Below are 512,583 nucleotides of genomic sequence, written 5' to 3'. Positions count from 1 at the left end.
TTTCTTTTGTTTTTTTCTTTTCATGCTGTCTCTCATTAATATTTTACTTTTCTACCAGATCTGACCGGGTCTACTTGTGGAGGAAGGTCCATGGTTCATTTCGCCATGCCACAGCTACTATGGGAAGTGCCAAACATTCTTGTTCTGGTCGGTGTATACGGGCTGAGATCTTTTCTGGTTGGTCGGTTTAGCCCTGTCCGTCTACCTTAGATCGAGCTTGCCTGTTTTAGATTAGAAACAGCTCAAGACCGATTAAGGGGAAGAGAGAAAGCGCGAGAGGAAGCGAGAAAGGTCCAGAGGAGGCACCTTTCGACAGGGAATGCTGGGCTGGCGAATGCTCTTTTGCTTCCCCATCCTTTGGTGTCAGAAGAATCGAAGGCTTCTAGAGAAGAGCAGCGGCTAGGGATTCAGACTGATTGGATACGACAGAGAAAATGGACCCAGGGTGAGCGGGTCGAGCGAGGGTGGACACGCATGATGGATGAGGGTGTGATGCTGGGGACTGGATACTGAAGGAGGGAGGGAGAAGACCGAATTGGGGACGGGGTAGACGGAGTGCCCAGGGCTGGCAGCTCCGGGGGATGGATGACCGAAGAGAGAGGTAGTCAGTCCAGTCAGCACTGGACGCACACCTCATTGACTGACTGAATGAACAAACTGAGTGGGCGAGTGAGTGAGTGGGTGACTGTGTGAATGAATGAATGGGCGAGTGAATGACTGATTGAATGAATGACCACACGCCATAGACGCCCACACATATACACAAACATATACACACACATACACACAAAAGTGATATAAACCAGGTTTGTTTACGCTCGACTGAATTGACGCTGAATAGTGCAAACAGCCGTGAGCAATTGAATTCAATAGAAAGCGTTACTCTACGATGAGGTTGTGTGCCTTTTGTTTGTTTGAGTTCTCCTCTATAGTCACTACCGTGGTGGTCTGTCGGAGTACTCTAATCAATACAGTCCAATTGAGTCGACTGAATACTCTCCTTCAAACAAACCTGTCTCTTCCTCTTTTTTTCTCACTCCCCTCGCACCTTTGACATTCAAAAAAAGAGTACAAAAAGGGACCTCGATGGCCACCTCCCCTCCTCCTCTTCTTCTCGTCCTCCTTGTTCTCTACAACTCCTCCTCCTTCATCAAAGCTCTTTGACTCTCTTCGTCTTCAGTCTCTTCGTCTTCAATCTCTCTTTCTCTCTCTTTCTCTCTCTCTCTCTCTCTTTCTCTCTCTCTCTCTCTCTCTTTTTTCTCACCCGAGATCCTGCTTCTCTGTACCTGTCTCGCCAGCTATCTCACTCTGCTCCAATCGCGTCACGATTTGATCAAAAAGATATCCCGTCCTGATCTGCCTCCCACTCTGCCACAGATCCACGACTCTTTTCCGGATACCCTGCATACTCCCCCTCGCTATCCCTCTCTCTCTCTCTCTCTCTCTCTCTCCTTGAATCCATACTTCACATATAGTAGCGATGACCGCATCAGCACTCGCCTCTCCGGCCCTCTCAGAGTCCTCTGTCGCCAGCAGCTACCACATCAAGGCACAGACCACCAAGGACCAGACCGAAACGACACACGCCCAATCAGCGCTCTTTCTCATGGACGCGTCCAGTGCGCCCGCCTCTGCTCCCTCGCCCGCTGCCTCGACCTCCTCCTGCTCCGGCTCGCCCTCGCCAGTGCAGACCCACGCCCAAATCCACAGCAGCCTCCACCAGGCATCGTCCTCACCGCAGCCATCACACCCTGCCCACCACCTCTTCACACCGACGCCTGCTAGCCAGCAGCACCACCACCTGCAGATCCTGGGCAACCATCCCGCGTCTCCTGTCAACTGCACCTTCCTCGACCTGCCCGAGGACCCATTCATGCCTGCCCGTGCAAACCTGCTCTTCTCAGATGCTGAATACAAGCAAGAGTACCAGGAGGCCGTCTACGAGAACGAGAACTTTATGCCATATGCCACCGCACCCACCGGCGAGGACTGCCAGGCCTCGAGCGCGTACAACTATTCCCAGCGCGTCAAGGGTGAGCTGTCCGCCGACCATTTCTCGAACCTCGCCTCTTCTATGGGCCCATCCTATATGATGTCAATGGCGCGTTCGTTCTCGGACAGCCAGCTCTCGGATATGTGCGAGTCCTCCAACGTGATGTCCTTTGATTCCTCTAGCCAGGTCAGCCTGAACCAGGCCACGGGTGCAGTGCGCGACATGGATATGTGCCAGTCTCCTCTGGGCTACACCAGCCAAGTAGTGTACAATGATGACTACTACATCTCTGCTCAGCAGCACAATCTGTACTCGCAGCAGCACTCGCAGCAGTACCACCACCAGCACAGCTACTCGACCAGCTCCCTCTCCAGCCTTTCTGAGGACTCGTCCCTGTCCCCCCGCTCTCCCTTCTCGACCAGCAGCAGCATGTCCATGTCCAGCTCCTGCTCCTCCATCGCCCCCACATACCCCCTGGCTAGAACCCTGAGCGAGCCCTCGATCCCATTCTTCCAGTCCCCAGGCTCGCCCAACAGCACAGGCACCGGCGCAGTCTCCACCAATGGCACGGCCGCCAATGGCACTCCCATGGTTAAGCCCACGCCCAAGCGATCTCGCGGTCGCCGCGTCTCGTGTCATCCCGACAACTCTGGCTGCAAGGTCTTTACCTGCCGGTTCGATGACTGTGGCAAGATCTTCAAGCGATCGGAACATCTCAAGCGCCATGTCCGCTCCATCCACACGATGGAGAAGCCATTCGAGTGCCCGATCCATAACTGCCCCAAGAGGTTCTCCCGCAGCGACAACCTGAACCAGCACATTCGCATCCACCGACACAACGGTCGTGGAGAGAAGAACAAGGCCTTTGCGGCGTTCACTCCGTTCCTGCAGAACTACCCTGCCGAGCTTCTCTCGATCTCATAAGCTAGTCCCGTCCCATTCTGTTTGCTATTTGCTTTGTCTTTCTTATTCGTTCGCGTTGCTTCTTGTTCTTGCTTTTCTGCTCGTGCTACTTCTACTTGTATACCTAGTCTGAATGTCCCTATCCTTTACTCAACCCAAGGCTGTCGTCCCTGGAGACGCACTGTACATAATAACATCCCTCTTGCTTACTACTTAATAATAAAACAAGTTACCCAAGAAAAGATCTTTCTGCTCATGTGTGGATGTGTGCACTTGGCACAGCAATTGCAATTGAGGAGCTAGGATGGTCTGGGCGCTAGACACCACCATCCTTGTGGGGTGTTGTGTCCTTGCCCCTTCATGGGTCTCTTCCTTTGGAATACTCCCCCACTCTTATGGTTTTTTGTTGAGTGAGTCCGTGGTCAATCAGTCAGTCAGTCAGTCAGTCAGTCAGTCAGCCAGGAATGAGCCTGTCCAAATTGGGGAACCGTCATGTGGCCATGGGAGGGCACCACTGGCTGGGTTTACTGCTCCCAGCATCATCGAGAATTCCTTCTCCACAGCATTCTCACACGCCCACACATAGCAGCAAACAAGCACCTGCATTCCTCATTCTCTCCTTCCTTTCATCATCATCATCTTCAGCTCCAGCTCCAGCTTCATCTTCTTCATCCTCACCCGCTTCTTATTCTGACTATCCCTTCATTCCTTCGTAACCAACATCCTCTCCACTCCCCCCGCTCAGAAAGAACAATGGCCTCTCCCTCATCCTGGTCAGCAGCCTTGCGACACACTGCCGTCCAAACCACTCGGCGGCGTCCCCTATCCCTCCAGCTCACCGCCCCCTCCCCACTCACTTCCTCCTCCCCTGCCTCCTTCATCGTCCGCTGGGCATCCATCGTCCCCTACAGTGTCAACGAGCACGCCTACTACTCACCTCCGCCTCCACCCATGACCCCTGAGCAAGTTCGCCAGCACCAGCAACACCGGCGGCAATCCCTTCTGGAGGAACAGATTCAATTGGAGCAAACTCAGCGGATGCGGCAGCAGCGTGAGCTCCAGCTCGAGCTGGCCAAGCACCGTAACGCTATCCTGGAACAACAACAACAGCAACAGCAGCAGCAGCAACAGCAGCAGCAATTGGTGAAGGCACGGCGGGTTCAACAGGACAAGATCGATGCAATTGAATCAGACAAGGACAGGGGTGAGACTGTTCCTGCACAGGAAACAAGACAACGCCAGTATATTGCAACGCGGCATCGTTCCATGTTTGGATACCGGGCACCGGGCGAAAGCATGGCTGCTTCGGCAGAAGTGAAGGAGGAGAAGGAAGAGAAGGAGGAGAAGGAGGAGGGGGAGGGGCAGACGTCGACCCGTCGTCCAGTACGGATCCCGTTCATGATCACGGCCGAGAGCAGGGTGCGTCTGACACTGTTGGACTATACGCCCAAGCAGATCGATGGCATGACCCCGGAGCAGGCCCATGCGATACTGTCCCCGAAGGAGCAAGAGCCATGCGTGGAGAAGGAGCAGGACGAGGACGTTGCCATGGATATCAGTAGCCTTGTCCACGGATCAAAGTCAGCAAGGTCGTCGACTACGGGCCTGGGCACGGACGGGCAAAGCGAACACCAGGATAAATATTCAATCCACGGTGTCACTGACGTAATGGCCGGCCCAGTCAGGTCCGCATCCCGTGGGCATTCCCACGATGGACATGTGTCTACTTCGACTACCGCGACGACGACATCATCCTCCCCGTCCTCGTCCTCACGGCGATCTTCCGGTAGCTCCTCCTCCTCGTCTTCCTCGTCCTCGTCATCATCCCCAACCAACCTCTGATCACCCTATGTATTTTCTGACTTTTTCCCTAGAAATCGTTCGTTGACTTGTTAGCAATAAAGCGATTCTTTGTTTTTATTTGTAGAGTCCGCGACACAAAACAAAGGACTAGCGATAGTACAGTCGAAACTGGTTTTTAGAACAGTTTTCGTTATGTGAACCTGCGTCCTTTATCGGTTACAGCACGCCGTTGCCGTCTGCAATGGATTCATCTCTTCCAATATTTGAATTTAACATCGGTGGAAGCCTCATAAAGCCTTTCCATTCTACAAGACCACCCCACGTAGCATGATTCAGGACCCGAGGGTCTATTCGTATTCGACTAAATATCGAAAGGCGGTAATCGTCGCGTTCTAGCACGGATTTCTGACTTAGAGACGTTCAGCCACAATCCAATAGATGATAGCTTCGAACCATTGCCTGCTCAGGCTGGCCCAAATACCAGCTATCCTTTCGTACTAAGTTCAATATGGCGCGTGCGTCGTTAGCTGTAGATCTGATGTTGGTCGCAGCGGCGGTGCTGGTGATATTGGCCAGGGTCGGTGAAGGAAGTTGGGACGGTACTCTCCGCGAGAGGATTTTTTAGAATCGGAGGAGGAATGTTTCTCTTGCGCGTATTACTAAAGACAGCGGGCTGCCATGGTCAACATTTACGGGCGCACAATACACCATGGCCCTAGCTTTGATCTCTTCATTGTTCACCGCATTCTCTCCTGCTCTTTGGGGTTTCCAACCCACTGAATGCTTTAGTTTGTGCTCTTGACTACCACTTTTAATTTGTGAACTTGTTATAGACAAAGACTGCTCTGCATGTTGTCTTCAGAAAGCGCAATTCATGCGCTAAAAGGTTGGCAATGAGTAGAAGTCAAGGCACCGTTGCTAGTCTCCTATTTGTAGCACCTTCACCTTTCAAGCAAGCGGAAAGACATTCGCCGAGTCGACCGGCTTTGTTGTCTGTACAGCGAAAGAATCGGCCGTGGCGGCGGTATCCATCATATTGTGGTTTGACGGCACTTTGAGTTTATACACCACGGATGCCATGGTAATTAGCTTTTCGCTTGCCTCACGGAAGCCCAAAGGCTGAATCGGCTTACCCGCAGCGCCGCGTTGTTCTAATAGCCGCATGTTTATCCTGCTTAAGCCTTGGACGTTTTGGATAGAGGTATTTGACACGGTAAGTCTGTCATGCATCGAACTCCAATGCAGGCGGACCTGATAGTGATCCTCCTCTTCTATGACCTGCCACATGCGAACAGACATATCCTCACAGCCGGTTGCGAAATAGGTGCCGTTTGGAGTAGGGTTCCAGGTCATGCTTGTGATTGACCCATGGAAATCTTCAACAACTGCCAAACATTGACCCGAATTCACATCCCACAGTCGCACCGTCTCGTCATGACTGCTCGAGGCGATCTGCTGGCCGTTGGGCGAGTACACCACCCTCCTAACACAATCGGTATGGCAGCTTAAGATGAGACCAGGTGCACCGGTTTGTGCGTCCCACAGTCGCACCGTCTTGTCCTCACTGCCCGAGGCGATCTGCTGGCCGCTGGGCGAATACACCACACTCTTAACACACTCGGTATGGCAACTTAAGATGAGACCAGGTGCACCGGTTTGTGCGTCCCACAGTCGCACCGTCTTGTCCTCACTGCCCGAAGCGATCTGCTGGCCACTGGGAGAATACACCACGCTCATAACACGCTCGGTATGGCCGCTTAAGGTAGGACCAGGTGCACCAGTTTGTACATCCCACAGTCGCACCGTGTTGTCGAAACTTCCCGAGGCGATCTGCCGGCCGCTGGGCGAATACACCACGCTTATAACAACGGAGGTATGGCCGCTTAAGATAGGACCGGGTGCACCGGTTTGTGCGTCCCACAGTCGCACCGTGTTGTCGAAACTTCCCGAGGCGATCTGCTGGCCGCTGGGTGAATACACCGCGCTCGTAACATGATGAGTATGGCCGCTTAAGATAGGACCAGGTGCCCCGGTTTGTGCGTCCCACAGTCGCACCGTGTTGTCGAAACTTCCCGAGGCGATCTGCTGGCCGCTGGGTGAATACACCACGCTCCAGACTATGTTGGTATGGCCGCTTAAGATGGGACCAGGTGCACCGGTTTGCGCGTCCCACAGTCGCACCGTCTTGTCCTCACTGCCCGAAGCGATCTGCTGGCCGCTGGGCGAATACACCACACTTTCAACTGAGCGGGTATGGCCGCTTAAGATGGGTCCGGGTGCACCGGTTTGCGCGTCCCACAGTCGCACCGTGTTGTCGAAACTTCCCGAGGCGATCTGCTGGCTGCTGGGCGAGTACACCACGCTCGCAACATAAAAGGTATGACCACGCAAGGTGTGGGCTTTTGCCCAAGTCGAAGTGTCATACACGCTGATCGTGTCGCCGTCGAGACCTATTGCACAGGACTTCCCATCTGGCGAATACGCGCAGGAATTCACCGCGCTATTTTCTAAGAGGTACGGCCATTCGCCAAACTGCACGCCCGACATCTGTGCGCTGCTCAAATTGGCCTGACGCAGCCAAATATTGCGAAGATTGACTTTTCTCAAATCCGCCTCTTGTAGCTGAGCAGAATCGAATTGCCCACCACTCAGGTCCGCTCCTGGGATCTGGATGCCTTTCAGATCTGCGCCGTTGAACAGCATCCCGGCTCTGACCAATATCGTGATTGCATTGGCCGCTGCCTTGCGTGCCTCTTTGTTGGTTTTCGAGCATTCGATCGTTGCGAGCAGCTGCTGCTTGAAGAGAGGTTCCTGTTGGACACGCTCTGCCAAGAATTGCAGAATCGACAGCTCACCCACAAAGCTTCTCCGTGCCAAGGGCGAATCGAGCACGGCCTGTTCAATGTCTGCCACGGGTTCCTCTACATCAGCCTGGTTTTCAAAGCTCATGACGGAATCGACGCTCCCTCGACGTCGCTGGGCTTGAGTCAAGGTCGCGCGATTCGCGCTCTCCCCGTCTCGCGGCTCAAACACCGCACGGACCAAGAAATATTCCAGTAGTGACTTATGGATAAACCGGTACTGATTGCCGCTGCGGGCCAGAGGACAAGCCTCACGCAAGAGCTGCTGCTTCTCGTCCACCCGGCTAAAGAAATCTTCTTTCCATGTCCATCGATCGCGAAAGGGTGAGTACTCGACCACTGGATTGCCCGCTTGCTCTTCGTACATCGCTACCGCTAGCGCCTTCAAAAATGTGATTCCGTTCTGCGCAAAACCATCGTCAGACAAGCTCTCGAACACCTTCTTCTCTTGATAAATCAAGTCCTTCTTCTCAACGAGCCGTTTCTTGCCTCGCTCCAGCCATTGCTCCACAAACTGGTCATACAACGCGACTCTCGTGATCCGAACGGTCGAGAGCTTCTGTTCTGGATCCATCATGCGCGGCAATACCTCCATGGACAGTGACAACATAAAGGGGTTCTTGACCAGGTCTTGCAGGCTGGGAATCAGATTAAGAGCCTCCAAGTAGTCCGTCACCTGCCAGAGCGGTCTGGTCGCGGACACATATTTCCCTATGTAATCTTGAATTTGATCCATAGAGAATGGCGCAATGACCGCCTCTTGAAATGCTGGCTCTGCTTGGTGATTGTCATCTGCTGGCTGGAACCGATCCCGATAATCGAGGCCAATGTACTCGCTGCGACAGCTAATGACCATCTGAGCAATCCATTCTCCCGCTTGATTTAGTCGGTTGTTCGTGTACAGGTTGTGTGTCTGCTGGCTCTCATCATATCCGTCACAAATCAGGATGAATTTGCGTTGGTCTTTCAGCTCTCGGATCTGGGGATCGGTAAACTCTGCCTTGCGTAGATGTTTGGCGATCAGATCCTGTTCTGGCTTGTCGATTGCAGGCAAGCTGATAAAGAGCGGGATCCTGCCGTCTTTTTTCTTATAGACATCCCACAAGTCGCACTCGAGCCGCCGGTTAAAGGTCGACTTGCCTCCACCTGAATTACCTAGCAGGAGCATCACCTTAGCATGGTCACTGCTCAGGAAGCCTTCAACTTTTTTTGTCAAGTCGAACAGGTTGTCATCGGACGCTTGCAGGTTAGCCTTGGCTTGAGGGGGGATGTACACGACTTCGCCTCGTTCCTTCAATCGTTGTTTTCTCAGTCGTCTCAGGTCGGCTTCAACATCAAGTTTGTTCTGGACAAGATCAAGCAATGATCGAGACGCAACAGTTGGCAAGGCGACCTGCAGCGGATGTAAGCTTCGATCTCCCTTTCGGCATTCCTGATAAAGAATCCTTTTCGTCTCATCGCCATTGGACTCCAGCTCCTGCAACAATGATTCGACATCTACACCATATATCGCGCAGATCACAATAGAATACAATACAGCTATTAGTACCTGCTTGGTGGTGAACTTCATACTTCATAATAAGCCGACAGCCTCTCACATATCCGTTCATCATACATACATGGCATAGCTGAATCAAATGTCGAAGCCAACTGCATAAGGATGTGAAGGATCCACTGCTTGACGAGGGCTTGCCGACCCCACTCCGCATCGTTCCGGTACATCTCACTCAGAAACGCAACAGCCCCTTGGCGAGACTTGATATCCCACAGTGGATTGGCAGCAAGGTTTCCCAGTTGCTGGCATACTCCTAGTTGAAAGGCTAGATCACGCCGGCAAGGTGCTTCACAGACCAGGGTCTTGAACTTGGCAAGTTGACCGTCCCGAAGCAGTGTGTCTGTCCCGCGCAGTGCTGTATACCAGGCACGTTTCCGGCTGAAGCTGAAACCGTCCTTGAGAGATTCCAACAGTCCTTGGCCGCCCTCGACCAGTGCGATCACTCTTTCATAACCGGTATTCGCTGCCTGGATCACCTCTCCCAGTCCCTCCTGAAGATTCCCGAGTCCTGTGATGAAGCCGTCGACGTCCAGACCTTTTACGGCACTAACCATCCCTGAGACGCCCTTCAACACAATTCCAGTGCGCCGCATCGTTGCTTGCCATGGTGATTCGTTGTCTGGGACGCGCTGCAGTGCTTGGAAGGCGTAGGCAGCCTGGTACACCAAGTAAGGGTCACTGCTGCCTTTCAGCCCATCCAAATAGCCAGAGAGTGACTTGTGCAGCTCTTCCCACTTCACGCCTGAGACATTGGTATCGACCATGGCATCCAGGACTTTGGACGCCGCGAGAGTGAGACGGCAGATGTGATCTAAAGACTGATTGTGAGTGTTATGTAGGCGGGTGTTGAGGTTGTGCAGGATCGTAGCTAGGTCATTTGAATCGAGGTAGCCTTCGGGAGCACTTTGGACCAACTGTGCCAGTCCTTCAAGGGACTCCACATTCAGCAGGCTGGACTTGTCAACGCCATTGACAAAGAGCATGAGCAAACGTTTAAAATCATTCTTTTCGAGAACTGGGCCCAGGCATACGACTTCTGCGACGGCTTTGGCATCCTTGAGCTCATCGCGAGTGAATGCTCGGATTACATCTGTCGCCAGTGTCCTGAGTCTTTCCTTCTCCTCTTCATTGTTCTCTGTGGATTCCACCCAATCTCCTTCAGCTGGTTCAAACACCTCTTCGGGTAACGGCGTCGCTTGCAGAAGGCCAAGGCAGTAGGCGAGCTGTGAAGTATCGTTGAGTCGCCCATCTGCCTCTGGTAACGCGATCTTGACGGTGGGTTGACGCTTGTCATTGGGAAAGATGTTCTTAGGGATCCGTGCCATGTCGCGGCAGGCGCTGTCGGCAGCAGAGAAAATTACAGAATCTGGAGCTTTTGTAGGACGCATATGGCTGTTGAAGCCAGCGGACAGTCAACAAAGTGAGAGATGTGTTAGGTACGACGTACGATATAGACGGCTAATGCGCACAAGTAGAGAGCAGGCACCTGTCACTTACCCACACTTTTCTGCTCTCCTGTAGCTGACCTGCGCTATTTCGCTATATTCTAAGTTTTCCAATAGTTTGCCATGCTCGAAACAGGCACTGGCGAATCCATCACGCAGGGCTTGATCCTTGACGGACAGAGGGGTTGTAAGAGTCTTTTTCGCAGCTCTTTTCATCCGTAATAACGCAGCCTCCGCATCGTCACACAACATTAAAGCAAATTCCTCGTCCTTTGTTTTACGCGCATTCTCTATGTAGAAGTTGGCGAGCTCCAGTTCCTTTTGTGGCGAGAGAGCCTTTCGCAGTGACGATAAAGGTCTGTCAAACATGTTGCTTCTCTGAGGGAGTTTCTCCTGTTATCATGGTGCAGATGGCGGCGATATTAGTGATCTTGTATTCGATTAATATACCTGTGCGAGTAGCCAGCATACATACTTATACTTGACAGACACTTCAGTAACGCAATGGGGGACCAATATGTCGCAGTGGGCTAGGAGCAGAATGAGCTATTGTAAATCAAAACATTAATATCCATAGCAGCTGCATGAGCAATATCATATGTGGCTAATCTGCCAAGTGATGGGGCCTCACCTTGGAAGTGTTTACTTGACTCTTATTTCCTTTAGTTGGAAGCAGAGGTAGTCCTGACGATCTGTCCTCTTCGTGCGTCCTAGCAGCGATACCAACTCAATTGCCCATCGTGCAGCAGAAAAGATTAATAACCTTAAAACATGCCCATAGGCTGCTATCGAGTGACAAGAAACACTGCCTCACCTCAACAGGAATTTGTTTCTCGAGTCCTTTCACCAGCTGAAGAGATGGTCTGTCCTTGTGCAATGTTCTCTACTCCAATCCTTTGTTCAAGACGGTCTGCACACGAATAAGACGGTCGAGTGGAGTGATATTCGCTTCCCTCGTCATCTCTAGCAGAGATTCCTGTGATCATAGAAGAAAAGATTGTTATCCATTGTACATGAATGGCTGTCCTCCTGATCTCGGCCATTGTAGCGTTAGCACTCTTGACTCGACTGTGGTTGTTCAGGCACATTCAGGGGTGGGGGTTTGCAAGATAAACTGTGTCTTTGTTACCAATGAGTCGCCGCTGGGCCGTGCTTATTGAGATCGAGTAGAGACGTACTTGAGACAGACAGAAGAGCGTGAAAAGTTGAGAGAGATACGAGACAGTTCCTGATGGATTGGGGGAGGGTGAATGGGAAGAAAGGAAAGTGGGAAGGTGAGAAAGTGAGAAAGTAAGAAAGTGGGAAAGTGGGAGAAGAGGGGAAAAGAGTGCAAAGACACACATCCATCGTTGCAGCACTCGCCAAACAGAGCCATGCTTGTTGTCAGATTACTCCCTCGCCCTCGTGTAACGTGTAATGGGGCTCTCGGATGCGAAGAAGAGAAGGTAAACAACAGCACCGAGGCAGATCAATTCGAACAACCTTAATCACCAGAGCTGCGATATACAAATGGGCGGTGCGTCGCATCATGTTCGTTTCAGTAACAAGCCGCCCAACAAACAAGCTCGGAGGGGATGTGATGAGACAGTGGTTGGAAGAGCACGACATAGCGAGCTTAGTGGACAATCCGACAAAGGCCCAACTCTACGCAATGATCCAGGAGATGACAAGGAACGAACAGCCGGCCTGCAACACGTACGCTATTGCGGAGAAGCTTGGCCACCGGATCCTTAAAATACCTCCCCACCATTGCAAACTTCAGCCCATAGAGAGGATCTGGGGTGTAGGGGAACAGGAGCAAGCTACCGATTATAGTGGCGAGGAAACGATGCTTTTTGTCCACTGTAAGATGAATCGCATATTCTCAAAAATCGCCGAAGAAGCATTCCTGTCTTAATGGAAGGACACTACTGAGAGATGCTAAGAGTACAGCAACATGGAGCAAAGAATGTATCATAAATTCTATCTAAAGCGGATATAGTCAGCTTTGGGCTAAGCTGAAACTTAGAGTGTAATACAGTCCTTTGTTTTGTGTCGCGGACTTTATCACTGAAAGATGGAGACATCTGGTGAAGAATCCATGGAGTAATTGATTTTCAAAGTATTAGAGTCTTTTTAAATTAAGTACTTGGTCACTTTTTGGCGCCAAAAGTCAGCTTAATGATGGTCATATTGAGATACTAGTCTATGGTCCCGGCAAATTCCTTTATGCATATTCCTGGATTTTTATCACCAATATCCAAACCGTTTTGTCGAAATCCATGAAGCGATTCCTGAGTCCTTTGCCGTAATCTCTTGCAAAGGTCGCTTTTTTCACTATGTACACCGTAGCGCGTTGATACTCATTGGATTAAGCATTGAAAATTGCATATGATAAGGAAGTTCTCTGAGGTTTGATCAAGTGTCTATTGTGCTTTATCCCTCTTACAAAAGTTTGCGGATCAATTTGGAGAAGTGGTGTCTACACAAGTTCTTTGACGCGTCTTTTTACATCTAACATTACCTACGGATACCGAATTTTGCTAGAAACCATTGAAACTAGCTGGAGACATGCATGTCGATATCTGCTATTGACTGAAAAAGAATGGGCTCGATTGGGCTTGAATCGGGGCACCTTTACTTAAACTATTGTGCCATGCTGCCATGGAACATAAACACGACCCTCTAATAAATTAACGTGAGCGACGAATTTTTTTTCGAGATCGCTCGCTCAGTCGCTCACAACAGAGTGCTGCCTAGAGTTATGTGATTTAAAATATACGCTTACACACGTCGATAATAAAGTTAAAAAACAAAAAAATCGCTTCCTGGTTCAACTCCATTCGTCATTCGCTTTACCTTCAACAGCATGAATCCTGACGCACACTTCTCAGCAGACGAGTTCAGTAGTGGAGGAAACGACATCCAGATTGCGATGCCAGGTGCAGACAGATCATATGATTTGAGCGAGTGATAATTTTTTTTGGCTCACTCAAGCGAGTGCCCGCTCAAATCGCTCGCTCCACCGGAAGAAAGGTAATGTTGAATTCAATGTACAATCGTGCACAGGACTTTTGACAGAATACAGGGGACACTTGGAGGGATCTGTATCTGCGGGTTGGACCCAAAGGGCGTCATCTTGTTGTTAAGAGGTGGTGGGGGTGCAGCCAGCACATATCAAATTGTAAAAACCTGCACTCGCGAATGTTTTCGTGTCTGTTGCGTAACTGGTTGTATCTCGAATTCACGCCCTGTGTAGCTGCACATTCTGGTAGAGAACGTTTAGGTCTCATTCGCTGGAAGTGGCGGAGCTGACCGCCTCTTTTGATGTGAACTGCTGTGCGCGGCGGCTCAGTCTGGGGGGGATGATGCCAGTAACCTATTTGCACCGTCGTCCTATTCCCTTCACATATCAAATTGTAAAAACCTGCACTCATGGATGCGTTCATGTCTGTAGCGTAGAAGGGAATAGAGTCGATTGGTCTACATCTGTCCTGTCTTTTTTTTTTTTTTTTTTTCGCGTGCCTTGTGAATCATCTACTCAGTCATTTATTTCTTTCGTTGATGCCTAGTGATATGTACTACTGGTCTCAGTCTTCAGGCAGGACGTAGAAGTGGAGGTTCCGTCGATACGACAATTGGAATTGCCTCGGTCTCCGAGTTGGACTGTATGGGGGTATTCGGACCGATTTCGCAAGAGAAACGAGACTCCCTGTCAGAGCCGCAATGTCCATGAGCAAGCCCTCTTCAGAAAGATGCTGGCAACATGATAGTATACAGATCATTTTATTAATGAAAAAAGATTATTCTGCCTTCTGTCGCTTCTGCTTCTGTGTTCTTTTTGTAATATCCTCTAGTAAAACAATTTATAAAAACCAATTTCGACTGGACTATCGCTGGTCCTTTGTTTTGTGTCGCGGACTCTACCATGTATACATCTGATAATACGATTCAATTGGCATTAGTATTTACAATATATCCTCCTCTCTGTTCCAGCTCTAGCTTTCCTCTCGTTCCTTTTCACACCATATCCTCGTCGTCCTCCCCAAAGTCGAGGACATATCCACGGCCGCTCCTCTCGAACCGCTTGCCGTTGCCGATGGGCGGGATCCGGAGCGGGAGCAGGGCTGTGTACCATGGGTAGTGTCCACGCGGGCCGATGTTGAAGAGGTCGAAGAAATTGCCGATGATCCCAAAGTCGTACATGTTCGTAAACTTTTCGCCGCGCTTCTTGCAGATCTTTTTGATGTATGTGTTGTTGTACTGTTCGAGTGTCGTCTGGGCCGTGAGAGTCTAAGCAGTAGTAGGTAGTGTGTGAGAGAGAGGTTGTATAAACATAATAGGGGCGATAATATATAGAGGGTAGAGCAGCTGTGTTCTTTTGAGAAAAAAAAAAAGAGAGAGAGGAATGTGACTTACCAGGTACCAATGCCAACATGCCATCCCGCCGACAGCGACCCCAATAGCGACGGCCAAGACTTCTGAGAAAGCAACAATAGATCGATCAAGCCAATATGGCCATTCGTTCTAGAAGATGTAAAAAAAAAAAAAAAGACGAGGATCAGACCATCCAATCATGACTGAACAAAGCGAGTAGCGATTGATGAAACAATAACATTTTTTTCCTTCAGTAATCAAACGATGACCTACACCGCTTTCCGTATCCGCCGCTGACAGGAACGGTCTTGCGCCCATGAAGACAAAGTACAGACAGGCGATCGACAGATAGGTCAAGAACATTAAAAAGAACCGGTGGTTGAAATGTCCGACGCAATTATGGATCCATGGACAGTGCTATATCATGGTCGATCCGATAACACATAGTTTTACATTCGTAAAAGAGAACAATTTAGGAAGACGTTTCATTAAAAAAAAAAAAAAAAAAAGTTGATTTGTCCAAACGTTCCATTTGGAGGGAAGAGGTTTTCTTACATGATCGTATTTCAACACGCAGCGCTTGCATACACTGCAGTGATGTGTCCGCTCTGGCTTTGGGAGATGACCTAGTTTGTCCGAGTGAGATAAAAAAAAGGGGGGAAATGGTCGTAATGGTGAGATTCCGTTCCGTATGCGCCGTCCACTGGTCGTTCCTCTATCTCTCTCTCTTTTCGTTGTTCTGTCCATTTGATATCCTTCATTTGCTGAATCGGTCCATACATCTTTTGCACATCGGTGGAACCTCGGTGTAGGCTATCGAGAAAGAAAACAACTTTTAGGTCAATCCAAAAAAGGCGGAGGAATGAAGGTGTGCATTCATGGAGTACTATCGCAACACACTCAACTTACTCTCCATCTCCTGAAGGACATCTTGGAACAGTGCGTCACCCTAGCGCAATTGAACGCAAAAGAAAAACAAAATAGAAACCAGTTGAATACCGTTTTTTCTATTTACTATACACTCACAGGGCCCAGTGAGAAGCCCAACTGCAAGACCTACGGTGCTCGAGACGCCATCGAGGACTCCACCGGGGGGTGTCCGAACTGCGAAGTAATAGTTCGCGAGGATGCCCCAGACCAGATAGGATGACCATGTCAGATGGCCGATATAGGGTAGATTCCCAATCAGGCCCCCGTCCTCCTTCCAGGTATAATGAAATGGCAAGAATACGGTGAAGAAGCAGAAGATGGTCGTTGATAGGAGGAGGAATGCGACCGTGAGGAGGACGGGGCCCAGTCCTGATATTGCCGCATCTGTGATCCGTTCGACCTGGGCGGAGAGAGTGTTCAGTTTCGGGCGTGGGCTTGGTCTGGCTGTGGTGAGAGGCTCGCTGGACTCGTGGTCCAGGGGATCGGAGGTCGCCAGGGGTGTGAATTCAATCGAGTTGGACATGGTTGTCTAGTTCCGCCGGGGAGGAGGGAGGGGGGTTTTTGTTCTGGTGAATGCGGATTGGATTCTGGTTTCCCTCCTGGCCTGATGCTTCCGTAGGGGTTGTTGAAGGAAAGATGAATTGGTCGGCCGTATGGGAGTTGGAGACAAAGAGGTCAAAAGAAGACAGCACACTTTTGCTTTTTTGGGCTTTGCCACAGCCCCTTTCCTCCCCCAATTCTTGAGGCTGCATGCTGTTCATCCCTTCAAAGATCATCCCATGGACCGATTGAAGCTTCCTTCTCGACAATCCTCCATCACCCTTCAGGACATCACCCTCGATAACTGGGCTGCCGTCACCCGTCTCGTCGTCAACCAGGACCAACTTGGCCTAGCCCCGTCAAACCTAGAATCCCTCTGCGAGCATCAATTCCATATCCCCCAATCGATCGTCCGCGCCATCTTGGCCGATGGCACCCCTATTGGATACATTCGACTCCAACAGGAGCCCAAGGACCAGGGCCAGGACCAGTCCGTGGGCGACAGCAACCATTCTATGTTTCTACTGCTCAGCTTCATGATAGCGAAGTCATGTCAAGGGCTCGGCTTCGGGACCAAGGCCATATTGTTACTCCAACAGGAAATGCGGGATCGAAAAGGGTTCAAGGGGATCAGAGTTCTCACGAAACCGTTCGCAACCGTTCATCCGGAGGACTCGCCTGAGCATTTCTTTTCGGGCCTTGGATTTGAAGCGAGCGAGGATCCAGGGAAGCAGGAGTTAATCTGGATTCCTTAGTGATGATGTTGACATTTTTCTGTCTTGTTACGGATCCAGGCTGGGACCAAACTCGATCCTCTCCTGTAAAGCGGCATTTTCCCTTGAGACAAAAAATCGCGTCGAAAATTGGCTGCAGAACGAGTCTTTGTGCAGTTGGGTGAGGTTGGACACGCGCAAGTAAAAAATAAAAAAAATGCGCCTGAACGCTACGCGCGCCTGAGCATGCTGTCTCCATGCATCACTCATCTCTTGCCTGAGCATGCTGTCTCCACGCGTCACTTCCTCTCTTATCATTGCCTCATCAACTCATCTCTTGCGCCGATCCTTGCTTACCCGTCTCTTACTCTCATCCATCCGTTGTCCGTCATCCCATGCCTGTACCGTCACCTCTTCAACTTTTATAAACACCCTCTTTATTTCGGTCAGCCATGAACAGCGATACCAATACTGTAGCCCTTTGCTCCCTCCCTGACAACACAGTCCAACATTGCCAGGAGGTTTTTGGATATGATCCAAAGCCAGCGCAGCTTAGGGTAGTGGACAAGATCGGCAAGCGCGAAGATTGCGTCCTTATTGCTGGTACGGGGTGGGGGCAAGACGTTGGTCTACTTCCTCTGATACTTTGGCCCGACGATGCGATAGTGGTCATTACTCCACTCGGGACCCTGGGAGACGAGTAACACCAAAAACTCAAGGACGCAGGAATATCCAGCATTAATCTCAAGGGTGGGATGAAGATCCCTTTCGACGACCTGGTGAAGGGGGTCTTCCGGGCTGTTTTTATGTCTCCCGAGATTGCGCTTCAGAGTCCCGTAGGTCTTTGGATTCAACCCGAATGGAGAAAGCGGTTGCGAGCAGTCGTTGTGGATGAAGCCCACTGTGTTGGGGCTTGGGGCCTAGAATTCAGGAAGCAATATGGACTTCTCCGACAATTGCGTTCCAAGATCGCCCGGACAACATATTTTCTTGCGATCTCGGCCACTTTACCGCCCGCCCTTCTTTCGGCAGTCATCAGCACGCTGTATTTCAAGAACATTGAGGTCGTCAACATTGGCAATGGCAGGACCAACGTCAAGTATAACGTCGCGTTTCAGCGTTTCAAGGAGACGACCTTTGGGGATCTCCGTTTTCTGAAGGATGGGGTCAAGACGATTGTTTATTTTCAATCGATTAATGACGCTGAGGCTGCTTCTAGGCGCCTCAGAAGGTTCATGGACGCGAACAGGGTCGCCGTCTACTATCCGATGATGTCGGATGAGCTAAAGGTCAGGCGCATGAACGATTTCAAGGTTAACCACACATGTGTATTGCTGTCGACGGAGGCTGCAGGAATGGGATGTGATATCAGTGACGTTGTCCGCGTCGTCCAATACGGATATCCCAACAACATCTCGACCCTTGTTCAACGACTTGGTCAAGCGGCGCGCGATTCGCACATTTCTGGATCCGGGATTCTTCTTGTGCCACGACGTGATATCCATTCGATTGAGCCGGCACTCAAAAAATATGTCACCTCGACCACCTGTCGACGCAGATACCTGAATTCATATTTCAACAACCAACACCAGGATGTAGGCAACTGTTGCGACATATGTAACCCCGATCTTATCGTGGAAACGGGAATTGCGGAGGCCAGTAAAATTAGGAAAGATCGGCCACCACCACGGACAGGGGCAGAGAAGGCTCGTGCATTGGAGGTGATCAAGACTTGGAGGCGTGACGCTTTCAATCTCTTCTACAGGAATCGCTGCATGCTACTGGGCGCGGGCAGTGTGATGTCTGATTCAGTGATGGACAAGCTAGCAACCTCAAGCGCCGCTGTCGTCAAGATAACGAGTCTCCCTGAGGTCATCCGTTGGGAGCCACTGAGGCCTATAATCGCACGATGCTCAGCATCAGGCTCATGGAGCTGAACATGACAATCGCATCTGAAAGGTCGCAGTTTAACCCAGGACAGAGAAAGATAAACTTCAGACAAGGTTTGCCAAATACAATACCGCAGATACCAGCACCAGCTGGAGCACAGAGCAGGATAGACCTCATACAAGACTTGCCAAACACAGCGGTGCAGATACTAGCACAAACACCATCAACAGCCAGAGCACAGAGAATCATAGAACTCAAATTATACATACTAGAGCTCAGACGACTGCTACCGAAAAATTATGAAGATATAATGCTGCAGATACCAGCACCAGTATCAACATCACAGCAACAGCAACAGCAACAGCAACAGGAGCAGGAACTGCAACAGGAACTGCAACAGGAACTGCAACAGGAACTGCGACAGGAACTGCAACAGGAACTGCAACAGGAACTGCGACAGGAACTGCGACAGGAATCGCAACAGGAACTGCAACAGGAACCGCAACAGGAACCGCAACAGGAACAGAAACAGAAACGGCAACTGAGTGAGCAATTGGAGCAACACAATCAACAGACTCTTAAACGGCAACGTCAAAGGAAGCAACCACCAGCACAAACAGCACTTAAGGCCTCACAATGTCGTTTCAGAATCAAGACTGCCATGGATTTTTCTAAAGAAATCTGATCAGTAGCGCATAGATGAGAAAATAAATACGTTTTTATTCTGCAGTAATTTGAGCATAATCATCGATGCCATCCATCTCGCTGTTCATCTCATCGTCCATCGACATGGGACGTGCGCTTCCATCACTCTCAGTTTCTTGCCAGAGACGAGTGTTGCGCTCGATAAAACTCTCCAGATATCCCTTTTCCATCAACTTCACCATACCATCCTCGAACAGATCTTTCACTTTCTCGATATTCGGGAGCGGTTGATTACAATACCATCCTCCTTGATCATCTGCAGTATTGCATCTGAAATATATTGTGTTTCTTGAAGTGAGAAAGAGATGTGTCTTCCAACACACATCTATACGATATCTATTAATCAACTCTAGATTAAGTTTTAGAGGCGATGGATTTATATAGTAATAAAGTACACTGGACTCGGTCGTGTTGTAATTTCGGGACTTGAGGGGCGTAGTGATCGATATTTTGGAGGTAACAGAGGCATCGGGCTTGGGAGGTTGAGGCCGGCGAGCGGCCTGCGCGCGCGTCAAGGCTGGCAAAGGAGAGACAATCAAGGAAATAGAGGGCAAAGAGGACAAGAGAGAAGATGCTAACCCAATAAAGAGGGGAAGCAGCCATAGGAACATAGAAGTGAGTATCTTTTGGGAAGGGTCTGTAATAGGGACGATTTTATATATGAAAAGAACTATTTATTTAGGAGGTGAGAAAGCACTCCGGTTTTATACTGATTGATGGTTGCAGTAAAGTAGTCTATATAGACGATGATTAATAGAAATATAAAGACCTCATTACTACTTTGGTAGAACAAGGTGTGCTTCTGGTTCATGCATCACGTGCCTATATAAATCCATCACCTCTGAAACTTAATCTAGAGCTGATTAATAAATATCGTGTAGATGTGTGTTTGGAGACACATCTCTTTCTCACTGACTTCAAGAACCACTATATATTTCAAGTATGCAGCAGCGTCAATGTCAATGGTATCTGCCACCCCCACGCCGATCGAAAGTCCTGATGTTGGTTGAGACTGCTCTTCCCATTGCCCCCCAGTTTGCGCCACGTCCCCTCAGGCCATGAATTTCCTTGGTCTTTAGGTTTGTTGTGTTCCTGGTACAGGTTTGTTGTGTTCCTGGTACAGGTCTGTTGGAATAAATCGGCCTTCCTTCCCGGTGGGGTTCACCAACGTACTTGACAATACGGCGCGCTTCGTTTGAGGGGTCCAGGAGTAATGGAGACTAATGTGCATAAGCAATAGCTCGTTGGCATAGTTCTTGGTGGAGCCGGTGTGGTGTTGTGGCTCTATATCAGGCAAAAGCACTGGCTGTAAATACGTTGCTCAATAAAGGTCTCTACTGGTCAACGAAGTCTCAAAATAATAACTGTCTTACTGTAAATGTATGTCGCGAATAAATGAGCGACGACAAGGGAAGGGGTCTCCGTCGAGAGACCACAACCCGTATAACAAAGGACTACAGAAAGAAATCGAGAAACAAAAGACCTTGAGATAAGTTGCGGGACTACAATAGAAACAAATAAAGGTTCTAGACGCAAACACTTACAATGAGGTCCTTTGGGGACGGGATCTCGAAGATGCGCTTGGTCCTTAGCAGAAGGAAAAGAAAGACAGTAGGTACTATTTACGAGAATGGGAAAGGTGACGACACACTCGGGTTAGGGATCAACAAGGTCTAAGGGACTCAGTCTTGACTCCAGTGCCTAAACGACGACATCAAGAGATGCTGTTCTTGGTCCTCCGCGCTCGTTCGTTATAAGACCATGACCGCTACCTGTTCGAGGGACCTCCAGGCCACGCGAGGCGGACTCACAGGAACACTCCCCAACTTGGGGTACAGTGCAGTGGGACAATGGGTGCGTGGAGCGACTTAAGGAGTCATACAGTGTAAGTGTTGTGCAGAAGTATTGGGAAGAAACAGAACCAGGAACCATTTAATTCTGGTATTTATTGATTATTCCATAACTGCACGTGCTCCCTACTTGCACAGCCCACAGCTGTACGTAAAGCATGCGCTTGATACCGTATGAATATCATGCACCTATTCCGTCCATTGTGCCATACCATTACGCGACACGAGAAAATTATACACAGCGCACACATGTCTTTTTTTATTTCTCGTTCATTCTGTGTGTTCATCGTGGGGAAGAGTTAGACTAGAAGAGTTAACGAGGTGATTCGATCTGAGGAGCTAATTATTTGGTGTTATAACGTTATAATTCAAGTGTTGGCTGCTGTCTCTCTTGGATTGATGGAAAAAGAGTAGACGAAACTACATCGCTCGATAAAACAAAAGAAGTTCAAGCGAGTTAGTTTGAACCAGCCGTGATAGCAGAAAAAAAAAAGAGGTAGCCAACATCTTATTAAGCCTATAGGGCATTTCGAAAATCAAGTTGCAAGAGCATGGTACAATAGGCGGCAGAAGAACTGCATAATGAGGCAGATGTAGAATCTCGACTGCGATCCTGTCGTTAGTATCTGGAAGCCTCTGGATTGAGCGCTCAGTTCTTTGTATAAGGAGGTATCAATGCAATTAAACAAAAAACAAGGGCATTTTCACCAGAGGCTGATTGAAGTCAAGAGAAACGTATCTTGTTCAGCTCTTTGTCAGTCTACCTCTTACTCACGGTCAATTGGGCTTAAGGTAGGTAACAATGACTTTCACCAGAAGCATTAAAACCGCTAAAGATGATGTCAAGGCCAGATAAAATGCACCCGTGGCAAGACTCAGCGCAGAGAGGGTCCCGAAGACTCGCCTGTCGCAAGACCTGAGTCGATCATGCGGTTTTCTCAACGGAAGTACACCCGGCCTTTGCGTGACCATGTTTGCAAAGTCAAGTGTAGCGCGCCGCAGCCTTCCTCTGCTAATTCAGCCGGAGAGCAATGAATACTGACTTATCTGAACTGAGGCTGAGAGGGTTTGATTAAGGAGGAGGAATGATTGTGGTAAAGAATTGTGAGACATGGAAAAGGAATGGGCTAAAGGAGCGAGATGAGAAGCCATAGTATTTTGCAGAGATATGTGCTGGCTGGTTAGGCCTTATCAACTACAGGCATTAGATTCAGAGAACTCCCTGCTCTTGTAGTCAGATCGCCCGCTCAGGATAAGCAACAACGGCGGATAAGGGCCAGCGATGCACATGACACATTGTGTTGAGCGGTGTCAAAAAAGTGCAGCCTCCCTCGACGTCCATAGTACGATATAATATGTTGCAAGCAAATAAACCAAGACTTTTTTTTTTTTTACTTTCTTTCGTTATCGTTTAAAGGCTTCTTTAGCCTGACTTGAACATCGACCTAATTGCCTGTGCTCCCAGATCGTTCTCTAATGAACCGTTAACACTCGCAAATCCACAAAGATTCTCGCCAGCGCAACCATTCACCCTCCCCTGTGTATCCTCCCTTTCGTTTTCGTCGTCGTCGTTGCCAAGGACGGTAGCTGCAGCAACACTTGAAGATGTGATGTTTTTGTTCTTACTGGTGGCAAAGGCATCCGGGTTCACACCAACGACCGCTTCCAACGTGGTTCCAATAGCATCATTCAGTCGCGTGAGCCAGCTCCGCTTGACACCATAATCTTTCCTGCGAACAGAGACCTCGGCCGGGGTTGGGATCCCCTCCAAAACGGTCTTGACGATCCAGCGGAGGCCCAGGTACACATGCTCGGATGCGAAGAGACAGATGAGTAGCATGCTCAGCGACAACCGAGAGCCAACATCCGAGTGCATGGAATCCGAAGATGAGGCTGGTGTATCGTCGCTTTGCTGGTGGTGGTAAGCCATCGCGCCTTTGAAGAGGTAGAGGATCGAGGCGTTGGTCAAGGATGAGAACCAGGTCAAGTGTTCCAGGTTATCCATCCATGGCCCGATAGTGTCTGTTCGGGCAGGGAGAGGTCGTCGTGTGTGGAAGCAGATCTTGGCGGCATCGGACCGCAATTCGATCCAGTTATTGATGAACGCGCAGAGACCGGTCAAGGGCCAGATAACACTGAACATGGTGATGAATCCAAACTATGGTTAGCAGAGAACGAGAAAGTTAGTCAAGAAATGAGGAGGTGGGGAGATTAAGTGATACACTCTGTTTCTTGACCTTTCGCTATTTTTTTTTTTTTTTACTGATTCTCTCTCTTCCTCTCTCTCTGCCCGTCCCCTGCTCCCCCTCTTACCTGCTCTACCATCTCACAGTAATCCTCGTTCACGTCATACACGGGCAATTCTGTCTGACTCTGCACGTTCTTCAAGAACGTCTTGACTTCCTCAGGATCCTGTGCTCCAAATTCGCCCTCTTCCTCCTCGGAATGTTCCTCGTGTTTTAGTACTTCGGATACTTCCTTCTGGATCTTGACCGCCCCTGTCATCAGCTTGCGCGAGAGCCAGGGATAGATGGTCTCTGAAAAGAAGCTGATCAGTTGGTTCGAGATCATGAACGCCTGGAGTCGATCCTGGAGCATTCTGGGTTCGATAGCGACCGTTGCAAAAGGAAGGCCGTACGTCTGAAGGACCGCGATGAGCTGAGGACCGAATGGGATATAGACATAAGCAGTCAACAGGATGGAGAGATAGCTATTAAGGACCTTGAATATGAAGACCTTCTGAACGAGGTGATAATCGTACGATCCGTTCGTCTCGTGGTTCTCGAAATCCGTCAATATCTTTGCGATCTTGTTGCAGGTCTCTTCGACATAAGGCATAGCTAAAGTGAAGAGCACAGTGGGCAAGTAAACCTAGTAATGGAGATCAAGGGGAGGGGGATGAGGATGCATGAGCGAGCTTCTCAGGGTGGTTTCTGACCAATTCAGAGATAACACGGACTATGGGCCTCTTGCGAGATGGACAACTTACCAGGACCTCCTTCATGTGTCCACCATAGTAGACCTCTAAAAAGACCTCCACCCCAAACATGAGAGTGACAAGGACCGACAAGGCGAACGCCCCTGCAAGGATGACCGGCAGCCCTGCGATCTTCCTTGCCCATCGCTTCCACGGCGAAAAGAATGGGATCCGCTCGTCCGTGATAGGATCGATGACCATGCTGTCCCCCTGAAAATCCTGTCGTCTCGCCTCTGATTTCCGGACGTTTTCGACGCCCCATCCCAGAGCCAACTCTCTTTCCCGTCGCTTCCATGACTCGATAAAGATGATGGCCCACAGGATCACACTGAGGCTGTAGAAGACCGAGTATGACGATCCGAAAAAGTAGTCGAGGATACCGAGGGCCGTCGGGATGATGAGCCAGAGGAAGTAAAACTCCAGGAACTCGAAATAGTATGCAACCTTCTCTCCAAAGTGGTTCCTGACCCGTGAAAGGTCCTTTTGGTTGACAACCCATTTTGTCGACCATGATCTGAGCCATGTCTATTTTAAAAACACATTCGGGGCGCATGTGCATGTCGTTGCCAAGTCAGGACAAGCGTGAGTAAGGCTAATTAGGTTTTAAAACAGCCCCCGGCGGACCTTTTCTTTGTCCGTTTGTCCGCGTAAAAAAAATTGTTCCTGAAACAGCAGAGAGAGAAAATCAAGGCAGTTGTAGTACGATGAAAGCAAGAAGAGGGGGGGAGGAGGGAAGACTAACGAATGATGGGATAAGAACCGGGTCCTGGGCTTAGACGAGTTTGTACCTTGTTGAACTCCCAGTCGTGAAGCGGGAGCAGACTCTCAACGAACCCATCCTCGTTGGGGAAGATGCCTGCGCCACCTTCGCTGGGCATCTCGGTGATCAGGTCGTGGATCAACCGGATCCTGTCTGCATCTGATAGATCATCAAGCGAGTGGTCGCGCTGCTTGGCCGGCTTGAGCAATTGCTCGGCCTCGATCGTATCGGCAACCTTGACACCCTTCAACCAGTCGTGGATGCTACATGACAATCGATGCATTTTTCAGGCGTCAATACCGATGAATGGATCAAAGAACGGCGGGTGAGCAGATCGGATTCAGACGAACCCAATGCTTTACCTGTTGCGTACGACTTCCCGCTTGAGCACTGTCCATGGACAGAGAACAAAAACCAGGACCGTTTCTCTCCCGCTTGGCCTTGTCTCGTATAGAAGTCCGACGCTCTTCAGTTTCTTGAGGACATCATCGTACGCCTTTAGGGTCTGCTGCTCGAGCTCCAGTTTTGCGGATGGGTCCTTGGTTGTGTTGTACTTGTACTTGAAGACGATAACGATGTCGGCATAAAAATCGCGGGATTTCGATCGTGCCATCTGCTGGACCTTTCTGCTGCGGCGGCGCTTCAGCGATATGGCTTGGGTGTAAGGGGGATTCTGGGTGTTATCGGAGATGTCGTGGCTGTCATTGTTGGTGTGGAGAGAGGAAAGATAGATGTCGTAGAACTGCAGCTCTGAATGGGGCGTGTTTTCGATGATCTCGTACGAGGGCTGCTTCTGCACGACTCGCTTGCCGCGTCTGAGGGGAAACGCACGACTGTAAGCCTGGGAATTGGTGTTGCTGTTCCCGCGGGAGCGCCGCATGATGTTGAAGGGAGCGAGGCCTTGAGGGCGGGGGGAGTAATGGGAGGAAAGACAAGGAAGAGGCGAGTTGCTGCTCGTGTGGGAAAAGGAAAGAAGAGGAAAGGGGAGGGTGGTGAGCTGGAGCTGGACAAGTGAAGGGAGGAGATCGATCCAGAGTGAAGCAGTACTTAAGGGATGGCTGCGGTAGTGATGATGATGTCGATGATAACTGCTGCATCCATGAACGGACCATTTATCGGACACTCAAGGCGTCCAGTACTGTACCGAGAACGGACGGAAGGGCCGTGGTCGTTCCTTCTGTTGATTGGCTCGAAGGATATAAAAAGGAATTTTTGTCCAGCTGGGGACACCGCAACTACCCCCACTTGATACCTGCGAACTCTGTATGAACATGCTTGTTCATTGCCGTTGCCTCCCTTTCATTTTTATCTTTATTTTTATTGTTATCAGGGATTAGCTAAACCATCTAGCCATCGTCATTGGTATTTAAACAAAAGAAAGAAAGAAAATAACAGGGTCGGCGCCAGATGCCACTACTGTCTCGACTTAATCCTCTGCGTTCAGCTCCTCGACAACCTCCTTCCAGACATGGCCCAAGTGCACAAAATCCTCTAGCTCCAGATAGATCTGAGACGAGACCCTGGTCCAGAAGTAACCCCCATGTTTGTAACTCGGCGAGAATAAATTGTACTTATCCATCAAGTGTCGAATCAGATAATCGGGCGTCGCGATCTTTGGGTGGTCGATATTCTTGATCGGCAACCTCACGTTGACCATATTCCCGACCTGTTGGTCATGTGGAGTCAGTACATCCGTACCCAGAATCTCTGCCATGATCCTGCCGCCCTGGACAGCCAGTTTATGGGTGTAGTGAACGATGGCCTTTTCGCCGTACTGTTTGCGGAACTCTAGGGCGCCCTCGATCGAGAGCATGCTCGAGTAGTCCATGGTGCCGTTCCAGGAGAATTCGTGCTCGTATCCGGTCTTGTAGTCACCTTGGATCGCGACTGGATGAATCAGGTCTTGATGCTTTTTTTGAACATACAGAACAGCCGATCCTCGTACGCTATACAACCACTATTTTAATGTGAACGAGAGCATCGTTAAATTGAATTGTTCCGACGGGGGACGCGAGAATGAAAGTAGACATGAAAGAGCCGTTACTCTGTGTTACCTTGTGGCAGTTTGTAATAAAAAAGTCCGCGCCCAAATATGACAAATCAACAGGCACCTGCCCGATCGCATGAGCGCCGTCCACAAAGACCAGGATGCCATAGGATTGCAACATATCGACCAAAGGTTTGATGGGATGCACAACCGCAGGTACGGACGAGATCCAGTCGACCATGGCGAGCCGGATCCTGGTCCCGTCCTTCTTTGTCAGCTGGTCTTGCACTGTCTTCTCGACCTGGTACACGATTTCCTGGTCCGTCATGGGCATTACCACGGGGACCTCGACGATCTCCACATCCTTGTGGGTATCACAGATATAGTGCACAGTCTTGTCGACGTTGATATAGCCCGTGGAAAGCTGCAGGATCCTGTCTCCGGGCACAAATTCGAGACTACGTAGGACAGCATTGACGCCCGCCGTCGTGTTCTGGACAAGGGCTAGCTCGTCTACGTCACAGTTCATGAACTCCCCAAGCTGTGAACGGATCTTCCTGAGCGTGGGCTTGAGGTCCAGCCGCACCCATCGATCTACACGTTGTTAAGATAGCGAGAGAGAGAGAGAGCTCCCGTTTAGCTTCTGTTCCTGAACAGTTGAAGCCCTCGTCAGCTTATTTATTTTCTTTGGCTCTTACCAGGGTTCTGCTCTGCGAAATTGTGCCATTTCATCATGTTGTCCTGAACAGACCTCGTAAAGGTGCCTGGTAAATATACATTTGTATAAAGGATATATGTTCAGTTGTTGATTGGATTGGATTGGATGGTCCCCTCCTTCCTGGCTCTTAAGCACACTCTCTGCTGCTGCTTTATTCCCAGGCACGAATATTTATTTACCATACGACCCATGATTGAACTCGGTCTTGCCCTCAGGGAAGAAAAAGTTCTTGCGCTGTTTGTGACCAAAAGGGCCGGGGTTGGAAGGGGTGGGTAGCAGAGTCGAATTGGCCATGTAGAATGAGGAGGGAATGCAAAATGTGAAGGATGAAGACCAATGGGTGAGATTCCCATCCTCTCTCTTCCCGTCCCCCGTCCCCCACGTTTTTTTTTTTTGTAGGTTTGTCATACAATTCCCATGGGAGGGTCCATGCTGTTTAGACACAACTTAAACGGTTTCAAACGGTGTGCCTAAATTCTTCTATGCCGAAGGTCAGGCGCGTTGGACGCCTTAAAAGGACTGGATCGTCTCCAACTTCATTTTTCTTTTCTCTTTTTCTGTTTGATCTTATTAAGTGGACAAAGGTACTAACAAACATCACAATCGCTCGTCAACCTCCAAGCTGAACTCGCGCTCCTCGCGCTGGATCACCACCTTTCGAACCCCAGTGTGGCCAATGGTCTCGTGTCCAATATACGCCTTCTCCGGCGGTGATGGTGGACTAGAGCCCTCAGACGCAGGAGAGGAAGAAATCAGTTTCTCCTCCATAACCTCGCCTGAAGTCGGCGTGTGGGGCGCGGTCTCAGAGGTAGATGAACTAGGTCCCGATGTCGTATCAACAGGCTTCTTCCCATCCCCCTGGCCCTTCTTCGAACGCAGTGGGAAACAACATGCCCAGTGGGATCTGGACTTTGCGGGAGGTGGCACCAGCGTGGTATCACTGCCAAAGTTGGCTGACATGTCTGTCAGCGCGGCCGTCGGATCCGATACCTTGGATTTCTCCGCAGTAGCGGCAGCCTTTGCGGATCTCGAGAGCAAGCAGCCACAGCATCGTCTTGGAGGCTTCTCACCCGGGAGTGGAGGCAACGGCTTTGCGCCCTGGCCGAACCACCAGCTTCCGACGGGCTCCTCATGATGCTTCAATTCCCAGACGACGCCAAAGGCCGCAATGATGGGTACACAGGCGATCATGACCCAGGTGCCTGCGGTCGGGTAGAACGCAGCGCTCGATTGGGAGAGCATCACATGGAACGTGGTTCTGAATTGGTCCTGAACAAACATGTCCAGTCCAAACATGATGCAGTACGCCCCACCAAGGGACGTAGCCAGGATCACAGCCATGCGCTCGTACCGCTTGGTGAGATATCCGCCGGCGACGACGCAGATCGCGAGAACAGTATAGCGGAAGATATAGTTTGTCACGTTTCCTGCTGTAAAGACTACGGCGACCACCACAAACCTATATCACCAAGAAGAATAGAGAAAGAGAAAGAGAAAGAGAAAGAGAGAGAGAGAGGGAGGAGCAGGTTAGGGATGCATGGCCATTGTAGCAAGCCTATAATAGAGACAGTTGCGGAATTCATAACCTACATTCCGTAGGCACCAGTCAAGATGATGCCGACATGCCAGAGGTAGAACGAAACGATTGCTCCGGCGATGCCGATGAAAAACCAGACAACAAAGTACACTGTCGTGGACTGGTATATTCCAGTGCTAATGTTCGTGATAAGCATGATCATCACGGCCGTACTCGCTAGTAAGGGCATTCCGGAGAAATAGGGCGTGTTAAATCGATGATACTAGGCCCAAAATAAAAAAATAAAAAAAATAGGGGGGGAGCGAGAAGATCTTGAAAAGTCATCCGCGGTTCTGTTGGCCTTACCCCAGACGAGGAATCCTGCCACGAGCATTGTGAAGCGAATGTATTTGTATCCATGCAAAAGCTCGACTCCACCAAAGAATATGAACAAGATGCCATAGATGCCTTGCTCCCATGTAAACTTCGAGGGCGCTATCGAACCAAAAACGAAGGAAAATAAAATAAAATAAAATATCAGTTATCGAAGGTTATGATGGGATGGCTCGAGCGTCGCGTCGTGTCGCGTCCCTTGAAGCGATGTGCTTGACGGAAACATACCCAGATAGGACGGGGTTGAGAAGGGATCAATCAAGGTGTTATTAGTCGGGCTAGCTGTGTCGGTAGAGGACTGGGGCAGTGGAGCTGCATTGGCAATCTGAGAGATCCACAGGGAACAGATGATCCATGTGGCAACGGTAGCACTGTAGGGGAGGGGTTTTCTGGGGAAGATCATGTTGAAGGAGAGTGAAACAGTGGTATGTACAATATTTACAAGAAAGGTGATAGAAAAAAAAGGGTCGTTCAGAAGCGTGTGGGGGTATGGGTCATGTAGATAAAAGGAGGAGATGAGGAGCTGTTGGTCATTAAAGACAGCTGCTGTTGGCAGGAATGGCTACAACGCGCAGACTGTGTTGGGGCGGGGATGAAAGAATGGACGCCCGGCGATCGTTTCCTTTTCGATGGTCACTCTGGCAAAGGCAGAGAGGTCAAGGAACACTAAGGAAGCAGTGAAGGGGTGGGAGGGAGAGAGAGACAAGAGGATCGAGTCCACGGTGGCCATTGCGCTTTTTATTCATTGCTGTCCGCACTGTTGTTGTTGTCGCCATCCAATGCTTAATTCTCTCCTCCGCTACAGACACGGACACCACCCACAGACATCATCATGCCAGGCCGTCATGCGATCGAGCCATGGGGTCATGCCTTTTAAAATGTCCCCTATTTTCTAGTTGTTTTCGTAGACGCAAACAACAAACAGTTGCTGCAGTCTACATGTTGTTGCTCCCCCCTTTTTTTACAATGGACCTGCATCTCGTGGAGTGAGGGAAAACTTCCGGCGCCACAAAATCCAAAATGCGTTCATTCTTCCATCCTCTCTGCCGCCTTCTTTTCCTGCTACACCTGCTGCAGCATCTCCTGTGCTTGAACAGCTTCTTATCACGAACAAGACATCAACAGCATCCTTGGATAGCACATTAGCCACGATCGCAGCAGGAGGATCCACCACCTGTCAATGCCACATTTATCATCAACCGTTGGCTCCTGTCCCCCCCCTCTGATGCTACTCTGGGGCATCGCTTCCACGTTCTCGCTCTTGGGCGCAGCACCAAGCACACAATCGTGGACGGGTGACAAACATTCTTTTTCCCCCACCTTGCCTAGGACTTTCTCTGTCTTGCCCTCCCCCCCCCCCCCCTGTTGTGAGATGAACCAAGTGAATGGATCCGGATACAAACCTCGTCCTTTTTTTTTTTTTTTTTTTTTTGTACACAACAAACTGTTAATACCGACAATCAAACGATGTGAATTTTTTTTTTTGGACCCGTCTCTGTCGTATGTTCTTTGCCTCATAACATCGTTTAAAAAGTCGCCGTAGCAAAATCAAGAGCAATAAAAAGATGCAGACAAAAAAAAAAAATATAGCGTTCTTCATATTCATAGTTACTAACTATCAGCTATCTTTTAAGAAGCTCTTCTCGGATTGAATTGATAGTTTTGTTCTTGTACTGGGCCGTCATAGCATCCAGAAAGTTCTGGAGACTCTCGACCGAATGACCTTCCTCCTTCTCCTTCTCCTCCTCCATCTTCGCCTTAACCAACCCAATGAATTGCTGCCGGCGTTGTAACGCCTTTCTGCGCGCTGGAGTAAAGGGCCAGGCCGAATCTTGCTGTCTTGCTGCCGCGATGGGACCGTGGTATTCGTCCCATGCTTGACGGACGGTCAATTTTCCGTTGTCCGGCAACATCGCGTACCCTCTGAGCCTATCGTCGAGCTGTGGCGATGATGACTGGTGAGCCTGTTGCTGTTGTGGCTGTTGTGGCTGCTGTTGCTGTTGTGGCAGTTGCTGTTGTTGCTGTTGTTGCAATTGTTGCTGAGGCTGTTGTTGCGGTAGCTGTTGTTGCAATAGCTGTTGTTGTAGTAGCTGTTGTTGTAGTAGCTGTTGTTGTAGTAGCTGTTGTTGTAGTAGCTGTACTTGCTGCGAAATAGATGCAAAGTTGTTCAAAGGCATAGACAATGGAGCCGGCGGATAATACTGTGGCCACGGTGCATGAAGGAGTCGCATATGTACTTGTTTACAATGCTGTAGTTGAGCCTCAATTTCTGTCTGTATCGCGCTCGCTTCTAATCGCATCGTACTCATCCTTGATAGGATATCCGCCTGCAACCCTTGTAACTGTTTGCCAATGGCATTGAAAGCATCGACCATAGCCTGATTGTCGACTTGTACGGTGGAGCTGATGATGTCCGTGTGTTGGCGATGTCTACTCATTTTGTCCAGGAGCTGGGCCTTGAAGTCCAAGAACATCCTGCTTTTAAATATCTCCGGCAATGAAGTAATAAGTCTATTGGTCAAAGTCTGGTCGCCTCTCCTGGTCTCCATGTAAAGGACCGCGTCCTGAAGTATCACGCGGCGCATTCGAACAAGTAGCTTGAGGAAACCGATCCCGCCCGGTAGAACACTGTTGTTCAGCTTGTTCGAGAGCCTCATCGTCGCTGTTGTTTCCCAGAATTGGTCACCCTCTGTCACATCGTTTGGATCCACACCTTCCATCTCCTTGTCGCATTCCTTCTCCCAGTCCTTCTTCTTTTCAGGCTGATCCTCGTACTCCTTGTCGAAAGCGTGCTCAATCCAGGGGAAGATGAGGCGTTGCAGCGCAAGAGGAGGCGTGACAAGGTCGCGCTCTATAAAGTAAGATTCCTCGCGTTTGTTGAAGTGGGCCATATAGAAGGCTGCAATGAGTGGGTTCATGGGTGCATAAAAGTCCTCCGTCTGGCCTATCGCCCCTCGGCCAAGATAGCGGATATTATCCTGATTCATGCCCAAATGGTACGCTTCCACGGTGCCAGCATGGCGCCCAGAATGCGTCACTTTGGTGGAGTGCACCTCGCAGGCACGCATGACAGCAGCGGTGGTTTCAATTTGGGTCCTGCTGGTAATGGCCTTTGTCCGATGTGCTTCACGCTCTTTCGGAGCACCACCACTAGTTAAGAGCTTAATGTCGTGCCAATCCTCTAGATTGGAGAAATTAGGAATAGGTTCATGTTCAACCTTAAAAAAAAAGTTATCAGTCTTGTAAGCCGCGCGAACGGAAAACGTTTCCTCTACAACTCGATAGCGGTGTTTTACCTGGAAACGCTCCAGCATATAAAATGCGAACCCGGCTACAGTACATCGAAGAAAGTTCTTATGGCGAAAAGCCGCTGCATACGATTTCACATCCTTCTTGTTGGCCTTGGCTCGGGTGATGCAAAAGACAAGACCAGATGCCAACTTCGATCCTGTGGCAGGATGCGTTGTTTGTATACTAAATACGTCCGACAGGTTGAGATTACGGATGTCATCGTCGCGCAAGAGCATATGATGTCGAGTCAGGAGACACAGTCGTTCCCGCATGTATTGGAACCGGTTTACAGCATTGTACGCGCGCTTTCCGTCTTGCTGAGGCAGAGGGGCCTCCCGCCATAAATACGAAAGCATGCGAATGAACAATTTCTCGGAGTACGAGTCGCGTATTATACAGGTTTCTGTACGCGTTGTTCCGGACGTTACGCGATCGCGCACTAGGCCCTCTTCGTAAGAGTCAAAGGCCTTTCTCAAGGCAATATCGTGGCGAGGATTGGGTGCTGTGTTAGGGTAGGACGCTGTCACTGATGCCTGCTGGTTCCACAAGTATATGAGCGCCTTTCTGATATTGTCCGCGGACCCTGCTGTCAGAGGAACATGTATCACCTTGCGACCTAGCTTGTCGGTGAGGGCCTCCTCAATGACTGTGGAGGAGGATAGAAATGGAGAGTTAAGACGATGAGGACCAACAACAACGCAGACATGCAAGCATGAACAATATATTAAGATATTGATGGCGCTTACCCTGCGTTTTCTCGACAATATTGCTGATGAAGTTGGCCTTTGAACCCTGAGCGATCTGCTGATCCTCTTCTCCACCATCCTCTGAAAGATCGTCCACTTCATCCTCGCTGTCACTCTCATCCAAGTCATGGTCTTGACCCTCTAGTCGGGAAGTAGTCGCAGTAGTAGTAGTTGCAGATGGTGTTCTTCTCACAGTATTCAAGGCATCCTTTTCCTTCTCCTTCTCCTGTTCTTGCTCCTGCTCCTGCTCCTGCTCCTGTTCTTGCTCTTGCTCCTACTCCTGCTCCTGCTGAAGACGCGACGCGGATGTACCTTCCGACTCCTCTACGCGTGTCGGCTGCGCCTGTCCAACCACTGCGCTGTAACCAGTCTCTGCAGAGATGTATTTCTTCACTGTCCGTTTAAAGACGACGGAAGTGAAATACTCGAGCATCCGAGCTGCATCAACACTGCAGTCCCCGTTGTACTTTTCGTCGCAAAATATCTAATAGAAGAATCAGCATACGCGCCCCCATATGCCCATATGAGATATGAGTTTTTGCTTGCATGTATACCTGCCATACCCAACATAGCACAGACCTCAGACATTGAAGAGATGAAAAAAAAAAAAAAAAAAAAAAAAAATACAGGCAACAGGTAAACGCGCGTACCTTCCATATTCTGAGGTGGCTCCTATATAGCCGTACGGTCGATGACACTGGATCCACCTCCAAAATCGATCTCAGGGCCTCGTTCGCAGAGTCCCTTCGTGCCTGAGCTAGCACCTGCTCGGTCATGGACGATAGCGGAGGGTCGTGAGGGAGTGGTTCTTGCGGAACTGGAACCGTTGGCGTCATGACTGATCGTTATCGTTTGGTTCTCTGAGTAGTTTGAGTAGTTTGAGTCGGGTCCGGCTTTCTCTTTCTTTTCGCTGGAGGAGTGCTGCTGCTAATTGTTTCTTTGGGTGCTTTCCCCTTGCTCTGCTGCTGCTGTCGTTTTCTTTGCGGTGGCTCCACGCGAAAGACGATCACTTTTCCATCTCCATTCGGGAATGGCTGACTTTGCTGTGTTGACATCTTTTTTTTTTTTTTTTTTTTTTTTGTAGCGTTCTGGGTTTGTAGCTGTGTGTATTCGAGGTATTTTATTGGCGTTGGTGCAAGCTGAAGATTAAAGGTGAGAGAATCCTTTGAGAGTTCGTGTAAAAGTGCAAAAAAATAAATCTCTGAGGATTGGGAAGCCAATTCGAAAACAGGACACTTGGGCATTAAAACCAGTCATGGGCGACACAGATCGCGTACGCTGACCGCTGGACACAGTTACTGAATTGGCTTCATAGTCTGTTACATGTTGCTTCTTCGAAGGTAAATGGGGTCTTCGACTTTTAGTCCTTTCGCTTCGTCGTCCTCTACAAAAAGAAAAAAAGCTGTAAAAGAACAAAGCCCCTCAAAAGCATCTGGTTATTTGATAATATGTTTATATGTACAGTCAATCTCCCCTTATTGTCATGATCATGACAGTTAGCCAAGATTCAAAGGAATCGGGCGATGTCACTGGCCAATTGCCATTTTAATTCAAAATTTTTATTTTATCATATACACACAGGTTGGATCCCTCACATGACTGAAGAAGATAAAATAAAAATTTTGACAATTGGCCAGTGACATCGCCCGATTCCTTTGAATCTTGGCTAACTGTCATGATCATGACAATAAGGGGAGATTGACTGTATATATGTATATATTTTTTTTTTGGTTTATTGTTATGCAAAAGAGAGGTGAGAGTGGTATGATACAAGTAGAAAGGGCATCAGGACATGCTAAGGGTGCCATTTGTGTGTGAGTGTGGATGGGTGGATAGATTATGGAGGGGGCGTTGATCAAACTTAATCGCGGCTTTCGCCAGCCTGGTGAGGATGGACAATGAACTCGTGGAGTGCATTTGCTGCTGGTGCCATGGGGAACACATGCTCACGCTTGCAAACCTTGGCCTCCAACACAACTGGGCCAGGGTGTGCCAAGAACTCGGCCATGGCGCCAGGAAGATCCTGCATCGACGTCGCGCGAAGACCCTTGATGTTCATAGCCTCCGCCAGCTTGACAAAGTCGGGGTTGAACATCTGTGTACCAGAGTAACGCTCCTCGTAGAAAAGATCCTGCCACTGCTTGACCATTCCCTGGAAGTCGTTGTTGAGGATCAAGACCTTGACTCCAATGTTGTACTGGGCAGCTGTCGCCAACTCCATACCCGTCATACAGAAACTGGCGTCTCCATCAATGTCGATAACGATGTGATCGGGCTTTCCGACCTTGGCTCCAATGGCGGCTGGAAGTCCGAATCCCATAGTTCCCAATCCTCCAGAGGTGACAAGCGTGCGGGGATGGCGCCAGCGGAAGTACTGAGCAGCCCACATCTGATGCTGACCGACACCGGTCGAGATGATGACCTTGTCCTTGATGTCGGCGGTCTGTCTGTCGAGCTCCTGGATAACGGTCTGGGGAAGCAAGGTGCCGTTGGGGTCCTGAACGTGGTAGAAGGGGAATCGGCTCTTCCAGTCGCTGATCTTGGAGAACCACTCCTTGCGCTCAGAGTTCTCGATCAGCGGCAACAACTTTGTCAAGTTTTCGGTCACGTCACCCTCAATAGCCTCAGTCGCCTGAACGACCTTGTTGATGTTCTTGGGCGAGATCTCAAAGTGGATGATGCCTCCACGCTTCTCTGCAGCGGCCTTCCTGGCCTCGGGTGCGAAGCGGGGCACATTGGCAGTGACACGGTCGTCGAAACGGGCGCCCAGAGCAATGATGACATCGGCCTTTTGCATGGCAAGGTTGGCGTAGGCAGAGCCGTGCATACCGACCATGTGGAGCGAGCGGTGATCCAACTCGTCAAAGGCACCAAGACCCTGGAGAGTGGTTGTGACGGGGATGTTTCCGTTGTGGGACAGCTCCTTGAGGCGAGCAGGACCATCTGGGTGGGCCAGGATACCCTGACCAGCATAGATCAATGGACGCTTGGCCGCATTGATCAGCTGAGCAGCGCGAAGGATCTGAGGAGAGGTGACCTGGGAGGCATCTTTGGCCAGACCAGAGAAGAAAGGAGCCTGGCTGGTAGGGGGTCTAGCGGGAATGCTGGGGTTAGAGGGAATGGGCTTGTTGACGATGGCGGCGGTAACGTCCTTGGGCAAATCCACCAAGACGGGTCCAGGACGGCCGGAGGTTGCGATTTCAAAGGCCTCGTTAATGCGTCTAGGGAGATCGGCAATGTCCTTGACCATGACGTTCCACTTTGTGCATGCGCGCGAGATTCCGACAACGTCGGCCTCCTGGAAGGCATCTGATCCGATGGCGCTGACGGGAACCTGTCCCGAGAAGACGACCATGGGTGTTCCATCCGAGAGCGCATCCTGCATAGCGGTAATGACATTAGTGGCACCGGGACCTATATGGACAATCAGAGGCAATTGGGACAGAAGATCAGCATCGGATCTCGAGCGTTTTCCATGGCATTATAGTTTATTTCGGACAAGGAAAAAAAGATCTTACCGGAAGTGACAAGGACGACGCCTGGCTTTCCGCTGTCATGTGCAAGCATAGATTGGGTTTACCAATGAGGGGAGGAGACGATGCGCAAAATGTTAAAAACCTTTTTTTTTTCTCCGAAGATAAAAGCAAAGATGCAGTGCGATGCGTTCGCTTTTTGTACGAGATAAGGGAAACCATAAATCCATAAATCAAGTTTCCATTAAAGAAATTGAAAGGAAGTAAAGAAAGAATGTAGATAAGAAAGGATCCACTTACGTGACACGGGCGTATCCCTCAGCAGCATGGCCAGCACCCTGCTCGGCTCTGGGGAGGATAAACTGGAAATGCTTCGAGTTGTAGATGGCATCGAAGACGGGCAAGATGGCGCCTCCGGGGTATCCAAAGACATGCTTCACGTTGTGTCGCAACATCATCTCGTGGAAGATCTGTCCTCCAGACATGCCGACGAATGAATGGTCGTGGTCGGGCTTGGCTGCGTTCCTTGGTTGTTGTGTACGCTCGAGGGGCTGCAGAGGAGCAGCAGCGGATGGATCGACAGCAGCGACACTGGTGGTTCAGAGGTGTGTGTTGGTTAGTAAAGCAAGTAAGCAAGAGCAAGAGCAAGCAAGAGCAAGCAAGGGCAAGCAAGAGCAGGACAGCAACGCAGAAGAGCGGTTTTCAGCTTACTTTTGTGTTGAGGTCGACTCGGCAGTGGCGGCAGAGGAGCGGAAGCGGATTTGGGCGGCAGCGACTCTTGATGCGGATGAGAGCGAGAGGTTCTTGGCGAGGGTCTGTCTGGCGACGGTGGAGTATGTGGATCTGGCCAGGCGGGCGAAAGGCTGTGCTTGCATGTCTGATTATATGTGTGTTTGGTTTGAGGGGAGGGGAGAGAGGGGAAAACTAAGTATTTTTTGGTGGCAAAGAAAGGAGTATGGAGAAGAGCGGGGAGTGAAGACTCTGGCTTAGGTATCAACGAGGGAAGGAAGGAAGGAAGGAAAAGAGTCGAGGAGGACAGACAGCGGAGACGAGGGCCCTTTTGTTCGCAAAGTGAGTGAGTGAGTGAGTGAGTGAGTGAGTGAGAAGAGAGAAGGAGAAGGAGAAGAAGAAGAAGAAGAAGAAAAAAAAAAGGAAGAAAGTGGGGTAAGACAGAAGGGTCACATATAAAGGGAAAAAAAAAAAAAAAAAAAAAAAAGGAAACCGAAAGGGATTATGGAAATATCAGAGTATCAGAATAGCAGAGGTATCAGAGGCGGATAGGATGCACGGTCGGCGCATGCGGATTTCAAAGTCGTGTCCCTCTCGAGTCCGAGCGGAGTCTGCGCCGAAAGAGTCAACTCTGTCACTGCAGCGGACAGAGGGGCCCCCGTTGGTCTGCTATCTGTAACACAGACGCACTCAGATTACTCATTTCATCCGACCAATCATCTGCTGCGGATCTGTCCTCCCTCCAAGACTGTCCTTTCCTCCCCCCACCCACTCCCCACTCGCCAGACCCTGCCCTGGCCCTCCCCATTGGCATCGACCTGCACGCGCCTATCATCTTCTTCCGGCGTACATAGTCCTGTCTCTGCTCCGGACGAGGGGGTGCAACCGAGGGAACCAAGGGGAGCAGAGCGAGAGGGAGGGAGAGAAACAGAGAGGATTAGACAGCGACACAGCCGTTGTTTAGGTACATACATTTATTTATTTGTATGTATCTATATGTAGTAGTCTATGTGTACTGTCTCATACAAAAGAGTTAAGTTATCATGGCTCCCTATCGCCCCGCTGCACTCCATTAGGTACAGCGGACATGGTTGGACAGGCGGCCATTTAAGGTTGCCAGTCGTTTTTGACTTTCGGGGCGACAGCGGATGGAAATGAGTAACATGAGGCAGGCAATTAGACTTAGACTAGGAGCCCTATCGACAGGTGCCCTCGCACCAATGACCATTATTATCGGCTATCGTACGGCACTAAAGATGTCTCCTAATGTCGTACACCCCTGTGCCTGAAGAAGAAAGACATGGCCACCGGAGAGATAAGTGAGATGGCGCAGATCCGATCTCCCCTTATATAAACCTAGGGACCCTCATCCCCATCCCCTTCTCCTCCTTCTTCTTCACACTCCCCCCAAACTCCCTTCACTCACCCATCCATACCCAGGTCAGCTCCTTGTTGATTCCACTCTCTCCACTCCTTCGTCTTCTATATCACACATACTCACAATGAGCTTCGCCGCCCGCTCCGCTTTCCGCCAGTTGACTCGCGTCGCTGCCCCCGCTGCCCGCTCCTTCTCCGTCATGGCTCGCCCTGCCGCCATCTCCCACATCTCCCGCGCTGCTGCCTGCAAGGTAACCTATCCTTTCCACCTGTGTCTCCTCATCTTTGTCTGGATCAAATAATCTTCTTTCTCTCCCTATGCAAATGCAAATGACTGACAATCTCATCCTATATCTCCTGTGTCTTTCCAGGTTGCTTTCACGCAGACCCGTGGCATCAAGACCATGGACTTTGGTGGCACGAAGGAGGTCGTCTATGAGCGCAGCGACTACCCCCCTGCCAAGCTCCATGAGATGTTCAAGGATGACACCCTCACCGTTCTCGGTTACGGCCCCATGGGTCGTGGTCAGGCTCTCAACCTTCGCGACAACAAACTGAACGTCATCATCGGATCCCGCAAGGGTGCCTCCTGGGACAAGGCCGTCTCCGAGGGCTGGGTTCCCGGAAAGAACCTCTTCGAGATCAACGAGGCCTGCGACCGCGGAACCGTCATCATGAACTTGCTTTCCGATGCTGCTCAGTCCAAGCTCTGGAACGAGATCAAGCCCTACCTCACCAAGGGCAAGACCCTCTACTTCTCTCACGGATTCTCCGTCATCTACGCCGAGGACACTGGCGTCGTTCCCCCCAAGGACATTGATGTCATCCTCGTCGCCCCCAAGGGATCCGGTACCACCGTCCGCAACCTCTTCCTCGAGGGACGTGGCATCAACGGATCCGTCGCCGTCTACCAGGATGTCTCTGGCAAGGCCAAGGACCGCGCTATCGCCCTCGGTGTCGGTGTCGGAACCGGTTACTTGTACGAGACCACCTTCAAGCAGGAGGTCTACTCTGATCTCTATGGTGAGCGTGGTGTCTTGATGGGCGCCATCCAGGGTCTCTTCGTTGCCCAGTACGATGTCCTCCGTGCTCGTGGCCACACCCCCTCTGAGGCCTTCAACGAGACCGTTGAGGAGGCTACGCAGTCGCTCTACCCCTTGATCGGTGCCAACGGCATGGACTGGATGTACGCCAACTGCTCGACCACTGCTCAGCGCGGTGCTCTCGACTGGTGGAAGAGGTTCCATGATGTCTCCAAGCCCATCTTCGAGGAGCTGTACGAGTCCGTCGCCAACGGAACCGAGACCAGGAGGTCCTTGGCCAAGAACTCTACACCCAACTACCGTGCTGAGCTCGAGCAGGAGTTGGCCGAGATTGCCAGCCACGAGATGTGGCGTGCCGGCAAGGCCGTCCGCCAGTTGAGACCCGAGAACCAGTAAACCCACAAATCGGCTGCAGCATTCCAAACATCCTTTTTTAGACTGTTCTGCTTTTATTTCCTCCCCCCCCTCCCCCCTTTTTGTTCGTTCTACTGCTATTGCGCTCTGAATGCGCCTGTACCATACCAAACAACGCCTTTTTCTTTTTAAAATAAACCGATCGCATTGATCCTAGAAGAAATAAAACAACGGTTTTTGATCTACGATACTTTCTATACTTTCATCTTGTGGAAAATGTGCATCATGTCCTCCAGCAGGGACTATTCTTATACGTCACAAATGTAAATAGCAGTCATAATTTTTTCCCACAGTGAGAGGGAAAAAAAAAAAAAAAGGAACCATTTTTTGGCAGGTCGCTCCTCCCGTCCCGTTTCTCGCCTTTGACAACCAATTTCCTTCTCCCAACGGACACACCTGCTTCGACAATGCTGCGCCAGTCATTCCGCATCACCAACACCACCTCAAGGGTGTCGCATTCGATTGTCGCTCAGAACCGCATCCGCATGGTCAACGGCTGGCTCGGTGCGCGTGTCAATGTAAGCGACGGACCTATTCAAAAAAAAAAAAAAAAAAAAAAAAAAAAAGAACGCGGACGCGGACGAATTCCCCCTCCCCCGGATGATAGCGATGAAAAAAATATATATATACATATTGACATGGACGGTTGACTGACAATGGAATAGATGTCTACCACTGCCGCCAAGAACGACTCTGCTGAGGTATGTTGTTGCCCTTTTGCAAATTATAACTGGTGGATCCAGCTCAGGGATGATTAGACAATTGGCTGTGTGTATTTTGTCTTGCGTTGCGTCGACACCAATACGCTGTCTTTTTTTTTTTTTTTAGGCCGATGTTTTGCACCGCAAGCACCTTTCCAGCAGAACCTTTGTTCTCAATCGCCCCAAGGCCCTCAATGCTCTCAACTTGAGCATGGTCCGCAATATGACCCCCCAGCTTCAGGTACACACGAACAAGTTGATCGGATTATGCCCTCCTCCCCCCCCCCCTCCCAGTTAAAATTTCGTCTTTTTCTGTCTCAGTCTGGATGCTCACGCTATCATTTTTTTACTAGGCATGGGATGCCTCGGACTTGTGCAAGGTCATTGTCATCAAAGGATCGGGAGAGAAGGCGTTCTGCGCCGGAGGAGACGTTCGCCAGGTGGTGGAGCTGGCCAATGCAGGAAAGCAGAACGAGGCATTGGAATTCTTTGCGGAGGAGTACAAGCTGAACCACATGATCGCCACCTTGAAGACACCCTTCGTGGCCATCCTCAACGGCATCACCAGTAAGCGATTTCTTCGTGTTTCACTCGAGCGGACCTATTCGATGCATGGGGGAGGCAAACACTAGGGGGAGTGTTGGCGACTGACAGAGTTTTTGATTCTTTTTTGAATTGACGGTTCGCCATAGTGGGAGGCGGCGTCGGTCTCTCTGTTCATGCCCCGTTCAGGATCGCGACTGAAAAGACCTTGTTCGCTATGCCAGAGACCAACATCGGATTGTTCCCTGATGTTGGAGGATCGTTCTTCTTGCCTCGCTTGGATGGTGAGACCGGTACCTATCTCGGACTTGTTGGCTCCCGCCTGAAGGGCATTGACACTGTGTAAGTGTGTGATGGACAGGCCGAAATGGCTTACTACATATATGTGGAGGCAGACTTCATTGCGGTTTTAATGGTACGGAGGGAGAAGCTTTTTTTCTGATTGACATGGATCTATATGTCTTTTTTTTTTTTTTTTTTTCTTTTTTTTCTTTTTTTTCTTTTTTTTCTCCATATGGGCAATAGTTATGCAGGAATCGCCACACACTACGTTCCCTCGGAGCGTTTGCCCGCATTGGAGGACCGTTTGAGTGAGCTGGAGACCGACAACCACGATGTGATCAACATGGCGATCGAGGACTTTGTAAGCGAGCCTCTGCACGACCACAAGTACACCCTCTCCGATGATCGGGATGCGATCGACCGCTGCTTCCGCTTCAACACGATCGAGGAGATTGTCGCTGCTCTGGAGAAGGAGAATACGCCCTTTGCGACTAAGACCCTGAAGGTCCTCCGGTCCATGTCCCCCATGTCACTCAAGGTTACTCTTCAGCAGATCCGCGAGGGAGCCAACCTGGGCATTGCTGATTGCTTCCGAATGGAGCACCAGCTGGCTCGTCAGTTCTTGTATGGCCACGATTTCTCTGAGGGCGTGAGGGCGTTGTTGATCGAGAAGACATTGGACCCGAAGTGGCAGCCTGCGACGATCGAGGAGGTGGATCGTGAGCAGATGTTGGGTACATATTTCAGGAACCAGGCACCGAAGCCTCTGTCGCTGTCGAGCACCGCGACCTGGAAGGAGTACCCGTACAAGCGATATGGACTCACATCCGAGGACGAGATCCGTAAGATTGTGACGGGCGAGGCACAGGGCAGCGGACCATTGCAGTTGACGGCTGAGGAGGTTGCGGATGTGTGCGTGAAGAAGAGCGGAGGAAAGATTGGTGTTCGGGAGAAGGTCCTGGAGGTGTTGTCGCGCAAGGTGACGAAGGGGACTGAGGGCGAGCTCAAGTGGATCAACTAGATTGAATGACAGGTCGATGAAGGCAGACAGATCTGTGGCGAGCGATGATGTGTACCGTTAGTCTTTTTTTTTTTACTACAATAGAAACCATTATACTATACAACGTACAAGGACCCAAGAGTCTGTTGTGTTTTTGTAACGACGCGCTAATGCCCAGGACCATCCATGTGTTTGTCTTTTGTGTGTGTGTGCATGGGATGGGTGCATATTTGTGGAGTAGAGCACAGTTGCTTGAGTGCTGTGCCAATGCATTCTAACGCTCGAGTGTGCTACATCTTGCCTTCGATCCCACCCCCTCCTGTACCAACAACCATATGGATACAGGGGACCTGGGTTTGATGGAACACATCCCCTTATGTTCTAGGTTGTCCTCGGACGGAGTTGCCCCTGGAAGGAGTTGTCCCTGGACGGAGTTGCTGGATGGAACAGACTGTGTGGGGAGCAAGGGCGTATCGGTCGTTTTTTTCCCTTTTTTACGATAAGCCCGTTAAGGTCTAGGGATTTAGGCTGATTGACAAACAACAAACAACAAAAAAGGGTCTCTCTCACATGGGCTGTAGGCTGCGATTGGGGGTCGTGTGCGTAGACGGAAGTGTGTCAGCGGTGTCATCGACTTAAGGCAGCGGGTTAACGTAAGTTGGTTACTCATCTGTGTAGCGCGTCAGAGAAATCGATCTGTCCGATCCTGCAGGACTCTCCAGCGGATAGTTTACGCTAAACTATATCTGCCCATTGCGCCGTGCACAGAACAGAAGCCGCTATTCAGTCCACTATTCAGTGCAGAGCACTATACTGTGCCATACTGTTTACTGCACCACGGGCTATTCAGTCCTCACACAATAGAAAAAGAGAGTATGGGGGGGGGATCAGTTCCTTCGCGATCGCCGTTTTTATTTTCTCTTCATCCCTTTCTTTCATCCCTCCATCGCTTTTCTTTTTTTTTATTTTCCCCCATCCACCACCCACACTCCTCCCTCTCCCCTCCCTCCCCCCCCCCACTCTCCTTCGACCCCTCTACTCGCCAATGTGGACCAGCAGGATTCTGAGCTCCACCTTCAGGGCCGCTCCCTTGGTAACGTCTTTAGCTGCAACAACAAGAAACCAGCAAGAAAGCAACAAGAAAAAACAACAGCCCTAGATGGACCCTGGACCCATACTAACCATTTGAGGCATACACACCCTTTCTTCGCATACCCCCCTCTGAATAGACCCAGGCTGCCATGAAGCCCCAGCGGGCCATGACCCCAGCAACCACCTTCATCCGCCAGTCCTCCTCCTCCACCTCGGCCATCTCCTACAAGCGCTCGCATCCGCACAAGCGTCATCCTGCGTTAACGGCGGATTATCTCCACCCAGCGCCACCCTCCGCAGAGGAGGCGGTGTCGAACATCCTGTACAACACCCCGCCGATCGGACACAAGCAGACCCGTCAGCGACATATCCTCAACTGTCTTGTCCAGAACGAACCTGGAGTCCTGAGTCGCGTCTCGGGAATCTTGGCCGGCAGGGGCTTTAATATCGACTCGCTCGTCGTTGCCAAGACCGAGGTTGCGGATCTGAGTCGTATGACGATTGTCTTGAAGGGCGAATCGACGACTGTGGAGCAGGCCCGGAGACAACTGGAGGATCTTGTAAGTTTTGAGCCGGGGTGGTTTTTTTTTTTTTTTTCATTTATCTGCGAGGATCTGGTCTTGTTTTTTTTGGTGTGTTTATTAGTGCATCTCAATTAACAGAATCTCGCTCTTTTCTATTCCGCGCGCGCGTGTAGGTACCGGTGTGGGCAGTGTTGGACTACACAGGGTTCAAGGTGATTGAACGCGAGTTGCTGCTGATCAAGGTCTCCATCCTGGGACCCGAACACGTCCGTGCGCAGATGAACTCGCGTGCGCCCAACAACTACCAGCTGGTGCAAGAAGAGACCGAGGAGGAGATGACGCCGTCGAATGCGTTGCGTCAGACGCATGCACATCTAAAGTCGTTGACGGAGCTCGCAAAGTTGTTCCAGGGCAAGGTCGTGGATGTGAGCAGCGATTGTGTGGTGATCGAGTTGTCGGCCAAGCCGGATCGAGTGGATGCGTTTGTGAAGCTGGTGAAGCCCTTTGGGATCTTGGAGGCCGCGAGGAGTGGATCGATGGCGATGCCTCGATCGCCGATCTATGACCGTAATGATTATGAGGAGGAGGAGGAGGCCGAGGATCAGGGATCGGGCGTCGATGCCTCGCTGTTGCCTCCTGGATAGAAGGGGGCAGAGGCAAATGGACGATATAAATATTATAGACGACACTCACTCTCGCTGTGCAAAATAAAAAACAACGCATTCCCCATTCCCATTTATGATTGTGTCTCTTCTGCTTTCTTTTGCGTTTCCGTGCTTTCTCGGTGTTTGACAAAGACTAGGAGCTGTGTCCGAGCGTAATGGGGGGACAGATGCTAGTCAGCAGTAGCAGCTGTAGAGGACAATGAGAGTGAGAGTGAGAGTGAGAGCGAGAGCGAGAGTAATATGACTGATGATCTGGAGAGCAGGTGGGCACTCTGTGTCAAGAGGCCGATGGGGCGCGGGAGGATTAGTCAGTCCAGGGCACAGGTGCGCTGAGGGGATGTGGGAGTGAGTGCGGGAGTTAAGGTTCGGTGCCAACAAAACGAGTCAGTTGTAGTAGTGGCGGTGATAGTGGATAGTGGAATGGATAGTGGATAGTTGTCATATGGGTCATATGCATCCCCTCCCCGAAATCTTCTTTTTCGTTCGGCTCAGGGCTTCCTCATTGGGCCATCAGCGACTGAGGGCGAGGACGCACCACCCACTGCAGTCGTACGTGGGGGGGGGGGTCCCTGTTACTCGGATGAGTGTACGGCTGCTGCTTAATGGTATAAGAACACGTCGGGTTTTTCCTTTTTTCCTTTCTTCTTTTCCTTTTTTCCCCCGTATTACTCCCCTTCTCTTCTCTTTCCTCTTCACTCCTCCCCTTTCTGTCAAGCCAAGTCGAGACAAGGACAAGACACGCCACCATCTTCCGTATTTGATCTACATCCACCTTTTTTTCTTCCTTCTTCTTCTTTTGTGTCTATATTTCTCCTCTACACGCCCTTCTTTCTCCTCTTCCTAACGACAACCACCTCCGCTTTTGAATCGGTCTGAGCCCAGAAACCTCAAGCTATAAACCCCCGCGCATCAAGGATCCACGTCCCATCTCGTACATATCACATACCATCATGGCTCCCAAACAATCCACAGTCGTCCTCCTCCCCGGTGACGGAGTCGGCCCCGAGGTCATTGCCGAGGCCAAGCGCGTCCTCGAGCTGGTCGCCAAGGTCAGATCACACAAGCTCAACGTCGCCTTCAAGGAAGAGCTCATCGGAGGCGCCTCCATCGATGCCCATGGTATGTGTCTGATCGATCCTCCTCGCAGCTGTGTTGGGATATATTACCCCGTCCATATGGAAACTATAATAATGTCCGATAAACGAGATGAGGAGATGTGGGAGTCAAATTGATAACTAAAGGTGACTACCCTTTTCTTTTCCCCCCCTTTTCCTTTTGATTCAACAGGCACTGCGCTGACAGATGCGGCCCTCGCTTCTTGCAAGGCTGCCGATGCAATCCTCTTGGGAGCAGTAGGAGGCCCCAAGTGGGCCACAGGAAACCCCAGACCCGAACAGGGCTTGCTCGCCCTCAGAAAGTCGCTTGATCTCTACGCCAACCTCCGCCCCTGCACCTTCGCCTCCGACGCCCTGATCTCACACTCACCCCTCAAAGAGTCCATCGTCAAGGGCGTCGACTTTATGATGATTCGCGAGCTCGTCGGAGGCATCTATTTCGGCGACCGCAAGGAGGCCACTGAAGAGGATGGTTACGCCTTCGACACCCTCCCTTACTCCAGAACCGAGGTCGAGCGTGTCACCCGTCTCGCCGCCGCTCTCGCTCTCCAGCACGAGCCCGCCTGGCCCATCCACTCCATCGACAAGGCCAACGTCTTGGCCTCCTCTCGTCTCTGGCGCAAGACCGTCACCGATGTCATCGAAAAGGAGTTCCCTCAGCTCAAGGTCGATCACCATTTGGTCGATTCCGCCGCCATGTTCCTTGTCAAGAACCCCCGTAGCCTGAACGGTGTCATCCTCACTGAGAACATGTTTGGTGATATTCTCTCGGACGAGGCCTCCGTCATCCCCGGATCCCTCGGTCTCTTGCCCTCGGCCTCCTTGAACGGACTCCCCGAGAAGGGCAAGCCATGCTTGGGTGTCTATGAGCCCATCCACGGATCTGCACCCGATATCGCCGGCAAGGGCGTCGCCAACCCAGTAGGAACCATTCTCTCCGCCGCCATGTTGTTGCGTTATTCCTTGGACATGGAAGCCGAGGCCGTCGCTGTCGAGGACGCTGTCCGCAAGGTCTTGGACGATGCCGATCGCGCCGGATATGCCTTCCGCACCCGTGACTTGGGTGGTGACAAGACCACAAAGGAGATGGGTGACAAGATCTTGGAGGTTCTCGAGAAGGAGCTTTTCGGTCTCAACGCTGCCGAGGGTGCCCCCGTCGTCCGCCCCTTGGCCCTGACCCGTCCCAGCGGTCGCCGTGGCATGACCATCTCTGAGAAGATCATCGCTCACAACGCCATCGGACTCCCTGTTCCCGGAAACGTCAAGCCCGGTGACATGGTCTGTGTATCCGTCGACTGGACCCTGGCCTCTGAATTGACCTGGAAGGGCATGGACAAGACTTATGATCAGATGGGCCGTCCCACCGTCTACCGTAACGACCGCTTCTGGCTCGCCATCGATCATACTGTCGATCCCAGCATCAACCATCTCCCCAAGCCTCAGGAGCTCATCAAGGCCTCCACGGATTTCGCCAAGGAGGCCAAGCTCATCGACTTTTACGGTGCCAACTACTCGATTCTCCACACAGAGTTCTACCGCGAGCGTGCCCAACCCGGTCAGATGATCATCGGTGCCGATTCCCACTCTTGCTCTGCTGGTGCTGTCGGTGCCTTTGCTGTCGGTCTCGGAGCTGCTGATGTTGTCATGCCCCTGGTCACTGGTGAGACTTGGTTCAAGGTTCCCGAGACGGTCGAGATTCGCTTCGTTAACCAGCCTCCCTTCGGTATCGGTGGAAAGGACGCCATTCTCTATGTTCTCCAGCAGCTCAAGCGTAACACCGTCGCCTTTGAGCGCTCGGTCGAGTACACCGGTCCTGGTCTGAAGCACTTGTCCTGCGATGCCCGTTTCGCGTTGGCCAACATGGCCACCGAGTTTGGCGGTATTGCCGGTGTCTGTGAGGCCGACGAGATCACGGCTGCGTACATTGCCAAGCGCAAGAACCCTCAACACAAGAACTCGGCCCTGTACTTCAAGGCTGATGAGGATGCTCATTACGCGGAGACCCATGTGATCGATCTTTCCAAGGTTGAATCCCTTGTTGCGCTCTACCCCGATCCCGACAACTGTGTCGCTGTCGACGAGTGCTCTGGAACCAAGTTGGATGGATGCTTCATCGGTGCTTGTACCACTGCTGAGGAGGACCTTATCTTGGCCGCTTTGGTCTTGGAGGCCGGTCTCAAGAAGGGCCTCGTCCCTGCTATGGGCGGCAAGCGCAAGGTCACTCCCGGATCGGTTCCCATTGTCGCCAAGCTCCGTCGTCTGGGCTTGCTCAAGATCTACGAGCAGGCTGGTTTCGAGATTGGTTCTCCCGGATGCTCGTACTGCATTGCTGTCGCTGCTGATCAGGCTGGTGAGGGCGAGGTTTGGTTGTCGTCCCAGAACCGCAACTTCCGTAACCGCATGGGCAAGGGCGCTATCGGTAACTTGGCCTCGGCTGCGACTGTCGCTGCTTCGTCCTTTGACATGAAGATCCGTAACCCTCGCGACCTCTTGGACAGCATCGACCATGCCCGCTACCAGGAGATGTTGGAGATGTGGATCGAGAAGGGCAAGCCTGTTGTCTACTCTGAGCCCTCCCCTGTGTACTATGACGAGCAGACTGCCGACAAATCCCTCCCTGCTCCCCCACCTTCGTTCTCGGCCACGATCAAGGGCAAGGTCCAGCGCTTCGAGGACAACATTGACACAGACGCGATCATCCCCGCCCAGTTCATGCCCGGTACCTCGGACGTGGACCTGGGCACGCACGCCTTCCAGTTTGTCAAGCCTGAATTCAGGGAATTGGTCAAGCAAGGATTCGACATTGTGGTCGGAGGCAGTGGTTTCGGTTCTGGATCGTCTCGTGAGGAGGCTCCTCGTGCGCTCCTTGGTGCGGGTGTGAAGGCTGTGATTGCAAAGTCGTACGCGTTCATCTATGCCCGTAACCAGCCCAACATGTCGTTGCTCGGTATCACGATCGATGACGAGTCGTTCTATAAGCACGCACAGGAGGGTGCCGAGGTCGCGATCGATGTCAAGGATCGCAAGGTCTACTGCGGTGGTCAGGAGTACCCCTTCGGTTTGTCGTTGATGGAGGAGCGTCTGTTGGCTGGAGGCGGTGTGACAGAGATGTACAAGACTTATGGCAAGCAGCTGTTCCGTGTCGCAACTGCGCCCGAGAAGTCAGGATCGAGCTGTGGAAGCGAGGCCAAGGCTGCGTCGAAGAGCAACTGTGGCGATGACAGCGAGCTCGCCTGGTAAAGAAAAAAAAAAGAAATTCGAATAACAAGCATTCGGCGACATATCCATCTGTATATATCCCTGCCTTAGAGACAAAAAGAAAAAAAAAACTCCCTCATTTGCTATAATAATAAATAAATCCATCATCATCAATGTATTCTACACAAGTGTTATCATTGCAAGGATCTCGAAAGCAGCAAATGGCTCAGTCCACAAGACCAGGAAAAGAGAAAAAATTGTGCTGCTGAAGAAAGCAAAAAGGACGAAGGGGATTATAAAGGACGCGTTTTATCAGGCATCTGTTGTTGACAGACTCAAAGAACGCATCTTCATAGACTAAAGACAAACGATGCAGAGAGAGGACACTGCGCGCTCAATTGATTTATTTCTTCCAGGAAAAATAAAAGACTACTTGTTGTCCTTGGACTCTTTGTCGTAGTACCGATCAAGGACCTCCTTCGTCCACTCTCCAAAGTTCCGTCCATCCTCTGTGACCACGGTCTCGAGGGATGGCTGCATAAAGACCGCAAAGGTGTTCCTTGCCAGCGTCGCATACCTCTTTGGATCCTCCTCCGGCGGAGTCGCGCCCCTCACACAGTGTGGGGTTGCCGCCAACAGGCCCCTCGTCGCCAACTGTAGAGCCTCACCAGTCTGGAAGGCCAGATGATCTCTTGGGATCGAGGCCTTCACGACCTGTTGGCCACGGTTCCGGATATAGAGACCCGCATCCTTATCCGGGCAATTGACCTCCTCGAGCTCGGACTTGGATTCATCCACATACATGGCGCTCGTGAGACCCGTGAGGGAACCGTGATCGAGATGCCATCCACACCAAGAGTCCATATCCTCCCGGTTCTCGCCCTCGAGCGCACCGGACTGCGGGTAGTAATGGAGTAATCTGGCCTTGGTGGTCTTGGAGGTACGGATGACGTCCTGGAGATGAGTTGGAGAGAAGGTTGGGAGTTTTGAATGGACAAAGGCATCACATTTCTTGGCGACTTCGGAACCGATCTTGACGACGAATTGGCCCAGGGCCTTGAAGGCTTCTTCGAGTTCGGGGAGGGAATCCTTGGGCCAGACGTTGGGATGGCAGTATTCGGGGAATTGGGATTGGAGGATGGGGGAGGATTCGGGTTCGTCCATCAGGGGGTTGGCGTAGTAACTGCCCTTTGAGACGTCTACATTTTGAAAAATAAAGTGGGTCAATGTCGAGTGCATCGCACAAAAAAAAAATGCGGGATAAGTCCATGATTTGCATGGTTGCACAAAAAACCGTGGCGGATGTTGGACTCTGTGCTCCAACGCTAAAACGGCTCTTTTTTTTTCAAACCCAGATCCGGATGTACGTCGAGTTCTCCTGGGAGAAAAAAGAAAAAAAAAAAACATGCACACATACACAAGCACAGGGTGCACATGTATATGCTCCTCGCGCTCGGAGTTGCCACATCTGTCAAGTTCCCACGAGCAACCTCTACATTCTCCATCCAAGACAAAAGCTCTTTCCATTTTCTATCCATCAACTCGTCACTTTTCCTTTTTTTTTTTTTTTTTTTTTTTTTTTTTTAGTTGGCCACATAGAGGTAGAGGGGAGGAGGGGAATAGGAGGAAAGGATTTTCATGGTTTTACCTGGCTTGCCGTTCATGATCTCTTTACCACAGCTCCATCCGAAGCTATAACGACTGGCGGGATGGACGGTCTTTTCCTTGGCTTCCTCGGGCAAGGCTGCGAATGTCGAGGCCAATTTCAAGAGGCGTTGACGAAGGGCCAGGTACTCGGAGGGGAGGTTGCTGACGAGCAACAGGCCGAGACAGTGGTCATGTGCGCCAAAGGCCTGTTCGATTTGTGCAGAGACGTCCTTTCCGGAGACAAGGTCCTGGTAGTCGACGACGACGACTTGATTGGGGTCCTGTTTTTTTTTTTTTGAGACAGGAGAGAGAGAGTAATTGAGACGTGTTAGAAGTGGAGTTTGGTTACTGTTGTTTTCTTCAGAATGAGTTGATTGTGAGTACTGCGATTACCAAGGTCATGATGAATGGGTGGTGGTGAATGTGTGAACGAATGAATGAAGAGAAAGAAGAGAGAGAGTGTGTGTGGGTGGGTGGGTGTGGGTGTGTTTGAAAACGTCGTGTGGGGTTTCTTTATAAAGTGGTGGCGCTATATCCTGGGGAACGAAGAGAAGAAAGAGGGTACTGCGGGGAAGGTACCGGGATACAACACATACAGGAGAGGGGAGGAAGAGGGAAGAGGGAGGAAGGAAGGGTGCTTGTGGATCAATGGACAAAAGGGGACGCGTGAGAACACAAGGGGATATAATGCCCTTTACGCCACCAAAATTGAAGCACAGAGACCCGTTAGTCTATCTACCCTTGTCCTTCAGGGGCTGATCGTATGTACCTGAACCGTTCTGAACGTGGAGATGAAACACCACCATAGAAGAACAGTCAACCAGCAATGCTGTGCTTCAGCATAGTTGTCGGACAACCCCTACTCATCCATAAAAGTCCATCCATAGCCATTATGCCCATGCCAAGCCCACTGCGGTACATGTCAATCCACTGTGGGCGAAAAGGGGGAAGGCGGATATCTGGATCAGCCGTGCCGGAGCAGTCACTTCGCGAGAGACGGGAAGGAAGGAAGGAAGGAAGGGAAGGCCATCATCTCTCATTCTGCATCTCCCATCAGCAACAAACAAAAAAAATAAACCAACAGATCAGGACAACAACCACATACACTCGACACTCTATTTCACCAACAAGCAACACAAAGACAACATGGGGCTCCGAAGCTATGTCAAGCAACTCAATTACAGCTACGAGGTCACCACAGGGCTCTATATGCTCGAGCCATGGGAGAAGGCCGTCTTCAGTACGTGTTAAAGTCATCATCATCATCATCATCATCATCTCTTTGAATCACTCCTTCTTGCAAGATGATGAAAATACAAAAAAGAAACGAAAAAAAGAAGGAAGCTCGATGAGCAGGAGATACCTACCACAAGCTCTTTTTTTTTCTCGCTATGTTTCTCTCCCATCAACAAGAACAAGAAGCCAACAGGCACATTGCTGGACACTGTTACACATCTGTGCAAGAAATGCCGAGCTGATCTCCTTCCTTTCCCCGCTTTCCTTTCTCGTCTATCTACTAGACTCCGTTGTCATGGTCGGCTTCTTGCTGACAACATATGCGACCTACAACTACATCTCAAAACTGACAGGAGGGCTCTTTTAGAGCGGACGATCCCATCTTGCCGCATATTCACTAGGCCGGCCCCCTCCCCCCCAACGGCCATCCATGGTCAACAGGAGCATCAGGAAAATACGGATAAAAGGATTGATCATCTTTTTAGTATACCGGTTCTTTGAGCGACGCCTGTTTTTTTTTCATTGTTACAGATCGCCCTCAATCGCCCAGCTCTTCCTTTGGGACGATGGACGGACGATGGACGGACGACCCAGCAAAGTATTCCGTACAACCCTCTTTAATCGAACATTATTTATATTTTTTTTCTTTTGCCCGTTACTAGTTTAATATCATAATAATATTGTGCTTTTTCAAATAATATATCAGAGCTAGGCTAAGGATAATAACAAAACGAGAACCTCGAATAGCAACATGACTCACCTCTAGTAGAGATCCTCAACTATAAGATAACATTGCCGTTAAACCCATGGCAGCACTTTTCCTTACCTTTTTTTTTTTGCAGAAAAAAATCCTTCGATGGCATACCATAGTCCTCTTCTGCATCATGGGCATGGATACCAAAGACGCGTCAGCTCTCTTGGGCATCTTCACGTCTAGTACCACCAATTGGGTCGGTAAGTGTGCAACTACCATATCTTGATACACTGGCCCCCAAGATCATGCCCAGCAGAAAAAAAAAAGGAGCTGAGAGCTCGAATAGCGTGAAATCAAATCTTTGTTTAGAGGACAGTTTTTATTTGAAAGGCACAATATTCTACTTGTCGGAGGCGCTAAACAAACTGCGGGAGATATCGTCACGGAGTTTGTCCTACTAGCTTGCGGGCCCGATTTCGTCTCTTCGTTTCCTCCGGCCTCAGACAGCTGGGTTCAGCACAGTAACCGAAACTGAAAGGGCTTTTGGACCGTTTGGGGCTAGGAATTGAGCCGACGATGGATTTGGTGCCTGAGTGGACAGGAAGACCCCTGGAAAAGAATCGTTGTTGTTTAAAATGCCCACATGCAAGGATAAATGCATTTCAGCTCATAACAGATGCTGACTGTCCATATGCTAGGAAGTGTTTGAAAAAGGCCGCCTCTTCCTAATCCTGGACATACGTTTCGGAAGAGGGTGGACGACTTAGCCATGAAGACAAGTGCAGCAGTCGAGAGTGACTAGGCCAGAATCGATGCTTTGCACTTTGCTCGTCAAAGGCCGTGAAGGGTGGGCTATTCCACGCCCGGAATGAATAGTTGAAAAACAATGATAGGGTTATAACAACTGAATGCACAGAGGAAAGAGTTGGGCATTCGCGGTAGATCACAGTCACACATACACACATACTACAACGAAAGCAACTTTCTGGCTTTCACAATTGCTTTTTCAACTCGACACACCCTTCGGATTGGACCCCCAGCAACAACTTTGGGCGAATTCCAGCGGGGACTCTTCACCATCAAAAAAGGAGAGCGGGGGGAGCATTGAGCGCCTATGCTGGCAGATGCTACCAATTCCTAAAGACGGAAGGGGGTAAGCGCCTGCTGGACTCGTCGACGCGTAACCTTGAACTGCGCCGCATTCACGAGGATCTCGGAACTATAGTGTGGGACATCTAGTCGCGACTGTACGTAGAAAACGTTGAAGCTCAAACCCTTTGAATTAGAGGTCATATTGACAAACGGCGAACATTAGTTTGTAGAGGGAAGGGTAATACGCACTTTAATGATCCAAACTTCGATTTAGCAGTTGTACTTGAAAAATGAATAGGCGTTTCTAGTCAAAAGTAAGTCTCATGTCGCGACTAGATGTTCAGCACTGTAAAGAGACTTAGCCCGAACACGGACTCGTACACTCAGAAATAGCAAGGAGCGAAACCTGACCGCCCGGATTTCAAAGTTGTCATTGGAGAGAAGGGGTCCTCATTCGGTGAAACCACAGGCCCCAACCAAAAGAACGATAGGAAGAAAAATGGATGGGACCTCTACAGACTGTCCCGGTTTGGGACATCTGTATTGAACGAGGGAGTCCTGGTGGTACCATTAGTTCAAGTCATCGTTGACTGTGGCACCGTTTACCGCCACTTCGTTAAGGCTCGAGGAATCATGGTGCTAGCCGAGGTGGGTGTATTTTCGGTCTCCGTCGTTGCCATCCACATGGGAGCACTGCAAGCCTCCCTACTAGCTCTGTACTGGTACCGGGTATGAATACATGTATATGTAAAGCGCCCTTGTTATTTCTCATTATTACAGTGCTAACTTTGTCTTGTTGAATACCCTTAGAATTGCCTCAAGTGGCTGGAAAGAGCACCCTAATTCGTTGAAAAGGCCATGGACGTCCGCTGATCTCCTGCAGATCAAAAAGTATGTCAATTAGCAATAGACTACCCCCTCATTAGCACCATCCCTTCTCTCCAATGCAACATGTAGAAAGGCAAGCTAGCTGCTACGTGGTAAACAACGAATCATATTTTTATCTTCACCATTGAATGTTTGAATGGAGCTGGCGGATAAATCCCTTCTTTTTCCGGGCATTGCTTTGGCAAACATCATTAAACATGAGGAGAAGCGCATTCACGCCTGCCCACGAGAGTGCACTCAATCCTCAGGCTTCAACACAACTGCGTTGCTGGGGGAGGGGTTTTCTAAAGACAATTGGCTAAAGGAAAACTGCTCGCGTGCCTGTTGTGGAGCGACTAGGCTGCTGCGGGCAATCTACCCATGTGTATGGCCTATCTCTTCTCATTACCAATATAATAGACTCTTCACGATTTTTGATTTGATAAACAAGGGAGATGGATCATCAACATTGATCCAATTGACTTTGAGGTATCAAAAAAAGTAGCCCATGGTCTATCATAGATCTCCCGTCATGGACTCCTTTTAAAACGTGTATGTGCTCCCGTTAGTTCCTTCACACGCCTCCAGGTCTGTTGATAGCTAATTTGCTTTCATCTAGTCTATCTCTCTCACACAATGACAAGAATCGAATCCTCCTGCAAACCCAGACCTTCCGGTCCATCCACACGTCTGTCCTCTTTTCAATGCACCGACCGAGACCTATACCAGGGGTTCTCACGGCCATTTACTACACAAAAAGTCGAGAATTGCCTCCAACACCTGAGAGAAAAGAAGGTTGTAGATCACATTCTGGACAGGAGCAAGATCCAGCACTTGATGTCGTGATCAAGGTATTGACCTTGAGGGTGATGAGAAGAGTGAGGAGGAGAACGAGGAGGCCGGTTCCGCCTTTGCCGCCACAATCATCACCGCCAAGAAGTTGCAACGCCTGGAGGAAATATTCAACAAGCTCAAAGAATTCGCTGAAGGTTTCGATGAGTTCAAGGACGATGTTCAGGCGGACGTGAGCTTCATTTGAAAAAAAAAAAAAAAAAAGACATCTCCTGACTGCTTGACGCAGAATACACGAAGGATCCTTCTCCGCCCGCCGCCATTCAAGACACCCCTCTTCTCGATAGTGGTCAGCATCTCAGAGGAGGAGGAGGGAGGGGGGGGGGAGGGTTAAGCCAGTACCTCTGTGTTGAACATTGCGATATCCTCTAGCAGGTCCTGGTTATGGTCCTCTAGGGCTGACATCATGGCGATCTTCCGTTCTGGGGAGATGCGTTGCGAGGTGTGAACCTTTATGCGGTCAGGGCATTTTTATCCGTTTAGAGATGAGATCTCTATGCTTAAAGGGAACTTCTGCTCGTATTCTCGTCCATGATAACACTCTAGAATAACTGTGTTCAAGCGAGTAGTAGACTCGTTAGCATCTGAAGAAGTACTTGAACGCGTGTCAATTATGATAGAAATAAGTATGCTGATGGGCTAACGGACAGATCAAAGGGCTTTAGTATTAGCTGTGCTGCAATAATCGAATTAACGGTGCTATAGTCGTACCGGTCGACAAGCGCCAGTTCAGATTTACTGTTAACATATACAGGATGGACCGGTTGAAATGAAGGCGGTCTGGACTTCGGATGGCTACAGATAGTGTGTCAACTGCTCAGATTTCGGTGAAGCAGGGCAGTGCAGAGAGCCCTTTTATATAACGGCGCCTCCTCTGTTGGATTACCAAGAACCGCAGGGGTCCGCAGTATGGTTAGTGAAGCAAGCCTATTCGACTCCCTGGCTGATGAAATAAGATGGTACCATCCTTCAGGTAAACACAAAAAAAGGGCTCACTCGCTCGTCTATGGTTATAGAGCGACAGACGACCACTTGCCAAAGAAGAAACGACTAGACAATGGGAGAGGAAAGTGTAATGGACTAAAAAAGGGAGATAGCGTGGGCTGGGGGGAAAAGAAACCCATAAACATGCACGGGAGAAAAGAGATCGTTTGGTGGCAAGCGCCTTTTTTTTTATTTCGCCGCACACGAGAGAGCATTGGAAAGCGTATCTGCGAGCCTCACTTTCCATCCACCGCGGGGGCATGAATAAAGAAAGTCCCGCTCGGCCGACCTTTCCCCCCCCCCCCCGTCTCTCTCCCCATCCTCCTTTCTTCTTTCCTTCTTTCCTTCTTTTCTCTTTCTTCTTTCTTCTTTCTTCTCCTCGTCCAGCTCCTTCTCCTTCCTCTCTTCTTCTCTCCTTCACCGCTGACCATTGCCTCCCCGAGAACTTCTTGACCCAGGAACTTCCAACAGCCAAATCCAAGTCATGCGTGGCTCATCCTACTTCAAGCGGCCAGCAGAGTACTACCGCAGGACTCAATGGACCTATCCTGGTACGAGCTTCTCTTCTCTTCCTTGACAAGCAACTCGTTGCTCGACAACTACACTGGAGGATGGACTATCGACCGATCACGCTTGATTGCCGCCACTTCCAACCTGGGGGGAGAGGGAGAGAGGGGTTCTTTCCTTGTCAATGTCGTATACCTGCTTACTTGTTTGGCGTGTTTGGCGTGTTTGCAACACGCAACACGCGAGGAGAACATGAAACAACCAGCGTTGTCAACAACAGATTGCTACCATCTGTGTACCGAGAGATCGACCGCAGAAACACGACACAAACAACTCCCGTCTCGCCTGAACTTTAATGGCAGCAGTATCTCAGGAACAATCGATACACACACGCAATGACTAGACACATAACTTCAATTACTAACTATTATCTCTTCACCTTTTAAATCTCACAATAGATACCCTCCGCATTCGTGGATCCGTCATTCCTTCAGTACTCACGGATGTGGTTATTATCACCTCGTTCAGTGCCACCATCTTGGCCATCGAAAAGTTCAACTGGCTGGAGCGCTCCCTCAATGTCCCCAATATGATTGGTAAAAGTCCCATCTGCAATCTCTTCCCTGCCTAGTCACACTTGAATGTGAGCAAAAAATAGGAATGGAAAAAAAATGCTAATGAAGCTTTTTTTTTTTTTTTTTTTTTTTTTTTTTTTTGGCTATTACAGTGCCTGCACTGTCCGTGGTCGTCGGTTTGATTCTGGCCTTCCGTACCAACACTGCCTATGATCGTTACTGGGAGGGTCGTAAGCTGTGGGCGAGTCTCGATGTCCAGATCCGCAACTTCTCACGTATGATCTGGGTCGGCATGAAGGACACCCCCCACAGCGCCACCGATGGCGGCGTTGCCGGATCCCGTGGGTCAGTCCGCGTCTATGCTCATCAGCTCTTTGGTCGCAACAATAGCAGTAGCTCCATGAAGAGCGTTGCTAAGAACGGTGCCCTCGCCACCACCACTACCAACGCCAGCAATAGTACCGTCCGTGGCGAAAGTGTCTCCCACTCGACCTTGATTGATCTCGACTCGGATATCCACCACGAGGATGTCCACGAGAAGGTTCTTGTCATCCGTCTGCTTTTGGCCTTTGCTGTTTCAGTGAAGCACCATCTCCGCCAAGAGTTCGGTATCCGCTACTATGATCTCGAGAAGCTCTTGCCTGAGGGCTACGAACCCTGCGCTGCGACCGATCATGTGGATACCAAGGCTCAACACGACAAGGCCCTTGGTGATCGTCAGCGCCTCTACAACGAGGAGTCCTGGAACATCCATGTCGGTAACGAGGATGGTCAGATGTCGCTTCCTCTCGAGATTGCTCACGGATTGTCGCTGTGGGTCATTGCCGAGGCGCGTCAAAGCAGGATTGAGAGCGCATTGATTGGAAACTTGTTGGGATCGATCAACTCTATGACCGACATCTTTACCAACATGGAGCGCATTGTCTTTACGCCTATTCCTCTGGCCTACTCCATTCACTTGTAAGTACAATTGTATTGATCACTGGGTGGTGCAATGCCCGATGGTTGTTGTTTGCCGAATGATGAACCGGAGATAGATGCCAAATTGTCCTTGAACCTCTTTCTTTTTATCATCCCTGACTCACCTCGTATATCTTTTTGTTTCTCTCTTGACCATGCAAATAGGCGTCAGGTCGTTTACTTGTACTGCTTGGCCTTGCCCTTCACGTTCATCGCTGCTCTTGGTTGGTTGACTGTCCCGTTGATGTGCTTGGTCTCGTTCACGCTCTTTGGAATGGAGGCCATCGGCAGAGAGATCGAGAACCCTTTCGGAAAGGATGCCAACGATCTGCACATGGACGAGTTCTGCAGAGACTTGAAGCGCGAGCTCGACTATACTGTCAACCTCAAGAATTTTGTTCCCGGTGCCCATGCCTAAAATGGCGTAAAGCACTCAATTGGTGGTCCGCGCTGCCGATTCAGTTTCTGTTTTTGAATTAGCAATATTGCAATGTTGCACTGTGAATATTAAAAAAAAAAAAAGTTGCTGTTTTTTCCTGTAAAAGCTTGGTTGAGGGCTGGGGGATCCCAAGGCCTGGAACTTTGTTTGGTGAGGATCCTCCCTACTCATGTATGAAATGAGCCCAAGGAAAAGTCGATTTCCGTCCAACAGCACACGTTTTGTGCTTCCATGGCAATGCAACTCATGGACAGAAAAAAAAAAAAGAGCCCTCTGACGATCTCTCCTTTTTGCAATTTGATAAAACTCCCGATCAACTTTCTCAAAGGCAAAAAAGAAAAAAAGGGAAGGGAAATGATAATCTAGTGGCAGTGCTCCATTTTACGTTGTGCTGAGGACAAGGCATGGCAGTGAAAGAGATAGAGCTTCTTTAGATGCTCTTGCGTCTTTTAATGCTCACTAGTTTTCTGTCCTTTAAAATGTTTAGGCCAAGTAGAGAGGTGGGCTTCATTCCAGCCTTTTTAACATGCAAAGAAAAACACAAAACAACAACAAGGCACCGAGGATATATAAATAGATGCTGTAGAAAGCTTTATTCCGTTTTCCTGGTCGTTTTGTAGTTGTAATGTCGTTGTAGTGTTGTGGATGGCGTTCATTGTATGGTTGTAATGATATTCAATCTTAAGCCTGGTCATCATCATGGTAACGCTCCTGGCGTCCCGAGCGCTGGTTGCGACGAGTATCGACCTCGTCCTCCTCATCATCCTCATCTCCAATCTCGAACGAGTTATGGCTGCGGTTGTTGGTCGTGAGCAAGATATCGCCGTCGCGGCCGACTCTGTTGTAGGGCAGCACACCCTTGCCCTTGTCCTCGACCAGCTTCTTGCCCGCCGTCTTCCAGAAGATGACGCCTCCGACAGAGAGCACAATCAGACTGCCGACAACACCGCCAAAGAACGTTGAGGACGAAGAAGTCTTGGATCCCGAATCATCTCCAATGCTGCCGCCATTGGGGCTCTGATCCTTGCTCGCATCTGGTGTCGAGGGTGGGGGTGTGTTCAGGCCAGGGTTCTTGCCGCCTGGGGGTGCTTGTGGGCCCCCTGTAGCCGCATCGCCTTGGCCCTGGATGGGGCCTTTGGTGAATAACTCTCCGAGCGAGTCCATGGTCCAGCCGACCCACTTGAAGGATCTAGCGGGACCGGGGTAACCGCCATAGTATCCATCGAGACCGAAGGCGAAGTTTTGACAGTTCGAGTCCTGGTAGAAGTTGATGGTAGCGTTGTTGGGCGTAAAGTTGATGTAGGAGTATTTAGCAAAGGCCTGTTCGGAGGCGAAGCAGTTGTTGAAGGTGACGTTCTCGGTTGCGATCTCGCCGTTGCCGTCGTTCAGGTAGACGATCTGGACTTGGTCGCCTGTTTGGGGTGGGGCCACTTGAACTCCGTTTATGGGGGCATCCTGTGCGAGTGTGGAGGAGATGACGAGGGCAAGGCCCAAGAGAGATGATGAGAAGTGCATCGTAGCTCTGTAAGATTAAGTAAAGAAGGGAGAGTGGAGTAGAGCGAGTGAAGGGGGAGAAATGATGGAAATAAAGACAGATGATGAAGTGTTCCTTGTTGTTGGGGGGAGGGGGGAGGGGGGAGGGTACCAGAAGCTGGTGCGATGTGGCTTGAGAGGAGAGGAGGGGGAACAGACCCACGAGATGGCTATTTTTAGGGCATTTTGGAAGCTACCGCAGAGGGAAGCAACGAGCACCTACAAATATACAAGTATGCGCCGGTTACTCTGTACCGGGCGGAGCAAATGGCCCTCTCTACTGCATGCGGCTGTATCCCTGAAGACTTTGTACAGGAAAGGTCGACTGTGCTGTCACTTTTGCCCGTTGCCCTTTGTCCTTTGCCGATGGACATGTTTAACAGAGGCACTCTCCTCTGCTTTACTGGTTTACTAGCTCTTTCCATATTTCGAGCCACTGAATAAAACAGTCCGTGATGAATGGGGCCCTTCTGTGCTTTGCTCTGGGCACTGCCCTGTCTTACCCATCGATACTCGGCTCCAAGCAGCGATTGGGGGTCATGTGACCCTAGGAATGGCCTGAGACAAAAAAAAATGTTTGAGATTTAGATCCGACTGCTGCGATCATCCACACCTCTCCCTCCTCAGCTCCTTCCCCCTTCTCAACCCATTCACCCCTCCCTGCACTCTGTACATACTACCGCTACACTGCTCTTGTACATATCCACCCACCTGTATATAACCAAACCGATCCATCCTCCCATCTTTTGACTTGGCAGCACTCAAAAGTGTAAACCATCCGTCATGGTCCTTCCTATCGTACGAACGTCTCTATTCTTTGTTCTCTGCTGTCTTCAGGAAGATAGCGCTGTTTTGCTCTAAAAACTGACTAGACACTCTCTCAACATGGCTGCACTAGCCCATGACGATCGCTGCGGCAACGAGTCTCGTCACCGGTACCCTCTTCATCTCCTTTTCAGAAGTCTATGCGGACGAGAAAACAGTATGTGTCCTCCGATGGTCCTCCGTTGATGGGAAGGACAAAATCATCGTCAGAGACTGATGTGAATGTCTTTTTCTATTTTGTGGGCGATATGAGCAAGCCCAGCAGCAATACTTCCACTCAATGCGAGAATCTTCCTTCGGATCTGAGTCCCGAGCACAAGGCCCCTCACTTTCGTACGAATGACAGACACAGATCGCTCCCCGCACCAGGGGAAGAGCTCATGCCTGGTCTGGCCTACGTTGCCCTTGCTGGCGTAACCGGCTCGCTCCTTGCTCGTCAGAGTACGTCCTCTTTTCTTTCATTGCCACCACTATGTTCGTTGACCATAACAATTTCTAACTTTTTTTTTTTTTTCATCTTCACAAAGGAGGGATGACCGTAAAAATGCTAGCGCCGGTCGCGTTCGCGTCTGCTGCAGGACTCTATTTCCTGCCTCATACGACCAGAAACTTGCTCGGGGTCGACTCGGCTTCCTACGACAAATGGACCGCCACCCATCCTCACTCGCACGCCCACGGTCAATTGCGCCCTCACAACCAAACGCCCGAGCTCTCCAATACTAAGCTGGTCTCCCAAGCTCGCACAGCCTGGGATTCTGTCCAGGACAAGGCTGGTGACCTCGACGACAAGGTCAGTACTAAAGGCAAGGAGGCCAAGACCTGGTGGAACAAGAACACTGACAAAGTTGAGGGTACCTTGAAGACCCAAGCCCAGGAATCAAAATCCTGGGTCGAAAACAAGGTGAACGAAGCCGACAGGGCCATCGATAACGCGTCTGCCAAGGCTGCCGGTGCTGCCAAGGGTGCTGTGGACTGGGTAGAGGACAAGTCCAAAATTACCGGTCCCAAGCTGGAGGTTAACACCAAAGACGCTGATGCTTGGCGGCAAACCCAAGGCCGTGTTTCGAAGGACACCAACGGCCGGGCCAAACTTGTGGCCAGGCTTGGTGAGGACAGCAGCCGCACGCACACCGAGAACTCCTGGCTCCGTCGAGAGTTTGGCGATGGTCCAGAGGAGACGTACAGTCCTCATCTCGACCGGAACCGTCGGTGGTCCGGCAGATCCAGCGTATCTAGCATGAACGGTAGCTGTGATTACTGGAGTGATGGACAGGAGCAAGGAACCGCCAAGGTTCGAGGCAATGACGACTACTGGTTCCGAAAACCGCCAAACAGTGCTCTCCGCAGCAATAAGGGTGCTTTGAACAACAGTGACGTCGATCGCTGGTCCTCTACCGGTGACGAGATCGGTACTGCACGCATGGACGATCCCAAGTACGAGAATTTGCATCGCCAACGCTCTGCGAACGCGGCCGATCTGCCCCACAAACCCGAGTACTGGACCAATGGCGAGGAGATCTCTTCTGCAGATATCCGCGATGCCAACTACTACAATTACCCTGGTAGCCACACTGCCCCGTCTCTCGGTCGTGCTTCCTGGTGGTTCAGGCATACAGGAACTTCTTCATTGGATTATGCCACAAGTCTGGCGAACCTGACGGGTCAGGGAGACAAGGAGTCATTCGCTCATGCCGATCACTTTCCTCATGATATCTCGAGTAAGCTGGCTACAATGAAGGCGGAGCTCGAAAAGGCCGCTGCCGATATTATGACCCGTGCCGAAGATAGAGCTGCTCATGCCAAAGCAGCAGGCGAGGCCGCAATTCACGACCGAAAGACTGTTATGGAAAAGGGCATCAAAGACCTCGAACAACGTCTTGCAGTCGAGAAAGAATCGGCTGAACGTGCAGTCAAGGAGGCCAAGGCTCGTGCCCAATCGTGGGAGAGGGACCATAGCGCTCTTGCTGAAAAGGCTGTCAAGGACATCGCGGACCGTTTCGCGCACGATAAGGCTGCCGCTGAGGCTTCAGCTGCTCAGCTCAAGTCCAAGGCTGAGGCGTGGGCTCGTGAGCAAAAGGAGAGGGTGGACACTGCTACCAAGGAGGTCCATGATCGTGTGATTCGAGAGACTGCTGCAACGGAGAAGAATGCGGCGGAGGTCAAGACAGCCCTCGAGACCCGAATTCGCGAGGAGAAACTCAAGATGGAACGTGAAATCGAGGAGAGCATCCGTCTCGAAAAGGTCAAGGAGGAAAAGGCGAAAGCCGATCTTCGTGCAAAAAATGAGGCCGTTGCCCGCGATCAAAAACTCAAATTGGAGAAGGGAGCCAAGGAGCTGGAGGAAAAGCTGTCGTTCGAGAGGGCTCAGGAGGCTGCGCAGGAAGCCAGGGCTCGCGCGGAGGCCGTGAAGGCTGCCAAGGAGAAGGAAATGCGCTTGATTCGCGAGAGAGAGGAAGCTGCTATCGCCGAGAGGAAGAGGGCTGCTGAGCATGCAGTCAAGGAGAGGGCTGACAAGCTGGCTTTGGAAAAGGCCGAGAGAGCTGCTCATGAGGCGAGGACGCGCGCCGAGGCGTTAGAGCTGGAGAAGAAGAAGCACACCGTGTTGGCAGCCAAGGAAATGGAGCACATGAAGGAAGTAGAGAGGGCTGAGACCGCTGCGCGCGATGCAAAGTCGAAGGCTGAGGAGGTGTTGCTGGAGAAGAGGATGGCTGGCAAGAAAGACATTGAGATGGAGGGGCGTCTGTCTGCGGAGAGAGCCCAGGCCGTAGCCAGAGAGGCAAAGGCACATGCCGAGACCATGGCGATCGAGCAAAAAATGACAGCCCAGCGTGCCAAGCATGAGCGCGAACAGAAGAGCGGTTTGGAGCAAGCCGAGGCTGGCGCACGCGAGGCCCGCATCAGGGCTGATGCACTGGTCAAGGAGATGAAGATGAGCAAGGACCGCGTCGACAAGGAGATCGAGCAGAAAATCGCGGCCGAGAGAGCTGAAGCAGCTGCTATGGAGGCCAGAACGCGTGCTGAGGCCACCTTGAATGAAACTGAGCGCACTGTCGAACACGATCGCAAATCGCGCACTGGCTGGAGTTGGCCATGGAGTGGTTCGCGTTCTTCAACCACCACAGTGGAGACCACTACTGAGACCACTTCCGTACCTTCAAAAGGTGCTCAATCTCGAGCCCAGAGCCGCGAAGGATCGGACACCACTGACCATCCTTTGAAGCACACTGTTGAGGATACTAAGCAGACCAAGGAAAACGTCGAGGGTGGCCTTGAGCGCCTGAAGCAAGCTGTTCTGGGTACCGAATCGAAAATCTCTGATGATGCACAGAGAGTCAAGGAGACTGTCCGCAACAAGGTGGAGGCAACAGCAGCCGAGCGCCGTGGGGTGTTTTCGCAAGGTGCTAAGTCTGACGCTACCTCCGATGTTGGACTGAATGTGCAGGCAGCGGCTGCAAAGGCTGGAGTAGAAATCAAGGCAGGAGCCAAGGATCAGTACTTGAAGAACTCTAGCGAGACAGCGCGCAAAGCCTATGACAATGTTATCGATGCTGCGACTACAGTCGAGGGACAGATCCTTCATCCTCATTTGCACCATGAGCATACAGACGGTGATGCCGCTAAGCACCATTTACACGACCATGTTCGTGGAGATCTCCGACAGGCCAAGGAGGATACTCAACACGGCTATGAGCGCCTGAAGGGCGCGACCACTGGTGCAGAGGAGGCTCCGGTCAAGGCGACGAATGATGGCAAGAGATGGTGGAGCGACAAGGCTGAGCAACTAGACCAAGAGCTGGACAAGACTCAGGCCAAGGTCGAAAAGTCTGCGGGGAACACCAAGGGGTGGTGGAATAGCAAGACGAACGAGACTGAGGACAAGGCTAAGCGTATGGACAAAGAGCTGCGTGATGGATTGAATAAGGCTGGCGATAAGTCGCAGGAGATGAATGATGATACAGCGCGGAACGCTGATGCTGCGGACGGGGACTCTTGGTTCCGAACGGAGCAGGCACGCCAGCATCAGCATAACCGCGGACCTGGCAGAGCTATGTAAAAATTACAATAGGATAAGTATTCTTTTTTTTTTTTGTTAAGCTGGGATGAAGCAGCAGCAACATCGGGATCATGCTCCATTATATACACTTCACTTGAGCCGAGGAGAAGACCGTATGCGTATGTTCCATCAAAAACATCTCGAGGCAAGACGTATGAAGCTAAGCGGGAACTAGCGATAAAAAACGCGTTCCAAAAAGTTTGTAATGAAGCGAGTCGTGCTCCTTTCGCCTCTATCGACACATCTTCCCACCTTTGCATCGTGCGACTCGCTTGTCCAACAAAAAAGCTACCTTCAGATTGGTAGCAAAAGGAATCGTGGTAGAAGTGGGATTTGAACCCACGCCTCTCTCGAGACCGCAACTTGAGTGCGGCGCCTTAGACCAACTCGGCCATCCTACCAGATAAATTTAGATTGAAAAAATAACCATTATATTTTTGTTTTCAGAGGTCACGTGATTGTAGGTATATTTTTTTGCTGTGCTTTTTTTTTTTTTTTTTTTTTTTTTTTTTCGATCGCAGCCCGTGGTCAGGTGTGTGCAGGGCCGCACAGACGGGTACGCTTCTTCAGCAAAAGCAGAACTCATGGGTCTCCTAGCTGCCATCCTATCTGCACCACCAGACCAAAACATTATTGTGGAGCTCGACAACCAAGCGGTCGTGCAACAATACCAGCAGCTTGTGCGTTCCCGTGCGGACACGTTACCTCGTAAGCGGTTCCGTAGTACGTACTCCGGACACTGGGCAGCACTACACAAGATTGTCCAGGATCGGTCTGGGTCGGTGGAGGTGAGGTGGGTCCGTGGGCACAGCACCAACACTGGCAACAATATTGCAGACACTGTGGCGACAGCCGCCGTCCGAGTCGAGTCAATGCCCTGGTCGGTTGATTTAAGCGAGCAGCAAGACATCCGCTTTTTTGCACATTGCCACGACCACCTTGTGGAACATGATCTGCGGCAGCTACTCAAGCAGCAGACGACAATCAGGCGTCATCAGGCCTGGACAACCCAACGTCGTGTCAAGAGAGCGATACCAGATCTTGCCGACGTGGAGTGGCGGTCCACCCTTGCCCATGTCCACGACAAGCGCTCTGTGCACACGTTCTTCAGCAGTGCTGCTGATACGTCCCAGAGGACACATCATATTAAGAAGCTGCATGGTATGCTGCCTACCCTGAATACCATGAAGGCTCGCCACCCGAGTCTATATCCTGACCGTGTCTGCTGCGTCTGCGATGTTCAGGACGAGGACAACCATCACCTGTGGACGTACAGTGCTACTAGAGATGTCCACAAGGAGATCTGGCGCGAAGGGCTGCAGCAGATTGATAAGTGGGGACGAGCTGCAACGACCGAATACAACAAGAACAGCAAGAAGCAGCAAGAGCGTGATAGGATCCGCGCTGGAGCCACCGCTGCTGCACCGAAACCCATTCGATGGGTTTGTCCTAACAACGAGACCCACATCCGAGGTCTATCCTGTATCGCCGGGACCCGATCAATGCTCAAAGGCGACGAGTATTATGACCGCTCTCCGTATCTGACCTGGAGCATCAGCGATTTATGCCGTGGCATCACACCCGTCAGCCTTATCAAGGAGTGGGGCAGTCTATTTACCTCGCCATCGTCGATTGCGCGCCAGGTCATTCACAAGTTCGTCGGCTTTATTGAGGAGAAAGCTACGGAGCTGATCTGGAAACCACGCTGCAAGGCCACCATTGCTCGAGAGCGAGAATGGGGGATCACAGCCAAGATGAAACGAACTCCATACAAGGGACCGAGAGGGGACTGGAGTGATGGGTATGGAGACATTAGCGACGATGACCAATGTCCGTGTGGTACATTACTCGCTGACCATGTAAACGGGAGCTGCCCTGGCCCCGTGCTTGACCCAGACGCAGCGGATCGGACGCTGCTGGATTGCCTGCAAGGGAGGAGGCGGTTGACAACCATGGAGGGGATGGGGAAGATACCCTTCTTATAACAAGGTGTTTTCAGCTTTTAACACACTGATGAGGTGTGGCAATTGTTGCGCAGGCCCTAGGGGCAGGCCCGGGGAATGTGACCTGTCTTTTGGCGACTGTGGATCAGTTCCGCTTTGGTGGTGAGGACAGCGATAGTAGATCTTTGCTAGTTAGTCTGACAGATTCGCAGAGTCAATTGACTCGAGAGACAAGTTGTTATAATTTTTTTTTTTTGGCCCGGCGATCAAGGGAGCTGCGGCGATCCGGCAAGCAAGCAACACACTCGACCATGTGGAGGACGAGACAAGGGACGACGATCAAGCGACCTGGGCGGTCCAAGATTTATATCACGGACTGACACCAACGACTCTCACCAAGGACTGGGAGAGCCTTCTCAAGACGACCACCTCGATCACGAGGTACATGGTCGGCCGATTTGTCAAGGCCATCGAGGAGTTCGGTCGGACAGAAATCTGAAACAGGAGATGCAAAGTCACCGTCGACTGGGAAAGAGAAAATGGGATCACTACCATGAGCAAACGCGCTCGGGGACGCAACTGTGATGGAGAGCACAGATGTAGTAGCAGTGATTTCGTTGGATCCACCAGGAGACAACGATGCGCAATAAATGTGAAAGAGATCAAGGAACGAGCGGATAAGCGAGTGCTGCAAAGCTGCATGCAGCAGGTGGAGCTCAACGTGATGGAACGCACCGGCAACTGTAGGTTTTTAATGATTGAGGAACGCGGCTAAAAGATGACCTTCGCGCACAACAGGCCAAGTAGGGAGCAGGGCTCAATCACCGACCACAGGCGGAGTTGAGTTACCACTCATGTTGATGGGGATTGTGAAGGGGATTGGAGCTGCGAGTGACCAGCAGCGGTGCGGCAAAAGCCGCTTATTAGATTATTGAGCACCCTTTTCTATGGCCCTAGCAATAGGGTTTCCTAGTCTAGAGCCCCTCACTAGTAAATCCCACATATCCTCGTGGCTTCTAGTTATCAAAAAAAAAAAAAAAAATAGCCTATCCTGGTAGAGGAGAGGACGGCGTAGATGATAGTTTTATGGCGGACGAGAACCTTTTTTTTTTTTCTTTTAAGACAAGAATGTTGAACATCGCACACTTAGGGTCTTCTTCCAGCTTTGGTTTAGGAGCGCGTCTGTTCTCTTTTTTTGGCAGCGCGTGTCAAGAACGCCAGGTCTATCTTAATAAGGGATGGTGATTGTTTTACGTGAGAAAGTCAAAAGCACAGAAAAAGTTCAAAATCAGGAACAAGACGCGGTTTTAGAGAGTATGGTCGCTCCTCGAACAGTTGCCATTGTTGCATATCGGAATATAAAGAGCGCCGTCCTATTTCTCCATTGGTAGATGTATAGTTTATTGGTGCTTGTGCAAGACAATCCTTTTTTGGCCCTTATCATTGCTAGGAAAAAACAGAGGGCCGTATCTCTCGTTCAAACAGTCCTTGGTACGCTTCTTCCGCGCCTCCAAGTCTTGAGTATCTTCTAAATGTTCACGCGTGGATTCAGGCTAGAGGAGGTGAGGGGGACGATGACTGAGTAAGTCTAAACAGGCATCCTAAGTCTTCATTCAGCGCATGCAGGGCGACTACTATTTCACCGCATTGCACCTGTGAATCGATTGGATCTCTCTGTTCTTGATCAAGACCCACTGGCTCATGAGTCCTTCCTCTCCTTGTGCAGCCCAGGAAGTTAGCCTTTAGAACTGTCGTTCGCCACGTTCATTCCACAAAATCATCTTAATTGGTACTCTTTCTTATTTCTTTGGAAGTGCAGCCCATAACGGCTTCCTGCTTATGATGGCGTCTATTGGGTAAGAAATGGTTGTGCTCTGATCTGCAGTCGTGAGGAGCGGGGAGAGAAACTTATCTTTTGTTATACTATCGCAAAGCTTCCATAAAGCCCTTTTTCTACAGCCGCTGGGGTTATAAAAGCGATAGCATGGAGAGGGGTTTTTTATTTAGCAAAATGGAAATGCAGATGCAGAACGCAGAACACGGAATGCAAAAAACGTGCCAGTATCATTACGAGGCCGTCCAGACGTTTCTTAGTTCTGACATCATCTCGATTCTTGAAATTCGTACAAATATCCTTGATGGTGAAAATGGGAATGTCGGTTTCCTCTGCAAGGGACTTGAAGGTGTGGGGGCCACCAAAATAGAGGCCAGCAATAAAGGCTTTGGTTAACTCGGGAGTGAGCTTCTGCTCTGAATTTTATTGTATGGGCTGTATATAACGACGGGCGACTTCTTTCTTCTCGGCGTCGATCTCTGCTTTGGTACGGCGCGCCATGATGAACGAGCGAACTAAGGACGGATGAGAGAGGCGTGTTACGAATGTTGATGGTGTGGAAGGTGTGTGCACCACGGCTTATGCTGCAAGCAAGCGTGCATCTGGTGTTGGCCCTGTGGCACTGATGATGACCTTTGCCAGAGTGATAAAGAGGCCGAAACAGCACTGTCCATGAAAGTTGCTTAGAACCAGAATGCATAGGCAGAGATATACTCTCCTGCGAGTGGAGAATAAAGCAGTGCGCAGGTCCTAGTCTACATTTACAGAGCCATAGTCGCTCATGACTCTAATTTATTATGCGCAGTATTATTGATAGAGACCTGTATACATGTTTCTCCAGGAAGCGCATTCGTGGGCCAGTAAAAGACTGGCAGGGAGTACGAGTCAGGGCCCTGCTGCTGATTTTCTACTCGCACCACATTCACCTATCTGGCAAGCTGAAAAATGTCCCCCAATGCCAGCGATTTTGCTGGCTCATTACCGAGGGGATTGGCTGTAGGGGAGGTACTCGACATGCTTTGGTTTGACGGTATTCCGAGCTGAGATACCACAGATGCCATGCTGATCAGCTTCTCACTAGCTCCGCAGAAGCTCAATGGCGGAACTGGCTCGCCCACAGCGCCGCGCTGGTTCAGCAACTGTATATTTATCCTGCCTAGGCCTTGCGCGTCTTGGATAGTGGCATATGACATGAAAAGTCCGCCATGGGTCGAGCTCCAATGCAGACACACGCGACAGCAGCCGTCTTCTTCCACCGCCTTCCACACGCGAACAGACTTATCGGCATAGCCGGTTGTGAAATAAGTGCCCTCGGGAGTCGTGTTCCATACGATGCCTGTGATATATCCATGAAAATCCTCAACGACCACCAAACACTGACCCGAGTGCACATCCCACAACCGCACGGTCTCATCATTACTACCCGAGGCGACCCATTGGCCGCATGGTGAAAATATCACACTCCTAAGCACCCCGGTATGACCGCTTAAGATGTGACCGGGCGCACCAGTTTGCACATTCCACAACCGCACCGTTTCATCCCAACTGCCCGAGACGATCTGCTGACCGTCTGGTGAATACATCACACCTCTAATATAGCTGGTATGGCCGCTTAGGATGGCATCGAGCGCACCGGTCTGTGCGTCCCACAGTCGTACCGTTCCGTCATCGCTACCCGAAGCAATCTGTTGGCCGCTTGGCGAATACACCACGGTCGTTATCCAAGAGGTATGGCCGCTCAAGATGGGACCGGGCGCACCAGTTTGCGTGCCCCATAGCCGCACCGTCTCATCATAACTTCTGGAGGCGATCTGCTGGCCAGTTGGCGAGTACACCACACTTGTAACTCGGTCTGTATGACCTGTTAAGATGGGGCCGGATGCGCCGGTTTGTGCAACCCACAGCCGCACGCTGTTGTCCTCGCTGCCCGAGGTGACCTACTGGCTGTTTGGCGAGAACACCACGCTTGTGACTGCATCACTATGACCGCTTAGGATGGCATCGAGTGCACCGGTCTGCGCGCCCCACAGTCGCACGGTATTATCACCGCTGCCCAAGGCGACCTGCTGGCCGCTTGGTGAGTACATGATCCTTGTAACAAGGTCGGTATGGCCGCTTAAGATGGCATCGAGTGCACCGGTCTGCGCGTCCCACAGCCGCACCGTCTTGTCATAGCTGCAGGAGGCTATTTGCTTGCCGCTTGGCGAATACACAACGCTCTCGACACAGGCAGTATGCCCGTCTTTGATGGTATCGATTGCGCTGGTTTGTACGTCCCACAATCGCACCGTTTTGTCAACGCTGCCCGAGGCGATCTGCTGGCCGGTTGGTGAATATACCAAGCTCGTAACCCGGTTGGTATGGCCGCTTAGAACGGTAGAACGGCGCCAAGGGCGCCGGATTGTGCATCCCACAGTCGCACCGTCCTGTCATAACTGCAGGAAGCTATTTGCTTGCCGCTTGGCGAATACACAACGGCCTCGACACAGGCGGCATGGCCTCGTAAAGTGGCTACGGATGTGCCGGCTTGCACGTCCCACAATAGCACCGTCATATCCTCACTGCCTGAGGCAATTTGATGGCCGCTTGGCGAGTATACCACGCTCATAACTCGAGCGGTATGGTCACTTAAAATGGCAACGGGTGAACCAGTTTTCACGTCCCATAATTGCACCGTCATATCTTCACTGCCTGAAGCAATTTGCTGGCCGCTTGGCGAATATGCAACGCTCCTAACGACACCGGCATGGCCGCTTAAGGTAGTAACGGGTGCGCGGGTTTGCGCGTTCCATAACCGCACCGTCTTGTCCTCGCTGCCCGAAGCAATCTGATGACCGCATGGCGAAAACGCAACAGCCATAACAACGTCGTCATGGCCGCTTAGAATAACACCAGGTCTATCGGTGTGCACGTCCCACAGTCGCACCGTCTTGTCATCACTGCCCGATGCAATCTGCTTGCCACTTGGTGAGTACACCACGCTCGTAACATAATCGGTATGGCCTCCTAACGTGAGGGTTTTTGACCAAGTCGTGGTGTCATATACGCTGATCGTGCTGTCTGCAACACCTACGGCGCAGGCCCTCCCATCCGGTGAAAATGCGCAGGAAGACACCCCGCCATCCTCCATGAAGTACGGCCATTCGCCAAACTGTACGCCTGCCATCCGTGCATTGTTTAAATCGGCCTGACGCAGCCAAATGTCGCGAAGATTGACTTTTCTCAGATCCGCCTCTTGCAGCTGTGCAGAATCGAACTCTCCGCCGCTCAGATCAGCTCCTGGAATCCGGATGCCTTTAAGATCTGCGCCGTTGAACCGTATCCCGGCCCTGACCAGTATCGTGATCGCATTAGCTGCTGCATTGCGCCTCTCCTCGTCGGTTTTCGACCGCTCAATCATCGCGAGCAGCTGTTGCTTGAAAATGGGCTCCTGTTGGGCTCGCTCCGCTAGGAACTGCAGAACTGACGGCTCGCCCACGAAGCTCCTCCATGTCAGAGGGTGGTTGACAGCAGGTTGCTGGGTCGTAGTAGACTTTTCTTCTGACGCCGCTCGCCATTCGAAGCTGAACATGGAGCTGACACTCCCTCGACGGGCCTGAGCAGAAGTCGGACGCGGAGCCTTGTTTTCTTGCGGATCAAACACTGCGAGCGCAAAGCAGTACTCCAACAGCGACCGATGGATGAACCGGTACTGACGGCCACTGCGGCTCAAAGGACAGGCCTCGCGTAGAAGCTGGACCTCGTCTTCTCGGCTGAAGAACTTTGTTTTCCATGTCTCTTCGTCTTTGGAGCGCGAGTACTCGACGACTGGCTGACCTGCCTGCTCCCTATAGATGGCAGCCGCCAGTCTTTTCAGAAAATCAGTGCCGTTCAGCGTAAAGCCGTCGTCCACCAGAGTGTCAAAGGCCGCCTTCGCTTGCGGGCTCAGCTCGTTTCCCCCCACACATTTCTTGCCGCGCTCCAGCCACTGTTCCACGAACTGGTCATACAGCGCAACGCGCGTAACTCTGGTCCTGGAGAGATCTTGCATCTGTCCTGCATCCACAACTCGCGGCAGCACCTCCAAAGATAGCGTCAGAAGAAACGGGTTCCTCACCAGGTCCTGCAGGTTGGGAACCTGCTCAAGCGCCTCCAGGTATTGCTTGGTCCGCCACAGCGGCCTGTTCTGGCGTACATACTACCTGATGTAGTCTTCGACCTGGAATGATGAGAACGGGACAATGACTGCCTCCTGGAAGAGGCTCGATGCGGCGCTATGGTTTCGGTCGGTCGGCTGAAAGCGGTCTCTGTCGTCCTGGCCAATGAACTCGCTACGGCAGCTGATCAGCATCTTGGCGCGCCACTCCCCTGGCTCATTCAGCTGGTTGCTTGCATACAGGTTGTGAGTCTGCAGGCTCTCGTCGTATCCATCGCAGATCAGGATCAGCTCACGGTGCTGCTTGGTCTCTCGGATCTGGGGTTCTATAAAGTCGTTCCTGCGCAAGTGCTTGGCGATCAGATCCTGCTGCGGCCTGTCGATTGCAGGCAAACTGATATGGAGCGGGATCCGGCCTTTCTGTTTCCCGCAGCTGCTCCACAACTCGCACTCGAGTTCCCGATTGAAGGTCGACTTGCCCGCACCGGAATCACCCAGCAGCAAGAGCACCCTGCGATCACTGCTCAGGAACTCCTTCACATTCTCCATCAGCGGGAACAGCACATCGTCGGACGCTTGTAGGCTGGCCTTGGCTCGAGGAGGGATGTAGACGACCTTGCCCCGTTCCGCTAGTCGCCGCTCCTTCAGCCTGCGCAGGTCGTCCTCGACGTCTGGGATATCCTGGACACGATCGAGCAGTGATGGAGACGCCAGCGGCGGTAAGCCGACCTTTAGCGGATATTGGTTTGGAGGTCCATTGATGCAAGTATGATACAGAGCCTGTTTCTGTGGATCGCCATTCTTTTCCAGCTCCTGTAGCAGGGTGCGTGCGTGGCCCTTTATCGGGCTGTCTGGTATATCGCCTAACTGGATGAGGATCGTGAGAATCCATTGCTTGACGTTGGCTTGCTGGCCCCAGTCCAGGTCGTTCCTGTACAGCTCGCCTAGGAAATTGACGGCGCCTCGGTGGGTGCTGACTTCCCAGAGCGGATCGGCAGCAATCTCTCCAAGCCTCTGGCATAAACCCCATTCGAACGCGGGGTCGCGTCGGCAGGGAGCCTCACATATCAGGCTCTTGAACTCGGCGAGTCGACCGTCTCGGAGCAAAGCGTCTGCGCCACGCAATGCTGGGTACCATGCGCGCTTCCGACTGAAGCTGAGGCCCTCCTTGAGACTGTCCAGAAATCCCTGTCCGCTCTCGACCAGCGAGCTCACGCCTTCGTACCCGAGTACGGCGACCTGGTACACCTCCCCCAGTCCTTCCTGAAGATTTCCCAGTCCGTCGATAAAGCCACTCACATCCAGGCCCTTGACCGCACTCACTAGCCCTGAAATGCCATTCACCACAACTCGTGTACGTCGCATCACCGCCTGCAGGGGCGTCTCATCATCCGGGACGTACTGCAAGACCTGGTAGGCATAGGCGGCTTGATACACTAAATAGGGGTCGGAGCTGTCCTTCATCCCTTCTAGATAGGCTGACAGCGGCGCATGCAGCTGCTCGCGGTTCAAGCCCTTGACGTCACTGTCTGCCATCGCGTCCAGCACGCGGGAGACTGCCAGTGCCAGCTGATAGCGATGCTCGGACGATTGCGAATGAGTGTCCTGTAGGCGCGTGCTGAGAACCCCCAGGATCTTGACTAGATCATCGGCAGGGAGGTAGCCTGGGGAAGCGCTCTGTATCAGTTGCGCCAGGCCCTCGAGCAAATTGAAGTCCAGCAAGGTAGCTTGTCCAATACCATCGATAAAGTTGCTGAGCAGCTTTCGGTAGCGCACTTCATCGAGCACTGGCACTAGATACACCACTTCTGCAACCGTGGCGGCATTCTTGAGGTCGTCATCGATGAATGCCGCAATCAGTCCTGTCACCAGCGAGCGCAGCCGATCTTTCTCGTCTGCATCCTCGCTTCTGGCTTGTATCCAGTCGCACTGAACTCTATCAAGCGCTTCATCGGATTTTGTAACACATGGTGTCGACGATGTGGCCTTGGACAGCAATTCAAGGCAGTAGGCGAGCTGAGGAGTACTGGCGATGCGGCCATCCGTTCCCGGTAAATCATGTTTGATCACAGGTCTTGGCGCGTTCTCAGAAAAGATCCCTGGAGGAACCTGTGCGATATCGCTGCGGCTCGATTTGGCCTTAGTCTCTGGGTAGGATGGGTCGGGGGTGGCTGGTGATGTACTACGGAGCTTGGGTGCACAGAGGATGGGGATGAGCGTCTTGCCGGGTCGGGAGGGGACAGGGTTCCCGTCGGGGTCCTGGAGATACCGCCACTTTTCTGCCTTTCTGAAGCTGGCTTGCGCCTTGTCACGATACCCCAGGCTGCCCAGCAGCTTGCCTTGGTCGGAATAAACAGTGCTGATTCCATTGCACAGGGTCTGATCCTCGACACTCATAGGAGGAATGAGAGCCCTTCTGTCCGCTCGCTTCATCCAAGATAACGCAGCGCCCGCATCGGCGCACAAGATCAAGGTAAGATCAGGATCGGCTGCCTTTTGCGCGTTCCCCAAGTAAATGTTGGCGAGGTCCAGCGCCTTTTGTGGCGAGAGAGTACTCCGTGATGACGAGAACGCGCTGGTGAGCATGTTGGTCTACGAGTTTTCTATCATTGCAGAACAGATGTGGGTGAGATTAGTGGCTCTGTTGTCGAGCAGTAGGCGTACGCTGGCTGCTCGTGGACGCACCTACACTTACCGAGCAGGATCCTCATGCAACAGGAGACAATGAGACGCAATAGGATGCAGTACCTAGGAAACTGCAGGCGTGTAGGTAGTTGAGGTCGAGATAGCAGGTTCGTTTCCCTCTGACCGGTTGTGAGAACGAGTAAGGTCGCTCTTCCTGTCCAAGTTCGCTGCTTCTGGTCTCTTTGTGTTTGCAAGCAGAGACAGCTATCGTTAAACAAGATGGATTGTTAGCCGCTGCACATGTATATTTCATTATCCACAGACAAAAGAAAAAAAAAGAGAAATGGCCTCTCACCTTGACATGGAAACTCTTACTTTTTCTTGCTAATAAGGATTACTCTTACTTCTAGGTTCCTTCGAGCGGACCTGGAATGGTCCGGGTTCGTTTCGCCTCGTGTTTCCTAGCAATGGTGCTTATCATTATACACTATGGGTTAATATCCATTGCACATGCATCGTTGTTCCCCTCAGCTTCACAGGCACTGGTCCTACCCCAGTGTGGCCCCTGCGTTCTTAGTCCGCCTATATGATCACAGACAGGGTCGGCTTTTGCTGCCAACCGGACTGCACTGTCGCTAATGAGTCGCCGCCGACCAGCGCTTTTTGAGGTATAGGGAAGTACGGAGAAAGGAGAGGGACGACGGGGAGGATAATAGACGGCTCAGAGGGATCCCAATGGATTGAGCGGAGGATGTAGCTGGGAAGAAGGCAAAGTGAAAGAGAGGACAGGACGAGTACGAAGACGCAGAAATCGAGCAGCTCGTCGTTATTGTATTAGCTAAATATGCCCATGCTTCGTAGCCACTTCGTCCCCTCGCTCTCGTGTACGGTACAATGGGTCGTCCCGAGAGAGCAAGAAATTGATCCTTCGACCTGTTGTGTAACCTGATCTGGAAATTGTGTGAATCGCCACGGTATTGTAGGACCAATCCCTACTCCATTCCTATTCCCTCCGCTCCGGAAACCCGTTCTAATATATAGCTTTAGCGCCTCCAAAGTATTGCTTCGCCATAGACTACAGTACGTCAAGGAAGCTGGTCGTCATGGAAAAGAGAACCCTTACATAGTGCGAAGGCAAAGACGGGGGCGAGGATCGATTTTTTTTAGAGCTGAGCCCAGCCAAAGACGCACATGGGCCTCAGGAATATCGCAATGTGTTGCATGCCAGAACAAGCCAGGCACAGGCCTAGACTGTACTTCACTCATATGTGTTGCCAAGCACTCCGCGGAAAGGCCTTGATGCTGGTGAAGGAACGTCAAAACGGTATCTCATTCCTTGAACTGAGAAAATATATTGATTTGCGACGTTCTGCCGAGGACTCAGTGCGTTCGTGTGTGGTATATACGCGAGAATGAGCGCATCCTCTCCTCAGGCCGCGGCTGGATACAGTCGACCATGTTCGACCGCATAGCTCTCGGTCGTTAGTCGATACGATACACTCCCAGAGTCTCGGCTAAGACACAGTAAAATGGTGCGATTGCAAGGCCTCATCAGTCACCAACACTCCCTGCAAAAATGTCATGCGATGTTGATATGGATGTTACGTGAATGGTTAGCGGAGGCATGCACACGCGGAGGAAAAGAAAAAAAAACAGGGTTGAGTCTCTTCTTAGTCCGCAGGCGCTCGTTTCGAAAGAGAGTACTTATCTGTGGTCGCTGGCGAGGTGCTCTCAGCTCCAGAGCCATTGCGGCAGAGACGAAGGATGAACATTATAGCAGTCACACAGAAGCTGAAAGAAATTGGTGGCAAAAACGAGGCCCATGGATTTTTGCTATGGCATATCCATTGTAAAAGTGCAGCTAGACAAATGCGGACGTTATTGTCGTTGTTCTAATTTTTTTTTATTTATGCCGTGTTGGAAAAGAAAGAAAAAAATGCGTCCAGTTCAGCAGTTCAGTTCAGGTCTAGTATTCCCGGTGTCCTGCTGCACCGTTGCCTCGATTCGAAGACATTCCATTCGATCCATGGCCTCCAGAAGCACCCAGACCAGGGTTTACCATACTAGCGCCTAAGACACCATCCTGTGCAGGGTTATATGTAAAGCCCTTGAATTGGAGCTGTACAGTCTCACTCAGGAAGGACGATTCGACCACAGAATCCAGTGGCTCTTCACTCGTGAACTCCTCGTCAAAATTCGACGTATCTGTTGCTGACGAGACCGAAGGCTTGAATGGGGGGTGGATTCTCTTGGCCATTAGATGCGGGAACGAAATCGGCTTGAAGAATGAATGCTGCTTGATTGCGCTCGATCCATTGTTGCCCAATCGCTGGTTCGGATCACGCGTTAGAAGCGCTGTCAGCAGCGACCTAGCATCGGGCGAGACCTCATCCGGGAACCGAAGCTCGTCCTGCAAGATCTTCCTGTACATCTCATGAATGTTCTCGTCATAGAACGGTGGCAGACCCGTCAGCATCTCATACAGCAAAACTCCGAGCGTCCACCAGTCCACCGTCTTTGTGTATCCCTGGCCAAGGAGTAGTTCGGGTGCAAGATACTCGGGTGTGCCACAGAATGTGTTTGTCGTCTCGGTCTCGGTCATGCCCAGCTTACAGAGTCCAAAATCACAGAGCGCAATATGACCGGTGTAATCCAACAAGATGTTTTCGGGCTTGAGATCTCTGTAGACAACATTGAATCCATGCAGACACTCTAGTGCGCAGAGCAGTTCTGCAGCATAAAACCGGGACCGTTCCTCGCTAAAGCGGCCTTCGCGTTGCAGGTGGTGGAACAGCTCGCCTCCATTGACAAAGGCAAGGACGAGATACAGCTTTTCAGGCGATTGGAATGAGAATTTGAGTGGGACGATGAACGGATTGTTGATCTGCGCAAGGACAGTGCGCTCGGCAAGGGTGTGGTTGACTTCACTGCGTGAGATAATATGAGCCTTACGCAGGATCTTCATGGCGTAGATTCGGGAGGTATCGCGCTTCCGAACTTGCATAACCTATTGGACATAATAAAAAGGACCTAGAGTCAGTTACAAGGCTCGATAACTTGATATGTGTAAGTTTGAGCGTTGGAAAATATCATACCTTGCCGAAACTGCCCTTGCCGATCACCTTGAGCAAATCGAAAGCATCAATGGTCAAGGGTGTGTTGGCCTATTATCCCAAATGTGATTCATGTTAGTTATGTTGGTGTATCAATTTGGTTGAGCTGCCAGAAAAAAAGGCATACGCACACTCTTAGAGTGCCTGATCTGCCGACGTCTTACGTTGCCGCGCTTATATGCCAACTGGACTCGAACTTTTCCAGTGCCGCCCTGAAGAGGAAACCAATCATCCTGCATCTGCTCCTCCCAGCGGGGCTCCAGTTTGACATTGCCCAAAAACACATCCTGACTCGACGTATCGCCCTCCTTGAGGTCGCCAGACTTCGAGTCTGCGGATGCAGATGCTTTGGGATCAGGGATGCGAATATAGAGCGAAAGTTGAACATCCGACTCTCTTGAGACGTCGCTATAGTGGTTGAGAGAAGAGCATAGGGGTGCAAGCGTTAGCATGACGTGGTTATCAAAATAGAACATGGATCCATATGCTCTTCGTGTATGCTCATCGATAATTGTCATATTAATCGAGCGCAATATGTTGTGTGAGGTGGGAAAAAGAGCGATCCTGTGAAAATGATCCATGTCATGTCCAGTGTCCTGATCAAGACACAATACATCTGTGGCGGGCATATATTGGACCGGAAGCCGAACCAGGAATAAGTCTGCCAAGCGTGAGAGAGCCATCTGTCTCAAGCGCGAGGCATTTTTAGTATTGAACAACACTGGTGGAGATTGGACCATGCTCTCATATTGGTTAAAAGACCCATGCCGGATACGCTCTCCACATCTTTTCTTCGCATTTTAGATACCCAAAACAAAGTTGAGATTGGGAAATGAAAAATGAAAAATGAAATGAAATGAAATCCCCTTTGACGTATAGTTGGAGCCAATATGTTTGGTAGGTTGTAATTCATATAGCTTCCATGCGTTCCTGTTTGTTTCCTGTTCCTGAATATTTGGAATTGCTGTGCCCAAACAAGAAAAGTGCATATCGCTGATGATTCTGTCGGCTATCAAGTGCGACGGTCAGCAGACTGCTCCTGAACTGGGGGTAATAATAGGTCCAGAGTGGGCATGCCCTCCTACGCACACCACGCTCAACGAAAAACCTCACTAGGATAGCGATGACATGGCACGATAATGGACTCGTAGCGACTTACAAGTGAGCTCTGTATTGCCAGAGTGGGTTGGACACTTCGCCACCGAGAGCGTCGATCAGAACCTCATTCTTGTCAAACTCCAGGACGGCATAGGGCAACCACCATTTGCGTTGGAGAGATTCGCGGTTATTGGTGATTGCCTGTTGTTGTTCCTGCTGATCTTTTGGCACGAATGGAAGGTTGCTGGATCCGGGAGGAAGAGTTAGTCCTCTGGCCTCGACGACGCGGATGATAAGCAGCCCGCTCTTTGTTCCTGGGGGTGCACCACTGTTGTTGTTATTGCTGTTGCTGATGTTGTTATTACTGCTGAAGTTTTGACCCGAGATGTTGGTGTTTGAGGGTTGTGCCTGAGCCAGACCGTTTCCAGGATTCGTTGGCGGAGATGGGGACTTGATCTGGAGCGAGGAGCTGAAGTTTGCGGACAGGGCAGCGGCCTCCTTTTCCCTTTCCTTTTCGCGTTCCTTTTCCTTGTGTTCTACGAAGGGCGGAGGGATAGGGAGTGAAGGGTGGGAATGTTAACGATGGTCATTGCATGGCATTCTTTTGAAAGAGATAAAGGCGAGATCCCGAGGAAACGGACTTACTCTTGGAGTGCAACCAGGACATGTTGAGCGATAGTGAGCGGCTAGAAGGGAAGGAGGGTAAGTGTTGGGGATTGTTGACTGTGTGCTTGGCTGGGTGATGAAGGAAAGGTGATGAGGGTGGAGTCGATGAGGAAGGGCAAAAAAAAAGAAAGAGATGGGATAACAGGTTGGCTTTATATCCGAACAACGTGCTCTGCCTCGGTCTGATTCGTTCCTCTTCCCTCTTCCCCCCCTGAAGTGTTCTTCTTCCTCTGCTGCTGCTGTGTTTGTCCCTCCTCCCCCTCCTTCTCTTTCCCTCCCCTTCCCGTGCAGTTCCTTTCCCCCATCCCGCTCCTCAGCCTCTTTCTTCAATCCTCCTTCCATCCATCGCCACCACTCCACCATCACCATCACCACCACTCCATCTCCTTCTCTTTTCTCTTTCTTCTTTGTATATATGTATATATATATACTCCCTTCTGTGCACGCATCCGACTGAGCCCTTGTTTCTTTCTTTTCCTTGTGTTCCGTGTCTCGTGTCCCTCATAGCACGCGCCATACATGTTACGGCCCACGTTCTTCCTGGCACTCCTGTGCCTACTGGTCCTCTACTGGAGACAGCCCACCACCACCACCACCACCAACTCGGCTACGTCCACGACTCCCAACGCCAAAACCAACGGCAACCAGCATCCCTTCACAAAGACAACCAGGCGCACAGTGGCCGTCGGAGATCTGCACAGTGATCTGCCCCAAACACTTGCAGTGCTACAGCTGGCCAAGGTCATCGACGACTACGGCAATTGGTCCGGTGGACAAGACACTCTGGTGCAAACTGTACGTACTTCAGCGGAAAAAAAAATAATAATACCTGGGATGGAGCAACGTCGCTCAATTGAAACTTTCCCACACTTCCTCCATTGTTTCTATTCGACAAATCTATGTCCGAATAATTATTCAATCATGAACGAACGACGATCGGACGTGAATCGATTTCTCAACCAGGGTGATATCGTCGATCGTGGCCCCGACACCATTGCAGTCTATAATCTCTTTGACAAGCTACGCAAGCAAGCCCGTGAAGCTGGCGGAAAGGTAATAGTGTGTCTTGATCACTTGCTCTTGTCCTGTTTGTCATCCCATCCATTTCAAGTTGATTGATTTTGATTTTTCTTCTTCCATTACAACGACGACAACAACACAAATAGGTCGTCAACGTGTACGGAAACCACGAGGTGATGAACTTGGGTCAGGATCTGCGCTACGTCACTGAAGAGGATTATGCCTCCTTTGGCGGACGACAGAAGCGAAAGGAAGCCTGGGATGTCAAGACTGGCTGGCTCGGAAAGATGATCTACAGCAACTTCAATATCACCTATGTTCATAACGGGCACACGGTGTTCAGTCACGGCGATATGGAGCCTGAATGGGCGCGTCTCGGTGTTGAGACTTTGAATGACCTGACGAGGGAAGCTATTTGGAAATCGAACTATCGGGCACCGGTTTTTCAGGGAACGGGTATATATCAAGGACCCAATTGCTTGAAGGACATGAGCGATTGAGGAGGCGACGATTATTCTAATGGCTGCGTTTTTGGTACCAATATAGGTCCCATTTGGAGTCGATCGTACGCCACAGAGGAGGGTGGGATTGAAGCGACTTGTAAGAGAGTCGAGGAAGTCAAGAAGGCGCTCGGGGTAATGCCTCGCTTCATTGTCAGCCTATTGTGTTGATATAAACTCTATGGTTTGACCTTTTACACTGCCTCTCTTGTTATCATTCTCTAGGTGAATCGCCTTATTTCTGGTCATACGCCTCAGTACCGGACCGGAAAGATCTTGTCGATTTGCAATGGAGGCTACATGGTCATCGACGTCGGCATCAGCAAGTACTATGGTATGTCGTTTGTCGCTTTCAAACTTTGTCAATGATGGCAATGGCTTTTTTCCTCCGCTCTATGCAAACTAAAGATGAAACCGATGTATTTCTCATTTCATGCGATATAGGTGGACATTTGGCTGCACTTGAGATTATCGAGGAGGATGGCAAGGAAAACATCTATGCTCTTTACCCCGGAGGAAAGCGACTTTTGTAGGAACATACAAGGCTGGGACTTTATGTGTATTAAACACGACGCTTCTCTTCTCTCTCTACAATAATCTTGATGAAGACTAAATAAAAATATTTACATATACTGCATGTGCGTGGAAAGAAAGAGGACTACTATCGAGAGAACTTCATCATGAAGGCGACGATGAGGCCTCCGATGACCACACCCTCGGTAAAGCCGAGAGTGTGGGAAGAAGATTCGACCTTCTTCTTGGCCAGGGCTTCTTGGTCCTTCTTCCAGGAGAGCAGCACGCTGGTGATGTCCTCGACAATCCCACGTCGCAGCTCTTGCACGTCGATCTCCTGGTGCTCGTGGGAAGCAACTTGCTTGTCCATACTGATGCTTGTACTTGTACTGGTCGTGGTGTGTTCTTGGACGTGTGTGGCTTCCGACTCGGTGGTGGCGGATGGAGAGTGATGAACCGACGAGGGATGATCTTCGTCTGCTGTTGTGAGTGGATGAGGTGAATGAGAAAGTGTGAGAGAGCAGGAGGGAGACTGTTGTCAGGAGAGAGTAAAGATGACCCTGCAGTGATGCACGCGGGTAAGGAGGGATAGGGGGTGGAGAGACACGTTGTGAGTAAAATTAAGGTTATCTAAGACACGAGGATTGACTTACAGGAATGCACACTCGGACTGGGCAAGGATCCATCCTTCTCGGGGTCGTACCCATCCTGCCAGTTCAGCTCATCGACGCGACTGGCGCGAAGTGTCTGGCGTCGCAGCATCTCCACAGCCTTCATGATCATCGACCTCCACTTCAGATTGATCTGCATCCTCTCTATTAAACATCCCATTTCAACAATGGTTAACGATCGTCCTTTCTTCAAGCACCTCTTCAAGCTCAGCAAAGATAACCTTACCAAGATCCTCCTCACGAAGATCAATGAACTGGGCGCCCGTCAAGTGTGCAGTCTACACAAGGTAAAAAAAAAAAAAATAGGAGAAGCAAAATGCACTGATCAGCTTCTCATATCCTCAAGCGCTAACTTTTTTTCCCTTCCACTTTTAACAGATAAGTAGCTTACCCGCCGAACATATCTCCCCAGATCCTCGGTAATGGCGCGTGGATACAGCCTCAGACTATACCCAAGGTACTCGGCTACATGTCCACTCGTCCACGACCTCACATCCGTTGGCAGATCCGGGTACGGAGTCTCATCAACAATCAAGGTCGCCGCTCGATTCTGTCTTGACTTCGCGAAACTATTCGACCGCTTCCATGGCGACGACGGCGGTGAGGGCAAGGAAGAGATCTCCGACAGCGTCGGCAGGGATTCTGATTTCGTCGCTACACTCGATCTCACCGGCAAACTGTTTCTTCGCCCCAGACCTCTTTCAGTACGGTTTTGTCCCTGTGGGATATTAATCGGCTGTGGTGTTGTAGGAGAGGTCGCGGTGGTTTGTTTCGGGCTAAAGAACTCGTCGGAGGGGGACATGAGTGGAGGGTAGATGTATGCTTTGGGGGCGATGGATTGCTCCCTGAGGGCTTCGGAGGGGTAGGCGAGAGGGATGTTGATCTTTTTGTAGTGGTATGTGGCAGTGGCAGTAGGCAAGCGATGGTCCTGCTGGTCATGGATATCGGTGTGGGTATCGATGGTAGAGGACATTGAAGTGATAATTGGATCCATGGACGAAAGAGAATGAGGATAGGTTACAGAGATAGAATAGAAGAATAGAGTAACAGAGCGGTGCTGTGATATCGATGGGGATGGTAGTAAGAAATGGTCATGAAAGAGAAGCAGAGGTCATTAAAAAAGGAAACGTAGGAGTCGTCTTGACCGAAGGAACTGTTCAAGGCGGGTGGAGAGGAGTTAAAGGGAGAATGAAAGGAAAGAGTGTGTGCGCAGAGGGTGTGTGATGCGGTGGTGCTTATATAACAGATGTAAGACTCCGCACAGGGGCAGGGGCAGGCACTGTAGGAGTGAACCCCTTTTTTGATGACCCAGTGACCAAACCCATACGCGACCAACGATATGATTACGACGGACCATGGCCAGCGACCACTCGCAGCAGTGTGTCATTAGTATCCCTTTGCTGCCCTGCTGCTTTGTTGATGGTCTTGCACGCCCATCTTCCCAACGACTGGTGAAGTTCCTCTGCAGTTCAACCTCCCCCTAGACTCGCTTTGTGTCCTCAGCCATTCCATGCGCGCCTTCTTTCGTCATTTCTCACATACGCTCTCTCTCAATAACAAATGTCCCCTTTTGTGTTCCTGTAATGGGTGAGGGCACAATGTAAGGTTGGCTGATTTTAATGAAATGCCCTTGTTTTTTGGCGCGTCAACTCATGCCTGCTATGGAAGCTGGGGCCCTGAAACATCCAGAGTGCCCATATTAAACTTATGCAGCAGACCGATTTTGGTTTTGCCACCAATTTTTTTTTGTCCACGCCGCGAAAACGAACAAGACAAAAAAACCCCCGACACCACCGCTCCTCGAAAGGCGTATCAAACAGGTCGGGATTCGCGTTCATCTCACTATTATTTACAAAGATCAGGTTTCTTAAAGCGTCTTCATTTTTGTAAAAGGAACACTAGTTTGCTATGATGTCTGGAGCTTAAAACGTCCAGGGCGAGAACTTTTTTTTTTTTTTTTTTTTCATTTTATCTGTCGTCGTTGGATCTTATTCCGATTGCGGATGGCCGTCACCCCGCAGACACCGCCGCAGTGCTGCGGGAAAATAAGGTTCGAACTATATTTATTGCATTGATTTCGTACAGCGATAGACATGTTCCATGGGTGGGGGGAAGTGGGCGGATGCTGAGTGTTATGAATGCCATAAATACGCAACCCACCAGAGGCGTTCGTTTTCTCTCCACACTCCTCATTCATCAGCAAAGAACAATCCATCATACAAGTAACAGCCCTGTCCAACAACTCTCCTTCAACTTCCATCACCATCTCCACCATCAAGTTATCCAAACACCAACAAGCCCGCCTTCAATCCTACATGACCGTCCTCCACTCCTTCTCCCACCCTCGCCACGGCCTCTCCCTCTCCACCTCACCCCCAAGTCATCTTCAAGACTACGAGACCATCACCTCCGTCGACCTGTTCCATTTCTCATCGCCCGACGCAGAGTTCTTCAAAGACGACATCCATCGACAACGTCGCGCCGAGGTCCTGCAGAAACAGCGCGATCGCAACGTTCGGAACTACGTTTTTAAGAAGCTAAAGAACCGAGGCGGCGCAAATGGTACCTGGGACGAAGAGCAGAAGATCCGACAGAAGCGGGAGCACCGTCGGAGACAGCAACATGACACCGACAGTGGCAGCGACCATGGCAACGTGGTCAAGTCAGAATGTAAGACGGCCTCGTGCATCCAGGGACGAAGACTCGCCACGAAAGCCTCGCATGGTTCAGGACTTTCGGTCACTTCGAGCTCCGAGGGATCAGATCGCAAGAGCAAAAAGCATAACAAGAAGCGTTTCAACATCAACCGGTCCAACAAGCGCGCAGATCGCCATCGCCTTCCCTCGGACGAGGCATTCTCAGACTCATCCGACTCGGAGACCACTTCAGAAGACGAGAATGACGACCTTGATCACGGCCCTGGACAGTGCTCTTTCACCAGGGGTGTCGAGGTTCTAGTCGAACACTTCCGGTTCAAGCACAATCTCAACTTCAAGGTCGATGACGATGAAGGCGCTGACGACGAGTCCGAGGGCAACAAAAGTAGTGCGCTCGGTCAGAAGCTGGATGCGCTCGAGTGGAAGCGGGCGTTTGAGCGGAAATTGGACGAGAGAGATCAACGCCGGGTACTACAGATTACGAAGCAGCAGAAGAAGATCACAAAGGATTCCAAGGGCAATAAGTCCTTGGGCGCCTAAGCGACGGGGAGTGGTGTTCTCTCTCTTCGTGTCTTGTTCATTCGCACATCTTATACCCATCTCAGAATTCCCGGCCATCGCCCGCACTTGTAAACATAGATATTGCGCGACAATAAACCACAGTCCAAAAAAAAAAAAAAAAAAAGCGATCTAGCTTTCTTGTCTTTATGAAAGATCACTAAATCTTGCGCGTCTGAATCCAACTGTTCGCGTCTTGGAACTCCTGCGCCAACTCCTTGCTCACCGCACCCGCAGCTCCCAAGGACTTGACTGCATCGATCAAGGTTTCCCAGAATGCGAACCCCCTCTTCAACTCTTCCTTCACGCCCTCCGCGAGACTCGACAGCGAGGTCGCCCCAATATGTTCCTCCACCTGCTGGACTACCTGGTCCTTGGTGTTTCCGGCATTCAGGGCCGAGGTCTCCAAATACTCCTTGACCAAGATCCCGAGGACTGTGGAGGGCTCGACCGCGAAGGGGAGTTGGGTGGCGAGTTCGGAATAGTCCAGTGTGTCCTTTTGACATTCGTTCGCGAGCAGCATCTCCAGGATCAGGGATTCGCTCAGATGGCGCAGGTTGCGTGTCAAAACCTTGTTCACGCTGTTGAATGCGAGCAGATCACGGCTCAACGGACCAGCCCACGGCTTGGTGCCCTATATGTCGGTGTACAATAAACAGGTTGAGGCATGCATTAAGCAACCCATTCAAAAGAAACGCTGTAGAGAAAACGAAAACAGCCGCCTCAAATGGATGATCTGGGGGGGGGGGGCTCTTCTCCCTCTCCTTCTCCTTCTTCATTATCTTACCTTGAAGCGCGCACTGATTAAGCTGGCAGTTCTAGAAACAAGACGGACCGCTTTTGTTGCAGCCTCATCCTCCAGCACAGCCTTCTTCGTATAATTGTGACTGTACGGTCTGGACGTCAACAGCTCTGCCCTGACCAACTCCAGCGCGATAAACAACGCATCCTGGAACTCTGCCGGTGCCTTTGTCTCTGCCTTGAAGGCTTCAACGATGGCCTTACCGTAAGCAGAGGGCTGGTGCGAGGATTCGATGAACGAGCGAAGCTGGAGCAACTTGGACAGGTGACGGGTCTGGACTTCTGCGAGGGTCGCGAGAGGGGCTGGCTTGTCGGTGCCCTTGGCCAACACTGTCGAGGCGGCGTCGGATGGGTTCGTGACCAAGCCCAGCGTGAAGGAGTAGTTTGGAGTTTTGATCTAATGGATGGAGCAAAAGGACGATTAGAACAGAGATACTACAGTTAGCGCACGAAAGGGTACCCTTGAGATCGACATGTAAAAATTAGCGCCTTATAAGGAAGAAAAAAAAAAAAAACATACTTCCGCCTTCTTGAGCTCCTTTTCAATCGATTGCTTTCCCGATTTCCAGTTCGAGATATCCTGAACACTGACAGGAGCAGTATCCGTCTTGATGACATGTTCCAAAGGCGCTACGTTGTTATCGTACCAGTGTACGATCGAGATCTTTCGATCATAGAACTGGTTCAGATGGGACTTGGTCAATGCCATGATCTGCGCCTTGATCTTCATGATGTCCGTTGTCAAAAAGTTGCGGTACTCCTTCGTCTCGCCGTTGCACAGGGGCGAGAATTCCGCGCCATATCCACAGAGAAGAATGTTCAGAGTCGTATCCGAGACCACGCCCCGGGAGATGTAGTAATAGACTTCATCCGGAAGACGGTATCCGATGAATTCGTGGATATCTGAGGGCGCCTGGTTCACGTTCATCGGCTCAACGTGGCCCTCATCTGTCAAAATTGGGTGGTGTCGCATAGCGCATCGCATCCTGCAGAACAGATCCACATAGGTGTTTTTGACCTATTACCGCCACAAAAAAAAAAAAAAAAAAAAAAAAAAGATTGTCAATCCGTCAGATAAACCCTCCGATTCAGTATTGTTTCCCATGCTTAAAAAGTATACTGTCCGCCCATGTTACCTGTGGAGAATCTGCATACGCCTTCACAAAATTGAATCCAGTTCCGCGCTGCTGCAACTCGTGGATGCTCTTGTACGCGAAGCCACCCTCGGTAGCAAGCGGTGGGAAGGTGTGGCAGTGATCGACTCCAGCGAGAATGCAGAGGTCCAGGAACTGGTCGTCCGACAGATTCAGGTCGGTAAGCAAGGCCTTTTTGGAGATGACGGAGAAGGTCTGCTTCGTAAAGTCGATCGAAGTGATCACGCGGTCAACGTCGAACATGAGTAACTCTGAGCCAGCATAGATCGCGTGAATGATCTGCTTAGGGTTGCGTTCCAGATATACTAGCTATGAGGTGTCATGCATACGAGGAAAAAAAAAGGGTCGTTAGTCCTTGTTCCCACGCCCTCTGCAACGATCAGCGCAGCAAAGCCGACTGTGACATACCTGTGCACCAGCGCCGTAAGGTGCTCTGATATAGTCGATGTTGTGCTCCTTCAAGATCCTGATGACGAGATGGATCAGGTCAGGCAGAGGAAGAACAAAGGACGTGCTCCAGGATGAGAGCGCCAGTTCCATCTTTCCAGAGTTGACGGCATCCCATGCGGTGTTCCTTTTTGAAATCCTTGCATCGTCATTGACGTAGGGCTTATCCTTGCGAATCAGCGCCAATCCCGAGAATACAAACAATGGATGGATCGAGGCGGCCCTAACAGAAAGCATAGGTGAGGCTCGATGAGTTCCAGGGCGAATGAACGTAGTGACAGCAGAATCAGCAGCCCGGGAGTCCGACATAGAAGAACGTCCAGTGGGTGTCGACATACTTGAAGCCTTCAAGTTCCTTCTCAATTGCTCTGCGCAAACATGAAGGTGTGCCGCCGATGCCGGCGAGGTATTGCTCCGATGCGGACTGGGTGACCTTTTTGAGCCATACGTTGCCGTCGATGCCCAGACGAATATCCTTAAGTATCGGCAGCTGTTGGACCAAGGTCAGGTTCTTCTGACTCGTGTAGACTAACAAATTCAATGCACAGAATGTGATGGGTTAGTCGTTTGTGATTCCACGGTGGTGTCCACTCCAGACGCGATTCGATGAGGGCGCTCCTTTTTGGCTATCGACGTGTTCAACTGCATCACTGCATCTAGAATTGTTGGTCATTGGTTGGACGGTGAAGACTGACTTACAGTCGAGATGTCGTACTGGCATTGGTGCTGGTTGTGGCGGTCGGAATGTTCTGAGGATGTAATATATAAAGGGGATATCTAGCGCGAGCGAGGGAGGATGCGCATTTGGACAGGGGTAGGTTTCCAAGTCGCGGCCCTTAACATGGAGCCACAAACGCGAGTGGATCCTTCTTCTTTCCTCTGCACCACTACGTTCCCACAACGGCTGTTCATTAGTGCCAAGTCGAGTGTCTTTCTCCATCCCTCTTTCTCATTTCCTCTCGACTTCTTTTCAGCGACCTGCCGCGTCCCCACGGCCAGGTCTTCTCGCACCGAGCAATGCCTGAAAGGTCAACTTGTTCCTTTACTCTTTTTTTTTCGTGTTTTCGCTGCATTACCTTTATTCTAATAGCAATTCTTCGCCGCTCCGCTTGCTCTTACTCTTGACCGCAAGGGTGTGATCTATTCCCTACTACTCTTACACAATATGAACCGCAGCGAAGAGCAGTGCAGTGTCGATGGGGACTGGATATTTCTGGGGCAGTATCTCAACCATCTGGATGGTCTTGATTTTAGCGACTTGTCGGGACAGGACCGGGACAGCCACAACGAAGACTCGCTGAACCAGCTCCATGTCACTACAGAGTTTCAATCCGCAGGAGTCGATCTTTGATCACATGGGCGTCTACACGGACGGTACTATTGACCCACACCCCCTCATGGAGCAGCCGGAGCAGTCGGAGCAGCCTTCCAGACCCATCACAACTGACAGCGCCCAACTCAGTCAAACGAACCATCGCTCCTCCTTCTCACCCGTTCACTCTCATCTTACATATGACGCGAAGACACCCGTTCGTACAAAACAAGTAAAGGGTACTAACAGAGCCAAGAGTCCCAAGGTTGCGGATGCTGATCGAAAGGGACGTGGCTCCTCCTCTCGCCGCCGCCGATTATCTCGAAAGACGCAGGAGCTGAACTCGAATGAGCATATGAATGTGCCTGATAAGAACAAGCCCCATAAGAGATGGAGTCCTTATAGGCATGAGTATAAGGCATTGGGTGAGAAACAAAAGACGTACGAGATCAAGGTTCGCACGTCTTGCGCTGACAATGGCCTTGTTCTGAGAGTCGCCGTGAATATGTGAGCAAAAAATCAAACGACATTGTACATAACTTTATTACTGAAGAAAGTGTTGATCAAGCAGCAACAGCAACAGCAACAGTAGCAGCAGATAGTAATAAAACAAAGCTTTATTCTCTTGCACTTTTTGTTCAAAAAAAAAGAAAAAAAAAAAGCTAATTGCCTAACGTGTCATGAAATAGAGGGTCGCTGCATGGAGGCTGAAAAGCGCTGACATGGTAGTCAGGGAAGCGATGAGGGGGGAGCTATGGTTCAAGCGGATACAATAGCAATTCTTTCAATCACAGCGGACAGCAACGAAGACAGAGGAATGAACGATGATGGTTGACCCGCCGTAAAAGATTGCATCCTTATCGGCCATCAACTTTCTCGTATGGCAAAGACGATCGCAGGGATGTGAGCACCATAGACAGGCTAAGAGTCGAAGTTGTTTGAATTTGGCAAGGACCCCAAAAAGCGGAAACTAAACAAAAGGTGGAGGTTTACATTCTCGAGATAGTGGCCCTTATCTGATCATGAATGCAGATGACTGTTCTTTCAAAGACCGGGGAAACGGCTATGGGTAGCATGGTATAATGCATGGGCAAGATCATTCGCCTGAGAGTGGACAAAGGAATGACGGTCTTTGCTAGGTGCTGCGCCCAAGAGCGGTGCCTGACAGCACGCACAGCAACAAATCAATCGGGGTAGGATGCACAGGCTATCAATAATGCATCCGTAGAAGTCGGGAGAATGTACTTTGGCATGCATGCATGGTTATGTTTCGTCTCGCCCTTTCCTTGATCGATAGATAAAACGATGCATTATAAAATAGGGAGGCGGCCTGAAGCCATACAAGGAGCACCTCCGTTCATTTGCCATGTAATACTGTGATCATATCTAATATACATCCATTATGCTGCATGCATGCATGCATTTCCTATCCATACGCTGGCATGGAAGACACCTAAGTAGCTTAAGCACCCAAAAAGTCCGCGGCAACCATGATATACAAGCGTATGACGCTGGTTGTTATGAAAAAGGTGAATCGACTAGTTATCAGTGGGATGAGGGTTAGCTTCTGCTACAAGCAACAGCCCTTTCAGTGAATGCTGCATTTGTTGTTGTCCTTACAGCTGTACACATCCGCTGAGCGAGTAGGCAGAGATCTTTCGGTTTGTTTATATGCGAACGCCCATTTTCTATGACTCCCAGGCTCCCTGGCTCCTCTGCTAAATCTGGTTGCTAAAGCTCTTTCTTGGCCTTTGCGGTGCTGCCTCCTGGCTCTTTGCGTCTTGCATAAGAACTCCTTTTTGCTGTAGCGAAATCATTGATGGAACGGATCCACCAGAGCAGTCTGTACTCTTCCTTTTCTTTCCCTCTGCGTCAAAGGAGAGACTCTCTCTTTTCAATGTAATTACAGGAGCTAATATCGCTACCGCATCCTCACATTAGGATCTTCAGCACCGTTTCAAAGCACTTCCTTGACTGAACTACCTCCTTCCTTCCGTCTGTACTAGGTGTATACACTCGCGCTTGAATATCGCCCATTTTCATAATCCTCTGTATTATAGTACTCGTCTTGATATCTTTTACCGTGCCCAGTAATCCTTGGAACAAGGTTAATGCCCTTGATTACACGCCGACAAGTTCTTTGCTGAACCTCGTTACGCTCGTGCCACTATCATTCGTCCCTTCACTCTCCTACTCTCTACTTCTTTCGATCCTTCGCTTGTAGCGTGGCCGCGCATAGAGACCGTTCAGTTCCATCCAGAAATCACACCTTCGCACTCCATTTTATTCAATACAGCATACCCAACGGTCCACCAGGATTTGTTCACACCAATCTTTCTATCAGCGTGGGCCTTGGTACTCGATCGCTACACCGCAACCATCTCTACGCCAAACTATCGATCTTATTTTTGCTGGCCCATATCTTACTCTAAAGCCATCTTATTCTCCCTTAACAGCTCCCCGTACCCTCCACACTTTTCATTGTCTTTCTGGCCTGTATCGTTCATCTTATATACCATGCGGTTCTCGAGGATAGCGTCGGCTATTCAGTGCACAGCATCATATATCTGCGTTCTTTTGACTCTTCAACACGTCGCATGCACTGCGAACAACCCGATCCCGGTACCATCTCGTCATTTAGACGGTCCAATAGTAGTGAATACGCCCTATTCCCAACGTCAGTCATGGCATGCACAGCATTCATCAAGTACCCCACACAACGTGCCAGAGTCATCGTTCGCAAGGAGACAGGAGACAGGGATCACACCGACAACAACAGCAGTAACGGTCCCCACTCCCTTTCCTACACTCAACCCACAACCAGCCACTGTCCTACCTCAAAATCAGCCCAATGCCTCGATGCGGATATTTCCTTATACCCCAAAGACTGGCGCCAACAATTCGTTATATCTCACTCCAAATGTCACATCTCGAGAAGGCCTGGTTGAGATCAGAGTCGGTGTATTGCTACCTTACTCTTTACCAAACAACCTCACTCAACAGCTAGCTTACAGGTACCTTATTTCTCAGCACCATCTAGCGAGCGTGAAGGGAGACAAAAAAAATTATATGTCATTTTGTGGCCGTGCTGTCAACGCTGCTTTTGATCCATACTGATGTTTGATTTGCAACGTGTACCGCTGCTATGCTAATAGTGGGACTTCAGCCATAAGGATGGCGGTGAGCGAGATCAACGAGAAGCGCCTGATCCCGGGAGCATATGTCACCTTAGTTTTGAAGGACTCTTTCAATGGACGGGACCCTGAAAACTCGGGAGCAGCACAGGCCATTTTCTCAACAGTGTCGCTGCTGCAGTCAGATGGCGGGGTATCAGGCGTCATTGGCGACGTTAGCAGCGCACTCACAGTACAGTCTGCGCTGTTGACCAGTCGTCTTGCTATCCCGCAGTGCTCTTATTCGGCTGGATCGAGTATGTGAACGTCTTTTTGCCAAGTAAAAAACGAAAATAATAATAATTAATCAACAGACTAGATGCTGTGTATGGTCGTTTGCTAATACCCAGGCCCTATTATTATTATTTTTTTAAGCACAATTATCAAGCAAGGACGACTACGGATATTTTTTCAGGACAATCCCAACAGAGTTGATGTTTGGACGCGTCATGATCGATTTCGTGGCTAATCGAGGATGGAGCACCGTCGCGGTGTTTTACACTGGAGACGCACTGGGATCAGAAAGTATGGATGGATGGATACTCTCGTTCTTGAACATGCATGTAGCGCAGATGACTTGTTATTCATCTCACGCCTTCTTTTTCTTACTCTTCCTTTCCAGTGATGGATAGCATTGCACAACAAGCGAGGAAAAAGAACATCTCGGTTGGTTTCAGACGCGCCTTTTGGGAGATGGGGACGTCCTCGGATGTGGGGCCGAGTCTGGATGCTTTAAAGGACTCAGGACAACGGGTTGTCTTGGTTGCGGCGGTTGGGATCCCCCAGGTTCGGTTGATAATGGAGGCAGTGTATGTGACCAGATGGATGGCAGTGAAAAACGCGCGTCTGTAGGCAAAGCGACGTGGCTTGGCGCGTTTGTACGGACAGTTCATCTAACGCGGCATCCCTGCTCTCTCCCTCTCTCTGTTATTCAAGTCGTAAAGGGCTGTTCTCAAAGGACTATGTCTGGCTGACCATTAACCAGGTGACAGAGCCTCTCTTGGACATGGAGGGCTCAACCTTGAAACCGATGGATCTGAACGGTTTGTTCATGTTTGACAACATGCTCCGTTTACGCGGGTATCCTCCGTACGAAGAGTTCCTGGATAGATGGGCAACATTGGATCCTGCTGAATATCCCTATGCTGGCGAAAGAGACATCTCGAGCAACGAAGCGTAAGTCTCGAAGCGTAGGAAGACTAGCATTGTCAAGGTGTAGATGTGTGTCTACACACATGGCTGACCAGCTCCAAACCACTTTTAGACAGGCATATTCGTGCATGATGGTCCTAGCGAACGGCTTCGCGAATGCTGTCAAGGGCAATTGGACGGCACTCCATCTGCTGGCCGCAGGAAAACTTGGTTACAAGCTAAAGCCGCTCAACATGAACACGAACTACACAGGGCCTGGAGGGCCGATGGTTTTTGACGAAATCGGCGACGTTATCTACGGGTAAGGATTCTGTACTATGCTACAGCTTGCTCTTGTGTGACGCTATCTATCGATGAGAATTAACGGGTTCTTTTTTTTTTTTTTTTTTTTTTTTTTCTGTAATTGCTCTAGCAACTTTATTCTCTACAACTTCCAAAAGGGTCGCGTCGTCGAGATCGGAACGTCCTATTCTGGTGTCCTTAATCTTTCCTCGCCGCCAATGTATTCTGATGGAACGTACCGCACGCCATCTGATACTGCACCCTTGCGAAGCTTGAATCCATCGTTTAGGTCCTCGATCGGCATAGTGATCATAGCCATTGCTAGCCTCGGCATCTTGTTCTCACTCATGACCATGGGGATCGTAGTTGTCTACAAGGACGTACAGGTCATCAAGGCCTCGAGGTATTGACGTCTTTTCTGGAGATCGGATATGGGAGCGAGTTTTTTTTTTTTTAAAAAAAAGTTGCAGCTAACTGAAACGATTCCCTTCTGCGCACATTTTCTGAATGCTTAGCCCATTATTCTGCTGCTTAGAGCTGTGGGGATTTATTTTTCTCTATTTTTCCGCCATCATGGGCTTGGACATACCGAATAGATTCGTGTGCATCGTTCGACCCTTTACTCTGAACGTAGGATTCATCCTCGTTGTGAGCAACATCGTAGCGAAGAACTTTCGTGTCTACAGGATCTTCCACAACATCTATGTGACCAAGCAGGTCATCAAAGACTCGCACTTGCTCAAAATCGTCGGCACCATCTTGATTTTTAACCTGGTATGTCAATATTGTCAGCTCCTCGCAGAAAAATTGGTTCACTGAATATATGAAAAGAGTCGAGTTGACTAACGGCTTTTATTTTCTCTGCCTAGACTATTATGTCGATTTGGTTCGTCAAGGCGCCACCGACTTTGGAGCAGATCATCATGGAGGACCTTACCACATATTGGGACTGCAATAGCCAAGCCGGAAACAACGCGCCGTTCTTTGCATTGTTGTTTGTGTACGATGCCGCTCTGCTTCTTCTGGCGACATATCTCGGCTACAAGAACAGGAATGTTGCCGCCAATTACAATGAGTGCAGACAGATCGCGTTTGTGGTTTAGTAAGTGCCATGGAAACAGAGCACGCAGGGCATTGGTGGTTATGATTGGCAAAATAATGCTTACCAAGGATCTTTTATTCTTTGGCGACTCTTCCTAGTAACATTCTCCTTTCAGGATGCATTGCGATGCCTACTGTGTTCCTGCCTCAGGATCAGTTCCTGACAAAGTTCTTTCTTACGAACATCGTTCTGCTCTTTGGGACGACCGTCTCGCTCATGTTCATGTTCCTTCCAAAACTCTGGAAGCTATTCTCGCAGATCGAGTACGCCAAACAGACCAGTTCGGATGGAGCGGAGGACAGCAGCTTTGACGGGTTGTTCAATAACCAGGGACCATGGCTCAATACTGTCAGTGGAAATGGAAACGGGGCCGGTAGCACTATCGGAGAATACCCGCCTGGTGCGAGGAAGGGTAGCATAGGTTCGATAGAGGATTCAAAAGCGGGCACACTGAAGGAAAGTCATCTGGGGTACATGGGTGTCAAGTTCCAAAACCGGTACCTGCCGTTTTTAGCGAGCTGGTGCATGAGACGCGTCATTCTCTTTCCAGCCGATAAGCACTTTACTGCATTCGAGACGGTCAGTATACTAACGGACGCGTAATGGAATGTGACATGGCGTTTCGTGAGTGATAATGGCTGACATTTCCCTGGGGTTTTTTATTATTGTATACAGGGAAGACCGGAGGCAGGGCGTACGTACACATACAAGGACGTGTCCATATACTCTCGAGAACCAGACAGCTACATCCTTCGCGTAATCGGTTGTGGTCGATTCAATTTTCTGCTGCAGGTCAAGGACGAGGAGCGTCTGTTGCACTGGCACAGTCTATTCGGGAACAAGCAGGGCAATACTTTTGCCTCTGTGAATGACGACAATGCCACTCTTATGCTGCCGGATGGAAACCTATCCGGTGACTTATTCCAGACGCGTAGTGAGCATGATCAGACACTTGGAATGGGATATTCGAGCCATGGCAGCAGGAACACATCCGATGGATCAAAATATGTGAGCGGCGATGAAGGGTGCTACTTTAGTCGTGCGACGCGTGGACCTTATGGTCTAGCGACGTCCGAGCTTCAACAGCATCGCCACACGGCTAGCTCGTATACCATGGTGACCTTCACGACGAGTCCATGTTCTAGTCTCCATGAAATAGAGCGGCCGTATGCTTTTATGGATTCACCGTCTCAACAAACGACTCTTGGTGTTTCAAGCGCCGATTCTGGTACTCCTGAACGTCCATTAATGGCAGGAAGAACCACCTTGACGCAATCCTCGCCTACGGACCATACGCATCCAAAATAGCCACAAGATAGAAAATGAAGTGGTTGATCATCAGCTGTACTTTACTATTGGCGATACAGGGCAGGAGAGAGACGGATCCTTTAAAGGGCCTTCATGACGGGCCTTCATCAGCAAATAAATGAGCTAGATTCGCGCTCTCGTACTTACTTAAAAATAACAGCATGTTGTATGCTTATTTATAGTGCGCCCAGTATTGGGTGGGGGGGTTGAGGGCATCAGAAAGGTTGAAACAATACAGTTGAGGAGGAGAAGAATAGGCCCTTGGTTAGGCTTGCGACACCAAGGCAGTGCTGTGCGTGGTCCATTTGGATGACCTGTAGCGCTAATTTACGGATGTCTGTGATAGGGTTGCACCTACTCTTGAGAAGGCGAGGACGAGTAACTGGGGTGGGATAGCAGCATCGCTGAGAAGCATTGAGCAGCTTGGGATAAGGAAGGGCAGCCAAGGTACGCGCGTTGTTGAGTTTCTGATATTTGATTTAAAACGGGAGGAATCACCTCTCCTTTCCTCCAATTGCTCTCTCTCCCACACCCCCCATACGCGCACACCTTCTTTTGCTTCTCCCCTCAAAGCTATGCTCGTCGCTGAAAAACAACAGACCCCCATCATGGCCACTATCAACCTCGACAACCTCAAGGCGCTCTCGGACAAGCACCCAAAGCCCGACGCTATCGTCTTCTCCTACGGCACTGCCGGTGTTCGTACCAAGTAAGACCTTCCTTCCCTCTGCACCTCTGTTGTGCGTATGTCATGTCATTCCAGCCTGATCAGCTATTCCTCAGGCCGAATTCGAATGTAGACAGGAGGATGCAATCAGTAAAGACTTTGCCTTTTGCATCACCACGACCCCATCACTCGCGCCAATCAGCACTTTAATGGATGGGGTTTAAGGATGCATTCGCACTCCAGGAGCCAAGGAGAGAACGAGGGACGCGAACTATGCGTATTTCAGGGGGGGGGGGGGGGGGGGGGGGGGGGGGAAGTAGCGGGAGTGGGGGATCATGCGGCATCAATGCTCTAGGTGTGCAGAACGGGGAGACCATCGTGAGAGCTGACCCCAATGCTTATTGTCATCTGCTGTCGCTAGGGCCAATCTCCTGGACTCCGTCATGTTCCGGCTCGGTATCTTGGCAGCCCTTCGCTCCAAGAAACTGGACGGCAAGGTTATTGGATGCATGGTCACTGCCTCGCACAACCCCGCTGAGGTATGAGGCTGTTTGCACGAGAACGCGCTCAAGACGAGGAGTACTGGTTTCCCCATGGAGACCGTTTTCAAGAACACGGCGCCATGACCCTCAAGCTGATGCATCTGGTTCTGAACTTTTTCTCACATTCGTAGGACAATGGCCTCAAACTGATTGACCCCCTGGGCGAGATGTTAGAGGGCAGCTGGGAGACCCATGCCACCGCACTCGCCAACGCTCCATCGAACGAACATTTGATCGACTATATCCACTCCATGGTCAGCTCCTTGAAGATCGACCTCACCAAGCCCGCTCACGTCGTCTTTGCACGCGATACCCGCCCAAGTGGTGAGGCCCTGGTCGCGGCCTTTGCTGATGGCCTCAAGGTGCTGGATGCCAAGGAAACGGATTATAGCATCCTTACCACCCCTCAGCTCCACTATATCGTCCGCTGTCTCAACACTGCCGGGACCCCTGAGGCATATGGCGAGCCAACCGCTGATGGTTACTATCAGAAGTTGGCCGCCGCCTTCAAGATTCTTGTTGAAGGCAAGACCAAGCTGTCGCCTCTCGTCTTGGATTGCGCCAACGGTGTTGGGGCTCCCAAGTTCAAGGAGTTTTTGCCCTACTTGGGCGACTCCCTTGCAGTTCAACTCGTCAATGATGATACCGATAACGCAAGCAAGCTGAACCTCAACGTGAGTTTACGACGGCCGCTGCTTGGGCTTTTGCCTCACATTTTTTCCTCTACATTCCTGAGATCTGACTAACCCTCGTCGCACTCTTGTTCTTTACAAAAACCTAGGCTGGAGCCGACTTTGTCAAGACCCAGCAGCGCGCCCCTGTTGGTCTCAAGCTGGCACCTCAGGAGCGTTACGCCTCCTTTGATGGCGATGCTGATCGCCTGGTCTACTACTACCAGGATGACGGTATGCCTCTATCTATTCGTGCCATGGATGTGAGAGCAAGTCAGTTCGGGTATCATGGCCACTAATGACGATTTCTATTTACGATCGAACTGTAGATGGCACCTTCAAGCTGTTGGATGGTGACAAAATTGCAGGACTCTCTGCCATGTACATCATCGATCTTGTCAAGGCAGCAGGCATCGACTCGATCTCGGTCGGTGTTGTCCAGACCGCATACGCTAACGGCGCATCCACACAATACCTTCGCAACAACTTGGTGCGTCCGCTGATTTTAATGTTGTCAATACTTAACGACCGATCTATGCCGTTCTTGTCGCTTACATGAACGCTTCCTGTCCTGGCTCACTTTTCATATATTTATAGAATGTGCCAGTCTCCTGCGTCCCGACTGGAGTCAAGCACCTGCACCATGAGGCCTTAAAGTACGACGTCGGAGTTTACTTTGAGGCAAACGGCCACGGCACTATTCTCTTCAGCCCTTCGGCTCTCAAGACCATTCACTCGGCCGAGGGTTCAAGCCCTGCTCAGGCTGTTGCCATCCGCTCCCTCCGTGCGCTTTCTGAGGTCATCAACCAGACTGTCGGCGATGCGTTCTCGGACCTGCTCTTGGTCGAGACCATTCTGACCCAGAGACAGTGGACCCCCAAGATTTGGGATCAGGCTTACACAGATTTGCCCAACCGCCTTGTCAAGGTCGTGGTCAAGGACCGCTCCATTTTCAAGACTGTCGATGCTGAGCGCAAGTTGGTCGAGCCTGCAGGACTCCAGGAGGCGATTGACGCGATCGTGCTCAAGTTCAGAGATGGCCGTTCCTTTGTCCGTCCCTCGGGCACTGAAGACGTGGTGCGCGTCTATGCCGAGGCTGCTACACGCCCTGAGACAGATGAGCTCGCCTTCAGGATCGGAGGATTGGTCTTTGACTACAACTCAAATGGCTCTGGAACTCGCCCTCGCGAATTCATCTAAGAGACCCTTTTGTTGATCCGCCTTCTCAATCAGCCCAACTCCCCTCCTTACCAACCCCTCATTTGTAGAATAGATCGAAGTCAACGGTACTGGTGCAGCGCCTTCAAATAAACAGCCGCAACCATTGATCTGACCACGGACGATGTGATAACAGCAAATAACAACATAAAGAATGCACCCGGTTCATTTTGTTCATGTTTATTGGCGAGGTACTGCATTGCCTGCCTCCGTTCTGGCGTTTCGCTGGCGAAAGGCACTGACACTGCCATCCATTTTGTTGTTGTGTGTATCGGTAGGTACGAACAAAGTTTAGGCGCCATATCCACGAATGTTCTCGGCAAAGGCCCACTCTGTCTCCACGGACATGGGCTCCGAAATCGTTACTCCCTGATCTGTGATCTTGGCCAGTTGGAACTAAGACCATGAAGAAAAGAACAGCAATGGGTTGTCAGCTTTCAGATCAGAAATGATAAACGTGCAGCTCGGATCTTGAAAAACGTGATTTGAGAGTGTCAAGATGTGTATTCCTACGTACCTTGTTCATGCTCCTGGCATCTCTGTAAAAGAGAACCTTCATGCTCTTCTTCAAAATTTCGACAGCATCCTCCTCTGAGATGTTGTCCTCGCCTCCACGCGTCTCGAGTTCCTTGCGCAAAATGGGCTGAGCGAGGTGAGATCCGAATCCAGTGGCGATCGATGCTGATTGGTAAGGCGTTCCCTTCAAATCAATGGCTCCCAAGAATCTAAAAGAAAAGAAAGATCAAACGAAACGTGAAAGAACGTTAGATGGCCCATCGCTTTCTTCCTTCTCCTGTGTTTTCCTGCGTAAAGCATTCAAACACCCGTTGCAATTGATCATGGGCTCCTGGGGCTTACCTCTCGCCCTTGTGAACACCTCCGAGCACAAATGTGTTCCAAAGAGGGTTCATCTTTGAGCGACGGTTGTACATGACACGCCAGAGATACTCATAAATGTTGGGAGTCGCTAACGTGTGGCCGTCGTCCGCGTTGTATTCCTTGATCCTATCAAAAAAGTTGCCCAATTTGAGGTTACAAAAACGAAATGGAGATCGATAAGTAAACGCGGTCAGGTCCTTCTCCTGCTGAGGTAGGCAAGCAAAACAAAGCGGCAGCTGCAGCGCGAGCTTGCTTACATTTGAGCGTCAAGGAGGTGCTTGACGTATTGAAAGTCGGAAATGTCTCCACTGGCGCCAATGACCGTGAAATCGGTGACCTTGTGCAACCTCTCCACATCACGGAAGCGAGCCAGAGATCCGTAGGATGCCAGGTTATCTGCAGCCATCATAACACCGCCCTTGTACTTGATTCCTAGCACTGACGTTCCTGTGACCACTGGCTGTCTATCATGTCAAGACAGTTCGTGATAAACCAATTAGTTTTCCCCGATAAAAGTCCAAATTACGCGCCTCGACATAGCCGAAGAAAGTCCTTTGATGTCCTTGTTTTTTTTTCTGCTTACTGGGTATGAGATGTAGGGTGGCCGTTAGAGTGGCCATAACCTGCGATTTGAGTGACACTGTGGGGCACCTTAGCAACATGGGATGCGACCGGGTAGGTGTTATAGTTGTCGACGTCCTCCGAGCGAGGGTTTCCCCAGTTTGTTGGGAAGTGGTCCATAGTGGTTCTTGTTTGCTGTGCGGTGAAGGAGCTGAGAGGGTGATTGACAACGAGTGGTGAAGAGGGTTTAGGGTAATGGGTACTGAATGTCAAAGGGCTGAAAGTGGAGGGGTGGAAGGGGACGCGTCACAGAACACGCCAGCACACGAACCAAGGGCCGCGTCTTCCAGAGATCAAAAAATTAGCCTGGTCAAGAAATGAGATACGTCATGGTATTGGAAACAGTCGCATCTCCCAAACACCCCTCACGCGCGGGAGAAGTGGTTTCCGCTGTGCAGCCGGCCCCGAGGTTCTCCACAACCGACCAGAACCCTGACTGACTGGTTCCTTTCTCACGCAGTCCTTTCCTTCCTTGCTCTTGTTCCCTCATCAACATACACCCACCCCCGCAGCTTCATACCCACACACTACAATGGGCGGCCCCAGGCTCGAGGTTTTCAAGGCATGGCAACACATACCTCCATCTGCTTAACATCAGCTCCTTATTCATTCTAGTTCTGTCATTCTTAACCAAGGGCTCTTTCCTTGACAATAGTTCGGTGTCTATATCTTCACACCAGTCATGTTCATGGTGTACTTTGGTAAAGACCGCCTTCCCTTCCACGTTTCTTGTCGACCATAGGGATTTACAATGTTTTACTGCTGGGTGGACGCTTGAGAAAGCACTGGATACCACATATCGGAACGACTGACTCTGTCCAACTGCGGAACCCACTGTTTTAGGCGCACCCGAGTTCTATGACAAGCATGTCCGTGGCGTAAGTCGGGACCCTATTTTGATAGAATCATTTGATGGATACAGCCGTACAATCGATACTCATGCTTCGTTTTTTTTTTTTTTTTTTTTTTTATCCCCTCTCTCATCTAATTAGTCAAAGTTCTGGCCTGCTCCCGAAGTTGTCAATGTAAGCGCCTTTTTCAACGTTCGGTATCATTTTTTTTAAGCGCACGTCCGAGTGTGGATTGTCGTCAATTGAATAACAAGTGCAACGGTTAACATCTCTTCTCTTTCATCAATTGTCCTGCGTCTTGCGTGTTCATCAGACACGAACCGGAATTGATAAGAAGGAATTGTTGTATGAGGTTGAGCGTTTAAAACAGGAACGTCTGGCACGCAAGGCTGCCCGCGAGGGTTTGGCTGATGACAAGAATGTCTAGTGAACACTGCGTTTTTTACTTTTTTCTCGTAAGATTGATTTCAATTGTAAATAAAGTATTGACAATTCGCTTGCAGAAAAACAACAGCAACCATGATTGCTGCTATCAAGAACGCATCGAGTGCTAAGAATCCATGCCTCGCGTGTGAAGTCCAGTTCGTTGTGTTTTTGCTATTGTCCGTTCATGTTATCCATCTATACGATCGCGTTTGACCGTTGGCCAGCGCACAAACATTTTGGTGCAACGATCGACGCGTCCAATTTATTCTCTTGCTCTTCGTCGTATAGGAAGGGGAATATTTTCACATCAGCGATACAAGGCATACAAGGTTTTTTGGGAAACGAAAACTGATAGGCAATTCGTTATCGGGAAACACCAAAGACAAGGAAGCCGATTAGGATACCCTCAATTTAAGAATCATGCCAGACGGAGCCGCTCCATGGGTTATTCCGAACAAGGATCAGCCCTCGGCTCCTGATTATTATTATCTCTTACGATAGTTCATCACGCCGAGTCTGTTCTTGCTGCCTAGCAGGCAGCGCATGGGGTATTTGCAGATCCAAAAATAGCTTATTTGGCGCGTTTACGAAGCGCGTCAATCGATACGAGCCCTCCGACGAATTCTACTATATTTCTTCCTTCCCTAGTTTTTGTCTCTCAATCACGTCGCTACTCCTCTTCTCCGCCTTCAAACAAATCATACAAAGGAGCTGTTCGTGTTATCAAGACTGGCCATGAGAGTAGCATATTCACCATAGAAAAACGATACAAACGACCTCAATCTTGGGTTTATTTTGCAATGAGTGAGGCGTTCATAAACGATAAAAAAAGTCAATCCTGGAACATTTTGCACGCTCAACAGTAAGAAATTAAGGCGCAGGAGCAGGAGCAGAAGCAGGAGCAGGAGCAGGAGCAGGAGCAGGAGCAGGAGCAGGAGCAGGAGCAGGAGCAGGAGCAGGAGTAGGAGCAGGAGCAGGAGCAGGAGCGGCCGCTGCTGAAGAACTTTCCGCTTGTTTGTTTCCTCCGCGCGCACTCCCGCGACCACGGCCTCGTCGTCCACTGCGCTCATGACCACCCTGACTATTTGTTCCCGTTTTAGTCTCTGTTGGAGCAGCAGTCGCGGATGATGAAGCAACCGACTCGGCTGGAGGTGTGGGTCCAGCTCGCGCGTTTTGTACATGGTGATGGTTTGCTCCAACATGACCACCTCGATGGCCTCCTCGTGAAGCAAATCCTTGGGGTCTTGGGCCAAAATTGTTATTGTTGTTGGTGTTGTTATTGCCAGGATGCGTCTGATCCTGGGGTCCGTTCACTTGAGGAGGGCGAGGGTTGCGATGAACGCCTCGCTGGTGACCGTGACCACCGCGACCATGCTGTTGCTGAATGTGCCCTTGCTCCCGCCAAGCTTGTGATGCACGGGACCGCTGCTGTTGCTGTTGCTGCTGTTGCTGCGGCTGTTGAGGAGATGGGGAAGATCGAAGATGCTCCAGCAGAGCTGCCGCCTGTGATCCTGCGGCTGGGAGGACAGGGGCGGCGGCAATTGGGAACGGGGCGTCATGGTCACCGCTGGCTGATGCACCTATACCTTCATTCTCGGGCTGAACATTCTTGTGCAAAAGGCCGAGTAAAATCGCCGAAATGTCCTCCGCACCAGGCCTGTTGTTTTCAGAGTTGGGTCGAACAGCAATCTGAGGAGTGGGTCGAGGGCGAGGGTGGAAGCCGAGACTTTGGTTCGTACTGGCCCGCTCAGGATAAGGAGTCGGTGCTTGATCCGGGGTTTTGCCTCCATTATTAACCCTGGGCTGACGGGCTCCGTGCTTGGGCCTTTGGTTGTCGGCTGCTGGTGGTACGCCCAAGATTTCCCAGCCATGGGGTTTGTTATCGACTTGGGCCTTTTGTTGGTTAGGGTTCTGCTTGGGATGAATCGCAGCTGGTTTTGAACGAGATGGGGTAGTTGGCGTTGCTAACGGCTGCTTCGGGTTGCACTGAGGGTTGGAGAGATTCAAGATTGATTGCGGTCCCACAGTCATACCACGATACATCGAGCATCTTCCACCTAGGTCCATTCCACTCATGAACTTGTCATCAAAAACGACCTCGACCTCCAGTCGATCAATCCCTACAACAGTGCCCTTAGCTCCAATGGGAACCGTTCCAGAATCCTGGACGAAGACGACCCGGTCGCCGAGCTGGAAGGTCTGATCCGGCAATAAGGTCGCAGCATGGCTGGGCTTTAGCATGGTGTGTCGCGCGAGGTTCTTGACAATGACATGCTTCATCCCAGGTCTGTTCTCCACGTAAGCGTCGGCTGCCCTCTCCACTAGGGCAATTGTATCCTATAACGACAAAGGCGACACAAAGGATCCGATCAATATACCTCTTATAATAACATAATAACCCTAACGACCATCCTCAACGTGGGCGGATAGGGATTCTCACCTTATCAAGCTGCTGGGCATCCAGATCGACGCGCTCAAAATCCTTGACCTTGGATTTTTTCAACCAGTCTTCGACTCTCTTGATCTTCTCCGTGCTGTCGCCGTTGGGATACATCTCCTCAGCAATGTAAAAATCAGACCGTGCTTTCCTTTCAAGTCCGTCAAAGAACTCAGGGAACTGCTGCTTGTACTCCTGAAGCAATGCCACTGCCTTTTGACTGAACTCCCACCCGCTATCGGTCTTGCGAGTGTAGCCAAGAACTTTTTGCTTTTTACCCTCGAACTTGAGGTTGAGGCCCAGGTTGACACGTCGATCCGTCGACCGATATACGACATGGAGAGAGGACGTCAGCTTACTCAAAATGAGAGTTGAAATTCCGACCTTCTTACTCACCACGTAAGATGGCAGGTATACAGAGCCAGACAGCGCCTCCTTCACAATTTTGTGGCCAAATGTTGGTTCACCCTTAGAGTCATTTGGGATCTGATAAAATAAAGAGGAGTAGAGTTGTTAGACAGAGTTATGAGATAAGGAGTATAATATGGATGCAGTAGGTGGCTGTTGAACTTACAGCAACTCGCAAAGCCAGGGCATTGTCCGAGTGCGCAATGACTTGAGCAGGGCATCCATAATGTCCATGACCCAAGAAAAAGACTTGTGAGTCAATAGGAAAGTCCTCGTTCAGGGGCTTTGGGGCCTCCTCCATTGTCCTGGTATCAGGGTGCTTAACAGTATCCACGACTGTTTGGATAGCAAACTCCTGCTCCTCTCCAGGCTTGCAGAAATCTTTAACCAACGCGCCGTTCATCTCCCGTCTAAGTCCTTTTAGCAACAGGACCTGTGCGGTGAACTCCATGTCTCCGATAACAACTCCAAATCGCTTGTTATACAGCGTCTCGATCTTGTCGGCACGCTTCCTCCAGGTTTCGAATGTGTTGGTGCGATGTGGGGTCTTTATGACGACCTTGTTTCTGCCCTGGACTTGCAGCTCATATTTGAACATTTCGTCCGAGATCGATGATATAATACCCTCCTTCAAGAAAGGCCAGCCAACATAGATCCTTTTGCCGATCTTAGATAGAGCGAGCGCTTCCGGCTTCACATCTTCGAATCTGTTAACAATGTTGACCACCATGGTCTCATTTCGAGAAGCCGCCTGGAACACCTGGACACCATGGAATCCGAGATTGCCGGAGTGCTTGATAGTGTGCATCGAAGGAAATCCAAAGAGCAGATCTGCACCCTTAAATGCTCCTTCGCAAAGTCCCTTTCTCAACGATGAGACACCCTCGATGATCGGCAAATGGAATGTAGCCATCTTGCACTTGCAATCGTTGATGTCGGGGAAGGAAGTCGGCAAAGGTGATGGATAGGTCTCGTTCAGGCTTTCATCGCGCGTAAACACTGTGCTCTCGCCACTGCTGTTTCTCTCGGCCTCCTCCTTTGTAAGCAAATGCTCCTGGCCTAGGTAGCATGAAGGTATATGTACATATCAGATATCTGGCGTTATAAGAATTCAGTACGGCGAAAAAAGGCGAGTGAATTTGCGTACCCTTCATGGCTTTCAGCAGTCTATCCTGGTCGATGAACGGGATTTTGACAATGGCCTCCCAGTCTTGCTTCTTGCCATTCATGTCCAGATCAAAGTCTTTGGGATAAAAGTCCTTGATCGGCGACGATTCTTTAATGATCAAGTCCTAGTTGACGGTAATGCACATAGTTAGGACACTGCACAACACCACAAGCATATAGTAATTCCAAGAATCAAGTCTCGAATGTGCATAGGGCATACCCAATACGCCTGAGGAATGTGCTGTTTACTGGCCTCAGGCAGCACTCCCATAAGCTGTTCGTATGGCTTAAAAGGCTCACCCAGCTCAAACGGCAGCTTGAACTCATCGATTTTCACCAAGTCTATATTTGTTACATCAGTGACAAGTTAGAGCATGTCCTTTGATAGAAAGCAACAGCTTTGCACTCGCTTCAAACGCATTACCTGATATCTTAGGTGCATAATGATATGGATAGAACCATGCCCAAGAGGCAACTCCTCTGTAATAATAATACAAAACCCACTGCAGGCCCTCGACGTATTTGAAGGCCATCTGGCGAATTTCCTCTGGCGTCTCGAGCTCCGGTTTCGCCTATACGGGAAAGCGATTTTATAGCCCTATTAGCATTGAGAATAAACAAGAGATTGCAAAACAGTATTGGCAGATACGGTACATACCAAATAGTATTCCTTCTTCCACTGCAAGAATCGTTCCTGGTACACACTCTTGGCTTTCTCGTCTCGGAGTTTTTCGTTCTCGACAACATCCTCGACCACCATAGCTTGATCATACTTGCGCATGATTCGCGCTCTAGCCTCCTGCGACTCGACATCTTCCTCGTCTTCCTCCTCGTCAAACTCAATAAATAGATGCTGCTGGCCATCAGGAGTCGTCTCAGTGCCGTGCCGGATTTCAATTGCAGAAGCGATCCGCTTCACAAAGCTCCTATCACTAGAATTGAGCGTTGTTGGGAAATCAAGGATTTCTTTGCGTTCCAGTACAAAATCCTTGATCTGATCGTATAGATCTTTTTGTCTTTTCGTCATCACTATAACATAGTGGAGGAGTAGGGGTTAATGTCTTTGTCTTTGTCAACTGGCTGTACTTACACGATATCCAGATAGGAGCCGAATGAAGCATCACATACCAATTTCGTTGGCATGTTCTACAGGCTTGCCCATGCGCATGCCTTGTCTGTGCTTTCCGTTGCTCTTCTGACTAGAGTTGGACACAATGAGCAATTCTGCCATCTTTCCTCCGATGTACTTCAGATCGTCGCATTCTGACTCAAAGGCCTCGTGCTCAACAACCTCGGACAGCTCATGGAACATGGCCTCGACGCGCTTCGGGTCTAAGGTACCCGAGTCCTGGAAGTAACCGCCCAGTTGTGGCAATAGTTTCTTATAGATGTTAAAGAGCAGACTGAGGGCACCTTCGGCAATATGTAGGTTTGGCAAATGTGGCAGGAAATCGTTTCCGACGAACAGACACATGAGAACAAAATCGTCGATGATTCGTTCCAGATCGTATGGGAAGGGTAGTGTTTCCTGCAGACTACTGAACTCCAGATCAAGGTATTCTCGCAATAGCGATAGGTGCATCAGGAAGAAATTTTGCGTATCAATGCCCCTGGAGGTCAGTGAAATGAGAAGTATGAAGGGAGGTTAGATCGCCAAATTCGTACAGGCCGCAATGTCTGTGTGCTACAGCCGATTCCGTGTGTAAATCAACCTAGGAAACAAATGTGCGCCTACCCTTTCTTCTTGTTAGTCCTTCCAAAAGTGACCTCTTCACGTAAGAGTGCGAAATGGGGTTCGTGGCTAAGCAGGCCCAGCATAATGAGATCGGCATCAAGTCCGTAGAGACAGTGACGTGTGTTGGGGTTGTAGTTCTCCTGGGCCTTCGACAGGCGAATATATTCCATGATCTTGTGCTCGCCCTCTCCGGGCACTTCGTGCCCTGATAGAATGACCTTGACATTGCGCCAGTTGGCATCCTCGGTGATCTTCTTGGAAATAAAATAGTTCAATTGTGCCGACAGTCTCTTCATGAATGGCGTTCCTATAAGACGATGCAATTGCATAATGAAGAAAATGTTGATCAGCGTTGTCCACAATAGTCAAGACCAGCTTAAAATTAGATCAATGTCTGATCCGGAACTCTTTGAATAAAATCCTGTCCTACCTGGTGTGATACAATTTCGGTCGAATTGTTCTTCTTCCGGAAGTTCTTCTCCCTTGGCAATGGCTTTTCGCTTGGCATCCTCGGCGTCCTTGGCAGTACGGAATCGTCGTGAACGTTGCTGGTTCATCTTGGCACGGGGTGCGACACCTAAGGTCGCATATATAAAGCCATGGACATGAAATAGGTCAGTGGTGTTCCTGAGACCCTGTCATATCGGGTACTGCGCCTCGTTGTCCAATGCAGCAGCAGATTAAAACAGATGAAGCGCCATGAATGAAGACTGTACCATCGACGGCCATGAAAAAGACCTTTTGTGGCCTGATCTTCAAAAATAGGTGGTCGATGTAATTGAAAATGGCCAGGAAGATCTTGTCTTCCGAAAGGCGGAAGTGAGCGTCGGTGTCGTTGGGTAGTGAACAGTTATGGATGATTCCATTCATGTCCAGGTAAAGATTGTCTATTCCACATCAAGGAGGTGTAGCGGATTCGATTAATAAAAAGATCAGACAGGACAAGGCGTGTTCCACATAAAAGTAGTCAATACCAGGACCTGATATAGAATTTGCTACTCCAAGTCCAACATAACAAAAAAAAACTACTTACCAAACTCTGGAATAGCATTCTCAGTGATCAGCTGCGAACATAGAGGATATCTCTCGCTGTGTTCACGGAGTAATGAAAAAGTGTACAGCAGACGCAGCGTCGTGATTAGTGTCGTACTTGTAGAGCAATAAGCGCGCCCCTAAGACTGCACGAATCTTCGATTACCCCATCCATCGGAAGAACTTTGGCACTCCCATGTCGTCTCTTTCTCTTATTTATACGTTCAGAGAGATTGTTGTTCGGTGGCAGTAAAGAAGACTGAGGTGAATGTGATGAGGATGAACTGCGGCGGGTGGAAACTGAAAGATGAAACGAGCACCACATGGATTCCAACGACGAATTACCCTTGAACCGCGCGTGATGACCCTTAAGGCAAAAGTGGGTCTTCCTTCTGCACCCCTGCATGGAGAAAGAGCATAGCAGGAACGCGTTTTCAGTCAACACTGCTTGTGTTGGGAGTGCTTTATTGTTTCAACATTTGCATAGTAACAAAAAAAGGCGAAGCAGAAGACTGTAGAGCCACATTGCGACATAAATATCCTTTTGATATACGTGGTTTAAAGAGGAATTGAAGGCTAAGCGTCCACCCTCACGCCTTTGTGGAGGAAGCAATCCTCTCAACTTGACTGATCGATTCTCCAGTATTTTGGACTGAAGATTGGAATCCTGGAGACCGGCATTGATCTTCTCCATCAGATAGGTGGCCAGCTTGCTCTGCTCACGTTCACGAGCTTAGGTCTCGTAGCGGATCCAAGAGTCAAGGACAGACCTGACCTCGTCCGTAAAGGCGGTCTTCTGCTTGGTGACGCCACCAACATCCTTCATCTGGCCGACCTGGCCAATCGCTCCTCGACAGCGGCCTTATGGTCGGCGCGGACCTTTTGAGAGATATTGCGGATCTTGCTGAAAAGTCATCGGCCCACTTATTGAAGGGCCCGCAAGCAGCCTTGATGATACCACCAAATGTGGCAGCGAAGGCCAGTAAGACCAGAGATTCCTGATTAAAGATGTAGATTTCCTTAGAGATCAAGTAGGTGGAAGAGCCGGTGAGGGCGGTGACATAACTGGTCTTGGAGATCAAAGAGTTTCCGGGGAGTGAATCCATGGTGATGAGGAACCTTTGCTCGGGAGATACCTGTTTTTCTAATGATCACAACCAAACCCCCTGTAAGTTCCGATATACTCGCCGTATGTGATTATTCAATAAGTATTTGTCACTTGATCGGTTTTTTGATGGTGGTTTGGCCAGCACTATCTATTATTGCCTCGCTGGATCAATTGTGGTAATCTCAATTAAGTGTTGTGGCCACCACTGAACAGAATAAAACGATGCAAACCTTCTGAAGTAGAGGTAGTCATATGGCGAGCACTATGGGGTTGATAGTGGCAATAATGGTGGATTGTAAACTTCAACGGCCGTCGCTCTGAACCATGCTTGCCAACGCGAAAACGACGGAGTGGAATTGTGTATACTTACACAGTGAATGCGACGGAGTGTTGAGCATTCAACAGAGGACGCACCGCGGTGACTAGCGAGCGTATCAAACAAAATGGAAATGGGTATTATAGTTGTGTTCCTGAGGCTATAGGTGTGGCACTCTTATGCGTCTCGCTCTTGAGCTGGGTTGAATGTCCTGGTCAACTGATGCGCCTTGCGGCCCAAAAAAATAGCTTTCAGTCTTTACCTTAAGAATCCTTGGTCAAAAGTCGGAGAGTCATGGTGTGCGGTCGAGGAGGTGAATACATAGTCAAAGCAGACATGAAAATAATGAACGCGCAGAAAGATAACGCCCCTCAAGTACTGTTTCTTTCAGATATGTATGTGGTGATCCCAAAGAGGAGTCTCCACCTTCACTGCGACCTAAACCTCATAAACACTTGAATCAACCATGGCAGACCGTCAGAACCGTGTGGGATCAAAGATCGGAAGTGCCGGTGTGGCCGGTGCTTCTGAAAGCAATGTCGACAGGAGAGAGCGCCTTCGCAAGCTGGCATTGGAGACCATCGGTCAGTCCGTCGTTGCATTCTAGTTTGCCATGCTCTTACCATCGTATTTCGATATCTGTCTCTAACCTACCGCTTGAATACATATCCTATAGACCTGGCCAAAGACCCTTACTTTATGAGAAACCATCTTGGATCATATGAATGTAAACTGTGTCTAACGCTACACACCAATGAGGGATCCTATCTTGCCCATACACAGGGAAAAAAGCATCAGACCAATCTCGGTCGCAGAGCTGCCAAGGATGCTATGGAAAAGCCCGACAGCATGGCACCGCTCACGGCCCAACAACAGCAGGCGCTTAAAACAGGAGCTAATGCGGCTCCAGCATTCAAACGCAACATCATCAAGATCGGTCGCCCTGGGTACAAGGTCACCAAAGTCAGGGATCCAGTCTCTCGTCAGGTCGGCATGTTGTTTGAGATTGCATATCCAGAAATCGCTCAAGGAGTCGAACCTCGGTACAGATTCATGTCATCATATGAACAGCAGGTCCAGGCACCCAACAAGGCATATCAATATTTGGTCGTTGCTGCGGAGCCATACGAGACTATTGCGTTCAAGATCCAGAGCAGGGACATCGACAGAGCCGAGGAGAAGCTGTGGAGTCATTGGGATGTCGACCAAAAGATGTACACGCTTCAATTCTTCTTCAAGAACGACCAGCGAATGCTCAGCTCAAGTCGAATGGAGAACGCTCCAGGATACAGCGCACCAGGAACACAGATGGCCAACCCATTGAACCCATTCCACGCACCCATGCGGACGGCAGCATAATTAGCGCTCTCAGGACAATCCAACAACGGAATAAATTCAATGATTTCAAGAGTCATTTGTATTGAAAAGAGAGGAGACGTGAGAGAGTGCAAACGACAAAGTGGGAATGATTTGAGCACCATAGCCTCGACGTCCTATGCTTCATCCTCTTCCTCGTCACCCTCACGGAATCGAGGGTTTGCTTTCGAGCGCTGCTGTTCGTCCTCATCTTCATCATCATCTCTCGCCCTCTTTGATGATTCTATGTGGCGCCATTCAATGATAAAAAAATAAAATAAAATAATAATGTTAGCATTGATGTCCAGCATTGCGCGACTGCACCAAGTGTAGACAAAAGATGTAGATGAAAATCATGATTACCCTCTTTTCTGTCCTTGTAATCGAGGTTGGCACCCTCAGGGATCGTTGTAATGGCTTCGTAATTGGCCTTTTGTTCTCTCTCACGTTCTGCCTCCTGTCTTGCCCTAACATGGCCCCAGCCTCCACGGCCCGCATCAAATTCCATGCGATACTCGTCACGGACCTGACCGCCGCTCCTGCCACGACCAAACTGTCGACCCTCTCTGTATCCATGATCGAGATCTGAGCGCACAATACGCTCGTCCAACTTTGAGCTATTGATATACTTCATGCAATCCAATGCATCAGCATGATGGTAGTATCTAGAAACAGATCAAATAAGCAAGTATATTAGAGACTCAAGCGCAGCAATCGGTAAATGCGTCTTGAAATAATAAAGAAGCAAACAAAAATCGCATACTCGACAAAGCAGAATCCACAGGGTGTCTTTTGGTTGCGATCCAGTCCCATAATGATACGCTTGATCTCACCGCATTTTGAAAAGAGCTCATAGATTTGCTCCTCCGTTGTGTAGAATGAAAGGTTTCCGACGTAGAGCGTTGTGGAGTTGGCGAGGTCCTGTGCCAGTTGGTTGGAAGTACCCTGATACTGCTGGTCCTTGTAAGCCGAAGGAACCGAAAGCGATTGAACAATTGAGGCCTATTAATGGAAGAAAAGAGGTAAATATATGTCAATTTTTGGCGCTGGCAACGGCTAGACCAAGAGCAGCCCTCCTGTCTTCGGTGTGCTCCGCTCATGTCGTAAAGGCTAGGTCGTATTAGTGAAGCTGACAGCGCCTATCCATGTCCCTCGTAAGGTATCATCCCGTGTGTGGTTTATCTCGGATAAGGCAGGGTATTCTTTCGTATCTTGATTACCATTACGAATAACGGTGGTGCTGACGATGGTGGTATTCGAGATGTCTTCCTCCTTCGCGCGCGTTGTCTACCATGTCTCATGCAGTGCGAGGGTGATGTGACTGCGATGTGGCTTTCAGCTTGAACCTGAACATTGATAAACAACCTTTTTTTTTTTTTTTTTGTGAAGCTTGAACCTGGCTCGCAAAAAACCATTGCTCCATACCACCCCTCTCTCGCTCTCGACCTCGTCCTTTCGACAGAACAACCTCGCCCAAAACCTGAACCAGCAACTGCATCAGCATCACACGCTAACCTTCATCACTGATTTCAAACTCTTGAAAAGTTCTATCAAGAGTTTGAGACAGATATAAAAATTCTTGATACAGCATGGTCAAAGCCTATCAGCGCTACACCCCCCGCACCACTTTTGGTGTGATTGCCAGTGGCAACTCTAACATCATCTACGATGCTGAAGGCAAATGCGCCATCAGTCCTGCTCTCGAGGACGTCAGTATCTGGGACCTCAAGAAAGGCGAGCTGGTAAATAACTACAAATGGCAACCCTTGGATCGGTCACTTTAATTCCATATGTTTTGTTACTCCAGGGACCCTCTTTCCCATCGCCCGACCAACTTAATAACGTGGATACTACTGAAAATTACATAGATTGGAACATGGCACGATAGCGACAATAAGGCAGAAGTTACATGCATCGCTCGTAGCGTAGATCGGGACAGCTATGCAGTCGGCTATGCCAACGGATCGATCCGTATCTGGAGCATGAAGACTTCGGATGTTCTTGTTACATTCAATGGCCATCGCTCAGCAGTAACAGCACTAGCGTTTGATAAGTCTGGAAGTCGTCTTGTATCTGGATCTAGGGATACGGATCTGATTGTCTGGGATGTCGAGGGCGAAGTTGGACTTTATCGGTTAGTGGAGATGCCATCTCATGTATTTTGAGATCTATGGGTGTTGTGGCCTATGTGCTTTGGTCATTCAGCCGGAACTGACGCCGATTTCCTTTTTTTTTTTTTTACTATCAACGTCGGTTGTTCATCTTGGAAAACGATTACTTGAATCAACATCTTCATTTATTCGACAACAACACTTTAAAGTCTACGGGGCCACAAGGACCAAATCACATCAGTTCGATTCATCTCACGGCCGTCCATAGTAGAAGGAGGTAAACCCACGGACGGATACGTCCTCTCATCTTCCAAGGATACGCTCATCAAACTCTGGGATCTCTCGACTCAGCACTGTATGGAGACTCTGGTCGCCCACAGGAACGAGGTCTGGGATTGCGACGTCAATGCGGACGAGACGATGCTGGTTTCCGGAGGCGGCGATGCCGATATCAAAGTCTGGAAGATCGACGCTGCAGCCCTGAGAACAGGCCTGGCGGTCGGAGAAGAGGCGAAGGAAGTTGGCGAGGAAGATGCGACTGAGGATCAGAGCTCAGGCCTCGTCAAGGCCATTACATTCTATGGATCCATCCCCCGTCAGTCCAAGGAACGTATCACAACTTTAGAGTTTCATTCTTCACAGCAGTTCTTGGGATGTCAGGCATCGGACAAGTCGATCGAGCTGTTCAGGATACGTACGATTGAGGAAATTAAAAAGAAGATGTCTCGCAGAAAGAAGCGTCAGCGCGAGAAGCAGCAGGCGCTTTTGAAGAAGGGCGACAAGGAAGGCGCAGCGGCTGAGGAGCCCATCGATGAGACCATCCAGGCCACAGACGAGATCACACCTTGGCATACCATTCGCTCAGGAGCCAAGTTCAGATCGTTCAGTTTTGCACCATCTAAGGATGTGGAGAAGAATGGACATGTGCAGCTGGTGGCATCCTTGAACAACAATACCGCCGAGGTCTGGACAGTGCCCCACCCAGATGCGGCTAAGAAGGCGGAGGTTGCGGATGAACCCAGCAAGGCATACACTCTCGAGCTCGCTGGCCATCGTTCGGATATCCGTACTGTTGCCCTTAGCTCCGACGACGAGTTGCTTTGCTCAGCATCTAACAGTAAGTCAGCATTTACTCCTTGATGGCTTTTATTTTAGGATGTATCAACCACAGGTTCAAGCTATACTAAGACATCTTATGTTTCAACTTTGGTACTCATAGATTCGCTCAAAATCTGGAATGTCAAGACTATGACATGTATCAGGACAATGGAGTGCGGATATGCTCTCTGCTGTGCCTTCTTGCCTGGCAATCGTCATGTACGTTGATAGATTTATTTGACTGGTATCTTAACGTCGATTGTTAAAGGGTCTGCATCCCTGACTCACTGTTATTTTTCGCATCCATTTATCCCTCTTCTAGGTCATTGTGGGCACAAAGGCTGGTCATTTGGAGTTGTTTGATTTAGGATCATCCTCTATGATCGAGTCAATTGAGGCACATGAAGGCGCAATTTGGTCCCTTCAGATCCGTCCGGATAGGCGTGGTCTGGTGACAGGAAGTGCTGACAAGGATGTCAAGTTCTGGGATTTCGACATGATTGAGGAACAGGTCGGCCAGGCCATCAAAAAGCGCCTCTCGCTGGTCCATATGCGCACACTCAAAATGTCAGATGACGTGTTATGCGTTCGGTATTCACCCGACCAAAAGCTGGTGGCGGTCTCATTACTGGATGCTACTGTCAAGGTCTTTTACCACGACACTCTGAAGTTCTTCCTCTCATTGTATGGTCATAAGCTCCCTGTGTTGTCCATGGATATCTCATCGGACTCGAACCTGCTGGTGACTTGCTCTGCTGACAAGAACGTGAAGCTGTGGGGTCTGGATTTCGGAGACTGTCACAAGTCGATGTTTGCACATCAGGAGTCGGTCATGGCAGTGCAGTTTGTCTGGAATACGCATTACTTCTTTACAGCATCCAAGGACCGGACAGTCAAATACTGGGATGGAGACAAGTTCGAAAATATCCTGAAGCTGGAGGGTCATCATGGAGAGGTCTGGGCGCTGGCTGTGGGCACATATGGTAATATTGTGGTCTCTGCATCACACGACCGCTCATTACGTATCTGGCAAAAGACTGAGGATCAAGTCTTCTTGGAGGAGGAGCGCGAGCAGGAACTGGATGATTTGTACGAGGCAACATTGACGGCATCCTTTGAGAAAACTGGAATGGTCGATAATGGCGAGGGTAACATTGGAGCTCCCTCGACCAGCAATGGAGACGAACTCGCAGCGGCTGGAAAGCAGACGATGGATACCCTCAAGGCAGGAGAGCGCATTATGGAGGCGCTTGAGTTGGCAGACCAGGAGATCAATGCTTGGAAAGAATACAATGCCGGTATTGCCCGCGGCGAGCGTGGGCTGTCTAAGCCTCAGAGGTCACCACTCCTGATCTCGATGCGCCAGACGCCAGAGCAGCATGTGTGGTACGAGCTGGAGAGAGTTCGCCCCGCAGAGCTGGACGAGGCACTGCTTGTGCTGCCCTTTGCGGCAGTGACAAGTTTGCTAAGCTGGCTGGATGTGTTTGTGCAGCGGGAATACAACATCAATTTGGTCTGCAGGGTCTTGTTCTTCTTGATCAAATCGCACCACAACCAGATTGTTGCCAACAGAATCATGCGGCCCATGCTGGACTCTGTCCGACGCAACCTGAGAGCTGGTCTTCAAAAGCAAAAGGTAAAACAAAAATATTCATCTGCTATGCAAGTCCACCTGTAATTTTTTTTTATTTTTTCAAGAAGCTGACCTGTATGAGCACATTGCCTTTGTTCTTTTCTTTTATCTCTTTTTTAGGACATCATCGGCTTTAACGTTGCTGCTCTCAACTATATCCGACGCGATTATGAGGCCAACAACACATCCGAGTTCTTTGACGAGGAGGCGATTCGCAAGGAGGAAGAGAAGAAGCAAGAGTCGGAAAAGAAGCGCAAGTTCATGAAGATGTAAAAAGCACTCATCTCGTCAACACAACCAACACCATTTATCCCACTTCACCATTTTGCATATTCAGTCTTAGAATTCTACATTTTTTCGTACACCCAACCATCCCCATGGCATCGTAATAAAAAAGAAAGAACAGGATCCAAAGTGTTTATTCAATGATGAGTAAGATGGCTGGTATCCAGATATCAAAACAAGGAAACTTGGCAGTATTAAAGACCCTCTCTTTCTCCTTTTCACCCACTACAGCTGAGACAGGCATCCTGATTGTCGATCGAGCACAGCATGGCCGCCTCGTTAGCTTCCTTTTCTACTTGTTTGTTCTTGGTAATGGCCTGCTGGTCGACTGTAAACTTGATTGCATCGACAGCGGGACGCGTACGAAGATAGTACATCCCGGTCTTGAGACCCTTCTTCCAGCCATAAAAGGCCATGCTCGTGAGCTTGCCATAGTTGACGTCCGACATGTGGATGTTGAGCGACTGCGACTGATCGATGAACGCGCCGCGATCTGCAGCCATGTCGATAATGGCCTTTTGTGAGATCTCCCACGTGGTACGGTACAGGGCCTTGAGGTCCTCAGGAATGCCCGAGATGTTCTGAACCGAGCCGTTCTCGGCAATGATCCGGTTCTTGAGAGAATCATTCCACAGACCTTGCTCGACAAGGTCCTTGAGCATCCAAGGATTCACCACCTGAAACTCTCCTGCCAAGACGCGTCGTGTGTAGATGTTGGAGGTGTAAGGCTCGAAACACTCGTTATTACCGAGGATCTGCGAGGTCGAGGCCGTGGGCATGGGTGCCACAAGCAAGGAGTTGCGGACACCATGCTTGGCAATGCTCTCGCGCAGCGTAGCCCAGTCCCAAAGATCGCTGGGGGTGACACCCCACATGTCCGGCTGCAGGATCCCCTTGGAGACGGGTGATCCCTCATATGTCTCATAGGTTCCTTCCTCCTGAGCGAGCTCACAAGAAGTTTCGAGAGCGGCGTGGTAGATGGTCTCGAAAATCTGAACGTTCAGCTTGCGCGCTTCGGGTGAATCGAAGGGCATGCGCATCTTGAAGAAGGCATCCGCTAGACCTTGGACCCCGAGACCGACGGGACGATGGCGCTTGTTGGACTTTTCAGCCTCGGGCACTGGATAGTAGTTGCCGTCGATGATCTTGTTCAGATTGCGGATGACCACCTTGGCGATTTTATGCAGCATCTTGAAGTCGTATGTCGTGGAATCGGTGACAAACGCAGGCAAGGAGATGCTGGCCAGGTTGCAGACCGCCACCTCATCGGGGCTGCTGTACTCAATGATCTCCGTGCACAAGTTACTGCACTTGATGGTACCGAGGTTCTGCTGGTTTGATTTGCGGTTGCAGGCATCCTTGTAGAGTATGAAGGGTGTGCCTGTCTCGGTTTGGGCCTCAAGGATCGCAAACCACAATTTCTGAGCCTTCATAGTCTTGCGAGCTCGGCCTTCGCGTTCGTAGGTTGTGTAGAGCTCCTCGAACTTTTCACCCCAGACGTCCTGCAGACCGGGTGCCTCGGCAGGGCAGAAGAGACTCCAGTCGCCGTTCTCTTCTATGCGCTTCATGAACAGATCTGGCACCCAGAGTGCAAGGAACAGATCACGGGCTCTAGTTTCCTCTTTGCCTGTGTTCTTGCGCAGGTCCAAGAAGTCAAAGACATCCGCGTGCCAGGGTTCGAGGTACATGGCAAACGCACCAGGACGCTTGTTACCGCCTTGGTCAACATAACGCGCTGTATTGTTGAAGACCCTAAGCATGGGGATCAGGCCGTTCGAGTGTCCGTTGGTGCCTGCAATATAGGACCCCGAGGCTCGAATGTTATGGACATTAAGACCGATCCCTCCGGCAGTCTTGGAAATCATGGCGCAAGTCTTGAGCGTGTCGTAGATTCCTTCAATCGAGTCCTCTTTCATGGTGAGCAGGAAGCAGCTCGACATCTGCGGACGAGGCGTTCCAGCGTTGAACATGGTGGGGGAGGCGTGCGTGAAGTACTTCTCGGACATGTAATTGTATGTCTCGATAGCACTGTCGATATCGTCTCCATGGATACCGACGGCAACACGCATGAGCAAGTGTTGTGGCCGCTCTGCAACCTTGCCGTCAATCTTGAGGAGGTAGGAGCGCTCGAGGGTCTTGAATCCAAAGTAGTTGAAGTTGAAGTCGCGATCGTAAATGATGGCAGAGTTCAAGCGGTCCGCATGCTTCATGACAACCTCGTACGTCCGATCGCTGATCATTGGGCTTGGCTTGCCGTTCTTGGGGTTCACATAGCAGTAGAGGTCTTCCACAACCTGCGAGAAAACCTTCTTGGATTCTTTGTGCAGGTTCGAAATAGCGATACGGGCTGCCAAGGTTGCGTAATCAGGATGCTTGGTCGTCATATACGCAGCCTACGACAGTGTGCATACAAAGGAAAATTGATCAATAACGGCGTTGAAGGACGAACACTTCGATAAGCTGACTAGAGATCAATTGCGCAGTGGGGCTTACAGTCTCTGCCGCGAGATTGTCAAGCTCAACTGTGGTTACACCTTGGTATACACCCGAGATGACCTAAACCAAAAAAAAAAAAAAAAAAAAATAGATCCACGCTGGCTAAGTAAATTGCAATACAAGGTTCAACGGTAACATGGGGAGGAGGACCGATCAAATAGTGCTTTTGTACCTTCTGAGTGACCTGCGCGGGATCGACAAAGTTCATATCGAGGCCATAGCACAGCTTGGCGGTTCTGGCTGTTATCTTGTCGAAGGCTACACGCTCTCTTCGTCCTGTAAAATGGAGAGTCAAGAGATGAGGGATTGGTGTGGACATCAAGCATTCCGTCTCAGTCTTTATTCGAATGTCGTGCCAAGCGCTGGCCATGTGCAACCCTGTGGGCTTACCATCTGGAGATATGTATCGCGAATGAGGTGTATGGAGGATTCAGAAACAATGAGAGGGTCAAAGGATCAGTGTCAGACTCATCGTCGTGGCTCCTGCAGCAGCGATTCATTCCAGTAGGGCAAGAGGATGTGCATTACCTCGCTTGTGAACAAACATGTTGGAGAGCAATTGGGATGTAGATGGGATTGATTGATATCAGGGATGTGTGAGATAGATGTCAAGAGTAAGGGTGGTGGGCGGCAAGGAAGGATGAAGAGCAAAGGAAAGAAGGAAAGAAGGAAAGACCAGAAGAAAAAAGCGGCTACCATAAATAGACTAATGAAATAATGTAAACTCGACGCGACTCTATGTTTACACATGCATCTAACGCACGACGCGTGTAGTAAATAACTTAATGGACTGTTTCCACGTCTACTCCGCTCCCCGGCATTTGTCATCAGCGTCTCTGGCCTCTTCAACCCAGTTACCTTAACATCGCCACAGTCGCGTCCTGTCAATTTAACAGGGACGCAGCATTGATTACTAAAGTACGCCTCTGTGTCTTACCACCCAACAGGGGATACTTCATTTGACGTTTGCGCATCATACCTTAGATCTCAGATCTTTAATATACAATAAAATTGTACAAGGTAGCCCAGCGACTACCAGAGTGGCGACAAAGCAGAAAGTATATAGTAAATAACGATGCTTAGGACTACTGGGCTGAAAAATAAGGGGTCGCCGCATTATAAAAGCATTCCTGAAGAATATTCTTGACCTGCTCGCCACTCTGGAGTCGTCTTTCTTCCACCGCCGATGCCATCCCCTGATGTACGGAATGGTCTAATCGCGGTTTTGTCCGCTTCGTCTGCTTGAATCCAGCATCACCAGATCCGCTCTCGACAACATCCATGCTTTCTTGGTTTACTCTGAGCGTGTCTACGCTCGTCCGACTGGGTGCTGACGAGACGATAGCAGCGCTCGGGTGCGACTCCGCATTACCCATCTCTTGATCTTGATCAATTGGTATCACTGGATGGGCAGTAACAGACAACGATACAAACTGCTGGACCGAACTCTGCATTGTGAAAGATTGCTGTGTGTTCCCTGAGGAAGAGGGGGCCGGGGTGGGATAGGCCGTTGAATCAACCTGTCCTGTCTGAGAGTGACTCTCGTCAATGCTGTCATGGCCGCTGTCGCTGTCGTTGTCGTTGTCGTCGTTTCCTTCGTCCTGCCAAGTCGCCTTACGCTTCGCAGTCCGTGGGACACTGGTCATCGGTGAAGATTCGGGTGAGGCGCGGTTGACCCAGAGTAGATTATCTCGGGCTTCCCTTGAGTTGCCTGGTTGGTTGTTGTGTAGTAAATGGTGGCGTGGATCGTGTGGATAAGAGTGAGACTGATAGTACTGCTGATGCACCGGGCTCTGGAGTGCTTGTCTGCTGTTCGATATTGTTTTCATCTCTTGGTCCTGCTGGTGAAAGGACGTGGCTCGTGCATGGTCGATCGAGGCTGCAGAAGAATAGGTCGCGGAAAGATATGTGTGTAAGGCGCTAGTCGTGGAAGCGGTCGAAAGAGGGGATGATAGTACGATGGTACGAGTCTGCATCTGGGGTGAGGAAGATGGGGGTGAAGATGTGGGAGAGTAGGTTGTTGAGGTCTGAATAGATCGCCAGTGCGGACCAACAGCATGGCGGTTACGTTTAGCATTGTTGATCAAGGTGTACTGGTTCGGGTTATCCAGTTGGATGGTGCTGTCGCTGCAAGAAGTGGTGATGGCTGGTCCAAAGGTCGGATACCACGGCCGGGTAGTGCTGCCAGGCATCGCCTGAAGACGCTGCATCAATTGTAATTGCTGCAGGTAGAGCTGCTGTTGCCGCTGGTTTTCTTGGTGCTGAAGAAGCGCTCGCTGATGTTCAGACATGACATGGGGATCATGCTCGGTCGAGGCACTGGCATGGTTGGTCGAGTGTACTTGGTGCTGCTGCTTTTGTTGGGGCTGTTGCTGCTGGTGGTCAATGTTTAGGTCCGGTCTGGATATCGCGTTAAGGTATGAGCTGTGGAATCCCTGCTGCATGCCTGGCGGGGGTCCTGGGGTTGCTCCCTGCGGCTTGACCGAGGACCACTGGGGCCCGACTGTACGCCTCCATCCCGATGAAGGATGGGTGGCCATGAGGTGTGAGATGAGCGTGAGTTCTTAGGTTGTTGAGAGCGGAGGAATGAGATTCGATGGAGAAGCAGATGAAAGAAGGATGAAGCTGGGCCAGCTGTAGGAGCGGAAGGAGAGATTAGCGAATGAGGCCAGATGGGGGCAATGCGCTTGAGAAGGATGGATCATTCAAAAGGTGCGGAAGAGAGCACCCGCACTTCTGGTTCTTCGCTGCCTTGTGTCTCTATCTTCCTTGCATCCAAATGCAGGACCAAATTGCCCCTCTCCCCCCCCCAATAAACAGCTCCCGTTGTCCTTGAGAGTGTGTCCGTGGAGTCCAACCAGACCGGACTACTGGAACCAATCCGCTTTTCCTTTTGGCTCTTTCCCTCTGTGCTCTGTGCTCTTTTTTTTGTGTCCCTTGTGTATCCAATGCGAACCTGCTGCATACATCGACACATGCACACTCAACAGCAACAGCAACAGCAACAGCATCGGCATTCTTTTTTCTTCTTCCTCTTCTTCTTCCTCTTCTTTGCATTCGCTCTCCACGACAGCACCTCCACATCACGTCCCAACTATGCGACATCTGAGTCTAAAGTCCCCATTTTTATTGCCACCAATTCCTATATTCCAAATGTCCTTTTTGGAGTTCCAAAAAAATACGTTCAGTGTTGGTCTCCACTGACATGCGCCGCAATGACATTTTATTCAAAACTGGGAAGCACTCCTTGTAAGATGAAGACGAATAGGAGTCGTACAATAAAAAGCCCCATCAGCAACTGCTCCTGCACCAGTGTACTATACAAGCTAAAGGAAAGCAACTGTAAAAGCATTCACTGTTAGTCGCGTGAATGTAGTAAAGTTGCGGCTGCCGTGCTATAAGGCCGTCAATCATTACCTGCTCCCAATGAACGGAGCGCCATACAATAAATAAAAAGCTTCTTCAGCACATCGACTCCAGCACCAGTAGGTAGCTAAAAGATATAATGCACCTGCCTATGAAGGAGGCGAAGGAGAAAAAAATAGTGAGCAAGGACAGACGCAGAAAGAGTTTGCGAAACGAAGATAGACCTTTTGGTTCAACACCAACCCCCTCCCCCCCCCCATTCTCTACGTCATGAACGCGTTGAAGTCAAGGATAACTCGTCTCATTCGGCACTTTGACAGTCTGTCTCGCACCCGAGGTCAACTGGGTTTGAGAATAGATGTCAATGACCATCACCAGAACATACAGTCGTTCAGATGAAGTCAAGGCCAAACGAAACGCACTGAACCGTGGACAGGCCTGTGGCGCCACGGCTAACTTGACGGCATTCCAGCCAGCCTTGCCTGACCAGTTGCAAGTCGGAAGTTACGCGTCGCAGTATTCCTATACGGAGAGCGATGGGAAGGAGGGAGGGGGGAGCGAATGTGAGTGTGTGAGTGTACAAGCGATGATGGGAACGAAGTGCTGCGCTCCTGGAAAATTTAAGTTTCCATGACTACTTTCAAGGTGACGGTGCAAAGCAACTGTTGATGTTCCCTTTCATCGGCTTCTTTGCAAATGAGCACACGACTCACCTTCAACTGCTGGCTCAGCAACCATGACTTTCATTTACGACGCTTTTTCTGAGCGATCGCCTCCTCAGCACTATCACCGCGACGGACTTTTTCGATTTTTATGTATTCCGATCAAAGGACCGGTAATTTGCCACTGCTGAATTTCTTCACAAAATAATTCCAGAGGTCGAAAAACGAAGCACGCCAGATGGGCTGCGACTTCGACATCTCTGGTTGACGTCCAAGCGGTTCGCGGAAGTCGTATTGGGAAGAAAAGGAGCAGGAGGAGGAGAAGGTATTTTCAGGACTAAGGTTACAGTACGCGTCCTTTAGTTGAGGCTCATCGTACGACCATGGCCCCGAGTCCATCTCTAGAGAGGAAGGCATCGAGTTCTATCGTGAACACGAAAGCATATCTCGGCCATGTATCTACTCTTGTTTCAAACAAGTTTCTCGTTTTTTTTTTTTTTTTTCTTTCAGAAAAAACACTTCGAGAAAATCGAAGACGAGGCTGGATTACAATGCCAATCAGGTGCCGAAAAAGTGTCGTACGATACAAAAGTCCACTTTGAAGAAGCCAAGGGTAAGGTCTCTTGACGATCATTGTTCTGCTTGTAGGTATCCAGTATTAATGCATTTTTATGTTGTTCAGGCGCACGACACAAGCGACAACTAGAGACACCCGAGCATATAGCGGAGAAGAGGAAAGCTCCAGCCTCCACAGCAACGACATCATTTTCGTCCCCATTGTCGCTGTCGTCACGTCCTGTCGAACCTCCAGACTCTCTACTCCGTGATGAGATTGACAAGGTAATGAATGCAGACGATTTAAAAAGAATAGTGGGCACTCCATATACTTATGTTGGGGATCGTCTACTCCTTCTCAGCCCTTCGATAACAAAGTAGACATTGTGTCTGTTGCAGAACTAGGACCGGTGTTCAGGGTCAACCCCTTCAACTTCACTGGACACCTCGGCGAGCTAGACATAGGCAATTGATTCAACGCATACTTCACCAGATCTGCCAAACGCAAGTACCAAAAGGACGCTTTCCCCAACTTTCTGTAAGTGGATGTATTACAGGTTCAGGCTACTTCATGCTCTAATTAAACAACTGACCGATCGTATTTACTGTCAGGGCCATCAATGGGATATTGTTTCTACAGGAACAACCGACGGATCTGCAGAATGATTGCTTCGGACAGCATTACAATACGGTCATGGAGGCAATGAGGCAATGTATCTTGTGTCTAGAGGAGGAGGCGATTGAAACGCGAATAGGATCAATTCGAAAGTGGAAGGATGTAAGTCAAACTCACCTTTGTTAGTGTTGGAAGGTTCCAAAGCATATTCTACTCTAACGCGCTTTTTTTTTTTTTTTTTATAGACATATGATATCACATTGCGGAGGACCCGGAATGTTGCCAAAGCGCGAGATGCACTTCGAGACTCTGTCGAGGCATCCGAACGATCGTCCTTGAGGCGCCTCTTCCTGCATGGATGCGAGAACTTTAGCAACAAGCTACAGATACCTCTCTCTGAAGCAGATCAAACGTCTTCTTACATTTTGCCTATGTTGGGCTGTATTATGACGCAGCCAAAAAAGTCCAGGCTTGCCCAGTAAGTATACATGTCATAGTCATGGTCAGCATTAGAATTGTATTATAATTCTACTCTGGGGTCTAACTTGCTATCAAAGTACTGCATCAACTCCAACATCAGGATCGTTGTTCGTGCGCATGTACCGTGATCTCCAGGCTCCTCCGAAACACCCCGATCTTATCGTGAAGCATACAGACGCTAATGATATCAGTTTCGGGGAAGTCTCCTTCTCTAGCGACTCTGCAAAAGATACGGGAGATTTTTGTCGCAATTTGGTCTAAGCGTGCACTGGACCAACTACATGCACGTTTCGAAGGAGTCGACGATCTTGATGTCTTGTTCTTCCAGATTATTTCGATAAGGTGCATGATTTATCAAATGCGACGATGTGGAACAATTTGCATGGCTGTATACGTTGGAGAACTTGAAATCGTACAGAGCATCTCGGCATTGATTAGCTTCGAAAAGAATCATTTCATATGGTTAAGTCTGGGAGCCGCGTTTATGAGATTACTTGAAAAGATGGCAAACGCATCCCTCAGGACAAATGCGAACCCCCCAGCCCCATTCTACGCTGGCTTGTGCATCCCACCATCAAGGAGGATGCCACAATAAAGAATACGCCATATTTCCCATATATATTTTAATTCATGGGCACCTTGGTTGCTGACGTGCCTAAATGTAGGCCTTCGTCGTCGCTACATTCTTATCGACGGTCAAAGTGTCCGAATGTACACTCGGTTCACAGTCTTTGTATTGTACCATCACTTTTGAATTGGTAATTTGGCTGATATGCAAAGCAAATAGTGTCTCGTGGCTGTGATCCATGTTAACCAGCAGATCTTTAAGCTGCGCCCATGGAGAGCAGACAGGATATCTTAAACAGCTCAGTCAAGCATCGCTGCTTTAATTGGAAACTGAAAAGAAATCGCTGCCCTCTTTTGTCCGCCACTCGTAAGCAGCCGCCACTCCGTCACCAACAACACACGGAAACTAAACTCACCGTTTGTGAAAGCAACACGAACCTCTTGGCAAAGAGCACTATCCGCTTGTAAAAAGCAGCATAGGCACAATCGGCGCACATGCTGATTCACATAACAGAGTCTTCTTGTCTTTTGTCCATTCTCAATACATTTCCGTGCCACTTTTTCCCACACAACGCACGCAATTCTCCATTTCAGACGTATTTTGCAATGGCTAGTCAGAACGAATATGACAACGATTTCCCTTTTGACGACGATGTCGGCGATGTCGACGATGATTACCCTGACGAGGACTGCACCAATGAAATGTCCATGGACGAACACCTAATGGCCAGCGAGGACGAAGACGGGGACGACAGCGACAACAGTTAGAACAGCTACAGTGGGCCTTCTGCATTCACCTCTAAACCTGTAACTCGATATCCTCTAGCCCCAAACCTATTGTTAACACGCCTTTTGCACGCTTCAGTGCTTCTGTAGACTCTCTTGATCCGACGCTATCAGCATACACGTAAAGAAGGTTTACAGACGTGTGCATGGTGCTCGTCCCAATTCCTCCTTCACTCAGCGCATGCTCTATCAAGCACCTGCATCACTCTCCCGCTTGCGCGTACCTCCTCCATCCTCTCGCGACCTCGCCAATGCTTCACCCTTTGCCGCACCAAATACAGCTCTCCCTGCAGCAGGTCCTTGGAGCAGCACCGATGCGACGTACGTGACAGTCGTAGCTCTCCAGACCGGTGACATCGGTTATATGAATCCCTCGAACTTGGCACTATATCCAATTCTGAACAATGCGACGACGCTCTTCTGTCACAAAGACTGTTAGCGAAGGCCCCAAGACCGAAGTCCTCGCGCGGGAACAGCACTCTGGGCCATTTCTACACCTCGTACCTAGACACGGAGTTTCAATACCAGGTCGTGAACGACTCTGCGGCATCTGTGGACAACAATACAAGAACCAGGGGGGGGGGTCAGAGCACGAACAAACCACATCACCATACATCGGTAGGTGCGGAATTCCCGGAGTCCACGGCGTTTAACTACCACAGGAGCAGGAAGACGACGAGATGCTCTCTGCACCAAAGAAGTCGAGATCCGAAACAGCTCGGGACGAGTTTGTTCTTGGAAACATGAAGTAACTGCTTCCATATGAAAAGGACAGCTTAGACATCTTACTCATAAAACTCGTCGCTATCCAGGGATCGACCTTCGGATTAATCAACTCGGATATCTTTAGGACAACTCAATCCATTATGCCAGGTCCCAATGCAACAGGTACAACGTTTTATTCGAGAATGATGTCATAATCATATGAATGCTTCGCCCAGTTTCCACAGCATCCCAGGACTGCTTGCTTAACCACATCCTTCGTATATAATAGCCTTCGATGAATCAATCATCCAATAAACCACTCTTTTACTCTAAATCCTCTTGACCCAAATTCCCTTGATACCTAGGTCTCTATGACCTTGGTCCCCTATGACCCAAGATCCCCCAGACGCTCGAAACATTTACACTCAGACGCCGGCTGCACATTCAGGCAAGCTCTTCGACCAAGCCGTGCCGACCCGTGGAACGTATAAAAGGCCCTTCACTACCTGTTAATGAGGCAACTCATTCCAGCCCAGGCTTCCTGACTTGAGTTACTGTTGCAGGGGTACTCCATACGCTAGGAGTGGAGGACGGTCCGAGATCTACCAAGCTCAGGACGTTGCTCACAACAGCTCAACTCGGCAAGTCTCCTGTTGGAGTCTCGATTGGGGGTGTCGAGACCTCTTTCACTGTGAACTCAGCCCTCTATGACACGCAACCTGATAAACCATTCATTGTTTCGGCACATAAATCCGTTCCTGATCACAACAAACGCGGCCTGATCAACGGTCCCGATTGCACTGACTGCTCTCCGCCACCAACGCCCCCAGTCATGGATCTGATCAGGCAATCGCCCTTAGCAAGAATTCTCGAAACAAGGTCGTTCAAAGAGCCGAACAAAAAAGCCAGCAAATATCTGAACCTAGACTGGAGCAGATATCCTCAGGCTAGTTATGTTGCAGCGCACCTCTTGTCTGGATCGGTGATCACTGTCGCATATTTCACCAGAGTCCAATGTATTTCATAAAAAGTGAGAAGTGTACCTCCAGCACAGCATATCAAAATTCGTACAAATAAATGCCCTAATCGGTGTGGTGTGTGGACCGATATCTCTTTCTCACTCAATTTGGCATATAGACAAAGGAATAGCTGCTGCGGATGAAGATAATTATTTGCTTCAAGTGGCCAAGGCACTCTCCACATCAATAGGCTGAAAGAAAAGACGTCATAAGTTAAATACTGTTCCTGTTGCCTCAAACCTTCCCACATGAAGGTGTTACGGGCTCGAATCAAGAAGTTGCAGGGCCTTCGCCCTACCGACAGTACGCACATTCGTATTAACAAGCACAAACGGATTAAAGGGAGAAAACTGACAAAAGAGGAGCGTCGAGCCATTCTATATCGCTTAGAGCGCTGCAAAGCAGCGAGAAAAAACGACTACGCTGCTTCGATAGCCGATGGAACAATGTCAGAGATGTTGTATTGAACTGAAATATTGAAACTACTAGTATTCAAGACACGCGCCTCCCTTATTTGAACCTCAGTCTTTACGCAATAAAACTTCGCACACCTGGCTTGCGCTTTTTTTCTGAGTTCCTCCTCATCTTAGTGCTACCAGCACCGCTACCACCGCCAGTCAGCAAGCACTGGAGTCATCTTCAAGCTCTCGACATCCAAGAACGATATCACGGGGGCTCCCAATTGAGTAGTATGCGTCTTTTTCCCTTGTCGTTCTTCTCTCCAATGACGTATGCTAAGAGCCGACTTGGCAATCAGAGGGATACTGGTGTCCCGCGATAAGAATAAGAGGGGTAGAAATGCAGCGTCTGAATATGCTGAAACTTGCAAGGCCCACAGAAGAACCGCCGAAACACTTGGTCTCTCCACTCCACCGGCAGGATACTCCCGTGACAAATGGGCTGAGGGACTGCTGCCCAGCACCAGGCAAGTATGTCGAAGCCTTTTGTTCCCCTTATCGTAGTCTATCCACACTGCACCTTTCTTGCGTCGTCATTCATCACTGTCTTCAAGCACACCGAACCAAAGAACAGAGCACAACACCTTACACAACAAAATTCTCCCCCTTCTTACATATAACAATACCGCCGAACACTTCAGCTAGAACCACTTCATTCCCACTGTTATTCAGACAAGGACTACAACTACAGCTACAACTCAGCAGCATAGTTTCGGAGAATGTCCTCACATCGCACCAATGCCCCGCCGCGGATGCAGGGCTTACAAGGCGCTGTGGGACGCAATTGGCGCTCTGTATCCCGCAATGATAGACAGGCCCCTGGAAACATGGCTGGGACGCTGTTTTATTCTGTCCCGACTATCGACAATGAGCCTGACGACTCAGACGGAGACCGACCAGGCGAGGACCTCCCATTGCATGAGTCCTACATGCCCGACTATGACTCTGAGGATGACGAATCAGACTCCAGCACACAGTCGCCGCCCATGTCCCTCTTCCTCGACAGGCATCCGCAGCCAGAAGCGCCTCCATTGGTATTGTCATGAGCAATGACTTGTGAAACCTTTTTTTTTCTTCCTCCGACTTTGCTTTCTTTGCCACCATTTTGTGCATCGTCAGCTAATGAAGGTTCTCGTTCAAATGGGTATAGACACCGGCGGCGATCTATCTTGATGTACCGCCACCAGTACCGTCATCGAAATCCAAATCAAAGGCCAGTGGGACTCTTGGTGAACAGTTGCTGGAGCCCTCAGCTGTAAGTTGGTGTTACGCACCTTGAAAGGTATGCAAGTTGCAGTCTTCTTGGCAGAACATATAGCACTAATTTACTCCGGCTCCCCATTATTCGTCCTGCAGATTCCTACAGGGCCAGTCGGATGGACATCAATATCGTACAAACGCAATTTCAAGGATCCATTCTTCGCGGCCCTTTATGTATTCGCCCTGGCGGTCTACCTCATACTCGGAATCGTGTTGATCTTCACGACAAGTGTAAATACTCTGATTTATGGTAGACCTCTTTTTTAAAAGTTGCATAGGACCGAGTCAGCTCCTTGTTCTAACTGCGCAATCTCTGTAGTCATCGTCGCTAGAAGGACAAATTTACAATGTTTTCTCCGTCATGAAGTCAAGTGCAGGTAGGAAAGAATGGCTCATATTTGCCTTTTCTGTCGAGTACTAGACATGCCTATGTGGGACACAACTAAACCTCGCTTTGTATTCATGTGCTTAGGAATGCTGACCTTTGTAGTCTTGGTTTCAGCTGCCTTGGGGACTTTGTGGTTGGTCACACTACGGTCGTTTACTAGAGTAAGAACAATGTCGAGCGTAGAAGGTGTGTGATAGCTTGCCCTGTACCGTCGTTTTCGATATTTTAATCCAGATTATTTTTTTGTTCTGTTAATGATATAGCCGGTGGTGTGGGCGACGGTGCTGTCAGTCCCGTGTTTTGCATTTGGGATATTTATTTGGTCCATGGTGTCATCGTTCCAGGGACCCAGACGAGACAATGGTGGACGGGATCCTCAGGATACAGGATTGACTGTACTCTCATTACTGCCCCTGGGTATTGGATCGCTGTTCCTGAGCGTCATTTATATTCGACGCCAGTATATTGCGCGGACCACCGCCATTATCGAGGTGAGTTGTGCAGTGCTACGTTTTTGTTCGCAGCTTTTCATATCTTCGTGCAAGTGGACTCCTATCTAACAGATATGCATATGTATTGATCCACTTTATAGCTCGCGTGCGAAATACTGAAGGACAATCCCGACATGTTTTATGTATCATTTGGCCTTATGGCTGTTCATGTGGTCTTTACGGCGATCTGGCTACTGTTTTTCTCGCGAGTATTTTTGATCGGACATGTCGAATCATCTGTGGGCGCAAGTATGTATCCACAAATTTATGGCCTGACCACCGTCGCAGTTTTTCCATCTTGTTCAAGTGATACGTTGTCTAACATTGTACTTGTATGTCCTGATACTAGAAAAATGGGTTCTGGAAGACAACTTTTACCCTATCGCCATCTACTTCATCTTCATTTATCTATGGACTTCAGCAGTCTTGGGTAATGTCCAGAGGTAAGATGCAGTTCTGGGGTACATGTGGCTCATAGGTGGAACCATAATGCTGATCATCTCCACTTTGCTTTGAAACCAATAGGGTTACATTGGCGAATGTCGTATCCAAGTGGTATTTCCACAGGTATGCCTTTACGGAAAGCGGTGCGTTGCTATAATTGCTTATTCTATTTTCGCCAGTACTTGTCAAGTTCTAATTCTGGCTGCCAATCTGATAGACATGAACCATTCGCTTACCACAGCTCAAAGATCACGGAGCCTGCCCTTATCAATGCAACGACGACGTCATTCGGATCCGTTTGTCTAGGAGGACTTTTCATTGCTGTTCTCCAGACGACCACGTTTCTGCTTAAGAATCTGGCAAAGGTAATTTAAACCGATTGCCTACGCAGGGTCCTCCAGTATGCTGTATCACATATTTATTTATATATTTATTTTATCTTTCCAGAGGCTGAACGACAGCACATTTCCGCTTTTCGTGTTTGTCGTGACATGCTGTCGGGTAGTCCAAGGTCTCGTAGAAAGCTTCAACAACTATGCGTTGATCTACGTTGGTATCACAGGGGAGAGCTTGTTCGCTGCCGCAAGGTCGGCGAGCAAGATTTTCCACCGAAACCTGCTGTGGGGATTGTTGTCTGGTAAGAGAACGGATGGCGCCATAGTTTGTTTGTTTGTTTGCTGTTTGTATGCTTAGGACCCTGAACTGACCACACCTTCATTAATTATAGATTTCTTGACGAAACTAATTCTTTATGTCTATTCGACATTATTGTCAATTCTAACGGGGTTCGCCGCCTTTGTTTTTGCCACCCATGGCCTTAAGTCGCCATACGGCTATGTGATCGGTATCCTTGCAGGCATCATCCCGTACTATGTCAACGGTTTCTTTACCCATATCATGTCCATCACGTAAGCGCCCATCTTTGTGATTAAGCTGTTCTTGTATGACAACCTTTTGTTTCACTCCAAGCTAACAAGACCATTCATTTTTGACACTTAAAATAGAATTGATGCGACATTCCTATGCTATGCAATCGATCTCGACACAAACACTTGCCATTGCAACAAGGCCCACAGCGCGTTTGGCGGATCCCATTAAGAGCTGAATAAACCGTCTTGGCCGCGGCTGAACAGAGGACTTGCAGTACAAATAACAAAATAAATAAAAACAACATGCAATCATAATGATCTTCCTAGAGGTGCCCTATTGTTTTATCTGTGGTATGAAATTCAAAAAATATCTCGGAGAAAACAAACCAGAGCGAGCAGGGGAATGTTATAGCACACGCACTTTTTCCAGACAGCTATCCCAACGAGCCACCGTTTATGTATTCCTGGTTGGGCTGGTCCTTTGATAGCTTCGGACTCAGTCTGCCTCCATGCTCAGACCCTTTTGTGGTCGGGGAATTGATAGGCGGCGAACCCGCCGTGAGATTGAAGTGCAACTTCGAGTACGTATATATAGGTCAGGCACTTTTTGCTTTTCAATGCAAACGCATACACGTTCACGTAGACCTCGTACTCTGCACTTGTGCCCCTACATCCTGCAGTACTATCCACTAGTTGCCATCATGCCAAATACCTATGTACTCAGTCCCAGTTCTGATCCCTTCAACCCATTCCAATCCATGTTCGATGCGCCTTACGAAGAAGGTTCTTCTGGTACCCTTGATCGCGCGGAGGACTATCATGGAACAACAGGCGTCCCGGACTTGTGTGCCCCGGCGCATATCAGGATTCAGTCGCGCTCATCCATGACGACCTTTTTACAGGCCGGTCTCCGAACCTACCAGCCATTGCTTGCGTCTTTCGTGAGTAGCAGGGAATTCGCAGGAACCACTAACTCTGCCGCCACGCTGAGCGAGATCGAATCTCAGACTCGAGCCAAAAGCGTTGGTATCTGGTTTGATCAAGATCACTCGTACTTAGAGAGTCCTTCCGAGTCCTTTCCACCATCCCTGAAATCAAGGACGTTTCGGTGCAGCAACGCGCGCCCACTTAGTCATCATGGTATAGACGAGAAGTCGAATCGGTCTTTGCATTTGAGTGCGTCGTTGACAACCGATCAGAAAAGGCACTCCAGCTACCTCCCCTTGGAGTCATTGGCGCAGAAGCTGGAAGAAGGGGTCCGGCAACAAGAGTCTATGGTCAAGAGGGCAGCCCGAACGACATACCAAAGCAACGATGAGTCTCATTCAGTGTCCAGCAAGAGCAGCAGCGTCAATAACAACAATCTCCAGACAAAGCCAAAGTTTAAAGCCGAGTTCTGTGTCAAGTTTCGGGAGCGAGGTTACTGTTCCTTTGGTGAACGGTGCCAATTTGTCCACTACGAGCATGAACTCCAACGGCGGAGTCGCGCCATGACCTACAAGACTCGGACCTGCTGGAGTGGCGGCGATTGTCCGTATCAGCAGAACCATGCTCGGTGTATTTATCTGCACGGCGGTGAGACACCGGAAATGTTCGATGAGCAGAGAGGGATCAGCTTTGCGAAGGTCAAGAAGATTTTGGCGAATAAGGAGATGAGGCAGATAACTCGCCAGCAGCAACAGCAGCAACAGCAACCACAGTTGCATGCTCCTGTGGCACATCGCAGTTTGGAGCGGTCGGTACTGCCGACACTGGACGAGAGGACTGATACGTGTGTCCATGGACAAGAGGATGCTCAAATGTCACCTATCGATCTCGCCGTCAATCCATCCATAGAACCACCACACATTCCAGGCCATTTTCCGCCCAAGGCAGTGAACGCCCTTCTTGTGGATACCGAAGTGCAGTTGAGGACTTTAGAGTTATCATCTGCGAGAGCCGATCCACCAGCAGTTTTGTTTCCCCGCCTTGGAACGAGCGCGTTGTCGCTTTCCGTCTCAAGTGTTACCAAGTCCTCTCGCGTGTTGAAGCCTCCAGTGATCTGTCCATTGCGCATCCATACGTCTATAGCAATGCCTCTCTCTACGCCCGTCAGCCCAGTAGGCCATTACAGGTTGTGGTGAAATATCGTAAAAGATATCGCGGAAGCATTCTAGTCGATATCGAGTTGGAGCAACGAATATGATATGATCATGTATATTTTTCTGTCGATGCATTTTATTTAATCCTTTCCCAAGGGAATCCAGTCGGCTCAAACTCTGGACGGTTGTGCAACAGCATGACCAACCACTCTGTGCACTCGACTAACCGTGGTCCACTGCGATTGAACATCTGGTTACCATCAACAAGGGCGATCGTTGTAGCCTTGTCTGCCATCTTTCGGAACCATTCTTTCTCCATCATAGAGTTATATTCCTTACGGGCGGCCTCCAGATCGAGACCGCAAGGGCAGATAATAAGGACATCAGAATCTGTAGCCACGACAGATTCGATCGGCACGCGACGCCTGTGTCAACGATAAGAGATTCAGATAGTATGTCAATACCATAGAACAGGAGTGCCACGAGCTAAGTTGCAAGTAGAAGACTTACGAAGGGGACCCGGCCTCGTTGATAGGATGCACCCCTCCCGCGATCTCGATCATCTCTGGGGTCCAATGGCCGCCAGGATAAATAGGATCTGTCCATTCAAAGAACATGATCTTCTTGGGCTTATATGAGCCGTCGTTCCCACGTTTCACCTCCTCAACAGCATTCTGACAGCGCGCAATCCTCGCCTCCAGCTCCTCGCGGGCCTTCTTTGCCTCCTCAACTCGTCCGATGGCCAGTCCCACGGTCGTGATGCTTTCCATGACCTCGCCTACAGAAGTAGGATTCAAGGTGACGATCTGAGGACGTGGATCCATGGTGCTGGCGACGCGCTGGACGGAGACGAGATCGATCGAGCAGACGTTGCATAGGTCTTGGGTGACGATGACGGTGGGTCGGAGGGCCTTGAGTTGTGTGACATCGAGGTCGTAGAGACTTTGGCCCTGAGAGAGAGCCTCGGAGACTTGACGGTCAACATCGGCAGAGGTAGTGAAGGTGGTTTTGGCGGCGGTGAGGATCGGGAGGTGCTGGATTGTTGAAGGGAAATCGTCTTCGTGGCTACGGGCAACCATCTCTGGCTGGCCACCTACCAGGCAGATCTATCATCAGGGAGGAGAGGAGGAGAGGAGGAGAGGAGGAGAGGTCAAAAATATAATTTCTGTTTATTTGACGGGTCAATTGATGAAGTATGGGTGTTATCTGTTTACGATTTCTGCAGCCGAGGGCAGCAAGCTGACGATTCGCTCCATGGGTGGATGAGACTGAGTGGGGGAGAGGGGCGAATGAATGGACGATGGATGGTGAGATGAACAATCCCCGGATTCTCACTCGCGCTTTTTTTTTTTTTCTGTTTGAGCCCACGGAAGCGGAGATTCTGCGCGACGCGATAAAGAGACGTGGCCCCAAAAAAAAGACGTGCGATTTGATGCGTCTCATCATCTAATACAACTCCTGGCGCCCTTTTCGGGGACGTCCACGGAGTTCAGGAACGAACATGTCAAACGTCGAGGAACGTGTCATGGAGAAGATAGTAGGTTGTAGTAATCCAGGCCTATCCGAGAGACGTGGCGTGTTTGTGTCCAAACAGGGCTCTCGACCAGGACGAGTATTATCGTGCCCTCCATTCTCTCCACTTTTACTTTTTTTCCTTGCTCCTTTCTACTATCAAGTTCTTTCATATCCTCTTCCTCATCTTCACTATTAAATTGCTTGAGAATCCATCAATCTATCCCCAGTTACCATATCGCAATATCTCAAGGCCCCGGATACAGAACACAGGTCCTCGGAAGAACGTGTCGTACTTTCACCACAGCAGCGGAACATGGACCAACACCCTTCGTCCGCATCTCACAGTGCGCGCCTTTACCTGCCTGAACTCGCATCGAATGTCAAAGCCCGCTCGTCATCTACTGCCTCGGATGCATTGCCCGAATTCAACCTTAGCTCTGCGCCCCTATTGCAATCCACACAATCCAGTTCCTCGTCGCTCAGACCAGGCCCTATTAGCATTGCGGCTAATCGGAAAAGGACCACCCACGGAAGGCCAGGTCTCCAGCGTCATTTCCTGCAGCGCCAAATCTTATTATTGAGGCTGATATGGTTCATGGCTATCTTCTTTGGAGAGTGTGGGGTGTACTGGATCACGATTAACCGATGCATCTGGCCTGAAAACTCGTCTTGGGTAAGAGAGTATTCGCTGGCACCCTCATGAAACATCTTGATAGGATCTCAGTGATAACGTGCTTTTTTTTATTATCTGAGAAACAGGACACCAGCGACACCTCACTTCAGGAACGGTACAGGCTTGCTATTATTGCGAACCCTCAGCTCACAGACTGGTTCTCATACAAGCAATCTGGACCCGCGCTCTGGTTAACGGAATTTTACACGGATATTTTCATGCGGAGGAGCTTTGCTCGATTCCATCGGGCTGCAAGGCCCGATGCTGTGATGTTCCTAGGCGATCTGAACGATGGTGGCAGAGAGACCTTGGACGAGGAGAGATTTGAAAAGAACAAGAATCGGTTTCTGGAAAAGGTGTTTGATTCGAGTCGAACAGCTTGGAATTTACGGCCGTTGGTCATGGATGCTGAGGATTTAGAGAGTAGCGTACAGAAACCTAGGCAGGTAGAAGCATCTAGCAACGCTTATCCTGCAACTTCGGATGGAAAAGAAGTACACGGGGGAACGGATGCAGAGGAAACGCTCACCGGCCAATTTTATCAAGTCTTGAACGTGCCACTGGATGCTTCAGAGAGGGCGGCCATGCGGTCAGAAGGAAGGAGTGTACGGCTCTATGTCGCGGGTAACCATGATGTTGGCTTTGGGGACACTCTAGTCCGACGGGCCATGAAGCGGTACAAGAAGGAGTTTGGGTCGGTCAACTACGAGATCGATGTCGGAAATCACAGCTTTATCATTATGGACACGCTCTCTTTTAGCTCCAACATCACATTCATTCGAGAGGAATCCAGGGCCTTCGTGTCACGCATAGGACGTGGTATGCATGGGTGCTAGTTGATGATGAAAGTAATGCTGCCTGGACTCATAATGGTTTTCTAAGCATCTCTTTTTTTTCCTACTGTATGTGTTCTAGAAGGGTCCATACTACCTCGAATGCTGTTCACTCATGTACCACTTTTCAGACCGGACACGACGTTTTGTGGCGAGGCGCGCGAGTCGGATCAACCCATCCTAAGCAGGAATGGGGAGCAGTTCCAAAACATGGTGAACGCGTCGTTGTCGCGTGCAATCCTGGGCAGGGTCCAGGCGGATATGGTCTTTAGCGGTGACAGTCATGGCTGGTGTGAGATTACGCATTTGGTGTACGGCAAGCTGACGCCCGAGGTCACGGTGCCGACCTTTAGCTTTGCTCAAGGAATTAGGCAACCTGCGTTTCTCATGCTGTCGCTGTACAATCCGGAGCAGTTGCCGAAGAATATTGTCGAAGAAGAAATGATATCGACGAGCCCCACGTTTTCTTACGACAAATGCATGCTGCCTGAGCAGCTGTCGATCTATTTCGGATATGTCAGTTTGCTCGTCCTTACGTGTGCATGGCTCTTGGTCTTGCGGTTCAGATGGTTTATGCAGAACCGGCCTTCTAGTCCATTGCTGGGCAGATGGCGGCCAACGTCCTCGATCCTAGAGAAAGCGGGTCGGTCTTCAAACATGCCCCGCTCATGGAACATCCGAGATCCCTTTGCATCTCAAGGGCCCGCCCCAACAGCGAAATTACTACCCGCTAGGACATTGAATCCAATGGATGCATTTGAGAAATCCGACGACGCGGAGATTGATATTGCAGGAACATCGTCGCCATTACAGAGATCCCTACCATCGCTATCTCCTCGTAAGGCCTTGAGTCGGACAAAGAAATGGGCGTGGATACGATACACAACATGGCCTCTAGGACGACTGCGGTTCTGGCGAATGCTGGTCGGAGATCTGTGGATGATCTCTCGATATGTTCTACCATTCTATCTCCTGTTGCTTGTAGTCAGTCTGATGTGAAATGGATAGGTCAGGATTCAATAAAATGCTCAGCTGTGGACTGGGATACAAGGGTCATACGCGTCGTAGATGATCGCGACATAGTTAGCCAAACCACACGATGGAAAACGCGCTTCAAACGATGGATGGTAAAGGGAGAGACTAAGGGAGGCGTTAAACACAAGAATAGTCTGGATACAGTTCGTAATCATCAAGAGAGTGTTAGGGATCCCTGTATTCGCTCTATTCCTATATACTTTTGGAACAGGCTTGATCATGGATTTTAGACTGGTCCCAGCGGTTACCTTCTCTTTATTTTATTTAATGGTAACCAAATACAGACCGTTGATGCATTATGCCGCATGTGAGCCGCCAGGAGCAAATTACAAAAATTGCAACTAGACTAGTGCATTTGTCTTTTTGCCTTTCTCGACCTTTCAAACGTTTGACCCTTCTTGCTTGCGCCTGTCCTGCGGATTAGGCCATTGGAGGTACATCTCTGGTCGATGATAAGTCCATTCTTTATGACATGTCAGTGCATCCATGCCCCTGGCCATGCTGTTCTAGGCTACGTTACTCAAGGGTGCAAATTCATTTTCCCCGCGCCCGCGAAATCTCATCTTTTTACAGCATGTTACACGAGGGGGATGCGGAGATGAAATGTAAACATAGTTTTATCCAGCACCTTGAGAAGGGACAGTCGTCTACAGGAGACGGAGAAATACGAGGTTAGACTAGGAGAGGGAGATCCATTGGTGCTACCCTTGCTATCCAGAGCCTTTATCAAAAAACCACATGCAGCCATGGATGATGAATAAAACAGGCATACAAACAAAAAAACAGCGTACATCCATGCGATACCCATATCCATGCGTGTCGGTTTTCAGGTCCGTTATGGGTGTAGATCCCCAATGGGAGTCACTCCTAACAGCAAAGACCTTGTCGTCACAGCAGTTTTTCCAGATACAGTGGAATTGCCCGGTACAGGGAATGAGATCCCTGACGCTATTTTCCTATATCTCTATCCAGCCTAGCAGCATATACATTTGCATGATACTGTAATTCAAGAGAACAAATGCACTCATGCACCCCTCTCTATGTGCTATTCTCCACCTTCTTTCATTCTTTCATTTTGCGCTTTGGCCACAAATCCAGATGTCAATAGCAGATCCAAAGATGCTGGGCCTCCGACATGATGGGCACCCATAATGGAGCCCCAAGATGGCTAAGGGTACGATAGTCCTGGCTTGGGTCCTTCTCATCCGTAGTGGTTGCCGACTTTTGCATTCTTTTTTTCTTTTACTTTGTACTTTTTACTTTCCACCTTTTACTTTGTGCTTCTTATTACTATTTAATTTGTACTTTTTGCTTCACACTTTTTACTTTTTACTTTTTATTTTTTATTTTTCTGCCCTAATCCCCCGTTCGCTAAACAGCGGCTTTCAGCATCGGGTTTTGTACTACAACATCGCAGAAATAGATATCTACGGTAAATACCTTGCGCAACCAACCCTACAACTGTGCAACTCTGTGCGTCAATCAACCGAACCAAACCAGCGGAATAGAGGATACGGATGTGCATGCTGGCGCCATTGTGCTGCTGAGCACCGTCTTTTTTGAGCCACAACGTCGTTGTTTTCGCCCTTTTGTCCTTTACTAAACCATCCGGCTGACCCGGCTTTGTGCTCGCGTCGTACCAGCTTTATTGAGCCCAGTATGGGTCCACAGCTAGGCTATATCGGGGTACCACAGTGTCACTTTACCCCTGAATACTGAGTGTCCCCAGCTTGACTGTGTTTGAATATGGTATTGCAGCAGACTACTTTCGCTTCGCTCGTTAGACCCATCTCCGTTCAACGCGTTCTTGTGGCAACTGCTCCGTATACGGGCAATTGTTGGTTTTCAGACCCAGACCACTCTCCATCTCCTTTTTTGCTTTATTGTGCGCTGTTTTCTGTGCTGTTCCCTGCGCTGTTTTTTTAATTGTCTGTGTGCCCTGTCCAATCATGGCCCGGTCTTTGATCTGTCAGCGCACAGCCAGGGCTGCTCTTGGGCGCTCTTATTCATGGCGCTCTCTGAAGACCGAATGAGGACTGAAAACGCAAGCCAAGACGGGGTCATCATGTTGTTGTTGCTGTTGTTGTTGTTGTTACTGCTGTTGTTGGTGTTGTTGTTGTGTGTGTGTGTGTGTGTGTGCTTTTTTGTATTCCTGAAAGAGCAGCCGCTAACCGTTCAAGCGCGTTCTCCCTCCTCGTTCCGCTTCTTCTTTCTTCTCTCTTCTCTCTCAGTCCTCCCATATCTATCCCCAAATACCATAAAACCCGAGAGGTCCTCTGCCTCTCTGGATTTGCCGCCAAAAAGCCCTCCCTCCTCTCTCCACCCCCTACCACGCTGCATTCACGCACGATCACCTTTCACATACATTTCCATACTCGACATGAACACAAAATTTAGTGCAACCACCCCAACTACAACCATAGCCATAACTACAACCACAGGTTCAACCACAACCACGACGTCGGCGTCAACTTCAACCTCATCTCGACTAGTCCGCAAACATCACGAGAAGAAATGGGATAGAGGTGGGGATAGGGATTGGGACGGCGATGATCATCATTGGGGACACCACGCCTGGGCAGACTTAATCACCACCGACCCTCTCTCATCATCAACCCCGTCTCCCACATCAACACCTTCCTGTCCTTCAGTCCGGAATCATAGTCCCTCAACCACATCGCTCATATCCTCCTCCGAGTCAACTGCGCCAAATTGCATTGACAGTCTGGACGGAAGCGAACAGAGATTTGATGTTACGAGTTCAAAGTCCGTGCCGCTGATTGTAGGGCTCGCATGTGGCGTCCTTGCATTAGTGACATGCATCTTGGCCCTTTGGTGGTTCCTTCGGAGATCAAGACGCAAACAGATTCTTTCACATTCAAAAACGATCCTAATGACGCCTCGGAGCACAGCGTTGTACTTGACGGGTGATCTCGAGAGTCAACGCCGGGCTTCGAAAGCCGGGCAAGATGATCTGATGAGTGAGAAAGCCCCGCAGGAAACTCGGTCCAATGCCAATTTGATATCTGCAACGTCCAGCACCATGAATTCCAACCTCGACGTCCAATCTTTGAACTACTCCTCCACCACGTCGCTGCCGATCCCATCATCGCCAGTTCCCTTCCCCACACTCGGCGGTCAAGGAGTCGACTGGCAAGCAAGTCATACAGATACGTCGCACAGTCATCGCTTTCCTCGTCGTACTCCTGCAGCCTCCGTCTCACAACCCACTAGGCCTGTCGCTGCCCGAACGTACTCGTCTACCTCAAACTCGAGTTATCGTGTGCATCCAACAGGGTGGCAGGAAATAGTTGCCAACGCTCCCGGGCGCTCCTTGACTGGTTTCGCAGCTCAATCCAATGATTTCTATCGCGACATGTTCGGCCTCAACGTAGAAAGTGAAAACAGAATACATCAGGCGAACCCAGACAGGTCAACGTCGAGTCCTTGTACATCACTCCCTACTAGCCAATGTCTGATGTCGTCTCCGTTGCCAATGTCATCGGCACCTCTGACCTCAGTGCGCCCTCGTTCTATGGCAGGCAGCCCACGCCTCAGCAGTGCCGGAGCAAGTCCCAGGATGTCAAGGGAGAGCCGACGCCAGGCTCACCCTCCTCCTCCGCCTCCACCATCTTTCCCACCTCCAGCGATCCCCACAGATCCATCATCAGAGCCACAGCACAGTCAGTCGAACCGACGGAGAGCCGCGACCATATCCTCCATTGGTGACGGGGTATTGGTAAATAACTGGCATCCACCGGCATCGCCTTCCAAAGCGCGCATAGTCGGAGGTGAAAACACATCTTCAAAGGGAAGGCGATCAAGGGCTCCGTCTCCATCTTCGGCAACAAGGAATCTGGTCGTATCCCCACCCAACTCGCTGCCCCCACATCGATCGAACGAGACATACCTTCGCCAGCAAAATGCCCGTAGCAATGTGTTATCGAGCGATGACTTTGTAGCCAGTCTGGATCAGCTTGCCACGCCTTTGCCATTGCCTATGTCATGCAGGTCAAGGTCTGCCAACACATCGCGCGCGACATCTCCTTCAAGAGCTCCTAAGTCCTATTCTGCTCAGAAGAGCCCGATGATACGTCCTAACTTGAGGCAATATCACTCCCATCACGGAGCAGATAGCGAGGCTTCCAGGAGCACGACGAAGCTCCCGAACAGCACCGAGATACAGTCGTGCGCTGAGAGAGAGAAGGCCGTGCAGGGGATCATCAGTGATGCCCTTGCGATTACAACGGCCAAGAAGGAGCAGCGAGATCAAGAGACAGCAGCTGAGGCGTCGGATTTGGATCTACAGATCATGCAGACGATCCAGGCACTGCGCGAGGTAGCCGATGCTGTTCCTGGCAGCAGGCCGTCTTCACCGTGAGCTAAGCAAACGCGAGTGGACAGTATTATAGAAACTAGACCTAATTCAAAATTGTAAATATATTACCACATTAATCTCAGTCTACGCGTTTTGTCTCCATTCATTCTACCCTGAGTCTGGTACCTAGCTGGCAAAAAGATCTACAGGTAAATCTCGAGAAGCTGTTGGCCCATATGATGTTCTCAATCATCCTAAGTACATAAGTAAGCAGACCCTGAAACTGAGGCCAAGCAGCATTGACAGCCCGACATGAATCAAAGCCATTTTAAAGGACATGTCGGCCCCGTAGACTGGGACCGAGTTCTGTTACACCTATATCCCGGGGGCGAGAGTAACTGCTTGAGACTTTGTTCAAGAGTTTGTCACAGCCGCCTCGTTCCCCCTGTTCCCCCTGTTCCCCCCCCCTCTCTCTCTCTCTGGAGGAGTTGTCCGACTCGAAATCCTTCTTCATAAATCTAGCAAAAGCACCTCATCATCATCATCATCATCATCACACGCCATTACAGTAAATTAGCAGTGTGCATGGGCTACTTTGGGTAAAATGTCGCCTCCCACCATAAAGGCAATTGCTGCAAAGATCCTGGCGCCATCTAACCAATCAGCAACGTGTCATTGTCATACGCGAAAACTACGCTCTCAGTGGCAATGGTTCCCTCCCTCCCCCTCCCTCCTCCCTGCTCCCCCCTCCCCCCTCAAACCGCCACCTCTGGCCCTCGCATTAAATGATACACGAATTGACGTTCGTTTTTCATATATTCAGGGCTTCTTTTTTTTTTTTTTTTTTGCATGGTTGAAATCTGTTGGATTTGTACCTTTGGCTGGCTCAGGCGCCTCAAATACTAACCCAAGGCGAGTCCTTTCAGAATTCAATTCACCCGATTGATAACTTTTCTTATGTCTTGCTGTGTTTGCAGTTATGGAGGCTGCCATAAAATCCATCCAAAATAATTTTTAAATTTTATCGTGGAGTAGCGCTAGTGTTCAGGTTCTTTCACATTCCACTTCATGCGAGCCAAGCTCATGTAGACCCCAGGCGTGTGTGTGTGAAATTTTAATTTTCTTCACTCAGTCATACATTTGGCGAGTACGTTTAACTGAAGTACTTGTAAAGCTGTAAAGGGCCCGGGAGTTAGGCTCAGCATACGATGTTAGTAAACAAAAAACTTTATCTTTGAGGAAGGGCTAACCAAATTATCTACCTGTGCATGCATCCTGAAAGGGAGGCCATTCTAGAAGCTGAGAGCTACAACGGTTCGGTTAAACTCATTCGCACCACATGCAGACGCGCACCCCAGGGTTCGAAGTGGCTACATTTTCAAGGCAGCTCATGCGTACCCAGTTGTTTTTTGGAGTAAAGCTGCAAAGTCTGCAGCTCTGAAACTCGTATCTGTCTACAAACTTGGGGCAACAAGGAATTTTGACCCAAAACATAGATCAAGGGTCTCAGGGTCTGGGTCGATTCTCTTTTTGTGCTCTTTGGACTACACGAAAAAGTCGGGACCTGCTCACTGGGTCGTCTAACCAAAGGTGCAGGCAGGCAGGCAGGCAGGCCGAAGGCCCTCTTCGGAGCCCTTTAACGAACAACATACCATCAAGGTGCGTGAAGTGTCTTTTGTACGGTAAACACTCATCAACTCAACCCGCTTCTCAAATTGTGGCTCACAAGGGCTTCCGCTTTGGCAAGTATTGAAAGGGTACCATCCTGTAGTTGACTAAGGTGATTCTCCTTTTCAACCATAGACAAGTGTGTTTTCGGTTCGCATATGGCGTGATTGCCGCTAGTCGACATTCAACCGCAAAATGGCTCTCGCAATCTCTTGTCTTCAAAGGCTAGGTCCATTCAAGCATTGCCAGGCGTGCACGTAAACTTATTTTTTTTTTTTCACTGAGCATCCGCACCATTTTTGAGAGATCGAGACCTCTGCGCTGGAACGATGTTCGCTTAATTGCGTTTTGTTATTCATCTTTTTCATAAGATTTATTATACTCTAGGAGGGTAGAGTAATGTCTTCTGAGCATGATAAATATTCCGCCTGGGAACAAAAAAAAAATTGGAGCAAATTGTCGTTCTTCAGAGTAGGGTCCGCGTCAAAAAGTATCGACACTTATATTTTTACAATAATAAATTTTAATTCAGTCAATTGCGGCCCTCACGTGAGAAATGGTTTCTCGCACGTACAAGAGTGGCCTGTTGACATGGTTACATGGCTGCATGCACAATGTAAAGAGTAACAAAGATACGAAGAAAAGAGGTACCGCGTTAAAGTCTTTGCGACTCCATTTTTATCTATGTCTGAGGACTGCTAGTACTGCTACAGACAAAGAAGAGGTCATGCTACCAAGTGCAGGGGACAGTTGTCATCATCTTATTTCTTCAAGACGCGTCCAGCAAGCGGAGGTAGAGCGAAAATAAATTTTGTTAATTTTGTACGTAAAACATAGGATGGCACTTTTGACGCACAATGGCCATACAATCGACTGAATTAAAATTCATTATTGCAAAAATATAAGTGTCGGTACTTTTTGACGCGGACTCTATTAGTCGACAATTCACCTCGATCATTAGACGACGCCGGACATCCGGCCTCAACGGCCGATTCTACAGTATCTGGATCCTCTGTTGTTGTCTTTCTCGTCCATACGCCAGTGTCAACAAAAAAAAAAGAACTGAAAACTAAACAACTGGTATATGTAGAGTCCTCGCTAGAAAGTCGCGGGCCAACATATTTTTGAGCCCTTTCAATTGAAATGAATACACCCCCAAGACACCACGGTCGCGTCTAGTCGTCCTCTTGTCATCTATGGCTTTAATGGTCATCTAGTCTCTGCACCTTCACCGGCGCCGTTATCTCTCATAATTGAGAATATAGTCAGGAACATGCATGCAGTGTGGATGCGCCTGGCTGTCAGCTTTGTGCGTGAAAAGGGCAACCTTATTTACTGAATTGAGCCAACCATTTCAAAAATATGTTGGCCCGCGAGGACTCTACGCTAATCCTTTCGAGGGCGAAGTGTGTCCAATAGCAGCATCGTCTCGTAAACAAGGGCTCCTTTGTGTGTGGACTAGAGTTGTCACGAAAAGGGAAAAAGGCTTCCAAAAAAGGAAGTACGCTGTCAAACCAAGTTTTCTTTGGCGGCTCCTAGGGATAATTCGCGTCGCGTCTTTCTTTCTCATCAATGGCAATATCCTCATATCCTTAAAGGCGCTTCATTAGGAATGGTATTTCTGACCGTTGAGGGCATAAAGGATATTAGGAAAGTCCTTCTGTCATGTTCATCACCCCCTCTCTTCCTCCTCCTCCTACAACTTCGCCGCCTTGAAAATCAGCGCCCTCGTCTCACTGGCCGTTGTCGTCTTTGTTTTCATTGACGTTGCTCCCGCCAACGTTAACAGGTCGGAATCAGGGATACCCAAGACACTGGGGCCCTGGAGTCATCGCCGTAAGAGATCGACCAGAGGCAACCAGCGTTCTAATAGGTCTGAAATTCGGTAGAGATCGAAGCGAATGTGCCTCATTGCAAGTAGCGGCCTTACAGCCGGTAGAGGAAAGCCAGATACCGGACGAGCCCGAATTAATCGTAGAGGAGAAACTCGCCACCAAATATTGGGTATGATGGTCGCGTTTTAGAAGCTGCTCGTGCATGAGCGGGTCCTCACATTGTTAAAGTCCAGTGTGAAGATTCGGGCGGGGGGCTCCGACAGAATATTTTTGTAGTACTCTAGATCGGGGCTGACATCGGTCAGTGGGACAGTACCGGTAGATGTAGCAAGGAGGTTGAGGCTAGGATGGTGTTTGTTCTACAATTCTATTGTTATGCTTGACGTGAGGGTTATGCTTCAAGAGGACGGCAAGCTCATCGCTGAAATGGGATCCCCGTAGGAGGTATTTTTGTCCACCAGACCCACCGGTCTCTCCATCAAGAAATCCTCCCCAGTTCGGCTCTTTGTTCGAGAATGATCTCTTCAACGAGAACTCCGGTAAATGTATCTCGGGCGTCCAGGAGGTCAGGACGATTTCTGGGTCTTTGGTGATGTGTTCATCTCAGGTCTTCACCCTCGGTATCGGAGTTGTCCTTGTTGTTTAATGGTGCTTCTGTTAAAGGTCTTTGCTCGGAATGCTGGGCAACTAATATATCTTTGCTTCGGACATAACGTTCTAGTGTATGCGCTTGTAGTACGCTTGGTAGTGCGCTCGTTTCCGAGAGGAGGCGGCTTATTGCAAAATGGTAATAAAGGCGTTGGGCGAACTGGCTTTGGTCATAAAAAAATAGTTTTCGCGTTTCGCTCCTGATGGTCTTGGATCCAAGCCAAGATGGACGCGCTCCGTAGATCTATATGTGGGCGTAAAGAGGAATATATTCTGTAAGGGTTCAGGAGTATGGCGTAACTGGTTATGGAGTCAGGCACAACGGAATAACCGCATCGCGTTGTTACGCAAGTAGACTACCGGGAGCATTTGAACATAACCTTTCCTTTTTACGACAAGTTCACACGTAGCTGAGCCAGTTGTCATAGGGTTCAGGGGAAAGGATTGTTTGCTCCGATTCTGTGAGCCGCCGTTTTGTTAGGTGAAACGATGGGAAAACTGGATTTGCTCGTAAACTTTTGGCTGGCTCGCGTAGACCTGCGTTGCTCTAAAGCAATATCATTCACCCTTTTTTGAGCCAGGAACTTTATTGTAGCGGTGAATAATACTGAAAAGCTTCTCATTCATCCATTCGTCTGCTTTAGTTCAATGACGGAATATGTGAGCAGTTTCTCAAGGGTGTCCACCCGGTGCTTTTTTCTTCAAAAAAATAAACCTTAATCCTTGCAGGGTCTATACGCCCTATTGGCAATAACTCTGCGTGCAAGGGGCAAACTTTATTGCGATAAACAAAGCTTGCCCATGGCATGCGATGGGAAAATATGCCACAGAGTTTGCGAAATGAACACATAGCGATACATTAGACTAAATTGCATTTCAAAGAAGTTTTGCCGAGAGTTGGATGGACTCTCGTGCCCTTGGAATGGACTGCACGCCGCTACAGGATCTAACATGATTATGGCAGGGTACCTTCGCTTTCGTAAAACCATGGGAGAGTTTTCACCAGTCCAATGTAATGTATTAATGCTAACAACTATCCTCCGCGATAACGACTTTGCTGACAATCGTTCGCTTCATTATCCAATGTCTATCCCATTGCACTGTTCAAGGAGGCAAACAGTTGAAGCGAGCGAGGGTTTCTGTCTGCTCCAAGTTATGATGTTGAATTCGCTTCCTTAAACTCATTCAAATACGAGAGTAAGGGTGGTTTGACTGAGGGAGTAGTTTGTACTATGGTTTCTTTCATGCTGACTGCGGACCACCCCCCCCCCCCCCCACCGCTGCAGTAGAGCGCTGCAGCGTTCTAGCCAATCGCGTTCTTTCCGAAGGCTCGCACGAACGAACGCGTGAGAGAGAACAGGAATGGTCGAGAGATAGAATAGGCCTTTTCGCCGGGCATTTGAATACAATAAAAGAAAGTATGCTCCTGATGACCCTTATTCCCTTGAATCGCACGCGGATACGAGAGTATTATTGGGCAGAGCTGTTTGCTCTCATGCACAAAGTAAAAGGACTCTGGTGCTTAGGTTATGAAAATGGACACAAAAAGGCATGAGGCCAAAAAAATGGGCTCTTCCTCATTTGAAGTTGTAGTGCAGGGTCCGTTAGGGTTGTTTGTTAATGTTGCAATTTTACCATCCTTTCCCGGTGTGTGCTGTCCAAAAATGGACCATGGCGTTGGTCTCATGCTCGTTATACTTCCATATCCGCATTTCTCGGTATCTGCTGGACTTGGATCCATTTGCAGAACCGGCTAGACCCTGGGATTGTATCTACAGCTGTTGGTGTCGAACACTCACTTCGTCTATGGTCCTCTAATCCGGGGTTGGGCATTATTATTCTTGCGGAACTCCTGATGACTATAAAAGGTACCGAGGATTCCCATATTTTTCGTTTGTTCCTCACCACTCGCCTCCTCTTCTCCTCTTCTCCTCTTCTCACCTTCACCACAACAAAAAAAAGACCATGAAGATCACTGCCCTCGTCTCGCTGGCCGTTGCCGTGCTGGCCTTCACTGATGCCTCTCCGATCAACAGAAGGCCCCATCCTCACCAAGGTGGTTTCTCCGTCCCCATGACGCGTAACCCCCACTTCAAGCACAACACCAAGGCCCAGATCGCCAAGTTGAACAAGCGTTATCCCGGCCGTATCCTTGCTGCCTCTTCCGGATCCGTCCCTCTGGTCAATGTTGACAACGATCTGGAGTACTACGGAAGCGTCTCCGTCGGTACTCCCGCCCAAGTTGTCAAGCTGGATTTCGATACCGTAAGCACAATAGGCAATTAATGTGATATGCAGGGTATAGAATTTCGATTAATTGTTTGCAGTTGTTCTAACAAGTAACATGTATTGCAAATTCTAGGGTTCGTCTGATATCTGGTTCCCCTCTTCCACTTGCACGACCGCCGCTTGCAAGGCGCACACTCGCTTCGATTCGACAAAGTCCTCTACCTACCAGAAGGACGGCCGATCCTGGACCATTTCTTATGGTGACGGCTCCAGCGCCTCCGGCACCCTTGGTTCTGACATTGTCAACGTCGGTGGCATCTCCGTCCGCCAGACCATTGGTCTCGCCACTAAGGAGTCCTCCCAGTTCGGCTCCTCACCTGAAGATGGTCTCTTCGGTCTTGGTTTCAACACCATCGAGTCAGTTAGCGGTGTCAAGACGTTTATGGACAACGCCATTGCTGCTGGTGTCCTCGCCCAGCCAGTCGTCTCGGCCTACTTGCCCTCGGTCCGCGCCAACGGCGGTGTTGGAGGTGCGTACCTCTTTGGTGGAATTGACTCCACCAAGTACACTGGCTCTCTGACCTATGTTCCCGTCACCAAGAAGGGATACTGGCAGGTCTTGATTCAGGATGCTTCCTTCAACGGCGTCTCCTTGGGCCAAACTTCCCAGGGTATTGTTGACACTGGCACGACCTTGGTCATCGTTGGTAACGCTGCCGCCGCTGCTATTCACGCCAAGATCCCTGGTGCGAAGCAGAGCTCCAGTTATTGGTCGGTTCCTTGTTCGGTCAAGACCAGCACCAACAAGGTCGGATTTAAGATGGGTGGCGCTACTTTCAACATCCCTGTCGCTGACTTGGCTTATGAAGACCTCGGCGATGGCTCCGGCAACTGCTACTCCGGTGTCCAGGGTGGTCAGGATGGTCTTTGGATTCTTGGAGATGTGTTCATCAAGAACAACTACTGTGTCTTCTCCCAGACGTCCTCCCCAAGCATCGGAATCGCCCCTATCAAGTACTAAAAAAAAATTGAATGGTGAAAGATTACAGTTGCAAGCGACTTGGTCGAGCCATCTATTGTATTTAATTATATAATAAAAACTACGCGCAGCATCTGGCATGCTGGACAGCCTTATTAACAACTGAATCAAAAAGCTCTGGATGGTTATTTCGATGACTAAGTTTACGCTTGGAATAGTGTCCTTGAAATCCTTTAGCTCACGTATTTTTCCATCTGCCCATGCTACATATAACGTTTCCTTGCGTGCTGAGATGGACACCGTATGTGGTTAGACGCTGGATATTGCTGTAGTGGAATGATGTGTGCGGCCATTGAAGCAAGTTTGTGTTTCATACACGTCGTCCTCCAGGAAAACTTTTTTTTTAGCAGAAGCGCGTTGGTGCGCATAGATCGCGCCACACCAGCACTGTTGATAGGGCTGTCATTCAACACAAAAGCATAATGCATATCCCGCACGGTTCTGACCCCGTATGCCACCAACTGAGGCAGGTTAATGAAGCGGTGGAATTCTCGCTGGATGATGACGCGTGGCAGAGACAGCTCAAGTAGTGAACAGAGGTCCTCGTCGGTCCAAGCTGACTGTCTAGTGAAGGCTGACAGGTATGATGTCCATGCGGATCGTTTCGGCGGGCAAAGGAAGATCATATGGCACTTGTCTTCGACTATTCCTCCACATATACGGCAGTCTGGAGATGGGTCATTGTGCCATTGACGGAAGCGGATCTCTCCAGGATGACTGCGTTGTAAGAACTTATGGTATACAAGACTCAGTAACAAGAGCATACGCCATGATTAAGGAGCAATGTTTGTAGAGCCATGTACTCTTGAAAGATATTGCACGGGGCTGGCTCAGCGTTCTAGAGATGCATTAGATAGAGGCTCAACACCCAAGGTGGGCGCCAACGAACCGAATTGTAAAGGACATTAGTAGGGTTCGAAAATGAACAAGTCAAAAATATTCTGAATCACGAAAAACGGACGGATGTGGCATAAGGCAATATGATAAGTTTTTTGTAAAGATATATCATGGCTACCGTTTCCTTCGCTCTATCGAGAGCAGTATGGTGCGGTGTCGTTGCAGAAATCTTATGGCCGTTTAAACTATATATGTACGGTTTGGATGCGCCTAGGAAGGATGTCTTGCAACTAACCTGTGATTTGTGTAACTGCGCTGATTATGAGCGCGACTCCATCTGATGGGATCACGCCTTGGCATGAGAATAAGGATGATGGCAGCCGAAATGCCTCAAACTGCACGTAAAAGTATCTTTTTAGGTACAGGAGTGACAGAGAAGCTATGCATCTATGTCGCTATAGAAGTTGTATGCATTAGGCGAGTATGAGTGCGCGCACTTTTTTTTTGTTTGTGTTCATGCAAGGGTTCAAAAGCTGACTGCCTGTTACCACTGGACCCACGGAAAAAGATATACGCGCTCATAACGTGTGCAGCTGCCAGCTCGCCCTCACTTGCCCTTATTCACAGACCCGGTTTTAGCTTGCGCCAATGGAGTGGCGTTATTGCATTTGGATCGATCAGGCAACTTATAACTGAGGCCGAGGCGGACTTACTAGCATGGATGGTCTCATAGACTTACGGAGAGCAGTAATCGGCTAATATATAATGTGTAATGCATGTAGAGTCCTCATCAGGAAGTCGCGGCCCAATATATTTTTAAATTAGCTCCTCAATTCAACTAATAAGGTTGAGCTACATGTACAGAGACGCACAAAATTTAAAGCTATCCTCCATAAAAGGAAAGTAGCTATTCTCCATAAAAGGAAGGTATTCATTCTATTCAAAATTTCGAAAATATATTGGGCCGCGACTTCCTGACGGGGACTCTATACGACTATATTGTGCATATATCTGTTTATGAGTACATCCAGCTGGTACTTGCATAGGGGTCCATGGTTTACATACGCTGCTCTTTCAATGCCACGGCTCTCATCTCTTTTCCCATCCGAAATGGCCAGCAGCCAATGGCGTGCATGCAACCCAGTCCACCTGTCCTCATGATTTCCAAATTTGTCGAGTCAAACTCTAACCTTCTCTTCTCAGGAACGCCGCGTCTCGATCACCCATTGCATTCGCCTCCCGTATGGCATTCCTGTAGCTATCAGAAAATGGCTATAAAAGACAGGCTAGCTCCAATGCATTAACTACTCATCTTATCCTTTACTCATATCATCCTTTTCTCCCTTGCCTCTTCACCTCCCCCTCTCGTCAGATATACTACAACATGAAGATTACTGCCCTCCTCTCGTTGGCCGCTGCAGTCTTGGCTTTTGCGGACGCTTCTCCTATCAACCGAAGACCCCACTCCTCCGTTGGGCACTCTGTTCCTCTGACTCGCCGTGCCGGTTACAAGCACAACACCAAGGCCCAGATCGCCAAGTTGAACAAGCGTTACCCTGGCCTTAATGTTCTTGCTGCCTCTTCCGGATCCATCCCTCTGACTGACGTCAGCCCCGATATGGAGTACTACGGTAGTGTTTCCGTCGGTACCCCTACTCAGACTGTCAAGCTGGATTTCGATACCGTAAGCACAATAGGCAATTAATGTGATATGCAGGGTATAGAATTTCGATTAATTGTTTGCAGTTGTTCTAACAAGTAACACGTATTGCAAATTCTAGGGCTCGTCTGATATCTGGTTCCCCTCTTCCACTTGCACGACCGCCGCTTGTAAGAAGCACACTCGCTTCGATGCGACAAAGTCCTCTACCTACCAGAAGGACGGCCGATCCTGGACCATTTCTTATGGTGACGGCTCCAGCGCCTCCGGTATCCTTGGTTCTGACATTGTCAACGTCGGTGGCATCTCCGTCCGCCAGACCATTGGTCTCGCCACCAAGGAGTCCTCCCAGTTCGGCTCCTCACCTGAAGATGGTCTCTTCGGTCTTGGTTTCGACACCATCGAGTCAGTTAGCGGTGTCAAGACGTTTATGGACAACGCCATTGCTGCTGGTGTCCTCGCCCAGCCAGTGGTCTCGGTCTTCTTGCCTTCTGAGCGTCTCTTCAACGGCCAAGGTGGTGAATACCTCTTTGGCGGCATTGACTCCACCAAGTACACTGGCTCTCTGACCTATGTTCCCGTCACCAAGAAGGGATACTGGCAGGTCTTGATTCAGGATGCTTCCTTCAACGGCGTCTCCTTGGGCCAAACTTCCCAGGGTATTGTTGACACTGGCACGACCTTGATCATCGTTGGTGACGCTGCCGCCGCTGCTATTCACGCCAAGATCTCTGGTGCCACCAATGACCCTACGAACGGATGGCTGGTTCCTTGCTCGTTGACCTCGAGCTCAGCCACCATTTCTTTCACCATGGGCGGCACCGCCTTCAAAGTCGCAGTTGCTGACTTGGCCTTCGAGGATGTTGGCGATGGTTCCGGCAACTGTGTTTCGGGTGTGCAGGGCGGTCAGGACGATCTGTGGATTCTTGGAGATGTGTTCATCAAGAACAACTACTGTGTCTTCTCCCAGACGTCCTCCCCAAGCATCGGAATTGCCCCTCTTAAGGTTTAAATCCTAGTATAGTCTCAAGACAATGGAGCTGGACCACATCTGGGCATGCTTATCATGCCTCGGACTCCACATCTACAAGATAGAAATGTAATTTTTTGCAATAAATCGCGACCTGGAGTCGCGCTAAAGGATACACCAAATTTCGTGAACTGGCAATCGTTGGTCATTATGAGAATTGGTACCGTCGGGAAGACTCTAGTTGCTTCGCGTCCCTGGAAATAAGGGTCCAGAATAGACATGCCTGAGATCATTTCAGGGGCCGAGGGGTACCTGCTGAAACGCAATCCAACGCATGATCCATCGAATCACAATGCACTCTCTCCATTTAGGTTACTATGGGTATGAAAATTGGAGGGGTTGGAGCGTGGGGCCCATTGGTTAGATACTTTCGGTTCAAGGGTAACAGTGGAGGCGAACTATTTAAAACCTTTGTTTGCAGAGCATTTATTATCGTCTGCCTTGGGCAATTGGAAGATACAACACGAAGTAGAAAAGTGGGACTAATTGTGCGCTCAGACAGTTGTGAGGGCTCCAAAAATGAAATGCGCGGCCAAAAAAAAAAAGGGGTGCGCAGTTTATGTGCAATATGCAGGGGCTTTCAATGGGTTTGCAGAATTGGTGCTCATCCACCTCACTGTAATCTGTCTTAAAGATTTTAATTCGAAGGCTCATTTACATCGGATATGGGTGCAAAGTCTGACAGCCGTTGTGTAGTAGCAAATGCATCTGTCGGAAAGCGTTCTCTGACATCCGCTTTCGCTCCTTTCTGCTCCCTAGCCCCTTCACCCCCTTTTCCGCGTCTTTGCTCTTGTTTGTTACACGTCTGTGCACGGTGCGACCGTTGAATGTGAACTGTTGTGCGAAAGACCCTGGTTTGATCAACTCTTAGCTGACCTAGATTTGCACCAACACTCTCGATGGATATAGATGTTCTCAATGACACTAAGGTCCGTACTGGAAACACGTCGGTGACTGAAGACCGATTACAACTCTTGCTAGCACAGAAGTAGAAGATGCTGGATGATCTTATTGTATCGAGCCCTTTTTCGCTCAGAAAATGATAAATGAGGCACTACCAGTTTGATTCTGTAGCTTGACTGACTTGACTGGCTTGACTGTCTATTGTAGAATCAGAACCTTCGACCTTGCGCGACATAGTGATTCATGCGTCGCAATGTGGTGTTTCTTAAGTGACAGTATGATTAGCATCATTTGCTAGTGAATGTGGTATATGTGGTATTGTTAGGGTAGGCTGTTGATGGTTCATGAACCTTTGAAAGCTTCGACTGTGCGCATTAACCACGGACCTCATAGCCACGGATCGCTACCACGGCATCGCAGCTTCTGCGTAATGGACCCTGATCCCGTTTCAGAGCGTAAAAAAACCCCCAGATAGTTATTCATGCATTGTTTCCGCCGATTACACCATGGGCCTACATGGCCATGGATCTTACACCCTTATCGTCATCAATCTTTCACCACCAATTCTACCTACAATGGATTTATTCGAGTGAAAAGAAAAAAAAATGAAAACGGGATGTATTATGCGTCGAATCCTTACCTCACCAGGCGCTCTTCTCTTGCAATGAATAGTTTAGAATATAATCCTCCCTTGTGCTCTAACCCAAAAGCGAAGCGCGGGGCTAATTGCTGGGCGAGCACCAGGCAGAAAGACGCGATATACAAACCTCTCCCTTTTTTTGCAGGTGAATACGTCAACCACCCCTTCCTTTGCTCCTGATGTTTGACAATTACGCACGATTTCGTACTCGCTCGCTCTTCGTTCCCGGATACACACATGCATTTGTTTGTTCATTCAGCCATTTTGTGCGACTCCAATGATCTATGCATTTGGACACAGGCACGGTACACAAAGGCACATTTGAGTTGGATCTCACCAGAATGAGTACTTGAGCTGGCACTAATGCGCGTCAGACATGTTAGCTTGGTCAATGCTCGTCATGCGTCCATCCCAGGTACACGTACCTTTTTTTATGCAGCAATAAAATGGTCGAGATATAGGTGACCTGAATCGTTCTTCCCTGGCGTAGTAGGCCGTTTCCATCTTAAAAAGAATAATTTCAAGCCCGCATTTTCCATGAAGAATTCCCGAGAGCCGATGCTCGAATGATCCTTTGTCAGCGATTCTTGGATACCGTTGACATAGCTCTGTGTAGGTGTGTGCAGTATGTACAAATAGGGCATGAGTGCTCACAGCCAAGGCAAATGATCTCGGTCCCTTGATGTTCTAAATATGCCCGCGCACCTGTAACACACAAGGATAGCGCGCAAACAGGCTCCATGGCAACACAAGGGTTAGCGACCATTCCTCCTCAATGGACCTACTCCTTGTTCTCTTTTGCTTATGCTTACATTATATTGCTCCTTTTTCTGCATACGCCTTGGGGAGTGTGTCCGACCATGCAGGCACTTCTGTCTTTAATTTGCCCGGCAATAGCGGGTGGATTACACTCAAGTACGTACAGCCGACATGGAGACTAATGAACAAAGCATACATAAATATCTTGACAATCGCCTGCCCGATTTTCAACCCATCGTCTTTTTTTTCTCGTAGCACATCAATCCTCAGTTGGTTTCTCCTCGCTTTTTTTTTTTCGCGATTTCCCTCTTTCCTTCCACTCCTCCAATCTCACCTCATCGTCAGCAGCTCCTCCCTACCGACATCCTCCCATGAATTAAAAGCGACGAACTCTAACTACAAGGAATTACCCCACACGCCCACACGGCACCCACAGCTGGACCTTTATATCCTCATATCTTATCCTCGTCTATCTCTCATTCGCCTCACCCCATTGTCGCTGACTTTGCCCCATAGCTTGCCAAATCACGTTAACGAACCATCTATCCCTCAGTCTCATTCATCGCGTCAAACTCCTTTGATTCAAACCTCACCTGTCACTTTATTCTATCCTTGATTAAACGCGTTCCTTCACCCATCTCTTTTCTTCCCTATTTTTAATATGCTTGTCAATACCCCGCCCCAGAGTCACTTCAAAGTCGACCGCTTCGACCAAGGCCCCATCGGATCTTTTACGGCCACTCGAAAGAGGTAAAGATCACCCAGCTACAATGGTTTAGCTCACTTTAGTACATTCACACCAATGTACGACTATTCATAGCTTGCTTGTCGTCCTATTCGACTCGAATAGTCCTACTAGCTACCATCGCCGGACCGTGAGCTGTCTGGCCGTCGCATCTCCTTATGTGCACTATAACGACCCAGCGTATTACATTGCGAACAGCCGTCTCTATGACACCACTGAGGTCGCAGAGGGTTCTGCTTCTCCTGTCCACCAGACACGCCATGTCAAGCGCAAAAGCGATGGTACTATCTCACTGGAGCAACTTCAAAAAGGCCTTGCTAGTGCTAGTATTGCTAATGCGGGTGTCACTATTACTGAGACCAAAGAGAAGAGCGATGGTATGTGGCAAAATTTTTATGCTACAATGTGAATACTGCACGCATGCTCTGCCCAACGTAACAAAAAGACCGGAGGTCAGGCGAATGTCGTATGCCCTAGTCCTACATATTTGCGCCGTCGCTCCTCTTTTGCTCCGACGTTATTGTTTTGACGATGCTCCTCGTTTTTAAAACCACAATTCATATGGGGTCTATTGATAAAGTCCACGGCTGACATCCTGTTGAACCTTTGGATTCACATTCACAACATCATAGCTGCCGCGTCTAGTCCACTGAGCGGAAAGCTTGCCAAGGTAAGGGCAGAAAGTGATCGCTGCCTTATATAATGTGCACCCTCCTTGTGGCATTGCCCCCTCTTCTCCTTCTTCTCCATAATGAACCTCTATACTTCATCCCCAGCGTTGCATCACCAAAGCTCCGCAACATCGCCAACTTTCCGCTTAAAGAAAAAGCAATGGAGGAATATGCACTATCACTGCCCGTGCCCAACAGCCCACGCTCAAACAGCAGCTGCTTCATGACTACTCCACTACTTTCAACTGGCGCGAGAACTTGTGAGCAGATCGCCCTCTTGAAGCAGCGAGTACCCATCATCTCAATTTTTACCATCGGTTTACCTCAGGGAGCTCAACACCACAGGAATGTAAACTCTTACCACACACTCATGGATAAGCCTTTGAGTCTTACTTGTATCGGCAGCAGTAATGGAAACACTTTCCTCGCCTGTAACCCGAAACAATGTACCGATCTATATTTCTCTAACCATTGTCGTCGGCGTCCTGATTCCTCTTGGTTCCAAAAGCTCAATGTCGCCTTGCCTGCTAGCACGCCCCGCCGCTCCCTCCTCTCGGATCTTTTGAACAACCAGGGTACCCCCAGCCGTCTAGAACAGGCCGCCAGCCGCCGAAGGATGCTCAAGAGCATGCGTCGATACTCGGTCGACGCCAGCGAGATGGACTTCAGCTTCAGTCGCCCCTCGAGCCGGGTCACTCCTATGAAGGGTATTCCATCTGAGGAGGAGACTCCCATGTTGATTGACAGTCGCCGAGAATTCAAATCCACGCCAACCGTCAGATACCTTCGAAATTCTTGCCATGCTACTGTCAAGACCAAGCTCCAGCAATCCGTATATCGAACCGTTGCCCGCCGCGGTAATGATGGCGAGGATACACCCGATTACTTTGGCGCAGAGGACCGCGTCTGGTAGAGACAGTAGTATACGTTTCCATGCTGACCCTTCCTAGATTGGTGGTATTTCTCCTCCAATCGGCATATATCGATACCTGTACTTTAGAACCACCGCTGGACGGTGTCCGCCTTAATTTTGTTTTTCTCTGCACAAACAGTTCACGAGCGGGAAGCAGATGAAGCACCTCTTCCTTGACTTGCTCTGCCGCCTTTTCTACTCTGCGGAATTTCATCTGTTTCTTTTATATCTCGTGGGTATCTATCTGCTTCTCTCTATCAGGACTGAGCCTATCCTCTCTTTCTCTCTCGCTTCATGTTTTACGTTCTTTCAGTTACGCGTATATCCTTTCCTCCTGCAAAGAATAAAGTTTGGCGCGTTCGTCCTGGTCACATGATGTTTCTTTATTGCTTTCAAAAAAGTGCGTGCAAGCAACCTCCCCTCCCAGCCCTTTACAACGAAGCTAATAGACACAGACACACCTCGTCAAGGCAGCAGCAAAAGCAGCAGCAAGGTAGCAACACTGACTGGACATCTCGATAGCGTACGCTTTACAACGTGCACTATGGATCAGCAGCATCTCGCCACTTCGGTCCAGCCAGATTCGAATCCTCGAACGACAGATCCTGCAGTGGATCCTACTACGACCTCCGCCTCTTTGGACGACTCGTCTGCTCCGAATAAGAAGAACGCTTTCAAGGATATGTTGCGTCAACGACAGGCAGCTATAAGGAGTCAGAGGGCGTCCTCTACAGCCCCATCAGACACTCGATCCAGACGCTCCACCGCTTCTGGGTTGTACCCACCGAATCGTGACTACTATCTATCACGGCACGAGTATAACGACAGGCCCTATCAATCGAGTTCTGAGCGAGGTATATCTCTGCAGTCGCTGCGAGACGAGGCAGCCGGAAATGGCCAATGGAACCCATTCCAGCCCCCGAATTCCTCACCGGCTGCAGGCCTAGGCCTGCACAGCGCTGAAGTTTCAAAAGAAGTACTTGACTTACGAGAGCAGCTACTTATGCAACGCAGCACCCCCGCTCCCAATCAAAGAAATCAGGATACTACCATCGGAAATGGAATATCCACCAAGGTAAAATAACGTCAAACGGTCCTGCTCGACACTTCTCGTTTAAGCTGCATGCCACTGCTGTTTTAATGCAGTTAGCCATGTGTTGAGCCCTCAACTGACTCCTTCACCCCTCAATCTCAAGGGCTTGAAATCCACGGCACAGCTGACGATCTCGAAGCCTGACGCTCAAGGTGAGAATATGCTCCATCTCACAGATTTTGTGCCAATTGTTTTACTCAGTGAATTTTCATCCCTTGCTGACGTGCTTTTACTCTGATAGGGAGCTCACAATCGGGTGCTAGCCAGAACATTCTGAACTCGATGAACATTTCCGGTAGCTCAGCGGATATCCAGCAGAAAGCGAACGGCTCAAACACCATCCCACTATTGCATAACAAGGCCGTCCATGTTCCCGACAGCTCTAGCAACACTGTCATCTTCAAATCACAGGAACGCAAAACAGAGGATACAGCGGCGAGTGGCGTGACATCAAGCAATGCCATTATCACTCCAGTCGAGATCTCAGCACCACCTCCATTATCGGATCGGGGACCCGGCACTGAGCTTTTGCCGCCTCCAAGCAAATTTTCATCACTTGAAACCCCCGAGTCAACCGACTCACAGCTCATTCCGTCGATCAATGCAAAGACGCGTGCCCCTACCAGTGCTTCCTCGTACGCTCCAAAGTCCACTGAGCCTCAAGCGCTGTCGACACTCCCCAGGACCTCAAATGGGAACATGGTGCTTATTAGCAACAATAACAAACCTCGTACACAAAGCAACTCTACGGCAATGAATATTAACACCCAGCTCGCCCGGTCTTCAGCGATGCACTCCACGTCACTTACGAGTCCTACCCATCACACCTTACCTGCGAAGCCAAAGGTCATCTTGCCAGCAGAGACAGAGGGTCAAGGTCTGACAGGAATAAGTTTACATGAAGAACGTTTGAAACATAAGACGAGCACTCCATCCACATCGCACATGGAGAACGTCGCTAGTGAATCGGGATTCTCAAGAAGCAGTGGGGATAATAATGGTTTCGATGGCAACAAGCGAAGTCGACAGTCGAGCCCGATCTCTCTTTCAGCACTTAGGAAGGCGTACCCAGAATCCGATAGCAAAGAGCAGCAGCAACCATCAAAGCGGATCAAAGCTGGAGGTGACACAAACGAATCCATTACAGGATTAAGCCTGGATGCCATTCGCAATGAGCGATCCGCAACAGTCTCTGATACAGCAGGCTCTAATGGATCCAGACCAAATACTCCTACCGCTAAGGAGCCGCCTCAGCCAATGAAGGACCTCCGACTGATCAGTAGGTCGGATATGGATGTTGAGAGGGACAAGTTCAAGGAGGGCGACAGGAACACTGAATCAAGCAGGGCGTCAGACAGGACAAGCAGTCGTTCCACAGAGCGAGGAACTGATCGGGATTATGACAGGAATTATGACAGGAAATACGACAGGGGCTATGATAGAGGTTATGACAGAGGCTATGATAGGGGAACTGATCGAGGGTACGAACGAAGCGCAGACAGAGGAGGATATTGGATGTATGACAGGAATTATGAGGGAGAGTACTATCGGTATGAACGCGGAGGCGACCGAAGCTTTGATCGAGAAAGTATTAGACCGGAGGACAGAGGAATATCGAGATCAACCGAACGTGGGTATGACCGGCAGAGCGAAAGAACAACCGATAAGGGACCTGATAAAGAAGTTGAACGAAGAACCGATCGGGAACTTGAGCGAGGATCCGAACGCAACCACGATCAAACCTCCAACAAAGCGTCTGTGAATAGTGTGCTCAGTACGCACAGTATGCTCAAGAAGAGCGATCGAGGGAATGACTCGCCGATCGATTCTGGTTGTGACAGAGCAGCAGAAAGCGGCATGGGTAAGGCTCGTGGACGGTTGCTAGACCGAGAGAGAGGAGGCAACTCTCCGAGCGAAAAGGAGGCCCCAGAAGCGACCAGTAAGTCTGACGCGCGAGCGAGCGCTGCTGCAAATGCATCTGACGATTCTCCAATCATCTTTTCAGTCGCAAACCGGATGCAAGGCAAGTCAGATGCGATGCAGCCTAGCTTTTCCGCGATGACCATTGAATCCCCATCGATGAACCAGGATGAACCGATCATTTTCTCGGCTGCAAACAGGATGCAGCAGCAATTGCAGCAGCAGCAGCAGCAACAGCATGTGCACGAGGCAGCTATCGAACAGCGTGATCCGAATGTGAACATCAAGAGCACCCAGGAAGATCCTTCAGTCCTTTTCTCGAACACAAGCAGACTACAGCGAACCATGGAATCCCCCATTCTCTTTTCAGCGGCCAATCGGAAAAGTGGCCTTGGCTCGCCCTCTCCGGCAACATTCAACACCTCGTTATCGTCCGCCACCTTGTCCATGTACACGCCAACAGCACAGGGAATACCGGCGTTTTCTTCCCATGATCGACCTCAGTCTTTGTCTTTTTTCAACAGCAATGGTCTTAACCTTGTCCCAACACCCCAGGGCGACATCGGCAAGAGTGATATGTCCCTGGCTTTCGAAACTATTGAGCGGTGTACAGTGGATCTTCAGTTACTTCGACAGCGGTACTTGACTGTCACAACGCAACTGGACGAAGTCACCGCTCAGGCCCTCGAATCGGACGCACGGCTCGCCCTACTCACGGCGCAGATGGAGCTTGAAGTCAAGAAAAGCCAGATTCATCATGAGATGAAGCAGGCTCTTGAACAACACCAATTGCCTGAGCTCCGGAGAATGATGTTGGCAACCCAAGAGTTGATCTCAAGGCTTAATCAGCTCTCGACATCCGCTGCTGCAGGATCGGCCACAGCCGTAGTGGTGGTACCAAAGATCCAGACGATAGGCGCAGCAACAGGATTGTCGGCAACAAGGGCGTCAGGAGCAGGAGCAGGGACAGGATCGACGCCAATGGCCTCGACCACCCTTGCATCGACTAAATACGCCGAGTCAGGTCAGCGGGGGCCGGGACTTCGGGACCTTCGTCCCAACTCCCGCATTGATGCCGCTATGGAAGTTGATTCGATGACATCTTTGCATGACCAAGAAACAGGAACATCGCACCCAGGGTTCAAATCAGCATCAGCAGCACCAGCACCAGCACCAGCATCAGCATCAGAGGCAGGGACCGGAATTGGATCTGTATCCGGATCTGGATCGGAAGTAGGAGCAGGAGCAGGAGCAGGAACCGACGAAGCAAAAACTGTGGTTCTTATCAGGCCATGTTTATCGTATAACATCGCCCCAAGAGGATGTCGTTTTTTGGCGAACAAGAGTGAATGCCCATACATGCACACATGTCTGTATTGTGGGTCGTTCGATCATACCGTCATGCAGTGCGACTACACGTCCGCTGATCCCTCGAAAGATGGCACATTCAGATAACTTTCAATTCTCTCCCTCCATCATTGTCATCCATTATTCATTATTCGTTTTGCATTGCATTGCATTTTTTTTTTCCATCTCAAAAGAAAATATTTTATTCTGCATTCTAATAAAAAAACGTTAACCAGTTGACAAAAAAAAAAAAAGAAGTAAAGAACACGGTTAATACGCATGCACATAATAGATATGCCATCAATGGCATTAAGAATCATGAAGTAACTCCAGGAGAGATATAATGTAGTGGTACTTACATTAGCTTCGTTCACCCAACCACAAACACATTGCGCTTAGATAAGATCGGCAACGTTCATGGGCATCTCAAGGATCTGAGTAGAGTAGAACTGCTCAATCTCGCGGAGCATGCGGGTGTCATCAGCGGTGACGAAGTTGATGGCAACACCCTTACGACCGAAACGACCACCACGACCGATACGATGAATGTAGTTCTCCTTGTTCGAGGGGAGATCGTAGTTGATAACCAAGGAAACCTGCTGGACATCGATACCACGGGCCAGCAAGTCGGTGGCGATCAAAACACGGGAAGAACCAGAGCGGAACTCCTTCATAATGACCTCACGCTGTGCCTGCTCCATATCTCCGTGCATGGCAGAGACAGTGAACTCGCGGGCAGTGAGCTTCTCGGTCAACCAGTCGACCTTTCTGCGGGTGTTGCAGAAGATGACGGCCTGAGTGATGGTGACGGTCTCGTAGAGATCGCAAAGGGTGTCCAACTTCCACTCCTCCTTCTCGACGGCGACGTAGAACTGCTTGATACCCTCAAGGGTCAACTCGTCCTTCTTAACCAGAATACGGATGGGCTCACGCATGAACTTGGTGGTGACCTCCATGACCTCAGTGGGCATGGTGGCGGACAAAAGGACAACCTGAGTGCTGGGGGGAAGACGCTGGAAGACATCGTAGATCTGATCCTTGAAACCGCGGGACAACATCTCATCGGCCTCATCGAGGATGAACATCTTCATGGAATCGGTCTTGAGGGCACCGCGGTTGATCATGTCGAAGACACGACCGGGGGTACCGACAACGACCTGGGCACCACTCTCGAGGGTTCTCATGTCGTCGCGGACGTTGGTACCACCAATGCAGGCGTGGCACTGAACCTTCATGAAGTCACCGAGGGCAATGACGACCTTTTGGATCTGCTGGGCCAACTCGCGAGTAGGAGCGAGGATGAGGGCCTGGCACTGAGGGTTGGAGGTGTCCAACTTCTGAAGAGCCGAGATCGAGAAGGTGGCAGTCTTTCCAGTACCAGACTGGGCCTGAGCAATGACATCATGTCCCTTGATGACGGGGAGAATGGCACGCTGCTGAATGGTCGAAGGGCGTTCGAAACTGAATTAAGACGTTAAGGCGACATGGTGAAGGAAACCAAAAAGGATGCTGTCAGTTGGCGAAATGTAACAGAGCGATATGATGTTGCCAGTACGAAAACGTGGTCTGTTCCTGTCCAATGATACGTACCCATAGGCATAGATACCACGAAGCAACTCGGGGGAGAGGCTCATGTTGTCGAAGTTATCAACAACCTCATCCCAGTTGGACTGTTAGAGTCAGATTCAAACAGAAGGTACAAAATAAAAAAAAATGTCAGTATGGGGATGTCAACTGAGGTCCTGTGCAAGACATCCAGTCTACGGTTCCCGGATAGGAGGGGCGTTCCTGCCAAGGACCATTACCTCAATCTCATTCTGGTCAATTTCGAGACCACCGGCCTCGTTGCTATTGAATTGAAAAAGATCCACAAGAGATAGGAGCGGTTACAACACTGGGACGAACGTCCTGTCAAGCCAAATTATGATATTCAGAGGAGACATGCATATCATCTGCATGCATATCAGGAAAGGGAGAGGGAGAATGAAATAAAAATGCAGGAGAAGCAACTGAAAAGAGAACTGGGGCATCTCAGCGTTACTGTTATCTTGCCCTAAGCGGCAGCTCAGGGCCAAAGAGATCCACCGATACTCTCGGGGGATCAAACAGCGAGGACCAACATTTTTGTTGAATCAGATGAGGGAAGAGGTCTGAGAGTGGAAGATGAGGAATAGGAGATTCTCCCCGGTAGAATGTATCCATGTCGCACACTGCTTCAGATCCTATGCGAGATCGGGCCTTTTTGATCCATAGCGCAAGATGAAGTCGAGGGTGGGATGACGATGAAGGCAGCCTATTTTTTCTGTTAACCTACTTCGAAGACATGATTTTTTTTTGCTTTTTTCTTTTACAACGATGAGAGTTCCTTTAATGAAAGAACTCGGATCGTCGGGTGTAGGGAGATGGAGAGGGAGCGAAGCAAAGAGGGTGAAAAATTTTTTTCGGGCAGCAAGCTCACTTTTGTTACCCGCCGCAGTTTTTTTTTCTTGTGCCTGCTGCTCGATTGGGCCCTCAGAATGGGGTGGAAGGAAGGAAAGGCGCTACAAGCCACGCTGTTTTTTCATTTACGTGTGACTGCCAACGCGCATTCTTCATTTGGTTGTTTGCTGTCCTTCGTGGTCGCGCTTTCTCATTCTTCCCAACGCAATACTCTCTGTCCCTCAGTCTATCATCATGACAAACCCCTGTACACCCAATGCCATCCAAACACTCTACAATGAGCAGCCTTGTCCAGGCGCCATCTTGCAGGTCCTGAACACCAAGGCTATGGTCCAGCCGGCGCAAGGCGGAGCCATCCGCCACAGGTAAATGATTTCGAGGTGGCATTTTTTGGTGGCAAAGAACGGTTAATGAGGTTTAGGATGCTGACCAGCCTTGTTTCTATACGTCTTCTTCTACTCCAAATTGCAGACTGCTTTTATCGGATGGGAGCTACGTATTTCAAGGTACCGAATCAGTTTCTTTTGACGATCGCCCCCATTGCACCTTCGGCGTTCTAGTGGCACACTGCGTGAACAAAACTAACGAAAATTTATTGCGTTTGCTTTATTCCGTAGGCATTCTTGGCGTCGGATTGAATCATCTCGTCGACAGCGGGGCTTTGAAACAGTATTCGCTTATTAAGCTGAACAAGCATTCGATCAAACCCGTCAACAAAAGAAAGTATGTCAAAGATAAGCACATTTGACAGTAGGAGTTGAATCAACATGAGCGGACTGCCATGGCCGCTAACCAGTAATCCGTTCAGACTTATCCTTGCTTTAGAGCTTGATGTCCTCGACCAGTTTGGTCACCTCGGTAAGATCGGAGAGCCAGTAAGTTCACCTTCCTCGCTGCATCATTGAAAGGACCAAAGCTCTGGGGACAATCGCTTTAAAACGCTAATATCTCCCATCAACACAGATCAGCATCGACCCCGACACTGCTGCTCCCGCGCAGAGCCGAGCTGGTCAACAGCAACAGCAGGCCTCTAACCCATACCAGCAGGTGCACCAGCAACAACCACAGCAGCACCAACCGCAACAACATATTCTTTCGCCCAGCGGTGGACCAGTCTTTCCTATTAGCTTCTTGAATCTATATCAGAACAAGTGGACGATCATGGCTCGCGTCACACAAAAGTCAGACATCAAGACTTGGAGCAAACCAGGAAATAGCGAGGGTAGACTGTTCAGCATGACCCTGATGGATGAGAGTGTAAGTCATATCGCTAGAGGCCATGCCAGAGATTTATCTAAAGGCGGAAAACGATTGCGTGTAGATCGAAAATACTGATTATATCTATCTGTATCTATCTGTATGTTTATCAAAATAGGGGGAAATCAAGGCTACAGCCTTCACTCAACAAGTGGATGAATACTACAACATGATCGAGGAGGGCAAGGTCTATTTTATTTCCAACGCCAAGGTTGACGTGGCCAAAAAGCAGTTCAACAACGTCAAGAACAATTATGAGCTGATTCTTCAGCGCGACACCCACATTGTCCCCGTAAGTGCTCTATTTTTGTCCATGTTTCTTTTCCTGCTTAATATGGAAAGCCGCAGCTGATTGTGATTTGGTATATTTCGTGGACTTTCAATAGGCACCGGAGAACAACCATGTACCAACGATGCGTTACAATTTCGTGGATCTGTCGACCCTCGCCAATATCAACGAGAAAGAAACAGTGGATGTCGTGGCTATTGTCAAGGAGATCGGTGAAGTCACCAATACCAATTCACAAAAGACGAACCGTCCTGTTATCAAACGCGACCTGACATTGGTAGACAGCACCGGCTTCGCCACTCGGCTTACACTTTGGGGCAACCAGGCCGAATCATTCTCTGTCAATGGCTCAAATCCTGTTATCGCGTTCAAGGGTGTCTCTGTTAGCAACTATGGTGGTACGTCCTGGAGTTTTGATTTTGCTATAGAAGTCGCTTTGTGATGCATGATACATGGAAACTGTTGAATCATAAGCAATACTGATGCTACATTTGATGATGCTTGCCAATCCTTAGGCAAGTCGCTCAACGCTTTTGGCGGCAGCACATACAAACTGAATCCAGAGATTACAGAGGCCTTCAAACTGCGAGCATGGTTTGACCAGCAGGGACAATCCGCCACGTTCCAGGCTCATGCCTCTGACTTCAAGGCCAATGCGGCTCCCAGGATGACGTTTGATGAGTTCAAAAATGCGGCTGCAAACCTGGAACCTGTACAGCAGCTCTACTTTGAGACGAAGGGTACAATTGTGAGCATGGGTAAAGCCGAGAACACGTTCCAATACCCGGCCTGCCCAATGCCCAACTGCAACAAGAAGGTCACGCAAGACAGCAACGGCTGGCGATGTGAGAAGTGCAGCCAGACACATCCTGAGCCAGAGTACAGATACATAATGGGAGTGAACGTCGCCGATCACACTGGACAGAACTGGCTGCAGGCCTTCAACGATGCTGGAGCTACCATCACCGGACGACCAGCTGCAGAGCTTGTTATGGTATTGAAACACTTGGAGTATCAAGGAACGACATGAAGATATGTATGACAATCGAGGTGCTAACTCAGAATGGGTTCCTTGTTTTGAAATATGTAGAACCCTAATGAAGTCAGGCCCACGTTCGACAGAGCCACGTTCAAGGCATATACCTTCAAGTGCCGAGCGAAGCAGGAGGTTTATGGAGTAAGGATTTTGCTGTCTTCAGTAGATCGACATGATTATGGCGCATTGGATTGTCTGCCTTGGATTATCATTCTTAAAGAGCGTTTGTGTTTTTCTTAATACTATATTAGGATGAGGCGAAGATGCGCTTCACGATTATTTCAGTAACACCCATCAACTGGGTTGATGAATCCAAGTATCTGTTGAAGCAGCTGCAGGAGTACGGAGTCTAAAAGAAGGGCCGATCACCGTTGCGATGGCAGGGAGCAGGGGGACGAAGTGGAATGGTGTATTTTCATGCGCAATATCGACACGATTTTATCCTATACACTGCATATTTGCAGCCATTGATCCGACAATAAAAAGACCATGAATGAAGTAACATGCTTTTTAATGGTTTATGCGTACATACTGGCATCGAGTGAGCAGTGGAGCTTGTGTGAGCATGAAGCATTAGGGATCTGGGGAGGGACGAAGGAAGGGCGTATCATTGATATAAATCTGGATTACCATAGAGATCCGAGTTTCATCATGAAAGACACAACTAAAGGCATGAGCCTTCCTCCTCCCTTCCTTCGCCCCTCGCTCAGTACCTATAACTGTCATTCTGTTATTCGATAGCGGCATTCCCTTTCTCGCCATCTTCACCTTTGATCCTTATCTCTTGTTTCTCCTCCCCATTCTCTTCCACGCGCTGTAGATCTTCATCCTCCACTTCTTCGTCTTCTTCGCTTCCATTATTCTCTCCGTAGCCATAGACTTGAGTCTCAGCAGACTCGACAATTTGATGTGGAGGATCTAAACCGAGGGCGTTGTAGAAGAAGGACGGTGATCGGTTGTGGACTTTATGCTGATGATGATTATAGGGGTATTGGAAGGGCGGTAGGGTCATGCTGAAGGTGGTATGAGGATTTGGGTTTAGTGTGGATGCAGATTGAGAAGAAGAGGTCGAGACGGAGGCGGAGGCGGAGGCGGAGGTGGAGTTGGAGGGGAGTTGGAAGGGCGCGATCAGGAAAGAGTTTGAAGTTGTGGACGCAGAGGTAACGGTGGGGCCAGTGGAAGTCGTGAGGCCCATGAGCCGTGCACGGTTGTGGATTGGGTGGCGGTCGTGCAGGATGTGGCCGTTTGGATGGACGGCGATGGGTATGATGGGCGGCGTAGGTTTCGGAGACGGAGCGTGGTGTCGTGGGTGAGAGTGTCGGTAGGGTTGCTGTTGATGGTGTAAGTAGGGGTGGTGGTAGTTTGGATAAGAAGGGCGATGTTGCAGAAATGGATAGTAGTGATTTTGGTGGTGTTGGCGGTTAGGATGGACGTGTGGGCTAAGCGCGTGTGGGACCTCGTTTGGGTTGGTGGGTCCCTGGCCATCATCATATGCGCCTTGATCGACCTGCATGCAGTCGTTCTGGTCTTGCGGACTTGACTTTTCATCGTCGAGCCTGTCAACGTAGTCCTCGTCAGAGTTCTTCGCAGGATGAGTTTTTTGATCTAGGTGCATGGTTTGATCATAGAGCGCATGCGGATATTGCTGCAAGTGTTGTTGCTGGCGGTACTGGCGCTGGTGCGGTTGTGCTTGCGGAGGGTCCGGCTGCTGCAGTGACTCTTGAGGCAGAGACAGAGGTCCTTCTGTTTTGGACGTATGGTGCCGTTGGCTCTGATGGAGCCGTGGCAACGACACGTCTAGAATCGGGTGGAATGATGGGCTAGAGGCTTCGATCCCAGGGACCGTACAAGTTCCGGGTGCACTTTGACGCTGCTGTGTGTTGCGACGGCTGAGACAAAGCGGACAATGCTTCACAAAGCGAGCGATCAGCTCCTTGGGGACCCACGAGTAATGCTGCCGCACCTGGAAAAGAATTCGCGTAGAGGACGAAAGGAGGTTTGAATAAACTGTTCTCTTCTTTTTTCTTTTCAGCAATGATTAGAATGCATAAGGAGCAGTAACGCAGGAATACCCACCTCTGCAGACGTCTTGTCCCGACCACCATGGGAGCTCTTTCGATGGCAGTAGACCAGTACGTCATAGAGGCATTCCTTAGTCGCGACAGGTTTACCACCATGGCAGACGACATGGTGAGTTGGGGTAGTAGAGAGAGTGAACATTTTTTTGGCCCAAAATCGAAACTGCGCGGTCGAGACCTGGGTGTTCTTGGGCTGGAGCAACACCATGAGGATCTTTTGGTACATCGAGTTCGACAGTAGGGCCTTTTCGCGCTTCTTTGGTGAGAGCGAGAGTAGATAGTCCTCGGCTAGGAGGAGGAATTGTTGCTCTGTGATCAAGTTGCTGGAATGCGTCGCTGGGGATAAAGATGATGAAGATGCAGGAGTGTGTGATGAGGAGGAAGAGGAGGAGGAAGAATATAGCTGGCGGTGAAGGTACTGCTGCTGTTGCTGTTGCTGTTGCTGTTGTTGCTGTTGTTGTTGGATATCTGTAGCTTCACTCTTTCGGCGACGCTTGCGCTTCAGATCTTGCATGGGAACATCCTCATCGGAGCCCTGGTCTTCCTCCTCCACATCCTCCTCCTCCTCGTCGTCGTCGTCTTGATCCGTCTCGGGCTCAGTAACGCGCTCTTGGCTCCATATGCCCTTGCGCTTCTTCTCTATTGCCCCCTCCATGTCGGTCGTATTGTCGTGTTCATCATTGTCAATCTCCATGGTGTGATCATGATTTGGAGACTCTTGCTCCTCCTGTTCCTCCTGCTCATCTTGCAATTGATGATAGATCAGACCTATACCCTGAAGTTCCTCACGCTCTCTCTTCATTGTCGATGACTCGAGCAACGATGGTTGCACAAGATGGAGCTGAAGCTGTTGCTCCGTGGGCTGTGGATGTCTACGCTGATACCCCGCCAGAATCGTGGGCTCCATGATCAATGCATCCTCCGACAGGTGCAATTGCTTTTGTAGCGGAGATCTCTGGTGCGGGTGCTGTTGCTGTTGTCTATCAAGCAGATGTTGGTGTCCAGTGTCTTCAAATTCGCGTTCATCGTCCCCTCGATCTTCATATCGTCCTTCGTAGAGTCGAGTGTCCTCGAATTCCACGGGTCCGTGCCCATACGGCATGATCAGGGCCGAAGCACCATGGTCTCCGCCATTATAGGCATCGTCTGTGAAAAACGCATCATACGAGGTGGAGAGTGTAGCATGGTTCGTGCCTGGAAACAGGCAATCCCGTGAACCAGAGTCGAATTTCGAAATGAGATAATAATCTGCCTTTGCATTTAAATAGAGCCCAGAACTGTTGCCTCCTTCAGCTTTCTCCTTGGTAGTGATGTCACAGATACTGTTGGACGCGAGTTTTATACTGGAGGTGCCAGAAGACCGTTGCACATTGTGGCCAATGTCGCTGAGTGCGGTGTTCATGAGCTTTGTAGGATGTGAATGGTTGTAAAGAAATATAGGGAGGACCAAGTGGTGAGCCTGGGGAGAAAGCTGAAGATGTGGGGTAGTGAGAAGAAATTCTGTGGACGCGTGAGTGTTGGAGGGGATATCCGCTTCCTTGGGGTGAGATGCGGGGGAGGTAGAAAAGAGATGGAATGATGGTCTATACCTGCAGGTGGTATGCAAGAGCGTGGGGTAGAGAGGAAACTACGAAATGCAAAAAGGTGGCTAAAACATTGGAAGCAGCCCGGAGAGATGGTATTACGAGGTAATGGGCGAAAGTAGAATGTCAGCTCAACGAGATATAGGGTAAGACTTTTTTTTTGGACGATCATGACTACGGCGAGGATGATGATGATGCAGACGACAGCGCGCGTGGTGCTGAGCAACGCACACGGATATGCAGAGACTGGTATCTAGCTTTTATTTCGTGTCCTATGCATTGTGGGGGCGAGGGACTAAAACGTAAACCAGCGATGCATGACTGAGGCGGGGCATGCATCCAAGAAGTTAGTTCTGCCGGACAGTTGGGCATATCAATGCTGTTCAACATTCCAATATCGATTTGACCCCAATGCAAAATACATGCGACGAGGACGCAAAGATGCAGAGAAGAAACGTCATTCTGTCTGTTCTTTTGGAATACCCCCAACTACATAAAAGCTGCCTCTACTGCACTACAGGCATAATATGTCCATAGTTCTGGACAAAGAGGGGAGCGGGAGGAATATAAAATAGCGTTGTATGACATCGCGCGTCCGTGGACATCCTCAAGCCCTGAGAACCGGAAATGCCTGCTCCCAATGTGGGACTCGATTTGCCACCAAAGATCATGCACTTGGGCTGTGTATTCCTCTAGGCGAGGGACGCGGCGAATAGAAATCTGTCGTTCTACGTTTGCGCAGCGGACAAAAATACGACTAGTCTCGCATCGTCTGCTATGCCGAGGCGCATATCCCGTGCTCGATCGATTGTCTAAAGAGAAAACGTGCATCAACGCGCTGTATCTGTGTTCCCCTGTTGCTCATTCCTGTGGTGGGAACACAAAAGAGCGCGCACTGGCATAAGAGCAAAGAAAAAGCGAAAACGCACAAACACGGCTGTACACACAAACCGTGGAGAAGGAAAACCCCTCCCCCCTGCCTTGCGGCGTAAAAGCGCCGGTGGGCAGTGAGGGTCGAGAGCTGCTTATTCACCATTGCTCAGAAAAATATTTTGGATAGAAACATAGAGACAGCTATGCTCCACTCTGTTCACGCAGGGTACAATGGTGAGATGGCCTCCGGGGTCGTTTCTATTCATGCATGCATGCATGCCATAGTGGTCTCTGGTTGTTCACTGCAGTGTTCTATTTATTCCTCTGTTCTGTGGCCTCATTCTGGCCGAAACTGCCAGGGGGATAAGGCGGCCCTGAAACAGTCGATGAGCGAATTTGAAGGACGTGATTCCCATCCTGGAGGCCGGCCCCATGAATTGAGACAAAATGACACCCTAACGATATCGGGTTCCATCGATTCGATTTTTTTTATTATCGGCTCCTCTCCTTGCCTGCTGGTCACCAGAGAAGCGAATTTGGTGTGGCTGAATGGGAGATAGGAAAACGAAGAGGGATCCTTGGGCAGATTGTATTTGAGCAGCCCATGGCCATGATTTCCTTTTCTTCTTCACCGCCTCTTTCCACTCAACGGGCACTGTGCACACTACTTCGCGGTGTCTACCACAGACAGCAGGTCCTTCATAATCTCTTGGTCCTTTCTTACTCGCGACAAACTAGCAATCCCGCCCACTGCCACAAGGATTCCGATTTTGTTGTCTACAAGGTTAGTTTCTAAACACCATTCCACACTCTCATCATCTCACACATTCGAATTGTTCAACTTGCAGGTGAGGTTATGAATGCAACCATTGACCATGAGGAGGCAAGACGACATGGGTCATTCATCTTTGTGGTCGATGCAGCAGCTTGTTCATTCGGAGTGGCTTCCCTTATTCAGTATCTTTCATTACAAATCACCCTACGGCGCACCGCGGGTGAACATAATTGTGTCCCTTTTTATTTTATCTCGATTCAATCCACACCATGCGAATTGGTTTCCTCGGAGAAATGTGCCTCTTTTTCATGCTGATTTTTGTCGACTGGCCATGGCCTCTTCTCTCCCTTTTGCGTGCATGATCGAAGAGACGCTTGAAGAGAGAAGGAAAGAAGGAAAGAAAGAGAGAAAGAGAAAGAGAGAGAGAGAGAGAGAGAGAGAGAGAGAGAGAGAGAGAGAGGAGAGAGGGGAGGATATTTCGGAAAAATGAAAAGGCAAAGGGCAAGAGAGTGCGGACACATTATTGGCCAGGGCCCTTTTTCCCTACCCAGAATTCTAAAATCAGTGGAATCATATCTGGGCTTTGGGTGGTGTCATGTCTGGGGCGGGGTGGTGGTTGCGGGTTGTGTCTGGGGGCCGCTCTTCGGCGCATACCTCTCTACATATGTCCAGAGACCAGAATTACATCTCTGCCACCCATCACGTTTGCATGCAGCCCATGCACCCGTTGACTGCTGCTGTGTCCACTTCCTGACTCTCTGCAGCCGCAGCCTTCCCTTCTTTCGTTCCTTCGTTCCTTCGTTCCTTTCCTTCTCCTCCTGTCAGGGAACAAAGTACGAGATCTTTCTTCTTTTCTGTCTGATCGGTCCTCCCGCAAGGAACCTCCCTCATCGCTACCACATTCCTCATTCCATCCTCCGCCCGCTATTTTTCGTGTATGTACTCCATTGTACTCCACCCCACTCCTAATCCACCACTGCTGCTCGCCACTCACTCTCTTGTGCTCGCTGTCTTTTAATAGCCTATCTATCCCTCCTCACCAAAAACACGAGCACCTGCAACAGATTGAATCTCTAATTCACCAACCCCATCCCCTTCATCCCAAACCAACAACCAGCGCTCAACCTCACACTCCAATATCTCTCACCAATTGAACCTTCAACGCAGGAACCTCGACCCCTAAACGACAGCTCGAACGCAACGACTGGCGCCATGTCAACGGCAACCTCTGTCCGTGCGACCGCCCTCCCCAGTCCCTCTATCCCCAGCCCGAGCTCAATTGCTACGTCGTCCAATGCCAGTACCCTCAACACCCCAAATTCAACACAGACCTCCTATGAAGACATTGACCAGAAAATCGCCGACTTGAGGCGGCACTGGACAGTCGGAGGTGGGCACCCGGGACCCGATTTGATGTACAATTGCGTTGAATACGCAACCTTTAATCCACGGGCCTGGGGATTCAAAGATCGATCGTCTCAGGAGAGGAGTCCTTCCTTCGGAGGGTCTCTTAAGAACGAATGGCTTGTGCCGCCGACACCTCCGGTTCTCTCTGGCTGGGCTGCAGGGATGCAGTTTGGACACATGCCTGGGTATGTTTTATTGCGTTTATTATTTCTTGCCTTTTGATTTAGGGTGGTGTGCGACAGGATGAAAATTTAGAAGGGTGTGGGAAATGAAGGCATGCATCGCTAAATGGGTGAAAAATATCGAGAGCGAGCGATGGGAAGAGTAAAACTAGAGACTAAGGACGAAAGCGCGGAGAAGAAGTGCTGGCCTATAATGGTTATGGTCAGTAATATTGAGCAGACCCGAAACCTAGGATGAAAGAGTCGGCTTGGAACTAGTTGGAATACCATGATGTGGCACTAACCGTGGCCGGTAGCAGAGTAGTCCTCTTGAAGCACGCGAATGTTCATCTATCAAGAGTGAGAGCGTGAGAAAAGGCATAAAAAAGCAGAGCGACAAAGAGCGTTTGCAGATCAGGAGAGGGGCCACTGTGGAACTCTGATTATGAGATGGGATTATGCGACTCTAATGGATTCAATACCACTGGGCGTTCTCGACTTTCTGATGATGCCCATACTCTTTGATGCGATCACTGCTTACCTTTGCGCGGTGTCGACCCGTCTGTGGTCCAAAGCGCGACAAAACAAATGTCAGTTTGCTTGCCATCTATCCGTTCGTCAGCCCATCCCCCAATGCCGATGAGAATCATGTTGTGTTTGTGTGTGACATGTGGCAATGGATGTTTTGTTGTGTGCAACATGCATACGGTCCAGGCGTGGATAACAGGAGCACAAAAAAGAAAATGAAGGGGGAGCTTTCTCTTTTTTGGTGGAGGAGATGGAAGGCCGCCCACGTCCCGGATCAACACAGGCTTCTTCCCTGAAGAGACGTCAAAGGCTCAATCGCAATTAATCGTTTGATTACTTGATCAGTATGGGGAAAGGGGGATGATGCTGAGATGATTATGGGAATAGAAATGGGAATGGGACGGGAACTTCAGTGGTAAAGTATACGGGTGGTGTTGTTACCCCTGGAAAGGGCCCACTTTGGGCGAAAGGCGCCGTGTGCCACATCCACCTCAGGCACAAAGACATGCACACAAACAAACAAACAGACATACAGCGAATTCTTCCCCTTCGGTTTCTCCATGGTACTGACTCTATTTGTTTTCTATCCCTTTCTTATCTGTATGGCTTGTATTGCTTGCTGCCTTGTCAACGCAGTCAAAAGACAGATAGTAGATACTTGAGCAACAATAACTGCAACAACAACAATAACAACAGCAACAACAACAACACCAACAACAACAACAACAACAACAATAACAGCAGTAACAACAATAGCGCATCCAACGGTCGAGGTTCACACAGCAATCCAGCATCACACAACTCCCTCGACCCATTCAGCCATGTAAGTGCACTCCATGATCGCAGGTCCTTCCTGCCTTCGGCTCGTCCTACGCTGCCATTGGCACTGACGTGTCTCCTGCTGTCCGCCATTTTCATGACATCCCAAAGGTTCCTCCAACGCCTCCACTGGAAGAGATTCGCAAGAGCATCGAGGTGAGCTTCAAGACAATCGATGTTCATAATCTCCGGTGATGCGCAAAATGGCCGAGCTACTTACTATATGTATTTGCACGATGCTTTGTTAGTTGCTGGAGGGCCTTCCTATCATAATGAGTCCCACCATTCCTCCTTGGCCAGCCCCAGTGAGGAGTGTTACCGGAGGCAAGCAGCCAGGCAAAGTGCCGAAGGCGCCATTGGGATTGGGCGCCACCAGCGACGAGAGCTCTGACTCGGGAAGTGATTCCGGTCGGTCCTCATCAGATGCAGGATCAGAGAATGTCGCCAACAGCGACATCGACACACAAACGCAGGCCAGGAAACGTATCGGGTACGGCTTCATGATTGTCATCACATCATCCACTATCCGATCACACTTCTTCGTTCTAACCAGGGGTTGTCTCAACCTTATCGGCATCATAGGCGGAAAACGGCCCGGCGACGAAACTCAAAATCAGAGACGATCGGGGGCAAGCGTCCTGCAGGGATTGTGTCTGGGAAGACACCACCAGACTCAACTCAGCACCATACAACGGAAATCCATGCCAGGAAGACCTCTGGTGGAAGGTGTTGTTGTGAACTTTCATCCAGACAGGTTGCTGAACTTCCTCGGCGGATTGCCAGTATGGTTCTGTCGAAGAATCCAGTTGTCATCAAGATCAGTATACCCTCATATTTGCTTCCCCTAAAGCCTCTTCCTCGCTCCGAGAAGCCCAAGGCGTCATCTCATATTCACTCTGGCAACTCAAAATCTCGATCGAAAGCAGTATATTCATTGGACTCTTCTGATGACGATCATCACATGGACATCAACAAGCCCTCGGGCACTGACAAAGAAGGTAGCGTCGACTCGACTCGGCGTATGGAAAGTGACTATATCAGGAAGGATTCTAAACGCCAGGAGAGATACCCGAGTCCATCCAGCAGGAAAAGCACGACAAAGAGGGGTCGCTCCTACTCCTCGGATGAGTCCGATTCGGAAGGTAGGAAGTTGTCAAAGAGCGCAGCCAAGGATCTCAAGGAAAGGCGCTCACGGGATACTAGAGACGACACTCGCTCCGACCCCAAGAAGCGACCATCGGAGAACGGTGCTTCGTCGAGCACAGGGGCACATGCCAAACGGGACCCGGCTTTTACCAGTTCTTCAAAGATCATATCTGACTTCACGGACGGTAGGAGTCATCGCGCGGATGAGAGAAGCACCAATGGCGCTGATAAGTCTGGTCGCGTAAAGGAATCTCAGTCGCTGTCGCCAACCCTGGATCGGAATAAGGAAAAGAAAATGCGACCTGCATACCACAGCGCTGGTGAGGGTGAGTTGGACGAGCCCTCTAAGCGCCGGCGTACGAACAAAGATCTAGAATCCGGTGGTCCACCTGAGAAGTCTGACACTCGTAGCAGATTGGAATCCAAGGACAATTCACAGAAATCGGATTTAACAGCGACACGCAAGCGTAGCGACTCTCGAGATCGGAACGGTACATCATCTGAAGCACGTCGCCGAGCAAAGGAGGACGACAATGCTAGAGAAACCAAGGAGAAAGCCGCCTACATCGATAAGCCGTCGTCTTCAATCTCAAACAAGGAACGGAAGGCCTCTAAGGAGGACGACTTTTCGGTCTCTAGCCGCACAGGAAGCAAGAACGAGTCGACTTCAAAATCGGATCGTACCAGTTCCTCTGCTGCACCTACATCTCCGAACCGTCGTACAGGTAGAGAAGGAAGAGAGGGTCAAAAGGATAGCAAGTCCAGAAACGATAAGGATTCCAGGGAGGACACTTCATCTTCAGCACAGCGTAATAGCACCAGCAACAAGGACAGGGTTACAAAGGACCGTGCACGAGGTCGATCGCGCTCGTCGTCGCGCACCCGCTCACGATCTAGGTCGCCTAGAGGAAGATACGACCGCAATCGGAGCCCCTCCAGGAACGATAACCGTGACAGCAAGTCGAATCGTGATCGACGGGATTATGACGACGACAGATCCTTGTCAAGGCGCAAACAAGACGGTAGACAGAGGGATAATAGTCGTGATCGCAACGATCGTTCAGGCAGAGGACGCAGTAGAGACCGCTATGGACGAGACAGAAGCCGAGATCGTTCGCGAGACAGGAGCCGCGACCGCAGTCGGGACAGGAGTCCTGACCGTGGAGGCAGCCGTGAAAGGAGTCGGGACCGGAAGCGGCAGCGATCACGATCTAGAGAGCGAGGAGAGACCAGGAAAGAGAGCGACCGACGAGGCAGAGAGACTTCAACCCCTGTCTCCTCTAGTGCATCTGCTCGTATTGAAGTGCGGACTGATGGCAAGGCACAGCAACAGCAGCAGACACAGGAGTCGAGCAAGAGCAGTGCGGGCCGTCGTGAGCCAGAAAGCAAACCAGGAGCGCCAACAACATTAGTTAGCCCAAGTTCCACGCGACGACCATCTCAAGCAATTAAGGAAGAATCAGCATCGCCTCCTGCTCCTACATCTTCTTTGACATCGGATAGCCGAGGACAGCAGGATACGTCGCAGCGGTCGACATCTTCTGGAAACCTCACCTCGACCGTTAAGAGGATGTCAATCGAGGATTATCAGCGCAAGAAGAGTAATGCGGACAAGGTCGACACACCAAAGGCTGCGTCGGATTCTCCAGCATTGGCTGCTGCGACGGCCTTGACAGGAAAACCACCACAAATGTCCAAGGAGCTCAATCAGAAACCGACTGCTACTGAACAAAAGCCTTCCAGCAGCAGCTCATCATCTTCAAAGCCCACGTCAGATGTGCAAAAGAAGATCGCGGATTACTACAGCACCTTCCGATTGTAAGTCGTTATGATGGCTATTTATTATCTGTATTAAGAAAGCGTTCTTGGTATGGGAACTAACACACTGTTATGGATTGTAGGCGTCAATCCGAAGGAATCACCTACAAGCACAATGCTGACAGCACTCTTAAGAATCAGAGCAATCCTCGCTTGGGTGCGATTCAGTACTTTTTGAGCGCCATTGAGTTTATTGCGGCTTTTCATGCGAACGACAAGTATCACACACTATCTAACCCCGGTCGACCAGACGTTGCTGTCAAGGAGTCCATCAACTCTTGGGAGACCATGCGACAGTTCATTCATGCGCTGACGAATCAATGCCACTCCAACCATCTCGCAGGACTCGACGGTGTCAGGTACGGAGTGATTCATGGGCGCTCAAGAGCATACAAACGGATTTTGAGAATTAACAGCCGATACATTTTGTTTTCGCAATAGTGCTTTGATGGAAGTTCTGGTTTACTTCAAAGTGTACAGCTTCCATATCATGGCGCTGAGAAAGGAGATGCTCAAGAGTGGACAGTTCAAGACCAAGGGGCAGGCCTCCAAGGAAGAGAATGGTGCACCGGCAGCAACGGTCGCTATCCCTCAGGAGATGGCTAGCCGAATGCTTCAGAATGTTGAAGACTGGGCTCATATCCAGAAGCGCATGGACGACACTCGGTCGTGGTTGACTCCGGACATTGCTCGCAAGCAGTTCCCGGACACGTTCCGCAAGTGGTGCATTCATCCGGATCAGATCGGTCAAGCAGGGCTGAGTTTTGACCGCTTTGTGCCAGGGACGACGATCCAAAAGATCCACTGGCCCCTGGGAACACATCTGCATTTGCACGAGTTGATGGGCTTTGTAGAGTCTGCTCTGGATGAATTCCAGAAGCGGAATGGACTCGAGTATCGAAACGAAAGCGCCAGTAGCAAGCAATGAGGGCTTTTTACTTGGTTAATATTCTTTTTTTTATATATATATATATATTTTTTTTTATGCTGTTGTTGTCCTCTCGCGCTACCATTGTTATATTTTCTTATTTTGAGTCCATCATGCCATATTCCCCGATCTGTTGCTTTCACACTCTTTTTTTGTACAATATCTCTAACCAAAAAAAAAAAAAAAAAAAAAAAAAAGTCTTTATTTTACAAGTAAATGTCGTTGCCCGTTGGAGCCTGATATCCAACAAACCTCCTTGCAGCCGCATCTCTATCCAAGATAGCGCCCGGCCATGCCTCTCCTCCGCCATCACCGTTCTCATCACCATCATTATGATCATCATCGTCATCATCATCTGTATGCTCGTCTCTAGGGATCGAAGCTCCTGGCATAGTTGAGTCGACGCCTGTGAGTCCTGTTCCAGCAGTCGCATGGACCTCCAAATATTTCGAAAGTCGAATCCGGATGGTGGGTCTATGTCTGGATACGGTAATTGGGTCGAGATTGGGCTTGTCGGGATTAGGATCCCAGATCTCTTGTTCAGTGACCTGTCCGATCTCCGTGAATTGGTGAAGTGAACCTTCCATGCGACGCTTTAGGATCTCAGCAACGGTAACAGCCTTGGTGATGGAACGACCTTGGGCTTTGATGGTTAGGACGCCCTGAGTGGAGGAGGGTTTTGAGAGATGAGAGGAGATGGATGTGGGTGTGGGTGTGGGGTTTGAGGTGGAGGGTATTGAGGGTCCGGAGGATGCGGATGCGGCGGGTTTCGTGCTTTGCGCTGGTATACTCTATAACGATCAGAGAGAGAGATGAGGTTCGGAGGATGTTAGATATTGCTTGCAATTGCTTGTCAAAAAGTCCAGATACCCAAATAGCGATACTGATCCAAGATTGTTGCTCTTGTCATTTTTTATTTTTTTTTTCTTCCTTGTCCCTGTTCTGTTTTTTTTCAACACGTACCGATGGTTTTGATTTGCCTTTCTCGCTCTTTTTCTGGTTATTGCTTTCTGGATCAAAGTCCTGTTGAGTGTCTGAAGCGTCAGCCTCGACCAATATCTCGAGTGCGCGGGTAACGTAGGTGCGAATCTTGCCGTTGGGAGAGATGACCATGACACCGTGCTGCTGAGGACGGTTGTGATGCTGTGTGGTCGTTTTTGAGATGCCCGTGGTGTTAGAGGTCGAGTCGTCGTCGTTCTCAAACTTGGACTTTGAGGCCTTTGGGCGCCGGTGATAGTTCTCCATGTGTGTTGCTTGTTTGCTTGAGGTTGAAGTGCTGAGAGGTAATAGGCTAAAGTGAGAAGACGCAGCAGGAAATGGTGAGAGAGTGATAAACATTCGTGACCGCTTCCAGCTCCAACCAAAAAAAAAAAAAGAACGAACTGGGACACTTGCTGCCCGCGCGTTGTGGAGGGGAATCTTTTATATTTTGCTCCGCCAAAAAAAAACTCATTCATACCGCCTTTGGCGAAGACGACCATGACACGCATCTACCCACGTTCAACCCTCAAGAGGATCATCCAGGCGCATGAGCCGACTATGAAGATGTCCAAAAACGTGGACATCAAGGCACGTTCGTCTTTTGTCAAAGATGTCTTCTTTCTTTCGGGCACCAGCGCTTTTCTTACTAACAGTGCCATTTGTTCTGTCTTCAACTGGCCCTTTTTATTATTATTATTATTTGTTTAGATCTACGTGCTTTATCTCTTGTTCCTGCAGAGACTCATATCTGAAGCGAGTCGACAGGCTCAACTCACACATGACAGCATCATCCAATCCAGACACGTCTCGCGGGCCTTGAAGGTAAGAACGACAGACGCGTTTTTTTTTCCCCTTTCTTTCGTCTCGATTTGCAGAGGGGAGAGGGAGACTGTTGGCGTTTGACAAAATAGATCCAGAAGTCGCTAAACGGGGATTTGAAACGTTTTTTTTTGCAATACCCTAGATGGTCTTGCAACAACTCAAGGGCTAAAAAAAAAAAAAAAAAAAGCTTTAGAGACCAGAGATTCAAAAGCTATCGATTGCTTCTTTTTTTGCGGCCCTGTCTATACCATTATAAACTTTTATACCTCAACACAACAAGGGGAGAGGGGCGATTCATGTAACACTATTTGCTGTATTATTATTTTTGCTTTGACCAGAAAAAAAAAAAAAAAGACTTCAATAAAGATGATACCTTATATCGAGAAAAACGGGCGCGTGAAAAGGGTCAAGTGCTTTTTGCTCAAGTAGATAAATGAAGCTTCATAGTATATGTGGTAACATGTAAAAACCCTCCAACGATAATTAGATTGTATGCAACAAAAAAAAAAAAAAAAAAAAAACGCTCTTCCAATGCGAATGCTATCCCCCGGCTCTACAATGTCACTGAGGACTCCATTCAGATGGCAGGGCTTTGCAGCGCGTTTCTATCATTTGTTTCGAAAGATCTACATCGCTACAAAGCTTTGTCGCTTCTTCGCGGCTCTCTGCCGGCACTCATTCGAGAAGTCGTTTTCTCCTTTTAATGCTATTGCACTTTAATGTTCTTCAATCCCTCCCTCTTTTCTTCACTCTTGACAACTCCTCGGGAAGAGGGGCGAATGACTCTTCAGCTATTGACGAGGAGAAATGAAGGGCGTCAAAATTGAGATGCTCAGTGATCTTTACGACGCATTGTTTGTGCAAAGGCCGCGATCGCTATCTAGTTGGTCTTTAATAAAGCACCGACACGCATTTGAAGCTTTTTTTTTTTTTTTCCCGCTTCATTTGACCTGAGGGAAGACAGTGTCCGATGAATAGCACCATATACTAGAATTCGAGCACCCTACACACCCGTCCTTCTGCAAGACTCCATATGGCACGGGAGTCGCATTAACCAAAAGAACGCACTGCGGTGAAGAATAAATACAAGGTGGTATACGAGAAAGCGCCCTCTGACGCCACTAAATGTCAAACCGAGAGAGGAGATTAGGGTCGTGGAGTATTTCTGGCATTATTCAACCGGTGATGACGCCTATCGAAACTACATGCAAGAAGAATACGCAGGCTGATATTGTTGCTGTAGAGGGCCAGGACTCCAGTGGAAAACGGGAGATTTTTGGAAGCCGAGTCTCGGCACCGACACAGAGCTGGGCAATATTGGTGGTGATTAAGATGCCAAACATATGGAGCATAAAGACAAATGTCCAATGTGGCATGGTCGTGATATAGCATAATTCGATGACGATCTTGAAGATCAAGATCGGGATGCCTCCTATTTTTGTGCCCGCCATGGTCACACCGCGCTATCCTCCAGGGAAACTGATTCCTAGATTTTAATCTCGACCAGTATCATCCATGGCCAGTAGTGCCTCAAGGACAATAAAGGTATAGAGAATCTTGGCCACTATCGCGAATATTCATGTTGATATGTAACGCGTCGTACCACCATTACTCATCCGAAAACTTTTACTCATGCCGAGGGAAGAAGGGAGCTTTTGATTTACCCGTCATTTTTTTTTATGCAAAAGCCCGATAGATCCCCCTCATTTCATCGGAACCAAGGGATATGAGTGCTGGCAAACAAGTTCATAGAGCACCGGATAACCATCATTACCACCATCAGGGTATAACGAAAGGGTTCAAGAGAAATCCTTGGCCACCGAGGGTTGGCAACAGCCCACGCGGATCACATAGATTGTTATTTTTGGGTGCATTTCTCAACGCGCGGTGTGCATTCTTAATTTTGTGCAACTATACGACAGGTCTGAAGGAAGTCGGGCGACCGCCTACAGTGAATATACGACCCCAAACGCGTGCGCTCCGCCACATTGAGTACAACAAATGGATATTTTCTTGGCACTTGTTTTGATAATAGTCTTGGCATTTATTTATTTATTTATTTATTTATTTTTCACAAGAGGGAACCCATCAACGGCGACTAACAAGATTCGTCCTTCAAGTTGCAGTGAGCATGGTCAATGAAATGAGGTGAGGGACGGATGCGCATCAAATAGTGGTCTACACTGCAAAGGATGGGCTGCAATGATGTTTTGTCTCCCAGTTCGAGCTTATCCAAAGTCGAAATTTCATAACTTTCGTCTGCATTTTCATTACCATGGACTGAAATTCAGTGTTCATTATTGCTTGATCGAAGTGTCCATGCCAATCAGGGCTTTTGGAGCCGGGACTCGCCTAGAAATTGATGGTGAAATTCTCGAGTCAAGGTTTAGAGTGCATGAGCGATCTCTTTTTCTTTTTTTTCTACCCTATACTCGACCTTGTACACCGCCATATAATCGCAATGGATAAAGGCAATTGCTAGCCGAGCGCCGAGCCTGTGGTCCCCCCTTCGTTACTCACGCCATGTCGTGGGCTGTTTCCTGGATCAGATCAGGCGCCTCAATCTGCACCACGAACTATCTGTGCGTACAAGAGTAAACGCATTGTCGCTGTTTTATTCGGAAGTCCGGCGGAGTAGATACTTATGGATCTCGCTGAGCAAAAACATGAATACGAGCGCAAACTTCGTATAAAAGGAGGAACCTGCTGCACCTTGACCCGGGCCGTATTCAGGCAAAAAGGTCGTTCCTGAACACACTTCTCTCTCTGCAGCGCTCTTGATTTTCTCGATCTATTCCTTCCGACCCTCCCTCCCCTTGTGTTTGCAAACCAAAGCAAGACGACGCAAAAGGGAAAAAAGAACACATACACACCCGTGTACATCTTTTGGCAGCACTTCCACAGTTACTTCCACTCCTTCATATTTTTAGTTCTTCCCCACACCTTTATCTCTTCCTTCACATCGATCTCAGCTAATCTCTCTACCACACCCCTTGTCTCATAGCGCCTTGTAGGTAACTTTCAGACTCACTTCCACAGGCTCGCCCCTTCTCACAGCCTCCAAATCTCACTATCTCTCGCCATCCCCAGGGCAGTCAATAGCTTCTTTCTTAAACTTTTTTTTACCTTAATTCCTCGCCTACTCTCTATCCAGCAACGACTGTTTCGAAAACCACAGCTGTAATTCCAGACACATAATGCGAACATCTAAAGATACCTCCCCAGCAGATGCTAAAAGAAGAGAGCTCTCAATCCACATCGAGACCGGCCACGTCGGTCCCCATGGGATGCCTCTGGTCTATGGCTCAACCCCAGACAAAGTCGGCACGATCAAAGGCACTGTCAAGTTCTCCTGTAATTATGACTGCAGAGGGCGAGATATTGTCATCATGTACGAGGCAAAAGCTGAAGCACACTGGGCAGGTAAGACAATGTTTTTTCATGCGCGCTTGCGGAGCTAGCCTGATCTCATCCCCAACCATGCGCACACTTTAACCAAACAACAAATCGATTCGCAATTTCGGAACATGTCGACCCTTGCCCATAGCACTTGAAAACAAGAAGGTTGCCAACCATCACACGGAAGAGATACTCGGACACCATATCTGGCACTTCCCGCTCCAACACACCAAACCAAAGGGTCTGACAGTCGCGACCGGCGACTATGAGAAGGCGTTTGAGGTTCCCTTGGTCCACCCGTCAGTTCATAGCCGAGCATTAGCACCTTCTTCGTCCCCCTCCACTCCTTTGGATTCGACCTTCGCGCAATCCACAGCTACACATAACAGGTCAGCGACTTTACTTCCTTCCAGCAGCTACAGCCCTAACGCAAAGATAAAGTACACCATCCGGGCTATCCTCCAAAGGCCCTTTCCATGCATCACCGACATCGAGGCATCTCAGGAGGTGTGGGTCCTTAACTCCTGCCTGCCTCCCCCTGCTCCACCAAGATCGCCTTCCTCGCCAACACCAAGATCGACTCTCGCAGTGAATGATCACGAGCAATGTGGAAGTCGACCAAATCTATCTGCACTGGAGACTAATTCAGTGGTCCATCCTTCTCCTATTGCCTCTGCAGTTTCCACAGACGCTGGGCTAACCACGGTGCCCTCAGCAACGACCGAAGAGCAGGAGCACACATCGAAATCACTCATATCGCTCTCCATGATCAAATCTGCGCTCGCTATGCTCCCGACTATCGATCTGCCGCGCCCAACGCAGCTCATATCTATCTCTTTACCTTCGGCATTACACTCCAAGATGACTTTGCCTCCTACCACATCTGAGAAAAGGCAGCAGGAGCAGCAACCACTAAAGCAGACTATGTCATCGATCGAACACTCTAATTCCGCAGGCTCTGCCTTACCAGCTGCGCACTCTACTTCAGCGTTGCCGGCAGACGTGCCCAATTCGTCGACAGAATCATCCCCGCGTTCATCTGTGGATACAACACGTTCGAGTAGCCCCGAGTCCGATGATGATCCTGCCAATTACACTGGTCTTTGGGAGCCATTCCAAATCCCTTACTCTTGTTCACTGCAGTCAGAAGTGGTGTTTCCCGGGCAGAAATTACCGCTCAAGATTCGATTTGGGCCACAGAAAGGCCATCATGGAGGAAGACACGACGCAAGAAAGGAAAGGGACAGGGGAAAGCACGGAAGGCGCGATAGCCGTCATGATCATGAGGAGGACGATCATGTTCCACAGCCCGAGACCTTGGTACCGCACCCTCGGTTCGTTGTCAAGAAGGGTATTCTGAAGGTGGTGGAGCACACCCTTCTGAGAGAGGTCTCTGTCGCGCCCGTCCCATTCAAGCTACGTTACCAGAACCAAGCCGTGTTGTTGAATCGGAGTGCCGCGCCCCAACTGGTCCAAGGGACGACATTCGCTCAGCAACAGCAGCAGAAATTGCAGTCAGGACGCATCTACGCCGACAATGGCTTGCTGGCGATACCAGAGGCTGGAAAGGACAAGGACAATACACAGATATACCAGGAGAAGACCTACAACTGGAGCAACTCTCATCTATATGATATGCTTCAACAAGAGGCACACAGTCAGCACCCAAGCGATAAGGCCTCAACAAACCAGCAGAACCCAGAACAGAATGGAAACAGCAACTCTAATGACTTTAAACGATTTTTCTTCAAGCCGAAACGACATAGTTTGGACTACTCTACGCAACAACAAGCGCAATCTACACATACCCGGAAAACCTCAGCATCTACCACAGTATCAAACCCGCACGGTCTTTCACCCTCTCCATCCGGCAGTTTCAATACATCACGTATCATTAACACTATCGAAGCAAAGTTCAAGGCGGAGATCATGGCGGTCTCGCTGACTCCGCAATTGCAGCAACGCGAACGGCGATATCAACGACGCGTTGAGATGATACTCAAGGGAGCTGGTATAAACGACCCAGGCAGGCCACTAGCCGACAGTGACGATGAGGAGGAGCACGATCAGAATCAGGATCGAGATCGAGATGAGGAGGACGAGGAAGGTGTTTGGCAAACTACTGTGTGGATTCAACTGCCAGGCCCTGCGGAACTTAACACGTCTACGGAAACAAAGCACATTATCAGGAAACATACACTCCAGCTGATTCTTTTATGCGGGCTAGTGGGCGGCGAGGATGTAAAGCACACAATGTCGTCTGAATCACTCGCTACACCGTCTAGTGCCAACAGGGAGTTCCGACTTGAGAGTAAGTGGTTGATAACAATTTTTTTTTTTTTTTTTGAGTCAAGATGTCTGCTTCGCGCGCGTACGGAATTCCAAAGACTTTGTGTGTTTTATTCACTCTATTATTTTATGCATGCAACCAATAGTGGATCTTTATGTAACTGGTCCTCGTGTGCCGCTCTAACGTCCGATGTAACACTCCATGCGCTCGCTGCAGCGTACATGGCCATCATGAAGAGCCAGACAAAAAAAATAAAATAAAGATCTTCATGGGTTCTTCGAAAGGTACTGTCAGCACCCCCCAATTCAGAGAAAGATAAATGACATCAGGGTACGCACTTTGTTTTTTTTATGGAAGGTGGGTCAATTTTAGTGCGCTGGATACTCGGGTGCTGTGAGACCAGATCGCACTAATGCCTAACACAAGGCGACGCTAGACTGGGAGGTTGTCGGTAATAACCAACAAGACACGTAGTCTCTCATGAAGAGGACGAGTCATAGGGTAGAATGTGTCCTCGGGTTGGTCCATTTCCCCTCTATTTAGACCGATCACCCTTACTTTGAGGAATTCTCCGATGGCGAAGGCGAGCAGCTTGCCTGTCTTAGGTACTATCGGCGAAACCGTTCCTGACCAGGAGTGTTTCCACAGCGCTTTTTAATTTAATTAAGGTTTAAGTGTGCGATAGAGATTACCAAAACGCACTAGAATACTAAAAAGGCAGCAGTGTGCAGTATCTGCAGTAGTCTACATGCATGTATTTTTAGCTCAGGCAGGCACTGGAGTGCAATGTGCTGCTTATCCCCGGTCAACGTCTTTCATGGTTACGGCGTCCATCATTTACTTCCAACCCACACACAATTCCCCCTCCCCACTCTCCCATGCCCCTTTCCTGAGACAACCCTCCATCGCGTCATCATTCATTCGTTCTTTTTTTTTTTTTTTTTTGCTAACCGGGATCACGATTTCATCTCTTCCTTTTTGTCATCATCACACCACTGCTCCACTCATGCCTTCTCGAGTTATCTAAACGTCCCTCTCTATCCTGACCTTCTTGTTCCCACCCTCGTCCGTTTTCCCTGTGTTATCCTGGAAGATCCTCCCCTTTCATCATCTTCCGTCACCCTTTCCTTTTGGTTTTCATCAACGCCAATTCTGGCCTACCGCCCTTCGAACTATTGCACCTCAACTTGCACGCAACCAACAATGGCATTCGCGAGGTTCTCGTACCTCCATACGATCCTTATACTGTCGACGCTCGTCCTTGTATGGTTGATTTGGTCCACCGTCCGCCTTCAAGGTGAGCATGGTCTCCAATGGGCTTTATTTAGAAGGACTGACCTTAAAGGTTCCCGAAACAAGCAATTGGTCCCTGATATATTGCATTCTAACCTTCAATTCAACGTATCATCAGGGAATGAATCAAATAATATCCCACCATACCGATACCATGGCGACAATGCCTATGGCGATCCTTTTCAGGACGAGTTCAATAAAGAGTTCGAACGCGAGAACAACGGACTCCCGGATCCAGAAAAGGACCTGCCCTATGTCACTGATCGCACCAACTCTCCTCTGGAAACTTTGACCAAGAATTTCACAATCGTCACCGCAGCCTCTGCCAACCACTTTTGCGCCCTCGAGAGTTTTCTTTATTCGCTGTCGGAGGTTTTTGAGGGTCTAGAGCGTACAGAAGTGCGACCAAAGATGGTTGTTTACAATCTTGGAGGGATGACGAGCGAGCAATTGTCCCAGCTTCAGTACCTAAAGGACAACCAATACATTGACGAATACAAGGATTTCGAATACGAAAAGTACCCCGACTTTTGGGACATTACGATCGCTCGAGGAGAGTACGGCTGGAAAGCAGGCATCATCAAGGAGGTCGCAGACCAGGACCGTGGGTTACTGTTGTGGATGGATTCGGGCAATATGCTGGCATTGGATTTTTTGCGATACCTGCCTGGATATCTGGACAAGTTTGGTTTCTGGAGTCCGCAGAGTTCGGGATCGTTCCGACAGTATACGCATCCAGGCTTGCCACAGTACTATGGTGACACGCTCGAGACCTACGCTCAGGAGACCAACTGTAATGGAGCAGTTATCGCGTTTGATGCGTCGAACGATCGGATCTACAATGGACTGTTGAATGAGTGGTACAAGTGCTCGTCGACCAAGGAGTGCATCGCACCTTCGGGCTCCTCTCGAACGAACCATCGACAGGATCAGGCGGCACTCACGTACCTGGTCAAGAAGATGCACTTTGTGGAGCAGTGCCGACACTTCCCAGAACATTATGGCGTCACAGTGCATCAAGACAAGGTTTGCAGGGAGAGGATACGTGCCTACAAAATCATGAAGGGACTCGATCAGGAGAACGAGGACATGAATGGTGATGATGGTGAGGATGAGGATGAGGATGAGGATGAGGGAGGTGTCGTCCAGGCATAAAGGGCCCCTGTTCATTCTCAATCCTCGTACCGCTCCGCATCCTACACCCAGCATTTTTTTAATATTGGTCTCCAGTGATGGTTGAGATAGAGTACCTCAGCTTTGGAGACTATTTTTAAATATCACCCCACTCTCTTCCTCTTCTCTTCTTTTCTTTACTCTTCGTCTCTTCTCCAAAGTTTACCCGGCGCTATACCAGGCGATTCTACAAAAAAGAAATACGTGTATATTTATTAATGATATGATGCTATTAAAGATTAATGAACCCTCCATGTCTTTCCATGTGTTCCTGAATGAGCGAGCCAGGTTGTGAGCGATCTGAAACAAAGCCACGCGTAATTTAATGCGCGCGTGGAGTGGAGCAAAACAAACAAACACGCTCAGAGTCGCGTTCTGGGAAAGCGGCCGTTATTGCCACCAAAACGACCAAAAAAGCAGTATCCCTTTTTTTTTCTTTTTTTTTTTTCTTTTCATCGGCTTTACACCCCCCTGTCCTTCCACCTTTCGTCTCCCCTGATTGACCCTCGAACACAAAGCACTCTTTTCCTACCATGTCCACCTCAAGGGCGAGAATGATGGCTGCCCGGCGTCAGATTGTCAGGACGTTCAAGAAACATCAGCTCACGCTTCAACTCGATGCCACAGAATACCTCGAAGAGACTTTGGAGAGCCAGAACGTGCCGCCCGAGGACTTGAACGACACACTGGAGAACATCGCTGCAGGATATGTTGCTCGAGAGGGTGAGATGAAAACTATATACCTTTTCAGCAGGCTTTTGAAGACGTTACCTTTAGTCATATCCATTGTCAACCTATGACTAACACGAGAAAAACACGTCTCTCTGCATTTGATTTGAACTGATCAGGATTGAATCTCGTGAGCCGTGCCCGTCTGGAAGTTGTGTTGGAAAGCATGCAGAAATGGACTCATCATTTACATGAGAAGCCGACCCGCAACCCCCTGGATCCACACAAATCACAAATGACCGCTTCTCAGGTCAATACGCATTCACAGCTACAACGGCCAGATCCACGAGATCTTGAATCAATCGACATGGCGTCCATGCGGCACAGGATCCAGGAGATGGAAGGCGAAGAGGAGCAACAACATGAATCCAATAGTCATGATCAGGACTATCTGATGGATCACGAGGCGGTACAAAGCTACGATACTAATGAGGAAGTAGAGGATGATTTGGACATTACAGAAATGTTCCATGTCATCGACGCCTTCTCGATGCCCCGCTGGGCGTGGGCATCCGATATCAAGACCTTCGTTCGGACCGACCCTTCCCAAAGACAGCACGACACAGAACACGGACATGAAAATCGCGCCAATGGATCAATGAACTCTGCAGCAAATATGTCGAACCATGTTCTGGGCACAGCGGAGGAAAAGACGGCAATGTTTAGAGCGAGGTATCAGGTGCTTTTGCAGCGTATTATGCGGAACGAATGTTTTGCTCCGCCTGTCTTCACTGGGGGGATGCAGCAAGATCGATATTTAAAGCTGACGCCTCTCAAGGCACTCAAGGGCAGATGCGGGGAGCGCTTCCTAATGTTTGGTATGTTGGTCCAGATGGGCGACGGCAAGTTTTGTCTGGAGGATGCGGACGATCGAATCGAACTAGTGCTGGATAATAGCGTAAGTCTTCTGAGAAGGGGATCTAGACTTGAATGTTTGTTATCGAAGGCTTGAGACCCGCATCCTAAATCCAATACTTTCACGATTTTAGAAAAACTCTGCAGGATTGTTCACAGAGAACTGCTTCGTGCTGGTGGAGGGACTTTATACGGACGACAACGTAATTCTTGTCGATACCATTGGATTACCGCCACCAGAGTTACGGGAAGAAACAAAGTACTTACAGACCGAGAACATTTGTTCCATGCAGATATCGGATCGAAAAAAAAGCTTTCTAAACAGGACCCTGATTCGATAACCATAGGAAAGTTTTTGGAAATATCGACTTTTTGGGAGCGCCGAAAGAGATGAGAAGCGAGGATCAGCTCAGCGTCATTGCTGGGGAGTATCCCAATATTATGTTCGTCATCCTCTCTGACCTCTGGCTCGATCAACCCAAGGTAACACGGTGTGCCTGCCAGCCTGCCAGAGATAAGAACTCTTAAGTCTATTTTGTTTGGTGCACTAATATGTCATTGTATCATCTCTCTCACCTTAACCTTAGACCTTCACCACACTTCGCACGATTTTCGATGGCTACTCCTCAGCGAATATACCACTCGCATTTATTATGTGCGGTAGCTTTAAATCCCAGCCTTTTCTGTTCAATGGTCTGGAGTCGGGGCAGTACCGGGATGGCTTCAATGCCCTTGCGGAATTGATTGCTGAATTCGACGAGTTAGCCAGGTCCAGCTACTTTGTTTTTGTGCCTGGTCCAAATGACCCGTGGGGCGGAAGCATTCTGCCAAGGCCCAAAATTCCAGATTTCTACACAGCAAAGATGAGGTCGTTGGTGAAGCGCTCCGTTTTTGCGTCGAACCCATGCAGGTATATTTACTAAAGCGGTAACTTGGTCTAATGCACACAACATTGATAATATTGGATCTTTACTTATACAGGTTTTGTTGTTCGCTTTGTCTGATATAGAATCAAGTATTGTAACCAAGAAATTGTGATCTTTAGAGAGGATATCTTGAACCGACTTTTGAGAAATTGTATAGTTCCGCCAGTCGGCGATGTGGTGATTCAGAAGCAGCTCATCAGGACTATCGTTGATGGCGCACATCTCTGTCCACTGCCTTTGACTACGCGGCAGGTCTCTTGGGCCCATGACCATGCCCTTCGAATCTATCCGATCCCCGATGCTGTAAGCATAACCCACCTGCCTGTTGAAATCGTTGGCTCCGTTCAATTTCATGGATGGTTTTCTAATTCAATGCTCGTTGATGTGGCGATAGTTAATTCTGGCGGACAAATTCGAGGCGTACAGTTTCAAGTATCAGAACTGCCATTGTATGAACCCAGGGAGCTTCCCCACCAGCGACTACTCGTGGATGGTCTACTACCCAGCAAGCAGGGAATCCGATATTTGGTACGTCCAAATGTATTTGTTTGCATTGCTGTTTGCTGTTGTTTAGTGAAATGCTGACATACCTATTGTGCCTTCTCTCTCTCTCTCTCTCTCTGCGTCCTTCCAATCAGTCAAATACCTAAATAGACGCGAAAGATGCTCATTCAAAAATAAAACTTGCAATTTTTGGGCCGGACCCGCACTGACACAAACAAACTCGCGGTTCGGGAACACAAAAAAGATGATCTCAAAAATTGGTGGCGCCGATAGCACTGCACGGTCTTCTGATTGGACCAACTGCATCTTGGACACATCGCCCCCTTGTTGATCGTGCTCACAAAACTCATCTTGCAACCTATAACCTACCACTTTCACCATCTAGCAAACGGAATCATGTGCAAACACATCCTCAACGTCCAGGTACCCCAGCAGCATCATTACATAGGAGCCTTGTCAGGACATGGAGCAAAGGGGGGACTTGGTACTAACACAGGCACCGTCGCTGATTCTGATGACTAGGCCTCGATTCGTGCGCCCTGCTGCAAGCAATGGTTCGACTGCTCGGACTGCCACGCTGAGGCAACAGATCATCCTCTCAGGAAAACAACAGAGATGATCTTTGGTTGCAAAAAGTGCAAAAAGGTCTTCCGCAAGGATATGGCGTACGGGAATTTTTTTTTTTTCTTTTGTAGTTGTTGTTGTTTGTTGTTTTTTGTGCCATATTGCTTGGTTCAGTTGGTCTCTCTTACTCAGGTCTAATGGCTACGTACTGTCTTCATTACAAATCATTAGAAACTTTGAAGAAGAAGATGAGTATTGTCCGCATTGCGATAACAAGTTTATTGTGGAGGCGAAAACACCGCAGATGGCTCTGGCTGTGGAGGGTCATGACGAGAGAATGGGCGAGAGGTAAGCCGGAGGATGAAAAAAAAAAAAAAAAAAAAAGAAGGGAACTCGGCCGACTAAATGAGATATGCATTGACATTATCGTTTGAACAAAAACCCTAGGTTCGAGAAGGATATGCGTTTGAAGGAGGATCATGTAAAGTCTGTGTTTGACGCAGACACGGATATCTCTCATCTTATGGGTTAATATCTCATGGACTCTCTCCGCCCCGATACGATACGCGACTCTGTTTTGCATCTCGGAAGAGTTGGAACAAAAAAAAAAAAATAACATGGCAAACGCAAGCTATTATAATAAAGCGTTGCTAAAAGACAGGACAAAGCCCAGAAGCTGCGTTCTTCAATACCTGTCTACGTACAATCAAAGTCTTTTGGGTGGTATCTGTATCTGTATTTTATCAGTCGTGTGTTTTATAAACGTCTTTTTAATTATTTTACAGTGTTGTCGTCTATGGTGTCCATGTTAATCTGGCCCCAGCTTACTTGGGGATTTTTTACTCGATCTTGCGATCTCCAGCACGACCAATGTCCTCTGCGGCCTCTTCTGCGAATCCAAAGGCCTTGGGGATCTTGAATGTACGCTTCTTTGGTTCCTCAGGTGCCTGCAGCTCCTCATACTTTTCCGATGCCGATGCTGCTGCTGCCGCTGCTGCTGCGTCCTTGTCCTTTTTATAAGAGAATCTGGGTGCAGCAACCAACTTTTCGTTCTTCTGTGTCTCGTCAAACTTTTCAGGCATCTCGAATCCAACCATCTTGGCGGTCTTGTCAACCTGAAGACCCTTTTCCTCGTCCCAGAAGCTAGGGTTGTATCTCTCAACCAATTCCTAAGAGATGTTTAAACCGCGTAAAGAGATGAATAGTAATGTCAGCTCTTGATATTGGTTTTTTTTTTTGTTTATATTTCGGGTCGATCAATTGATGTTCGATCTGTCTCTTTTTATGATAAAAAGAGCCGTGCTGTACCTTGTGTCTGCGCTGACTCTCGAGGTAGCTCGCCATGTCCTCTCCGTCTGTATCCAGTTTCTTCAGCTTAGCAGGGTCGGTCTCGTTGGCGTGCTTGCGGAAGGCGTCCTTGAGGGTTTCGGTCCAGACCTTGTTGGAGTGGACATTGATGCCATGGAGGCCCTTTCCTGTGAATTCGTTGGGATGTGTGTACTGGAGGTGGACTTCCTTGAGGATGCGCCTGAAGTGGGACAAGCTCTGGGAACGTGTTGTTGATGCAGCCATGGTGTGATGTTGAGCGAGGTCCTGAAGAGTTGATGTGCTTGGGTTCCTGGGCCTTTGACGCTTTTTAGCCCAGCCATTTTGCTAGAAGTAAACAACGATCAGCATCGCAGGAACCCACAGCCCTTAACTTGCTCCCTTGCGCTGCCCTCGGACGCAATAGAGCGAATAGAGCGAATAGAGCGGGTAAAATATTTCAGAGTAAAGTTTGGAAGGGCTGCCAATGATACCACGCGCCGGAGGGAAATAGGATGAAGACTGGCGGTGAAGGGCGAGGACGAGCCGGAAAGTGGAGGAGGATCGCACCCCTCCTCCACCTGCCCCCCCTCCTCCTCCTCCTCCACGCCGGGCCTGTTACCCCGCCTTGGAGGAGCTGGTGCTCTTGCAGACGGCATTACGTCTGGACTCTCTCCAATAACACACCGAAAACCTTGTTTCTCGATCCCTTTTTTCATTTCACACCGCTTTCCACCCCCCCCTCCTCCTCCTCCTTCTCCTCTTCTTCTCCTCTTCTTCTTCTTCTCTTCTCCTTCTTTTCCTTCTTTGCTTTACTCATTCCTCTTTCTCGTCTCTCCATCCCCGTTTCCTCATTCCTCCCCACTCCCTCCCCCAGCCACTCCGCCCCTAGAACTTGACACACTCCCCCCTCCGGACTCTAACAGCACAAAGATAGATCACCACCATGCCCACCTTCAAGCAGTACAACCTCGAGAAGCAGAGTGTGGAAGTCCCCGGCACCCGCACCCCCGGTGCCACAGGCAAGTCGCCCTTGATATGATCCCAGCTGCTCTTCCTTCTCTCCTACTCCACGATCCCTGAACTTTACGCCCACCCCACGTGCGTGGTTGCACACATCTTCTGATACACAGTGAAACCGGATCCTGTCTAACGATATCCTTTCCATTTTCTGATCCATGGCATTCCTTTCCTCTAGGTCACTACAGGCATGTTGCCTATGCCGATGGCCTAGTCCGCAACATCCGTGAGGCCCCTCAGCTCAAGACCCTCTATGATGTCTGGCAACACTGTAAGGATTCCGGCGGTCGATGCTATCAACGATCGAATTAAATTCAATGGCCAACAGTCCTACTAACTAACATCAATCCTATTTCATTATGCGATGCAGCGGTGACCAAGTATGCCAACAACGACTTTTTGGGCCACCGTCCGTTCAACACGGTTGCCCAGACCTACGGCGGCTACACCTGGGAGACGTTCGCGCAGATTAACCAGCGCGTCAATGCGTTCGGCAGTGGTCTCATGCACCTGAACGATGTCATCCTCGGCAACGAGCAGCTCAACAGATGGTCCCTCGGTATCTGGTCTCACGGCCGTCCTGAATGGTTCATCTCGGAGATGTCCTGCAACTGCTACAACCTGGTCTCGGTCGCCCTCTACGACACCCTGGGCCCTGATGCGGTCGAGTACATTGTCAACCATGCGGACATCCAGATCGTTGTCGCCAGCGGTAAGCAAAATAGATGAAGATTTTCCTTTCTTGAGGTGCCTTCCTGCACGTGAAAGAATGCTGGACTTGTCGTTCTTGAAGGAAAGGGAAAAAAAGGGAAAAAAGCTCCGTGTACGTGTGCGTGTAATCTGATCGAAAAAAAAAAATTGTACTTTTCCATTTCCCCCATTTCTATCCTCTCCGTGCGACCATTGACCGCGTGTCAACAACATCCGTGATCGACTTGGGCGTCGGGGCATGAACCAGCCAACCATATTGCCTCCATGCTCGAGAGTGCCGAGAAGCTGCCCAAGCTGAAGGCCATCATCAGCATGGACTCGCTCCACGATACCGTCTCCGTCCCCGGTGCCACCTCGGCCGCACAGGTGCTCCGTGCCTGGGGCGCGGAGAAGGGCATCAAGGTCTATGATTTCAACGAGATCGAGTCCTTGGGTGCAAATTTCCCTCGCAAGCACTTGCCTCCCACGGCAGACGAGGTCGCCTCGCTCTGCTATACCTCTGGAACCACTGGTCAGCCTGTAAGTTGTTCGAGCATATCAGGCCTCGAAATTGCGGCCTATTTTTCGGTCCGGTGAAGTGGCTACGAGGGACAGTTTTTTCTGATTCCGATTCGCTCTATTTCTGTTGTTGTCAATTATTACAATTAGAAAGGAGCCATGTTGACCCACAGGAACTTTGTTGCCACCATTGGTACCAACCGCGAGGGCATGAACCTTACCACGGACGATGTCTTGATCAGGTATGCTCTTTACAGTTCTGACGAAGAATGTGGAAATGGGAGAGAGAAAAAAAAAAAAAAAAGCGTTTCTACTAGCGATAGCGAGTACTGACCTGCCTATGATTTTTTGTCTCTAGTTTCCTTCCTCTCGCCCACATCATGGGTCGTGTCGTTGACAGCTGTGTCATGTATGCTGGCGGCAAGATCGGATACTTCCGTGGAGACATTCTCCTTCTTCTCGACGACGTCGCCGAGCTCCGTCCCACATTCTTCCCAGCTGTGCCCCGTCTGTTGAACCGCATCTATGCCAAGCTCGTGGCTTCGACCGTCGAGGCCCCCGGTCTGGTCGGTGCATTGGCACGCCGCGGAGTTGCCGCCAAGATGGCCAACCTCGCTGCCGGAAAGGGCGTTAACCACGCCCTTTGGGATCGCATCCTGTTCAACAAGGTCAAAATGGCTCTTGGTGGTCGCGTCCAGGTCATCCTCACTGGATCCGCACCCATCGCAAAGGAGGTGCTCAGCTTCTTGCGCATTGCGTTCGGATGTGTTGTTCTGGAGGGATACGGATCCACGGAGGGCATGGCCACGGCCACGATCACGATGGCGGATGAGTATATCCCTGGACACATTGGCTGCCCTCGCGCTGGCTGCGAGCTCAAGCTGGTGGATGTTCCCGAGATGAACTACCTTTCTACGGACCAGCCTTACCCCCGTGGAGAGATCTGGATCCGTGGAGACACTGTCTTCAGGGGTTACTTCAAGGATGAGAAGAACACGAAGGAGACGATCGATGCTGAGGGCTGGCTCGCGACCGGCGATATCGGATTCGTTGATAAGCGTGGATGCTTCACGATCATTGATCGCAAGAAGAACATCTTCAAGTTGGCCCAGGGTGAATACATTGCACCTGAGAAGATCGAGAACATCTTGGGAGCACGTTGCAACTTGGTCCAGCAAATCTACGTCCACGGTGATTCGCTCGAGTCGACCTTGGTGGCTGTTATGGTGCCCGAGCCCGAGACGTTCTTGCCGTTCGCCAATACGTTGGTAGGTGCATCGGTCACTGCTGGTGATTTGGAGGGAATTGACAAGCTGTGCAGGGATCCCAAGGTGATTTTGGCGGTGAACAAGGAGCTCGAGAAGGCCGGCAAGGCTGGAGCACTCCGTGGGTTCGAGTTTGTGAAGCGTGTGTACTTGACGACGGATGCGTTCTCGGTCGATAATGGTATGATGACACCAACGTTCAAGGTCCGTCGTCCACAGGTGGCCGAGTACTTCAAGGAGCAGATCAAGACCATGTATGAGCATATTCACTCGACGACTCCTGTTGCCAAGTTGTAAGATAGTCCTAGATCCCCTTGTTTTTATCCCCTCTCTTTTTGTTTTTCTTCAGTTGCAAAAAAAAAAAATTTTTTTTTTTTAAAAACGAAGTGTTTCATGCTTGCATTCAAAAGATGCCGTGCCACAAGGTTTGATGAAACGCGTCGAACGCGCGTTTGGGCAAAAAAAAATGACGCGCTTGCTGTCTGTTCAAAGTGACAAAAACCCAATGTTCTATGTTTCTGTGTCCTTGTAAACCGAACAACGTTGCTGTGCACAACATCCCTGTCCTTTTCGTAGTTAATTGATCAATTGATATCGGGGTGGATTTACCCATGCATAAAAAAGAGAGATGGGAAAAAAAAAGATGCCTTGACTAGGTATTGGCATAGGAGAGGGGCAACTTTTATTCAGAGTATTTTATAAAGAATAGCCGTACTTTTTTTTAGAAAACATGGCTTCCTGCACTACCATGCCGCACTGTAGGACACTGCGGACACTGCAGGGCACTGCGACTCTGATCCAAGTCCGTTGCTGTATTTCCGGGATCACGGCGTGCGTGCTCCGCGTAGTGTTGTCTAGGGTGTGTTCCCAAAGAAAAAAGATGGGATGCCATTCAAACCCGACTACTCTTAAGGTGTTCCCTTGACGAGAACATCACCTCTATGGTGCTTCTCGTATCTGAAGCGGCAAGCCAGTCTGATCCTGACTAGCAAAGGCTTTTGTTGTTTCCTGACTCAAGATCGGATTGAATATGCTCTCCATGTAAAGCCTTGACTATACGACTTGGTCGCTTGGAGTCCATTGGTTATTGCGGGGTAGTAATAAATCGGTCCCTAAGATCAATACAAACCGGTCGAAAGTATACACTTTAGTTAATATACGTTCTTTTATGAAAAAATGGCACGGTTTCTGGCTATTTCTCTCAGGTTGGCGTACGCCCAAATGTGGGTCAGAAGGAAGGCAACAATAAATCTCAACATAATATGTTTAGACGTGGAAAAATCCTGTAATCATCATCCCAGAATGAGTGAATGTACGCGCCGTAGGAAAAAAAGAAAAAAGAACGTCAAGGTTGTTCAGGAAAAACTCACCGAAAGTACACAAGAATTCACGACCAAGCGGAAAGGAGGATCCAGGAGTGTCCCCCGAGATTGAGTAACAGGCCGACTGATCGATCCATCTAAAAAGCGACATTCGGGAGACAATATTGACGGGTTAGATAACAAACTTCTTGCGCGAGTAATTTTAGAGCCTCGAATGAAGGGGGAGAGAGTTTGATCCGCAACGTATCAAGGTCAGAAGGAAGGCAACAATAAATCTCAACATTATGTGTTTAGACGTGGAAAAATCCTGTAATCATCATCCAAGATACTGCAGGGTGTAGGGGCGAAAAAATAAATAAAAATAATTCGTGTTTGGGACGCGACACTTACAGAACTAAAAAGATCCCTTCGATATTTGGATATGGTAAAAGCAATTGAGCCATGCATGATCAATGCTCAGCCAGGCGGCGACCTCTTGAGAGTGAAGGATCTCATCTTGGCAAGGTGTAGAGTTGGGAGGTCTTGAGCGAGATGAGAGAATGAGTAGAAAGATCAAAATAAAAATTTTGCAAAGTGAACTTCATATTCCTTCTTGAGAGAGAGGGCCCAAAATAATATCACATGATTACAGTTCTCTTGGGACACTTTGAAGGACCCTATCCATCCATCCATCATCGCGATATCCATTCCATCGATCAATTGCCATCGATCGATATTGAGCACGGTGATGAGGGCCGTTGAGAGTCCAGCAGATCACATATTTAGCGAGCGACCTACTGCAGTGTTGAGTGTTGGTGATGAATAGGGCCATGAGAGATCTGAAGGTTGAATGTTGCCGGCCAGGTTGGCACCCCCCTTTTTTTTTTACCATGGAATTGCATGGGAGTAAACTTTATTTGTCTGTTGCCTGGATGCAGGATGGCAGCGACATTTTTTATCCCGCCTGGAAAACAATATCCCGGCAGAACCAAATACCTTGTACCGCGCGCGCCTGAGGACCGAAGTCGTGCTAGAGATATGGGACGACACCATGGGTTCTGAGGAGGGGGGGGGGGGAGCTAGAAAACGGTTGTCGTACTATCTCAATTCATCGTTAAGCAGACGTCGCTCAACTCTTGTCATGTCTCATGTCGTGTCTTTAGAAACGCTCGTTGTGAGCGGCTGGAATCCGCCAATAACGGGGACACAAATGAACGCCCTTGTTTAACTCGTGTCTGCGGACAGGTAGCCCCCGTTAGTCATGCTATGTTTCTATTCCATGTGCGGGATTCGTTATGTGCACGATGAAAAGGAGTAATCATGCCCAAATGGCTGTTTATTTTTGAGCTGAGTCGTGGGTGGTGCAGGGTGGGAATGTGGGCATGGCCACAGCATGGTGTCTCCACGTACATTCACATCGCATGGCATCGCCTATCTGTGTACTGTTCGAATGGCGCCCGAAATGGATTGGATTGGATTGGATTGGATTGGACTCCTTCCCTACACCCCCACAGACAAACGGCACACAGGCTGTCTGCACCATACCGAGTGTCACTCGCGCACTAGCACCCTCCCTCGCACGTTCATTTTTCGCTCTTCATCACCCATCAGCTCCATTACTAATCACCCTTCCCACCCACATCCGCACACATCCGCCCATAAAAGAGTCCCCAGGGGTGAGCGTACCTCAGCAGTCCTCATAGTTATCTGTCTTTATCTCTTTTTTTTACTGGTGCTCCTCCTCCTTCGATCAATAAGGTTTCTTCTTGTTTTTCTTTTTTTCTGTTCCGCCTCCCCTTGCCTTGCTTGGCTGCAACAAAGAAAGAAAAAAAATACATACACACATACACTCCATCTCCATCATCCAAAAAGATTCCTCCTCCTCCTCTCCATTTCCTGTTCACCTGTTCTTCTCAGCGACATATTGTTGTCATTGTTGTCGTTGTCATTGTTGTTCTCCTTTGTTGTCTGTCACAGTCCTCTGTTTCTGTGTCTTCTTTGTACCATACTTTTTTATCTTAACCCACACAAGAAAAAAAAAATCCAGTCTCTATCCTATCCCCATTGTATTTCTTTCTGTATTTCTTCCCCTCCCTCCCCTCCTTTGTTGATCTCACCCCACAACCTCCCCATCCCTCTTCCCCTTCGCTCCGCTCCTTCGCGTCGTCTTTTTCTCTTTCCCTCCATCCTCATCCCTGACCGCGTACCAAGCAACCAAGCAACCAAGCAACGCTCCACCCTGACGTTGCTCCTTCGGTAAGTCGTCTATCCTGCCCCTCTCTCGGGTTCGGCCTCTCCTTCACCGGATCAACAGTCAAACCAAGGCAATGGCTCCATGGTCTAGTCAGGATCAACGCTACCCAATAGCAGGAACGGGAACAGGAACAAGAACAGGCATAGCATCGGCTTTAGGATACACCATTGACGCAATCTGGAAGAATCCATCCCTCCAGCAAGCTCAGCGAGCGCATAAACATCAACAATCATCCATCAGATCACAACAGCCTCCAGACCAAGCAGCAAAGGTGCCCTACCGTCTACTTCTTACCAATCCTATGAGTGCAAGGAGTCATCCCCGGAACCTTCTTTTCAATCGCAGTTTGCCTGACGCGCGATCTATCGCCATCCCTCCTCGGGCTTCAGCCCTTTTGGCGATATGCAGCACTGGTTTGCTCCCTGCACGACCACCAAGGGCCGTCGGGAGACGGACAAATACGTACACTGCATACACACACATATACATGCACCATTGAAGGACATACACACGGATTCAGCCTAGTGCTTTACGTGCTGACACCTTCCCGCCCTCCTCCCCTTGGGATATTCTGTCATATCCCGCGCCATCTTCATGACACTCACGGTCCACTTTTTTTTGCGCCTTGCCCTTTCTAGCTTGCGTCTGGAAATACTTTGTCCATTTTGAGCCCCTTTCGCTCAAGACCCTGTAACCTGGACGTCTCTTGATGCCACCAGAGCCCTCCAGTCAGCCACCAACGTACGAGACCTATTTGCGTGACTTACGCGTCTTTGACAAGCCAATTGAAGTGTCCTCTACCATGGCCACCAAACCTCAGTTCAAGTCTTCCGAGATCGGTCTGAACAACAGCGACGACGAAATCCTCCATCAGCGTCGCTCCGGAGCAAGCGCCGGAGCTGTCGGCTCGACCCAATCTGACTCCCGAGACAAGGATGGATCCAGCAGTCGCAACTCTCCCGTGGAATCGCCTGAGGATCGTGAGGTGGTATGTATCATGCATCCCCACTGTCGAATGCGCTTGATCTTTACCCCTTTGTGGCTTGTCCACCATTCTAACCCTGACTTTTTCTACCACTCTTGAAGGCGGCCAAGCTTGAGCAGAAACGCCTGGAGCACGAGCGCCAGCGCAACCAGAAGCGCGAGCTCTTTGAGCAGCAAATGCAGCAGCTGGAAATTCAGCAAATGCAGGAAGAACAGGCGATGCTTGCTGGCAACAAAAAGTCTGGAAGCAGTTCTGCCAACACAACCACGGATTTGACCCAAGGCTTGGCTAGCATTCGCTCCCTGCCCGTTTCCAGGCGTAACTCGAACGACGCAGTTGATCTCTGGGCAGAGATGGACAAACTTTCGTTGGGTGGCGACAAGGCCAAGCGATTGGTGGAGTAAGCTTGTGCATTTGATCAACTCGAAAACAAACCAAACTAATTTTTTTTTTGGTGGCAAACGATTAACCTCAAACCTTCGCATTCTATAGTTTGCCCAAGATCGGACGAGCTGGAGCTGCGAAACCAGAGAGCACTTCGCCCTCAGAGTCCGCCTTTAGCGACAGCACCCATCTTTCCCAGTTCACGGAGAGATTTATTTTCGACGACGACGCCACCTCTACGACCACCTCGAGCTCTCGTGACCGCCTTCCATCCATCCCGCGAAGCATTTGGAAGGATGAGCAGGTTCTCGGAGTGGGGTCCTCGGCCATTGGAAGCACCTCCTACTTGCCTCGTTATCTGCAGATGGGCGCCGATGACGACGAGACCTTCCCTACGATGGTATGTTACATGCAGTGACAAGATTATTGTAATTTTATCAACTTACTTTTCTTGCAGCTAACCTGGCTGTGACATTTCATCTCTTGGCTCTCTCAAATAGCGTTCTTCCTCGTCCAGTGCGTCGGATCTTGCCCAGATTCCTCACACATCTGGTTTGCGCCACCCCAGCTCGCACGACTTGGGTCGCACTTCTGAATGGCCCCAGTTCAGTAAAGTTCTTCCTGTGAGCAACGATCGTCTCCCAACTGTGCCTCAGCATGGAAGCGGCATCATTGGCTTTGGTGGGATCAGCAGTGCTGAGGATCCCTTGAAGTCTCCTCTTCCCAAGCTGACCTCGTCCTACTCGTCATCCGAGATCCCCACTCGATTCAGCAAGCCCCCAGCTTTGACACCCTATGATGACTTGTCTGTCAAATCTGATCAGAACTCTGGGGACATCTGCCCGCAGTTCCAGCAGGGCTACTGTCCTCGGGGCGATATGTGCCCCTATGCACACACGCATGTGTTGCCCTCTTCGTCGCGTTCTTCTGCAGGAGTGCCCTTGAGCCCCAGTCTCAATATGTCTGTTGGAGGACTGTCGAGCGCCGTTGGCTCAACTTCGTTTTACTCGCGCATGAACAGCATCAGCGGTGCAGGATCCATCGCTGGACTCCCTGGTACCGCTGGCTTTCCGTTCAATGCTGTTCAAAACGGAAATGCCTTTGACCTTCCTTCGAGCGGCCCTACTGGATCCGTGCGCATGCAGCAGCAACAGCAACAGCAACAGCAGCAGCAGCAGCAGCAGCAACAACAACAGCAGCAGCAACAGGGCAACAACAGCAACAACAACAACAATAATAATAACAACGCCAAGGGCAACTCGAAACGCCCAGTTGTTGATGTTGATGCAAACCGATTTGCTGGTGCTATGCTAGAGGGATTCGTCGGACAAATTTATTCTCTGTGCAAGGATCAGCACGGCTGTCGTTACCTTCAAAAGAAGCTCGAGGAGCAGAATGAGGCCTACTTGGCCATCATTTTCAATGAGGTCTTTAGCCATTTTGTTGAGCTGATGACTGGTAAGTTTCCAAATGTGCTACAACTTGAGTGCATTCGGCCCCTTGCCGTGTCCTCAGCATGAATGCTAACCTAGATTGGGCCTTCTGATTTAGACCCGTTCGGAAATTATCTCTGCCAGAAGCTACTCGAGTATTGCGGGGATGATCAGCGCACTGTTATCGTCGAGACCGTGGCGCCTGAACTAGTCAACATCTCGCTGAACATGCATGGCACGAGAGCTGTCCAAAAGATGATCGAATTCCTCTCGACTCCTCAGCAGATTGCGATCGTTGTTGTGGCTCTGAACCCGAGTGTTGTGACGCTGATCAAGGACCTTAACGGAAACCATGTCATTCAAAAGTGTCTCAACCGCTTGGCGTCGGAGGACAACCAGTTCATTTACAACGCCATCAGTGCGCACTGCATTGAGGTCGCCACTCACCGCCACGGATGCTGCGTTCTGCAGCGCTGCATCGATCACGCATCGGCTTCGCAAAAGGTTCAGCTCGTGCGCGAGATCACCTACAACGCCCTTGCACTTGTCCAGGATCCCTTCGGCAACTATGTGGTCCAGTATGTGTTGGACCTTGCCGACAACCGCTTCACGGACGCATTAATCCGCCGCTTCATTGGCAACGTCTGCGTGCTCTCGGTTCAAAAATTCAGCTCCAATGTCATCGAGAAGGTACATAATTTCTTTTGTTTGAAAAGCAGCGTCTTTTTTTTTCTCTATTGATTATGGTTGGAGACCTTTGAACTCATTATGTTTTTGACTTCCATATCCCTGTATGTACTCAGTGCATTCGTGTTGCTGAACCGGACACTCGCAAGTTTTTGGTTGAGGAGATGATCAACAAGGCTCGCCTGGACAAACTTCTTCGGGATTCCTATGCCAACTATGTTGTTCAAACCGCCCTCGACTTTGCGGACCCTATTCAGCGCGTACAGCTCGTGGAGTGCATCCGACCCTTGCTCCCTGCGATCCGCAACACGCCCTATGGCAAACGCATCCAGAGCAAGCTACATCGTGATCAGCTCTCGTCCGTGAACCAGCTCGCGCACATGAATATGAATAACATGGGCGGTATGGGACCTATGAATGGCATGAACGGCATGAATGGTATCGCTGGCATGGGTAGCATGGGCAACCTAGGCGGTATGGGCAACCTGAGCGGCATGGGCATGGGCAACATGAACGGCATGGGCGGCATGCCCAATGGCATGGCGATGAATATGGCGAGCATGGCCAACAACATGAACAGCCTGGGACCTATGAGCGTGATGCCTATGCCGAATATGTCGAACATGAGCAACGTCGGGGGCATGCCTGGCGCTATGAGCAACGGCAACATGAACGGTATGAACGGCGGCAGCAACATGAACGGCATGACCAATATGCCGAACAACCTGAATGGCAACATGATGGGGTTCGGTTTCTCTGGCATGAACCACTTTGGGAACGTGGGCATCATTGGGATGAACGACTACAACCCGTACGGGTACATGTAAGCGTTCATTTGGCGGACCCATCGATGTGCGATCGATCATGACGACAATTGGACCGGAATTCGCAACGCTTTTTGCATACCTCGATCCCTTTGTCTTTTGTTTCTATTTCTTTTCTTTTCTTTTTTTTTCGCTATGCTTATCTCTTTGGTTCTTTTTTCAGCTCTCCTCTCCCTCTTCCTTTATCCCTATAAGTGCGCACCATTTTGTTGTAAAAATGTACTATTATTGTATATCGTTGCCACACCCTCATCTACCCCTTCCCGTCTTTACTATTTGTTACTATCATTATTATTATCATTATTATCATTACCACTGTGCTTTTATTCACAAGTACTTTTACTCATCGTTCATTACCGCATTACACTGTTCTTTATCACCGCACCATGTCTTTACTGGACTTGTAGTCTAAAACTTATCCTTAGCCGAATAAACACGAAAAGTTATGTATTTTGTAGTGGCAAAAGAATATCCCTTCGATGTGGATCTAGTTGAACCGTTGAACTTGTTGCTGGATTAGACGGAGAGAGAGAGAGAGAGAGAGAGAGAGAGAGAGAGAGAGAGGTGTAGAGGACATGGGCTGTAAGAAAACAAAGCATAGCTGGAAGCGAAATAAAAAAATGTTTGTGCTGTATATCCCTTTGTGCAGATGATGTAGCGCAAACGACCCGCAGAAGAAAGTACCGTCTAGAGGAGAAAAAGAAAGAAAAAAGAAAAAAAAGTTTGTCCTACGAAAATGGTTTAGCATGGAATGAGTCATTCAGCAGAGCCGGGACCCTCTGTGGGACGAAACGACGAAAATGTTTCGGCGACGCGGCGCGTGTGTGTGCGGCGCGTCTTTCTTTTCTCTCTTTTTCTCTCTTCTCTCTCTCTCTCTCTTTTTTTTTTTTTTTTTTTTTTTTTTTCTCCCTCTATGGCATGAGTGTACATAGATTGATCCAGGTACGTGTGTCATATCTCTGAGCTGCAGGGGTAACGTCACAACATTACTGTGCTGAGTGTGTCAAAGGGTGCAGGAGGGGTTATTAGGGCTTTTTGAGTCATTTCGCTAGGGCGAGGGTGGCGAGGGGGGGACGGAAGTGGTACGATGGGTTATGTGAAATGAGTATATACATACATGCATGCATGGCGTGCATATGGAGGGTGATGAGGCCGTAATGGTGTCCTGTCGTGTCCACTTCTGCCATCCTCTCTCTCTTTCTCCCATGCGATGCATAGTGATGAGGACGATTATGATAATAGGGAACCCGTGCGCGAGCGAGGGTAGTTTTTATTTTATTTTGCCAAGGAATTTGTTTTACACGTTAATAATGTGGTACCATGCGACTTTTTTTCGGCAAGGAAATGGTCACTCCCTTTGAAATGGATGGATGGAGGAGGAAGTAGGACCGAAGGGTTGGACGGTTGGTCACATCATCAGTATAGGTTGCAGGAGGCAAGGGGAAATAAAGGATTAGGGAGTTCAAGTCAAAGATGTAGGATGTGGATTGATCAGACGCGTTTATTGCACTGCTCCGGGACCTAGGGGGATAATCTAGCATCTATGGCGAACGGGAGTGCCTGTAAGACGGAAAGTGGATTAAGGAGGATTTACCTCCAAGTGAGGAGGGGAGTTCCTTAAGATTGACGCGCTTATGCTTGCAAGCGAGACGGGGGATGAGTACATGTACAAGATCTATCTGTTTATGCTCTCATTTACAGTAATTAAGCGAGTATAAAGTAGTTTGAATGGCTGAATAGAATATGTAATTTTGCATGGATGTAAAGAGACGAGTTTTCTCGCTCGCTGTATATACGCCCATGGGAGCACCAGAGGGGGGACTCCTCAAACGACGGGTTTTTAGTGGGGATGCAATGGAAGGGATGGGGGGAAAATATGGATAGGAAGTAAGGTTGGCTGCCGGGTTGCGAGTTCATGGATTCTCTTGGCGGATTTTGCTTGGCATGAGGTGAGAGTCTCTTGGCGTTTTCCAGTGCCAAGACAATTTGTTATTTCAGTGGTTCAGTGGTATGCAGTTTAGTTGTTCATTCCGCTACACTGGTCAATAGTCGCATTTTATATCCCACGCATTGCTTGTCATTTTTATTACCAGTGATTAGATCCACATGGTCGGAGATTGCGTATCACAAGTACGCTCACACAACGCACACAGCTTCTTGTGCTGAAAATCAAAATCACCCCTCTTGTCCTATGGTATCACAGATAAAGGTGAGGCATAGATAGAATTAGTCTAGGAATTGGGAGGCTAAGACGATCTATCTAGTCTGTGTGTGCAACTGATCTTTTGTTTTTTTGAATACTTGGCCCAATATCGCATTTTTCATGCATTTAGCCCCACGCCCCTTTCTCTTCCAAGAAGGCATCAGCCGGCTAAAGTGCCCATGCCAAGAAAATCAATGAGCTATGCATGCCCCGCCAAGAAAAGGCCAAGAGAAAATTGATTATTGTCGTTTTCGTGGATGTGTCAGGTTTCTTGGTGTGAATGGTCTGGGGAGAGGTTGGGGGAGGGGGGGAGGACTAAGCACAGCAGGAAAATGCTCGCATATCGTTTTAGCGTTAAGGCTGGCATGCAACGTCTCCACGCTGAGACGTCGTTTTGGTAGGCTGATAATGTATGAACGCCTGTACGTTCAAAATGGGTTCTCCTCTGAATGATCCCAGAGAGCCCTTGGGAACTGAAATACAATGTTCCTGGTTTTTTAACCGTCAGTCAGGTACGCTAGAAAAAGTAATGAATAAAGAAATCAGTCGAATGAAAGATCGGCCGGTGGGAGTCATATAGAGCGGCGTGCAAGCGAAGGAGGAGGGAGAGGGGGAAAGAAGGGTCTGCCTTACCCACGCGCACTTGGAGACCCTGGCTCTGGCAAGTTTTATTTTATGATTATTCCGGTGTAGAATGACAGCGCGCGGTACCGTGGAATTTCCCGTTGACTTCTTGGCTATTTATTCTAGAGATAAACGATCCTAGGAAGACATTGAGCGTGTGAGCATTGGCGTATTCAATGGTGATCCACATTTCTGTATCACGTTGTAGGAAGTGGGCTATATTGTAAAAAGCCCAGCGGTGGTACGCGGACGTGCTCAAGAAAAGGAAAAATCCGTATTATATAAAGAGAGACGAATCGCTCCCCAGGGAATTTTTTTCTCTTCACTTCAGCCAAAGCAAAAGCAACTCCATCTTCTCTATCCCTCAGCTCTCGTTCATTCTTCCTTTCTTTCTTTCTCTTGTAAATGCAAAAACAACAAAAAGGAGCATTCGTTCACTAGCTTCGCATTCAAAGGTGTATTTTTCTTTACTTTCGTGTTCCGCTTCAATACCGTCTTCGTATTCGATCCCACATCGTCGCCTGGAGCCTTCTTCGCACGGTCTTTTCAACAGCTTTGCTTTGCCCGCCGGATTTTTTTCCTACGGATCAATCCCCTCTTCAGCTCATTTTAGGATAATCCTCGCATTTTTTACGCAATTACAACAGCCCATCTCAGTTCAGCCATGCAAGTGTGCAAAGACACCTCCACGTATCAGCACCATCCAGCAGCACCATTTACCATGTCAGCCTCTCGCTCGAACTCACATTCGCACTCACACTCACACTCACACTCATACTCGCAACCGCAACCGCAACCGCACCGCCAGAACCCTCAAGCCCAATACCCCTACAACCCATACCCACACCACCAGGACCGCCATTCCTCGCAGGGGCCACTCTACATCCTTCGCGATCACACCACTCTTTCGAACAGAAGCAGCATCCAAGAGTTTCCTTCAACGTGCGGGGACTCGAGTGATCCCTTGGCACCACCCCAGAATATACTCTTTACATTGGAACGACTGTTGATGGGCATCTCCCCCTTCCCACCGACCATTCCCAACCTCGCGAAACCGACCTGTCCGATCCTGGATGACCAGTCCATGGCCGAGTCCTCATCTTCCACTTCAACTTCGAGTTCGCCCTTGTCGGATACTGCTTCCGAGCCGGCCGAGATAGCGAATGGACCAACGCCCCTGGGCGGACCGCAGCAGTACCACTACGATAAAGAAGAGCAACACGCGCGGCAACAGCGTTCACCACAACAACAGCCCTCGAGCCTTCATTTCCAGCGCCAGCACCAAAGCCAAAGCCAAAACCAAAGCCAGATTCACACCCTTACCTTCTCCTCGCGATCGACCTCACCTACGGTAGCGTCGCCCTGCAGCCAGGCTATATCTTCACCAGTGATGACGACGATGGATTCAGTACGTGAACTCCCATACTGGATTCCCTCGACTCCGACTCTGCAGGTTGAACATGATTGGAGCAATCAATCAAGTCCCTTGGCCCCGACGATCTCGCGGCAGCCACCACCACAGCCCAGCTCTCCTGCTTCCTCTACTTCTTCGCAGTTGGCATCGTCGGCATCGTGGGGGCTCTCACTGTTTGAGCAGATGAACCTGTCTGGACAACCACAGAAGCAGAGCTCATTACAGTATCATGCCACGGACACGAACACGAACACGAACACGAACACGAACACGAACACGAACACGAACACGAACACGAACACGAATACGAACACAAATACGAATATGAGGGGATATAGCACTTATCCGGATGGGATTGTGAGGAGGGCCGCGCGTACGCCAACTCGGCGGAATCTTTCTTCAGACCTGTTTAAGATCCGGGCCTATGATTCCCCTACAGCCCACGGCCATTATAATCATGCGCAGCATTCATATTGCCGACAACACACATTGGGCTGTGTTCCTTCTCGTTCTTCTTTTTCTGCCTCCCCCGGGACTTCTTTTCCCAACAGAAAATCCGGCAACAATGATATCAACACCGGCAGCAACAGCACCGACACTACAGCCACGAGCGGTATGGAACTACCTAATCCAGGCCAGCCCAAGGCACGCGGCCTCCACAAGTCATATCCCTGTCCGACCTGTTCGAAGCCCTTCCCGACGCGTACACAGCTCAAGAGCCATATGGCGATCCATGTTGACGACTTCCCGTTCCCGTGTCTGTACGCGGGGTGCGACCTGCATTTTAAGCGGAAACATGATCTGAGGAGACATGTGGATGCGAAACATGCGCTCGTGAAGAAGTATCTGTGCTCCGGGGGTTGTGGAGAGGGCTTTGGAAGGAGGGATCAGATGATTCGACACCTTAGGAGGGGTGCTTGTGGGCGTAGGGGGGTCCAGGTAGAGTAGAAGATAACCTTGGGCGTAGTCGTTTTGGAGGTTCACATAATAAAAAGAACTATTGAAACAAAACGGAACATGATTCCTTTTTATGCATGCAGACACAGAAGGAAAATAAAGAGCAATGTAATTGGGGTTGGGAGCACACCCTCTTTTCTCCGCCCTGAAAAAAAAAAAAAAGCATTATAAGGACCTTGTACTACATATCACAAAGCGAGAGTTGATCTACAAGATAACACATTGACCATCACTCCTCGCCCCGCCCGTAAAAGCTGCATCACCTGGGATGCCCAGAAGCCCAACCCTAGCACGGTGCAACAGATTCGCCGCCCGATGTCTCCTCAACAACTGCTGTTGGCGCTGCAAATGCTGTTGCTGCAATTGCAGATGATGCAAACTCGTCTGTGAGCTATTCATCCCGCCTGTTCCGTTCGCACTCTCCTCCCCATCCTCGTCCTCATCCGCTTCAGCATCCAAGCCCTCCATCCCGCCACTGCCTCCGAACGCCGCGTCCGTCGTTGGTCCGGATGTTGAGGGATGGGTCCAGGAATAGTAGCTCCGGATCGCGAGCGTCGAGCTCCGTGCCTGGGCGGCTTCGACGCCTTCGAGGGTGATGTTCCGGCAATCAAAGACTTGGATCGTCGGACGGATCGGTTTCTTGGTGGGTCCCTTCTTGGTCCCATTCACGTTAGTCCGGCGGGAGGGGATCTCGGAGGACCAGAGAGATAAGGATGATGATGATGAAGTAGAGGAGGTCGAGGTGGAGCGTGTTGGGACCATGATCCGCATGCCAGGGCGGGTCTTCTTGACGACGACTTCTTCAGAGAGCAGCGTAGAAGCGAGTACACTGCGGGGTTGTAGAGGAGAGGAGGCGTATGAAGGTAGAGACGCGTTCGCGAGCGCTGGGATGTGCCGGAACCGGGCTGGGATACTGAGAGGTGAGGATGAGATATATGTTGCTTCGGTGTCCGTTGTCGTGCTGTTAGGAGCGGCGGTCGCCTGGATTTTTTCTCCAGCAGACTGGTCGGATGAGCTGCGTGGGGTGGACTCTTTCTCGCTCGTGGGCCAAGAGGATTGCCGCTGGCTCAGTCCCTTCTGCTGTCGTGGTATCATCTTACGTTTCTTCTGTCGAAGGCGTTCCCTACGCTCCTCACGCCTCCTCTCCCGCTCCTTCATCCGCTCCGCTGCCTTGGCATACCGCTCCTCCAGCACGTTCGCAAACTCCAGCAGCAAGCGATCTGTGATCAGGAGGCAGTTGTCCAGCTCCAGATGCATCAGCTTCCTACAGTACTGTGTAGTCGCGTCCGAGTTCATCATCATCGCCGTCGCGGTCGAGAGCGTCGTCGTATTGGGTGCTGGGCGCAGCATGCGGATGATGCCCTGATCGGTCACATTCTCGCAATAGGACAGACAGATCCGCTCCAGCTTCGGCAGATGCATCGCAAAAGCGCGGAGGGACACGTCCGTCAACGAGGTTATCTCTTCAAGATCTAGAAGTCGTAAATGCGTGCAGTGTTGGGCAAGATAGATAAGCCCTTCATCGCCGAGGTTTTCACAGTTGGAGAGTTCGAGGCGGCGGAGGTGACGGCTGCAAAGATGACTGATTGCGCGGAGAGATTCGTGAGTGAGTAGACGGCATTGTGAGAGACCGAGGTAGACGAGTTTCGTCTGTAGGCCCTCAGGGTTCATCTCTGGACGTTGACTCTGGGTTGCTGAGAAGGATAATGTCTGGGGTTGACCACCGCTACTGGCGTCGTTTCCGTGCTCGGCTCCAACCTCGTCGTCGTCCTCTTCCCCATCGACTTCGCTTTCTCGCTCCGATTCTTCTTCCTTTTCGACATCGTCCTCGTCTTCGTCGACATCGTCGTCATCATCATCGTCGTCTCCATCGTCGTCATCGTTGCAGCTGCTTTGGTTGATTAACAGATGCCCCAGACTCGAGACCCTGACCGAGGACGCCATGCGCTTCTTCATCCTCCACTTCCTATGCTTCTTACTCGACCCTACCGACAACCCTGACAGTAAACCGATCAACCCCCGATCCGTCAAAGAGCTGCACCCGTTTAAACAAAGCTCCCTCAGTTTCGGCAGATTCATGCCCATCATAGGCATCCATCGATCCTCGAGGCTAGAACAGCCCGACACGTTCAGCTTCCGGAGTCCTTGACAGCTTCTAGTGAGTTTGGTCAGTCCAGATCCAGAGATTTGCTTGCACCATGCTAGGTTCAGGACCTGAAGCGAGCGACAGTAAACGGCCATGGTTTGGAGCGTAAAGTTGTTGACAGCCTGCAGGCCCGAGAGATCAAGGTGGACGAGCAGGGGCATGTTCATGCAGGCGTCGCTGATGGCATTAGATGTGATCGAACGACAGCCCGTGAGGTTCAGGCGCTCGATATTTGGACAGTGCTCGGCGATCGCGCTCAACGATGCGGCCGTCAGCTGTACGCAGCCGCTATTGAACCAAGACAGGGCAAAGTATTTTTTTTTTTTTGTTAGACGATGAAAGGTTTGGTCCCTCCCTCCAGTGAACTATCCCAATAGGTGCAGACTGAGGGCTGCCTCCTTACCGAAAATTGGCGTAACGCAAGAATCCCGAGGCTGCAGTACCCAGGGTGCGCAACTGGTCATCCTTGATGGACTTGTAGTACCGGGTCGTATCAATGGCCTTCCAAAGCGACCCATCCATCGCGATACCTCTCCATGACCGACTGACCTATTATTCCGCGATACCCCATAAACAAAACGTACAGCGTACATGAAAGAATGTATGCATGCATGCGTGCATGCATAGGTTAGCGAAAATTAGGGCTACATACATCCGGAACAATCCCCAACCGTATTTTTAGTGAAAACCCACACTCAATTCATCACAAGTAAACAAAAAAAAAAAAAAAAAAAAAAAAGCCGCTACCACCACAGTTGAACTTACCCTGGACACACGGACGAGCTGGAATGTGGACAAATAACGAAAAATATGGATCTTGGTCTCTCGTGGCAGGCCGTCAAAGCATGCCTTGGTGACTCGTCGTCTGCTGAAACGTCGTACCCTCACAGTGCCCTTATCCTTACTTTGACCAAGGGCCATGGACTCCGGAGGCGACTCAATATAGCGGCTTGCGGCTGTCGAGGATCGTCGAACGGTAGCTCTGGAGGACGATGTCCAGATGATAGAGTTTGACGGAGAATGGAATGCAGATGAGGATGATGGTGTGTGCGACGAAGATGAGGATCCAGTGGGCGAAGCCATGTATTCGGGTGATGAAGTCAAGATTGCGGAATTGGAGAGGCTTCCAGAGAGGAGGGATGGTCTTGGGGCCTTCATATCGCGGGTGGAGGGGGTAGCGGCGTCGACGAATTCGTGTGCTGAAACCAAGAGGTTAGAAGTGAAGGGAAGGAATTCAGATGACGACGTTGTTGTGTTTGAACAGCTCGAGTTCTGAAGGTGTTGCTGCTGGTACTGCTGGTGTTGCAGGGCAAGTTGATGAATGAGCTGCTGTTGACGCAAGGAGTGAATTCCAGAGGCGAGAAGGCGTGTGTCCTCAGAAGATGGCAGCGAAGGTGCTGTGAATGGCTCTCCTGCTGCCTCAAAGTCTCGCTGTTGTACTGGCGGTTGCGGAAGGCGTTGTGCGAAAGAGGAGGAGATCAGGACAGTCCCTGGAACTGGGGTTGGAAGAGATACAGATGACTGAAGCACGGGATTGTCCCAATCGTTATTGGTGGTGGTGTTCTTATTGTTTAAATCGAGGTCGTGGTTGTTTTGGGCAGCGGTGTGATATGAGGGAAACAAGGAGTGCGGTGGTAATGTCACCAGAGACGGTGCGATAGTATGACTACCCTCACCTTCGCATCGGTCACTATCCCCCATGAGCGTATGTTCCTTCGACAACGCCGAAGCGAATTCAAGTGATGCAACTGCAGACGAGACAGTTCTGTGCCGCCGATGAGCCAGCGACACTGCGGAGGGCGCTGCAATTGAAGAAGCAACGACAGAACACATGCACGAGGACGACGGCGATGGTACGATCGGAGAAGCGGAATTAGTCACAGACGCAGGCGCATTTGAGGGTGACCCCGATGTCAAGGGCGTGGGCAAACAGGTGAGACAGCTGGTCTGCACTGGGAGTAGTGGCGTGTCGACAATAGGGGCCACCTGCTCTTCCCTGTACTTGGCTTTGTCCTTGACCTGAAATGACAGCCGCTCTTGTTGCCTGTGTTGAGTCAGGTCATGATCCGAACCACATCTGCGGTTATGACTTTGTGGATGGGCGTGGTCCTGAGGAGCTCCATTGTTGCCAAAACCCTTCTTTCGATCATTTGATTTTTGCTGCCATTGTAGCTTTTGTTGTTGTTTTTGTTGTTGTTGTGGTTGTGGTTGTGGTTGTGGTTGTTGATACCGGTAATTATGACGATGAAGATTCTGATCCACTACTTGTGCCTGACTCTGCTCATAACCAAGCTGAGTGTGGGAATAATATCCCAGATCTCTTGATCTCGAACTAGAGAGCTCTGATCTTCTCAACGACAGGCTTTGCTCTTGCAGCTCATTTTCCAGTATGAATGTGGAGGACGAAGATGGGAGGTTACAGCAGACAAGTTCATGCCTCTCTTCTACAGCAGCACCATAGTCCCTGTCTGCTTCGATGGTTGAGATGGCCGAAATGAACGAACACGGCGAAGAATTGACAGAAGACGAGAAGAACGTTGTGGCTGTTACTCGTCTTGGACTTGACACCGAGTTGCGTTCTTGACGAGTGGGGGTGTTGACGTTGCTGGGGAGGGCGATCCAATGGGTGCTGGAGGAGGAAGAGGAGCAGTTGTCCATTGGAATGGTATCGAAGTTAGTGGCAAAAGCGATCAGCGCGTCTCGAAACCTTGTCGCGTCCCGATCTAGAGATCTATCGACACGCCAATTATAGGATCATAGAGTTGTAGAAAAGGCGTGAGGAGAATGAATTGTGAAAGAGGACAGCTTTCTGTGTGTCGTACAAAAAGCTAGAAAGAGACAATTGGACATGTATCCATTACCTCGGTTGAGCTTCTCTGTTCCTTTATTCTCTTATTGCTGTGGACAGGACCAATCCTTCTCTTTACTTTTTCGCTTGAAAACCACGGGAGTGATCAAAAGACCCGGGGCAACCCTTGGTCGGAAAGTCGCAGTGAAGAAGGGGAAGAGCAACAAGATATGAGGGGAAACAAAAGAAAGAAAAAAAGAGAAAAGAGAAAAGAAGAGGACGAGAACGTTGGGTGTAATACTGTACTTGGAGCAAAATATGTTTGATTGCAGAACTGCAAGGTCCTAGCCAAAAAAAAAAAAAAATTACGCACACTAAAGAAGACTGCAGAAGGCCTGGGCACCTGAAATGTTTACTAATTTCAAATCGCACAAAGCATCCAAATCATGCTCCGTCGTATCAGTAAAGGGAGGTGCGGAAAAAAAGAGAAGGGGTGCACTCCTGCTACCCGCTATTCAAGTGTCGATATGTAGGCAAGTCCATGCCAAAAGGGCCACTTGAGTTGCTCAAACAGGGTGTTTGGGTCGAGAAAGGGGTTGTGGTCTATGAAGGGAGACTCCCCCTGCAGTCTGTCCACGTACCCAATTGGAACAAAAAATGATGCAGTAGCAGTGAAGAGGGATACTAATATCTTTTTGACTAGCGATATATGTTGTATTCAAGACAGGATAGGGCGACACTAACTAGGCGATCGTTTCTCGCGGACCCGATTTTGAATGTGAGGGCAGGTGCCCGAACTTTGTCTTTTGGGCATGCGTATTAACGCGCAAGGGCACCCTCAAATTGGTGTGGGCAAAGCCAAGATAATAAAAAAAGGGAGGAGGGGGATTTCTCTTATTACTGAGTAAAGAAAAAAGCCTTTAGTTTGGATGCAAAGACCGTGTTCCTGGACATGATCATCCATGGTCATGTGGCAACCTCTCAATGAAAGATAAAAAAAAAGGGGGGGGGGGAGTCTTGGTGGTGCAACCACTGACTCTTCTTGCGCTATCTCTTGCGAATAATCACAGCATCCACGTGTGCCCAAAGGCACCCGATAGTACAATCCACTGGGATCTCTTCTATCGTCATTAAGAACCGTCTTCGTACGTGCCAGGAAATACTCGCCAGTTCAATTGGTACTTCAAAAGCATAAACGCGTCCTGGGATTTATGCGGAGCGTGCAGTGCTGAAAGAGCGACGAGGTTTCAGAGGCAATATAAAACCAAGCATCACCAGCAGTGTATCTGCTCCGTAACATCTACTACGAAACCCGTCCCAGTAACGATGATCCAAGTCCGAGCTCTCTTCTTGACTGCCACTGCAGTTGTTGCAAACAGATAATCCGCTGGGCCAACGTGCAGAGCGCTCGACCGCCAAAGTCATGTCGGCACTCTTGTTGGTAGAGACAAGGCTAGTATCAAGAGCATTGACAACTACTCTTAGCACAAGCAGACTACCGACTTTCATAGCGACAGATGAGCGTCAGTCACCAAAACCTACAAGATGACACTCGAAGAATTCTTTGGTCGTGGACAGAACAGACGAGGACGCTAAGAGGACGAAGGGCCTTGGACGACGGTACCTAGTCAACATCCAGATCACGGCACAGGACAGTAATGGACAAACGTGAACAGTAGTGGACAGGCTATCGACAACCGAGTTTTCACCGTGAAGAAGAGCGCTCCTTTAGTGTTCACCTCAGCAAGGACCAGCACAGCAGGAGCGATAATAGCCACAAGCGCAGCACTGACACAAATTCCAAGCACTGCATGAGTGTTTCACGTACCAACCCCAACAAGAGCCTCAAGGGCACGAACCACACCAAGCCAATTGAGCGTACCGAGGGAGCTAAGTGCTTCTCCAGGCACCCTTGAATAAAGGTCTACTTTTCAACGCAGTGCAAATAGAAACTGCATTCATTAGGTACATGTGAAATGTCTCAAGAAATATGGGTCGCTGTTTTTGCCCGCAAAAAGCGAGGTCGAATGTGCAGTCGAACCGAGATAGAAAATGCTTTTGTGGTTGTTATTAATCGTTTTGTCTCTGGAACATAAACACTACAATAAGAGCCATATTAAAATAGTGCTGTGTTAGTAAATAACGAGTATCTCTTGGCGACATCGAATAGTTATGGGCAAGTACAGTCTGCACGTGCATGCACCACAGCGTGCAATCTTCGCTATCCGCCACTGTCTCTTGTGCAGTGGCGACCACGTAGCATCCTATTGCAGCATACCCTGTTAATATCCTATTCAACTAAAAATAACAGGCTATTCCGTGACAACTGGGACTCGAACCAGCAGCTGCATTTTTATCATTTACACTCCTCTCCTCTCATTTGTATCTTACTTGATGCTACCCAGTATTGTGCTGTTCAGATTCCTACTAATATAGTACAGCAGCTACGCATATCCATCTGGTGACGATAATGCAACAATCGCTGGTGCTGGTCGCTGATATGCTCGTTTCAGACGATACGTCCAGGAGACGCTTGATGGTGTGCAGGGTGTGACTAAGGCCAATGCTGCAGGCGAACGCGCTATTGGTGTGTATCTAACGTTGGCCATAGCGGTAATGATGGTGGCCTTGGCCAGAGTGGTAGAGGAGCTCGGGACAGTACTGTCGATGACGGTTGCCTAGATCCAGAGTGTATGTGCGTAAAGAATAAAGCAGCGCACGGTGCTAGTCAGCATTTACACAACCATGGTTGTCCATAACCCTAGACTTCATCCTTTCATGCCTCGCTCTGCGGTCTTTCAGCACAATAAGTGCTCAGTTCTTTGCTGCAATTTGCCATTTTCATTTTTGCGACTAGTCGATGACAAAAGACTTGCATGTTTATTTTCTTCTGGAGGAGCATCCATGTACCAGCAGAAGACTTGCACAGAGTAAGAGCCAAGCTGCGATTATCAACTTCCTAGTCATGTCACTGCCGCCTACGCAACCGACTTTACTGACTCTCTGCTGGAGGGACCAGCCGCAGGGAAGGTACTTGACATGCCGCGGTTTGGCGGCATCCCAAGGTGAGATATAGCAGTTGCCATGGTGATCAGCTTCTCACTAGCCTCGCGAAAGTTCAAAGGCGGAACTGGGTCACCCACAGCGCCGCGCTGCTGCAACAGCTTCGCATTTACCCTGCTCAAGCCTTGTGCTTCATGGATAGTGGTGCCCGACACGACAAGTCCACCATGGTTCGAACTCCAATGCAGACGTACGCGATAGTCATCCCCCTCTCCTAATAGCTGCCACACGCAAACGGATTTATCGCCACAGCCAGTTGCGAAATAGGTGCCGTCGAGAGCCGTGCTCCATGTAACGCTGGAGATGGATCCATGAAACCCCATAACGACCACCAAACACTGGCCGGATTTCACATCCCACAGCCGCACCGTCTTGTCGCTACTGCCCGAGGCAATCTGCTGGCCGCTTGGTGAATACGCAACGCTTGTAACCACGTTGGTATGGCCGGTTAACACTGCACTAGGTGCACCGGTTTGCGTATTCCACAGCCGCACTGTCTTGTCTTCACTGCCCGAGGCGATCTGCTGGCCGCTTGGCGAATACGCCACGCTTGTAACCCAATGGGTATGGCCGCTTAACACTGCACCAGCTGCACCGGTTTGCGTATTCCACAGCCGCACCGTATTGTCATCACTGCCCGAGGCAACCTGCTGACCGTTTGGTGAATACGCCACGCTTGAAACCACCTCGGTATGGCCGGTTAATACTGCACCAGGCGCACCGGTTTGCGTATCCCACAGCCGCACCGTGTTGTCCCAACTGCCCGAGGCAATCTTCTGGCCGCTTGGCGAATACACCACGCTCATTACTCGATCGGTATGACCGGTTAACACTGCATCAGGTGCACCTGTGTGCGCATCCCACAGCTGAACAGTGTTGTCCCAACTGCCCGAGGCAATCTGCTGGCCGCTTGGCGAATACGCCACGCTTGAAACTACCTCGGTATGGCCGGTTAGCACTGCACCAGGTGCACCGGTTTGCGTATCCCACAGCTGCATCGTCTTGTCCCAACTGCCCGAGATAGTCTGCTGTCCACTTGGCGAAAACGCCACGCTTGAAACATAACCGGTATGGCCGGCTAAAATGGCACCAACCGCACCGGTTTGCGTATCCCACAGCCGCACCGTGTTGCCATAGCTACCCGAGGCAATCTGCTGGCCGTTTGGCGAAAACGCCACGCTTGTAACTCGGTTGGTATGGCCGCTTAAAATGATATTGAGTGTACCGGTTTGCGTATCCCACAGCCGCACCGTGTTGTCCCAGCCGCCCGAGGCAATCTGCTGGCCACTTGGCGAATACGCCACGCTTGTAACCTCGTCTCTATGGCCGCCTAGCACTGCACCAGGAGCACCGGTTTGCGCATCCCACAGCCGCACCGTGAAGTCTTCACTGCCCGAGGCAATCTGCTGGCCGCTTGGTGAATACGCCACGCTTGTAACCCGGTTGGTATGGCCGCCTAAGGTGATATTGAGTGCACCAGTTTGCGTATCCCACAGCCGCACCGTGAAGTCTTCACTGCCCGAGGCAATCTGCTGGCCGCTTGGTGAATACGCCACGCTTGTAACCTCGCGGGTATGGCCGGTAAACACTGCACCAGGAGCACCGGTTTGCGTATCCCACAGTCGCACCGTGCTGTCAAAACTGCCCGAGGCAATCTGCTGGCCGCTTGGCGAATACGCCACGCTTAATACTCGACCGATATGGCCGCTTAGCACTGCGCCGGGTGCGCCGGTTTGCGTATCCCACAGCCGCACCGTGTTGTCATAACTGCCTGAGGCAATTTGCTGGCCGTTTGGTGAATACGCCACGCTCGTAACTCTGTAGAAATGGCCGCTTAACGTGAGAGTTTTTTGCCAAGTCGTGGTGTCATACACGCTGATCGTGCCGTTCCTAAGACCCACGGCACAGTTCCTTCCATCAGGCGAATACGCACAGGAATGCACCACGTTAGTTTCTGTGAGATACGGCCGCTCGCCAAACTGTACGCCTGTCATCCGCGCCTTGCTCAGATCAGCCTGCCGCAGCCAAACATTGCGAAGGTTGACTTTTCTCAGATCTGCCCCTTGCAGCTGTGCAGAATCAAATTCTCCACCACTCAGGTCCGCCCCCGGAATACTGATGCCTTGCAGGTCTGCGCCGTTGAACCGTATTCCGGCTCTGACCAGTATCGTTATCGCATTTGCTGCAGCATTGCGTCCCTCTTTGTCCGTTTTCGAGCGCTCAACCATCGCGAGTAGCTGTCGCTTGAAGGTGGGTTCTTGTTGAACTCGTTCCGCTAGGAATTGCATCACCGATGGCTCGTCCACGAAGCTTCTCCATGACAATGGATGATCGACAACAGATTGCCGAGCGCCAGCAGACTCGTCCTCTGGCGCTGCCCGCCATTCGAAGCTGAACATGGAGCTGACACTCCCTCGGCGGGCCGGAGCAAAAGACGGTCGCGAAGCCTTGTTCTCCTGTGGGTCAAATACTGCGAGCGCAAAGCAGTACTCCAGTAGCGATCGATGGATGAACCGGTACTGGTTGCCACTGCGGCTCAGAGGACAGGCTTCGCGCAGGAGCTGGGCCTCATCATCTCGGCTGAAGAACTCCGCCTTCCATGTTCGTTCGTCTCTGGCGCGCGAGTACTCCACCACCGGATGGCCTGCTTGCTCCTTGTAGATGGCTGCTGCCAGTTCCTTCAGAAAACCGACGCCGCTTAGCGTAAAGCCCTCATCCACCAGGGTGTCAAATGCCGCCTTCGCTTGTGGACTCAGATCATTGCCTCCCACCCGTTTCTTGCCACGCTCCAGCCATTGCTCCACGAACTGGTTATACAGCGCTACACGTGTGATCCCGGTTCTAGAGAGATCTTGCATATGTCCTGCATCCACCACCCGCGGTAGTACCTCCAACGACAGTGTCAGAAGAAACGGGTTCTTCACCAGCTCCTGCAGGTTGGGGACCTGCTTAAGCGCCTCTAGGTACTGCTTGGTCCTCCACAGCGGCCTGTTCTGGTGTACATACTGCCTGATGTAGTCTTCGACCTGCTCTGGAGAGAACGGGACAATGACTGCCTCCTGGAAGAGGCTGGGTATGGCTTTGCGGTTCTGGTCCATTGGCAGGAAGCGGTCTCTGTCGTTCTGACCAAGGTACTCGCTGCGGCAGCTGATCAGCATCTTGGCGCGCCACTCTCCTGGCTCATTCAGCTGGTTGCTTATATACAGGTTGTGTGCCTGCTGGCTCTCATCATATCCATCGCAGATCAGGATCAACTCACGGTGCTGCTTGATCTCTCGGATCTGGGGTTCTGTAAAGTCATTCCTGCGCAAGTGCTTGGCGATCATGTCCTGGTGCGGCCTGTCGATCGCAGGCAGGCTAATGTAGAGCGGGATCGGGCCTTTCTCTTTTTTGTAGCTGTCCCACAAGTCGCACTCGAGTTCCCGATTGAAGGTCGACTTTCCCGCACCAGAGTCACCCAACAGCAGGAGCACCGTGCGATCACTTTTCAGGAACTCGTGCACTTTCTCCGTCAATGAGAACAGTGCATCGTCGGACGCTTGCAGGCTAGCCTTAGCTCGAGGAGGGATGTAGACGGCCTTGCTGTGCTCTGCTAGCCGCCGCTCCTTCATCCTGCGTAGGTCATCCTCGACGTCTGGGATATCCTGGACACGATCGAGCAGCGACGGAGACGCCAGCTGTGGCAAGCCGACCTTCAGTGGATATGGACTCGGAGACGCGCTGATGCAATCGCGATACAGTGCCTGTTTCTCTATATCGCCATTTCTTTCTAGACCTAGCAGCAGAATGTGGGCATGGTGCCTTATTATGCTGCCTTGTATGTCGGCGTTGTTGTTCATATCAGTTAGCTGGATGAGGATCGTGAGGATCCATTGTTTGACGCTGGCTTGCTGGCACCAGTCCAGATCGTTCATATACAGCCCGCCTAGTAGATCAACAGCGCTTTGGCGGGTGCCGGCTTCCCAGAGCGGATCGGCGGCGATCTCTCCAAGCCGTTGACACACACCCCATTCGAACAATGGATCACGCCGGCATGGTGCCCCACAAACCAGGTTTTTGAAGTCTGCGAGTCGGCCGTCTCGAATCAAGGCATCTGTGCAGCGCAACGCCGGGTACCATGCACGCTTCCGACTGAAGCTGAGGCCTTCCTTGAAACTATCCACAAGTCCCTGTCCGCCATCGACCAGCGAGCTCACACCTTCGTATCCGAGCATGGCGACCTGGTACACCTCTCCCAGTCCTTCCTGCAGCTGACCCAGTCCATCGATAAAACCACTCACATCCAGCCCTTTGACCGCACTCACAAGCCCTGAGATACCACTCACCACCACTCTTGTGCGCCGCATCACTGCTTGCAGGGGCGTCTCATCATCTGGGACATACTGCAGGGCCTGGTAGGCATAGGCAGCCTGGTATACTAAGTAAGGATCAGAGCTGTTCTTCATCTCTTCCAGATAAGCTGACAGCGGTGCATGCAGCCGCTCGCGGCTCAACCCCTTGACATCACTGTCCGCCATCGCATCCAGCACGCCGGAGACCGCCATGGCCAACTGATAACGATGCTCGCTCGATTGATGGTGGGTGTCCTGTAAGCGCACGCTAAGTACCCTCAAGATTTTGACCAGGTCATCGGCAAGGAGGTAGCCTGGGGAAGCGCTCTGTATCAGCTGCGCCAGGCCTTCAAGAAGGTTGAAGTCCAGCAGGGTCGATTGCGCAATCCCATCGATGAGGTTGCTGAGCAGCTTGCGATAGCGTTCTCTGTTGAGCACAGGCGCTAGGCACACCACTTCAGCGACCGTGGCGGCATCCTTGAGGTCGTCGTCAATGAATGCCGCGAGCACTCTTGTCACCAGCGAATGTAGCCGATCTTTTTCGTCCGCATCCCTAGCTTTGGCTTGTATCCAGTCGCACTGAGCTTTGTCAAGCGGTTCATCGGGTTCTGAGGCATATGTTAATGACGATGACGCTGAGGCCTTGGAGAGCAATCCGAGGCAGTAGGCAAGCTGAGGAGTGGTGGTGATGCGCCCATCCGGCCCTGGTAGATCATGTTTGGTTGCAGGTCTTGCCACGTTCTCAGGAAAGATCGCTGGAGGAACCTGGGCGACATCACTGCGACTCAGCTTGCTCTTTGCCTCTGGATAGGATCGTTCGGGCGCGGCTGTTGATGTACCGCGAAGGTTGAGTGCACGGCGGATGGAAGTGAAGATCGCACCGGACCGAGAGCGGATAGGGTTCCCGTTGGGGTCCAGGACATATCGCCACTTCTCCGCCTGTCTGAAGCTGGCTTGTGCCTTGTCGAGATGGCCCAAGCTGTCTAGCAGCTTGCCTCTGTCCGAATAAGCAGTGCTGATCCCATTGCACAGGGCCTGATCCTCGGTGCTCATAGGAGGGATGAGAGTCCTTTTGTCTGCTCTCTTCATCTGAGATAACGCAGCCTCCGCACTGGCGCACAAGTCCAAAATGAGATACGGGTCGTCTGCTTTTCGTGCATTTTCCAGATGAGCGTTGGCGAGGTTCAAGGCCCTTTGTGGTGAGAGAGCGCTTCGTGAGGACGAAAACGTACTGCTGAACATATCGGTCTGAGAGTCCTCTATGGTCGTGTATCAATCGGTGGTGTGAGAGCAGCCAGCGTACACATTTACACTTGATGCGCACGGCTCTCAGACAGTGGGACGCAATTGAATACAATTGAACGCAAGAGGCTGTAGTACCTGGGGAGCCTGTGGGAACAGCAAACGCTTTTCTTTCTCAAGTTTGCTTCTTCTGCTCAAAATCGCTGCTTCTGTTCTCCTGTCCAAGTTCGTTGTCCTTCGTTGCCCCGAGTAGGGACGGCTATCGCCAAGCAAGGTGGACTGTTAACCGCTGCACATGTTGTATATCTTCTTATTCACATACAGAAGGAATGAGATGGTCTCTCACCTTAATATGGGTACTCCTACTTCTTCGTTTTTCTGGACAACTGTGCAATGGTCTGGGTTCGCTCCCTTGTGTCTCCTAGCAATAGTGCTTATCGTCACACACTATAGGTTAATATCCGTTGCACATGCATTGTTGTTCTCCTCAGCTTCACAGACGCTGGTCCTACCCTAGTCTGGCTCTTGCGTTCTTAGTCTGCCTATATGATCACAGACAAGGTCAGCTTTTTCTGCCAACTGGACTGCACTGTCGCTAATGAGTCGCCGCCGACCAGAGTTTTTTGAGGTGTAAGGAAGAACGGAGAAAGGAGAGAGACAATGGGAAGGATAATAGACGGTTCAGAGGAATCTTGATGGATTGAGCGGAGGATGTAGCTGGAAAGAAGGGAAAATGAAAGAAGGAAGACGAGCACGAAGACGCAACTCGTTCGTAGCCACTTTGGCCCCTCGCCCTCATGTATGATACAATGGGTCGTCCCGCCAGCTGTGAGACAGCAAAAGGTTGATCTTTCGACCTTTTGTGTAACCCGACTTGGCAACTGTGTGAACCACCACCGTATTATAGGATCAATCCCTATTCCATTTCTATTCCCTCTCTACTCCATAATACCGTTCCAGTATCTATCTTTAGCGACTCCAAAGCTTACATAGTGCGAGGGCAAAGATGAGGGCGAGGGTCGGTTTGTTTAGAGCTGAGTCCAGCCAAAGACGCACATGGGCCTTAGGAACATCGCCCTATGTCTGCGTGCCAGAGAGAGTTCAGGCACGAGCCTAGATGGCACTGCATAACGCTGTCACTAATCGGCCAGACCCTTGGGGAAGTCCAAGGCACTACCGGGACAGGACACAGCTGTGAGTTCTCTGTCTCTGATAGTGCGCTATGCTTTCAAACACACAAGTAAATACTCATACTTATGGGGCCATAGATCAGTACTCGTTTCTCTGCAGTTGATATCCCTATCAAGGGCACAACTGTTGTTGAGGGCATACAACTGGCAGTAACTGCAGAGTATTGCCACTTGCGGCTTCACAAAGTCCCCTTGAGCCATCTCCCGTCCATGAAATGATGTCTTTTGAGTCTTTAGACTTGTTCTTGTCCTTGTCCTTGTTCCTGTGTATCTAAACAATCTCCCGAGCCATCTATCGTCCTTCCCTCGTGGACTCCCTAGCTAATATCTACTACCAGCTGTGCACCGCTGATCCACTGCTCATGTTTTGACTGCTCAATGCCGGTCCAACTGTCGCTCTACGCGCCCAAACATAGTGATCCGTTCGGCCTGTAGCTATCCAGTGATATGTTAGTAAATAATGAATGACTTTTGGCTACAATGAGCGGTTATGGGCAAGCACAGTCTGTGCGTGCAGCACAGCGCGCACTCTTCGCCATTTATCACTGTCTCTTGTGCAGTGACAACCCCGTAGTATCCTATTGTAGAATACCCTGTTAATATGTTATTCAACTAAAAATAACAGGATATTCCGTGACAGCTGATGAGTTAACTGCGGAGCCAACTGGGACTCGAACCAGCAGCTGCATGTTTGTCATTTGCGCTCCTCACTTGTGTCCTAGTTGATGCTATCCATTATTGTGCTGTTCAGATTCCTAGCAAAATAGTACAGCAGCTACGCATATCCATCTGGTGACGATAATGCAACAGTCGCTGGTCCTGGTTGCTGATATGCTCGTTTCAGACGATATGTCCAGGAGACGCTTGATGGTGTGCAGGGTGTGACTAAGGCCAATGCTGCAGGCGAACGCGCTATTGGTGTGCATCTAGTATTGGTCATAGCGGCGTTGACGGTGGCCGTAGCCAGAGTGATGGAAGATGTCGTGACAGTACTGATGACGGTTACCTAGATCTAGAGTGTATGTGCGTAAAGAATAAAGCCGCGCACAGTGCTAGTCAGCATTTACACAACCATGGTTGTCCATAACCCTAGACTTCATCCCTTCATGCTCGCTCTGTGGTCTTTAGCCCAATAAGCGCTCAGTTCTTTGTTATAAGCTGCCATTTTTTATTTTCAGGACTTGTCAATGACAAGAGACTTGTATGCTTGTTTGTCTGTCTTCTTCAGGAGGCGCATCCATGCACCAGCAGAAGACTTGCAAAAAGTAAGAGTTAAGCTGCCGCTATCAATTTCCGAGCCATATCTCCGCCTATACAACCGGCGTTACTAACTCTCTGCCGGGGGACCAGCCGCTGGGAGGGTATTCGACATGCTGCGGTTTGGCTGCATCCCAAGCTGAGATACAACAGTTGCCATGGTGACCAGCTTCTCACTAGTTCCGCGGAAGGTCAAAGGAGGGACTGGGTCGCCCACAGCGCCACGCTGCAGCAATAGCTTCGCATTTACCCTGCTCAAGCCTTGTGCTTCTTGGATAGTGATACCCGACACGACAAGTCCACCATGGTTCGAACCCCAATGCAGGCTTACGCGATAGCCATCCTCCTCTTCTAATAGTTGCCACACGCGAACGGATTTATCGCTGCAGCCAGTTGCAAAATAAGTGCCATCGAGAGTCGTGTTCCATGCGATGCTGGAGATGCGTCCATGAAAATCTTTAACGACCACCAAACACTGACCGGATTTCACATCCCACAGTCGCATCGTCTTGTCGCTACTGCCTGAGATGACCTGCTGGCCTCTTGGCGAATACTCCACGCAAGTAACCCAATTGGTGTGGCCGGTTAAAATGGCACCAGCCGAATCAGTTTGCGTATCCCACAACCGCACCGTCTTGTCATAACTGCCCGAAGCAATCTGCTGGCCGTTTGGCGAATATGCCACGCTTGTAACCTTGCCTTTATGGCCGGTTAACACTGCACCAGGGGTACTGGTTTGCGTGTCCCACAGCCGCACCGTCTTGTCATAACTGCCCGAAGCAATCTGCTGCCCGTTTGGTGAATATGCCACGCTTGTAACCTTGTCTTTATGGCCGGTTAACACTGCACCAGAGGTACTGGTTTGCGTATCCCATAGTCGCACCGTGTTGTCTCCACTCCCTGAGGCAATCTGGTGGCCGCTTGCCGAATACGCAACGCTTGTAACTTCGTCTCCATGGCCGGTTAGCACTGCACCAGGTGCACCGGTTTGCGCATCCCACAGCCGCACCGTCTTGTCCCAACTGCCCGAGGCAATCTGCTGGCCACTTGGTGAATACGCCACGCTTGTGACCTTGCGGGCATGGCCGTTTAACACTGCACCACGTGCGCCGTTTTGCGTATCCCATATCCGCACCGTGTTGTCATAACTGCCCGAGGCAATACGCTGGCCACTTGGTGAATATACCACACTTGTAACCCCGTTGGCATGGCTGCTTGACATTGCACCATGTGCACCGGTTTGCGTATCCCACAGCCGCACTGTCTTGTCATAACTGCCTGAGGCAATCTGCTGGCCGCTTGGCGAATATGCCACGCAAGTAACCCCTTTGGTATGGCCGCTTAACACTGCACCACGTGTGCCGGTTTGCGCATCCCATATCCGCACCGTCTTGTCAATACTGCCCGAAGCAATCTGCTGGCCGCTTGCCGTATACGCCGTGCAGGTAACCCAGTTGGTGTGGCCGGTTAAAACGAGACCGGGTGTTTCGGTTTGGGCGTCCCACAGCCGCACAGTTTTGTCGCGACTGCCTGAGGCAATCTGCTGGCCGCTTGAAGAATACGCGACGCTTGTAACATCGCTGGTATGGCCTCTTAAGATGGCACCGAGTGTACCGGTTTGCGTATCCCACAACCGCACCGTCTTATCACGGCTGCCTGAGGCAATCTGCTGGCCGCTTGGCGAGTACGCCACACAAGTAACCCCCCCGGAATGGCCGTTTAACAAAGCATCAGGTGCACTGGTTTGCGTATCCCATAACCGCACCGTCTTGTCGTCACTACCAAAGGCAATCTGCTGGCCGCTTGGTGAATACGCTACACTCGTAACTTTGTCGGTATGGCCGCTTAAGATGACACCGGATGCCCCGGTTTGCATATCCCACAGCCGCACAGTCTTGTCCCAACTGCCTGAAGCAATCTGCTGGCTGCTTGGTGAATACGCTAAGCAAGTAACTCTGTCTGTATGGCCACTGAACGTGAGGATTTTTGACCAAGTCGTGGTGTCATACACAGTGATCGCGCCGTTGCAAAGTCCCACGGTACAGTTCCTTCCATCAGCTGAATACGCGCAGGAAGACACCTCGCTAGTTTCTGTGAGGTACGGCCGCTCGCCAAACTGTACGCCTGTCATCCGCGCCTTGCTCAGATCAGCCTGCCGCAGCCAAACATTGCGAAGGTTGACTTTTCTCAGATCTGCCTCTTGCAGCTGTGCAGAATCAAATTCTCCACCACTCAGGTCCGCCCCTGGAATCCGGATGCCTTGCAGATTTGAGCCGTTGAACCGCATCCCGGCTCTGACCAGTATCGTCATCGCGTTAGCTGCCGCCTTGCGTCCCTCTTTGTCCGTTTTCGAGCGCTCAACCATCGCGAGTAATTGCTGCTTGAAGATGGGTTCTTGTTGGACTCGTTCCGCTAGAAATTGCAGTACCGACGGCTCATCCACGAGCCTTCTCCATGACAATGGGTGCTTGATAACAGACTGCCGAGCGCCAGCAGACTCTTCCTCTGGGGTGTCTTTATCGTCGAAGCTAAACATGGAGCCGACACTCCCTCGGCGGGCCGGAGCAGAAGTCAGACGCGGAGTCTTGTTCTTCTGCGGGTCAAATACTGCGAGCGCAAAGCAGTACTCCAGTAGCGATCGATGGATGAACCGGTACTGGTTGCCACTGCGGCTCAGAGGACAAGCCTCGCGCAGGAGCTGGGCCTCGTCTTCTCGGTTGAAGAATTCCGCCTTCCATGTACATGCGTCTCTGGTGCGCGAGTACTCCACCACAGGATGGCCTGCTTGCTCCTTGTAGATGGCTGATGCCAATCTCTTCAGAAACCTGATGCCGTTCAGAGTAAAGCCCTCGTCTACCAGGGTGTCAAACGCCGCCTTCGCTTGTGGACTCAGATCATTGCCCCCCACCCGTTTCTTGCCACGCTCCAGCCATTGCTCCACGAACTGGTCATACAGCGCTACACGAGTGACCCTGGTTCTGGAGAGATCCTGCACCTGTCCTGCATCCACCACCCGCGGTAGTACCTCCAACGACAGTGTCAGAAGAAACGGGTTCTTCACCAGCTCCTGCAGGTTGGGGACCTGCTTAAGCGCCTCCAGGTACTGCTTGGTCCTCCACAGCGGCCTGTTCTGGTGTACATACTGCCTGATGTAGTCTTCGACCTGCTCTGGAGAGAACGGGACAATGACTGCCTCTTGGAAGAGGTTGAGTATGGCCTTGTTGTTCCGGCCCATCGGCTGGAAGCGATCTCTGTCGTTCTGACCAAGGTACTCGCTACGGCAGCTGATCAGCATCTTGGCGCGCCACTCTCCTGGCTCATTCAACTGGTTACTTACATACAAGTTGTGTGTCTGTTGGCTCTCATCATATCCATCGCAGATCAGGATCAACTCACGGTGCTGCTTGATCTCTCGGATCTGGGGTTCTGTAAAGTCGTTCCTACGCAAGTGCTTGGCGATCATGTCCTGGTACGGTCTGTCGATTGCAGGCAGGTTGATGTGAAGTGGGATCGGGCCTTTCCCTTTCCTGTATTTGTCCCACAAGTCGCACTCGAGTGTCCTGTTGAAGGTCGACTTTCCCGCACCAGAATCACCCAGTAGCAGGAGCACCTTGCGATCACTGTTCAGGAACTCGTGCACTTTCTCCGCCAGTGAGAACAGTGCGCTGTCGGATGCTTGTAAGCTGACCTTGGCTCGAGGAGGGATGTAGACGGCCTTGCCGCGCTCTGCTAGCCGCCGCCCCTTCAGCCTGCGTAGGCCGTCTTCGACATCTGGGATATCCTGGACACGATCGAGCAGCGACGGAGACGCTAGCTCTGGCAATCCGACCCTCAGCGGATATGGATTCGAAGGTAGGCTGATGCAGGAACGACACAACACCTGTTTCTTTGTATCGCTGTCATTTTCCAGACCTAGCAGTAGAGCATAAGCGTGTCCTTTTACTGCTCTGCTGAACCTGTCGGCGCTATCGGGCATATCGGCGCTATCGGGCGTATTAGCTAGCTGGATGAGAATCGTGAGGATCCATTGTTTGACGCTGGCTTGCTGGCCCCAGTCCAGATCGTTCACATACAGCTCGCCTAGTAGATCGACGGCGCTTTGGCGGGTGCCGGCTTCCCAGAGCGGATCGGCGGCGATCTCTCCAAGCCGTTGACACACACCCCATTCGAACAATGGATCACGCCGGCATGGTGCCCCACAAACCAGGTTTTTGAAGTCTGCGAGTCGGCCGTCTCGAATCAAGGCATCTGTGCAGCGCAACGCCGGGTACCATGCACGCTTCCGACTGAAGCTGAGGCCTTCCTTGAAACTATCCACAAGTCCCTGTCCGCCATCGACCAGCGAGCTCACACCTTCGTATCCGAGCATGGCGACCTGGTACACCTCTCCCAGTCCTTCCTGCAGCTGACCCAGTCCATCGATAAAACCACTCACATCCAGCCCTTTGACCGCACTCACAAGCCCTGAGATGCCATTCACCACCACTCGTGTGCGCCGCACCACTGCTTGCAGGGACGTCTCATCATCCGGGACATACTGCAGGGCCTGGTAGGCATAGGCAGCCTGGTATACTAAGTAGGGATCGGAACTGTTCTTCATTTCTTCCAGGTAGGCTTTCAGCGGCTCACGCAGCCGCTCGCGGCTCAACCCCTTGACATCACTGTCCGCCATCGCATCCAGCACGCCGGAGACCGCCATGGCCAACTGATAACGATGCTCGCTCGATTGATGGTGGGTGTTCTGCAAGCGCTTGCTAAGGACCTCCAAGATCTTGACCAGGTCATCATCAAGGAGGTAGCCTGGGGAAGCGCTCTGTATCAGCTGCGCCAGGCCTTCAAGAAGGTTGAAGTCCAGCAGTATCGGTTGGTCAATCCCATCGATGAGGTTGCTGAGCAGCTTGCGATAGCGTTCTCTGTTGAGCACAGGCGCTAGGCACACCACTTCAGCGACCGTGGCGGCATCCTTGAGGTCGTCGTCAATGAATGCCACGATCACTCTTGTCACCAGCGAATGTAGCCGATCTTTTTCGTCCGCATCCCTAGCTTTAACCTGTATCCAGTCGCACTGAGCTTTGTCAAACGGCTCATCGGATTCTGCGGCATATGTTGATGATGATGACGTCGAGGCCTTGGACAGTAATTCGAGACAATAAACGAGCTGAGGAGTGGTGGTGATGCGCCCATCTGGTCCTGGTAGATCATGTTTGGCCACAGGTCCTGCCACGTTCTCAGGAAAGATTGCTGGAGGAACATAAGCGACACCGCTGGGACTCGGCCTGCTCTTCTCCTCTGGACAGGATTGGTCGGGTGCAGTTGATGATGTACCGCGGAGGTTGAGTGCACGGCAGATGGAAGTGAAGACCCCGCCGGACCGAGAACGGATAGACTTCCCGTCAGGGCCCAGGACATACCGCCACTTCTCCGCCTGTCTGAAGCTGGCTTGTGCTTTGTCGCGATGACCCAAGCTGTCTAGCAGCTTGCCTCTGTCGGAATAAGCAGTGCTGATCCCATTGCACAGGGCCTGATCCTCGGTGCTCATGGGAGGGATGAGAGCCTTTCTGTCTGTTCTCTTCATCCGCGACAACGCAACTTCCGCATTGGCGCAGAGGGCCAAAATAAAATCGGGATCGTCTGCTTTCCGTGCATTTTCCAGATGAGCGTTGGCGAGGTTCAAGGCCCTCTGTGGTGAGAGAGCGCTTCGTGAGGACGAAAACGTACTGCTGAACATATCGGTCTGAAAGTCTTCTATGGTTGTGTATCAAATAGAAGCAAGATGAGGACTCCGTCATCTATCAGTAAGAACGTGAGAGCAGCCAGCATACGCACTTACACTTGACGGACACGGCTCACAGGCGATGGGACACAATTGAACGCAATTGAGCGTAGTAGGCTGCAGTACCTGGAGAAGCTGCGGGAACAGCAAACGCTTTTCTTGCTCAAGTTAGCTTCTTCTGCTCAAAATCGCTGCTCCTGTTCTCCTGTCTAAGTTCGTTGCCCTTCGTTGTCCTTCGCTTCTCCGAATAGAGACGGCTATCGCCAAGCAAGGTGGACTGTTAACCGCTGCACATGTTGCATATCTCGTTGCCCACATACAAAAGAAACGAGATGGTCTCTCACCTTGATATGGGTACTCCTACTTCTTCATTTCTCTGGACAACTGTGCAATGGTCCAGGTTCGCTCCCTCGTGTCTCCTAGCAATAGTGTTTATCGTCACGCACCACGTGTTAATATCCGTTGCACATGTATCGCTATTCCCTCAGCTTCGCAGACACTGGTCCTACCCTAGTCTGGCTCTTGCGTTCTTAGTCTGCCTAAATGATCACAGATAGGGTCGGATTTTGCTGCCAACTGGACTGCACTGTCGCTAATGAGTCGTTGTCGACCAGTGCTTTTTGGTGTGTAGGGGAGTGCGGAGAAAGAAGAGAGACGACGGGAAGGATAATAGACGGTTTAGAGGGATCCTGATGGATTGAGCGGAGGATGTAGCTGGGAAGAAGACAAAGTGGAAGAGAGGACAAGACGAGTACGAAGACGCAACTCGTCGTTATTGTATTAGCTAAATATACCCATGCTTCGCTGCTACTTCGTCCCCTCGCTCTCGTGCATGGCATAATGGGTCGTCCCGCCAGATGCGGGGGGGAGGGGAGGGGGAGGGACAGCAAAAGGTTGATCTTTCGACCTGTTGTGTAACCCAGTCTGGAGATTGTATAGATCGCTGCGGTATTGTGGGACCAATCCTTATTCCAATCCTATTCCTTTTCCACCCCAGAAAACCGTTCCAATATACAGCTTTAGCATCCTCCAAAATATTGCTTCGCCATACATTACGCCAAGAAAGCCGGCCGTCATGGAAAATTGAATGCTTACATAGTGCAAGGGCAAAGATGGGGGCGAGGATCGATTTGTTTAGAGCAGAGTCCAGCCAAAGACCCACATGGACCTCAGGAACACCGCCCTGTGTCCGCACGCCAGAGCGAGTTCAGGCACGGGCCTAGACGGCACTATATACAGCTGTGCGTCCTCAGTCTCTGACAGTGTGCTATACTTTCAAATACACAAGTAAATGCTCATACTTATGGAGCCATGGATAGATATTCGTTTCCCTGCTGCTGGTATCCTTATCAAGGACACAACTGCAGAGTATTGCCACTTGCGATTTCACAAGGTCCCTTGAGCCAGCTTCCGTCCATTCAGTAATATCTTTTGAGCCTTTGAGCTAAATTTTCATCCATGTCCCTGTGTATCTAAACAATCCCCGAGTCATCTCTCGTTCTTCCCTCGCGGACTCTCTAGCTAATATCTACCACCGGCTGTGTACCGCTGATCCATCGCTTAAGTTGTGGCTGCTAAATGACGGTCCAACTGTCGCCCTGCACGCCTAAAGATAGTGGTCCGTTTGGCCTGTAACTATCTAGTTTCCAGACGTACCTTCTAAAAGGCATTATTAGAACAACGTAATTGCAGACTGTGTTGAAATTGATTGCTTTGTTGATGATGCGCACTGCTGCTGTTACCGCTGTTGCTGTCTCGATTGACCAGGAGCAACAAAACAGCGCTATGCTGGTAAATAATGAATGTCTTTTGGCGACAATGAGCGGTGATGGGCAAGCACAGTCTGTGTATGCATCACAGCGTGCACTCTTCGCTATTCGCCACTGTCTCTTGTGCAGTGGCGACCGCGTAGCATCCTATTGCAGCATAGCCTGTCAATATCCTATTCAACTAAAAATAACAGGGTTTTCCGCGACAACTGGGAGGCCAACTGAAACTCGAGCCAGCAGCTACATGTTTGCCATCTCCACTCCTCTCACTTGTATCCTAGTTGATGCTATCCACTATTGTACTGTTCAGATTCCTAGTCATAAGATAGAGCAGCTACACATATCCATCTGATAACGATAATGCAAAAGTCGCTGGTGCTGATTGCGGATATACTCGTTTCAGACGGCATATCTAGGAGACACATGATGGTATGCAGGGTGTGACTAAGGCCAATGCTGCAGGCGAACGCACTGTTGGTGTGTATCTAATGTTGGTCATAGCGGTAGTGATAATGACCTTGACTAGAGTGGAGGAGGACGTCAGGACAGTACTGTCGATAACGATTGCCTAGGTCCGGAGTGTATGTGCGTAAAGAATAAAGCAGCGCACAGTCCTACCCAGCATTTACACAATCATGGTTGCCCATAACCCTAGGCTTCATCCCTTCCTGCCTCGCTCTGTGGTCTTTTAGCTCAGTTCTCTGCAATAAGCAGCCATTTTGTATTTTTGAGGTTGTCAATGACAAGAGACTTGTATGCTTGTATGTCTATTTTCTTCAGGAGACTCATCCATGCACCAGCAGAAGACTTGCAAAGAGTAAGAGTCAAGCCGCCACTATCAATATTTTAGCCATATCGCTTTCGTCTATGCAACCGGCTTTACTGACTCTCTGCCGGAGGGATCAGCCGCATGGAGGGTACTCGACATGCTGCGGTTTGGCGGCATCCCGAGCTGATACAGCATTTGCCATAGTGATCAGCTTCTCACTAGCCCCTCGGAAGGTCAAAGGCCGAACTGGGTCGCCCACAGCGCCACGCTGCAGCAATAGCTTCGCATTTACCCTGCTCAAACCTTGTACTTCCTGAATAGTGATACTCGACATGACAAGTCCACCATGGTTCGAACTCCACTTCAGACGTACGTGATGGTCATCTCCTTCTCCTATTAGCTGCCACACGCGAACAGATTTATCGCCACAGCTGGTTGCGAAATAGGTGCCGTCGGAAGTTGCGCGCCATGCGATGCTGGGGATGTATCCATGAAAACCATCAACAACCACCAAACACTGGCCGGATTTTACATCCCACAGCTGCACCGTGTGGTCCCAACTGCCCGAGGCAATATGCTGGCCGCTTGGCGAATATGCCACACTTGTAACCCACTTGGCATGGCCCCATAAAATGGCGCCTGGTGCATCAGTTTGGGTATCCCACAGCCGCACCGTGTGGTCATAACTGCCTGAGGCAATCTGGTTGCCGCTGGGAGAATATGTCACGCTTGTAACTGTGTCGGTATGGCCTCTTAATACTGCACTAGTTGCACCGGTCTGCGTATCTCATAACCGGACTGTCTTGTCATAACTGCCTGAGGCAATCTGCTGGCCGCTTGGCGAATACGCCACGCTTGTAACACAATTGGTGTGGCTGCTTAACACTGCACCGGATGCACCGGTCTGCGTATCCCACAGTCGTACCATGTTGTCCCGACTGCCCAAGGCAATCTGCTGGCCACTTGGAGAGTAGGCCACGCTTGTAACATTGCTGGTATGGCCAGTTAACACTGCACCAGGTGCGCCGGTTTGCACGTCCCACAGCCGCACCGCCCCGTCCCAACTGCCCGAGGCAATCTGCTAGCCGCTTGGCGAATACGCCACACTTGTAACACAATTGGTGTGGCTGCTTAACACTGCGCCAGGTGCACCGGTTTGCGCATCCCACAGCCGCACCGTGTAGTCATCACTGCCAGAGGCGATATGCTCACCGCTTGGCGAATATGCCACGGTTGTAGCCAGGCAGGTATGGCCGGTTAACACAGCACCAGGTGCACCGGTTTGCGTATCCCACAACCGCACCGTGTTGTCATAACTGCCCGAGGTAATCTTCCGACCATTTGGCGAATACGCTACGCTCGTAACTCTGTCGGCATGGCCGCTTAACGTGAGGGTTTTTGACCAGGTCGTGGTTTCATACACAGTGATCGCACCGTTGTCAAGTCCCACAGCACAGTTCCTTCCATCAGATGAATACGCACAGAAAGACACTCCATTATCTTCCGCGAGGTATGCCCATTCGCCAAACTGTACGCCTGCCATCCGCGCCTTGCTTAGATCAGCTTGACGCAGTCAAACATTGCAAATGTTGACTTTTCTCAGATCTGCCCCTTGTAGCTGTGCAGAATCAAACTCTCCACCACTCAGATTCGCCCCTAGGACCTGGATACCCTGCAGATCTGCGCCGTTGAACCATATCCCGGCTCTGACCAGTATCGTTATCGCATTTGCTGCAGCATTGCGTCCCTCTTTGTCCGTTTTCGAGCGCTCAACCATCGCGAGTAGCTGTTGCTTGAAGAGAGGTTCTTGTTGGACTCGTTCCGCTAGGAATTGCATCACCAATGGTTCATCCACGAAGTTTCTCCATGACAACGGATGATTGACAGCAGATTGCTGAGGGCCAGCAGAGTCTTCGTCTGGCGCCGCTCGCCATTCGAAACTGAACATAGAGCTGATACTCCCTCGGCGGGCCGGAGCAGAAGTCGGACTTGAAGCCTTGTTCTCCTGTGGATCAAATACTGCGAGTGAAAAGCAGTACCCCAGCAGCGGCTGATGGATGAACCGGTACTGGTTGCCGCTGCGGCTCAGAGGACAGGCTTCGCGCAGAAGCTGAGACTCGTCTTCTCGGTTGAAGAATGCCGCCTTCCATGTTCGTTCGTCTCTGGCGCGCGAGTACTCCACCACCGGATGGCCTGCCTGTTCCTTGTAGATGGCCGCTGCTGCTCTCTTCAGAAACCTGATGCCGTTCAGAGTAAAGCCCTCGTCTACCAGGGCGTCAAGCGCCGCCTTCGCTTGTGGACTCAGATCATTGCCCCCCACCCGTTTCTTGCCACGCTCCAGCCATTGCTCCACGAACTGGTCATATAGCGCTACACGAGTGACCCTGGTTCTGGAGAGATCCTGCATATGTCCTGCATCCGCCACCCGTGGCAGCACCTCCAACGACAGTGTCAGAAGAAACGGGTTCTTCACCAGCTCCTGCAGGTTGGGGACCTGCTTAAGCGCCTCCAGGTACTGCTTGGTCCTCCACAGCGGCCTGTTCTGGTGTACATACTGCCTGATGTAGTCTTCGACCTGCTCTGGAGAGAACGGGACAATGACTGCCTCTTGGAAGAGGTTGAGTATGGCCTTGTTGTTCCGGCCCATCGGCTGGAAGCGATCTCTGTCGTTCTGACCAAGGTACTCGCTACGGCAGCTGATCAGCATCTTGGCGCGCCACTCTCCTGGCTCATTCAACTGGTTACTTACATACAAGTTGTGTGTCTGTTGGCTCTCATCATATCCATCGCAGATCAGGATCAACTTACGGCGTTGCTTGATTTCTCGGATCTGGGGTTCTGTAAAGTCATTCCTGCGCAAGTGCTTGGCGATCATGTCCTAGTACGATCTGTTGATTGCAGGCAGGTTGATGTAGAGTGGGATTGGGCCTTTTTTTTTCTTGTATTTGTCCCACAAGTCGCACTCGAGTTCCCGATTGAAGGTCGACTTTCCCGCGCCGGAATCACCCAACAGCAGAAGCACCTTGCGATCACTGTTCAGGAACTCGTGCACATTCTTTGTCAGTGAGAACAGTGCATCGTCAGACGCTTGTAAGCTAGCCTTGGCTCGAGGAGAGATGTAAACGGTATTGCCGCGCTCTGCCAGCCGCCACTCCTTCAGCCTGCGAAGGCCATCCTCGACATCTGGGATGTCTTGGACATGATTGAGCAGCGATGGCGACACCAGTTGTGGCAAGCCGACCTTCAGTGGATATGGACTCGGAGATGCGCTGATGCAAACACGATACAGTGCCTGTTTCTCTGGATCGCCGTCCTTTTCCAGACCTAGCAGCAGGGTGCGGGCATGTTGCCTTATTATGCTGCCTTGTATGTCGGCGTTGCTGTGCATATCGGCTAGTTGGATGAGGATCGTGAGGATCCGTTGCTTGACGCTGGCTTGCTGACTCCAGTCCAGATCGTTCACATACAGCTCGCTTAGTAGATCGACAGCACTTTGGCGGGTGCTGACTTCCCAGAGCGGACCGGCGACAATCTCTCCAAGCCGCTGACACACACCACATTGGAACAATGGATCACGTCGGCATGGTGCCCCACAGACCAGGTCCTTGAAGTCTGCGAGTCGGCCGTCTCGAATCAAGGCGTCAGCGCAGCGCAATGCTGGTTACTATGCACGTTTCCGGCTGAAGCTGAGACCCTCCTTGAGACTGTCCACAAACCCTTGTCCACCCTCGGCCAGCGAGCTCACTCCTTCGTACCCGAGCATGACAACCTGGCACACCTCCCCCAGTCCTTCCTGCAGCTGGCTCAGTCCATCGATAAAGCCGCTCACATCTAACCCCTTGACCGCGCTCGTTAGCCCTGAGATGCCATTCACCGCCACTCGTGTGCGCCGCATCACTGCTTGCAGGGGCGTCTCATCATCAGGGCCATACTGCAGAGCCTGGTAGGCATAGGCAGCCTGATATACCAAGTAAGGATCAGAGCTGTTCTTCATCTCTTCCAGATAGGCTGCCAGTGGCGCATGCAGCTGCTCGCGGCTCAAACCCTTGACATCACTGTCCGCCATTGCATCTAACACACGGGAGACCGCCATGGCCAGCTGACAACGATGCTTGGTCGATTGACGGCGGGTGTCCTGTAACCGTGTGCTAAGGACACCCAAGATTTTGACCAGGTCATCGGCAAGGAGGTAGCCTGGAGAAGCGCTCTGTATCAGCTGCGCCAGACCTTCGAGCAGATTGAAGTCCAGCAGGACCGATTGTGCAATTCCATCGATGAGGTTGCTGAGCAGCTTGCGATAGCGCTCTTTGTCGAGCACAGGTGCTAGGCACACCACTTCAGCGACCGTGGCGGCATCCTTGAGATCGTCGTCAATGAATGCCGCGATCAGTCTTGTCACCAGCGAATGTAGCCGATCTTTTTCGTCCGCATCCCTAGCTTTGGCTTGTATCCAGTCGTGCTGAGCTTTGTCAAGCGATTCATCGAATTCTGTGATAAATGTTGACGATGATGCTGGGGCCTTGGACAGCAATCCGAGGCAAAAGACGAGCTGAGGAGTGGTGGTGATGCGCCCATCTGGTCCTGGTAGATCATGTTTGGCCACAGGTCCTGCCACGTTCTCAGGAAAGATTGCTGGAGGAACATAAGCGACACCGCTGGGACTCGGCCTGCTCTTCTCCTCTGGACAGGATTGGTCGGGTGCAGTTGATGATGTACCGCGAAGGTTGAGTGCACAGCGGATTGAAGTGAAGATCCCGCCAGACCGAGAGCGAACAGGCATTCCGTCGGGACCCAGTATACACCGCCACTTCTCCGCCTGTCTGAAGCTGGCCTGTGCCTTGTCGCGATGACCCAAGCTGTCTAGCAGCTTGCCTCGGTCAGAATAAGCAGCGCTGATCCCATTGCACAGGGCCTGATCCTCGGCGCTCATAGGAGGGATGAGAGCCCTTTTGTCTGTTCTCTTTATTCGAGATAACGCAGCCTCCGCATTGGCGCACAAGGCCAAAATGAAATCGGGATCGTCCGATTTCCGTGCATTTTCCAGGTAAATGTTGGCGAAATCCAGTGCTCTTTGTGGCGAGAGAGCGCTTCGTGAGGACGAAGACGTACTGCAGAACATATTGGTTTGTAAGCCTTCTATCGTTATTTATCAAACAGAAGCGAGATGAGGACTTTGTCATCCATCAATGGAACGTGAGAGCAGCCAGCATACACATTTACACTTGACGCACACGGCTCTCACGCAATTGAACGCAATTGAGCACAAGAGGCTGTAATGCCTGGTAAACCTGTGGGGACAGCAAACGCTTTTCCTATTCAAGATCGCTTCTTCTGCTCAAGTTCGCTGCTCCTGTTCTCCTGTCCAAGTTCGTTGCCCTTCGTTTCTCCGAGTAGAGACGGCTATCGCCAAGCGAGATGGACTGTTAGCCGCTGCACATGTTGCATATCTTCTTATTCACATACAGAAGAAACGAGATGATCTCTCACCTTGGTACGGATACTTTTGCTTCTTCGTTTCTCTGGACAGCTGTGCAATGGTCCGAGTTTGTTTCGCCTCGTATCTTCTAGCAATGGTGCTTATCGTCACACTATGGGTTAATATTCGCTTCACACGCATCGTTGGCCCCCTCAGCTTCATATACATTGGTCTTACCACAGTCTGGCTCCTGTGTTCTTAGCTTGCCTATGTGATCACAGACAAGGTCGGCTTCTGCTGCTAACCGGACTGCACTGTTGTTAATGAGTCGTTGTCGACCGGTGCTTTTTGGGGTACAAGGAATTAAGGAGAAAGGAGGGAGGTGATGGGGAGGTTGATAGACGGTTCAGACAGGTCCTGGTGGATTGAGTGAAGGATGTAGCTGGGAATAAGGGAATATGAAAGAAAGGACAAGGCGAGTATGACGACGTAGAAGTTGAGCAACTCGTCGTTATTGTATTAGCTAAATATATCCCCATGCTTCGCTGCCACTTCGTCCCCTGGCCCTCATGCATAGAGCGAGGGACAGCCAAATGTTGAGCTTTCGACCTGTTGTGTAACCCAGTCTGAAGATTGTGTAGATCACTACGGTATTGTGGGACTAATCCCTATCCCATTACTTTTCCTTCTCCACTCCAGAAAACCGTTCCAGTATATAGCTTTAGCGCCTCTAGAGTATTGCTTCGCCATACATTACGCCAAGGAAGCTGGTCGTCATGGAGAAGAGAATGCTTACATAGTGCAAGGGTAAAGATGAAGGCGAAGATCGAGGCTATGGAGGGTCTGAGTTATTCAGAGCTGAGTCCAGCCAAAGATGCGCATGGGCCTTAGGAATGCCACTCTGTGTCTACGCACCAGAGCGAGGTCAGGCACGGGCCTAGACGGCATTACATAACGCTGTCACTAATCGGACCCTTGAGAAAGTCCAAGGCACTACCGGGGAAAGACACAGATGTACATTTTCTAAATACACGATTTCGTGGTGACCTACAATTTCCATTAGCTTTGCTAGCCGGAATTTGCTATAGTAAAATCGGAAGGGAATCAGTACCGGGGATGCGGGTTCATGAGTCTGCTCCAAATGCCAAGAAACTTTTTTTTAATATGAACAGGGATGGCCATTAACTCTAAATTTCATCCGTATGTGCAAGCACATACAAATGACGATGGTATGTACAGGAAGGAGATATGCTACACGTTGTTGTAGCCTTGTAGACAAACATGACGAATAACGCACCGCCATCGCATAGGTAGATGACCATACCAGAGTTGAATGATTGATAGACAACGCTTTGCAGATAAGGCTAACATACAATCATAAAGAGTATGCAGACGCGCCTTACAGGTTTTTTAACAAAATATTTTTTGGACAACGCGTGGTTTAACATCCTTATTTTGCATACTACTTAGTAGCGGAGTTCCCAAGGGCATTACTCCAAGGATGGCCGACCAGTCAACATCTCTTTATAAGACGCGCGCACCTGGGCCGCAGAGGATCGGCATGCAGTAGGTGCCTCGGAATCAGGATTGGGCGAAGCAATTCCGACATCCAACTGAAGAAAAAAAATATATAAAGACATTAGTACATCTTTTTTTATTAATATTACTTTGCTTGGTTGAAATTATAGTATCAAAGTATAAATATAACTGGGGTGCCAGTGCCACCCATAGACACCCAAAAAGAACTGCAACACGTCCGTTTATCCGTTCATTCGTCCTTCAGTTGCAGCTGCACGCGCCCTGGTAACATCCAACACACGACGTCGAATGCACACCTGCCGTCTTCAGGATCAAATTCAAAATCGAAAACGTGCCCTCTCCCAACACGAATCCCGACGCGACAATAATCAAGAATACCCTTCCAAGCTTTGCAAATCTCGCTGTCGGATGGCTCGCATATTTTCTACAATGCCAATCCCACCACAATGATACCACTCCGCCTGCAAATCGCGCTAGCGTAAAATTCGGCAGGTTATACATCCCGATCGCAAACGCAATCCCCGAAGGGATCCACCCCACCCACCGTGGTCGACCGCGCACTGAACCATTCCTGCTCCTCGACCGCAAGAAGGCCACGTCCGAGAAGATCACAGAGATCAGTGTCAGCACCGCAAAGAAGGCAGCGAACCCCCAGATGAAGGGAGAGGTGTTGTACGGCAACGAGTGTCCGTTTACCAGTCTCGCGAGATCCAACCAGACCTTGGCCGTCGGCACTGCGAACTGTGGGCCCGGCAGCTCGTACGCGCTCGAGTACAGCTTGAACACACCCGTCGAGATGAATACCGATGCAATCGATCCGATCAACTGTCCATAGAACTGTGCCCTTGGCGATGCACCCAGTAGATGTCCGGTCTTGAGATCCTGCATCAAATCGCCTGCCTGCTGTGCTCCAGCTTCTGCGATGCCTCCGGCGATTAAGTTGGCGACGATTCCTCCGGGCACCACACCCGCAAATACAAACTGTGACACTTTGCCGATTCCACTGACGGGGTTCAGATCTGTGGATCCCAGGGCGCGCACTCCCAGCACTGACAGAATACATCCGAGTACGACCGCCAACAAGGTTGCGTAGACAGGCATGTGCTGGTCCTTGAAAACGACCCAGATCAAAAGCAGACATAACGCAGACGAGAGGATCAACCCACAAACCCAGACCTTGAGCGGCACAAGCTGATCGATCGGTGCATCCTCATCCTCGACATCTTCCTCCAACTCACTGAACGCATCAACCTCGGCACCCGTCTGAGCCGCCGATGCTTCAAGCGCGGCCTTACGCTCCGCACGACGGCGCTCGCGTGTCCTGCGACGGTAGTGCGCGATCAACGAAAGCACAATGACACCCAACAACGAGATCACGGCTTCAGCGATCATCACTCCAAGCGAGATCCATAGAATCCATCCACGTGCACCCGTTGTCGAGCTGCCCACCGGTCCAGTAACCCATTTCTTGGTCGTCACCACGGGCGACAGAATAGCCCAGCCAACAATGCACCCCAACAACATCGACGCCGTCGTAGGGAATCCCATGATAACACCCTGACCGACATAACTGAGCGACGGAGTCAGGTACCACTGCCAAGTTCCCGCAACTGAGACCGTCATTCCCGAGAGCCAGTCAAAGATCGGGATCGCCGCGACGACCGGGAAGAAGTACGACAAGATCGTATAGATCGCCGACGCTCCAAACGCCAATCCGAGCGCAATCATGTTCAGTCTCCAGTTATCCTCCTGCAGAAAATCCTTGCTCAACGTGAAGTGTTCGCCATTCTCGCCTTTGATCTCGATCTCATCCTCCCTCGAGATGTAATCAACCGGCGCCACTTGTCCCAATCCTTGTTGTGGAGGAATCTCATCCAACGGAGTGCTGACACTGGATGCAACACGACCATGCTTTACATCCCCAAAGGCCTCTTCTACATCGCCATCTCTATCAACCTTCTCCACCACGGCTCTCCGCCTCCGGATCCCTGCGCTCTCCAGATTCCCCGAGGTCTCTGTATCATTCAAGGCCACCCTCGTGACGGGTCCCCTGACGACCAATGGCGTATTATGCAACACCCCAATCATCTGAGCCGTAGCCGTACCCGATGGAAACGGCAATTTCTCCTTGATCACAACCTGCCTCCTCAATGGCACCGCAATAAACACTCCAAAGAACGCAATCGCCAGACTCCATAGGATCATATGCCCCGCCGAAAGAAAGAGCCCTCCTCCGGCTGAAGTGTCCGTCGCCGGGTTATCTGCGAGGGTCATCATCTGGAGTGCGGGAATAATACCGACGAATCCGGCAGCGAGGGGCATGGTACCCGTTGCGACGGCTACGGATTGGAGGACGATGTTTTCGGCAGGACCGAAGGGCACCTTGAGGTAGCGCTTCGCGGCCTTGAAGAGCGCGAATCCAAGGAGGGAGGATTGGAGGGACATCATTGAGATCCAACCGGTCTGGAGACCAAAGTACATGTTCGTGAAACAGAGTAGTGTTCCAATGAGGATGCCAACAGTCACGGCACGCCACTAAGAACCGTCAAAGAGGTTATTAATATAAAAGAGCAACAACAGGGTTAAGTTTATTATTCTCAGCTGTGTTCTTGCAGTTTTTGAGAATGTATGCGCGATGTGTTGGGAGTAGGCGATTTGCAACGTACAGTAAAGTGGGGCAAGTCTTGGTATGGATAGTCTTCATGGATCTGCGTGGCATTCAGATCTCCGAGCTTCTGATCCTGCACAGGCGCTGATGCAGCAGTAGTCGTCATGTTGTAGTGTATGGAAGGGGTGATATATTATATTAATAAAATATTAAGCACCCATCCAGTGTAAAGAAGTAATAGAAAAAAAGAAAAAAAAAGTCGGAGGAAGGAAGGATGGATGGAAGGGAGGTGAATGGAGGGGGGAAAGAAGGAAGAGGAGGAGGAGGAAGAGGAGTAAAAAAAAGGACGAAAGAGGGAGAGGAGAGGGTCTTGCTTTATAAGTGCAGATCGGTGCGGCGTGACAGGACAGAACAGGATATAATAGGACAGGACAGGAAAGGGCGAGGGGTGGTATCATCAAGAAAACGTTGCACAAAAGGACGTGTCGCTGCAGTCTTCAGTTGGGCTAAAGGCCTGCCACAAAAGGAGTCGTATGGTGCGATGCGCACTAAAAAAAAAAAAAAAAAAAAAGTCTATTTGATCTAAGCTGCGCTTTTGAACCGAGCTATGGTTTCGGTTGACCTTCATTTCCATGGAGAAACGAATAACACGCCTTTGGGGGAAGATAAAGAACTTCTCCGGGGAGGGAGGATAAAGTGATCGTCAAGAGATTCTGGCGAGCTATCTGCAGATAAAAAACAAAAAAAAGATTAACTGATTATTAGTTCCGGTGCCAGCCCAACTTACTATGCATTAGACCATGCAAAAAAGTGGCGATACAAACAGCCAAATACGGCAAGGATGCATCGGTCCTGTGGACCAAAGCATACCCGTTTGTAGATACGTACACACGCGCAAAAGAAGCTTAAAGGATACATACACAAACAACTTTGCGCTCTCTTGGGTCGGACTAGGAAGGACAAAGAAAATAAATAAAAAAAAATGACGAATGTCTGCCCAAGGATGGCATTATCGGTGTCCAATCCATCCACCCCGCTTCTTCTGCCTCGCCCCCCACGCTACGACACACTTCGCTCAGTCTTGCTAGCCATTATATCTAGAACCTTAAAAGCGTATCTGAGAGAAAACAACAAACGGGCGCCGAGCTCAAGAGGCTGTTGGACTAGAAGACTGTTGTATGATTTTGCTGCGGAACCCGAGGAGGAGGAGAAGAGCGACTCGTGTGAGAATGCATTCCCTTGATTTTGCCAAAGAAACAACCCAAAGAAATAAACAAGCAAACAAATAAGAGAGAGAAGCAGAGATTTGTTATTCCTGTTGGCGTCTGTCCAGTTGTCCAACAGTCCCCTTTATTTCTACTCTTTGTGCTTGACCTTCATGCGCAGACCACTAACAAACATGTGTAAAAAAACGGCCGTTTCTTTTTTTTTTGTTTTTCGGAAGCAAAGCGCCCGCAATGCAGCTTCCATCCAAACCTTGTTAACACGAAAAGATGTGTAGTACGTACCCGTCGCTTTACATCGAGCGTTGAGGACCACTCGAAAAGGCGCCATCTCGTTGCCCCCCCCCCCATCTCGAAGTCAAATATCCGGACGTTTCTACCTTCTAACCACCCTCCAAGGCACGGTCCTACACATGAAGCGTATGTATACTCCTACTCTATGCATGTAGCACACCACTCCGCCAAAATCCTTTTTTCACAGAAAAAGTGGCGATGGGGAGGAGATGTAACTGTATTCATATCTTTCGTATCTTCATATCTTTTTTTCGTTTACCCTGTTCTTGGTACCCACAACGAACACCGAAGCTTTTGTGGATTAAAAAGCTTCCAGCTCTCTCTCCTGCACGTCTTCCTTATCCTTATCCTTTTTTCTTTTTTCTTTTTTTTTCTTCTTCCGCACTCCTTTTCATACGCGTTACGCCACCAGTGCCTCTTTGCTTCTTGGTTCCCATATTTCTCCGTGCTCTGCTTCCCTCGATCTTCCCACTCCAATAATAACGCCATCGGGTTTAATCTCACTCGTCCAAAGAGACCAGAACCATCATCCTCCACACCCCTCTTTCACCACTTTCTCCATCATTTTTTTTTTCTTTTTCATTTTCTTTTTTTTCTTCGTATTTTCGGATGCTCATGCTTATTTTATTCTAGGTGAAAAGTAATAAAAATAAATAAAAAAAAGTGCTGATCTAATAAAAGGCGTGCATCAACAAAAACGCGCCTACTCCTCGACCGTGATCGACCATCCTTTGCTCAGCAACCTTCTCCATCGCCTCAGAAGTGCCTCTGCTCTTAGACCATCGTAAAGCTCGCCGTCGATGTCGATATTGAAGTGGATGTGGATGTCGATCTCGTTCGCAGATTACTGTCTCTATTCGCCTAAGCCATGATGTCGTACTCGTCCGTTTTTTCACGCCTCCAACCATATCTGCATGGCATCCTCCGTGTCGTCGTCCTGTCTGCATCCGAACCATCGTTCCTCCTATTACTTCTTCTCCTCTTGCTAAAACCGCCTTCAATCTCCTTCCACCTCTCAGTGTCTTCTTCTTCATGCGTTCCATCAAGATTTCCTCCGCCTCATAGATCTCCTTCAATACCCTAACTACGTCGAGTCAAGCCTTCAGTCGGAACATCTTGCTCAGTCCGCTCTTCAGTCCACTTGTAGCCGATCCAGAGCCACCCCCAACGCCTCCGGATCCACTCCCGTTCCCGGTCCCGAGCGAATGCTTCAGAATCTTTCCACGCTTGTATCCATCAATGTACTGGATCTGGTTGCTGTTGAAGCATCCGCGACGGCGACGACGGATAAACTCGACCGTGTCCAGGTTCGCCATCCCCAATTCAATCATCGCAATCGCCACCAAGATCGGCGCACGACCCAGTCCCGCAACGCAGTGGACCGCGATCGTCGGGGGAGCCGGAGCCTCCTCGTCCTCCTCGCTGGCCGAGGGGGAGGAGCTGCGACGGCGGACAATCCTGGCATCGACCAGCTGAAGCCAGTTCTTGATGATGTTGGTAGGGGGCTAACAAATAATAAAATAAAATAAAAAAAAAAAAACATAGAGGGCATGGAATGTTAGCGCCGTAGTCTAGGACAATGTGTATGGTCTCAGCTGTCCTCTGTTGCTTCGACTCCAAGGTCCACGTCAAATCATCTGCGCCACTAGTTCCAAAACCTGCTTCGCGCTGCTGCAGCAAAAAACAAAATCCCCAGTGCTCCTGAATAATCCTCTGCTTGCCATCTGTCCATCTTCCATATGCATCCCATCCCATCCAGTGTTTCCCATATATCTTGTGAGTCTCGTAAATCCTGTACACTTCCATGTGTCCTTGATGTCCGACGATCCCCAGAGTTGTATGCCCTGCCTTGGGCACACAGCAACATATCCCATATGAACGGAATGACGAAAGACCATCCATGACCATACTCCCGAGGAGTCATGGCTCATTACTACTGTCCGAGCCCGTCCGTGTGTGCACGGCCACACCCAACAAAATAACTAAAAAAAACACTTTTGGGTTTGGCAATTGTCCTCCCCTCTCTCCCTTCCTCCCCTGTGCTGCTCTTTGTTATTGGTCTTTGTACATTCCTGTTCCCCTGTAACTGCAACAGTTCTATTCCTGCTCCTGTGGTTGACATTGGTGTTGTGTGTGCTGTCGCGTTACACCCTCCTGATTTTTCTTTCCCTGCACCCACCGTCGCCGCCTCCTCCTCCTCCTGCTCCTGCTCCTGGCCTTCCTCGCGGTCTTCCTATCCCTGTCCTTGACATGGTATCTTCCTGCAACCTTATCCAGCAGGCGACCCAAAAAAAAATCAAATCAAATAATAAACATACTAATTATACCATGATACGATAAGAAAACTTACCACAGCACCATCGCGGAAGGGCCAATCATGTACGGTTATCCCCTCGCTCTGCAGCGTCTCCGCTCTATAAGTCGGCTCGCAGCAACGCACCACATCCGTGACATTATTGCGCTTCAATTCTCCGAGATAGAACGGCAGTGTCGAGTCCGTGGGACAATCCAGGATCAGGAACCGAACTCCCTTCGTCATCGGAGGTTCGATCAAGGTCAGTTGTCGTCCCAGGGGAACCAATCCAGGGCTGCGAGGGGGGGTCGGCAGACGCTGGAGGCGAGCGGCTGTCGAGGGGTTGATGCCCGAGCCCGAGGACTCGGTCGAGACGGAGCGGAACATGCTGACGGGAGCGTGAGCTGAGTGGGTGTTGGTCGAGGAAATGGTGCTCATCGTTATCTTTTTTAGGTTTCGGTGTGCTGTTTTTTTGTAATAGTGGGCTTGTTTTTTGAGTTGAGAGAAGAGAGTGGATACGGTATATCGAGCGAGATATCAAATGAGAAGATAGAAAATAATTATAAATAAAATGAAATAAAAGAGTGCTCTATGCGCTGTATGGGCCAAAGGCAGACGGGAAAGTCAAAGACGATACGAAGAAGATGAGAAAGAGAGCGACAGAGAGATAGAGAGAGAAAAAGAGAGTAGGTTAATACTACTACTACACCTAGTTACAGACCATCACTATCGCTTTGCAGCATGCCTGTTTGCCGGTACTGCCTGCGTTCTTCAGCTGCCCTTGTTTGCATAAGCACCACAAGCAGAACTGTGGACCCAAGCATATGTCCACAAGCCAGGACCAAGGACAGAAAGCGAGGGCGCAAGAGCATGGAGAACAGACAGACTGTGCGGGGACAATGAGGGTAAAGGGGCAAGGGTGTGGTTTGGAGTGCTGGATGCCTTTACCTGTTGAGAGTGGGAAAGCGGTCTTTTTTTTTTTCTTCTTTGCAGCGACAATAGAGTGAGTTCAATTGGGGTTGGCTTGTGCGCTTGTAGTCAAGTTAGGGATCGTCCAAGCAAGAGGTCGAGTAGAATTCGGTGAGGAAGGCGACAAGGAAGTGGGAGTGGTCTCCAGCAGCGGCTCGTCGGGAGGTGGAGAGATGTATGTTATTAAAGCGACTACTAGAGGGATCAGATTTTTTCATTGGATATCAAGGGAGGCATAAAACCGCACCAGAGGGCGTGAGGAGAGTGTTCGAAGGAAGGAAGAAGAAATAGGTGATCAAGAGACAAGGCTGAGTCGATCCTATTCCGGCTGGGAAGTGGGTGTGGGTGTGGGTGTGGATGCGAGTGGGGGTGGGTTCAAGGTGCCTGGTAAGCAAACGAAAGATGGTGATGGCGAAGATGATAAAGATGGTGAAGATGCTGATGCCAAAGGGGGATCAAGAAATAAAGCGAAAGAAGGATGGAGAGAGTGCGAGAGTGTGTTTATCTGGAGGAAAAAAATTTTAAGGTTTCCTCTGCACTGGTGCGGCGGGGGATTTCTGCTGGAACCTTGTGGGGGCGCTGCTGGCATCATGATCCTCTCCGAACCCTCTCCCCGCACCATAGACCGTATTCGCTCAGACCATTCCACTCAACGCCACCGCCACCACCACCACCACTCCCACAAAGTGAAATAGGAATGCCAGATACCCTTTACATACAGCAACGGATATGGAATGACAGACTCGGACTGCGGTAACCTTGGAAAAGAGTCGGCCGCTGCATCAAAGGCGGCATTGCCTGCGCCAGATGCAGTTCGTTCGATAGTTCATTAGCATATTAGGAAAAATGATGCTACGGACAGCGAACAGACGGACATCCGGACAGATGCACGCATGGATACCCAATGGCATTGGCTCCCTGGCTCTGCATACCATCATCGTCATCGTCATCGTCCGTCATCCCACCGGCCTGACCCAAACTGTCGCAGCAATCCATCGTCATCTTCAACCGCCCCTTTTCTGTTTCTGAGCTGTGCTGTGCTGTGAGACCAGGCAAACCATCTCTTCCAGTTCTCCCCTCTTCTCCCTTTCTTCTTTCATCTCTTTCTCTCTGACTGCATCCACTGAAAGATGGAACCTTTTTTTGAGTTCACCCCACTCGCTTGCCTTCAAATGCCTCGTTCTCACTGCAATAAATACATACACATAAATATATATAAATATTAGAATCTAAAGGACACAGATATCTGTGTTTCTTATTTATTTTATTTTTTGGTTTTATTTACGAGAAACGGGCGAGGGGACTAAGGAGAAAGAACAATATAGACAAGATATATGTAAAAAGATAGCACGACAGAGACTTAGGCCTTGGACTGGAGAGCCTTAAGCTTGGCCTCGAGACGGGCACCCCATTCCTTGTCAGCACGCTTGACGTGTCCGACCTGGCGCTCCTGAAGGAAGGCCTTGGCGTTCTTCAAGTTACCGGCCATGTTATCAATCAAGTCTGACTTCTCCTCGGCGCTCAACAAGCGGTACAAATCACCGGGCTGGACAAAGTCCTCATCAGACAGCTGGATGATGTGACGAGCAGCGAGGGCATTGATTTCAAAGCTCGAATAAGTGCTGCTGACGGAGGTCTGCTTGGCGCCTCCGAACGAGTTGGGCTCATAGTTGGGAGCAGCCCCACCGTTGCCGCTGACGGCCATGAAACCATCGCGCTGCTGGTTAGCAATGCGGGCGTTGTAGGGGACGTTGATGGGGATCTGCTGATAGTTGGTGCCCAGACGGTGGCGGTGGGTATCGGGGTACGAGAAGAGACGACCCTGCAACATACGATCGGTCGAGGCCTCGATACCGGGGACCATGTGCGAGGGCGAGAAGGCAGCCTGCTCGACCTCGGCAAAGTAGTTGTCGGGGTTGCGGTTGAGAACCATCTTTCCGACTGGGATCAGGGGGTAATCCTTCTGAGACCAAACTTTGGTGACATCGAAGGGGTTCCAGCGGTAGGTCGTGGCCTCCTTGGGGGTCATGACCTGGATGTGGACCGACCACGAGGGGAAGTCGCCCTTGGCAATGGCGTTGAAGAGATCAGCGGTGGCATAGTCAGGTGCGGTCGAGGCGAGGATGCCAGCCTCGGCAGCCTTGAAGTTCTTGATGCCCTGGTCGCACTTGAAGTGCCACTTGACGAAGTGAGTCTCACCAGCCTCGTTGACGAGCTTCAAGGTGTGGGAAGAGAAGCCGTGCATGTGGCGGTAGCCATCGGGAGTTCCGCGGTTGGAGAAGAGGATGGTGACCTGGTGAAGGGTCTCGGGGACGAGGGAGATGAAGTCCCAGAAGGCATCGGGATCACCGCAGTTGGTCTGGGGGTTGCGCTTCTGGGTGTGGATGAAGTCAGGGAACTTGATGGGGTCACGGCTACAAGGAGGAAGGATCAGCAAAAAGATGCGAGATACACTTTAGTAAGAGCACCCTGGATTTCAGATTGCACATGGGCCTGGGGCGAGAAAGGAAGATCGAGTTGACATGTGATTTGCTAGCTTGCTAGGCCGAACTGGCTGGCACATCCGCTTCTGGTCCGGATACACTTTGAACCAAAGAAAAAATTCCATCCGGTTGTCCGATCTGTTTGTTGCCAGGGCCGGGGCTCAATCCAGTCCTGCGCATGCGTTTTCCTGCTCCATGGCATTGATCCAACCTGCGCCATTCCATCCAATTGATAAACGTTGCGATCGACAGCCAAACTTACATGAAGAAGACAGGGGTGTTGTTTCCGACCATGTCCCAGTTACCCTCCTCGGTATAGAACTTGACGGCGAAACCACGGGGGTCGCGGGCAGTATCGGCAGAGCCCTTCTCGCCTCCGACAGTCGAGAAACGGGTGAAAAGAGGGGTGCGCTTGCCGACGCGGTTCAAGAACTTGGCCTTGGTGTACTTGGTGATGTCGTGGGTGACCTCGAAGTAACCGTGGGCTCCAGCACCCTTGGCGTGGACAACACGCTCGGGGATACGCTCGCGGTCAAAGTGGGACAGCTTGTCGATGAGAGCGAAATCCTGGAGAAGACTATGAAACAGTGGTAAGGGTATACACGTTAGGACTTTCTGGAATCAATATATAGCTCAATGATTGATCCTTGCATAGATAAGGGTACAGACAAAGCCAAGACATATCATAGGATCCAAGTGGGGAAAGAAGAAAATACAGTGTAAAGAGACATTGTTTTGCAGCGAGGTTGTGAGCACAAGGCCGAAGAGGACAAGCAATCCAACGCATGGCGAAAACATTTTTTTCTCAGGGTCTTTTGGAGGATGTGCTCGGTTCGGAAATGTTGCTTGGGTCGTAGAAATGGTGGCGTGTGTATTTTGTGGAGTAGAGGGTGGAAGGGAATGAGAAGAGACCGACACTTACATGGGACCAAACTGACCAGCAGTGATGGAGTTCTGGTTGTCCTCAACGGGGTTTCCGTTGGATGTGGTGAGGGTGGAGGCCATTGTTGATGAGTGTGGAGGGATGCGAAGGGTGTGGGTGGATGAACAAGAAGAAGAAGAGAAAAGAAGAAGAAAACTGCCAACAACTACTGTGGTTTTTAAGGCCGAAGGAACCTTCTGTTCCTTTTCCTCCGAAGCTCATAAAAGGGAAAAAAAAAAATGGGTCGGAGTGCCCGTGTGGATTAGTGGGCGACACGATCTCGGACCTCCGGAACCCTAATGTCCTCTAGACTTTTATGTGCCAGCTACTCTCATCCACAGGGGTATTTTCTGCCTCGGTTCGACTGTCGATTCGATCCCGCTTTTCGCGGGCAAAAAAGCGAGCCATATTTCCCGAGGAATTTCACATGTGACTTGGCTCATTTGCACTGCGCTGTAAAGAACTCTTTGATCTGATTCGCGCCCTCGAGGCTCTTGTGGGCCTGATACATGGAGCACTCCTGCTGTGCTTGATGTTCGTGCCGGTGCTTGATGTTCGTGCCGGTGCTGCGCTTGCGATCAATATCATTCCTGTCATGCTGATTCCTGCTGAGATGGACATTAGAAGGAGCGCTCTTCTTCACGGTGAGGATTCCGTTGTCGATAGCCTGTCCATTGTTGTCCACTATTGTCCACTGTCTTCTACTGTCCTATATCGTGATCTGGATATTGACCAGGTTCCTTCTTCCAATCTCCTCAGTTCTCTCGACGTTCTCGTCTGCTCTGTCCACGAACTGCAAGAGTGTGCGGTCGTAGCCAAAGCATCGATCTCAGATACCGTCCGCTTGCTCGATTGATCGAGTTGATCCACGATTCCTTTCGTGTCGTCCGACAGTCGACAAGTAACCTGCACCTTGACACCATCGTTGTAGTTGTAGCTGTAGTTGTAGTTGTACTTATACTTGTAGATTCGAATATCCTGGTTTCCATGCAAACTGTATGTACGTCTTGCTTGCGTGCGAGCTATCGTTCACGTTGCGGATCAACGTCGCATTGTCACCCATGAGTAACCCGCTACTATCCACTCACTTCGATGCGTCTCCACAACCAAAAAATTCGTCAGGTGTCATCTCTTTGTAGGTTTTAGTGATCGGTATATATCTGTTGCCGTGAAAGTGGATAGTCTGCTTGTGCTGAGAGTTGTTGTTGATGTTCTCGGTACTCACCCTGTCCCCGCTAACAAGAGTGCCAACACGACTTTGGCAGTCGAGTGTTCTGCGCGTTGATTCAGTGGATTCTCTGTTTGCAACGACTGCAGTGGCAGCCAGAAAGAGAGTCAGGACATGGATCACCGTTGCTAGGACGGGTCTTGCAGTAGAAGTGAAGCAGTAGATGTTATGGACCAAATCCGCTGACTTTATATACTTGGAACTGTAGCTATTGTACAGAAACTGCGCAGGTATAAGAAGGTCCTTTGCCCCTCCATGAGGATCCTCCTGTTCCCATCCCCACTGTATTTTCGTGGTACGTTTTACTTGTTCGCAATACCGTAACGATATTGCCGCATCATGGGTCCCGGCCGTAGGCTTTGTAGTGGCACGCCCCTCATTGTTCGAAGGTGTGTTCCGAGAGCTATCGAGGTCCGAGGCGCGAGAGGCGACTCTGTTGGAAGAAAAGTCATCTTTCCACGCACACCTCTTAAGCTTAACGACTTACGACTCGATACCAGCAATGTTCGCCAGGCGTCGGTTTTCTATCAACCCAGCTTTCGCCATGACCACTTAACAAACTATAAGGACTAGTACTCAACTCTGTAGCCGTATATCTGGAAAGACACATCCATCGACTATAGGAGATTCTATGATAGACTGGAGCGAGTGCGCCACCAACTTGATATCTTGATTCGTGCGCTGCCACCATATGTCTTCTTTTCCTTTAGCTAAGATTGCCCTGGAAAGCGGATGTCGAGTTCGTAGCATGTGTCACTTCCGTGGAAGGATGTTGATTGGATTGTAAACCAATGGGCAATGCAGCTGGTGTTATTGCAAGTTGTGTCTGATTTTTTTGTAGTTGTTGCTCTTGGTACCGATCTATTACACCGGAGTAGCCCTCTAGCGCTTGGTCATGTTCCTGCTCAGACGAGGACGCTGTATTTTGCGCTACGCCAGATTTCGCTGTCCGAGATTGATATTGAGCACTCGTGGAGGCTGGAAATAAGTCGAACAATGGTGCAGAATTCGAGATGGACGAGTTAGTAGCCTGCTCGTGTTTATCTTGCTTCTGATTCTGGTCCTGTCCAGGCATGTTTTCAGGCTCTTGATTGCCTTTCCGATTACAGCGTTGTTGCCATGGAAATTGCGGAACGCTTAGTGATATCTTCGCTCCCAGCCTTCTTTAAGATCGCTTCGTCCAATCGACCTTTTATAGAACTAACTTCTGAAGATGCATGCAGAGCTGCTTGTTGAGGATATTCCTTGTTAGCACCTACAGCCACCAAGCCGTCCCGGTCCAATGCCTGATTGTTATCCACATCCATGGATCCATGCTCCTTGGTATTTTCGTTCGTACAGTCAATTGAGGTCAAAGCGGTGCTCTCTTCTGGATCGGTAGGTTTGACACCTTCGCTAGACGAGGACTCTTTAGCGGCATCGTTCACGTAGGTCCTTTTCGATTCCATCCCACGGCGGTGGCGTGAAAAGCAAGTGGTGCTACCAAAAGAAAGAAAAAAAAATCCGCTCAAAACTCGATACTGATCGTATTAGCAGTTATAATGATGCTGACACTGAGACTGAGGGTCAATGGGAAACGTCGAAAGTACGATTCGAGCGAAAGATGACTTGAATAAGGACAGCCGCAGTACCGGGCGGTGCACACTTGGCTTCATAGTCACATAGTCATGTGATTGGCGCGCCAGTCGCTAAGCGTGGTTTTTGTTCGAGAAAACAAGTTGGTCTGCCTTGGCCCAGCTCGATCCCTACACGCGACAGAAACCAACACACGCTTCGTACCATGTCAGATCCTGCCGCCGATGGCACAGCCAACGCTGGAGCCGGGGTCTCTGCCAGACCCCCATCGCAGATGACGGCTACGGCTACTCAACCACAGCAGCAGCAACAAACGCCATCACAGACGCCGCAGACCCAACAGGAAGTGGACAGGATCGTGCTGAACTACCTCAACCAAAAGGGCTACAAGCAGGCAGAAACAGCGCTCAAGCGCGAGGCGAACTTAATGACCCTCGAGGAACTCGAGGCTTCATTCGCGTCAGCGGAGAAGGATGCAGCTGCGTCAAAGAAGCATGACAAGGATGAATTGGCCAGCCCTGATGCATACGAATTGGCCTACTCATCCCTGCGGAGATGGGTCGAGAACTCGCTGGACTTGTACAAGGTGTGTATGGAGAATACTCGAAGACGTTTTCTTCCAAATGAAGCAGGAATCTGTATAAAATTATTTATGAAGCTAACGTACTCCATATGCCTTCACTCTTTGCACGGACCATTCCATAGCCAGAGCTCATATCGATATTGTTTCCATTATTCGTGCACAGCTACTTGAACCTTGTTAGCAGAGGATTCAAGGATCAAGGTACGACTTCAGATGCATGGATCCATGCTAAGCATGTTGGACTACGATTCAACACTAATGTTTAGTTAATATGATATAGCCAAGGCATTCATGGAGGCCTTTCGATCCGATCACTTGGAGATGCATTCGCAGGACATTGCCCGACTGGCGACCATTACGGATACGCAGCACGTTCAGGAAAACGAGTTGGCACAAATTTACAGAACCAACAAATATCATCTCCGCATGGCGCCAGTCTCGTTTGGGCTCCTCATCGCATTTTTGGAAGACAACAAGTTCATCGTCCTGCTTAGGATCGTGAATCAGCATCTGGATATCCAAGGTGAGCGTACGCGCGAGTACCTATATTGCGCCATGGTCAAATAGAGAATAACGACGTTTTTAACGCGTTTATCGGTGTTTGGCAATTCAATGGATAATTATAGTCGGAGCCGCAAACGCAAACGAGGACGAAGTCATTGGTCTTGCAGGACATGGAACACACCAACTATCAGCATTTAACCAGCAAAGTGTTACTTTGGGACAAATGCCTCCGGATGCCGTCTTTCGGGAACAGGTCGAACAAACTTTGAAGGAAGAGGAAGCACAGCAAGCGGGAGGTGATGCGGTAATAACCACACCATGGAACTATGGAGACCAAATTACTTCTCAAAAAGAGCCTAACAAGGATCACTACTTGTGATTGATAGACTATGAACGGCGATACTCCAGCATCACTAATGGAGGAATACAAGAAAGTGAAAACAGAGGCGGGAGTTGACTCTCCATCGCGGGACGATGTACCATTACCACCATTGTAAGGCTCCATCGCTATCACTGCTGTTTTCGCACCCAGCCCATCGCCCCTATTCATTAATCAAACCTTGCCGTTATTCATTTGGAATTGGATCATGAAGCAAGGGCAGCGATATCCAGGCAGAAATTGAAGCGCTTCGGGACTCTCGAAAGCGTGTTGCATTGGGTCCATCCAGCCTGCCCTCAATATGCGCTTATACATTTCACAATGCACATGAGAACATCAATTGTGTAGCGGTTTCGGAGGATGCGACACTAATGGCAGCAGGGTTCTCAGAATCTTACGTCAGGCTCTGGAGTTTGAATGGCGAAAAACTGCGAGGATTCAGGAGTAATTTCAATCCAGCGCACATCAATGACTGTATGTATCTCTTGCGGGATGCGTGTCGAGCCTTCAAATATTTCTTCTCATGCTTATGGGTGCATTTACAGCAATCTAACTTTTTCTTTCTTTCACTCACACACACACACACACACGCCCTCCCTCTTCATCCCATACGAAACAGTTAATGATCTGAACAGAGTGCGAGAAAAGAATGGGTCTGAATCCAAAAAACTTATCGGACATGCAGGACCAGTCTTTGGAGCCAGCTTTAGCCCAGACAACAAATACCTTATCACTTGCTCAGAGGATAAGACGGGTATGTGACATCACTGGACTGTCGAATATTTGAGCAAGAATACTTAAAAACATTGAATTGGTTCTTCACGACTTATCGACATTCTTCTCAATCATAGCTCGTCTGTGGAGCACCAACACTCTGACGAATCTGGTCTGCTATAAGGGACACAACTACCCGGTCTGGGACGTTGATTTCGGACCTCAAGGCTTCTATTTTGCCACGGCTTCACACGACCGAACAGCAAGGCTCTGGAGCTGCGATCATATCTACCCCCTGCGAATCTTTGCTGGACACTTGTCGGATGTTGATGTATGTATCGCAGACGGACACTATTCAACGACTGTCGTATATCGGCGATAATATATAGCTGCGTGCCAAGGTTCATCGAGTTAACGAGATCGTTTGCTATGCACGACCTTATAGACTGTCAAATTCCATCCAAACTCAAAGTACGTCGTAACAGGATCAAGCGATAAGACTGCCAGACTTTGGGATATTCAGAGAGGAACATGTGTACGTGTATTCACTGGTCACGCTGGCGCTGTTCAGGCAATTGCAATGTCCCCAGATGGTCGTATGATGGCTTCAGCAGGAGATGATCGCTCAATTCAGCTGTGGGACCTTGGCTCGGGCAAACGCATGAAAAAGATGACCGGTCATCAGGGCGTTATCTATTCATTGGACTTCAGTCAGGATGGCAGCATCTTAGTTTCTGGAAGTGCTGACTGCACTGTCAGAGCATGGGATGTAAAGAAGGAAGCGTCGCCTGGCCAAGGATCTTCGCACCGTATCTTGCAGGATGGCCGGGATGGACAGGGCATGAATGGCGCGTCTAGCGGGGCCGTTGTCTCCTCTCCTACGGTTTCGCAGAGCCATTCCTCTGCGCTCGATAGGCTGAATAAGAAGAATACAGTGGTCGCACCAATGGAATCGGAGGACCACCTGGCGACATTCCCCACCAAGCGCACACCGATCTACAAGGTGCAGTTCACGAAGCGGAACCTGTGTTTGGCTGTCGGTGCCTTCTCTAGCAATTAGAGGCTCATCACTCCCATGAAGCATCCACAGCAATAATAAAATAATAAAACAAAGATTATGTTCCTATTAATGAACTTGTTTCTACAAGCAGTGGTGAATCGATTAAGGTCGCTATGGCATTTAGAACGGCATGCAAAATCATTATTTTTGAATACTCCATCATGAAGCAAATGATTAGAGCGATTGGTAGTTGCACAGCAATGTTGAAGGTGGTGCGTGCGTTAGATCACACTTGCCGCGGACGCGATTGATTGGCTGGCGACGGTGCCTGTTAGGAGAACACAGCTATACCAAGGACTCCAGCTTGTATAGCAGAGACAGCAACAGCGGCAACAGTAGCAGTGCGCATCATCAACAAAGCAATCGATTTTGACACAGCCCGCAGCCATAATGGTCTGATAACGCCTTTCAGAAGGTATGTCTGGAAACTGGATAGTTACAGGCCAAACGGACCACTATGTTTGGGCGCGCAGGGGGACAGTTGGACCGGCAATGAGTAACCATGACTTGAGCGATGGATCAGCGGTGTACAACCGGTGGCAAGATCTCCACCAGGGGTTCCGCAAGAGAAGGACGAGGGAAGGACGAGGAATGACTTGAGGGATTGTTTAGATGCACAGGAACAGGGACAAGAGCACAGCTCAAAGACTCAAAAGACATCACTCCACGGACGGAAGACGGCTCAGGAAGCCTTGAGAAGGCACAGGTGGAAAGACTCTGCTGCCACTGTCAGTCGGATGGCTCAACAAGAGTTGCATCCTTGACAAGGATATCAGCAGCAGGGGAACGAATATCGATCCATGGCCTCATAAGTATGAGCATTTACTTGTGTGTTTGAAAGCATAGCGCACTATTAGAGACAGAGGATGCACAGCTATGTCCTGTCCTGGTAGTGCCTTGGACTTCCCCAAAGGTCTGGCCGATTAGGCTAATGACAGCGTTATGTAGCACTGTCTAGGTCCAGACTCTCCACAATCTCGACCTTCGCCTCCATCTTTACCCTTGCACTATGTAAGCATTGTATTTCCATGACAGCTGGCTTTCTTGGCGTACTGTATGGCGAAGTAATACTTTGGAGGCGCTAAAGCTGTATACTGGAACGGTTTTCTGGAGTGGAGAAGGAATAGGAATGGAATAAGGATTGGTCCAATACCGTGGCGATTCACACAACCTCCAGACTAGGTTACACAACAGGTCGAAAGATCAATTTTTTGCTGTCCCTCGCTCCCTCGCATCTGGCGGGATGACCCATTGTGCCATGCATGAGGGCCAGGGGACGAAGTGGCTGCGAAGCATGGGTATATTTAGCTAATAAAATAACGACGAGTTGTTCAGCTTCTGCGTCTTCATACTCGCCTTGTTCTTTCTTTCATCTTGCCTTCTTCCCAGCTACACAGCTACATCTTTTACTCAACCCACCAGGACCTGTCTGACCCGTCTATCAACTTCCCCGTCGCCTCCTTCCTTTCTTCCTAATTCTTTTATACTCCAAAAGGCACTGGTCGACAACGACTCATTAGTGATAGTGCAGTCCGGTTGGCAGCAAAAGCCGACCCTGCCTGTGATCATATAGGTGGACTAAGAACGCAGGGGCCAGACTGTGGTAGGACCAGTGTCTATGAAGCTGGGGGAATAGCGATGCATGTGAAGCGAATATCAACCCATAGTGTGTGACGATAAGTACTACTGCTAGGAGACACAAGGGAGAACGAACCCGGACCATTGCACAACTGTCCGGAGAAACGAAGAATCAGGAGTATCCATATCAAGGTAGGAGACCATCTCGTTTCTTTTGTATGTGGGCAACGAGATATGCAACATGTGCAGCGGTTAACAGTCCACCTTGGTTGGCCAGAGCCGTCTCTACTCGGAGAAACGAAGGGTAGCGAATTTGGACGGGAGGACAGGAGCACCGATTTTGAGCAGAAGAAGCAAACCTGAATAGGTAAAGCGTTTGCTGTTTCCACAGGTCCCCCAGGTGCTGCAGCCTCTTGCGTTCAATTGCGTCAAGTGTAAGTGCGTATACTAGCTATTCTCACACTCCAACTGATTGATGACAGAGTCCTCATCTCGCTTCTGCTTGATACACAACGATAGAAGACTTCAGACCGATATGTTCTGCAGTACGTTTTCGTCCTCACGAAGCGCTCTTTCCCCGCAAATGGCCTTGAACCTCGCCAACACTCAATTGGAAAATGCACGAAAAGCAGACGATCCCGATTTCATTTTGGCCTTGTGCGCCAATGCGGAGGCTGCGTTATCTCGGATGAAGAGATGAGACAGAAGGGCTCTCATCCCTCCTATGAGCGCCGAGGATCAGGCCCTGTGCAATGGAATCTGCACTGCTTATTCTGACAGAGGCAAGCTGCTAGACAGCTTGGGCCATCTCGACAAGGCACAGGCCAGCTTCAGACAGGCGGAGAAGTGGCGGTATGTCCTGGACCCGGACGGGAACCCTGTCCGCTCTCGACCCGTTGGGATCTTCACCTCTATCTGCCGTGCACTCAACCTCCGCGGTACATCAGCAGCCGCGCCCGAACGATCCTATATAGACGCAAAGGGCAGGCCGAGCCGCAGCGATGTCGCTCATGTCTCTCCAGCAATCTTTCCTGAGAACGTGACAAGACCTGCAGCCAAACATGATCTACCGGGACCGGATGGGCGCATCACCACCACTCCTCAGCTCGCCTACTGCCTCGGATTGCTGTCCAAGGCCTCAGCATCGTCGTCATCGACATATGCCGCAGAGTCCGATGAGTCGCTTGGCAAAGTTCAGCGCGACTGGATACAAGCCAAAGCTAGGGATGCGGACGAAAAAGATCGGCTACATTCGCTGGTGACAAGAGTGCTCGCGGCATTCATTGACGACGACCTCAAGGATGCCGCCACGGTCGCTGAAGTGGTGTGCCTAGCGCCTGTGCTCGACAAAGAGCAATATCGCAAGCTGCTCAGCAACTTCATCGATGGAATTGCACAATCAGCCCTGCTAGACTTCAATCTGCTCGAAGGTCTGGCTCAGCTGATACAGAGCGCTTCCCCAGGCTACCTCCTTGTTGACGATCTGGTCAAGATCTTGGAGGTCCTTAGCGCGCGGTTGCAGAACACCCACCATCAATCGACCAAGCATCGTTGTCAGCTGGCCATGGCAGTCTCCCGCGTGCTGGATGCGATGGCAGACAGTGATGTCAAGGGATTGAGCCGCGAGCAGCTGCATGCGCCACTGTCAGCCTATCTGGAAGAGATGAAGAACAGCTCTGATTCCTACTTGGTGTACCAGGCTGCCTATGCCTACCAGGCCCTACAGTATGTCCCGGATGATGAGACGTCCCTACAAGCAGTGATACGGCGCACAAGAGTGGTGGTGAGTGGCATCGGAGGATTGGTGAGTGCGGTCAAGGGTCTAGATGTGGGTCGCTTTATCGGCGAACTGGGCCAGCTGCAAGAAGGACTGGGAGAGGTGTACGAGGTTTTCATGCTCGAATACGAGGGCGTGAGCTCGCTGATCGAGGGCGGACAGGGACTTGTGGATAGTTTCAAGGAAGGCCTCAGCTTCAGTCGGAAGCGTGCATGGTACCCGGCATTGCGCTGCACAGATGCCTTGATTCGAGACGGCCGACTTGCAGACTTCAAGGACCTGGTCTGTGGGGCACCATGCCGGCGCGATCCGTTGTTCGAATGGGGTGTATGCCAGCGGCTTGGAGAGATCGCCGCCGGTCCGCTCTGGGAAGTTAGCACCCGTCAAAGTGCTGTCGATCTACTAGGAGAGTTGTATGTAAACGATCTGGACTGGGGTCAGCAAGCTAGCGTCAAGCAATGGATCCTCACGATCCTCATCCAGCTAGCTGATATGAACAACAACGCCGACATACAAGGCAGCACAGTAAAGAAACACGCCCATATCCTGCTACTAGGTCTGGAAAAGGACGGCGATCCAGAGAAACAAGCGCTGTATCGCGCTTGCATCATTGCACCTCCAAGTCCATATCCACTGAAGGTCGGCTTGCCACAGTTGGCGTCTTCGTCGCTACTCGACCGTGTCCAGGATATCCCAGATGTCGAAGATGACCTGCGAAGGCTGAAGGAGCGGCGGCTAGCAGAGCGCGGCAAGGCCGTCTACATCCCTCCTCAAGCCAAGGCCAGCTTACAAGCGTCCAACGATGCACTGTTCCCACTGACGGAGAAAGTGCACGAGTTCCTGAACAGTGATCGCAAGGTGCTCCTGCTACTGGGTGATTCTGGTGCGGGCAAGTCGACCTTCAACAGGACACTCGAGTGCGACTTGTGGGACAGCTACGAGAAAGAGAAAGGCCCAATTCCACTCCACATCAACCTGCCTGCAATCGACAAGCCGCACCAGGACATGATCGCCAAGCACTTGCGCAGGAACGACTTTACAGAGCCCCAGATCCGAGAGATCAAGCAGCACCGTGAGTTGATCCTGATCTGCGATGGATACGATGAAAGCCAGCAGACACACAACCTGTATGCAAGCAACCAGCTGAATGAGCCAGGGGAGTGGCGCGCCAAGATGCTGATCAGCTGCCGTAGCGAGTATCTTGGTCAGAACGACAGAGACCGCTTCCAGCCGATGGACCAGAACCACAAGGCCATACTCAACCTCTTCCAAGAGGCAGTCATTGTCCCATTCTCTCCAGAGCAGATCGAAGACTACATCAGGCAGTATGTACACCAGAACAGGCCGCTGTGGAGGACCAAGCAGTACCTGGAGGCACTTAAGCAGGTCCCCAACCTGCAGGAGCTGGTGAAGAACCCGTTTCTTCTGACACTGTCGTTGGAGGTACTGCCGCGAGTGGTGGATGCAGGACAGATGCAGGATCTCTCCAGAACCAGGATCACACGTGTAGCGCTGTATGACCATTTCGTGGAGCAATGGCTGGAGCGTGGCAAGAAACGGGTGGGAGGCAATGATCTGAGCCCACAAGCGAAGGCGGCGTTTGACACCCTGGTGGATGAGGGCTTTACGCTGAACGGCATTAGCTTTCTGAAGAGACTGGCATCAGCCATTTACGAGAAGCAGGCAGGCCATCCTGTGGTGGAGTACTCGCGCGCCAGAGACGAAGGGTCATGGAAGGCGGATTTCTTCAGCCGAGGTGATGAGGCACAGCTCCTGCGCGAAGCATGTCCTTTGAGCCGGAGTGGTAACCAGTACCGGTTCATCCATAGATCCCTCCTGGAGTACTGCTTTGCGCTCGCAGTATTTGACCCACAGGAGAACAAGGCTTCGCGATCATCTTTTGCTCCGGTCCGTCGAGGAAGTGTCAGCTCCATGTTGAGCTTCGAATGGCGAGCAGCGCCAGAGGAAGACTCTGCTGGCGCTCGGCAATCTGTTGTCAGTCAGCCACTATCATGGAGAAGTTTTGTGGACGAGCCGTCGGTGCTGCAGTTTCTAGCGGAACGAGTCCAACAAGAACCCATCTTCAAGCAACAACTACTCACAATGGTTGAGCGCTCGAAAACGGACAAAGAAGGACGCAATGTGGCAGCGAATGCGATGACGATACTGGTCAGAGCCGGGATATGGTTCAACGGCGCAGATCTGCAAGGTATCCAGATTCCAGGGGCGGATCTCAGTGGTGGAGAGTTTGATTCTGCACAGTTGCAAGGGGCGGATCTGAGAAAGGCCAACCTTCGCAATGCTTGGCTGCGTGAAGCCGATCTGAGCAAGGCGCGGATGGCAGGCGTACAGTTTGGCGAGCGGCCGTACCTCGTAGAAACTAGCACGGCGGTTTCCTGTGCGTACTCACTTGATGGAAGGAGCTGTGCCGTGGGTCTTCACAACGGCACGATCAGTGTGTATGATACCACAACCTGGTCGAAAGCCCTCACGTTAAGCGGCCATACCAACGGGGTTACAAGCGTGGCATATTCACCAAGCGGCCAGCAGATCGCCTCGGGCAGTCGGGATATGACAGTGCGGCTGTGGGATACGCAAACCGGTGTATCTGGTGTAGTGTTAACCGGCCATACCAGCGAAGTTACAAGCGTGGCGTGTTCGCCAAGCGGCCAGCAGACTGCCTCGGGTAGTGAAGACAAGACGGTGCGACTGTGGGATGTGAAATCCGGCCAATGTTTGGTAGTCGTTAATGGGTTCATGGATGCATCTCCAGCATCACGTGGATCACGGCTCCCGACGGTACCTATTTCGCAACCGGCTGTGGTGATAAGTCCGTTTGCATGTGGCAGCTAATAGAAGGAGGGAACGACTATCGTGTACGCCTGCATTGGAGTTCGAACTATGGTGGGCTTGTCGTGTCGGGTTTAATTATCCATGAAGCACAAGGCCTGAGCATAGTAAATGCGAAGCTGTTGCAGCAGCATGGCGCTGTGGGCGACCCAGTCCCTCCTTTGAGCTTCCGCGGAACTAGCAAGAAGCTGATCACCATGTCAACTGTTGAACCTCAGCTTGGGATGCAGTCAAACCGCGGCATGTCGAATACCCTCCCTGCGGCTGATCCCTCCGGTAAAGAGTCAGTAAAGCCGGTTGCATAGGTGGAGGTGATATGGTTAGGAAGTTGGTAATGGCGGCTCGACTCTTATCCTTTGCAAGACTTCTGGTGCATGGACGCGCCTCCAGAAGAAAATAAACACCCAATTCTCTTGCCCGACAAATCCCAAAAGAATAATTGCAGCTATAGCAAAGGACTGAGCACTTATTGTGCTAAAAAACCACAGAGCGAGGCAGGAAAGGATGACGTCTAGGGTTATGGGCAACCACGGTCGTATAAATGCTGGCTAGGACTGCACGCTGCTTTATCCTTTACGCACATTGCAACGAGTTTGAATTAGAACAAGACCAGTTATATATCACCAGCCCAGTTCACCAGATAGTATATTTAGCGATCTGTACCCGCACAGACACAACTATTTAAGAGCACGGTTGCCAATTGATAGAACCTCAGTCTTTGTCTAATAAACATATATTCAACCACACTCCCCGACCTGAACCTATTGTACACATACACTCTGGATCTAGGCAATCATCATCGACAGTACTGTCCCGACGTCCTGGATATGGCCACCATCAATGCCACTTGTACCAACATTAAATGCACACCAATGACGCGCTCACCTGCAGCATTTTTACTTCGACATACATATCGTCTACACCATCAAGCGTCTCCTGGACATGTTGTCTGAAACGAGTATATCCGTAACCAGCACCAGCGACTGTTGCATTACCGTTATCAGATGGATATGTGTAGCTGCTCTATCTTATGACTAGAAATCTGAACAGCACAATAGTGGATAGTATCAACTAGAATACAAGTGAGAGGAGTAGAAATGACAACCATGCAACTGCTGGTTTGAGTCCCAGTTGTTCCTCCAGTTGTCACGGAATAGCCTGTTATTTCTAGTTGAATAGGATATTGTCAGGGTATTCTGCAAAAGAATGCTACGCTGTTGCCACTGCACGAGAGACAGTGGCGAATAGCGGAGAGTGCGCGCTGTGATGCACGCATAGATTATGCTTGCCCATCACTGCTCATTGTCGCCAAAAGACATTCATTATTTTGCCAGTATAGCGCTGTTTTTGTCACTCCTGTTCAATCGAGACAGCAACAGCGGCAACAGCAACGGTGGCAATAGCAGCAGTGCTCATCATCAACAAAGCAATCGATTCCGACGCAGCCTGCAATTATGCTGTTCTGGCAATGCCTTTCAGAAGGTATGTCTGGAATCTAGGACAAACGTATCACTATGTTTGGATGCGCAGGTGACAGTCGGACTGGCAATGAGTAACCACGACTTGAGCAATGGACAAGCGGTGTACAGCCGATGGCAAGATTTCCACTAGGGGGTCCACAAGAGAAGGACAAGAGAAGAGCACCACTCAAAGACTCAAAAGACGTCACTCCACGGACGAAAGACGGCTCAGGAGGCCTTGAGAAGGCACATGTGGCAAGACTCTGCAGTCGCTGCCAACTGGATGCGCTTAACAACAATCATGTCTTTGACAAAGATATCAGAAGCAGGGGAAGGAATATTGATCCATGGCCCTATAGATAAATGGTCCCACTTGATGAGTGTATACTTGTGTGTTCGGAAGCATAGCGCACTATCAGAGGCAGAGGATGCACAGCTGTGTCTTGTCCCGGTAGTGACTTGGACTTTCCCAAGGGTCTGGCCGATTAGTCTAGGCCCATGCCTGGACTTGCTCTGGTGCGCGGAGGCCCATGTGCGTCTTTGGTTGGGCTCAGCTTTAAACAACCCAGACCCTCCACAGTCTCGACCCTTGCCCTTGTCTTTGCCCTCACCTTCATCTTTGCCCTCGCACTATGTAAACATTCTCTTTTCCATGACGACTGGCTTTCTTGGCGCACTGTATGGCGAAGCAATACTTTGAGGGTGCTAAAGCTATATAGTGGAACGGTTTTCTGGAATGGTGAGCGAATAGGAATGGAATAGGGGTTGGTCCTACAATACGGTGGTGGTTCACACAATTTCCAGGTCGGGTTACACAACAGGTCGAAGTATCAACTTTTTGCTTCCTCGGGACAACCTACTGTACCATACACAAGGGTGAGGAGACGAAGTGGCTACGAAGCATGGGTTTATATAGCTAATACAATAACGACGAGTTGTTCAATTTCTGCGTCTTCGTATTCGTCTTGTCCTCTCTTCCACTTTGTCTTCTCCCCAGCTACATTCTTCACTCAGTCCACCAGGACCTATCTGAACCGTCCATCAACCTCCCCGTTGCCTCCTTTAATTCCCTTATACCCAAAAAGCACTGGCCGAGAACGACTCATTAGTGACAGTGTAGTCCGGTTGGCAGCAAAGGCCGACCCTGTCTGTGACCATATAGGCGGCCTAAGAACACAGGAGCCAGACTGGGGTAGGACAAATGTCTGTGAAGCTGAGGGGACCAACGATGCATGTGAAGCGAATATTAACCCATAGTGTGTGACGATAAGCACCATTGCTAGGAGACACGAGGGGAACGTACCCAGACCATTGCACAGCTGCCCAGAGCAACAAAGAAGTAGGAGTATCCATATCAAGGTGAGAGACCATCTTGTTTCTTTCGTATGTGAATAACGAGATATGCGACATATGCAGTGGTTAATAATCAATCTTGGTGGGCGACAGCTACCTCTACTCGGGGAAACAAAGGACAACGAAGGGCAACGAACTTGGACAGGAGAACAGGAGCAGCGGTTTTGAGCAGAAGAAGCGATCTTGAACAGGAAAGCGTTTGCTGTTCCCACAGGTTCCCCAGGTACTACATCCTTTTACACTCAATTGCATCCCACTGCGCGGGAGACGTGTCCGTCAAGTGTAAGTGTGTATACTGGTAGTTCTCACGCTTCTACTGATTGATGACAGAGTTCTCATCTCGCTTCTGTTTGATACACAACCATAGAAGACTCACAGACCGATATGTTCAGCAGTACGTTTTCGTCCTCACGAAGCGCTCTCTCGCCACAAAGGGCCCTATACCTCGCCAACGCTCATCTGGAAAATGCACGAAAAGCAGACGACCCATATCTCATTTTGGCCTTGTGCGCCAATGCGGAGGCTGCGTTAGCAGAGATGAAAAAAGCAAACAGAAGGGCTCTCACCCCTCCTATGAGCGCCGAGGATCAGGCCCTGTGCAATGGGATCAGCACTGCTTATTCCGACCAAGGCAAGCTGCTAGACGGCTTGGGTCACCGCGGCAAGGCACAGGCCAGCTTCAGACAGGCGGAGAAGTGGCGGTATGTCCTGGACCCCAACGGGAACCCTATCCGCTCTCGGCCTGGCGGGATCTTCACCTCCATCCGCTGTGCACTCAACCTCCGCGGTACATCAACAGCCGCGCTCAAACTACCCCATCCAGAGGCAAAGGGCAGGTCGAGCCATAGCGATGTCGCTCAGGTCTCTCCAGAAATCTTTCCTGAGAACGTGGCAAGACCTGCAGCCAAACATGATCTACCGGGACCGGATGGGCGCATCACCACCACTCCTCAACTCGTCTACTGCCTCGGATTGCTGTCCAAGGCCTCAGCGTCGTCGTCATTAACATATGCTGCAGAATCCGATGAACCGCTTGAGAAATCTCAGCGCGACTGGACGCAGGCCAAAGCCAAGGATGCAGACGAAAAAGATCGGCTGTGCTCGCTGGTGACAAGAGTGATTGCGGAATTCATCGATGACGACCTCAAGGATGCCGCCACGGTCGCTGAAGTGGTGTGCCTCGCGCCTATGCTCGACGAAGAGCGATATCGCAAGCTGCTCAGCAACCTCATCGATGGAATTGCACAATCGGTCCTGCTGGACTTCAATCTGCTCGAAGGTCTGGCTCAGCTGATACAGAGCGCTTCCCCAGGCTACCTCCTTGTTGACGATCTGGTCAAGATCTTGGAGGTCCTTAGCGCGCGGTTGCAGAACACCCACCATCAATCGACCAAGCATCGTTGTCAGCTGGCCATGGCAGTCTCCCGCGTGCTGGATGCGATGGCAGACAGTGATGTCAAGGGATTGAGCCGCGAGCAGCTGCATGCGCCACTGTCAGCCTATCTGGAGGAGATGAAGAACAGCTCTGATTCCTACTTGGTGTACCAGGCTGCCTATGCTTACCAGGCCCTGCAGTATGTCCCAGATGATGAGACACCCCTACAAGCAGTGATGCGGCGCACACAAGTGGTGGTGAATGGCATCTCAGGGCTAGTGAGTGCGGTCAAGGGCCTGGATGTGAGTGGCTTTATCGATGGACTGGGCCATCTGCAAGAAGGACTGGGAGAGGTGTACAAGGTTGTCATGCTCGGGTACGAAGGTGTGAGCTCGCTGGTCGAGGGTGGACAGGGATTTGTAGACAGTCTCAAGGAGGGTCTCAGCTTCAGTCGGAAGCGTGCATGGTACCCGGCATTGCGCTGCACAGATGCCTTGATTCGAGACGGCCGACTTGCAGACTTCAAGGACCTGGTCTGTGGGGCACCATGCCGGCGCGATCCGTTGTTCGAATGGGGTGTATGCCAACGGCTTGGAGAGATCGCCGCCGGTCCGCTCTGGGAAGTTAGCACCCGTCAAAGTGCTGTCGATCTACTAGGAGAGTTGTATGTAAACGATCTGGACTGGGGTCAGCAAGCTAGCGTCAAGCAATGGATCCTCACGATCCTCATCCAGCTAGCTGATATGAACAACAACGCCGACATACAAGGCAGCACAGTAAAGAAACACGCCCATATCCTGCTACTAGGTCTGGAAAAGGACGGCGATCCAGAGAAACAAGCGCTGTATCGCGCTTGCATCATTGCACCTCCAAGTCCATATCCACTGAAGGTCGGCTTGCCACAGTTGGCGTCTTCGTCGCTACTCGACCGTGTCCAGGATATCCCAGATGTCGAAGATGACCTGCGAAGGCTGAAGGAGCGGCGGCTAGCAGAGCGCGGCAAGGCCGTCTACATCCCTCCTCAAGCCAAGGCCAGCTTACAAGCGTCCAACGATGCACTGTTCCCACTGACGGAGAAAGTGCACGAGTTCCTGAACAGTGATCGCAAGGTGCTCCTGCTACTGGGTGATTCTGGTGCGGGCAAGTCGACCTTCAACAGGACACTCGAGTGCGACTTGTGGGACAGCTACGAGAAAGAGAAAGGCCCAATTCCACTCCACATCAACCTGCCTGCAATCGACAAGCCGCACCAGGACATGATCGCCAAGCACTTGCGCAGGAACGACTTTACAGAGCCCCAGATCCGAGAGATCAAGCAGCACCGTGAGTTGATCCTGATCTGCGATGGATACGATGAAAGCCAGCAGACACACAACCTGTATGCAAGCAACCAGCTGAATGAGCCAGGGGAGTGGCGCGCCAAGATGCTGATCAGCTGCCGTAGCGAGTATCTTGGTCAGAACGACAGAGACCGCTTCCAGCCGATGGACCAGAACCACAAGGCCATACTCAACCTCTTCCAAGAGGCAGTCATTGTCCCATTCTCTCCAGAGCAGATCGAAGACTACATCAGGCAGTATGTACACCAGAACAGGCCGCTGTGGAGGACCAAGCAGTACCTGGAGGCACTTAAGCAGGTCCCCAACCTGCAGGAGCTGGTGAAGAACCCGTTTCTTCTGACACTGTCGTTGGAGGTACTGCCGCGAGTGGTGGATGCAGGACAGATGCAGGATCTCTCCAGAACCAGGATCACACGTGTAGCGCTGTATGACCATTTCGTGGAGCAATGGCTGGAGCGTGGCAAGAAACGGGTGGGAGGCAATGATCTGAGCCCACAAGCGAAGGCGGCGTTTGACACCCTGGTGGATGAGGGCTTTACGCTGAACGGCATTAGCTTTCTGAAGAGACTGGCATCAGCCATTTACGAGAAGCAGGCAGGCCATCCTGTGGTGGAGTACTCGCGCGCCAGAGACGAAGGGTCATGGAAGGCGGATTTCTTCAGCCGAGGTGATGAGGCACAGCTCCTGCGCGAAGCATGTCCTTTGAGCCGGAGTGGTAACCAGTACCGGTTCATCCATAGATCCCTCCTGGAGTACTGCTTTGCGCTCGCAGTATTTGACCCACAGGAGAACAAGGCTTCGCGATCATCTTTTGCTCCGGTCCGTCGAGGAAGTGTCAGCTCCATGTTGAGCTTCGAATGGCGAGCAGCGCCAGAGGAAGACTCTGCTGGCGCTCGGCAATCTGTTGTCAGTCAGCCACTATCATGGAGAAGTTTTGTGGACGAGCCGTCGGTGCTGCAGTTTCTAGCGGAACGAGTCCAACAAGAACCCATCTTCAAGCAACAACTACTCACAATGGTTGAGCGCTCGAAAACGGACAAAGAAGGACGCAATGCTGCAGCGAATGCGATGACGATACTGGTCAGAGCCGGGATACGGTTCAACGGCGCAGACCTGCAAGGCATCCGAATCCCAGGGGCGGATCTGAGTGGTGGAGAGTTTGATTCTGCACAGTTGCAAGGGGCGGATCTGAGAAAGGCCAACCTTCGCAATGTCTGGCTGCGGCAAGCCAATCTGAGCAAGGCGCGGATGGTAGGCGTGCAGTTTGGCGAAAGAGCGTACCTTGCGGAAGATAGCGAGACGTATTCCTGTGCGTATTCACCTGATGGAAGGAACTGTGTCGTGGGTCTTCACAACGGTACGATCAGTGTGTATGACACCACGACCTGGTCGAAAACCTTCACGTTAAGCGGCCATACTGACAAGGTCCTTTGCGTAGCGTATTCGCCAAGCGGCCAGCAGATCGCCTCGGGCAGTTGGGACAACACGGTGCGGCTGTGGGATACGCAAACCGGTGCACCTGGTGCAGCGTTAAGCGGCCATACCGACTGGATTACAAGCGTGGCGTATTCGCCAAGTGGCCAGCAGATTGCCTCAGGCAGTGTTGACTGCACGGTGCGGCTGTGGGATATGCAAACCGGCGCACCTGGTGCAGTGTTGAGTGGCCATACCTGCGGTGTTACAAGCGTGGCGTATTCACCAAGCGACCAACAGATTGCCTCGGGCAGTTGGGATATGACGGTGCGGGTGTGGGATGCGCAAACCGGTGCACCTGGTGCAGTGTTAAGCGGCCATGAACACTATGTTACAAGCGTGGCGTATTCGCCAAGTGGCCAGCAGATTGCCTCGGGAAGTGACGACAAGACGGTGCGGCTGTGGGGTACGCACACCGGTGCACCTGAGGCAGTGTTAAGCGGCCATACCGAGGGGATTACAAGCGTGGCGTATTCACCAAGCGGCCAGCAGATTGCCTCGGGCAGTGAGGACAACACGGTGCGGGTGTGGGATGCGCAAACCGGTGCACCTGGTGCAGTGTTAAGCGGCCATGAACACTATGTTACAAGCGTGGCGTATTCGCCAAGTGGCCAGCAGATTGCCTCGGGCAGCGGGGACAAGACGGTGCGGCTGTGGGATACGCAAATCGGTGCATCTGGTTCAGTTTTAAGCGGCCATAAAGACGAGGTTACAAGTGTGGCGTACTCCCCAAGCGGCCAGCAGATTGCCTCGGGCAGTGATGACAAGACGGTGCAGCTGTGGGATACGCACGCCGGTGCACCTGAGGCAGTGTTAACCGGCCATACCAATAGGGTTACAAGCGTGGCGTATTCACCAAGCGGCCAGCAGATTGCCTCGGGCAGTGACGACAAGACGGTGCGGCTGTGGGGTACGCACACCGGTGCACCTGGGGCAGTGTTAACCGGCCATACCGAGGGGATTACAAGCGTGGCGTATTCACCAAGCGGCCAGCAGATTGCCTCGGGCAGTGAAGACAAAACGGTGCGACTGTGGGACGCGCACACCGGTGCACCTGGTGCTATGTTAAGCGGTCATATCGACTGGGTTTCTTGCGTGGCGTATTCACCAAGCGGCCAGCAGATTGCTTCGGGCAGTGATGACAAGACGGTGCGGCTGTGGAATACGCAAACCGGTGCATCTGGTGCAGTATTAAGCGGCCATACTGGGAGTGTTTTTTGCGTGGCGTATTCACCAAGCGACCAGCAGATTGCCTCGGGCAGTATTGACAGTACCGTGCGGCTGTGGAATACACAAACCGGTGCATCTGGTGCAGTGTTAAGTGACCACACCTATGGGGTTATTTGCGTGGCATATTCACAAAGCGGCCGGCAGATTGCCTCGGGCAGTTGGGACAACACGGTGCGGCTGTGGGATGTGAAATCCGGCCAATGTTTGGTGGTTGTTGATGGTTTTCATGGATACATCTCCAGCATCACATGGAGCACGGCTCCCGATGGCACCTATTTCGCAACCGGCTGTGGCGATAAGTCTGTTCGCATGTGGCAGTTAATAGGAGGGGATGATGACTATCGCGTACGCCTGCATTGGAGTTCGAACCATGGTGGACTTGTCGTGTCGGGTATAATTATCCATGAAGCACAGGGCTTGAACAGGGTAAATTCGAAGCTGTTGCAGCAGCGTGGCGCTGTGGGTGACCCAGTCCCGCCTTTGAACTTCCGAGGGGCTAATGAGAAGCTGATCACCATGTCAACTGTGGTATCTCAGCTTGGGATGCAGCCAAACCGCGGCATGTCGAGTACCCTCCCTGCGGCTGATCCCTCGGGCAGAAAGTCAGTAAAGCCGGTTGCATAGGCGAAGGTGATATGGCTAGGAAATTGATAGTGGAGGCTTGACTCTTACTCTTTACAAGCCTTCTGCTGGTGCATGGATGCGCCTCCTGAAGAAAATAGACGTACAAGCATACAAGTCTCTTGTCATTGACAAACCTCAAAAATACAAAATGGCAGCTTATAACAAAGAATTGAACTAAATGAGCACAGAGCAAGGCAGGAAGGGATGAAGTCTAGGGTTATGGACAATCATGGAGTGTAAATACTAGCTAGGACTGTGCGCTGCTTTATTCTCTACGCACATACGCTCTGGATCTAGGCAACCGTCATCGACAGTACTGTTCTGACCTTCTCCATCACTCTGGCTATGGCCGCCATCAATGCCACTTGTACCGACACTAGATACACGATCAACAGTGCGCTCACCTGCAGCATTTACCTCGGTGTACATATCGTCCACACCATCAAGCGTCTCCTGGACATGCCGTCTGAAACGAGCATATTTGCGACTAGCACTAGCGATTGTTACCCCATCATCGTCAGATATACATGTGTAACCGCTGTGTCTTATAGCTGGGAATGCGAACGGCACATTAACACATAGCAATATCTTGGATCCCCCGGATACCGGCAAGTCGACTTGGCACATACACCTTTTTTTTTTTGTAGTGTCAAAACCGGTCAAATGTGCACTTCAAGCTGTATTTCATTAGGAGCCAAGATAAGATGGACGAACATGGCACTCAATGCGAACCTCCCGTCCTCCGCTCGCCCATGGACGAGAACTTCCACGGACGAGAACTTCCACGGACTGGATTGACGTCCTCAAGGTCGATGTCGACAGATCCGAGCCCCTCGAATTTTTGAACACATTTCGGCGAGTTGAATGCCGCTCTCACAACCACAGATGGGGTCCTCATGTGCGGGAGGGCTTTCATGAGGTTCTCAGAGCTTTTTTAAAGAGAGTAAAGAGTAACTTGAACTTGGTCTATTCGGGATAAAGGGACCTGGGCAAGTGAGTATTATCTTATCAATACGAGAAATACACCCAAGAACCATAACTTGTTCGTCCAGAACTATCATAGAGAAAGAGCATAAAGAAAAGAGAGAGAGAGAGACGAGAAGTAGGAGAGAGAATTCTATTAAACATTGAGAACTATGTACATAGTGTCATAGAAATAAAACAGCTTTTTTTTTTTTTTCGTTGCAGGATCGACTAACACCTCGAATGCGAGTGTTACTTGTGGCGCACATGTGGAGAAGGGTGATTATATCTATCTCAATACTTTCCGTCGTATGGCTTTCAAATCTCAGCAACGGTCCCCAGATCCTGGGCTTCAGCCTGATCCAGAACCAAGGCTGTAATCGCCACATCCTGCGCCGCAATTCCCACACTCTTAAACATCGTCACGTCCTTCCCACTCGCCCCAGCAGTAGCCGTCTTGAATTCTGTCGGCATCGCCGTCTGGTCAAACTGTCCGTGCGCATCAAAGATCTGTCCCAGTTCGGCCAGGATCCCGTTCTCGCCACGCTCCTTCATGGCCACGATCAGTTCCCCGGCCTCCTTCTCACATTCTTGACGGGCATCGACAAGGATCAGGGCACGCTTCATAAGGGCTTGATCAACTTCGTGCATCTCGGGGGTGTAGGATCCGACCATGTTGATGTGGGTGCCCGGTCGGACCCATTCCCCGGGAAATAAGGGAGCGCGACTGTTTGTGCATGTGCAGATCACGTCTGCGGATTGAACGATCTGCTTCAGGAGCTGGTCCTTGTCCTTGCCCTTGTCCTGATCCGAAGATGAGATCCCAGGGATCGGGGAGGTGGATTCACCGGTGCTGGTACTGTAGGCGACCATCGTCAGATTCTGGTACTGAGGCTGGAGTTCCGCAAGCAGCTCCTGTGCGCGAGGAAGCGTCCTGTTACAGATGAGGACATTCCGGATCCTGGGCAGGACATGTGTGAGGAGTTGAATATGTGCCTTTGCCTGGGCGCCTGATCCGAAGAGGACGAGTGTCAAGCTTTCGTCTTTGTTTTCCTTGACCTGGAAGACAGCACGGGTGGCGAGGGCGGATGAGGCGGCGGTGCGGATGGCGGTGAGGAGCCGGGCATTGACAAGACCACGGGGCTCACCCGTGAGGTTGTCGAGGACGATGGTGACGCCGGGAAGACCGTTGTTGGAGTCTTGTTTGGGAACGGAGACGAGCTTGACGACAGAGGTGAGAGAATCGATGCGGGCGGGCATGATCAGGGTGGAGTGGTAGGGTGTCTGGAGAGTTGGTCGTTGTGGGGTTTGAGTCTCATTGATGCTAAGGAGGAGGAGCGTGGATGTGTTCAGATCTTTGGCGAAGGCAGCAGAGTGCAGATTCCAGATCGAGGGTGAGATATGATAAGATTAGATTTTACCTGTAGGAATGGAAGGCCTTTCCCTGGCTGGTGAGGATCTCTTCGAGGTCGATGCCATTGAGGATGGAGGCAACCTGCTCCAAGGATACGATGCGGACTGGAGGCATGTTGAAGTGGTGGAGTAGAGGGAAGGAAGAATGAAGAGTGTGGGAATACCAATGAGCCCAGGGCGCTTTCACAGACTTTTTTTTTTATCAGCCGTATGGTATATATGACTCCCACTGCAATGTGAAAAAGTATTAACTTTAAAAGCGATCGATCGGCGAGAGTGCGAGAGTGAGCGCCGAGTACATGTACGGAGCGGGGGCAGAGTCTGCGTTGGGGTATTGGGGCACATATCCGCTTTCTCATCAACATCCTCTTCTCTCATCCCCTTTCCCATCCTCATTCATTCGCTCATGGCCAACAACGAGAACACCACTAAGGACCAGGTCCAAGGCAAGGACAGGCTCAGTTTCAGTCTTCGATCCATCTCCTTTTCTCACTACAACGAAAAGGCACGCTGGGCCTTGGATTACTATGGGGTTCCCTACGTTGAGTACCGATCCCTACCCCTCTGTCACATAATCTCCATGTACAACTACCGCGCCAAGGTCCGTCCAGCTCCCGGAAGCAGCCCCTTCGTCACGCCCTTCCTCATGGGAACCCCAACTTCTGCGGATGCCTCCAGCGATGAAAAGATCATCATCAACGACTCGACCCAGATCCTCCAGTTCCTGTCTGACCAATACGCCGCACCCGCGAATAGCAACGGCCCATTGTCGGGACCTGCAAATCTCTACTCGGACGATGAAGCGACCAAGGAAAAAATCCTCGCACTCGAGGAACGGTTCGACGCCATGATTGGCCCACACATCCGCCGATACATGTACTACGAGATCCTGTGTAGAGCCCCCAGCTCGGTCGGTCGCGGGTTGGGACAGCACGGCAACGCAGGTGCCCTCCAGAAATGGGTCTGGACCCTGTTCTTCCCACTAATCTCATGGGCCCTGTGCAAGGCCATACGCATCAATGAAAAATCCGCGGCGAGGTCGAAGGATATTCTGAGACGCGAGTTTGAGCATGTCTCGCGCGTACTCGAGTCGGGCCCACCTGGACCGGCATACTTGGTCGGGAACCAGCTGTCGGCCGCGGATTTGACGTTTGCGAGTCTGGCGGGGTTGGCTGTGGGGGTGACACAGGAGGATGGGCTTGGGGCCTGGGTGCCGCCGGTGGAGCAATTGGGACCAGAGGCGAGAGAGTTTTGTGAGGAGCTGAGACAGACGACGGCGGGGAAGCATGTGTTAGAGTGCTATAAATTGCATCGTGGACAGAAAGCGCCCGGGTCGAGCTACGGGTACTCTTTCTTTGGCCTCTGGTGAACTAATAAAGATGTCCTTGGCGTCAGTTGACAGTTCCAGGGTCTATATTGCTATGTTTAGTGTATGTATGACGATGCAAATGAACTGAAAAAAAAGAAGGCCAGAGGGTGAGAGCGTGCATTCCAAGGGGGGGAGAGTTTAAACTACACTAAGCCCAGCGCGCTCCTTCCCGTATGTGCAAGCTAATTAGCACGCATGCTCACACTTTTCACACCTCGACCGTCTTCTCTTCTCTTTTTATAAACACTCACAACCTCCTTCTCCATCACATCCACTTTCACAATCTCTGCGCTCTCCATCACATTCCCTCTCTCTAAATCTCTCCTTCATCGTTGTTGCGCAATCTGTCGAGGAGTGCCAACACACACCCATACACACACGCCTTCTTTTGTTCGTTTCTTTGACCCCCACACATTGGACTGCTCTCTCTCGCAGGTAACAAGACGACCTCCCTCCGTGCTATGTTCAATGGCCGCAACGAAGAAACGGGAACCCGATACCAACAGGACAAACATACCCATTGAAGAAGACCAAAGGCGAGCATGGAAGAAAAAAAACGACGTTGTCAACCAAGCGCAGCAATGAACTCTGCTTTGCGCCTCCAGGAATGAAGTGCAGCTGACTGACCCCCCACCATGACCACTTCACCGCCCACCGCATTTTTTTTTTCTTTTTGTCGTCATAAGAACAAAAAGGCTGTCGTCTCGCCCTTCTTTGACGTGGCAAGAGACAAAGGCAACGTCCACAGTTGCAATTCTCTCTCCTCAGAATGACACAGCCTTCTGAGTGTCATTTTTCCGTGTTCTATGATGCAGGAGCATCGTGCACTATCCTCCGTCGTCGTCGCCATGGACATATATTCTGTGGCCTACTAACACTTCTTTTTCTTTTGTCTCTCTTTTTTTTTTTTGTCTTTGTCTTGTCTTTTGAATCTGTCTTTATCTTTTTGTCTTTTGTCTTTTTTTTCCCTCCTTCTACTTTTATTAGCTTGACAACATGCCCGCGACGTCAGCAGAGGTCCAGGAGATCCCCGCGAATGGGAGGGACCTATCCGTACCCATGGACAAATCACAGGATATCACTTCTCAGCACCACTCGAACCAACACCAAAACCAATACCAAAACCAGAACCAGAACCAGAACCAGCAGAACACGTATCAAACTTCTGTATCAGCACCGGTACCAGTACCAGCACCGCTAGCAGTCATCACCGCTGCAGCCGCAACAGGAGGACCATCGCAATCATACCCAGCTTCTCCAAACCAACTTCAGTATCAGCAACAGCATCAGCACCTGCAGGCAGGCGCTGTCTCTCCAGGGGTGACCTTCTCGGATGAGCAGTATGACTCTGACATGGACGCGGAACTGCACCTGGGCCCTTCCCATGAGACCCTGCACGAGGGCCAGGTCCTGAAGGCGGGATACCTTTATAAAAAGGGCGAGCGTATTAAGGTATGACATATATGCAACGTTTTTTAGTTTTGTTTTTATATATATACATGAATGGGCGGGAAAATGAATGAAAGAAGGCTCTGCATATTGCCGATATGCCCTAAGGGGGGGGGAGGGGAGGAGGAATGCCCTGTTTCTGGACCATCTTGTGCCTGTGCTATAGTATTATGAAATGCGGATACGCGCTAGGGAGGGCTACATCCGTTGCTCTTTTTTTTTTCGATCACTTGCTTTTGCTTGGTTTCCGTTGTTGTTGTTCTTCTTGTTGTTGTTGTTGTTGCTATAGTTTTTTTTTTTTTTTTTTTTTTTTTTTTTTGGCTCGTGTGAAAGAGCATGGCGCACACAGTTGGACAAATGAACGCATGAAGAGTGTTTAGACTTAATGCCATGGGTAAAAAACAGTCGAGATTTTTATTGTTGCTCTCTGCAAAGTATTATTTTTACTTTTTTTTTTTTTTTTTTTTTTGTAATATGGTTGATTACTAGTGTTGGCTCGGGTGAGCATTGTGCAAATACAAGAAGAAAAAGAAAAAAAAAAAAAACTATTGGAAAAAAAAAGTGTATGAGAGAAGGAGAACAGCGTAGACGCTCTTCTTTATCTTTTTCAGATTGAGAGCCATGGCCTCTTTGTATGTACATGATCTGATGATGTAAATGAAATACGACGAAATTATGTCTTTTTTTGTAAGGAGATGTAATTTCCACCACAGTTTCCGAACTTGAATTATTTTTAACCGTTCTGTGTGTATGCATGCGTGTGTATATGCAAATGTGTGCGTGTGTGTGTGTAAGAGAGAGAGAGGGGAGGAGAAAGAGGGAGAGAAAGAACCTTGCTTAACTGACTATTTCCCCTCTTCTTTACTATCCCTCCCACATTTTTAATTTTACAACAGATCTGGAAGAAGAAATGGTTCGTGTTAAGGACCTCGAAACTCGCTTATTACAAGGACAGTAAAGAATACGTCCTCCTTCGGATCATCGATATCCGGGACATCCACAAGGCTGCGGAAGTCGTGGTCAAGAACCGGACGGGGGTCTTTGTGATCCTGACCCCTCGCAGGACGTTCACGGTCCAGGCCGAGAGTGTGGCGGAAATGGAGGAGTGGATCGAGGCCATCAACCAGGCCAAAGTTCAGTATGAGCTCACGTCGTCGAGCTCGGACATGGATTTGTATCCTGCATCGGGATCGATGAAGCATCCGGAACATTCGCATTCGACTTCTGCACCGTCTTCGTCAACAGCTGGAACAGGAGCTGGAACAGGAAGGAGGCATGAATTGGTGAAGCAGGGTTCGGGAACTTGTTTGCCCCGTCGTCAGCATAACCCGATGTCGCTTTCGGATCCGGGATTCTTGCTTGGAAGCAGTGTCGGTGAGGATGATATCGGAGGTGATCACACAGGAACAACGCGGATAGCCAACAGCAACAATTCCAACCACCCCAACAACAACATCATCAGCAACAATAATAATAATCATAATAATAGTAATATCAACAACAACAACAACGAAGACAGCACCGGTCATCAAGGAGGTATGTCTGGATTGTCACTGGTAATGCAGAATCAGTCAACGGGACAGACTCCGACCGCGATCTCGTCAGCGACACATAGTGGAGCAGAATCGAACCGACATCTGCAATCGAACCGGACAGCGGATGGGTTGTCGTTGGTCACGTCTGGAACACAGGCCATCAGGATCGGATCGGCGCCGTCGCCACGGGATGGATACAATAACTACGGAGGAGGAGGGGGAGGAGGAGAGTTCGTGTCGAACTCATTCTCGTCGAACCACTCGTTTAATACGTCGCCGGGAACACCGACACAGAATTCGCCAGCGGCGGCGGGATATGGATCCGGCGGGGAACAATGCTGTGGAGGAGAGCATAATGTATCATCGGAGGAGGAGGACGTGATCGATGATCCGACGGTGTTGGAGGCCGGACGGGTTGCGGCGGCGGCGAATGCGCCGGGATCGGGGCTAGTGACAGGCGAGCAGTTAGAAAGTAAGGTTGTGAGGCAAGGGTATCTGCTGAAGCTGGGGAACAAGTATAAGCGCTGGCGAAAGAAGTGGTTCGTCCTGAGGGGGGACAAATTGACGTATTACAAGAACGCCAAGGTAAGATGGTACCCCGACAACCTATCTGGATTGAAAGAAAACGGCAATGGCACTGAAGCAGTTCCTAAACTCGTTTTTACTTCCTACTCTTTCCTACAAACAATAGGAATATCAACCGCTCGGGATCATCCCGCTGTCGACGATCATCGACAGTCTGCAGACGGACCCCGTATCAAAGCACAAACAGTACTGTCTACGCATCGTTACCAGCAAACGCAGCTTCGTCTGCTGTGCATCCGACGAGGACACGCTTCTGCAATGGATCGACGCCCTCCATGTGGAATGTGCCCGGGTAGCAAGGGAGGCCAAGCGGGAGAAGGAAGGGACGGACCTGGACGACGCGCTACTGACGGATCCTAGAGCCCTGGGCCGGACCGCGTATATGGACACCAATGCCGGGGCAGTAGTCTCGCCCGGTGGATCGTCAGCAGCGTTGGGATCGAGTGCGCAATCCGTGGGATCACAACCGCTCAAACGGGCGTTGAACCTGGATACGAGTACGGCGACGGCGATGGCGACTGGATCTCAACCGATCACCTTCTCGACTTCTCCGGTCAGTCTACCCTCGGTTACCTTCCAGACTTCAGAACCGATCCCTGCACGGAGTCCGCCAACTGTTACCTTCAGCGTCTAAAATCGATATTTTGGGTACTTGACTCGATTCGAGAATTGTTATTATCCTGTCTTTTCTTTTTTTCGTTTTTTTCGTTTTTTTATCCTTTGCCCTTTTTGTCGCCCTTTCATACTTTCTTTCTTTCTTTTCTTCGCAATCTTTTTTCTTGCTTTTTTTTTCTTGCTTTTTTTTTTTTCTTTTCATGCCTTTTATCTGTGTATAGTTTCTGATATTCTTTTGCCTCTCTCTCTCTCTCTTTCTCTTTTTTCTTTTTACGTTTCTAATGCCACCACCATGACCTTTTATGACCGCTATCATACTAATTTCATCATAAGAATATTTTTATGGATAATGAAAGAAGAAATAGTCTAGTCTTCTAAACTATTGAACAACTATGAAGAAAAAAATATATATATATTTATATATGATAACGCCAAATGTTTAAAAAAAGAGAGAGGAGAGGGCTGTGGTGAGATATAAAAAAAATGAAAAATGAAAAAGAAAAAGAAAAATGCAATATGAAGTAAAAAGAAAGGAACAATACAATGGAAGAAAATGAAGAAAATAAAAGAAAACTGAGAGAAAATGAAGAAAATACAACAAGGAAGGAAAAAAAGAAAAGAAATTATACAATTTTAGCCTGACCGGCTCTCGATCGACCTTGTGCTGATGTTACATGACGGGCCACGACTGCTGGTGCTGGTGCTGGTGCCTCTGCTGTTGGTGCTGACGCTGCTGTTCCACCGTGACGGCGGCCAGGGCAGCCGTGAGCGTCGATACCTGCGACACACCCGTCGGCGACTTTGGTGCGGCCGAGGATGTCGGCGAGAGCGACGATGGGGTCGCGAGGCCCGTCAACGGACTCGCCTTCGTTTGGATCGACAACGTGCTCAGTCCTGGGAGGGTGGCCCGACCGAGCACCGGCGAAGTCATCGGGGTCACGTCCGTCGAGAACACGTTTCCGTCACCCCGATACGCTGTCAAGTTGGTGTTGATCACGATAGGCGTTGGTGGCATCGCAGGTGCAGCCGGTCGCAACGCAGGACTCGAGACAGGACTCGAGTCGGGCGTGTGGTCTGAAGGAGGCGAGAGTCGGTTTGGGATATTACTGCTGTTGCTATTGCTGGTGTTATTCGCATTGGCAGCTGAGGCCGTGATGGCATTAATGGCCGCCATCATCATCGGTGAGGACTCCACGGCCGAGAGCGCAGTCGCAATCGCCAACGCCGCCGCCTGATTACTCGCAAACACACCACTGACCAGCAAGGGATGGCTCGTCAGTCCCGCCTGATGGGCCCTCAGCGCGGCCGTCAAGTTCGGGTGCGAGTGTTCGATATGATACTTGAGGCCATTGAGGTTCTTGTACCGTTTCCCGCACTCCATAAACGTGCACACGTACGGCTTCGATTCCGGTCCCTCTGAATCCGCAAGCCCCGAAGCAGAGCAATGTCCGTGCTGGTTGTGGTACTTGAGTCCATTCGGGTTCTTGTAGGCCTTGTCACAGCCACTGACCTGGCAGCGATATGGCTTGTCCGCACTCGACGACCCCGATTTGCCGATGCTCTCCATAATACTCACAAGCTCCTCCCGCTTCCTGATCAGATCCTCGGCCGCCTGGATATACTGTGGCGACCCGACCTCACCAATGTTCGGTAGCAGTCCTTGTTTCATCGCCATCTGAAGATACTCTGTAACAGATCCCAAGAGATCCTCCTGGTTCTTTGCCGGGGCCCATGCTGATGCCATTGCTGTTGTTGATGATGATGATGATGTATTGTTCTTGGAGGACGAGCCAGGGGCACCGTGCTGGTTATTGAATGTCGCCGTTGCAGAGGAAAGGGTCATGTTCTGGAAATTCGAGGCCTTCTTGGCCATGGGACTGTGGGTATCAAACGAGGTCGAGTACGCGGACAGGTCTCGCTTCTTGCTTGCCAGACTCGTGAATTCTGCCTGGGCTGCGGTTCTGAGGATAGAATTTGGGAACGCCGAGATCACATCGTCCGCCGTCGAGAGAAACGCCGAATCTTCCGAATAGATATCCGATAATGAGACTCCGTTGTTGTTATTGTTGGCCGTCGCCTTCTTTTTGGTATTGAAGAATGAGAGCGGGGTTAACTTTTGGTCCTGCTGCTGCTGCAGTTGTTGTTGCTGATGGTGATGGTGCTGTTGGTTATGGCTCGCTGCGAGGGCTGCGACTGTTGCAGCAGCAGCGGCCGTAGCAGCTGCAGATCCCTTAAGATGCAGATGGTTGGAAGAAGAAGAAGAAGAGGAGGAAGAAGGACGCTGTTGATGTTGCTGCTGTTGTTGTGGGATCGAATCTGTGGACCAGCCTTCCTCGTCCACAAAGCCAGCAGGGACGGGGTGGCCATTGTCGTCCTCTTCTTCGAAACGCACGTGCGATTCCTCATAGTGCTGCAGGAGTGCATGCAGATCACCGAGGGTCAGACCACAGCAGGAGAAGTTGGTGCAGTAGTTGGCCTCGAGATCGCGCTGATAGACATCGCCGCTGCCCCGCCTGGGCGAGGAGCTGTAGTCCTGGAGAGCACTGCTGCGTAAGAAGGATGGGAATTAGCCGATGGTCTGTTTAGACAAAGCGGGTTGGCGTGTTGCTTACGAGACGAGATGCGGGTGCTTTATGCTTATAAAATAAATCTGATTCGTGCTCGATTGAGGATAGTCCACTTACTCGAATTGCTGAGGCGATTGGCCATAGGGGAACGGGGCGAAGAAGGAGGGCCGGCGCAGCTGGGCGGAATGGAAGGATCCGACAGAGAGGACGAGGGAGGGTCTCCGGAGGGCGGTAGCGGCGGCCAGGGCCTCGGCGGAGAAGGGGGAGGAGGCGGAGAAGGAGTTGTTGAAGGCGGAGGGGGGGCCGAGGGAGAGACTGGAGGTGGCGGTGGGGGTTCCCGAGGCAGTGCTGTTGCGGATGGTGTTGTTGTTTGCGGAGGGGGAGGGGGAGGGGGAGGAGGACGCGGAGATGTTGATACTCGGCGTGGGAATGGCGGCGGGCATGGTGTGGTCCAGAGGGAGGGTCTGCGGCGGAGGAGTGTAGGATAGAGGGAGGGAAGGAGAAGAGAGAGAGAGGGAGGGGGGGACTGTTTGCGTTCTGCAGATCAGCACGAGTGCCGCTGAAGGGGAGGATGAGAGGAGGGGGATGAGATGAAAGAAGGGGGCAGACTCGAAACAAAAGGAATGAACAAAAGCGGATGGATGGGAGCGAAGTAAAGGGGGGATGAGAGAGAATGAGAGAGAATGAGAGAGAAAGAGAGAGAGAGAGAGAGGGGTGATGGGAATCCTCCATCACTCGCCTGAACTAAACTCAGTCCTCCCCCCTCCCCAGTCGCCGGGAGGAGGCGCCTGATTGGCGGTGTGCCACCCACAAATACCACGGCACAAACTAGTCTAGTCGCCTTGGCTTCATTGTCGTGTTGTTCAGGCAGTGTGTGTGAGTGTGGCATATACCCCCCGGAGATACGGCCCCCTCCCGATGCACATGCATGCAGACTATGCCGTGTGAAGTCATCCTCAGCAGCCTCGACCCACGAGGCACATCCTCCCCTCCTATGCAGTCTAGTCTCTCAGAATACGCACTGCCGGATCCCATGTGTCCCATGTGGCACTAAGGGAATGCTCTGAAAACCAGGAACAACTGGCCGCCATCTCCTCCGCCCACACTCCCATCACATTCCTCCCTCTCCTTCCCATAACCATGGTCCATTCCAATCCTCCCTGGCTCTCTGCTCGCTGGAAAGAGCCAGCATGCAAGAACGTCATCCACGCCAGTGCACGGTCGTCTGCCGATGCTGCTGCAACGGAATATGCGAGTGAGCAGACACGATCTTTTTTCTAGAGATCTTTGGAATGCATGCATGCAGCAAATACCTATCTATCTACCTATCTATCCATCTATCTATCTATCCATCTATGTCTTCGTCTTCTCTCTCCTCTTGCCTCCTTTTTTAATATCGTCCTGTGAGTATCGCCTCATGTGCGGTGAATATACCCTGCAAAACCAATTAGTTCTTTGATACCCCTCTCCCCTCCCCGCCTCTGTAACGACTGCTACTCCCATACCTGCCTGCCCACCATGTTGAAACGAAGAAGCGCTATCCACCCATCTCACGCGACAGGGTTCCGATCCAAGAGCATCACCACCACTGCAGCGACAAAGCCCACAAATCCGTCCTTGAACTCACCCTTCGACGACTTGCCAACCAATGTAGGAAATACAAGACCCTTTGATGACCGCTGTAACACTTCCTCGCCACACGCGACCATCCCCTCCCGCGATAACTTTACGACCAATCCCTTCCTCTTTAAGCCCACCACCGCCAACACCACTGACTCTGAAGCTGGCCGTTCTCATCAATGGGACAACTTCACGACAGTAGAGAGGGCAAATCACACGGACAATATCGACCGATACAAATTCCAGAGCAAACAGGAGCGCACACGCAGACTATCACTCGATCTGCTCAAAGTCCCGTTCGGATGGCACCGGCGCCATCGCGCGACCTCTGCATCTTCAGCCCTGAAACAGCTGACCAAGTCTGGTCCTCATCACAGCCCACAACACGAGGAGATTCTCAAGAGTAGCAGAGACACGGACCTTCACCCAGAGCAACAACAGTCGATATTGGACCCTGTTGAGGATCCATTGGGGGAGAGGGCCATATTGAGGAGCGCGAGATATCGACCAGAGGAAGTAGACGATGATGAAGAAGAAGAGTATGAAGAGGATGAACAAGAAGACATTAAGGAACCATCCTTTGATCGTGGCCAGCCAATGCTGGTTGAAAGACAGGAGCAGCATTCGTTCAACCCATTTTTTCATGCATTTAAGTCGGACCCAAAAGTCGGTAACACCGTCGATCTGTGTGACGACGACGACGACGACGATGAGGGCTCAAGACAGGGCTGGGCTGCAGACAGACAGGGTTATCGGCAATCGTGGGCTGCTTCTTGCACAGGAGGAGCCCCTCAGCCATCACAGCAATCCTGTCGGCGACACAGTGTCTTTTCGGACTGGTCGATCGAGGACTATCCACGACTGTTGGCCTTCCAGAAAAAGCAGCAGGAAAGCGAGGAACGGGAACAAGAGGAGCAGTGTAAAAAGGAGAAGGAGCAGATGAACGAGGTATGTCAAAAACAGACACGCACACATGTCGATGAACAGTGAGCGCCAAGTCCATGGTCCTCAATATCTTTGTCTTCATCGCTATATCTATATGTCAATAGAGGATTTTCTCAGCATCAAGAACATCCATGAGCAGATCTACGACCGACACAACGCTAGACCATCCCCAACTCCAACCCCAACAAGACATCCGCAAACACCATCGCCACACCTCCGCCTTCTCTCGTCCGCGCACCTCTTCCCCACCACCCTTTCTCACCCCCTGTCCCCGCAGGAACTCAGCCGCCGTCGGCGGAAATACCATCCAAACCCAACAACCACGTCCTCGCTCACTACTCGAACCTATCAAATGGTCCCACTTCGAAACCAAGTCCCCGCCCTACGAACCAAACAGTACCGTCCATGACGACTTTGGGGCACAAGACAAAACCAATGAACGGGACAAGAAAGAGTCCCGGAACGAGAGAGAGCCCTGGAACGAGAAGGAGTCCTGGAACGAAACTTTTACCTCTTCATCCAATCGCCCTTTCTCCTGGTGTCCACGATCGCTGGCCCGGCGCGAAGTTCACTCATACGCACACGATTTCACGAAGGACAGCGGCCCTGAGCTCTGGGTGCCGTGTCCATGGGCGTCCACTGGTTCTAGCTCCAGCCCCACATCGCCTTCGCAATACAGGGCCTTTCCACACGAGCGCCCGGATTATGATCCGGGCGCCTATGCAACCAGCGAGAGCGATTCCTTTACGACGACGATGGTGACGCGCAGCCCAAGCCGTCGTGGCTATCATCGTCGTCAAACCTCGTACCACGAACCACCGTATCACGACATACGTGAAGTTCAAATGCGACCTTATGGAAAGGAAGACGACCACGGGAATGAGTACCAGTGCCGGTATCAGGACCAGGGTAGTGAAGATCATGATCGTGAACGTTATAGAGACGAAACCGAGGCGACCGGTCGATACGATCGCGTGTACGGGGATAAAGCGGTTCCAGCACAGAAGGACCGCCTTCGGAGGGACGATAAGGATCATGGAGTTCGGTATTATTACAATTCATTGAGCTGGCAAGCAGACCTTGGCGACGATTCTGAAGGCCATTCAAACAACCATGACAACTGTAATTATAATAATAATAACGGCAACAGCGACGATGACCACAACGACAACAGCGACAACGACAATGACGACAACGAGGCGCTGCACCATTCATCTCCTGGGAGGAACCCGTTCCATCGGCCGCGGGGTCTCATCAGCCGTCAAGCTAATCTCGCAAAAGCCAAATTCTACAAACTGCTCAAGCATCCCCAACACCCTCACCGCCCACTTCAACATCACGATCACGAACGCGACCACGAACGCGAACGCGAACATGAGCCCAATCATATCCTCATCAGCAACCACAAAATCAACAAAGAAGAAAAAGAAGCGGGCGAAGAAGCAGGCAAAGAAGAAGAAGAGGAAGAAGAAGTCGCTGGATACCTTGAAGAGTACGACGACACAGACCCTTCCCGCTCCGAGAGCTCCGTCTATTCTGTAACCTCCTCCCTTCGCGCGCGCATGCGTCTGAACCCCAAGACAAAAACCACCCTCAGCCAGGTCAAGCGTCGGATCACGACTGCCGCCAGGACCGTCATGACCGAGGCCAATAAGGCTGTGAACACTGTCCTGTCCGAGGCCAACAAGGCCAAGATCAGCGTCAGTGCCGCCGCCGCCGCCGCCGCCTCCACGACGGGCAAAGACAGAAGGAAGAAGAAGAAGAAAACCAATAAGAGCGATTCCCTGGAAGGTGGACCCGTTGATGGTCATAGTCAAGAATGGGGGGAAGGGAAGGGACTGGGACGAGGGGCAGATGAGGCGGAAGATGAGGATGAGGAGGATGCGAAGGAAATGGGGGCGCCGTTTTTGGATTATCAGGAATACTATCGGCACTATAGCGATGGTATCGAAGGCCGGCCACGGCGCTTGACGGTTTCTGGAGCGAGGCGATAGAAAAGGATGTGTGTGTGTGGGAGGAGTCTGGATGTAGACTGCCGCCGTGGTCGTGGTCATAGTAACCAATAGTAAATGGTAGTTATAGTAGTTAGTCTAGCCATACCACTACTACATGCACATGCAGCATAAACCAAATCCACATTGACGAGCAAAAAAAACATGTACAGTCGGAGGACGCGAATGTGGTTTTTACCTCTTTCTCTCTCTATATAAAAAAAAAAAAGGATAAAAATGGGGGGGATAGAAAACTAGGCCGCAAAGAGTAATGTCTAATTATGCTCAAGTGTAAATTAGAGTTTTTTTTTTTTTTTACAGAACCGCGCGCTACGCGTTGCTTTGCTTGGGACGAGAGAAAAGGGACGGAGAAAATAAAACGCGATGGACAAAGAAGAAAAAAAAAAACAATTATCGTTAGTTATGTTAGTTATAGTGTGTTTTTTTCGCTGTGTTTTTTTACTTGTACACATGCTTGTACCGTATACATATTCCCACATACATACCTCGTTTTGGTGGAGATCTTTGAGTGCTGTACAGCAGACTAACGCGCGACCGTGAGGGTGTGTGTGTGTACCGGCTAATATGATAGGACAACGAAACGCGACCAAGGTTTTTTGACCTCGTGGGGGACCACTGCATATACACAAAAGAAAAAACACATGTACAGGGGTACATCGGGAAATATATCTGCAGGCAGGCGCCTTACAGCTGAGGGGGGTCACTTGGACAACGCAGATTTGTGAGGCAGGGGGGAGAGGGAGGGGGAGGAAAGAGAGTCTTTTTTTTTTGTATCCTTTTGACAAGATTGTACGGCATGGTCAATGGCAATGGGTGTCGATGTTCTTGGCTCCTCCTTTTCTGGTTTTTTTTTGGGACGTCCATCCAAGAACCTGAAGTGATTCTTCAAAGACATGGATGTGTTTGCGAGAAAGGACAATGAAGGAAACTGTCGTTCGCTTTCTGCTTTTCCGCTCTTTGTAAGATCCTAAGATGTACCGATCCCTTTTAACCCTTTTACCCTTTTATCCCTTTAGAGTTTTTTTTTTTTGGTTGCCTAGAAAACCCCTGCCTAATTAACCCCCCCTTCAACCAACCAACCAAATAGCTAACCAAGTTCAAGTCCAAAGGCAGTTTTGTTAACTAACCATCACACACATGCACACACACACATACGCGCAGCAAGAAAAAAAGGGGATGGACAGAAAGGGTCCTTCATTCCTTTCTGATGTTTGTCGTGCGCATATACGTGCATTAGTTTCGTTTTTTTTTATATAGACGAATACGGGCCAAAAAAGAAAGACAAGAGCAAGGCAAGGCGATATCTGATTTTCTATAGACCTCCTCACCTCCTCCTCACCTCCTCCTCCCCCTCTCTCCCCCTATCCAATCCATGGACGCGCACTCGTCCTGCATGCCAATGCACATACACACGCGCAGGGGGGGGGAAGAAAAGACTAGGCAAGACAAGTAAGTAGGCAGGCAGGGGCGGGTTGCTTGCAGATCAAGCGTCGATCAAGTCGAGCATCTGTTATATCCATACAAAAAAAACCACATTTCGAGATTTCTTGATCGTTTTTTATATCAAAAGGTTATTGGAGTTATTCTCGACAGAGGTATAGAAATATCAAAAAGAAAAAAAAAAAGAGACAGAAAGCTATCGTATGTCTGTGCGGGTGAGGTGGCAAGGAAAGGTGGGAGGAATATATGTACAAGCGTCGTATATAGAACGAGAAAGGGAGCGCAAACGACTAAAAAACAAGCAAAACTACAGAGATATGATTTGTTTTAATGCTTCAAGAACCGAGTCTCCGAATGATCCACATCGCGATACGCGTGAATCGGTGCCTTGTCCTGCTTCAGAACGCTGTGTGACTCCACCAATTTGATCGCCTCGGAAGCGTGCTGACTCAAGCCGGAGGTTCGACCTTCGACCTATATATGTAGTATAGCATAGTTTTGAAAGAAATTAAAAAGACAGAGTTAGATTCTTCAGTTCGTTTTGCCAAAATTGTCTAAGCACAGGTCGTTTTTTCCTTTCTTTCTTTCATTGCAGGCATGACGGACAGAAAAAAAAAAAAAGGTCGATGGTGTAACAAGGACGGCAAAAAAAGGGCCCGGGTCACTTTTCTCATCATCATCACGGACTCCAGAAGAAGACGAAGAAAAAAAAAAAAAAAGAAACAGAGTGGGTAGGGATACATGAACAGTGCACGAATAAGATGTCCTCTCCGGCGCCCGTTTCTTTTTTTTTTTTTTTTTTTTTTTTACCCAAGCAAAAGACAACGACTCAAGACGAGATGCACTAAAGCGTTGTATGCTTTCAATTTTGGATGGATGCTTGGCATCATGAGTAATAACCCGCTAGCAAAAAAAAATATGTGTGTGCGTGTGTGTGGGTTCGCGATATAAAGTCTGCCCAAAGTGTTCCAACTGTATAACCCAAAAAAAAAAAGTTTAAAGGGTCCACACCACGAACATGTGGTTGTAGTCCTTTGGGCTTCCAACAATGAGAAACACCCCTTATCGAAATGTCCTCCTCCCCTCCCCATCCCAACTACCACTACCAAGGACAGCAAAGCCAGTATATTATGTATCAACAAAAAAAAAAAAAGGCATTCAGGTGATGTGGTTACCTCGTTGGACAGGTTTCTTGCGGATTGCTCCAACTTATCGGCAGCCTTGTTGGCGGATTCGGACCAGGAACTGGAGGAGTAAGCCGAGGGGTGGGTGTTGTTGACAAAGGCGACGACGGGAATGCGGGCCATGGAGACGCGAGGGAGACCCTTGGAGAGCGAACGGATGGCGACAGACATTGTTGCTTGTATGTTGTACGTGTGTGTGTGTGTGTGTGTATGTGTGTGAAGCGAAGTAGTATGTGGTGTGAGTGAGATTAGGAGGAGAAGAGATGTGATCAATTGAGGATATTGTCTTTGCTTGCTTGCTTGCTTGTTTGGTTTGCCGTAGAAGAGAGAGAACGAGAGAGCGAGAGAGAAATAAAAAAAGAAAAAGGAAAAGAGAGATGGTCGATGTTTTATACTCGTTTGCCCATTGACCAAACGAACCTAGTCGTTATAGTATGTGTATAGAGCAATCTGTAAGCTTGTCTTTGTCAGATGAGCACGATGTTACGCGCACTTTGGCTGGCTGTCAAGGAGACCGTTTGGGCAAAATGCACACCCAAGGTCCTTGCTGTTCCACAACCGAAGCAGGGCGTGTGGGCAGGGACTCAATGGTTCATTGGCTCGTCTGGACATTGGAACGTACATGTACATGAACACGCATGCATCCCCCCCTTTAGGTTTTTTTTTTTTTTTTTTTTCATCTGTTTCCTGCACCCGCAATAAACAGCCCATCATGGAAAAAGATGCTGCAATAGTCCTAGTCGAATGGGCGGGCGGTGGGGTGTACTTGTGTACGTGCTCTTGTCCAAAGAGTAGAGGTGTAAAGTAAAAAAATGAGTAAGGGTCGGGTTTGCTTTGCCTGACTTTGTTGGGTGCTCTTTTTGTCTCGTAGAACAACAAATCGCGAAATGCTACTGGTCCACCACGGGATGATTCGATAGTGCACGCAGCTCATCCTCTTAATCCACGGACACCTCAACTCTATTCTTGGGCGGGTAGTCATGCCTGCTCTCTCCTCCCATCATTGGCGTGGATCTGACTCGAACCAGGCAGGGACACCCAGCCCAAAAATATCTTTTATTGCACCAGGCCAGCTGTTTACTGGTGGGGCCTCCCCCGTTTTTTTTTTCTTTCTAGAAGGCATTCGAGCGACATTGCTCAACTGTCGCATTGTTCCATTGTTCCATTGTTCAATGGGTGCTCGCAGCCACGTACATCTTTTTTTTGGGGGGGGGGAAGAGGGGGAGGCGGGTAGGGGAGCTCTGCAGAGGAGGTATAGCAAAGGACAAGGACAAACGCGGCGATCACTTTCGGAGATGAATTCCAATCCCTTGTTACACCGCTGCAGTGGGTCCTCCTTCTCCCGCGTAGTTGGCTGGGGGAGGAGAAGGAGAGATCAATAGACCCGATCGACACCCAACAATGTCGAAGCCAGCCTTTGGACTCCTCAGTGTATGGGTGGTTGGGTGAGGTTTCTATCTTTCTGCAAGCACGTTATCCCCACTCCCCACAAAAAGAACCCGACAGACCCGCAAATGAATGGGTCTGTCTCCACAGATATGACAAATAATAATCAACAGGAAAAGTATATCTTGATACGAACGGACGTATTCCTTCCCCTTTCCTCCGGTTGGGTTATGCTGTGCACTGAAAATGTCGTGTAACATCCTCCGGTCAACAATGCATACACTTGCAGCAAATGTCCATGCCATAGAAGCATAAAATGATGTTCATTTTTTTTTTTAGTTTTTTATTTTCAAGAATGCAATGCTGGATATGATGTGTATAAAGATATCTATATGCGAACCACCCTCTCGCGCTCTCTCTCTCTCTCGGGCTGGCTTATTTTTTTTTTTATTTTTTTTTTTACTTCCTCATCTTCTTGCCCCCCTTGTTTCCCCGTGCAGCGGCGCTCTTGCTCTTATATCCACCCGCCTGGACCGAATCATCATCCCTATCATTATCATCCGCGTTAAACAGCCTCTTGTTTCCTCCACGGCCGCCCTTGCCACGGCTGGCGTGCTGCTCCTTCAACTCCATGATTGCAAACCGCTGTGCTTCCGCAACACGCTCCTGAAGCAACATGACCGCATCCTTATCCACCGAGAACTCCTCCAGCTTCTTGCTCAAGGCCTGTTCGATTCGCTGATAGACCTCGACATCATATTGGGTGACGAACGTGATGGATTTGCCAGATCGACCTGCACGGGCCGTACGACCGACACGATGGATGTAGTCCTTCGAGTTGTTGGGCAGGTCGTAATTCAAAACAATATCAACCGAAGGAATATCCAGACCTCTGCATCACATCATTTCGATAAGCGCCCAAAAAAAAAAAAAAAAAAAAAAAAAGCAGAGAATGAGACTTGTTAGCAACAGATCAACAGATTGTTCAGTTCACACACAACAGAGTATACATCCAGCGATTCAACATCTTCATTTGAGGCAGTACCTGCTTGCGACATCGGTGGCGATCAAGATATTCCTGTTGCCGGATTTGAACTTGTTAAGAGCTCCTAAGCGCTTCTCCTGACTGAGCTGTCCATGCAATGGAATGGCAGGGAAACCCAGGTTCCGGAGCAGAAGCGTGATCCTCTGTGTGTCGTTGCAAGTCCTTGAAAACACAATCGTCGAGTTTCCTGCCAATTCGTTCAACAGATAAACCAGGTACGAATCCTTATTCTTCAACGGGAAGAACAGGTAGTACTGAAGCAAGGTCGCGACCGTCGAATATTTCGTGGCCACCTCAACCTTCACCGGGTTGTTCAAACTAGCCCTCTGCAGCTTCGCGACCTTCGTCGTCATGGTGGCCGAGAACAAGAATGTGTTGCGTTCCTTGGGGATGACCTTCAAGATCTGGTCGATAATCGGTCCGAAATCCATGTCCAAAAGACGATCGGCCTCATCGAGAACGAGGTACTTTAATGTCCTCAAGCTGAATCCCTTTGTGTTTTCGAGATGGTCCTGAAGACGACCGGGTGTGCAGACGATGACATGGGGCTTCTTTGAGAGCGCGATCGATTGTGCCATCATGTCCATGCCTCCGACAATAACACAGCATCGCACGCCGATTGTCGATCCCAACGATTCAAACGTCTCTGAAATCTGAACCGCCAACTCTCTACACATAAGAACACAACACCAGAAAAAATAAAGAAAAAGAAAAAAAAGATCCAGTTAGTTTCAATGCGATGTGGATCGAGGGATAGTAGGAGATGAAATAAAAATGCGTGAAATTACCTCGTGGGTGCCATAACACATGCAAACATGGGCGAAGGGTTGTTCCACAATGCCTGAAGGATGGGCAGCGCAAATGCGGCGGTCTTTCCTGAACCTGTCTGAGCGAGTCCAATGATGTCGCGGCCCTGCAGGGACCAAGGAATAGACTCCTTCTGAATATCTGTAGGTGTCTTAAACTTGAGCTGCTCGCATGCATCGACCAAAGGTTGCATCAGGCCCTGAGATTATTGAGAAAAGAGAAAAACCAGGCAATACGTATGTTAGGTACAGGCCAATGCAAAGTCACTGTGACAATTGATAGAACATCCTGTATCGATACATACCAGGTCCTTGAAGGTCATGTTCTCTTTGGTCTCTGTCGCCTCAGCACTGTTCTCCTTTTCCTGGTTCTCTTCGCTGTCCTGTTCCTCCTGCTCCTCTACCTCATCCTCGCTGCTGTTCTCGCTCTCGGACTGTTCCTCGACCACAGGCTCAGGTGGTGGTGGTGCAACGGCCTTCTTTGTGGCCTTGACGACCTTTGCGTCATTCTTTGTGATCTTTTTGACAGCCATGGTTGGTTGTAAGTTTTGTCCGCTGTTGTTGATGGAGATTAGAGTGTTGAGAGTGTTGGGAATGTTGATAGTGCTGAGGGAGGTGGTTGGGGGTGATGCTGCGCTGAAGAACTGAGTGTGATGCTTGTTGGGCTAGGCACCAAAAAAAAAAAAAAAAAAAAAAGGTCAACAATGACTGCTAAAAGGTCTGCACGCACAGACTTCCTATGCGTTTCTAGGACTACGGCTCCAAAGAAGCGTGGAGAAGGAATATAAACCAGCAGTTGTGATTCCTTGGTTGATTTGCAATCACTAAGAACCTGAAAGTAGTCTCCGTCTCCAACTTAGCTCCGCTAGTGCCGTGCGACGATACCACCACCTTCTTTTCTTTCACCTTCTCACCTTTTCTCTCTCCCTACTCTCACGTCCTTTCTCCCTCCCTACTCTCACGTCCTTTCTCAACCATGGCTACCGCGATCGACCAACAGCAATGGAGTGTCCTTCTCGGCAACGACCTTCAACACAAGCCCGAGAGCACCGAGGCCAGCACACCGGATCTTAGTGCTGATACCAGCTCCCTGACACAACTACTCCTCGCAGGAGAATATGGTCTCGCTCTCAAGACCCCAACAGCCGCCGAAATCTTTGGCACAAACCTCACCGAGACTGACGCTGAGGTCATTGCCCTAGAATCCTCTCTGGATCTGAGCGCGTTCCTCACTAAGCGCATGCAGTCCTATCTTGAGAACACCACCCCATCTTCGACTTCGACCACATCCTCTGCATCTTTGGATGTCCTCTTCATCGCAATTGCCTCGCTCTATGCCTTTGTTCAGGCTGGCTGGACCGGCCCCGAACTCGGATTTGAACCCGTCGACGTTTTGCCCGCACATGTCCGACCCAAGTCCAAGGATCTGGATAAGCAGGCGCTCGACAGTCTTGCGGTCGGAGGAGAGACCACCTACCATCTGTCACCCCAGATCTTGTTCCTGCACTTTTCCAGGATCCTTTTGGTTGATAATCTCGAGACCTTGAAGAAGGATGCCGTGGTCGCGAAGACGGCTCCATGGTGGGCGCTCCGCACGTTGTTCCTGCAGCAGAGGACATTAGAGGGTCCTACTGGATTGCTCCAGACAGAGATGCTGGCGTTGGCGGACGAAATTGAGTCGACCTTGACAGCGGAGGTATTTTCATCATGCCGCAGTCTAAACGCGTCCTATTCTAGATTTAATGTCATTTGAGACTAATGGGCCTATTTTATTTTTTTTTTTCTTCTCACAGGTCAAGATTGATAATGGAGCATTGGAGGCCATTGACAAGAAGGAGGCTTTGACACGATTCTGGATCGAGAAGGGTCTAGTTCTGCACTGGTACACCGAGGACACAAAGGCCTATGAGACCCTTCAGAAGGCGCAGTCGACCTCGGGATTCCGCTTCAAGGTCACAGGAGCGCTGGGCAAGCGCACAAAGTTCCAGCAGTTCGACACATCACAGCTCGTCGTCGTCGCAGAAAGTAGCAGGGACATGGCCAGTTCCAGACCTTCGGCTTACAGCTCCAAGGCCGGATCCGGTGCCGGTCCCAAGAACTTGGAACATAACGATGACACGATTCTGGAAAAGGTCCAATTCACGGAACTTAGCGAGGAAGACCGCGCACGCCTTGGGGATCTCGAACTGGATCCGTCCAAGAAGATTGAGGATCTCCATCCTATCGACCATGCTCTCCTGCTGGCATTCTGTCTCAACATCAAGAACACCAACCCCGCACACGGTCTCACGGTCGAGCAGATGTTTCCTTTTGTCACACGCGTCCTGGAGACCCCCAACAACTGGACAGTGTACACCATGGCGCTCTTGCTCCGATCGCGTCTCGAGTCCGACAAGTCCAGGACGGTGGAGCGTGGCGCCTTGCAGCTACAGGCGCTCGTGGATCAGACCAAGATCGAGGACGAGACGTCAACGACGCGTGAGAGAATGCATCACTTTTTCTCGGTGCTCCTCCCATCAAAATGGGAACTCGAGAAGGAACTGGCAGAGCAATACATGGCCTTGGGTGTCGTTCGTTCGGCCATGGATATTTTTGAGCGCATGGAGCTGTGGGAGGACGTGATTGCTTGCCACCAATTCTTGGACCAGGCTGAGAAGGCCAAGGCCCTGTGCAGAGAATTGCTCGCCAAGAATCCCTCGAACGCGAAATTGCACTGCACCATTGGCGACTTGGACGAGGATCCCGAGAAGTACAAGGAGGCCTGGGAGGTCTCTGGGCATCGTCTCGCCCGTGCCCAGCGCTCGCTGGGTGCCTACTACTTCAAGCGCTCAGAATACGAGCTCGCCAAGCCTTGTTATCAGAAGGCACTCAAAATCAATCCGTTGTTCGAGAACTCTTGGTTCATTCTTGGATGTATTGGCATGCAGCTGGAGGACTTTGATGTCGCCATCGAGGCATTCACGAAGGTGGTCTCGATTGATCAGAGTAACGGAGAGGCCTGGAACAACTTGGCTGCGATCCACATGCGCCGCAACAACAATTTGGATGCTCAGCATGCGCTGCGACAGGCACTCAAGGAGAAGCGAGAGTCGTGGAAGATCTGGTCCAACTACATGTACTGCTCATTGGACGTCGGCGACTTCACAGAGGCGATCCGTGCGATGGGTATGGTTGTTGAGTTGCGGTGGAAGCAGAAGAAGGAAGAGACCGTGAACGATGAGATCGTCGATATCGTCATCCTGGACAGGATCGTTCAGGGTCTCACCCGCGACCTGAAAGATCTGTACTCGAGAAAGGTCGCTTTCCAGGAATCAAGGATCGAGGACCTCTTGCTCGGGATCACCAACCGTATCACGAACGATCCCCGGATCTGGAGGATCTGCGGCAAGTTTTACTTTTGGCAGAAGAACTATCCCGAGTGCCTGGAGTGCCAGCTCAAGGCCTATCGCTCTGTGATCCACAACCCCAAGATCGAGACGGACCAGACCGAGTTCGAGAAGGCTGTGGAGTCGGCGATCGAGATGGTGGACTGGTACAGGAACTTGGGTCCATTGACATACAAAGATAAGCAGGGTCAGGAGCAACCCGTGGCTAAGGATTGGGCGTACCGCTCCAAGCAGATGATCAAGAGCTTGATGGCCAGGACTAGAGACTCATGGGAGGATGTGCCGGCGTATGAGAAGTTGAAGGATACCATGGAGGATCTCAAGTCGGAAAAGTAGACTTTTTTTTATTTTGCTATCACCCTTTTTTTATACATAGAAATCAACACAATAACACACAATCTGCACTGCTTTTCGACATAGTTCTTTTTTATTTTTTCTACGAGTATCTTCTTTTGATACATGTATGGTCTATGAAGTGCGTGCTGGCTCTGGTCAAAGCCAGGGGGAATAAGATAAGTTATAGTAGGGCCTAGCTGAGGATACCCTTTAGGCGATAGCTGGTGAACCAGAACGGAGCGAGACGTTGTTGCGGCGATACGAAAAGTTGAAGCCTAAGGGGGATCAAAGCGGATCAAAATATATTTTAAGCAAAAGAAAAAAGAACATTTGCAAGAAATACTACTTTCAACTGTAGTTTATCGCTCCCAAAAAAAAAAAAAAAGCGAACTTACCCTGAGATCTAGTCTCGGTAGCGATCTTTCCTTGATTGATATCCAAGAGCAACAACCCAGAAGCTGCATCGGGCAAATTGAAGTTCCACATGTTCTTGAAGGCCGCCTCGTCCTTGTCGGTCGGCAGAGTGTTCACAGCCGGTAAGCGGTTGACAACACTCAAGCAATTCTCCAGCAAAATCCTCTGCTCGGCACTTTTGTCCAAAAATAAGCAAAAATCATGTCAGTAATCTCTTTTGTTGTTATGGTTGGGACACGAAAACAACGGTCCATGAAAATCGATGACCATTGACGACAATAGGTCATACCTGAGATTACTCTCGACCTGGCTCTTGATACCATCCCACATATCCATAAAGTTCTTTTGCGAGTTGACAAGCTTGTTCCTGTACAGTTCCTGGTCTCCCTGGACACCAAACTCGTTATAGGAGATGCCATAACGGAAATGCAATCCGGCCGAAATGGTGAAATCCGCCTGGGAAAATATTAAGAAGGTAAATAAGTCAGCTTTTTTTCATGTTCCATAACCACTGAAAGATAGGTCCGATATGAACGAAGAAGAAATCTATAAGTCTCCTGGGTAATATATTTACCTTGAGAACAAGAGCCAACTGGGCGAGAAGGCCTTCGCGTCCAGGGCTGGCATGCGAGATAAGGATACGTGTTTCTGCCGCATCAAACACCTTCTGAGCTGTATCGACTAATTGTCCAATCTGAAGAGCCGTCGTCCACATCGTGCCCGATCCTCCAGCAATCGTTGTCGTTCCTAATGTATATACAGAGAACAGGCATCACCATTCAACATTAAAATACAGTTAGCCTTCCTCTTCCTCGCCTGTTATTCATGCCGATCCGTCCGACAACCCTAACCAGCTGCCTCGACAATGACCTTCCTCTCTCCCATTTCGTACCTTCTCCAATATCAAATAACTTGTGCTGTGCAACCGCTCCTCCCAGCCCGAACAGCCTCAGCTTGACGCCTCCGATATCGATCACCGCCGTCGAGCTCTCGTCAATGATATGCAGGTTCTGAATTGAATATTCGCCCGCACGGAACTTCTCCAACACGCTCACGTCCTCGCATGCACCCCAGACCGTGTACACGGGAACCTTCAAGGTCTTCTGTCCTGCGAGGTACGACGGCAACTCTGAGAGGATATGGTTCGTCGAGGCCCGGATCTGTGAACGCAGCAAGTCCGGGGTAACCGTCGACTGCAGAAGACGCGTGCGCAGAGCTGGAGGGATCAGTGTGCTGTACTGGACCAGGTGCTTCAAAGTCCTAATAGTATTAAGAAAAAAAGTATATATTGATAGAGTGGTAGAATGATGAGATATGAGTTCGTGGTGTCCAATGCAATCTAATGAAGAAAGAAACAAGAAAAAAGAACAAAAAAAAAAAAAGTCCTGTATGTCTTAAGGTACCTGTCGCTGATTCGGTTCAAGCTGTCCCGTTCTGTTTTTCCAAAGCAAAAGAGAATGCAATACGAATATTTTTTTTCTCTTTTTAGCACATCAGGATACAATGAGATCAATTGTGTTTTGCCGCGTGCGCGTCTTATGTCAATGGATGGGAGAGGTTACCATAGAAACCAAAGTCACCACAGTGGATAATCAGCTTCGCCCCAGTCTGGTCCACGAGATCATTCAACTGAGAAATATTGCCTTATTTTTCATTTCATGAAGTACCAAAAAATATACATATATTAAAGAATATTAGTGTGAGAACATTATAGATACTATAAAATAAAGCAATTCGAGTCAGGCGTTATTGATGGTTACCTCGGAGATCGGCAACGCAAAGGACTTTTCCGGCAGGTGTATTGATAGTCTGAGGTGTAGGCGAGTTCATGTTGAGTATCGGAATCCTTCCAAAGGCCTACTTTTATTTTATTTTAATGGGAGTACAAGCGTCTTGCATATGTGAGTGGGCTATCATCATATCGAACACTATGTCAACTGTTTCTCAGTGCTCGGAAGAAAGAGTTTGCTGGACCTCACCTTCGGAATGGGGAGTGTTGCTATGAGAAGGTGATGTGGATGGTGGGATGAAAAAGCGCGCCCTCCCACAGATGACAAGAACTTTGATGAGCAGCTCCAAACACCTGGCAGGCTCTGCTTTAAAGTTATTAAGGGTTGTGTCCGTGTCTGCCTCGTCCAGATTTGGATATGGCAAAACCTCAGCTCAAGCACTTCACAGTTCAGGCAGCAGGAACCGCGACCTACTTTAGCATAGCAGGTAAGCAAGTATTCATGAAGAAAACAACAACGAATGCGTACGATTATTGTTAAGGCTGACTGTATTGAGCATCGCTGTGTTTATAACAGTTTGCTGTTGGTATAGAGTTCGAATCCCATAATCTACTCTCATTAAAGCCCTTTGTAATCCCCTCTTGAAACCATTCCGGTATTAGAGTTCATCTACGCTTATGCGGTAGAATCAGCAGTGATTCCGGCCTCGGTGGTGGCCTCAGTGGCAATATTGTCCGCATCAGCTGGCTGAACCTTCTCGTCAGTCGAAGCGGGGGCATCGACTGGCTGGATCTTGTCGTCCATGGTAGTCTCAGAGCCAATGATCGAAATCTCCTCGTCAGACGAAGTAGGAGCATCGGCTGGCTGGACCTCGCCGCTCGCAGTTGTCTCGGAGTCACCAATCATGGCCTCGTCGTCAAAGGAGATGCCAGGAGCAGTAGAGATCTCGTTTTCATCGGAAGTAGCCTTCTTGGGCGCGAGTTCTTCGACGGTGCCGCTGGTAGCTGATCCCCCAACAATGGGCTGCTTGAAAGGGCCACCTTTGAATGGTTTGCACTTAACCACAATCTTGGTCCTGCATCTTTTGTGATGGCGTCCGCGGTGGCAGTGAGGACGGTGCCAGTCAGGGTATTGAGGACGGCACCTGCCAGGGTAGTGAGGACGACGCCAGCCAGGGTGGTGAGGACCGCGCCAGCCAGGGCGGTGATGAGGGTACCCGCCATGGAAGCGATGAGGGTACCCGCCAAAGTACCAATCTAAGCGGTGTCTCAAGCGGCCAAGACGATGGCGAAGACGATAGCGAAGACGATGAAGGCGGTCGTAAAGGGGATCGAAAGGAAGGAAGCCGAATTCATCGTATCGCCCCGCCATCTCGACCTTACCACCAGCGGTAGTAGGGTCAGCAACGTTCTGATTCTGGTCCGATTTAACAAGAGAAGCATCGTGGCGATCGCGCTTGGCATCGGCAAAGTTGGAAGATAGAGCGAGGGCAGCAGCCAACGCCACGACAATGCATTTGATCTTCATTGTTTTGGTGAGTGTTAAGTGTTGATGTTCAGAGATGTAGGGAGCTTTAACGACTATTCGAAGCCAGGCGATGGGTATATAATGGGAGGAAGACTGGATTGGAGATGTTGGAAATCAATGATGGGGCCTCATTGTGGGCTTGTTTTATAGTCGCGAACAGACCTTGGAAGGTCCTTGCTCATTCTTTGTCAAGGCCCGCCAGCATTCTGATCAGGACTGAGGGACCACTATGAGTTATTCACAGGAGGGACAAGAGACGCGTACTGAAATGTCCCTTTTCCCGAATCTCTGTTTAGTCGAAGGGGTTAGTTGCAGCAATGGAATGAAAATTAGCTGTCAGAAGGCAAGAGAGCTGTAAAAGGGGGCAAGAATCGAATGTAGAAGAGGGAGGGAGGAAGGAGTCTACACCAGGCACATACTATATGCGACTATCCTTAAGAATGCTACATGAGGACAACTCGAAGGGAGAGGGAGGAACAGAATGGACTGACAATCCAGTGCTCCATTATTCGGATACTGCTGCATTCTTGGGCAAACGCGAATCTTCCTTACACTCTTTTAACTTCGTGCAGATTGTGAATCCCAGATGCTGGTGCATGATTTATTTGCCTAAGAAGCTACTTTGTGGGGCCGTATTGACTATCATATTCTTTCCTTGCGGCATAGTATAGAACCAGCAGGTCGTGGCCGACTATTGTCCGTTTTTTTTTTTAGAATAAAAAGACGTTTAAACATTAGTCCGTCGATTTAAAGAATACCAGGAACGCAAACAGTTTCAAACGGACAAATTTTAGTACCTTGCAAGAGACAGAATCCCACTTCGAGTCCCAGTAGCGAGAAGGCACTCAAACGATGGTGCTCGACCAGGAGCAGACAGAGTACCACAAAGGACATGAAGAATCGAGAGACATAGATCGCTCTGTCATATTTGTCTATGTCGCGATTAAAGACATTAAAGTTCGTGTGAGCCTCATAGTGAGCCCCATAGTACACGCGAAGGCAATCAAGCACTCTAGCGTATATATTTTTTTTTGCCTTTACCTCCTGGTCGCGACGTGACACACTTGATAGCGGCATTCCAGAAAAAGACGCTTGCAGCGACTATAAGATAATACTTTTTGACATATATTAAAACCATATCATGGTCGCCCAAACTAGTGATCGAACGTTTCGAAAGAGCAGACGATAGCATAGACGCGCCTCCATTGCCTGCAGCCTCATGTGATTGCCCAATATTCTTAATAGACTGGGTCGGGTTCTTTGTAAACTGATAGACTCGAATGAGATCCAAGCAGCCGACGCCCAAAAGTAATTGTGAGAGATTCAGCATGAAGTGGAGATAGGTCCAGAGAGTAGAGTGGATGGAGGATCGGACGGGTCCTCGCTCGTGATAGTCGTCAAAGTAGAGGAACCATTGGCATTTCACCAGTGTGATGGAGAAGATTAGCAGTGTCCTAGTATTGAGCATGAGCATGGTACAAGTGAGTATGCAAAATGAACTTTGTGGCCAAGTAATAAAAAAAAAGGGAAAGGGAGAGAAAGGCAACGTACAGGTTATCCCATCCAAGTCTCTCTGGCGCATCGACAAGTTTATCTGTGATAATGAACAGCCCCATAACACTCTCGCCGAGAATGATGAGGGTAAACAGACCAAGTCGTTCCGGTAAATGGCTCCTGACAAAGGTGACAGTGGCGTTGTTCGCCAGTGCGACGTTGGCCAACACCTCGATCCCGATAGCGCTGAACCAAATGGCATATCGGGCTTGATCCGAGAGCATCTCGATCAGAAATGCAGAAACCCACCACATAACGAAGGAAATAAAGTTGGTTGACATGTACAAAAGGATGGGTCGTCTTGATCGCGCATCTGGTGCATGCATCCAGACGATGAAGTACTGGCCCACCAACACCAATTTCATCACTAAGGCAACCATAGAACCAATGTGTGAGCACAATGACGAGAAAGATGCGACGCGATAGAAATAACGCAACTCACCGGCATAGCTCAGTGCAAAACCATTCGAATTCGTGCTTGCAAAGTGGTCTCCATTACCCGCAAAGCCAGCTTTGTTTTTATCACAACGAAGATAATATTAGATTGTAGTAAGGCGATAGATTCGACTGAGGTCAGGGGAAACGCAATACAGTGGGACATACCAAGCGCAAACAGTTGGATCAGCTTCCATATTCTATTTAGTAGGTCATCCGTACTAAATCGTACGTCAAACCTAGGAAAAGCACAAGTACAAAGCACAGTGGTCAGTCACTCGCAGTTTCTCATCCAGCGATAGTGCATACGTATCCACCCTTCTATCTCTTCTCACATTGTCTGAGATAGCCACATCCACCATAGGATTGTAAACCAGCCGCAGTATCTGAGCAAGGTGGTTGAGTCAATGATTGGATGCTCATGCGTGAAAATTGTGATGTTTGCCACGAACGTCAAATCGAAGAATAGCTCCATCCAAGTTGCCGATTTCTTTTCGCCCACACTTCCCAACTGCTCACTCAGATCAGCGACAGGTTTCCTAGCACGGATATATCAACGCGTTAATAGAGTATTCGTACGTGCATTAATCTTTATATCAGCGATCCATTGGCCAGCATATATCTCTTTACTTGAATGCGTATTTTCCTGGCCCGCCTGGGCCCTTCTCCTCACCGTCTTTGGGATGACAAGGTTTTGAATCTCGTATCTCAAAGACAAATGGAGAATCGCTCAAGTGAAAACTTCTATGGTGTGATACTTTATAAATTTTATCTGATCAGCCTCCATTGACAGGATTACGCCAAAACTATTCGGACAAGGCTCCATGCATTCTTACCATGGTACTGAGGTATGCCAATGTTGATCCCAAGATGGACGCGACGCATCAATTCCGTCTGGATATGGTGCTGTAGGTCCACGGGGCAGCATCTTTTAGGAAGACTTTCCCGCTCCTTCTGGTCCAACATTAACTATGATTCAGTGCACAAAATGCAATACAATTCACAATTGAGTCGGAGTCGGATAGTGGAACGGCCTTCAAGCCAGAACATATGACTTCGATCGTTGTTAGTGATCGTACATTCTGAGCAATTGCGTGAATGTCGCGCGGACTGAGGTTATGGTGGCGTGTCAATGCATCAGCAGGAGATTCGTGTGGCAACGGTGTGATGTGAAGAAAGAGCTCCTCCTTTGCAGCAGCGATAGGTTGATCGGAGGTAGGATGCTGGAAACAGTTCACAAATGTCATCTGGGACGACCCGGTGGGTGATGTCAACCTGTAAGGCGTTTAAACATGAGTTTTGTTAAACATGTGAGTGAGTATGGATGGGTAATGAATACGAAGCAGTTCATACCTAGACTGGTCCTCTGCCTCGGAAATGATGCTCCTGCGATGCTGCACAGGCGTGCTGATCCATAGTCCAGTTGAGCTATAGGGACTCTGTGAGAATGGAACGCGGTACAGTGTCGACCTTGAACGCGCGTTGGGTGTCAGTGTGGTCTTTGATAGCTGCGGGCTGCACTTTCGTGTTGGGATACACAAAGGTGAAACCAAAAAGATGCGTTAATATTGACCGTGCTCAGCTGCGCGCAGACATTCTGAAAGACGCGTCCAACCCCCAGATGCTAACTGACCTTTGAGTGGATTCTATGTCATGGTTAGACTTCCGGCTGTAAGGGTTCTCAGGATCGAGAGACACGTTGCTAAGGCCGCCCAGTTCGATAACGTTGTCTGCCATGCTGCTCTCATGTATTCTTTGTGTCAAATAGCTGTGTATGCAAAGGAAAACTATTTATGGCGATCGGCAGGACCTTGTGGGATGAGAGAATGGAGCGAATGGGATCAACAATGAATGGAGAATGCCAATGACAAGCAACGAGTTTTCGAATGTGCCCGATTCATTTGCAAACCCAGTCGACTCTCCAGACATCGCTATTTCCAGGCGCCTCCTGGAGCCTGTCTCCTAGACACCTTTGCACGCGTTTGAAATCAACAACAGCTGGCCCCTTGCCTCCTTTATCGTATGAGCCGCAGGAAGCTCATACAGGTTAACAATAGTGCATGATTGCGGCATAACGGAGTTCATGGCCATAGCCTTCTATTTCGATCACAGTTTCAGCATGTTCCCGCGGATTACAGACCTCATGTTCTCGACTCCAGTCTAGGATGAACATCAGTCTACTTACGGTTTGAATTGAAGCCTCTGAAGAGGTATCTAAGGATCTTTATTACCTCCGCTTCGCTTTGTATCCCACCATGACTTCAGTTTGTTATATCTAGCCTGCGCATAGTCCTTCGCAGTGCGCTCTCCCTCGCCACTCACTCTATCCGTTCCGGTGGCGTCTTTAACAGAGCCCATAGATCTACGTTGATTGATCTCTCCTTGGGAAGAAGCCTTTGGTAGCATCTTGCCAAACAAGTTCGAGTCTTTGTTGAGTTCGATGGCTTTTTGCTGAAGTGGTGTCCAGATTAAATCCTTTCCTGCATACATGTAAGCGAGGCCGAATGATGCACCGGCCAGATGGGCCTAGAGTCGATAAAGATTATGCAGAGGAGATTAAGCAGGGTTATTCAGATGCACGATCAAATGCCAGACTGCTTCGTGGACGCAACAAGGACACTTACGTAATGATCAAACATCCTCCAGTTGCGGATGATGCCAACCAGGTCAAGGCCCATCATAGCTCCCAAGGCCATGGGTATCTTAATCGGCAGGAACGGCAAAAAGATGATATAAACCGTGGCTTCCGGATACATGTACGCCGTTGAACTCAGACATCCGAACAGAGCACCGCTAGCGCCGAGGGAAGGAATGATCTTTGCCCATGGAACACGAGCGACCGTGAATAAATGAGAAACCAAAGAGGCTGTGACTCCTGTTGTAAGATAAAAGGCCAAGAACTGTTCCCTGCCCATTTGGTCGTGAAGTGGCACCGCGAACGAATAGAGTGCAAACATATTGAGCCCAAAGTGCCAAAAGTGCTGGTGACTAAACATCGAGGTGAGCAGAGTGATGGACTGGCTGCGGGCTGGATGGTGCATGAACCACTTGTGCATGAAGGGTGCCAGTCGAGGCACCTGCCAGGCACCAAACACAATCGAATTCAGTCCGATAATTGCCCAGACAGTTCTCTCTCCAGGCGTCAGTTCCATCCACCGTGAGCGCACCACGAATAGCATCTTCTGGATCTCTACAGGGATGCCGATCTGTTGAATCCAGCGGAACCGCTCCAAGCCAACTCTCCAACGCTCCTGCAATATTTCTGCCTGCGCTTCAACAAACTCTCGTGCCGATGGTCTGTCGTTTTTCGAGCTGGATCTCCATGCTTGGATGCGTTTGATTAGCGTGACCTGGTGTCGCTCCCAAACATATGCTGCGGTCGCGAATGCTGCGAATGATGTGGCTGCTGTGAAGAGAACGGGCTTAACATACGCTTGGAAGGGTGTAGGTGCTCGAACCAGGACAAAGTGGGGTATGGGGGGCATAGATTCTGAAGCGGTAATAGCTTGTTCTGAAACTAAGCGCGTTCGCAAAGGCTGGCTCGAGTAGTCCCGGAGGGATGCCATCCTTGACGTCGTAATGCTCAGTTCTTTCGAGTGGTTTAGGAATCCCAGTCCCTGCAGTCGAGTTGCCATAGTGAGTGCTCTTGCGTGGGAGGTGCATGATGCGAGAAGGGATGCATGTCCATTCGACCTAGCAAGGTGCACTGTCCTTTGGGGCATATTCCTGCACAGCGGAGAACATCTCCCTGAGAGCAGCCTTGTGATATTGCTGCCCTGGTTCATGAAGGTGTGTCCGGTTGTCGAATGAGAGAGGAATCGCGGTGTTGTGGAGAGAGGAATGACGAACGGACTGGCGACAGAAATGGAAATAAAAATAGCGGTCGTAACGGCTTTTACGGCAGAGCACGCCTCCAAAAACAAAATCCCACGTTCGTGCTGCTGACGCACAGTCTATCTGACTGGCTAACGAGGCCTCAGGCACGTCGTCCGCAGCCTCACTTGATCTGGTAACGCACAGGATGTCACCAGGGCCTTACAAGATCCTTCGACCAACCTGGCTGCGTCGCCCCCTCCGACGATCAATATCCCAGTCAGTTGATGCCACAAGAACATACCCCGTTCGAAGAACACGCCCACAATAACACGAAGCGATCACACTGACATGCTCCAGTTGCAATCACATGGATCGTCAAAGCCGGAACAGCTTTAGCTTTCGAGAGTACTCACGTATTGTCTGGAACTGTAGTCTCATTACATATCTACAGTACACGCGATATGGATGTAGTTAAGGAAGTTTAGAGAGAGAAGACTAGGAGTAAAGAGAACGAAGTCGTTTATGGTGTGTTCAGCTATTTGAAGGTGGTTATGGGCAAGCAAAGTGTGTGCGTGCATCACAGCGCGCACTCTTCGCTATTGATCACTGTCTCTTTGCAGTGGCGACCGCATAGCATCCTATTGCAGCATACCCTGTCAATATCTTATTCAACTAAAAATATCAGGACATTCTGTGACAAATGGGAAGCCAACTGGGACTCGAACTAGCAGCTGCATGGTTGTCATTTACACTCCTTTTACTTGTATCCTAGTTGATACTATCCACTATTGTGCGGTTCGGATTCCCAGCAGTAAGATACATCAGCTACACATATCCATCTGGTGATGATGGTGCAGCAGTCGCTGGTGCTGATCGCGAATATGCTCGTTTCAAACGACATGTCCAGGAGATGCTTGATAATGTGGAAGGCCTGTGCACCGAGGTAAATGCTGCAAGTGAGCGCGCTATTGGTCGTGCATCTAGTGTTGGTCATAGTGGCAGTGATGGCGGTCTTGGCCAGAGTGGTGGGGGAGGTCGGGACAGAGCGTATGTGCGTAGAGAATAAAGCTGCGCACAATCCTAGCCAGCATTTACACAACCATGGCTGTCTATAACCCTAGACTTCATCCCTTCTTGCCTCGCTCTATGGTCTTTTAGCCCAATAAGAGCTCAGTTCTTTGCTATAAGCTGCCATTTTTTTATTTTTGAGGGTTGTCAATGATCTTCAGAAGGCTCATCTATGCATCAGCAGAAGATTTGCAAAGAGTAGGAGCCAAGCCGCCACTATCAAATTCCTAGTTATATCACCTTCGCCTATGCCACCGGCTTTACTGACTCTCTGCCGGAGGGATAAGCCGCAGGGACATGCCGTGGTTTGGCCGCATTCCAAGCTGAGATACAACAACAGTCATGGTGATCAGCTTCTCGCTAGCCGCGCGGAAGGTCAAAGGCGGAACTGGGTCGCCACAGCGCCACGCTGCTGCAACAGTTTCGCATTTACCGTGCTCAGGCCTTGTGCTTCATGGAAAGTCATATCCGACACGACAAGTTCACCATGGTTCGAACTCCAATGCAGGCGTACGCGATAGTCATCCTCTTCTTCAATTAGCTGCCACACACGAACGGACTTGTCGGCACAGCCGGTTGCGAAATAGGTGCCGTCGGTAGCCGTGTTCCATGTGATGCTGGAGATGGACCCATGAAACCCCTTAACAGCCACCAAACACTGACCGGATCTCACATCCCACAGCCGCACCGTGTTGTCATCACTACCCGAGGCAATCTGCTGGCCGCTCGGTGAATACGCCACGCTTGTAACCACACGGATATGACCGCTTAACACTGCACCAGGTGCACCAGTTTGCGTATCCCACAGCCGCACCGTCTTGTCCCAACTGCCCGAGGCGATGTGCTGGCCGCTTGGCGAATACGCCACGCTTGTAATCCCGCGGGTATGGCCATTTAACACAGCACCAGGTGCACCGGTTTGCGTATCCCACAGCCGCACTGTCATGTCCCAACTGCCTGAGGCAATCTGCTGACCGCATGGCGAATACGCCACGCTTGAAACCACATCTTTATGGCCGCTTAACACTGCACTAGGTGCACCAGTTTGGATATCCCACAGCCTCACCGTCTTGTCCCAGCTGCCCGAGGCGATGTGCTGGCCGCTCGACGAATACACCACGCTTGAAACCACATCTTTATGGCCGGTTAACACTGCACCAGGTGCACCGGTTTGCGTACCCCACAGCCGCACCGTCTTGTCCCAACTCCCCGAGACGATGTGCTGGCCGCTTGGTGAATACGCCACGCTTGTAACCCCGCGGGTATGGCCACTTAACACTTCACCAGATGCACCGGTGTGCGTATCCCACAGCCGCACTGTCATGTCGCCACTGCCTGAGGCAATCTGCTGGCCGCTTGGCGAATACGCCACGCAAGTAACCATGCGGGTATGGTTGCTTAACACTGTACCAGGTGCACCGATTTGTGTATCCCACAGCCGTACCGTGTTGTCATAACTTCCCGAAGCTATCTGCTGGCCGCTTGATGAATACGCCACGCTTGTAACCACGCGGGTATGACCGCTTAATACTGCACCAGGTGCACCAGTTTGCGTATCCCACAGCCGCACCGTCTTGTCCCAACTGCCTGAGGCAATCTGCTGGCCGCTTGGCGAATACGTCACGCTTGAAACCACGTTGGTATGGTCTCTCAACACTGGACCAGGTGCACTAGTTTGCGTATCCCACAGCCGCACCGTCTTGTCCCAACTGCCCGAGGCAATCTGCTGGCCGTTTGATGAATACGCCACGCAAGTAACCCAATGGGTATGGCCACTTAACACTGCACCAGGTGCACCGGTTTGAGTATCCCACAGCCGCACCGTCATGTCATCACTGCCCGAGGCAATCTGCTGGCCGCTTGGTGAATACGCCACGCTTGTAACCTGGCGGGTATGGCCGGTTAACACTGCACCAGGTGCACCGGTTTGCGTATCCCACAGTCGCACTGTCTTGTCAAAGCTGCCCGAGGCGATCTGTCTGCCGCTTGGTGAATACGCCGCGCTTGAAACCACGTTGGTATGGCCTCTTAACACTGCACCAGGTGCACCGGTTTGCGTATCCCACAGTTGCACCGTGTAGTTATAACTGCCCGAGGCAATCTGCTGGCCACTTGGTGAATACGCCACGCTCGCAGCACGCCGAATATGACCGTTTAACGTGAGGGTTTTTGACCAAGTCGTGGTGTCATATACACTGATCGTGCCATTGCGAAGACCCATGGCACAGTTCCTTCGATCAGGTGAATACGCACAGGAATACACCCCGCTATCTTCTGCGAGGTACGCTCTTTCGCCGAACTGCACGCCCACCATCTGCGCCTTGCTCAGATCGGCTTGCCGCAGCCAAACATTGCGGAGGTTGACCTTTCTAAGATCTGCTCCTTGCAACTGTGCAGAATCAAACTCTCCACCACTCAGATCCGCCCCAGGAATCCGGATACCTTGCAGATCTGCGTTATTGAACCGTATTCCGGCCCTGACTAGTATCGTCATCGCGTTAGCTGCCGCCTTGCGTCCTTCTTTGTCCGTTTTCGAGCGCTCAACCATCGCGAGTAGTTGCTGCTTGAAAATGGGTTCTTGTTGGACCCGCTCCGCTAGAAATTGCAGCACCGATGGCTCGTTCATGAGGCTTCTCCACGACAGTGGGTAACCGACAACAGATTGCCGAGCACCAGCAGGCTCTTCCTCTGGGATCTCTTCATCGTCGAAGCTGAACATGGAGTTGACACTTCCTCGGCGTACCGGAGCAAAAGACGGTCGCGAAGCCTTGTTCTCCTGAGGATCAAATACTGCGAGCGCAAAGCAGTACTCCAGCAGCGATCGATGGATGAACCGGTACTGGTTGCCGCTGCGGCTCAGAGGACAGGCTTCGCGCAGGAGCTGGACCTCATCATCTCGGCTGAAGAATGCCGCCTTCCATGTCCCCTCGTCTCTGGCGCGCGAGTACTCCACCACAGGATGGCCTGCCTGCTTCTTGTAGATGGCTACTGCCAGTCTCTTCAGAAAGCCGATGCCGTTCAGTGTAAAGCCCTCATCCACCAGGGTGTCAAACGCCGCCTTCGCTTGTGGACTCAGATCATTGCCTCCCACTCGTTTCTTGCTACGCTCCAGCCATTGCTCCACGAACTGGTCATATAGCGCTACACGTGTGATCCTAGTTCTGGAGAGATCCAGTGCCTGTCCTGTATTCACCACCCGCGGCAGCACTTCCAACGACAGCGTCAGGAGGAACGGGTTTCTCACCAGCTCCTGCAGGTTGGAGACCTGCTCAAGTGTCCCCAGGTACTGCTTGGTCCGCCACGGCGCCCTGTTCTGGTGTACATACTGCCTGATGTAGTCTTCGATCTGCTCTGGAGAGAACGGGACAATGACTGCCTCCTGGAAGAGGTTGGGTGCAGCCCTGTGGTTCCAGTCCATCGGCTGGAAGCGGTCTCTGTCGTTCTGACTAAGGTACTCACTACGGCAGCTGGTCAGCATCTTGGCACGCCACTCACCCGGCTCATTCAGCTGGTTGCTTACATACAGGTTGTGTGTCTGCTGGCTTTCATCGTATCCATCGCAGATCAGGATCAACTCACGGTGCTGCTTGATCTCTCGGATCTGAGACTCTGTAAAGTCGTTCCTGCGCAAGTGCTTGGCGATCATGTCCTGGTGCGGCCTGTCGATCGCAGGCAGGTTGATGTGGAGTGGTATCGGGCCTTTCCCTTTCTTGTAGCTGTCCCACAAGTCGCACTCGAGTTTCCTGTTGAAGGTCGACTTGCCAGCACCAGAGTCACCCAGCAGCAGAAGCACCTTGCGATCACTGTTCAGGAACTCATGCACTTTCTCCGTCAATGAGAACAGTGCATCGTCGGATGCCTGTAAGCTGGCCTTGGCTTGAAGTGGGATGTAGATGGCCTTGTCGCGTTCCGCTTGTTGCCGCTCCTTCAGCTTGCGCAGGTCGTCTTCGACGTCTGGAATACCCTGGACGCGGTTGAGCAGCGACGAAGACGCTAGCTCTGGCAATCCGACCTTTAGCGGATATGAACTCGAAGATGCGCTGATGCAAGCGCGATATAGTGCCTGTTTCTCTGCATCGCCGTCCTTTTTCAGCTCTAGCAGCAGGGCTTGGGCACGCTGCGTTACTGCGCTGTCGTACATACCAGCTAGCTGGATGAGGATCGTGAGGATCCATTGCTTGACGGTAGCATGCTGGTCCCAGTCCTGATCGTTTACATACAGCTCGCTTAGTAGATTGACAGCGCTTCGGCGGATACTGACTTCCCAGAGTGCATCGGCAGCGATCTCTCCAAGCCGCTGGCATACACCCCATTCGAACAACAGATCACGTCGGCACGGGGCCCCACAGACCAGATCCTTGAACTCTGCGAGTCGGCCGACTCGAACCAAGGCGTCTGCGCAGCGCAGTGCTGGGTACCATGCACGCTTCCGACTGAAGCTGAGACCCTCCTTGAGACTGTCCATAAGCCCCTGTCCGCCCTCGATCAGCGAGCTCACACCTTCGTATCCGAGCATGAAGACCTCGTACACCTCTCCCAGTCCTTCCTGCAGCTGGCTCAGTCCATCGATAAAGCTACTTACATCCAGGCCCTTGACCGCGCTCACTAGCCCTGAAACGCCATTCACCACCACTCGTGTGCGCCGCATCACTGCTTGTAGGGACGTCTCATCATCTGGGACATACTGCAGGGCCTGGTAGGCATAGGCAGCTTGGTACATCAAGTAGGGGTCGGAGCTGTTCTTCATCTCTTCCAGATAAGCTGACAGCGGCTCATGCAGCTGCTCGCGGTTCAAGCCCTTAACATCGCTGTCCGCCATCGCATCCAGCACGCGAGAGACCGCCAGGGCCAGCTGATAGCGATGCTTGCTCGATGAGGAGTGAGTGTCCTGCAAGCGCGTGCTAAGGGCACTCAGGATTTTGACCAGGTCGTCGGCATGGAGGTAGCCTGGGGAAGCGCTCTGTATCAGCTGAGCCAGGCCTTCGAGTAGATTGAAATCCAGCAGGACCGATTGCGCAACCCCATCGATGAGGTCGCTGAGCAGCTTGCGATATCGCTCTTCGTTGAGCACAGGCGCTAGGTACATCACTTCAGCGACCATGGCGGCATCCTTGAGGTCGTCATCGATGAATTCCGCGATCACTCTTGTCACCAGCGAACACAGCCGATCTTTTTCGTCTGCGTCCTTGGCTTTGGCCTGTATCCAGTCGCGCTGAGCTTTGTCAAGCGGCTCATCGGATTCTGTGACAAATGTTGATGATGACGATGATGAGGCCTTGGACAGCAATCCGAGGCAGTAGACGAGCTGAGGAGTGGTGGTGATGCGCCCATCCGGTCCTGGTAGATCATGTTTGGCTGCAGGCCTTGCCACGTTCTCAGGAAAAATTGCTGGAGAGACATAAGCGACATCGCTGCGGCTCGGCCTGCTCTTTTCCTCTGGATAGGATTGGTCGGGTGCGGCTGATGATGTACCGCGGAGGTTGAGTGCATCACGAATTGAAGTGAAGATCCCGCCGGACCGAGAGCGGACAGGCTTCCCGTCGAGGCCCAGGACATACCGCCACTTCTCCGCCTGCCTGAAGCTGGCCTGTGCCTTGTCACGATGACCCAAGCTGTCTAGCAGCTTGCCTCGGTCGGAATAAGCAGTGCAGATTCCATTGCATAGGGCCTGATCCTCGGCGCTCATAGGAGGGATGAGAGCCTTTCTGTTTGCTCTTTTAATCCCTGCTAACGCAGCCTCTGCATTGGCGCACAAGGCCAAAATGAGATACGGGTCATCTGCTTCTCGTGCATTTTCCAGATGAGTGTTGGCGAGGTCCAGGGCCCTTTGTGGCGAGAGAGCACTTCGTGAGGACGGAAACATACTGCAGGACATATCGGTCTGTGAGTCTTCTATCGTTGTGTAACAGATGGAAGCGAGATTAGCAGATCCATCGTCGAATAACAGGTGCGTGCGAGCAGCCAGCATACACACTTACACTTGACGAACACGGCTCTCACGCAATGGGACGCAACTGGACGCAATTGAACGTAATAGACTGCAGTACCGGGAGGACCTGTGAGAACAGCGGAAGCTTTTCCTGTTCAAGTTCGATTCTCCTGTCTGCTCCTGTTCTCCTGTTCAAGTTCACTGCCCTTTGTTTCCCCCAATAGAGACGGCTATCGTCAAGCAAGATGGATTGTTAACCGCTGCACATGTTGCATATCTCGTTATTCACATACAGAAGAAACGAGATGGTCTCTCACATTGATATGGGTACTCCTGATTCTTCGTTTCTCTGGACAGCTGTGTAATGGTCTGGGCTCGCTCCCCCTCGTGTCTCCTAGCAATGGTACCTGTCGTCACACACTATGGGTTAATACCCGTTGCATATGTGTCCTTGTTCTCCTCAGCTTCATAGACACTAGTCCTACCACAGTCTGGCTCCTGCGTTTTTACTCCGCCTATATGATCACAGACAGGGCCGGCTTTTGCTGCCAACCGGACTGCACTATCGCTAATGAGTCGTTGTCGACCAGCGCTTTTTGAGGTATAAGGAAACTAAGGAGAAAAGAGAAAGGCGACGGGGAGGTTGATAGACGGTTCAGACAGGTCCTGGTGGATTGAGTAAAGGATGTAGCTGGGAAGAAGGGAAGATGAAAGAAAGGGCAAGGCGAGTATGAAGACGCAACCCGTCGTTATTGTATTAGCTAAACATACTCCATGCCGTTTTGTCCCCTCACTCTCGTGTAGGGTACAATGGGTCACCTCATCAGATGCGAGGGAGCGAGGGACAGCAAAAAGTTGATCCTTCGACCTGTTGTGTAACCCCATCTGGGAATTGTGTGAATCGCCACCGTATTGCAGGATCAATTCCTATTCCATCCCTATTCCCTCTCCACTCCAGGAAACCGTTCTAGCATATTTATCTTAAGCACCTCCAAAATACTGCTTCGCCATACAGTACGCCAAGAAAGTCAGTCGTAGAAAGCTTACATAGCGCGAAGGTAAAGATGAGGGCGAGAGTTGATTTGTTTAGAGCTGAGCCCAGCCAAAGACGCACATGAGCCTCAGGAACACCACTCTGTGTCCGCGCGCTAGATAGAGCTAGTTCAGGCACGGGCCTAGACGGCACTAAGGGGACAAGACACAGCTGTGCATCTTCTGTCTCTGATAGTGCGCTATGTTTTCAAGCGCACAAGTAAATACTCATACTTATGGGGCCATGGATCGATATTCGTTTCCCTGCAGCTGGTATCCTTGTCAAGGTCACAACTGTTGTTGAGCGTATCCAGTTAACAGCGACTGCAGAGTCTCGCCACCCGCATCTTCACAAGGCCTCTTGAGCCATATTCCGTCCGTGCCTTATCTTTGTCCTCGTCCTTGTCCTTGCGCTTGTTCTTGCGAAGCTAAACAAGTTCCCGAGCCATTCTTCGTCCTTCCCTTGCGGGCTTCTTATCTGGAATATTGCCCACCGGCTGTGCACCGCTAAGCACAATTAAAATAAAGAAAACATTGTCAGTGCTGTTGGCCAGCAACCACCACATGTTCACAGGGTTTGATATAAGGTTTTGAGGTCGCGCCTGTATAAAAGGAGGGTCAAAGCCAACGGCCTTTCTGTTACTTGGTTCCAGTTGAACAGGAAGACCGTTGTGCTGATCACCCGCTACAGTGTCCGCTACAGTGTTGCGTAGTTTGTTGCGCTAGATCTTTTTATTGCATGTGGAATACAATTTATTCAAGGCATCCAGATTAGAGAAATTGAGGACTCTGAAAATTTCATAGTGTGTGACAGTGCATAAACTGCTTTACATTAGCAGGTGTGATCGAATTGTTGCAAGGAAGAAGGTTGAGATGTAAATGTTAACATTCAGGGGCATGAATATTCCTGCTTCGCAAGCGGCATTATACCAAAAGCATTCTCCCTTTTCTTAATCCCATGGCCTCCTTGGTTGCGTTCAATTCGTACCTCCTCGTGTTAGTGGCCCAGGATAGGATCCAATACGACGACGACGATGCGGACGCAGATAACGGCGACGGCGCGGACGCAGATAACGACGACGGTGAGCCGAGACCAGCAGGCCTCCCTCCTGCCATATTCTTGCCCGGCTTTTTATTCAATATTCACGCACTCCCTCGTCGGAAATTCAAAAGACAATTCCGTTTCACGGCGCCACAGATACTCGAACTCTGTCAATTGCTTGACCTACCATATCTAGTGAAGACCTACAAGGGCGATGCGGCAACCGCGGAGGAGGCTTTATGCTTGACACTGTACCGGCTGTCGTTCCCAACGAAACTCGACCGCATGCAGCTGATCTTTAGCCGCGACTCATCTGCAATTTCAAGACTTGTCAAACAGACGATAATATTTCTCACAGGTCGATGGGACCACCTTTTAACGTGGGACGAGAACCGATTAACAAGAGCAAAGCTTCACGAGTACGCTGGAGCCGTTGCTGCACGAGGTGCACATCAGTCCGTGTTCGCCTTCTTGGATGGCACAGCCAGAAAGATCAGCCGACCCTCGTTTGGACAGAGGGCAATGTACAACGGCCACAAGCGCTTCCATGCTCTTAAATATCAAATCTTGGTAGCCCCTGACGGGATCATCATCCATCTGAGCAATGCTGCGCGCGGGAACGTTCACGACCTAACTATTTACAGGAATTCTGGCCTGGCCGGTATTCTTCGTCAGCATGCATGGAGGCCAGATGGGAGAAGGCTTGCTATCTATGGCGACCCTGCGTACCAAATTGGTGCCCATATGCTTCGGCCCTATCACGACCATCGGCTCATGCCTGCCCACCATCGAGCATTCAACCGAACGATGGCCAAGCAACGCGTGGTAGCCGAATGGGCGATAGGGAAAGTCGTCCGGTATTATTCTGCGTTGGACTTTTCTCCTACACAACGCGTCCTTGCTACCCCTCTTGCATTGCACTACAAAGTAGCGGTCCTGTTTTCAAACCTCCACACGTGTTACTATGGCTCCCAGACAGGTTCACGTTTCGGATTAGATAGCCCCTCTGCTGCCACGTATCTTAGCAGGTAAACCATTCTTTATTGATGTGCATAAGAGGTTGAAAGGTATATATAGTTGATTCACGCCTTTTGCTGCATGTTTATAATCACTTGGGCAAGAAGTTGAGTTGTGGATGATTGCTGCTTGAAGATCTCCAAAACTTCCTTGTGCCGTCGCTCGTCGAGATCCTCCTGTCGGGATAGTCGCTCCCTGTCCCTAATATCTTCTTGTCTTTGCTTCTCGCGCTCCCATTCCAACCTTCTCGTCTCTTTTTCCTCTTTCCTTGTGGCATACCGTTCCTCTTTGTCGAGTTCTCTCTGCTCTTGTCGTACATCTCTGGCTGCTTCTTTTTCCTCCTGTCGCTGAGCGTGCATTTTTCGATGTTCCATGTCTTCCTTTTGCAATGCCACCTGTTGTGCCATGAGCTCGCGCTGTTCTTTCACTTGTGCAATAGCCTCCTGTTGTTGTTTTTCGATTTGTTGTATGGTGATCCGCTTCTTGCTGTACCTAGTGGGGGGAGCGGCACTATCGCTATCGGAAACAATCCGAGGTCTCAGCTCCGCAGACTCGGCCGCATCCAGGAGCAGCTGGCCAAGCCTTCTCTCTTCAACAGCATTTTCTTGTTGCCGCGTCCGATCCTGTCTGGCTTCGACTGTAGCTTCATTGTTTGCTAGCTTGAGACGGTAGAGTTCTTCCATCAATTGCCGTCGCTCTGTCTCCTCAGGTGCGATTCCAGTGGCGGCTTCCAGATAGGCCTCATATTTTTTTTGCTCCTCTGCCAGTCGCTCCCACGTTAGCTTGCAAGTCCGTGGCTTCACGTTTGTGAAGAAGGGCTTTGTCGGTCGCTCAACCCTGTCTGACTCGTGAAGATAGTCCACTACTTTGCCCCAAGTTTCGACTACGCTTCCATGAGGCGCAATAAATGGTCGATGCAATGACAGAGCACGCAGGAGAATCAACTCCGGAACTGATTCCTTGCGGAAGTCGAAGCGGCTGGGTGCTTTTCCAGTCGCTTTTGTAGTTGCTCCTGCATCCGATAGAGTGTCTGGTGCTTCAGCCTCAATGGGAGGGGTATTGTCGTTACCAGCCCGGTGGTCATCAGAGGGCGGAGGGGAGAGGGGGGGAGTGCTGTTCTCAGCGGGGAGGTTGATGTTAGTTGAAGTTGACATGAAGGTGCGTGTTGAATAAGAGTTTGTTTTATTTTTCACCACTGGAGGGAGAGAAGAGAAGGAAAAAGAGGGACTCTGCTTTTTTGAGCCAGTTTCATTGCTTGTGCTCGAAGCTGTGAAATTTTCACAGAGATTGTCATAGATGGCTTATACGACCTCCTCAATTTGAAACTGAATGACAGTCCCTGTGAAATTTTCAGAGTCCTCAATTTCTCTATTGAGTTTCCTTACAGAACGTCTTAGCTACAGCGTTTTCCCATAATCTTTCTCTTGCATAGTCGGTTTCTGTTTTGTGGACCTCATAGCGCTGTAACCGAACAAATCATTCATGTCGTAGAAAAGGGGAGTTTTTTTGACAAAAACAAGCATCCCACAGGACCGTGGGGACTTGATTTTTTTTATTGAGTTGGGCTATAGAACATTCTCCAACGAGTTGCTGTCCTCAATGCATCCAAACTGTAGCTTGTCAGCAAAGCAAAGAAAGATTTACTGGCGGTTGGCCTGGGTCTTGGCCTCGAGGAGCATGTCGTTCTGGGGAGGAAGACCGACACAGGCACGGAAGATGTTCTCCATGGCGCTGCGCTGCTTGGAGAGAGCGTTGACGACCTGGGTGCCGTGGGGGACCAAGGGGGCCTTCAACATGTAGGACAGGACCGACAAGACAGAGTTGAAGGGAGCAAACTCGGCCATATCCTCAGTCTTGTACTGGATGCGGGTCATCAATTCGGTGAGGATGACGAGATCCAAGATCAAGGGCGAGGCAAGAAGAGAATCCTCGCAGGTGTTGTACATCGAGATGGTGTTGCGACCGCCCATGAAAATCTCCGAGACGTACTCATCCAGGGCACGCTTCGAGTCCTTGACAGCGGGGATGTACTTGATGACGACCAAGTGATCGGGGTGCTCGCCCTCCTTGTACAAGATGTGGTTGGCAGCGACCATGTCATCGACGACGTTCGACTTTGAGATCTCCTTGGAGCGGAACTGCTGGGGAGCTGACAAGTTCTTGCCGTCGTTGTTACCGAGATGGTTGTAGGACGAGATGGCAATGGGCTTGATACCGGCGTTGACGAGGAAGTCGACAATGACCGACTTGACCTTGGTCTGGCCAGACTTGAAGTCGTCACCTCCGATGTAAACGCTGTGGCGCTCAGCGAGCTCGATGCATCCGGGAACGAAGGTGTTCTGGGGCGATCCGTTGATGAAGGGGGTGTTCTCGAGGATCGAGGCGATGGCAAAGACGGTTGAGGGCGAGACCTCCTCGTGCGATTCCTTGACGGCCTTGAGCAAGTTATCGGCGGTGTCGTTAACGCCGTCCAAGAGAGAAGAGAAACGCTCAGTGTTGGCAGTCCAGATCACAATGACCTTGTCCAAGTGGTTGGCGGCCTTGAAGTTGCGGATGTCGGCACGGATCTGCTCGACGTGAGCATGCTTGTCGTTGCCGGGGAGGACGTTGTCAGCACGGTCGGACTGGTTGGCGGCAATGAAGTCGGGGTAGTAGACCGAGGGAAGGGGCTTGAGGGTGGCCATCTCAGCCTTGACCTGGCGCTGGAGATCGTAGTCGAGGACCTGGGCACGGACCATGGAGTCAGCAAGGTTGAAGGACGAGATATCCCAACCACCGAGGACGAGGTCGTTGGGGTGGACCATGGGCAGGATGTCTGAAAAGGGAATGTAGACATCGTTACCCTTGGCGTCAACACCGAGCTTCAAGGTCGAGGCCTGGACGACGGATCCAAAGTAATTGGGCTCCTGAACACCCTCCTTGGTGTGCCAGATGGTCTTGTGGCGGTTGGCGATGATGGAAGCGGTCAAGGTCGATCCGTTGTTTCCACCCCATCCGACCATCATGAGACTATGTTATCACGATACGAAAAACATGTTTGGTTAGAGCTCTGTATAGAACAACATTCCAGGGCATGTTACAAGGACGGATGCGCAAGAAATGCAGCAAATGCAGCAAATGCAGGAAATGCAGATCTAAATGCAATCGTCATATCAACAAAAACATGGAAAAGATGAATCACAGACATACCCAACGCGAGGGACCTTGGCATCGGTCTTGAAGGTGTACTTGACAGCGGTGGGGTTGACGGAGTAAGAACCATCGACGCCCTTGGTGACGGTGGCGTTCTCGTAGGCATAGTCCGCAATGATGTGGGAGTCAGTGTACTGGACGTTCTTGCTGTTGACCTTGAAGGCCAAGGGAGCGGCAGCAGAGGCTTGTTCAGCGGCGAATGGAGGCATGGTTGTTGTTATTTTTTGGTTGTTTTTTGGGCTTGAGTAGGGGGGTACTGGTAGTGTAGGTAGGCAAAGGGTCGGGGAAGAATCGTCTGGGCAATCGAGTCCTCGTTACTTGGATGCTTTAGGCTTGGGACTCGTTCTCTTTCTTCCGCGGTGGGGGTTGTGGAGACTGGCCAACTGGTTGGAAAACGTGGTTGCTAGACTCGGAGTTGGCGACCAACAAGGAATTGGTAGCCAGACAAAGGGTTTGGGTGTTGTTGTTAGTTGGGGGTTGGGGGGTTTTTCTGTGGGGATAGAAAAAGAAGGCAGAAGGTGGATTTGAAGGAGAAGGGGAGAGAAAAGAAAGAAGCGAAAAAAGAAGGCCGGGGAGGAGGGCGCTTTTATAGACGGCGCACTCCATCATCATCATCATCTCATCTGGTTCCCTCATCATCTGTTTCTGGTCTGGTTCTGTACTCCCTCGAGAAGAAGTCGCTGGTCTCCTTTGGTTGGCGAGAAAAGCATAAAATCTTATCAGCTCATCCCCAGCCAATAGAATCGGAACCCTCACCTCACCCAGCTCATGTTGCTGGCCGGCTGGGGTGTGCCTGTCCTCTGCACCCAAGCGAAAAAGAATTCCCGCTCCGGCTCTCTTGCTATTATCCTCCTACACATACACACACATATACACGCTGGACTAGTCTACGCAGCATTAGTCTGCCTGTCCTTCTCGACAGAATTCTTTCTTCTTTTTCGTTCTATGGGACCAGGCCACACCCTGCTGCCCCATGGGAAGACCCAGGCTTATCTGTTAAGAAAAAAAGCCTATACGTGTCCAGTCGCTGTCGCACCAGCTGTCCTCCCCTCGCCCGATCATAAGAACTGCGCTTGTACATCAACGACACAGCCTTCATCACCTGTATCTTCAGAATCAGTTACAATCCTTTTCCCTGCGTTGCCACCAAGGTAGGAGGGGGCGGATCTACCTGAGCGGGTCCATCATTTCTCCCTCCCCTCCTCCCCCGTCCGGGTCAGGAGATGACAGCTACTGCACTCTTCCTCCTCCTCGCGACCGTTGCTCTTTTTATACACATGCGCACCAACACAAAACGCATTCACTTTCTGTCGCGTGTTTGTTTATTTTGAGTTGAACGGAATGAGAGAGGGGGAGGGAGAGATAGACAAAATCACTGACAACGTAGACTAGACTAGATATCGTGTGTATCTTGGACCGACGGACATGTTTGTACTCTCTAAACAATACTGTACAACATTTTCCCGTCCTGCTTTTTCTCTTGTTCGTTCACCTTCTCCAGGAGCCTGATTATTCATTTACTTTTGTCGCCCTACTTCCCTCAATCCCCCCCCCAATCCCCCCCCCCCCCAATCCCCCCATGCCCGGCCCGATCTAACCAAGCCAGCTGCTATAGGTTTTTTTTTGGACTGAGCTCTGTTAAAACCCAGAACTTCGTTTTTAGGTGCCGGGATCAATCAAATCTATATAAAATATTAGGCCCGCTTTTTTCCCCCCCCCTCTCTCTACATGTAGGATGGATTTTAGTTTCTTTTCTTGAATAGGCACTTTTTTTACCCGGACAATTTCTTCTCTATTGAAATTCAGGCACAAAGTGTCTGTGATTGGACAGGGCAGATTTCATATGTCTTTCTGAACCTCGACTACAAAAGTCTACCACTCGTGCAAAATGCCTATAGGCTACATACAAGATTACCAGAGTTTCTCCTCACCCCCTCAGAAGATTTTACGCTACTGAGAGTAACCTGAGGGGAGGGGGAGGGAGGCAGACAATCCACCAACAGGAATGATGGTGCGGTGTATCCTCTAACAATAGTCATTCGAAACAGAAGCTACTTAAGAACCTTGAATGACAGATCGAAAACCTGTTGGCCCCCAACAAAGAAAAGACGGGAGGGAAGGGGGAGGAAGAACTGTGCAAAGAGCCCTGCTGCTTCTGCTGAGTTGAAAATAAAGCTTGTCAACGAGGGGAATCCTTGCTGCGAGGCCCCGTCACGGTCGTTTGAACAGACCCCTGTCCACGAGCCATGACCAGGAGGGAGGGGGGGAGTTTCTCCACTTGACGCCACTAAAAAACGACCCCTGTTTGAATCCTTCAAAAGAGATCCATCTCTCATCCTCCCCACCGCTTCTTCATCAACTACAACTCATTCTTCCTTCTTGCGATCCCCCACGCCTCTCTATCCAAAAGAAAAGCATAATGTCTCGTCGATCCGGTCGTATCGGTATGGAAGGCACTCTTTGCGCGAAATCCAACACGAAAAAAGTCGAACATTCACAGCATCAGGGGAGGAAAGTTCCCATAAACTCAATCCAATTGAAACACATTTATGGTCATAGCAGCAGCAGCCACGGCCATAGTCGCATCACCTACCAAGATCAAACCTATCTCCGCCTCCAAAGTCGCAAAGACACCAAAGGCCAGCAAGAAGGAAACCAGCGTGGTAGTCTCAGCGGACGAGGTAGACTCAGCACCGAAAAAGAAGCGCCGCGTCGCCAAAGAAACAACCGAGCCTGAACATGTCGATGACGGCAAGGGTCGGTGCATATGGGCCACCAGTTCACGGTACCCGCTCCTACAAAAGTACCATGACACCGAATGGTGCATCTCTAAAGGATTCAACCGCACGAATCGTTATCTCTTTGAGATGATCATCCTCGAAGGTAATCGTGAGCTCCCCTCTTTTTTTTTCTCCCACAATTGGAATCATTATGTTGATTGCTTCCATTGTGCGAATCTTCCCCTGCTCCCCCATTGTCGCTACGCTAACACACGCATTTTTGGGTCATCCCAGGTGCCCAAGCGGGTCTCTCCTGGTCCACGGTCCTGCACAAACGCGACGCCTACCGCGAGGCATACGATAACTTTGATTACAACCTCATCGCCGACACCTACACCTCTCCAGCCTCGAACGAGCGCCTTCTCCAGACCAACATCGTCAAGAACAAACTAAAAGTCGAGGCCTCCATGATCAACGCAAGGGCGTTCAGGGATCTGTTGAATGAACTCTACCCCGACCAAGCCCAACCCGAGGACGAAAACGGATTCTGGCAGTTCTTACAGACCTACAAGAAACAGCCGAATCGGAACAAAAAGGTGGAGGAGAAAGAAGAAGAAGAAGTTTATCTGACGCGTAACGAGGCGTCGGATCGGTTGAGCGCCGATCTTAAGAAGCGAGGATTCAAGTTTGTGGGTAAGTCAGGACTATTTTTATTTCCTTTGCTTCGTCGTGTTTCATCATATTTTTTTTTCTTTTGTCGTGTTTCGTCGTGTTTTTCTTTTTTGATCCCCAGAAGGTGCTATTTTTGCCATGGCTGCTGACATTTCCTGAGACATTTTCTACAGGTACGACTATCATGTACTCTTACTTGCAGGCGGTCGGCATTGAATTGGAGGGCGTCCATCACACGAAGGGCTGCTTCATGCATCACAAGAACAAGACGGCTGTGTAGATTGATTGAAGTATAAAAAATATGAGAAACCCTTGTGAATAAAAAAAACTTCATTCTCGACTCTTTTTTTTTTTTTTTTTTTTTATTGTGAGGAAATTTTGCGATGAAGATTGAAAGTACTATTGAGTGCTGATCAACGACAAAAGGGTATGAGTAGTGTGTGTATGTGGGCAAAAGAGTTCATATCCATACCAAGAAAAAATAACATATATATAGAAATACAAAACTGGATGGGTTAGATAACAACTCTAGTTAAAGACATCGCCCGCAGCAACACCGACCAAGTCCGACTTGATCATGTCCTCAACCAAGGAATCGAAATCGACCGTGCGCTTCCAGCCGAGCTTGGCGTTGGCCTTCGCAGGGTTACCCAGGAGCTGCTCGACCTCGGTAGGACGGTAGTAAGCGGGGTCGACCCGGACGCGGATCTTGCCCTCCTCATCGATACCGACCTCCTCCTCCGCAGAGCCCTCCCAACGGATCGTCTTGCCCGTGGCCTTGAAGGACTTCTCGACAAACTCACGGACAGTGTGCATCTCTCCCGTGGCCAGGACAAAGTCCTCGGGACTCTCCTGCTGGAGCATCCTCCACATGCCCTCAACATAGTCGCGAGCGTGACCCCAATCACGCTGGGCATCCAAGTTTCCAAGATAGAGGCACTCCTGCTTGCCGAGATGGATCGCCGCCACGGCGCAGGTGATCTTGCGGGTGACAAAGGTGCGGCCACGGCGGGGGGACTCGTGGTTGAAGAGGATTCCGTTGCAGGCGTACATGTTGTAGGCCTCGCGGTAGTTGATCGTGATCCAGTAGGCGTACATCTTGGCCACACCATAGGGCGAGCGAGGGTAGAAGGGAGTGGTCTCGCTCTGGGGGACCTCCTGAACCTTTCCGTACAACTCAGAAGTGGAGGCCTATAAAAAGATTGATTCATAGAGAAAAAGAGAATCGGTGCTACAATGTCAGCAATCAAAGAATCCTTCGAAATCCATAGCGTGGGAACGCCAAAGGATAAAAAGGGCCTCTCACTGTTCAGGAATCGTCTGAGAAATCTGTCATAGGCCTCTTTTGCCCAAAAAAAAAAAATTGTCCGCGTCGATGACGGTTACCTACCTGGTAGAACCGAACGAGGTGGGCAAGACCGCAGGTACGGATGGCATCGAGCAGACGGAGGGTTCCGACAGCATCGACATCGGCAGTGTACTCGGACATGTCGAACGAGACCTTGACGTGGGACTGAGCACCCAAGTTGTAGATCTCAGTGGGGAGGACCTTGGAGATGATGTGAACCAAGCAGGTCGAATCCGTCAAGTCACCGTGGTGAAGACGCATCTTAGGGTCTAATAAAATAGAAGAGAACGCAATGGGCGGGGGGCAGACATGATACAAAAAATCGTCAGCATCTTCCTTTCCATACGCGCTCTCTCTCTTTCTCTCTTTTTCTGTTATAAATGAAGCCAATCTTCTCGGTTCTTACTCTCGTGGGCATCCTTGTAGAGGTGCTCGATTCTGCCAGTGTTGAAGGACGAGGATCGACGAATGATTCCATGAACCTGGTAACCCTTCTCGATCAAAAGCTCGGCCAAGTAGGAGCCGTCCTGACCAGTGATACCTGTGAGTTTCAGAGTAACAAGAAAAAAATATAGAAGGTTGTGCACCATGAGTGATCAGGTCGCGAAAAAAATAACATATCAATTACTCGTGTCCTGCCCTTTTCTTTCGGCTCCCAAACTGATCAGAGGACGAGATGACCCCTCGTCTTGATGAACGAGATGAGACTGCGAAAAAGTCGGTGAACGAACACTTTGGGGAGGGGGAAGCGGGGAAATACCGTACCGGTGACAAGAGCGACCTTGCGCTTGCGGTAGTCCTCAGGGGACATGTTGACAACTTCGATAGGCGAGGACATGGCTAGGTTGGGTGAGAAGACTGGTTCTTGGAGATGATGAAGAGAGAAGGGATGAAGGAAAAGGAGGTGTGCAAGGAAAGGTTCATGGACCTGAAGTCCTCTCTCTGAACGCAATCCACAAGCCACTTAGGTTGCGAGCCTTGGAAGTCTGAGTTGCTCAGAATTAGCTCAGTTCATGCGAGCCAATGATAGCGGGCGACTGATAGAAGAAGCCTAAAATTTAATTGCTGCATGTATAGACTACACACCTGCGTTCTCTGTCCATGTACGAGACATCCAGGACAACCCAATGCTCATCAGAAACCCTCCTTGCCTTTGACAAGTTACAAGGTCGATACAATGTCACTACGTACCCAGGTCTTGATGCAAAGCGACTTTATGCAGTAATTCGACCGAGACACCGCACCGTCATCATCATTATCCTATCTCGGTAAAAATATGATCTTCGAAATCGTATTTATTGAATATCGCTCTGCTCGAAGAATGGGAAACCACGATGTAGCTACTCAAGGGGATAGCACGCAAGGTAGAGGGACTATGGTACATGATGTATAAAATGAGATATCTATCTCATTGCAACTGAGAGGAATAGCGGTCGGAATTGTATGTTACAGAGAGTTGAGATCTGGAAAAGGGTACTATACAAACAAGTTCGTGTCAACAAACGATCAACGTTCGATTGCGAACAAGGTTATCGGCGGCTTGTGAGCGTGGGAATGAAGTCGTTGGGGCTGTTAATGAGCCTCTTAAAGACGGAGCATCGAAGACAAGGCACGCAGCTGGCGATCGTCCTCGACCCAGCGAGACTTTTCCCTTGACATTTCTTTAGGCTCCAGCTTGGGCAACAGCATCGAGTGTGCTGCAAGGTTGGCAAGGACAGAAAGCGAATCCTGTTCGTGAGGATTCCTGGCGCGATCCTTGGGCTTGCTCCCGTAGCCATGATGGAGAGGAGGAAGTTCAGCCAGTGCTGGAATCGCCATTGGTGCCGCGCCTCCAGTAGGCCTGTGGAAATGCATCGGCTCAGCCATCATTCCATCAGCTGCAATGGGATGGTCATCATCAGAGGCCCACGAAGCAGCTGGAGAGTAGGTGTTGGGTGCAGATGGACTCGAGGATTTGAATCGTTGGTCATGGAAGGTACTCTTGGGGGCCGAAGACGAGTATACAGCAAGGTTGCTGTTAGAACGAGATCGGGAGCCAACATGCTTTCCCTCAGTCGTCTGGATCGGCGAATAGCGATGATCTTTCAAGCCAAGAGAGCCAGAGTTGGTACGACGATGGGTAGAATGCGTCGAAGATGCCGAGTCGTTTCGGCGATGGCGATGATGAGTACCAGCCTTAGCATCTACGCGTAGCGACGAAGCGTCCTCCTCTCGGGGACGATGTCTGGGGCGGTTCGGCATAGGAGGCGAAGGGCTGGACTGGCTCACAGATGGGGCAGAGTGTTCACCATGAGCTCCCGTCTCTGGATAAACACCCTTGGGGACGACAATGTCGGTGAAACGCAGATCCAGGGTCGGCGTGTTATGAAGACGTCCAGAGTTGACATCGTCATTTGTGTAATACGAGATAAGGTGGAGCTTCTGGTTGTCCGAGGTCGTGATGCTGAAGGATTGCTTCAACAGGCCCTTGTCGCGGTAGACATTCTTACCAGTATGGTTGCCCTGGGAATCGTCAAGCTCGCGATAGGTAAGAAAGCTGCCGGTGACGCGACTGGGACTCCAGCTTTTGCCATCAGTCCAGCGACGCATGCCGGCCTCGCGCTCGTCGAAGCAATAGACGGATCCAGAACGGACGCACTGACGCTCGATATCTGAAAGACGGCGATGTACGCGAGAGAGATGGCCGAGGCGACAGGCTGTGTTGAACACGAAAATAAATAAACATAGGAATGTCAGTCCAAAGAGATCTGGAACAACATTCAAGCATCGCGGTGGCGCTAACTAGGCTGGGTTGGGTTGGGCTGGGCTGGGCTGGGCTGGATTTGGACCTGCAACTGTGGGCTGTACAGGCAGGCACGCAATTTTCCAAGCCTTGAACCCATGGCATTGAAAGATTGCCACCAAGCGCGTTGACACAGATACAGGCACAAACACACAGGCACAAACGCTCAAACAAACACACACACAAAGATACAACCATGGAAAGAGGGGGATAAGCATATCAGCACTTGCCTTCAAAGACGACAAGGGCATCGTGCGGGGTCTTGATGAGACCGAAATAGGTCTCCATCGATCCGTGTTCCATTGTGGACTGTACAGCTGGAGGTTGTTATGGCTGGGGGAGGAGGAGTAGTAGAGGAGAGTGGGACTCGCAGCAGGAGGGAGGAGCGAGGATGGATGGGATGGGGCTTGAGTGAAGGGAGAGAGAGAGAGAGTGAGTGAGTGAGTGAGCGAATGAGGAATGGATGGATGGCGCAGAGTGTGTTGGGGTGTTCGAGATATGTTTGGGAAGGGGGAGCAGGAGGCAGAGAAGAGGAAGAGGAGGATGGGTGGAGTGGGGAGGAGAATTTTAAAATTGGTGGCCAGGTATTTATAAGGGCCGCCTTTGTCCAACAAGAACATGGACATGAAAAGAGAGTTTTAAGGTGCGGTCGATGACATGTTTGGCGATAGAGAAACAAGCTGTATTGTATGTAGACTATGGGCACTGTGCGATAGCGAGCGAGAATGAATACGAATATGAGATCACTCAATCGAGCATCCTATTCTAAACACCCTCCCCCCACTCTCCGGACATCTAGACTGCTGCACACTCCTCCCACTGAGTCAAAAAAGATAAATAGAAAAGCATCGCATTTGATTTGCATCCTCCCCAGCGGCAGCTGGAATGAGCAGCAGAATATATTCCGCATTCATCATTCATTCCCCAATTGAAAATAAGCATTTTTTTTTCTTTTCCCTTTTCCTTGTTTCTCGTCGTTCCTATCCGCTTTCTAAAAAAAATAGTCTTTTTCTCTAGCTGCCCTTCTCCCCTCCCCCCGGCTCTGTGTTTATCCTTTTTTTTCTTGCCGTCTTTCCTTCTTATTCTTCTCCTTGTTCCCTCGCCCTCTTGCGCAACCTTTCTGCTCATTTTAACACTTTATTATTCTTTCCTCTTTGATCTCGGCGATTACGTGGGCTGCGCGCACACTGTACGTATGTGGACGAATCTTCCGGACATTGTCCGTCGGCGATCGTTTGGCGCTGTCTTCGTCAGCCATCTCTGATCTTTTACCAACTCCCGCAACCGATACTTTCCACATTTACATCTCTCGCTTATTCTTAGTAACAAAGGAAAAGCTAGGAACGGAACTGTAATGGACCGAGGCGAGCGCCTATGGTGGTAGGGTACTGTGGAAAAATATAGCGTTTTACCACTTTACCTCGTCCTGTGGCGACCAGGGTAAACAGGCACCCATTATTGTTGAGGAACAAAGCCTAAATGGTTTGTGCTGTTACGTTTTAGTATTTCATAGCCCTCCACACATACACCCACCTCTTCGTCCATCTTCAGAGCACTCTAACCTTCTTTTATGCGCTCATTCCGTATCATTCTCTCCTAAAAGCGCTCTATAGTCTATCATACCGACAAAAAGAAGGAGTTTACCACTAGAAATAAAACACATGCGACTGCAATGTCCAAAAACCAAAATAGAGTAAAGGGATCGGGCTATTCATTTCCGCCAGAGTCGTACCCAGCACGCGAGAGCATAGAGTTACCGGTCCCTTGCGTCGTTCTCACTTATTGGATGTCCAGTTTTAAGCGCAACTGCATTGATACCGACGTGCTATATGTGGCAAGCAAAAAAAAAAAAAGGGCTTTAATTTACGGCAATCAAAGTGAGCGTGCTCTGATTCCTCCTTGAATAGACATGATTTTCGCACCAAGGCGAAGAAAAAAAAAGTTGGCCATGTCGGCAAGTGTTTCTACCGTACTGGTTTTATGCAAAGAAAAATACTTCTTTGACTGAACAGGTTTTCATGTCTCAAAATAAAATGCTTAATGTCATCATAGTCGTGTACATCCGTTATTTATGGAGTAGCATCCATGACCATTTCCTAGGGTTAAAACTTATGAGCACTAGAGATAACATGGTCGCGTTAGGGCGACCACCCACGGGTCGCTACTACCCCTGCATAGCTTTTTTCTGATATTCTCAAATCGGGACGGTCCCTGATCAAATTCTCCTTCATCTATGATGCCAGCCAGGTACCAGGTCATCCTTGTTTTATAACCTAATTTGTTTCATCATGCCACCCATTGGTTTTGTATCATGGTATCTTATCCATGTACCTCTTCCTCAAGGGACCCTTTTTTTTAGAAGTTATATGTTTCGACCTGTATAGCTAGCCTCCCCACAACGGCAAAAGGTCAGAGGACATTGCCATCAACTTCCTTGTCAAGACTAGAGAAAGAAGTCTGGATCGGGTTTCCTCCTGTCCCACGTTTCCACGTTCAGTCCATACATGACCAGCAACGACTGTCAGGGGAAGGGCAGTATTCCATTTCATTCCAAAGAACCCCTCCTGGCCCTACGTCCAACTTCCATTTATCGCCTCGACCGAGTGCTGATGGACTATGCATGTTACGAGCACACACAGCGCAACCAACGATCTAAGCAGATCTAGGACTGCACGTCCGTCGTTTGAAAAACAAAAGTGTCCTTCCTACTTCAAGGTTTTGGGCGAGCTGTGCACTTTGGTTGGCTGGACGAGTTAAAATATTATCCGGCCGGACACAAAAAAAAAAGACATCTTTGCTATATTCAGTCGCCGCAGGGATTACTTCTTCCTTCCTTCTCTCCTTATTTGGCGGTGCAGCACTATTTATCCTACTCTCGATAGTCTTGCGGCTTTCTTGTGCACTTTTAATTGCTCATTAAAACAGGCAGGGCTGTTTGTCCTTTTTACCCACGAATCACCCTCTTCCAAAAGAAATAAATCAGCCCACGGATAGAGGAGGCTGCGAAAAGGACCCTTGACTTCACGGAAATCCGGAACTCCAGAGTTCTCAAATTTTGAGGAACAACTTTTTGTGTTGACTTCCGGCTTTCGGTTCTGCCGCTCGAAAAAATAAAATAAAGTAAAGCAACAGCCTTGAATATTTTCCCCCTTCAAATCCCGGTTTTCCTCGGTAGATTGAAGACCCTGGCGGCCTGAGGGATGGTTTTTTTTTTTTTTTTTAATGTAAAAAATACACGAAGCAGGCTTGGCAAGTGTGGTCCTATGACAACTCGAAATAGAATTAGCTATAGCGGGCTCGTTAAAGCGCGAGCTGGGGAGAGGGAAGGGGGAAAAGTCAACTCGGTAGAATTACGGAGACGCGCAACGCGCAGCTCGTGTTCAAGTTTTTTTGCTCATCTTTGTTTATCTCTCAGTGATGGGTCCTCTGGTGGTAGACTTCATGTTTAACCAACTGAGTTAACCACGTAATAAATGGTACTTACCCCAAAGTAGAGATCCGACGACAGAGATTGCTGGACATGAGCGTAAACAAGAACCCTGAATTCTTTTGAGTTTTATATACCAATGTACATTCGATCCAATGTCCCGTTTATGAAAAAAAAAAGCTCCAGCAAGCAAGAGGCGGACTATGATAAATCAAACAGAGGTGAAAACGGGTCGCCTCCCATAGCGCAGAACAAGGTGGATTACCAGTGTGATGGTGAGAAGTTTCCGATGCCCTATGCTTTACTTCCCTCCTTTGGGACTAGGTGGGAAGATGTAATTCGAACAAACAAGTGCGCTTGCACTGTTGTCACACACAGATCGGGCCCTGAATGAACTTTGAAAAAAAAATCATGGCGAAAGACATTTTTTATTTTCGAAGATCCGCCCTGGGGACTGATGATGATGACGACGATGATCCCGACGGAGATGACAGCGATACGCCTATGTTTCTGATTTTTATCTTGCCCGGTATGTCATGTACTCTGTGCACTATAGCTCCTTAGTTCGTTTGCGCAGAATTATCGTGTTCATGTAAACACGTTGGTCGAACCGGGCAAGATAGAAAGTAGTCGGTCTCAAAGAGTCCCCTCTTATCAATTGCTATGCGCCATTTTTCAATCTGCGCCGCTTGATTACAAAACGAAAACGTGGACACCATAGGATGATCCTTGTGTACGTGGGTACCATTTTGTCAATATGCTTTTTTTTTTTTAATTATTATTATTAGCGGTGATCTCCCAAAGATACCTCGTGCGAGAGATTTGTCATATACCCCGATGAAACCACTGAAAATAAAATAAAATGAGCCTCGGTACCGTTGCTGTGTGGAACGATATCTCTAGCATTTGGAGGAGCGGGGGATCCCAGAAGCCGATCAGCCTCCATAACAATTTCATGCGCTTTCGAATGCCATTTTTTTTCTTGAGAACTTTATGGACGACAAAGAAAGAATGTAAGGATGGATAGACACTATCTGCAGTATGACATGGTCATGTATGTATCTTGGTGTATAAATGTCCTAGCCTGTTGGCCGTATCATGCTACAGCAGTTGGATACATAATTTGGAAAGGTCCCTACTACTTCTATCACTGAAAGCAATGATGACCATGAGACCTCGCCTCTGAAGTACTCTTCTATTTTTGAATCCAGGCCGGGACCCCTCGTCATCTATGCATTGAAATTACAGACCTCAAATTCAGGAAGCGATTTGCTGGTATGTGTCATTTTGTGCCATAGTTCAGGCACTCGCACGTTTCTCGACTTTTGTGTAAACTAGGTACCATCTCAAGGGATATAGTTTAAAGGCAAGAGAGGCCTTGCGCAGCTGAAGCCCGTTTGTATTCCGTCCAAACTTCATCGTTTGGGCGCTGGTGAAATAAACATGTCCACCGGGGCAAAAGTGGGCTAGAATCTTAAAGCTTCGCCCTCGCTTAAGAGAAACAACAACAGCTTGTCGTGGATCAACAAACTAAATACCTTATATGCATTAAGCGAGAAACAAGAGGCAAAGACACCAAATACGGTGTGCATTACCTACCGTCCTCCGAGCCGAGGGCTCTTCAGGAACACATAGCTTGCTAAAGGCAAATTCGAACGGAGGGATAGATCCTTCGACATTACTAATTGTACGCCTCATAGGGCTTTGTCGCAGGCGCCATAGTAGACTACTATTCCGCTCTTTTTAAACATCAATGTGGGCGCTGTTTTCTGGACATGTTACTTTTAAAGTTGTGCGACTTTGAAGAGTCGAGACTTGCGCCAAGTGCACCTACAGCCAAGACCGACAAACTAACAGTCGACCGTATTCTGCGGAACAAATTGACGGCGCGATTCACACACTGTCGAAGCATATAAGTAGACCAAAGTAGGCGGAGAGTCGATACGGTTTCACGAAATAAGGACATGAAGGCACATGCGATGTTTATTGCCCATAAGCTATTATTCATACGTCTGCATTGGTATGCACTCTCGCTACTTCTTTCCACGGTCTTTGTTTGTTTCCGGTTGTCATTGTTGAAGCATAGGCCGAATATATTGGATTTATGTATTTTGCGTGTATTACATGGACAACATTGCTCAGTTCTTCTCACAAGCTTCACGTTGCGCACAGTGAATAATGTTATGAAAGTCGAAGCACCTTTAAAGGTCAGGTCAGGTCAGGTTAGACCAGATCTTCTTTTTTTACGCTCAGCAGCAACAGAACTTCCTTATCTATCTTATTTCCCGGGAGGTTGAACGCGCGTAGCGATTGATCTGCCCTTGGCAATTGAACGTGGGTGTCAATTGAAACGCGCGTTGCAATTGACGTGGAGCTCAGCCCAGGCCCGGCCTAAGTGACGTGTCAAAAAAATAATCTTGTACCCCACATGTCTACTTTACGATTGTAGTGTGAGCAGAAAGCTCTATTTCACGACTTTTTTATTCTCAAATCATCTTTCTTCCCTCCTCCGCTTTCAGCACTTTCTCTCATTCACTCATCGTCACAGTTCATTTGGACACAATGTCATCGGCTGGAGGACTTTCACGGCGTCGCGGGGCTGGTGCATCCGACTCGGCCCACAACTCTTCAGCACCATCATCAGGACCGCAGTCAGGAGGCAGTCGTCGCTCCAGCACAGATGGCAAGATCGCCTCCGACCCAAGAGATCTGCAGATGGAGGACGAGAACAAAACGCAACCCAGACTGACGTTAATGGAGGAAGTTCTGCTCTTAGGACTTAAGGACAAGCAGGTACTTTTTCTCTTTTTATTCACCAACTCACTTTTACACACTGCAGTCGACATGAGAAGCACAACAGTTGCCTCTTTATCGACTCAGATTGGCCTAGCATAGCCATTAGTACCAGAACAGATTATTCTCCTATTCGACAGCTGAAGCAGGATCTCTTGCGACCAAGCAGCCACGATTTTCAGCAGACTGATGATACACAATGAGGACATAATGAGGGCGGAGCATTGGAGGACGCCTTGTTCTCTTTTTTATTCTCGATTCTCTTTATTATTCTCGATTCTCTTTATTTTTAGCATTTTGTATTTTGTACTCGGGTATTTTTAATTGCATTCCTCGGCGCACACGCATAAAAACGTTATCCTCCGCGGCTCAAGATCTGATCTTCCTGATCATGTCTCTGGTGCCTTGATGGCGCATTGGTTTTGTTTGACAGGAGCATGCCACTGCAGAAAAGAATGAAAAGAGGGGAGGGGGTAGTAGTAGTAGTAGTAGTAAGTGAGTCATGCTAACGCGAGCTATGTTCTCCTTACTCCTTATTTAGGGATACCTTTCATTCTGGAACGACAACATTTCTTATACGCTTCGAGGATGCATTTTGATGGAACTCGCCTTTCGCCATCGAATTGCTATGGTCAAGGACCCCAACAGGCGCAAATATCCTCTTGCAGACCGGTACATTGAAGTCGTGAGCGAAAAGTTGACGGGAGAAACCCTTCTCGATGAGGCCCTGAAAATGATTGGTTCAACGCAAGAGAGAATGAGTGTCGGCCAATGGATTGATCTCATGAGTGGTAAGAGCGATGTCTTGCCTTTATTAATCACATACTGCGGTCCGAACGGATCCCCTCCCCTCTCTCGCCGTCTCCCACCCCTCCAAAGCTAATGTAGATTTGTTATGCGTTCATCTCCCTTATTGTTATTAGGCGAGACGTGGAATGTGATGAAGATTGGATTTCAATTGAAGCAGGTCCGGGAGCGACTGGCAAAAGGACTTGTGGATAAGGGTGTTCTCCGGACAGAGAAGCGCAACTTCTTGATCTTTGATATGGCGACCCACCCAGTAACAGATTCTGCAGTCAAGGAGGAGGTCGTCAAACGAGCATGCACGGCTTTGATCAATCGCTCGACAGGATCATCACCGTCGTTGGCGGAGCAGAACTCGCCTGTCGTCTACCAGCAACTGAGGACGGTCGCGATGGTCTGTTCAGCCTATGCAGCGAATGTGCTCGAGAATGCGCTCGTGTATCTCAACCACGAGATGCGGGAGCGCGCATATACCAAGGTGGATGAGTTATTGAATGACTATAGCGTATATCCGTTCCAATCGAATGCGAGCAAGGGCGAGCTGGCAGGAAAGGAGCTGCAGATGGAGATCATTGCAGCTGTGCTGAACGTGTTCACGAAGATGGACAGCATTCTTTAACGACTTGACCAAGGCTTTATAATAAACTATTGATACATATGTGCCCCACTGTTTTTGCAGGGAAGAAAGAGAAGGGCGGAGGGGAAGTCTGGTACAACAATTGACACACCACAGAATCAAGGTTTTGCATACGGATTGCACGCTGTCCTCATGTTTTCATTATTGCACATTGTCGGGTGGACTGAGTTATTTGGTTTCAGTTCTCTCTGCCCTGGGCACAAGATTTGTCTCAAGGCACGAAAAAAATAGTTTATTTGTGTTTCCCGAATGACCTGTCATTTTTTTTCTTCTTCTTCCCACATCCTACTCTGCTTCCGCACATCCACCCTGCCTTCATCTGATTCCCGCCATCACGGCCATCACGGAAGGAAAAATAAACAAACAAACGGGACGCGACGCGATGCTACTCTCAGGGGGTTCCCGTTCCGGGCCCATCGATCCTCTGAGTAGGTCGCAATCAGCCAAAGCAGGAAATCTCGCGTCAAAGAAACACAAGGACAAGGAGAACGTCTCGTTTTCGACATCACACGAACCCAGCGCTCAGGACCAGGCCAAAGGTCATTCAAAATCCTCTACGGCAGGAAGCCATCGGTATCAATCCCTATCCAGTGTTCATAACGAGGAGAGAGGTAACCCCATTGGACTGACAGAAAGCTCCCCTTGTATGATGTAAGAGATGCAAAAGTAAAAAATAAGGGCTATGTAGCTAACAAAAAATCGTTCGGGCATGTCGGGTGTCTGTAGACGCGGAAACTTCAGTCAGTTCTTCATTAACGCCATCATCGCAAGCCCGTCCCAGGACACCCACGACCGCGCATGCCACCTCGCGCTCACATTTAAAGGATGTAACAAGAAGCGAGTCAGAGTCACCAGCTAGTGCACGGGACGGATCTTTTCGAGCGGTGTATCCATATCCGGACAACGAGGATGTGATCGTGTGGAAGTCTAAAGACCCAAAGACTGCCATGACAACAACCATATCCACACTCGACACTCGCGCTAATACGGATTCGAATTCTATCATGTCCCAGACTCGTCGAATCATGGACCAGAGGAGGAGGCAGCGTCAATTGGACATCCAGAGGGATCTGTCTGGTCATTCTGATCGGTCGTCGTTGCCACCTCCCCCCAAGACGCTGAACGATGAAGCAAAGCCGGGTGGAATCCGGAAATCATCCCAGAGAAACTCTAGCGCACATATATCCTTTCAGGACTCCACCTCGCCAACCATGTCACCGACGCATAGGGATCATGATTCATTATCGTCTACGACGGCCGCATCCAGGAGCAATCGTAGCAGGGATGGCACCGAAAGGGGGTCGTCCTCAAGGAGACAATTGCAACGCGTGTTGTCAGGACCCATCTTTATTTCCAACCCCCGAGGCATCGCACCAACGCCGTCTCCAGATGCCTCTTTAGAGCTGAAGCGCATTACTTCAGAAAAGGCGTCCTCCTCAAAGGCAGTCGTGACCAAGGATCAGCAACCGAAACAGATGCAGGAAAGGGTGAGGCGGTACGAAGCACAACTGGACCATCGGATCGAAACTATCCAGGCCAATAATCGGCGGCTCTTGGAATTGAAACTGCTTTTGGAGAACCGGGACAGAGCACTAGTCATCCATCAGGGTGGTGATGCATACGACAGTTACGACGATGACAGCGAAGAGGAATGGATGCTGGAGCAGGAGCAGCAACGAACAAGGGCACAACTGGAAGAGGCTAAGACTCTTTTGGAGCAGAGCGAACATCTACAGCAGGAACTCCGAGATGATTTGGAGCGAGAGCAGGCGACCAACAAGGAAATGAATACCCGGATACAGGAGCTGTCGGATCGACTGAAGGAGGCTCTTGAACTGGGGGACGCTCAGACTCTGGAATTGAAACAAGTGCGCCAGAAAGCTGTCAGAGATGTCGAACAGGTGCGTCAACAGGCGACTATGGATCTTGAGCAGGTAGAACGACGGCTCTCTGAGGGAAAAACAAAGCAGAATGAGTTGCAGTTGGCCTTGAAGAGTAAAGAGGAGAGACTGGAGGAGACTGCACGACAACGATCTACACATCAGGCCGAGACGCGGAAACTGAACACAGATGTGACGTCTCTCAACAACCGCATTCAGGAGCTAGAAGCCCAAATGCGGCTCCAGGAAGAGGAGGCGCAGCTGGCGCTTTCAAAGCAGGCTGAGCAAGTCAAAGAGTACAAAAGTCGGGCGCGCGAACTGGAAGAGGAACTCAAGCTGGAACAGGATCGTCAGGCGGAGGATCAGGAAGCGCGGACGCGGGTGCGGGCGAGAGTCAATGAGCTGGCCGAGTTTGTTGAGCAGAAGGAAGATGAATTGCAGGAACTTCGAAGCATGCTAGAGCAGCAGGATGATCTACTGGATAGTCGTCAGGTGGATCTGAATGATGCGCGTGCGATGGTGCAATCGCTCGAGGAACAGCTCCGTGATCTGCAGGCAGAAGCCCAGGAGACCCGCTTGCAGGAGCAGGAACAGCACAACAAGGAGACCAGGCAGCTCAAGAGTGACCTCCGCGAAGCCAAGGTCAAGTTGGCGGGCGAAAAGGAGTCGAATCGCCAATTGGAAAGCCGAATCCAAATCTTGCTTGAGTCCCATCAAGAATCAAGTCAAATCAATGAGTCCAAGGTCCAGCAGCTGGAGCAGGAGCTCAACAAGCGGACTCTGCAACTTTCTCAGTCCAGTTCCTCATCTTCATCTGCAACGACGACTATTCATCAACTTCAGGTACAGGTTCAGGACCAAGAACGTATCCTGCTGGAGAAGGAGGACAGGATTCAGGAACTCGAGCAGGAGCTGCAGCTGGCACAGCAGCAGGCCCAGAGCGTCATTGCAGATCTGGAGCAGGATTTGATGGAGCTGGAGGGTGATCGAACCAAGCTGGAGACGCTTTTACAGAAGGCACACCATCAAGCAGACGAGGAGCAGATGAAGGCCAAGGGCCTAGAGATTCAGATGGGTCAAAAGGATCAGGAGCTGGACCATGAGCTGAACCGCGTCCAAGAGCAGGGGCGACTGTTGCTGGAAAGGTTGCTGAACGACATTGAGACGACCCAGGTCTCTGAAGACCCTGACGACCAACAGAATAGTCGCTTCAATAACGACAGCGACAGGAGCATCGACCCCTCCGTCCATTATGTTTATTCTCGCCTTCAGGAAAAGATCCGCGAACTGAAGCAGGAATGTCTGTACCAGGATCGGGCACTGGCGGAGATGCGTCAACAGCTTGGTCAATGCGATGTCCATATCGAGGCCCAACAGGAGCAATTAGCGAGGATGGGGGATGAGCGCACGGCGCTTGAAGAACGAGTGAGTCATTTGAATGAAGACCTTGCGACTGCCGAGAACAACCAGCAGCAGCTCCGCAAGCAACTCCAGAGGAGGGACTCGCAGCTGAATAGCTCGCTAGCCAGACGCACGCGCGAGGAGCAATCATCTTTGTCATCATCGAGGCAGCGACGACAGTCGCATGATCAGGATGCGGAGTCTATCAAGGCATTGCAGTCAAAAGTCCGCTCACTCGAGGACCAGATCTCGACGCTGGAGCAGGAGAAGCAGCAGTTGCTCGACCAAGTGGCCTTAACGCGGGACCAGATCCAGACCATGGATGAAATGATTCAGGACCAGACAGAGGCCGCAAAGTCGATTCGGGCCAAGTATACAGACAAGATTGAGGCCCTGCAACGGGAGGTGGTGAAGCACCGCAAGATGGTGGTCAAGCAGGAGGGGCAACTGTTCTTGTATCTGTCCGTGATCGAGAAGCTGAAGCTGCAGCTCAGGGGAACTAAGGTCGAGTAATGCATCCCTCTCTCTCTCTCTTTTATTCTTTTTGTCTTTCCCGCAGGATGCAGGAGTGTCATGATACCCCCCCCCCCCCCCCTATTTGAGTGTAGTTTTATCATCCGCAGATGCATCTTAATATCTGCCGCCACTTCCTTTCTTATACTTGTATATTTATTTTCTTTACCATAATAAAGAAACTTCATTGAGAGCTGGGTATCACCTCAATGACGTGTCAATATCGAAGTGGCATGCTGAACAGTGTTACAGAGAGTCCTTCTGGCGGGCGTCTTGTTTATTCTTGGCCGTTAAAAAAGGAACAGCTGGGCCAATGGGGTTTGTGTTGATGGTACCAATGCATGTGGTCCTTGTGGCATCCTCCTCGCTCTTCTCCACACTTTTCGGTGTTCTCCCTCCCTCTTCCAATCAGTCTTCCACTCCAGCCGCTTCCTCATCCGTCGGCAGAAGAGATAACGGTGAGTTTATAAAGCTGGCGTAGGTGAAGAAAAGACAGATGCACTCTGACGGCGAAGAAAAAAAAAAAGCGCGTAAATGACCACCTACTGCAAGTCTTTTTCTTCCTACTGTTCCTGGAAAAAATGCATGTTTTTCGTTATCTGTAGCTTATATGCCGAGAGCAGCGCACGCCCGATTTTTTCTTTGTTATCCTTGGTTAGTTTGTGCGCACGATGACCTCTTGCGGCATTTACGGCGTGCCCTGAGCAGAAGATATGTATGATGTATCGATAGCTTGGGCGATTGGACCGGCCGCTAGCTCGATTGCTCAGGTGGTGGTGTATTCTGTTCCTTCCGACATAGATTGACAAGATGTAGATTATGAACAGAAGCAGTAAGTAGACAAAGTGAGAGGACGAGAGTACAAAAAGGGGCGCATGCCATGCATGCCATATTCTCCTCCCCCTGTTCCTTTGTCGTCCTCTCGCAGCAGCATGCAGCAGCAAACAACGTCAAGCAGCAGCAGCAGCAGCAGCAGCAGCAAACACTTTGTTGTTTGTCCACCGCCAACTCTTTTTTTTTTTTTTTTGTCCCGCGTGCAGCAGTGCACCACTCACTCCCACCGCATTTGAACCCCTTATTCGGCCTGCACCCTTCCCTCGTCTTTCTTAACCCCACCTTTTTTTTCCTTCTTTCTTTTGTCAGCTCCTCCTCCATTTCCCTCCCTCTTCATCAATCCCTCCTTGCCCTCGCTTCGCTCTTGGGAGAACAAAGTCGCTTTTCTACGAGCAATCGTATGTGAACCTGAATCATTTCTATGTGCTATTATTTCCTAATGAAAAAATGTATTGCCGCCGCGCAATGAAGAACTGCTTCCCAACGTTGACCAACCTAATTGCCATGTCATAGGTACCTCTCCAGCGCGCGCTTTTCATCCTCAATCACCTCGAGTGCCTTTTACGCCCCTCAGCGCACACTTCCTTTTCTTTCTTCTTTGCGCTCCTTTCCTTGGCGCCATACTGGTCGTTTCTCCACTCCCCTTCCACTCCCCTCCCCCCGTTCCAGCTCACCTCGTGCCTCGTCCGCACGACCACATTCTTTCGCGAAGCTGTCTCCCTTGAGCATCCCAGCCTTTGAACGCGCAAGAGAGAGATGGAGGAGGTCAAGTCGACCGACTCGGTGTTTTTGCTGCAACATCCACTCGCCAGCCCCAAGGACCCCCCCGTCGTCATCCCAACTCTCCCTCGTCATCGGCAGCAATCCCCCTCGGCTCAGATACCGCCAACTCTCACATCGTCCTATTCCCTCTCCCCGCCAGGGTCGCCCATATTCGGACCAAAGTCCTCTCGCCACCACCAAAGCCATCGCCATCACAGCCCCTCCACAGCTACAATATCGACCACAGGAGCAGCGGGTATATCCTCCAAAGCCTTGCAATCCCATCCAGCTCAGCTCTCCCTCGCCCGTGATTTGACAACGCGACTCTGGCAGCGCGAGGCTGAGCTACACACGATGAAAGAACTCTATGACGCAAAGATTCGACGGCTCACAGAGATGCTCCAGGATGCCGGTATCTCGCCAACAGAGGTGGAGAATACTCTGGCAGGGGTGACCGAGGGAACGGATGAGAGACAGCCCCTGTTTGAGCGCCTTTCGGTCACGAGCCACCATCTCCGCGGGGGTGAAGCCAGAGCTGTTAACCTTGAGCTGCAGAGTGAGCGAGGAGAGGACGATAGTCCCGTGAGTGACCTCTATGACGAGGACTGCAGTAGTATCATCCTAGACGAGGAAGACCGTGAGAGATATGAAGAGGAGGATGATCTCGGAGGCAACCCTAGCGAGTCCATGTCCAGCTCTGGGTTACTTTCGCTTATCTCCAGTGGCACGAGCCAATTGACAAGGCCTGACGACCTCTCCTCGCGGACCTCTCCAGACACCACTTGTGCTTCGGATGCAGATAAAATCTTCTGCTTGGATTCAGAGGCATCAACAACGCCCAAGCGTCGCCTGCCGATTTCGAGAACCACTCGACCGTTCTCGCCAGCGCCAAGTGACGTCTCATGCCCTGTTAACATTCAGCCCAAGATAGAGACCTCACTCGCTATCGATCCATCCAACTTGAACGAGGTCAAAGCACAGCAGACACATGCTCAAAGAAAAGACCAAGCGCAAGGGCAGGAGCATGAGCATGGCGACGCAAATCATGGGAGTCAAAGCCCAATCCCGTCCTTTATCGCCAGCACTTTGGGCATGCGAACCCTGCGTGAGAAGTGGGCTCTGGCCTCTGGTATCTTGCCCTGGAATAGGTCAAAGTCAGAGCAGTGTACAAACAACAGCAGTAGCATTGTCACCAGCCCCAGCGGACTTTTCATCAGGAGAGACGGCATCATGAACGACAAGAAGCCTGCGCTCGTGGAAGCCAGCTTTCCATCGCCATTGCAGGACGATTTGCCACCCTTGCCAGACAAGAGAGAGAAAAGGGGCAGGGAATGGGATATCTGGGCCAGCATTATATCGCCAACGATGCGGAGGTACCCCAAAGGGAACCATACACAGGCACGACCCATGTCCGACATCGGTTTCTTGGGCAATCATCCAAAATATGCAGCAATGACTATGGCCAGGGATATTCCACGACCACCTATCACACGGATTCATGAGTACCTGCAGCGACCGGATTCATACAACCCCGTGCCATTGCATTTCAGAGCCATCGCCATGGCCGCCACCTTGGTCGACACCGGAGCCATTACGCCAGCAAAACTGTACGCCAGACGCACGCAGACCATGATTGCAAAATGGACGCTTGGTCTGATCATGAACAGCAAACCTTCGAAGCCACACCAGAGTTCGTTTCCCGTCATTCGCGAATCGCAGGACATACTGGGTCACCGGCGCTCGGGCAGCAACGACAGCGACATGGATCATCATCACTATCATCGAGAGAACCCTGCTGGAATGGAGATGGTCTCGAGCAACGATCGTCGTTCAGGAGCACTCAGTCCGACAGAGTTACCAAGGGCCCTGTCTTACAAAAATCAGTCATCAGCAGCAAGCCTTGCTAGCTCTTCGTTCCCTCATTCGTCGTCACTGAACTTCTATCAATCCCAACATCTCATCGCGACTCAGAGTGTGGTCGAACTCTCGGATATAGGTTCACCACCACTTTCCATGCCTCCGTCGTTTTCATACTTGGGCGATGCTGCTGGGAAACCACTGACGGACAGATATGGGTTCCTGGTGAATGCGAGACCCTTGGCGGTGCAACAGGGACTGATGAAGCTGAATGAGGTGCATGCATACGACGATCTGGATACGCCGAGTTTGAACCGCACCACGTTCGAGTTTCTACAGACGCCCACGGAGGACTCTGAACGTGATTCGCCACCACCACCAGCATCGCAAACCTCTTCGTTCTATTTTGGTCATGGACACGTCGCAGGAATGGGAGGGTTCGCGGCCGGGAATGGAACGATATCCACGGCTTCTCCCCCAGCCAGCTTTACCACACCAATCCTTTCGACCTCGACACGGCCCACATCGACGCTATCCCCACCGACCTTGTCGACTGCCACGGTGACGACGCTGCTCTCGCAGATCAAGGTCCTTCATGACTCTGTGCAGATGACACAGAAGGAGAAATGGGACGCCTTTTTGCGCAAGCGCAGGAGGCGTGTTCATTTGGGCGAGACCAACGGAGGAGCCCTTGCGAATATGTCGAGCACCAATCTGAGTACGCCATTGTTTGGGAATTTGATGCAATCGTTGGAGGAGCAGGAGCAGGATGACGAGGATACTATGTATTGGACAAGCGTTTGCCTGATCGGGATCGCGACCATTGGCAAGGGTTCGGATTGGGAGGAATTCCGCGACCTGGTTCGTGGAGGTATCCCTATCACATACCGGTATGCTCAGCAGGAGTTCGATCGCGCTGCTTATTGTTTCTATGGATAGTTTCCTTCTTTTTTTTTGGTTGCGCGGAGCAGCTCACGTTTGTTTCTCTGCTGTGTATGTGCTGTTGATGATATAGAAACAAGATCTGGCAAGAAGTCTCGGGAGCACTGGACATGCGACAACCTGGATATTACAAGGAGCTGCTGTCGAGGAAAGATCCTGAGGCATGCCAGTGTTGGGGAGACATCGAGCTGGTAATAGTCATGCACACATGCATAGCACACATGGATGTTGTCCGTACTTTATACGGATCGACTAAACCACTACCGTAAATTGTCAAATAGGATCTGCATCGCACCTTTCCAACGAATGTTTTGTTTGGTCCGGGCGGCCATGGTATCGAGAAACTGAAGAACATTCTCCTCGCCTACAGTCTGTAAGTCCAAATTTTGCGTGACAATCACCTCCATGAACAAGACGGGGGCTCCTATTCTGATTTGCATGTTATTTCTCCGCCGATTAGCCATAATCCAACCGTAGGCTACTGTCAGGGCATGAACCTCCTTGCGGGCACCCTTCTCCTGACCAACAACGCCGAGGAAGAAGCATTCTGGCTCCTGACCTCCATGCTCGGTCGCCACCTGCCCGAAGATTACTTTACGCAACAACTCCTCTCCCCTCAAGCGGACCAAAGAGTGCTTAGAGAACTCGTCCAGGAGATCATGCCGCGGCTCTACGCACACTTTGAAGAGATGCATGTGGACGTCACCGCCGTAACCTTCAGCTGGTTCCTGACCCTATTCACGGACTGTCTCCCTGTGGAAACGCTACTCCGGGTCTGGGATATCTTCTTTGTCGAGGGCATGATCATCGTGTTCAAGGTCGCGCTCGCGATCCTGTGGATGAACGAGAAGGAGATTATGAAGTGTCGGAACGGTGCGGCGGTGTACTGCTACATGAAACAGATGACCCTCAGCATGCACCAGCCCGACAAGTTGATCAAAGTCGCCTTCACTACATTGAAATCCTATATCCAGCCAGAGAAGATCGAAGCCAAGCGACAGCGGCACCAGAAAAGCGTCAGACAGGAGCTGATTCAGGAGCAGCAGCTCATCAAGGCGAGAACCTTTGTGTGCGCGTCTCCACCTACCGACAAGAAGAAAACGCTCCAGAACTGAGGGAGCCACACTCCACCAAACACAGCTCCACTCACCCATCTTAATCTATCTATGTAAATAATTTCGCTCTTTTTTTTTCTTCTGTTCTTTGTATTATAGTCCAATTGCTACCATATCCTTCCTTGATCACAAAATAAATGACTCTCGGTTGTATTATCGTTCATGTTCGTATACATGAATCAGGAAATGAAACGAGCCATCTCAGTTCGCTTTATATATAGTGTTGCAATTTGGAGCTGATACTGAGAGTCTAAATGGGTGTTGTCTTAATGGGAGAGCTGCTTCTCGATGACCTCGATCACAAGGGCCTCCTCAGCTCTTGGGATCTTAGTGACTCTGCGCTCGGCGGTCATCAGTCCGTCAAACTCCTTGGGCAAAACCTTCTTGAAGAATTCCTCAAACAGAACGCCCTCCTGATCCTTTAATGCCATCTGTACCGCCTCCGAGAACTTGGCGGGGTGAGCGGTCGAGAGCGCAATGACGATGTTCTGAGAGTTGGTCTTGGGAACAATGGTTTGTGCGGCAGTGACACCGACGGCGGTGTGAGGATCCATCACGTATTGTGCCAGTGAGGCGTCCTGAGGGAAGCTGTATTCGCGGATCGTAGCGAGGGTCTATTTCCAAAAAAAAAGAGGGATATATTAGTATCGATGCATTGCTTCGCCCAAATTCTGGGTTTAGGTATTCTGTGTGTTGTCCAAGTGAATTATCCTTACCTCCTTATCAGAAACGTGTCCAGCATCAAAGATGCGCTTGGCCTCTGCCAGGACCTGGGCACCAGTATCGAAACGTCCCTTCTGCTTCAGATCGACCATCCAGCCGTTGACGATCTCTCCAGCCTTGACATCCTTCTCCGACTCTGGTACGCTGGCGTCGACAGCAGCATCGCGGGCCAAGTAGAAGAGCAGGCGCTCAAAATTGGAGCTCACAACAATATCCATGGCCGGGCTGAGGGTCTCGAGCACACCGCCATCATCACCGACAATCTTTTCGCAGACGCCCGAGCAGAAGAATCTGTATAGGATATCGTTTGCGTTCGTCGCGACCAACAACTTGGATGTGGGGAGACCCATCTGATGAGCGTAGTAGCCAGCGAGAATGTCACCAAAGTTGCCGGTGGGAACCGAGTAGGTGATATGGATGTTCTTGGCCTCATCTGATCCGGGTGTGATGTTGAGTGTGCGGAGGAGGGAGAAGTACGAGTAGAAGTAGTAGACGGTCTGGGCGAGGATACGAGCCCAGTTGATGGAATTGACGGCACCGAGGTTGTATTTGCTCATGAAGTCCTTGTTGGCGAACAGACCCTTGACGATATCCTGGCAGTCGTCAAAGGTGCCCTTGACGGAGATGTTGTGGACATTGCTGTCGAGGACCGTCGTCATCTGAGCCTCCTGGATAGGGCTAACCCTGCCCGTGGGGAAGAGGATGAAAACGTCGAGATCCTGCTTGTTACGGAGACCATAGATAGCCGCACTGCAGACGTGAATCGATAGTATTGGAATGGAATGTAAACATATAAAGTTATTAGTCACAGCGCACTTTGTATTAGTTGCACAAAATAGCATGGATCGATCCAACGATTTCTTTTAAAATTGCCTATCAAATTAAAACGTTCGGCACCAAGAAAGAGTCATAAGATAAAAAAAAAGTCTCCGTACCTGCCAGTGTCGCCGCTCGTAGCGCCGACAACGGTGATCTTGTGTCTGTCCGCATCGTTCTCGATGCCAGCATTCTTGCGCTTCAAAAAGTACTCGAAGAGGTTACCGACAAACTGAAGAGCAACGTCTTTGAAGGCGAAGGTCGGGCCATGGAACAGCTCGAGGATGTAGAGACCGTCCTTGACCTGGTGCAGCGGGGTGATATTCTTGTGGCGGAAGGTCGAGTAGGATCTGTCGATAAGCTCCTTCAGATCGTGCCTTGGAATCTCGGCCTCGTCAATGTAAAGGGAGAGAACCTCGAGGGCCAACTCCTGGAAGGACAGCGATGCCCACTTTGTCAAAAAGTCAGAGGGTGCCTGAGGGATCGACTCGGGGATAAAGAGACCACCGTCGGGGGAGAGACCGGCGAGGACAGCTTGCTCAAAGGTGTAGTTTGTGGCCTTGCCACGGGTGGATTTGTACTGCATGGCTAACAATGGCTGTGTGGGTGGAGGAGGAGTTGAGGGTCGAGGGTCGAGGGTATGAAGAGGGAAGCAGAGCAGAAGAGCGAAAGTGAAGAGCTTGACTCAGACCAGTCAAAAGAGGGCCCAAGATAAAGATCCGCTGGGACCAGTAATACTTGAGTGTCACATGACATGTAGACACGGCTATCGCCCTTGCAGAGCACCCAACCTTGGTCTTGCTTTGTGGCATCAGCACCTCGATCGACTTCATTCACTTCCACGCTCAACACACACAACCGTTACAAGATATGGAGCCATCACAGGACTTTACTAGTTTCTTGCTCGGCAGACCCGTTATCGTCAAGCTCAATTCAGGAGTCGATTATAGAGGTACACACCATGTCTTGACTTGGCATCGTGATGTGCCATGGGCTTTTACATAACGACCATTGATTTGCGAGTTGAACAAGCTCTTGTAGCTAGGCTGCGTACCCGAGACTCAGTGCTGGTGGTATCAATGTCTCCATATCAACTCACAATGTTCTGCCATCGATCGCGTTCCATTAGGAATTCTTGCCTGCTTGGACGGATATATGAACATTGCACTGGAGCAAACGGAGGAATACGTCAACGGCCAATTGAAGAACAAGTACGGCGACACGTTCATTCGCGGAAACAATGGCAAGTTTTTGACAGCACGAAATCTGACCATCTCTTGCTCAATTGGATTCTGATATCAAGGACTTGTATCCTTGAGTGCAACCTCATCTTACACGTCGTACGCCTTTCTCTTTTTTTCATGTCATTTAGTTTTGTATATCTCGACTGCAAAGGGAACATAGAATGGCGAATGATGGGTCATCTCAAAGGACAAGACGTCAATCAGATTGAAGACAACAGACTAAGCCCGTTACCCCAACAATCAACACGTTGTACACTTGCAATAAACACCTGTAGAAAACACCACTGTTTCCATGCACTGGATGATCAATTGATAAGGGCGGGAGACAACAGAAACCATCTCAATTTGTTGTTGAAGAATCTGCGCAGGAGAGAACTAAGGACTGGTGCAGGCTGGGACAGGCTGGGACTGAATATACTGAAAACGCGATGGAAAACACCTTGTCGACTTTCCCAGTTTTCATGTGCAAAGAGAAAATGTGAATGGACTTTTATTATATGTGTGAGCTGTAATATACAAATGCGCGTGGATTTATGAGATATGTAGATGAGATGCAATGTCGAAAAACGCACCAGGCGATTTCTGCTTCAGACAAAGGACCACTCGAGATTGAGTACACCCTTGGACATGGGGGCTAACTTTTTGAACGCGCCTTGGGACAGATCCAGCTGACCATGGCTGCAGTAACGATGAGGACATGTATCGACGACCTTGACAACGACGCTCTTGGACGAACCCTTGGTCTTGACACGGATCTTTTGTCCGCACTTGGAACCCTTACCCCGCATCCGACCCATCTGTGCCTCGTTAAGTGCAACGATCATGTCCTTCTGAGAGAATTTCTTTCCGCAAGAGCCCGTGGTGTCGCTGAACCAAGTGCCGCGGCCACGGAAGGTCTTGCTAGTGCTCTTCTTGCTAGTGCTCTTCTTGCTAGTGCTCTTCTTGCTAGTGCTCTTCTTGCTAGTGCTCTTGCTGCTGAGGGTCTGGTACTTGTTCACCGTGGTCACAATCGCAGGCTTCTCGGCGACAGGCACTTCAATCAGCTCCCAGTCGATGGCAACGAGACCCGAGTCGGCAAACTGCTCGATAGCTGACTTGGTGAAATCAAGAGAAGTGTCATCGCACTCGAGGCAAATATCGACGACCTTGAACGTGTAGTGCTTAGAGGGCTCCTCCTTGAGGTTGACTTTGACGTGCTTGCCGCAGACATCGGTTCCGTCCTCGACACTGCCGAACATAGCAGCACTGACCGCAGCAACGGGCTCATCGATTGAGTACTCGATCTCAGGGCATGCGTGGCGCTGGTCGTCGTAATAGGTGGCATAGCCAGAATAGGTTGTGTTCAGCTGCACTACTACACTGGTGGAGTTAGCGGGCATAGAGTCATAAGGGGCTGCGACGGCGCCCAGGAGAGATGTGGCCAGGATGGCGAAGGAAGCGATAGGAGTCATGGCAGTGAGATTGAGTATGGGTGAAGTTGAAGGAACAGCTGCAACTAGTGGTCAGGTAGTGGTGCGAACATAGGGACGCTTTTATAATCAACTTCATCCCAGCAGCAGTTCTATAGCTAATAGTACCCTGATCATCTGTATTACTCAAGGCAATACTATCCTAGGCTTGAGGAACTTACAGAATGAAGTCAATACGAATAAGGTATATTACAAACCAGGGGCATGGACCTGAGCCTGGACTAGACTGACAGCGGTGTTTCCTTGGGGCGGTGTAGAGGCCGTTGATACCCAGATACACTGTGTTAAGTCACTCATATCGTTTACCAAGGGTATACGGAAGGAAGATCTGCTAGTCTCTAGGCTGGTTTATCTCCTGCTGCGAGACAACAAACAAGGCGCTATGAACCATCGACGCGAGACGATGACTTTGATGCAGGTCACCATCAGACCATCTTCTTCCCTGTAGTCTAAGGCTGATTCTGAAAATCATCATTAGTGATCATTTTCTTCCTCCGATCCGATTTGACTTTCAGGCACCCAGCCCTAGGCTGATTACTCTGGAACAGACAGATATTTCCCCGTGAGACCAATAGCGAATCTCCTCTGTCCGTTCCATTTCGCGGGCATTCTTCAAAGAAAGAAGAAAAAAGTCATCGCGTGTTTGCAATGCAATGATGACAAAGCCGGAGAGAGTGGGTCAGGAGCTCCGTTGACAGCTCATTATCAACACCGGGGCGTATTATGAACTGCGATTATTGCACGTATACTTCGAAGGCGGAAGAAGCAGAGATGACCCAGGCAAATCACGAAATGCAGGGACCGCTAGGCTTCGCGTCATGGATCAAGAGGGAGGGCGGGTTGCACAGCCTTTTCCTAGTAAAAATAGAGCTAAGGACACAGACCCGTCCTACGCGTGTGTTTCCCGTAATCCATGAGAAGTGGCCCAGTCTTCTGAGCGCGTTGCCGATTTGTTTATGTTGACCTATGATGCGACAGCTCTTGCTACCCCTGAATGTTGCTATGCTACGCGCATATGTCAAGAAAGCCTTTGCATGAATATTGGCCATGGTATGGTACACTCTCTCCCGCATTGCCGATTGATGCACGTGTGCTATTGCAATTTTAGTTGGCGAGGGTGATTCCATCACTCCATTCCTTCATTCCTTCCGGCTGGTGGTTGTCCCATTCCCTTCTTTCTCGCCATTCCTTTTCGATTTTCTCCTTTGTCTCTTGCTTTCTCTCATATACCCCTCTGGCTTTTTATTTTCTCACGGTGTTCGATTGCTATTTAAATGGGCTCTACCATCAGCTACCAACCGGCTTCGCCAGACCATGAACACTACCGAACCGTAAGCTGCAAAGGTACAAACATACGAAGGTTCTCCTCTCCGTGGAAACGCTCAATTGACAGGTATTTCATTACATGAATTTGTAGATGGCACGAAAGAGTGCTATGATGCGTCATGAATGCAGCCAGCAATCACAAGTAGCCTACTTATCAGGCAACGGCGCCAGGGCAAAAGGTATGGACAGCAGCCTAAAAAACATATCCCGTCATACATGCCTATACTCTGTCCCTGGCCTCCGTTGCTCATGAACACTACCAATTCTGTAGAGCTCTCCTTGAAATCCAAGGAACATGGACTCGAAATGGACCGCTACAATAATATGGCTAGAGACATCGTCTTCAGAGGTACAGGCACATAAAATTGGTGTAATTTTTGTTTCCGCAACGAGGCAGGTGCCCTAAACACCTCCACTTCACTTTTAGTCAATAATTCTTCCCGGCCATCGAACGAGCTGGACCTGCATGGTCTTAAGGTCCGAGAGGCATTGGACATCACCCGCGAGCGTCTGAACAGGTTCATCAAGAACAAGGAGCCGAACCTAATCATCATTGTCGGCCGAGGCAAGAATTCTCTGAACGGTGTCGCGAAAATCAAGCCAGCGGTCATCGAGCTTGTGACCCAGTTTCGCATCAAGGCTACGCCCAACAAACCTAACCAAGGGTGTGTTTATATCGAACCCCTGCCTGGCAACGAGGGATACGACTTTTCCTGGATCGATGGATTCTTCAAGGGATTTCTCCAGAAACTGTCCGCGCTTTTTTTCGGTTCATCGAAATGAGAACTGCCGTGCCTCTTTCAGTCCTCCTCATCATGCGGTTGTGAAATTGAGCAGAGTGGCAATGCTATGCTTGTATATTATGTTTTTAGATACCCGCCTCTGCTTGGTATCGTTGTAAAAAGAATCTGCATTGGAGTAAATAAATGAAGGGCCTTCGATCGTCCTATTTATGTGTTACAGAAGCAACTGCGTTTTTTTTTTTGCCAAGGCGAAGCTGCTTGTCGCTTGAGAGCGATCCCTAAATATTGCTTCGGTTGGCGCACAGCCCAGTGGGACCCTCTTCCCCCCAACATTGTCGTGTCACAATTTGTAGCTGGGCCTGTCTTCGCAATCGATTCATCACTCGCCCATTCTAATCCACAACCCCTCTCATCCACATCCAACCCTACGGTGATCGTTCAGGGAAGAAGCACCAACAAACAAGGGACCCAGCTGGAAATGTCCACTGCACCAGGGCTCGCCCATTCTGTGCCTCCCCTCCAGACTGGCTCTAAGTGCTGTTCGCGATGCGGAAAGGACTTTCACCTCTTTCGCCAAAAAAAGCACTGCTACAACTGCGGTACGTATCCAGAACGAGTGACTAGCAGCTCCTTGCCAACTAAGGACGATCTGTCATCCATATTATTCATTATTCTTACAACGTCATACTTTTCGTCCTCCAGGATCTCTTGTCTGCGAGAGCTGCAGCAACTACAGGGCGAGGCTGCCCCAGTTCGGCTACGTTGAGTAAGAGCAATGAATCGGCCACAGCCCAGACGACGCGATCGAATGAGGAGCCAGTTCTAACATATCACTGAAAAAAAAACTCATAGAGAGGTTCGCTGTTGTGCTTACTGCGCGCACTTTTTGCAAGGTATGAAAGAATCTTTTTTATTTCCATGTCTAAAATGATTCTGTGAGCTCTGGCCTCGATGTAACAATATGTCCCAATTCTGCTTACCAATAGTGTCAAAGATGGATTACGCAGCGCTATCGAAACTGAATATCAAGACGCTGCGAGGATATCTTCTATCTTACAATATACCAACTCAGGGCATGCTGGAGAAACAGGGTCAGTACTATTGTCAGGGACATCGACATTGCTCTGCCGGTGAGCCTTCCATCTAACCATTACCTATCGCTCTAGACCTGGTTCGAGCTATTCAGAGCCACAAGCCCATTCCGGAGGCATCGGAGGTGTACTTTCGACGACATCTCCCGCCCACTCCAGACAAGTCGTCTTCGTTTTTCGAAGAACTAACAGGCATTGGCCGATCTGATTCGCCTTCGGGATCTTCGCAGGGATCGTCGTCGTCCAACTCTGGGGAAGGCTGGTCATGGGATGTCGACAAATTCTTTTCGAAACTCTTTGGCGGGGACGATCGACAGTCCAATTCATCAGGTCGGACAAGGCAGAGCCGTTCCCACTCGCAACCGCACCCACCTCAGCAAACACAGCCTCAGCCCTACACTCAGCCCCAACAACAGCGTCAGTCTCGACCCGCCCCAGCGGATTACAGACCACAGCCCCAGGTACCTCGACCAGCAAATGCAGGAGCAACACACCCCAATGTATCCTATCAACATCCAGGATTCTCATACAGGACACCTGCATACGATCCGCCTCCAATTCGAACGTCTATACAGAGACCAAGCAGTCATCCGCAGACTTTCAATACGTCATGGACACCTCAACCTTCCCGACCCACAGTGGCGACCAGCGTTCCACGAACTACCTCAGCCTCTCGGCCTCCACCTTCACCAGCACAAAGCATGCCAAGAACTGTACCAACACCAAGGCCCTCAGCAGCAACCAGCGCACCACGGGCTCCATCAACCCCTAGGACTACACCAGTTGCCAGTAGTGCACCATCAAGCTCCCAACGTCAGACACCTCTATCACCAACCTTGACGCTTGAGCAGCTAATGTCATCTCAGACCAATCCCTCGACACTTTCAATCAAGACCATCAAAACGATTCTGGACGACAGTTTTGTGACATATGTGGGCGTTGTTGAGAAACGGGATCTTGTAGAGAGGTTGCAAAAGCTAATTGATAACACCAGGGCAGAGCAGGAGATGGTACAGGAACAGGAGGCGGCAGCCGAGTCCAAAAAGGTTTCAGAGTCTTCCAAAGGACCGTCAGGCGGCGGCTCGAGTGAGGATGACAATTTGTGCAAGATCTGCTGCGACGCAGCACTCAACTGCGTGATGCTCAATTGCAACCATATGTCGACATGCATGGATTGGTATGTTTGTCTCATTTGGAGCGTGCTGTTGGCTAGTATAATCAATATCAGACACTGCTTGCTAACATGAGCTTCGTTTCTGTGTATACATGGTCCTTCATAGTGGAAAGCTGATCATGGAGGGCTCAAGGATGTGTCCGATATGTCGCGAATACGTTGTGCGCTTGCTTCATGTATTTCGGGCATAGAATAGGAACTAAAAAAAACGAATAAAAAGCTGAGCGAAATCCGCACATCTGCGCACCTATTACGTTACCGAAGTGGCTTCTAAGCGTCGCATACGACATGGGAAATCATCAGGGGGAGTGTGGGGGCAGCACACAAAAAAAACTAGTCTGGCTACTATTCCTCGCGGGGTCGGCGCGTCCTCTGGAGGATCGCCATGATCTGTTCCTCCTCCTCCGAAGCCTTTCTCTTGGATGCCTTTTGGGTGCTGTCTTGGACGCTATCGAGAGTGCAGTTGTCGATGTTGCTACTGCTACTGCTGGTTCCCTCAAAAGCTTGGTGGTCCTTTTCCTCAGCGCCCCCGGTGGTCTCCGTCTTCATCCACGGATAATTTCCCTCCTCGTCTACCGGCTGCAGGTACAAAGGCCGCTGTTGGTGGAGCAGATGTCCTTGGACGGCATTCACCATGTTGTGGGCCGCCATCTCATCCCTGTGGAATGGAGTTCCACAGTCCTCGCAGAAGAGCCTTCGGATAGACACCTGGGAAACAAATGTGTGACAACGGGGGCATTTCTTGGAGCTGTAATATTAACACCAAGAACGATGTAACTAAGCGACCTGGCCTAAAGAGCGATGGCGGTGAAATGTGTGAAAGTCAATAAATGAACTATCTGTCGTAGGGACAAGAAATCGCCAGAGGAGTGAAACACTTACCAGGGGCACAAAGAATGCCAGAAAGGAGTCGTGGAGTGATGTGAGGCGCGAGCAACTGCTGAATTGACCAAGTCCAATGCCAATCACCACCATGTTCTTTTCGTCTCTTTTGGCGCCTATCGATCCCCCCACCGACCTCAGCAAACTGTTTGCGATTACCAGGTACTCCTCCTCCCGTGCACGTTGGGCATCCCATTCGTGGCTCTGGTAGAGCCTGTTCGAGCCATTGTAAAAACTGCTCAAGCGCTGCTCGACCATCTCGAGCTGCTGAACGTACTGCCCAACGCTTGCATCTGGCCCGCGGAGCGGTGGGAGGTCTGACTCAATCTCTTGGATCGATTGAGTTGCACCTTCCGGTACCACCCGTTTTTGCTCCTCTGTCCATCTTCGGAACTTGAATGTGGGTTGGTACACGGCCTTCTGGTTAACAGATATGTTGTAGTATGTCTCTGGATAGGGCGGATCCATCAAAGAGGTAGTAGAGTTCGTCCCAGGGGCGGCTGTGGAGATCAAAGAGGCAGGAGTGGCCCTGTGGGTAGTAGCGGTTGGGAAAGCAGAGGTCGCCACGACACGCCCCTTTCCTTTTTTGTCGTTGATCGGACGGTCTGTATCTGGTAGGAAGGCGCTTCCAGCTACAACATAGGCTTGACCAATATCCAGACACAAAATCTTGATTTTTTCTGGAGGGCAATGCGGCCAGAGTCGAGTGACATCGTCCTTGGTCTTTACGACATTCCGGATCTCCTGCAAGTAATAGTCGGTACCTCCAACCGTTGACGTCAGGCGAGGGGGCAAAATGGCATCTGCCAGCCTCCGATATCGAACCGCTTGCAACTCCTTCAACTTGTAGGCAGACAGCTGAAGCCTGAAGCCATTGGTGCGGAAAGATCCTGTCAGAACATATCCCTTGAGGCTGTAATTTCGAGGGTCAAAGTTGGGGTCACGGATGGCAGACAAATGGTTCCTCGCATCCAGAAGGGACATGTTGGTGATTGCGCCTCGGTATCCCAGCTTCCCTCGTTGCCGAACAGTGAGACCAGTAGGAGCGACATCTACAATAAGGCTCTTGATTAGGAACCCTGGCTCTTGATCTGGTAACCATATGGTTTTCACGTCATCCTCCGAGGAGCAGCTGGAAAATGTGACCCTTGCCAACTCCAGAATCCGAGTTTTAAGGAGCGGTCGTTTCCAGCATAAAGTGACGAGCTCTCGCTCCGAGAACGAGACAAAACCATCCTTTGCCGAAGATAGTGGGGCAATCTTCCGCCTGTTGCCGCTCGTCATGTTGAATGCCAGAAAGCTCTCCACGGCTGTCAACTTGTTATGGATCTCCAAGTCGTATCCAACTACTTCCGGTCTGCCTTTTTTTTTGCCAACCCTTGAGCTATTGTTGATAAAGCGACCATCTTGTATTAGAAAAATTCCTAATGTCATGCTACAGAATTCATTCAAAAAATACACTTGTTACCTGCTCTTGTAGTTCAATCGCTCCATTGCGATAAATACGTTTGAGCTCAGCACCCAGCTGAGTAGACACACTCCGTACTAGCTCCGAAGGTGAGAAAGGTGTACTCTGGCGTATAGTACTTGTTAGCCTTAGGGGAGTGTACAAGTTCAGCTCCCGTAATCGTCCAATGAAGCCAGTAACAAGTTTGCCAACGCCTCGATTCGTGGGAGGATTGCCCGAATAAAGGTGTCGTAGAAAGGCATAAAGGAACTGACTACTGGAACTGCCAGGTTCGCCATCGATGTCGTCGTCAGTGTGATTCTCACAGGGGTTTTTAGGGGTTTTTAGGGTTTTTTTAGGGTTTTTTAGTAAGCAGCATTTGCGATTACAAGAAGGCATACTTCCTCCAGCATCACCCTTCCCGTCTTCGTCCCCCTTCGCCTCTAGTCCAACACATATTCATGTACATATTCCGTTCAGTTTGATAGTCTATTCTGTAGACAACAATAAAATTCTATCTTTTCTTCTCCTTTCATGTCAAGTTCTTGACAACTATCACATGAGGTCGATGTTACATAGTCTTAAGGCAGACGCGAACAAGATTGCCATTTCAACCTTTAAAACGCCGATATCAGCCATCATGCATTGCCATTAACAGAGATCTATAAATTAGAGCCGTGTCTATTATGGTGCTTTCTCTTCCCGTTCCCTCTGCACTGTCAACCATGCTGCCCATTGTTCTGAGAATAAAGGACATCCTTCATTTTGCCCCTCCCGACGTCAACCCCCTGGATCCCATCACACCTTTTGCCATTCCACCTCAATCAGTCAATCCCCTGATTCTTACCTTCACTTGCCAAGAGTTTCGCGCTTTTTGGGCGCAGGAGAGGCGAGCATATGATTGGCAGTACCGAACTGCCGCCCACTCTAAATTTTACAGGCAGGACCATGAAACCCTCTTGCCCAACAGGTCCTCCCACCTTGCCACACATGCGAGTCGCCCTGGCAGAAAGCCTGAGTTTGACTGGAGCCTGCAGTACATATGCCGCCGTTGGCATAAACCAAAAGAAATCAAGAACGGAATCATTTCTGTTGGAGCAGATTGCAAGGCATCCCTCACTGTGCGGAAAATCATTGGAAAAGACGAGATTCAAGTCGAATATCATTGGGAGCATAATCGTGACACGTCTGCCACAGCACGAGCGAAATTGCCTTGCGGACAAAATGACCGAGAATGGCTCCAACAGCAGGTTGATCAAGGCCATGATTGGAAGTCGATCCAGAAGAAGTTACGTCCTGATCAAGAGTTGGTGCAAGACGTGAGTCTTCTATGTGCATGTTGTGTATGTTATTCGCCAAGATATGCCATAATCGATGCTAATTGCTCTTTTTAAATTTACTGAAGCAGATGCAAAGCGGCAATGTTATACCCCCACCTGCTCTAGCCATCAGCCAGAACGATGCTCGGGCTGCTCTTTACAGGCGGAGAATAAGGGAATCGCAGAAGGACAAGGATCTTGTGAAGAGTATCGAGCTATGGCTCCAAGCCATTAGAGAAAAGGGAGGAAAGACCCTGTTCGACCACAAACCGAGAGAGCAGGTTGATGGCTTTTTTTTGATTACCTGGTGCACATCATTTCAGCTTGAGGTATATTGTGCAAAGCGTTGTTTATTATCATCACTGAGATGCTGTAGATGCTGACAATCCGCTTTCTATATTCTTTCTTCACTATTTGCAAGATGATGGCTGACAACAACTCCATTTATTGTATGGACTTCACCCACAAGACTGTAACAAGTATCAAGAAGATATTGCTATCAGGTGGCAGCACTACTATCAAATCAGCTTATTTGTTCACGTTGCTGGTAAAGGATCGAGTTGTACAGAAAGGCATTCCAGTCGCCTTTCTGATCAGCTCTTCTGAATCACAGTACGTTGCATTTACTACCTTCTACCCCAACTTTTTTGGTGCTTCCTTATGCGACGATTGACCAGCGCCGCTATAACACATAGATATAACATTCAAGATTGGTTGCGATGGCTGACAAATGAGTGTGGTCTGAGAACAGCAGCATTCATGGTGGACTGTGCCCCAACTGAGTCTGCTGCTATCTTGAGCATATTCCCTCACACAAGGATTTTTTATTGCGACTTCCATGTCGCCCAGCTCTGGGAGAAGCATTTGAAGGAGAAGCGTTCGGTGGGTTTCTACAGCCATGTTGCTTGCTGCAATTCTCCAGAGTCACTTAGCATATTCGCAAGGTATTAACGTAACGCCTCTTACCTGTACCACTTCGGTCAATAACTGTTAGGTTGCGGAATGCATGCAGATGAGACCACTGTTGAAAGAGATTCGCAAGGCTAAGACTGCGGTGGATCAGGAGCGCCTATGGGCAGCATTTAAAAGAAAATTCCCCACAGCAACTACTTTAATCGAGTATATCGAGAATCGTTGGCTCAACGAACATGTGGAGCGCTGGATTGCATATCATAGAATGGTAAGGGTTCTTGATGTGAGCAAAGATGAACAATAGGTGGAAGGGCTCTGGAAACTGAACTTGATGCGCACACCCTGATAATAGGATGGCCAAGAAGTCACCACCAATAACTGGGTAGAATCTTGGCACAAGACCTTAAAGCAGAAACACCTGGGCCACGAACGGAACGTGCGGGCAGACTATCTGGTTTATCTTTTGGAAGGCGCAGTTGACGCGGATTTCCGCGTCGAGTATTTTAAGATCAAGAATGGATTAGCGCCACCCCCGCTTACGAAAGTAGACAAGTCAAGAAAAATGAAAGCGAAGGCGATTCCATTTGAACGCGCCTTGTGGTTGGTAACACCGTTGCTACACGAGAATAGGGTGCTTTTATAATTTAATTGCAGCAGGTAAACTGGGCTATTGAAGGATGATTATTCACATCAGCGGCTCATTTCTTCTTGTCTCCAGTTTATCGTCAAGTCGTTCCAAGTCCCCACTGTCGAATATAGTGTCCGTGTCAAGCCTACAGACGGGTTGAATGTGAATGAGCCTGAGGGACTTCTCCAGTCATGCACATGCCTCGATAACGAGAGGCGCCGAAGGCCATGTAAGCATATCTACCTTCTTGATCGGCTGTACGCGTATGTGCGAATTGACTATTACCTCCAGCCCGAGCGAGTTGTCGAGAGAGGGTTGGGCCCTGGTCACGGTGACATGCAAGATGAGGCAGCCGAACCTCCAGTCCTAGACCTTCCCGACTGGGTTCCTCCTCTTGTTAGGCAAGCTTTATACGCCCAACGAGCGATGGCGCGAGAGGAGGAAAGACGCAGGACAGAGCAACAGAAAGCAAAAGCATTTGCTGACTGCGAGAATGAAACGCATGATCTCTGGAATAGACTTGCTGTGTCTCTTACCAACAAGCAAAGAGTGTGCAGTCTGGGATATTTCCAAGATTTCGTTGCCAGCTTGAGGAGCGTGGTTCATGATTCACAAGGATTGCACACCTCTGGAGCTGGACGAAAGTGCCAGTAATAATGAGGCATGAATATAGGGAGGGCGATACATTAAGGAAGGGTTGAGGAAGAGCAATGAAGTAAACAAGCAATGATCTTTATTCCAATCTGCAACGCCCTTCGCCCGGTATGGTAATAGGTGCTCAGATTCGCGCCACTCAAGCTGAGCACGTGACGTCACTTTGCCAGCCATCCAGGGCAGTCCCCACATATTGGTCGCTGAAACTGCCTTTCTCTTTCGTTACCCTTCGTTCCTCAACACATCACAACCACACATGGCGCGATCGGGATCCCCAAATGAAATGGGCAAGTGGATTCAACCCACTATGGGAAAGAGCTGCGATACTGGTGCCAGAAATGCAATAGCGCGGTTTCGCCAGAGAATCAGCTGAGGCGTGTCTTTGCTTGTACCTGTTGGGACGATTGCTAACGATTTGCTTCGCGTTCGCTTTGTTTTGAATTTGTTCAGCAGACGGCGGTCTGGAGGCGAATGCCATCACCGAGGAGAAGCTCATCAATGAGGAGTACAAGATCTGGAAAAAGAACTCGCCCTTTCTCTACGACCTTGTTGTCACCCACGCACTTGAGTGGCCCACGTTGACCTGCCAGTGGCTGCCTGATATTGAGAGGTAACAACAACACTAGAAAGGACACGCTCTTTTTTCGCGTGGACGTTGATGCATGCACTCGTACAAAGTACAGTCTTTTCTAACGCATCGAAATTGTATTCATGGTCGATTCCCATGCAAATAGACCCGAGGGCAAGGACTACACTGTTCAGCGCCTGTTGATCGGAACACATACCTCTGACAACGACCAGAACTACCTGCAGATTGCTCAGGTCCAACTCCCATCCGACTCCACACCCATTGACACGCGCAAGTTTGACGACGAACGTGGCGGTATGGACATTATCGGCAAAGCAAATAGGATATAGCAGCCGGCAACCACAAAAGTGTCAGTTGCTAACTCTTCTTTTTTCATTTTTGTAGAGGTTGGAGGGTTTGGAGGCACAGAGTGCAAGATCAGCGTGACGCAGAGGATCAATCATGAAGGCGAGGTCAACAGGGCACGCTATATGCCTCAGAACCCCGACATTATCGCTACTAAGACCGTCTCGGGCGACCTCTTCATTTTCGACCGTACCCGTCACCCTTCACAACCTGCTCCCGGCGGCGTCTGCTCTCCGGAGATTCGTCTGAAAGGCCACACGAAAGAGGGGTATGTCTTATTACAGGGATATAGGACGCGAGGAAGCCGAAAACGAAATCGCCTTTCCCTGCAGCATGTCTAACGCATGAATCTTTTATTTGTTGTCACTCGCAACAGATATGGATTGTCCTGGAACCCCACCTTACAGGGACATCTGATCAGTGCTTCAGAGGATACGACTGTTTGCCACTGGGATATCAATGCGGCAACTAAGGACAAGAAGGTCCTGGATGCGTTCAGAATCTACCGCGGACACACTGCTGTTGTCGAGGATGTTGCCTGGCACGCTCTTCACGACAGCCTGTTTGCCTCCGTTGGAGATGATCAGCGCATGCTTATGTATGTATCTATCGTGCCACGGATCGGAGGCGCATACTTTGGAGAAGACATGTACTTCCATCTCTAATCAATATCTATTTCGTATTTGATAATGAAAATAGCTGGGATACACGTTCTACGTCCTCGGACAAACCAGTTCACAACATTCATGCGCACGCCGCCGAAGTTAACTGCGTTGCATTCAGCCCCAGCAGTGAATTCATCCTTGCTACTGGATCAGGGGATCGTACGGTCGGACTATGGGATCTTCGCAACTTGAAGGTCAAGTTGCACTCGTTTGAGTCACATCAGGATGAGATCCTCCAGCTGGCCTGGTCGCCCCATAACGAGACTATCCTGGCTTCTGCAGGAGGCGATCGTCGTATCAACATTTGGGACTTGAGCAGGATCGGAGAGGAGCAAACCTCAGAGGATGCTGAGGATGGTCCCCCAGAACTTTTGGTGAGTGTCCTTTGGTTCACTCGTATCTTTGGGACGTGCGTCGCTTGTGCGAAAACAATGTGGTTCTAATACTCGGCTATTTTCTTGTGTCTGTCCATGTTCGCATTTAGTTTGTCCACGGAGGACACACTAATAAGGTGTCAGACTTTTCATGGAACCAAAACGAGCCCTGGGTCATTGCTAGCACGGCCGAGGATAATATTTGCCAAGTTTGGCAAATGGTATGTTGGTTATGTGTTTGTTTATGAGTGGACATGGATCCATCCTGGTCTTCATTTTTATTCACATTATATTTGTCATTTATTCATTTCATTTTTAGGCAAGTAACATTTACAACACGGATGACACTGACGTTCCTGCATCCGAGTTGGAATAAGGGTCAATGGAAGGAGACGGTGCATCTGTTTGATAACCATCGAGAGGAACATAATAAAAACCAACGTAATAGGATTGCTTTGTTTTCGACTTTGTAATGTGTATAGTACAGTTTATTGTCCTAGTCTTTTTGCTCGACCGGACGCGAAGCAGGGGGCAGAGGCGTATTATCTATATGTAGATGAGTTTGTTGGATCGAACACGCGCTGTTCTGCGTTTTGGTTCAATTGGTCGGTCATGTTGGCGGCGATCGTTCCTTTTAGTCGTAGACGTGAATGATTCCATAAAGCAGTGTCCAGAAGAGGATATAACTCAAGAGACCGCCGAAAACGCCCTCTGTAAAGACATCGAATGGCTGACGGAAATAGAGTGCGGGTTTTCCTTTGGCTTTGATGGCAAAGGTCAGCAGGGAGAGGAAGGCAGAACCAACAAAGTAAAAGATGAATCCGGACCAGTTGGTGAGACCGAGGGTTCCTGCGGCGAGACCGAGGATGGCAGAATAGGATGAGCGGATGAAGGTCATGGTCTGGGAGTTCTTGGCGATGAACATGTCGACGAACAGGGCGTCGTCCGGGTTGATTTGCTGTCCTGACATGGTGATATTGTATGCCTATCCTTCTGTATCCTGAGTGTCTTGTTGAGGGGATGGTTTTGTTAAAATACTGTTCCTGCTGTGTAGCTGTTTCTGCTTATTCCTTGATGGTGAGCTGATCCGTGTCCGACACTTGACTTTGACGCGGTGGAGGATGAAGGTAGAAGGAAAAGTAGTTCTTGATGATGAAGAGCTGCGTTGCATACAGGAGATGCGATCCACAGCGTATACCTAGCGTGATGAAACGGACACGACACCATGCGAAAGGGGGCGAATCTAATTGGTTGTATCCAAATTGAATTGCGTGGCTATTTTTGCGCTCTCATTCTTTGTTGCCTTGCGCCTCTTTTCTTTTCTTCTCCTCTTCCCCTCTTACCCAACTCACCTCTCCCACTTTCCTTCCTCATTTCCTCACTTCCCCACTTCCTCTCTCGATCCTAGTCGCTCCATCCGAAAGTCTTCTTTCTCAACGCAAACCATTCTTGACAAGGTAAGAAAACCAATGTAAAAGACCTTTGAAACCGCTTGCGTATTGTTTTACACACAGGTCTCATACTCACATATCGATCGGTTGCTTCTAGTCTCTCCACCCAAAACAACCACACCTCCTCTCCAACCACACACCACAAACCACCACACTCTCTTCAATAATGGCTTCCACTCTCGATATGTCCCTTGATGACATCATCAAGACCAAGAGGACCACCCGCAGCAGAGCAGCCCCCAGCCGTGGCCGCGCCACCGGTCCCGTTCGTAACCCTCGCCAGAGCCGTGACAAACGCCCCTACCAGTCCGGTGTGCAACAGTACAAGGCCGCACCCGTTGCTCCACTTCACACCTCAGTCATCCGTCAGAGCGTCCCCGATGGATCCAAGATGCAAGTCTCGAACCTCGACCTCAGGGTCACGGCCGAGGACCTGAAGGTAATTTGACCTCAGAGGGATATTCCGCTATCTCTCCTTGCCAGCGTACCTTCCACCCCGCTGATGAGGGCAACAGGATAACCGTTGCCCGGCGATCGATCCCCTCTAAGATGTCGATTGAGAAGGTGCTCCTGCTCTTTCCATCCCTGCGCTCTTGAATGGCTAAATGGGTCAAGAAGGGTATGCTGAGAGTATGGAGTCGTCACTCTGTTGGCTGAGAAAGGGAGAGAGGTGGACTGCGCTGAGCAAACCCCCCGCCGCCTACGAGCACCTTCGAGTCCCAGAGTCAGTTCCCCCGTCTGTCCCAGGTTGTTTAGCCCAATTGTCCAGAGTCACAGGATCACTCAGAGCAAAAGGATTTGGAGATGGCAGTAGGAGAGGAGAATGCATAATCGATGGCTGACCCATGGCGGACACAATCTGCGAGACCATATCGGAGATCAAGAGAGAACGAGAGAGCATGTGGTGGGCTTTTCGTTCATGTCCGCGTCGCCATCGTTGTTGTTGTCTTTGATGGCAACCATCCCCTTGCCACCGTGCTTGGAAGCACATGTGCCTCGGCATCCTCTCCTCGCCCCTCTCTTTTATCATTGCTTGCTTTGAGTTGGCGTGATCTTACAGGGAAGCGTGGGTTCCTTAATCCATGGTTCCAGGATGTATGCATCCTTTTTCGCAGGGACTGGATAGAGTGCTGGAAGGAGGATTGGATATTGGTCGTCATTGTCTAAGGAAGTCACGAACGCCTCACTCGCAGGTGCCGAAGATGGAATTTGGGATGAGGAGTACCATTTTTCAGATTCGTCGCGAACGACAGAGGATCGATGATCTCTATCCATTACTTCTTCCCTCCCCTTCCCTCAGCGACTGTCTTGCTCAAGGCTGCTTGTTCTCTCCGCACGTCCATTCCTTGGTGCGCAAGTGGTCGTTCCAGGGGCATATTGGTTGTGATATTTTTGTGCTTCTGAACGCGAAAAACGCAATGCATCCTAGCGCATCTTGATTGACAGTCAGACAACGAGCGAAACCGTAACAGACGGACAGGCAGACAGACTAGTGGCATGTCTTCTCAAAGGCACCACTCTCCTATCGGCGATGGGACTCCAGCACATCTAAGCTACAATGGGCTTTTTTTCTTTCTTTTTGCGGATCTCTCACCTCGCCCTCCCCCCACTTCGCCTCGCTTCGCTCCATGTCGTATCTTTTCAATTACGTTTTCTTCTAGCTCGTCTTTTCCACCCGAGTCGGACCTCTCAAGAAGTGCACGTTGATGTACGATCAGAATGGAAAGTCTTCCGGCACAGCTCTCGTTCACTTTAACCGTGTTGGCGATGCTGCCGTGGCCATGCAGAAGTTTAATGGCGTTCCTCTCGATGGTACGACGACTGTGCGCTCTTTTTGGCTGCGATTTTTGAGTTGCAGGGTGTTAGTCAATGACTTTTGTACTGATTTGGCGTTTTTTTGTGTCCATGACATTTAGGTCGCCCCATGAAGATTGAGTTAATTGTCGCCCCTGGCGCTGTCCAGGCCGTCCTCCCAACCGCGCAAGCACCAAGGTACTTTTCGCTCATTAACTGCTATGACAGAAAGGATGTTGCTCTTTTGTTTTTGTTTTTATGATCACCAAACTAATAATGCATATCTCTTCTTATCACTTAACACAGAGCCGCTTCGGGCAACCAAGGACAGCAGCAACGCGGTCAGGGGCAGCAGCGCGGTCAGGGACAACAGCAGCGCGGTCAGGGACCTAGCCGCGGTCGTGGTGGACGTGGACGTGGTCGTGGTGGTCGCCAGGGAGGCGAGAGGAAGGAAACCAAGACGGCAGACCAGTTGGATGCAGAGATGACCGACTATATGCAGGTGGACGCCTAATTGCAAACTTATAGGGCCATCATCCTTTTACGCATACACGGAAACAGTTGGATATTAGGATCTTTTTTTTTCTTTCGCTTTCTTTTACGATATGATACGGCGCCATCGATGCCTTTGCTTTAGTAACCGACATGTAACAATACCAAAACACAAAAAAATATATTATGTATGCCTTTTGCAACCCATGTTTTCTATGGATATCTTTATGCTTCAGTGATGTGCACCAGGAATGGCTTCAAGGTTCAAGACGGCAATGCCGTTCTTGACTAATTTGTCGAAATGGCCCAGCGCAGTCTCAGTCTTCGACCCGTGTCCTGCTGCTGTGCGCCCACATTTCTGTTTCTCCCAAGCCCGATACTTATTGCCTGCATCCCCATTTGCTCCCTTACTGCTGCTCACCCATCAAATTCATCCATCACTTCATCATCATATAATGACAACAGCCATGGGTGCAGGAACAAGGACCCACAGTTCTGAAGAACACGACGGCAAACGACAGAGCCAACGTCAGCAACAGCCAAGCGAGGTATGCTTAACAACTGAGAAGACGAATACGAACAGGATATGTGCTATTGTTAGATGCGGAAACAGAGTGCTGTATGGATGTCTGCTAAGAGAACACAGGGAGGCGTTTTTCTTTGAGCGACTGCAGTTGAGGCGTACAGCTGGGATTCTTTTTTGGATTATCGCCTTCTCGCCCCCTTTGGATAGAGAGAGGGAGAGAGAGAGCCCAAGCACCGCCCCGTGTATTCTTGCTGTTGCTTAATATACATCTGTTCGGTGTTTACTTGTGTCGGTAATGGTGTCCTGTGGGATACTCTCGCATTTATTCTTTCTTTGCTCCTTCTCGAATTCCGCGGGTGGCTATAATTGGGTGTTGTGCGTAAATATCTCTGTGCGTGTGAAGCTGCGCTTGGTGTCCAATTGCTGACCCTGAACGACGTTGGCGATGGTTATTTTTAAAATAGAACAACCTTGACAAAGACATGGACATGGACAACAATAGGGACAAGGACAGGCATACGGATGCTGATAACCATGTCATGCACGATTCTCATGACGAATACGGTGCTCAGAAGGCTATGCTACCATCACACTCGCATCGTGGATCAAACACCCGTCGTGGCGCCAACGCCAACGCCAACCCTGCCGACCAAGAAGAAGGAGAAGAAGACGAAGACGACGAGAACCTAGCAGAAGATCAACAGCTCCTGCTGCCTCATCACCACCACACCTCTCCTTCTTCTTCTTTTTCTTCTTCCAACATCCAGTCGTCCATCTCTGTCCAGAATTACTCGGAACCGCATCGACCTATGACTTGCTCACGGTCACCTCCATCGTCTACACCCTACACACAAGAATCTCAGATGCGGTATCCACCACCTCCGCTTTCGCAGGATCAGGAACCAATTCCACACAATTATACGACGGCGTCCAAGAAACCTTGGTCAAACATGTTTTCGAGGCTCCTTCCCGGATCTTCTTCCTCTTCTTCTTCTGCTTCAGCATCAGGATCTTTAGATCGCCAGGCACTCGCGTCCAGAATCGACCACGACTCGGACTCGGACTCGGACCGGGACGATGACCATCATCATCATCGTACAGATCATGTCGCCCTCACCATGCCCACCTCAACCCCCGCTCTCGGCGACTCGGCCTCCGGTAACGGTAGCGACTCTGAAGAACGGCGCTGCCGAATCTGTCTCGAAACCGACGACGACAAGGATTCCGAATCCGGTCAATTAATCTCCCCCTGTCTCTGCAAAGGCTCCTCCCGATACATCCATCTCGGCTGCCTCGAGAAATGGCGTGCCCTCTCCCCGCGCAAGGAATCTGCGTTCCAATGCGATACCTGTCATTATACCTACTCCTTCTCCCGTCCCTGGATGGCGAATGTACTCGGACACGCTTGGTTCTTGCATATCATCACGGGAATTATGTTTGCCACCGTATGCTATACAGCCGCCTGGGGTGGGAGGGAACTTAATCAGAATGGGGTCTGGGAATGGAAACGTATTTTCATCGATGACCCGCATCGCGAGACGACGACGGCGTTTGGACTGGACTGGATGGATCTCGTATGGGGGTTCGCCGTCGTCGCAGGATTCGGGCTCGTTTTTCTGATGGTCGGGGGGTGTACGTATCTGTGTGGAGAGGATGAGCGTGATGGTGCTGGGGGGTGTGATTGTAGGTGCGTGGGTTGTGGACCTTTCTATCTCGGAGAATGTGGAGCCGCTTCCGGAGGGGAAGGGTTGCTGATCATCTTCTTGGTCATTGCTTTCTTGGCTGGGTAAGTTGTTTTTGTGTGTAGCGAAGGTGCGGATGAAATTCTAGAGTGCTAATCTTTCGTCGTTTCTTCTTTCTTCTTTGTCCGGTATCGGCTGGCAGAATATTCGGTGCGTTCGTGGGGATATACCTGCTTATGGCTAGGTTTAACAGCCGAGCGCTTGAATCGATGAAAGAGACTATTCTTGAGGTCAAATAAGGGTCCCACAAGAGCCTTCTTTATCGCCCCCTCATCATAGCCATGCAATGCAATGCATTGCATTGCATTTTTGTACAAATATACTTATTATCTTCTTTCGTTTATGATCGTCTTATTAAAAAGGTGTACTTGTAATTGTAATCCCCATGTTCTTTGCAATCTATGCTACGTGCAATAATAAAATAAAAAAATACGAATTCCACCAGAGCAATAGTCCTTGTCATCGCTCACTTGCTCTGCCTGTTGACATAACCGAGGTAGCCCTCTGTGGCCTGGACAGTCTTGGTCCTGGTACTCCGGCGGTGCTGCTCCTTATGCAGCTGGTTTAGCAGGTCCTGGTGCCGACGCTGCATACCCCCAACAATCAGATCATAATGGCTGTTGAGCGCACTCACTAACACACTCTCGCGCGTGCCCTTGGAATTCAGCCATCGCAGTAGACTGTCGATCTGCTCCGGTTCGCAGTAATAGCTCCACTGTGTAGGCTTGTGTTCGACAGGCACAGTCTCATCCAACAGCTCTTCCTTTGCATCATCTGTAGCAACCTTATGCGTGCCTCCGTTCGCCAACCCTGGCCCCTTTGTATCATCGGTTTCGTCCTCATCATCCGTATCCAGTGCCCGCTCCCTCTCCAGCTGCAGCTTCTTCTCTCTCGCCGCCCTCTCTACCGCCAATCCTTGAATAATCTCCTGTTCCTGCGTCTTCAATAGATCTTCCAACCCACCCGACGGATCTTCCATCCGCTGTCTCTTCAGCACCTCGTCCTTATCAGCTCTTGTACGGACAATTTCCAGATCCAAAAATGATGGCGACTGGACATAGAGGCGATCCGTCGCATGGTCCATCGTGATCCCATCAAAATACCAGTACCGGTTATAGAACCGATCCTTGCCCAATGGTCTCACCCTCGCGATCGCAAACCGACGCACATCCCTATCAACCTGCTCCTCCTTCCTGTTCAACGCATGCTCCTTGTCCGCCAACCTCTTTCGAGTATCATGACGCGCCTTTTGCTCCGCGCTCCGCGCTTTTGTGAGTGCACGCTGACGTAGGAGATCCTGATGTCGACGAGACTCCTGCAGTTCACGCTCCATCTGTTGACGCTTGAGTTTCTCTTGCCGGGACTCGGTTCGTGAGAGGTCGCCATTCGCCTCGGCCTCACTATCGACTTCATGAGACGAAGTTGGTTCAGGAGTCGCGGCAGCGCTCCGTTGCAACTCTAGCTCTGCCTTCTCCAAAGCTGCTGCACTCTTATTATCGGCTGACTCTTGGCGCTCAAACTCGGCCTTGTCCGCTTGCCTATTATCAGTAGTTACAATATTATTTTTTTCCTTCCGTTAGACAACCGGAGCAGTCAACATGGGCGCCATCCCAATTTTCTCGTCGCAATCAACTTACAATTGCCTCCTCTCCTTGTTGATCTCGAACTTTTGAAGACGCAACTCCTTCAGTTGCTCGCGACATTGCTCCATGTAGTGTCTATCAACGCAAGTGGACTCTTATTAATAACTTGAACATAGTTAATATAGACGCCTCACACGCATTGGTGTTTCCCCTTTCGTACCTGATGGTGCTTGTGCCGGCCGCTGTCTCGACCAGGAAAACAAGTACGCTGACCTTGTCTTCATATGGCAGTGTGGGAAACAAGAATTCGACATCTTCCTTCAGACTGGTCTCGTTGGGCACAAGGCGGTTCAAAATACGGTCAACGTTGGGAATAGCATCAAAAGACCCAAGCTGCAGAAGAAAGAAAAAAGATCGACAGCTTTAGTCAGTATTCACGCAAAAGGGTGTTTCGAGCTAAAGAGCACCAAAAGAGCCAAGGTCTAGACATACCTCATTCACAAGTCCAACCAGTACTGACTCCCAACCCTCTCTGGGCGGCAAGACCAGCTTCTCGTCCCATCCATTGCCAATGACTACCACCCGCTCATTGATCGGGCGGTGGGGCAGTTTGCGCCTCTGTATATACTCGTCATGTCCTCCTATGGACAGATCGCCGTCGTCCACTGTGCTTTCATCGTCCTCAGTCATCACACTGCTTTCCCTGTCCTCGCGAGCGCCTGCCGATGCTCCAGTTGGAGTGCCTGTTGTGCTGAGCAAAACAGGTTTCGCGATTCCCTTGAGTCGGTCCTGGATAATTACATTCAAAAGGGCCGAGTGATATTCTGCCACCATAACGCTTGGATGCTGGGCGTCCGAGTGCGCAAGAGAGTCCTCAAAATCCTGCAGCCCAAAAGGTGACAATTTCAGCGCCGAGCTATTTTAGGGCAAAGGCCAATATCAATCCACTGTTTCCGGCCCTCATCAAGACTCCATTTGTGACAGAAACCAAAGACGTTATTACCTAAAAGAATTCAAAAACTGCCAGGCCATGACGACTGCCTCGAAGCAATCCTGTGGCACAGAGATATCCTTCTGGGTCTCGGGTCGTGCTGTTGGGCCTTCGCAGTCTTTTGCCACCAAAGTTGGGTCCAGATCCAGGTCCTCCATAGGATATTTAATCACTTTGACATCCGCGGGTGTTGCCGATTCTGACGTGCCTTCCTCCTTTGCCTTCTCTGCAGCCTCCTTCTTAGCCTTCTTTGCTGCTGCCAGCTCAGGTGCCGGATCCGCGGGTCCCTAAATTATTCGCATGGTTGGAAAATCAAACGTCAATGGGGTTGCATCTGAGGAAGCCATCTCCTTGCTTTTTTCAGTACTGAAATCCTCCGTACCTTCCGCTTCTTCAACTTGGAGAAGACCAAATCCCGTGCGGCCTGGAGATCCGCTGGGAGACGTGTCTCTATTCCGTACTTTTTCGCCAATGATGGCTTGACCAGCCATGGCGCGCCAATGTAGTTTTCCTTTGATGAACATTCTCGAATGTACTTTCGCAGGATGTTTTTGTTGAAGGCTAGGCGATCACGGCTAAGAAATAGATTCGAACACGGACGGTGGATGTGAGAATAGTCAGTGAATTGCTCAGCAATGTCCAATCACCACAACATAACTCTTCTCCAGTCCAATGGTGTCTCCGAACCTCAGTAACGAACAATCGACGACGCGCTGCATGTCCTCAATAGCATCACCCCTCCGATCCAGAACCTGAACCAGATACTGTCCTGGCTCCTCTGGATTCTCCGCTCCGTTTTGCACTGTTGTCCATTCCTCCTTTGGTAGCACTTTGCGAATCACAGCATTATATCTATTGAAACAGATTACGTTCAGTGCATTAGTAACATTCGATCAGCCCGATCAATTGCCGGTTTCGCATTCATTTCAAGATGTAGATAACACGTACGTCGACTTGTCCCAAGAAACATTGACGGGTTCGTTTTGAAAGTATACGTTCTTGAACTTTGTGAACGCATCATCTACAACAGCGTCAATCCTCACGGTTTCTATAATATGAAGGATATGAAGGGAAAGCATGCCTCGTCAATAAGTGTGGCCAAAAGGATAACATAATGTCCCTGATAGGCTCCGCGAGGACAATTAGACATACGGAACTGCACAAACTCCAGCAAGGGTTTTCGAAGCTGTGGAGGAAATTTGTTGGCGACCATGGACTTTTCTTTGTGCTCTGACTCGAGCGCCTCTTCATAGGTCAATCCAGACTTTCCGGTTGTCTCGCATTGCCAGTTCTTTTGCTTGTAAAAGAAGTATCGATTGATGTAATCTCTATTGAATCGTTAAAGTGTTGAAACGCAGATCAGTAAGGGCAGTTGAAAGAGGTCGCACTTTTGCAGATCGAGGAGGATATCGGCGGATCAAATGCCTCGAGAACACAGGGATACAATTGGGCATGCTGCAACGAGCACGCCGAAGCAGGTGTAAGGCAGACATACTCATAGTTGGTAAAGATCTCGTTGGTGAATCGCATCATGTAGACGGGAGTGTTCTCCTCAAAGTCATCGATGCTGGGTGGAGGCACCAGTTTGATCGCCTTGCGCTTTAAGAGCGGCATGGTAGAGTCCTGTTATGTTTTCCTGACGGATTCGCCAAGCCGACTGGGAAATAGTTGGTGCCGAGTAAGCGGACGAATGAAGGCGGCCGAATGAAGGCGGCCGACTGATTTGATTTCAGAGGATCCTGACGGGCACACACACGCGTATACAAGCACTGGCTGGCTGGTCGCTTGGTGTCGAAGTTGTTGTTCGTTGAGATGTTGACAACGGGCAGGGTGGGGAGAGAGAGGAAGAGAGATGAGGATGCGATGGCGCGGGGGGGCTTGAAATAAAGAAAGAGAGAGCGAGAGGAACGGGGTTGCTGCTGGTGACAGAGCCGCGGACGACAACCAGTCCTGAGACGAACACACACAAACACACGCACATATATATGCACACACGCACTTGCAGAACAACGACTGGAGAGCATCCGTCTGGTTCTCGTTTCCCGCTTCATGGCAACCATATCTTCGGCTTTATTGTCGGCAACGACGCCTCTACGGCAAGACCGACAGCAACCTGTAGGTCAGAAGTGGAGCTGGGAAGGGGGCAAAGCGAGAGCACAGCGTGCTTGGAGAGGGCCTTTCTCCAGGCAGATCAGAGTGGACGGAGTGAGTGTGTGGTTTATGACTGCATTTTATTTTTCCAACACACAAACATGGGAGGGGCAAAAACGCGTTCCACTCACTCGGCTAAAAACGCGTTCCAAAAACGGACGCTCCGCAAATTCAAGTTTCAAATATATCTCTGCACACCCTCGTCTTTGTTCCCTCCGTTTCTTTTTCTTTTCATTCCCTCCCACCCATCCACACACACTCACACACACATCCCTTAGTGCTCTGTTCTCCAACCCTCGCTCGGCTGCGAAATATAACACACCACTCTATCAGACAGTCAGACAACCAGACAACCAGACAACCAGACAACCAGACAACCACACAACATGGCTGCTGCAAAGACACGCGACACCACCGCCCCTGCTGCCTCGGTCGATTCCACCAAGGCAACGACCAAGGCGACCCCTAAAGCTAAATCCAAATCGGCCACTGCCCAGACAAAGACCCCCGCTCACAAGAAGGATGCTGAGCACCCTCCTTACAAGGTAAAATACTCCCATAATCTCACGGACCACTTTTGTTTGTGCGATGTATTTTCAGCGAAGGGTCGCGATGTCGAAATCCGTTGTAATCGTCTTCAGCCGCCAGATGATGCAAAGGATCGAAATCATAAGCGCCTCAGGATGCTCTTCAACACGAGCCCCAGTTTTGCCACATTTCGTGTGGGAATGTGAAAAGTCGCCTTCTCGCCCCCCTCATCAATATTCGAGAAAATTCTGACCAGAGACGTAGGCGTTAAAAAAAAAAAAAAAAAAAAAAAAAAAAAGCCCCCCATGATCACCCCCACTCTATTCATGCGCACTACCCGACTCGGATCCGCCTCTTCCAGCAATGGCTGCTAAACTTCGTTATGATAAAATGGATCCATATAGGAGATGATCATCGCCGCGCTTCTCCATCTCAAGGAGCGTAATGGCTCGTCCCGCCAAGCTTTGAAAAAGTACATCCATGGAAATTACAAGGTCGGTGACGGTTCCGATGTCCACCTCAACGCCGCTATCAAGCGCGGTGTCGAGAGCGGTGACTTTACGCAACCCAAGGGCAAATCTGGTCCTGTCAAGCTGGCAAAGAAGGAACCCAAGAAGAAGGACGTCAAGGAAAAAAAGGAGTCCAAGGAAAAGAAAGTGCTCAAGGAAAAGAAAGAGGTCAAGGAGAAGAAGGAGAAGAAGGAAAAGAAGGAAAAGAAGCTTACTGTTCCCAAGAAGGACGCTGCTGCGACCAAAAAGACCGCCACTGCCACTAAGAAGGCCACCGTCAAGAAGGATAGCACCAAGGTAACGATATCGATTATCATTGAGATCGAGAGTGGGTTACCGGACCCTATCTATGGCTCCCTTGTGCATGTTCCATGTGACCAGGACGCGATATTCACACGACTTTTTTTTTTTTTTTTTTTTTTTTTTGCTCTTAAAATCATCAGAAGGTTGCCCCAAAGAAGGCTACCGCTGCAAAGGAACCCAAGGCCAAGAAGACTAGCACCAAGAAAGCCGCCAAGGGGGACGCTGTCGCAGCAGGAGCAGATGTAAAGTCCCAATAAGTAGCCGGCCTCTGTTTTTCTTCACCCAGCTCTCTTTTATCTGTTCTTTCCTTCCTGCTCCTTTTCGCTTCATCCAACTGATAACAATCCAATGATCCAATGCATGCATGCATGTGCACTCTTGTAAATAAATAAATTCGCGTTATATTTTCTATGATTGAACAACAATCGTGCAAAGAGGACTTCTATGATGAGCAACTGGAAGAGCTTTAGGATACTGCAAAATGACTTTGTTAGAAAGCCAAGGCTTATCGTCGTTATGTCAAACTGTACTTCTTGGGCCTCTAATTCCATCTTCTTATCAGCGACTCGGCCTAAAGACGCCGGCCGCCTGAGCGCCATGATCCAGTCAAGGACAGTTCGGCTACGTTCCTGAGCTGCGGTATGGTCCTCGTATCGTTGATCTATGGAACTGAACACCGACCTTATTGTCCAAGGTGTGATGCCTGTAACTCATCTCTATAGTGTTGTATTCGCTGATCTTGTATACAGGCTTGCAGACTTGTTGTCTCAAAATAGTGAAATGGTTAAAGAAGCATACAACACTCCTTGAATCCGTGTGAAAATACATCTTGCCTATATTCATGCAAGTGCAACGTACTGCACCATCCTGGCCTTCACCTTTGAATGCCAATAACCACCATTTTCTAGAGCTCTGCTATTCCTAATCAAAATATATACAGCGCCTTGCAACCCATCCTTATGATGCCACTCATCCATCAATGGGATCCAGCGGGCTTGTCCTCCTTGAATATTGATATGTCACGCATGAGTGACATCCCGTTGATTCTTTAGCGCGAATATCTGTTAGAGGACTAGAATAAACAGATCTTGTATATCGATGTTGGTGTCGATTATATCAGGAAAGCTCCGTCAAAAGGGCATATAGCCTATAATGCGTTCCAACCCGCTTAATCCTTCTAGTCATGGTGTGGGCTTGGAATGCATCCCTTGTTTATTTGATTGCAGCAGCACAGCCCTTCATGTACTCATCTTTGGAGTGGTCCGTGCCTGAATATCGAGTACGGACATGGTTAAATTTAGGGTTTGCGTTATACTTTTTTTTTTTCAAAGGTGGACAGCCTTATAACGTCTCCCCGCCTCTATTCTTCAAGATCGCTGCCTTAACAAAAGGTCGATTGTAATGTCAGTAAAGGTCCCCTATGTTCTCGCAGAAGCTTTTCTGAACCGATTAATATCTCGTTCGAAGTATAACGATCCAAGATTACCCTTTCTTGAAAACCGAGTTGTATGATCGTTCGTTGTGGCGATCGACTACGTTCAATGATGTAAACGATGGCCATAACGTTTCAAGATACCCTAGATACCTCACATCCCATGAGGCAGCAAACAAGAGGGGTTGAAACTCTCTGTTTAGAAATGAAACAGCATGTCGGATCGATGGGCGCAATATCTTGGTGCTTGTCTAGACAATCCATTACAAACACCCCTTTTTAACGAAGATATGTCTTGCCGTTGTTCCAAAAGTACGATAGCAGTAGTCCTAAGGGCGATTCTCTTCCAGGTACGTATTTAAACATGATTGAGCCTCCCGTTAACGCTCTTTTTGAGACCTGTTAGTGGTAGATTCGAATTCGCTATGCTTTGCCGTCTTCGCATGCTATTGCCCTTGTTTTCTGGTATCCGTTTTTGGTGTCGTTTCAAATGAGAGCTACGCGAATGACAGTACAATCTGTTGACGCATTTCGTTCTCTCCTTGAAGTTATCCTTTACTCTGTTACTGTAGTGATCTGCTTTAATAATATTGGTGCGTACATTGCAAGAACCGTTACTTACTTCCAGCAGCCATGATTGTTTAGGGTACTGCGAGTAAAGTAGGGAAGAGATGTAGCTGGATGCACACAGGATTTTATCTGATTCCGGGTGATTCGCATCCGGATGTATATACACTCCCTGATCATCTTGTTGAGAGATACAACTAGGAGTGCTAATGAACTATGAGCGCGAAATAATAGGCGAATATGAGTGCGAAACGTGGTCCTGCACCATCTGTATGTGTACGGCAGTTATCTTTCATACAATAGTCAGATACCTAGATACTTGATAAGGTACACACTCAAAAGCGTATAGCACACACCTGTGCGCCCATATGACGGACGCACCCAGTTTACTGTTAATTGCATTTTGGTGTGTCGCCGGAGATGCAGGAGAGCACACACTCAAAGTTGAAGTAGCCGTTGCTATTTTTTCCTTTGTGAACCTGAACCTCATCCTGTTTTTTTCTTCTTCTCTGTAACCTCCCTTCATCAACTAAACACCCGATCCTACAAAGCAACCATCATGTCTGAAAGCAGAGGAGAACTCATCGCCTGGGTCAACGAGCTATTGGGCCTCAACTACACCAAGGTTGAACAACTCGGAACAGGTACACCCACACTCTCACTTGCTCAACAAAAAAACACTTTGTTCATTCATCTCCTCACAGCTTGCGCAAGAGTCATGAGACAACCGGAACCCAGGATCCCTGTCATCAACTTCAGGAAGATGAATCAGCCTCAACTTGGACAACTCGAGGCGCGCTCCCGTGGGAGCAGCATCGCGTCTATGGATGTTTCAGGAGAACTCCAACAGAACCGATGTTACATCCATGGTTCCTCATCTTGAAAATACCCAAGTCGACAGAACTGACACCCCTTATTTCTTTGCTATGTCCACTGTGATAGGTGCCGCATATGTCCAAATTATGGATTCTATCTACGGTATGATGGCCAGGACTTTCCCGACGTTGAAAAGGATGTCATAGCGGCTGTGTTTTTTCTCCCGCTGTGCGGCGTGCATGCCTCTCACCATCTTCAATCCTTGTTTGTTTTCACGTGCAGGCGACCTTCCTATGTCGCGTGTCAAGTTTGCGACCAAGCATGAATACGAATACCTCGGTAACTACAAAGTCCTCCAGACTTGCTTTGCCAACAAGAAGGTCGACAAGGTATGATGGCACCATTGGGCGTCGAAGCACGGAGAGAATTCAATCTATCATTGTCTTGAGACAGGGCTCAATCGCCATCTCTTTGCTCTGCTTCTAGCTGATTCTAAATATTTCTTTGCGCAACAAATCTATAACTAGGCTATTCCAACTGATCGCCTCATGAAGTGCAAGATGCAGGACAATCTCGAGTTCTTGCAATGGCTCAAGAGATACTGGGATCGCAACTTCCCTGGCGAACCTTATGATGCAGTAGCACGCCGTGGTGCCGGTAACGAGCCCCTGTCTGCCGCCAACAGATCCACCACCGCCCCTGCCAGGAGACCCATGAACAACGGAGGTAAGGCAGCTTTTCTATTTCCATTATCGACTCCTCACCACTTCTGTTCACTTTTCCTATGATTTTGAACGCTATTCGCTTGGAGTACTAGGAAGAATCTTAAGTGAATCCCTGAATTCCCGTAATCTTACATGTACGCACCTTCGTTTCTCTTAGCCGCCAACCGCTCGATGTCTGGACGCGACGGCCACCTTTCTGCTATCGCCAACAGATCTCACCGTGGACCAAGTCCCGACCACACTGTTATTTTGAACTTGCAAAAGGAACTTCAAGAGGAGCGCAACACGGTTGCTGCCCTGGAGAAAGAGCGTGATTTTTATTTTGGAAAGCTCAGGGATATCGAGGTCTTGATGCAGCAAGAGCTGGATCGGGCCCCCGACTCTGGTGATAGCCCTCTGTTGAAGGACATCCAGGCTGTTCTCTACAGTACAGAGGTAAGCAGCACCTGAGAGTAATTTTAGTTTGATCCGGTTGTTCAATTGAACAGTATCTGACAGTTGGTCCTTTTGCTTTGTTTATCACCTTTTAGGAGGGATTCGAGATCCCGGCTGAGGAGCAGGCTGCTGGGGCAGAAGAATACCCTGACGAGACGTTCTAAAGCGGATGTCGATTGCAAAAGATTGGCAACAAGCTTCCCTACCCCATAATGTGTTACCTTGCGTCCTTTTAGTTGCATTTCGTGAATTGATAAAGCAGTTTTTTTTTTCTACATAGCACTTTTTTTTTTAAGTCCTTGGGCCATGTTGTCTTTTTTACTGCATACTTTTCTCGCATACAATTTTGTGTCGAATGTTGGTGTTCTAAAAGTTGGGCGCATTTGGAGCATGGGAGGAAAGGTAGTCTGCACACCCCTTAACAACCTTCACCAGAGGCCAATAAAAAAATACAGTTGCTCCAAAGGAATCAATCACTCTGACCGACCACCTCAAGCTATTTCACAATGGTAATGACAGACACCGACATGAAGCGACAACCCTGACGATGAGACGCGTAGCAAGGAAACAGTTCGACAAAGTCTGCATACTGAGTAACGCGGATGCTTTTTTTCGATTGCATGAATAGGGTATTCTGGAAAAGATCGCAGATATCGAGAGGGAGATCTCGAAGACGCAGAAGAACAAGGGTAAAAAAAAAAATAAAAAAAATAAAAAAGAGCTGATTAGGAATCAGAGAGTCAAAGGCAGACAAAGCAAATTGAGGCGAATATGGCTCTGACAGAACCATGGTATTATTGTCTCGATATTTCGCCTCTTTTACTTAGCCACGGAGTACCACTTGGGTCTGTTGAAGGCCAAGTTGGCCAAGTACCGTGTCCAGCTCCTGGATCCTGGCAAGACTGCCGCCAAGGTATGCCCGATACCCTTCAACACTTCTCAGCATGGCTTATTTGCATCGAAAATATCCAATCCAACCGTACAATGACTAACACACGACCATTCGTACTATCCATGACCTCGACGGCCTTTTTTTTTTTTTCTTTTTGCAGGGAGAAGGATTCGATGTCATGAAATCAGGCGATGCCCGTGTAGCTCTGATCGGCTTTCCTTCTGTGGGCAAATCCACGCTTCTGAACAAACTAACAAACACACATTCGGAAGCTGGCGCATACGAGTTCACGACGTTGACATGTATTCCCGGAAAGATCGAATATAACGGCGCAAACATTCAACTGCTGGATCTGCCAGGAATTATCGAGGGAGCCTCGGCAGGCAAGGGTCGTGGTCGTCAGGTTATTGCGGTCGCCAGAACCGCAGATCTGGTCATGATCATGTTGGATGCCACCAAATCTGCAGCGCAAAGAGAGTTGCTTGAGACGGAATTGGAGGCAGTCGGGATCCGTTTGAACACACGGAGGCCTAATGTCTATTTCAAGATCAAGACGGGAGGTGGCATCAGCTTTAACGCGACTTGCAAACTCACAGCTCTGACGGACAAGATGGTGCAGCATATTCTTCACGACTACAGGATCTTCAATGCGGAGGTGCTCATCCGCGAGGACATCAGTGTCGACCAGTTCATCGATGTCGTCCTCGGCAACCGCAAATATATCAGAGCCATCTACGTAAGTGCACCCAGACACTCCAATTACATTACAAAGCAGGATGTTGAGGAGGGTAACCGTATCAGCGTTACTAACAGGAAAACATCTTTGGTGTTGTTGTAGTGTTACAACAAAGTTGATTCAGTTACGATTGAGCAGGTGGACGAGCTGGCGCGCACGCCGTACACAGTCGTTATGAGCTGCGAGCTGGACCTCAACATGGATTATCTGGTTGAGACGATCTGGAAGAACCTTGCCCTATTACGCGTATATACCAAGAAGAGAGGCGAGTACCCAGACTTTGAAGGAGGACTCATTATCCGTGCAGGATCGACAATTGAACATGTGGTACGTATCTGGTAAAAGGGCTATATTTTCTAGTGTCTGAATGGTGAAACTACTCAAAGGCAATGGTTCTCTGATTTTTTTTTTTTTTTTTTTTTTTGGTCGTCCGTCCCTTTATATAGTGCCACGCCATTCACAGGTCGCTGGTGGCAGAATTCAAGTATGCGCTTGTGTGGGGTCGATCTGCTAAGCACAATCCTCAGCGTGTGGGTCTGTCCCATTTGGTCGAGAATGAGGATGTGGTAAGTTGCATAGATGATAGAATACGAGCGATTATTATTCTTTTTTTTTTTTCTGTGGAACCATCCAACCCCATGCGATCGACCATGTTTGTTGACACTTTAGTCCTTTTTGTTTTCCTACTATTTTTTTTTATTTTCTATTTTTCTTTCATAGATTCAAGTGGTCAAGCGTCGTTAGAATAGGGATCGAGTCAGCGAATAATAAAAAAAAAATACGTATCCAATATATCCAACCTCACATATACCGATCGAATCTGCGAGGAGAATGCATTCCAGTGATTTGTAGTCATCCATGGAGCTCCTTCACTTTGCCAACGGCTCAGAAGACATAAAAGGGCTGTATATATTTTCCTTGTGCGCGCATTTCTATTGTTTACGTAAATGATCTAGACTGAGATCCGGCAACCGACTCGAGGTTGCTCAAAAGAAAAAAAATTGGTGGGAAATCGATATTCACAGATACTCCTCGGTGGTAAATCGGAAATTCTATAATGTGGTTAGTAGACTAAGTCTACCGTAGATCAAGAAGTGTCAAGATTGTTCAGAGGAAAAAAAAAATGCGCGGGAACTTGGAAAAGACGAATGGATCCACGGTTTTGTGAATTAAAACAACGAGGCCGGAACAGGGTTGAGCTGGGACCCCTCCCCCTCCTGGCGTTCAGGTCCAGTGTTGATGACTGAAACCAAACCCATTGGAAAGATACCCTGCTGATTGTGCGACGGACGATGAAGGCTGCAGAAATACAAAGTAGCATGTTCCATCACGCCAACATGGGAGAACTGGAAGACACGCAGGGGCAAAGGGAAATTGGACTGGCATGCAGTGACCAGATTCCAAACCAGGCAGGGGCAACCAATCAAATTTATTTCAAGAGCAGCTCGAGCGAGCGAATCTTTCACAAGCGCGCTAAGCTGCTTACAAAATCCTTTTTGGCTCAAACCTTCGGTAGCCTATATACTTTTTGCTGAGGCACAGTAAACCATAGACCAGCATTGGTTGTTGAGTCTTGGGGGGGTGGACGACTGAATGCCCCGATACTTTGCTCTAGCTAGTGTGTGGGCGGTCTTTCCTATTCGTCTTTTCTCTTAGCTTCTTCATGCTAAACTAGTCTATCCGCCATTTTTTCCTTCTTTTTTGTTCTACATTTTTTCCCCTCTGTCTCTCCCTCATCACACCATTGATAGGATGGGGAATGGGAGGATGGGGATGGAGGACGGGTGGAAAATAGAAAATAGAAAACCGTATCCAGGCTGCGTGCATACATATCCTGTTACGATCTCATTTTACCCCTGGGACAGTTTGCTTACCCCTGTCTGGTGTTTGCACTCGGACCCGTCAGTCCTGTCTCTGAATCCGGTCTTTGTGTAACCCAATTTCAGGAAAATAACCGAGGGGCACAGGCAGCTGGCACATAGCCGTTTTAAGGTTCAGCATCAGGGACTTGTTTCAGTCTTAGACGCGTTATTCTATAACCCAGCTCAGCAGCTCGCCTCTCCTGGGCGGTTGTTTATTCAAACAAATCAAACAAATCGTGTGCAGACACTATTTAAAAAAAAGAAAAAGAAAGGGGAGATAATAATTTACTGAATTGAACATTGAGCATAGACATGCTTAGAGGGGAGCGGGAAGGCGAGCTGTCGACGGGAATGTTTGATGACCCAAGAGGCTAAGCTATTTGAGGGCTCCCGTACATGTCTACCATATCCTCTCCCACCTCAGCATATATAAACTCGACCCCTCCCACCTAGCGCGTCTTTTTATTTTCTCCCTCCCTTTTTTCTAGTCTTACGCCTCTCTCCGTCACTTTTTTTTTCCTTTCGTTGGCAACGACCCTTTTGCTTCATCATTACCATCCCCCATCCTCGACTTCCCTTTCAATCCTTCTCTTGCTTCATTATTACCAGTTTCTCTTCATTTTCCTGTACATATACTTCCGATCCCACATACTCCTCCTCCTTCTTCCCCCTGGGCATCCCAGCTTCCTCCACACACATTCTCTTCCACATCCTACACATTCTCTTTCATATCCTCCACAGCCTCCTTCACATGAAAGCCCTTCTTTTCACACTGGCGACATTAGTCGCTGGTTCTCTCGCACAAGCACCAACAACCAATACAACGACAACATTGTTGCCTGCTCCAAAAGGCTTGAGCGGGCACACTGTTTCTGTAGCCAACAATACACTCTTCATCCACGGTGGAGCTGGCTCAAGTGGCAAGCCAAGCAGCACAGCATACGCCGTCTTCCTCAACCCAGACGGATCCTTTCCAACCAGCGGCGCCAGCTGGAACGCTACAACCGACCTCAGCGGACTCACCCCCCGGAAAAATCACATCGCTTTCTCCACTGGTTCCTTCATCTATAACTGTGGCACTGATGGGGCCCAAGGCGATATGACTTGCGATCAATTCGATGTCGTCTGGTACAACAGTACAAGACTCACAAGTTTGCAAGGTGGAGGGCAAAACAGGGGCGGTATGGCCGCAGCTCAAAGCAATACCGCCGCATATGTAGTGGGAGGGTCTTCTGTTGGTACTGCTACTGGCTTTAGCAACGTTACGACGACCACGAGTGTAGTTAACCTGTCTTCAGGACCCTTGACAAGCATGAACTGGAGGTCTGCCGCCCCTGTGGGTCTGGCAACCAGATACCATACAGCAACTTTGGTCGATGGTGTAGGCGTTGTGATCTTGGGTGGGCAACAATCCACCGGAGGAGCAGCCGGTTTGTCCACTATACTTTTTTACAATACCAATACCTCGACCTGGGATTCAAAGTAAGATATACGCGCTGCTGGGTAATGGCACGTTCTTATGAGGCATGCTCATGGTGACTAATTTATCTTTTATTATAGAAATGTGAATACTGCATCACCGGCCAGCCGTTATGGACACAGCGCTGTCGTCGATGCTAGCGGGAAAATCTTCGTTTATGGCGGGTTCTTAACCACAACTAGCGTCGCCCAGAGTGATTTTTGGTATCTTGACACCGCCAAGCCCGAGTGGTCATGGACGCAGCTTACTAGTGTCAAAGCTGAGTCGCGCGCCTTCCATACGTCAACCATGATGCGTGATGGCAAGATTCTGCATTTGTTTGGTAAGTCGAGTTTCTATAACAGCACAAGAGCATCTTTAAATATCTGCATTCAACCAACTTACCCTAAACTTCCTCAATCGACTCGTATCGTAGGGCAATCTGGTCAAAATGCGAATACCATCCTCGACACCTATTCGTTTTTCGACACCGTGACCAACCAATGGATCGACCCCCGGCCCGCGCCTGCCCTTGTCAACACGACCGAGTCCCCCTACACGGTGCACCCACCACCTTCAGGTAAGATAAAACCCCATGCCCCCGGTTGGCTGCATGCCACGTCAAAACAACCCCGCGAACAGCTTTTCATTGGACCGTTCTTTTCTCCTTTTCAGTGCCCAACGCGCCTCCAACAACAGTGGTCGGTAATAACCCTCTTACTCCACCTGATTCCATATCCTCAGGCAACGATGGCAAGCCCGGCTCCGGATCGTCCTCGTCCTCGACCGGTCTGAACGTCCCGATGATCGCAGGTGTCTGCGCTGCTGGTGTGATCCTCCTCTTCCTGATCATCGTCCTGATCATCCTCCTCCGTCGTCGCCGCAACCGTAACCGTCCCCAGCATTACGCGACCGGCCCCATTGTGATGGAGAAGAAGTACATGGACAGCCCCGCATATGAGGAAGAGGACAAGTCGAAGCAAGCCAAGGCGTTCATGATCCGCCGCCCTCCAAGTGTTTACGTCGTCGATGACCAAGATCCCGAGGACGATATCCCGCATCCGCATTACAAGTCCCAGTACTATGGCGACCAAGGTCCGCCCTCGACGAGCGGTCGTGTGTCTCCAAGTGTGGCAGAGTATGAATTGTTTGGCGCGAACCGTAACACGCTCTCGACTGTCAGCTCTGTGGCAGAGAGACGACGTTACGTCGAGGAACAGCAGCGACAGCTCAGAGAAGGTTACGAGAGTGCTTACAATCATTCGCCACCTTTTGAACCTAATAGTAATGAACGGGACCTCCACAGCGTCTACGAGGACGACGAACAGTCCTATGCGAACGGCAGGAACAACAACAATAACGCTTCTGGTTCGACCGGCCCTCGGTACCCAAGGAACAACAGCAACTCCAGGCGTGGCCAGCAGGCCTCGTCGTATGACCCCGTTGATGACTATCTAAACTGAGTCCGCTAATTCTCTTTCCCCCCTCCCCCCCTACATCATCATACCCATCATTTTTTTTTAAAAAAAAATAAGAAAATAAGAAAAACCAAAAAAAAAAAAAAAAAAGAATACATCCCCCCCCCGCCTACCTCCCCAGTTACAGTATCATAGTCCTTTCATGAATGTTACCTAATAAACCCCCGAGCGCGACTCAGTGTAATAATATTTCTTTTCCTTTTGAAAAACATCCTCCGAGCTCTTTAAAACAAAATCTCGCACAAAAAAAAATTAAATAGAGAGCCCTAGTTCGACATGTAGAATGAGTCGGATGAGGCAAGTGCATTAGCCTAGCATTGCTTCTGTAATCATTGCAACACCGCTCAAGGAATGACCGCACATACCCCCTATGTTTGTAATTTTTTTTTTTCGTAAATATTTATTTCGCTGCTCAGCTCCAGAAGAAAAATAATACAAGTTACACAAACAGCGGTCAGTGAGAAAGAGAAAAAAAGAGAGAGAGGGAGTAAAAGTGTACGTGCGTGCATACGTGCGTGTGTTGTGTATTGCTAGATGTATATAATTCGTAGTTTGTAGTTTCTCTCTCTCTAAAGTGCATTGCGCTTCGTCAAGGACTCGAACCTCTTGAACGTGTACCCTACAAAGGCCAGATCCTTCTGTTTCGAATCCTCGCTAACCATATAGTCGTGCTGTTCCGGATGGTCCGGTACTTTCTCCAGATCCTCGGTCGGGAAATAACTCGTGTCCGTGATCGACGTCAACACCGGCACAAACGGGGACTCCATCCGCCGGATATTCACCCAGTCGACCCCATGGAAGAACGGATGGCCCATAATCTCCTGCACACTGTTGCGGCCCAGTCGCATCTCGGGTGCGCAGATCAGTCTATTCGGGGCAAAAAGGGAAAAAAGAAATAGGTCGTTAGAGCGAAGTTAGCTTTGTTCTTATCGAACAGTAGTAATAGTATATAAAAAAATTCCCACTTCGAAGCAGCTTATTAAAAAGTAGCTTGCTACGCACCTGCGGATAAGATCCTCGGCATTAGGCGTGAGATGCACATCCTCTGGGAAATACAATTGTTCGCGCCAGTTCATGATCTTGCGGTATGTCTCATGCGCGTTCTCGCTGCAGAAGGGTGGGTATCCGACGAGGCACTCAAACATGATGGCCCCCAATGACCACCAGTCGCACTCCTGACCATATCCCTGTTGCAAAAAGATCTCGGGTGCAATGTAATCTGGCGTTCCTACTGTCGAATACGCCTATCAAAGATGGGACCACACACATACACGCACATATCAAAGAAAGAAATTACATGGTGAATGATAGGGTTCATAATCAGACACAGTGACATTGCGCGCGCGCGCAGGGACCATCAAGTCGTTGCTGCTGCTGCTGCTGCTTACAAGGGTACGGCGGTTCTTTTTCCAGGTCGCCAACTTGTCCTTGCTGGAGAACGTCAGGTTGATGGCATCGACTCCGGCTTCTAAAGAGATAACCCCATCATTGCCGTTGTTGTTGTTACTACCGGAATTGCCCTTGGCCTGACCATCCAACAGCCGCTGGTAAAACTGCGAGTCGTGTGTCTTGTGGAACCCAGTCGACAATCCAAAATCCGACAACTTGATGTGGCCATCGCGGTCGATCAAGATATTGTCAGGCTTGATATCTCTGCAAAAAAAAAAAAAAAAAAAAAAAGAAACAAGAGAATTGTACATCAACATCTACTCAAAAAACTCCTGCTCAAATCTTGGCGGCGACACTGTATATCCCAAATGAGATTCCTCCTTTTTACCTGTGGATAAAGCCCATCTTGTGAATGTCCTCGATGGCGAGCACACACTCTGCAATATAGAATCGTGTCACATCCTCCGAGAACGTGTCGTACTTGATCAGCATCGTCATCAGATCTCCACCGGGCAAGAACTCCATGATAAGATACAGGTACTGTGGATCCTGGAACGAGTAGTACAGTTGCACCACCCATGGCGACTCTGACTCTGCCAAAACATCTCTCTCCGCCTTGACATGGGCCAACTATGTTAGACACGGACACGGACATGGACAAGAATGTAGCCATATCATTAATAAACGCCGTGCTCGTTCGTCTTCCTAGACGCTAGGCAGGTCCAGAGACCGATATGGGGACGAATCAGAAACATAAAGTGCCGTCTTTCCTTACCTGATCCTTCTTGAACATATCTGCCTTGCGAAGAGTCTTCATGGCATAAATCTTTCCTGAATCCAACTTCTGGACGAGCCGCACCTCTCCAAAGGCGCCCTTTCCGATCACCTTGACAGTGACAAAATCATCCAGGCCTAACCTTGTCCTGCGCAACCTCAGAAACTGTGATTCCTTGCGACCTAACGCGGTCAATTGACGGTTCTTTCGCTCTTCACTTCCTTGCTCTGTCTCTAATCGTGTCTCCAGCTCTACGCGCCTAGTTGGGTGTGAAAGGAAAAGAGGGGCGAGGGGTGAATGAATGCGATTAGTGGGCGACTATGTTATTGGGGGAGGGTTTCGTTATATGCAATAAACCACAAAGATGCAGTAAAATGAGGACAGGCACAAAGGGGCAGGGGGAGGGGTGAGTAGGTGGGCCAAGGAGGGCAAAAATCGCCTGTTGTCAGATATGTTGCAAGTGGCTCTCAAGCAACCATGCATGCATTCATTTTGCTCCGTTAAAGAGAACAACATCCTGTAGCGTTTCATCGCGTCGCCAGCCTCAATTGCTCGTGCCATTCTTCTTATCTGCAGTGCACTGTGCACCAGAAATGCATGTAGAGAAACTCTGCAGCTCTCCCCCACGTATTATCCCAGCAAAAAATAGTAAGTGATTCGCGTCTCTTTTTCACCCCTCACTCCCCCCCCTTTTTTTTTATCTTTTTTTAAGCGCGTTTTGTAGAAAAAGTTATGCCAATTGCCCTTGGGTCGGCATTGCTAACCTGAAAAGATAAACCCATCACTCCAGGCACAGATAAAGAAGACACAGCTGTGTACGCTCAGACAAAGACAAATGGCAAAGACAAATGGCACCCTCACATACCTCTCGTTTCTCTCAATGGCCTGCTCCAATTGCAGGCTGTAATGATGTTCCAGTCGATACTTGGCCGCCGTGGACTGATCGATCGCAGACCTGGGGAACCCCTCGGTCGAGCGATCAAACAGGTTCTCAGAACTGGTGCTCGCCGCTGCGGTTGTCAATCCTCCGCTGTATGGCATATTGCTGTTACTGTTGCCTGGAGGGGCAAGTTCATTGGCACCCCACTGTTGCTGGGACGGCGGTGGTGGTGCTTGAGATGGTTGCTGAGACTGGTATTCGTATTGCATAGCTGAAGGGGGTTGGTCGAGAGTTGCAAGCTGATAGAGGGGTGAATCACCTCGAGAGGTGAGTCAGACCAAGAAGTGGGAAATGAAGGACAGTAAGAAAAAAAGAAAAAAAGAAAAAAAGAAGGAAAGAAGATGGAGCTGAATGAGGACGGGTGAGATGGGGAGAAAGAGAAGGGGGAACGAGGAGGAAGGGTGAAGTAGCCGCTTCAGGGGGAACGGGAAATGAAATTGGCAAAGGACCAGCCAGAATAGGGCACCGCTCTATCTTTCTCTCTCTCTCTCTCTCTCTCTATAGCTCTATAGCTCTATCGGTCTATGTCTAAAACAGAGGGGGAAGCGGGACAAGGAAGACAAAGGGTCGAGGCGATGGAACGAACAGGTGCAGGGAGGGAGGGACTGCAATGGGGCGGAGGATGGGGGTTCCAAGGGAGAATGCGATGGGCGATGGGGCACACCAACCTTATTTGATGAACCATCACCCAACCATTGTCGCCATCGTCCCCGAGGGACCAAAAAAAGCACCGCGGGCAAAGGAACGTTGCCCTTAACAAGCCACTGCAACGCCCAATGAGCGGTGTGGCAGCATAAGAAGGTTAAGCGTGCAAGAAGGCGCTGCCCTTCTCACTCCATCTTCTTCATCAGTCCTACTCCTCATCAACTGAGAGGACCACTCCATACTTGACCTACCGGACCCAGGACATCACCACATATCACAAGTCATGGATACTACCTCGGTCGAAACCGCAGCCTCGGCGCGTCCTACTTCGGGCACCGCGGCCGCAACATCCAAGGATACCCCAGACCCATCTTCAAGCACGACCGGCACAACGGAACACGTGCAGGACATCAAAAATGACACCAGTGGAAACACCTCAGCATCCCAACCCGCCACAGAGCCTGCCTCTCAAAAAGACCAAGTCCAGGAGAAGGCATCCGAGCAGACGCCGCAGTCATTCGCCGCGGCCGTGTTCCCGGGCTTCAACCCACCAAAGCTCAACACCTCGGCTTTCTTCTCCTCTATGCAGGGCAAGATCCAATCCACGATCGCCAACACCAAACCCCCGGCCCTAAATATTCAGGCTCCACACCTGGAGAAGGTCGACTTTAAGCAGATTCAGGCTAGCACGGAGCAACTGGCAAACACGACCAAGGATTGGGGATTCAGCGCGTTCAAGTCGTTGAGTAGCGCAGCCCAACGCGTCGGTGCGAATGTCACCCAGGGAATCCAAAAGGAACATGACGACTTTGTCAGGCAAAAGAAGTTGGAGACCGTGGCGCCCCGTGAAGGAACAGGTACGGGGTGAACAAAATGGATGAGCGCGAACATGTTTCCCGTCTTCAACCTCTATGCCACCTTGTGTCTAACTTTCTGCTTCTTGTGTTTTTTTTTTTTTTTTTTAGAAATACTTCCTGCTTGGGCTGGAATGCCGGACGAGGACAAGATCAAGGCGCGTATCCTCAGTCTATCAAAGGTATGCCGTCGACCTCTTTCCGTTCAAACTCTACGTCTTTTTTTTTTTAAAGGGCAGATGCTAATAACGGAACACTACTATTTTTTTTTATTTTTATTTTTTTATTGTTTTTTAGGACAAGAGGAACTTTTTGCTTCCACCTCCCCCAGGAACCGACTTTGTGTTTGACATGAACGTCTACTCCACCACAGCCTTCGCTACCTTAAAGCAGGATCCCAACCTCAACAGGATGCGCTTTAGTCTCGTTCCTAAAGAAATCGAGGAGCTCGTCTTCTGGCGCAATTACTTCTACAGAGTTTCACTCCTCAAGCAATTCGCCTTGGCCGCAGCATCAGGGGGCACTGATTCACTGGCAGATCTCGCTTCGGATTCAACCACAACAGAGAATGGCGCTGAGAACGGTGGTGCCGGTTCGGATCATAGACGATCGCTCTCGGTATCTTCGGCATTAGGGTACAACATCTATTTCGGAGGCGATGATGTGGATGGACCACCGAGACGCTCGAGACCCAATTCTATGGTTGCGAGGTCAAATGCAAAAGATGCAAGTGCTGCTTCTGCTTCTGCTCCAACTACTGCTGCGACAAGGAACACAGGCAAGTCCGCGGTCAAGGACACGGAAAGGAAATCAGAAGTGCTGTTCGAGGCTGAAATGCCAGACCATGACGAGGACCCTGGTACGTTGGGTTATGACTCGTGTAATCGAAAAAAAAAAAAAAATGTGCATTGGATATTCGTTAAGGCTATTGTATTTAATGATATCTTCTTATTTTCTTTCTCTCGTTGTTGTTGTTGTTGTTGCTGCTGTTGCTGTTGCTGTTTGCTGAAAAAAATCATCTCTAGATGCATGGCTCGAGAAGCAGCTCGCTTCCGGTGTCTCGATTGGTGGCGAGGACGACGCAGATGTGGATGTTGGGGATTGGGAGAAGGAGCTGCAGAACGAACTCAAGGATTATGTGGAAGGATCTTGATCTCTGCTTACACCGACGCTTTTTTTTTGATTTTTTTTTCTCTCTTTCCAGCATCTGTATATCTTACATATTACATATATCGCACGGCAAATAAAACTGTTCACAACATCAATACTTTTTTTTTTTTGCTTTCATGTCAATGAGTATGATTTTATTTTGCTCCGCAATCTCTTTCTCTCTCTTTTTTTATTACTATTATTGCTATTCTTGGTTTTTTTTCCTTCTTTTCATCTGAAGCACCTAGTTGGTCTTGACCTTCTCGTCAAGCGACTTGGCAGTCGACATATTGGTCCAGCCAGATCCCAACTTGTAAATATTCCATCCCAAAAACAAGCTGCTCACAAAGAACGTGTCCGCAACCATCAGTGTGCTCCGTCTCTGCCAATACGTCTGCTCATAGTATCCCGATCTTGCCACAAACTCTGCCAAGAAGAAGATGCCCAACGTCCTTGCCAATTCGGCCTTGAGTCCATAAGGCTTCGCATCCATCATCTTTGACAGCGCGACCAACGAGATCAAGAACGCAATGCAGACCCCCTGGGTCTGCCACAGGGGCAAGATCTTGTATCCCTCTGCCAGCAGAGCGCTACCGACGACGATGACGATCGTAAAGTGAGCAGCAATGTAGTAATTGAACTTTGAGGGCAACACGGGGTCGTACTTCTTGGGTGGGTTCTTCAGATCGATATCGGGGATCTCGGACAAGAGGCCCGTGCGGGGTACGCCAGGGTGCCAGCCAGGACCGTAAAAGACCACCTTGAACTTGTTGGCGAGACCAGGTGTGATCCAGAGCATGTTCCAAATATGTTTGAAGTGACTCAGCTGGATCGCGACAGGGTCGAAGGTGTTGATGGGGTGGGTCAATCCATAGGCGACGGGTTCTTCGTCCTCTTTGCGGGCGACGACATCGGGGTAGACGCGCTCATCGGCGTAGGTTCCAAACATGCGGTCCCAGATGATGAGTGTTCCGGCATAGTTCTTGTCGATGCAGTAAGGGTTACGGCCATGGTGGAGACGATGGGCGCTAGGGGTATTGATGATGTACTCGAGCCAGCCTAGACGGGGCACGATTTCTAGAAATAAAAAAAAAAAAAAAAAAAGAGATCACGAATGCAGATATGAGCTTCTCGGGCTTCTTCGGCTTTCACCTGTAAGGTCAATCAAAAAATATCGATACAATCAAATATGCTCGAGGCCCTTACCGGTGTGGATCCAGAACTGGTAGAGTAGGTTCAGTTGTGTATGGACCGCAAATTGAGAAGGCGAAAAGACCAGGGCCAGGGGAAGGTTGAAGATGAAGGATGTGTAAGTCTGGACCAGGGATTGGCGCAGCGCCGTTGATACATTGTAATATTCACTATTTTCATAAGATCGATCAGAACCCAATAAACGTGTCAGATTTTGGGAGTCGGGTGCAGCCCCTTGCATGTTGTGGACTGGATGGACTTTGAGCATCAACAAGAGCAACAACAACAAATAAACAGGAACGAGAGCAAGGGACGAACCTGCTGTGATGGACTGAATGGCCGGCCCAGAAGATGTTGACCTCGTGGGCTGCGCGATGGAACTAGATTGAATTGAAGACGAACACATGTTCTGTGAGCAATTTGGTCCGAGGCTGCGCGATGGCCATCGTAGATTCATTAACGGAAGCCTGAACCTACCCAGTAGTATGCAAAGTCTGTTGACGAAAGCAAGAGCCAGCCAGGGTCACAGTTGGGTATGGGGTACATATGTTTGGGCGTTAGTGAGACCCCGGCGTAAAGTCAAACATTGCTGCAAGGGATCATTTATTACATGGAGCCTGCTGCTGCTCTCAAGATTCATCATAATCGATGGCTCAGCTGCGTCTTTGTTTTTGTAAAAGAACCTACCAACAGCGAGGAAGCATCCAATCCAGGTCGATAGCTTGAAGGTATCAAAGGCGATGGACTCGATTTTGTAGTGGTCCCAGATATAGTTATAGGTCACCATCTGCAGACTGCCTAGGAAGAAACGCGACATTTGCTGGATCGATCCCGCGCCTAGGGATCCGATCATGTCGTTCAACCTGTATTTGCCCTGGTCCCACTTGCCGTCGTGGCGCTTGAGACCCTTGCCCTGGTCCTTGATGATGTAGTAGACGAGTTCTGCAAGGACGAAGAATACAAACCAGGGCGTCGCATCGGCCACATAGGGAGGTACTTCTTGTTGGGTACGGAATGTTGTGGCCTTTGGTGAGACGAAGTAGAACATTCGTCCGAGGGATTCGGCGACCTTGATGACCGTCATGTCCGAAAGTCGTCGCTTGGTGGGAATGAGGGCTGGAAGAGGGTTAGGGAATGACCTGAGAGGGAGGGTTGAATGAGAAGGAGGAAGAGGAAGGGGCGGTGGTGGTAATGACAGGGGTATTAGGTGCCAGCAAAGCTATGGAGAAGAACGCCGACTCTTTATAGCCGAACCTGGCTCCCTGGGCCGGAAAAGATGGTTTGTAAGGCCTATTACCTAAATAGGAAACAGCACATAACTCGACCCTGGCTTCGTGCGACTAGGAAACGCGTCCTTTCTTTTCCATCAGGACATCTTTAGTGGAGGCTGGATGCCATTTAGCTGGCCTCTGTTGTTTTGTTCTCCTTGGACATTTATGCTCCACCTGTACTGTAGGTCAAAGTAAAAGGCAAAAAAGTATAAGGAAAAATCCTCTTAAATCAGAATTACAGGAAATGAAAAAGAAACAAACCATGTGCCTGCATACCTTTAGCCGAGGAGCAACTGAGCCGAAACACTAGCTGCTCACTCAAGCGGTCCGACCTGGAATCATGCATGATGCTGCAGATCCTGCTTATCGTCATCCCCTGGATTCTCCACATCCGAGGGCTATCGTGCGTTCATTTCATTTTTCTCTCCGAGCCCATCTCGCGAGTAATAAAGCGAGTGTCTGATAGACACAGGACAGGCGGCTAGAACATTGAAGGGCGGCAATGGCCCCTGTTATTGGCCTATGGAGTGCGAGCCAATGATCGACGAGTATGTGTGGAACCGGAGTTGCCCTGAGAAATGAGAATGTGTGTGTGTTTTGGTATGGATGTGCTGTAGTCTACCCAAGGGGGGAGGGGAGGGGGAGGATTGGTTGAGTATGGGTATGGGGCTGTGTCTGTGCCGTAGTTTTTTCTTTTGCTGCTGTCGGTTGGACAATGTGGCAATGATGACAGTGGGAATGAAGACCCTTAACGGGACATGTACAAGCAGACAGGGAATAATATTGAATGGGCTCATTCCATTTCAATTGCACCAGAAGAAGAGAGTTCAGAGTGCGTTTGGATGTCCACGGAGCACTTTTCGTTTTTCTGCCACGGGCTGCTATTCTTAAACCAAACCTTATATCCCTGATACTCCATCCATCCCGCTATAACACCCACTCCCTCCCCCCTTCTCTCTCTCTCTTCTCTTCTTCTTCTTTTTCCTCTCTCTCTCTCAAGCGAAAACATCTTTATATTCATATTCATTCATTCGTCTGTTCGTTCGTTCATTCCGCCTCATCCTCATCCCCATCCCCATCCTCATTCCGTCTCGCACCCGCCAGATCGTCTTTGTTCTATTCCTGTCCCTTGCCCCTACCCCCTGTCGCGCTATATCTGCCCTTGACTATCCCCCCATCCTCCTTTCTTCTCTCCAAATACCTGGTACCCCAGTGAAAAACAATACAGCCCTGTTTCCCATACCACCCCACCGGCACGCTGTCTACAACAACAACAATCAAAACTATAACCATGTCACCGTCCACTTCTTCTCCTTCTCCTTCTCCTTCCTCCTCTTCCTCTTCCTCTTCCTCTTCCTCTTCCTCTTCACCTTTGTCTTCTTCCCCTTCCTCCCCAGCGACAAGAAGAGCAAGGACAACGTCAATCTCTGCTACTGCCGCTATCATCCATCACCCCATCGAAACCCACTTAGAGAGCACCTCTCCCTTCCACATGCATCCCTGGTCCACTGAGCGGGCCAAGATCGCACACGAGTCCGAAATATCACCTCCAATCTCACCCAGGCAGCGGGCTGTCCTGGGTGCCGGAGCCCCCCACGGCGACTTTGTCGAGCCTCTCCAAGAATCCAATCTCTCGACCACCACCAGCAATAGCAATCTCAGGCGTCAGTCCATTATCTGGAATGATAGCAACACCAACAACAACAGTACTAATAGCGACAACAGCAGCATGGACGATGACAACACCCACAAGGGTACCGGAACCAGCTGCTGTAGCAGTTTCCATGCACACTCACATCCAAACTCGCCCTATGTCCATCAGCATCATTCACGGCAACTCTCCTCAGCACTGGAGCCCATGTCTACGGGTTTGCTCCTGCCCCGCCCAGAGCTGGATGCTCTCTCGTCATCCTCCTCCAGCTCCGCTTCCCTTATCTCCTCTGCCTCGTCCTCATCCACCTCACTGTCCTCCGTATCGTCGAAATCATCCCTATCACATACCCCGTCACCCGCTCATGATCATCACCGCTATCACCACCTCACAAAGCTCGAAACTTCTAAACAGCCAGAGTTCTTCTCCATCGATACCCCTCCTACCAGCCACGTCCCCTCGCCATCCTCCCCCTCCTATCCAACCCTGAAGGGACCCTCCCTCGCCGATCTCAAACCTGGATCCAGAACATCCTCTCGCGCCCCTTACCATTGCACTCAGAAACCGGTCTCTCAAATCATTCGCGAGATCTCCGACCTCGTGGACGGACGCGATAAGACCATCAAGGTCATCCAATACTTTGCCAAGGTCTTCTTATGGCTCTTCCTCTCCAACCCAGTCCAGTACAAGGTCCTTGCTGCGCGTCTCAAGGCTCTGGCGAAGCAGTTCTCGACCACGCGCAAGATCTTGCGGTTAGGTCATTTCGTCGATCCCATGGTCTCGGTCCTGACCTTGGCCGTGACCCTCCGGGTAAATATCCGTCAACACGGTCTGCGGAGGACACTTGACAAGACACCGTCCCAGACCTGGCGAAACACGGTCCGGGACCGCTTGGGTAGTCTGAGCAGCGTGCTAGGACTCTGTCAGGATATCTCGGACGACATCTACTGCCTTGGAACGATTGGGGTTCTGGACCGGTCGTTTGCGGACAAGGCTGAGCCTTGGTCGAACCGACTGTGGATGGCGGGTGTGTCAATTGATCTCCACGAGAACCTGCAGTCGATCTGGGATGTCAAGAAGCAGATCAAGGCACTGGAGTCCGATGCACCGGCCGAGACTGAAGAGGAGGCCGAGGCGAGGATTGCACAGTACACCAAGTTGAGGACGAAGCTGCACTGGCTGCAGGTCACGACTGTCAAGCTCGGAGGCGACTTTTTGTTTTGTGGTGAGTTTCTATCTTTACTTTCTCTTCACTACTGCAGCAGAAAGACTCTTTCTGAGCAAAAAGACATTCTAACTGACACTTTTCCTCCTGTTGACTCTTTAGCATACGACAACCTGCATTGCTCCTTCTCGGATGGCTTCCAGGCCGTAACAGGGTTCATTTCCGGTCTGGCAGGCGCCTACAAGTTTGTCGGCAAGGTCATGGAATCCTAGAAAACCTCCCCCCCTGGATCCTTTCCTTCTTCTTCTCCTGTCCCTTACCTTTCTCCTTCCTTATCAAGCCGTCCTTGGCCAAACCTCCGACCTGCATTTTCCACCATACCTTCCATCTATATATACCTTCCTGTCGAGCGCTTATCGCTTCATTCATTCACTCTCACCCGGTGAAATGTACCTTACATCCATACAGCCCATACACTCATACATCTCAGCAAATAAACCTAATGATGACTTTTTTTGCTCAATAATGTGTATTCGTCTTCTTTTTCTTTCATGGTCGTCGAGAACGTGGATGTCGAATGCAAAAAAATATCTGATAAGAGTCCGCGACGCCAAAACAAAGGACTAGCGATAGAACACTCAAAGTTTCAGCCTAGCCCAAAGCTGGCTGTATTATTCGCTTGAGATAGGTTCAATAAATGAATGCCATCCACCTTCTCACACTTTCACCATGAACAACCGTCAGAGAACTTATGCCTAAAGATCCTCGATTTATACGAACACCCCGTGCATTCTGGTTCAGGGCAGTCATTGACCTATAATTCCTCTGTATTTGGTGCATAGATAGGCATGGTATTAAACTGGTCCTTCAAAAGGACATTCCATATTTTGGTTCCTATGTTAAATGTTTGTAACAAGGTCCATCGAATCCTCGAACTGCTTCCGCGCGAGCTGACGCGTCGTCTTGGTTCCCGCACGCACGAGCAACTGGCTAAGGTTGTTGGCGTATCAAATCTAGTGGCAGGGAGGGTCATTCGTTACTATGTACGAGAGCGAGAATGGTTTTTTGAAGACGACGAGTCCCCCCCTCCCCAGACCCAATAGTGTCATCACCAACACAAGGTCGACCCTCAAAAAAACAACTGGAGCTTCGATATAGGGAAGCATTGACGGAAAATCATGACAAAGTTCAACAACACTAGAGCAACGAACACCTCCAGGACGATCGTACAACAATTGAGCTCACACTTTGATATGGACGCACGGCAGCGCACAGTAACACCGTTGCTAAAAAGTTGTCCGCTGCAATGGGATTTATCCCATCCAAGATTTGAAATTAACATCGGTAGGATAAATCTAGCCTGTCTCACGATGGTCTAAACCCAGCTCACGTTCCCTTAGTGGGTACACAATCCAACGTTTACTGAAATTGTGCTTCAGTATGGCGAGTGCGCTGCTGACTGTAGAGCTGCTACTGGTCGCAGTGGTAGTGCTGGTGATATTGGCCAGGGTCGGTGAAGGAAGTTGGGATGATATTCCCCGCAAGAGAAATGTTGAGGATCGGGAGAGTTATGTTACTCTTACGCGTATTACTTAAGACAGCGGGCTGCCATGGTCAACATTTACGGGCACACAATACCCTGTGGCCCTAGCTTTGATCTCTTCATTGTTCATCACTTTCTCTCCTAACCTTTGGTTTTTCGACCCCATTGAGTGCTTTAGCTTATGCTCCTGACTACCACTTCTAATTTGTAAACTTGTCATGGACAAAGACTGCCATGGACGAATGACTAAAAGTCAAGGCACCATTGCTAACTTCCTATTTGCATCACCTTCACCATTCAAGCAAGCAAAGATACTTTCGCCGAATCCACCGGCTCTGCTGACTGTACAACGGGAGAATCGGCCATGGCAGCGGTATCCATCATACTGTGGTTTGATGGCACCTTGAGTTTATGCACCACGGATGCCATGGTAACTAGCTTTTTGCTTGCCTCGCGGATGTCCAAAGGCGGAATCGGACTTGCCCACAGCGCCGCGTTGTTTTAATAGCCGCATATTTACCCTGCTTAAGCCTTGCACGTTCTGGATAGAGGTATTTGACACGGTAAGCCTGTCATGCATCGAACTCCATTGCAGGCGGACCTGATAGCGATCCTCCTCTTCTATGACCTGCCACATGCTAACAGACATATCCCGACAGCCGGTTGCGAAATAGGTGCCGTTTGGAGTAGGGTTCCAGGCTATGCTTGTGATTGATCCATGGAAACCTTCAACAACTGCCAAACATTGACCCGAATTCACATCCCACAGCCGCACCGTCTTGTCGTAACTGCCCGAGAGGATCTGCTGGCCGCTGGGAGAATACACCACGCTGTTAACATAGTGGGTATGGCCGCTTAAGATGGGACCAGGTGCACCGGTTTGTGCATCCCACAGTCGCACCGTGTTGTCGTAACTGCCCGAGGCGATCTGCTGGCCGCCGGGCGAATACACCACGCTCGTAACAATGTCGGTATGGCCGCTTAAGATAAGACCTGATGCACCAGTTTGCGCGTCCCACAACCGCACCGTCTTGTCCCAACTGCCCGAGGCGATCTGCTGGCCGCTGGGCGAATACACCACGCTCGTAACAACATCGGTATGGCCGCTTAAGATGGGACCGAGTGCACCGATTTGCGCATCCCATAGTCGCACCGTCCTGTCACAACTTCCCGAGGCGATCTGCTGGCCGCTGGGCGAATACGCCACGCTCGTAACACGGCGGGTATGGCCGCTTATGATGGCACCTGGTGCACCGGTTTGTGCATCCCACAGTCGCACCGTCTTGTCCCAACTGCCCGAGGCGATCTGCTGGCCGCTGGGAGAATACACCACGCTCGTAACTGGGCCGGTATGATCATACAAGGTGTGCGCTTTTGTCCAAGTCGAAGTGTCATACACGCTAATCGCGCCGTCCTGGAGACCTACCGCACAGAACTTCCCATCTGGTGAATACGCGCAGGAATTCACCGCGCTATTTTCTGAGAAGTACGGCCATTCGCCAAACTGCACCCCCGACATCTTTGCGTTGCTCAAATCGGCCTGTCGCAGCCAAATATTCCGAAGATTGACTTTTCTTAAATCCGCCCCTTGCAGCTGAGCAGAATCGAATTGCCCACCACTCAGGTCCGCTCCTGGAATCTGGATGCCTTTTAGATCTGTGCCATTAAACAGCACTCCGGCTCTGACCAATATTGTGATCGCATTGGCTGCTGCCTTGCGTGCCTCTTTGTTGGTTTTGGAGCATTCGATCGTTGCGATCAGTTGCTGCTTGAAGAGAGGTTCCTGTTGGACACGCTCTGCCAAGAATTGCAGAATCGACGGCTCGCCCACAAAGATTCTCCGTGCCAAGGGCGAATCTAGCATTGCCTGTTCGATAGCTGACACGGGTTCCTCTACAACAGCCTGGTTTTCAAAGCTCATGATGGAATCGACGCTTCCTCGACGCCGCTGGGCTTGAGTTAGGGCTGCGCGATTCGTGCTCTCCTCGTCTCGCGGTTCAAACACTGCACGGGCCAAGCAGTATTCCAGAAGTGATTTATGGATAAACCGGTACTGATTGCCGCTGCGGGCCAGAGGACACGCCTCACGCAAGAGCTGCTGCTTCTCGTCCACCCGGCTAAAGAAGTCTTCTTTCCATGTCCCTTGATTGCGAAAGGGTGAGTACTCGACCACCGGATTGCCCGCTTGCTCTTCGTACACCGCTACCGCTAGCGTCTTCAAAAATGTGATTCCGTTCTGCGCAAAACCATCGTCAGACAAGCTCTCAAACATCTTCTTCTCTTGATAGCTCAAGTCCTTCTTCTCAACAAGCCGTTTCTTGCCTCGCTCCAGCCATTGCTCCACAAACTGGTCATACAATGCGACTCTCGTGATCCTGACAGCCGAGAGATCTTGTCCTGGATCCACTATGCGCGGCAATACCTCCATGGACAGCGTCAACATAAACGGGTTCTTGACCAGGTCTTGCAGGCTGGGAATCAGATTCAGGGCCTCCAAGTAGTCTGTCACCTGCCAGAGCGGTCTAGTTGCAGACACATATTTCCTTATGTATTCTTGAATTTGATCCATAGAGAATGGCGCAATGACTGCCTCTTGAAATGCTGGCTCTGCTTGATGATTGTCATCTGCTGGCTGGAACCGATCCCGATAGTCAAGGCCAAGATACTCGCTGCGGTAGCTAATGACCATCTGAGCACTCCATCCTCCCGCCTGGTTCAGTCGGTTGCTCCTGTACAGGTTGTGTGTCTGCTGGCTCTCATCATATCCGTCACAAATCAAGGTGAATTTGCGGTGGTCTTTCAGCTCTCGGATCTGGGGTTCGGTAAACTCTGCCTTGCGTAGATGTTTGGTGATCAGATCCTGTTCTGGCTTGTCGATTGCAGGCAAGCTGATAAAGAGCGGAATCCTACCGTCTTTTTTCTTGTAGATATCCCACAGTTCACGCTCGAGCTGGCGGTTAAAGGTCGACTTGCCTCCACCTGAATCACCTAGCAGGAGCATCACCTTACTATGGTCACTGCTCAGGAAGCCTTTAACTTTTTTTGTCAGGTCGAACAGGTTGTCATCGGACGCTTGCAGGTTAGCCTTGGCTTGAGGGGGGATGTACACGGCTTCGCCTCGCTCCTTCAATCGTTGCTTTCTCAGTCGTCTCAGGTCGGCTTCAACATCGGGCTTGTTCTGGACAAGATCAAGCAATGATCGAGACACGGCAGTTGGCAAGGCGACCTGCAGCGGGTGTAAGCTTCGATTTCCCTTTCGACATTCCTGATAAAGAACCCTTTTCGCCTCGTATCCATTCGATTCCAGCTCTTGCAACAAAGATTCTACACCTATACCATATACCACGTAGATCACAATAGAATATCATACAGCTATTAGTACCTGCTTGGTGGTGAGGTCCATACTTTATAATAAGCCGACAGCATCTCACGCATCCGTTCATCATACATACGTGGCATAGCTGAACCAAAGGTCGAAGCCAACTGCATAAGGATGCGAATGATCCACTGCTTGACGAGGGCTTGCCGACCCCATTCCGCATCGTTTCGGTACATCTCGCCCAGAAACGCAACAGCGTCTTTACGGGACTCGATATCCCACAGTGGATTGGCGGCAAGGTCCCCCAGTCGCTGGCATACTCCTAGTTGAAAGGCTAGATCACGCCGGCATGGCGCTTCACAGACCAGGGTCTTGAACTTGGAAAGTTGACCGTCCCGAAGCAGCGTGTCTGTCCCACGCAGTGCTGTATACCACGCACGTTTCCGACTGAAGCTGAAACCGATCTTGAGAGATTCCAACAGTCCTTGTCCGTTCTCGACAAGTGCGCTCACGCCTTCATAACCGATTTTCGCTACCTGGATCACCTCTCCCAGTCCTTCCTGAAGATGACCGAGTCCTGTGATGAAGCCATCGACATCCAGACCTTTTACCGCGCTCACCAGTCCCGAACGCCCTTCAATACGATTCCTGCGCGCCGAATTGTTGCTTGCCAGGGTGATTCGTTGTCTGGGACGCACTGCAGCGCTTGGAAGGCGTAAGCAGCCTGGTACACCAAGTAAGGGTCGCTGCTGCCTTTCAGCCCATTCAAATAGGTAGAGAGTGGCTCATGCAGCTCTTCACGCTTTAAGCCTGAGACCTTGGTATCGGCCATGACATCCAGGACATTGGATACTGCGAGGGTGAGACGGCAGATGTGATCTGAAGACTGAGTATGAGTATCCTGTAGGCGGGTGTTGAGGTTGTACAGGATCTTGGATAGGTCATCCGAGTCGAGGTAGCCCTCGGGAGAACTTTGGACCAACTGTGCCAGCCCTTCAAGGGACTCCACATCCAGCAGGCTGGAATTGTCAACGCCATCGACAAAGAGCATGAGCAAAGAGCGGAAATCATCCTTTTCAAGAACTGGGGCCAGGCATACAACTTCTGCGACAGCCTTAGCATCCTTGAGCTCATCGCGAGTGAATGCTCGGATCACATCTTTCGCCAGCGTCCTGAGTCTTTCCTTCTCTTCTGCATTCTTTTCTGTGGATTTCACCCAATTTCCTGCAGCTGGTTCAAAGACCTCTTCGGGTGATGGCGTCACTTGCAGAAGACCAAGACAGTAGGCAAGCTGGGAAGTATCGTTGAGTTGCTCATCTGGCTCTGGTAACGCGATCTTGACGGTGGGTTGACGCATGTCATCAGGAAAGATATCCTCAGGGATCCATGCCATGTCGCGGCAGGCACTGTCGGTGGCAGAGGGAATTACAGAACCTGGGACTTTTATAGGAAGCACATGGCTGTTGAAGCCAGAAGAGAGTCAACAAAGTGAGAGATGTGTTAGGCACGACGCATGATATAGCCGGCTAATGTGCACAAGTAGAGAGCAGGTACCTGTCACTTACCCCCACTTTTCTGCCCTCTTGTAGCTGACCTGCGCTATTTCGCTATATCCCAAGCTCTCCAATAGGTTGCCGTGCTCGAAACAGGCGCTGGCGAACCTACGGCGCAGGGCTTGATCCTTGACGGACAGGGGAGCTGTAAGAGTCTTTCTCGCAGCTCCTTTCATCCGGAATAACGCAGCTTCCGCATCGTCACACAACATTAAAGCAAATTCCTGGTCCTTGGTTTTGCGCGCATTCTCCATGTAGAAGTTGGCGAGCTCCAGTTCCTTTTGTGGCGAGAGAGCCTTTCGCAATGATGATAAAGGTCTGTCAAACATGTTGCTTCTCTGAGGGGATTTCTCCTGTTATCATGGCGCAGATGGCGGCGATATTAGTGACCTTGTGGTCGATTAATATACCTGTGCGAGTAGCCAGCATACGTACTTGTACTAGATAGAGACTTCAGTAACGCAATGGGGACCAATATGTCGCAGTGGGCTGGTATAGCACAGACGCAGTGGGAGCAGAATGAGTTATGGTAAATAAGAACATTAATATCCACAGCAGCTACATGAACAATATCATATGTGGCTACTCTGTCAAGTGATGGCGCCTCATCTCGGAAGTGTCTATTCGACTCTTGTTTCCTTTAGTTGGATGCAGAGGTAGTCCTGATGATTTGTCCTGTCTGTGCCTCCTACCAGCGACACCAACTGCCCATCGTGTAGAAAAGATTAATAACCTTAAAACATGCCTGTAGGCAGCTATCGAGTGACAAGAAACAGTGACTCACCTCGACAGGAATCTGTTTCTCGAGTCCTTTCGCCAGCTGAGGAGATGGTCTGTCCCTGTGCAATGTTCTCTACTCCAATCCTTTGTTCAAGACGGTCTGCACACGAATAAGGCGTTCGAGTGGAGTGATATTCGCTTCCCTCGTCGCTTTTACCAGAGATTCCTATGACCATGAAAAGAGGGATTATTATTCATTGCACATGAATGGCTGCTCTGCTGATCTCGGCCATTGTAGCACTAGCACTCTTGACTCGATGGTGGTTGTTCAGGCACATTCAGAGGTGGGGCTTTGGCAGATAAACTGTGTCTTTGTTACCAACGAGTCGCCGCTGGACTGTGCTTATTGAGATGGAGCAAAGACATACTTGAGACAGACTGAAAGATGAGAGAGATACGAGACAGTTCCTGATGGATTGGGGGATGGTGGATGTGGGAAGGAGGGAAAGTACGGAAAGTGGAAAAGTGGGAAAGAGGGGAAAAGAGTGCAAAGACACATATCTATCGTGCTCTCGGATGCAAAGGAGAGAAGGAAAACAACAGCACTGAGGCAGATCAATTCGAACAACCTTAACCACCAGAGTTGCGATATACATATGGGGGGGGTGCATCGTATCATGTTCGTTCCAGTGGTAAGTCGCCCAACAAACAAGCTCGGAGGAATGTGATGAGACAGTGGTTGGGAGAGCACGACATAGCAAGCTCAGTAGGCAATCTGTCAAAGGCTCAACTCTAAGCAATAATCCAGAAGGCGACAAAAGACGAACAGCCGACCTGCAACGCGTACGCTATTGCGGAGAAGCTTGGCCACCGGATCCTTAAAACACCTCCCTGCAATTGTGAACTTCAGCCCGTAGAGAAGATCTGGGGTGTAGGGAAACAGGAGCAAGCTGCCGGTTATAGTGGCGAAGAAACAGTGCTTTCTGTTTACTGCAAGACGAATCGTATATTCTCAAAAATCCCTGAAGAAACATTCCTGTCCTTCTGGAAGGACACTATTGAGAAATGCAAACAGCACAGCAACATGGAGCAATGAATGTATCTTAAGTTCTATTGATAGCCCAGTGGCCATTTATTGAACCTATCTAAAGCGAATATAGCCCGCCTTTGCTTTGCGTTGCGGACTCTAATAGTATACAAGGAACGCGTTCATGTCATATCAAACGCGCGTCCGCATCTGTTGCTATAGTAAATTATAATACATTTCTCCCTTTCTCGCCCTCACCCTCTCTCTGTCCCTTGTCTGCCTAGTTTTTTTTCTTTCTTTCTCAAGAGCGACTTTGGTCTTCAGCAATCCCTCTGAGGGCAAGAGTGATCTCCTGGAGGAGTTCTCTTGCCTCAAGAACAGCAGCTTCGTATTCCTCGGTCGCCTGTGCGTTCTGTCGTGCCAGGGCCTCAAGGTCACACGTCTGATCTTCTAGGCTTTGGGTGATTCCCGGCAGGTTGTCGATCAGGGTCTCGAGTTCTTTGGCTTGTCGACTGATATCGAGCGCCAGCTCCTGCGCCGAATCTGCAGTTTGGGACAGAATAGGTATTGGTTTCATTCTGGTTAATATGATGAATGCGTAATGAAGCAACTATTTTTAATTGATGTTCGAGAAGCACAGGTGGGTCGTCGTACTTTGTAACTGTTCCTGAGGCATGCCATGGACTATTAAGGACGCGCAGAAAGAGATACCAAGAAACGGTTGGTCAATATCGTTAGCACAAAGGATTTTCTATCCTTGATCGCATGTTTCATTATCTGCTGGACGATGAATGACAAAGGCGGCCTGCCCCATACCGGTGACAACGGGGACATTAGGATTGAGTGGAACGAGGGGCGCGTTCTTAGTGAGGTGGTCGAGCGAGGAGACAAAGAGGAGCGCCAGTTTGTCGATCGCGTCCTGAAGCTGAGTGAGTCTGTCCATCCTGATGAAGATGTGATGTGGATACGATGGCAAGACGAGGAACAAGACGGTGGATGACAAGCAAAAGGTGGGAGAGGGATCAAGTTGTTGTTTTTGTTGTTTTTTTGGTGGCGATGCTCATCCTCGAGAGGCAAGGGTTGCTGTGGATGATTTGATGGCGAAGACTTCCTTCCTGGTTGGGAGGTTATCGCCCCCCCTCCCTCCAGATGTTTGGTACTACGCCATCAAGCCACTGTGCTCCAATTGCTCTCTTCTCACTTCACTTTTGCAGGCTTCCAAATGAATGCTCTTCACTCATCTTTGTGTTCTTTACTCTGCCTGAATCACTTCACACCTCGCCATGTCCGACTCTGACGACCACGCACCAGCACCGCGGAAGAAACCTCAGCCAAAACCCCGTTCACGTAGGGCACCTGGCAAGAACCGCTCCGACCCTATGGGCTCACCCATCTCCCCCGGTTCAACATCGTCTCCACCCCAAGCCAGGAGAAGAATCGAGGACGACTTTTTCAGCAAGGCAAAGAGCTATCGTGAGATCTTTAAGGTCCAAGGTATGAAACTATCGAGGACTTGGTACTGTCTTCAGAAAGGGAGAGAAAAAAAAAGTACAACTGAATTCCCGGGCGCTTGAGAGATTCATATGGCACTAACGTTGTTTGTGCACGGTTCCGTTTGTTAATTTGATAGAAACTACGATGCTGACAGAGACTGCAGCAATAAAACCGATTGATGTCCCGGAACTGGAGGAGATGTCCGCCACGGACATCATACCTATACTGGATTTTGAGGATGAAGCAAAGTAATGACGACGTCAAAGTAATGAGCAAGAAAAGAGACTTACCAGAGACAGGAGCACTACACAAACTGACGGGAGGGCCCATTGGAGATATCTTGACTAACGCCTTCACCATGATGACCCTTGACACTGTACTCGATAGGGAGCTCAAAGAAGAGTCAGAGAAGGAAGAAGTTCGGGAAACAGAACCCAAGCGGAAACGTGAAGTCTCGCTCACACCACCTCCAGAATTGCCCACTCGACATTACAGACCCATCAACCCGTAAGCTTGCTCCCGTATCCGACGTTCTTTTTTTCTCGAAAGCAAAGACAGCCTCGCCACATCTTTTTAACCGGTACCGTGTTTTGAAACCAAATATAGGGCAATGATACCTATACGACCGCCGCCAGTAGGAGCGGTCGAAATCATCGACGACGACGACGACGACGAGGTACCTAACACAGAGCTCGATCCAGAACTCGCCATGATCGCTGCTAACCTCAGCTCCCATCCAAGCTCGTCGCCCATGTCACCCAGTCAGTCCGCGTCAGGATCTTCACAATCACAATCCATTTCCCAGTCGCTGTCTTCTCAGCCTTCATCACTGTCACAGTCGAGTGGACTTGCGTCTTCACAACCCACCCAGATACCCACCTATGCCACTGCGACTACTAATACTACTACAGAACAACATATGAGTTATGAAGTGTCGACTACAATATCGCAGGAACCAGCTGTCCCGGCACCATCAAAGACGATTGATATCCTGTTGAGGCTGGTACGGCATCCTCAACATGTTGTTCCGCCCGAGCTGACACAAATCATGGCAGCTGCAGAAAAAGGCATGAAAGTCACCGTCAAAGCCGTAAGCCCTTCCCGCCTTTGTCTCTGCCCTAACGACACTCTCTTGTGCAAGCGCCAGAGGGGAACCAAACATCGCCGCCAGTAACTCACACAACCCGTTCTTTCTTCCATTACATGTCTCGTCTCGTATCCCCTCCACGCATTCTATAGGACAATTCATTCCGCCAAATGATGGAATGGTACTGCGAATACCATCGCTTTCACTTCCAGAACCTCGTCTTTACGTTCCGTGGATCCAGACTCATCCCGTCCTCGACTCCGCTTTCTTTGGACTTTCCTGCACGATCCGTCATTGATATTTACGAGATCAACACTTACAAATACATCAAGCAGCAGGAAACTCTGGCGCGGTCCAAGAAATTGGCGGAACTTGACAAGTATGCCAAAGATGCGGAGCTCTTGCAGGCGATGCAGGATAAGCAGGAAGCCCGGGCTCGGAGTCAGGGTCAGGGTCAAGGTCAGGATCAGGATGGAGTAGGGAATAATACCAAGCAAGGGGGCCATGACGAACCTGTCGAGGTCGAAGACGACGAAGCAGAGGTCGAGTACTTGCATATTAAACTTAGAGGCAAGGACACTACGGACGAAAAGATTCGTGTCAAAAAGGTAATCCGTATAAAGCGTGCATTCCGTTTTTTTTTTTTTTTTTTTTTTTTTTTTTTTTTTTTTCCTCATTTTCTCTTCAGAGACCCCTCCGTCAAAGACCAAAAAAAAAAAAGCATGCTCTTTTAACATTTTTTTTCCTATCGTCTCGTCTATGGGCGCTTTTTTTTTTTTTTTTTTTTTTAGACAACGACGGTGTTTGCGATTTTGTCGCACTACAAGAGGATCAAGAAGATCTCCGCAGACACGCCCGTCAAGCTCGAGTTCGATGACGAGGCCATCGATCCCAGTATGGCCGTCGGAGAGACCGAGATCGAAGACGACGACATGCTCGATGTTCGTGTTGGATAATTCCTTTTTTTTTTTTTTTTTTTTGAAGAAAGAAAAAAAAAAGACCACTCACTGTACTATAACATCATTAAACATCTATTCATTCATTCATCGAATCAGAGAGGAAGGACTTGGGTTTATTTTACAATGGATATAGCTTATTGAACAAGGAACGAAAGAAAAAGACTACAGATAAGGAAGGACAGGCAAGGCAATATTTTTTTTTTTTTTTAAAATAAAAAAAAAATAAAGAAAGAGAGAGAGAAGAGGCTTCGGGTATGAACAAAACTCGATGAAAATAATGAAAAAAAGCAAAGCAAAGCAAAACAAAGACATATAAACAGGGCTGCAAAAACGTAATGACAAAGGAAATAAAATGATATGCGAACAAGTGGAGCGTCCATCGGCTGAATCTCGCCGAAAGAGAAGTGGGGGCCAACGGGATAGGCCGAGGATAGGCCGAGGATATCAAGAGAAGGCACGCTCAGCTGACATGCCAGCAGCTGAGACACCACTCGCCGTCGCCGGCGCTGTTGCTGGTGCTGCTAGTGCTGGTGCTGCTAGCGCTGGTGCTGCTGGTACTGCTGATACTGGGCCCATCGTCGTCGTTGTCGTTGTTGTGGCCTGCGTAGGCGTAGTTGCAGCCGTAGCCGTAGCCGTGGTAGTCATTCCTGCTCCCGGTGCGATCTTGCGCGCCACGGCCACATGACAGACCTGGTAGCTCTTCAGTGTCCGGGTCTCCTGCCTCGCGCGCTCCAGCAGATCGTCAAACTCACTCCCTGAAAGCATCGCCTGCCGCATCAACCACGGCCTGACCGTCAGCGCAAACCGCCAACACAGCAGTTCCGCCGCCAACCCGATCCGTCCTCCATGGATCCCTACAGGCATAATCACCCCGGACTTGCGCACCACCTCCATATCCGGCATCGTCCTCAAGATTCCTCCCAGATTCAGTGCCAACGACGTATCGATCCCCAACTTATCGAACCCGATCAACGTCCAGTAGCTCGGCCAACAGTTATCGACCCCCGAATCCCTCAACCTCAAATCCAGCTCCACCAGCTCCATGTACCCATCCACCTTCAACACCCTCACAAGCTCCCTCAAAAAGGCCAGGTACTTGGTCTTGTTCACATTCGGCAGGAACCTCCGCACATGGATATAATCCACACTGTTCGACACAAACGGCACCTTCAACGAGTTATCGTCCAGGTTATAGAAGAACAAGTTATCCAGTTCGAAACTCGGCGTCGTCTCCGGGATCGGTGGCAAGGATGGGACCTGGCTCACATTGATCGCATGTATCGCCGATTGAGGATGTGCCAGTGCCATCTCCGTGGCCCACTGCGAGTTTCCACAGCCGACCGAAAGAATCACCAACGACTGCTCGTTCTCCTTGCTCGGCACGATCGCCGAATGTGGGCCCAGCGTTGCCATCGATGAAAATGAGGAGGCCAGGGGGTGATGCACGGCCACATCGAAATCACACCTGCCTCCATCACCATCGCAATCTATACAGCCGCTTCTTCTCCTCTGCGGGATTGGCTGTTCACCCTGTTCACTAGTCGCCTCCGTGTCCTTGATCTCGAAATCTCCCTCGGTCATCGATCTTACTGTCGTCGGCGTTGTCGTCGTCGTTGTTGTTGTTGTTGTTGTCTGACTACTCGTCTCTGCCTGCTGCTGCGTCTTTCTCGAAAAGTCAAGAGGGGCAGAGTAGTTCTGTCCCTTGAACAATGCTCGGGTGATATGCTGTTCCACCGTGTAACTAAGAATGAGACGGAGAAAGAAAGGACGAGACGTGGTTTTAATATACCAGCCAACTTTATGACTCCGTTTACTGCCTCCACAATCGCTCCAACGTCTTTTTCATTCCCAGTAGCCCCGCTCTGCACAATCTGCACTGCGAGAGCAATTCCGCCAACACGAAACGAGTGCAGCAGCAGACTCGGACAGCGAAGGACAGCAAAAAAAAAAAAAAAAGAGGAGGTGCAAAAGAATAACCGCCAGATTATAAATAACAAAAAGCATGCCTAGTCAAGGCATGAGGACTGCAGGGGGACAGAACGCACGCAGATACAGACACAACATCTCTCTTTGTACACACAAACAGGTGCGGCACCGCGCACACGAATTTCAACTCAAAAACGCAACCATGCGCCTTTTTGCTTTGAGCTCGGTAGCCAACTCCACCCCTACCTACCTACCCCCCACCCCTCACCCCCATGTTTCATCTGGTTCAAAACAAAGTTATTATCAGTGTTACTTGCCTGTCCATTACATCCCAGGGGCCACCGTCGTGCTCCAGACCTTCAGGGATATCGTCCGACCACTCCTGCTCGCCTGCCCACCGGCCCTGGTTGCCCCAATCAGACACAGATAGACAGGGCACGTCGTGCGTCGACGGAATTGAATCTATACATGACTGGAGCTCAACATGCGGCCGTTGAATCATCTGGGGATGTCTATGATCTGCTTCGTCCGTAAACGATGCACCGCTCGGACAGCAATCAAAGCAAGGAGGGGTGGAGAAAGAGATCGTGCTGGGGCTGGGTTGACATGAGGATGAGACGCTGGTTGGGGTCAGGAGGGCGTGTGGAGGAAGAAGGTTCCGCTTCATGAACGTCGCCAGCTTCTGCTCCTGTCGCACATGGTAGTCCTGTATTGATGCCGCTACTGGACTCGTCGGCTGCGGGGAACGAGAGACCGAGCGTGACAGGGTATGCGGGTGTGGATGTGGATGTGAATGTGAGTGGTGCTTCAGGATGTTCTGGTGCTGAGATCCGATTGGTGTTGTCGGTGTTGCGGCTGCTGTCAGGGCTGGAGTCGCTGCTGTGGTGGGCGTGGTCGAGAGTGAGTTGAGGTTGGAATTGGGATTAGAGTCAGAGAGATCCTGGTGGGCCTGCCAGGAACAGTGGGTCATGTCCAGGTTTTGGAGGGTCTGGAGGCCCTGCAGGTTCTTGAAGAGCTCATCATGGTCGAAGGCGATGGGTGCCCTGGCGCGCTTGCCTCGGAAGAAACCAATGGATCCGCGCCTGACTGGGAAGGGCGGTGCGCCCTCATCTGATATGGGGAAGATCTCTTTGCGTTCTGCATCCTTGATGTTGTGTCTGCGGGGGATGGTCGGTGGTAGCGACATAGTGGAGAGGTTGCGGTGCCTGCCCTGGGCCGGGGGTTCTGTTGAGATCGAGGACGGTAAATTGCCCATTCAGACAAGGCCTTTATTGAGAGTGGGGGGAGTAGGGGAATGAAAGGGGAGGGGAGGGGAGGAGGAGGGGGAAAGAGAAGACGAGTGTGGGGTGTGGGTGTGTGAAAAGGGTGTTGCCACGGAAAAGGTAATAGTGTGACAAACCAAGAATGAAAGAGAGAAAGAAGGGAAAGAAGAAAAAGGAAAAAAACGAAAAAGAAAGAAGCTAGCTGTTCTCTTTTGCTGAATGGATGCTATGGGCGGTGTGCTGTGAAGAACGAGTGTGGAGAAGGTGGGGTATGAGAAGGAATGAGCGAAAAAGGAATCAAGGCCAAAAAGGCGATGAGGAAAGTCGTAAAGTTGGTTTAAAAAAAAAAGGATGCTACTGGCAGGGAAAAGAAAGTTGTATGAACACCTTTATTTGCTCGCTCTCAGCCTGGACAGCACGCCACGGACAATTACAAACTCCTTCGAGGCGGTCGTTCAAGGGGGAGCAGGGGAGGGAGGGCGGGGTACAATTATATAATGACAAGAATGAAGGAAGAAGAGCGCATGTGTCTTTGTTGTTGCTGGTGTCGCTCTTGTCGCCGTCTTTTGGTATCGCAAGGAATGAATGAATGAATGAAAAGACGAACAAATGAATGAATATCTGGGATGGGCAGCGGTGTGGTGTGACAAAACAGGGAGGAGGAAGAAAGAGGGAAGCAGAAAGATACGACTGAGCTGCTGCTGCTGTTCAATTGTTTGTTGAATCAAGAAATGAAGGTGCGGGGTGTATGCATGCGGTGGAGGAAAAAAAGGAAGAAAGGAAGGAAGAAAGGTCGGTAGTGCGTGTCCCGCCAATGGATAGTTGATAGTGCTGGTAGTGACAGTCAAGCTATGGAGATGAATTGCGGACAGTTGCCAGAACCGGGTTAGTCATGAACATATATTTTAGTCCTTTTTCTTCCTTCTACTTCTGCCCATGTGGACGAGGATAATGTGTGTGTGTGTGTTGGTGATTTCCTTCCAATAAGACAGCAGCTGTATCCGTGGTATAGAAACTACGACAATACGCGGGATATATCAACAACACACGTTTCCCTTGTTACTCGTGCTATTCTGTTGTCTTGGTTTAGTTGAGATGACAGTGCTATGAGGAGGTTGTGGGGTAGGTTCGGGTTGATAGGCGCGGTTTGTCGTACCTTGTTTGGATAGTGTTCCTTGTCCGCTGTGTTCCTTTGAAAGGAGGGAATGAGGCGTGTGGTGAATTGAGATGAAAGATGGAGGACAAAGGATGATGAACGAATGTGAATGCCAACAACAGACAGAGGAGGGTAGAGGAAGGGCACAAGAGGGAAAGAGGTTAAATGAAAACAATAGGTAGAATCACGCACACTCAGGATACACAGCGCAATTGGTCATAGTCAACCAAAGCAAAAATGAATTAAAACAGCGGGCAGAGTGAACAAAGGACGTTACTGAAAAAGAGGAAGAAAGCGTGGTCGCTGCTGCTCTTTTCCTGCGGTTGCTATCGGGAGTATCTCTTTGTCGACCTTGTTTGGGTGCTTCGATGGTTTCTCGAGGAGGGGAAGCAGGCATAACAAAAAAAGGATTGGAATCGGGTTCATACAACGAGCAACATTAACATCAGCATCATTGGCAATGGACAACAGTAGGAGCACCAGCACCAGCAACAGCTGTACTTTAAATATGCAACGTAGAAGACAAAGAGCCGGGACGAAGAGAGCGTATGAATAAAACTGAGTGACGGGGGTAAAGAGACTTTCAAAAACAATTCAATCCAGACATTGGATCCAAGAGCAGGAGGCAGATGCAGGACCAAGAAGACGGGATGCTGATGGTGTATAGCCGGAGCTTATGAACAAAAAAAGGTCATCCTCAAGAACGAGAGCCAGCGCTAGGTTAGATAGAGAGGAGCAAGAGCCAGCCCAACCCAAACCCAATCGTCCTCTACAGGACCATGCAGGAAGCCAATCCTCTTACTTCCTCTGCTGACAGTAAGCAGCCCCGGGTATACATACACGTACATACATCGACATTGATTTGACGCGAGCACTCTCTACCCGGCATCTATAACAGCGGAAGCTTGCTTTACACGAAGAAAAGGGAGGGAGAGCATGAGCAAGGAGCAAATTAAAAACGAGGATGGGTTGCTACGAATGAACAAATGAAAGAACGGAAACCCCTTTGGCTTGCTTGTACTTGGGAAACTTGAAAAGCGAAAGAATATAACACCAGGACATTCTATGCACCTTTTTCTTTCCCATCTTTCGTCCTTATTTTATTTCCATTCCTGCATAGCGCCGCTCGCAAGCAGTACTCTACTGAACAAGGAAACATTGACGGAGCCGTAAAATGAACGATAAAGATGAGATGGAATGGATCCGCTGTTCGTTTCTCTCCCTCTCGGCTTCATCTCGAGGCGTACGTGTATTCCACACGGACAGCACCATCGGAAGAGTGCTCTTACTCTCTCGTGTGTTCGCTCTCTCGCGTGCTGGGGCCACACATAGTACAGTACTAGCAGTGCTAGGCCCCTTGTGATTTGCACGACTCCCTTTGTATCTCTGCGCATGTAAATGGCACCGGTCCAAGAATTCACGACAATAATTTCATGCGGGGGATGAATTCCTCGTACCACCATGACACACGTCCTGTAGTAGCACAGCGCTCGCTTTGGTGGCACTAGCATACACCTATCAATTTTCTTTGCCGTTTGCAATGACACACCTTTTGCCATTTTTTTTTAAAGCAAAGACATGTTGGAAACGCGTTTCACGTCGATGTGGGTTCTATTATGATCGTGATCGTCACCGGCGCCCTGCAATCCATCCTCTCAGATCGAATCGACTTCATCATCCGCGTTAGAGGAAAAAAAAAAGGTCGCCGGACAATAATGCACCTTTACGAGAAAAGGAATCCTCCTCGCCTTCGTTGCACGGTCTCGGAGGATACTCGGACTTGAGAAGAAGGAGATACTCGAACGGGGCAAGGGGACACGGATTAGAAACGCAGTGTAGGGATCTGAGGTTCCTGCAGAAAGTGCATTTTTGAACCGACGAGTCAAGTCCCTTTTGACCACATCCGTACTCATCGCCGTCATCATCACGACTAATCCTCACTCTCATCCCCAAAGAGTATATGAACCGTTGCCCTACCTTTCGTCTTTCCCTTTCTTTACACTTTCCTACCCCTCTTTTTCTTAAATATGAGCATGTAACTTCGTAGGCGGAACCAAGGTGTCGCAGCGCTCTTTATTTTATTTTTACTCCCTCTTCGTCCTTGTCCTCCTCCTCCTTCTCAAGAGAGAAGAGGCAGACTTCAATACCAGGAATAGACCACCGACACCAGCACTGTACGCACGAGCCAGATAAAAACAATAAAAATCCCTTTTTTTTTGAGTCCATTTTTGTTCTAAAATCAAGGACATTCTAATCCCAACGGTCGTCTTTCTATCCAAGTCTAGGAAGTAAATAGAATAGAACTCATCGTATCATGTCCTCTTTTTTACATGCACGCGTTTAAAATGCTCTTAAAAGCCGTTTTATATAGATATATACTTGTATATCGTTTCAACTTTTTTTTTTTTCTTCGAAGAGTAAAGTAACTTTTATATATATGTATATATCGTGTGTGCATAGATGAGTATTCTTGCGCTCCGCTCCGCTCCATGAGCCCAGGTCCCCTTTGAACTCTTTCATAGTCTATTTGAAACGTGCCATAAACAAGATCCGCATGGACCATTTCATGTTTTACTTTCCTGCGTTTTTTTTGTTTTGGCTCGTGTGTGCAAGTCAGAAGATCTCTTCATTTCTCTGGGTTAGGCACCCTTTAAAAAAAAAAAAAAGCAAAATAAATAAACAATATTAACAAAATAAAATAATAACAACTGCTGAGGAGCCATCAAGTAGAGGAATCCACGTTCATTCATATTCAATTCTGGACCCGCTAATGCAAACATCCCCCTAATCCTGTCGCGAGCGCTTTAAAAAGATCCAGGAACTTACTTCAGCACATCAGAATTCATTCCGCGCACTCGCACTCATTCCTCTCTCTCTTTTTCTCTTTCTCTTTCTCTTTCGCTTTCTTTCATCTATTCGACTATAAGGTTGTACTTCTCAATAGAGTATGCGTCATTCACCTCCTTCGTTCGTGCTCTTTCTATTTTCCACATAGACGCGCCATAAATCCATTTTGTTTGTCCACAAAACAATGGGAGCGCGTTTTTTTTTCTTCCTTTCTGTTTTGTTTCTGCGCTTGTTGTTTTTTTCGTTGTCTACTCCCTCTGTTTGTGCTCACTCTGCCCTCCAGTTGATTGCCATAGCCAACACAAGTGCACGCCCATCCACAGGAGACAAAAAAAAAAGAAAAGAAAAGAAAAGAAAAAAGGGGTGGACGCGTAAAATGAGAGTACACTGAACTTGTCGTCTAGCACGAATATAAGGGGAGGAGGAGGAGAAGAAGGAGGAGGGAGGAGAGCGCAAGTTGTTCTTCGTTCTGAATAATACTTGCCGCTACCGCTGCAGCTACTGCTGCTGCAAGGGACGCGTCAAAGAAAGAAAGAAAGAAAGAAAGAAAGAGAGAGAGAGACTCTACCACGTTGTCCTCTTCGCCTTTTCTATAATTCGACTCAGTTGTGCACAAAACAATTCATGTTAACAGCGTGCGGTGTTTTCCATCACGCAATAGAAGCATGCACGCTTACATAGTCTTCGTGAAAACAGTATTCTCCAATGACCAGCTCTAAAGCCCATCAATAAAGGGCCTTGGACTCTCCTGCCTACCTGCTCAAGGATTCTTTCCATCCTCATTACATTCTTCCTTCCTTTCTTCGTGGCCTAGCTCCTTCCTTTGTCCTATCCTCTCCTCCTTTCTCTTTCCCCTCCTCTTCCTCTCTCTCTCTCTCTCTCTCTCTCTCTCTCTCTCTCCCTTTCATAAAACGGATTTGCGTTGCACTTCCTTTTGGCGTCCCCTTCGGCGTCCCCTTCAATGCTTGCCTAAGCACTAACGAAAGGGTCCTGAAATGCCAGGATCAAGAGGAACTATGCTCCTCCCCCATCCTCCTTGGCTTCTCTCTTCTAGATCCAGTCTCTCGTATACAATTTACACGATACAAAGTTTAGCAAACTGATTTTTTAGCAGCGATATTTTGAACAAAACTCGAGAATAATAATAAAAGGAAGGGTTTACAGCTGCAAAATACACTATAGCGGCGGGAGGAAAGTGAAAAGCAATAGGGAAGAAGAGAGAGAGGTAGGGAGTGAGAGAGGGAGAGGGAGAGTTGGGAGAAAGAGGTATGGTAGTTTGTACAAGAGAGAGGGCGTGAAACCAGGAAAGTGGGACACGACGCGTACGCGACGCGACTACGTTACTCTTGCTGGAACGTGTTCTTTCTTTTTTTTTTCTTTTTTTTCTTTTTTTTATCTTTTAGTCCAGTGAGATCCGGGTAGCACTCGGAGGGACTGGCACAAAATTGTGGATGTCAATACCACGCGAGCTCAGCTCAGCTTCGGCATGAGATGGGACCAGCATAGGGATCAAATCTGGACGGATCGACAATTCTATATCCAGGAGGAAAAGTGAAGCAGAGTGTCAGTCAATACATGAACGATTCAATGTCGCGACGCCATATTTAAAAGTTTGCCACTTACCAAGGGGGGTAAAGTTGAACAGAGGTGGCAGATCCTTGCCATTGGGCAATTTCGTCTCTGGGTTCCGGAGTTCGTCAAAGAATGGGTGGATCATGGCCTCAATAGGCGTGAACCGTTTTGAGGGAGTGTATTCCAATAGATGCGAAATCAGATCCAATGCCTCTGGAGGCGTCCTTGAGCGGAAGATCTATCAATCAGCATCAAGCAATTGGCAAAGCGTCGTTAGTTTCTGTAATAATAGGTAATCATAATAAAAAAAAGGCGCTTAAAGCATCCAGTCGCCATGCCATACATACCCTGTTGAAAGGATGGGGCTTGATCTGCGGGAACTTGTGCTCCATGTAGTTGGGATTCATGGTCTTGATTTGTTCTCTGGTTGGGGTTCCCAGAACTTTGATAATCTCCACCAACTGATCAATGCCGCTTTCTCCAGGGAACAAGGGCTGTCCGAGCATCAATTCCGCCATAACACATCCGGTTGACCAAACATCTAAAAGACAGAACGCAAAAAAAAAAAAAAGTGTTACAGGCAAACGTAAGTCATGTCTGCAATTTTCAACGCCGGGGCGATCCCACATGGTATACGTGTGTATGTATATTTTTCCATCCTCGCATACCGATGTTGGTGGTGTAGTTGGTTGCACCAAAGATCAGTTCTGGTGCACGGTAGTATCTTGAGCAAATGTACGACACGTTGGGTTCTCCTGCGACGAGGATCTTTGCACTATAAGTAAGAGACAACACAAATGAAAAGTAGCAAAGCAGATTAGATAATAGAATAACAGAACGCACTCCTCGGAGATCGTCGTCTTGCTGTGTCGGTCCTATTCAGAACGCATCTGCCATCTTGCTTGCATGCAAACAGACGAATAGAGTTCCCGAGTTCGATGCAAAAAAATAATGCGCCCGCCGTACCTTCCAAAATCGCAGAGTTTCAGGATTCCTGTAACAGGGTTCAACAACAAGTTCTGGGGCTTGATATCGCGATGGCAGATACCGAGCGCATGGATGTACGCCAGGCTTCGGAACAATTGATACATATACAGCTTGATCTGGAGCATGGGCATCGTCTGCTTGATCTTCGAGTAATGACGCGAGGCGCGGTACACGGTCTCGGGAATGTACTCCAGAACCAAGTTAAGGAAGACTTCATCCTTCTAATGAAAAGCGGAAGCAAGCGTGATGTTAGCAAAGGTGTGCGGATCTATTGACCGAGTGAAGAATGTCATTATACAGCAAGGGCGACCATATGACACGCGTCCTATGTGCTGACAGATATCCTTTCACTCCCACGTTCGTTGTTCGCAGAAACATTGCAATCCCAGTCTCTTGACAGCCTATTTGAGTGCCTTACCTTGTCTCCGTTCGAGTAGAAAAAGGTCTTCAATTCGACAATGTTGGGGTGGGAAACCAACCGCATGATTTGGAGTTCACGATTCTATTTTGTCCGGAAGCAAAAAGAGAACGCGCACAATGTGGTCAGCTTCCATCTGCCTTTTTTTTTTGTTTCTCCAAAGGTCAGGGAGAGAACGTTACGTTCTCATGCTCAACGAAAAGGTCCCCTTTCGTCCAGACCCGAGCTATCCGCAAGAGACGCGGCAGAGCTTTGCAATACCTTGAACCGCTTATCCTGAAGCACTTTTTTGATGGCGGCATCCTCGCCAGAAGGGACCAACTTGGCCTGGAAGACGACTCCGAAGGAACCATTGCCGATAACTTTACAGTTGTTGTAGGCCAGCTCAAAGGGTTCTCCGGTCTTGCCATCGTTTGCCATCACTGTGATGATCTTGTTGGGATCTGACTCGCCTAGATTGCAGTAAAGAGCAACGGACCGGGGTTGTTAATCGCTTGCGAACACGATGTTGCCGCACTCATCAACCGTACCATGGTCATCGCGAGGGGAAGAGTGTGAACACTTTTTTTTTTTTTTTTTGTTTTCGTGTCCGTTGCCCGTTCTTACCACTAATCTTGATTCCATTGATGGGGGATGACATTTGGCTATTACTGCTGCTGTGGGTGGTTGTTTGGTGTTTAGTGATGCTTGTTGTTATGGAGAGTGGTTTAAAACGAATCCGTTGTTTTCCCGATATCTTCTTGAGTGTGCGTTCGGGTTTTCTTTTCTCTTTGTTGTCGTGTGAGAGCCGTCAAACCCCAGCCAAAATAATAATAATAATAATACTATGTTTTATCGCTTGCACTTGGGTGGTAAAACGGAAAAGGGAAAGGGAAGAAAAGAGGCGGTTTGATGGATGGGCAAAAAGGGGAGGAGGGGGGGGATGGAGCGAGGGCAGGATGATGAATGATGAGAAGTAGCAGGGAGAAGAAGAAGGGGGAGGAGGGGGATATGCATATTTGAACGTAGAGTAAGTACTTGGGCGACCTGCGCGTGGTACAGCCAATCTGACTTCCAGGCTGCCTGACCTCCATTGTCCGCCTGCCCGCAGAACTCAACACGGCCCAAAAAATAGATACTTGGATGACGACAAGATGCACCAGGCCAACCGACCGCAGAGCAAAGAAAAAATGGACTCCTCCACCAGCTCCGCCATAGCACGCAATTGGATCCCTTGAGTCTGGATGTACTGCCCCCCTCGTATTCGCCGGTGCGGGTCCTGTGCCTTGCGGCTGCGTAACCTCGCAGGTAGCCTTGCAGGGGGCCTTGTAGGGGGCCCTGCAGTCCTTGCAGTCGCCCTTGCGGACTCGTTGTACCGCGTCCATGTTACACCGTAGTCGACCAGCACACGTAATCCACAGACCCTACACCAACAGGCTCTTCTCGGCTTAGAATGAACACAAGCAAATTCCCTCCTTTTGAAAATGTACATCCGCTCCAGGTGGTCCCTCGGTATTGCGACTTTATGGACGTGCCGCTTGCTGGCAATTACATTTTGAGCCATGAAAGGATGACTCTCTTTAGGACACAAATCTATCTTCCGTGGGGACAACATCGAAGGAGAGGTGAGCAGCATACTTCGAGTCGGCGCCGGAATTGTGCTGGCCAAGCAAGGGAAGGCAGCACGATCCTGTTCGTCATCTGGCTTCCCTCAGCAGTAAAGTTCTCTGACGTCGATTGGCCGTGGTCCGTGCATCCCATTTTGGCGTCTTATCATGGGCCGATATACATATCATGGTAAATGAAAACTGTGTCCTATCCATGCCAGCCTAATAGATACATACACACGGATTCATGTTGACTTGACAGAGACAAAGACCAACAACAGAGAGATGCTTGTCAATGACGATTATGACCAAATCAAGCGTAACGTCCATGAGCACACAATATCCAGCGTCAACATCTCAAATGCAATGGTACGAGCGTTTATGGGAAGCAAAACAAGAGTAACAAGACGATGTCCCTCCCCTACGACCGGCGGCCCAGATCGACCTCCCACACCAGACTCTGGGCCTCCTGTTCCGACACAACCTTATCCGTCAGTCCCCACGCGCCCTTGGCCCCGAACACAATCCTCGACATGCTGTGCCCACAAGGCGTGAGACTCTTGCCTCCCGCATGGCTAGCCTCATCTCCGGAAATCTTGCCCGACCCGCAGCAGCGACCCCGCCTGCAAAACTCTGCGAATCCGAACAGCGGCTCCGCACGCCGGTACTTCATTTCGTAGTATGATGATTCTGGCTTTGTCTTTGGCGTGTTCGGTGCCGGTGCTGGCGATGGCTCATCTGACTTGGTTGATGGTGAGGGAGTCGCAGGAGTATTTGGCGCCTTATGATGCTCTTCCTCCTTTGCATCCGGCGCGGGGCCCTCCTGCTCATCGTACTCGTGCATGTTGATATCCTGCCCACTTCCTTCTTCTTCTTCTCCTTCCTCAGAAGTCTCACTCTCCTCTAAAGGTGCTTCCTGGTCATCCTGTATCCGGACGTCTCCTTCCTCTTGATCTTCTGTCTGACCGTCATCCTCGAGCACATCCGTGTTGTCACCGCCTGCGGCTGGATCTTCCTCTTCCTCTCCTTCTCCTTCTCCTTCTTCCACATCACCCTCCATTAGATCATCCTCTGGACCGGCACGGCGCATTAACATAGGCTCATCCCCCAACTTCTTTCCTTCGTTTCCAGCCATTCCAAATGTGAAATCCTTGGCGAGCCCTTCAATCAGGGTCGTCAGCTCTTCGACATTAAGCCTCCGACTGACATCTCTCGTATAACAGTTCGCAATCGCCTTCCAGGCCTCGGAACGCTGTCGGAAATCCTGCCTCATATTCGCAAACTCCTCAAAGTCTTGCGCGCTAATACCCTGCTCCTGCTTATACGAGTCCTGTATCGCCTCGATGCACTCATGCGCCAAGTCTCGGTCCGGCTGGACACAGGTCTCATCCTGACAATCCCAGGCGAAAAACCGCTTTCCGAATGCCATCATGCGATCAGTGTAAATCTTGCTGGACCTTGTAAAGCGTGGCAGAATCGATACCACAACTGTGCCAGGTGCCATCAATGTGGAGTAGCCCAATGCATCGCCCTGTGGAGCGACAAGGATGGTCTCGTTCCTGAAAAGCTGTGCCGCCTGAGCCAAACTGATCTCCGAGGGATAATCGAGATGGATGGTCTTGACAGCAAAGCCTCTGGCCAGCAGAGATACCTCAAGCATATTGGCGTTAGGAATGCTGGTGTTGCCATAGCGACCAAGTAGAGCCACCTCGATTTTGGACCTGGGTGCAGACTCTCCCTCCACGACTGCCAGGTTATCATTGGATACCACCGCGACGTTTTCTGCAGATGGTGCATGAACAATACTGGGATCCGCTTTCTCGAACCGGAACATCGATGGTGAAAGCACATCCAGAACCTTGGTTCTCAATGCCTCTGTTAGATCGCCTCCTCCGATCAAGTTCTCGCAGAAGGGCCGTGTGCATCTGGATTGCAGTCCAATGACGGCCCTGGCGAAGCAAGTCGGGAAGGATTTGGAGGGTGCGCTAATCTGGTGAGCGGCGAGCGGCTTCCCCTTTTGTGAATTGAAGACGATCTCGTGTCCATGAGGCGCCAGCAGGTATGTGTCTAGCTCCTGTTCTCGGTCCAGAATCCGATATTGCTGTCTCCGCTTATTATCGCCATAACCCTCTCCAGAGACGCGCATAAACCATGATGATTTTGAGCCTTCGAAGCTGGACATGACACTATAGACAGTAGAGGGTAATCATATTGATAAGCGACAACAATCATATGATGTGGTACACATGGAATGTACTGACAAAGCGTTGTTGTACAAGAACAAATGAGCGGATATGTGATCATAGCGCAAGCTTGTTGGGCAGGCACCCATTCTTCTCCATACTGATGCGGCCATAGTCATCAGCAACACATCGAAGCTCTTCCCAGCGCCAGATCATACCTGTGAAGAGGCATGAGGTTGTTCAAGGTCCAGGTCGGCCGATTGGTCGGATCACGCCCATAGAGAAAGATGGTCTCGTCCACGAAACGATAAGACGACACCGGGAACTGATCGAGTACCATTGGGCGATAGTACTCATCCGATCCTGGATCAGCAGCGACCACATTAATCCTTGGAAACTCTCCAGAACTCTTTTCTGTATGAATCCATGCGCCTGATCCAATCATTACCACAGATCGAAATAAAGAAAGAGAAAGGTGTAAGCAGACGGACTCTTTCTCTTTGAGTAAGGACTCACTTCCTTCTTTCTTTCTTTCTTTCTTTTTTTTTTTTGTCGGTTCAGTTGCTTATTGCACGCACCTCGTTCAGCATCGATGCATAGGTTCTGGAGAACACAGATAGTTTCCCGGTTAAATCCTGGGCCTCGTATGGATGGTAAGGATGAAGTAGGAGAGTGGCAGCTGAAACTCGAGGTCAAGGTCGAGTTACTCCGCTGCATCGTCTTACTGGCTGATACGCTCAGGCGCTGCTCCAGCAAGATCCATTCCTCGCTGTCTCGAGCGGAACTGAAGCTCGAGTGTGAGTAAGAGTAGAGTAGCAGCCAGGAGAGACTGAAGGTGGCGAGGATGCAGGAGAGAAAGATTCGTGGGGAGAGATATGACCGTGGGATGAAGAACAGGGCCCGTGAGGATGCGGCATTGTTGGCTCCGGGGATTGAGAAGATGGGCAGGGAGCTGCTCCTTGTTGGCATTGAGGAGGTTTTTTCTGTGTATGTCGGGGGTAGCGAGGGGTGGGTGGATTGTAGAGAGGATGTAGTTAGTATTCGTGGATGTGTTTGTCTATGGGGATGGAATGAAGGCAGAGAAGAGGAAGAGAGGGAGGCGAGTGGAGAGTCTTATGGAGCTATTTGCGTGGTGAAGAAAGAAAGTGATGGTCCCAAATGACATCCCATTGGGCATCATTACCATCATTACACAGGCGAACATGCAGCCCATGTAAGTTGGTTAGGCCTTAAGGGTTCCTCCTGGCCCACCAATTCACTTGATTGCCTCAGCAAGCCATGTCGCAGCTTGCATTAAGAGCGCGCGTATTTAAGGTCTTTTTACCTCCTCTCCTCTCTATTCAACCCAGTCTTCCCTTCCCTCATCCCAACAAACAACCACCTCATTCATCCCACAATGGCCTCCATCCAGTCCATTCCCACAAAGCCCTTCGAGGGTCAGCGTCCCGGCACAAGCGGCCTTCGCAAGCGCGTCAAGATCTTCCAGCAGGAGCATTACACCCAGAACTTTATCCAGGCCACCCTCGACGCCATCCCCACCGGCGCCAAGGGAGCGACCTTGGTCGTCGGTGGCGACGGACGATACTTCTCACAGGATGCCGTCCAGATGATCATCCGCATCGCCGCCGGTAACGAGGCAAGTTATCGTTCCAATGGGTCGCAAATGATGTCAACGCGATGTCAGGACATTCGTCGTGTTTTATTTTTGGGATATCAGAAATCTCACATCCTTAAGCGCGAGTCTTCTTCTCGAGACACTTTTGCAGTTGAAGATTGAGAGCGGTATTTGCTGACAGTCGTGCTGGGGGCCCTGGTGCCAATGAAATGAAAGGAAGACGTGTCTGGAAAGAACCATGACGCGATCTATCAATTAATACTGGTCCCATTTATTGGCGTCCACATCACAAATAGGTGTCGAAGCTCATCATTGGAGTGAACACGATCCTTTCCACTCCTGCTGCCTCAAATCTCATTCGCAAGCGCAAGGCTACTGGTAAGGAATCGTTAAAGATAGAATCGTGGGAAATGCATTGGATGGCAAGAGAGGGGGGGGGGGAACAATGCGATCAATTGTGCCCCAAAGATACCGATGCTCACCATCTGCCCTCATCTTTACAATATTGACACATAGGTGGAATCCTCTTGACTGCCTCCCACAACCCTGGCGGTAAGTGCTCATTATCCATGCTCTTTTGCTTCTGCACGGCACCTTATCTATTATTACCGCGAACAATGACGGGGATGTGGGTAGTTGCAACCAGATATGGATCACCGATCGGCAATGAAGAAGACCAGTGCATTCGCCACAATGTCTGCCTTGCTTGTGGCTTCATGGTTGCCTCTGATGTAATCAGCGTTATCTCTGCCCCATCTTCCAGGTGGTCAATGCTACACAAAAGGAACGAAATGGACGGAGATACATTAGAATTCATTCTTATCTTTTTCTCCGCCGGTGTCCGCTCGCCATACTATTATTTAAACATACACAATGTTATCTTCGTGAATCCTTCTGTGAATCCCTTGGTTTGATCCATTCCCAGCCCCCTTATCTTGTTTGTATCGCAATTGTCAATTGATTAGGACCCGACAATGACTTCGGCATCAAGTACAACATGGGCAACGGAGGCCCTGCCCCCGAGAGCGTTACCGAGAAGATTTACGAGATTACTCAGAAGCTGACTACCTACAAGGAGATTGCCCTCCCACCTGTATGTTTCTGTCTCTCTAATAGCCTTTGGCGTGTCTGGATTGATTGGGCACAAAAGGATATTAGTTATGCTAACTGACCGCATCTGTCACACGTTCTTTGTTGTTCCTCCTATACTATTGGCCTCGGGGAATGCACAGGTGGACTTGTCGACCATTGGCACCCAACAGGTTGGCAACCTGGAGGTCGAGATCGTCGATTCTGTGACCGATTATCTGGCCCTGCTCAAGGAAATCTTTGACTTTGATCTCATCAAGGACTTCTTGCGCTCCAACTCGGAATTTACGGTTCTGTTCGATGGCATGCACGGTGTCACTGGTCCCTATGGTCAAGCGATCTTCATTAAGGAACTCGGTCTCCCTCAAAATTCCGTCATGAACTGCATCCCCAAGCCCGACTTTGGTGGTGGGCATCCCGATCCTAACCTGACCTATGCTCACGAACTTGTTGAGCGCGTCGAGAAGGAGAACATTAGTTTTGGAGCTGCTTCTGATGGTGATGGCGACCGCAACATGATCATCGGCAAGGGCGCCTTTGTTACACCCTCGGACTCGGTGGCCATCATCGCCGCCCAGGCCGACGCTATCCCTTACTTTAGAAGGACTGGAGTCAAGGGACTGGCCAGGAGTATGCCCACCAGCACGGCTCTGGATCTGGTCGCGAAGAAGAAGGGCTACGAACACTTTGAGGTCCCTACTGGCTGGAAGTTCTTCGGCAACCTTATGGATGCAGGCCGCCTTTCGATCTGCGGTGAAGAGTCCTTTGGTACTGGATCTGACCACATCCGCGAGAAGGATGGTGTCTGGGCCATTGTTGGTGAGTTTCGCAATCAAGGAATTAAAGTCTGCATAGTATGTCAGAGATCATGTATCTTAACTCTATCTTGTCCTGTGGTCTCGTGTAGCCTGGCTTAACATCATTGCTGCCGTTAACCAGACCAAGAAGGCTAGCATCAACGATATCCTCCTTGCTCACTACAATGAATACGGACGCAACTTCTTCTCCAGGTACGACATTCTTCTTTCTGTTACGTCTGTTACGCCACGCGACGCTTTGGAGACTTTGAAATTTAACAATGTGTTCTAATCTCATAATGATTTCAGATACGACTATGAGGAGGTCGATGCTAATGGTGCCAACAAGATGGTCGATCGCCTCCGCGCGTTGGTGTCGACTGACCGTGCCGACCTGATCGGAAAGGATCTCGGCAACGGCTTCGTGGTTAAGGATGGCGACGATTTTGAGTACACGGATCCCATTGACGGCAGTGTCTCGAAGAAGCAGGGTGTCCGTGTTATCTTTGAGGACGGCTCTCGTCTGATCATTCGCTTGTCTGGAACCGGTTCTCATGGTGCGACTGTGCGCCTGTATGTTGAGAAGTATGAGTCGGACGCCAGCAAGTACCAGGACAAGACCCAGGATGCACTCCGTCCCTTGATCGAAGTTGCATTGAAGCTCAGCCAGCTGACCGAGTTCACTGGCCGCAAGGAGCCCACCGTCATCACGTAAAAATCTGTGCCTGGAGGAGGATTATCGGACGGCGTTCGTAATAATACCAGAAGCAAAATTGTAAATAAAAAAAACACCATGCGTCTTGACCTAATGCAATGGATTACAGCGAACTGTACTTGGCCAGTTGCAAACAATGATGGTCAGTCGATTGACGAAGTGGCGCCCTCTCTGTTGTTTTCTATACGAGCCTTGAGCAGATGCAAGGCCCATGGACAGCGTGAGGAGAGGAATAGGACTAACGTATTCCTGTTGGCAATATCGCCAATAACGGAGAATAACGCCCTCCGCCGCCAAATAGTGCCGACTCTCTCTTCAAACCGGGACAACGCGTCTGCGATGCGGGAGAGAACAAGGTATCAATGGCACATACGTTATCGCGGAGCGTAAGGTGCACGCGTTTGAGCTACAGAATGGATTATATTTCCCTGTCCTTTGAGTCTTAGATAATCGTACAAGTCAGCGCTATTGGCGAGTAAAGCCCGTGCTAGATGCTGTAAAAACTCGCGCGACTCATCCCCATAGAAGGGCTGAGCAAGCATAGTCTTTGTATACCCTGTCCAACAACGGCAAATTTAGTTGTTTTTTGCTCGTGTGTGTATACTGTTTGTACATGAAGCGCAAAGGAGAGGTGTGAACAGTATTTCTTTAGACTCTCTTGAACGACTTTTTTTTTTACCCGCCTGTACTTTCTCGGAGGTTGGACACCGTCCCCGCCGTCCTTCTATCCCTTCTATCTCTTTTCTGCCATCGTCCAATACGCTAATTAGGCAGTAGCGCCATTTCCAGTTTTTTTGCATAATGATAAGAACAACCAGAGAATATAGTGTGGACGCGTATTAGTGCCTATGGTTGGGAATTCCACAATGTGGGGCGAAGCAAAACGCATGATAGGAGAGCATTCACACACCCTGATGACGGATTTTGGCTCTTGAATGCATGGCATGGTTACATCCGGCTTTTTTACCAGGACGGAGAAGAGGAGTACAGCAGGGGGTGGTTTCCATTTTATCCATCCGTCTAGCAACTTCTGCCAAGGGAGAGTGAAAGAAATAGGGCTCTCAAGACTCAAGTCTGGAGCTGGACTATTGGACCGGGCTAATTTTTTCACTCCTTGCTCCTCAAATGCCGTCCAGGGAGTACAGAAGTGGACAATGATCCAATGGAACGATGTATCGATCCGCGAAGAGGAAAGGGTGGCGGAAGCAGCAGTTCACAGATAGCACTGTGTGTTTATGGCCATGGTGTGCGAAAGAAAGCCTCCCATTGGGGTTGATGAATGAACAAGTCGGAAATGAAGGATAGCGTCATGCGAAAGGAGCTCTCTGTGCTTCCCTCTTTCGGCTGTTCAGTTACCCGACCTATTTTTTCGGCGCTTTTGGTCCATTGTTTCCATTGTTGGACAATAATGTCCCCCGAACGGAAGTAAAAAAAAAAAAAACTTGTTTACATGCCACGCTTAAACCCTCCTCCCTTTTCTCATAGGACCGGACTGGGGAGTACGAGAGCGACATCATCCTCGATAAAGGGCTTGTGGATCCCCTTCCTGCTGTCCAGGTTCAGCCAAGCCAGAGAAAAGCGCTCTCAATCCGACTGAGGCATTATATTCACCACCTCTTCAACTCTCTTCTCTTTTTTCTTTTTTCTCTTTTCTCTTCACCACCAACCACACATCCGCCCCCCTTCGACCGACGAACCAAGATGACCTCCTACTTCAAGAGGCCGACAGAGTACTACCGAAGGACTCGATGGACCTATCCAGGTACAGGATTCAAATCGACCTACCCTCCCTCAGACAATCTTTGATCTGTTATGAAGAAAAAAACAGGATCGTCGGTATATTCACTTTCACCATCTTTTGATCCGGCTACAATGGCTTTATCCTTTCAAACCCCTGTTCCTGGCAGCATCTCGGCATGAACGCAGTCGGGGTTCATGTCATTTTCTCCATTTTACAATATCAATTGCTCCCTCTTTCACTTTTTTTGCTTTTTTTTTTTTTTTTTTCGGATCTACATCTTCACAGTATATCCTTGGTATATGAAAGCGAGGACATGAAGGAGCGTAGGAGGGGCAGCAGCGATGGAGAGAATAAGTAAAACGGTGAGGACAAGCGGAACGGAAAGAACGGGATATGAACGGTTAAACGTTTTTTCTAGCTGCATCGACAGTTTTTTCTATTCGATTCGATCGAAAAACAAACACACAGCCCGTTATGCGTTATGCATTATGTTATTTGAGCAGAAGGGACCCCGGTAACGCCTCGACCATGGTCTGTTGAGAGCATGATTTGTAAATGCCCCATGGACGATGGCAGAGTCAACGAAAAGCATAGGCTGAATGCTTGGAGACGAACAATGGACAAAAAACTCCTTGAGCGGATCATATTATCAATTGTGTGCTTTTTTTTAGTCGTGTGCCTGACTGGTTCCTGGTTTCTAAAATGCTATTGAAGGCTATAAATATGGTCTTCCTCATGTACCAAAACCATGGTAACTGACATTTTCTTCTATCCCTTGATCAATATTGCAATGTAGATACCCTCCGCGTCCGCGGCTCCGTCATCCCCACGGTACTCTCGGACGTCTTCATCATCACCATTTTCTCCACCATAATCCAGACGATCAATACCATGCGTCTCTTGCCATTCCAGCTCGTCTTCCCTAGTGTCATCGGTAAAGAACTTTCTTTTTCGTTCGTTCCATCTCCCTCCATGTCTTGTGTACGCATAGGATTTATTTACGTGCAATGGAGGATACCCTTCCCCCCAAAAAGAGATTCCGCAGACTAAAACATGAATGCCTTCGATACGCCCTAGCACCTGCATTGTCTGTCGTCGTCGGTTTGATTCTCGCCTTCCGCACCAACACCGCCTACGACCGTTTTTGGGAGGGCCGCAAGCTGTGGTCTGCTCTCGATGTCCAGGTCCGCAACTTCTCACGCATGCTCTGGGTAGGCATGAAGGAGACCCCTCACCCTCACGGTGTCACCAACGGCGTGGCCAGCACCGTCTCTCTCACGGCCGCTACCCCAGCCGCCAACAGCGCCCCCGCCCCCGCCCCCGCCCCTAACCCACCTGCATCTTCCAGTCTCGGTGCCCATCTTTTCAGCCGCAACTCCAAGAGCACCACTCCTCGTGAACCCGCCAAAGTTAACTCAAACGCGACACTGTCCGAGTTCTACCATGCAGACGACCATGAGAAGATCCTGATCATCAAGTTACTGTTGGCCTTCGCGGTCTCGGTCAAGCATCACCTGCGTCAAGAATTCGGCGTTCGCTATTTTGATCTCGAGTACCTCCTCCCCGAGGGCTTCGTACCCTGTGCTGCGACCGACCGTGTGGAGATCAAGACCCAGATCCAGGATAAGGCTCTCGGAGATCGTTACCGTCAATACAATGAGGAGCCCTGGGATATCCGTGCCGGTAACGAGGAAGGACAGATGTCGCTCCCACTCGAGATCGCATATGCACTCTCGCTCTGGATCATTGGTGAGTCCCGCGCGGGCAGGATCGAGAGCTCCTTGATCGGGAACCTGTTGGGATCCATCAACACCATGACCGATATCTTTACGAACATGGAGCGGATTGTCTTTACGCCTATTCCGTTGGCCTACAGTATCCACCTGCGTCAGGTCGTCTACCTGTACTGCTTGGCCTTGCCCTTCACGTTCTTTGAGATCCTGGGCTGGCACACTATCCCCCTGATGGCCTTGGTGTCCTTCACGCTCTTTGGTATGGATGGTATCGGTACGGAGATCGAGAACCCCTTCGGAAAGGATGCCAACGATCTGCACATGGATGAGTTCTGCAGGGACCTCAAGCGCGAGCTCGATTATCTCGTCAACCTCCGCAACACCGTCCCCGGCGCCCATGCTTAGAGAGAAAACAGAGTCTGATGACTTTTTTCTTTCACTCTCTCACTTTCTCTCTCTCATTGCCATATATCTCTCTTATCTGTCGTTTTTGCCTCCTTGTCAGTTCGATGGGCGGGGGGGTTGTTTTCGAATAAACACATTCATTCTTCGATTCATTTTTTTTTTTACGCGCAAAAAGTAATTGTATATTTTAGATATGTAGGTATGTATGTTCAGTATGGATGGATGGATGTATATATCTCGACGCTAACCAGCTTGTGAGTTATGGAGTGATTTTTTTTTTTTGATCGCGTCGTTCTTGGAACAAAAAAAAACAAAAAAACGAAGGCCTTCGTTTTCTTCTTTTTTTTTTTTTTTTATGGATTACGAGCGTTTTGTGGGAGAGTTCCTGCCTCTGGACGGTACTGTTTCGGTCCGCTAGGGTTCTGTGGATAACCTCCCAACTCGGGCTTTTCCTCATCGTCGCTCGCGTTCTAAACGAAGTGCAATATGTATATAACAAAAGGAACAAAGTCAGCCAAAAGTACAACGCAAAAAAAAGACATTTCAGGTCAATTTCCAGATCCCAGGTTTTTTTTTTTTTTTTTTTTTTGGTTCGTACCTCATCATGATATCCCGTAGGATACCGTTCATCATCAAAGGAAATGCCGACTCGGGACTGCATCAACGCGCTCGAATGGGGCCCATTCTCGCCCGTCAGTCCGACTTCATCATCATAATCATCCCTTCCACTCGACAGCGACATAAACCGTCCTCCTTCGCCCGTGCGCTTCTTCTTGTCCCCACCATGGTTGCGGTACAGGAACACGCCCAGTCCAACGATACCGGCCATCGCCACAAAGCCGACAATTCCCATCCCGACCGCGAATCCCGCGGACGAATAGGCACTCTGTGATGTTGCCGAATCCGTCGAACCAGCCGGCGCATTCGTCGTCGTCGTCGTTGTCGTCGGAGAAGAAGAACCAGGCGCAGGCAAGGGATCCTGAGGTTCACCGTCCGGGACGGCTGTCCTCGAAATCTCCTGCTTATCATAAACGCCCGGCTTCACATCCGAGTACTGGCCCACATACTTCACACTCGCAAAGTAGCCCGCGAACTCGTGGACCTCGGACACGACCGAGAAATCGTATTCTTGACAGTTCTCGTCCGTATAGAAGTTAAGGGCCATTTCCGGGTCGGGCGCCGTGATCGCAGAGTAGTTCCGGCCGGCGGTCCCGGGCGTGAGCGGCAACGAGAGCGTGCTCGTGCATTCGTCCAGCTTCAGGCTCTCGAGGTAATAAGAGTCGTTGGCCTCGAACGTCAGTTCGATCGCGGGCTCGGATTCGACCACGTAGACAATGGCACGCTTCTGGAGAGGTGCTTCAATAGAGGTAATGGAAGAAGCAGCAGCAGCTGGGTTGAAATTGAGGTTGGGGGTGGGTGCTGCGGTGGTAAGGGTTGGGAGAGTCATTAAAATCACTGCTGTCGACAGGCCCAGCCAGGTGGCCCACGGTTTCCTGCTGGTCCTTCTGTGGTCCGTTTTGCAGGTGTTGGTCCTGGTCCTGTGAGGCTGTGCAGTAGCAGCGCTATGTGTCGTGGTCGTCATTGCTTGCTGTTGTATCATATATCGTAATGTTCGTTGTTCGTAACTTGTTTATCGTGAATCGTATGCCGTGTATCGTACGTATATCGTTTCGTTAGGGTCGTTGTGTCGCTCCTCCTTGTAGAACGTCGGGGTGTTGGTTTGATGCTGCCGAGATGTTTTGTCAGTAGACAATTGGTAGCTATGAGTTGGTGAGTTGGTGAGTTGGTGAGTTGGTGAGTTGGTGAGCTGGTGAATTGTGAGCTGGTAAGTTGGTAAGCTGACAAGTCGGTAAGCTGTGGTGAGTGGTGAAGAGCGAAGAAGAGAAGAAAGGAGGGGTGGCAGTGTGAGGTGGAGGAATTGCGTGAAATCCTTTTTTTTTTCCCCTCTTCTTCTGCATTTCGAGTGGGTGCTTTTATCGAAAGTGGACAGTTCCCCGATTTAGGGTTGATACCGCATATATTTTTAGCAGGGGGGAGAAGGGACAGGACCACGCTGCGCTTGGGGTCCTGCCAAAGTGAGTGCTCACCAGGTTCTCGCTGCTACTTCCTTCTACGACCTTACTTCTTCCCCCCCAGCCCTTCCTCCTTGTTCTCAGCCCCAATTCACCCAGAAGTAAGCTAAAGAAGAAACCAGACGGATGTAGACCCCATATTTGGGTTATTCATCGGTTGCCTCTCCATTGGCGTAATAGGTACGCACCATCGAAAAAAAGAAGCGCAACATTTCGATTCCTAAGACATGTGCTGTTCCCATCCCGGCAGAAGCGTAAGAAGCGCAAGATAACCTATTCAAGGCAACGTCTCCGAAAGGAATTCTCTCACCGAGGTTTCAGGCGTTTATTTATTGAACATGGTGCTCTTTCTTTTCTTTTTTTTTTTTTTGTTCGCATACATCACAAGTCCATAATCGAAAGGGTTCGTTTACTCCCCCCATCTTTGTTGAAGCAGTCAAAGTCAGGTCCACAGTTTTTTCTCGTAAAGGTGCACGCAGGACCATACCAAAAGCGAGCGAGAAAAAAACGGCTGGGCTGGTTCTGGAAGTGACCTGGAATTGGATCCCGCCTAGCAAAAAAGTAGTTTACTTCAATCGCAGCACACACCACACACACTGCCTGCCTGTCTGCCTGTCTGCCTGCCTACTCGCAAGATAATAATATAAAATAGATCTTCTTGACCATCCAACCATTACTGTTTGTTTCTGAGCCCCCGTTCATTATTATTATTTCTCTTCATTTTACTTGTGCGTCGTCGAATGTCCAACAGCACGCTTTTTGCTGCCTCGGAACAAACGCCCAAAGAAGGAAGCGGACTAAAACAATAAAAAAGAATGAACACGAAATACATGCGAGAGCCTCCCCATTTGGTTGAGGCACAGAACGTGGAGTTGCTGCCTGTCCCCCCCAGTCTATATATCCCACGCTCAGCATGCAACACCATGATGCATCGCCGTGGGTCATTTTTTTTCTTTTTTCGATAGGTAACATCGGCATGCCGTTGCCAATTAGGTCGAATATCTAAATTGCTTCTTCTCGGCATTAGGTTTCAGATAGTCCAAATAGAAGGCATAGCAGATATATTTACAACAGTGCAAACCGGCGTTTATTGACCCAAGATGCAAGTGGGTTAAGGTCTCCAATCTAAACCTGGTCACTATCATCGTACCTGTCCTTCCGTTCTGGCCGCTCCGGAGAATGCTGCTGTAGACGATCACCCCTATAGCTCTGTATTTCGTTATCGTCCTCGTCGTTATCATCATCATCATCATCCTCATCCTCATCCTCATCCTCATCCTCATCCTCATCCTCATCCTCATCCTCATCTCCAAGCTCAAAGTTCTCGCTCCTGCCTTTCGTCCTCAACAGAATATCGCCATCCTGATCCGCTGACTCATTGTCCATACGATTGTACGGCAGGAGGCTTTTGTTCCTAGTGTCTTCGATCATCTTCCTGCCCACCGTCTTCCAAAAGACCACCCCTCCGATCGACAGCACCACTAATGTGCCTAGAACGCCTCCAAAGAACGTTGAGAATATCGATCTCGGAGGTTCATCTCCACTATGTCCGTTTTTGGAGTTGTCCGGTGCTGGTGCTGGTTGAACAGGATGTGTTCCCCCACCGCCACCTCCTGGATTCTGCCCACCAGGCGGTGTCGGTGGCATGACTGGCCCTCCCTCTGCCGCATCCCCTTGTCCATGGATCGGCTCCTTTTCAAAGAACTGTCCGATCGCATCCTCTGTCCAGCCGACCCATCGATATGATTTTGCCGTCCCAGGGTAACCGAGATAAAACCCATTCAGCCCGAACGTGAAATCCTGACAATTTGAATCCGTAAAAAAGTTGATCGTGGCGTTTTTGGGTGCGAAAGTAATGTAGGCATAATCCGCGGAAGCGGTCTCGGTTGCGAAGCAGGTGTTGAAGATGGCGTCCTCGGAGCCGAGCTCGTCGTTGCCCGCAGTGAAATACATGACGTTGACCTTTTGGTCTGTCCTGGGCGGGAGTCGATCAGCTAGAGAGAGGTCCTGTGCTTGTACTGGTATTGTGGAGATGAGGGACAGTAATGCCATGGAGGCGATGACCGATGCTGAAATTGTGGAATGCATAGTGTGAACGAGTTGTTCCTGTGTCTGTCTGCACTGTGGTTGTTGTTTCTCTGGCGAGTCCCCTGGTGTATTATGTGTCTAGTGTCTAGTGTCTAGTGTCTGGTGATCGTCCTGCTTTGACTTGATGAGCGGTTGGGCGTTGAAATCTTGAGGTTGCTCTTTTGTGGGAACGATGAGGACAAAGAAAGTGAAGTCTGCGCAGGGGCGTTTGCTTTACGCCCATGGAACCATCAGAGCCGTTATTTATAGATTCTCGTGGGACGAAATGTTTACGGCGAAGCAAGACATGCTAATGCTTGCCCTGGATTTGTATGCCACACATATCCAATGCCACCGGTCGTTTTGCTCTCCTCAGAGCCTTCAACTGACAACACGCTGGTCTTTGAATGAAGCATCGTTTATTCATGTGTGCGCGCCATGTGGGGGTGTGCTATGCCGTCCTAGTCCAGCACCTTTAGGCGACTAAACTGCTTTGCATGAATCGCCTTCTCCATCAACCGCACCGGATCCATTGCCTGCACAATATCACCGCCATCCAGGAACAGCTTCATCAACATCCCGCTAAATCCAGACACCATCGCCACGCCCTCCTGCGTCGACTTTGTCGGTTTGTTACCCCTGTTCGACCCCCTCAAGTTCCAGAACACAATCTGCGGCAGCTCGTATCCCGCCTGCTCAAACCGCCGCTTCACCACCGCATAGTTTGTGAACATTTCCCCATTTCTTTGTGCTCCGGCCACTGCACAATCAAACTCCATGTCCGAGAAAACAAACAGCGTCTTAACCATATCCTTCGGTGCGACCTTGTTCTCCAACGACAGATTGAGGATATGACTGAACGCCTTGGCCAAGTCCGTGTTTCCGCCCCAGTCCATATTTCGCATCGAGTCTACCTGGTCTATCAATGAGTCCTCCTTCACCCGATGGATCTGCGGCGACCCCGAGAACGTCAACACTACCCGATTGTACGGTGGTCGACTCAACTGCGTCAAGAGCAACGACAGTGCGATCGCCGCGTTCATCGGAGTCCCCGACATCGAACCTGAGACGTCGCACAGAGCCATAGCCGATTCCATGGTCCCAGTCTTGGCCAACCGTTCGACATAGGACTTCCATTGGGCCTCCATGGTCATGATCTTGATATCGTCCTTGTCCATGCCCTGGTTACAGTGCTGAATCGCCTCGGCTACCAATTCGTGAGGCATCAGCGCCTGCGCTGCAATCGTGCTCTCACCTTTGGAAACAGACACCAAGTACTCTAAGAACCGCTCTTTGTCATGGGCTTCGAACAGCTTCTTGTTGTTCTTCATCGCGATCGAAGGCACGCGGCCATACACAATCTCATCCCAACGTTGCGCCGCCATCATGCTCTCCAGGACCGGGATTGCCTTCCGCAGAGGTACATAGTACTCTTGACGATATTGCCGCCGGACTCGGTTCACGTACGCGACATGGTCCTCCCCTGGTCGTTTCTCTGGAAAGAGAATCTGGGCGATCGTGCTGGCAATCAGGGTGTAGTTGTCGTGGAGCTGATTCAGACTTGGACACCACTTTGCAGCCAGTGAAATCGATTGACCCTGATCCAACCGAGCTTTGTCCCGTACGAGCGCATTCGCAAACAGACGTGCGACCTCCAAATGCAGAGCTCTGTAAAACGCGTCGTCCTTGAACATGGTCCTGGCTCGCTCCAGTCGAGCACTCTCGCGTTCGAACCGCTCCTCACGAGCCCTCTCCGAAAGCCGCTGGTTTCGTTCCTCTGCCTCGTCGATGGCTCGTTGCCGCTCCTCGGGCGTCCTATCCTTGCGGGACCTTGCGCCATCCGCGTTGGTCTTCGAAGCTGCGTCCTCGCATTTCATCTTCTTCTCTACCTGTTCGTCGTCCTCGTCAGAAGACACGCAGACTTGTCGCTTGTGCTGTCCTGATCTATCCTCATACCCGCCTCTGCCTCGTCCTCTACCTCCCCGTCCTAGTCCCATATTTCCCCACCCTCGTCCTCTACCACGGCTTGACTTGGATTTCTTGGGCCTTGTCGTCAGATTGTACTCTTCGATATCATCACGAATTTCAAACACCAGCCAATTGAGCAGATCTTTCCAATATCCATGATCGGGGATATGTCGCAAGTTGTAAAGCAGTGTCTGCGGGTGCTCATGACGCAAGAAATCCATACAGACATAAAATCCGCTGCGCTCTCCCTTGCCATGCACGACCGAACGCAACTGAAAGATCAGCCGAAGCGTGTCCAATGGATTCGCCGCCCAAGAGGCGCGGGCCAGCCGCCGGGTCGTGTCTGGGTTGGTGTTTTGGAGAACTTCAAAGAAGAAATCCAGCCGGGCATCCTCTGTGGAGATGTATGTGGGAGCACCGTTCTCAGTCGTCGTCATGTTCGCATCTTCCGTGGCTCGCTCGGCCTCGGTCTTGTCCGCCTCTTTGAGCAACATGTCCACGAACGGCGAGGACCCTTCGGGTGCTACAACAGCAGTGGCGGACGTCGAGGCTGCTGTCGTCGAGGCCGTTACTGGAGCTTCGTCACCGTGATCATTGGTGGATGCTGTGGAGAGACAGAGCTCCTTGAGGAGATCACAGGAATCATCGAGCATGTCGTAGTCATCGTCAGTATTGTTGTCCTCGGCAGCAGTAGCCTGGGTTTCGGCCTGGGCCTGAGCTGGAGGCTGAGTCTGGTTTTTGACTTGGTGATGATCCTGACCCCTTGGGGCGGTGGCTCGTCGTGGTGTGGCCAGCTTGGGCAAGGGAACCACCTCTGGCAAGGAGTAGTCCTGTCGAGGCATAACGCTCTGCTGATGCGAATGTGAAAAACGAGGTATGGAGATATGGATGGATGGGTAGCGAGACAGGAGGATAGATGAAGGAGTCGTGAGAAACAGCAAAGCAAGTGTGAAGAGTTAGATAAAAACGTGCTGTAGAATGTCGAATATATCCACCGATGAAGCGAAGGCTCAGCACTCAGCACAAACCACCGCGCCTCCGTAGGCCCGTGGCTTCCCCCAATGTATGGTAGCTGTAACGTCTACGTACATGAAACCAGCCGCAGCCACTTGCTTGGATCCACAGAGGACGATGCATGAATGCTCGTATGAGGACAACGGAGCTGCTTGTCTACCCAGACGATCGGTCGCGGCAGAATGGCAAACGGATTTGCACCGCGTCCTAAAAGGGAGCGACAAGGAGCGAAAGGAGAACAATAAAAAGAACTGGGTCTACCACACGACCCACAAGGGTCAAGGCTCTTGGATAAGGCGTATTTCACAATGCTTTGGGGCCCGGTTTTATCGCGCAGGAAAGGTTCAAAGGTCCTCAGAATAGACGATCAATCAACTCACCGAACCGAGAGCACCAAACGATGTGGTGGGGATCGGACCATTTCTGCAGAGTACTTCTGCTGGCCCCCAGGACACTGGATCGCTATGGTCTTGGGGGCCTGAATCGTCCAAGGTCCTTCCCAGTAAAATCATGTAGCACCCCGCAGCGCCTCCAATTTTTGCCGCCAATTTTCCATTACATTTGGTGCTGGCCTGTTGGTTTCAGCTGTGCCACCACTCTTCGGGAGTAAGGGTCTGAGAGCTTCTGTCGAATGCGTCTGCAGTCTGAGAATACCCGATTTCGAAGCGAAGCAGACTGTGCAGGAATATGTCAACAACGACTACACTCTAGCGTGGTTGACGCTGACTAGTGTATTTCAGCAGCAGCTACGCGAGATGGTATCGCTTTTGTGAGGACTACATCGCATTGATTAAAAGCGAGTTCAACCGAAACAAATACGAGCGTCTCAATGAGTGCGGAGTCAATGCCAAAGACATTGGTTGATACATCAACAGGAGGTTATGAAGTGCAGACATTCTGAGGTCCGTAATGTCGAGCTGCAGATCTGCTAGGGCCCCAAGGTTGAACATAAACGAATACCTTTACCAAACGCATCCATCTTCATTTTCAGGAACAAAGTGAATAGGATTTCTGGCAGCAGGGCAGTTGGGCACCTTCCCTGAAAGGAAAGCGAATACTGTGTGCCACACTGTCGCCACTTTGTTCATTCATTCATCCACTCATTCATTCATTTTCTACCTTCACCTCCACTCTCTTTCTCTCTCGCCCTCGCTCTTTCTTTCTCGTCGCGTTTCTGTCTCTCTCCCCTCCTCTCGTTCTACTATCCGCCATTCACGTTACATTGGCGACCATGGAATCAATATCCCCTATCGCCCTGCGGAAAGTCACCCGCGAGTTATATGCGCTCGAGAACGATCCTCCAGAGGGCATTCGCCTGATCCTGAATGAGGACGCCATGACCGACATCCAAGCATGGATCCAGGGTCCAGGTACGGAGCCTGATGCAAAGAAGCCTGGGTCCCTTATCAGCATCGGGGGAAAAAAACCCCCCAATTCTTACACATCGCTTGTTCAAAGACTTTGGTTATTAACCATCCATGTTCTTGTTGCCTTTTATTTTCCTTTTAATTGCTGTGCAACTCGATTCGACTTGACAGAAGGAACCCCATATGAGGGTGGTTGCTTTCGACTGCGGATCCAGCTCGGCACCGACTTTCCCAATTCTGCACCAAAATGTATACCCATCGTTTCAAGCTCGATAATGTGTGCATTGCGTTTCCGTCGCTCGCATTTTTTACTTATGCCTGGTTCACATTTTTTTTTTTTTTTTTTTTTTTTTTGTTTCTTGGGACATTGTAGGTTTCTTCCTGACAAAGATCTTTCACCCGAACGTATCGAATAAGGGCGACGTCTGTGTTAGTACGCTCAAGAAAGACTGGAAAAAAGATCTTGGCATACGACACATTTTGCTGGTAAGCATCCTTTTTGTCCAATTCGCCCATTATTCATCGTACTCCAGGCTGGTGCTGGCCTGGCCTGGCCTGGCCTGGACATGGTGGATTTTGTATACACCACACAGTGGAAAAAAGTTCGAGTTTCAGTAACAACGTCAGCCCTGGTGGTATCCATCTTCACGTTCTTCACATTAGGTGGTCAAATGTCTGCTGATCGTACCGAATCCAGAGTCCGCATTGAACGAAGAAGCAGGACGGCAGCTACTGGAACGTTACGACGACTATGCAAAGCATGCAAGGCTGATGACCAGTATTCACGCCCAACCTGCTGGCCAGGATCTCTTTACGACACTACCACCACCACCAACAACAACACAACCGACACCATCAGCGCACACAGCATCATCATCATCATCATCATCATCACATTCATCATATTCAACTGACACAGCAGCAAGCGCTGCAATGGACGAGGAGATGACCATAACTAGCGTCTATAATGAAAACCAATCCAAGACTGCAGCCGCCCGTATTGTTATCCCACGAGTATTAGGATCAACAGACGTGTCGGCATCAGAACCGACTAATACACTTGCAAGGATACACAAGGACGATCAGGCATTGCCATTAATCTGTGTTGACGATACCAATGACAGCATTTCATCAACCTCCATGTCAACAACAAAGGCGGCGTTATCTCTTCAAGAAGCTCTTTTAATGACAAGTACATCAACCTCAACCACAGCATCATCTCCGCTTTGTCCAAAGCGCAAAGTGGGCCAAGACGAAAAACCCGTGGACCAGATAATGTGCAGTACAAGCACAGCATCCCATTCCAGGCAACCCCTCTCAGGACAGCCTACCCGACAAACATTACAGGGCCTGCCCACTCATCGGAACCAGACTCCAGTCTGGAGCAGCCATCCATACAAACAAGCGTCCGGTCACATCAGGCACGAATGGCCCAAGGACAAGGCGCACGAAAGCCCCATCAGGAGCAACATTGGCACCACCGCACCCAAGAACATGAGGGGGTCAATGGAGAGTCGAAAACGGACCCTCAGGCGCCTTTAATGACATAATAACGTTTATTTCTCATGATGATATATAAAAGAATGTTGTTATTGCGTGCCATAAAGTCATGCTAGATAGCGATATGATGCGATTCTAAAGGAACAACGTTGCTGAACCAGTACTGAAGCATTGGACGATGCTGTGCTGTTGTTTCCCTGCTCAGCCCCGGATTCGTTCGTATATAGTGTTGCCTGTCGTGTACACCATGGTGACTACCCCAAAGATAACCAACATCACATCGATGATACGCGTCTTCCTGTTGGGATGCGTCTTGTAGTGGAACATGGCAGGGAAGATGTATGCAAGTGGAATACCTATTCACAAAGGACAATGGATGAATGGTCAATTTCTGATATATGTGATCCCACAGTAGCATAGCACAGCACAGACTCAGGAGGTAACACACAAATGAAGACACTTACATGCAACAGACCCAACGATGGACACAAACTTGTCAAGGTCCTCGCCAGCCCAGATGGCGATAGCAGCACAGCCCAGCAAGGACAAGACTCGGAAAAAGTTCTTCTGCCACTTGACTAGCGTGTTGTACTTGCCCGAGCGCGTAAAGATGCCGTTCTCCATGATACGGATGGCAGGGAAGAGTTGCAGAGGGATCGACAGCATAATAGCGATCGAATACAGTACCTGGACCGACTGGACCCAATGGCTCTTCTGGGGCAAGTTCAAGAGGACTACAGTCTCGGTCTTTGAACCAAAGGTTGCATAGGACAAGGCTGCAAAGGACGTGAACAGAATCGTGATACCGATCATGACGCCGGTCAAAACCTTGGGGAACTTTTTCGGCTCCTTCATCGACTCTGTGATGGGGATGATCAGTCCAATTCCCTCAAAGGTGAATACTAACAAAGGATAGTTCAATTGTGAGCATGGGGGTTTAAATGTGTGTTCATCCTGTGCGGCCATAGACATCTTTGCTTACCGGCAGTTCCAATAAAGAGAGCGAAATCTTTCGGGTTGAAGAGGGACACATCGCTCAACCCATTTGTCGACAAGGTGAAGATCTATAGATGGATCACAACATGCATCAGTCGACACGTATCAGTAGATGAAGAAATCACTACCAGTGGCTGGGCAAATATAGTGGGTAGCCATTTGCCATGCTATAGTTTATAAGGCCCAACGAACTTACATCAAAATAATACATGTAAATGAGACCAAAGCAAATAAACACATCTGCTACTACGGCAGTAAACGACAGACGGGCAATGTTACGGATCTAGTGTAAAGAAGTCATCCCGTTAGTCAGATTTTGGATTCCAGATGATTAAACATATGCCAATACAGTGCGAGGTCGTGGGAAAAAGAAACCCAGTCGTAAAGGCGGTACGGAGGCACCGATACTTACCAAGGCCAGAGGGATGAAAACGATCAACTGGGCGAGCACGAAGATGTAAGAAGGATACATTTCGGTAGCGCCGAGAACATTCCTGGCAAGGGCCTCCAGATTGGTTGCGACAAAGCTCATGTAAGCGCAGACGAAGCCGACCTGAGAAATGGCGATCGACCACAATACCGCCTGACGCATGTATGGTCCGTAGAGATGGCCTCCGATGTCACCAAATGATGCTGGCACCACCTGACGGGACTCGACCAGCAATAGGAATGAGAACAGCGAGATTCCCGCGATGGCGACCAAGACAACCGACGAAAACAGGATACCACCATTGTTGAACCTGTTATTCAAAATATAAAGAAAAAAAGACCATGAGTGCGCGTGAATCGTCCATTTGACAGCAGCCGAAGATCATCCATCCACCCCTTTTTTTGTTCCTTGTGGTCAACATGTACTTGCTGCATCCACCGACACTTACGCTTTAGGCAAGAACATGATTCCAGTTCCAACAAACGACTTGAGCAGCAAAAACACAGCCTTGGCGGGCGTTGCGTCTCCTTGGGGAGCTTGTTGTGATTTTGGAATCAAGGGTGTGGATTCGGTGCCGCCAGTGCCTGATCCAGAGCCTGCCCCCCCTCCTTGCGCGTCTTCCTCGTCATAGCGTACAAAGTCCCCACCCTCGTCGTCATCCAGATCTTCTCCGGCAAAGTGGCCGTACATGGCCAAAAAGTCGATAAAGCTCTTTGTAAACACATTGGCCTGTCGTCCAGAGGCCTCTGCCTTCATGATCATATGGTATCGTCGCATTCCACCGGGTTGCTTCAAGGTCGTGACTGAGGGCTCCACAGGTCGAGGCAGGTGGAAGGACCTTGAGCGCGCTAATGTACATAGTACGAAGGTAAGGAGCAGATGTTAGTTTCGCCACCAAATACGACAATCTGTTCATTCATCGCGATGCATTGATCCTCAACGGTGTTGATCAGGGACGAAAGCGCAAAAGTGTTATTACCTCGACGGTTCTGCTCATTCTCCTGATCGGCCTGCCACTTGTAGACATCACGAGTGATGGCGCCTCCAGGCAACTTGAATGCAGTCGTGTAGTCGACCACCTCTCCAGTACCAGCGCCGTCGTGGTGACCGCCGTTTGAGCCTGAGGGACCGCCGCTGCCAGCACCATTGCGGTCAGAATCGAAGCTGTCGCGCGAGGGCGAGTTCAGGACAAGGTGTTTTTTGACGACCTTGGAAGCCTCGTCTGCAGGGATATCGACGATCGAATTGATAGAGTCGAGATAGGCTGGACTGCCAACATAACTGCCACTGATGCTATTACTGCTGCTGTCGAGGCCGGAGCGGTGTGCTTGTCCGGCGCTGTTAAAAGCATCGTTCGAGGCAGTGGCGTCGTTGGAGCGGTAGTTCTGCAGGGTCGAGGGCGATCTCCAGGACGATACTGGAGTCTGGCCATCCCCGTTGACGCTGCTGCCATGCGAGGCAGCTCTTCCAAAGAAGGGTGGGATCGATGGTGAGGACGAGAGCAATTTGGTGGCGGCCTCACGCTGAGGCGAGGAGGAGAGCAGGTCTTGGGAAGGGCGCTGCTCGGCGCTGAAGTGGCTGGTGGACCTAGGAGGAGTTGCCATTGTGAGGGGTGGAGTAGAGGGAGGGGGGTTGATCGAAGAGGAAAGGATGAGCGGTGGTCAGTCGCTCAAGAAGTCTCGAGTGTTATGGAAGTGGGGAGATAAGCAAAAGGAAGGGGAGAAAGAGACGAATAAAGAAGGAGGAGAAAGAAAGAAGAAGAGGAAAGAGGGATGGAGAATGGACAAAGGAGCGGATTGGAGTGGAGCTGAAGACAGGCGGACTGGACTGGAATAGACTGGACTGGGACTGGTGGTGTGGAGTCGAGCTGAAGAAGAGCGGAGAAAATGAGGGTGAGGGGGCGAGTGAGCGAAACAAAGGGTCCAGCGGTACTGATCTCTGTTCTCCAAGGGAGACAGTAACCATTGAAACCACTGAAACTGCTGAAGCAAACGAGCCTCTTGATCCCAGAGAATTGGAGCGAGCCCTCCTCCGCATCCTTCTCCTACCGCCTTATCGGCATCCGCAACTGCACTCATCCTTCTTCCTCCACCACCCAGCTGGCGCTGCAGTCTGTCTGCAGTGATGGGAAGAAAACCGACCCAAAAAAGGCAACCTACCCACGTCCCACTGCGTCCCTGCTTCACCGTCCTGACCAGCCTGCGGATGCGGTGGCAATTGAGAGCACTTTTCAAACGCAGAAAGAAATAGCAAAAAGAAGTCGTAAATAATAACAAGGACATGTTACAGCAATGTTCGTCAACTCAGTGACAACTATTGCGTAGTTTCCCTAGAAATGAAGGCCACGGACGTATGCTGAAATGAAGCTGACTTTTATTGGGTCGTATGCATTGATGGATACTAGATGCTAGTCCCGATGTGACGATGGTCGCTGGACGCCCTTCTTGTTCCTAACTTCCCACTCTGTATCCTTAAGCAAGAATCGGTACCAGATTGGCACCAATGGAATCGTCGCTGCATGCCACAACGAATGTGCGTCCAGGATACCCCACAACGGCGCAAAGTCCAGGATCTCGAGACACATCGCTGCCGTGATCAATACTCCTGAAACACTTGGTTCCCATGCATATGGGCGCTCGCGCCAATTGGCGATACTCCAGCCGATCCAAAACAAGTTATGAATCGCGCCCACGGTTGCCATCGCCGCCATGTTGTATCCATAATCGAAATGCACAAACCCCAGATAGCTGATATGAAGCAGCAGTGGAATCAAGCAGACCATAGCCCACATCAATTGCGAACGGATTTGGACCATGCGTGTTATCCGGATGACGGTGTAAAAGAGCCCGTACGTGATGGCCGTTCCTGCGGAAAAGTAGTCGAGTTTCTCAGTGCTAGGCCAATCGCGCGCGTGATAGACTGCAGACCAAAGCCAGGTGTTCATGCCGATGATCGCGTAGCCGAGATAGAAAGGTCGCATGTAATAATCCTGAGGGATGGCGCGCTTGAGCTTGGGCCACGCGAGGACGTGCATGTACCCGTTCAGGATACTGAACAAGACCGAGGCGGGTTCTTGCATGCCCCAGAGTCTGTAAAAGGGCCATTTGCCGTGATATTGGTGCACGGGCAGGTTCTCCAGGAGAGCCCCTTCGGTGATGGACTGCATGCAGCGGTATCGGCAGTTGTCGAGACAGGTCCAATGCGTGAGGCGGAGTGGCAGATCGAGTTGGTGTTCCAGCAGTTGCTCTGGTGTGAATGATGTCACGTCTGCGGATTGGCAAATGTCTTTGTCACAATCTTTGACACATTCGATGTACTGTGGTTGACGATCACCCGAGGATGCAACCGCAAGAGATGCCATGGCCAAGCCCAGGGCGATGGCGAGACTCAGTCGCGCGCCGAGTCCTGTCCCGAATCCGAGGCGGCTTGAGCGCGAGGCGTGTTGTGTGCTGGCCCTGGGCGATTCCTGCTTATGCTCCTGTTCCTGAGTAGGTAGCGACATTCTTTTTTTTTTTGCGAAAAGTAGGGGAATGAGGAAGAGAAGAGCGAATGAAGGTGGAGAGGAGTTGCGGGAAGAGAAGGGAGTGGGAAAGGAGGTAAAAGGCGCCGGAACATGTTTCTACACGTCAACACGATGACTGTGCCTGAGAAACAGGATACCGGTTGCTGGTGAATATCCGTCGGATAAAAGGGTTTCCGATCAAATAAAACGAGAGCACTCCCTCTTACTTTTTCTGCGCAGCATAGCATGCATTGGAGATGCCTACACTTGGATTCTCAATTAGACGCGTAGACGACGCGACGGATATGCTGTTATTGCTATTTCGATTCACTTTACTCACACAGAAAACCATATAGAAGAGGAAGCATGAATGTGCGGCACCATTGCTAGTACTATAGACCGCAGAGTTTTGATCGGAGTCTGCTGCCTCCGCTGACAAATGCCCCACTGGTTCTTATCTTCAGAAGTAAATAAAATACACACTCGCTGCTTCCTGCTTATCTCTGTCGCTCATTTCCCTCTGACTATATACCTCTGCTAAGGACGAGCACAGAGACATCTGCTCGACATGGACATACTTCCCATACACGCTTCTCTTTCCAAGACTTGTTGGTGTTCGCGAGAGTTGATCAAATGTATAGTTATGTCAACACGCATAGCTGCTTCAGCTGCACTCTACTCTCGACGCGCTGCTGGGTCTGGCAGTGATGGCGATGGTGGTAGTGGTGTTTGTTCCGGATGTAACGTTTTACAGAGCGACCAGGATTAAGGTTATGTTTGCATGGAGTATTGCACTCGTAATTGACCGATGACGCCCAAATGCCACTTTCTACCCAAACACCTTTGGGTTGTAAGACGGTAGTATGAACATCTGTATATATAGCACCTCCGCCGCCCTCCCCCAGCGTCGACTCCTTCTCACTCCTTTCTCAACTTCCCCACTCCACTTCTCTCTTTGTCCGCTTCCACGATGTCGTCCAACTTTACCCATATCAATGTCGGTGTTATTGGCTTTGGCATGAGTGCCCAAGGTATGTCTCGAAGGACCATCCACCGCAATGCCAGTACCAGTACCATTAGACCATCGAACCTGCCAATGTGCCGAGTACTGACACCATATTCATTCTATCGCAACGCGCCCTAGTCTTCCACGCCCCGTTGATCTCGTCTAACAAGGCCTTCAACCTCGTTGCCTTTGTCCGCCGATCGGGCTCCAATCTGGCTATCACCTCCAAATACCCACTGGCTACTGTCTACCAATCCCACGACCAGCTTTTCCAGGATCCCGCCATTGACCTTATCGTCATCACCACGCCCAACACCCTGCACTACGATCTCGCACGCCAGGCTCTCGAAGCCGGCAAGCATGTTGTCGTCGAAAAGCCCTTCACGATCACTTTTGAGGAGGGCATCTCGCTCGCCAAGCTTGCAAAACAGCATTCGCGCGTCCTCTCCGTTTTCCATAACCGTCGTTGGGACGCCGACTTTTTGACCGTCCAAAAGCTGGTTCAGTCGCAAAAGTCGACGCTGGGTAGGATTGTTAGCTTCGAGTCCCGGTTCGATCGCTTCCGCAACTTCAGTAAGAACGGATGGAGAGAGACTGGGAAAGCGGAGGACGGCAGCGGCGTACTTTACGACTTGTGCTCCCACTTGCTCGACCAGGCCCTTGTCCTCTTTGGCGAGCCCGAGTACGTGACCGCTCATGTCTCGAACCAGCGCCAGCTCGAGGACTCGCAAGTTGATGACCAATTCCTGGTACATCTCGACTACAAGGACGGACTCCGATGCACACTTGGCGCAGGGATGCTTGCCAGGATTCCCACGCCTCGATTCCGTCTTACAGGCATGAACGGATCTTATGTCAAGTACGGATTGGACGTACAGGAGAACCAACTCAAGGATGGTCTGACACCCAAGGACGGCGCATATGGGCTCGAGAAGGAGGAGAACTGGGGCGAGATCGACTCATTGATGGATATCGATGGCGTCAAGCTGCATGTCAAGGGCAAGATCGACAGCGAGCTGGGACAGTATGGGGCTTACTATGAAAATGTTTGTCAGGCCATCCGCGGAAACGCACCTCTGGCCGTGACAGCTGAGCAGGCAGCCTGGGTCATCCATGGCATTCAGCTCGCGATCAAGAGCTCCCAGAGTGGCCAGCGCGTTGCTTGGCACCAGTAGAGGCCTTTTATAGTTAATTTTTGCGTTAATAAATATTTCATTATGCCTTTCTCCACTATCAAATAAAGAAGGTTTATCCCTCAAGATCGTCCAACGAATCGCTCTCGGATCAGGGAAACGATCGATCACTCCTCCACTGAACACTCACCCTCTCAACAGCTTGTTCTTTTATCTGTGTCAGCAATAAGCAAGGAGCATCGGATCAAGCACTCGGCCGATCTCTTTGCCATATTGTCCCTGCGCCGCCCTTGCTTCAATGACACTTCAGCAACCGCAGCAGCACAAGCAGCCGAGACACAAGCACCCCTCAGTATCCGCTACAACCGCCATAACCACAACCACTACCTCAACATCCTCGGCTCCCGCCCCCCGGCTTGATACTAGCATCAGTAACAATAACAGCAACAGCAGTAGTGCCAATCTCAACCGCTCCGTTGATTACAGGAGCAACAATACGACGGCCTTCGATCATCATTCGAGCGCCCTATCATCACCAGCTCGCCCTGCCAGCGACCCTTCGGTAGCAGAAAAAGAGCAAGCTTTGGCTTCACTCGCGCCGTCCATTGTCACTGGCAACGAGGGCTCCAGCTCCTCTGGGAGTCGAGACGCTAGGGTGTCAAGGGATCAGGACAACTTGTCGCAGAGTACAAGATCGGATCAGGATCAGTCACCAGCAACAGAGCCGCAGCAAGAGTTGAACACAGAGGAATCACCAGGCATTGGGACAGGAGAAGGATCTGGATCTCCAGCAACGTCGTTTGCCAGAATCACAGCTCGATGCCAGGATCACCTCAAACTGTTCTTCTCGATGCATCACAAGCTGTTTGACCTTGTGGCCTTCTACGTTGTCATGTTTGCCATCAACGGCCAGATGACCTCGCTTCCGACCCGGCTGGAATGGATCGGTTTCTGTGTTCAGTCGATCGTGGCCTTGCGCAGGGCCTTCCAGACCTCTATCAAACATGGCATCGGATTGACTTCGTTTTTAGGCATGTTGGATCTCCTTGTGGGCCAATTGTTCCTACACCAGGATCGACTCGGGCTTCTACCTACAGTCGCCAACATTCTCGTGTATTTTTATGTGATCAATCTGACGCGCGGTTTGGTGTTCGGGGACTCTGTCTCCTGCCTACTTTGGTTCCTGTTTGGGCTTATCGACATTTATCGCAAGGACCCATCCTCGGCCTCGATTCTTGATCTGACGCCATATAAGGTCATTCCAGTTCATACTGTCGGCTTTGGCCTGTACATCCTGATGTCTGAGCTCGTTGATGTGATGCTCCAGAGTGCCGAACCGGATCCGATTCAAGGGCGACATCTACATTACGTTGGCGCACAAAAAGGAGGACCCGTTTCCATACGGTAAGTCATTACTTTGGAACCATTTTGAAAACTGTGAGGAGCAGTTCAGTAAACTTACTTTTTTCATATTTAATTTCGCTGATCAGGTCGTCCTCAAGACGTTCTTCAACACGCTCAATGGATCCATCGAACAATCTTCGTTTTGAGCTGTGCATCACCGAGATCACGCCATTCACAGTCTCGTTCTGCCTCAATGCCGTCTCGGATGCGCCTCTGTCGGGCCAGACGCCTGAACAGGATGCAGTTCCCAACAACATATCAGCATCAGGAACAATAGACGGAAGCGCAGCAGGAGAAACGACGACAGTGAGCGATACGGTGGACCTTTCAACCATTAAAATTGGATCAGCCACAAACTCTTCTTCATCGTTGTCGGGACACCGACAGTCCAAATCAAGAACAGCGCCAAGAATCATATCAACATCCGACATTGTGATTCATGTCAATTACATCCCCTGGCAACAAGTTCAGTATCATTTCCCGGATGAACAGAGTTTCACCCTCTATGGACTAACGCCTTCGACGGACTATGAGATCGAAATGAGAGTTCATCAGTTTTCCAGTTTTGTGACCCGGATTGGCACCCGGGCAGCATCACGTTAGTAACTCAAGATTGCTTTCTACTGCTTTTGTTCTTATTATGACTGGGAATTGCGTCCTAATCCTTACTTAACTGGCACACTATCTGATAAAATAGCTGGCACGCCGATACCGACGAAAGGGTTTGAAAAGACAGTAACCAAGCAGACGGAAACAGCACCTAAAAACAACAAAAATCGTAAAAGTAAAAAAAACCAAAGGAATCAAAGGGACATTGCAGACAGGAGTGGCGATCTCAGTAAGTCTAAGGCCTCTGCGACAACGGCCACGTCTGCTTCAACGTCAGGCTCTACTTCAGGAAAGGCATCGGAAACGACAACGTCCAACAGCGGGACTCTAGTCTGCACGGAATCCGCTCCCCAGACCCCAACAGCCCATGAAGACTTGCTGTCAGCAGGGGACGATAAAAAGAACTCCAACCAATTGCTGTTCGAGCAGCTGCGGAAGTCCATACACGCCTCTGTCGAAGCTGCCAGTGCAACCAAGGCAGCGCTCAAAAAGCTGAAGCGAGACCAGAGTAAGGTCGAGGCCTCGTTGCGACAGGAGCTAGAGGGGATAGGGCGGGGTCAAGCCAAGGCGTTGGTTCAGGATCAGAAACGCCGACAAAAGCTATCGTTTTTGCAAGAATCTATTAAGCAAGCGGACGCGCAATCTTCGACACTGCAGGAGGATCTCGTACAGCTGAGGTCATCGGCCTTGTCAAGTCAGCCGCAGTTGGACCAGAGCTTGGTGGCGATCCGGGCATTGGAGCAAAAGATCCAGTCGTCACTAGTCAGCGCCAAAGCGGAAGTGGCCCCTCTCAAGGCAGAATGTCAGCGACTCCAAAGTGAGATCAAGCAATTGGAGAGCGAGCGTGCAGATTGGACTTTGAAAGCGACTAAGCTACGGGAGAGTGAGGTGGCACCACTTCAGCTACGATTGCAGCGATTAGAGCAACAGCAAGTCGTCTGGAAGGTCGCCGCAGAGGCTAGCAAGGACAAGGATCGAGAGGCAGGACTCAAATTAGCGGCTTTGGAGGAGGAAATCCAGAAAAAGACGCTCAAGTCACAGCAGCTCGAGAATGCGATTGAGGAGTTCAAGAAGGAGAACATCGTGCTCAAGGAGTCAGTCGAGCAGGAGATGGAAATCTGGGAGAGCCTTGAACGCGAATTGGATGAGGATGAGTCACCAACGTCGTCCTTTCCCCTGCAGCCACCGTCATACGGTACCCAGTATTTCACATCGCCAGGGCCGGCGCCGCCGGTCCTCCAACCACTCCATCATCAGCAGTTGGATATGTCTGTCGATAGTTCCCTTCGCGACTCGCACTACTGGTTTCCTGCTGGAAATGGCATTGGTTCGAGTAGTGATCCATGGCTCAATCCTGCGAGCCCTTTGATCGGAGGCGGTGTTGGTGTTAGTTCTAGCGATGGACACGCACGTTCACGGACACTGGGACTGCAGCACAATGACCCAGACTCTATTGTGAGCGAGCCGCAGTCGCTTTGGGAGATGCCTTCTATACCTTTTTTGGATGGTACTAGGTCGAACACAAACTTGTCCAATATTCTTGCTGAGCGCGAATAATAAAGCCCTTGAAAAAAAAAACAGCATTTGCAACCTGTAGTCAACACAAAAAAAAAGGGCGCAGTGCTTTTGATGCCGCTTATCATACTCTATAAACCTGACAGATCGCATCCTGTTTTCCCTCTAAAGGAAGAAAGTATGACGATACGTACCTCATCCCATTCTCTGGTTCAAGCCCTGTCTCGTCTTCCCATTATCATTTTGCTCTTCCCATAATGTCATTGACCAGCACGGCAAGATACAAATTAGTGGCAAAAAAAAATTGTTTAGTGCGGGCAGCCGCAGGTGTGCTAGACTACTTGACCCATTGTCCCCACCCCCTGTGCCCTCAGGCCCTTTTCATTCGGTGTCGATTTTTTTAAGGTCGAAAGAACCCACAGGCGTGTCTACTCCGTTTGTGCTTGCAATGTGTAGAGTGTAGTATTGCATATTCAGAGTGCAAAAAAAAAAACATGAAAAAAAGACAGCCCAAGTGCACGGCCTGACAAGAAGGGGAGTGTGCGAAAGAGATGGGATTGCAACAGGGTCCAATTTCAGCCAATCAGAGAAACGCTCATTTTTCAAAAACAATGTTTCAGGGCGCGCCGCTCAAGACAAGCGTTCATAGCGACGTTGCTTTTTTGATCCTTCGATGTCGGCTCTTCCTATCATACTGAAGCAGAATTCACCCACTTAATAGGGAACGTGAGCTGGGTTTAGACCGTCGTGAGACAGGTTAGTTTTACCCTACTGATGAAATGTTGTTGCAGTTAGTAATTGAAAGTAGAGTACGAGAGGAACCGCTCATTCGCGGCCGATCCCTTCCAGAATGTGATTCCTACGAAGCCTCATCCAATGAAATAGCTGTTTCTAATCGGCTGGCGATAGCGATTCCATCTAGCAGAATGTATTAGTATTGAGTGTACACAACGAGAACTGGTTAAAGTTATGGGGATGTGGACAAGGAAGATTTAGATGGGAGAGAGAAAAGAGTATGAGTTTGAAAGAGTGCGAACCATTGAATCATTTTATGTGCACACTATAATTTAAAGCATAACTACATCCTATACTGCGCGCTCTCCTGCTCCCAGCTCGGCACCTCCTCCTCGTCCTCATTTTCATCCTCGTGACCGCAATGACTTCCAGATCCCTTCTCCTTTTTGAACACTTGTATCGCATCCAAATACTTGAGCTGGAACCCTTCGATCTTGCCGTCCTCGCCGGTGGTGAAGGTCAGCATCTGGCGACTCTTGATAGACCACATGTCCAAAACAAAGACGAACGAGTCAAAGTGGTAGTGTTCCATCGGGCTTTGGAAAGTCTTGAACCGCATGTGAAGTCCCTTCTTGATAACCTCATCTGCTTCACTTCTCTCTAGAGTGATTGAGATGTTTCCGAAGAGTGGGTTCGAGTAAACGCCTGCGTACTGGTGGAGCGGGTGCGTGGTTGGCTTGTTCTTGATGCGGGGTGGGAATGTTCCTTGGCTGCCTTTTGCAATGGCGTCGTACGTCTCAATAGTACTGTTAACGGCTACTTGGCCCATCCAATCTTGAGTCCTGGGCAGATTCAGAATTTCATCCGCGAGGTAATATGGCACAAAGGTAGGGAGCTCAGCACCGTAAATGTTGGATAGTACCGCGACCACCAAGTCCGAATCTGGGAACAGAACAATATTCGATGTGAAACCGAAGACATTGCCGCCTGCGGATCAAAAATAAAAAATAAATAAATGCGAATTTCAATATATGCCCTTTCAAGAGAAATATACTTGCAAGAACGCTAGTGTGACGAGAAAAAGTTGAGTAAAATTACCGTGATGGTACATCGCCTGGCCTTTGTACGAGTCCATGGCCCAGCCCAGACCATATGCGCTCGACGGTGCAAATTCGGGGGAGCTTCTCTTTGAACGAAAGATGGTATGTGCACTGAGCTGCTCAGTGACACTTTCTTTGTTCAAGATCTGCTTGCCATCCAGTTCACCATAATGCATGATGGTTCGCCCCCAAATGACAAGATCCAGCACATTAGAATAGATGTCACCTGCTGGTGCTAAAAGCGCGATGGAATCGTCCAGATATCCTTCATGGAAGCGCCCTTGCTGAGCATCCTTGAATGAGTCTGCATAGTAGGGCATCCCATGATTGGGCCGCTTCCCCATCTCAATAGGTGAGAATCCTGTGTTGGAGAGTCCTAGGGGACGAAACACTTTGGTTTCAACCAGCTTCTCATAGGGTATACCCGCCACATTGGCTGCAGCCTCACCCGCAATAGTGTAGCCAATGTTACTATACTGGACTTTGGTACCCAGCCTGGAGGTGAGTTCCATGTGCTTCAAGCGCTTGAAGACATCATTCCTCGTACCCGTGTCGTTGAACCAAGGAGTGTCGTCATGCGGAAGACCCTAAGTGGTTAAAAAAAGACCTTATTCAGTTGCTGCTTGCTCCACGGCATGGATGCCTATGCCATGGTATCGGCATGTTCTTACCGAGCGATGAGATAGATAATCGGTGAGGGTCAGCTCGGATGTGAGAATAGGGTCACCAAGCTGGGCTTCTGGGGCATACTTCGACACCGGGGTGGTGTCCCAGTTGAGTTTCCCTTCTGCGACCAACTCGCCGATGGCTGCTGCAGTCATAGCCTTAGTCATGGATCCAATGGGCATGAGAGTCTATTCATATTCACAAAAGTATGTTTGTCTGGTTAAGATCTTGGTGGAGAAACAGTTAGAGCACGCATATCAGCGTAGCCAATGCAAGTACATACCTCCGCTGTGACAGGGTCGTTCCTGTTTCGTTTACCAAAGCCTTCAGCAAAGATGAGCTTTCCTTTGTGCAGTACAGCAACGCTCATGCCAGGGAGGCCTGTTTTGTTCCTTGCTAGCTCGATTGTCTCCCGCCATTTTAACAAAGATGAACGGCTGTCTATTGGGAGTCCCCCAACAGAGACAAGGATTTCCAGAGCGGCAGTGACAATGAGAAGTGGGGCGAGTTTCATGCTTTGGTCGAGTGGTTTATCAGGACTTCATTTTGCTGTCTGTCTCTTTTTATACAACACAGGGAAGCGGCGGAGGGGGGGCTGGAGGTACCTGGCCCAAAGACGGCGCAGAAAAAAAAAAAAGGAAGTGCGAAGGCTCGACTCCAGCCTGAGGGCGAGCTCACGTGCAGACAGGTACGTTACCATAAATGGAAACTTTGCGCAATTTCTCTCTCAGGCTCGAGAATTGTACCACCATGGAAATGTGAAAAGTCGAGAAAATTCCCATGCCTTTCACTACAGCCCGGTGTTTGTGGCATGCTCTCGTTAAACGCCAATGTCGCAGCCCATGGATGGATAGGTGGGTTTATAGAGGTAAGAAAGGTTGGCATGAAATTGGTGTGCGCACACCAATTTGGGGTTATTTGATTTGATGAGCCCAAGTGTTAAAAAACCGCACACCAATTTTGCACTAGCCGCATACCTAGTTCAATAGGTGGTGCTGAAAAGAAATCAAAAATACTCTATTTTTTATCTCTGCCCACTGAAGCCTTTAATAGTTCCGTCAAGATCATAGACTATTTACGACGACTGCTCCTAAAAAAAAATGCCCGGCCGACTTCTGTACCGCGCGATCTCCTCTCACACATGGCACTGTCCTCAGGAACCATCAGATACCATGCAGAGTATCATTCAAAGATCAACTCCATCACCGTTTCGATTCAAGTGCCGCCTTCAGGACTAACGTGTACGATCGCACCCGATTCACTCGATCTCATTCCCTCTAACAGAACCCAACAGGATCAGGACGATGTCGCGTCCAATACCTCGACGCGCATCGGAAAAGTCCCTCTGCCCTCGCTTATCATGCCCACCAAAACCACCGTAGACCCATCCTCGACACAATCCTCCCTTATCACTCTAAAGCTCGCGGCGTTACCCCAAAGCCAATCGACTTCACTCTCTACTACCGAGTTCCCATCCGCACCACTCCCCGCAGTCGAGCTCCAGGGGCTCAAGAACCTCGGCTGTGGGCGTTGTGGAAACATCTTGCTCAAATGTGATGGCGGGCAAACAGGAGGTCCGATTCAGCGCGTGGTTGACTTGCCTTCGGAACATTGGCAGGAACTGGTTGACTGCTGGATGTGTCACGAGGAGGACTTTACGGAGCTGCGTGAAGGTGATCTGGGGGCGCGCCTTGGACAGGCCTTGGTGGGTGGGACGTATGTATTGATCCATGCGACCAATGTCGACATTGAAGCGGTGGAAATTGAGGAGGATGCGCGGACGATTGATGTAAGTTTGACTGCACTTTATCAACACCACACTTCTCCTTTAATCATGGGGCCCCCTTGGATGCATGACGGACTATTAGAAGACCGGTGTCTCAAGCTACTGACAATCCGTGTCGATACTCCAGTCCAACATTAATCAACTAAAAGGAAAAAATGTCGCTCTCGTGTCTGCAGCAATGTATGGCCGAGTGGTTGTCTTTTTTCTCTTTTTGCTATCATACCAAATCATAACAACTACAATTGTTTTTTTATGAGCTATCCGTATAGCAACATCTTCACTCGTTACCTTCCAACTTCTCCACAACGCAACGAGACGAAGAGTCAATCATGCCTTCTAACAATATCAAGTTTATTCTTGTTATGGGTCTGTAACAGTGGACGAAGGGAATCAAGCGGAGATGGCGTCCATTGGCCTGCTCAAGGTGTTTGTACCCCATTGGAGACGGCTGGTATCAATCTAGGCGCGAAGATGGAACTGGTATGAATATTTAGCGATGGATCATATTTTATTCCGCACGTGTTAAAACATAGTGCACGCTAACGTCTCGACCTTTCTATTATGGTCCCCATTAGATCTAGAGCTGATTCAGGTCAAATTCCATAAGTACGCCGTTCGGTTTCAAAGTGATCAAAGCATCAATGATGAAAGAACACAGCTTGAAGTACCAAAGCAGAGGTTTGCGTCGTATGTAGCGGCCGAAATATTTGAGTCTGCGCGCCATCATGCCACCTATCGCTTCATTTTACAGGATCGACTTACAGGACAGGACATCATGCTGGTATGTCTGAACGCAGAGAGTCGAATTCCAATTTGAAACGCCGTAGATCCGAAAGGACATGTTTTATAATGCAATCTTTATTATTTTCATTCAACGATAGATATGGATGCTCAATTGGGATTCCACCGTCTTCAGTAACCAGGCACCAATGCAGGACAATCAAATCGTTTGGGACACTTCTCTACTTTCCGATCTCCAGGTGGACATCGATATTAACTCTACGAGCGATCGGGTAAGGAGTAACAAAGTCATGAAGGTTCTGTATCTTTCAGAGGATGAGTCTCAGAGACAAGAGGGGTCGGTTTCAAAAGAGGCGGCTCTTTGGGATCGATGGCGTGGCGATCCCGGGGTGGAGAGGCTGCAGTTCCACAAGCATTTATTGCTAGGTCTCCTGATCATGTTGGAGCAAAGCACCAGCTGTCTGCCTCCTATCCTGAGCGGCGCCGCTCCAGCTGTCCTGGCCATGGATGGTATGCGAATGGGGTCCATTGTGATTTGAATAGACAATATCTGATATATGAATAAACAGCAGGAAATACAAAATCGTGATAGCGGCGATCAGGACTTCTTGGCAGTAGGCTTTTTGAAAATACGTTCCAGCCACGAGGGATCGATGTGTCTCCAAGCCTGGATCATGGCGATATCCTGCTCTGCGCCGCGGATCAGGTCGTCGACCTTGCTGCACTCTCGCTCATGTCGATAGATCGAGATACCGTCGCGAATATTATACTGCAGTTTCCGCCGGAGATGGGCGAGTGGTGCTGCGAGGCCTATTCTTGAATTTGGTGGCGCTAGGCGTAACGCGCGCAGGGCTGACCGATAGAAGCTGAGTGTCTGTGGATGCGGTATAACTGAGATACGGGTCATTGATGTGTCTTTCTGAGTAACTGATGCGTCCCTTTGACCAAGACGCCTGCTCGTCCAATGTATGTTGCCTGTGGTCTTGGCATGTACGATGAGGATGTTGGCCGCAGTGATAAGAGTCCAGGAAAAAAAAAAGTGACGTCGCCTCTGTTTTTTTAAAGTCTTTGTGTGGACCGAATCAGGGTGGATTCCACCTCCACGTCCATCTCGCTACTCCCTCCCCACCTTTCTGCGTCACTTCGCCGCTCAACAGTCAACATGGATCCCAGGAAGAAGACGGTCGGGTTCGCACCAGACGTATGTGTTTATGTATTCTTCGGACCCGAGGACAGAACTCGAATCCCGGATCGGTTGACCCTGGCGCTGAACCATGGGAATGACTCTGATTCAGTCAAGGGCTCATATCGTGCTTTATTTTATTTTTTTTTTCCCCTGTGAAGGAGGACTCTCTGTGACTCAGTGAAAAAAAAAAAAAAAAAAAAAAAAAAAATATCCATCTCATGCCTTTGCGCAGGCATCACCGTACTCTGACAGGGCTTACTGCGCACAATGACTCCTCTTCGATATAGTCAACATGTACTCCTGACGCATATCCTTCCTTTGCTCATACCTGCCTTGCACGATCTGGGGCCCGTCGTTCTTTTAATCGCACAATGGATCCTTACAGCCGCTTCTTCCAACCCTCCTCTATTTTATCTCCTTCTTCTAGAACGATGTCAACGCAGCAAACTTACCCTCACCTGGAAGCAGTGACAACACTAGTGCGGTCAACTCGCCTATGTCAGCATTCAATAATACCTCGGATCTTAACAGCGCCACCGGTACCTCCAACCCTGCTGGATCCTCTGCCGCCACAACTGGACCTCGATCAATCAACTCGACTGGGGCCAGATCATCATACGAGGCCATGAAGTCATCGTACGAGCCCATGAAGTCATCCTACGAGCAGCAATGGGATCTTGCTGATCGCCCACCATCTTCGTTCTCAAAGGCACACAGGATGGCCTCACCCCGCGACGGTGCTGGATTTCCCAACAAGGATCAACAACACGTTGCTGGTTCCGGCAAAAAGGATTCTAAAGGCAAGCGCGTCTCGATGTCTTCACCCGGCAACTCCGGTTCGGTCCCTGGAAAGGAAGGTGGCAAGACATCAGGACTGGGTATTCAATCCAATGTCGGCGTTTCGTCTGGAGATGGACCTCAGAGCGGAGCACCCAGTTCTGCAGGATCGACTGGAGGGTCGCCTTCGGGAGGCAAGGGAGGACCACAGAAGCCCAGCGCACCTTCTCAAAAATCAATGACCAAGGCAGAGCGTCGTGAATTGCAGGAGCGACAGAAGGCAGAGAAGGCAGCTCGCGTTTCTGCAGGTTTGCCAGCTTCAGGGAAGAAAGCCGCTCAGGCTGCTGCACAGCCCAACTCTGGGTTTTCGCCCAATCCCTCAAAGTCTTTGGCCACCTCATTTCCCGGAGCCGAGGCGGAAATGGCCATTGCAGCTGCAGAATCGACAGCTCAAACCAAGAGACGAGAAAAATTGACAAAAGAGATCGGGCTATTCGCTCATCTGGACCCTCCCAAGTTTGCCAACACTGCTTCGGCACCAAAGGATCTTCACCCAGCAGTTGTCAATGTTGGACTTCAAATGGCACAGTTTAAGATTTGCGGCGCAAATGCCCGATGTGTCGCCACTATGAACGCATTCCGCAAGGTAATATATCATGTCTTGTGGGAATTTTTTTGATAGAGGCGGTATGACTTACTATGAAAATCATTAACAGCGTTTTGTTTTCCTTATCATAGGCTATCCAAGACTATCAGACGCCGCCAAACACGACTCTTTCCCGCCACATGCAGACCTACCTGAATCCTCATATCAGCTACCTTGTGACATGCAGACCCATGGCTGTCAGTATGGGTAATGCGATCCGGTATCTGAAGTACGAGATTGGAAAGAACCTGGAGTTGCCCGACGAGGACGTAAGTGTCGACGCGATATTGCTTACCATCAAAGGATTTTGAATACTGCAGCAATCGACTGATGCAAAACGTATGCGCAATGTTGTGCTCTTGTAGGCTCGCTCGCTGTTCCTAGAGAAGATCGACAACTTCATTCGCGACAGGGTCACGATGGCTGACCAGGTTATTATCAGCTTGGGCTTGCAGAAGATTCAGGATGGCGACGTGATTTTGACATATGCCCGCTCGTCTGTGGTCCAAGGCTTGCTCTTAGCTGCCCATGCCAAAGGAATCAAATTCAAGGTGATCGTTGTTGACTCTCGACCACGGTTTGAAGGAAAGCAATTGGTTCGCACACTGGCTTCCGCTGGAGTGCCCTGCACCTACGTTCTCTTGACGGCAATCGGACACGTCATGCGCGAGGTCAGCAAGGTTATTTTGGGCGCCCATTCATTGCTTTCAAACGGAGCATTGTATTCGCGCGCAGGAACGGCTGTTGTGGCGATGTCAGCTCATGAGCGCAAGATTCCAGTGATTGTCTGCTGCGAGACCTACAAATTCAGCGACCGAGTCCAGTTGGATAGTTTTGTACAGAACGAAATTGGCAATCCGGATGAGCTTGTCAACGATCAGCACAACAACTACGGACACAGCAGCACGCGATGCCACGGCAGCGTTCGTGGCAGTAGCAGCAGTACAGCTGCTTCCACTCATGGCCCCGCGTCAGGGGTGTTATCTGAGTGGAGGGAGTCAAGGGATCTGAAGCTGCTGAACCTGCTGTACGATTTGACGCCTAGCGAGTTTGTGACAGTGGTGATCACCGAGGTTGGACTAATCCCATGCACGTCGGTCCCTGTCATTCTGAGAGAGTTCTTGTAAGTGGCACATTGATAATTGAATTTGGTTCGCATCTGTTTTTTGTATCGAGACTACAATATGGAATGCTGACCATGATTACTTCTCAACTTTGCAAAACTGTAGGCCAATGATGCAACAGTAGTCGGGCGCAAATTCGGACGATGTTATAACCAGAGGCGCATGAGCATTACTGCACAAGAGAATATCTTGGAGAATAATCCATTTCATCATTTACACATTAAAGCATGCATCTTCTCATAACACTCAGGCTGAATGCTGGATGAAAAATGCTTTATTGTGAATGCAAGTGAGGTGATAGTGGAGGTCTATTTGTTCTTCTTGGTCCGTTTGCCATCGCGGGAAGACTCTGTTGCCATAGCGCTCTTACGCTTGACCTATAAAGAGGACACAGAGACATAAAGAGTTGTTAGAGGGATTTAGAAAGCTGACCACCTTTTCCGTGAAAGTAAAAAAAGAAAAGAAGACTTACAGTATCAACCAGCAAGGAGAGCGAAGGGTCCTCGAAAGCTCCCTGAACCTTGATCTTGCTGTGGTCCTGGTTGTTCTTCTTCTTGTCGTTATTGCTCTGCTGCTGCCGCTTCTTCAAGCTCTGTTCAGTCTCCTCATGCATGACCGCCGTCCGCTTCTGACGCTCCTGCAGCAACTCGGTCATCGCCTTGGTCTTCTTGAAGTGGGGGCTTGTAGGATCGAGAGCAAAATGATGCGATTCGTGCAGTGCACTGAAACGTGGATCGCTAACGTCGATCTTGAAGTTGTCCTGCAGATCCTCACCCTTCTCCTTATCGCTCTGTCCCTTGCTCTTGTTCTTTTTCCTCTTGTTCTTCTTCTCGACCTTTTGAATCTCTTTCATGTTGAAGTGTTGGTTGTTTTCCCTGTTATCCTCCATCAGCAGCTCGAGCTCGGCCTTCTTGCGATTGTCCTCAATACGCTCCTCCTTGGTGCGCTTCTTCTTCTCGTTCTTGGATTTCTTCTTGCTTTCGCCCTTCTTGCCCTTTCCTGCTGGCGCCATGTCGCCGCCTGCAAACTCTTCTGCAAAGTACGAGTCGTTCATCAAACGCTCATCCTCATCCTCAGAGAACAAAGCCTCACCGCCTATAAATTAAGAAAACAAAAGATGAATGCGATAATGTGAGAAGGGTAAAGGAAAATACCTGATGGTTGATTCTCGAACCCAGGAGACATTGCAAGAACCGTGATGAGTTACCTTGATCGTCGCTATCATCATCACTTTCATCGCTGCCCTTGAATTTGGAAGCCCGCGCGTCCTTCTTGCGCTGTTTGCGTTCCTTCTCCTTGCGCTTGTAGGCCTCGATAGAAGTCTCTTCCTTGACTGGCAGCTCACGCTGCTTCTTGGCCTCCAATAATTCTGCAGCAGCCTCGCTCAAGCCTGGAGCGAATGTGATCTCCATCTCCTGGTTCTTGTCATCGTCGCTGTCAACGTCGCTATCATCTGAATCCTTATTTCCACCCTCCAATAGAGCACGGTACCTGCGCTTTGTGGCCTCAATGTCATCCTCGTCCTCCGAGTCGTCGTCCGAGGAAGCAAGGTAGGCCTTGAAGTCCATGTCTTCCAAGTCCTTCTTCGAGAACTTTTGGCGAGTGACCTTGATTCTGTCCGCATCATCTTCGTCCCAGGTCAACTTAACGTTCGAGTGCTGGAAAGCCTGGGTTATGAAATCATTGGGTTTGTAGTTCTCGGGCGCGCCAAAGGCCGAATCGCGGGGCATATCATCAAACTCCATGCCGTCCGGGATATATCTCAGATCGAAAAAGTTGGCGCTACTTTCGTACTCGGCGCCATCGCATGCCTCGCAAATGGCCTTTGCAGTCTCGACGGAATCGCAGTCGACAACAGCATAGTAATATTTGAGGCGATCGAGCTGGTACCTTCGCAAGGCTTCAGAGTCGACCTGTTCGTTTCCTTCGTCGGTTTGGTTCCTGATAAGAGTCTTTTCGTCTATCTCCTCATCCTCCTCGTCCTCATCCTCATCCTCGTCATCCTTGTTTTTGGAGGCCGACGCTTTCTGGAAGATCTCTGGTGGGGGTCCCTCGCGTTCCTCTCGCTCCATACGTTCCTTTCCAAACTCTGATGGATAGATTTTGACCGACCTGATAGCTCCTTTCTCCGGTTTAAATCCTGAAAAGACCTTGAACAAATCAATGGACTAGCATGTTGAGGAAAATAGTAAGCCGCGTGAGTTTACAGATCGGAGAGCAGACAGAGATCAAGCAGGACCGTTATGTCGGGAGTTGTTACCTTGACATGATCCCAGTCCAGGTTAACACAGGCAAAGCGATGTGATTCATCTCCTCTTGGAACGTCATCCTCTTCTTCTTCTTCCTCCTCATCCTCGTGAGCCTCGGCCTCAGCGTCCAGCTCAGCCGCAACCTCCTCATCGATATCAGAATCCGAGTCCGAGCCACTAATAACACCTCTACCACGCATAGGATCGTATGCGTCCTCGTTCTCTACTTCGGATTCTGAATCCGATCCAGAAACACCGACATCCTCGTCCTCCTCATCCTGATCCTCATCGTCATCACTCTCCTCTTCGTCGCTGCCAACCTCGCCCTTTTGGAGCTGATAGAATCGCTTCATTTGTCTATCGCTCGCTGAGCTCTGGAGTTTTCGTCCGTATTTGTCGACCTTGGCTAATGCAGCAATGTATAGAAGAAGACCAACAGGGTAAGAAATAAAATGAACGTCAGTCTATTGGTCTTCAGGAGCAGTCAAAGTGATAGTACAACACCGAATAGCGGATCAAGACAGATATATAAATGTCCTCTATGCCTCCATGCTTTGATTGACGTACGTGCGCTCGAAAACTCCTTGCCCTTGAGCATGGATGAAAAGCGAGAGTCGACCGTAACCTTGGAGTCGCTCTTTTGAGGTCTCCTGAAGCGGGGGTCCCGGTGCACATGGGCGAAACGAGTATCCTTGATGGGCGCCAAAGGCGCAGTCTTTCCACCTTTCTTGGGATTAGGCGCCATAGCTGTGAGTTGTGGTGAAGGAGAGTGGGTGGGCGTTTAGTCGTAGGTGTCAGTCTTGTCTGTCTAGCTCAAGCTTGACTACATGAAGAAAAAAAAAAAGTGCCGTGTTTACAGTTATGTGACTTGATAACAACAGTTCGGCACAGGCACACGAGCATTTATTTCGGGAGGCTCTGTGGAAAGCTTGAACCTCCTCTTCTTAACAAACGATATTCAATATGAAGCAGTCCGTTGGTAAATACCCTGAACCTGCGAAACATCCATCCATCGATCATTGGGACATCCATCCTTCATCTATCGAGCACATCCTCGATGATATCGCCAAACTATTTATTAGTTGATACCTACGGCAGGAACGGAAACACCATTGGCACGGGCGACATCTTGTCAAGTTTTCATCAAGATCGCCTATGTAGATCATGATTTGCAATCCCATCACACGGTCAGACCAGACGACCCATCGTACCACGCATACCACAGGCGATACAGCGACAAGCTCGGCACTTCTCACGACACTTCATAGGAGATCTTCCATGCAATTGAAATCAAACCATCTTGGCTGACCATCCATACCCCTTTCCCTTCAGATGTTAGCTCTTCCCGCCGCAAGAGCAGAAAGGCCCACTTTTCTGCTCCCTCTGATCTTCGTCGTAAGATTATGAGCGCTTCCCTCTCCAAGGAGCTCCGGGAGAAGCACAGCGTAAGTTTGCGGTTGGGATAAGTCCGAGTTTTCCTTCCCTTGGTGGGCCCCTCCTTTCCCTCTTTCAAGACCAAGCCGACAATCTCTGCGACCTACTGCAGGTAGTCTCGATAAGCGATCAGCGCCAACACCCAGCAGCACCAAAATCAGCAATTATCGCGCAACTAGACCAATTGAGCGATCATTTCCCATTCTTCGACTTTGCCCTGTCTTTTGGACTCGCCAGCACCTCTCAGGTCAACTTCGCCAGTCAGTCAGCATCGGCAGTGGGGACTCGTATTGCTTTGGGACACTGTAGCATCCGGACAGCAACGCAGACGCCGCTCAAACAACACAGCATTGTCAGTCATACGCTTAAAGGAACAGCCAACGAGACTGAGGCGAGCAATTGATAGCCGATTGCTTGCTTTCGACCTTCGTTTTTGTTCGGCTCTGGAACGTCAAACCTTCCAATGCCTATCCTCAGCAGCCTGACTCTGCAATGTAATGTTTCGACCTCGTTATCCGTTATCTGTCGCTTGGGAGAGGGTCTTTTGCAGCTGTTCTTGACGTTTTTCCACTAGGAGGCACATCACAAAAGAGGAGTCGGGGACCAAGAGGAGCTGAAATTGTGCAAGGAGGTGGCCACCAACTGCAAGGATTATTTTTACCGGCATATTATGTACATTATATCTTATCAACACCGTGCATTTTTTTTATTGTGCGATTGTAACGTTTCTTAGGCCCGTTCCATCCCCATCCGCAAGGATGATGAGGTCATGGTCGTTCGCGGTTCCTTCAAGGGCCGTGAGGGCAAGGTCGTCCAGGTCTACCGTCGCAAGTGGGTCATTCACATCGAGCGCGTCAACCGCGAGAAGGCTAACGGTGCCTCTGTCCCCGTCGGTATCCACCCCTCCAAGGTCGTCGTCACCAAGCTTTACATGGACAAGGACCGCACGGCCATTCTCGAGCGCAAGAACCGCGTCAAGAAGACTGAGGCCATGCAGGAGTAAAGATTTCGTTTGTTCGCCGCCCTTTCATATCTTGCGTTAATGTATGGACAGAATAAAAGCGAATTCAGCTTCATCCATAAGTTTTCTGAGTATCATATTCGCAGGTCTATCTATTCGCTATGTTGTGCTAAGGAAAAGCTTCGAAGCGAGTTGATTTGAACGGAGAATATCGACGCTGCAATGGTCATCCTCCAGGGCCGAAATGTCACGTCGACGGCTCCTAGGGTGATACGTACTCTCGCAGCACAGCCAAGGGCGCGTTTATACTTCTCTAAAACCGCTAAGTGAGCGGATCCATGACGCTGGCGTTGTTCATTCAGACGCTTAAGAACAAATCTCATGCTGTTGTTGAGCCGTTGCAATTACAACATTAGATATAATTGATACAGAGGAGGAAGTAGCTGGGACCAAAGAGTTTTTTTATTTTTCCGCAAATAAAAAAATCGAAAAAACAAATCTTCCGTTCTTTTACTTGAGAGGAATGAAACGGGAAGAGTGGGTGGCACCGATACCGGGACGACCGTGCTTGACGGGCTTGTAGGTGATGGAGAACTCTCCGAGGTAGTGTCCGATCATCTCGGGCTTGATCTCGACCTGGTTGAAGGTCTTTCCGTTGTAGACACCGACAACCGATCCAATCATCTCGGGGACGACAATCATGTTACGGAGGTGGGTCTTGACGACAGCGGGCTTCTCCATGGCGGGAGCGTCCTTCTTGGCCTGACGGAGCTTCTTGATCAAACCCATAGGCTTGCGCTTAAGACCACGCTGGAAACGTCTGCGAGGGCGGGCGTTGACGAGGTCCATCAACTGCTCCGAGGAGAGGTCCAAGAGCTTGTCGAGGTCGATTCCGCGGTAAGAGAACTTGCGGAACGTTCTCTTCTTCTTCACATCGGTGGCAGCATCATCGTGGTGTTCGTCAGCCTAAGAAAGCATTGAAAATCCAACCAACAGTCGAGTCTTCGTAAGTTGCAGTCCTTCTGTTCGGTATTGTCTTCAAAGAGAGCTAGAGTGCTACTACGCCGCAGTCGAAAAAGTTGTCGCGTCATGATATACAGAAGCCGCCCCATCTCCAATGAGTCCAGAGTCCTGGGAAGGAGTATATCCTGTTGCTACCGAACCCCCCAACCTGCCTCTAATCAGCTTCAGTATAGCGTTACTATGCAGCAGCCTAGTCATACGTTGCTGAAAGCCGATAGAGCATTTGAAGGGAGCGAAGACATTGACAGGCCGTAGGGAGTAGTCGACCCGCAATCTGTTTCCAGTTCATGTTGTTGTGTTTCATGGTTGATGTCGATTAAATGACAGGTCGAGTGCTCCTGATCTTCATCAACCTCGCCTATGACTTTCTCGGCCCTTGCGATGCTTTTTATCAGCGATTTCTGCAGCCTTATAACTTTTTCCTTGCATGAGCACTGATGAGAGGCGGTGTTGCTTTGCATCGCCGAGTTGTAGTTATAGGACAAGTCGGATTCTGAGCCATAACTAATCCCCATCGCTGCTCGCCTAGATGTTTTTTGTTGTCCAATGATTATTGCATTCCTGGTATATTGAAATCCTGAAGCACAACTGATGGATAGATGGATCGATGGCTCATAGGCGATGGTGTGTTGGATGGGTGGATGCCTTCCAGCGGTTCACTACGGCCAGCTGGATGCCCTGTAGCGGTCACGCACCATTTTGGAAATATTCAGAAAGAAGGAGCAAACGTATACCCAGCATCGTCTCCTGATATCGAACTCTCGTTGAAGGACTGTTTTCTCTGAATTTAATCACGTGTAAATGTTTACCTTTCTTATTTTTCTTTTTTTTTGTGGAGCCTTGCCTTACCTACTGCTGTATGGCACGGTAGTCAAAGAGCGTTGCCTTCTCCTTTTCCCCACAGTAACACACCTCGAGTAACCATGGTCGTCATCGCCTCTGCAAAGGACTCCTCATCCCCATTCGGAAAGAAACTTGCCGCCAATGGTACGGCCACCACATCAGGACACGCCTTGCCTTTCTATGCTAGCACATTTTATCTTAACACTCCCCTCACTTTAACTTTTCCTCAATCGATTATTAGACAAGAAGACTAGAGATAAGGCGGTCAAGGCCCTCGGAAAGTGGATTTCAAAGAAGAATGATTTCACACACTTGGAACTCATGAAACTCTGGAAGGGTCTCTTTTACTGTAAGTTGTCTACTGCCTCTTTTCGACCTCCAGAACTACAGGGACCACGCGCGCATTGAGGCCTCAGCATTGGCTGATATTTTCATTGCTTCATTAAATAGGCGTATGGATGTCCGATAAGCCGATCGTCCAGCAGCAATTGAGCGAAACATTATCGTCCTTGATTCTCAAGGTCCCCCGGGAATCTGTGATGGCCTTCATTGCAACGTTTTGGGAGACTATGTGCGCCGAATGGCACGGCATTGACCGTCTGAGGTATGTTTTCGACACGTTGACAACTTGGTTTATCTCGAGTACTCATGATCTGTCTTGTGTGATTGTGCTGACCTGTATTCTGCTCTCAATCTTTATCCTAGACTTGACAAGTTCTACTTTTTGTTGCGTCGCTTCACCTCATATTCCTTCCGCATGCTCAAAGAGAACGAATGGGAACTGGAAACGATCGAGGAATACAACAATGTCATGGTTAATGGACCACTAAAGTAAGCCTTGAGCTTTGCCAGCATTTCATTCTGGATGGGAAGCACGATCAACCAGGGATTAATCTCTTTGATGCTCTGCTTTTTTATTATTTTCTAGCGCAACAAGCCCAAAAGTTCCTGATGGAATTCGCTACCACCTTATTGAAATCTACCTGGAGGAATTGGAAAAAGTCGTCGACGTGGCTTATTCAGGAGAAGTACCAACAGCACATGTTCTTCAACCCATGTTTCAGCTTTTGGGAAATACTATCAACGGAAAGGTGTTCAAGATGGTGGCAGAGGAGGTTTTCGAGGCCATTTTGAAAAAGACTGGTAAGCAGGATGAACGATAATCTAGAACTGGGAAGAAATGTTGTATACTTTTACGACACACCAATGACTGCAGTACTAATATTTATTTTGTCTTTGCTAATGATTTTTTAGCTGCTGGCGAAGGAGATGATTCGGATTTTGAGGATGATGCAGATCTCACTGTGTTTGACAAGGACGAGGACGAAGATGAAGATGAAGATGCAGATGGGGAGGAAGAAAAGGGCGACGAAGATATGGCAGAGGATGACGAAGACGATGATGAAGAAGAGGCTAAGGCAAGGGCTGAGATGGAGATGGAGATGGAGATGGACGGCGAAGAAGCAGAGGCAGAGAGCACCACATTTGATTATGATTTAATGGGAATCAAGGAACGCCTGTTTACTATTGGTGCCGATAAGGAAACTGTGGAACAGAACCGGCGCAAGGTCTATGCGCTTTTCTTGGCATACCAGGACTTTTGTCCGCTTGAGGAAGATGGCTCTGATGGAGAGGGTGTGGAAGTAGAGGATGGAGATGAGGACGACGAGGACGAGGACGATGAAGCTGACGAGTAACAGAGCTCTCGACAAACTAGGAAGAGACACCACCCTGCATATCCACTGTCATTCTTTGCTGTTGTTTTTTTCTTTTCTCGCTTTTGCATTTCGAACATAATAAACTAGACTGTTGTACTCTATATACTTCCCATCGCGCTGTGGCAGAAGATCGGTCGTAGAGGACACTTTTGCTCGCATGATGACCCCGACATGCCTCCTTCCATATTTGGTGAACAATGTGCGTCCAAATTGTGAGCAGGTCGTTTCAAACTCAAAACGCCCTGTTCACCGTCTGTGGTCTTCCGTTTCTACGCAAAGAACACTTCATTGCTAGCTCAGACCGTATGCGCAGTAACTCGCGACCGTTTATCCACGAGTAATGCCCATTAAACTTATCATACTTTGCTAGTGCGCTGACTATATTGAGCCATCAAGGTCTTTTCGGACAGCAAACACGTCGATAAATACCAGTCTGCAGTAATTTCATATAAATAGAGTTAGCCTCCTTTCCCCTTGAAATGCATGTACAGATCTCCTTCGTTCTTGTCCGTTGATACTAGTCCGATATCCTGGAAAGTCTGTACAGAACATCTTGGAGTACGACGTCAACGAGGTAACTCTCTGGACTCTATCCTTTAGTCGTTGATGACATGCATAGCTTGAACTGGGGGATGCTACGAACATGTATTAGTGTTCCATAGGTCTTTTGGCTCGTACCTAACCTGCTCTCCTCGACTGATAACTGGGCTCTTCACTCCTTGATTTTTCTTTCCTTTGCATAACTATACAGCGAATTATTATTATTACTCTGCCCATGGGCCAGCCAAATAATTGAGGGAATACCCTCTTTGTCTTATCTTCTCTATTTTGGCCGCAGAAGCATGCCTGAAGGAAATCGTTTTTGAGACTGAGATAAGGCTGAGTGCGTGGGTTGTTTATTTATGTTAAAGACGGTGATTAGTTGTGCATGCTGCATCCCCTTCGTCCTTTCCTTTCCCCTCTTGGAATCCACCCAGGAAGGAGTTTAGAGAAGTAGGACGGGCTCAGGGGAAAGTATGTATCCATCGTCGTTTTTACTATTTTTGTTAATGCATGACCGCGCCTGTAGCCGAAGCAGTAGTCAGACGCATTCGTGAGAGTGAGCTGCAGAGCGAAGGAGCGAGGATATAGAGCAAAAGAGCAACAACGAACAGGAGACAGAATAAAGTTGAAGGGGGAAACGGGGTGCGCTTGGATGAACTCGCCATTAGGAGGTCCTACTGTGGTCATTACTGCCTCCTCTGCGGAAGGGTATCCTTCCTCCCGCCCTCTCTTTGTCCCTCGCGCTCCGGAAACCCCTGTCATCGTGATCATGTCCTTTCAAGGCGCACCCGAAGAGCTGCCCTTTCGACTCATCATTGATAGCGTGGGAGCCTGGGTATTTTCGTGTATACCGCAGCGGTGTTTTTTTTTTTTTTTTTTTTTTTTTTCGAAGATTAACGGGTTCAGCAGAGGCCATAATTCATTTTTAGGATATTGAGCTTTTCTGCGATAATTTTGGATATCCAATAGAAGACAGGCTGCACCTGCTGAGTGAGCTACGCGTTTGACCATGACTGGGCACCACTGGACAGCTCAGGCACACAGCACTCATCCGCAAAGGTCATGAATGCAATCACTATCATGGACCTAAGGTTCGGCTGCGATGCAAGGAAATGCAGAATAAAATAATGAAGGCAAAAGGAAATGCATGTTGACAAGGCGAGAGCGACAAGAATTAAAAATGTAAAAGGCATCTGTCCGTCCAACTGACGGATGGCACCAGCAGCATAACCACAATACGCATAAGCCCATCGCGAGCGATGCACGCGCTCCTTTTTTTTTTTTTTTTTTCGCTCTTTACTTCTCCGGTACTGCTTACTCTCTTCCTTTCTATCTCTTCTCTTTTTATCTTTTTGTTTTCTTCTCTCTCGCCTAATTCTCTTAACATCCACCAACTTTCACGCCCCATCGCAAAATCTCGAACTCACCTCTCACTCCAGAAACAACTCCCCTCCAAAACATCTCAACAATGACCGACACTACCGTTCACCAAGCTGTGGCCCACGCCGCACCCAATGCCGATGCCGAAGCCCCTGTCGTTGCCGAGGAACACTCCACAACTGAGGTTCCTGCTGTCGCTACTGAGGAGGCCGCCGCTGAACCTGAGGCAACGTTCTCTACCCAAGTTGAACCTTCAGATGCACCTGTCCTCGATGCGGATGATACTCCCATAGAATCTGCCGTCGTCGAGGAGGCCACAATCACCGAGGAGGTCACAACCACCGAGGTCGCCACGGATTCCCCCCCAGTCTCGGGAGGGTCGGACAAGAAGTCAAAGTCGTGGATTGCAAAATTGACAAACAACATCAAGAAGTTGGCGGACAAGAAGCCCAAGGCCGAGAAGGCTCCTGCTACTCCCGCTGCCGATGCCGAAACTTCTGCCGCTGCTGCTACCGTTGCCTCTGCTAAATCGTCTACTGCCTCAGAGGAGGCATCTGCAGAGGTAGAGGGCGAGGCAGTGACAGAGACATCTACAGAGGCTGTCGTCGCCGAGGAGATCGCTGCCCCTGCTGATGCTGCCACAACCACTGAGGCAGAGACTGCCGTCGCTCCTGCAACAACTGAACCTGCTACAAATGGAAAGCTCACTGTCCCTGAGCTTGCCACTGAAGAGCCGTTGTCTGGTCCTGCAAAACTCGGCAAGCGTTTGTCCTTCAACTTTTTCAAGAAGTCGCCCAAGTCGGATAAGGAGAAGGAAAAGTCCGCTGCAGGCACATCCACGCCTATTGCAGAGGTTGCAGAGGTTGCAGAGGTTGCAGAGGTTGCAGAGACGACAGAGACCGCTGACGAACCCAAGGAAGCAGAGGAGACCGCGTCTTCAGCCTCGGTCAAGGATGTTGCTCCTGTCATCGAGGCGACACCCATCGCTCCGGAGCATGTAGTCGAAGAGACTGCCGTCGCTGCTGCTCATTAAAGGCTCCTTGTTATTGGTAAGGACCTGCACTTGATTGCGACCTATCTGCAGGCTCTTCAGCCCCAACTCCCCCCTTTTTTTCCTCATCCCTTGCCCTTGCAGACTGTTCTTTAAGTTGCATTGGCTTGTTATCTCTGTGGGGTACCTGGCCTTGTCCTTATTTTCGCTGGCGTATGGATGGGCCTACAAGTGGACGAGTACCAAGAAGGAAACAGGAGATATATACTCCCACATTTCGATGTTGCTGCCATTAGTCCACGCGGATGGCATCTACACAGAGCAGAGGAGTGGACAAACCTAGTTTGTACAAACCGCGTATACAACAACCACTGACCGCACGCTTTGCTTTCTTGTGTCCATCCTCTATAGTTCTGCGACCCTGGGGTTGTCCTACGAGAATCTATCTATAATTTCGCCCTCCCTATTCGTTTGCTCTGTCTGTCCGTGTCTGTTTCCGTCTCTACCATAGCTCACTTCCATTTTTAATCTAATATACTGCCATTAAAAGACAGCAAGCACTAAGAAAGATAGTACGGAAGTATGTTTGCAAAATAGATATAGGCTCTACCCATGTAGCCTTTTGAATAGCGCTCAAAAGAAAAAAAAGAAAAAAAAGGACCCTTAGAAAAGCATATCCTTGATTGGTGATACAGCAGAGCGTTCTTAGCGTAACCATGCAAACGTTCGCGCAAAAGATGGTCGAATCTTCTTTTTTAGCGCAGGGGTAAATGAAGCAAGGGCAATGAAATGCAACAATGCCATTGGTATTATCTGCAAAACCCCTTCATTTCTGATAGACATGCAGTCGTGCATACAGTGCATGAATATTTTTCCTGCATCTTCCAAAAAAAAAAAAAAAAAAAAAAAAAAAAACTACAAAGAGAGACTAACACCCAGAATAACGGCGGTTGCCGAGCACCAAGGAGAGCATCCTTCATTGTAGCTAGCATACCGACCAAAGAGCGTCATCGCACGAGAATGCAAGGGGTATTTAAGATATCTTTCCCGACCCAGTTCAGACGAGGTCGCATACCATAGGCCCTTCGCATTGTAAAGTAGCTCTTAGGAATATCGATAACAATATCAACGCGCGCCCGACGTTTGTTCATGGTGCGTATAGGCAACATTTCCCGCCGTTGCCCACCCTTCAAGAGCAACGACGCTATTATTTTCTTTTTCTCAAAGATAATGGTAAAAATAACAAGGACTAAGTGGCAACCTAGACGGCTCTGTACGGTGCTCTTGGATTCTGCTTCAAATCGCTGACCATTGCATTTCGCTTGAAATCCTTCTCCGCACAAACGCCAATGGCACGTCCTCTTCCTCTTCCACCTGTCCGTCTTTGACAATCCCCTGCTTCTCCTGGGCGCTCCTTCTATCGTCGTCCATACTATGCCGCGCTTGAAGCCCGTGCGCGTTCCTGCTACTCGCGCGGTCCCTCGCTCCGTCCATGCTACGTCGTGATCGGAGCCTCTGTAAAGAGCGGTTGAGCCAAGTACTGCTTTCGGTCTTGTTCTCCCTTGCTTGGTGTGACCTGAATCCTCTCTCCATTGACGGTTCAATAAACGTTTTTGCATCCGAGTCCATCATGCACGGAAGTTGTGGCGTGGATAGTACGGGTTGAGCAGTAGCCCCCTGTATATTCCCTGGCTGTGTTGTGCATTGTCGAATGGCATCCAGATTTGCACGGCTGTTACTAGCCTTGCGTGCAGGAAATGCTTGGTTGTCAGCAAAGTAGCCAGCAGTATGCTGTGTAGTCTGAGCATGCGCTAAAGAGGGCGAGTGCATCGATGCAGATAAAGAGACTCTGCTCGTGCTCGGACGAATATAATCGCAGGCCTGCAAAAGCCGAGGACCCCTGATAGGCAGGCAAGAGACTGGTACTGGTACTGGCACAGAGACGGACGTGTTTGCAAATGAGGAGTGGAAGGGTGGCGATCTGGTCAGGGACTGTCTTATGGGGCCTGTGCTCCCATCTGCAGAAAACGCTGGGAACATTGACAAATGACCGTGAGTTGCTGCTGAGTGTATATTATGTGAGGGTGGTGCAGACCAGCTAGAACCTGTCGCAAGAGTCGCCGTAGATAGATGGAATGTCCAAGAACCATCCACCTGTGTATCCGGGTGCACTTCCGGTTCCTTCATAGACTGTTCAGCTAGTGGTTTCGTGACCAATCCAAAATCTTCGCTGAAGACGGTCGTATACGTCGATGTTGCGAACCGCGGTCGAGTCCCGAGAAGCTGGGCTAGCAATGGCGCCTGGTCTTGCTCTTTCGCCATTAAATTCTGGTGTCCAGGGCATTCATTTGAGGCCAAAAGGATGGTTGATGTCTCGAGCCTTCTTTGAAGCTGGCGCTGAAGCTGCATTTGAAATTGCTGCTGTTGTAGATAGAGCAAACCTTTTCGTCCTGTCGTACGTTTCGGAATGATAATTGTGGGAGAGGGTCGAACCGCTTCATGTTGGTCGAGATCAGCCTGGCCATCTTTATCCACGCCATAGCCGACACAGATAGAGGGAGCCCCGCCGGAAACTGTGGTAGCTGATACTGTCCTGTGTGAGGCTGGTGCAAGCGGAAATGGATCCTTTTCGTCCAAATTGATGAGAGGGTAGGGAGGGGTCCGTAGAAGTGGGAATCGGTCCTTGAAGGCCGTAGAGTTCGCTCGGTTCACACACGAAGAAGCAAGTGGGGGTGATAGATAATATGCGGGTGATGTCGATGTCGCACCAGAGTCGCTGACAGGTTCCATAACGTTGCTGCTGACGCTGCTGCTAACGCTGGCACCATTAGAAGCCTTGCTAAACTGAATGCGACTCTGGATAGATGAAATAAAAGAGCGTTTTGTCTTGGCATCCTTGCTACTTTGTGGTGCTGTGGTCTTCGCCTGGTTGAGACCATTCTCACTCTGACCTCGTTGAAGACCCTGCAGCAGCGTTTGCTGAACATAACTTTGGCATTGGCCCGGAGCGGTAAGGCTCGAAACGCCCCACTTCGCTGGGAAGTGAGCTGTCCACATGGACGTGTAAAAGTCTCCGATTTCCTCGCATTGGTTGTTGGTGATGCCTTGGCGAAGTTGAAGTAAAACGAGTTGTAGTAGAACAGCATGTTGGAATGGTCGCCGCTCTCGCTCGCGTAGTTTCTTGAGCGTGTGAATGTATGCCATTCTCTTCAGCATCAAAGCTTTTGGGTTCGCATGTGTTGTTCCTGTTGCTGGAAGGGACGGTCTAGTGAACCCTGTATCCGTGCGTTCACTCCCTGGATTCTCCGATGGTGGGGCGACAGGAGAAGTTGTCGAAAAACTGTATGAGGTTTCCTTCTCCCTCCTGTTGCTGGCTGGTAGCATGGTCATCATACTGCTGGGGACCTTAATAGTATTGGTAGATAACGCAGTTTCTGACGACGTTGACGACTCGATGGTAGCAGCAGCGAAGGTCTTTGGTGGACTGGAGAAAAAGGATACACCACTAATCGGCGATGTCTGGGAAGAATCGGAGGAATCCGAAGAAAACGACTCTGTCGAGGACGTCGAGGACGTCGAGGAATCAGAAGATGTTGATGATGCTCTGATATGTCGGCGCCAGATCGTTCTTTGCTCTGAGTCGTCCTTTCCTTTAGTCCACGTACGCGACTCGAACGTATTGAGGTCGGATTCCAGCCGCTCGCAGGGGCTAGCCGTAGAGTCATGCACATCGCTTTCCAGACTGTTAGAGATATTTCCTTGCTCCGTTCCCGCCTTTTGCTCAGGTTTTCCATCCATATTACAGTAAATATCATACTGCTCCCGCTGATGGCACTGCGAGGTGTCTTCTGCATTGGTTGCGCTCAAAATATCCAGCATAGACTGAGCAGTCGTGGGTGTCGCTTGCACAGACGTCGATTCTCCAGCTTTGTTCTTTGGTGTTATATTGAAAGGACCAAAGCTATCCAAGCCGAACTGAGCGTCGTCTATAGGGCTCATCAGAGCAGCCAGGTCGATGGTGATATCCTCCCTATACGATGGTAGAATCGTTTGTGCTAGGGGCGAAGAATTGTGTATCGTGGCTCGATGCTCAGTTCGATCGGTAGCTACTGGATTGTAGGCGTCGACATCACTCTCCTGACTGGACCATTCGTTGACATCCTCTGTGTTCGAGTTGGTGCTCGTCTGCCGATCCTGCTCATTTCCGGTGGGATAAAACAGTCTGCCTTTCCAAGTGGTGCGATAGTTCTTGCTCAGGCTGGAGTAATTGCTTGGATTTGAGGAGTCAGTTGGCATATGGAGTGCTTGAGGATTTGTAGGCAAAGCCAGGTATGATGTTGCAGGCTCGGTTGTGTCTAAGGCGCCTGAGTATGGTAAAGGAGTGCATGCGTACGGCGCAGGGGCGATCAATGGCTGGGGAGCGCTGATGGGTCCAATGGCCCTGCTTTTCCGAGAGCTCTTTGAGCGTGATTTTGGGGATGAAGATATATCCTGCTGCTTTTTGGACGAAGAGGAGAGAGCAGAGGTCCATTTACGGATATGGCCTAAAGGCGTCTCCATGGTAGAAAGTGAACTCGGAGACGGCGCACTCACTGATAACGAGGCTGAACCTGAGCTTGTTGACTTGGATTTGCGGCCTCTCTTGTTACGAAAGGAGGGTGCCTGAATGAGAGGAAGTGAAGGAGTCTTACGTTGGCGCCTGGATGGGGCGGTGGAGGAGGTTGTAATGAGGACGCTTTGATCTTCATCGGTAGCGGGGATGCTCCCGGTCATAATGGCATTTCCGATGGGCCTTATATAACCGTTGCTACTGCTGATATTGTTTTCAGTGTAGCTGTGGTCATAGTGATAGCGTTGGGATTCTATACTGGCGTGAGGAGTCGGTAGCTGAGTTCCGCTCGAGAATGGGCCTTTAGGCTTGATCCTGTCTGGCGCGATCACGTTCTGGCTCATGATAGCTGGCATCGGAGAACCACCTATCTCTCTCTTATGTTAAAAGCAGGTCGTAAAGGGATAACTGTAGCCTGAGGAGGCCTCTAATGGCTGAAGACAGGCTGCAGGTACCGGATATTGAAAATTGTAGATGGATTAGTCTCAGAGCTTCTGGTGTTCACGAGTTAGATATGACTATGCATCGTGGAGCGGAGTAGGATATGCGTGTGCAGATTGAGTTAGAAAAGGAGAGCGAATTGAAAGGAGGGGTTGCAGATTGACTAGATGGACGCGAACAAAAGCTTGGGAATCTAGCAAAGCGTGATGAGCCATGCATTAAATGAAGGACCTCCTATACATGAGGAAGCAGCAGTACCAACTGCAAGGCCGTGCTTGATCATATTATGAGTGGTGAGGTGCAGTTAGAGCCTCAAGGACGTCAGTCGCAGTAACGGGAATGGCACCATCGGTATCCCCAACAGATATGGCGCCTTCACATATATAATGATGGATGGAATTCAAAATAGCCATAGTTACAGTGCCGAAAGAGAGGCATTGAGAGGAAGAGGGAGAGGGACTAGGGGGTGGGGGAGCCAGCCAATGTCGCCACCCGACAGCTTTTTTTGCACCAGTCAATGTCGCGTTCATTGTCAGTTTCGTCCTAACAGAGCACAGCCACAGCTAGGGGCACGGAGCACAAGTGAAGTCACTTGTGTAACAATGTCAGTGATTCTTACTTACCCCAACCGCGTGGAATAGGGTGGAATGAGCTGAGTTTGTGCTTCTTGATCGCAATGTGGGAAAAGGGAAATGAATGAGATGAATCGGAATGAGGAGAAGAAAAGGATTCGCGAAATGAGGGTTTCAAAGAGAGCGAGTGAACCCACAGCAACGTTGAATGACTAGTGCAGCGAATAGGTCCCAAAGAGGTATGTACAATAGTAGGGCCTTTCGCAAAAATAGAAAGAGGAAAGAGCAGCGAGATAGTTCAGAGGAATGTATTATGCCACCGATGCTTAAACAGCGGAGAAAGGGCCGGAACAAGGAGGGGTCGAGGGGTCGCTCGAGAGAGTGAGCGAGCAAGAGAAAAAGTGAGAGCGAGCGAGAATAAAAATGAAAGTGTGTGAGAGAGAGAGCGAGAGGGAGCGGGAGAGAGCGAGAAGTTGTGTTCAGCTACTGCTGCTGTAACGATTTTTAATAGGTGGGACCTGATATGAGTTAGGAAGACAGCATGAGAGATCGTTTTTATGCAATGTAGTGGTGCTGCTGTAGTGAGTGGGTCGTCAGCCTCCGGAACGAGTGCGCGGACGAAAGGAAAGGAAGAGCGATAAGGAGGGGCGAGAAGAAGGGATGAATAGCCAAGAGCGAAAAAGAAAGTAGTAACAAACCCGAGGAGGGTGGGGATGGAGAAAACGAAAATAGCAGAGCAAGCAAAGGCACGCAGCTGCGTTCGCTAGCTTGTGCATGTCTTCCAAAGAGCCAGATGAGCCACTATGGATATGGTGATTCCTTAGACATGTGCGCACTCTAGACCTGCCATCTGTGGCACCAATAAAACGGAGGTGAGCCACAGAAAGAAGCGGTAAGGATCAAGCCGAGTCCAATATTCAATGGCCCTGTCACTCAGTATGTCCCCACAGCTAACTGGCCCATTTATTTATTTTTCTGTTTCTTATGCCTCGTCTTTTATTTCTTCGGTCTGAGATAGTTGACATGAACACTATATACAATGAAAAACATGAAAAAAGAAGCTAAGGATGGGTAGGCATCGAGATATAGAGGCAACTTACGCGCACAAGTGTAAAGAAGGAGGGCGGGGTACGAGCGGCATGCAAGACAAAGGGAAAAGGAAATCTATCCAATGTCTCGCTGGCTGTTGGAGCATATTCTAACTGCATGGTATATATTGGCTGGTGCCACCTCTCCTTGCTGTCCTACTGGGCTCAAAAGGATCAGCAACCCTTGATCTTATCTCTGCGTACCGTCTCCGCCAAAAAGAGGCTGTGACAACGGGGAGGAAGTAAGAAGACCTGCAGCAGCCTGTCAATCACTTAGAAAACGTTGAAATCGTAATCTCGTCAACAGTAACGACGCAGACAACAACGATTTCTTTCACTCCCCTTGCTTTTCTGCCCCTTGGCATTTTGCAGGTCATTCTGTGGCCCACAAACCCGTTCGCATACAGAGTTTGCTCCAGTTTTTGATCTCAGACGGAGGCCAGGGTGCTCTTAATAAAAAACGGTTTGGCTTCAGCTCTTCCTGCCAGGCCAATCCCAAAATCACATTTTATGGCTAGAGAAACGTTTTTTCTTCTTGAGCTGGCTTGGTCATAAATAGAGCGTTTGTGAGGGTGAACTGCTAGCACAGCGCAAAAATCGCTGCATCGCCGCAGGCATAGTTGGCATGAAATTCTTGTTTTTTTTTTGTGCTCTAGGTGCCATGCATGTATTTCGACATTCGCGTCGCTCCCTGCTTGGCAAAGTGGGCTATATGAAGAAGAACAGGAGGGACGTACATTCACAAAATAAATATAAGATGCAATGGATGCGCCATCATTTTCTTCCTACGAACTATTGATGATACAAAGTACGTGGGGGGCAGCAAGCTAGGATCTATTTATCCTCCACGGAATAAATACATTAATTCCTGTAGCTGTGTTTAGAAAAAGAATGGGGATTGCAATGGGTTAGTAAACAGTCAGATTCAATCAAAGACATACAGTACAAACAACGGTGGCAGGGCTAGAAAGAGATACATACTCCAAGTTTCGCCAGCTTGGGGACCTCCCCTTCACCGAGAGCACCATTAGCCAATGCTTGCTTTTTCGCCTGCAGCGCCAAAATTCTGTCCTCCACAGTGTCTGGAATGCAAAGGCGGTGAACAAACACGTTCTTCGTTTGTCCAATTCGATGGACGCGATCAATTGCTTGATTTTCCAATGCTGGGTTCCACCATGGATCCATAATTACCACGCTAATGACCAGTGAGAGCACTAGTAAATACACATGGACAGAGCGGCTGTGCAGACCTGAGCAAATAAATAGGGGCATGGTGCACTTACTGGTTCGCCACGGTCAAGTTGAGTCCAAGAGATCCGCATTTCAAGCTGATAAGCATGACGGAGCAAGTAGGGTCATTGAACATTCTCTGAACGGCTTCATTTCTGGCTACCACGGTCATCGCACCGTCATACTATTGAGAACAGAAGTACAAACATTAGAACGAGCGTCCATTGTTAGCAGAGCTATTACACAGAAATGAAGGCACCTACTTACTCGAAGGTACTTGATATTCTCGGCCAATAAAGGCTTCTCAATCAGAGTGAGGAGGCTCGTGAATTGAGAAAAAACAATGATCTTCTCACGCTTCGCAATGACCGACCTAACGACCTCAATCATCTTATCGATCTTGCTGCTGCTGATCCATTCATCCAGTCCCTCAGGTACTACAACCCCAGGCAGTCCCTCGATATCTCCATCCTCGACTACGGCCTTGCCCTTTCCTTTTAAATCCTCGGGAACGGGCTCCGGAGTAGGATTGAAACGAGCATTGAAGTCGGCGACAGAAATTAAGTCCTCGATAGGAGCTAATCTGCGACATTCTGGACACTTGCGATCGTCATCGTCGTGTCGGCTCAAATGAGCTATAAACCATGCAGGTTATAAACATAGCGTCAGAGCAAAAGTTTGCGTACCCGAAAATATCTAGAGGTCGCTCAAGCACACTTACCAGTAATGCAGGCACGGCAGTAGATATGTCCACATCCACTCAGAATCACACTCTCCTCTCCGACATCCATGCAGATCGGACATTCGACTGCCTCCATACCACGTTCAATCAGACGACGACGAATATCCTCCAACAGATTGTCAAGAAGATGGTCAACGTGGGCCTTTTGATCTTGCGGCGTTTGCTCGTTTTCCACCTTTTCGAAATCCGTGATGAGATGAGGATGGCAACAAGCCTGCCGTAAACGTAGCAAGAGAACCAGGATCTAAAATGCAAGAGACATAGTCGAGATAAATAAAATGTAATCAACAACCACAAATATCGAAACAAGAATAAAACACTAGGTACTACTTACGTTGGAGTAGTTCTTCATGACAGTTCCAGCTTTCACGTAGGCGTTAAATCGTTCCCTTGTTCTATGCTCCAATGCGGCGTAAAAGGCGCGTTCTTCGTCCGAGAATGGAGTGGCCACCCTGTCCACGTTGCGATCAGGGAGCTGTAAAATCGGCCTTCCATCCACCGTGCACTTCTTTGTCCTCCTAAGACACACTGCCTTCAATAGTGCCTGGACTCGTTGTATCGCTGGCCCGTATTGTTTCGTCTTCTTCATCGGCGCAGAGATCTTGTTGCGAAACTCATCCCAATCACAGTATGGCTTGATGCGGAGAAACCGAATCAAAGAATACAGCTCATCAACAGTATTTTGAATAGGCGTGCCTAGAGGCGAATTGTTCAAATATTTTCAGATAAAAGGAACCATTCATATATGATACACCGATAAAAAACCAACATTGTTTTTACCTGTAAGACACCATCTGTATGTAGCTGCAATTTGAGCGCATGCCTTGGAGCTCTTCGTATGCTTATTTTTGATCGTGTGGGCTTCATCGATAACAACGCGATGAAATTGTGCCTTGAACAAAGTACCGATGGCCTTCGATTTCGCAGGGTTCACATCCTTGACGCCAATTTCAGCAGCCAGTGTTCCGATTGTGGTGACGATAACTGGGTAAAGAGAGAAAAAGACCTGTATAAGTAAGTTACATAGGATCTTAGAGAAAAATACGCCAAGAAGATGCATGACTTACCATCGTAACGTCGAATGAGTTCTGGGTCAGCGAATTTGCCCCCACCATGATAAATGTGGACTTTCAACAGACCGGGTTGTGTCTTCGTCCTCAGCTCCTCGGCCCATTGATAGATAAGCGACGTTGGAGCAACCACTAATGTTGCCTTTGTCTTGACACGCACGGACTCCGGAGGGGGCTCAAAATATACCTTGCGGTCATCCCAAATTACTGGGTCGTCGATTGGGCCACATGGCCTGGATACTATGAGAGCCATGGCCTGAACTGTTTTACCCAAACCCTGTAAGTCGCGTTAAAATGCATGCTATGATTAAATGATGATTGCTAGATGTGATGCCTTATTTGAGCGAAACCCAAATATCCGAAATACGTACCATGTCATCGCCCAGAATGCCGCCACGATTAGTGCCGTCCTCCATCTTTTGTAACCACGTCAAGCCGATTTTCTGGTGCTCCAACAGTGCAATATGAGAGGCCATACCCTCGGGCGTTCCTGTCCTGTCCTGCGGAGCAATCTCCTCCTCGGCGGCTTGGATATTGGCAAGTAGATCACGGAGCTCCTTCTCGGTCTGTTCGGACGTCAAGTTGCGATTATAGTCGCGCTCGTATCCCTGACCATAGCTCCACGTAAGGCGCTGGTTTAGCATCCACTGTTGATAGTTGGAACCATAAGGATAGCCATCAAGCTCATCATCAAATCCTATGTCATACTCATCCTCCTCTCCAGACGAGTACTCTTCACTCCAGCAATCATGATAGCCTCCGAGCTTGTGCGACGCTTCAGAATACAGGTCATTAAACGATTTCATGAGCGGATTCAGTGCGTTCCAGCTTGAACTTGATCCGACCCCATTGTTATTGCGATCAGCCTCGTCATCCGAACTTGGAATCTCGTAAACTGGCTTTGTCAGATCCACGACGGGTTTAGTGAGGTCAACTGTTGTGTTTTTTTGGGATGTTTGCAATAGTTTGCTACTGCTACTGCTGATACTGCTGCTGCTGCTGCTACTATTGCTCCCTGAAGCTGAGGCTAATATGGAATGGTCATTATATCAGCAAGTAGTACAGTTACAAATGCCGCAATGGGCATGAAAGGATTAACGATAAATAGATACATTTGATCGCAGCATGAAGAAAGACAGACACTCGCTTACCTAAAATTGCCGCAGCATGGCTCTGAAGCCTGTCGAGTCCCTCTTTTGGTAAAATACTGGGAGGTGAGGCTTTGGTTGAGAGGCTAGAGGTCGAGCCTTTTAATGCGGCAGTAGTGGTTGGAACAAGAGGTGCGGTGGTAAATGACGGTGTTTTGGGCGGGCAGCTTAAAGCTGGAATGTTGGGTGCGTAGCTCGCAGTTGATCCACTAATTTTGGGCTGTAAAGCACTCCAGGACGACGATGACGAAGTTGCGCCTCTATTTGACAAACCCGATGTTCCTGCCGCGGTTGAATCGATCCTCGGTCTCTTTTCAAAGATAGAGAAGACAGGGCGCTCAGAGGGTGCTGGCATGGGTTTCCCATGATCCAGCGGCGGTTTTTTCTTAGGCGACAGTGCGAGATTAAAGCTGCTAGTCTCAGACTCGGCAAAAATCTTCGCCATCTCAGCATCCAGGCGCTCCTGGTGAGCTCGATCCAGCCGTGACTGCATCAATGACCCTCCATCCCCAGAAAATACCGGTAGTGAACTTGATGAGCCTGCCTGACTTTGGTATGCTCGAATCTCCTCGTCCTGGATAGATCTCGCGAATGCTTCGTCTTCTTCCTCTCGTCTGCGCTTTAGGTCAACCAAGCGCTGTTCCATCAGGGCTTGCTCCCTAAGCAGCACCTCCAAATCCATTTCATCCTCTCCTGCATCGACAAGGGCCGATATCACACTCTCTGCCTCCTTGTCCAGCGTTGAGGTAGCGGGAGCGTTGGAACTGGACGCTTTGGAGCTGGGGAGAAGTGTGGTAAATATTGGTGGCGTTTCTGCATCACTCTCCTCCTTCTTGATATCTGATGAGGGGTTCGCCATGAAGGGAGAGGGCGATCGAGTTCGCCCAGGGCTGTTAACAGAGGGTAAATGCGTGGACTCGGGAGTAGTGGTGCCCCCGTCTTTCTGAAAAGGTTCGATCGGCTGCTCACTGTCGCTTTTATTGTCATCGTCGTCGCTAATTCCAAGCGCCTTCGCCAGCTGCTGTTCGATGCTCAAGATTTCCACTCGAAGGGCGTCCTTGCGTTTAGTGGTGTTGAGAAGCGAGTTGCACTCCAGCTGTTGGCGACAGATAGTTAACCTCGCCTTCAAATCCTCGATGTTCGCAATTTCGGGCATTGATGAGTGAAAGAGAATTAAAGAGAATTAAAGAGAATGAAATAACGTGTGGCAACCTCCTGAGTGTTGTATTTTTAACTTTATTATTTTTCTCAACGCCCACAGTAACTTTCAAATTCCACACATCCAGCGTGGTCTCTTCACTGGAGAAGTTTGACAATTTCATCTAGAGAAAAAGAAATTAAAAATCGAGGTCAGCACAAGCTTGAGAGTTCCGTGCGATGCCTCCCAGGTAAAAGCAGGAACCTTATACTGCACTTACTGGCTACTCCTGCTGTGGAGATTCTCTCAGATGTGGGTCTGGATAGCACCGCCGATTGGAGAACGCCTTTCACGCCAAAAATCGCTGCCGATTCCTTGGCACTCTCGTGTGCGAAAATGAGGTTGCCCAGCGCGACCAGGAGACGGTACTGCACTTGCTGCTCCCTCTCCTTCTCAAGGATTTTGGTCAATACCCCAACATACTGAATGGCCAAAGCATCGTCATCATGGCGCTTCAAAAGAATAGTTGAGTAACTCATATAAACGGTTGCCAGCGCGATCTTCAGGTTCTTGTTGGTGCTCTGCCAAACAGCGTCATCCTCCATGAACTCTAATACAGTCGAAATTTCGTTCATGGCCACCTCGCGTCCCAGGTCGGTCTCGCAAAAGTTGACGATAAGGCGTGCGACCAGCATAAGGCTTGTTTCATGAGTGCGCGATGCGGTCAGCAGTGTTTTGAGTAGATCTGGTGTCTCTGCCGGACTCGTGGAATATAGCGTCAACAACCTCAACAAATCTATAGCGGGGAAGCGTGATGCCTCGGGCCAGGTGTTGAAAATCTTTAGCAGCAGCGAAACGTACTGCGGCTGTGCTGTCGGCTGCTTAGGTGGCGCGCCCAAAAATTTGAAGAGTGACTCAAGTTGCTGTAGATCCGCGCTGGAAAGAGCCGCGCTGGAAGAGGCCAGTTCCGTGTTCAGCTGCAGAATCTTCTTGTGAATTGCGGAGAGGTTGGCATCCTTGAAAGGGACATTCGTGAGCTATAGACATGATTTTGAGTCATATTAATCTCTAGTTGGCAGCTTGGACACATCAATGAGGTTCACGCGCTGCTCGCTTGAGCAAAATGAATACACACCTGCGGAATGAGGCGCTTGACGGCTGGCTGAGCCTTTGGAGCGTCATTGCCCCATGGATTATACTAGTGATATGAAAATTCAGCAAACGTAAGCGAATAGTATTCTTCAATGAAGTTCTGTTTAAAAGCATAGCTGGGTAGTGTCACGTACTGATCCAAGTGAGGACGAGACGCTCTGTGCAGGGGTGTAACGCGAACCGCCTATGGAAAGAAAAAGCAGATTAGCATATCTGCAGCTTGCTACACACGACCACGCAAACTTGCAAGCCATATCAGGCGTGTACCTGTCAGAGGGTCTCCAGCAGCTGCAGTCTCCCCTTGGGATACAGCACGCGCATTCTTGGTGATAAAATTCGCGACTTGGTCCAGGTATTCCAGTGGGAGGTCGTGTTTGGTCAAGAACGCCTGTGCAGCTGTGTACGGGTTCTCAGTGACATTAAATGGCAACTTCAAGGCAGGAAGGCCCTCTCCAACGTCGATATCGAAAACATGATCGTATTCCACCCCTCCATAGAGCTGCTTCCTGTTTTGACCGACTGCATCCACGACCTCTCCGATTTTTGACCAAGACTGCTCAGCATTTGACCACTACAGTATTGTCAAAAAAAGGTGTAAGTCATTTTAGCCAATTACGCCAGAGCTGGATACGAAAAGAAAAACGAAAAGAAAAAAAAAATAGCCTTAGCCAAGACTTACCTGGTGGGCCTCAACAGTGTCTCCGACGCGAACCATCTTGACATCCTGATCTTTGCGTCCCGGTTGCTGCAAAGCCTCTGGGCCAGGAAGGTCGTCCTTTTTGATGTCTCCTACTTGGTTTCTGGACGATTAATGAGGGATATTATAAGTAAATATCTATCATTCTCCGTCATTCCTGCCAAAAGGTGAATACGAGATTTAGTAAGCATCAGATACATACGAGGGGATGGAAGCAGCCGCGTTCTCCTCGTCATAAGCCTTCAAGATTTCGGCGCTTGCAACACGCTCCTTGTTCCGGGTGAAGACACGGACGAATCCATCAGATCCACCACTTACGATATCTCCATTGGGTAAGGCAGCAACGCACCAAACAGAGACGCAGGGGTGAATGATGGTCTGCGTACATACACCATCTAGTACATAAAAGATGAAAACTGTCAGAACAAAATCATGACGCGGAGAAAAATGGGACATAGTACGAACACAGAGCAAAGACATACGTTCCCACACGCGGACCGTGCGATCCTCGCCGCTGGAGAAGATCTCGCCGGTAGGAAGGGTTGCTAAAGAGTAGACAAAGGAGGTGTGTCCGTCCAATGCTTGCACGGGGTTGCCATCGTTCGACCACACGATAACAGCACCGTCGTTTCCGCACGAAACAAAGCCAATGCCAGGAAGGAGTGCCAGCGAGCGGACACAGTCTTCGTGACCTGTGATGGTCTTGATCTTCTTTCCGTTCTTCCACATGGCTATCGTTTTGTCTGCCGAGGCTATAAAGAATGTGCGTAGTTTGGGATCAGTCGATTGAATGCAACGACAATCTCTTATCTAGAGCGCCCTCGGGCCCTGACTAATGTACCTGTGACAACGACCTCGTGCTCCAGCTCTATAACTCCCCAAATGGCTTGCGTATGTCCTTGAAGAGTATGCACACATTGCCAGTTTCTCCAGATCTTTGCGGTCCTAGAAGTGAGAATACCAAAAATAGACGTAAATTTCCCAGTATTACACCTTCAGCAGAACACCTGAAGATTTCTGTTGCGCTTACTTGTCCCATGAGCCGGACACAATATGTCCATCGGTATCGGCATATAGGGAACAGACATTGTCGGTGTGACCCACAAGGGTGTAGACAGGTTCACTAGCATTTTCAGGATCCCATACATTGATCAGTTTATCACTTCCACCCGTGATGATCAGTCCTATTGAGAAAGATAAGGAAGCATACGAACACAGGGCATCAGTACAGATTCCAGTGCTGCCATGCAGGAACTTAAAGAGGAAAATGAGTACGTGTTAACGTACCATGAGGGTTGGCTTCCGATGCACCAATAAATGCGACCGAGTTGACATAGTTGGTGTGGCCGAGGAAGACTTTGTCTTCCGAGAATGCGTTGTTGGACTGTCTTCGCCAAGTTCTGACGGACTTGTCGCGAGAAACAGAAACAACCATCGAGTCCGTTGGGGCAATGACAGCTTTGACCTGTCGCAGAGCGAGAGGAGCCACAAGTTAGTTGTCTTTTCACCCTCTTGTCGATAATCAGACGTATGCGAATATCCTTTGCTTACATCGCCCTTGTGTCCAGTCAGAATCGCAGAGAGTTTCCAGGACATCGTGTGTATGTGTATGTGTATGGATTGTGAGAATGAAACCTTGAAGAGAGGTTGTACATGGCGAAAGGCGAACGCGCAAGTTCAAGAAAGGAGCGCTTTGAGAATGCAGTCACTGTAGTATGGGTCTCTGCGCACAAAACGCATGTCGATGTGCCTTGAATAAGACTGAGAGCAGATCTCGAGTAATTTCCATTTACTTGCTTCATACTTCGATCAGCTCCACCAATAAAATCAGCTCGATAACCTGAAGACCGCAAATAAATGTATGATACGTGGCGGACGTGGCTCGTGGCTTCAATCTACTGTCGTTACCATGCTATCCAAACCCCTTCTATTCATCATCATCCCTCTCGCTCTCTCCTTTCCCTCGATTCCATTCAAATCTACCTCATCTCACCATGAATTTCGAGGAAATTGAAGAGCAGGACGGAATTCGCTTCTCCTTCAACGCATGGCCTGCATCGCGATTGGAGGCCACCAGGACAGTGGTCCCTATCGCTGCCCTGTACACACCACTCAAGGAGCGCGAGGACTTGCCACTTATCTACTACGAACCCGTCACCTGCAAGCAGCACACCTGCGGCGCCATTCTTAATCCTTACTGGTGAGCCTTGCCGACGAGTTAGGGTCTGCCATAAGTTTTCCGCCTTATCATCCCTCAGAGTCCTTTAACTAGCCGTGATAATTGATTCTACATCCATAGCCAAATCGATCCTCGCGGAAAGCTCTGGATCTGCCCCTTCTGCTTGCACCGCAACCAATTCCCTCCTCATTACCGTGATATCTCCAACACCAACCTCCCGGCAGAGCTGCTTGCTAAGCACACGACCATCGAATACACGCTTGCCAGGAGTGCTCAGGTCCCACCCATCTTCCTGTATGTTGTTGACACGTGCGTTGATGAGGATGACCTTAAGGCCCTGAAGGACTCTTTGGTTGTGAGCTTGAGCTTGCTCCCTCCTCATGCTCTTGTTGGCCTGATTACCTACGGCACAATGGTACTGTATCGCCAGGTGGAACTTCACGCCTTGATCCTGCAGCTGCCCAGATTAATTGACCACCAATTTTTTATCACTCATCGTGTTGGCGTAATAGACTCAGGTCCACGAGCTGGGATACAGCGAATGTCCAAAGTCATATGTGTTCCGTGGAAACAAGGATTACACCAGCAAGCAAATTCAGGAGATGCTTGGACTCACCGTTCAGACGATGCGTCCTCAGCAGCCAGTCAGACCTGGACAGCCCACGCCCTTTGTCCCCAGCGGTAATTCTCGCTTCCTGCTGCCTATTCAACAGTGCGAGTACACTCTGTCGTCAATCTTGGAGCAACTTCAGCGCGACCCTTGGCCTGTTGCCACTGACAAGCGTCCCCAGCGTTGCACCGGTGTCGCCATGAGTGTTGCCGTCGGTCTGTTAGAGGCTACGTACCAGAATAACGGCGGTCGGTTGATGCTATTTGTCGGTGGTGCTGCAACAGAAGGCCCCGGAATGGTTGTTGGGACGGACCTCAAGGAACCCCTCCGATCCCACCACGACATCGAGAAGGAGAATGCCAAACATTATAAGAAGGCCTCTAAGGTATAGCGCGACGAATCATGGTATATTACGCATTTTGATATGGCAAGGCAAGGTTACTAATGCGCTCTTGATGACTTGCATGCGTACTTGATCTTAGTTCTACGAAGGCCTTGCTAAGCGTGCATCGACCAACGGACATGTCATTGATATTTTCGGAGGATGCCTGGATCAAGTCGGTTTGTTGGAGATGAAATCATTGGTCAACTCAACTGGCGGTTTCATGGTTTTATCCGACTCGTTCTCAACTGCCATCTTCAAGCAGAGTTTCCAGAAGATGTTTGAGAAGGACGCTGAAGGCAACCTCAAGATGGCCTTCAATGCCACGCTGGCTGTTCAGGTAAGGCATATCGAACTGGAATTCGAAATATGCATGTTTCTTATGAATAAATAACAGAACAATTTTACTAACCTCGCTTACCTTTGACCATGACCCCAAAGACCACAAAAGAGCTGAAGATCTGCGGCTTAATCGGTCATGCTGTGTCCTCCAACAAAAAGACGGCGTCTGTGGGCGAGACTGAAATCGGAATCGGCAACACCTCGGCATGGAAGATGTGTGGTGTCACTCCCAAAACAACCAATGGCATCTACTTTGAGGTCGTGAACCAGCAGGGCCAGTCCCTCCAGCCCGGCTCGCGTGGCCTCATCCAGTTCGTGACCCATTACCAGCATTCGAGTGGACACTTTAAGTTGCGCGTAACTACTGTCGCTCGCAGGTACGAACACTTTAATGTTTGCAGTGGAATCCTTGATCAACCATGAAAAATCCTATATGCATTGCTCTAAAACCATCAATTGTTTCCACGTTTAATAGCTGGGCAGAAGGAAACAGCCCTATCATTGGCCAGTCATTTGACCAGGAGACCGCTGCCGTCCTCATGGCCCGCATTGCCGTGTTTAAGGCAGAGATCGACGACGGCCCGGATGTTTTGCGCTGGCTGGATAGGATGCTAATTCGCTTGTGCCAAAAGTTTGCAGACTACCGCAAGGACGAGCCGCAATCATTCCGTCTGTCTGAAAACTTCTCGATCTACCCGCAATTCATGTTCCATCTGCGTCGCTCCCAGTTCTTGCAAGTGTTTAACAACTCTCCTGACGAGACAGCCTATAATCGCCACGTTCTGAACCGCGAGGATGTGAACAACTCTTTGATCATGATCCAGCCCACACTCATGTCTTATGGATTCGAGGGTGAGCCCGAGCCCGTTTTACTGGACAGCGTCTCTGTGAAGCCCGATTCGATCTTGCTCCTGGATACGTTCTTCTACACTCTCATCTTCCATGGTGAGACCATTGCAGCGTGGAGGAAGGCGGGCTACCAGGACCAGGCTGGATACGAAAACTTTAAGGAGCTGCTGGAGGCGCCCGTAGCTAGTGCACAGGAGCTGCTGATGGACCGCTTCCCCATTCCTCGCTATATTGTGTGCGACCAGAATGGATCGCAGGCTCGATTCTTGCTGTCCAAACTGAACCCCTCAACGACTCACGTTTCTGGAGGTCAGTATGGTAATGCTCCTCAGGGACAGGCCATTTTCACAGACGACGTCTCACTCCAGGTCTTTATGGAGTACTTGAAGAAGTACGTATTTCTTTTGCTTTTGTTCACCATGTATGCGTATCATGCATATTGTTCATGGAAAACCTTGCCTAACCCCTTTGATTCATTTTCGCTTTACTTAGGCTGGTGGTCGCTGGTACGTCTTAGAACGGCCACTTATACCACGGAGGGAGGGAGTGAGGAAACCAGAAGTAGCGAAGTCAGGCATGGGCTGATGAATGTTGAAATGTTGAACGTAATACAAATACATGAAGGAGTTGATCTCCCTACACAGAACGACAATAAAGTGTGCGCGTTGCCAAAGTATCATTTCTGCAGCTACAGTTTTATTTAAGGAAACAACCCATCCTACTTGGTACCTTTGCGAGCACCGCTCTCGTTGTAAGCAGTAAGGATGTGCTCGATAATGGCATCCATTCCACCGCCATTCTTGACCTGTGCGAACACGGTGGGTCCGGGTCCTCGCATCTTGGCGGCATCTCTGGCCATCACGTCCAAGTTTGCGCCCACGATCTCTGCCAAATCGGTCTATCGTTCATTAGAAGAACAACATGTAGCAATCAGAATAGCATCTTTAGATTGACAACAGGGAAAAACATGGTATGCAGTTTATACTCTGCTCGTTACCTTGTTGATTACAAGCAGATCCGACTGACTAGTTCCTGGACCTCCCTTTCGTGGGACCTTATCGCCTCCTGCAACGTCGATGACTAATGGGATCAAAGCAATATCGAAATGGGGGTTTGTAAGTTCAGGGCTGTTTACAAAAGCAATTCTCTAGTGAGGTCTAGGACGAACTTTAGCCATCATGAGGCTCACCATAGATAATGTAATCTGCGAGCTCTCGGGAGTAGTTGGCAGCCAGGTTATCTCCACCACTCTCGATCAGCAGCAATTCGGGATTGAACTTTGCCTGAAGCTGCTCCAATGCAGCCAGGTTGGCGGAGATGTCTTCGCGAATCGCAGCGTGGGGACAGCCGCCAGTTTCAATGGCAACAATGCGCTCAGGGTCCTCGAGAGCCTTATTTCTGATCAAAAAATCTGTATCCTCCGTCGTGAAGATATCATTGGTGACGCAGGCCAGGCTATAGTCCTTCGACAGCCGTCTGCACAGCTCCAGCATCAGAGCGGTCTTTCCGGATCCAACAGGCCTAAACGGACAATGAATAGGAAAGGCGTAAGTCTAGTTAGTCTAGTGTGCCACATTTTTATGATCACATGAAACGTGTTTCGGCGCCCCAGTTAACAAGGATAGCCGGGTTGGAGCAATTGCCCGCGTTTCCCTGACCAAATAAAATAAAATCACCGTACCCGCCAATGCCCACAGTGAAGGTGCGCTCCTCCCAATCGCGGTTTTCGTAGGCTGGCAGCATGCGCTCGACGAATTTGCCTGCGGTGTCGATTTGTTCATGACGGTGACCATGTTCGATATCGCTTTGGGTCCATCCTTCAAGTTTGGTGAGATTGTATTTTTGGCTGCTGGTCAGCTTGGGTGCTTCCTGGTGGTGGTCGTGGGAATGAGAACCGGCATGGTCGTGGGAATGAGACGCGCCATCGTGATCGTGATGGTGGTGGTCGTGTCCAGCTCCAGCTCCTGCGCTGGCAGAGCCGTGTTTTTCAAAGCGGCAGGACATTTTGTAGTAAATAGGTGTATTTGTTGTCGAGAGTATCGGCTCTGAGATAGTGTTGAGAGTGAGGGATTCCTTGTACGATGCGCTGTCGACAGGAAGGAGGAGGGAAGAAAGGCAGCACCAGGGGGCGGGAATTGTTCGTGAATAATGCGGGGAGCCCCTATTCAGCTGTTTGCTCTTTACAGAGGTTGTACTACCCCCGAATTTCAGCCCATGTAAAACTTAACGACTAACATGTAACTAGACTACACCATGCCCCATGCCTCCAATAGATTAGTTGTAATATTACTTTCTGGGTTCTTCTTCATGGCGAAAAAACAATATATATATTGGGTTTGGACCTATGGCTGCACGATCCGGACGTGCACTTTATCGTGTTCTCCGGAGGACCCTGTGATTTGGATGTCAGATTCTGGCGCTTGCAGAATCAGAACGGCGGTGTAAATGCAACAGGCGGGCATCTGAGCAATCATTGCCGTATTTGTAATAGTGTATGCATGCATGTTCGGAAATCAAAGCGAGAGCATTCGAAAAGGGCGCATGGCGTACAAGAGTACATACACCACTCCACTCTGTGCATGCGGAGGAGGAAGAAGAAGCAGCAGCAGCAGGGATTTAGCCGGCTGTTGCATAAATGCACAGACGACATCTTTACGCATCATGAAGCCAGGGCGTCGGATGCTCAGCAGCAGCGGCGGCAGTAGCGGTGGGTGGTGGCAATGAACGTTAGGAGGTAGCGCTCCTTCGTGGCCAAAGGTCAGTGGGCTGAATAAAGGGAGAAAGCAGGCAAGGAAGCCGAGGTGGCGTTGCAGACAGCAGGAGATGAATGTGGGTCTCTGCAGTGAGACAGGAGAGTGCAGGAGAGCACTACCTCATTAATTCTTGTTTATGCTGCTGTTGCTGCTGTTGCTGCTGTTGCTGCTGTTGCTGTTGTGTGGTGGGTCTTCATTTCTGTTATTGACCATGTTGTCATTTTTCTTTTTCTCTTTTATCTTTTTCCTTTTTCCTTTTCCCTTTCCTTTTTCTTCTTTCCTTTTCCCTTTCTCTCTCGCTTCTCTCTTCCCTTTCCCCCTTCCCTTCGTCCGCCCCTCTCTTCATACGATATCTTCCTCGCCGCTTTCTCCCAGAGCATCTCCTCTCCTTTTAATTTCCGGAGCGGATATCCCAAGCGTACACGAACCGACAACACACATAACAAGATCCCATCATGAAGCTGGTCCCACGCGAATTGGACAAATTGATCCTCCACCAAGTCGGCTTCTTGGCCCAGAAAAGGCTCGCCCGCGGAATTCGACTCAACCGAACTGAAGCCGTCGCCCTGATCGCCAGCCAGCTTGCAGAGTTCATCCGCGATGGTCGACACTCTGTTGCAGACCTCATGGACCTGGGCAAGCAGTTCCTGGGTCATCGCCAAGTAATGCCGGGCGTCGCGGAGACGTTACGCGAGGTCCAGATCGAGAGCACGTTTCCTGATGGCACAAAGCTGGTGACCGTCAGCGATCCGATCAGTAACGAGAACGGCAACCTTGAACTGGCCCTCTACGGCTCTTTCTTGCCCATCCCAGACGCAGATAGGTTCTTCCCGCCTATTACAAGGGCTGAGGAGGCTGCCTTCAAGCATCCTCCCGGAGCCATTGTTACTGCTCCAGGTACTCTGACACTCAACAAGGGCCGGAAACGAGTGCGACTCGAGATCACCAACACGGGCGATCGTCCCATTCTGGTAAGCGCTATAACTGCCTGTCTCCGTTCATACTCTATCTTTTTGTATCCCGCATCGATCAATGCCATGCCATGCCAGTTCCACCCGCCACCAAAATGAAGCGAAAACCTTGTATGTTTGTGCGTGTCATATGAAGAGAAAACATTGTTCGCTCAGTCCAATCGAGGCCGTGCTTATCTCTTCCTTTAAGCTTTGTTCGTTCTAAACACGAGGGATGGGATAGGGTGTCCTATCATGGCTCACCAAACTATCTGCACAGAAAAGAATAACACCCTATATCTCGCGATATCGTCTCAGCTCTCGTATCAAATTATGAGGTCCTTCACAATCGGTGCCATCTTGCTTCCAGCGACGATGCTAGATCTGGATTTAACGGTTACTGCAGCGTCAGTGGCTTTATTTCCGGACGTAGTAAAAAGAGGGGTTTCATTTCATTTTGCTGGTCTAGATTCTTGTACGCCCTTCGGAAATAGTAGGCAAACGCTGGGCGCATATTTACTTCCCTTGCCATCCATAGACATGGACATTCTTATTGCGTTTATGTCACGCAAATGCACGCTCTGACACCTAATTTGCAAATATGTAGGTTGGCTCCCATTTCCATTTGATCGAGGCCAATAGTGCCCTGCTAATGGATCGCGAACTCGCCTATGGCCGCAGATTCGATATCCCCGCAGGATCAGCTATCCGTTTTGAACCGGGCGAGAAGCACACAGTGATGACCGTCAGTATTGGCGGTAGAATGCGCATCACTGGAGGAAACAACCTTGCTACCGGTGTCGTGGATCCCATGCGAGTTCAAGAGATCGTATCCAATTTGACAGCACGCAACTTTCTGCATATGACGCAGTCGCCAGCGCTGAACGAGAAAGAGATTCCAGAGTACCAGATCCCGAGAGAGGTCTATCAGTCGTTCTATGGACCCACAGTCGGTGATAGAGTGAGGCTCGGCGACACGGATCTTTGGATTGAAATTGAGAAGGACTACACGCATTATGGTGATGAATGCAAGTTCGGCGGAGGAAAAGTTCTTAGAGAGGGCATGGGTCAGGCCAATGGCGTACCCGATGAAGAGGCGTTGGATCTTGTTATTACAAACGCCATCATCCTCGATTACACTGGAATCTACAAGGTAAGACAGCGCTCTAATACTTTTTTTTATTCAATGCGGTTGAGATATTGTATGCTGACAGTTTCGACTATCATCTTCATCGAATAGGCCGATATTGGAGTCAAGAAGGGAATCATTTCCGGGATTGGCAAGGCTGGCAACCCTGACGTGATGGAGGACGTGTCACCGAACATGATCGTTGGTGTATCGACTGAGGTCATGTCTGCTGAACAACTGATCGTCGTTGCCGGAGGCATTGACTCCCACGTGCATTTTATCTCTCCAGAGCTCATCGATGAGGCATTGACATCTGGACTGACAACAATGATCGGCGGCGGTACTGGACCTAACACTGGGTCGAATGCGACAACGTGTACTCCGGCTGCAGAATTTATCAAAATGATGATGCAGGCAACGGATGCGTCACCTATCAACATTGGAATCACCGGTAAAGGTAACACGGCTAATCTTGAAGGCATTCACGACCAGGTCAAGGCTGGCGTCATCGGATTGAAGCTGCATGAGGATTGGGGCACGACCCCAGCCGCGATCGACAACTGCCTGATAGCTTGTGACATGTACGACGTTCAGGTAAAGACATCTGCTTCGCAAGTGATCTCATGAAACACGGATCACCCATGCGTTTGAGCAACCGTTTAATGAACCTTTTGTTCCTGCTAGGCAACCATACATACGGATACGCTGAACGAAGCAGGATTCGTGCAGTCAACCGTTGGGGCTATCAAAGGACGCACCATCCACACCTATCATACAGAAGGAGCTGGTGGTGGACACGCGCCGGATATCATCACTGTTTGTGGCCTGCCCAATGTCCTTCCATCAAGTACGACTCCCACTCTGCCCTTTACCAAGAACACTCTAGACGAGCACATTGACATGTTGATGGTATGCCATCATCTGGATAAGAACCTGCCTGAGGACGTCCATTTCGCAGAGAGTCGTATTCGTGGAGAGACCATCGCAGCAGAGGGATGCTTGCACGACATGGGCGCTATCAGCATGATCAGCAGTGACGCTCAGGCAATGGGCCGTATCGGAGAAGTCGTTTCCCGGACGTGGATGCTTGCCAACCGTATGAAGCAGGTGCGCGGCCACATCCAAGACCCGAATACTGAAGCATATGCCACAGACGCCGACAATTTCCGTGTCAAGCGCTATGTCGCCAAGTACACTATCAATCCGTGAGTGAACAAACTACGCATAGTATATCGATTTCGCGCTCATGCTGAGAACCAGGAATGGTATCCTCATGTCTACAGCTTTCTTTTTTCTCGTAAACGATAGTGCTGTTGCCCATGGAATTTCGCATTTGGTGGGCTCGATTGAGGTTGGCAAGATAGCGGATCTTGTCATGTACAACCCAGACTCATTCGGTGTGAAGCCCTCACACGTTCTCAAGTCCGGTGTGGTGACCTACTCTGCCATGGGCCTGGCCAACGGCAGCATCCCCACAACTCAGCCTATCATCCTCCGTCCGATGTTTGGAGCCATTGGTAGTGCTGCTGCCGCTAACTCGGTTGTGTTCATGTCTCAGGCGGCCGTGGATCTCAACCGAGGACAGGAATACGGCCTTAAAAAGAATGTCGCTGCGATCAAGAACTGCCGTGACATATCGAAAGCCGATATGAAACTGAATGACTATTGTCCGGAAGTCAAGGTCGATCCCGAATCGTTTGAAGTCAGCGTGGAGGATGTTATGATTAGCGACATGGTCAAACCCGCAGAAACTCTACCACTTGCGCAGAGCATGTACATTTTCTGAGCAATGTCTATTAGCCACCACACTCTTGCAGGTGCATGCAAACGATACCTAATAAACCTCTTGTACAGCACGTAATACTTGGAGAACAGCGCACATAGTTTTTTTTTTTGACTTGACTTGACTAGGGCGCTGTCATTTCATTCATCCGACGGAGCACACCAGACGATACACTTTTGCTGCTGCTGTGCGACAGATGAAACGCAGCTATACTTGACGTAAACAACATCTCCACGGCAATTTCTCGTCACGGCCAAGGCTGTTGGCGAGAATGTCTCTCACTAATAGACTCCCCCCCGTTCCGCTTCACATCAAGCCAGTGCAGCGGTTAGGGCAGATACTGCAGACTGCTTAAAGCTTTTTCATGGCTTTTTTCTATCCCTCTTACTATGTTTGAGCCACCTGAAACATCCACTCTCCATACAGCGTCCACTCCCTACCAAACTAGCGCCTACTTTTTCCTCGAGGGCTTAGTCTGCACTCATTCACTCTCCCCTTCCATTCTCCATCATGGCCAACATATCCAGTATATAGGTTCGAGGCACGGGTCCTCACCACCATGCCAGGGTCTGAGGTCGTCACCAAAGCGAACAAAAACTCATGAGGCGTATTTTCCCGGCTTCCCAGTGGAGATGCTTAAAACCGTGGCGACATCATCATAAGAGTTCAACGTCGTAGACCGATACTACAGAAACTACAGAGAAATTCCAAAAACGCTCGTCCCATAACGCAGGAGGTCGAGAACCGGAGGTTGTCGAAATAAGCCCCCCCCCCGGAACGTCTTCCAAATGACGGAGCGCAAGGGCTGAGACTCCTTTCTATGGGGATGGAATGTTCTGCCTATAATTTTTGCATATGATCGCGTTGTCTTTTGTAAAAGACGCGCAGTCGCATGACGCGTTAGGTGGATTAGCTGCGGTCCCCCAAGTCTATAGCTGCATACGCATGCGTATACGTGGCTCGGAGGGGATGCGATGAAAAAAAAAAAAAAAAAAAAAAATCGGCGAATGGATGGATAAGTTTGTGCTGCTTTTGGTCCGTGCTCTCTAGTCATGAAGCGCTGCGCCCTTTTCTTTTCTTTTTCTCTTTTTTCTTTTTTCTTTTTTTTTTCTTTTTTTCTTTTTTTCTTTTTTTTTTAATGCTGACTCCAAACCACCTTGTCCTTCTTCATTTGTAGAAATTGAATGAACCCGTATTGTTTCTGTCCTTTATTACAATGCGCGTTCCTGTGAGTTTTTGCTGCAAAGCTGCTGCTGTTGTTGCTGCTGCAAGATTTTCCCGATGCTCCAGCTCTCCGTGTCCTGTATTCTCTTGAGAGAAATGTAGCTGACGATTCTACGCCTTCAAAGGTCCTTCTGGTAGTCCAAACTCATCCAGACGCTTAAATAAAAAAAATAAAAAAAATAAATAAAAAAAAGTGAAGAAAGGTGAAGCAGAAGATAGAACCATAGAATCGTTAGTATGCAAATCTTCGAAACCCCCCCCCCGATGAGCAATAGTCTGGTCCTTGAATATCATCAAGTTCATCATGATCTTGAACCCTTACCTCAGTTTGTGGCTCTGCTGTTTCTGCAGTTGGAAGGTCAAGCGTTTCGTCCTCGAGGTATGAGGGCTCCTCTTCCTCATATAGTTCATCGCCCAGAGCATCCAATTCAGCTTCAAGCTCATCTTCATCAATGTCATCGGGTACGCCATAGGACCGACCTAATGTCTCCTGAATCTCGTTCGCCTGTTCCATGATATCCTCCATTTCGTCTTGCATTTGCTATAGCCATTGCAAATATTCAAATTAAGAGTTCATTGTCAGAAACATTATTTTTTTTTTGTTATCGAGGTCTCTTGTGACATTAACATCATGATCACTTGAAACGCCATAGTCAAGTCCCGAGCTGTTTGTCGTTACCTCGATTTTGTCAAGGTTGACCTTCTTATATTGCTGCTTCATGGTCTGATTGGCGGTCTTCATGGCATCCACGGTCGTCATGACGTTCTTCAAGTTTTCTGTTGTGAAAGCTGCCTGCTCCATGTTGAAAGATTGCTGCTGAAGCTGCTCCCGTTGTCCCTCATAGAGTTTTCTTTCCTTTAAGATGCGCATCGCCTTTGCTTTTACAGAGTTCTATCGTTGGATTACGGACGAGTGAAGACCAGGATGTGTGAGCGCAACAATATCTTGCGAAGAAAGCAAAAACTCTGAGCATCTCATATCTCATAAAGGCGGAACCATCACGCGGATGAAACCATAGCCTTACCTTGGCTGGTCCATCACGCATCTTTTTCATCTGGTCTTTGTACTTGATAAGTTCCGCATCCAGCTTACGAATCTTGACCTCAACTGCGTCCACGCGCAGATCTGTCTAAAACAGTGTAGGATAAGTTTGCGCATAGAAAAGTGGACGTGTCAGCAGTTCTCTGTGCACTCTTGACTCCTAGCGTTGCTTTCATTAGGAATGACGGGTTCAAAGGAAGGCGACAAAGTGTCCTGTACTGAGGTTCATCACTTTCCTGCCTCCTTCTACTATGATGTCACAGGACCGTGTTGCAAAGCTGGGTCGTGATGTCCTCCATGTCGATTCAACCTGCTCCTGAACTTACAGCAGTGATGGCGTCCGTTAGACTTGCTTTTGGAGCCTTTTTGCCTGAGCCGAAGAGACGATGCATGTTGAATGTTAAGAGTAGTGGTGAGTAAGAAGGTTGATGCGAAGCTAAAAGCGATGACAGCACCAGGCACAGGCTGTCCACTTGCGCTCACACCAAGTGACGGCCCGCCCTTTCAAAAAAGAAAACGTGGTAAAATCTTGGCAGAGCACCAAGAGCGCAGCGTAAACAAAAAATATGGGTCTAACAGCACACATGAGGAGCATAGTAGAGTAGTTCGTTATGTATAGTGTGCTTTATGAATCAAAGAAAGACAGAAAAAAAAAAAAAAAAAAAAAAAGGAGAGATAACAATGGGTAACTGCAAGTCCTAGAGCGAGATGACTATCCCATGGTCCTGGATTGTTGGCCCGGTGTGTCCTGTGCTTGGTCTTAGGCAGAGATGGTGTTATCATAGTCGATAGTTGGCACAACCGAGGACATAAACTTCAAAAAGATAATAAGGTATCTAGAAACAAGCAATTACTCATGTTAGCAAGCAGTATAACCCCTCTCTTTATGTACAAGCAGTAGAAATGTCAAGCTCAACATCACTTACTGATCGACCCTGACTGGTTCCTCCTTGCCCTCGTCGTTTGCAACCTTTTCGATGATCTTCTTCATCACAGCTCCATGTCTGCAGGGGTGGATACTGGCAAGAGACATGTTCAGATGAGGGTGGGTCTCGATTGTAACAGTCTTTTTAGCATAGTCTTGGGAGACATCCTCAAAGATTTGCGAGGACACCAGGGGCCGTCGATGCTAAAATGTGTTCGGAATTAAAAAGAGACACATTAAATCAGTATATGCAACATACTTAGAGACAACATGGCCACATGGTTATGTGATTTTCAGATGGTGAAGAGCGCCCAATGGCACCATACCTCATCGTAGCCAAAGAGCCACATTCTGGGGGTTTGGTAGTACTTGTCGTATGTGATGAATACGTCGTATGTACGAACGCTCAAGATCTTGTCACTGTGTCGAGAGATCATGCAAAAAGCCCTGGTTAGTTCAATGGATTGTATTCAAAAAAGGGCGCTGTATTGAGTTTCAACTGAGGACGCTGCCAGCTTACCCAGGATCAACCTCTGTGGGAACTGTTGGAGCGAGTGTTGCCTATTTGTCATGATTCAGTTCGGTCAATGTTCCATTCGATGCTGTATAGCCACAATCAATGAATAAGAGGTATGCAAGTGATGCACCTACAGGATCTGCCTCCTCCTCCATGTCGTCAAAATCTTCCATGTCGGGAATATCATCCATATCGGGGATCTCTCCGTCGTCGTCATCTTCCTCTGCAGCAGATCGGAGCTGATCCTGCAGTTGCAATCGTTCCATAGCCTTGATGGCAGCCTGAGCCTCGGCTTCAGCCTCAGCGTCCTCGTCCTCGTCCTCATCCATGATGCCTGCGATCTCTTCAATTGGCCCGCCCGATACACGTGAGCTATGGGACATAACCCAGGAATCACCGCCGTCGCTCTCAATCTGGGTCTCTGCGTCCTCGTCTGTGTACTCCATCTGCTTGACCCGGCGCAAGCATGGCACTTTTTAGGCCGAATCCAGTGATAGTATAGAGGAAATATAACGTCGATATTAGTATTCAGTCCTTTCAGCATTACTGGCTGTCAACTACTCGCTCCTCATCCCTTAGGAGGGCTCGCTCCTTTTCAAGTCTCTCCTGTGGGGGAGGGGTCACGGGTCCATTGCGATTTATCACGCTGAGTTCCATGAAAAATGCATGGGTCCCCACTTGTGGTTCGCAGTATGGCACAGCACTTAAGAATAAAAGAGAAGAACGCAGACAGAACCAACATACCGTTGCGAGTAATCAAGAACTGCTTTTCGGCCGGCAAGTAGTCGCGACGCTTGCTGACTTCGCCGCCCTCCCTATGTACACACAAAAGGGAACAAGGGAATCGTTAGGTGCTGTGTGACACGGACGCGGATGCATTGCTCAGGGCCTATAGCTCATCTGTTGCAAAGATGCCATGGCTGCTTGCTTACCAGTTCCATGTGGGGCATTTGTAAACCAAAAAGTCGCCCGCGGCCTCAAACTAGTTTGCAGCAAATAGAGGAAGGCAGCATTTTGCATGAGCAGTGTGTACACTTTTATGTCCCGAGCACGGTGCGTGCGTGTACAGGCGACAATGTCCAACACAACGTTGTGTTCAAGGATGGCATCCTAGTACAGCTGATGGGTTCATTCGTTGCTTTCCCACTGCAAGAGACTTGCCTCCTCGGGGGTGATGCATCCTGTCTCTTTGAACTTTGAGTTTTTGAGGACAGGGCTCAGGTACTCGCGAATGCCGAAAAAGATGTTTTGGACGGAGTTCATCGGTCGTAGTGGAGGGGACAATGCAAAGGAAGTGTAGGAAAGTACTGGGCAATGTTGATGCTGAGTTGCTGTTGCCAAGTGGTATGTGCAGATATGCGTGTGTATGTAAGGAATGTGAACAGGGAAGAAAAGAGAAATGAGTGGTGGAGCTGTGTCAACCGCAGAAAAAGGAGTGGCGTTTTCCTTTTCTTTTCCGCACACATGCCATTGCCATTGTGAATATTTGATAACCCAAAATATCAATGGTCTCCGACCCCTTTGGGCAGTCTTTAGACTCAACGAAGGTCAACCTGAGTGGAAATGGTAGCGATTCAACATTAAACTGCACTCTCCTGGCTTTTTTCTTCGGTCTGTAACCGTTAGTGGACTTGAATCGCTTAAGCAGCTAGTCTCTCTGCTGATGAAAAGAGTATCGAGCAGCGGCGCGTACGAAGCAACATGTCTTCTAGCATTTGTTACATGGCATGCAGACGCATTTGTGCCTATTACCAGTTAGAGACAGGACGTCGCTGCTGCACGACAACCAGCTCTGATGACCATAAAGCTTGGTGAAGGTAGTGGCACTGAGGCTGCTTCACAGCGACGCAACCATCAGTCCCACTCAAGAAGGCCCGATTGATTTCTATACATTGTCTTCTATATCTTCTTGTTTTGGCAACTTCTTTGTTGTCAGGGATGGGGGGTTAAGGAAGGAAGGAAGGAAGGAGGCGTCCTGGCTTTACCAAGGGAACAAGGGAATGCCACGCCTTACTACGGTCTAGTAGCGCATCCAGGGCATTAGTCTGATAGCGTGTTGTTGTGCGCTGAAAGTCCTGATCAATATCTGAATAACTAGGCTGGCGCTTTTGCCTGCGTTCAAGTTGACGGTACGCTGTGGATGATCCCCCGCCTAGGACCCTTGTTTTTTGCTGACACCATTCTAACAAAATGCAGCGAATATGAATATCTCTTTGAGGACACATTGCATACTCAACTTATTTTGATGTACGCATACCTTCTATCGGTAGGGTGCGCCCTCTTCTTCTGTTCGCGTGCAGAGGAGATCGGATTCTCGGTAAGGCCCACGGCAGCGCGGCTCTCTCAAGGTTCTCGGACTACGGCAGAGGATGCTTCTTGGGCTGTGCTAGTGAGCGCTTCTTGGTAACTCTCGATAGGAGCGCCAGTCGCTTCTTGTGTCATCCTTGGCGCGTTTTCGTTGGCAGTAGAAGTGGCAGTGACGGATACTTTGATGAATAAAAAAAAAGAATACTATGTTCGACGTGTCTCTATGTTGGAGGGGCAGAGAATATAATAATGCGGTACACACAGCTCTCCCGTATGTGATGAAGGTGAGAGTGCTTTTTGAAAGGATAGTGGACAAAGTAGAGCACTTGAAAGTAAGAAAAAAAAGGGGAGGCTCTTCGTATGTTCGCTGTAGCGGCTGGATGTGGACATTGCCATTCTTACAAGCTATGATGCACATTCCATTATAGATCCACCGCTTTTTCACACAAAGATAATCAATGGTCGGCGGTAAAGAGTCGTGTCGCACCCGCCATGTGGTTTTCACCATATGACGCGTAAATAAACAGTGAATCAGCATTAGCACTATCAGCACAGCGACGTTCCCTGTCCGCTTTTTTTTTGCGAGTTCACGTCGCGTCGCGTCGCGTAGGCTGTAGTCTTCCCGATTTGGACATCTCTAATGATCTACCATATCCTTCGTACGGATGTTTATTGCATCTTACACTCGCTGTGCGGTTGCTGCGATCGAAGTTTCCTCAGTGGTTGTAAGCTGCGATGACCCAATTGAAATTATTGACATCCTCCGGATTGCCTCCACCACTCAGATCCCCGACCGGGCAGGCGGAAGCAGATTTCCCCATTGGCCCGTGATCGATCGTGCGGGGAAGAGGATCGGTCCTCTCAGTCTCTCCACACGTTCCTGGAAGTGTGAGCTCGTTCCTGCGAAGTGCGAACTCGTTCGAGTGGACACAGACATATCACATATCACATATCCCATCCGGCACCTTGTCCTCCCCTCTTTCTTTCCTCTCCACCCCATTGCCTCTCCTCATCGCCTCTCCACATCACCTCTCCCCATCCGAATCTTCCATTCATCCCCTCCTTCATCCCTTCATCCAAACTCACAAACTAGGTTCAACTCGTCATGCCTCCTTTCGTCCCTCCCCTGGCCGACCCCTCAAAGGTCAACCCGAGCCTGAGCGCCGAGCGTGCCTTGGTCTCCTTCAACGTCGAGACCCTGACCCAGTTCCTGCACGGTGCCAACCTCGACAAACAGCGTCACATCCGTGCGCAAATTGAGCAGGACCCCGTCTTCTCCAATGCCGACAAACCCTTCCTGAGCCGCGAGCGCCTCTACGTGCGCTCACTCGAAAAGGCTGCCAAGCTGGTCGAGATGCGAAAGAAGAACAAGTGGTCTGAAGAAGATATGTTGATCGCCATGATGATGGTCGGCGACTCAACTCCTCAGTTCCTGGTAAGTCTAATCCTGTCCAGCCGCTATCTGAATCTGATCGTACGATCTCTTGTGTGCACCACCATTGTTGCTGACAAGGCATGTTCCCTCTCTTCATGATCATGTATCTCAATATATATATGCAGCATGAAGCCCTGTTTATCCCCACGCTCAGAACACAGCTTACGGATGAACAGCAAAAGGTCTGGCTCCCAAGGTACAAATCTTTCCAGTGTCCCAGTGGAATCCAATGCCCCACTAAAGTGGTTTGCCGACACAACTAACCCAATCCGTCGTCTCCATACATGCATCACAGAGCTGAGAACTATGAGATCTTTGGATGGTATGTCTACGAATACAACACATGGCAGGATATGGTCTTGTTACTCTTTGAATCAAATTGTATTGACAAATACCTCATCCCTCTTCATTGGTCGGATAGCTATGCCCAGACGGAGTTGGCCCACGGAAGCAACTTGAGAAAGCTGGAGACCACGGCCACGTTCATTCCTGAGACTGACGAGTTCGAGATCGATACCCCCACCATCAACTCGATGAAGTGGTGGCCTGGTGCTCTGGCCCAGACAAGCACGCACTGCGCCATCTACGCGCGTCTGATTCTTCACGGAAAGGACTATGGTGTCCATCCATTCTTGCTCCAGATCCGTGCTCCCGGTACCCATGATTCTATGCCCGGTATCGAACTGGGTAACCTCGGTAGCAAGATTGGATTCAACACGATCGACAACGGCTTCATGAGGGTCCACAAGGTCCGTATCCCTAGGGACCAGATGATGATGCGAAACTCCAGGGTCACTCGGGAGGGCAAGTACGAACCCGCCAAGAACGCCAAGATGAACTATTCGACCATGGTGGCGATTCGTGCCAATATTGTTAGGAATGCTGGATTTGCGCTGGGTCAGACCTTGACGATCGCTATCCGCTACTCGATGGTCCGACTCCAGGGCGGTGATCGACTCCCATCACAGCAGGGACAGGAGGTCAAGGTTATTGATCATGGAATGCAGCGCTTCCGTTTGACAACCTCATTGGCCCTTAGCTACGCTATGTTGATGACCGGTCGTGTCATGACAGAGCTTCACCGTCGCAACTTGAAGAATGTGATCCAGGGCGAGGTCGGTCTTATGGCTGAGGTGCATGCGACCTCCTCAGGATTGAAGGCCCTGACTTCCGATTTGGCCACAGCTCAGATGGAGGACACTAGACGTGCCTGCGGAGGACATGGCTTTGCATGGTGCGGCGGTATCGTCGACATCTTGACAACAACACTTCAGGATGTCACTGTGGAAGGTAAAGCGCACGCGTACGATGACAATCCAATGACATGCTATGGCACTAACCATTTTATTTGTCTTATTAACTGACATATGAATCGCTCTGTATTTATGCATGTAGGTGAGAACACCATTCTTCACCTCCAGACATCTCGCTGGTTACTCAAAACTGTCCTCCAAACTCTTAAGACCAAGGACTTATCTGCTGTCCCTGCTGGATTAAGGAACGCTCTTCAAGGCGGCGAACGTGTCCTCGACCAGGAGTCCTCGACAATCGCGCCAGGAAAGCCCGTTACTGGTGATGCCTTAATTACCGCCTTCTGGCACCGTGAGGCGCGTGTTCTTCAGGAGGTCGTCGCGCGTATCCTCAAGGATGGTGGCGGAGAGGAGGCGATGGCAAAGTCCCAGGTCCGCATGGTCGAGCTGTCCAGGACGCACGGCGAAGGCATGTTGGTCCGCAACTTTTACGAGGCCATCCAAAAGGGGGAGCAGGCCATTCGTGAGCAGGGCGGTGATTCCAGCAAGGGTTACCTTCCTGTCCTGAAGATGCTTTGCGAACTTCACGGTATCCATCGTCTTTTGGAGCAGGCAGGCGATTTTGTCGAGGACGGATATGTCTCGAGAGAGCAGCTCGTTTGGTGCAGAGAGCGTCGTGCTCAGTTGATCGACTTGTTGAGATATGAGCTGATTGGATTGGTCGATGCATTCGATATCTCGGACAACCAGCTCAACTCGGCCATCGGTCGGTATGACGGACGCGTGTACGAGTCCTTGTACGAATGGGCAAAGTATGGAATGACCATCGCGGAGAAGGGCAAGAACGGAGGTGTCTTGGGATTTGATGAGGTCATGAAGGACGTCCTTGCCGAAGGCCGCCGCCTCAATGGCGTTGCCGCTCCCAAGCTGTGAGGAAATGAGTGTATTTATCGTGTAATAAAAATCCGAAAGAGTTAAATTCCTTTTTAACAAAAGACAATCAATACTATATGTATCTGTTGACAAAAGACAACGGTATATATGTTAACGAGATGCAATACGGATGTGTCTTTATTATTAACGGTCTTGTAATATGGATTAAGGGAGCATAGTTTCGGGTAGCGAAGCAGGCAAAATACTTTCGCCTCCGCTTTCGACTGCGCGGACCAAATGCAGTGCCACTGCAAATTCGTCCTCGCTCAGATAGCCATCGCACGTCCAATCCGCTAGTGTCCAGATCTTGGCCAACGCCTCCACAGATAAACCTGTGCCCATCAAATACGGTTTGGCTGTCGAGCCGTTGATCTTGCCCTCGATCGGGTTCAGGGACTGGAAGACGGGACAAGCACTCGCCTTATCAACTGAGGAGAAATGCCAGTAGCCGGGAGGGATGTCACTGTTGGCGTTGGTATTAAGCCCATTAAAGGGCTCTTGTGGGCCCAGGAATGGGTTCTTCTGCGACAGCTCCAACACTGGGTTCACCTGATGCGGGAACCGTGACATGATCTTTGGCAGATCAACCGAAAGAGCTTCCTCGGCCACAGTGAGTATCGGTGAACTTATCTTGGCAAAGTTCTCAAACTTGTAGGCCTCGAGACACTGTCGGAATGCTGCGACGTTGGGAAAATCGCCAACTGGAACGCTATAGATCTGTTGGACCTTCAAGAACTCGCCCTGCAGACCATTGATGAGCTCACGTTGACGCGACTTCTTGCCAAAGACCGCCGGCATCTCCTTACGAAGGTGTCCAATAATATAGGCATGGACTCTTGCCAGTCTTGCACGCTTCACTATTTCATTAACCTTTCGTACAGCGGCGTTCCGTGGCAGCTCTCTGAGGTCCTTGAGCAGATCCGCTTGTTCCTTCTCCAAAAGCGCTCGGCAGTCCTCGAACACGTTGGGAGGTTTAATCAACCAAAACGATCCCAGATACACCCTCATGACTTCGGGCGTCTGGATCACCTTGCCCAGGGACCACATTAGTGCGCCGTAGACCCTCATCAACTGCTGTTGATCTACCATGTCGCTCTTGTTGAGGATGACACGGACTTTCTCCTCCTGTCCTTTAAGCGCAAAGATCGAGCTCTTAAACTCGTCCGAAATATCCAGCTTGTGGGAGTCAAAGAATAGGAGGATCAGATCCGACCGTTGTGCAAACCACTCGATCGTCTTTGTGAAATCGTAGCCACGCTCGACTCTCTGCTTGTCACCGGCCAAAATACCGGGAGTGTCGATCAGGGTCATGTTCTCGAGCAAGGTGTTGGGGCACTGTGAGACCTGAAAGCGGGTCAGGAATGCTTGTCCAAATCGGTCGAGTCCTCGGAAAGGTAGGTCTGCGGACACTGCTGCCGCATTTCCCGGGATCACTCGAGGTTCTGACCCATTCATCACCGCCACGAATCGATCAGTCTAGTTGTGGGTGTCAAGAGGAAGATGGCGAGTGAGAAATCGGACCAAGCAATACGATGGAGACTTTCGAGTAACAGTCCGTAAGTTGTAGCTATCTCTTACCGTTGGCTCCACTCCAATATGAGATCCAGGATAGTCGGACTCAATCAGATGTTTGATAAACGTTGTCTTGCCCTAAAATGATATACAAGGAGACAAGCCGTTAGAATCCTTGTGTCCTTGGTCACACACAGCTTCGCTGTGAGGTATATTGTCACTGTTCTGCGACACAACTTACTGTGCTGTATTGCCCCAGCAAGAGTACCATGGGCTTCGCCAGAATATCGCTGTCCGTCAATGGTGCAGAATGAAAGCCCTCAAAGTTGTAGGTCGTCTCCAATGGTCGAATTTTGCGCTTGTAGATCTGTGTCAGATCCCTATAGACCTCTCTATAATCATCCTTGATTGTCGCAAAGTTTCGACTGATGCCAATAGAGGATTTGTTACTGGTGACACTGCGATGAATGGTCGATGGCTGCCTTGAGGGCAGAGGAGGCCCCGCACTGGAGGAGGTCGATGCCCTGTTCAACATGGGCGAGCCAGCACTGTATCCTGCAGAGGAGGGTCGTGAGGAATGTCTCCTTAGGTCGTCCTGGTAATTGTCATGGGAGGACTCGTTGTCGTGGTCCGCCCTGGGGTATCCACTGGTGTAGGATCCTGAGCTCTTTTTCTTTTCGTCTGGGTATCCCATGGTTGTATTACAGATGGAGTCGAGAGATGAAATCGGTTCCTCACAAGAAGAAGGAGACGCAAAGGAGGAGGAGAGTAAAAAAAGAACGAAATGAAATGAAAGAGGGGAGAATGGGACACAAAGGAGTCTTCTTTTTGTGGGGGTAACGGTCTTCTTGTGAAACGTCAATCCCTGAAATGCCCAAAATCCTGTTCCTGAAGCGGTTCCTTGACGGGATGAGACGAGAAGTGTGCTGGCGAGGGCGATGTGGCGATGTAGAGTCGAACAGTAGATGTGGAAAGAAGGAAGAAAAGAGAGGAAGAAAAATAGAGAGCAAAGTCGAGAGCAAACAAATCTGTCGATGCCAAGAAAAGAAGAGGGATCGCATCTCCGAAGGATAATGATGAGAGCCTACATTCATGGACCCACATGAACTCTATTTTATTCTACCAGCATAGTCCACAGGCCACAGCCTACAGCCTTTATTTGTTGTCTAGTAAAATGGTTTATTAAAGGCGCTCTCTAGCACGCTAGTCATCAAACTCGATAAAGTGCTTCAAGCGGTCTGCATATGCTGCCGCCAGTACGAATTCGCCCAGATGCTCCCTGAATGTGATCACGATCTGGTAAATCGATACCTTGAGGGCTGGATAGAACATAGCAAAATCAATTAAGAAATATCAATTGTCAGTTCCTACGCTGGCTAATACTCCATAAAAATGGCTTGACAATGGCATGTCAGACATACCTTGGACTAAAGCAATAGAACGGCTGTTGACCACTTTCTGAGCATCCACATGTGCAGAATAAGGACCAGACACGAACTTCTCCAATCTTCCTTCTGTCACCAGAAAGAACTCCAGCGACATCAGCAGTCCAAGCATCGTCTCCAGAACCTTGGGAATATCCTTCTGCACGACCCCGCAACGATCCTCGCTGTAAGAAGCTACCACTAACCGAGCCAGGCCTAAGCAAAGAAATTCAGCATGTTAACCTCCGTGCGTAAGATCGGTTATCACGGCTGCTGTATACGGCAGACATCAAAAGTCGCTTACTCTGGAATGACCAAACTGTCAGCTGAAAGTCCTCGGTCGCGTAAAAGAGTGCTGGGTTGGGAATACTGCTGAGCTGTTTTTGCAATTCTGGATATTTGAACACCTGATCCTGGAGGCTCTTGCTTATCCAGCGGAAAGCCACAAGCTCGACTCTATCCCTGGATCCTCCCAAGTTCGGCCTCTTGCTCGAATTTGCGTCTGCCAGCGACTTGTCAGCCTCAATTCTCGAGTGAGCCAGGATTTCCTCCGTGCTTGGCCCCTTGAAACTGTCAAAGAAATGATCGTGCTTGCTAGGTCGGAAAATGTTCGTTTCGAAAGCGCCGCCTTTATCCGCTGGGAGACGTCGTCGAACTGATGTGTTAAGTGTCTGCGGCACCGCAGCAGCAGCAGGAGGTGCATTGGAAGACGATTTGTCGATCCGGTTGGTAGCCTTAGCCAAGAGGTCCATGCAATGTGACGATATCTGTTTCCATCCGGATGGCACCATTGCTGCCTCAGCAAAGATCTCTGATCGTCGTGCGGGGTCATTTCCAGCCATATGATTCAACTCTTGGTACGCATGGTAAGTCAGGAGTGATTCTGGTGTTGTGCTGGACCCGTCCACTTTCAAGCCAGTAACGATGCAGGCAGTTGGATCCACAGATGTTGACGTGATATTCATTTTCTATTAGGCGCAATGAGGAGAAGCGACAGTATATTAGTATTAGCGTCAAGTAGCCTCGCCTGCATTTGATGCATGCGCTCCAAAATGCGAATACCTTGGCCAAGAATTGGTCGCACAGGATGTGGATAGATTCCATGAAAACGGCAATTGAAAACGAGGTGAAATATAGCCGCGTGGCTAGCCCAATACTGTACCAGCGGGGCCCGTACTGAGGAGCGTGATAGAGAATATCTTCCGCCACAAGCCGCATAGCACTGTTCACCAGAAATCGACTCAGAAAAATGTTGTAGCCGAACCAGAATGCGCTTGTGAGCTTGAAGGCGAACCTTGCTGACTTTTTGACAGCGCCCTTCCAGTAGTGGCTGAAAATGTATTCCACAGTGCTCAACTGCAGTATAAAAAAATTAGTTGGACAATGTGTTAGCTGTCTCTGTAGTCCAGTCAACTTTACAATGATATCTGTTGTCTACCATGACCAAACATACTTGGACTTCTGTGAATGACAGCCAATCCTTCTGATATAGCAGATGGTTGATTCCGTAGGCGAGTCCAAGGACAATGGAAAAAGACCGGGTCAAGATGTATCGCTCGTTGACCTGTGTGATGCCCTTTTCGCTATTTTCCAGGGTTTCACAAGATAGCGTTGATAGAGAGTTAATCGCTAGGTCACCATGGGTCTTCCAATCTGTATCAAAAGTTGGGTGTAATCCTCACCTGATGTGTACAACGATCTCGCTGTAGTTCTTTAACGCGATGTTGGCGGGAATCAGGATCAAGGCGTGGAGACTGCTTGCCATGATCACATAAAAGCTGAGAAGCGCCCACGACAGTGGATCTGAAAATATTGACAGGATGTCGTGAAAGTATGTGGGCGACATTCTAGGGTTGACTGTATGGCGGACAACGATCATGATAGTCAGTTTATGTTGCTCCAGTCAGCAGCGTGTTGCTATTCCAAGCATGAGTACAGCGTGCCCACTTGCCTTGTACGCGTGCGTTCCTTACGCCCACAAGGATGGATCCAAAGACAAAGTAAGCGCTAGTCAATGCGAAGGTATACAATGAGAACAAGCCTCTGTACAAGCCTATACACAGAGGGGAATGGATTAGTAAAGCAGATCCATGTTGCCGCGTTCCTGAATATCGTTGATCTGTAACAGGATAGGGCGCGGCTCTTACCAAAAACTCCAAGCTGCGAGAACTGTGAGGACAAGGCTCCGATGTATGAGAAGCCCAGAACAAATACGAGGCTTGCGATGCTCCGTTCATGCAGGACCTTTCGTGCGGCAAGTCGGTAAGTAAGCGAGTGAAGCGGCCGGTGGGCGCGCTTCTTTCGTGTGATCTCCACTGAAGACATCATTCAAAGGTAAGAACGCGTTGTCAACTGAGAGTACAATTGAATGTGTATCCCGATGAATCAGTGCTTCCCACGGTTCCGTGATCCCGTATTGTGTCTAGTGAGTCGGTGCGACAGCGATGTGAAGGATGTCTTGTAGTTGGCAATGCAGAGGCCGAGGGATGGGTTCGTTTGCCCTTTGAAAAAGTACTTCCAAGGGTGGCTTTTGGTTGGTTGCACTCCTTTGTGACACCTCCTCCAGGGACTCGGAGTCCGCCTTTTCACCACTTTCAGCAACATTTTTCATGGCGTCCAACCTGAATGGCGACAGGATAGTCTACTTTGCGGCGGGTGTCTCGCTCGTGTTCATGATGTACTCGGTAGTGCGCCATGCCACAGCACTCTTTGACAGCGAACCACCAGAGTCGCGTAATATTCTCGGCATGGTGGAAGACAGTACGTGCGCATGGCCTACTGCATGCCTGTTTCACTTTCATACGGACTTCGCTTACACGTTCACGTATTTGACACAGAAATTAGCATGGATGCATTGGCAAAACTGGCACGTTCAGATAG

The 512,583-nt window shown here is 49.8% G+C and overlaps 159 protein-coding genes and 1 non-coding gene across 160 annotated transcripts; 82 read left to right on the top strand and 78 right to left on the bottom strand.

Annotated features, from left to right (window-relative positions):
• Positions 1 to 2,656: 2,656 nt before the first annotated feature.
• BC939DRAFT_384249 (uncharacterized protein) lies at positions 2,657 to 2,824 on the top strand (the record flags this gene model as incomplete). The annotated part of the gene is made up of 1 exon (XM_051551788.1): positions 2,657 to 2,824. A coding segment is annotated over one exon (168 nt), but the record flags the coding sequence as incomplete, so codon positions are not given.
• Positions 2,825 to 3,649: 825 nt separating this feature from the next.
• On the top strand, positions 3,650 to 4,738 carry BC939DRAFT_499417 (uncharacterized protein; the record flags this gene model as incomplete). The annotated part of the gene is made up of 1 exon (XM_051559942.1): positions 3,650 to 4,738. The coding sequence occupies one exon, from the start codon at positions 3,650 to 3,652 to the stop codon at positions 4,736 to 4,738; it is 1,089 nt and encodes a 362-aa protein (XP_051416495.1).
• A 909-nt stretch (positions 4,739 to 5,647) lies between these two features.
• Positions 5,648 to 6,052, bottom strand: BC939DRAFT_473515 (uncharacterized protein; the record flags this gene model as incomplete). The annotated part of the gene is made up of 1 exon (XM_051558354.1): positions 5,648 to 6,052. The coding sequence occupies one exon, from the start codon at positions 6,050 to 6,052 to the stop codon at positions 5,648 to 5,650; it is 405 nt and encodes a 134-aa protein (XP_051416494.1).
• Positions 6,053 to 11,199: 5,147 nt separating this feature from the next.
• On the bottom strand, positions 11,200 to 12,052 carry BC939DRAFT_258981 (uncharacterized protein). The gene is made up of 3 exons (XM_051551047.1): positions 11,690 to 12,052; positions 11,375 to 11,536; positions 11,200 to 11,286 (listed from the first exon to the last, which is right to left on the bottom strand). Exons 1-2 carry the CDS (start codon positions 11,901 to 11,903, stop codon positions 11,376 to 11,378), a joined length of 375 nt encoding a protein of 124 aa, XP_051416493.1. The 5' UTR covers positions 11,904 to 12,052; the 3' UTR covers positions 11,200 to 11,286; position 11,375.
• A 2,468-nt stretch (positions 12,053 to 14,520) lies between these two features.
• Positions 14,521 to 16,553, bottom strand: BC939DRAFT_258920 (DHHC palmitoyltransferase-domain-containing protein). The gene is made up of 7 exons (XM_051551046.1): positions 15,977 to 16,553; positions 15,826 to 15,865; positions 15,697 to 15,729; positions 15,472 to 15,542; positions 15,190 to 15,333; positions 14,959 to 15,066; positions 14,521 to 14,832 (listed from the first exon to the last, which is right to left on the bottom strand). The coding sequence occupies exons 1-7, from the start codon at positions 16,367 to 16,369 to the stop codon at positions 14,560 to 14,562; spliced, it is 1,062 nt and encodes a 353-aa protein (XP_051416492.1). The 5' UTR covers positions 16,370 to 16,553; the 3' UTR covers positions 14,521 to 14,559.
• Positions 16,554 to 16,625: 72 nt separating this feature from the next.
• Positions 16,626 to 17,141, top strand: BC939DRAFT_499414 (uncharacterized protein; the record flags this gene model as incomplete). Its single annotated transcript, XM_051559941.1, has 1 exon — positions 16,626 to 17,141. The coding sequence occupies one exon, from the start codon at positions 16,626 to 16,628 to the stop codon at positions 17,139 to 17,141; it is 516 nt and encodes a 171-aa protein (XP_051416491.1).
• A 410-nt stretch (positions 17,142 to 17,551) lies between these two features.
• BC939DRAFT_525496 (P-loop containing nucleoside triphosphate hydrolase protein) lies at positions 17,552 to 19,384 on the top strand (the record flags this gene model as incomplete). Its single annotated transcript, XM_051561318.1, has 2 exons — positions 17,552 to 17,702; positions 17,826 to 19,384. 2 exons carry the CDS (start codon positions 17,552 to 17,554, stop codon positions 19,034 to 19,036), a joined length of 1,362 nt encoding a protein of 453 aa, XP_051416490.1. The 3' UTR covers positions 19,037 to 19,384.
• On the top strand, positions 19,300 to 19,674 carry BC939DRAFT_499412 (uncharacterized protein; the record flags this gene model as incomplete). The annotated part of the gene is made up of 1 exon (XM_051559940.1): positions 19,300 to 19,674. One exon carries the CDS (start codon positions 19,300 to 19,302, stop codon positions 19,672 to 19,674), a length of 375 nt encoding a protein of 124 aa, XP_051416489.1.
• A 3,112-nt stretch (positions 19,675 to 22,786) lies between these two features.
• BC939DRAFT_438783 (calcium-activated chloride channel-domain-containing protein) lies at positions 22,787 to 26,294 on the bottom strand. Its single transcript, XM_051553884.1, has 5 exons — positions 25,644 to 26,294; positions 25,310 to 25,544; positions 24,534 to 25,046; positions 23,858 to 24,415; positions 22,787 to 23,702 (listed from the first exon to the last, which is right to left on the bottom strand). The coding sequence occupies exons 1-5, from the start codon at positions 26,159 to 26,161 to the stop codon at positions 22,968 to 22,970; spliced, it is 2,559 nt and encodes an 852-aa protein (XP_051416488.1). The 5' UTR covers positions 26,162 to 26,294; the 3' UTR covers positions 22,787 to 22,967.
• Positions 26,295 to 26,486: 192 nt separating this feature from the next.
• On the bottom strand, positions 26,487 to 28,373 carry BC939DRAFT_406695 (PLP-dependent transferase). The gene is made up of 4 exons (XM_051552856.1): positions 28,166 to 28,373; positions 27,967 to 28,032; positions 27,336 to 27,862; positions 26,487 to 27,238 (listed from the first exon to the last, which is right to left on the bottom strand). The coding sequence occupies exons 1-4, from the start codon at positions 28,278 to 28,280 to the stop codon at positions 26,708 to 26,710; spliced, it is 1,239 nt and encodes a 412-aa protein (XP_051416487.1). The 5' UTR covers positions 28,281 to 28,373; the 3' UTR covers positions 26,487 to 26,707.
• A 210-nt stretch (positions 28,374 to 28,583) lies between these two features.
• Positions 28,584 to 30,298, bottom strand: BC939DRAFT_499409 (uncharacterized protein; the record flags this gene model as incomplete). The annotated part of the gene is made up of 4 exons (XM_051559939.1): positions 28,584 to 29,445; positions 29,577 to 29,739; positions 29,869 to 29,997; positions 30,124 to 30,298. The coding sequence occupies 4 exons, from the start codon at positions 30,296 to 30,298 to the stop codon at positions 28,584 to 28,586; spliced, it is 1,329 nt and encodes a 442-aa protein (XP_051416486.1).
• A 1,219-nt stretch (positions 30,299 to 31,517) lies between these two features.
• On the bottom strand, positions 31,518 to 35,012 carry BC939DRAFT_489672 (uncharacterized protein; the record flags this gene model as incomplete). The annotated part of the gene is made up of 5 exons (XM_051559425.1): positions 34,583 to 35,012; positions 34,245 to 34,416; positions 33,933 to 34,073; positions 33,615 to 33,832; positions 31,518 to 32,096 (listed from the first exon to the last, which is right to left on the bottom strand). The coding sequence occupies exons 1-5, from the start codon at positions 34,766 to 34,768 to the stop codon at positions 31,518 to 31,520; spliced, it is 1,296 nt and encodes a 431-aa protein (XP_051416485.1). The 5' UTR covers positions 34,769 to 35,012.
• A 781-nt stretch (positions 35,013 to 35,793) lies between these two features.
• BC939DRAFT_392566 (large subunit of biosynthetic type acetolactate synthase) lies at positions 35,794 to 37,914 on the bottom strand (the record flags this gene model as incomplete). The annotated part of the gene is made up of 3 exons (XM_051552036.1): positions 35,794 to 37,346; positions 37,451 to 37,482; positions 37,706 to 37,914. Coding segments are annotated over 3 exons (1,794 nt in total), but the record flags the coding sequence as incomplete, so codon positions are not given.
• A 1,722-nt stretch (positions 37,915 to 39,636) lies between these two features.
• On the top strand, positions 39,637 to 40,950 carry BC939DRAFT_392545 (6-phosphogluconate dehydrogenase; the record flags this gene model as incomplete). The annotated part of the gene is made up of 2 exons (XM_051552033.1): positions 39,637 to 39,762; positions 39,898 to 40,950. 2 exons carry the CDS (start codon positions 39,637 to 39,639, stop codon positions 40,948 to 40,950), a joined length of 1,179 nt encoding a protein of 392 aa, XP_051416483.1.
• Positions 40,951 to 41,375: 425 nt separating this feature from the next.
• Positions 41,376 to 43,515, top strand: BC939DRAFT_499405 (ClpP/crotonase-like domain-containing protein; the record flags this gene model as incomplete). Its single annotated transcript, XM_051559938.1, has 6 exons — positions 41,376 to 41,486; positions 41,634 to 41,669; positions 41,797 to 41,910; positions 42,023 to 42,236; positions 42,362 to 42,554; positions 42,738 to 43,515. The coding sequence occupies 6 exons, from the start codon at positions 41,376 to 41,378 to the stop codon at positions 43,513 to 43,515; spliced, it is 1,446 nt and encodes a 481-aa protein (XP_051416482.1).
• Positions 43,516 to 44,482: 967 nt separating this feature from the next.
• Positions 44,483 to 45,842, top strand: BC939DRAFT_438768 (small subunit of acetolactate synthase-domain-containing protein). The gene is made up of 3 exons (XM_051553883.1): positions 44,483 to 44,587; positions 44,724 to 45,146; positions 45,284 to 45,842. The coding sequence occupies exons 1-3, from the start codon at positions 44,540 to 44,542 to the stop codon at positions 45,752 to 45,754; spliced, it is 942 nt and encodes a 313-aa protein (XP_051416481.1). The 5' UTR covers positions 44,483 to 44,539; the 3' UTR covers positions 45,755 to 45,842.
• A 583-nt stretch (positions 45,843 to 46,425) lies between these two features.
• Positions 46,426 to 50,262, top strand: BC939DRAFT_419614 (Isocitrate/isopropylmalate dehydrogenase-domain-containing protein). Its single transcript, XM_051553063.1, has 2 exons — positions 46,426 to 46,894; positions 47,063 to 50,262. Exons 1-2 carry the CDS (start codon positions 46,726 to 46,728, stop codon positions 50,128 to 50,130), a joined length of 3,237 nt encoding a protein of 1,078 aa, XP_051416480.1. The 5' UTR covers positions 46,426 to 46,725; the 3' UTR covers positions 50,131 to 50,262.
• Positions 50,263 to 50,403: 141 nt separating this feature from the next.
• BC939DRAFT_438766 (uncharacterized protein) lies at positions 50,404 to 51,673 on the bottom strand. Its single transcript, XM_051553882.1, has one exon. It carries the CDS (start codon positions 51,613 to 51,615, stop codon positions 50,518 to 50,520), a length of 1,098 nt encoding a protein of 365 aa, XP_051416479.1. The 5' UTR covers positions 51,616 to 51,673; the 3' UTR covers positions 50,404 to 50,517.
• A 1,208-nt stretch (positions 51,674 to 52,881) lies between these two features.
• Positions 52,882 to 53,338, top strand: BC939DRAFT_499401 (small subunit of serine palmitoyltransferase-like protein; the record flags this gene model as incomplete). The annotated part of the gene is made up of 2 exons (XM_051559937.1): positions 52,882 to 52,975; positions 53,256 to 53,338. 2 exons carry the CDS (start codon positions 52,882 to 52,884, stop codon positions 53,336 to 53,338), a joined length of 177 nt encoding a protein of 58 aa, XP_051416478.1.
• A 4,422-nt stretch (positions 53,339 to 57,760) lies between these two features.
• Positions 57,761 to 60,034, top strand: BC939DRAFT_438757 (Bestrophin, RFP-TM, chloride channel-domain-containing protein). Its single transcript, XM_051553881.1, has 4 exons — positions 57,761 to 58,011; positions 58,426 to 58,563; positions 58,695 to 59,502; positions 59,668 to 60,034. Exons 1-4 carry the CDS (start codon positions 57,945 to 57,947, stop codon positions 59,918 to 59,920), a joined length of 1,266 nt encoding a protein of 421 aa, XP_051416477.1. The 5' UTR covers positions 57,761 to 57,944; the 3' UTR covers positions 59,921 to 60,034.
• Positions 60,035 to 60,383: 349 nt separating this feature from the next.
• BC939DRAFT_438755 (uncharacterized protein) lies at positions 60,384 to 61,582 on the bottom strand. The gene has a single exon (XM_051553880.1). The coding sequence runs from the start codon at positions 61,454 to 61,456 to the stop codon at positions 60,623 to 60,625; it is 834 nt and encodes a 277-aa protein (XP_051416476.1). The 5' UTR covers positions 61,457 to 61,582; the 3' UTR covers positions 60,384 to 60,622.
• A 516-nt stretch (positions 61,583 to 62,098) lies between these two features.
• BC939DRAFT_438754 (uncharacterized protein) lies at positions 62,099 to 66,377 on the top strand. The gene is made up of 2 exons (XM_051553879.1): positions 62,099 to 62,740; positions 62,827 to 66,377. The coding sequence occupies exons 1-2, from the start codon at positions 62,440 to 62,442 to the stop codon at positions 66,351 to 66,353; spliced, it is 3,828 nt and encodes a 1,275-aa protein (XP_051416475.1). The 5' UTR covers positions 62,099 to 62,439; the 3' UTR covers positions 66,354 to 66,377.
• Positions 66,378 to 66,671: 294 nt separating this feature from the next.
• On the bottom strand, positions 66,672 to 66,754 carry BC939DRAFT_t27. The gene has a single exon. It is a non-coding gene; the product is annotated as a tRNA-Leu (tRNA).
• A 4,152-nt stretch (positions 66,755 to 70,906) lies between these two features.
• Positions 70,907 to 72,148, bottom strand: BC939DRAFT_438743 (WD40-repeat-containing domain protein). The gene has a single exon (XM_051553878.1). The coding sequence runs from the start codon at positions 71,711 to 71,713 to the stop codon at positions 71,057 to 71,059; it is 657 nt and encodes a 218-aa protein (XP_051416474.1). The 5' UTR covers positions 71,714 to 72,148; the 3' UTR covers positions 70,907 to 71,056.
• A 6,626-nt stretch (positions 72,149 to 78,774) lies between these two features.
• On the bottom strand, positions 78,775 to 81,942 carry BC939DRAFT_438736 (Pkinase-domain-containing protein). Its single transcript, XM_051553877.1, has 5 exons — positions 81,747 to 81,942; positions 81,163 to 81,637; positions 80,135 to 80,411; positions 79,986 to 80,054; positions 78,775 to 79,897 (listed from the first exon to the last, which is right to left on the bottom strand). Exons 1-5 carry the CDS (start codon positions 81,766 to 81,768, stop codon positions 78,857 to 78,859), a joined length of 1,884 nt encoding a protein of 627 aa, XP_051416473.1. The 5' UTR covers positions 81,769 to 81,942; the 3' UTR covers positions 78,775 to 78,856.
• Positions 81,943 to 81,965: 23 nt separating this feature from the next.
• Positions 81,966 to 83,909, top strand: BC939DRAFT_438733 (Metallo-dependent phosphatase-like protein). Its single transcript, XM_051553876.1, has 6 exons — positions 81,966 to 82,562; positions 82,731 to 82,820; positions 82,934 to 83,243; positions 83,334 to 83,422; positions 83,513 to 83,621; positions 83,732 to 83,909. Exons 1-6 carry the CDS (start codon positions 82,287 to 82,289, stop codon positions 83,818 to 83,820), a joined length of 963 nt encoding a protein of 320 aa, XP_051416472.1. The 5' UTR covers positions 81,966 to 82,286; the 3' UTR covers positions 83,821 to 83,909.
• On the bottom strand, positions 83,910 to 85,670 carry BC939DRAFT_438729 (uncharacterized protein). Its single transcript, XM_051553875.1, has 4 exons — positions 84,863 to 85,670; positions 84,698 to 84,749; positions 84,454 to 84,615; positions 83,910 to 84,280 (listed from the first exon to the last, which is right to left on the bottom strand). The coding sequence occupies exons 1-4, from the start codon at positions 85,463 to 85,465 to the stop codon at positions 83,949 to 83,951; spliced, it is 1,149 nt and encodes a 382-aa protein (XP_051416471.1). The 5' UTR covers positions 85,466 to 85,670; the 3' UTR covers positions 83,910 to 83,948.
• Positions 85,671 to 86,602: 932 nt separating this feature from the next.
• BC939DRAFT_438726 (uncharacterized protein) lies at positions 86,603 to 87,794 on the top strand. The gene has a single exon (XM_051553874.1). It carries the CDS (start codon positions 86,787 to 86,789, stop codon positions 87,666 to 87,668), a length of 882 nt encoding a protein of 293 aa, XP_051416470.1. The 5' UTR covers positions 86,603 to 86,786; the 3' UTR covers positions 87,669 to 87,794.
• Positions 87,795 to 88,669: 875 nt separating this feature from the next.
• Positions 88,670 to 91,213, bottom strand: BC939DRAFT_258494 (PIN domain-like protein). Its single transcript, XM_051551043.1, has 7 exons — positions 90,788 to 91,213; positions 90,427 to 90,616; positions 90,050 to 90,311; positions 89,624 to 89,950; positions 89,246 to 89,505; positions 89,008 to 89,166; positions 88,670 to 88,884 (listed from the first exon to the last, which is right to left on the bottom strand). Exons 1-6 carry the CDS (start codon positions 91,026 to 91,028, stop codon positions 89,118 to 89,120), a joined length of 1,329 nt encoding a protein of 442 aa, XP_051416469.1. The 5' UTR covers positions 91,029 to 91,213; the 3' UTR covers positions 88,670 to 88,884; positions 89,008 to 89,117.
• Positions 90,976 to 91,985, top strand: BC939DRAFT_438723 (uncharacterized protein). Its single transcript, XM_051553873.1, has one exon. The coding sequence runs from the start codon at positions 91,399 to 91,401 to the stop codon at positions 91,909 to 91,911; it is 513 nt and encodes a 170-aa protein (XP_051416468.1). The 5' UTR covers positions 90,976 to 91,398; the 3' UTR covers positions 91,912 to 91,985.
• A 2,274-nt stretch (positions 91,986 to 94,259) lies between these two features.
• On the top strand, positions 94,260 to 95,753 carry BC939DRAFT_392371 (periplasmic binding protein-like I; the record flags this gene model as incomplete). The annotated part of the gene is made up of 5 exons (XM_051552025.1): positions 94,260 to 94,414; positions 94,556 to 94,830; positions 94,949 to 95,098; positions 95,196 to 95,382; positions 95,510 to 95,753. 5 exons carry the CDS (start codon positions 94,260 to 94,262, stop codon positions 95,751 to 95,753), a joined length of 1,011 nt encoding a protein of 336 aa, XP_051416467.1.
• A 1,087-nt stretch (positions 95,754 to 96,840) lies between these two features.
• Positions 96,841 to 98,542, top strand: BC939DRAFT_438718 (uncharacterized protein). The gene is made up of 3 exons (XM_051553872.1): positions 96,841 to 97,109; positions 97,208 to 97,688; positions 97,785 to 98,542. The coding sequence occupies exons 1-3, from the start codon at positions 96,883 to 96,885 to the stop codon at positions 98,415 to 98,417; spliced, it is 1,341 nt and encodes a 446-aa protein (XP_051416466.1). The 5' UTR covers positions 96,841 to 96,882; the 3' UTR covers positions 98,418 to 98,542.
• Positions 98,543 to 98,914: 372 nt separating this feature from the next.
• BC939DRAFT_438717 (Phosphoacetylglucosamine mutase) lies at positions 98,915 to 101,678 on the top strand. Its single transcript, XM_051553871.1, has 6 exons — positions 98,915 to 99,126; positions 99,506 to 99,623; positions 99,758 to 100,300; positions 100,408 to 100,531; positions 100,627 to 100,787; positions 100,895 to 101,678. Exons 1-6 carry the CDS (start codon positions 98,993 to 98,995, stop codon positions 101,495 to 101,497), a joined length of 1,683 nt encoding a protein of 560 aa, XP_051416465.1. The 5' UTR covers positions 98,915 to 98,992; the 3' UTR covers positions 101,498 to 101,678.
• BC939DRAFT_419592 (nucleophile aminohydrolase) lies at positions 101,673 to 103,265 on the bottom strand. The gene is made up of 5 exons (XM_051553061.1): positions 102,978 to 103,265; positions 102,652 to 102,858; positions 102,374 to 102,520; positions 102,033 to 102,240; positions 101,673 to 101,911 (listed from the first exon to the last, which is right to left on the bottom strand). Exons 1-5 carry the CDS (start codon positions 103,133 to 103,135, stop codon positions 101,807 to 101,809), a joined length of 825 nt encoding a protein of 274 aa, XP_051416464.1. The 5' UTR covers positions 103,136 to 103,265; the 3' UTR covers positions 101,673 to 101,806.
• A 137-nt stretch (positions 103,266 to 103,402) lies between these two features.
• BC939DRAFT_438713 (uncharacterized protein) lies at positions 103,403 to 104,406 on the top strand. Its single transcript, XM_051553870.1, has 5 exons — positions 103,403 to 103,577; positions 103,671 to 103,716; positions 103,859 to 103,893; positions 104,008 to 104,040; positions 104,180 to 104,406. Exons 1-5 carry the CDS (start codon positions 103,548 to 103,550, stop codon positions 104,291 to 104,293), a joined length of 258 nt encoding a protein of 85 aa, XP_051416463.1. The 5' UTR covers positions 103,403 to 103,547; the 3' UTR covers positions 104,294 to 104,406.
• A 756-nt stretch (positions 104,407 to 105,162) lies between these two features.
• On the bottom strand, positions 105,163 to 111,269 carry BC939DRAFT_483049 (XRN 5'-3' exonuclease N-terminus-domain-containing protein; the record flags this gene model as incomplete). The annotated part of the gene is made up of 15 exons (XM_051559161.1): positions 105,163 to 105,747; positions 106,101 to 106,203; positions 106,280 to 106,629; positions 106,733 to 107,215; positions 107,304 to 108,196; positions 108,285 to 108,429; positions 108,525 to 108,646; positions 108,729 to 108,876; positions 108,963 to 109,298; positions 109,455 to 109,914; positions 110,040 to 110,346; positions 110,470 to 110,616; positions 110,756 to 110,926; positions 111,073 to 111,128; positions 111,238 to 111,269. 15 exons carry the CDS (start codon positions 111,267 to 111,269, stop codon positions 105,163 to 105,165), a joined length of 4,338 nt encoding a protein of 1,445 aa, XP_051416462.1.
• Positions 111,270 to 111,416: 147 nt separating this feature from the next.
• BC939DRAFT_438708 (uncharacterized protein) lies at positions 111,417 to 112,800 on the bottom strand. The gene is made up of 4 exons (XM_051553869.1): positions 112,758 to 112,800; positions 112,550 to 112,601; positions 112,410 to 112,441; positions 111,417 to 112,215 (listed from the first exon to the last, which is right to left on the bottom strand). Exons 3-4 carry the CDS (start codon positions 112,429 to 112,431, stop codon positions 111,830 to 111,832), a joined length of 408 nt encoding a protein of 135 aa, XP_051416461.1. The 5' UTR covers positions 112,432 to 112,441; positions 112,550 to 112,601; positions 112,758 to 112,800; the 3' UTR covers positions 111,417 to 111,829.
• Positions 112,801 to 112,961: 161 nt separating this feature from the next.
• BC939DRAFT_392537 (uncharacterized protein) lies at positions 112,962 to 113,854 on the top strand (the record flags this gene model as incomplete). The annotated part of the gene is made up of 2 exons (XM_051552031.1): positions 112,962 to 113,079; positions 113,172 to 113,854. The coding sequence occupies 2 exons, from the start codon at positions 112,962 to 112,964 to the stop codon at positions 113,852 to 113,854; spliced, it is 801 nt and encodes a 266-aa protein (XP_051416460.1).
• A 241-nt stretch (positions 113,855 to 114,095) lies between these two features.
• On the bottom strand, positions 114,096 to 114,769 carry BC939DRAFT_392524 (uncharacterized protein; the record flags this gene model as incomplete). The annotated part of the gene is made up of 2 exons (XM_051552029.1): positions 114,096 to 114,516; positions 114,615 to 114,769. Coding segments are annotated over 2 exons (576 nt in total), but the record flags the coding sequence as incomplete, so codon positions are not given.
• Positions 114,770 to 115,251: 482 nt separating this feature from the next.
• BC939DRAFT_438702 (uncharacterized protein) lies at positions 115,252 to 119,095 on the top strand. Its single transcript, XM_051553868.1, has 6 exons — positions 115,252 to 115,593; positions 115,720 to 115,985; positions 116,172 to 117,079; positions 117,182 to 117,279; positions 117,383 to 118,696; positions 118,814 to 119,095. The coding sequence occupies exons 1-6, from the start codon at positions 115,441 to 115,443 to the stop codon at positions 118,964 to 118,966; spliced, it is 2,892 nt and encodes a 963-aa protein (XP_051416458.1). The 5' UTR covers positions 115,252 to 115,440; the 3' UTR covers positions 118,967 to 119,095.
• A 101-nt stretch (positions 119,096 to 119,196) lies between these two features.
• BC939DRAFT_483044 (ribonucleoside-diphosphate reductase large chain) lies at positions 119,197 to 121,682 on the bottom strand (the record flags this gene model as incomplete). Its single annotated transcript, XM_051559160.1, has 3 exons — positions 119,197 to 121,371; positions 121,472 to 121,534; positions 121,647 to 121,682. 3 exons carry the CDS (start codon positions 121,680 to 121,682, stop codon positions 119,197 to 119,199), a joined length of 2,274 nt encoding a protein of 757 aa, XP_051416457.1.
• An 877-nt stretch (positions 121,683 to 122,559) lies between these two features.
• On the bottom strand, positions 122,560 to 124,014 carry BC939DRAFT_473483 (uncharacterized protein; the record flags this gene model as incomplete). Its single annotated transcript, XM_051558353.1, has 1 exon — positions 122,560 to 124,014. The coding sequence occupies one exon, from the start codon at positions 124,012 to 124,014 to the stop codon at positions 122,560 to 122,562; it is 1,455 nt and encodes a 484-aa protein (XP_051416456.1).
• Positions 124,015 to 126,573: 2,559 nt separating this feature from the next.
• BC939DRAFT_438690 (uncharacterized protein) lies at positions 126,574 to 127,767 on the top strand. The gene is made up of 3 exons (XM_051553867.1): positions 126,574 to 126,835; positions 126,919 to 127,151; positions 127,231 to 127,767. The coding sequence occupies exons 1-3, from the start codon at positions 126,752 to 126,754 to the stop codon at positions 127,412 to 127,414; spliced, it is 501 nt and encodes a 166-aa protein (XP_051416455.1). The 5' UTR covers positions 126,574 to 126,751; the 3' UTR covers positions 127,415 to 127,767.
• Positions 127,768 to 128,326: 559 nt separating this feature from the next.
• BC939DRAFT_525462 (uncharacterized protein) lies at positions 128,327 to 130,359 on the top strand (the record flags this gene model as incomplete). The annotated part of the gene is made up of 6 exons (XM_051561317.1): positions 128,327 to 128,483; positions 128,788 to 128,928; positions 129,015 to 129,058; positions 129,169 to 129,254; positions 129,357 to 129,394; positions 129,793 to 130,359. The coding sequence occupies 6 exons, from the start codon at positions 128,327 to 128,329 to the stop codon at positions 130,236 to 130,238; spliced, it is 912 nt and encodes a 303-aa protein (XP_051416454.1). The 3' UTR covers positions 130,239 to 130,359.
• Positions 130,360 to 131,136: 777 nt separating this feature from the next.
• BC939DRAFT_438688 (plasma-membrane choline transporter-domain-containing protein) lies at positions 131,137 to 134,449 on the top strand. The gene is made up of 13 exons (XM_051553866.1): positions 131,137 to 131,722; positions 131,839 to 131,943; positions 132,045 to 132,179; positions 132,268 to 132,325; positions 132,421 to 132,497; positions 132,600 to 132,827; positions 132,929 to 133,076; positions 133,177 to 133,270; positions 133,353 to 133,394; positions 133,489 to 133,636; positions 133,719 to 133,908; positions 133,999 to 134,179; positions 134,276 to 134,449. Exons 1-13 carry the CDS (start codon positions 131,408 to 131,410, stop codon positions 134,367 to 134,369), a joined length of 1,815 nt encoding a protein of 604 aa, XP_051416453.1. The 5' UTR covers positions 131,137 to 131,407; the 3' UTR covers positions 134,370 to 134,449.
• A 46-nt stretch (positions 134,450 to 134,495) lies between these two features.
• On the top strand, positions 134,496 to 136,433 carry BC939DRAFT_257949 (uncharacterized protein). The gene has a single exon (XM_051551042.1). It carries the CDS (start codon positions 134,650 to 134,652, stop codon positions 136,261 to 136,263), a length of 1,614 nt encoding a protein of 537 aa, XP_051416452.1. The 5' UTR covers positions 134,496 to 134,649; the 3' UTR covers positions 136,264 to 136,433.
• BC939DRAFT_525459 (uncharacterized protein) lies at positions 136,291 to 137,536 on the bottom strand. Its single transcript, XM_051561316.1, has 3 exons — positions 137,436 to 137,536; positions 136,732 to 137,327; positions 136,291 to 136,646 (listed from the first exon to the last, which is right to left on the bottom strand). Exons 1-3 carry the CDS (start codon positions 137,475 to 137,477, stop codon positions 136,358 to 136,360), a joined length of 927 nt encoding a protein of 308 aa, XP_051416451.1. The 5' UTR covers positions 137,478 to 137,536; the 3' UTR covers positions 136,291 to 136,357.
• A 186-nt stretch (positions 137,537 to 137,722) lies between these two features.
• Positions 137,723 to 140,428, top strand: BC939DRAFT_525458 (uncharacterized protein; the record flags this gene model as incomplete). The annotated part of the gene is made up of 4 exons (XM_051561315.1): positions 137,723 to 137,758; positions 137,987 to 138,409; positions 138,490 to 139,228; positions 139,325 to 140,428. 4 exons carry the CDS (start codon positions 137,723 to 137,725, stop codon positions 140,239 to 140,241), a joined length of 2,115 nt encoding a protein of 704 aa, XP_051416450.1. The 3' UTR covers positions 140,242 to 140,428.
• Positions 140,429 to 142,657: 2,229 nt separating this feature from the next.
• BC939DRAFT_499371 (uncharacterized protein) lies at positions 142,658 to 144,658 on the top strand (the record flags this gene model as incomplete). Its single annotated transcript, XM_051559936.1, has 1 exon — positions 142,658 to 144,658. One exon carries the CDS (start codon positions 142,658 to 142,660, stop codon positions 144,656 to 144,658), a length of 2,001 nt encoding a protein of 666 aa, XP_051416449.1.
• A 6,053-nt stretch (positions 144,659 to 150,711) lies between these two features.
• BC939DRAFT_473475 (uncharacterized protein) lies at positions 150,712 to 151,063 on the top strand (the record flags this gene model as incomplete). The annotated part of the gene is made up of 2 exons (XM_051558352.1): positions 150,712 to 151,011; positions 151,052 to 151,063. 2 exons carry the CDS (start codon positions 150,712 to 150,714, stop codon positions 151,061 to 151,063), a joined length of 312 nt encoding a protein of 103 aa, XP_051416448.1.
• A 3,172-nt stretch (positions 151,064 to 154,235) lies between these two features.
• Positions 154,236 to 154,587, top strand: BC939DRAFT_473474 (uncharacterized protein; the record flags this gene model as incomplete). The annotated part of the gene is made up of 2 exons (XM_051558351.1): positions 154,236 to 154,535; positions 154,576 to 154,587. 2 exons carry the CDS (start codon positions 154,236 to 154,238, stop codon positions 154,585 to 154,587), a joined length of 312 nt encoding a protein of 103 aa, XP_051416447.1.
• A 3,917-nt stretch (positions 154,588 to 158,504) lies between these two features.
• On the top strand, positions 158,505 to 160,172 carry BC939DRAFT_489642 (uncharacterized protein; the record flags this gene model as incomplete). Its single annotated transcript, XM_051559424.1, has 4 exons — positions 158,505 to 158,593; positions 158,664 to 158,965; positions 159,221 to 159,258; positions 159,639 to 160,172. 4 exons carry the CDS (start codon positions 158,505 to 158,507, stop codon positions 160,170 to 160,172), a joined length of 963 nt encoding a protein of 320 aa, XP_051416446.1.
• Positions 160,173 to 160,596: 424 nt separating this feature from the next.
• BC939DRAFT_489641 (uncharacterized protein) lies at positions 160,597 to 164,698 on the top strand. The gene is made up of 3 exons (XM_051559423.1): positions 160,597 to 161,247; positions 161,369 to 161,417; positions 161,507 to 164,698. The coding sequence occupies exons 1-3, from the start codon at positions 160,717 to 160,719 to the stop codon at positions 164,638 to 164,640; spliced, it is 3,714 nt and encodes a 1,237-aa protein (XP_051416445.1). The 5' UTR covers positions 160,597 to 160,716; the 3' UTR covers positions 164,641 to 164,698.
• A 9-nt stretch (positions 164,699 to 164,707) lies between these two features.
• Positions 164,708 to 166,512, bottom strand: BC939DRAFT_257837 (P-loop containing nucleoside triphosphate hydrolase protein). The gene is made up of 5 exons (XM_051551040.1): positions 166,338 to 166,512; positions 166,123 to 166,202; positions 165,492 to 165,993; positions 164,892 to 165,470; positions 164,708 to 164,739 (listed from the first exon to the last, which is right to left on the bottom strand). Exons 2-4 carry the CDS (start codon positions 166,164 to 166,166, stop codon positions 164,928 to 164,930), a joined length of 1,089 nt encoding a protein of 362 aa, XP_051416444.1. The 5' UTR covers positions 166,167 to 166,202; positions 166,338 to 166,512; the 3' UTR covers positions 164,708 to 164,739; positions 164,892 to 164,927.
• Positions 166,513 to 167,205: 693 nt separating this feature from the next.
• BC939DRAFT_499364 (replication factor-A protein 1) lies at positions 167,206 to 169,906 on the top strand (the record flags this gene model as incomplete). The annotated part of the gene is made up of 10 exons (XM_051559935.1): positions 167,206 to 167,336; positions 167,443 to 167,477; positions 167,589 to 167,694; positions 167,780 to 167,846; positions 167,935 to 168,228; positions 168,347 to 168,520; positions 168,615 to 168,915; positions 169,033 to 169,511; positions 169,608 to 169,694; positions 169,805 to 169,906. 10 exons carry the CDS (start codon positions 167,206 to 167,208, stop codon positions 169,904 to 169,906), a joined length of 1,776 nt encoding a protein of 591 aa, XP_051416443.1.
• A 148-nt stretch (positions 169,907 to 170,054) lies between these two features.
• Positions 170,055 to 173,309, bottom strand: BC939DRAFT_525450 (uncharacterized protein). The gene is made up of 2 exons (XM_051561314.1): positions 171,630 to 173,309; positions 170,055 to 171,516 (listed from the first exon to the last, which is right to left on the bottom strand). Exons 1-2 carry the CDS (start codon positions 173,031 to 173,033, stop codon positions 170,284 to 170,286), a joined length of 2,637 nt encoding a protein of 878 aa, XP_051416442.1. The 5' UTR covers positions 173,034 to 173,309; the 3' UTR covers positions 170,055 to 170,283.
• Positions 173,310 to 175,619: 2,310 nt separating this feature from the next.
• On the top strand, positions 175,620 to 178,320 carry BC939DRAFT_257691 (uncharacterized protein). Its single transcript, XM_051551038.1, has 4 exons — positions 175,620 to 175,695; positions 175,884 to 176,454; positions 177,595 to 177,933; positions 178,026 to 178,320. The coding sequence occupies exons 2-4, from the start codon at positions 176,075 to 176,077 to the stop codon at positions 178,048 to 178,050; spliced, it is 744 nt and encodes a 247-aa protein (XP_051416441.1). The 5' UTR covers positions 175,620 to 175,695; positions 175,884 to 176,074; the 3' UTR covers positions 178,051 to 178,320.
• BC939DRAFT_257722 (uncharacterized protein) lies at positions 178,007 to 179,377 on the top strand. Its single transcript, XM_051551039.1, has 4 exons — positions 178,007 to 178,267; positions 178,360 to 178,775; positions 178,861 to 178,919; positions 179,292 to 179,377. Exons 1-4 carry the CDS (start codon positions 178,050 to 178,052, stop codon positions 179,295 to 179,297), a joined length of 699 nt encoding a protein of 232 aa, XP_051416440.1. The 5' UTR covers positions 178,007 to 178,049; the 3' UTR covers positions 179,298 to 179,377.
• Positions 179,378 to 181,842: 2,465 nt separating this feature from the next.
• BC939DRAFT_438648 (uncharacterized protein) lies at positions 181,843 to 182,957 on the bottom strand. Its single transcript, XM_051553865.1, has 2 exons — positions 182,633 to 182,957; positions 181,843 to 182,460 (listed from the first exon to the last, which is right to left on the bottom strand). The coding sequence occupies exons 1-2, from the start codon at positions 182,912 to 182,914 to the stop codon at positions 181,876 to 181,878; spliced, it is 867 nt and encodes a 288-aa protein (XP_051416439.1). The 5' UTR covers positions 182,915 to 182,957; the 3' UTR covers positions 181,843 to 181,875.
• Positions 182,958 to 183,036: 79 nt separating this feature from the next.
• On the top strand, positions 183,037 to 183,810 carry BC939DRAFT_438647 (uncharacterized protein). The gene is made up of 3 exons (XM_051553864.1): positions 183,037 to 183,238; positions 183,359 to 183,472; positions 183,615 to 183,810. Exons 1-3 carry the CDS (start codon positions 183,149 to 183,151, stop codon positions 183,639 to 183,641), a joined length of 231 nt encoding a protein of 76 aa, XP_051416438.1. The 5' UTR covers positions 183,037 to 183,148; the 3' UTR covers positions 183,642 to 183,810.
• Positions 183,811 to 187,232: 3,422 nt separating this feature from the next.
• On the top strand, positions 187,233 to 189,455 carry BC939DRAFT_257599 (uncharacterized protein). Its single transcript, XM_051551037.1, has 3 exons — positions 187,233 to 187,260; positions 187,551 to 189,182; positions 189,307 to 189,455. Exons 2-3 carry the CDS (start codon positions 187,637 to 187,639, stop codon positions 189,342 to 189,344), a joined length of 1,584 nt encoding a protein of 527 aa, XP_051416437.1. The 5' UTR covers positions 187,233 to 187,260; positions 187,551 to 187,636; the 3' UTR covers positions 189,345 to 189,455.
• Positions 189,456 to 190,090: 635 nt separating this feature from the next.
• Positions 190,091 to 191,879, top strand: BC939DRAFT_438643 (uncharacterized protein). Its single transcript, XM_051553863.1, has 2 exons — positions 190,091 to 190,458; positions 190,573 to 191,879. The coding sequence occupies exons 1-2, from the start codon at positions 190,365 to 190,367 to the stop codon at positions 191,607 to 191,609; spliced, it is 1,131 nt and encodes a 376-aa protein (XP_051416436.1). The 5' UTR covers positions 190,091 to 190,364; the 3' UTR covers positions 191,610 to 191,879.
• Positions 191,876 to 194,853, top strand: BC939DRAFT_419565 (DNA polymerase alpha/epsilon subunit B-domain-containing protein). The gene is made up of 8 exons (XM_051553060.1): positions 191,876 to 192,350; positions 192,476 to 193,254; positions 193,346 to 193,470; positions 193,559 to 193,694; positions 193,799 to 194,121; positions 194,221 to 194,440; positions 194,532 to 194,665; positions 194,776 to 194,853. Exons 1-8 carry the CDS (start codon positions 192,161 to 192,163, stop codon positions 194,789 to 194,791), a joined length of 1,923 nt encoding a protein of 640 aa, XP_051416435.1. The 5' UTR covers positions 191,876 to 192,160; the 3' UTR covers positions 194,792 to 194,853.
• Positions 194,854 to 194,857: 4 nt separating this feature from the next.
• On the top strand, positions 194,858 to 195,909 carry BC939DRAFT_406625 (uncharacterized protein). The gene is made up of 4 exons (XM_051552855.1): positions 194,858 to 195,064; positions 195,164 to 195,306; positions 195,437 to 195,553; positions 195,653 to 195,909. The coding sequence occupies exons 1-4, from the start codon at positions 195,038 to 195,040 to the stop codon at positions 195,735 to 195,737; spliced, it is 372 nt and encodes a 123-aa protein (XP_051416434.1). The 5' UTR covers positions 194,858 to 195,037; the 3' UTR covers positions 195,738 to 195,909.
• Positions 195,910 to 196,044: 135 nt separating this feature from the next.
• On the bottom strand, positions 196,045 to 196,777 carry BC939DRAFT_499356 (uncharacterized protein; the record flags this gene model as incomplete). The annotated part of the gene is made up of 2 exons (XM_051559934.1): positions 196,045 to 196,374; positions 196,514 to 196,777. 2 exons carry the CDS (start codon positions 196,775 to 196,777, stop codon positions 196,045 to 196,047), a joined length of 594 nt encoding a protein of 197 aa, XP_051416433.1.
• A 679-nt stretch (positions 196,778 to 197,456) lies between these two features.
• Positions 197,457 to 200,301, top strand: BC939DRAFT_499355 (uncharacterized protein; the record flags this gene model as incomplete). Its single annotated transcript, XM_051559933.1, has 6 exons — positions 197,457 to 197,523; positions 197,709 to 197,801; positions 197,901 to 198,242; positions 198,489 to 198,760; positions 198,890 to 198,981; positions 199,098 to 200,301. The coding sequence occupies 6 exons, from the start codon at positions 197,457 to 197,459 to the stop codon at positions 200,299 to 200,301; spliced, it is 2,070 nt and encodes a 689-aa protein (XP_051416432.1).
• Positions 200,302 to 204,275: 3,974 nt separating this feature from the next.
• Positions 204,276 to 205,161, top strand: BC939DRAFT_257519 (uncharacterized protein). Its single transcript, XM_051551036.1, has 2 exons — positions 204,276 to 204,547; positions 204,646 to 205,161. Exons 1-2 carry the CDS (start codon positions 204,362 to 204,364, stop codon positions 204,946 to 204,948), a joined length of 489 nt encoding a protein of 162 aa, XP_051416431.1. The 5' UTR covers positions 204,276 to 204,361; the 3' UTR covers positions 204,949 to 205,161.
• A 906-nt stretch (positions 205,162 to 206,067) lies between these two features.
• Positions 206,068 to 207,875, top strand: BC939DRAFT_392559 (armadillo-type protein; the record flags this gene model as incomplete). The annotated part of the gene is made up of 3 exons (XM_051552035.1): positions 206,068 to 206,386; positions 206,480 to 207,051; positions 207,165 to 207,875. The coding sequence occupies 3 exons, from the start codon at positions 206,068 to 206,070 to the stop codon at positions 207,873 to 207,875; spliced, it is 1,602 nt and encodes a 533-aa protein (XP_051416430.1).
• A 3,157-nt stretch (positions 207,876 to 211,032) lies between these two features.
• BC939DRAFT_525441 (uncharacterized protein) lies at positions 211,033 to 213,221 on the top strand. Its single transcript, XM_051561313.1, has one exon. The coding sequence runs from the start codon at positions 211,364 to 211,366 to the stop codon at positions 213,059 to 213,061; it is 1,698 nt and encodes a 565-aa protein (XP_051416429.1). The 5' UTR covers positions 211,033 to 211,363; the 3' UTR covers positions 213,062 to 213,221.
• A 56-nt stretch (positions 213,222 to 213,277) lies between these two features.
• BC939DRAFT_419557 (uncharacterized protein) lies at positions 213,278 to 218,270 on the bottom strand (the record flags this gene model as incomplete). Its single annotated transcript, XM_051553059.1, has 6 exons — positions 218,078 to 218,270; positions 215,982 to 217,947; positions 215,620 to 215,765; positions 215,060 to 215,504; positions 214,171 to 214,720; positions 213,278 to 213,684 (listed from the first exon to the last, which is right to left on the bottom strand). Exons 2-6 carry the CDS (start codon positions 217,872 to 217,874, stop codon positions 213,278 to 213,280), a joined length of 3,441 nt encoding a protein of 1,146 aa, XP_051416428.1. The 5' UTR covers positions 217,875 to 217,947; positions 218,078 to 218,270.
• A 943-nt stretch (positions 218,271 to 219,213) lies between these two features.
• Positions 219,214 to 221,502, bottom strand: BC939DRAFT_489628 (uncharacterized protein; the record flags this gene model as incomplete). Its single annotated transcript, XM_051559422.1, has 6 exons — positions 221,005 to 221,502; positions 220,396 to 220,428; positions 219,833 to 219,915; positions 219,744 to 219,811; positions 219,547 to 219,628; positions 219,214 to 219,506 (listed from the first exon to the last, which is right to left on the bottom strand). Exons 1-6 carry the CDS (start codon positions 221,388 to 221,390, stop codon positions 219,214 to 219,216), a joined length of 945 nt encoding a protein of 314 aa, XP_051416427.1. The 5' UTR covers positions 221,391 to 221,502.
• A 7,476-nt stretch (positions 221,503 to 228,978) lies between these two features.
• On the bottom strand, positions 228,979 to 229,651 carry BC939DRAFT_438611 (uncharacterized protein). Its single transcript, XM_051553862.1, has one exon. The coding sequence runs from the start codon at positions 229,590 to 229,592 to the stop codon at positions 229,158 to 229,160; it is 435 nt and encodes a 144-aa protein (XP_051416426.1). The 5' UTR covers positions 229,593 to 229,651; the 3' UTR covers positions 228,979 to 229,157.
• A 14,829-nt stretch (positions 229,652 to 244,480) lies between these two features.
• Positions 244,481 to 247,296, bottom strand: BC939DRAFT_438605 (OPT oligopeptide transporter protein-domain-containing protein). Its single transcript, XM_051553861.1, has 2 exons — positions 247,020 to 247,296; positions 244,481 to 246,888 (listed from the first exon to the last, which is right to left on the bottom strand). The coding sequence occupies exons 1-2, from the start codon at positions 247,125 to 247,127 to the stop codon at positions 244,594 to 244,596; spliced, it is 2,403 nt and encodes an 800-aa protein (XP_051416425.1). The 5' UTR covers positions 247,128 to 247,296; the 3' UTR covers positions 244,481 to 244,593.
• Positions 247,297 to 248,529: 1,233 nt separating this feature from the next.
• Positions 248,530 to 249,230, top strand: BC939DRAFT_257370 (uncharacterized protein). The gene has a single exon (XM_051551035.1). It carries the CDS (start codon positions 248,624 to 248,626, stop codon positions 249,113 to 249,115), a length of 492 nt encoding a protein of 163 aa, XP_051416424.1. The 5' UTR covers positions 248,530 to 248,623; the 3' UTR covers positions 249,116 to 249,230.
• BC939DRAFT_520584 (protein-tyrosine phosphatase-like protein) lies at positions 249,133 to 251,158 on the bottom strand (the record flags this gene model as incomplete). Its single annotated transcript, XM_051561204.1, has 3 exons — positions 249,133 to 249,896; positions 249,948 to 249,983; positions 250,829 to 251,158. The coding sequence occupies 3 exons, from the start codon at positions 251,156 to 251,158 to the stop codon at positions 249,573 to 249,575; spliced, it is 690 nt and encodes a 229-aa protein (XP_051416423.1). The 3' UTR covers positions 249,133 to 249,572.
• A 1,206-nt stretch (positions 251,159 to 252,364) lies between these two features.
• Positions 252,365 to 252,680, bottom strand: BC939DRAFT_438599 (uncharacterized protein; the record flags this gene model as incomplete). Its single annotated transcript, XM_051553860.1, has 1 exon — positions 252,365 to 252,680. A coding segment is annotated over one exon (158 nt), but the record flags the coding sequence as incomplete, so codon positions are not given.
• Positions 252,681 to 252,976: 296 nt separating this feature from the next.
• On the bottom strand, positions 252,977 to 255,454 carry BC939DRAFT_438595 (catalase). The gene is made up of 3 exons (XM_051553859.1): positions 255,146 to 255,454; positions 254,486 to 254,800; positions 252,977 to 254,154 (listed from the first exon to the last, which is right to left on the bottom strand). The coding sequence occupies exons 1-3, from the start codon at positions 255,226 to 255,228 to the stop codon at positions 253,101 to 253,103; spliced, it is 1,452 nt and encodes a 483-aa protein (XP_051416421.1). The 5' UTR covers positions 255,229 to 255,454; the 3' UTR covers positions 252,977 to 253,100.
• Positions 255,455 to 255,584: 130 nt separating this feature from the next.
• BC939DRAFT_499344 (uncharacterized protein) lies at positions 255,585 to 257,448 on the bottom strand (the record flags this gene model as incomplete). Its single annotated transcript, XM_051559932.1, has 4 exons — positions 255,585 to 255,854; positions 255,983 to 256,139; positions 256,234 to 256,806; positions 257,231 to 257,448. The coding sequence occupies 4 exons, from the start codon at positions 257,446 to 257,448 to the stop codon at positions 255,585 to 255,587; spliced, it is 1,218 nt and encodes a 405-aa protein (XP_051416420.1).
• Positions 257,449 to 258,153: 705 nt separating this feature from the next.
• On the top strand, positions 258,154 to 261,188 carry BC939DRAFT_499342 (WD40-repeat-containing domain protein; the record flags this gene model as incomplete). The annotated part of the gene is made up of 9 exons (XM_051559931.1): positions 258,154 to 258,534; positions 258,654 to 258,732; positions 258,812 to 259,054; positions 259,158 to 259,339; positions 259,422 to 259,528; positions 259,629 to 259,888; positions 260,034 to 260,168; positions 260,266 to 260,459; positions 260,574 to 261,188. 9 exons carry the CDS (start codon positions 258,154 to 258,156, stop codon positions 261,186 to 261,188), a joined length of 2,196 nt encoding a protein of 731 aa, XP_051416419.1.
• A 5,746-nt stretch (positions 261,189 to 266,934) lies between these two features.
• BC939DRAFT_406600 (uncharacterized protein) lies at positions 266,935 to 268,135 on the top strand. Its single transcript, XM_051552854.1, has one exon. The coding sequence runs from the start codon at positions 267,384 to 267,386 to the stop codon at positions 267,696 to 267,698; it is 315 nt and encodes a 104-aa protein (XP_051416418.1). The 5' UTR covers positions 266,935 to 267,383; the 3' UTR covers positions 267,699 to 268,135.
• Positions 268,136 to 268,641: 506 nt separating this feature from the next.
• Positions 268,642 to 269,553, top strand: BC939DRAFT_520582 (uncharacterized protein; the record flags this gene model as incomplete). Its single annotated transcript, XM_051561203.1, has 2 exons — positions 268,642 to 268,875; positions 269,005 to 269,553. Exons 1-2 carry the CDS (start codon positions 268,675 to 268,677, stop codon positions 269,551 to 269,553), a joined length of 750 nt encoding a protein of 249 aa, XP_051416417.1. The 5' UTR covers positions 268,642 to 268,674.
• Positions 269,554 to 277,529: 7,976 nt separating this feature from the next.
• Positions 277,530 to 278,739, bottom strand: BC939DRAFT_473451 (uncharacterized protein; the record flags this gene model as incomplete). The annotated part of the gene is made up of 2 exons (XM_051558350.1): positions 277,530 to 278,535; positions 278,633 to 278,739. 2 exons carry the CDS (start codon positions 278,737 to 278,739, stop codon positions 277,530 to 277,532), a joined length of 1,113 nt encoding a protein of 370 aa, XP_051416416.1.
• A 217-nt stretch (positions 278,740 to 278,956) lies between these two features.
• BC939DRAFT_438568 (uncharacterized protein) lies at positions 278,957 to 280,078 on the top strand. Its single transcript, XM_051553858.1, has one exon. It carries the CDS (start codon positions 279,031 to 279,033, stop codon positions 279,991 to 279,993), a length of 963 nt encoding a protein of 320 aa, XP_051416415.1. The 5' UTR covers positions 278,957 to 279,030; the 3' UTR covers positions 279,994 to 280,078.
• A 143-nt stretch (positions 280,079 to 280,221) lies between these two features.
• BC939DRAFT_257119 (uncharacterized protein) lies at positions 280,222 to 280,680 on the bottom strand. Its single transcript, XM_051551034.1, has one exon. It carries the CDS (start codon positions 280,535 to 280,537, stop codon positions 280,307 to 280,309), a length of 231 nt encoding a protein of 76 aa, XP_051416414.1. The 5' UTR covers positions 280,538 to 280,680; the 3' UTR covers positions 280,222 to 280,306.
• A 465-nt stretch (positions 280,681 to 281,145) lies between these two features.
• On the top strand, positions 281,146 to 284,391 carry BC939DRAFT_438563 (uncharacterized protein). The gene is made up of 3 exons (XM_051553857.1): positions 281,146 to 281,445; positions 282,339 to 283,562; positions 283,669 to 284,391. Exons 1-3 carry the CDS (start codon positions 281,347 to 281,349, stop codon positions 284,194 to 284,196), a joined length of 1,851 nt encoding a protein of 616 aa, XP_051416413.1. The 5' UTR covers positions 281,146 to 281,346; the 3' UTR covers positions 284,197 to 284,391.
• Positions 284,392 to 284,519: 128 nt separating this feature from the next.
• BC939DRAFT_438559 (uncharacterized protein) lies at positions 284,520 to 287,446 on the bottom strand. Its single transcript, XM_051553856.1, has 2 exons — positions 286,862 to 287,446; positions 284,520 to 286,723 (listed from the first exon to the last, which is right to left on the bottom strand). The coding sequence occupies exons 1-2, from the start codon at positions 287,185 to 287,187 to the stop codon at positions 284,848 to 284,850; spliced, it is 2,202 nt and encodes a 733-aa protein (XP_051416412.1). The 5' UTR covers positions 287,188 to 287,446; the 3' UTR covers positions 284,520 to 284,847.
• Positions 287,447 to 288,101: 655 nt separating this feature from the next.
• Positions 288,102 to 291,486, top strand: BC939DRAFT_438558 (uncharacterized protein). Its single transcript, XM_051553855.1, has 2 exons — positions 288,102 to 289,312; positions 289,414 to 291,486. The coding sequence occupies exons 1-2, from the start codon at positions 288,263 to 288,265 to the stop codon at positions 291,301 to 291,303; spliced, it is 2,940 nt and encodes a 979-aa protein (XP_051416411.1). The 5' UTR covers positions 288,102 to 288,262; the 3' UTR covers positions 291,304 to 291,486.
• A 4,304-nt stretch (positions 291,487 to 295,790) lies between these two features.
• BC939DRAFT_473445 (P-loop containing nucleoside triphosphate hydrolase protein) lies at positions 295,791 to 297,505 on the bottom strand (the record flags this gene model as incomplete). Its single annotated transcript, XM_051558349.1, has 4 exons — positions 295,791 to 296,223; positions 296,377 to 297,045; positions 297,165 to 297,382; positions 297,488 to 297,505. 4 exons carry the CDS (start codon positions 297,503 to 297,505, stop codon positions 295,791 to 295,793), a joined length of 1,338 nt encoding a protein of 445 aa, XP_051416410.1.
• Positions 297,506 to 298,126: 621 nt separating this feature from the next.
• Positions 298,127 to 300,974, top strand: BC939DRAFT_489615 (uncharacterized protein). The gene is made up of 2 exons (XM_051559421.1): positions 298,127 to 298,878; positions 298,976 to 300,974. Exons 1-2 carry the CDS (start codon positions 298,159 to 298,161, stop codon positions 300,902 to 300,904), a joined length of 2,649 nt encoding a protein of 882 aa, XP_051416409.1. The 5' UTR covers positions 298,127 to 298,158; the 3' UTR covers positions 300,905 to 300,974.
• BC939DRAFT_438551 (uncharacterized protein) lies at positions 300,975 to 303,558 on the bottom strand. Its single transcript, XM_051553854.1, has 9 exons — positions 303,298 to 303,558; positions 303,079 to 303,178; positions 302,881 to 302,961; positions 302,722 to 302,752; positions 302,211 to 302,578; positions 301,893 to 302,065; positions 301,608 to 301,774; positions 301,300 to 301,493; positions 300,975 to 301,179 (listed from the first exon to the last, which is right to left on the bottom strand). Exons 2-9 carry the CDS (start codon positions 303,146 to 303,148, stop codon positions 301,115 to 301,117), a joined length of 1,149 nt encoding a protein of 382 aa, XP_051416408.1. The 5' UTR covers positions 303,149 to 303,178; positions 303,298 to 303,558; the 3' UTR covers positions 300,975 to 301,114.
• A 1-nt stretch (position 303,559) lies between these two features.
• On the bottom strand, positions 303,560 to 304,712 carry BC939DRAFT_438548 (uncharacterized protein). Its single transcript, XM_051553853.1, has one exon. The coding sequence runs from the start codon at positions 304,573 to 304,575 to the stop codon at positions 303,724 to 303,726; it is 852 nt and encodes a 283-aa protein (XP_051416407.1). The 5' UTR covers positions 304,576 to 304,712; the 3' UTR covers positions 303,560 to 303,723.
• Positions 304,713 to 305,145: 433 nt separating this feature from the next.
• Positions 305,146 to 308,748, bottom strand: BC939DRAFT_438546 (bacterial low temperature requirement A protein-domain-containing protein). The gene is made up of 12 exons (XM_051553852.1): positions 308,198 to 308,748; positions 307,918 to 308,079; positions 307,644 to 307,839; positions 307,401 to 307,533; positions 307,195 to 307,321; positions 306,900 to 307,103; positions 306,733 to 306,803; positions 306,572 to 306,640; positions 306,127 to 306,496; positions 305,617 to 306,029; positions 305,373 to 305,507; positions 305,146 to 305,266 (listed from the first exon to the last, which is right to left on the bottom strand). Exons 1-12 carry the CDS (start codon positions 308,299 to 308,301, stop codon positions 305,193 to 305,195), a joined length of 2,058 nt encoding a protein of 685 aa, XP_051416406.1. The 5' UTR covers positions 308,302 to 308,748; the 3' UTR covers positions 305,146 to 305,192.
• Positions 308,749 to 308,778: 30 nt separating this feature from the next.
• BC939DRAFT_392663 (uncharacterized protein) lies at positions 308,779 to 309,716 on the bottom strand (the record flags this gene model as incomplete). The annotated part of the gene is made up of 2 exons (XM_051552041.1): positions 308,779 to 309,090; positions 309,189 to 309,716. The coding sequence occupies 2 exons, from the start codon at positions 309,714 to 309,716 to the stop codon at positions 308,779 to 308,781; spliced, it is 840 nt and encodes a 279-aa protein (XP_051416405.1).
• A 10,735-nt stretch (positions 309,717 to 320,451) lies between these two features.
• BC939DRAFT_438534 (uncharacterized protein) lies at positions 320,452 to 321,677 on the bottom strand. Its single transcript, XM_051553851.1, has one exon. It carries the CDS (start codon positions 321,620 to 321,622, stop codon positions 320,534 to 320,536), a length of 1,089 nt encoding a protein of 362 aa, XP_051416404.1. The 5' UTR covers positions 321,623 to 321,677; the 3' UTR covers positions 320,452 to 320,533.
• Positions 321,678 to 322,108: 431 nt separating this feature from the next.
• On the bottom strand, positions 322,109 to 323,869 carry BC939DRAFT_473438 (uncharacterized protein; the record flags this gene model as incomplete). The annotated part of the gene is made up of 2 exons (XM_051558348.1): positions 322,109 to 323,477; positions 323,658 to 323,869. The coding sequence occupies 2 exons, from the start codon at positions 323,867 to 323,869 to the stop codon at positions 322,109 to 322,111; spliced, it is 1,581 nt and encodes a 526-aa protein (XP_051416403.1).
• A 2,210-nt stretch (positions 323,870 to 326,079) lies between these two features.
• Positions 326,080 to 327,332, top strand: BC939DRAFT_499326 (Methyladenine glycosylase-domain-containing protein; the record flags this gene model as incomplete). The annotated part of the gene is made up of 4 exons (XM_051559930.1): positions 326,080 to 326,104; positions 326,220 to 326,543; positions 326,675 to 327,073; positions 327,226 to 327,332. The coding sequence occupies 4 exons, from the start codon at positions 326,080 to 326,082 to the stop codon at positions 327,330 to 327,332; spliced, it is 855 nt and encodes a 284-aa protein (XP_051416402.1).
• A 75-nt stretch (positions 327,333 to 327,407) lies between these two features.
• On the bottom strand, positions 327,408 to 328,828 carry BC939DRAFT_438525 (GDP-D-mannose 4,6-dehydratase). The gene is made up of 3 exons (XM_051553850.1): positions 328,807 to 328,828; positions 328,443 to 328,669; positions 327,408 to 328,243 (listed from the first exon to the last, which is right to left on the bottom strand). The coding sequence occupies exons 2-3, from the start codon at positions 328,659 to 328,661 to the stop codon at positions 327,581 to 327,583; spliced, it is 882 nt and encodes a 293-aa protein (XP_051416401.1). The 5' UTR covers positions 328,662 to 328,669; positions 328,807 to 328,828; the 3' UTR covers positions 327,408 to 327,580.
• On the bottom strand, positions 328,602 to 329,301 carry BC939DRAFT_438522 (uncharacterized protein). Its single transcript, XM_051553849.1, has 2 exons — positions 328,807 to 329,301; positions 328,602 to 328,669 (listed from the first exon to the last, which is right to left on the bottom strand). Exon 1 carries the CDS (start codon positions 329,236 to 329,238, stop codon positions 329,065 to 329,067), a length of 174 nt encoding a protein of 57 aa, XP_051416400.1. The 5' UTR covers positions 329,239 to 329,301; the 3' UTR covers positions 328,602 to 328,669; positions 328,807 to 329,064.
• Positions 329,302 to 329,984: 683 nt separating this feature from the next.
• Positions 329,985 to 331,485, bottom strand: BC939DRAFT_499324 (Gti1/Pac2 family-domain-containing protein; the record flags this gene model as incomplete). The annotated part of the gene is made up of 3 exons (XM_051559929.1): positions 329,985 to 331,096; positions 331,183 to 331,241; positions 331,409 to 331,485. 3 exons carry the CDS (start codon positions 331,483 to 331,485, stop codon positions 329,985 to 329,987), a joined length of 1,248 nt encoding a protein of 415 aa, XP_051416399.1.
• Positions 331,486 to 337,019: 5,534 nt separating this feature from the next.
• Positions 337,020 to 338,933, top strand: BC939DRAFT_438505 (Golgi phosphoprotein 3-domain-containing protein). The gene is made up of 3 exons (XM_051553848.1): positions 337,020 to 337,402; positions 337,944 to 338,193; positions 338,326 to 338,933. Exons 1-3 carry the CDS (start codon positions 337,172 to 337,174, stop codon positions 338,823 to 338,825), a joined length of 981 nt encoding a protein of 326 aa, XP_051416398.1. The 5' UTR covers positions 337,020 to 337,171; the 3' UTR covers positions 338,826 to 338,933.
• Positions 338,934 to 346,873: 7,940 nt separating this feature from the next.
• BC939DRAFT_392350 (rab-GTPase-TBC domain-containing protein) lies at positions 346,874 to 348,147 on the top strand (the record flags this gene model as incomplete). The annotated part of the gene is made up of 4 exons (XM_051552024.1): positions 346,874 to 346,980; positions 347,106 to 347,223; positions 347,314 to 347,405; positions 347,493 to 348,147. The coding sequence occupies 4 exons, from the start codon at positions 346,874 to 346,876 to the stop codon at positions 348,145 to 348,147; spliced, it is 972 nt and encodes a 323-aa protein (XP_051416397.1).
• A 157-nt stretch (positions 348,148 to 348,304) lies between these two features.
• On the bottom strand, positions 348,305 to 350,365 carry BC939DRAFT_525410 (threonine synthase). Its single transcript, XM_051561312.1, has 3 exons — positions 349,806 to 350,365; positions 348,864 to 349,620; positions 348,305 to 348,761 (listed from the first exon to the last, which is right to left on the bottom strand). The coding sequence occupies exons 1-3, from the start codon at positions 350,270 to 350,272 to the stop codon at positions 348,414 to 348,416; spliced, it is 1,572 nt and encodes a 523-aa protein (XP_051416396.1). The 5' UTR covers positions 350,273 to 350,365; the 3' UTR covers positions 348,305 to 348,413.
• A 114-nt stretch (positions 350,366 to 350,479) lies between these two features.
• Positions 350,480 to 351,211, top strand: BC939DRAFT_438501 (putative membrane-associated protein). Its single transcript, XM_051553847.1, has 3 exons — positions 350,480 to 350,638; positions 350,816 to 350,929; positions 351,059 to 351,211. Exons 1-3 carry the CDS (start codon positions 350,557 to 350,559, stop codon positions 351,088 to 351,090), a joined length of 228 nt encoding a protein of 75 aa, XP_051416395.1. The 5' UTR covers positions 350,480 to 350,556; the 3' UTR covers positions 351,091 to 351,211.
• Positions 351,212 to 351,526: 315 nt separating this feature from the next.
• On the bottom strand, positions 351,527 to 351,817 carry BC939DRAFT_387031 (RlpA-like double-psi beta-barrel-protein domain-containing protein-containing protein; the record flags this gene model as incomplete). The annotated part of the gene is made up of 1 exon (XM_051551832.1): positions 351,527 to 351,817. A coding segment is annotated over one exon (291 nt), but the record flags the coding sequence as incomplete, so codon positions are not given.
• Positions 351,818 to 353,526: 1,709 nt separating this feature from the next.
• On the top strand, positions 353,527 to 354,728 carry BC939DRAFT_438499 (uncharacterized protein). Its single transcript, XM_051553846.1, has 4 exons — positions 353,527 to 353,730; positions 353,817 to 353,904; positions 353,997 to 354,074; positions 354,153 to 354,728. The coding sequence occupies exons 1-4, from the start codon at positions 353,674 to 353,676 to the stop codon at positions 354,506 to 354,508; spliced, it is 579 nt and encodes a 192-aa protein (XP_051416393.1). The 5' UTR covers positions 353,527 to 353,673; the 3' UTR covers positions 354,509 to 354,728.
• Positions 354,716 to 357,045, top strand: BC939DRAFT_438493 (uncharacterized protein). The gene is made up of 6 exons (XM_051553845.1): positions 354,716 to 355,067; positions 355,171 to 355,234; positions 355,321 to 355,361; positions 355,455 to 355,559; positions 355,635 to 356,736; positions 356,840 to 357,045. The coding sequence occupies exons 1-6, from the start codon at positions 354,947 to 354,949 to the stop codon at positions 356,922 to 356,924; spliced, it is 1,518 nt and encodes a 505-aa protein (XP_051416392.1). The 5' UTR covers positions 354,716 to 354,946; the 3' UTR covers positions 356,925 to 357,045.
• Positions 357,046 to 357,075: 30 nt separating this feature from the next.
• On the bottom strand, positions 357,076 to 359,470 carry BC939DRAFT_525406 (uncharacterized protein; the record flags this gene model as incomplete). The annotated part of the gene is made up of 3 exons (XM_051561311.1): positions 359,084 to 359,470; positions 357,616 to 358,999; positions 357,076 to 357,441 (listed from the first exon to the last, which is right to left on the bottom strand). The coding sequence occupies exons 1-3, from the start codon at positions 359,107 to 359,109 to the stop codon at positions 357,079 to 357,081; spliced, it is 1,773 nt and encodes a 590-aa protein (XP_051416391.1). The 5' UTR covers positions 359,110 to 359,470.
• A 2,421-nt stretch (positions 359,471 to 361,891) lies between these two features.
• BC939DRAFT_438473 (uncharacterized protein) lies at positions 361,892 to 362,628 on the top strand. The gene is made up of 2 exons (XM_051553844.1): positions 361,892 to 362,066; positions 362,165 to 362,628. The coding sequence occupies exons 1-2, from the start codon at positions 361,971 to 361,973 to the stop codon at positions 362,573 to 362,575; spliced, it is 507 nt and encodes a 168-aa protein (XP_051416390.1). The 5' UTR covers positions 361,892 to 361,970; the 3' UTR covers positions 362,576 to 362,628.
• Positions 362,629 to 362,671: 43 nt separating this feature from the next.
• On the top strand, positions 362,672 to 365,016 carry BC939DRAFT_438469 (WD40-repeat-containing domain protein). Its single transcript, XM_051553843.1, has 8 exons — positions 362,672 to 362,862; positions 363,026 to 363,185; positions 363,310 to 363,458; positions 363,549 to 363,777; positions 363,886 to 364,107; positions 364,209 to 364,548; positions 364,659 to 364,769; positions 364,868 to 365,016. Exons 1-8 carry the CDS (start codon positions 362,832 to 362,834, stop codon positions 364,922 to 364,924), a joined length of 1,299 nt encoding a protein of 432 aa, XP_051416389.1. The 5' UTR covers positions 362,672 to 362,831; the 3' UTR covers positions 364,925 to 365,016.
• Positions 365,017 to 365,857, bottom strand: BC939DRAFT_438467 (Rab5-interacting protein-domain-containing protein). The gene has a single exon (XM_051553842.1). The coding sequence runs from the start codon at positions 365,516 to 365,518 to the stop codon at positions 365,183 to 365,185; it is 336 nt and encodes a 111-aa protein (XP_051416388.1). The 5' UTR covers positions 365,519 to 365,857; the 3' UTR covers positions 365,017 to 365,182.
• On the top strand, positions 365,858 to 368,491 carry BC939DRAFT_438464 (uncharacterized protein). The gene is made up of 5 exons (XM_051553841.1): positions 365,858 to 366,005; positions 366,097 to 366,438; positions 367,661 to 367,811; positions 367,916 to 367,991; positions 368,100 to 368,491. Exons 2-5 carry the CDS (start codon positions 366,166 to 366,168, stop codon positions 368,305 to 368,307), a joined length of 708 nt encoding a protein of 235 aa, XP_051416387.1. The 5' UTR covers positions 365,858 to 366,005; positions 366,097 to 366,165; the 3' UTR covers positions 368,308 to 368,491.
• A 503-nt stretch (positions 368,492 to 368,994) lies between these two features.
• BC939DRAFT_256527 (uncharacterized protein) lies at positions 368,995 to 370,906 on the top strand. The gene is made up of 3 exons (XM_051551033.1): positions 368,995 to 369,186; positions 369,276 to 370,597; positions 370,696 to 370,906. Exons 2-3 carry the CDS (start codon positions 369,294 to 369,296, stop codon positions 370,790 to 370,792), a joined length of 1,401 nt encoding a protein of 466 aa, XP_051416386.1. The 5' UTR covers positions 368,995 to 369,186; positions 369,276 to 369,293; the 3' UTR covers positions 370,793 to 370,906.
• A 113-nt stretch (positions 370,907 to 371,019) lies between these two features.
• Positions 371,020 to 374,741, bottom strand: BC939DRAFT_499311 (ATP-utilizing chromatin assembly and remodelling N-terminal-domain-containing protein; the record flags this gene model as incomplete). Its single annotated transcript, XM_051559928.1, has 10 exons — positions 371,020 to 372,091; positions 372,191 to 372,271; positions 372,357 to 372,529; positions 372,629 to 373,052; positions 373,140 to 373,414; positions 373,510 to 373,702; positions 373,815 to 373,979; positions 374,076 to 374,175; positions 374,280 to 374,455; positions 374,623 to 374,741. The coding sequence occupies 10 exons, from the start codon at positions 374,739 to 374,741 to the stop codon at positions 371,020 to 371,022; spliced, it is 2,778 nt and encodes a 925-aa protein (XP_051416385.1).
• Positions 374,592 to 375,390, bottom strand: BC939DRAFT_256464 (uncharacterized protein). The gene has a single exon (XM_051551032.1). It carries the CDS (start codon positions 375,185 to 375,187, stop codon positions 374,729 to 374,731), a length of 459 nt encoding a protein of 152 aa, XP_051416384.1. The 5' UTR covers positions 375,188 to 375,390; the 3' UTR covers positions 374,592 to 374,728.
• Positions 375,391 to 375,616: 226 nt separating this feature from the next.
• Positions 375,617 to 377,027, top strand: BC939DRAFT_438448 (linker histone H1 and H5 family-domain-containing protein). Its single transcript, XM_051553840.1, has 3 exons — positions 375,617 to 375,823; positions 376,211 to 376,612; positions 376,759 to 377,027. The coding sequence occupies exons 1-3, from the start codon at positions 375,665 to 375,667 to the stop codon at positions 376,873 to 376,875; spliced, it is 678 nt and encodes a 225-aa protein (XP_051416383.1). The 5' UTR covers positions 375,617 to 375,664; the 3' UTR covers positions 376,876 to 377,027.
• A 2,069-nt stretch (positions 377,028 to 379,096) lies between these two features.
• BC939DRAFT_438443 (calponin-like actin-binding protein) lies at positions 379,097 to 381,075 on the top strand. Its single transcript, XM_051553839.1, has 6 exons — positions 379,097 to 379,261; positions 379,560 to 379,595; positions 379,716 to 379,822; positions 379,961 to 380,159; positions 380,316 to 380,593; positions 380,689 to 381,075. The coding sequence occupies exons 1-6, from the start codon at positions 379,177 to 379,179 to the stop codon at positions 380,755 to 380,757; spliced, it is 774 nt and encodes a 257-aa protein (XP_051416382.1). The 5' UTR covers positions 379,097 to 379,176; the 3' UTR covers positions 380,758 to 381,075.
• A 1-nt stretch (position 381,076) lies between these two features.
• BC939DRAFT_438437 (P-loop containing nucleoside triphosphate hydrolase protein) lies at positions 381,077 to 383,011 on the top strand. The gene is made up of 7 exons (XM_051553838.1): positions 381,077 to 381,102; positions 381,222 to 381,282; positions 381,421 to 381,506; positions 381,646 to 382,221; positions 382,324 to 382,548; positions 382,668 to 382,787; positions 382,942 to 383,011. Exons 1-7 carry the CDS (start codon positions 381,100 to 381,102, stop codon positions 382,963 to 382,965), a joined length of 1,095 nt encoding a protein of 364 aa, XP_051416381.1. The 5' UTR covers positions 381,077 to 381,099; the 3' UTR covers positions 382,966 to 383,011.
• BC939DRAFT_438436 (uncharacterized protein) lies at positions 383,012 to 383,660 on the bottom strand (the record flags this gene model as incomplete). Its single annotated transcript, XM_051553837.1, has 1 exon — positions 383,012 to 383,660. A coding segment is annotated over exon 1 (224 nt), but the record flags the coding sequence as incomplete, so codon positions are not given.
• Positions 383,661 to 384,834: 1,174 nt separating this feature from the next.
• On the top strand, positions 384,835 to 387,005 carry BC939DRAFT_473419 (uncharacterized protein; the record flags this gene model as incomplete). Its single annotated transcript, XM_051558347.1, has 4 exons — positions 384,835 to 385,565; positions 385,644 to 385,885; positions 385,979 to 386,122; positions 386,218 to 387,005. 4 exons carry the CDS (start codon positions 384,835 to 384,837, stop codon positions 387,003 to 387,005), a joined length of 1,905 nt encoding a protein of 634 aa, XP_051416379.1.
• Positions 387,006 to 387,402: 397 nt separating this feature from the next.
• BC939DRAFT_438432 (serine/threonine-protein kinase orb6) lies at positions 387,403 to 390,514 on the bottom strand. Its single transcript, XM_051553836.1, has 6 exons — positions 390,050 to 390,514; positions 389,185 to 389,443; positions 388,798 to 389,039; positions 388,409 to 388,673; positions 388,023 to 388,264; positions 387,403 to 387,887 (listed from the first exon to the last, which is right to left on the bottom strand). The coding sequence occupies exons 1-6, from the start codon at positions 390,331 to 390,333 to the stop codon at positions 387,590 to 387,592; spliced, it is 1,590 nt and encodes a 529-aa protein (XP_051416378.1). The 5' UTR covers positions 390,334 to 390,514; the 3' UTR covers positions 387,403 to 387,589.
• A 538-nt stretch (positions 390,515 to 391,052) lies between these two features.
• Positions 391,053 to 392,776, top strand: BC939DRAFT_473417 (uncharacterized protein; the record flags this gene model as incomplete). The annotated part of the gene is made up of 4 exons (XM_051558346.1): positions 391,053 to 391,626; positions 391,735 to 391,805; positions 391,921 to 392,482; positions 392,649 to 392,776. The coding sequence occupies 4 exons, from the start codon at positions 391,053 to 391,055 to the stop codon at positions 392,774 to 392,776; spliced, it is 1,335 nt and encodes a 444-aa protein (XP_051416377.1).
• A 161-nt stretch (positions 392,777 to 392,937) lies between these two features.
• On the bottom strand, positions 392,938 to 395,243 carry BC939DRAFT_438429 (fatty acid hydroxylase superfamily-domain-containing protein). Its single transcript, XM_051553835.1, has 5 exons — positions 394,651 to 395,243; positions 394,441 to 394,457; positions 394,282 to 394,343; positions 393,979 to 394,133; positions 392,938 to 393,849 (listed from the first exon to the last, which is right to left on the bottom strand). Exons 1-5 carry the CDS (start codon positions 395,045 to 395,047, stop codon positions 393,017 to 393,019), a joined length of 1,464 nt encoding a protein of 487 aa, XP_051416376.1. The 5' UTR covers positions 395,048 to 395,243; the 3' UTR covers positions 392,938 to 393,016.
• Positions 395,244 to 396,561: 1,318 nt separating this feature from the next.
• On the top strand, positions 396,562 to 398,561 carry BC939DRAFT_438426 (uncharacterized protein). Its single transcript, XM_051553834.1, has 2 exons — positions 396,562 to 398,110; positions 398,213 to 398,561. The coding sequence occupies exons 1-2, from the start codon at positions 396,727 to 396,729 to the stop codon at positions 398,320 to 398,322; spliced, it is 1,494 nt and encodes a 497-aa protein (XP_051416375.1). The 5' UTR covers positions 396,562 to 396,726; the 3' UTR covers positions 398,323 to 398,561.
• A 7,750-nt stretch (positions 398,562 to 406,311) lies between these two features.
• On the bottom strand, positions 406,312 to 406,888 carry BC939DRAFT_438397 (uncharacterized protein). Its single transcript, XM_051553833.1, has 2 exons — positions 406,867 to 406,888; positions 406,312 to 406,790 (listed from the first exon to the last, which is right to left on the bottom strand). The coding sequence occupies exon 2, from the start codon at positions 406,787 to 406,789 to the stop codon at positions 406,514 to 406,516; it is 276 nt and encodes a 91-aa protein (XP_051416374.1). The 5' UTR covers position 406,790; positions 406,867 to 406,888; the 3' UTR covers positions 406,312 to 406,513.
• A 2,004-nt stretch (positions 406,889 to 408,892) lies between these two features.
• Positions 408,893 to 409,973, top strand: BC939DRAFT_256021 (ubiquitin-2 like Rad60 SUMO-like-domain-containing protein). The gene is made up of 2 exons (XM_051551029.1): positions 408,893 to 409,401; positions 409,585 to 409,973. The coding sequence occupies exons 1-2, from the start codon at positions 408,964 to 408,966 to the stop codon at positions 409,747 to 409,749; spliced, it is 603 nt and encodes a 200-aa protein (XP_051416373.1). The 5' UTR covers positions 408,893 to 408,963; the 3' UTR covers positions 409,750 to 409,973.
• Positions 409,974 to 410,196: 223 nt separating this feature from the next.
• On the bottom strand, positions 410,197 to 412,864 carry BC939DRAFT_499299 (uncharacterized protein; the record flags this gene model as incomplete). The annotated part of the gene is made up of 2 exons (XM_051559927.1): positions 410,197 to 411,477; positions 412,007 to 412,864. The coding sequence occupies 2 exons, from the start codon at positions 412,862 to 412,864 to the stop codon at positions 410,197 to 410,199; spliced, it is 2,139 nt and encodes a 712-aa protein (XP_051416372.1).
• Positions 412,865 to 413,588: 724 nt separating this feature from the next.
• BC939DRAFT_256025 (uncharacterized protein) lies at positions 413,589 to 414,778 on the bottom strand. The gene is made up of 3 exons (XM_051551030.1): positions 414,374 to 414,778; positions 414,097 to 414,130; positions 413,589 to 413,789 (listed from the first exon to the last, which is right to left on the bottom strand). The coding sequence occupies exons 1-3, from the start codon at positions 414,520 to 414,522 to the stop codon at positions 413,649 to 413,651; spliced, it is 324 nt and encodes a 107-aa protein (XP_051416371.1). The 5' UTR covers positions 414,523 to 414,778; the 3' UTR covers positions 413,589 to 413,648.
• Positions 414,779 to 414,999: 221 nt separating this feature from the next.
• Positions 415,000 to 415,794, bottom strand: BC939DRAFT_255976 (uncharacterized protein). Its single transcript, XM_051551028.1, has one exon. The coding sequence runs from the start codon at positions 415,653 to 415,655 to the stop codon at positions 415,197 to 415,199; it is 459 nt and encodes a 152-aa protein (XP_051416370.1). The 5' UTR covers positions 415,656 to 415,794; the 3' UTR covers positions 415,000 to 415,196.
• A 2,545-nt stretch (positions 415,795 to 418,339) lies between these two features.
• Positions 418,340 to 420,942, bottom strand: BC939DRAFT_438384 (kinase-like domain-containing protein; the record flags this gene model as incomplete). The annotated part of the gene is made up of 8 exons (XM_051553832.1): positions 420,527 to 420,942; positions 420,182 to 420,372; positions 419,921 to 420,004; positions 419,482 to 419,723; positions 419,184 to 419,290; positions 418,863 to 419,056; positions 418,567 to 418,753; positions 418,340 to 418,476 (listed from the first exon to the last, which is right to left on the bottom strand). The coding sequence occupies exons 1-8, from the start codon at positions 420,558 to 420,560 to the stop codon at positions 418,343 to 418,345; spliced, it is 1,173 nt and encodes a 390-aa protein (XP_051416369.1). The 5' UTR covers positions 420,561 to 420,942.
• A 789-nt stretch (positions 420,943 to 421,731) lies between these two features.
• BC939DRAFT_255876 (uncharacterized protein) lies at positions 421,732 to 423,777 on the bottom strand. The gene has a single exon (XM_051551027.1). It carries the CDS (start codon positions 423,686 to 423,688, stop codon positions 421,928 to 421,930), a length of 1,761 nt encoding a protein of 586 aa, XP_051416368.1. The 5' UTR covers positions 423,689 to 423,777; the 3' UTR covers positions 421,732 to 421,927.
• On the bottom strand, positions 423,778 to 424,824 carry BC939DRAFT_255875 (uncharacterized protein). The gene is made up of 2 exons (XM_051551026.1): positions 424,268 to 424,824; positions 423,778 to 424,121 (listed from the first exon to the last, which is right to left on the bottom strand). Exons 1-2 carry the CDS (start codon positions 424,656 to 424,658, stop codon positions 423,868 to 423,870), a joined length of 645 nt encoding a protein of 214 aa, XP_051416367.1. The 5' UTR covers positions 424,659 to 424,824; the 3' UTR covers positions 423,778 to 423,867.
• Positions 424,825 to 425,020: 196 nt separating this feature from the next.
• On the top strand, positions 425,021 to 428,046 carry BC939DRAFT_438375 (uncharacterized protein). The gene is made up of 7 exons (XM_051553831.1): positions 425,021 to 425,325; positions 425,601 to 425,682; positions 425,821 to 425,856; positions 426,270 to 426,397; positions 426,537 to 427,212; positions 427,301 to 427,403; positions 427,500 to 428,046. The coding sequence occupies exons 1-7, from the start codon at positions 425,086 to 425,088 to the stop codon at positions 427,903 to 427,905; spliced, it is 1,671 nt and encodes a 556-aa protein (XP_051416366.1). The 5' UTR covers positions 425,021 to 425,085; the 3' UTR covers positions 427,906 to 428,046.
• A 1,240-nt stretch (positions 428,047 to 429,286) lies between these two features.
• BC939DRAFT_438371 (Bestrophin, RFP-TM, chloride channel-domain-containing protein) lies at positions 429,287 to 431,938 on the top strand. Its single transcript, XM_051553830.1, has 3 exons — positions 429,287 to 429,667; positions 430,443 to 430,580; positions 430,724 to 431,938. The coding sequence occupies exons 1-3, from the start codon at positions 429,607 to 429,609 to the stop codon at positions 431,782 to 431,784; spliced, it is 1,260 nt and encodes a 419-aa protein (XP_051416365.1). The 5' UTR covers positions 429,287 to 429,606; the 3' UTR covers positions 431,785 to 431,938.
• Positions 431,939 to 432,116: 178 nt separating this feature from the next.
• Positions 432,117 to 433,594, bottom strand: BC939DRAFT_438369 (uncharacterized protein). The gene is made up of 2 exons (XM_051553829.1): positions 432,383 to 433,594; positions 432,117 to 432,254 (listed from the first exon to the last, which is right to left on the bottom strand). The coding sequence occupies exons 1-2, from the start codon at positions 433,382 to 433,384 to the stop codon at positions 432,138 to 432,140; spliced, it is 1,119 nt and encodes a 372-aa protein (XP_051416364.1). The 5' UTR covers positions 433,385 to 433,594; the 3' UTR covers positions 432,117 to 432,137.
• Positions 433,595 to 435,101: 1,507 nt separating this feature from the next.
• BC939DRAFT_382917 (uncharacterized protein) lies at positions 435,102 to 438,394 on the bottom strand (the record flags this gene model as incomplete). The annotated part of the gene is made up of 3 exons (XM_051551773.1): positions 435,102 to 435,158; positions 436,466 to 437,844; positions 437,944 to 438,394. Coding segments are annotated over 3 exons (1,887 nt in total), but the record flags the coding sequence as incomplete, so codon positions are not given.
• Positions 438,395 to 440,136: 1,742 nt separating this feature from the next.
• BC939DRAFT_392538 (ubiquitin-conjugating enzyme E2s) lies at positions 440,137 to 441,067 on the top strand (the record flags this gene model as incomplete). The annotated part of the gene is made up of 4 exons (XM_051552032.1): positions 440,137 to 440,275; positions 440,444 to 440,521; positions 440,646 to 440,758; positions 440,936 to 441,067. Coding segments are annotated over 4 exons (462 nt in total), but the record flags the coding sequence as incomplete, so codon positions are not given.
• A 74-nt stretch (positions 441,068 to 441,141) lies between these two features.
• BC939DRAFT_438359 (uncharacterized protein) lies at positions 441,142 to 441,829 on the top strand. Its single transcript, XM_051553828.1, has one exon. The coding sequence runs from the start codon at positions 441,206 to 441,208 to the stop codon at positions 441,812 to 441,814; it is 609 nt and encodes a 202-aa protein (XP_051416361.1). The 5' UTR covers positions 441,142 to 441,205; the 3' UTR covers positions 441,815 to 441,829.
• Position 441,830: 1 nt separating this feature from the next.
• Positions 441,831 to 445,077, bottom strand: BC939DRAFT_419470 (transmembrane amino acid transporter protein-domain-containing protein). Its single transcript, XM_051553058.1, has 7 exons — positions 444,178 to 445,077; positions 443,647 to 444,046; positions 443,181 to 443,508; positions 442,965 to 443,051; positions 442,755 to 442,836; positions 442,237 to 442,674; positions 441,831 to 442,128 (listed from the first exon to the last, which is right to left on the bottom strand). The coding sequence occupies exons 1-7, from the start codon at positions 444,800 to 444,802 to the stop codon at positions 441,974 to 441,976; spliced, it is 2,115 nt and encodes a 704-aa protein (XP_051416360.1). The 5' UTR covers positions 444,803 to 445,077; the 3' UTR covers positions 441,831 to 441,973.
• A 477-nt stretch (positions 445,078 to 445,554) lies between these two features.
• On the bottom strand, positions 445,555 to 447,146 carry BC939DRAFT_438357 (Mn2+ homeostasis protein). Its single transcript, XM_051553827.1, has one exon. It carries the CDS (start codon positions 446,698 to 446,700, stop codon positions 445,606 to 445,608), a length of 1,095 nt encoding a protein of 364 aa, XP_051416359.1. The 5' UTR covers positions 446,701 to 447,146; the 3' UTR covers positions 445,555 to 445,605.
• A 471-nt stretch (positions 447,147 to 447,617) lies between these two features.
• Positions 447,618 to 448,932, top strand: BC939DRAFT_419466 (uncharacterized protein). The gene is made up of 2 exons (XM_051553057.1): positions 447,618 to 447,731; positions 447,845 to 448,932. The coding sequence occupies exons 1-2, from the start codon at positions 447,671 to 447,673 to the stop codon at positions 448,879 to 448,881; spliced, it is 1,098 nt and encodes a 365-aa protein (XP_051416358.1). The 5' UTR covers positions 447,618 to 447,670; the 3' UTR covers positions 448,882 to 448,932.
• A 1-nt stretch (position 448,933) lies between these two features.
• On the top strand, positions 448,934 to 452,846 carry BC939DRAFT_438354 (uncharacterized protein). Its single transcript, XM_051553826.1, has 5 exons — positions 448,934 to 450,243; positions 450,330 to 450,841; positions 450,941 to 452,445; positions 452,564 to 452,642; positions 452,790 to 452,846. The coding sequence occupies exons 1-3, from the start codon at positions 449,138 to 449,140 to the stop codon at positions 452,407 to 452,409; spliced, it is 3,087 nt and encodes a 1,028-aa protein (XP_051416357.1). The 5' UTR covers positions 448,934 to 449,137; the 3' UTR covers positions 452,410 to 452,445; positions 452,564 to 452,642; positions 452,790 to 452,846.
• A 555-nt stretch (positions 452,847 to 453,401) lies between these two features.
• Positions 453,402 to 455,510, bottom strand: BC939DRAFT_438350 (beta-lactamase/transpeptidase-like protein). Its single transcript, XM_051553825.1, has 4 exons — positions 455,152 to 455,510; positions 454,874 to 455,056; positions 454,201 to 454,789; positions 453,402 to 454,089 (listed from the first exon to the last, which is right to left on the bottom strand). The coding sequence occupies exons 1-4, from the start codon at positions 455,380 to 455,382 to the stop codon at positions 453,446 to 453,448; spliced, it is 1,647 nt and encodes a 548-aa protein (XP_051416356.1). The 5' UTR covers positions 455,383 to 455,510; the 3' UTR covers positions 453,402 to 453,445.
• Positions 455,511 to 456,228: 718 nt separating this feature from the next.
• On the top strand, positions 456,229 to 457,934 carry BC939DRAFT_499285 (ubiquitin-conjugating enzyme E2-binding protein; the record flags this gene model as incomplete). Its single annotated transcript, XM_051559926.1, has 4 exons — positions 456,229 to 456,657; positions 457,032 to 457,134; positions 457,230 to 457,435; positions 457,536 to 457,934. The coding sequence occupies 4 exons, from the start codon at positions 456,229 to 456,231 to the stop codon at positions 457,932 to 457,934; spliced, it is 1,137 nt and encodes a 378-aa protein (XP_051416355.1).
• A 1,662-nt stretch (positions 457,935 to 459,596) lies between these two features.
• BC939DRAFT_483021 (uncharacterized protein) lies at positions 459,597 to 461,131 on the top strand (the record flags this gene model as incomplete). Its single annotated transcript, XM_051559159.1, has 3 exons — positions 459,597 to 460,004; positions 460,097 to 460,273; positions 460,370 to 461,131. The coding sequence occupies 3 exons, from the start codon at positions 459,597 to 459,599 to the stop codon at positions 461,129 to 461,131; spliced, it is 1,347 nt and encodes a 448-aa protein (XP_051416354.1).
• Positions 461,132 to 462,216: 1,085 nt separating this feature from the next.
• Positions 462,217 to 464,122, bottom strand: BC939DRAFT_392448 (uncharacterized protein; the record flags this gene model as incomplete). The annotated part of the gene is made up of 3 exons (XM_051552026.1): positions 462,217 to 463,296; positions 463,389 to 463,783; positions 463,945 to 464,122. The coding sequence occupies 3 exons, from the start codon at positions 464,120 to 464,122 to the stop codon at positions 462,217 to 462,219; spliced, it is 1,653 nt and encodes a 550-aa protein (XP_051416353.1).
• A 218-nt stretch (positions 464,123 to 464,340) lies between these two features.
• On the top strand, positions 464,341 to 465,814 carry BC939DRAFT_483019 (ribosomal protein L24; the record flags this gene model as incomplete). Its single annotated transcript, XM_051559158.1, has 3 exons — positions 464,341 to 464,356; positions 464,710 to 464,822; positions 465,545 to 465,814. The coding sequence occupies 3 exons, from the start codon at positions 464,341 to 464,343 to the stop codon at positions 465,812 to 465,814; spliced, it is 399 nt and encodes a 132-aa protein (XP_051416352.1).
• Positions 465,815 to 466,282: 468 nt separating this feature from the next.
• Positions 466,283 to 467,720, bottom strand: BC939DRAFT_483018 (putative 40S ribosomal protein S15; the record flags this gene model as incomplete). The annotated part of the gene is made up of 2 exons (XM_051559157.1): positions 466,283 to 466,738; positions 467,718 to 467,720. The coding sequence occupies 2 exons, from the start codon at positions 467,718 to 467,720 to the stop codon at positions 466,283 to 466,285; spliced, it is 459 nt and encodes a 152-aa protein (XP_051416351.1).
• Positions 467,634 to 468,879, top strand: BC939DRAFT_255051 (uncharacterized protein). Its single transcript, XM_051551025.1, has 5 exons — positions 467,634 to 467,782; positions 467,880 to 467,987; positions 468,089 to 468,242; positions 468,344 to 468,469; positions 468,567 to 468,879. Exons 1-5 carry the CDS (start codon positions 467,719 to 467,721, stop codon positions 468,799 to 468,801), a joined length of 687 nt encoding a protein of 228 aa, XP_051416350.1. The 5' UTR covers positions 467,634 to 467,718; the 3' UTR covers positions 468,802 to 468,879.
• Positions 468,880 to 471,367: 2,488 nt separating this feature from the next.
• Positions 471,368 to 472,312, top strand: BC939DRAFT_473393 (uncharacterized protein; the record flags this gene model as incomplete). The annotated part of the gene is made up of 1 exon (XM_051558345.1): positions 471,368 to 472,312. The coding sequence occupies one exon, from the start codon at positions 471,368 to 471,370 to the stop codon at positions 472,310 to 472,312; it is 945 nt and encodes a 314-aa protein (XP_051416349.1).
• Positions 472,313 to 473,566: 1,254 nt separating this feature from the next.
• Positions 473,567 to 477,235, bottom strand: BC939DRAFT_499277 (uncharacterized protein; the record flags this gene model as incomplete). The annotated part of the gene is made up of 1 exon (XM_051559925.1): positions 473,567 to 477,235. The coding sequence occupies one exon, from the start codon at positions 477,233 to 477,235 to the stop codon at positions 473,567 to 473,569; it is 3,669 nt and encodes a 1,222-aa protein (XP_051416348.1).
• A 2,708-nt stretch (positions 477,236 to 479,943) lies between these two features.
• Positions 479,944 to 482,498, bottom strand: BC939DRAFT_392654 (SNF2 family N-terminal domain-containing protein; the record flags this gene model as incomplete). The annotated part of the gene is made up of 9 exons (XM_051552040.1): positions 479,944 to 480,175; positions 480,264 to 480,394; positions 480,478 to 480,845; positions 480,932 to 481,196; positions 481,287 to 481,648; positions 481,733 to 481,936; positions 482,020 to 482,164; positions 482,231 to 482,299; positions 482,394 to 482,498. The coding sequence occupies 9 exons, from the start codon at positions 482,496 to 482,498 to the stop codon at positions 479,944 to 479,946; spliced, it is 1,881 nt and encodes a 626-aa protein (XP_051416347.1).
• A 1,892-nt stretch (positions 482,499 to 484,390) lies between these two features.
• On the bottom strand, positions 484,391 to 487,810 carry BC939DRAFT_438325 (WD40-repeat-containing domain protein). The gene is made up of 12 exons (XM_051553824.1): positions 487,709 to 487,810; positions 487,445 to 487,622; positions 487,188 to 487,341; positions 486,999 to 487,102; positions 486,640 to 486,909; positions 486,360 to 486,552; positions 486,140 to 486,260; positions 485,728 to 486,031; positions 485,595 to 485,644; positions 485,444 to 485,506; positions 484,589 to 485,345; positions 484,391 to 484,492 (listed from the first exon to the last, which is right to left on the bottom strand). The coding sequence occupies exons 1-12, from the start codon at positions 487,751 to 487,753 to the stop codon at positions 484,467 to 484,469; spliced, it is 2,265 nt and encodes a 754-aa protein (XP_051416346.1). The 5' UTR covers positions 487,754 to 487,810; the 3' UTR covers positions 484,391 to 484,466.
• Positions 487,811 to 487,969: 159 nt separating this feature from the next.
• BC939DRAFT_489563 (copii coat protein) lies at positions 487,970 to 491,193 on the top strand. Its single transcript, XM_051559420.1, has 7 exons — positions 487,970 to 488,357; positions 488,457 to 488,751; positions 488,849 to 489,331; positions 489,429 to 489,668; positions 489,770 to 490,047; positions 490,146 to 490,910; positions 491,012 to 491,193. Exons 1-7 carry the CDS (start codon positions 488,152 to 488,154, stop codon positions 491,034 to 491,036), a joined length of 2,292 nt encoding a protein of 763 aa, XP_051416345.1. The 5' UTR covers positions 487,970 to 488,151; the 3' UTR covers positions 491,037 to 491,193.
• On the bottom strand, positions 491,178 to 492,641 carry BC939DRAFT_406505 (CobW/HypB/UreG, nucleotide-binding domain-containing protein). The gene is made up of 4 exons (XM_051552853.1): positions 492,201 to 492,641; positions 491,709 to 492,040; positions 491,517 to 491,599; positions 491,178 to 491,417 (listed from the first exon to the last, which is right to left on the bottom strand). Exons 1-4 carry the CDS (start codon positions 492,521 to 492,523, stop codon positions 491,238 to 491,240), a joined length of 918 nt encoding a protein of 305 aa, XP_051416344.1. The 5' UTR covers positions 492,524 to 492,641; the 3' UTR covers positions 491,178 to 491,237.
• Positions 492,642 to 493,727: 1,086 nt separating this feature from the next.
• Positions 493,728 to 497,137, top strand: BC939DRAFT_499272 (uncharacterized protein; the record flags this gene model as incomplete). The annotated part of the gene is made up of 5 exons (XM_051559924.1): positions 493,728 to 494,243; positions 494,830 to 495,375; positions 495,463 to 495,945; positions 496,036 to 496,556; positions 496,660 to 497,137. 5 exons carry the CDS (start codon positions 493,728 to 493,730, stop codon positions 497,135 to 497,137), a joined length of 2,544 nt encoding a protein of 847 aa, XP_051416343.1.
• Positions 497,138 to 498,279: 1,142 nt separating this feature from the next.
• On the bottom strand, positions 498,280 to 500,055 carry BC939DRAFT_438317 (charged multivesicular body protein 5). Its single transcript, XM_051553823.1, has 5 exons — positions 499,727 to 500,055; positions 499,384 to 499,488; positions 499,038 to 499,250; positions 498,681 to 498,899; positions 498,280 to 498,514 (listed from the first exon to the last, which is right to left on the bottom strand). The coding sequence occupies exons 1-5, from the start codon at positions 499,790 to 499,792 to the stop codon at positions 498,470 to 498,472; spliced, it is 648 nt and encodes a 215-aa protein (XP_051416342.1). The 5' UTR covers positions 499,793 to 500,055; the 3' UTR covers positions 498,280 to 498,469.
• A 13-nt stretch (positions 500,056 to 500,068) lies between these two features.
• BC939DRAFT_438316 (autophagocytosis associated protein) lies at positions 500,069 to 502,246 on the bottom strand. Its single transcript, XM_051553822.1, has 8 exons — positions 502,004 to 502,246; positions 501,775 to 501,824; positions 501,587 to 501,657; positions 500,977 to 501,314; positions 500,846 to 500,886; positions 500,652 to 500,745; positions 500,327 to 500,529; positions 500,069 to 500,236 (listed from the first exon to the last, which is right to left on the bottom strand). Exons 1-8 carry the CDS (start codon positions 502,103 to 502,105, stop codon positions 500,161 to 500,163), a joined length of 975 nt encoding a protein of 324 aa, XP_051416341.1. The 5' UTR covers positions 502,106 to 502,246; the 3' UTR covers positions 500,069 to 500,160.
• A 1,562-nt stretch (positions 502,247 to 503,808) lies between these two features.
• Positions 503,809 to 506,829, top strand: BC939DRAFT_438315 (uncharacterized protein). The gene is made up of 5 exons (XM_051553821.1): positions 503,809 to 504,584; positions 504,710 to 504,780; positions 504,880 to 504,906; positions 505,006 to 505,874; positions 505,980 to 506,829. Exons 1-5 carry the CDS (start codon positions 504,255 to 504,257, stop codon positions 506,765 to 506,767), a joined length of 2,085 nt encoding a protein of 694 aa, XP_051416340.1. The 5' UTR covers positions 503,809 to 504,254; the 3' UTR covers positions 506,768 to 506,829.
• Positions 506,830 to 506,932: 103 nt separating this feature from the next.
• Positions 506,933 to 508,814, bottom strand: BC939DRAFT_392532 (P-loop containing nucleoside triphosphate hydrolase protein; the record flags this gene model as incomplete). Its single annotated transcript, XM_051552030.1, has 3 exons — positions 506,933 to 508,243; positions 508,346 to 508,417; positions 508,521 to 508,814. 3 exons carry the CDS (start codon positions 508,812 to 508,814, stop codon positions 506,933 to 506,935), a joined length of 1,677 nt encoding a protein of 558 aa, XP_051416339.1.
• Positions 508,815 to 509,482: 668 nt separating this feature from the next.
• Positions 509,483 to 511,582, bottom strand: BC939DRAFT_473382 (nucleoporin protein Ndc1-Nup; the record flags this gene model as incomplete). The annotated part of the gene is made up of 6 exons (XM_051558344.1): positions 509,483 to 509,598; positions 509,701 to 509,919; positions 510,008 to 510,671; positions 510,766 to 511,059; positions 511,157 to 511,286; positions 511,386 to 511,582. 6 exons carry the CDS (start codon positions 511,580 to 511,582, stop codon positions 509,483 to 509,485), a joined length of 1,620 nt encoding a protein of 539 aa, XP_051416338.1.
• Positions 511,583 to 512,583: the final 1,001 nt, after the last annotated feature.

This window comes from Gamsiella multidivaricata (genome assembly GCF_025024155.1).
Source record: "Gamsiella multidivaricata strain RSA 2152 chromosome Unknown BC939scaffold_6, whole genome shotgun sequence".
NCBI lineage: Eukaryota > Fungi > Mortierellomycota > Mortierellomycetes > Mortierellales > Mortierellaceae > Gamsiella > Gamsiella multidivaricata.
Note: the sequence above shows the minus strand (reverse complement) of the source record. Positions and strands in the feature narration are given on the sequence as shown.

Excerpts from the sequence above, each read along its gene's own strand:
- BC939DRAFT_258981 (XM_051551047.1), bottom strand. The coding sequence starts at position 11,903 with ATGTGTGTCTTTGCACTCTTTTCCCCTCTTCTCCCACTTTCCCACTTT. Across the intron at positions 11,537-11,689 it reads GGCCCAGCGGCGACTCATTG|GAATCTCTGCTAGAGATGAC; the intron begins GTAACAAAGACA and ends CTATGATCACAG.
- BC939DRAFT_258920 (XM_051551046.1), bottom strand. The coding sequence starts at position 16,369 with ATGTCCAACTCGATTGAATTCACACCCCTGGCGACCTCCGATCCCCTG. Across the intron at positions 15,866-15,976 it reads TCGATGGCGTCTCGAGCACC|GGTGACGCACTGTTCCAAGA; the intron begins GTAGGTCTTGCA and ends CAATTGCGCTAG. Across the intron at positions 15,730-15,825 it reads TGTCCTTCAGGAGATGGAGA|CCTACACCGAGGTTCCACCG; the intron begins GTAAGTTGAGTG and ends CTTTCTCGATAG.
- BC939DRAFT_438783 (XM_051553884.1), bottom strand. The coding sequence starts at position 26,161 with ATGCGGCGCTCCCGCGGGAACAGCAACACCAATTCCCAGGCTTACAGT. Across the intron at positions 24,416-24,533 it reads GACACATGAAGGAGGTCCTG|GTTTACTTGCCCACTGTGCT; the intron begins GTAAGTTGTCCA and ends CTCCATTACTAG. Across the intron at positions 23,703-23,857 it reads ACTGTGAGATGGTAGAGCAG|TTTGGATTCATCACCATGTT; the intron begins GTAAGAGGGGGA and ends TGCTAACCATAG.
- BC939DRAFT_406695 (XM_051552856.1), bottom strand. The coding sequence starts at position 28,280 with ATGGCCAATTCGACTCTGCTACCCACCCCTTCCAACCCCGGCCCTTTT. Across the intron at positions 28,033-28,165 it reads GTTCAATCATGGGTCGTATG|GCACCTTTACGAGGTCTGTT; the intron begins GTAAATAAATAT and ends TATATTTACCAG. Across the intron at positions 27,863-27,966 it reads TTTCGCAGAGCAGAACCCTG|ATCGATGGGTGCGGCTGGAC; the intron begins GTAAGAGCCAAA and ends AACAACGTGTAG.
- BC939DRAFT_438768 (XM_051553883.1), top strand. The coding sequence starts at position 44,540 with ATGTGGACCAGCAGGATTCTGAGCTCCACCTTCAGGGCCGCTCCCTTG. Across the intron at positions 44,588-44,723 it reads CCTTCAGGGCCGCTCCCTTG|ACCCAGGCTGCCATGAAGCC; the intron begins GTAACGTCTTTA and ends CCCTCTGAATAG. Across the intron at positions 45,147-45,283 it reads GGAGACAACTGGAGGATCTT|GTACCGGTGTGGGCAGTGTT; the intron begins GTAAGTTTTGAG and ends GCGCGCGTGTAG.
- BC939DRAFT_419614 (XM_051553063.1), top strand. The coding sequence starts at position 46,726 with ATGGCTCCCAAACAATCCACAGTCGTCCTCCTCCCCGGTGACGGAGTC. Across the intron at positions 46,895-47,062 it reads CGCCTCCATCGATGCCCATG|GCACTGCGCTGACAGATGCG; the intron begins GTATGTGTCTGA and ends TTGATTCAACAG.
- BC939DRAFT_438766 (XM_051553882.1), bottom strand. The coding sequence starts at position 51,615 with ATGGAAAGAGCTTTTGTCTTGGATGGAGAATGTAGAGGTTGCTCGTGG.
- BC939DRAFT_438757 (XM_051553881.1), top strand. The coding sequence starts at position 57,945 with ATGCGTGGCTCATCCTACTTCAAGCGGCCAGCAGAGTACTACCGCAGG. Across the intron at positions 58,564-58,694 it reads CAATGTCCCCAATATGATTG|TGCCTGCACTGTCCGTGGTC; the intron begins GTAAAAGTCCCA and ends TGGCTATTACAG. Across the intron at positions 59,503-59,667 it reads CTGGCCTACTCCATTCACTT|GCGTCAGGTCGTTTACTTGT; the intron begins GTAAGTACAATT and ends CCATGCAAATAG.
- BC939DRAFT_438755 (XM_051553880.1), bottom strand. The coding sequence starts at position 61,456 with ATGCACTTCTCATCATCTCTCTTGGGCCTTGCCCTCGTCATCTCCTCC.
- BC939DRAFT_438754 (XM_051553879.1), top strand. The coding sequence starts at position 62,440 with ATGCGGACGAGAAAACAGTATGTGTCCTCCGATGGTCCTCCGTTGATG. Across the intron at positions 62,741-62,826 it reads CTCGCTCCTTGCTCGTCAGA|GAGGGATGACCGTAAAAATG; the intron begins GTACGTCCTCTT and ends ATCTTCACAAAG.
- BC939DRAFT_438743 (XM_051553878.1), bottom strand. The coding sequence starts at position 71,713 with ATGTATTCACCAGACGGTCAGCAGATCGTCTCGGGCAGTTGGGATGAA.
- BC939DRAFT_438736 (XM_051553877.1), bottom strand. The coding sequence starts at position 81,768 with ATGTCCTGGTTGCACTCCAAGA. Across the intron at positions 80,412-81,162 it reads TGGCAATACAGAGCTCACTT|CGACGTCTCAAGAGAGTCGG; the intron begins GTAAGTCGCTAC and ends CAACCACTATAG. Across the intron at positions 80,055-80,134 it reads AGATCAGGCACTCTAAGAGT|GCCAACACACCCTTGACCAT; the intron begins GTGCGTATGCCT and ends TTGGGATAATAG.
- BC939DRAFT_438733 (XM_051553876.1), top strand. The coding sequence starts at position 82,287 with ATGTTACGGCCCACGTTCTTCCTGGCACTCCTGTGCCTACTGGTCCTC. Across the intron at positions 82,563-82,730 it reads AAGACACTCTGGTGCAAACT|GGTGATATCGTCGATCGTGG; the intron begins GTACGTACTTCA and ends TTTCTCAACCAG. Across the intron at positions 83,622-83,731 it reads CGGCATCAGCAAGTACTATG|GTGGACATTTGGCTGCACTT; the intron begins GTATGTCGTTTG and ends CATGCGATATAG.
- BC939DRAFT_438729 (XM_051553875.1), bottom strand. The coding sequence starts at position 85,465 with ATGGATCCAATTATCACTTCAATGTCCTCTACCATCGATACCCACACC. Across the intron at positions 84,750-84,862 it reads TGGGGAGATATGTTCGGCGG|ACTGCACACTTGACGGGCGC; the intron begins GTAAGCTACTTA and ends TACCTTGTGTAG. Across the intron at positions 84,616-84,697 it reads TCTTCGTGAGGAGGATCTTG|AGAGGATGCAGATCAATCTG; the intron begins GTAAGGTTATCT and ends GATGTTTAATAG.
- BC939DRAFT_438726 (XM_051553874.1), top strand. The coding sequence starts at position 86,787 with ATGACCGTCCTCCACTCCTTCTCCCACCCTCGCCACGGCCTCTCCCTC.
- BC939DRAFT_258494 (XM_051551043.1), bottom strand. The coding sequence starts at position 91,028 with ATGGAGAAAGACACTCGACTTGGCACTAATGAACAGCCGTTGTGGGAA. Across the intron at positions 89,951-90,049 it reads CTTACGGCGCTGGTGCACAG|CTAGTATATCTGGAACGCAA; the intron begins GTATGTCACAGT and ends GACACCTCATAG. Across the intron at positions 89,506-89,623 it reads CGTATGCAGATTCTCCACAG|GTCAAAAACACCTATGTGGA; the intron begins GTAACATGGGCG and ends TGGCGGTAATAG.
- BC939DRAFT_438723 (XM_051553873.1), top strand. The coding sequence starts at position 91,399 with ATGTCACTACAGAGTTTCAATCCGCAGGAGTCGATCTTTGATCACATG.
- BC939DRAFT_438718 (XM_051553872.1), top strand. The coding sequence starts at position 96,883 with ATGTCGATTTGGTTCGTCAAGGCGCCACCGACTTTGGAGCAGATCATC. Across the intron at positions 97,110-97,207 it reads CAGATCGCGTTTGTGGTTTA|TAACATTCTCCTTTCAGGAT; the intron begins GTAAGTGCCATG and ends GACTCTTCCTAG. Across the intron at positions 97,689-97,784 it reads ACTTTACTGCATTCGAGACG|GGAAGACCGGAGGCAGGGCG; the intron begins GTCAGTATACTA and ends TATTGTATACAG.
- BC939DRAFT_438717 (XM_051553871.1), top strand. The coding sequence starts at position 98,993 with ATGCTCGTCGCTGAAAAACAACAGACCCCCATCATGGCCACTATCAAC. Across the intron at positions 100,301-100,407 it reads CAAGCAAGCTGAACCTCAAC|GCTGGAGCCGACTTTGTCAA; the intron begins GTGAGTTTACGA and ends ACAAAAACCTAG. Across the intron at positions 100,788-100,894 it reads AATACCTTCGCAACAACTTG|AATGTGCCAGTCTCCTGCGT; the intron begins GTGCGTCCGCTG and ends ATATATTTATAG.
- BC939DRAFT_419592 (XM_051553061.1), bottom strand. The coding sequence starts at position 103,135 with ATGGACCACTTCCCAACAAACTGGGGAAACCCTCGCTCGGAGGACGTC. Across the intron at positions 102,241-102,373 it reads GGTGTTCACAAGGGCGAGAG|ATTCTTGGGAGCCATTGATT; the intron begins GTAAGCCCCAGG and ends CTTTTCTTTTAG. Across the intron at positions 101,912-102,032 it reads ATGCCAGGAGCATGAACAAG|TTCCAACTGGCCAAGATCAC; the intron begins GTACGTAGGAAT and ends TCATGGTCTTAG.
- BC939DRAFT_438713 (XM_051553870.1), top strand. The coding sequence starts at position 103,548 with ATGGGCGGCCCCAGGCTCGAGGTTTTCAAG. Across the intron at positions 103,578-103,670 it reads CCAGGCTCGAGGTTTTCAAG|TTCGGTGTCTATATCTTCAC; the intron begins GCATGGCAACAC and ends CCTTGACAATAG. Across the intron at positions 104,041-104,179 it reads CTGCTCCCGAAGTTGTCAAT|ACACGAACCGGAATTGATAA; the intron begins GTAAGCGCCTTT and ends CGTGTTCATCAG.
- BC939DRAFT_438708 (XM_051553869.1), bottom strand. The coding sequence starts at position 112,431 with ATGACTACCTCTACTTCAGAAG. Across the intron at positions 112,216-112,409 it reads GACTACCTCTACTTCAGAAG|AAAAACAGGTATCTCCCGAG; the intron begins GTTTGCATCGTT and ends TGTGATCATTAG.
- BC939DRAFT_438702 (XM_051553868.1), top strand. The coding sequence starts at position 115,441 with ATGGTCAAAGCCTATCAGCGCTACACCCCCCGCACCACTTTTGGTGTG. Across the intron at positions 115,594-115,719 it reads ACCTCAAGAAAGGCGAGCTG|ATTGGAACATGGCACGATAG; the intron begins GTAAATAACTAC and ends AAAATTACATAG. Across the intron at positions 117,280-117,382 it reads TCTTGCCTGGCAATCGTCAT|GTCATTGTGGGCACAAAGGC; the intron begins GTACGTTGATAG and ends TCCCTCTTCTAG.
- BC939DRAFT_438690 (XM_051553867.1), top strand. The coding sequence starts at position 126,752 with ATGGAGGCAATGAGGCAATGTATCTTGTGTCTAGAGGAGGAGGCGATT. Across the intron at positions 126,836-126,918 it reads CAATTCGAAAGTGGAAGGAT|ACATATGATATCACATTGCG; the intron begins GTAAGTCAAACT and ends TTTTTTTTATAG. Across the intron at positions 127,152-127,230 it reads AAAAAGTCCAGGCTTGCCCA|TACTGCATCAACTCCAACAT; the intron begins GTAAGTATACAT and ends TTGCTATCAAAG.
- BC939DRAFT_438688 (XM_051553866.1), top strand. The coding sequence starts at position 131,408 with ATGTCCTCACATCGCACCAATGCCCCGCCGCGGATGCAGGGCTTACAA. Across the intron at positions 133,395-133,488 it reads TCCAAGTGGTATTTCCACAG|ACATGAACCATTCGCTTACC; the intron begins GTATGCCTTTAC and ends CCAATCTGATAG. Across the intron at positions 133,637-133,718 it reads TGCTTAAGAATCTGGCAAAG|AGGCTGAACGACAGCACATT; the intron begins GTAATTTAAACC and ends TTATCTTTCCAG.
- BC939DRAFT_257949 (XM_051551042.1), top strand. The coding sequence starts at position 134,650 with ATGCTCAGACCCTTTTGTGGTCGGGGAATTGATAGGCGGCGAACCCGC.
- BC939DRAFT_525459 (XM_051561316.1), bottom strand. The coding sequence starts at position 137,477 with ATGGAGCGAATCGTCAGCTTGCTGCCCTCGGCTGCAGAAATC. Across the intron at positions 137,328-137,435 it reads TGCCCTCGGCTGCAGAAATC|ATCTGCCTGGTAGGTGGCCA; the intron begins GTAAACAGATAA and ends CCCTGATGATAG. Across the intron at positions 136,647-136,731 it reads AACGAGGCCGGGTCCCCTTC|GCGTCGCGTGCCGATCGAAT; the intron begins GTAAGTCTTCTA and ends TCGTTGACACAG.
- BC939DRAFT_489641 (XM_051559423.1), top strand. The coding sequence starts at position 160,717 with ATGGATCAGCAGCATCTCGCCACTTCGGTCCAGCCAGATTCGAATCCT. Across the intron at positions 161,248-161,368 it reads GAAATGGAATATCCACCAAG|GGCTTGAAATCCACGGCACA; the intron begins GTAAAATAACGT and ends CTCAATCTCAAG. Across the intron at positions 161,418-161,506 it reads CTCGAAGCCTGACGCTCAAG|GGAGCTCACAATCGGGTGCT; the intron begins GTGAGAATATGC and ends TTACTCTGATAG.
- BC939DRAFT_257837 (XM_051551040.1), bottom strand. The coding sequence starts at position 166,166 with ATGAGCCTCTCCCCCGAGTTGCTTCGTGGTATCTATGCCTATGG. Across the intron at positions 165,994-166,122 it reads CGTGGTATCTATGCCTATGG|TTTCGAACGCCCTTCGACCA; the intron begins GTACGTATCATT and ends GTCTTAATTCAG.
- BC939DRAFT_525450 (XM_051561314.1), bottom strand. The coding sequence starts at position 173,033 with ATGAACACCGCACTCAGCGACATTGGCCACAATGTGCAACGGTCTTCT. Across the intron at positions 171,517-171,629 it reads GGGACAAGACGTCTGCAGAG|GTGCGGCAGCATTACTCGTG; the intron begins GTGGGTATTCCT and ends ATTCTTTTCCAG.
- BC939DRAFT_257691 (XM_051551038.1), top strand. The coding sequence starts at position 176,075 with ATGTCAACGGCAACCTCTGTCCGTGCGACCGCCCTCCCCAGTCCCTCT. Across the intron at positions 176,455-177,594 it reads CAGTTTGGACACATGCCTGG|TCAAAAGACAGATAGTAGAT; the intron begins GTATGTTTTATT and ends TTGTCAACGCAG. Across the intron at positions 177,934-178,025 it reads AGATTCGCAAGAGCATCGAG|TTGCTGGAGGGCCTTCCTAT; the intron begins GTGAGCTTCAAG and ends ATGCTTTGTTAG.
- BC939DRAFT_257722 (XM_051551039.1), top strand. The coding sequence starts at position 178,050 with ATGAGTCCCACCATTCCTCCTTGGCCAGCCCCAGTGAGGAGTGTTACC. Across the intron at positions 178,268-178,359 it reads CAGGCCAGGAAACGTATCGG|GCGGAAAACGGCCCGGCGAC; the intron begins GTACGGCTTCAT and ends TCGGCATCATAG. Across the intron at positions 178,776-178,860 it reads CTCGGGCACTGACAAAGAAG|CAGGAAAAGCACGACAAAGA; the intron begins GTAGCGTCGACT and ends GAGTCCATCCAG.
- BC939DRAFT_438648 (XM_051553865.1), bottom strand. The coding sequence starts at position 182,914 with ATGGAGAACTATCACCGGCGCCCAAAGGCCTCAAAGTCCAAGTTTGAG. Across the intron at positions 182,461-182,632 it reads AAGGCAAATCAAAACCATCG|AGTATACCAGCGCAAAGCAC; the intron begins GTACGTGTTGAA and ends TGATCGTTATAG.
- BC939DRAFT_438647 (XM_051553864.1), top strand. The coding sequence starts at position 183,149 with ATGACACGCATCTACCCACGTTCAACCCTCAAGAGGATCATCCAGGCG. Across the intron at positions 183,239-183,358 it reads CCAAAAACGTGGACATCAAG|ATCTACGTGCTTTATCTCTT; the intron begins GCACGTTCGTCT and ends TTATTTGTTTAG. Across the intron at positions 183,473-183,614 it reads ACGTCTCGCGGGCCTTGAAG|ATGGTCTTGCAACAACTCAA; the intron begins GTAAGAACGACA and ends GCAATACCCTAG.
- BC939DRAFT_257599 (XM_051551037.1), top strand. The coding sequence starts at position 187,637 with ATGATCAAATCTGCGCTCGCTATGCTCCCGACTATCGATCTGCCGCGC. Across the intron at positions 189,183-189,306 it reads CAGGGAGTTCCGACTTGAGA|TGGATCTTTATGTAACTGGT; the intron begins GTAAGTGGTTGA and ends TGCAACCAATAG.
- BC939DRAFT_438643 (XM_051553863.1), top strand. The coding sequence starts at position 190,365 with ATGGCATTCGCGAGGTTCTCGTACCTCCATACGATCCTTATACTGTCG. Across the intron at positions 190,459-190,572 it reads GTCCACCGTCCGCCTTCAAG|GGAATGAATCAAATAATATC; the intron begins GTGAGCATGGTC and ends ACGTATCATCAG.
- BC939DRAFT_419565 (XM_051553060.1), top strand. The coding sequence starts at position 192,161 with ATGTCCACCTCAAGGGCGAGAATGATGGCTGCCCGGCGTCAGATTGTC. Across the intron at positions 193,255-193,345 it reads AACTAGTGCTGGATAATAGC|AAAAACTCTGCAGGATTGTT; the intron begins GTAAGTCTTCTG and ends TCACGATTTTAG. Across the intron at positions 194,441-194,531 it reads TCTATCCGATCCCCGATGCT|TTAATTCTGGCGGACAAATT; the intron begins GTAAGCATAACC and ends ATGTGGCGATAG.
- BC939DRAFT_406625 (XM_051552855.1), top strand. The coding sequence starts at position 195,038 with ATGTGCAAACACATCCTCAACGTCCAG. Across the intron at positions 195,065-195,163 it reads AACACATCCTCAACGTCCAG|GCCTCGATTCGTGCGCCCTG; the intron begins GTACCCCAGCAG and ends TCTGATGACTAG. Across the intron at positions 195,554-195,652 it reads GACGAGAGAATGGGCGAGAG|GTTCGAGAAGGATATGCGTT; the intron begins GTAAGCCGGAGG and ends CAAAAACCCTAG.
- BC939DRAFT_257519 (XM_051551036.1), top strand. The coding sequence starts at position 204,362 with ATGGCCACCAAACCTCAGTTCAAGTCTTCCGAGATCGGTCTGAACAAC. Across the intron at positions 204,548-204,645 it reads CGCCTGAGGATCGTGAGGTG|GCGGCCAAGCTTGAGCAGAA; the intron begins GTATGTATCATG and ends CCACTCTTGAAG.
- BC939DRAFT_525441 (XM_051561313.1), top strand. The coding sequence starts at position 211,364 with ATGCAAGTGTGCAAAGACACCTCCACGTATCAGCACCATCCAGCAGCA.
- BC939DRAFT_438611 (XM_051553862.1), bottom strand. The coding sequence starts at position 229,592 with ATGCGACTGTGGGATGTGAAATCCGGTCAGTGTTTGGTGGTCGTTAAA.
- BC939DRAFT_438605 (XM_051553861.1), bottom strand. The coding sequence starts at position 247,127 with ATGACGACTACTGCTGCATCAGCGCCTGTGCAGGATCAGAAGCTCGGA. Across the intron at positions 246,889-247,019 it reads AAGACTTGCCCCACTTTACT|TGGCGTGCCGTGACTGTTGG; the intron begins GTACGTTGCAAA and ends GACGGTTCTTAG.
- BC939DRAFT_257370 (XM_051551035.1), top strand. The coding sequence starts at position 248,624 with ATGCATGTAGCACACCACTCCGCCAAAATCCTTTTTTCACAGAAAAAG.
- BC939DRAFT_438595 (XM_051553859.1), bottom strand. The coding sequence starts at position 255,228 with ATGGCCTCCACCCTCACCACATCCAACGGAAACCCCGTTGAGGACAAC. Across the intron at positions 254,801-255,145 it reads GCTGGTCAGTTTGGTCCCAT|TCTTCTCCAGGATTTCGCTC; the intron begins GTAAGTGTCGGT and ends ACTGTTTCATAG. Across the intron at positions 254,155-254,485 it reads AACACCCCTGTCTTCTTCAT|CCGTGACCCCATCAAGTTCC; the intron begins GTAAGTTTGGCT and ends TCCTCCTTGTAG.
- BC939DRAFT_406600 (XM_051552854.1), top strand. The coding sequence starts at position 267,384 with ATGTGGCAGCTAATAGAAGGAGGGAACGACTATCGTGTACGCCTGCAT.
- BC939DRAFT_438568 (XM_051553858.1), top strand. The coding sequence starts at position 279,031 with ATGGCCAACAACGAGAACACCACTAAGGACCAGGTCCAAGGCAAGGAC.
- BC939DRAFT_257119 (XM_051551034.1), bottom strand. The coding sequence starts at position 280,537 with ATGCTCGCCTTTGGTCTTCTTCAATGGGTATGTTTGTCCTGTTGGTAT.
- BC939DRAFT_438563 (XM_051553857.1), top strand. The coding sequence starts at position 281,347 with ATGGACGCGGAACTGCACCTGGGCCCTTCCCATGAGACCCTGCACGAG. Across the intron at positions 281,446-282,338 it reads AAAAGGGCGAGCGTATTAAG|ATCTGGAAGAAGAAATGGTT; the intron begins GTATGACATATA and ends ATTTTACAACAG. Across the intron at positions 283,563-283,668 it reads CGTATTACAAGAACGCCAAG|GAATATCAACCGCTCGGGAT; the intron begins GTAAGATGGTAC and ends TACAAACAATAG.
- BC939DRAFT_438559 (XM_051553856.1), bottom strand. The coding sequence starts at position 287,187 with ATGCCCGCCGCCATTCCCACGCCGAGTATCAACATCTCCGCGTCCTCC. Across the intron at positions 286,724-286,861 it reads CAATCGCCTCAGCAATTCGA|CAGTGCTCTCCAGGACTACA; the intron begins GTAAGTGGACTA and ends CTTCTTACGCAG.
- BC939DRAFT_438558 (XM_051553855.1), top strand. The coding sequence starts at position 288,263 with ATGTTGAAACGAAGAAGCGCTATCCACCCATCTCACGCGACAGGGTTC. Across the intron at positions 289,313-289,413 it reads AGAAGGAGCAGATGAACGAG|AGGATTTTCTCAGCATCAAG; the intron begins GTATGTCAAAAA and ends ATATGTCAATAG.
- BC939DRAFT_489615 (XM_051559421.1), top strand. The coding sequence starts at position 298,159 with ATGGCTACCGCGATCGACCAACAGCAATGGAGTGTCCTTCTCGGCAAC. Across the intron at positions 298,879-298,975 it reads AGTCGACCTTGACAGCGGAG|GTCAAGATTGATAATGGAGC; the intron begins GTATTTTCATCA and ends TTCTTCTCACAG.
- BC939DRAFT_438551 (XM_051553854.1), bottom strand. The coding sequence starts at position 303,148 with ATGAACTCGCCTACACCTCAGACTATCAATACACCTGCCGGAAAAGTC. Across the intron at positions 302,753-302,880 it reads TGGTGACTTTGGTTTCTATG|AACGGGACAGCTTGAACCGA; the intron begins GTAACCTCTCCC and ends TTGGAAAAACAG. Across the intron at positions 302,066-302,210 it reads GTTATTTGATATTGGAGAAG|GAACGACAACGATTGCTGGA; the intron begins GTACGAAATGGG and ends TATATACATTAG.
- BC939DRAFT_438548 (XM_051553853.1), bottom strand. The coding sequence starts at position 304,575 with ATGAAGATCAAATGCATTGTCGTGGCGTTGGCTGCTGCCCTCGCTCTA.
- BC939DRAFT_438546 (XM_051553852.1), bottom strand. The coding sequence starts at position 308,301 with ATGGCAGACAACGTTATCGAACTGGGCGGCCTTAGCAACGTGTCTCTC. Across the intron at positions 306,497-306,571 it reads TTTTGCACTGAGCTATGCCG|TGATGAAATTGGTGTTGGTG; the intron begins GTGAGTTGCGTT and ends TGGTTGCCTTAG. Across the intron at positions 306,030-306,126 it reads AGACTTGGATGGGATAACCT|GACACTGCTAATCTTCTCCA; the intron begins GTACGTTGCCTT and ends GCTCAATACTAG.
- BC939DRAFT_438534 (XM_051553851.1), bottom strand. The coding sequence starts at position 321,622 with ATGTCAACTTCAACTAACATCAACCTCCCCGCTGAGAACAGCACTCCC.
- BC939DRAFT_438525 (XM_051553850.1), bottom strand. The coding sequence starts at position 328,661 with ATGCGTCTTCACCACGGTGACTTGACGGATTCGACCTGCTTGGTTCAC. Across the intron at positions 328,244-328,442 it reads ACCTCGTTCGGTTCTACCAG|GCCTCCACTTCTGAGTTGTA; the intron begins GTAGGTAACCGT and ends ATCTTTTTATAG.
- BC939DRAFT_438522 (XM_051553849.1), bottom strand. The coding sequence starts at position 329,238 with ATGTCCTCGCCTATCGAAGTTGTCAACATGTCCCCTGAGGACTACCGC.
- BC939DRAFT_438505 (XM_051553848.1), top strand. The coding sequence starts at position 337,172 with ATGTCATCGGCTGGAGGACTTTCACGGCGTCGCGGGGCTGGTGCATCC. Across the intron at positions 337,403-337,943 it reads TAGGACTTAAGGACAAGCAG|GGATACCTTTCATTCTGGAA; the intron begins GTACTTTTTCTC and ends CTCCTTATTTAG. Across the intron at positions 338,194-338,325 it reads ATGGATTGATCTCATGAGTG|GCGAGACGTGGAATGTGATG; the intron begins GTAAGAGCGATG and ends TATTGTTATTAG.
- BC939DRAFT_525410 (XM_051561312.1), bottom strand. The coding sequence starts at position 350,272 with ATGCAGTACAAATCCACCCGTGGCAAGGCCACAAACTACACCTTTGAG. Across the intron at positions 349,621-349,805 it reads ACGAGCGGCGACACTGGCAG|TGCGGCTATCTATGGTCTCC; the intron begins GTACGGAGACTT and ends TCACGTCTGCAG. Across the intron at positions 348,762-348,863 it reads GACACGTTTCTGATAAGGAG|ACCCTCGCTACGATCCGCGA; the intron begins GTAAGGATAATT and ends TTTTGGAAATAG.
- BC939DRAFT_438501 (XM_051553847.1), top strand. The coding sequence starts at position 350,557 with ATGGAGCCATCACAGGACTTTACTAGTTTCTTGCTCGGCAGACCCGTT. Across the intron at positions 350,639-350,815 it reads TTCAGGAGTCGATTATAGAG|GAATTCTTGCCTGCTTGGAC; the intron begins GTACACACCATG and ends GCGTTCCATTAG. Across the intron at positions 350,930-351,058 it reads GTTCATTCGCGGAAACAATG|TTTTGTATATCTCGACTGCA; the intron begins GCAAGTTTTTGA and ends CATGTCATTTAG.
- BC939DRAFT_438499 (XM_051553846.1), top strand. The coding sequence starts at position 353,674 with ATGGGCTCTACCATCAGCTACCAACCGGCTTCGCCAGACCATGAACAC. Across the intron at positions 353,905-353,996 it reads CAACGGCGCCAGGGCAAAAG|AGCTCTCCTTGAAATCCAAG; the intron begins GTATGGACAGCA and ends CCAATTCTGTAG. Across the intron at positions 354,075-354,152 it reads TAGAGACATCGTCTTCAGAG|TCAATAATTCTTCCCGGCCA; the intron begins GTACAGGCACAT and ends CTTCACTTTTAG.
- BC939DRAFT_438493 (XM_051553845.1), top strand. The coding sequence starts at position 354,947 with ATGTCCACTGCACCAGGGCTCGCCCATTCTGTGCCTCCCCTCCAGACT. Across the intron at positions 355,560-355,634 it reads GGGCATGCTGGAGAAACAGG|ACCTGGTTCGAGCTATTCAG; the intron begins GTCAGTACTATT and ends CTATCGCTCTAG. Across the intron at positions 356,737-356,839 it reads ATGTCGACATGCATGGATTG|TGGAAAGCTGATCATGGAGG; the intron begins GTATGTTTGTCT and ends GGTCCTTCATAG.
- BC939DRAFT_438473 (XM_051553844.1), top strand. The coding sequence starts at position 361,971 with ATGATTATTCACATCAGCGGCTCATTTCTTCTTGTCTCCAGTTTATCG. Across the intron at positions 362,067-362,164 it reads ATATAGTGTCCGTGTCAAGC|CTTCTTGATCGGCTGTACGC; the intron begins CTACAGACGGGT and ends AAGCATATCTAC.
- BC939DRAFT_438469 (XM_051553843.1), top strand. The coding sequence starts at position 362,832 with ATGGCGCGATCGGGATCCCCAAATGAAATGG. Across the intron at positions 363,459-363,548 it reads GTTTGACGACGAACGTGGCG|AGGTTGGAGGGTTTGGAGGC; the intron begins GTATGGACATTA and ends TCATTTTTGTAG. Across the intron at positions 364,108-364,208 it reads GATGATCAGCGCATGCTTAT|CTGGGATACACGTTCTACGT; the intron begins GTATGTATCTAT and ends TAATGAAAATAG.
- BC939DRAFT_438467 (XM_051553842.1), bottom strand. The coding sequence starts at position 365,518 with ATGTCAGGACAGCAAATCAACCCGGACGACGCCCTGTTCGTCGACATG.
- BC939DRAFT_438464 (XM_051553841.1), top strand. The coding sequence starts at position 366,166 with ATGGCTTCCACTCTCGATATGTCCCTTGATGACATCATCAAGACCAAG. Across the intron at positions 367,812-367,915 it reads TAATGGCGTTCCTCTCGATG|GTCGCCCCATGAAGATTGAG; the intron begins GTACGACGACTG and ends CATGACATTTAG. Across the intron at positions 367,992-368,099 it reads CCAACCGCGCAAGCACCAAG|AGCCGCTTCGGGCAACCAAG; the intron begins GTACTTTTCGCT and ends CACTTAACACAG.
- BC939DRAFT_256527 (XM_051551033.1), top strand. The coding sequence starts at position 369,294 with ATGGACATGGACAACAATAGGGACAAGGACAGGCATACGGATGCTGAT. Across the intron at positions 370,598-370,695 it reads GTCATTGCTTTCTTGGCTGG|AATATTCGGTGCGTTCGTGG; the intron begins GTAAGTTGTTTT and ends ATCGGCTGGCAG.
- BC939DRAFT_256464 (XM_051551032.1), bottom strand. The coding sequence starts at position 375,187 with ATGGTTGCCATGAAGCGGGAAACGAGAACCAGACGGATGCTCTCCAGT.
- BC939DRAFT_438448 (XM_051553840.1), top strand. The coding sequence starts at position 375,665 with ATGGCTGCTGCAAAGACACGCGACACCACCGCCCCTGCTGCCTCGGTC. Across the intron at positions 375,824-376,210 it reads CTGAGCACCCTCCTTACAAG|GAGATGATCATCGCCGCGCT; the intron begins GTAAAATACTCC and ends GGATCCATATAG. Across the intron at positions 376,613-376,758 it reads TCAAGAAGGATAGCACCAAG|AAGGTTGCCCCAAAGAAGGC; the intron begins GTAACGATATCG and ends TAAAATCATCAG.
- BC939DRAFT_438443 (XM_051553839.1), top strand. The coding sequence starts at position 379,177 with ATGTCTGAAAGCAGAGGAGAACTCATCGCCTGGGTCAACGAGCTATTG. Across the intron at positions 379,823-379,960 it reads CCAACAAGAAGGTCGACAAG|GCTATTCCAACTGATCGCCT; the intron begins GTATGATGGCAC and ends ATCTATAACTAG. Across the intron at positions 380,160-380,315 it reads GAGACCCATGAACAACGGAG|CCGCCAACCGCTCGATGTCT; the intron begins GTAAGGCAGCTT and ends CGTTTCTCTTAG.
- BC939DRAFT_438437 (XM_051553838.1), top strand. Across the intron at positions 381,283-381,420 it reads GAAGACGCAGAAGAACAAGG|CCACGGAGTACCACTTGGGT; the intron begins GTAAAAAAAAAA and ends TCTTTTACTTAG. Across the intron at positions 381,507-381,645 it reads CTGGCAAGACTGCCGCCAAG|GGAGAAGGATTCGATGTCAT; the intron begins GTATGCCCGATA and ends TTCTTTTTGCAG.
- BC939DRAFT_438432 (XM_051553836.1), bottom strand. The coding sequence starts at position 390,333 with ATGCAATACGAATACCAGTCTCAGCAACCATCTCAAGCACCACCACCG. Across the intron at positions 389,040-389,184 it reads ATATGTTCAAGAAGGATCAG|TTGGCCCATGTCAAGGCGGA; the intron begins GTAAGGAAAGAC and ends TGTCTAACATAG. Across the intron at positions 388,265-388,408 it reads AAAAGAACCGCCGTACCCTT|GCGTATTCGACAGTAGGAAC; the intron begins GTAAGCAGCAGC and ends CATCTTTGATAG.
- BC939DRAFT_438429 (XM_051553835.1), bottom strand. The coding sequence starts at position 395,047 with ATGACGGTCATCAAGGTCGCCGAATCCCTCGGACGAATGTTCTACTTC. Across the intron at positions 394,134-394,281 it reads CATTCAGTCCATCACAGCAG|TGAATATTACAATGTATCAA; the intron begins GTTCGTCCCTTG and ends TTATGAAAATAG. Across the intron at positions 393,850-393,978 it reads CCAGTTCTGGATCCACACCG|AAATCGTGCCCCGTCTAGGC; the intron begins GTAAGGGCCTCG and ends TTTTATTTCTAG.
- BC939DRAFT_438426 (XM_051553834.1), top strand. The coding sequence starts at position 396,727 with ATGCATCCCTGGTCCACTGAGCGGGCCAAGATCGCACACGAGTCCGAA. Across the intron at positions 398,111-398,212 it reads AGGCGACTTTTTGTTTTGTG|CATACGACAACCTGCATTGC; the intron begins GTGAGTTTCTAT and ends TTGACTCTTTAG.
- BC939DRAFT_438397 (XM_051553833.1), bottom strand. The coding sequence starts at position 406,789 with ATGAAACCAATACCTATTCTGTCCCAAACTGCAGATTCGGCGCAGGAG.
- BC939DRAFT_256021 (XM_051551029.1), top strand. The coding sequence starts at position 408,964 with ATGATGGAATGGTACTGCGAATACCATCGCTTTCACTTCCAGAACCTC. Across the intron at positions 409,402-409,584 it reads AAAAGATTCGTGTCAAAAAG|ACAACGACGGTGTTTGCGAT; the intron begins GTAATCCGTATA and ends TTTTTTTTTTAG.
- BC939DRAFT_256025 (XM_051551030.1), bottom strand. The coding sequence starts at position 414,522 with ATGAACCCGATTCCAATCCTTTTTTTGTTATGCCTGCTTCCCCTCCTC. Across the intron at positions 414,131-414,373 it reads CGCTTTCTTCCTCTTTTTCA|GAACACAGCGGACAAGGAAC; the intron begins GTAACGTCCTTT and ends CTCCTTTCAAAG. Across the intron at positions 413,790-414,096 it reads AGGAACACTATCCAAACAAG|CTTGACTGTCACTACCAGCA; the intron begins GTACGACAAACC and ends TCATCTCCATAG.
- BC939DRAFT_255976 (XM_051551028.1), bottom strand. The coding sequence starts at position 415,655 with ATGGCAAAAGGTGTGTCATTGCAAACGGCAAAGAAAATTGATAGGTGT.
- BC939DRAFT_255876 (XM_051551027.1), bottom strand. The coding sequence starts at position 423,688 with ATGTCCAGCTTCGAAGGCTCAAAATCATCATGGTTTATGCGCGTCTCT.
- BC939DRAFT_255875 (XM_051551026.1), bottom strand. The coding sequence starts at position 424,658 with ATGCCAACAAGGAGCAGCTCCCTGCCCATCTTCTCAATCCCCGGAGCC. Across the intron at positions 424,122-424,267 it reads ATGCATCGATGCTGAACGAG|GCGCATGGATTCATACAGAA; the intron begins GTGCGTGCAATA and ends TGATTGGATCAG.
- BC939DRAFT_438375 (XM_051553831.1), top strand. The coding sequence starts at position 425,086 with ATGGCCTCCATCCAGTCCATTCCCACAAAGCCCTTCGAGGGTCAGCGT. Across the intron at positions 425,857-426,269 it reads TGCCTCCCACAACCCTGGCG|GACCCGACAATGACTTCGGC; the intron begins GTAAGTGCTCAT and ends TCAATTGATTAG. Across the intron at positions 426,398-426,536 it reads AGGAGATTGCCCTCCCACCT|GTGGACTTGTCGACCATTGG; the intron begins GTATGTTTCTGT and ends GGGAATGCACAG.
- BC939DRAFT_438371 (XM_051553830.1), top strand. The coding sequence starts at position 429,607 with ATGACCTCCTACTTCAAGAGGCCGACAGAGTACTACCGAAGGACTCGA. Across the intron at positions 429,668-430,442 it reads GACTCGATGGACCTATCCAG|ATACCCTCCGCGTCCGCGGC; the intron begins GTACAGGATTCA and ends ATTGCAATGTAG. Across the intron at positions 430,581-430,723 it reads CGTCTTCCCTAGTGTCATCG|CACCTGCATTGTCTGTCGTC; the intron begins GTAAAGAACTTT and ends GATACGCCCTAG.
- BC939DRAFT_438369 (XM_051553829.1), bottom strand. The coding sequence starts at position 433,384 with ATGATACAACAGCAAGCAATGACGACCACGACACATAGCGCTGCTACT. Across the intron at positions 432,255-432,382 it reads CTACGGGATATCATGATGAG|AACGCGAGCGACGATGAGGA; the intron begins GTACGAACCAAA and ends CACTTCGTTTAG.
- BC939DRAFT_438359 (XM_051553828.1), top strand. The coding sequence starts at position 441,206 with ATGGACGAGGAGATGACCATAACTAGCGTCTATAATGAAAACCAATCC.
- BC939DRAFT_419470 (XM_051553058.1), bottom strand. The coding sequence starts at position 444,802 with ATGGCAACTCCTCCTAGGTCCACCAGCCACTTCAGCGCCGAGCAGCGC. Across the intron at positions 444,047-444,177 it reads GAATGAGCAGAACCGTCGAG|CGCGCTCAAGGTCCTTCCAC; the intron begins GTAATAACACTT and ends TATGTACATTAG. Across the intron at positions 443,509-443,646 it reads ATCATGTTCTTGCCTAAAGC|GTTCAACAATGGTGGTATCC; the intron begins GTAAGTGTCGGT and ends TTTGAATAACAG.
- BC939DRAFT_438357 (XM_051553827.1), bottom strand. The coding sequence starts at position 446,700 with ATGTCGCTACCTACTCAGGAACAGGAGCATAAGCAGGAATCGCCCAGG.
- BC939DRAFT_419466 (XM_051553057.1), top strand. The coding sequence starts at position 447,671 with ATGTCGTCCAACTTTACCCATATCAATGTCGGTGTTATTGGCTTTGGC. Across the intron at positions 447,732-447,844 it reads CTTTGGCATGAGTGCCCAAG|TCTTCCACGCCCCGTTGATC; the intron begins GTATGTCTCGAA and ends AACGCGCCCTAG.
- BC939DRAFT_438354 (XM_051553826.1), top strand. The coding sequence starts at position 449,138 with ATGACACTTCAGCAACCGCAGCAGCACAAGCAGCCGAGACACAAGCAC. Across the intron at positions 450,244-450,329 it reads GGAGGACCCGTTTCCATACG|GTCGTCCTCAAGACGTTCTT; the intron begins GTAAGTCATTAC and ends TTCGCTGATCAG. Across the intron at positions 450,842-450,940 it reads TGGCACCCGGGCAGCATCAC|CTGGCACGCCGATACCGACG; the intron begins GTTAGTAACTCA and ends CTGATAAAATAG.
- BC939DRAFT_438350 (XM_051553825.1), bottom strand. The coding sequence starts at position 455,382 with ATGAAACTCGCCCCACTTCTCATTGTCACTGCCGCTCTGGAAATCCTT. Across the intron at positions 455,057-455,151 it reads ACGACCCTGTCACAGCGGAG|ACTCTCATGCCCATTGGATC; the intron begins GTATGTACTTGC and ends GAATATGAATAG. Across the intron at positions 454,090-454,200 it reads CCAGGCGATGTACCATCACG|GCGGCAATGTCTTCGGTTTC; the intron begins GTAATTTTACTC and ends TTTGATCCGCAG.
- BC939DRAFT_255051 (XM_051551025.1), top strand. The coding sequence starts at position 467,719 with ATGGTCGTCATCGCCTCTGCAAAGGACTCCTCATCCCCATTCGGAAAG. Across the intron at positions 467,783-467,879 it reads AAAGAAACTTGCCGCCAATG|ACAAGAAGACTAGAGATAAG; the intron begins GTACGGCCACCA and ends ATCGATTATTAG. Across the intron at positions 467,988-468,088 it reads CTGGAAGGGTCTCTTTTACT|GCGTATGGATGTCCGATAAG; the intron begins GTAAGTTGTCTA and ends TTCATTAAATAG.
- BC939DRAFT_438325 (XM_051553824.1), bottom strand. The coding sequence starts at position 487,753 with ATGTCCTGGAAACTCTCTGCGATTCTGACTGGACACAAGGGCGAT. Across the intron at positions 486,910-486,998 it reads GCACGAGGTCGTTGTCACAG|CCTCGGCAGACAAAACGATA; the intron begins GTACATTAGTCA and ends CATTCTTTATAG. Across the intron at positions 485,346-485,443 it reads TCAAGCGCCTCATTCCGCAG|CTCACGAATGTCCCTTTCAA; the intron begins GTGTGTATTCAT and ends TCATGTCTATAG.
- BC939DRAFT_489563 (XM_051559420.1), top strand. The coding sequence starts at position 488,152 with ATGAATTTCGAGGAAATTGAAGAGCAGGACGGAATTCGCTTCTCCTTC. Across the intron at positions 489,669-489,769 it reads ATGCCACGCTGGCTGTTCAG|ACCACAAAAGAGCTGAAGAT; the intron begins GTAAGGCATATC and ends ATGACCCCAAAG. Across the intron at positions 490,911-491,011 it reads TTTATGGAGTACTTGAAGAA|GCTGGTGGTCGCTGGTACGT; the intron begins GTACGTATTTCT and ends CGCTTTACTTAG.
- BC939DRAFT_406505 (XM_051552853.1), bottom strand. The coding sequence starts at position 492,523 with ATGTCCTGCCGCTTTGAAAAACACGGCTCTGCCAGCGCAGGAGCTGGA. Across the intron at positions 492,041-492,200 it reads TTCACTGTGGGCATTGGCGG|GCCTGTTGGATCCGGAAAGA; the intron begins GTACGGTGATTT and ends TTGTCCGTTTAG. Across the intron at positions 491,418-491,516 it reads ATCTGCTTGTAATCAACAAG|ACCGATTTGGCAGAGATCGT; the intron begins GTAACGAGCAGA and ends AATGAACGATAG.
- BC939DRAFT_438317 (XM_051553823.1), bottom strand. The coding sequence starts at position 499,792 with ATGCATCGTCTCTTCGGCTCAGGCAAAAAGGCTCCAAAAGCAAGTCTA. Across the intron at positions 498,900-499,037 it reads TCAACCTTGACAAAATCGAG|CAAATGCAAGACGAAATGGA; the intron begins GTAACGACAAAC and ends CAATGGCTATAG. Across the intron at positions 498,515-498,680 it reads CAGCAGAGCCACAAACTGAG|CGTCTGGATGAGTTTGGACT; the intron begins GTAAGGGTTCAA and ends TTTTTATTTAAG.
- BC939DRAFT_438316 (XM_051553822.1), bottom strand. The coding sequence starts at position 502,105 with ATGAACTCCGTCCAAAACATCTTTTTCGGCATTCGCGAGTACCTGAGC. Across the intron at positions 501,315-501,586 it reads GTTCTTGATTACTCGCAACG|TGCCATGCTTGCGCCGGGTC; the intron begins GTATGTTGGTTC and ends CGGCCTAAAAAG. Across the intron at positions 500,530-500,651 it reads GGCTCTTTGGCTACGATGAG|CATCGACGGCCCCTGGTGTC; the intron begins GTATGGTGCCAT and ends AACACATTTTAG.
- BC939DRAFT_438315 (XM_051553821.1), top strand. The coding sequence starts at position 504,255 with ATGCCTCCTTTCGTCCCTCCCCTGGCCGACCCCTCAAAGGTCAACCCG. Across the intron at positions 504,585-504,709 it reads ACTCAACTCCTCAGTTCCTG|CATGAAGCCCTGTTTATCCC; the intron begins GTAAGTCTAATC and ends ATATATATGCAG. Across the intron at positions 504,907-505,005 it reads AACTATGAGATCTTTGGATG|CTATGCCCAGACGGAGTTGG; the intron begins GTATGTCTACGA and ends TTGGTCGGATAG.